This window comes from Cydia strobilella, chromosome 14, assembly GCF_947568885.1.
Source record: "Cydia strobilella chromosome 14, ilCydStro3.1, whole genome shotgun sequence".
NCBI lineage: Eukaryota > Metazoa > Arthropoda > Insecta > Lepidoptera > Tortricidae > Cydia > Cydia strobilella.
The window spans coordinates 10,520,073-11,096,788 of NC_086054.1; the positions used below are offsets into that span (position 1 = coordinate 10,520,073).

The window sequence follows — 576,716 nt, forward strand, 5'->3', positions numbered from 1 at the left end:
CCGAAATGATTTCATAATCTACTCGTATACAATAAGCGCTTTACAGCCCAAAAACTCAAGAGATGCCCCTATGTACAAGAAACGTGTCTGCAATTCGGTACACAAGTTGATCAATGAATATTGACGTAATCACAGTTCAGTAAACAAAGTACCTACATAGAACAGAGGGCACTTTTTGAGTTTTTTTTAATTATACCATGATAAAGGTTGTCTCACACGACTGTACAATCGCGTCGAAAGCCTACGAGCTTGCAGCGGTAGCGACTGATACCACGACGTATTAAATTTATTATGACCCTTACTAATTGATATACATTGGGGTGAGCTTCAGTTGCGCTCTGTACTGACTTTACTTGATTTTAACTGGGCAGTGACTGTACTTTATTATAAGGCTTTGCAAATGATTATTTATTTTCATCATGATACAGTATCATTCGCATAGGGTTCCGTAGAATTTTCGGAAATATTTACGTCCGTGTATTTGATAACTGCTCGCGTCGGTAGGTACTCAAGTATAACAAATTCTGGATAGGAAATTAAATACTTTACATAGTCATGACAACTTCTTACCGTAGGCAACCATAGTGTGTTGTGCCTTCAGCATGTTTAGCCTTTTGTATACAAACTTGAAGTCTATTGATTCTATTTTAACCCTTAAATGCACAGTGATGGATGCAGCCTACACAACCAAAAACATACAATTTTATGCATAATTAGATAAAATCGATTTGTTCCTGTATATACATTCTCCGATTTTTTATTCAAATTTGCGCAGTGTTTTAGTTTAAAAAAAATTACATTTGTTTAGAGACAAAATAGCAGCAAATTTTGAAAAAAGCCAAAAGTTGATGATTTTTAGTATGTGATTTAGGCGGTTTTTTTCGGGGTATGCAATTATTTTATATTTAAAAACTTTATTATATTACAAATAATGTAAATTTCTGATGGTAGTAAGATTTTTCATAAATTTTTTACCAATAATCTATATATATATGTAAACGTAAAAGTCCTGACTGACTCACTTAAATCAACGCCCAGCCCAAACCGTTGGACCCAGAGAGCTGAATTTTTCACAATAGGTAGCTTTTATGACGTTAGTATCCACTAAGAAGGGGTTTTTCAAACTTCATCCCCTAAGGTGGTGAAAAAGGGGTTGGAAGTTTATATGGAGATCATAATTTTTTTTGAGTGCGGGACTTGAAACTTCGTATAAATTATTAAAATACAAGAAGTGATTTCAGCGTTTTTAAAAATTCATCCCCTAAATGGGTTAAAAAAGGGTTGAAAGTTTGAAACTTTGAATCCATTACAAATACTTTGAAACTTCCTAGAAAGGCATAATAGCCGATTACAAAAAAAAAGTAATATTGACGATTTTGGAAATTCAACCCCTAAGGGGGTTAAAAAGGGGATGAAAGTTTGTCTTGGGGTTCAAATTTTATAATATAAATGTTTATTAATTATAATAAAAAATAAGAAAACTCATTTCAGCGTTTTTTAAAATTCATTCCCCAAGGTGGTAAAAAAGGGGTTGAAAGTTTGTATGGAGATCAAATATTTTTGTGAGTGCGGGACTTGAATCTTTGTATAAAGGCATATTATTAGAATACAAGAAAAGCAATTTAAGCGTATTTAAATATTAATCCCCTAAAAGGGTTAAAAAGGGGTTGAAAGTGAATCTATTACAAATGCTTTGAAACTTCTTAGAAAGGCATTGTATAAGATTTCAAAAAAAGTTATTTCAACGTTCTTAAAAATTTAACCCCTAAAGGGGTTAAAAAGGGGATGTAAGTTTCTATGTGGTACAAATTTTCTTTTAAGCTAGGAGCTTGAAACTTGGTAAAAGGGGTATAATTATTAACAAATGATTAACCGTACCTACTGATATCTTTTGCTGCTTAATGTTCTATATTATGCTCATGTAGAATATATAACCACCAACATACAAATCCACGCGTACGAAGTCGCGGGCAACAGCTAGTTATATTATATTTACATAAATTACGAATTACCCTATGCAACTAAAATTGATTTAGCTGTGAAAAATCGATGTTTTAATTATTTTTTCTTCCTGAATCAGTAAACACGGGACACGTATATAAATTTCAGGCAAAATGAAAAAAATCATACATTTAATGGTTAATAAAATATAAAGTTGCATAGCAATGAAAACATCAGCACGAACTTCAGGTATTCTAGATACCAACCTCATTTACCAGTGATAAGATCCAAAAAGTAATAATCAAAATTTAAAAATGTGTTTACTTTGGCGCATGCTACACTACAAATAATACTGTATCATAATAAACGATGTACTCCACATCAGATACTCTACTGCTTATAATATGGATCTATTCACTATAGGCATTTTAAGGCATTCAAGGTTACTTTAATTGTGCATATCTCCATCAGTACAGAAGTCGCAACGTTCCGATATTAATCTAAATGGTAACTGTCAAGACACTTGCTATAAGGCAATACTGTGGACCGTATCGCCACAGGAAAAGTAATCTTATATTGCAAATACGTATTGCATATTTTCCTGCGGATGTGTTGGCGTGATCAATACAGGCAAAAATTGACGAGGCAATCTTTACTACGACTTAACTAATCGCTAATGGGGTTTCAGTTTTGGGTCTAATCTATAGCTTTCACGCGTAGGATTTTTTAGAATAAAATACAGTAATGCCCTTTACAAACATATGTTCGATTTTTGTTTCAAAAGCACAAAAGCAAATCAAAAATAAAAGGAAAAGGCCAAAAAACAAAAACAAAAAAATCATACATAAAAATTAATGTATTCTATCATCAATAACATAAGGTACAGTTACACAAATAATAATATTAAGAGAAAACAAATTTATACATATTCTTAACGCGAATAAAAAAAAAAACAAATTATACATGCTATATCAACACAAGATTGCTATAATAAAAGAAAACAGTATTTTACAATTTCCTAAAAACCAATCGGCTTACGCTTACCAGCGCAGCGTCCGAGTCCATCTACATGCTTATATAAAAAAAAATGAGAATAATTTTGGCGTCAATAGTTTTTAAAGGTAAATATTATGTCTTGTATTTCTCGAAGGTATTACTGATGTTTAAAAGCAACATATTGCTTAATGATTACAAAAATTAATGAAACTGTCATAAGTAGAAAAACATGCAATTAAAAAAATAAATGTGATGATGATATTCGTATGCATGCACTTTTGCTTTGCGTACGAATATAAATAATTTAATTTGTTATGCCATCCACATTTTCTCTTAAATTATTAATTTTCATAGGTATGTAAAGATCTCGACTTTGATTAGGTATATTTTAAGAATCACCATGTCATGCATGCATGTCAATATTGCTCATTTCTGTATTTTTTATTTTTTTAATTTTACATTTTTATTTAATAAATGATGCCCTTTGTTATAATTAAAAAGTTAAAATGTCAATAATGCAAGTCAGGGCAAATCAACCATAATGTGTCACTATCATTACATTTTAAAAGAGGAAGTACCTATCAGCCTAAAATTAAATAAGCAACATAAAAACACAACAAAAAATTATACACCGCGTAACGCAAAAAAAAAAAATAGAACTAAAAACGATAACAAAAAACCAAGTACATAATTTGCGAGTTTCCAAAGGAGATGCACAGATGCATTTGTGATTTGCACGTTTTTTGGCGGAACTTTAGTCTCTAACACGTACGATCAGTTAAATAGACACGCCAAATTACCGCTTTGTGCTTACTCAGGACGCGGAAAAAACCGCAGTTTCGCAAGGCACTTTAACGTTATTTCATTGCTTATTAAAGTTAATTTGCCTCACAATTATTGAAATTAAGTAAACTTCGCTTAGTGTGCAACAAAATTAACTATACAATGCCACAATAAATAAATAACCATCTTAAATATATAGGTACAGTTATTTGTGCGGATAGTAAGTACCAATAGTTGGAAATGAGCGGGTAAGTCGGGCTGTGGCGACCGCGGGTAACTGACGGACCTAACCTAACTATCCTCTAAGAACCGAACGCTGCAAGCTCTCTACATACATTTACAATATCCACTTTTAAAAATATACAAATTGTCTTATTATAAAAAAAAACCGTTCACACGCTAGGCTCACGCGCAAACAATTTCGTATAGATCCCTAATCAAACTTTATTATGTTTAATTGTTTATATTTCCTTGTCCGCCTTAAATATAAATATAGTTTACATATAAATTAAAACATAAATGAAAACTACACATTTCTTACGTTAACTATGTACAAGGCATCGTCTTGTCGTTCTCTAGTAACACTCGACGTCCCGCTCCGCGCCGCGCGCTGTAAACGACCGTACAAAAACCTATCTGGCACTAACATGTATATCCATTACAAAATGTATACTATAATCAATCATTATTATGTATGTACAATCACAACATAAATTTTAATAAACAACCGAGAGAAATATAATTGGTGTTCCGGCTTGTTGTTTCAAAGTAACATTCACTGTTTTATACTCACAGTCTAGTCTAGTTTACAATTTCATTCAGTTAAATCAATGTTCATTTCATCACATGATGCTTTCGGTCAGCCAAAATCCAGTTCACGGTTTTAATTGTACCATTCAAAAGTAAAGTTTAAAAAAATATTTAGCATATTTTGTCGGTTGAAGCTACGATTTAAATTTATTTGATCTGAGTCGGATGGATCAAAATTTTCGGAATTTACTCGTATCTCCCTTACCAGTATTATTGTCACTCCAAACATTATTTACTGAGTAATCCTGCTACTGAAGTCACTAGATACATCCTGATTTACTTTACCTCCGAACCACGCGATTGTCACCGAGCTACTTGATATGTATATACGAAAATATGATCCATATATTGATACACGAAAATCTATTTTTGCTCAATAATTGTTCTGTCACTACTCAATATGTAGGAACAGTTTCACATAACTTAAAATATTGTTCGCTGTATATTCTAGCTGTATCTTATAAATGGGTTACTATCATAATTCCTGATAAGAGAACATACATGATCTCATATGACACAAATATACGTGTTTTATTTATTTATATTAAACATTTCGCGAATATGATTCTGTGTTCGTTCGTCCAGATGTGTTCTTATCGTGATTTATAAAAATGATTTTATGTTCTAATGTGATCGAAAAAAGTCACCAATATTATTTGTGATTACAAAACAACGTTACGCCGTCCGCTTTATAATCAACCCTAACCGAACCACTTAAAGTACGAATTAGTTTAAAGCTCATTCTAACACACTCTCAGAGTAACAAGCAAAAGTATACGCGAATAAAAATCAGTAAAATTATTGCGAAAAACTACAAGAGAAGTGATCCCATGCATAGTGAGATAATAACTCGATTGGCCCACACTAAATATTTTCGTATAACACCCGAACTAAAAGAATTCGTATATGTGTTCCCGATGGTACATTTTTCTGATAGGGTAGGTACTACAACGAAAAACACTTACGATATGATTACTCTATCACTTAAACTTACATTCGGTTTTGTAACCAGTAACCAGGCAGGGGTTGTCTGTACATTTTTGGTCATCTTGTAGGACATGCGAAGTCAATACTTAGTTACGATTTCCGGGCGTTCTCTACTAATGAACAACGACCGAGGCGACAATATACAACTATAGGTAATTGATGCCAACGTACTCTATTGACGACATATTCCAAACGGTTTTGGAACGATAGGTATATTCGCTTTCAGATCAGCCCTTTCTACAAGCAAATTTATATTAAGGAATAACGTGATTCCTTGAAAAAAATGAGATTAAATTCTGATTTCAAAATAAATAAACTTAATTAAAAATAAGTTAATATATAACTAAATATTTGAAATAAATAATTTAATTAATAAATGTTTAAATTAGGCATTTTTTATTAAAATTGTATTAAACAATTATTATATATTAGACTTGCTTTTAGAAAAGTATCTGAAAAACGATATTCCAAAACTAAATCTCACAAGTCAATAGTGACTGAATTTCTTTACTACGCCAAACGACAATTTCACCGCGATGCGATGGAACAGCGATATTGGTAAAAATATTTCATTGCTTGTAGTACAGTTAGTACACTAAAGTTTAAAATTACACCTAATGGGTTACCAAAAAAATTGACCACAATATATCCATAATTTCTTATTATGCATAAACTGACTATACTCCATTGATACTAAAAGCGAAGATACGCTATAAAAAGGCCTGTGCACACCGGATGGATGCGTGTGCGTAGACGTGGATACACGTGCGCGTTGTAATATACAGATCCTTACGAGTCGACACACCGCTTGCGTGACGTGTGCGTGCACTGGCTGCAACATTTTAGCGCCCGCGCACGTGCACGTCTACGCACAAGCAGCCGGTGCGCTCTGGCCTTAAACTGTGACACAAAGAAACGTATCAATCGGTCATGAACACATTTTAGCTGCAAATCCCGAAACATACCACTAAACATAAAGTTTTTCTACCAATACCACAGATCATTTCACTAATACCGCTGCGCATTTTTCGCCGCGACATTGCCAAAAGGTTTCTGGAACAGTCGCCTGCTCGGGAGCGCGGGGCCGACGGGGCCGACGCGGCCTCGACCGGCGGCCTCCCCGTCCCCGGCCTCCCCGTCCCCGGCCTCCCCGTCCCCGGCCACCCCGTCCCCGGCCTCCGGGGCGCCGGTCGGCGGTCACTCGCGCGCCGCGTTCTTGATGAGAGAGATGGCGTAGCGCACGTATTGTACGAGATGCCGGAACGTGGAGAATAGGGTCAGCGGGCCGCATTTGCGGTCCACCGCTATGAATAAGTCTGAAATAAAAATAAAACTATTGTAAACACACATAACTTCGATCGCGAAAGATCTAAAATCGCAACCAAAAATATGTCTTAAACAGTCTAGTTTTAGACCGCGAGCCAGGAACAGAATACGTTATATTCCGTATCGTGGTTAGCTATGTATGATGAACCCTTATGGACGTCAGCTGCCGCTCCGTTGGTGGGTTGAGGATGAAGGATTGGCAGCCACGGAAACACGTAAAAAAAATAAGAAAAATTTAGTCATCGCCTCCCGTTTGATACTTTGTCAGATGATAGTCTAGATGTTATTGTAAATTTAAAAAATCGTCAGCCGGTTGTATCGCGGTGGGAAAACCGTTAAACCCCTTTTATTTTCGAGCCCATTTCGTTATTTCCTTATTCTGTTCCTAACAGCGCTTGTTTTACATGTTCATGTGACCAGCTGACGGTTTTTCCACCGCGATACAACCGGCTGACGGTTTTTAAATTTATAATAGCATCTAAACTATCATCTTACACAGTATCAATCGGGAGGCGATGACTGAAAAAAAATTTTTTTTTACATGTTCATGTGATTCACTGACGGTCTTTCATACGGGTGATTACATTTGTTATAAATACTTTTCATATATTATAGTTTTGTATATCGTTACTTTGAGTAACGTAATAAATGGCATACTACCGTAATACTTAATTAACGGTACACATAATGTAATTATTGGTATAATGGTCATAAGGCATATTTACACTTCGTCTAATATATATTGCCATAACTATTACATACTCTAAAGCATATTATTTGTCATAACAAGTGATATCACATAATTATTTAGTTAGGTTAGGTTGAAACTGTGAGTCCGCACAAACGAATAACTACCTAGCAAAAGGAGGGTTAGGTTAGGTTAGAACTGTGACCCCCCGTAGAATGAAATACCTAGGAAAAAAAGTGGGTTAGGTTTGAAATCCGGCACTCACAGAATCGAAATCCGTGAATAATTTGGTTAGGTTAGGTTAGAACTGAGACCTCCCTAGAATAAAATAACTAGCAAAAGAAGTGGGATAGCATAAAACACATAACTAGAAATACAAAATGTTATTTTAAAAAATGCAGCATGCACAAAACAATAAATAAAATATAATAATGCTATTCTTGCTATTCTTGCGTGCTATTCTTTTTCGTCAGGCGTGTTTACACTAGGATAATTTGTATTTAATTGTAGGGCCTGCGTACTAGTTACAAAAAGTATGTAAAATTTTACGTTATTCTTAAATAAAATATGCTAAAAATGGTTATACAATATATGTATTTATAATTGATAAAATTATATAAAGTATTACGTTATATGAAAATATAATATAACAAATGTCATTATAAAACATGTCCATATACTATTTAAAAATTATATGACAATAGGCATTATATCAATGATAGTTTAGATGAAATCACAATATAACATAGGAAACCTATTATAAAAATTACATTATAACATATAATAATATATCAAATGGCGTTATAACAAATGTATGTTATTATATTTATATTAAACATTACACACCCTCTTTCATACTCCTACCTCTACTCATATATTTCCACCGCGATAAAACCGGTTGACTATTTTTTTAATTCATGATAGCATCTAAACTATCACCTGACAAAGTATCAACCGGGAGGCGATGACTGACGATATAATGCTCCTGGCCCGCGGTCTAGGCCATATTGCAAAATAAATCTACTTTAAGGATATAGGATAATTTCTGGTTTTAACTTATATCACTTAAAACCGTTCCCAAGTTCCAACAACGTGGTTTCGCTACACCTAAACTATTGGATTTTGTTTCACCACTGTTTGTAACTTAAAAACAGACAAAACAGCTTACAATCTAAAATTAATATGACCCGTTTACGCCTCGTACAATAGAAAACATGCATGCTCATTTAAAAAATTATAGATGTTCAGCTTCAGCTGATATAAATGTATGAACGAACCGCCAACAGCCCACAATTGACACAATACGCACCCTGATTGGCGCGCAGCCGGCACAGGTTGTCGGCCTGCTCCCACAGGTCGTGCGCCACGTACAGGAACGTGTAGTACTTGGTGAGCTGCAGCAGCGCGTTGTGCGCCTGCGCGGGCACCGAGTGCGCCATGCTGCAGTACCCGGAGGAGGCGGACGCCACGGAGCCCACGGAGCCCACCGAGCCGCCCGGCGACGGCGTCGGCGACAGCGGGGACACGGACTCCGCGCACGCCGGCTGTACGCAAATATCAAACTTCAACTTCGGTGTTGGGACCCATGTCAATTGTAATAATCTCTTGCCAAAAAATATATATATTTTCTGGCATTTAAGTTAGGTACTACATACAATATCCTAGAGTACTATTGTGTAAATTAACCCCTAGGCGTGTATAGGTAACGCAATTTAACACACGGTGTACTTAAACATTTTGAAAAGAAATAAAAATCAAAGAATATTTTGGAAGGAAAACTTGTTAACATTCAAATGTTTACGATTTTACGGTATACAAAAGTTCTTTTATATGACTATTTTTGTTGCTACTTTTCATTTTATATTTTGATTTAATACAAAATTCCAATTTAATATAAAAATAAAGTTAAACAAAGTAATAAATACAAAAAAGAACGTTTACTAACATCATTTACCTTTTGCTGGTAGTCTTGCACTATCCTATAGTACTCTTTCACTTCCCGGTTGTACATTTTGAACATGCGCAAGTACAGCAAAGCTTGCACACGTAAGCTGAAAAAAAAAACACATTGATTTAATACATTATAAATTTATAACTAAAGACCATTTTTCCCCTCCCCCTAGTTTCCCCTCTGGGTTGGAAGGTCAGATGGCAATCGCTTTCACAAAACTAGTGCCCACGTCAATTCCTGGGATTAGTTGCCAAGCGGACCCCAGGCTCCCAAGAGTCGTGGCAAAATGCCGGGACAACACGAGGAAGATGATGATGAACTAAAAGACCATTTTTATTAATTGACATGTATAGCGAATTGTTGTTACTAATATGGTTAAACAAAACTGCCTTCAGGCCAGAGCACACCGGCTGCGTGCGCGTGCGCTAAAATGTTTGAGCCGTGCACGCACACGTCACACAAGCGGTGCCGGTGTGCCGTCTCTCATAAAAATCTGTATGTTACAATGCGCACGTGCACGTCTACGCACACGCATTAGGTAAGGACATCGTCACACGACTTTACTTTCATATCCTATTGCCCTACGGAACGCACCTCAATGGAAATTTTGAAAACAGAAGTATTTATTTGACCACAAGATAATTTGTTCGCTAACATTTTCGTGGTGGTGTGATTTTGGTAAAGTTTAAGTCTACATATAAGGATACCCACCTCAGTATATCAAGCTTGTTGAACGTCGAATGCGGCGACGCCCTGAACCGCTGCGGCATGGAGTGTATGCTCTTGATGTACTCTATCGTCTCCCGGTATATGGTGAAGGCGCGTTTTGTGTCCAGTTCTAGTTCCAGTACTCGACCGGTTAGAACAAAGCACAGCACCGACTCGAGATAGAGCATGACGCGGGGTAACGCTTTCTGTTCGCGCTCGGCTTCGCATTTCAGCTGTTTCGCTTGGTCTAGGTAATATCTGAAAGGGGAATTACGGATGTCGTAAGCGGCCCTGTACTTGTAAGTTCAGTTTTCGGGATTATCTTCAAGTCCACTTGAATTTTAAAATATCGTTACTAATGGCACTTGGAAAAAAATAGTGCATGCGATAAGCGAAAATATGAGGTTTCTAATGACAATCACTTTATCACAATGGTGCAGAGTTAGCTTAGACGGGCTGAAACCAGCTAACAAAAAACAAAAAGAGAAGCCAATAGATGGCGCAGAAGTACAAATTTTTCTTTTCCGACACGGCTGTCCTGACATTGTACACGTACTCGCAAACAAAAAATATGTCTTACTTGTGGTCTCGTTCCTCGTCAGAGAGCACGTCCGCGGGCAGACGCTCGAAGTACGAGTAGTAGATGGGCGTCTGACCCGCCGTCCGCTCGTGGTTGGTCGCGGCTACCTCTCCCGCCTATAAAATGAAGTCGCTATATAGTAATATAAATACAGAAATATGATTTAAAAGGAAATAGCAATATTTGACCGATACTTTGGTCATACATTTATTAATGTCACAATTATAAACGGAAGTGTATTATAGATATAGAAGTATTCCAAGATGAAGTGTGATCTCGCTCTCAACGTGAGCCCAAGGAAAGAAGACGCGTTGGAGCGAAACACGTTTCCAAGCAAGGTGAACACCTAGATCCCGCGAAGGTCGACTTTCTCTTAGATCGAGGCGCGCATTTGTGCCAAGCCAGAGACCGCACGCGAATTTTATCTTCCTAGCAAAAGTCCAACCGTATAAATTTACGTTTCTCAACAATCAACTGCATAGAGAATAGAAACCCACGGCGGGGGGTTCCTATTCCCTATGCAGTTGATTGGTCTCGCTCTACCTCTCACTCTCACTCTCAGTATTATAAAGTAGTATACCTGGTGCGGCGGCGGCGTGGCGGGGCGCTTGGCGGCGCGGCGCGGCGGCGCGGCCAGCAGGCTGCGCACCGTGTCCGCGCGCAGCCGCTCCAGCGGCACCCGCACCGGCAGCCGCAAGCGCCGGCCCACTGCTAACAGATATTACATTATATCATAGAGTAACTTATACTGTCATAGTAAATTTTGTAACCCCAGTAAATTCACTGCCATCTATCGACACACTTTAAAACTAATGTAATGTATTTAAATATAGATAAATGATTTTTTTTATTTGCATTAATTATTTTTATGATTTTGACCCATGTTCTTTCACTGATATGCGTTAAAATTGTTAAATAACAAACGAAACCGTCAACGCCATCTATACGACTGTAGGCCAAAACTAGTAGCGCCCTCTGAACGAGAATCAAATTTTCTTGATTTTCGAGGCACGTTTTTTCCTTAGACTGTATCCATCTATTACGGAGTTATATCTATCTTTGATTATATACAAACTCAAAGGACTGTCTCATTTCAAACATGGACAGAGACAATCATACTATCTTTGTCTTACACTAGTACTAGCACCCAAAAGAAAAGGAAGAGTATAGATTTTTTTGTTCTTATTTACTGACAAAACAGTTTTTCTCATTCAGATCATCAACTAGCAAACCTACGCTGTGTTTTTAATATCTGGGATATAAAAATAAGGTTTAAGATTATTTAGAATACTAACCTAACCTCTACCAAATGGTAGTTCAAAAAAAACGACGGAAGTGCTTCGAGAAAAGGTTCCTATTCCCTATGCAGTTGATTCCTCTCCCTCTGCCTCTCAGTAGCCCTTGCGCTTCACTTGGCTCACTTTGCGGGGGCACGGCAAATTTAGTAAGCAAAATAAGAACTTGGTAACGTTCTGCGAGTTTTGAAATGAAAAAAGGCAAAAATTATTTTACACTGTTAAGATTTTCAGGCTTAATTGTTCGCAGTTTCACGAGAGATAAAGATATGTAAGCTTAGCAATGGAATTTTAAATACGTATGAACTATCATGTATACAAGAAAAAATGACTCACCTATTGAAGAAGCCTCTTCGAGTCTCTCCGAGCCTCGGCCTTTCAAGCCGGACCCGACGTCAGCCTCGGCGCGAACAAATCTGTCCGGCATCCGGTCGAGCCTCTCCATGCCCAACTTGTCGCCCGACAATCTGTCCAACTTGTCGCTTGATAATCTGTCTAACTTGTCGCCCGACAATCTTTCCAGCTTGTCGGCAGACAATCTGTCCAACTTGTCGGCAGACAATCTGTCCGACTTGTCGCCCGACAATCTGTCCGACTTGTCGCCCGACAACCTGTCCAACTTGTCCCCCGATAGGCGATCCATCTTGTCCCCTGACAGACGATCTATCCTATCTCCGGAGAGGCGGTCCAGGGAGGTTTTCTCTGTCTTATCCGAGCGCTCGGACGATATCCGTTCTCTCGAATGCCGACTGGGGGTTAAGAGGCGTTCAGAGCTATACCGGTCGTGTAAACGGTCGGATCGCTCAGACGATAACCGGTCGGTGGACGTCCGATCCGGTATTCTGTCGGAAGGTGCGGAGGGTATGGGGAGGCGATCTGATATTCGGTCGTTCGTCCGCTCAGGGCGGTCCCTTTCGGGCCGCTCGAGGGACACTCTTTCTTGTATCCGTTCATTGGCGACCCTCTCGGCCTCTCGTTTCCTGGTCAAAGTTTCGGGTTCCTGAGGGGGCGAGACCCTGGCGAGGGCCTCCTCGTTCCGCCTCTCCGCTGAGCGCTCTCGATGCCTCCTCTCATCGTCGTCGGCTCCGGACTCCGCCGCCACTTCTATTATAGTGACCTGGCCTTTGCCCTTGCCACCTTTTCCTTTGCCACCTTTGCCACCTTTCCCGCCACATTCGTCACCCTTCTTGGGAGTAAAAACCTGGAAAAAAGTTTATAGTGAGAAAAAAATCTTATCAGATTTACAAAATTGGAAGCTTAGAAGACAGCTTTTCTATTTTGATCTCATCCGGCAGAAAACATGAAACTTGGCTTATATACGAAAATAGTACATTGCGAGGGATGGAAAGAAAGGCATTTTCTGACGAGATACCTAGATGCCAGGCCGAGGCCTGGCAAAAAGTACAAAACAGAAAATGCCTGTTTCCACCGAGGTATACAAGTGCTTTTCTCAAACATGTAAGGAATTACTGAAATACATAATATATTTAATATATAATTCAATGAATCATACGAATTTTATTTTTACCCGCTACGTCCGCGCCGGGCGCGCGGGGGCCGTGCGTTGTCGTCGCTGGGATAAAAATTAGGCACTGCGTTTTCGATTTACGAACAAAATGAGACCTTTTCCGAGCATGTTTGAGAAAAAAAAAATTTGCTGTCCAGTGGTGGTTTCCCTTTTCACTTTTGCGTCCCGATTAGCAGATCATTTAGGCGCTCACGCGCACCAACAATCCTAAAAACGTACCTTGCGAAAGATGTGCGTCTTCGTATCCTGTAGCACGGGGTGCGGAACGGGCGCGGGCGCGGAGGCGGGCGCGGGCTCGGGCTCGGAGTGGCGCGGGGTGGGGGTGGGGGTGGGAGACGGGGAGGGGGAGGGCGGCGGGGAGGCGGGGCGCAGCTTGGGCGGGCGGCCGCGCTTCTTCTTGGCGGGCCGCTCTCGCGAGTCGGCGCGCGGCTTGGGCGGCCGCCCGCGCTTCACCGCCGCGGTGGCCGCCACGCGGGGGGAAGGCTGAAATCACACTTCAATTAAATTGCGCCGAAGAGGGACCTTAAAATATGCGTGAAATGCCCTAAACGGCCATGTTTGATTTTGAATTACCGGTTTGACGGTTGGAATGAAAAAAATCCGTATTCATTTCCCTGGTCTTTTTGGCTTCAATTTGGTAATTTATACAGACCTAGGTAGCCGAATCTATACGATGATCTTTTGCTACGAAGCCGATTGTATCCTAAAAAGGAAGTAGTATGACCCGAATGAGAAAATAACAAAAACCTACAACTTGAACGCATGATTTGCTCTTACCGTATTAGTAGGTCTTGGCGAGTCATCGTCGCTGGACACGGTCAGTTTCGACGACCGTCTCCGCCTCTGACCCGGCGACGGCGACGACGCCTCCGAGTCCGATAGGTCCGAGATAGGACTCTGTTGCAACAAAAATAAGGCACACATTTAATTAACATTTACATCCTGGCCCCTGTTTCACCATGCAGACAATTGTTACCTGACGTCACCGTATATTGCTGGTCTAACAAGTCATTGTTGTTAATGTACAGGAAATTGTCAGATGACATGTCAAATTGGTGAATCTGGCTCCTGGTAATTTTCTTGACACATTTATTCGCTGAATTTAACGAATGGAGATGAACTTATTAAGTACCTCATATCCAGAAGATATAATCATGCTTCCATGTAGAGCCCCAACAGCCTGCCACAAAACATCTTTCAACGCTAGAAACTCCCTAAACACCCTCGGACGTGCCTCCCTTGGCCAGTAACACGTAAGATTTCTCTCGTAATTGCCAAGACAACTTCTCAAATTGGACTTTAATACGGCCAGATTGATCCATCTCTGCTGGACGCCATCATCGTCGTTCATGGTTTGGTTGAGGAGTTGGAAAAGGAGTTCTAGAGAATCGTCCATATCTCGATCTATTGGAATGAGACTTTTAGAACGGCTTATAAGTTCTAAAGACGTAAGCTTCGTTCAAAATGTGAGATGCAACTGATGCGATTGTTGTTCATGCATAAACAGTGTGTGTCAGCATCCTAATACGGGGAAGTGTTTATCTGTAAGAGGACACCTGGGAAAGGGCAGTACTCCTGCATATTAAGCTAGAAAATGATCGTGTTACTGTTGACGAGTTAGAAATATGTGGGAAGGCTAAATGTGTGTTGTTTTTTGGTGGTCATGTCGTTTGCTAATAATCAAAAAACGATAAGATCCGTTTTGATGTTTTGTAGCTTAGGCAAAATACACGTTCACTGCGGTAGGGGGTCGAAAGACCCCGTGCAAAGTATGGGTCGAGTTATACCTAATTTCATAATCCATGGCCCGATTCCACTTGAAACTGCACAGAGAGAACCATAATGTTGGTCTATTGTTTAAATAATTGCTTTACAAGCTCTGCTCTTCAAAGTCAGCATGTCACCACATGCCAACCGTGAAGTAAAGTCGGGTATCTTTTGTTGTCACTACTCGTATTGTTTACGCCTAATGAAAGGTCTCAAGTGGAATCGGGACGTGGCATTTGAAATTAGGTATACGTTAATTAGCGCAGCGAAGGTGTCAAACAAACATTGTCTAAAATAATAACTTTAACCCTTATTTAAGTAAAAATCTTGTATTGGGGAAGTTCGATAACAACAACGTAGAACACATTTGCTATTCCCGCGCTTCTTTAGTACGAGTATCTTTTTACCTTCTATTATTTTATTCAAACTGCCGTGGCTGACTAGTGACTACCAAGACTATCTAAACTAGGAGCATTTTACAGAATTGTATGCCGTATGTCCAGCACACCCGAGGAATTGAAAGGGACCCTAGGAAATACTTATAGACGCAGTAAAAGCGTTAATAACTTTCGTTTGCAAATCCACTAATATGTTGTTTGTACTCACCGGCTTTCCCTTGATATCCGCGAGCGCATGCCTCAGCTCTTTCCCCGTATCATAGGGCTCGGGCAGCGGCGCGGTGGGCGGCGCGAAGTTCGACAGCGACCACGATGGCCGCTGTACCGGCTGCGACTCCGCCGCGGCACTTGGTCGCGCCGGCGCCGCTGCAGGCTCTCTAGCCTCTCTGGGCTCTCTGGTCTCTCTAGGTTCTCTGGTCTCTCGGGGCGGAGGACCGCTGGACTCGGCGGAAGACGACTCGGACTCGGAGTCGGAGGACTCGCTGGCCGAGGACGGGCTGCCGCCGGAGACAATTGGTGATAGGATGCTGGAATTAAATAATTAACTTCATTTAACAGGAATATTCAATTAAGCTTCAAAAATGCTACAAAAAATAAAAAAACATTTTAATAATAAATAAAAGTACCGAATCCAATAACCGAAACCGAAGATAATATTATTTTATTACGAATCTGATCTCTACCTCTGAATCTGATTTGACTGAAAATAATAATTAAATATATTAGGTAGGTATTTGGTCATTCAATACAATTAAAAAAAAAACTTATAAAATTAGGTTAAATAATATCTAAAATTAATGAAAAATCTACATTTTTGATTTGAAAACCCACAGCACAAGTGGTTTAAGAATCTGTGACCGACCTTTTGAACACCGCGTGACGTTTGCGACAAAATTATCAATTATTTTTAACCTTTTTCGATCCAACTTAACGAATGCCGACATTAGTATTGTCGCCATTGGCTAAGTTGGATGCTGATCCAACTTAGCCAATGGCGACTCATCTGATTAAGGTCGCAGGGAACTATAGTTGAAAGCTTAACTTACGGTTCTAGTTCTAGCGCCGTACTGCTGGTGGTGTGGTGTAGCGTGCTGGCCGCAACCTCGTCATCGCTCTCCGACAACCCGAGGTCCTTATTCAACCCGTCACACCTGTAAGAAAATTGTTCGTTTCGATAAGACAGTACCTATTCAGATATTGAAGAGCGTTCAAAGTGCTCGCAACTATCTGAACACTGCTATGTTGTTAAGATCTCAGAGTGCATGGCGACTGTTCAAGTTGATAATTCAGATTGTTAGAGGATCCAGGAGGTAAGCATGATTGAGCGCCTGTTCTATACCTACGATGATTTTTTAATGTATAAAGACAGTTAGTACATACATCCATGTGTAATTTTTTATTTATTATTGTGTACAGATTTCTATATTACTATTATCATATGTTATAATTATTTGGATGAGTTTGTGAAGTATAATTGCAAATTTTACAAACGTTTTTTTAACTAATAATGGTTGTATAATTGCAAGTTTTACAAATGTTTGATTTTTATCATATTGTAATCTAATTTTAATTTTAACTTATTCATTTTACAATATTGTATTGTAATCTGATGTAAATTTTCATCATTATTTTTTGACATGTAAACCGGTTTTATAAAATAAATTACTATGACTATGACTAAGTCTGAGTTCGTCTGATTTCATAGAAGTAGACAAACCATTTTTTTTTAAAGTTTGCCGCAAGTCATCCTAATTTGCAATTTTTATTACAAGCATTAGTAGGCATGAAGTGGTGCATACGCTCGTTTATATACCAAAGAGGATTATAATAAGATAGAGCGGTACCGTCATAGTAAATTTTGTAACCACTGTAAATTCACTGCCATCTATCGACATACTTTAAAACTAAAAATGAAGATTTATAAAAATACGTTAAAATGTATTTAAATATGGATAAATTATTTTTTTATTTGCATTAATTATTCTTATATGATTTTGACCCATGTTCTTTTACTGATATGCGTTAAGATTATAAATAACAAACGAAACCGTCAACGCCCTCTATACGAGAGTAGGCCAAAACTAGTGGCGCGAATCAAATCGAGAATCAAATTTTCGTGATTTTCGAGGCACGTTTTTCCTTAGACTGTATCCATCTATTACGGAGTTATAACTATCTTTGTATATACTTACGGTGGCGTTACACTTCTTGAGTGTGATATCCGGTTGTCTATACCTGTAAATAAAAAATAATAAAATCAGTACAAAGCTCAACCCACAATCACGAAATTAATATTACCTTTTCATAAAAAATACATCTGATCGTAAAATGAGGTATAACAATAAAATTGTAAATTCATACGGTTGATTAAAGAGGTTTTATTATGGCGATAATAAAAACGAAAACCGGAGTTTGTGCATTATTAAAAATTGAAACAGCCTTTAAATCTAATAAGAAGACTTTTTTTTTATCTATTCAGATATCAACAGCAATGTCAGGAACAACACTGTATACATAAGAGAACTGATGTAAGGTATAAAAACCGGCCAAGAGCGAGTCGGACTCGCGCACCGAGGGTTCCGTACTTTTTAGTATTTGTTGTTATAGCGGCAACAGAAATACATTATCTGTGAAAATTTCAACTGTCTAGCTATCACGGTTCATGAGATACAGCCTGGTGACAGACGGACAGACGGACAGCGGAGTCTTAGTAATAGGGTCCCGTTTTTACCCTTTGGGTACGGAACCCTAAAAAAGTGTTTGTGTAAATAAGTATTTATAAGTACATATAATCTGCACACATTACAAGTTGACTGAATTATTCAATTATCAACTTTACTGCCTAATCTAGAATATTCAATCTGCACCAACAATAATCTAACACCTCAAATAATTTCCAATACCCGGTGCATGACAGTGCACCATAAGAACTATGGTTAATCAATCAATGCATTCCAATGTTCACATTACCTAGTCTAGACAATTCAGTGTCTAGACACCAAACGGTGGTATCGAGCACTGGACCGTGATATTCAACACTAATCTTAGTTTTCCGACCGGTCAGAAAATTATTATGCCTTACTGGCCCGTTACGCATCGGTTGGTAGGTGGTTGGTAGCGCTTTTTGTTTAGAATTTGAGTTCCCTGAGAACCGATTACATCGGATTTCTATCGTAAGAAATACAAGTTCAGATCAGATATGACATCTGTTAATTGCAATCGAAAGCTTATTTCAGTTCGAGCAAGAAAAGATTAGACACAAGGTCCGCGGTCACAGATCCGATGTTTGTCAAACTAATTGTCTGACAGCGACCAGAACACGCCTAGGTTTTCTGTGCTTAGGAGTGTTTCGCTACAAAGCGGGAAAAATCTGTTATCGGGTACAATCGTAGCGCGTAGCTGAATGCGCCTGCGGCGTGAATGCATTAACAGTACATTAAAGTCGAATTGTATTTAAGATTACATCGGCAGTAATTGGTATTCCAGCTAAGTCAAATATAGTTTTTTTTTTAAACAGAGCCTTTGCCGGACCCTTATAAGAAATAGTCCATTTCGATGCTAGTGCGGAAAGTATGTCATCACCTCACGGGTACCGAGATATCTTGCCACTCGCCTACGGCTCGTGGCAAGACTCGGGACGAGTGAAGAATGACATATCCGCACGTGTATCGAACGACGTTTTTTAATACAGTTGCGAAAAAATAAGAAAAGCAACAAGTAAGGAATGGAATTCGAAACTTTTATATTATTAATTCTGTGACACTGACATCATTGACATTGACATTATGAAGAGGTGTTTTTCTAGCTTTTATTCGACTAGAATAGATTTTGTTATTATTATTGAACCCAATTCAATGAAAGTTTTTTTTTCAAATGCATGTTCTATAAGACAGAAACAATTGTAAATATTAAAACATTGTACTATTATTACCTAAATATTTGTGTATCGTATATTTATAAAAACAATATCGAATGTTGCCTTTGGAAACTTAAAATATTCTTACAGTAAGAAAATACGCCTCTTCTTTGACAGGCGTTCCGTTCCATTCAGACAACTTATTAAGAACGGTTTTTCAACATTAAAAAAATAAACGTGTTATAATACTTATAATGATGAAGAGGTAAGTAATAAAATATGAAATATGCATATTTTTCGTATTCTTACATTAACAGTAGGTTTTTTTTTATGTTGATTACGACGTTTAAAGGAAACTAATATTAACACTCATCAATAAGTAGTCATGAATTGGAACAAGTAAAAATTTAAAAAAATTGGAAAAGTAAAAAGCACTAGTTCGCGAAAACCAACTTTCCGCACGCTAAACAGCCACGAACTGTATTAAAAAAGTCTTAATTACACCGCAAATCCTTTCTGGTGCATATAACACGTTTAATTTAATTGAGGTACGTGTGAAACGCGTAGGTGCATCGTTAAAAACTGCCTTTAATAAGTACGAGTAACTTATAAACTAACTAATAACTAACAAAAAGTAACTTAAGGGATCGCATCCGGAACACCTCGCTTCGCTCTAAAACTCAAATCAGATGTAGCTCGAAAAGCGGCCAAATTGAAGTGGGACAGGGCTGGTCATGTCTGCCGCATGCCGAATGACTTGTGGGCCAAGATAACCACGGAGTGGGTGCCCCGTGAGTCAAACCGGGAATCCGGCAGACCTCGTCGGCGTAGGCGGGATAATTGGACTCCTTTTTGAGAGACTGGCCAGATGTAGCTCAAAACCGGGAGAAGTGGAAGAAGAGGGGGGAGGAGTTTGCCCAGCAGTGGGACACAATAGGCTCGCAATAATAACTTACAAACTCCAAGAACACGAAAGGTGTCAAATAAGAACGCGTAATTTGTAAAGCATTGACCGCGCGACCGTTTCGAATAACTCCATGAATAATAAAGCGGAGTGTACACTGCGTATTAGTAGGTAATTTATAGGTGGTGCTTGGGAGAGGGCCGTGTTTGGTTAGGGCAGCGGCTAGCGGCAACGTAAACATTGCAGCGATGTGTTACGGTTGCCTCATGTACTTTAATAAGCATTTATGATTTTATACAGGCAGATAAGTAATGAAAGCGTGTGAATGATGAGATGACTGGCGACAGAGAGATGGAAGGTAAGGGATACGCTGCGCCGATCACAAATGAATAGGACAAGGGCGAGCGAATGATGAGGCGTACGATTATTTTAAAATGTTTTATAGCAAGCAGAGTAATTTAGAAAAAAAAACCACGCAATAGCCATATCTTCTTATGTTCCCTTCTAATTTCCTGGCTTTACATCTCCTCTTAAATAATAGACAGACACAAGACATCCCTGGACTCAAATAACTATCTACAGTAGATAAGTTTTTCGAAATAAGACGAAATATGCATGAAATAAGACGACCTAATGTGACACAAACTGAAAGCTTATTTTAAGGTACCTATTGCCCAAGCATACCAAAACTAAATAGAAACTGCCTTAACTGTCAAACAAAAAGCCGAAAGCTTTGATAAAGTTACCCTTTCGCTCTAATAAACATCTTGAACAGAAAACCATTCTGGAAGAAAAGCAATTTTATCTGAAATATACCTCGCAATATAGAAACTTCTATCGTAGGTATTAAAGATTTGGATTTTGCGGATTTCGTCACGATTTCGTATTCCCATTGCAGCATTATACCTATAGAGTCGAGTTGTGGACTAAACAATATGTCACTTCAACTTCAACATTCGTACCAACTACAATCAGAGAGTCCCTCTTAAACTGGGAAACGTACGCTTTCGACGTAGCAATGGGAATGAAACGTCAGAGTTCGGGCATCGACGGTGACGGGTCAGTGACCCCGCTGACGGTCAGCGTACTGGGGGTGTCGGAGGTTAGGTCTACAATACGTCATTTGATTAGAAATTAGGCTACAATAATTCGCTTTAAGAATTAGAAAGAACTGCGCATAAGTAAAAGGAGGATTTTTATTGTAAAAATATTACTGATTTAAGTGCCTGGTTTAGAACCTTATTCTAAAAGCTAAAAGACGTCGATTTTACTTTTGAATTTACTGGGTGTGCCGGTAGGATGAGTACAGATCGTAGTCATAACGATGTTTTGAACAATATGTGTGGTGACATTATTAATAAACTTACTAAAGCATCACAGTTAACTAGTAGGAACAGTAGGGCAACTTTTAAACTTATAGTTGGATGGAATAAGCATGTTAAGCGCTCTCACGGGGAGGTTAGGTTTGCTCTTCAACAATGACTGTATGTTTAATAAGCCGCGTTCGGGTTCTTTGTATGACCACATGTGTATCACCAGAAAACGCTTCAAGTCCGCACTAAAATGGTGCAAAAAATAATCAAACTCAAATTGATATACTGCCACAAAACCATAAAGTGAGACATTTTAAGTTTTTGGAAGAATACTAATAAATTGAATCCTAAGCCGTGAGTGTAGCGGGGCAACATGATTCCATATACTTGGCAACGTCCAACATACTGGACTTAGCAAAAGCGCCGTATAATCGACAACGGGAAAAATACTGGACATTACACTTTTTATGTGTGTTTTACCCATAAATACAACACATTTTTATGTAAATCATACTGCCACGTAAGAAATAGTTAGTAACCTACTACATGTTTTAACGCTGCATAATACTGTCATATAAAAAAATATTGAAATATGGGAAAAATGTAAGTGTCGGATGCTTCCTTGAAAGCTCTGCCTTTGACAAAAATATAATGTTAACACTGGTTCCCAATATTTTTTTATATACTTAAAAATAACATATTACTTACTTACGCTACCAGGAAAGTATCACAATGATTTAATATTTGGTGCAGATTTTTGTTCTTCCATGTCCAGTATAGTGAACGTTATCGATTTAAGGGTTAACTTTATTTTTATTTTTTACAAATTTATAGTTCTCAGATTTTTCCATGTACTTGTAGTGTAAGACGATTCAGACGATATTACTTGCCAAATTCCATAGTTCTAGGTCAACGGGAAGTACCCTATACATTTTGACTCCCTTGAGAGTGTCGAAGTATATGTATACGGTTTTTGCGGCATTTAAACAGCCATATCTTTTTTATACGTTAACTTAGAAGTTTGATTTTTTTTACAGCTTCAAGGGGCTGTAGACCTGAGTATATGGTTTTAATTTCAACTCAATACCTCCACGCGTTCCCGAGATAAAGCGTCTTGACAGACAGACGGACGGACGGACGGACAACAAAGTGATCCTATAAGGGTTCCGTTTTTTCCTTTTGAGGTACGGAACCCAAAAAAGGCATCTGTTCGGTACCTTATTATTTTAAATGTAAAGTTTATCCACAAAGACATACTCTTATTTATGTTTTCATTTCATGCCATTTCGCTGCGTACAAAACGGGCTTTAAAGTTAATGAAATTTTAAGGATTGTAAAAGTCACGGTACACTCTTAGCGAGCACTAAATACAGGCCATAAATGTTATTGCAACACATTTACATTGTTTACGTTTCGCTCGTATTGCTAGAGAGCCTGAGACCTTCGGACTAGACGGTAAATCTTCGTAGATAAAAATATAATGTACGTACCGTCATAAACTTCTGTTAACATAATTTATTGCCGTGACGCAATCCTAAGGTTTGTTGTTATATACGTGCGAGTTGTGTAGCTGCTCGTATACTTGAGCAAATAAGGCATTAAAGTACCTAGAAATTCTAGAACATAGGTCAACTATACCGCGACTCTCATACAATTATTTTCCTAATATAGCAAGTATATTTGCAATATAAAATATCCTGAAAATGCGTTTATCCACGAATTAAATTTATCTAGATCGAACTTTCATCAAGCTTTCTTGAAATTTCTACCAAACAGTGAGGGAAATTTTAATATTGTTTGTCTAATTATATGAATAATAAAACCTCTCAAATATTCACCATACTTACTCTTTTTGAAGATTGTACCACTGTGTAATGAAACGTTGTCTCAATAAGAAGACAAAACAGCTGCATATCGCTATATAGCCGTACTTACATTAGAGCATAATTAACCGTCCCTAATGCATCGGCGTATGTAGTTTGGATCGAGGAGGCTCGGAGGGCCATTGAGGTGAGTGCCATCGTCATCCGTGTCGCTACGTCTTGAGACTAATTTGTGGGAACGTTGCTGTGAGTCACGATCGTTCCATCGAATGCACTGTTAATTGACTACGAGTATGTGTAACTGTAAGTCTTACCATGCTTAATATGAGCAAGCTTTTATATTAAATTTTATTATGTGCTTAAAGGTGTGTTGCTTTAACTAGTCTTGTGTACTTAGTAAGTACAGTACTTACTACTTACGGGTTTGATTTTGAATATTAAGAGTTCTTTCTCTTCTCTGGTAACTTACGATGACTTTCAAATAACAATGTTTAACTAAGCATTTTAAATTGAATATGGGTAGTTCTTAATTTAAAAAAATACAGCTTTAATGGAATACTCACAGTAAATTTTAACTGTTCAGTGACACCGGCTGAAATAATTTGTACTAGCAATAATAACCTCAAAAATGGAAGAAGGCGCCATTTCATAATATATAGTTAACTTGTTAGTATTCATCGTCAACGGTCCGAGTGCGTCTCGTCTCTGTACCGTAGCGTCACGATCACACACCGTCACGCCCCACGGTGCACAATTATGTTCAAAAAGGCGTATGTGTCATTGAGATCCTTACAAACATACATCTGTTTGAGAACGCAATGTACGCTTGACGTAAAAGATTTATACACCTTAAGTCATCTGGATAAGGTAAAAAATGAATGTGTATTTCCTTTTAGTTAAGCCGTAAAACAATAAATGGTCAAGCGTTTTCTCATTGTAACCGTTCAAACCCTTTTGTCTTTTACTGAACTCATAAAATATGTCATTCTTAGAAATTGTACCGTATAGCGCGAAAGGGTTTTAAGTTAAGGCTTTATTCTAATTTCTTTGTCTGCTTTAAACAATTAAGGCGGGACAGAAGGCCCGAAACGTACCGAGGGACATAAATAAAGGTGACATTGAAATTTCTGTTCAGTTGTATGAACCCGTGCCTTGAGTATTTATTTATGCAGATGTTACTGAATTGCGTCTGGGCAATCATGAGTATTTGTGAAATATCTATTGAATAAAAAAAATTACACAGCAAATTTAAGTAACTTAAAGACAAAAGGAATATTTGATATAATTTATTCGTAAAGGTTTATTTAGCCAATACAATTAAATAACAACCTGGTTGCAGCGGATGTGATGTTTTTTGTGCGTGTATAAAGAGGGTACCTAAACACATGCTGCAAACGGAAGTCTGATTGAATGCCGGTAAAATAAAAAGAGTCGCATTCGAAGAAAAGCAGAACAATAGTGTTTTACCAACAACAGAATTCTATAAGGAATGATATCATGAGCGGTGTAATTAATATTTTAGTTTACCATAAAAAAATGTTATTTGCTGGTTTTATTCAGACGAATATTCAGATAGCGATAAAAGTGTAAGGTGTAAGTGATGTAGTTAAATGCCTGTGGCTACTCTAAACTCTTAATCATTGACCCGCTATAATAATATAATTAAATTTAAACAGTGCAAGATATGTAACAAACAATTTTACAACTCCTTTCTCACATCCACATCACAACCAATCTACTCATCTACTATAAATTCATAGGCATTGCGGTTGGTCGTAAATTTTTGCCATCTAAAGCCAAATAGCCTAAAGAGGATTTAAGAAGTGTGCCAGGGTAAAAGATGTAGGCAATATAGCTGTCGAAGTGTAACAACCAAATTTATGAAAATTGATTGAATTGATGAAACCTGGGAAACGCTTACGAGTATAAATATCTGCAATTAACAAGTTACACAATACACATAGAGCCGAGAAACCTAAGTAAATGTACGTTTATATTTATATATGTACATTTGCCAACGCCTGAGGACTTTTTTTTTATTTTTTTTATTCATGTATTTATTTAGGGACTTTTAATCTTAAGATTACGCCAGTCCTATCGTACCTTAATCTAAATTACACTCATCTACGGCCTGTAGTAGTATACTGACTAATATAATTATACACAAATAAATATATCTCCTTTGCCTCTTCTGAGATTGGTGCCGCCAAGATGCTTTGAAAAGCGCCTACATCTAACCTATTAATATTTAGTGACTTCATCAACAATTGTCTTTTACCTTCGTTCCGTACACATTCCACCAGTATATGTTGAACATCCTCTACAATATTGCAAGCTTCGCAGTTCGGGGATGGCTCTTTTTTCATCATAAAAGCGAACTTCTTTAGAGGAATGTGTCCTGAACGAAGTCTTAACCCTATTTTAATTAATTTCCTACTTAACCTAGCACTCATAAACCAAGGAATATGAGGAGGTTCACATTGCATAGTCCTGTACCACAGGAATTATACGTTGACGACGTATTAAATTAAGTAAGACCATAAGATCTAGAAACGCAAAAAAAATTGATCATTACCATTATCCTTAAACACTATCGGCGTGTCAAAGTAAACCAATCGCAAAATTGCATTCCTATCGGTAAAGCATAAGAGGCGAATAGAGCCATGTATCTTTGCGCGTGTCACGTACAGATTCAGAGTTCCAGACACAAACAGACGAAAATGACACGAAGTGATGATGGAGACCAAGAATGCACCACAGCCAATTGGGAATGCGCTTCGCCGGATTGATCTGATACAGTTTTTATTACTCGCTTTACATTACTGTCATACTGTCACGACTGTTAATGAGTTTACTGTTGTACTAGAGCAACAAAGAATACCAGCATCTAGAAATACAGTTTCAGTTCAATATAATGCCAATATAAATTTTTGGACACCTTATTATCGCAAAAGGCATAAAGTTAGTACACACGACCGAGTAGAGTAGAGAAGACTTTTTCTATCTCTTATTTTATTCACAACCATTTAACTATTAGTTTAAGCAAAAGCTAAGAATAAGATGTTTGTTTTGTGCAGGTTTTCAGATCAATTGGCAATCCAATACGAAATCCTAATAACAAGTAACATAAGCTACATACAAGTCATACAATCCAGAGAAGCTAGATTCCGCTCTTTAGATATGAAGGGGAATCTTCATAAGGACTTCCATCTTTCAGAGATGTTGTCTCCTAAAGCGAAAACATAACGAAACCAGAAGCGATTTTGCCACGCAAACCTAATGGTACTAGCGAGATATTAGCACATTTTAATCTGCATCAGGAAGTACAAAACGACGCTAATAAGATTCGAGTCATTATGATGGAAATCGGATAACTCACCCGTCTAAAGGAAAATGGACTTAGTATTGTGAGAACTAAAAGTGTTTGGGGTGACTTTCCTTTAGCGGTATTATCGTGAGGACAATGCCATCGCGTGCGCTCTGGCCGAGGTGACATTTAATCGTGTGAGTTGAAGATCGATGTACCTGGATAGTTCCCATGTATGTTATCTTCGTCTTAGTTATAATACGAATTTACTTGTTATTTCATACATTCAGGAGAAACAAATAATAAGGATGGTGACGACCACGTCCAAAGCGTTACGTTTAACTCTATTTCTAAATTTTCGATTGCTTAAATGCATATGATCCTCACAAAAAACAGGATTGATTGAAATAATGAAACAAAAAATTGTTACCAAGTCAATCGTAGCGCCATCACCAGCATATTTACGTCCCGATGCTGGGCACAGGCATTGTCTCATAAGAGGTTTTTGGTTAGACAATATCAATTAAACACTTTAAACAGGACATATTTGACCGTTTGCATCTACTATTCTAGTGCGCTGCAGTTTGAACGCAAACAGTTATTAGAAGACGAATTCTCATGTCGATCAGCAAATACATGTGACGTACAAAAATAAAAGAGTACAGATTTTGCGCATTTCAGATGTAATAATAATTTAAAAGTTTGCATGTACGATGTAGACGAACGTGATGATTGATGAAGTTACGTATGTGTGCACGTGGTTGTTCGTTCCGTGGACGTAAGTGCATTTGTATTGAACGTCGCATGACGGATGCAATACAGCACGTGTAGGCTTAATTGCAGGTTAATCGGATCAACGGAAAGCGAATCGGTTGCAAGCCTTTATCAAAGTGATGTAACGAAGTTTTTATTTGCGCAAGCCTTATACAGAAGCTATGCAAGATGATACATAAGATTGCGCGTTGACAATACCCGTTTTTACCCTTTGGGTACGGAACCCTAAAAATTAGTTTATATTACTTATGAAAGCAAAATAATGTATGAATGTATGTGTTCGTATATGATTTATAATTGTAACATATTTGCTGTGACTTATTTTTCAAAAGTGATGTTTAATAAAAAGACATCAAGATCGCTAACCTTCTTTCTAATGCTAAAAAACCAACTATAGCGACGATAACATACGACGAAAATACCAATATTTGGCTTGATTATACCTCTTTATTAGCTTAAGTAGGCATATCAGTCATTTACAGTGTTTACGTAAACAGATTACAATCTCATCTCTCCGACGGTAAACCAGCTTATTGTTTTACGAAATGTAGGCATGTACTCGACTCTGTTTATAATGCAATCATCTTTATCCAGCTGTACTCGTATTGAATTGAATTGTCGGCGCAATTAATGTTTGCATGTTGCATGTGCTCGAGCTGTTTTTTCCCTAACAGGTGTCTTTACTACTGTCATTACGTAACTAAATATACTTTATGTATTAGTTAACTTTTTTAAAATCGATAACTTCAAAAGTGTGTTTAATATTAGGTACTACTTTATTAAGTATTTGTCAGCGAGTGAATTCTAGTGTAGGCAACGCTTTCGTTTACCAACATTCTGTTCAGTTTAAAAATAACCGATCTAAATTAGTAAAAGGCATCTCTCCGTCGTAAAATTGAACGAACTTCGTTCCTTTTACGAACGGAATCTATTTTAGATGGATCTTAGCCAGATATTGTATAAAACAAGTAGGGAACAAATGTACTATAGATTTAAATTAGGTATTCCATGTGAGTCACATTGACTCATCCGTTTTCCGGTACGTGTTTATCTAAGCCAATTGGAGACCTTGCAATAAAATGATAAATACAATATAATAAAACTAAACGTACCATAGACGAATTCGGGTCCCAACAAAACATCGCCACACTCGATCAGCTGTTGCAGCAGTGTCAATCGGTTCTGATAACCGAAATCCGTAGTGAGCAATCCAAGCATTGTGTCACATTATAAACATCACAACACAAAAAAAAAACACACGAACGTCCACACAACACCGGATCAATCGATACACTGAGGAACCATTTTGAATTTAAAACATGTTCCGTTTTTGGCGCGAAACAGCGGCAGATGCGTACGCGCGTGCGACCGTCTTCCGAAAGCTATTACGACGGACAGGTGGTGGCAGTGGCATGGATGGGGTTCTTCCTCGCCCCGTACGCTGGTCGCGCGACTAATCGCCGGATCGATCGAGCGCAAAGTGCATGCTGCAGTCACGTAGTCAGTTTAGGAGGGTGCGTATCGAACCGATTGTATTCTAGTTCATTCTTTGAGAGTTTTAGTTGAACGTCTTTTGTAAGATTTTATTAGACGTTATGCTTTTAAAGCGTTTCTTAGATTTAAATGTAATTTAAGTCTTAAAGATGGCCTTAATTAATAGAGCCAAAGCTAAACATAAATGTTCTAATACACTTTGAGAGCTAAAGTCCCAGTCCTAAGCATTCTCGCCCCTTCAAAACAATTATTGTTAGCGAATATGGTAATGCCACGTAAGAGTAATATAACTCATCTCATGATATCATAGTTAGCACTTCATAACACCGTGGCGAATATCTAAGATGTAAATCTCCGTACAGTGTGGGGGTGGGCGCACGAGAGGGTTGACTATTATTACCGGACCAGACGGGGGGTTGAATCGCTTGATTATGCACGCATCAACGTATATGCATTGCATCGATTTCGGCTGTCGGCAACGTCCGAACACCTCCAAAAGTTTTACTATCAGTTGATTTATTATTGAAATATCATCCGTAGGGACATATTTCACTCGTGCACTGTTTACAGTATTTGTTGTTGTGGGACACGTGGGTACAGTCACGCGAGAAAGCTGACGCGGACGTCGCGACGCGCCGGCGGACGCGAGTGTACTGGTCGTGCGTAGCGTCTGTCGTTCAACGCGTATGCGCCGCTAGCATAGTGTGGACGGATCTAATTAGAAATCTTATTAGATTCTGTTTTGCTTTATGTGACTACGTTAAAGATGCTAAGTATCTTACTCTTTTTGACTATTATTAAGTAGGTACATTGTATATTTTATGTAGTTAGTGTTTCAAAATATACAAACAGATTTCGGCTGAAACTTAGAATCAAACACATAGATATATATATCGAGGCTTATCGATGTATTACGCAATATACAGGTAGTCACAGTAGCTTACACAATACATGAGGAGGTAATAGTTGCAATTAAGGGTTTTTATTATTGTGTCATACATAAACGTCACTATAACTTCTGTGACTGAGATTAAGTAAGTACCTAATTTTTATTTTTATTTTCAACCAAGAATTTATAAAAGCTAAATACCTAGTCAACAATTTCTTTCAACCTTAATTTTTCTTCGAATGCCTCATTCCAAATTTATAACCGAGTCTCTCTCGTTTGACTTCATGAGTTCATGAAAATTAAGTGCCCTTTTATAAAAAAAAGGGTTATTGTTGTTATTTAATATTAATAGTTCGCGGGCCAGGAGCATATATCGCCAGTCAACGCCTCGTGGCTGATAATTTGTCAGATGATAGTTTAGATGCTATCACGGATTAAACAAATTGTCAGCTGGTCGTATCGCGGTGGAAACACCGTTGCTGATGTTGATGACTGAACATGTAAAAAAAATTTTTTTTTCAGTCCGCCTCCCAGTTGATATTGTCTCAGATGATAGTTTAGACTAGATGATTAAAAAAAAATCCCGTGTTTCGGTGGCTGCAACGGAGCGGCAGCTATACGAGTTATCGCCCGGGAGGCGATTGGTCATGTAAATTTGTTCCTGGCTCGCGGTCTATAAAGACTAAACGCGATGAAACCGGGTCACGCATGATGAATCTTTTAAATGAATGTACATTTTGAAGCAGCATTTTTCCTTTAATAATTTGCGGTTATCAAACTACAGAACAAAACCAGAAATATAATATAGAATGTCTGTGACTTTGAGCGTTATATGTATAGTCCACGGTCTTCTCTTCTGACAGTATTTACCAAATTTTCCATTAAAAATATTTCATTATTTTTAATTATATAAACCAAATTATAAATGACAATAAATACAGATTATTAAAATAAAAAAACTGCTTGAATATGTGCGTAAGTTCGGTAAAAATATATACGTACCAGATCATGCATGGCCGGGTTTCATCGTGTACAGTCTTTAATTAATTTTTTCCCTGTTTTATAGGATGCCAACATACGATATATTTTTGTTCAATTTAAAATCGGAACAAATATAGTAAAAAGACCATCTAACCTGATAAAACCCACCACAGTTATATATGTATCTAATGAAATGAATTCAAAATATTCCTTTAATAAAAGTAAGCATTTTCAGCTGAACATCGAGATCTCACCGAGCCCAGATATCATACACATTTTATTATATGCTTAACACATCGCAAAGTTAGGATAATTTTTCACCCACTTGAGATTCAAATAAAAAACCGATCAAATACGTGTGTACCTGAGTCGTTAACTTTTATTGTTTTGTCCACAGTCTTCTTTTTCTCAAATGAGTTGGACCCGTCTATTCCATACAAACCGTTATCGTATTAATCAAGCATATGTTTTAATCAGAAACAACCAGTAGTCGAGCACTGGTATCGAACAGGCTCGAATTCCAAGAAGCCCGAGCTGGAGATCTATTTCCGAGCCTCGTTACAAATAAGCCAATATTTGCTCGAGCCATTCACTCGAGCACACCACGGGCACTCAGTATAAATGTACATTTGAATTAACTATTTTTAGGATGGGGATTAGTCACATGTGAAATAGATTATTGCTGGACTTAAGGATCAACTCCTAAAAAAACAACAAGTTCGCTAATGGATAGAACAAAATGTCTACTCAATATACATGTACCTATATTATTATTATTTGCGGTCTAAAGACCTTAAGTTTGGTTTTTAATAATTAATTCTTTCAAAACTTACTCGAATTAGGATGTGCATTTTGTGGGTCCTATTCCTAAACCCTAACTTGTCCCGAGGCGAATTTGTTATTAATACGACTAATCTTCTGTCTTCATAACCGCTAAACTCTCAAATACATTCGTATATAGATTTAATATGGCAATATACGTTAAAAGTTTAGTTCCTAAGCAAAATAAGCGGGAAGCGAGGCGGTGCGCGTTAGAGGAAAAACTTTTACAGGTTGTCCCATAAACAAACGATACTATAATACAATCCCGACAATCATTCATTTTAATTTTATTTTAGCTTAATAATTAAATAATTATAGTTGGCGAAATATAATTTGCACCGATTCGACATACAAGTCGTTCGAGAGATCAATGCAAATTTTATTTCGTCAATCATACCATAAAGTGTACTAAATACCAGGTAAAAGAACAGAAAACAGGAAATAAAATTTAGTTCACAATAAAAGTATCATGCACTAAATTATGGCAACTGTTACTAAATTTAATCATTGATATGCTGTAAATGCTGTAACAAGTAATCATATGTTTTTTTACAAGAAATCCGCTTTATTACTTTAACAATGGCTACCTAACACGTTCTCTTTGGCTATTAAACATGATCAATGGATGCCTATTTGTGATCAATAATACGAGAGCTGGGAAATAATAACAGATAGAGGCCGACAAACATGTAACGGATGTCCCAAAAAGGACGCAAGATTTCAATTTGCCGCCTTTTTTGTATTTTAGTGCTGGCAACCCTCAAAAAATTTGACAGCTGAATGTTTAAGGTTTGTGAAAATGGCGGGTTATACGAAACATCAACGCGTGTTTATTAGTGAACAATATTTCAAAAGTAATGATAGTTTGGCGGGTACGGTTCGAAAATTCCTAGTCGTGTGATCTTTCGATTCGGTGATCAGAATTGGCCCCCTAGATGTTGCGATTTAACGCCTTTAGATTTCTTTTTAGGGTTACTTAAAGTCTAAAGTCTACGCCAATAAGCCCACAACCACTCATGCTTTAAAAGAGGAAATTCGACGCTGCATCGGAGAAATTCAGCCGCATCTATGGAAAATGGCCATAGAAATTTTTGACAAAAGAGTGCGTATGTGCCAGCAAAGTCTAGGAGGACATTTGCCTGACGTATTATTCCACAAATAACCCTATTTTATGCATTTCAAGATTTTCTATACAGATGTATTATAACGAAAAAAAAAGTGTTTTTCATCAATTTCAAATCTTGCGTCCTTTTTGGGACACCATTATATAGCAACCAAACCATATTTTCCTTGGGAGCCATGGTAATTAAACGAATATTCATTCAATAACCTAAGTAACAAAGTTCCAAATTAACTTTATAAGGCTTCGTGTGTACCTAATACAGGCATGTTTCTAACCCGAAAATGAATCCGGAGGTTTCTTTACCAATACGAATACCTATTTGTATTGGTAAAGAAACCTCCTAGGTGTAACTAGGATCATATTAAATTGTAGCAAATTTGAAATACGGGAAAGCTAACAGGATGTAAAACTGATGGGAAAAGTTGTACCTACATATTTACGTCGTACCTACATAATAAACGCCTTGATTTTTCTTGTCAGTTATCTAATTAGTAGAGGTCAGCGGGGGTAAGCAATTTACCTTATAATTTGACATGCCTTACGTCATATATAGCTCAATTAATTAGCTAATTAGTCTTTAGAAGAATGTAAATCTAATAAGAAACAGGTATCTCCAACAATTTAATAAAAAATAATACAGAAAACCACTTGCTCCTGACATATTAATTATAACGTACTCTATCCAACTCTGCAGCTCCCTGTTACCTCAAAGAGCACTTATTTTTTCTACTCCATTTTTAATATGTACCTACCCTGTATTGTTTATTTTTACTTAGATTCATTTTCCTTCATTGCGCATGTAATAACGATAATTTATGTTATTTTTTATTTTCATAATAACAACCCTCTTACTTTATATTCATTAATTTTAATTATTTTTTATTTATTTATTTCTTGCTTTATATCAATTGCCCCGCGTATTTATTAAAGTATAACCTTAACTGTAATTACTTGAGACGTGTAAACGATCATGTTACTACGGTAGTTGCGGGGCTGCCGTGACGCAACCTTGCCACTCGACTGTAATCCAATCAAGTACGTGATTCTGAAGCTGAAACGTTTTAATTACCAAAGTATGTAGGAAACTCCGGTTGGCTGATAGTAGTTGAGGTAAGTACGAGATAAATAAGCCGGTAAAGAGGATATTTTCAAGTCGCGATGCGAACGCCCCGCCTAGTTAGGAACCAATTACAACTTTACATTGTATAATGTGCAAGCTTCCAGGAGGCGTATTCAGACTGTAATAACAGGTTAAATTTGATCTGGATTTGTTATGAATATGATCTGTGAGTTACAAAAGTGACTTTTCTGTTTGAAGAAGTGTCACTTTTGAAACTGAAAGATAATATTCATAACAAATCCAGATCAAATTCATAACCTGTTATTACAATCTGAATACGCCTCCAGGCCATATTTTCGGTGTGGTACCTATGAGATACCGCTAGGTGCAATATCACTTTGTTATGTAATTTTTTTCTAAAATACGACTAGTTTTATCTAAAACCCGGCTCTTCACAGGGTATATATAAGCGCTTCCGTGCAAATGATTAGTGACATAACAACGAACACTACATTTTAGTAAACTTTACTTTTTTATACTTTGGACATTAGTTAATCTAAATTACATACGACGCTTTATTACATATCGACCATATTTCAAAACTAGATTGACACTCAAATATGCAAGAGCGACAGAGAGGCAGAGGCAGATAACTAAATTTAGATTTTAATTTTTTGCGGTAGGCGCTCTGCAGAAATATGAAGCAAACAGTCTCTCGACGTAACCGAGTATAACTTCGAAAACAAATGAGAACGTGTTGTTAATGACCAGCGAAGAGTCGTAAACGCTGATTACGAATGTTGCTTACTTAGAAGCTATAAAACCTTATCAAAACAAATGACTACACCGACCATCGCCAGTGGAACAAACTTATAGTTATACACTTAACGGTGTAAACTAGATCTAAATAGTGTTTATGTATAACCAGTACGACCAATACACGCAAATATGTTGTCATAATTTTCAATATGATCACTCAAAGGTAATTGCTGGTTTGCGTTTGCAAAAGCATGCTGCTGATTTGCATTTGTAGCCACCTGACGAAGCCTGCGTTGCGGATATCTTACATATAAACTAGATTATTTTTTAAATTTTGTTTTGGCCATATCAGAAATTCACATGTCTTAGGTAATGTTTGTATTTTGGATGAACTTAGATTAAATACCATCGTAACCACCGGTGTAAAAAGTTACAAACTTCGTATAAAAAAGGTCTGAAAACTTTACTTTTCTCCTAGGGTTTCAGAATTACCTCTATATACTAGAACTGTAACTACCTTTATAATATAAGGTGATGATATTCAGGGTTGGAAATGTAAGCCTAATTCTAAATTGAGACAAAATTAGTCTATTGCCTACTTTGAAACTTAAAACTTTGTCAATAGGGCTATACCCTAATAGTAACAGCTGACTTGTTACCAAACATGTCAGTGATAAGACTAATAAGCATTTAAACTCATTTCCATTGTGAAGAAATATAGGAAACTGCGACATTTGACACACTATTATAACATAACTGATAAAAAGTATTATTTACTGAAACCATTAACAGTGTTAAGAAACATATCGATAATTTATCGGTGTTTGGCAATAAATTCCCCCACTAGAAATTAAATAATAGTAATTTATTGTCGTGGTAAGAAATGCTCACATTGCGGGCTAGAGTTAATTAAGTTTAAACGGACTGGGGAGTGTATGCACTTCGCCTCCTTATTTTAAACCAACAAAGTCAACCTTGCAGTTCATTTTCGAAATAAATTCCTTAATCGTTGAAATTAATAAGTTTTTTGCAAAAATTTCATTGGGTACAACTTTTTATCGCTGTCTGTACTTTTTTCCACAGGCATCTAGGACAATTCTAACAACCCCAAAGACAATTAGTTTGCGTTGTTTCATCACAGAGTTCCCATGGCCACGTCCTGTATCCACCATCAGATCAGCTCCATATCATCTTTATTGCATTGTCATCCGATTTACAAATGCTATCTACATCGCAACCTACCTACCACCACCTACCTACCTACCTACCTACGTATGCAAAATTTCAGCTCAATCGGAAATCGGGAAGTAGCAGGTCTTCAGCTTCCAAGATTTGACCCACACTAACATACATAGGTACTAACAGGGCAAGTTAAATAAAAGCTTATAAAAATTAAGCGAAGATCCATATAAAACCAACGTCTCTATCAAAGAGGGGTCCGACTAGTCAGCGTAGCAACGAAAATCGCCACCCCAATATACATAAGTACATAACCCTGCAAAATTAAACGGGCAGCCTTTACTAGCGCCACGCTTAAGCACTACTGAATATCTAATTCACCACACTGCACCGGCCATTAGGGTTGTACCATTTCCCAGAAAATTCGCAAACTGTGACGTAAGGAGCTATTAAGAATTTTTTATTAAGTTTAGTGGCGTTATTCATAAATGCGCTTCAAGCCTCAATTAGTAATAGTTTGTCTTCATTTGTCATTTTGATGTTTAATACTAAAAATATAATATGTGATAGTATTTAATGTAGGTCATCTCACTCACCTAAAAACATATTAGCATTTTTTACATAAGATACGGAATAATATGGATGAATAAATAAAATCAAATTGTGAACTAACTTTAGTTGTAGCATGTAAATACAAATAACATACGTAATCCTTGCGAAATTAAACAGCAGCCTATACCAGCGTGTAGCGCCGCGTTTTAGCACTACGAATATCTAATTCATTACACTGTCACTGGCCATTAGGGTTGTATTATTTGCCGAGAATATTCGCAAATGGAAATAGCTCTGACTTTAGTCCCTATTAGGGATACATATTTTTTCTTTATGTTTGAAGGCGTATATATAACGTATTTAATGTACAGTCGCCATCAGATATATCGAAGCGGCCGAGGTGCTCACAAATATCTAAACACGCCTTTATTGTTAAGGAGTTAGAGTGCCTGTTCAGGTATTTTTGAGCACCTGTTCAGGTATTATATCTGAAATAGATAAAATATTTAATTTCTAAGTACTGGGCATTTTATCCAAATGTTGCTGTTTACATAAATATTAAAAATATGATATGTAGTAAATGTAAAGTAGAGACCGTCGAGTAAATCATCAAATGATATCTTCCATACGGCAAATGTATGCAATGGATAAGATTAGCACAGGTCCAAGGAATTGGGTTAAGTTAAGGACGCTAAGAACGAAAAATTTGTCAGCTTATTCAATGTGGGATATGCCCGATATCCCAGCGCCCATCCCTACCGGTTATCATTCCAAAAAGTGTGTGTTTAAACTGAAGTCAATTCTCCGATTCATCCGCCCTGTTGTTGCAACCTTGTCAAATAATATAGCACGCTGCGACCATAGAGGGTGAAGGTGTGGAGTTTCGTTTTTATTCGGCCAGTTAGACGCTCCCCTCAATGGCTTAATGTGTAACACGTTTACGGGACTTTAAATTGTTTGTTTATTATGGCCGATGGAGAATTGGTGATCAATAAAATAATATTACGTCATTGATAATGCCAAATCCGACATGTGCGCGATTTTATAATCAAATTAATGAATACCTTATGTATTTTATTGCTAGGTAACTATTTGTCAATCAAAAATCGAGCACATAACGGATTTGGCATTCTTAACGAAATAAATGTGTTACTTTTGTAAATATCGCCTTCGGCAATAGTGTAGTTTCTCCTGATTTGTTGGTTTAAAAACATTATTTGAGATAAAACCCTAATTTATGTTTGACCTAAATTTATTTAAGTTAAAATACTTGCTTTTCAAATACTGAATATCAAAGCTTACCAAATTAAACGAGGCTCCGTTTCAGCAACGAATTAATTAAGTATTGCTCAACACAGACAGTTTTGTTTAGTTTTCCAATTTATGTTTGACTTAATAGAATTATGACACATTTTAAAATCAAATCGTGGTTTAGCAGAAGCCGGGCGCGCACCCTCGCAAGTGGCGCAAGGTCAACAGAGACCCCAATATTAAAACATAGTTTATTGCATGCCCCCCAAAGCGGTGGCGTGAGAAAGAACTGACTACAGAATAGGCTGGTCGATAGTCGTTTTAACACTTATTTTACCTACGTGACAAATGTCACCGGGCATTCAACTAGTCATACATTTCTGAGATGAAAGGACTATAGAATAATATTATAAGGGGACTTATTGAGCTTAGAAACAAATTAAATTAATTTATATAATTAAGTTACCGGTAAATTTGCAATATGACTAGTAGAAGTATAACACTTACGGTAGATGTCGCTAGGGCCTCCCTAAGGCTCATATATGGTGGAAATATTCGCTGTTTTGGGTAAGTTTATCCACTTTTAATCGTGTCTGTTATTGATGTGTGCAATGAAGAGTATTGAAAGTATTGTACTGTATTGTAAAATACCATCTCTATATATGTAGTTGAATTTCATCTACGTATTACTCGTAATTAATGCAAAATTTGTTTGTTTTGTGTACGCGACTTTGCCTCAATTGGTAATTTATGTTCTACTTTGTTGGTATGTAAAATGTTTCTACTTTGCTCCCCTGTAGGTAACTATGCTCCAATTTTATAAAATGATTTAACGTTTTATACATTCAAAAATTATATTTCTATGTCATATGTATATTCTCCGTATATACTCTTTTATAAATTTGCGTCCCCAAGTAAACTATAGGTAGGTAAATAGGTAAACAATATTCATAATTTCCTTAATTTGGAGCTAATATTGGAGCAAAGTAGGACCTAATATAATTATTATACTTCATGACTATCCTGACCTCCTCCGCCTCATTCCCTTAGGACCTCAAGTTAGGCTCTCTACTCTTAGTAATTAATATTTGATTGATCTTCGCTCTCAAATAGCCGCTGTTCTTCGTATGAATACGTGTAGGTATTCCATAAGCGATATCTAAACCATTGATTAAGTTAAAATTTACGAAATGGGCTCATAGAGGATTAGAAGGGCCTATATATATTAATATATTTAATAAAACGTGTAAAATATATTTGCAATTATGCAAATTCACGGTATTAGTTGGGCCAAAAAAATTACGGTGAATTGTCTTTGTCAAGTGATAATTGCCTAATCAGTGAACTAGATGTCCGCTTGTTGCTTGCTAATAAATACGCGTTTACTGATTTTTAATATATATATGTAGGTACCTATTGCTTAAGACCATCGTAAATACACTGATTTGAACTTTCACGATTTTTACTCATTATTATTCACAACGACGGGACTTAATCGCGTAAATCGAATATCGTGAGTGGTGTGTGTCGATCCAGTGACATCCCTAGTGCGCACAAAACCTAGAAGATGTTGATATTGTTGATGTCAACTTTAGCCAGTCTTCTCCGAGACCACAGGGACAACGCCGTCCTCGAAACGTTGGAGGTAAATTTAATACTTAATTTTACGCGACCATCGTAAATACTCGTACATCGGGTTAAAAACTAAAACAATGCGATTGGAAAATTAGATACAGCGGCTTGCAACCTTCGGCTCTGGTAATAAATCACTCCAACATCAGTAAACAAGATCCCGCCCGGTTCCCGATGGACTTACTTTATTACAATATAGTTCGGATATTTATAAGTTTAGGTGCCATCGCGATCACGCTTCTGTTTGTAAGTAAACATTGTTAACGAGTTCAAAAGTTAAACGATTCTATTTAAAAAAGTATTAGGTAGTTATTAGTTAGCGAAAAATTGAGTCGATTCTTCTTCTTCTTCTTTTCACGTGCAGATTTCGGTATTACTGTCTAATTATAAAATTATTCCATTTGCTAAAACGATAAATAATTAAAAACAATAAATGTGTTTCGTCTAGTTTTAATGAGAAACTAAAGAGCGACATAGTGCCGTAATCATAGCTTGAAAATTTCAAATTCCCTCAGCCAAAGGTCTTTTATGGCAGCGTTTAAAGTAACTAAAGCCGCGTCAAAAAACAGCTTAAAGCGACGTGGTGACAAACTTCAGCCGAGCCAAAAAAACTACGGCTGTAACCGCTTTTAGCTTTTCAGTAATTATATCATCCGATATTATCGCGCCATGGCTTCTAAAACTGAATCGCGTTGTCGCATACGCTATGCATTTAAAAATAATGGAGTGACGAGGACAAGCAAAAGTTGATCGCCTCAGTCAGTCGACTTTTCTTGATCAAACGCGACATGAAACCGGAAAACAACACCTTAGAGTTCACTTTGCAATATACATACTCGTATATACGGTTTGAATGATATTTTCGCAACACAACATAATAATACATACCTATTTTGTTGAAATCCAAACTTTAGCTCGCGTATTTAAGAGTACCGGGCCGGCCGAATTTCACCTTTCCATACAAACGGAGTTTCGTTCTCATTTTAAAACTACGTGTTAGTTGGTGTTAGATTGTAACGAAACTTTGCATATACTATGACATGAAGTATTTCTAGGCCTGTAATTAGTTTATATAGCACCAGTTAATAAAACAAACTAAATGGAGTACAAAAAATTTTTTGTATGAAAAACTTAAATTCGCTGTATTTTTGTTACTATGGTATCTGAAGCTACATAAACTAATTACAGACTAGATATACCTTATCTTATTGTAAGTAAGTACAACGTTTCAGAGCAATCTAGCGAGTCGTTTGAAAATGAGAGCGTAACTACGTTTGTGTGGAGAACCGAGCTTGCCGGGGACTTAAAAGTTAAAGTTCAAGTTACAGCAAACATTTTAGAGAGATCGCAAAAGTCATCACTAAGATTTTCATTTCCTGATCGACAACCATCGCTTGTTAATGGATTTTCATAATTTTCTTTACCGCGATTTGAAACAATAAAGTCTTGTTTCGCTTGATGGTGGTTGGGCCGTTTCTGGTGCGCGGTGGAGGTTGATAGGCGTTCTTGTGGGGGCGAGTCTTCTTTCATATCGGGGCTTAGGGAGAGTACTTGGAGAAGTGCATGCATATGGGATTGCTGCGCAGCGCGCGGAATCTGTGCACAATTTTACGAACCGCTTGTTGAGACGTTATGAGAAAATTTCATGTGTATTTCTATAAAATACGTATAATTCTTGAAGCGAGTGCTTGAGAAGGAAATCTCTGATGTTATCCGATTTCTTATTACCTTTTTCCAGCAAATAGACGTTTAACAACAATACTTACAACTTAACCTTCTGAGCTCAAGTGATTTTTCCTTTAACACAAATCAAATCCATAAGAGTTGCGGGCGAGCAATCGTGCGAATATTCGCGCGAACACTCGCTGCGGGAGCGGGCTGGGCGGCTTGCGCGCTGCATACTAATGTGGACGACCCCTACTATGAACCCAAGTTTAAGTAGGAATGAGAGCATTATTTTTACACACTTACGTCAAATGAGGCCCATCAAAATGTGCAATTATTTCGAGAATTCCAATGACAAATAATCAGTTTGATATTATAGCCTATAGGCCGAGGTGCGTGCCATGACTGTCTTGTAATACGAATATGAAAGTTTTATTCTATTTCTTGTGTTAAGATATGTAGATTTTATTTCTTATTGTAAGTACAGTAGGTCCTACAGGAAGATAAATGTAAGTATGTACTCTTACTAAATCAAGAATCGGCTAATCCCTCGCGAGTTAAATTGGCTATTTATTCCCGATCCCGATCCCGAGTGGAAACACAATTTGGAAAAAGCATATACATAAAAGTAAAAAACAAATGTGACGAAAAACAATTCAAATATTCTACATACTGAACAAATCGAACATGTAAAAGTATTTAACCTTTTGATGTTTTAACAAGATAAATTTTGATTCTGGATTTCACACAACAATTCTACAACCGAATCCGTGCAGTGCATGGCTCCCATAATCGTGAACCGATAGTTGGCTACCCCTCCCCCGACACATAAGATGTAGGTGCGCGTTTTATCACCGCACCTACTAGAGTACTCTATAAAAGTAAAACATCAAAGTTGGTGACACACGAGGCTATAGAAGGAGCTATGATGTATTGGAATCATATTGGTTTATGGGTCCTGCTTCCACTTCAAGAGAAAAAACCAACTAGGTACTATTATCGTTCTATAAATTTATAAATGTGAAAGTATGTACTTGAATGTATATTTAAATAAATCACACAAGAACGGCGGATCAGGTTTGGTTGCAAATTAATAATTATTTATTTCCTATTAATTAGCGAATAAATAGCCTGTATTCAATTATACTGGGGTAAACCCCGAAATCACAAAAAAAACTGCTGTTGCATAGAAAACAAATGATTACATAATGTACTAGACAGTAGATTTTTTAGCGTTTTAGGGGTGGGCCTCACTCATAGTAAAAGTTGACCTACATATTCACCATAACATAACAATATCACTCTGTATATTTCTTATAAAAGTGATTGTGCAAGTTGTAATAATTATAGCTCGCGATTACGACCCGCCCCCAGTGCACCTAACTCCTAGCAAGGAAACGATCTCCCACTCCGCGTCCCCTTTCCTTTGTCCGGGATTGACGAAAAATGCGCAATAACCACTCATTTACCCATTGTGGATCACAATCTCTTTAATTAGTGACTTTCAGACGCTAATGATGTAACAAGGTATTACGAGGTTTTAAGTGATCTAGATTAAGGGTCTGATAAAATCGTTTAGAAATCTGGCTTTCAGTTTCAACTATAACTTCTTAACCGTCGCGATTATGTACGACAATATATCTATTTAAACAATTTGCATTGTATACCTGTCGATCATAAGGTTAATCCTTGACTAGGCCAAGCTTACAAAACTTCAAAACAATAAGTAAAGGTATATATATATACTTTACAATTCCTTATTTTCCTCATTTTCACACCACAACGGTATTACAGCGATAAAAATCCTCGTTCCCAGTGGACATTGGATCTCGAAAGTTTCCGGTAAACAATCTCGTTACTGCGCAGAAAATACGTAAATAAACACAGAAACACACCTTCGCGAAACGTGACAACAAGACCATAGGTTTATCTAAACGCGGGACCCTAGATCGCAATAATCTAAATCGGTGCAGCGAGCATCAATACTACAGCAGTTGTAGTCCTATCGGTTGTAAACTACCATCTCAAAATAGACGCTCGTAGTACGTAGTACGGGGGATGGGATGGGGTGGGCGCCACCCCGTCGTGGTAAGTGTGCGGGTCGATAGGTGGCGCTACGCGATTAAATTGGCATATTGGGATGCGATTCAGTCGTGACGCGAACGGAACACTATTTCCGTATTACTCGCGCGGTATCTAATCTACGGTATTGTTCGATGATTTCGATGAATTTGTTCTCCTGAAAAAATCTCGGGCACAGTTTAGTCGCGTGAGAATATCGTCTAGACTGGATACTTCACCGGAACTGCCTCGTTACTGAATCTCGAGGTTTCTGAGCACCTCTTTGCAATTTTGCGAAGATTTCTGGCGATAATTTAGTGCAACTCTGCATATAAATGTTACTTGATAATGACTATTTCTACGACTAGCACGTTTAATACGGAACTTCTTCTTCTTCCTCGCGTTATCCCGGCATTTTGCCACGGCTCATGGGAGCCTGGGGTTAGTTTGACAATTAATCCGAAGAATTGACGTAGGCACTAGTTTTTACGAAAGCGACTGCCATCTGATCTTTCAACCCAGAGGGGAAACTAGGCCTTATTGGGATTAGTCCGGTTTCCTCACGATGTTTTCCTTCACCAAACAGCGACTGGTAAATATCAAATGATATTTCGTACATAAGTTCCGAAAAACTCATTGGTACGAACTGGCTTGGGTTTGAACTCGCGACCTCCGGATTGAAAGTCGTACGCTCTTACCGCCAGGCCACCAGCGCTTTTACGTTTAATACGGAACACGTTACTTTTATAACGTTTTTGTGTGTCTTGTATAGTAATAAATTAACGTTCCAACTTTGAAATAGCTCGCATTAGCTAAATCAACAAACTGTCGGAAACATAACCACACGTTTGAGTAAAAGCCCATAAAAGCACTGACATGCCTGTTTAAAAGAGAGTATTTGTAGAAAAAGACGAATGAAACGGTATTAAAATGATGAGATAGCCCGTCGATTCTGTTCCTAGATAGCGAAGGGGTAGATGCTTCAATTTCCCGTCGTCTCACAGTTGGCAATCGCAGCAAAAAGAAAGAATCGTGTCAGTAGAAATCCCACTTTTCTGTAAATGTTTAGTTCTTCGCGGGGCTCGCCAACTATTTGGGTTCTGGATACCGAGTTTAACACTTTTCGTTTATTGAAATATTGAAACTTTTTATTACAGTTTTCATTCATTCACATGATTGGTACGTTCTATTATGTACGCAGTATGTAAATAGGACCAAAGTGCACAAACACGATTTTTTGTTAGCTATATGATGATAAATTATTTGCAGCCATATTCTAAAATAGTGCGGAATTATTACATAATATCTTGATAATGAAAAAAAGCAGATCGTAAAAAGTAATAAAAAAGAAATCTCCTCGAACCTCGAGAAAGGAACCTCGTAAGGTTCCTATTTACCAAAGCATTAGCAATAAGAATATTATAGTTTGTTGTAAGAATGTATCGCATATCAATATTATTTACGAAGAAGATTTACTGTAGATACGGATGAAGCCTAGCCTTCTATTACCATCACTTCAAACTCTTTCTATTCAGGAAAACCAATATAAACAAGAACTCCAAATCCTTAATAACTACGATACGAATAATTGCAGATTATATTGACACTAGTCTGTTCGGCACGCGATGAGAACAGCCTTGAAAGGAAAGTTAGGCGGGCGGGTGGGAACCGGATAATACCCAGGGGACGGTGGAGTAACACCGGCACTGTGGATTTTACGACCCGAATATATACTTAAGGTTCTGTTATACATTAATTAAGGTGACCCTGTTTAAACAATACATATAAATAGACAATTTGCAAGTTTAATTTCAAAATAATAGAGTTCACTCGATTTATTTTTTATTTTATGAGCTAATAAATCAGTTTCAATTTGTAGATCTCCTGAGGACTGTTCTTTAAAATCATGATTTTATAAGGATTCTAATTTTTCTTCTTTGCATCTCTTCTTCTTCTTTCTCGCGTTGTCCCGGCATTTTTGCCACGGCTCTTGGGAGCCTGGGGTCCGCTTGGCAACTAATCCCAAGAATCGGCGTAGGCACTAGTTATTTACGAAAGCGACTGCCATTTGACCTTCCAACCCAGAGGGAAAACTAGGCCTTATAGGGATTAGTCCTATTTTCTCACGTTTTCCTTCACCGAAAAGCGACTGGTAAATATCAAATGATATTTCGTACATAAGTTCCGAAAAACTCATTGGTACGAGCCGGGGTTTGAACGCGCGACCTCCGGATTGCAAGTCGCACGCTCTTACCGCTAGGCCATCAGCACTTAATTATTTTTCTTCTTTGCATCATTGTAATAAAAATTAGATGAAATCTACCACTGGTCACGAGTGTAACTGCTGTGAACCTTTTTGTTTTAGCATACAGGACAATTTTTTGTAGAAAAATAAAATACTTAGATTGACTAAGTTTCAAATGCGAAACGCCGTGTAAAGAGGTTGACTAATATAATTTTCAACTCAGATAAGAAGATACTATAGATAATATACACATCGTCAAAAGACGTCTCGTCTAGACAGCGTCAGTAGCAAGTACGAGTATAATGGAGACGCGCTTTGTAGTAATAATTTACTTACATACTCTTCATTTTGCACTTTAACCATCTTCAAGTAATAATAACAAAGAAAGTAGGTAACTATTATACAGCGTTCAATTGACTTTAATAAAATGATAACAAAACCCGAAATTTTATATCTACTTAACTTTTAAGAGAGGTGACACGAAATTAAAAAGTTAAAAGATAAAGGCAAATTTGTTGTTTAATAAAAGTACCACTTAGTGGCACGATAATTAACAGGGCCAGGCCACGGTGCGAGCGAGAACGAGTACATAATTTATGTAGATTATATCCTCGGGGTGAAGTGGAGAGCAAATCCAACCCATGTATTTGCAACAAACTGCTCTCCAAACTTGGCCGTGACGTAATAGGAATTAGTAAGGAAGAGTCAATATGGCCGCTTTGATTAGATTGCCTAAGAGGATTTTGTCAATTTCGAATAATTCATTAGCATTTCAAATTTACAAATAACAAAACCTTTTTTCATTATTCATTATATTTGATTAAGTTCATACACAGTTATGATTTAGATAAAATATGAATACCTATTTTACTTAACAAAAATATTTGTATAAATATTGATAAAAAATTATTAAATTTATTTTACTTCATCAAAGAGCGGTGTGTAAGTATCCGACGTTTTATACCTATATATTTGACTACTAAAATGCGGGTTTTAAAAATGCAGAAAGTGGACAATGAAAAATTTAATTTTGACACTACTGTGGGCATAATTTTATTGTACTGTTATTTATATCCATGTACTCATAAGGACTGAGCACAAAAGGTCATGCGACTTGCAAAACGCAGTAATAGAGCTAGCCCTTAGGCTGCCGTAAGATGCAAGTACATATATATTATTTAATGGATATAAAAAAGACCGGGAAATAAGATGTTACCGGCCAAATTCCGTTAGAAATAAGAGACAAGCGATCCCTATTCCGACTGAAATATGTGTAGTCGTTTTTTTTAATGCAAGAGTAATAATGTTGCATTATAAATATTACAATACAATCCATTACAGCCGTTGGCGTCTCTCGTTAAAGCGCTCTAACGGTTTTACGCATTCTATGATCACAAACGACATGATAATATTTCCGCGCATATTCGTGAAAAACGTGCATGCTACATGGAAAAATAAATTAATTATATGCGATTGTTTCCTTTATATGCCTTTGTGTAATTCTTTATTATTATTTCTTTTAATTCTTGGAGATCTTTTTTGCAATGTTTTAATAGGTGTATCTTTACGTGTTATCTGTTGTGGCATCAACGAATGGGGCCTGCGCACATAAGACCAGGGCTCAGTTGTGTCCATTTCGTGATGCACACTAATGTTCTGTTTTCTCAGCTTTTTGTTATCGGTGCATAACATGTTTGTGAATGTCACGAATAAATGTTTCTTATTTCTTAAAATAAATAAGAGACCATTTATCGCTAACAGTAGGCACCGCTCGGTTCTACAGCCAATGTCGCGAGCCAAACAAAAAGTTCCCTCGACACTTTCAACTCATCAGGGCGATTAATAACGCCTAACAACTCTGCCCTCCGATCCATAGCCTCAACAGCTTTTGTTACTTGATTTCGATTAATTAGATGCCATAAAAAAATATTTTAAAAATATCTTCTAAGCGCCTCTGCCTGTTTTTTTTTTTAAATTTACTTGCCCAGACAATAAATAAGTTAACATAATTAAATTGAAAATGAACCGCACCTCACTGAACTACCACACAATTATTTTATAACTTGCACACAATCAGTTAACTGTTGTCCGCAGGAGTAACATTTTTTTTAAATCTGTGTTTAACCGCCTTACGAAATCTTAATTAAATAAGGCATAGAGAAATACTAATGAGGTAAGGGAACAGCAGCAGTCCGTCCAACAGAAATCCAATGGAGCATCCCTGAATTGTAGCCCCGTTTCAGATTTCCGAGCAGTTAGCGTAAATCACATTGAAAGGCGAGTAAAATTGCAGGTGCACAGTCGGAACACCATCGATATCTATTCGATCTTGTACACTGGCATTATTAACGACTACCTTAAACTTATAAATTGTATTTACAGATGAACACATTCTAAGAAATGTGCAACAATTGTGCATTCACAGCGAATTTTATCAGCGCAATTATATATATATATATATATATATATATACTTATCACATTATTTTGATTATGTAATTGTCCTTACCTAAATATTTAGAAGTTTAAAATATCAACGATTTATTGCGAACTAGACTATAATTAGATTTTTAGTTATACCGGTAAAAATAGGTCAATATGAATTTGATTAAAAATTAAAAATCGTTTCGATTTAATTGAAAATTGCAAAACCAATTACTTATTATATCTATTTTAATTGTTATAATTAGTTATTATAAGAATTAAAATAAAACCTTTACACTCACAGTATTATCTAGTTAGGGCAACCACATAAACATAGATGTTCATCTAAACGAGAATGTATCACGTGAACATCTAGCCATTGATAGCTTTATGAACATTCATTACGATTTAAATTGAATCTAAAGATAATCAGAATTATATAGATTTTATTATTAGAATTGTGATACTTTATGTCTATGTCATAAAGTTAACTGTCGGTTGCATAGACATAGTATATACAAGTGTCGATTAATTGCGCGAGTTGAGTAAATGAGATTATCCTAGGTTCTACCATAGAGTAACTTATACTAGAGCGGTACTGTCATAGTAAATTTCGTAACCCCAGTAAATTCACTGCCATCTGTCGACACACTTTAAAACTAAAAATAAATATTTATAAAAATACGATAAAATGTATTTAAATATAGATAAATGATTTATTTATTTGCATTAATTATTTTTATGATTTTGACCCATGTTCTTTCACTGATATGCGTTAAAATTGTTAAATAACAAACGAAACCGTCAACGCCATCTATACGAGAGTAGGCCAAAGCTAGTGGCGCCATCTGATCGAGAATCAAATTTTCGTGATTTTCGAGGCACGTTTTTTCCTTAGACTGTATCCATCTATTACGGAGTTATATCTATCTTTGGTTCTACACATTTTAAATTTTATGTTCACAAAAAAAAAATGGAAAACGTAAAAAAAAACTGGCTGTCAAATCTGTACTTAAGACTTTTTTGAATGATTAATGGAATTCGATCAACCTACTTAGCCGGCAAGGTAAAATAGCTTGCCATTTGTCACAAAGTGCATGAGTCTCTACTCAAGGCCTCTGCCTAAGTATGATGGTCAATTTTGGTGTCAATTTGACAAATAGTGTCCTACAGCTACGACGGATTGCTACCAACATAACTGCTACTAAATCAACACTAGTGGGGAATGAGGGAAGCGAATACCGGTATAATCCGGTTTGGGGCACGGATATTGGTAAACAACCACAAATGAAATCCGCAACTGTTCGGGGATGCTAAACTATTTTAGGGTTAGGTTGCCCCAGATAATTTACTCAGAAAAACGATATTCGTAATTAAAAACACGGGTAAGTAAATACTCTTAATTAGAATAAATAAATGGTATCCATGCAGCGTGGACCGTCACAAACCCTACTGATTTGTTTGTATTGAAACTTGGGGCCACTTTTTTACTTATACCAATAAGTAGTAAAAGAACTGAATGAATAAGCAAAAATATGTTTTTTTTGAAAACAGATATATTATTTCAGTTGAGTATGCAATGGCATGTTAAAATTGTTAAATATACCTATATATTCATCGCCACAAAACTAAAAAAATGTTGATATGTTTTTTTAGCTCCTTAAGAGCCCGGTATCGATTTTAATTGCAAAAATATAAAATTGATAGATTTAGTTAGTAAAATTGTACACTTTTTGTTACGTAATAGAAATAACAAGTATGTACTGGTTTCTATTAGCACGTTTTCTCATCATGCCGTTTTATAGATAAATCTTTTTTTTTTAAACAAACTCACTAAATTAGTAGGTAATGATTTTTTTTTGATGGACGTTTAGGTAAACGCGCATAAAGCGCTGATTTTGTCGGTCTTATTTGTAAATTTTGTAAAGTTTGGACTGATAAAAATGGTAATTTTGTATTACACATATCCTGTACCACCTTTAATAGACTAAATTTTTCTTGCGTTTTCTTTAAAAGGCAAGATGAGAAGACGTGCTAATAGAAATCAATACTTGATATTTAGATATTACGTAACAAAAGGTGTACAATTTCAACGACTAAATCTATCAATTTTACATTTTTTGCTCTAAAATCGTTACCTCAAAAGCCCATCACAACTTCAATCTTCCGATTTTACATTAACAACACTTAGTGCTTAGCATAATAGTCAGTTCCTACTCTAGTTTTCACTTGGTCAAAACGTTATAAGATTTTAAATAAAGTTATGTAGGTAAAGTACCTAGTTATACTGTGTTAATTAATTATTTGCCCTAAAGGCTGTGTTAGTTAAATATTTGCCTATCTAATTAATATGAGTTTGCATGTAAACGAGCATTAAAGACTACCCTCTGCTACGCTCAGCCCATAAAATAGCGTAATAAAAAGGAAACATATACTACTTTCTCCCTTTGGACCGGAGTTGGTATAACCTTGGATAAGCGTAAATGTTTTGGGTAAACCAAATAGCAGAGGCTTTTTTTTTTCAATATACATAATTTAGATTTAAAATGACAAACTAGACAAACGATTTTAGATAGACATTATTTATAAATATGGTCACGGGAACGGCTCCAAATATTTGAGACTACCTTTTGCCCGCGACTTCGTCTGCGTGGAGTTAGTAATTTGGGTAGCTTATTTCTTATCCAATCTGCTTTTTATCGATACTTCCACCCTCCTTTTTCACCCCCTCAAAGGATGACTTCTGGGATAAAAACTACCCTATGTCTATCCCCGGGACTCAAACTATCTCTATACCAAATTGCAACTAAATCGGTTCAGCGGTTTAAGCTTGAAGAGATAACAGACAGACAGACACACTTTCACATTTATAATATGAGTATGGATATAGTGAAAGTCTGTCTGTCTGTCTGTCTGTCTGTCTGTGTATTCCCTCTTCACGCTTAAACCGCTGAACCGATTTAGTAGAAATTTGACATAGAGATAGTTTGAGTCCCGGGGAAGGACATAGGATAGTTTTTATGTCGGAAATCATATGTGAAGGGGGGGGGGGGGGGTAAAACTGAGATCTAATGAATTGCCTCATAATTTATGTCAAGCAATTAAGCTTATGATTTTATGATGGTGAGGATACTTCGGCAAGAGTCGTGGGATTGCTGAGGACCCATTTGAAGAGCGAGCTCACAACTGATGACATATCCCGGAGTCACCGTATGGGGCGTCCTCGTAAAAACCAGACCAGATGCGTGTTAGTGAAGTTTCGCGACATTTCTCATCGCAACGATGTGTGGTATAGCAAAACCGCCTTGAAAGGAACGGGCGTGATTGTGTCAGAGGTTTTGACTAAACCCCGGCACGACGTCTTCATGGCTGCCCGTGAACGTCTCGGTGTTCGTAACTGTTTTACGCGGGACGGCAGTGTCTACGTTCAAGTTAAGGAAGGGGAACGCCGCTGCGTGTCGTCACTCGCTGATCTCGACTCCATCAAGCCGGCGCCGGAGTCCCAACCCGCCGTTAGTACAGCGGCGGTACCAGGCCCGGCTGCTAACAAGCCAGACAAAAGGGTGAAGCGTCAGGGAGCTATTAAGCCCCGTGTTTGAGGAATAGTGTTATTATTGTGTTGTTAGTTGTCGAGTAAGTTTCCTGTTTCTACATTTCAATTTGACTCTTGTTTTTGGCCGTGTAATATCTTGTGCGAATTTCTCTTTTACCCTCTTCTTACGTTATTATTTTTTACAACTTTACACTTCTGTCGGTTAATATTTCACCTATCGTTATAAATTTCTTGTTCGCTTGGCACTGACAGTAGTGATAAATGTCACAAGTGACACTTGACATGTATCAGTGTTGCCACTTACTAAATTGCGTTTTGTTGTTACTTTAAAATTTGTATCATATAATATTCAGTTACTGCTGGCGGGTCGTTGGAAATAATTTTAGTGCATTTGTTAGTCTTAGTTATTTTTTATATTTATTATTTTATAATACTTATTTATTTTTATATATATTTATCCATAAATGGCAAACTTTAACGATTCTAGCGGAAATAGTGACTTTGTTTCTGCTTCCTCTGATTGTGATGATAGCTTTCATAGCCTCCCTCCCTCTCTTCATGACTTACTTGACCAACAACTTTCTGACGTTCCCAAAAACTTTAATGTCGTGCATATAAATGCCCAAAGTATTCCCGCCCACTTTAATGATTTTTTATTAACTTTTGAACTAAGTCGTATTGACGCCATTTTGATCTCCGAGTCTTGGCTCAAGCCTTGCCTCTCGTCTACCTCTTATTCGCTGCCCGGTTTTTGTTTAATCCGTAATGATCGCTCTGGCAGAGGAGGTGGGGGTGTTGCTATTTATCTCCGATCCCATATCCCGTATTCCATTTTAAGTATGTCTGCTCAATCCCCTTCTGTCACCGCGGAGTATTTATTTCTAGAGTTGAGCCTATCTCACTCTAAAGTTCTTTTAGGTGTTTTTTATTCTCCCTCCCTTCAAGTTAATTACTTTGCGTCTTTTGAAAAGCTTCTTGAGGATTTAATGCCATCATATACCCATCATATTATTATGGGGGATTTTAATACATGTATTCTAAAAAATGACTCTCGCTCCAAGTCTCTTAAATCCCTTGCTGAAGCCTGCAATATGTTCATTCTGCCTTCCGGTCCCACACATTTTTTTCCTAACTGTTCTCCGTCGCTTCTCGACCTTACCTTTGTCTCTTCTGTAGATCATGTTGCAAGGTATGACCAATTCTCTGCGGACGCCTTTTCATATCATCATCTGCTCTTTTTGTCTTATAAAATCCGTCCCCCTAAGGCCAAACCTAAAATACTCTTTCAGCGCAATTTTAGTCGGATGTGTGTTGAAAAGCTTCGTGAGGATGCCTCGAAGTTCGACTGGAGTGGGGTGTTGGAGGCTGCTTCAGTAGATGAGAAGGTATCGCTCTTTAACTCTGCTCTAACTCATCTCTACGATGTTCACGCCCCTATACGCCCGGTAAAAATTAAGCACCTTCCTGCTCCCTGGCTTACTGAGGACATTAGGTTACTAATAGCAAAAAAGAATTTGGCTAAATCTAGATTCAGGGGATACCCTACAGACAAAAATAAGGCTAAGTACCATGCTTTACGGAATCGTTGCAGTACAATGTGCCGAGATGCTCAGAGGCGACACATTCACAATTCCGTAGAAAATGGGAACCCCGCCAAAGTTTGGAAGTTCTTAAAGTCACTTGGAGTTGGGAAGCAACCTCAAAACTCAATCAGTGATAGCGTTGACCTCGACCAGCTTAACCTGCATTTTTCTTCTTCTGCCACTTTTTCTGGGTCAGTTAAGTTGGACACCCTTAACTTTCTTTCAAATATCCCAACTCCTGACTATCCCCCTTTCTCTCTTGCTCAATTTACTGACAGTGACGTTAAGAAGAACGTAATAGCCATCTCGTCTAATGCCGTTGGAGTCGATAATCTGAGCCGAAACATGATCCTTCCCCTCATTGACCTCATAGCTCCTATTATCACCTGTATCCTCAATAGCTCCATTTCTTCTAATGTTTTTCCGTCGCTTTGGAAAGATGCCGACGTCATTCCTTTGCCTAAAAAATCCAGTCCCTCCGCCTTCTCAGACTACCGTCCTATTTCCATTCTTCCTTTCCTCTCTAAAGTTCTAGAGCGTCTAGTACATCAGCAACTTACTTCTTTTTTGAACAGACACGCGCTCATGAACCCATACCAATCCGGATTCCGTACAGGCCACAGCACAACTACTGCTCTTGTAAAAATTACTGACGATATCCGGGCCGGTATGGATAATCGTAAGATCACGGTATTATCGCTTCTGGATTTCAGTAATGCTTTCAACACGGTTGACTTCGACATCTTGTTAGGCATATTGCGTTCACTTAATGTATCTCCTGCGGTAGTTGACTGGTTTCACAGTTACTTAGTAGGGCGTCGGCAGCGTATAAAGGCGGATTCCTATCGATCTTCGTGGTGCAACACGCTTGCTGGTGTCCCACAGGGCGGCGTGTTGTCTCCTCTTCTTTTTTCTATCTTCATAAACTCTATCACTTCCAATATTTTGTCCTCCTACCACCTTTACGCTGACGACCTTCAAATCTACTCTCAGGGCTCTGTTACCGATCTATCACAGACTATCTGCGCCATGAACACTGACTTGGAGAGTATTTTAAATTGGAGTAAACGTTACGGTCTCAAGGTTAACCCTACTAAAACTCAGGTTATAGTCATAGGTAGCTCAAAGCTCACTGCCCGGATTGATTTAGGTTCTCTACCTGCCATTGTGTTTGACGGTATTCAGATTCCCTACTCTCTCCAGGTAAAGAATCTCGGTGTCATGATGGACCAGAGTCTCTCTTGGGTACCTCAGGTGAATGAGGTTAGCAGGAAAATGTTTGCTGCAACTGCATCACTCCGCAGACTCCGTAATTTCTTGCCTTACGCCACTAAGATTGCGCTAGCTCAATCCCTCTTATTGCCCATATTAGATTATGCCGACATTTGCTATCTGGACCTTACGGAGGACCAGCTGAATAAGCTCGAGCGCCTCCAGAATCTCGGTATAAGGTTTATATTTGGTCTGCGCAAATTTGACCATGTGTCACAGTTCCGTTCTCAGCTCAAGTGGCTTCCTATTCGTCTTCGCCGTGACTCTCATGTTCTCGCCCTTCTCTATGGCATTCTCTTTAACCCCGCTACACCACCTTATCTCAAAGAGCGTTTCAAGTATCTCTCTTCTATCAGATGTTCTCAGACTCATATTCTTGCTTCTCCCTCATCTACTTCTAAATTTTATAATAGCTCTTTTACCTTCAGGGCTGTTCGGCTGTGGAATGCTTTACCAGTAGAATTAAGATTAGCTAAATCTCTCCCCATATTCAAAAATCAGCTAAAACTATACTTTCTATCTCTGCCTTAAGTTGCCATTTTATATATTGTATATATGCTTGTATAAATATATATTATATATATATATATATATATTGTATTGTATATTTATTTGTGTGTTAGGTTTCGTTTTAATACTTATATGTATAAGTAGTAATTGTAGTATGTGTGTTTGTGTTTAATAGTCTCCATATTTAGCTCTTTGCACTACCTGTTGACTTTTGTATGAGTTCTACATTTCCTGCTACCCAAAGGTTGTCTGGAAGAGATCGCTTTTTAGCGATAAGACCGCCTGTTGTTACCTGGTTCTATTTTTTCTTTAAATATTTCTTTGTAGTTTTACATGTATGTAAAATGTATAATTTTGGTGCAATAAAGAATATTTACTTACTTACTTACTTACTTATGCTCAAATTGAATTATTGCTACTACACATGAAATAAAACTATGAAAACGGATTATATCGCGTATATTGAATTTATAATACATCCCGACGTTTCGAACTCTTTACAGCGTTCGTGGTCAACGGGTGACTGAGGAAAAATTACAAAATGCAAAAATACCCACATACTAAAATAATGAACAATCATAGACTACAAACTTTAAGGCTGGTTGTACATGCAAAATCGGTTCATAAGGCTAGTTATACACTATAATTATTTTTCAAAGATATATATATATATACGCGATAAAAAACTATGCCGGCTCCAACCCTACACCACGGACCCGAGAAGATTTAATTCCCTCCTAAATTGTAGGAGGGTATCCCAATATGGGACCGGCAACAAACTCGGCGGGACACATCTTTTTGGGGTCTCCGGTGTCTCCAGTAGTCGCTGACATCTTTATGGAGGACTTCGAGGAGAGGGCACTCTCATTGGCTCCTGTGCGACCGAAGATATTTAAAAGATACGTAGATGACACTTTTACTATACTTCCAAAAAGTAGTGTTTCAACTTTCTTGGATCACCTAAATTCCATCCATAGCAAAATAAAATTTACTATGGAGTTGGAAAAAGACTGTTCTCTCCCCTTCTTAGATGTATTGGTAAAAAGAAATCCTGATAACACCCTAGGTCGCACTGTGTATAGGAAACCTACTCATACTGATAGGTACTTAAATGGCAAATCGCATCACCATCCCAGTCAACTTGTTACAGTAGGCAAATCTTTGTTTCAGAGAGCCCAGAGGATATGTGATGACCAGCATCTGGCCGCGGAGCTCCAGCATGCCAGGCGCGCGCTCCAGGCAAACGAGCTCAGGATACCGCGGGTCAACCAGAGGTCCCACATTAAGATCCCCACAGTTGAGCGCAGGCCTGCCATTCTGCCTTTTGTCAGGGGGGTCACGGACAGGATCAGCCACATCTTGAAGCGTGCTTCTATAAAAACATATTTCAAGCCAATGAAGAAGATGTCACAATTCCTGAGGCCTGTAAAATGCAATACCCCTCTACAGACTGCAGGAGTGTACAGGCTGGACTGTGAGTGTGGCCTATCATATGTCGGGCAGACGAAACGGAGCATTTCCACTCGGGTGAAGGAACACATAGCTGATGTCAAGCACCGTCGACCTAGGTCTGCTGTCTGTGAGCATGTCATGGATAAAGCCAATCACTCAATCAAGTTTGATAAGCCTCTGGTTCTTGCCAAGGAGAAGCGTTACATACCCAGAATGCTGCGCGAGGCCATTGAGATTAAGAAATATCCAAACTTTAATAGGGAAGATGGCTTTTCTCTACCACCAGCTTGGGATCCTGTAGTCCACCTGATAAAGGAGCAAGCGAGACATAGACTGTGAGACCGTAGTGTTGGATGATGCTGGACATTCTGATGTTTTGAAAAGATGTGTCCCGCCGAGTTTGTTGCCGGTCCCATATTGGGATACCCTCCTACAATTTAGGAGGGAATTAAATCTTCTCGGGTCCGTGGTGTAGGGTTGGAGCCGGCATAGTTTTTTATCGCGTATATATATATATATCTTTGAAAAATAATTATAGTGTATAACTAGCCTTATGAACCGATTTTGCATGTACAACCAGCCTTAAAGTTTGTAGTCTATGATTGTTCATTATTTTAGTATGTGGGTATTTTTGCATTTTGTAATTTTTCCTCAGTCACCCGTTGACCACGAACGCTGTAAAGAGTTCGAAACGTCGGGATGTATTATAAATTCAATATACGCGATATAATCCGTTTTCATAGTTTTATTTCATGAGTAACTATCGCGGTAACCGAAGACAATATTATTGCTACTACACTTTATGCAGGCGCTAAACATCAACATCAACATCAAACATTTATTCAGCAAATAGGCACAGGGGCACTTTTACATGTCAATTTTTACAAACAATAAAATTAATCCAAAATTACAAAAAACAATTACATAAATATAAATGTTAAATTACACAAGAAAAAAAAACTAATAAAAACTATACAAATAACAGAAGTACTAAAATTGTTTAGAGATGTAAGAGTCTCTAGGTGTCAGAGATAAAATGTATATAATAATAAAAAAGATCATCAAATTATCCAGAGATGTAAAGGGTCTCCAAGACTTGAATTGTTATATAATTAATAAAGATATTATCATCTTATAATCAGACAAACAGACAAGAACCGAATGAAGTGTCTCACGTTAATGCCACTCAAAAGTAGTTACTCTAGCTGCTGTTACTGATTCCACGCAGAAGAAGTCGCGGGCAAAAGCTGGTAACTAGTATAGTATATATGGTATGGATGTTTTTGGGAATATTCGTTTCACCGAGTTCTTTAGGTCTCTAGTTTTTTAGATTTCATCAAATTACACACTGTATACGCATTTTGTAAAAATACATAAAAGTGTGCAGAATATAGTCAGCGTTACAAGGTGTTAAGCTAGCTGTATTATATTTATTTTGTATATTAGTAAATTAGCGATTCGAAACCTATGTGATTTTCGACGCTGCGCTTGTAAATTCCGACATATGCTCCAATCGTATTCTTCTTCTTCTTCGAAAACCGAAGTTATATCCTGAAAACCATTACACGAGGTTTTCTTTTCTTAAAATTTGACGGATCACATATCGGGATTTGCAAGCGCAACAACGTTTTATTGTGTTATGTGGTTGGGTAGGCTTGACAGGGTTTTTATTGCAGATTGCAGCACCTAATAATATCTTTTGTTTTTGAAATATGCTACTATCCTGTAATACGATCTGCAGCTGACAATGCAGAAACGGAATAAACTATCAAGTACGAGTTGGCGCAATACAGCACTTCCGTAGTCCGCTAAGAGTGCCCGGTTTCCCCCCAGTTTTCCAGGCACCACCGGCTTTATTGGAAATATAGCTCCTCTAGTTACGTCACTTGCATTCTAATGACCTACTGTTATATATTTCGCTTGCAATAATAAAATCAACGATTTAAATTCATACGATACAATTACTTGGCTTATATTTTGGACATTTGCGTAGCTGAACATTAAAAAAAATCCTTAACCAAAACGATTTCATTAAATACACAGAATTTCTTGGACAAAAAGCTAAAAGGATTTTATTTCTAATGAACGTTCAAACAAAAGCTTAATTAAATTCGCTTTTACAGATTTTTCTCGCCAACACGATTTGCTAACTCTACAATTAAATATTCGGACATCTATAATTAAATAGCATTATGGATGTCCGAATATAAATTAATCAAAGTAATTGTTGTTGTATTATAATATACATACAGTACTTGTACAGTAATGTTTGTATTATATTATTTTACTTAACCTTAAATTCCCACACAAACCTCAAATTGAAAAAAGCACAAAAGTGAATAATTTTTCACTAGAAATTTAAACACAATAGAGTTTTCTTCGGATCGGACCAAAGGCATCCGGGCCTAGGAAACAATAGGGTGAGATCGCTTTAAATCTGTTATAGACATAACCGGCGCCGATAACACAGGGGGTTAGTGCTGGCGGCAGTTCGCCAAACAGAACTTTTAAAGGACTGTGAGAATATTGTGCAGATTCCGGTGATGTTCTTGTCGCAAGGCGATCACAGAGTGAATTTGAAACAAAATACAAGAAATACAACTTTGCTTTGACGAGCGCTTAACTGTTATCCCAATATTTCGTCCCTTTCACACGTATACTAAGTAACAGCAGTCGATGACCACCACGATAGGTCATCTCACAAAATCAATCGGTAATATAGTAGCCACGTAACATTTGAAACCTTTGAATAAAGAGAAAATGTTCCAAAACCTGCAACGATCAATAAGACTGCTTAGACGAAAAACACAAACGCCAATCAATTTCCAGCCTCAAAATCGCAGACGCATAATCTCCTATAAAAGCACCTTTTCGCGCCACTGATTTATGTATCACCAGCCAGCCCGATACATACCTAACTCATATGGGCACGGGGGGAACCCCACTGAAACATCGGCGTTTACGATTCGGCCGTAAAACTTGAAAACTGTAATAGGATCTTTTCCGATACCATCGATTAATGAGGACCCCGAAAAAGCGGAGAAAATTGTGCAGAGCAGGGCTCGGATCCGGTTTTTTTTAAAACCGAAAATAGGCCAATATTTTTAATTATTTTATGCTCTTTACGTAAGACTGAAATCGTGTATTTAGGTAACAACTTCGTAATATTAGATTGTACCACTAAAAATGAAATAATACACCCAAGAACGAAAAAGAACGTAATAATATTGGTATTTTTTGTATGAAGAAAAAACCGGTCCCGAGCCTTGGTGCAGTTTTTTTTTTGGAGGCATGGAGTTGATAAATGTTTAGCGGACTACGCAATAGGCAGCAAATGATTCGCTTCCAAGTTTATGTGACATAAAAGTTATTGTATTTTGCAAGCGATTCAAAGAGTAGGTACATAGTTACAGTAAATGATTAAATTTATTCTAAAGAAAGTTCATTTAATATTAACAAAAAACTCAATAAGATTCGTCACAAGACGCTCTGTTAAAATTTGTCGCGAGATTCAAAAGAGAGGGCTTAAATTTTAGAACATTATTTCCAAGTTGATATTTCGTGGCACGTCTAATTTAATATGGATATTGTTCAAAAATTAAATAATCTAAGAATAGCGAGCTCACTTTCATAAGCTTACTTAATAGACCTTTGCTAAATTAATGAAAGCCAAAACACGAAGAGATTTTTGTTTAATGTCTCAATTGTTAAAAAGTAAAACCGAGTAACAAATTGTCAGTTTTATGCTAGTTTCCGCTACTCTTCTGCCCTTTTACACTTCTTGATAAAGATTTATAACGAACCTGTTTAAACTATTCAGCGGTATTACAGTAGTAACGGAACACAGAGACAGTTTCTATAACTATGTGTATGTGTCAATTATTTTGAAAAACTACTAGCAAATATTTAAATATAGAAAGTGAATTAAATGCAATACAAAATATCTACATAGATACTCGTATTGTAAGGTAACGACCGCAATCATTTACAACCAAGCCTTCTTATAGTTTCATAAAATAGACTATTTATTTCGTAAAGGAGTAGCTCTAGGGTACTCCGAGATTGGGTTATAAATAAAAGCTGTCGCTCAAATAAAAGCTCTCTGAAATATATTGCACGTAACTAGATACCGTAAATATCGAACTAGTATTTTAGTGGTTGGTTTTTTTATCATTTTAATAACAAGTTTTTAAATATACCTGAAGGTACTTAAGATAGCTAGCTTGGTTATTATAGCACAATATCGCGGTAGTAATAACGAGAGATATCTCGGGAAAACATTTTTCCCAGAACTACTTTTCATTATTTTTTCCGTATGAGATTGTTACGTTACCAAAAACGGTTGTACGTACACAAATAAAATCACAAAAAAAAACAAATACATATAACGTTTTTTAATCCAAAAAAAATAAAAGAAACTCAAAATAAACAGTTTATCCATATCCCCGATCAAATTGCAAACAGACGTGTAAAAATAAAACAAATATATTTCCCGATACCCGTTCCTCGCGTACATGTCACGCGCAGGGCCCGACTCGATTCGAAATCACTCAACAATGGGATCCTACTATTAGTCTAACCGTCTCACCCTTCACCCACACACACACACGAACAGGAAGCAATATAGCCAATACGGCTTTTAATAGTTTTTGAAATAGGATAAATCAAAGCCAATCTACTGGCAACCGCTAAAATTGGAAACGGCTAAAAACGAGTATAAAAAATAAACATTGGTTTAGCTCAATTCGGTTAGATGTTAGAGCAAAAAAATTGACACGTCGAAATTGGTTTTGGAGTATTTGACTAAAGAAGTTTTCATTTTTGATAGGTAGCAATTTAGTAGTGTTCGATCTGTAATATAAACAAATAATAAGTTTTGTAAATAAGGAATTAAGGATTACTGTTTACTACGTACTCATTATTCACGATGTAATTTAATCTAACGGATTCAACAATTAACGAACAGCAGACTAAAGACATTCAACAATAGCGTAGTCTCTAACTCTTTACCTTAGCTCAACAAACATTACAATCAGTCGTGACTTAACTAAAGACTATAAAACTTATAAAATAAACGATCTATGTCGGCAAAGGTCTGTGACCCCTGGAGGCGGGGCTAAAGCAGGATGTATTCAACAATCATAGTGCAGTCTAGGAAATACCGTACGATTTATATCGCAGTTTTTGCTGCATTTATTTTTCATTTGACGTTCGATTCGCGACCCCTGACGCCAGGTGGAAGATATGTACAGTACAGTCGGACACGTATGTTGTCCACACTGCTATGCAAATTTAAGTTTACGTCAGTACACACATGCATACATAGATAAATCAAATTACGTATTCTTTTTTTGAAATAATCCTTTCATTTTCTAAAAGTACACTTAATAAAATCTATCAAATTACATCCTTGAAGTCTATTAGAAACTACAATATTCTAAACGACAACATGAGAGTCTCAGGTCGGTTATTAACCTCTGAAAGCCATCTTAAGCATATTTAATACTAGCTTTTGCCCGGGACTTCGTCTGCGTGGAGTTAGTAATTTTGGGTAGCTTATTTTTTTATCCAATCTGCATTTTATCGATGCCCCATAAAGACTTCTACCCTCTATAATAAAAACTATGTCCTTCCCCGGGACTCAAACTATCTCTATACCAAATTTCAACTAAATCGGTTCAGCGGTTTAAGCGTGAAGAGGTAACAGACAGACAGACACACTTTCGCATTTATAATATTAGTATGGATTGACACATAAGCAACCTACATCTCCCTATACCTCTTACCTAAGAACAACATACATATCTATTCATTTAAATCTACAGCCTCCTAACACAAGTGGGTCAACTCAAATTTCACGTAACAATACTGCAAAATCGTGCCGACTGTACCACACACGAAGGAGCAGCGAAACAGAACGGCACCAATTAAACCAGAGCCCCCAACGCAAACACAATGAACGCCCGGCCCGATATAATTAAAGGCCGCCGGGGTCATCTTGCGCTGGCTAATAAAATTATTATGCGATTTAGCGGCGGGGGTCGATGCCGACCGCGCGGTGACACCACAAGAGCGTTTTCGCATAGAGCCCTGGGTAATATATGTGATTGTACGCTTTAGTCTGCGGTGGCGTGAAGTAATTCACTATTCGAACATTTCTATACGTTTGGATGCGAGTAGGTACCCACATTATGTCACGTCGATGGTAAATGGGCTTTTGAGCGTTGTTTTAATGTGGCATTGTGTCGCACGTAATTGGCTACGAATAAAAACCATTTGTTCTGAAGATTTACTAGTGGTAGGAAGGTACAGAGATTGTTTTTTCATCAAATTGCTATAAACGCTAAAAGCATTTCAATGCCTTATTTTTTATATAAAATTAACTCCCCTAGCAAATTTTTGTATAAAACAATATTACAATGTCTATAACCAACAACGGTCATACGCGTAGAAACCCCAAAGACGTAAAAATATAAGAATGATGGATCGTACATTTCGATACCACCTGTCCCCACCCCCTGAATACCCCCTACAAACACGTACAAAGTAATGTAGCCCGAACAGAAAACGTTTGTGCTTGGCTTAGGTTTTTGCGAGTGTCAGCTATCTAAATCGGGATTTAGAAGCGCGACCATTACCTAAAACGAGAATAAATTATCGACTTACCAGAATAGTATAGGACGCCTTTTTAATTTTTATTTCAGTTCCTACTATTATCGATTGATATTACCAAAGATAGATATAACTCCGTAATAGATGGATACAGTCTAAGGAAAAAACGTGCCTCGAAAATCACGAAAATTTGACTCTCGATCAGATGGCGCCACTAGTTTTGGCCTACACTCGTATAGAGGGCGTTGACTGTTTCGTTTGTTATTTATAATTTTAACGCATACCAGTGAAAGAACATGGGTCAAAATCATATAAAAATAATTAATGCAAATAAAAAAATAATTTATCCATATTTAAATACATTTTAACGTATTTTTTTAAATCTTCATTTTTAGTTTTAAAGTATGTCGATAGATGGCAGTGAATTTACAGTGGTTACAAAATTTACTATGACAGTACCGCTCTATCTTATTATATCCTCATTGATATTACCTAGATGATTTTCTCATATTATTGAGGTTGAATTTCAAAGTGTATTTCTAATGAGTCTAGAAAATAGAGATCTCTTAGTTTTCCTATTATTTATCAAGCTTTTTTGTTAAAACAAATAATTATGTCTAATATCATTTATATTTATCTTAATCTGCAGTTAACAATATTTTATATACGTTTCCGGCGTTGGAATTTTATAAGTACTGTCGTTAAATAGCTATCACCAAGATTCCTCAAATCCCTCATTTAGGACACATTTCATACATAATAGGAAATATACGTAGTTTGGACTATTAAGTATCTATATAGCGGTAACGATCTATTATATCTTAACACTGTTACAAATAACGCAATCGGCCAACTGTACACCCAGCTGTACCTATAAAGCGATATACAAACTGCCGTCACGAAACTTCAGGCGTCACTTTTCACACAGCACCGCTGAAAACGCTCCACAAAGAGATTGTTAGCTGCAACTGGTAACAGCGAGTAGTTAGAACTGCACGGCATCATTTCACCTGCGGTTTGGTGCATTTAGGCCATGTACCGTTTAAAAGTGACTTCTGAATTACGTATGACCTAAACCATGCTAAAGTAGAAATTAAAGCAGAACTGCAAACAAATAGTAGTTTATGTACGTGAAAATATTCACACGTGATTATGATGATGATGCTCTCCTGACCGATTTCGGCCACAGCGACTGTGTGCTCTGGAGTAGGCAATTTTTAATTCGCGTTATTAGCGTGTAGCTGATCCGCTCTCTGGTGCGCCCTTAGGTGGCTCACGTACCCTATCTTCTTGCTAAATACTCGAGCACATTTTGGGCACGTCAGCGCACCAGCTACATAGTTGTAGGGAATCGAGGTTGGCGGCCGAGCCTTAAGCTCATCTCGTTTCCTGTCGAGGTCACTGCGGCGTTCAGTCTCGAAATCAGTGACTCGATCGTGAATGAGGCGCCGCCACTCGGGCCGCTGCGCTGCCTTCCGCTCCCAGACCGAGGGTTGTAGTTTGCATTCACACGTATAAAACAAATGTCATGGTACATGGGCGCAATACTCGAAATGCAGATAAGCTCGTTGCTATCACAGACAGACAGACAGACAGCGGAGTCGTAGTAATAGGGGTCTCGTTTTTACACTTTGGTACGGAACCCTGAAAACTCTCGTAAGTAGAAAGCCACATTCATTATGCTTTAAAATAAATATAACAAAGCCATGTTCAGTTAAGTGAATACCGTTTCGCAACACCTGGACCCGAACGAACGCAAAACGGCCGACATAAAAATGTCCGCGTTGCCATCAAAACAAATTATATCGCGGTTAACGCTTGCACCTTGCATTTTAACCATCCATTGCTGTCCCGCTCCCGACAGATGGCGCTACGGGTACAGAAGTGACTTAATATTTCATATGCTTTTGTTCGCTATTCGACCGCGTATACTAAAATTTACAGCGTTTTCGACTGAATATTTTGCAGTATTGGTTTAATCAAGTGGAGGTTTGCAGTTGAGTTTTATGTGTGTCGTTGTTTTAGATTTTTTCAACAAACTATGTACTGTAATGGAAATTATTTTAATCGTTAAAACATCACGTTTTAAACTCAAATACATAGGGTCATTGCGCTAGTTTTCGTCCACTTGACGAAATTTGAATATAAACCTACTACAAATTTGGACTTATTGCAATCCCTAATGTCTAAACAATATATCTATCTACATAAAAAATATATTTCGCAAGTAGCAAATTAAAAATGAAATATATTATTTGCTATTCGGTCAAGTGGACGAAAACTAGCGCAATTACCCTATTTCCATTTATTATACGTTCTTATTTTAGCAAGGAACAGAATATAATATAAACTTAAAATGACCAAATCACTCAACTGGCTGTGAGAATATTTAGAGCAGTGTACGTTTTATTGTAAAACAAAATTCTTCAATAGTTTATTCAAACATTATTCGGGTCCCGAACGACAGTAGGACTCTTGGATTAACCGGGACATTCATAACTCGGATTTAAGCTGGCCAAAAATTGGGTCAAGGTTCACCCACATTCTGAATATATAATAGCACGTTTGACAGATCCTCCTCGCTAATTGTCTTTGCCCCAATTTGTACGCAAATTACTCCAATTTAGTCGGAATCCACGCCTAGCCTTGTTCCAAGGTCTAATCTAGAATAATAAGGTTTTAAGAACAATTCCGTGGAATCGTTTTAGTAATGTTGCAAGTTAACCTCTAACCTTTTGAAATTATTAAAGTCAAAAGTTGTGCGCTTTGTTAATGAAGGCAAAGCTCCTAGGTCAAAACTCCGCTAATAAAACGTCAAATCGACGAAGTTTGTAAAACTAAAATATAGACTATGACGTAAGAGTTTGGAATTCATCGAGTCGGCTCATTTGCGTAAAAAGAAAAAAATATATAATCGTTGAATTCGCTAGTTTAACAACCGTTATTTTCCATGTATTTTCATGAAATGTAATATAATTATAATTTCTGTTGAACAAAAACTTGCTTACGGGAATATTGACTTACTGCTACGCTCGTAATTCGAACGTTTATCTGGTACATAATGAGTTAATTAATATTGACGGAATCATTAAACCTTATTGATACGATCAGAAATAACTTAATTTGACTACTAATTAATCAAATTATTTGACAGCGTAATACAAATACATCCATGTTTTTTGTCGGTACTTAAAAATAAGTGTTATAAAAACTAGCACTTACCGGGCTTAGGGAGAGGTGTTTTGAGATCGTTGTTGATTAGTTGGGGATTTTCTTGGACCTATTGATAAAAACATATAGTAAGTAAAGATATTAAACATTTATCTAGATGTACGAATAGATGAATGTCTGAGCCTTTAAACCGTGGTTATTATTTATGTTTGTACTCAAAAACTAGCAACGTTTGAGATCACGGGCAAACATTTAGGGAAGCCCGTAGGCTAGTACTGAGTCCACGTATATACTAATTCGTTTTATCATTCATCAAAAATTTGCTTGTCAGTTGTTGAGGATAAAGAGTGATTTTAAAGGCCCAAATGTCCGGGCGTAAAATAATTTGTACAAAATTTCCGTCTTGTTCCTAGAGAGATGGAATACTTGACTTTCGCTACCTGATGTCACCCGTCTTAGCTAAAAAGTATGGATGGTATAGAAAGGATGCCAATCTCTTAAGGCAGAATTGTTGCAAAAGTGATCGCTTTTAGCTTTAAATAATAGTTCCTAATCTCTCCGGTGGCGCTAGTTAGGCTCTGGGACATAATGCAACAAATAACCCGACCAAATTACGTAGGTTGTTTTTGGTAGTATTTCGGTGTATGGTGGCGCCGCCTAATTACTGTTTTTTGATGGACACTTTTCATACATAGAGATTTGGCTCCTTTATATAGTCTCCATGCTAAAAAGGCTGAGTAATTGAGTATCCACCAGCCCTGTGTGAGGAACCTGAAGAGTGCTTAAAAAGGTATACGAACACAAACACACACCAATGGCAACCGCGCACAGCTCTGGATAAGCGCTAAAAGCGATTCGACGCAACACATCATTTTCTACAGAGAAATTTACGCTACATAGGGCAAGATACAGTGACAGCTTGCCTTTGATACAACGCTGTGGTTCTATCTTGTCGCGATTGAGGTTTCAGTTATAGTTAACGCTATCTCTACTGAGCTCGTTCACTTACCTGTACTAACAATGGCATTCTGTTAAACAAAAGCCATTATTTCTTTTGTGTGAGCGCGTGGCCTTTGTGCCTAAGCGCGTAGCCATTGTGTGTGAGCCTCAGGCACAAAGGCCACGCGCTCACACAAAAGAAATAATGGCTTTTGTTTATTAGAATGCCATTGTTAGTACAGGTAAGTGAACGAGCTCAGTAGAGATAGCGTTAACTATAAGTGAATGCATTTGTTCTTTCCCAATATTTGTCATGTAACTTGGTTAATTGGTTGGTTTAATTGGTACGGGGGTAAATATTACCTTATTCGTAAAGGGGTCGAAGATGAACTTGTTATCGAGCTCCTTGCGGGGCGTAGCGGCGATGACTGACAGCGGCTGCGGTAGGGACTTCATTTCCTGCGAAAATAATGTGATTATTTGAGTCCGAGACCACTTTTGATGAATGACCTTTATAGCTTTGTGATATCAGAGCAATAGGCCCTTGACCTTTAACTTTAAAGGCTCATTTTACTCTCCTCCACGTGTAGGTATTCTACCTTTTGATTATAGCAGGTATCTCGCTTTAAGAGATAACTAGTCATTGTACTTTTAGCTACTTATCTACTTGAAAATGTATACAAACAAAACCCAAAACAGTAACTCGGTAACCAAGACTCATACACGAAAGAAACTAATGAAACCACCTTACACCTTAGACAATAAAGTCGTGTTCACATATTTTTGAGCCATTTGTCTGGATCGATATTTTTGCCTTCGACTGTACTTATATTTTAAACCGCGAGTAGATCTTTCTTAGCTCTTGGCCGATGTGTATACTTTAAATCTGGTGTTCGTTTACTGTATTGAAAACTAGAATTCGAGCTATAGTGGCAGGTAACTGACAAGCACTAATAATAAGGACCTAGATTTCCAGCGCAAGCAAAGTGAAGGAAAACCACAAAATAAATAGGTACGTCAAGTAGGCAAACCACCTGCTGAAGCAAGTTCTGTATTGATACGTGAGTCTGAGTATTTGACATTAAATTACATGGTAGGTGCTGTATTAATAGTCAAAAAAATTCCAGAACGTTCCCGTTCATTTCGAGTGTTTTTTTAAATAGTTTATAGTAAATTTAAAATCATAACCCGCTTGCTGTTACAAAATCGCTGCTTAAGCAAATAAAAGGAATTTAAAAAACGTTACATTATAACATACAAAGAGCCCAATGCGGTGGACAGACAAAATTCGCTCAGCCCTTGATGTAACGCTCCACGGTGCCTTACATTCGGCGACAGATGGAAAGTGGTGGCGGCAAATTGTCAGAGAGAGCTGTTCCCTAATAGAAGTGGCCACGACCCCCAGTGATGAGGAAACCGATGCAAGGAGGAGGGATAACATACAAAACACAATCGTATTTGTTTTGTAAATAAAAAAGGTTAAACGACATTGTTGTATCATCTCCTAGTCGACCTTAATACTCCGCGGAATAGGAGATAAATATAAAAATGTGTCACAGGTGCACATAAAACAGAAAATAGCCGCGATGAGTGTTCAAAGGGAGGTGTTGCAACTAAGTCGTATCCAGGAAGCGTTTGAGATTGCGGTTGTAACAAATTAAAAATAGCTTACCTTCAATATACTTTCTATAGGCGGCTGACAGCTGTCAATTGCACTCTGAAAGAATGAAACATATGTCATTACTAGGGGAGTAAAGATATCAAACAATTTCATATAACATTACAAGGGTATTAAGGGTAGGGTAGGGTACATTAAGCGGACCAAGCTAACTCTGCGTGGCATTTGCAATGACAGTGTGGAATGTCAAATTACTATGTTGTACGTTTATAATGACATTCCCTCATTTTGTTCTGTTCAAGTCGGTGCAATGTTAGATTAGACGGACTCCATCACATTAATGAACAGCCAGAAGAAACCAATATACCTAGTATTATAAACAAGGGCCATTTAAATCGATCATTTTCCAGCAAATTTCATTGAAGCTGTCATTCTGTTTTGTATCATTAGAAACTCCTATAATTAGAAAAAACCGGCCAAGTGTGAGTCGGACTCGCGCACGAAGGGTTCCGTACCATTACGGAAAAAAACAGCAAAAAAATCACGTTTGTAGTATGGGAGCCCCATTTAAATATTTATATTATTCTGTTTTTAGTATTTGTTGTTATAGCGGCAACCGAAATACATCATCTGTGAAAATTTCAACTGTCTAGCTATCACGGCTCATGAGATACAGCCTGGTGACAGACGGACAGACGGACGGACAGACGGACAGCGGAGTCTTAGTAATAGGGTCCCGTTTTTACCCTTTGGGTACGGAACCCTAAAAACCAAGTTCTTTTACATTTATAGTAGTACTTTTATTCGTTACTGAGTGAACACGATCACTCAGTAACGAATAAAAGTATGTACCACACGTCATGCAACACGATTAAATAAAGACCTAATATAAACAATGACAAAAAAATTATACACGAAACGTTATGCCATGCCAAATACAGACAACGTATGTTAACGTTTAAAACGTTTATTGTGGGACGAAATACAAATAAAACGAAATATTTCCGTTTGGAGCAATGTTGATTGTTCACTGGCGGTTTTCGCCGATGCTTTTATGTGGAAACTGTACATGCCATTTTTGAAAAATATGAAACAATATTTTTTATATTTAACTACGGAATTCGATTCTCGTTGAATATAATAGTGTCAAAAACACAAAACAATTGAAACCTACGAGTATATGTTGCGAATTCATCATGCCATGTAAAACGAGACATTGATAAGTTAATCAACTTTTTACTCGTTACTGTTTACTATAGTTACCGTCTGTTTACTGATGGGTTACTCTAAATACAGTGGTTTTATAGTACAGACCTATTGCAATATTATCCAGTATTGATAAAATTATGGAAAATTTTATTACTGACCAGCTTAGTACCTATCTTAGTGAAAATAATGTTCTAACTCCCAGTCAACACGGTTTTCAAAGAGGAAAAAGTACCTCGACTTTATTATCAAATTTTACAGACGAAATTAATAATTCCCTGAATGATAAAAAAATTGTATTAGCCGTATTCTTTAATTTCAAAAAGGCGTTCGATACTTTGGAATCGAATGCCTTATTGAAGGCCATGCACGAGTGCGGAGTGAGCGAACCGCTGAACCCATGGAGGTTGTACATATGCAACTAGAGACTGATGACCCCACAGTCACTCTTTATTGAGTTTTGCTGGGCTATGATTATTGTAAGAATACTCTGTATTTTATTAAATAAATAAATAATAAATAAATTCTCTTCTAACAAACTATGCTACCACGTTGATCCACCTTATACTATTGTTGTAATTGCCACTGTTATATTATATTTATTTAAAAGCATCGCACATCTTGTCAATCAACAAAACGATGTTAATTATCAACTTTAAAACCCCAGAGCTTTGATTACTTAATACCTTTAACGAACAGTTAACAAACAAGATCGTAAGATAAACAGCGTTATTAACAGGAAACTTCGGCCGGTATTGTAGAAGCGCAAATATAAAACTAGTTTTATGTACACATTACGCCTCCTTAGCAGTCGGGCGATTAAATTTAGGGCCAGTTTACGGCCCGGCCATATGATTTACAGTTTGGCGGCAGTAAAAGTATTGTAATGTTATTGAGGCGAGTTTCGAGAGATTGCTACGTTAGTTTGGTTTACAAATTAACAATGTATTTGTTGACATGTGTGACGTACTTTACAAAAGTATGTAGTACAGCGAGCTACAAAAGTGCACACACTATCGGTAATATGTCACCATGTCTACATTATTATGAAGAAAATATTTAATAACCATTATACGTATACGCTTCAACGCTTCAAGCTTTAAGATATCGACCGATTTGCCAAAAGTTTGTATAGGTACTAGACCTAAATATTATGACAATAATGACGCACAATTCTTTTCATTTCTCATGCTCTGAAAGAGGGTCATTGTTGTTCTAAAATGAGTACCTACCCTCAAGAAATGCTATAAAAAATTATACTAGTCATGTAATCATGTTTAAAAAAACGAATGTATTTTACTTTCCTCGTATTCAAAATGAAAAGTAGTTTTCAACTCGGGTGAAAGGCATCATTTCATCCCTTGGTTAACAATTTACTACTGCTGTCTCACAGCTGTTTACATGAAAACAATACGAAGGCGATATATTACAAGATACACTCAAGAGCAATGAAAACGGGTGTTTCCGTATAAAATTTCCATAAAAAGTGACCCGTTGCTATTGGCCTGTGCTGTACAAATCTGACTATTTATCTTTATAATACTGAATTTAGACTTTCGTTAGGTAATAGCAACTTAAGGCTAGGGGTATATTTAGTTACCTTAATAATTATCTAATACTAGCCACAGACTGTGAGTCCCACAGGATGGATTTCGGGACAGAGGAAGACCAAAATGGGGATGGCAGGACGACCTTGATACATTTTGTAAAGAGTGGTGGGAGTGTGCATCAGAATACGCTTCCAAGAAGTTTTTTAAACTTAAAATTGCATAACTCACTTGTGATTGGATGCCGTTCATTTTTAGGGGCGGCGGTCGATGCGTAGGCGGCGCCGGTAAAACTGACCCATCGCTCTGAAAATACAATGTTATATCACAACACCGAATACATTTAATAGTACATTATGATACAAGTGTGCTACGTTGGTTATTAACTCGAGGCGCGAGCTGAAAGCGCAAATAAGAAAGCCGATGTGTGTAATGATCAATGCACACGTGTTTCATACAACGTTTTCCAACACACTTGCGAGGAAAAAAAACAAAAAATATATTAATCAAATTTTAACCCCATAAGTTCGATAATTACAATGAAAAAAAGCACGCGGGTTTAATATATGTTGCGGGTTTATTATTATGAGCCTACAAGCGGTGCAATAAGTTTTACGTCACGAGAAAGTGTGTTGAAAATGAAAATGTATGAATTTGATTAAATAACATACATACATATAATCACGACTATTTCCTGGAGGGGTAGGCAGAGACCACGGATTTCCACTTGCTCCGATTCTGACATACCTCTTTCGCTTCCTTCACTTTCATAGCATTCCTCATACACGCTCGCTGGTCGCTTTGTTTTTGCTCTATTTCGTTTGTTTTATAAACTAATATATGTGGAAAGTTTCGTTACAATCCAATACGTAGTCTTAAAATGAGTGTGGAACTACGTTTGTATGGAAAGGTGCAATTCGGCCGAGCTTGTCGGGGACTCTTAAGCCTTTAGCAACCGCTTTAAACAGGTAATTGTTACTGTTCTCAACTTATTGTGTTCTTTTTAAACAATGTCCAATTTTTTAAAGGCGAAAGGTTAAAGAACCTTGCTACCCGACACCTACACAGTGCCCAGATACTTTATTTGACTTTAGAATAAAACTTCTTCATCCGCGTATAAAAATCTTTTGCGAAATTTATAAGTCATCATCGAAACAACAACTCTCCGCTGAAGGTCTGAAAATAACGCTATTATACAAAATGGAATTTCTTGCGGGCTCCCATAAATTTATTTTTTTGTTAAACTTTCAAAACCAAATCTTGCACGAACTTACCGAGCCGCTGGTTCACTCCGGGAGCTTATTTAGCGATGGACAGGACTTTAGATATTTTTAATATGTACTAGCTTTTACTAGATTTTGTAATTGGACACAGCTTCAGTAAATTCGAACTTAACTCCCACAGATTCAAATGTCTGCATTTAAAATGAATATGACATGAATGTTAAACAGTTCTGTAGAAAGCACTGCACTGCACTGCACAAATGGAGCACTGTACATATTTATTTTATTCAGATTGTAACTACTAAACTATGAAAAATTAAAAATAGTATTTTGATGTCAGTGTCTTAAAGCTTTCAGGCTGCACTAGAGAGAATGGACACCGCGGTTTTCGGTTATATCGAAAAAAACCCGAATATCGTAACGAATTTTCGATCAAAAGATAGGACTATAGGTGCAACTACCACTTATCTCGGGCTACTACTAGTTACTACAGAACATAATACAATTCAGCTTCAACCAGTCCACAGTTGACCAGAATAACTTCTTACCAACCCCAAGCGAAGGCTGATAAGGCCGAGCTCCGCGTAGGGGCGAAGGCCCGAAGCGTCACCTGAAGTTGGACCTTAAACACGACCCAATAGTAAAAGTGTCTTAGATAAGCGAAACGGCGGGCCGAAGGCCTAGCAGACCTTATAGTGTTGTGATTTAAGTTTCGGACGAGCCTTACAGACTAATACCCGTACCATGAGTCACTGACAGTGTCAACACTAACTGTCACTGACATTATGACATATACGCTAACGTCTACGTAACTTACTTTTACAGCTCGCTCGCACTAATATGCCAGTACGAGCGAGATGCATAGAAAGTAAGTTACGATCACGCTAGCGTTTATGTTAGTGCCAAACTGGTAGTAGCTGTATAGTTTGTATTACACTTCTGTATTTTCATTTTCCTTGAATTTCAGGCTTGAGATCGAAAAATTAGGTCTCCGTTGTCTTACAGACTAGCTTGGCCAACCAAACCTTTCTTAAAACCTTGAGTTTGAGCTTTGAGGCACAGAGGTGGACGTACCTTGTTGTGAACGTAGGGTCGGTGGTGCACGCGCCCGTTTTGCGGCGCGTGTGACGGTTTCTTGAACTCGCTCTCCCTTCGCGACGGATGGCCTGCGGAAAAGACAGAACTTCATTCAATACTTGTTCACTCAAACGGTTCACTTTCACCTTTCATCAAGTGAATCTGTCACTAAACCGCATAATTACGAGTAAGACGTCGTTCACTTATGATTAACCGTTTATACTCATACAGTACGTAGGTACCCTCATTGAACAATCAATGCACAAGCTATACTTAGTAATAATCAAAATGGTGCTAAAAATAAGTAAATTGAAATCCATCGACACTATTGACAGTGACCATGACGCGTGATAAAACATAAGCCGACGCGTAAATCGTGTGGCAAAGTCTACTGACCTGTCTGAAGTGTATTAGTCTATTATACGAGTTGGAAAACATGTAATACCTAAGTAAAGCTGTAGTCTAACACTTCGTTTTCCAACCTTAAGCCTGAAAGCCTATTAGAGTAGCCACAGGTCGTGCGCATTCAATTATCATGTCGCATGTGTGGTCCGCCGCGAGGCGTTCGTGGTGAGGCAGAACGCATAATCTCCATTTTTATCACGATTCTATATCGAAGTAGGGCAATGCTCTAGGGACTACAGAATGGGGGTTCTTCAAGAGTGGATGCGCGTGTGATAGTTGGAGACCCTGGAGTGGTAAGCGACTAAAGATTAAGTAATCGCTGAGCTCGTATTAATTAGTTATATTTTCAATTTTCAGGACTATAAATATCTATTTTTATTTATACCACAACGGTGGGAAACAAGCGCCACAGTGAAAAGCAGGCACCGCAGTCTATGGGCGCTTGCAACGCTAGTGGATATTTCAAGTGATTAAAATGCTCACTAGTGCCGCATCAGAGTCTGCAGAATTGATGCGGTTTTCTTTTTACTATTATATTGGACGGTACGGATGGGCGGACAATAATTATTATAATTTATGAATGCTCCATCAGCCTAACACGGATTAAAAACTAATAATGTATTCTAGAACCATTCTATTATATTAGCATAAAACACAATAACTCAAGCGGGTACCTCGGATCACCGCGCAATCCAGGCATCGTAACTCGGACTCCATTGTCCCGATCGCAATCTCCATAAACCAGCTAAACACCTAGCCGAGATTCCCCCGCGTCCCCGCTCTGGGGAGAATGGGGGCACCCGATACCCCCCTCTTTAGATATGCGGGAGTTAAAGTGCCCTATGATTTCGCGACTTCGCTTACTCAAGTTTAGGTGATCGTTGATTTGTTTTTTAATGGCTGATTTGATGAAACTGCAATTAGCGATTAAATGGATAAAACTTGTTAAGGAGTTTAACCTAATTCCAAATTAATTTCTATCAAATCGAGAAGTCTCGTGAATTCGGAATTATTTGCGCAGTTCCGATTAAAATGACCAACTGTTGATTCGAGCTTACACACGCTGACGATGTTTGAATACAAGCGCTACTTCGAACGTATGCGCGAGAGGCCATAAGATCCCTTTTTATAAGAAACCAAACATATCAGTGATTCAATATTTAAATGTCGGAACCTTAAATATATCCCTTATGCGTTTTGAAACAAGCAGTTATCTTAGCAATTATCTTATGTGACTTCTTAGGCAAAAAGATCATCTAATAGTCGGTTGTTGACAAGGTTTATTTCTTACTTTTTTTTCTAATTGGATGTTTATGGCAGTATAGACAATACGATAAATTTTGCTTGAAAACGTTTCAAACGTTAAACAAAAAGGCTTAGTTCAACTACCTACTCTAATCGAGAGTTTCTCTTCAGATGTTTTACGGATCCTTTACTTATTAACGCGAAGCAAAAAGTAGTAGGGATTTTATAAGAGCCCTCGGATTTAATTTAAATGAAGACTTTGGCCTTTTACCGGAGGTTCGCTGAAAGCCCATTCAAGAGCCCATATAATAGATAGGGAATTTATGTGATAACTTGCATGAGTGCTAATAGTGTGAATTCGTTACTACTTAAGTGCTTAAGGTTTTTGGAAATCGTATTTAAATGTATTGTTTATTTTGTTGTATTAGTCTTTCTTAATAATAGGGTTTATATAGCGATAGAATTAAAAATAAAAAGTAAAATGACCAAAACTAAATGAAACAGTTTACCTAAACCACACATTTCTAAAGAAGATATGCTAAGTAGATAGATCCTTATTATCGCTATACGCGTTTATTATGTAGGCGGCAGTACTTATACAAAACTTAAAAATAGTCTGTGGGTGAATTGCAAAAAATTTTTACGTAATAAGCAGGTATGGAGCTTTAATTAGTCTTAAAATATTTGATTCAATTGTGTTACGAAAATTAACCATGTAAGTTGTATTGTATTCAAGTTCATAGCATACGCCAACAAACTTTCATGCGTGTAAATAAACGTATTTATTTATAATTAAAATTTAGAAACTGCTTAATTGTCGTAACACAATTGAATCAATTAACGTTTGCAATTCACCCGTTCATGGAAATATTTCGGTCCCATTTAAGTACAAATTCTAATTCTTCAATCATAAATAAAATTGAACAGATGTCACAGATACATTTACGTATTTTTATGATTACTTTTACTTTCGAATAAAATGTCAAGCGCTCAAAAAATTTCCTAACCACTTAAACATTATATTGTCTTCGGTTACCGCGACAGTTACTCATGAAATAAAACTATGAAAACGGATTATATCGCGTATATTGTATTTATAATACATCCCGACGTTTCGAACTGTAATCAGCGTTCGTGGTCAACGGGTGACTGAGGAAAAATTACAAAGTGCAAAAATACCCACATACAAAAAATAATGAACCATCATAGACTATAAACTTTAAGGCTGGTTGTACATGCAAAATCGGTTCATAAGGCTAGTTATACACTATAATTATTTTCAAGTAAAGATAATAATATACGCGATAAAAACTACGCCGGCTTCAACCCTACACCTCGGACCCGCGCTTCAATATACGCGATATAATCCGTTTTCATAGTTTTATTTCACTTAAACATTTTCAAACAAGAAGTCAAGCACGAAAAGAGGTCAAAAACACATGTAAAACCTCAAAGTTCGAACAAACCAAGTGGAACTGCACATTCCTGCATCTCAACGAGTCAGATAAAATAACATCGATACTGGCAAATCACGCACGTTACCGCAGCACGCTCAATTGACCACCTGTGATTGAACAATTACTATTTCACATTACGGAGGATTACATTACGAATCACGCCTCTGATATTATGATTGCTAAAATGAATCGTGTTTCTTGGATAATAAAGTGTATATTTGGAGTGAAAGTACGAGTAGAGGGTTGATATGGGGTTTACAAAAGTTCGATTACCTGAGTGCGTTTACCATTCATACACACTACACAGTTTCGATCAGTAATGTTTAATCGGTTAATTTAGGTGCATTATTAAAATAAAGCATGATTGTGTAAATTATTGAAAAATTCCAAAATGTTAGTTAATGAACGATTACTGCTATACTTAAAAAGTGAAAGTGGCAGATTTTTTTTGACGCAGAGTTGATCTGACAAAATTATATAGAAATCACCTACAATCACATACAATGCTGAATCTAGTTGCTGAAAATAGTAGTTACCCCAATGCTGAATACTAAGTAAAACGCTGCTCCATTTATAAGCACTCAAAAGTTAAACCACCTAGTCTTTTTTCACGTAAGCTCAACCGGAGTAATTGCCACTATGGGATTGTTGTGTCTAATCGAGTTATTTTTTAAACAACATTAGTTACTACAGCTCCCTCCGTCTAGAGAAAAAGGCCAGAACTACTTGGAGCACAACACGAGACAAAGAGGGCGTTTTACCGAATCGTATTCAAATAGTTGGCTATTTTGAGAACTAGTTTTACGCGTATGTGATAAGTCAACAAAATCCCTATACATCCTTGTTTTTCTTTAGATATATGGTAATATTTAGTAATATTAATTAACTGAGACAAGCGAATCACAATTTGCAATAATAATACTTTTGTTTTGAAAAAAATCCATGTCAAATTCTTTGAGGATACTTTTTAGGGTTCCGTAGTTTTACTTGGCAAAATGCGTCAATAATGTTCAGGTAATTGCGTCTATGTAACGCATTTGCCACAATGTCAGTGGTCAACAACCTTTTTACTAGATACGTAGTTTTATCAGAATATTTGATACGTAGTTTGAGCAGCTATTCAAGAACGTTTTGTCAATTCGCGAAGCATTAATTTCGTAGAAAACCTCGCGAAGTTAAAATTTATGCCCTTCGACCATACAAAATTTTCTAATGATAGCTTTTCTATGGAACGGAACGTGCTTCTTGCTTGCCAAGCTTTGCAATACAAGGAATACATTTTCCAGGTTTTTTTACCAAAAACACTTTCGCGCCCGCAGTAAAAAAAACCTCTTAAATTTTTTATATTACCTTTGTAATCGACAAAAAAAGTTTACAACATCTGGAAATTAGGTTTAGATAAATGCGTCTACAAATTAAGGAGGCATTTTGTCAAATTATACTATTTTCTACTTGATGATGTTGATTGCTGTTTTTGGCCCCTTGTATTGATGATACCTTCTAAAATAATGTATATACGATTTTCTTGAGGTTTGAAAAGTCTTATCGTAATTGTTTATAAATTGTTTGAAAAAGACGCAATTTGCCCAACTGGGAACAAGGCGTCTAAATTTCCGTTTTTTTTTAAACATCTATATATTTTAATTATAGCGCAACGAAAAAGTTACTTCACGTATTATCTTGGCAAAGAGTTGTAGAAAGGACACAGCAAGAGAATATTTCAATACACTTATTAAATATTTCATAATATGGGGTTAAGGGGAACTTTTAAAACTGCCGGCTCTGTCTTTTTGTCCATGGAAAAGCCTCAAGTGCACTTCCTTCTTCTGATTACCGTTGGCAATCTGAGTGCTATCGATAACTGGACGTAACGAGGCGCGAGGCTGACAGTATGAGAAACTTACGTGACGGGATCGATTCGATTTTCTGTACCTACGACAGCTGAAGTTCTGTGCCCGTACGGGCAGAAATAAGCATCCGTTAGAATATATTCAGCAAATCAACACTAATGTCCTACTCGTTTGCCAATCAACAAATCTCTTTAAGCCCAGATCAACCGACTGCGTGTGCGTAGATAGAGAGAGCGAGAGAGAGAGAGAGAGAGAGAGAGAGAGAAAGAGAGAGAGAGAGATTTTGGAGCCGTCATCGCGCAAGCGGTGTGCCGTCTCTCATAAGGATCCGTATATTACAACGCGCACGTGCACGTCCACGCACACGCATCCGGTGTGCACAGCCCTTTATAGTTTAGTTGAACATTCAGACGTTCTAGCGTGTGACGCGGAGTCCTGTCGATCCAACATCTGAAAAGTACAGGTTGAATGCCTGGACTACACGGGAAGTCTCATCTGAGGTAGACCGACCAAAACCGCAATAAATTGTCCCCAACTCAAAAAAACCGTAAACCCACTCACCTTTGTGAGACCATATAAACACTGTGAAGAGTGTAACAACGTAGAAGTTGTATGAATAACCATGAACATGAACAACCAGCGTAAACGTCATGACCGTAGCATAACTTCACTTAAGTATATAAGTAAATTCCGATAATTTAAATTTCATTCTTAGAACTAAAGGAAATACTAAAATCTCTATTAAAATCATTTTAATGTGCTTCACAATTTAACTTAGCGGGCACTCTACCACTAACTTTATTTCCATCTACAATGGAGAACCAACCGTCTAAGTTCATATACAATTGTGGCAAGAGTTATTTGCTCGGTGTATAAATCAGAAAGCCACTTGTAAAGTTTCAAGGTTTTAGTAATATATGCTTCATTGTTTTTGCTATTTACTTTATTTGTAAGCAAAAACTTAAAAAAATTTTTTTTAATTTAAAATGCGCCAATTATTATGATGTTTAAAAACAGCATAAAAATACAACTGATTAACTTTTTAATCCCTCGTCTACATAAAATATAACAATCCAAAAATATATTGTCAAATCATAATTATCCATAGGTACATAAAACAACTGACTTAGAGGAACACTTTCTTTTAACTACCTATTATTAAAGGTACACATAAAAAAATATCTGACTTCCAGAATTTTTATTATAACGGCTGCCTACGATAATTTTTAACTGACAATGAAAACGGCGGTTCAAAAACTTAAATTGTACCAAAACAAGCGTCATATAGGCACAGCGACGCGTGTAATTTACAGCCTCGGTTGTATTTAAAAGCGATCGGATTATTCTCGATGGAGACATTTCGCCGTAACGTCCAAGAGGCGGGTATAATGCTAAGAGCATTAATTAAAATGGTGTTGCGGCAGAAATAATAACGACTTTGTACTGAGCCGCTGCAGTTGCAAGGCAACGGCACGTTTATCTGCCGCCTTCTTACTTAGCGAGGAGTTAGTGTTTTTTCTGCACTTAGGTAGTAATTTGCATTCCTGTTTTTATTACGTAAAGTCAGGAATTTTTAAGTCCAGCGGGAGTGTGATAAAGTTAATGTTTGCATTATGGTACATGGAATTTTTTAAAGATGTTATGTTATGTTTTTATTTTGTAAATCAAGTCAAATCGCTGTCTCATTGTCTAAAGTTAAGCTCTACATCGACCCTTTTATTATTCATTGCTAAGAAAAGGTCTCTCTCTTCGAGTACGCCACTCACCCCGATCCTTACGCTCCTCGAACGGGCACAGTTAGCAGTGCCAAGCGACTGTAGTAGGTATGTGTTTTATTTTTATGCACTAGATCATAAAAACTTACATGCACCCCACACTAATCCATAAACAGCAACTTTACGAGCATGATAAGTGGAAACTACTCAACCCCTGAGATTTAAAAGTTCCCTATGTACTAAAGATCATTTCTCTCTACGCGCATCCGTGAGTCCCTGCTCGGAATCTGTATTTTTCCCCGCCGCACCTTTCAACAGCCTTCACGGGGCACGTGTAAATTAAACACGTGTAACCTCGACAAATTCAGTCGGGTTTTCTCTCGGTGTTAAACAATACGGTTCATAATATAAGAGGTATTTTCCATCAGCTTTTTCTGTAACGTTTGTATTGAGGCGTTCACATTACAGTTATTTTTAGGGTTCCGTACTCAAAGGGTAAAAACGGGACTCTATTACTAAGACTTCGCCGTCTGTCTGTCTGTCCGTCTGTCACCAGGCTGTATCTCATGAACCGTGAGAGCTAGACAGTTGAAATTTTCTCAGATGATGTATTTCTGTTGCCGCTATAACAACAAATACTAAAAACAGAATACAATAAATATTTAAGGGGGGCTCCCATACAACAAACGTGTTTTTTTTTTTGCCGTTTCTTGCGCAATGGTACCTACGGAACCCTTCGTGCGCGAGTACGACTCGCACTTGGCCGGTTTCACCCATTAAAACCTATTTTCTTGAATTGATACTTTCTTAAAAACGGCATTATGTGATTAATCTGATTTTGTGTAAGCGTTTAGTGTCGCTTTTAAGAATTGATTAATTCAATACAATATTAGTAGTAGTAGCAGTAGTAATATAAGCTGATTATTATCTGAATTCCTCTATTTCCTTAAAATGTTCCTCAGTAGGTGTTATAAAGGATCGAGTTAATATTCGCATTAATAAGTATGACCCAATCACTTAAAACTTCGAACTTAACACTAATTTCCTAAATGTTTTAATTTAAATCTGCGCAGACGAACCAGATATCCAACTCCCTGAAATAATACGAGTAAATACGCACAAAAATTAATAAGTAAGTTGAAATTTAAACAAGCCGATCAAATGTTTACATAAACAAAAAATTTGTCACGACGGCAAAAATAACTTTTAAAGCCAAATTAATATTTCAGTAACAATCGTCTGGAGCGCTAAGTAACGAATGATCTCATAATTAAATTTGAGTATAATCGCGTCAATGACAAACAAAATAAGAAATAACTGACAAATAAAATAAAATAAACATAAACAATAACTAGGTTTCTTCAGTCACACAACTTACATATTTAGCTCTATCGTCACTATGTGAGACTATTGACAGTGTCAATCGATGGTTAGTTTAAAAAGACATGCTTTTAGCGAGTCATGTACAGTCAGCAGCAGGTTATTAAGCGGGCGAGGTGTTCAAAATGATCTTGACGCGACTTTATTGTTAAGAGAATAAGAGCGTGTCAAGGTAATTTTGAACACATCGCCCGCTTAGCAAGTTCTGCTGCTGACTGTAGAAAAGAAAACTATAAACCTGGTAAGACTTGGCGGAATAAGTTATATCAAATAGTTTTATATATATATATATAAGTAGATAACACCACAACCCAGAAATAAATAACAACGTGATAAACACGTAAAATTAACGGAATTCGAACCCGGGACCTCCTGATTCGTAGGCATGGTCACTGCCGACTAGGCTAGAAGGCCGTTTATAATGCTACATTGTAGAACCTTATTTATAGCCCTTATAGGTAACAGCAGGCGCTAATATAAAGTTTCAGAGAGATAATACACAGTAATTAACTCTTCCAATTAAACCAACTAGCATTTACACACGGGGTGGCATATCCTTGGGGCGTGTCTCGCGCCAACAATGGCCGCCGCCGGCCAATGCGCGCGCACCTGCGTTCATTGACACGTGCGCGAGCGCACCGGTAACACAGTGATCACACTGATGCGGAACCGCAAGCCGTTCCGGTGTGTGATTGAGATAGCCCTATGCACGTAAATAGCGATGTCCCGTTCGCACATCGGAGCGCCCTACGGATTTGCATCCAATGTCAAGACCGCCTAATTGCTCTGACTTAGTACCCGATTTTATGGGATGTAAGTGGACGTTAATATACCTAATTATAATAATATTCTGTTCTGTAAATAAATGGTCCTTAAGAAGACTGGTTACATCGCCAAGTGTCATAATACTTCGCCAGTCGCTTTTATATTGCACACCTGTACCGTACTAACCTAACCTACTATTTAGATGTTTAGTAGTAATTGTTAGTTTGGGTTGATTAATATTAACTTGTCTGATTCAATAATGTGGTTATTCCCCTACAAAGCATATGTATTATTCAGATAGAATAGAAGAAGGGGTTAAATTCCAAAACACGCAACGGCGTAATAAAACCTATAACGAGTTAAAATCGCGTAACACAAAATAACATTTCTGACTGACTGACTGACTGAAAGCCAGCCATTTTACGTAGCACTTCCTTTTATTAGCCTCTATGGCGTCATTATTATATAAATCACACAAATTAGACTTTAAATAGGCATGCTAAGTTACGCAATGTTAGTTATTTATAGATTTTTGCCAAGTCGTCGAAACGGTAAGAGAAATCACATGACGTCATTTCAGATTTCCACACCGTTAAAGGAATGCAGCGATTAGATTCACCAAAACAAATACAGAATCCGAATATCGAATTTCGGTCGAATGAAAACTAATGGAAAAAAAATTCGGCACAAACATCGTCACTATTTTTAAGTATATAGTGGTAAAAATTTCATCCTGTATAATATATTTTTCACTTCTCGTATTCGTAAAGTTCGACTAAGTCGTGAGAAGACGACATAAAGTTGCTTATTATGTCCTAGAGCATAAAATCATCTATTACGACCCTTATTGACTTAGCAATAAAGTTCAAAATCTGCCATACAAACTGCCAGCCCTGCCGGGGCCCCCCGACCGGCCCAAGTACAATTTTCTTTAGTCTTGAATAAATACGGTAAAATAACCTTACAATATTGGATATTTTTGTATATTTTACTTACTTACAATCGAAGTGAAAAGTAGTGTGTAACTCAGGCACAAATGTCCATTATTATCCGTGACTATAGGTATTGGTCCTCGCTGCGCTCGGAGCCTCGGACAATGAATTCCCTCGGATAAAAATGGATCACTTATGCCCTTGCCCTTGTTGTACAATCTACTATTTATTTATACATTTAAAATAAAACCGGCCAAGTGCGAGTCGGACTCGCGTTCCAAGGGTTCCGTACATTACACAATTTAAACAATGTATTTTTTATGTGAAACGTGAGTGAAATGTCTTTAAAAAACCGGCCAAGTGCGAGTCGGACTCGCGCACCGAGGGTTCCCGTACATTACATAATTTTAACAATGTAATTTTTATGTGAAACGTGAGTGAAACCGCAATTTACGGTTTAATATTTATGACGTAATAAAAAAAACTACTTACTAGATCTCGTTCAAACCAATTTTCGGTGGAAGTTTGCATGGTAATGTACATCATATATTTTTTTCAGTTTTATCATTCTCTTATTTTAGAAGTTTCAGGGGGGGGAGAGACACATTTTACCACTTTGGAAGTGTCTCTCGCGCAAACTAACCAGTTTAGAAAAAAATTATATTAGAAACCTCAATATCATTTTTGAAGACCTATCCATAGATACCCCACACGTATGGGTTTGATGAAAAAAAAATTTTTTTTGAGTTACCAGCACCAGGGTTACGGCCGGGGACTTTTTAATATGTTCATCTCCTAACTAGTCCAAACAACGCTTGCTGCTGGTTTGATGGCGGATGACTGTACATCCGCCATCAAATATAACAGAACGGCCATGGTGTTCACAAATTTAATATATTAACAAAGCCTCTATTATCAAGACGTTATAGTGTTCAGATATTTTTAAGCATCTTGGCGCCTCCGACAGCAACTTTACATAAGCATGCCTTTTCCGAGTATTCATTGAGGCCGCAGCGAGGTCATTCGCGAGGAGGTCTCCTTCACCCAAAAGGAAGTCTTTACGACCGCGCATAAGTGCATCGTTTTATGGTTATTACAATGAGAACATTAAATCCGTCAAGGTTACAATCCCTTTATTAGATGGGATTAAAGGTACAATTTGCATGCTTGGTTCAAAAATGTGATATTTAATAATAAAATTGACAGTATTGACACATTAGAGCAAGACAACCGGTTTTCTTGAAAAACCGTAAATAGGCCAATATTTTTAATTATTTTATGCTCTACGTAGGACAGAATCATTTATTTAGGTAACAACTTAGTATTATTAGATTGTTCCATTAAAATTGAAATAATAAACCAAAGAGCGAAAAAGAACGTATCGGCATATTTTTGTATGAAGAAAAAAACCGGTTCCGAACCTTGCTTAATGGTAGATAAAGGTATTAAAATATCGACACGAACAAAGTGTCAAAAATATGTGTACTGTACATTAAGGTAGTGTACATATTCTTATCACCTTGTCCGTCTCCGTATTTTAACTCCAAGCAGTAAGTTCTTTACCTAAAGGGCGACATGGGAACTTTAAAAATATGAGCTCAATTTGACATTAATACTCACAGTTCTATTTTCTCGTATTATAGAGCAAAACAATTATGATCAATTTTTTAAAATCCGAATGACGTTAAAAGTACGTTCGCAACTTGGCTTATCTCGCAACATGTCATAACTCGCCATACAAAATGCATATTTTTGCTGCGAGACAGTCGCGCGGCCATCACACTAGCCTTACAGGTAATATTAGTGTACACATGAGTTTTATTGGTTTTTCTTTAACAAAAGAGTCGCGGGTTGAGCGTGGTCATATTTAATTCACAGCCAACAGACATATCTATGTATAGGTATATGCCCAGGGAATAGTGGTGTGCGAATCCTATATAGGTAGATAGAATATTCATCGACTTTTTAATCATTAATAGCTTCATATAAGAATTGTATTTTTATAGGTAATTTATGATTGATTGGCAAACAAGCGCACAAATGGCTAAATGGTAGCCTACCCTACAGAACCTTGTAACTCTAGGAAGTGCCTTGAAGTTTATCCCTTATAAAGGATCGAGTTATCATATTCAGGCTGCCCTTGTTTTGGAAATATTTTCGGGGTTTCCGAAAAAATCAGGTGTATAAATCCCGTAGGTACATTGTCGCCCCACTACACAGATCCCATGATTCCCATGGTAAAGGCACGTAAGTACAAAAAACCAATTAGTTGTGTATGTGAACTCGTCTGCAAGTGCGCCCATATAATATAAGTGATAAAATAAATTGATTCATCAGCCGCGGACGACAGTCGATAAATTATTCATAATTGGATATTGAACCGGCAAATAACGGCGGACCAAATATTTCAGAGCACATATATATCTTTGTAGGCTCTTCTATTATATGATATGTAAAGAAAATGTTCATTATACAAGCCTATAACTAAAGCTGTCTTTTGTTCAGAGTAAGGTGACAAAATCTAAAAGTAAATTACCCCAATAACACATTTCGGTTTTTATATACCTACCTAATTATTCATTAAAATTACCTAGATTAATTCGCCCTACTATCGACGACCACAAAGGATTTTTTGAATTTTAAATTAGCAATATAATTTGCCATATCGCGGTTTTCATGTCGAACAGACACTGAAAGTTAACATAACAGCCAGAAGGACAAACTTGAAGTCAAGTTAGAAAACCTTTGTAAAACAACCAACTTTAGTACGAAGCTCAATAGAACTTGCATAATTTAGCATAATATTAACAAGCGATATCCAATAACCGCAGTTGTTTTAATATTTCACGTAAAATAAATTCGTTAAAGTTGGGAGAGTTTGCGGCGCGAGCTGCGCTATCCTCGTTCAGCAAGAACGGCGTATGTTCGATAGAATATGTTGACCGTTACGTCGTTTTCACTACGAAGCTATATAGGACTGTTCTTCCTATATTTTACTAAGCGCAGGCAAACGTTCGCTTCAAGCCAACTAGTATAACTAGTAGTGTTTAGTTGCGCTCTAAAGCGGCCCACTGACTACCAGTCCGCCGGACGATATCGGCCTGTCAGTTAGAACAAAAATTTGACAGTTCCGAACAACTGACAGGCCGATATCGTCCGGCGGACTGATAGTCAGTGGGCCCCTTAACGAAAGGGTATCTTGACATTAAGCTGAGTGGAGACCCTTTCAGTGACGCTTAATAATAAATTAGTTCTGTTGTCTATGTAATACCTAAATTTAAGCGTTTTCCGAATAAATTTCTTCTATTCTATTCTATTCTATTCTATTCTATAAGGGTGACTTTGATATTCGTAACGACAGAGTTTTAACATATACTGGTTTTGTAAGAGGAATGCTTTGGTAGGTTATTGAAATGTAGTCGCAGTGGATTTTGTATGCAGAACGGCGACTGCATAAACAGACCCGGCCCGTGTAACGAGAGTACACACGACACAATCACATTTTAGCCGACCTGAAAATGGCGGGTACAACCCGTACAACGCATCTTGGAGCGGGTTGCATCTAAAATAGTGTTAACAGCAGCCTTCTAAAAAAGCAGAAAATCGTAGGGTCTTAAAAGGCTCTAGAGCAGTTCGATAGTAAAATTCAATACCTTTTCATGGGAGAATGCGGCCGTATGGACTGTGGCGAACAAAAATACTCCCTTACATTATAAATCCTTAAAACAAACATACCTATATGTCTGTTTTCTACTTTACGTAAGAAACAGCGATTTTCTTACATAATCCTTGTGTAGAAAACAGTGATATCAATTGCGAATTGTCAAATCTTTCCTATTCACATTATCTTGAAAGGGAAAAAATGTGGCTCATTTTGTGATATGGCGTTCTAAAAAATATGTTAGAAAATAAAGAAACAAGTAAAACATGTTTGAAACGAGATAAAAGCCTTTAATAAAATGTGACGTTTTCAACCAAAAGGTACCACATTGTCGCTTGTCGATAAGGTTGATTTCAAATTGAAACTATATGGAAATAGCGCCTTATTGACAACCGACAATGACACAAATGTTCATCTCCTAGTTATCAACATAAAGGAAATTGGATATCCATTGTACAATGCAAAATAGGACGCGAAATCCTTTGTGTTCAAGAACATAATGAACGCGTAGTTTAACATACTCGTAACACGAATATATGTAACTAAACAAATAACTTTACACATTAATTATTTATTTAATTTATACCTATGGTTCATGAATTTAAAGGTTTTAAGGATGGATTTCGTTTTCTTAAGGCCGTTCCATCGGTTTGCCGCTGTCACTGTCACATTTCGCAAGAAAGAACGGGAAAGATCATGCGCGCAAAATGTCAATATTGATCGAATTTTGTCGATTTTTATTTATTTTAAAAACGTTACCTTACAATATCGAAATTCGAAAGCTCTGAAAATACTATTTAAGTTAAGATTGTTTTTTCTTCTTTTTTTGTTTATAGTATCACATAATAAATAACCGAGTAAAATTGGATTATAAGTCCGAGTTAGAGGTTACTTTGTGAATTAAATGTATCGAGCGTAATTCGTGTATCGGAAGCTAGGTTGTTAAAGATAATATAGTCAAGAACTACATATGTTTTTTCCACGTCTACGAATATCAACGCCTCTTAGAAAAACATGATCATATAAGATTTTTCGCCTTCTGGCTCAGGGAACCGCCTTAACGGTTTAACCGCTTAACCCCAGGTTAGTGGGATGGTGCAAGTGGAGCTAAGAGTACGTAATGAACTACAAAGACGTGCTTCAGAAGCGCACCAAACTCATCAACACATGATTCTATTTCATCTATTTTTTATCACGTACAAAAACATTATTATTATTCTGCGAGGTCGCTCGCAGCCTCGCATTATTAAGCTGCACTTTGTTCGCGTGTAATTCACAGTATATTAAATTTAAACGTGTGAGTCTAGTAGCTGTCTGCATACAAATCTATCGTCTCGAGCCGTAGACATGTGGAACTAATGGACTTGCATTTTGATTGAAATGAAAAACGTAAGAGTAACATAGAAGGACCAAATAGCCCATGACCGTAGTCAAGGAATTTTATGTACCATTTCGTACCTTGTCACAGTAACCGACTACCGACTTTCATATTGATGATCCAAGGACTGAAGCATGGTGCGAAATGGTTACATATAAATCAAACTCCCTGACCGAAATTATAAAGCAAGTGAATTTTGATATTCTTTGTTGATCCGATATTGCGTTGTTGGTGAGTGAGGGTTTGCAACACCAATAAACGCTTTGCCTAAGATTGGTCTGAATTAAAACAATCTGGTCGAGTATAATGCTTTTGAAAGACTTAGTGAAAGAGTTTATTTGAGGTGCATCTGAGATCAGACCTAAGTTTTTCGAAGTGTATTAAAATTTGTTTAGAGGTTGTGTTTTTTTTTAACTTTGTTATTCGATCTTATTATCATTCAAGTTGTAATATTTTTGGTTTTACGTGTTTGACCGTTTAATAATATGAAATAAATACTATACTCATGGACATTTCACACAATTTCAAGTCCAGATGTTAGAAGTCGTCGTCGAGTCGACGTACTTACGTTACTCATGCAACATCCTACATTGACGGTTATATGAGAAATTATTATCAAAGCTAAAGCGTACAAAACAGAGCATTTATAAAATCTGTAGAGAAATATTTTTAAGTTTTAAACTGTTTGTTAAACTTGTCAGCTGCTACCAAAATTTCAACCTAAATTAATGTGGGGGCACGGCACGGCAGTGCCCCCGCCAAGTCGAGCAAAACAAAGAGGCACGGCCGTACCATCCTTTTCTCGAAGCCATTTAGGCCATTCATTTTCGACGTCCTGTAAATATGGCTTACATAGATTCCCAAGAACATTCAATTTGAACTTGTAGTTTAAGAATTATTGCACGTCAAAGTTCCTTACTTTTCTCACTGACAATCACTCACTCACTCACCGATCATCATAATTCTAAGGTACTTCTAGCCAACCAACAAGCTTCAAATTTTAAACATAAATAGTTTTTAGCTTAACAAGCCATAAAAAAAACGAAATTTATTGCAATGCAAAGATAAGCTGTATAAGTAAGTTTGTAGTCCCATATGAATATATGCTATTACAAAGTTACTTTTGCAGTTCCAACAAATAGTAGGTAAAGTAAAGGTCTAAGATGTACGATGTGAGTATAAAGATGTGTATGGTATGACTATGGTATGGCTATGAGTATGGTAAGAATATGAATATGGTATTGGTTCACACCATACATACAATACAATACAAACCATCTTTATTGCTCACCAATATAAAAAGGACATGACATACAAATTAAGCACTTAAACTATGGTAGACAACAGGCGGTCTTATCGCTAAAGAGCGATACATAGTTAGCGATAAGCGTTGAAATTAAAACAGCCAAACTCTATACGATTAATGAAACATTATTTACACGTGAGAACGCCTACAGGCAACATTTCTTGTGACACTAATTATACTCTTAACATATTCATATCGCATAAAGAGCCTTCGCCTCGGTAGACACAACTATAAAAGTGATCCAGAGTTCCGTAATAATTATGCACAATCGGAGATCATGCTTCGATAAAATCAAATGCTTCTCCACATAAAAGGCATAAGAATGGTTAGACAGTAATATACATACGCTCTTTTCCGGAATCATACACTCCTAATAGGTCCACAAAAGTGCCAGGGCTCAATTCTAAAACGTCCTATATGCTAGGAAATTTGCAATAATATTAGCAATACAATGCCCTTATGATCTTTAGAATATACATTGTGTAATGAGAAGAGGAGGCCGCAAAACATTAATTCTAACAAGTCGGCTCCACCACGGTTAAAGACGTAGGCACATCGCATTATATTATTTTCCTCATTTTATTTACTAAAATAAAAAAAAGAAAAGAGAAATAATATTATTATAATATTTGAACGAGTGAGACAACTGGGGGTAAAGGATTTTTCCAAGAATGATATGTAGATAGATCGGTTTTATTTTATATAGAATTCCATCAGGTACTGTTCACTGCTGAAATTGTATTTTAAGCTACGTATAAATTTAGTTTAGAAAAACACAAGTAACTATCAATATCAATGCAGTCCATTTTCTAAATTATAATATAGTTAAATTAATAATCGATGCAGAGTAAGTAAGAGTCATAACCTTCGCCATGCTTCCCCCGTAGTTAAACGTCCCTTATGTAACGAAACGAAGGAAAGGCTTTACTTAACACGCCTTGCCTAGGGGTGGCCTAGGGGTTCATGGCGTTAACCGCGATAGCTAAAGACGCCGGTTCGAATCCGGCCTTCACCACTGGAGGGCTTCGTCCTCTTCTTTAATATCTATTACAGTTTTTAATATTTTCACTTCTCATGCTCGTAAAGTTCGACTTTAAGGCGTGCGTAGGCGACATTAAATCGTTTTTTAAGCTCTAGTGCATAAAGTAAAATCATCTATTACGACCCTTATTGACTTAGTAATAGTCCAAAATCTGCACTACAAACTGCCAGCCCTGCTGGCGCGCTCCCGCCCGGCGTGCCCCGCGCCCCCGACCGGCCCAGAGTACAATTTTCTTTAGTCTTGAATAAATACGGTAAAATAACCTAAAATATTGGATAATTTTGTATATTTTACTCACAATCGAAGTGAAAAGCAGTGTATAACTCAGGCATAAATGCCCATTTTTATCCTCGATCATGTTGGTCCTCGATGCGCTCGGACCAATAAATTGCCTCGGATAAAAATGGATCGTTTTATGCCCTGGTTGTACAATCTACTATTTTCTACCAATATAAAATCAAGGTTTTATATTAACTACGTGGGTTTTCAAGTACCTATAAAAAAGTTGAGTAATTGGATGAATCAACTATTTCTTGTTGTTATTCTGACCCGTCAGCCAGGGGGACTTTAATAGCATAGTTTGCTAGAAAAACCACTGTGCCGCGTTCTAGCGAAGCTTTCAACCAGTCCGAAGCTGGCAATAATAACTACTAACCAACCGCCTCAGTTAAACGGTAGACCTATATTTATCAATAAAGGTTCCTGAGAGGTTCGTTGCATAACAAGCATAGTCGTATATTCCGATTGCCTGCAAATTGTGGGTGAATCGACCCTACAAAATCCAGTGTAACAATGATCTGTTCTTATATGTACTATGCGTAATTCGTAAGAGCACTTAAGCTGGTTAGTTAGACCTTTTGACTCGTCAGCGATCGGAATACCGCCGGTCCGACTTGCACAGAACGGAGTCAACTTCGTATGCAACCGCCATCAAAGAGGCATCTACGAACGCAGCTGCGACTGGAGTTTATAAACTTGTGCCGCTTAAGTAAATCGGCACTAACCCGAATGTGCTTTTGGCTTTATTCTTTGGATGAATAACAGAAGGAATGAGATATTTGGAATACATGATTTTGTACCGTGAAAGAATTGCTGGGACAGGAGTTAAATTCGACTTATTTAAACCATATATCATGTTAAAGAAGCTATGGTTATCCGACTGATTAATTTGCCTATATTTCTTTTGTATAGTTGCTTTATATTTTTCTACTACTTAGTTTAGTGTATTTTCTCCATTCCATTTTGTGTAATACATACAAGGTGTTCACGAGGAAACCGAAAGATTTTAACCACGCTTTTCTGAGGCCAAAAGAAGGAAAAAATGGAATGTATATAATAATCGTAAAACATAGTTTTTACAAAGTGTTCCTTGTCACTTTTTGACATCTATCAATAAGGTTACTTAGACTACGTCCCACAGTGGCAACATCGACATCAAAAATGCGTTTTGCACTATGTAACATTAAAAACTTGTTTATTTTTAATTGGTATTAACTCTGAAACTAGGCAAATTACAGAAATGTTTATAGGACATTTTAGTCTTTAAATATGATCAGGAATACGCTGTTAAAATTATTCGGTATCCTCATGTTACACCGTGTATATGTTTATCCTATAAATTTTCTATGACATACAAATTTTGTATTTATATCCTTTGTCTTTCTGGTACCTTGTACATTTTGCTGCATTTGTCACCCTCTTTTCACTCTCTTCTCTCATCTACTCAAAGGTTAACTCGAAGAGATCCCGCAAAGGGATAAGTTTGCCTTTGTACTTCTTACTAATGTTATTTTTAACATGTCTTTTTGTATAATAAAAAGTTAACTACTACTACTCTATTTATGTCTGCTTTTGTAACTATATTAGGTACAATATAACATTTAAAACCTTTTAATTAATTAATTTGTGTTGAAACGTCAATAAATAAAGGTAACAAAATAAATTCGCGATAGACCCGATTATAAATGTGATCTAATATGGGTACAATGTTTACCAATGTCATCTGCGAATTATTTTGCTATTTGAAATTTTGTGATTTATAAAAGTGCGAAAAAAGTTGAGATTGACACGAGCTGCCAATACACGTAATAAGTACATAATTATGGCGAAATGGCGAAAAAATAATACATAAAGGTGGGTTTACTTTGGGATCTTAGTTGTAGAAAAAATAAATCAACGTCGCTTAGAGACTTTTCCTGACTTCACTAAACATCATTCAAAATAATCCAAATGTTGTAGTAGATTTCCCAATGATGAGCTTAAGCGCAGGCCTTTGTCATACTGACAGGGGTAGGCTAAACCACGACACTCCGCCAACATTTCACACGCCAATTTCCAAGTAAAAGGCTTTTCTAAAACTTTAATCCCTTTTGCGTATTTCATTATCAAATTTAATTAAAATGGCGAAAAACCAAGGTTGTGTATATAAGCTCATCTTATGAAATTATAATTACTGTTTAAATGTAAGGTTATAAAAGTTTCTTTAAGTTTTTACTTTGATTAAGTTTAATGTCAATTTGATTAACTAAGAATAAAGCTATTTCAAGTTTAATCTTTGTTTATTTTGATGTTACAGTCACGTCTGAAAATAACGATAGGGATAAAGTGCCAAAACTATGTACACAATACCTTAATATGTGGGCAATAAGGTCGTGTTTACATATTTTTGGCACTTTGTCCGTATCGATATTATAAGACTTGACTGTACTAGTATTTTTGATTAAATTTCTACTTCGATTTGTTGCTGATTCAAACTTAGAACGCTACTAGCGCTTTTAAGAAGTATTATTGAGACTCAATAGTAACTTAAATAACATTATATTTAAGTGTTTAACCTATAACTATAGGTAAATAGCGAAATAATGTTTATACGGTTTCGATTAAGAGAGAGCAACAGAAACAAGTGACATTTCAACTATATTTCATGATAAGTTGCAATGTATCGAGTAAGGATTTTTCTATCGCGATGCGTGCTTTCCCAATATGTCAACAAGAGGGCACGGGGGTCAGCGCGATGTTTGTGTAGCGGCACTACGTTCTAGCAGAAACACGTGACTGACATAGACCTTGTTACGTTGTAATAAGGATTAGGAAAAGTCAGCTAACGATAGAACATGGCTAAAGGATTGCAAACATGATATATTACAGCGAATAATGGCGATTTCGCGAGGGCAGGATTTGTGGCAATTTATGGGATAAAGTTTAGAATTCAATGGCAATGCGTATTTTTCCGGGTTGGTGTGTCATGTAAAAAAACACTAGTTAAAGGAGGATATGTTCTACAAAAGTTCTAAAACTTTACTGCTTAAATATGAAAAAAAAAAAAACATAGGATCAGGAAAAGTGGTCAAACTCACTGTCTCGGGCGAGACTCGAACTTAAACTGAGTCGCCGCTCAATCGACTGAGCTGCCGAGACTTACCCGTTGACAGCAAATATTTCCACTGCAAATATCTTAGTCTATGATTATCGTAACGGTTCGAAATATTTCAAATAGAATATGACCTAAATTACTCGAGTTTACCGGACTCGTTATATTTAAATATTATATTTGAGTCAAACGGTTTTTTTTTACAGTTTGTTTACATTTTACATTATATTAAATGCTAAAAAGTAAACCCGCGTATTCTCCATAACCGTCTCATGAGCTCATGACCCAGTCCCTGCGGATGGCATAACACCACGCGCGCCGCTTCCTCTTCCTGCCGAGGAGAAAGCCATGCGCGAGCGCAATTGCATGTTTAACCAATACCAATTCCCTAGCCCTAATAGTTGTGCGTATGTTGATATGTGAGCCATATTACATAAGAACAATCATGAGGTTGTATTTGCTTATCATCGCAATATTTTTATAAACGTCAATATAGAGTGGATTGAACTTTTGAAAGCGGGGTTGGTTTGGGAAATGGCAAGTGCTTCTATAGTTTTTGAAAGGAAAGGACTATCTCATGTCAAACATAAACAGAGGGAATCATACTATCTTTGTCTTACAATAGCACCCAAAAGAAAAGGATGTATAGTTTTTTTTTGTTTTTATTTACTGACAATTTGGTTTGACCAACTATAGCTTGGTAAATATTTGCCATTTTCAGAATTACCCAGCTTTCGAAGGCGTTTAAACACTAACATGTAATTTGAGAGCCTTCTTCCCTAAGGCGTATAAGCAGTTAGTCTAGGAATAGTCAACGATAACATATAGCCCGGTGGCCGGCTGCATGAAACCCTACCTGATAAAAAAATAGAAAATACCTACTCTGTAAGGTTAGCTGCTCTTGGTCGGCCGCGGTTTAACTTGGCAAATTTTGTGCAGATGGCCAAAAAAGTGGTACAAAAAAAAACTCATAGGAGAAAATAGGCTGTGACAGAAGGACAGACAGACAGACATCAGACACACGCACGAGTGATCCTTCAAGGGTTCCGTTTTTTCTTTTTGAGGTAAAGTTTAAAAAACCGTTACGCTCCACTCGAAAGTGGAACTGTTGAAATGCAAACGCGACCGCCAGCTTTTATATGAGTTTTAAAACTTTGTTAATTTAGATTGCTGGCAAGAACACGAGCATTAGGTTACAAAGACCATGTTAACACGTTATAATGACATCGCCGATTATGTGCCGATGATATCAATTATGTGACTACACAGTTATCAGATCTCTTAGGTCGAACAAGATAATTGGTATAATCACAAGATCAATAAGACTAAAAATATGGGTTTAAAAAGTCAAAGTCAATTATTAAAATTTTTGGATACGTATCTGCTTTTGTATTAAAAAGTAAGTATCGTTATTATTATATAAACAGCCATATAAAGCCATGAAAGAGTTACAAAATCATAAATTAATAGCCCTTTTTGCGAGTAAACTCCTAGTTATTTATGTACCTAAAACTGTGACCTAAATCACTTCAATCCTATCCTTTGACATACAATCTGTCTTAGCGCAGAAAGGGCATAAGAGCCATTGAGATCCTAAAGCGATAGAACCACTTTAGAACAGAGAACAATATTAGTAGTGTTTTCGGATTGCTTACGTAAACTGGCGAGTCGATCGCTCAGGGAATCCAGTTTAACTTTGAACTTAATAGTTCTAGCTAGTATAACGGGCACTTATAATAGTTATAACGAATGTTCGACTCTTCCGCTCTTAGTGTGCGATAGTAATAACTCGTCCGTTCGAGGCAATTAATGCGCTAACTTGTCAAACGGACGCAAAACGTTATTTATAACGATAACAGTATTGTACATAAATCTACGGAAATGGTTCATAAAGGGCGCAGTTTACTCAAACGGCCATTATATACCCTCATTATGTTTCCCTTATATGCAGGAATCTCTTCTGAACAGTCGCCATTAGATATATCGGAGCGCCCAAGGTTTTCACAATATCTGAACACGCGCTCTAACGCCTTGACAATAGAGGCGTGTTTAGATATTTGTGAGCCCCTTGACCGCTCAGATATATCTGATAGCGACTGAACATAGTACAGTTAATTATAAGTTATCTCCGTAACCAGTTATCTGTTACATACGGCTAAGTTAGAATAAAAAACCGAATGATACTGTAATGTGTATGTTTATTTACTCGAACCCTTTCACGCCTGATTTTTCATCCCTGTAGCTCTTTATTCACATGTTTTTCTAAACACTACCGCATTATCTTACAGTCCAGTTCATAAGATTCGCGTATTCATACTGACTCACTAACTTACCCATTAAATTATGAAAGTAGCGCCTAATTAAATAAAACTACATATATACTGAAATATGTTTATTAAACTCATTTAAGTTCGAAAATCGATTAACCGACGTTATTTTATACATTATTAATACGAGGAATCAGACAGGTGCCACTTCCCATATAGACATATCGCCGCGTTTCCGAGCTTGCGGCGCTTTTACACTTCTTGCTATTATGTACCTACTCGTATAATCGATCATACAAACGCAGTCGCAGAAGATCAAAAAGCTGTCTCATGTTTCCAAAAGTCGGACCTTAATAATTGCTATTTGTGACTAATTATAGTAATTATGGTCTTACTTATAATAATAATAAACCATTTATTTCAGGCAAAGCCCATAAAAGTGTTAGAAATTAGTGTTAGTGTATTATACTAACGCGGTTTTGGGTTGTACAATTATATCACCTATCTTTCTTTAGGTAAGGAAAATACAAATAAATATGACTATTAACCCGTACATTTACCAGTAGCAAAAAGACAGAGATGTTTTAAATTTGTAATTGAATTTTGATTGTCATTTCGAACTCTTTAATGGTGTCCATGGGACTTAAGGTCTTAAACGACCAAAAAACTGGCATTTCAATTTCAATACAAACTATGTGACGAACTACGTTAAACTCATAATAGCGCTGTTTGTACCGAGATACCCCTCAGTTTACCGCTGCTTTATACAACAACATTGACTGAGCCCTTCTAAGCCTTGTGTCCAGGCAATAAAGTTCACGGATGGTCAATCAAGTGTCAACGATGGTACGCGTTGTGTTACAAAATACCAGCGTCCATTACCCTGATTGGAGTGGGCTTGGGCTGTGATGTACTGTAGAAATCCATAGGCTTTTTGCGCTATTTACAATGCCGACCGACTGACTGCTCCTTGCGTTTTTACTGTTACTGTTACTACACAGAACTTTATTATTATAATGCGTTATTGCTAATTTTAGCAAACATCCTAAAAGCAGTTTTAGTTTTTAGGATGTAGTCAGTAAAAAACTAAATAAGCAAAAGGACAATATCTAAAACTCATATTAAGATTCTAAATGTCTAATAACATACCTAGAATAAGATACATTTGGTTATAGCTGTTAGATGTTGTTCTAACCATTCGGTGGACTATAGTTAGGCCCCGCTTTGATTTTCCTACATTTATCTTCAACTGCGTTTTACGTAGAACTTGCTTAAGTTTTTATTTTGGTGGACGACATTCGTTATTTTAACTATAAAACTCCCGTGAGATTCAAACATATTAGATTATTTTAATAATACGTGAGTGACCCGGTTTAAGACATTCGTTATAATAATTAATTATACTAAAGCTAAGTAAACTATGTCGAATTATGTAAATCCAAAACCATTTTCCCGTCTTTGCGAAAATGAGTAACAAACATGAGGTGTTGACATTTATAAAACTTTCACTTTAGTTAACTAAATAAAACGAGGATTTTTTATTCAAAATCACAATAACTCTGTGTCTGTTCGAACTATTATTTTGTAAGATATTTAAATACTTAATTTATAGACAACTAGCGACGCGCCCCGGGTTCGCACGGGTAGTTCAACTAATTTACACAAAACGTTTTTCAAATTATAAACCTTCCTCTTGAATCACTCTATCTATTTAAAAAAAAACCGCAACAAAATCCGTTGCGTAGTTTTAAAGATCTACGCATACATAGGGACAGACGGACGGACAGACAGCGGAAAGCGACTATCGGGCCAATTCGAACAATGATCTAGATATCCACTAGTTATGAAACAGAAACGATGACGAGATATTTAAGAAATTCATGTCAAATTTGACATTTCCGCGATTCCGAATGTCCTCTTGAACGACCTCTTTAAGATTTGCTTAAGATATTTAGACTGGATATCTAATGGATATCCCAAAACGTCACATTAATTGTTGCGTGAAATGACAATTGGTTTCTCGAATCGAACTGTAAAAGATAACTAGTTGAGAACTCGTATTGTTCTCGTATCTAGTAATTATCACGTTGTTTGAATTGACCGGTTTGTTTTATACTATGTAGTGATAGTGATACAACAAAATGTGTAAATACACAATGTAACATTTTGTACAATTTGTTGATGTAAATCCGTAGGTTAATAAGATAAAAACGGGTTCGGCCTTTCAACCTGTGGCGTAGCACTCGTAGCAACCCCTACGAACTGAGTGAATGCGTAGTGCGTAGCATGTAATGATGCGTAACCCAATCATTTTGCTTCTAACCTCTGATATTGAGAAAGGCATCATTTCTTGTTTGAATGCTAAAGTCCCTTTATACGCTAGGGTGGAAAAATCGATTTAATCTTTAAACTATAACTTTAAATTAATGCATTGGGGTAAGTTCGAAACTGTGATAATTTAAAATAACGTATGTTTAACAAAAATCAATCGTATAAATCGTATACTCTACTATTGTATAGCCCAATTTAACCGAGTAAGACATATTTTACTGCTAATTTGTAACAATAAAGTTATATAAAACTTACCTTCTCCTAAAGACCCTTAACAGATTGAGTGCCGGGCACCCGCTCGGCGGGTTCTTTGTTCGTAGTCGTTCTCCTCTACAAAGCGAGAAAACGCTGGAATCGGCTACGAGCGTAGCGCTACGAAAACTGACAGTAAATCGGCAAGCTCAGTTCTCCATACAAACGTAGTTACGCTCTCATTTTAAAACGACTAGCTATATTGCTCTGAAACTTTGTACTTATAATAGGATAAGGTATATTTAGGTCTGTAACTAGTTTATGTAGGTTCAGATACAATAGTTAAAAAAATACAGCGAATTAAAGTGTTTCATACAAAACTAGTTTTTGCTCTATTTCGTTTGTTTTATGTACTAGTGGCGTTATTCATAAACGCGTTACTGGCCTGAATTTGGTATGAATCGTTTGTCTTTATCTGTCATTTTGACTTATATATTTGTAAGAAAGGGATAAAACATAATTTAACTAAATCGGGCCCGTAAAGTTTTATGAATAAGGGGGTAAAGCTATATAAACTAATTCCAGAACCAGTAGATATACCTCATGTCATTGTATATGCAAAGTTTCATTACAATCCATCAGATGCTATGAATAGCCTGATTCTTAACAATACGGCCGGGTAATTTAGATAGTATTTACTCCTTCCGTAATCAGCTTAAATTAGTGGTTGCAGTCCACAATTAATATCTGACTATGTGTGCGTGCGAAAACAAACATGTCCGATAACAATCATAATCATACATTCGGTACATTAAACTGATGCGATCTGCTTTGACGAATACGACACGTACTTTTCCCGCATTATGACATGATAATTTGCACCGTAATGCTTAATTAAAACTAATCTGTGTGAAATACGCATTCGCGTGTTTAAGATTATTGTTTAAATGGAAATTGTTAAATTTAATCTAGACAATACGATTGATTCTAATACTTAATAAATGAAATTCGTTTACTCTAAACTCTAAAACTACGAACAGCATTTGGATATAAATATTTCAAAAACAATTTCCTGTTCCGCTTTGCGACATAGCGAATAGTTTTTAAGAACATATAACATAATAAAAGTAATCCGATTTAAAAGTACAGAATCAAAGATAACGCTAAAAATAAAACACGTCATCGTCCATTCCTCGAGATAAAACGTATAATTAATACTAACTATAATGCTTTTAACTTAATTGGATTCATGGATCTATCTGACATTTAAGCCGAACTTATCCTTTAATGCGTACGAGTTTTTGCATCGTTAGTCTCGGTCAATCAAAGTTGCATTTACGTCGAGACAGGTTTTGCGCCGTCGCGTATAGTGTATAAAGACACAACTAATGACATCTCTATCGTGTTTAAAACCGGGGTTTATAGAAAAAGGGTATAAAATGAGCCGTGTGGGTGCTCTTTTGTTAAGTACCCCTAGTCGATAAGCCTTTTACTAGTTTTTTCCTACCCGTAAATGATGCGCATCTGTGAACGTGGGCTCGTTTTTAGCTCGTCAATTACCGAAACTGGCGAGTAAGGTCATTATTTTAAAGACGTTTGGTCTTCGACACGTAGGGGCCAATAAATAAATCTAAGTGTACGCGATTAAGTTCCGTTTCTCGCGTAGGATGCGAAAATCAAGGTATCATTGAAAATGTGACTACCGAAAGTTGAAACTTTTTTCGCGACAATTTACTAAAGCGCACCTATCATGCCACTTCTCATGAAACATATCTTGCACACGCTAAAATCACTGCAAAAACTGAGCACATGTGAATATAAAACGCAGCACTCACAACGGCATTTCCCTCGCTGTGTGACACCATAAGTCTAAAGTCATACAACATCATCAGTAGCGGAACGGCAGTGCGTCGGATACATAATGAATAATGACTGCACGAAGCGAATGGGTTTACGTCGTCGGAGCAGCGGGATATTTACACCTACAGTGATTTTAAACGCACTCGGCGTGTATTGTTATCGCTTGCGAAACGCTGACGAGCGATCGCCTCAAAGCGAATCATTTAGATACGAACGCGGCCAAAGATGATCAATTGCGATCGTGTTATCTTGATTATAACGATTGACAGCTTACAACCCCAATTGAAGCGATTGTCATTTACAGTTACCTACTTGAGTGACGTTTGATAGAAATTTTAATTGACAGACGCAATTGAAGCAACCGATTGATCGTTTCACTATGTCATTGACAATCACTTTTTGTTGTTTCGCGTTTGTTTACCCTAAATTTGGCAAAATCTAAAGAAGAAACCCAAACATATTGATGAATCAATTTAAATTACATTAACTTTAATGAATATAATGTCATTAATGTATTTACGTCAGATTGGCAATCCGAATTGATAGTTTAATCATACCCATTAATTCGACTAAATCGAAATATTGCCTGCTCTCGGTATGCGGTAGGAATTGCTCTGGATTCACCTCCGCGTTACAGATATGATATTCTCACAAAGAGGTATCCAAGTTTGTAAATCACTGACGTTACGCTGTTCTGAATCTAGGACACCTGATTAAAACTCTGAGCGATATTGTGAAGTCAACTTTAACGTTATTAAAATAAAGTTGTAAATGTAATTGCAAAATATAGAATATGTAAGGCTACCGGTTGGCAAAATTAATGTTTTAGTTTTAAATGTACTCGTTCTTTGAGGTTTGAATGCGGTTGTATCGACATTTCCAAGAACATGGACCATTAATCATGCCGAAACAAAACAACTATGTTTTAAACTTTATTTTTAATAGGTACTACAAATAAGCAATAATTACAATAACTTTTTTGTTAAGATCCTTAACTAATTGTTAATCACTATGGGTGCCCTATTAAAGAACGGAAGATCTGAATGTAATTGAACTATAAAATATTGACAAAATCATACCAATAAAGTAATTGCTTCAATTTGTCCTAAGTTTCTTATTTGTTAGCCGATTGATTGCGTAAACGAACAACAACAATCAAGATCAATTATTTTTAATGAGTTAATCGTATTGTACACAAAATACTTCAGATGTGACGAAGATTCGATACGTTTAAAGAAATAATTAAATCTCAAATCAATTTGTTCAAGCGCGCGATCTTATCTGCACAAGGAAATCCCTACTAATATTATAAATGCGAAAAACTGTCTGCTTGTCTGTATGTTATTACCTCTCCACGCTTACACCGCTGTTTTAGATAAAATTTCGTATGGAGATAGTTTGGATAGTTTTTAGGGTTCCGTACCCAAAGGGTAAAAACGGGACCCTATTACTAAGACTTCGCTGTCTGTCTGTCTGACCGTCGGTCACCAGGCTGTATCTCATGAACCGTGACAGCTAGACAGTTGAAATTTTTTCAGATGATGTATTTCTGTTGCCGCTATAACAACAAATACTGAAAACAGAATAAAATTAATATTTAAGTGGGGTCCCATACAACAAACGTGATTTTTTTGCGTAATGGTACGGAACCCTTCATGCGCGAGTCCGACTCGCACTTGGCCAGTTTTTTATTCATTCATCATCATTATCATTTCATGCAGACGAAGTCGCGGGAAGTAGCTATAGTGTAGAAGTAAAAAATATAGAGAACGGTAAATCCATTAATCACAATTAAGTCATATTAAATGTAACATTGTTGATTCAGTTCATTGACCATTCATAATTAATACATATTGTAAAGACATAGATTAGATTAGATGATTTATTTCTTGAAAGACAATAACATAATAAATTTGCATTGATGTCAAAAATATAAGAATTTCTATCATGACCGTCAAAATAAAATAAAAATGAAAATAATAACAATACTAATAATTAATGTCATTACCGGGTCTAACGCGATTAAATTTTATTATTTTACCTTTTCCTCGGACCTCGGAAAGCTTTCAACTAGGTTGCACTAGCTGTGGTCACGGAAGACTGACGAACTAAAGTGTAATAACAATACTAATGAAACCCGTTGACCACGAACGCTGTAAAGAGTTCGAAACGTCGGGATGTATTATAAATTCAATATACGCGATATAATCCGTTTTCATAGTTTTATTTCAATACTAATGAAATAAAATTGTAGCTCCAATAAGGATGGCCAACACAATTAGAATAAGAGTAAGTAGGTAAATATTTACAAATTCAAAATATACATTCATAATGTCAAAAGTTACAATAATACAAAAACAATAAAAAATAAAAATAAAAAGTCAAATAATCCCAAATGGGAACAGTCGTTACAGTGTCATATAAATAGAGTAGATATAATATAATACACATAATATATCCCAATAAGAATCGTCAACAATATAATAAAAAAACCGGCTAAGTGCGAGTCGGACTCGCGCACCGAGGGTTCCGTACTTTTTTTGTATTTATTGTTATAGCGGCAACAGAAATACATCACCTGTGAAAATTTCAACTGTCTATCACGGTTCATGAGATACAGCCTGGTGACAGACGGACAGAAGGACAGACGGACAGCGGAGTTAGTAATAGGGTCCCATTTTTACCCTTTGGGTACGGAACCCTAAAAAACAATGAAATAGTATCTCCCAATAAGGATCGTCTTTATGATAAAGAAAACAATATCAATAAGAAACAATAAGAATAAAACAATTTCTGAATTAAAATGTCATTTCCATGAACTCATTTACTGAGTACAGAGGTTTTTACAACAAAAGGTTTCTCAAAAATACTCCTTCACCCATAATTTAACGTCTATCAATGGTTAAATGTAGTGTTAGATGATCGTGAACGTGAACAATGTTGAACATGCAATCCGGCGCAGCGTGCAAGTTCCATTGATAGCGAGAATGATTAAAATGGAATGAGTTATTGTCTTTATTATCACTATAATTGGACAGATGGTAAAATTAGTTTTTATTCAGCGCAAAATGTAAACCATTTTTTATATTTTCTTGTAATTCTTGTGTAGTTAATGTCTTTAAGGTTATATAGGAAAGCGAATAAATGCAAAGTTAATGAAGTCGCGGGCAAAAACAAGTGATAGATGATTATGATTAAGCTGAAACGAGTTGTCTTCACTATCAGTATACCTAATTGAGGAGATCGTAAACGAAGTTTTTATGGCATTGTTAACATCAACATGACATTCATTGCGATTAAAGGTCTTGAGTTAACGATACAAAAACTAGAACTCATAAAAAAGCAGGTACTTCATTTATTTATAGCATGTTTACAAATGATGAAGATTACTTATGCTCTCCGAAGTTCTAGAAAGAAAAAGATCTTGATGCTTATACTCAGGATGTGTCAATATATTTTATCTACACACATATTATAAGCCCTCGACGATTAGTTCAAAAACCGCAAATTATGACCAGCATAAAGATAAACTCACACTCGTATTTTAATGCCTTTCATTATGTAGCAGTCACATAAACTACTATTAAAAGCACCCTTTATAATTTTTAAAGCGGAACACATATATTGGAAAAATATATAACAGAGTGGCAGCGGTGAAATACAAATTCTGTCTGATCGATTGCGATGTTTGTAAAATTGCTACATTTGTAACCTTCGACGAAAAGGGCCAGTGCGATAATGCTCTTTACTAGTAGGTAATTGATTATAGTTACACATATTTACATAAACGAAGACACACTTATATAATCATTGACAAACCTTTTTCGCATTCAAATATGGTCAGTTAACAGTAATGTAATTATTAACCCCCTAAGATTTACATACAATATGTTTAACATTGCCACTCATATTTCAATCCGACATTGACGAACGACTCCCATTTAAAAGCTGATGCTAAAGTGGTAAATGTCAATATATTATTTCTGGTGCGCCTTCGCGTGTAAACTATCGCTATTCGTATGGCGACGGAGCCAAAACCATTCGCTCACGTGATAAGGCGAATTGGTCACGGTCCGATACTAAGTAACGGTCCGTTGGCAAAATGGTACAACTGACAAATAGCTCTTTACGAGATACGAACTAAAATATTCTTTAATATAAATAGTCAATAATAAGATTACAGGATGTTTCAGAAAAATGCACTTAAAATTGAAACGACAAGAAATTTACTTATTCAATTGTCACGATATTTATTTTTCACTTCTCATGCTCGTAAAGTTCGACTTTAAGTTATGCGTAGGCGACATAAAGTTGCTTATTATGTTCTAGAGTATAAAGTATCTACTACGACCCATATTGACAGCAATAAAGTACAAAATCTGCCAGCCTTACCGGGCGGCGCGGCCCCGACCGGCGTGCCCCGCGCCCCCGACCGGCCCGAGTACAATTTTCTTTAGTCTTTTAATAAATACAGTAAAATAACCTAAAATCTTGGATATTTTTGCATATTTGTGAAAAGCAGTGTATAACTCAGACATAAATGTCCATTTTTATGCTCGACTATATTATGGATCGCTTTATGCCGTTGTTGTACAATCTATTATAATATCACACAGACAGTCTTCCTTTTTTGTAGACATTTAATAAAGTTAGTGTATTTAATATTATTGGCATAAACTACGTTATTTACTGTATCGTAAAGTGACAATGTAAATGTTGCATTTAGAATTTAAATCTAAGTAGGGTACAATCTACAAACAGATAGATATTCAAGACATTTCTGCATGTATAACGCCCGGAGACTTTCGATCGTTATTCTTTGTGACACCACGTCAAAACACGTCGGCGCCGATAGCTTCAAATTGGCAGTTAGCAGCTTTTAGCATTGCTCCTATTGAATTATTCAACCGGGCCATTGTTCGTTATCGTTGTTTACGTACCGAATGCAGCCCGAGCATTAGTGGCGGTCACAGTTTTAATTATTTTACTGAATTTATTAGTATCAAACCGTTAAAAAAAGTCGATTTTGTGCGTTTTTATTACATATAAGACTCCCGTCAAACTCGAACATATCAAAACTATTTTTAATGAACCCATTACCACGAACCACCTACTCACGTAATTTTAGTCTAAAGATCGCTCGACATATTTCGATCCGTTTAGAGGATTCTTAAGAGGAAAGGGGACCGGCCGCTTCTCGTAAACGTAGTCCTCATTTTCCTCTCTGGATATTGACATTATGGATTTGACGCGACGCCGACGTGTACATGATTATATTGATTACTAGCTTCGCACGAGCGCAATGCTGATGTATTTATACATATAAACCTTCCTCTTTAAACCCCATCTATTTTTAAAAAAAAACCGCATCAAAATCCGTTGCGTAGTTTTAAAGATCTAAGCATACAGGGGGACAGACAGACAGCAGGAAGCGAGTTTGTTTTACACTATGTAGTGATTGATGTTTACCCGTTGATTGATCACAACATACATTGTTACCATCGTTAACTTGATTAAATGCATAGTTTTCCACTTATTAAAAAAAAAATTAAACATAAGTCACCCACAAGAATCTTTAAAATGAAACCTCAAAAAATATTAATTTTAAGCTAATTTTTCGGTTTAGCTCATGTATTTCTAGTCACTGGCGCGACTAGTTTCGGAGAGCCTAGGTCTCCATTTTCAAGCACGAACAGTGCATGAGTTACGTAAGTTAAACCGTAAAATTAATTTATTGCTAATATGACTCACAACAGGTTAAATTCGAATGTTTAGGTTTCCTAAGCAAATGTTTCGCCTCAGTAAACAAAGACAGACAGCCAATGTACTTCAAATAGAACTAATATGTAGGCTTATACGATCGCTTTGTGTACTTTCCAGTCATCCACAAATCCTAAGGCGGAGACTACGCCTCATTACAGTCCACCCAACGACACGCAAAGCCCTCTGTTCAATGGTAAAAGCGCAAATCAATGTCATCGTGACTGCGCCCTTTCCTAACCTTTTATTAAGTATGTGTTTCTTTAGAAGTTTAGACTGAAGACTAACTTACATAGACTTGGTATTGTGAAGCATTATTATTGTATTCCGTAGTAAAGCATATAGTACAAAGACTTCTAGTGACCACACATATGCGCTCTATTTAATTTATTTATATTTGTAAAGTACTTTCAAACTACACTCAGTTATACGCCTCTAACTCACGTCACGTTTTATACATAAACCATAGAGTAACTTATACTAGAGCGGTACTGTCATAGTAAATTTTGTAACCCCAGTAAATTCACTGCCATCTGTCGACACACTTTAAAACTAAAAATTAAGATTTATAAAAATACGATAAAATGTATTTAAATATAGATAAATGATTTTTTTTATATGCATTAATTATTTTTATGATTTTGACCCATGTTCTTTCACTGATATGCGTTAAAATTGTTAAATAACAAACGAAACAGTCAACGCCATCTATACGACAGTGGGCCAAAACTAGTGGCGCCCTCTGAACGAGAATCAAATTTTCTTGATTTTCGAGGCACGTTTTTTCCTTAGACTGTAAACATCTATTACGGAGTTATATCTATCTTTGCATAAACAAACCATGTTCATCCTTGGGGGCCCCGCCAAGTGACAATCGTTTATAAAAAAAATTGCATTAAACTTAATAATATGTAAATGATCACGTGACTTTTCGCCGCATGATCCCGATACATTTTTAATTTTAGAATGGCATTTGTCGGTAAACGATCTTGGGAATCTTTTTGTTGATAATTTGAAGTTGCGCAAACGTGGACCGCAACACGAATGGAGTGGTCGCACTGTTTACTGTTACTGTTTACACAATCGAACAAACTGATTTGTGACCCACCATAGAACGTTTTCAGTGTGTCATAATAATTTTACTTTTTTAACCGACTTCAAAAAAGGAGGTTATCAATTCGACCGTATTTTACCGTTACCTCAGAACTCCGTCATTTTTAAAGCAATGTAATGCCAATAACGAATTAAATGTGAAAAAGATCCGCAGTGGGCCAAGAATCAAGTTGTCCGATAGTACCCTTTAGTAGACAAATCTATGCTCAATCTATAGGGCATGTGTTCTGTAGTCTTGACATATGGGTGATGAATAGTTGGTGGCTGTATTTTATCTACTGACCGGCAACGGATTCGTCACGCGAGTACCTACGGGCATTTGAGTCATTTATCAATCGAGCCTTTGAAAATTATGTTAGTACGCGTAATATAAATATTTCTGAGTTTCCGTTCGTTAACTGACATGGCTGCAGAGGAAGACCTAATGGTGGCAAGACTTTATGTAGAGACTGGCGGAAGGGAACACTTCTATTAAGAAGCCGGAGTATTGGCAAAAAATAGAAAATAGTAAAGTGGAGTACGAGAATTCTTGTTACTTAACAAAAATATCGTAAATATTCACATTGGTTGAGGTTTGCTAAGATTTTCAGTCGACTTTTGTAAATCTCGAAAAATGGAATAGAGTACAAATTCGTTAAACTCTTGACATGACAATACGTAAAACTGAAACTATTCTGAACAAAAGTGGATGACAGTCGTCTCTTTTCACAGTATACACGTACGGCGCGGCGGAGGGCGCCGAGCTACATGCCCGGCAGCAGTTTTTGTTTGTTTTTCATTTGACCGTTTTTTTCTTCTTATTTTTTTACAATGCGAAACCTCGAGCTTTTAATCAGACAAAACCTGTAGTGAATTCAAAAAACGGTAATAAACCGGAAAAGTTAAAAAGAGTTACTTTAAAACTTTTAAAAGTGATAGACTGATAAGACGATTCAATTAAAATCCTGCCCATTAAAACAATTGTTTAGATAATTGGTTGCACCAATCTATCTATAATAATTAGATTCGTTAACATTTTGTTCTACGGGTTCATAGTAATAAGAATAAGAAGGAAAAATTATAAATAAAGGAAAGAATAAGAATAAGATACATTTATAATACATAAATAATTCTCTGCTGAGTTACGTTAATCAGTCCATCGAATGTGGTTGGTGCAAACTAAACTCACTACAGAAGATAACAATGTTAGAGTAAACAAGCTTTTCGAAGATCGAACATAAAACTATCATTTGTCCCACAATAGCCCCTCTCAATGCGACCGAGATGTTGGCCCGCCGAAGTAACCTGCCGAAGCTTCTTGAATTACTTATACTGTGTATGTACTCTGGCTACATGACCGGTTCCGGTGAACTAGGTCGCTAGTTCAGGCTCGATGTGATTCTACTTCATGAAATTAAAAGATCTGTTATATGTCCACTTTAAAAAACCTTCTAATTAATCTTTCTTTCATTAATTAGGTTATCTAACATCATCCAACGCTAGGTTATCTAACGTCACATAACATTTAGTTTTTCATAAATAAATGCATCTAATGAAAACCTCATTATTCATTAGATAGTAAAATATCCCATATTTCATATATAAACGACTCCAAAAAAATATGTTCGAGTCTAGCCGCCGCTATACATATTGTCCAATAACAAACAGAAAAATGGACGTCACACACCTGGTGTTGTACATGTTAATATTCCAGGAAGTAAAACACAAGGTCTTTAGAGACTACGAAAGATTTATGTTATTGGCAGTTACTGTAAACAGTGTCAGAAATTTGGGTCAAGGTCGTGACATTTCTTACTCCAATACGGTAGATACTACAGATAGACTCTTTTCTTCACGATATTTAAAGCGAGTATGCTGTTTACAAAAACCTCTAGGGAGGATACATATATACATACCTACACTGTGAGCGTTATATAAATCGCGTTGCGTGCGTTGTGGGCGTTGATCGTCCGCTCTTGTGCCGAATCCGACAAAAGAGCAGACGATTCAACGGAGCAAAGCAAAGCCGTTCTGTAGCCAAAATAGTGTTTAGTTTTTAAGGTAATATTTATATGTATGCTAGTCTATAAGATGTAATATGGGCCCATTGTTGCATGAATTAAATTTTAAAATAAAGTAAATAAATAATATAACCGAGCATATACAAACAAAAGCTAAAAACGCTAGAACATGTAACTTTTATAATATCTTCTATGTAAAATCCTTTTTATGTGCAAATAAATGATTATGATAATGATTACGAAAAAGTCAAGCAATTTGTAAGATAAATATCATCCACTTTACTTTGGTCGAGTTGTAGGCGTAAAAGGGTGGACACCTACCAATTTTTCCACACTGAACATTCTGACGCGTCTACATGCTTTGACATAACCTTCCATGAACATTTGTTGGTTCTCTATGAATAACTTTACAATAAAGTATCCTACAATTTTTAAAAACTGCGGTACAGATATGGAAGTTTAGCGCACAGGTTGGTTTTACCCGTAATGTTTCTCCTGAAGGCTACAGAGTGAAGTGATACGCGTGAATAGCTAATGTATAGCTAATGGTACGTTAGTTCAGTACATTCATTGCGAAATATTACTGATAATTCAACTCCTCGATAATATTAATCAATACATCGAAATTAAATCATGTTTGCAAATGTGTACACGTAACGTAACTGATACATTTGCATCATACACGATATTAGGCATTCGGTCACACACTGCTCTCCATAGATTTGCCACTCATGCACAAACATATTGAAATCTCGTTTTAATAAGCTAGGCGGCTGATGCAATATTGGTTAGGAGGTTTAATAAACTCTAAAATAAACTTTTGTAGGTTTAGCATATAAAAATATACCAATGGATATAAAACTGCGGTGTTATTAACCAGCTATTTTGTTTATTCAAACATGACAGAGTATTTATATTATAAGGACCACTATATCCAGTTAATAGTTATTAGAATTACAGAGCTTAAGCAGTTTAATTAAAAGCTACAGTCAAATGACCGCCTGTGAATAAGCATTTTAGTGCTTTCTCTAAAACGCAGTGTAAATAGTAGCCGGACGCGGCTCGCATATATAATTTATATCAAAAGGCTAAGTTACTTCAACCGTCTTAATTAAGTCTACTCTAGTGGCTGAATGATCGTTAAGTTAAAAGTACCTAGTCGCTGTAACTCCTTTGGTAATTTTGTATGATGACTCATTTAAGATGTTAACCGACAAGGTAGTAAAGTGCGCAGATGTATGAGTGTCGTGGTATTATTTTGCCCGGGTTATTACGGCGGGTTTATGGGGGTGAGTTTTACGTCTGTTCTTGAGGGAGCCGTTGCTTTCAGATTAATTCGCTGGGGTAGCTTGATCGGCCCTGAATTATTCGAGTTCTATGTTGGTTGATGGATTTTTTCTTGAAGGCGTCTAGTAGTCTTTGCTTAATTTATTAAAACGGTTTCATGTGTAATTAGATTCACACAACTTCTAATTATGGTTCTAATTTATATGAATCAAAATTAAAGTAAAATGTCCAGCCGTAGTACGCCGTTAAAAATTAGGAGCGGTCTTTAAGATATGTCATGTATTCCTACTTTGTATAAACTAGCCTATAAATGTTGCGACAGCTTTATAAAACATCGTAAAATTTCTAGTATTTTTATTGCAGCGTAAAGGGAACTCAAAACCATTTCATATAGAATTAAAGATGATCAATTAAGGTTTATGAAATTGACATAATCTTTCATTTATCATTTCGACTAGAATTCGGTATCACAATCTCTTTACCACAACTACGATGCAACAAAAAAACTACAAAATTTATGATGTTTTTTTAATTGTTGAACAGACAGGCAGTCTAAACTGAGAGGAATAACTCAGTGAAATTATGATTCTAATTAATTGACAAATATTTGTCACACACAAATACGGCTGAGAGCCTAATACGAAGAGAATCGGAACAAAATATACCACAGAGTATGAGTATACGATAGTTAATATCTATCGTCCATACATTGTCACACGCCTATCCATTCAACTAGACGAAGAATTAACAGTAGGCCAAAGAAAGCGTCAAAGGCTTTGATCGCTCTCGTAAGACGATTAGACGCGAAGGACACGTAACAAAAGGCGGTTAATGATGCGTCCGATATTTCGTCACCACGACGTGTCGTCACACTGACGCCCGACCCGACCGAACACGACGACTATTCACAGTGCTACGAGTGTAATACTGTAAACCTTAAGTTAACTCGGTATAGGTACATGATTATACAAAATCAAACCTCGCAACCGGATAGGTACACCCATTCTCGTTTTTTTTTTCTAATAATTTAATTAATATTCCCATTTTTCTTTTTAATAAAAATATTGTAAGTTCAGTGGCAAACAGCCGTCTCCGCTTAGTACAAAAATTAACCCATTGATAGTTGTAGGTATGCTAGCTTACAGTCACAGTCATCTTCTTCTTGGCATTATGAGTATTATGACGGCTACTTACACGTACTACTTTTAACGAAAGCGAGTAAAGCGACTGACATTTGACCTCCCAACCCATTTTGTTTTGGAAAGTTTCTCTAAATTTACTGGGATTATACTTACTTATAATAGTTTGTCTGCAGCGATGCGCTATTAAACCGTTGGGAATCACACCCGTGGTCGGGGGACGCACTGAATCATTTATTATCTATCACGCCGCTCCACGCAAACCCCGACTGCCGAGCATATTACATATATTTTACGAGTTATTATAACCGCGCAGGCTAAACCGCGGGGGTTGTGTAAACTGAAGATCTGAAATGCTAATAACGATTTAAAGTAGTGAATCTCTGCGATATACTAATACATTATGAGTTGAGTTACTAATCTGATAACGAATTTATGCAGATTTGGTTGTAAAGGATTTTTATTATGTTATCACGCAATTAGTAAATATATCTTGTGATATCAATGTGATATACCAACCGCAATAACAGCTTTAGAAAATAGTGCAATTGATACATAAGTATAGGTTCCTTAACGGTTACATGATACTATTATAAAAAGCAGGCGCATTACCAAAGTTTCTCAATCAAATATCATGGCAGGATTTCATAAAGGCCGAACTACATACTTGGAGAAACCCAAACATGCCTATTGTGCATATATGAATGTGGACAGGTATACAAATTGACCTAAATAAGCTATTATGCAAATACAAGGGCTGAGCCGAAAAAATATCGGATATCTCCTTCGGCTTTACCTGAAAAATTGGAGATTCCGCAAAGTGGAACTGAGCGCCGGGTATCAAATGACTTATACTTTTGTTATGATAATGCGATTCTGAAATTAGCCACCGGGAAGAGGTTTGGTGGGAAAATCGTCTGACGAGATGTTTTTTTACTGAAGTAAAGTTCACTGGCGAAAATGTATCGTAGAAAACAATTTGGGTTTGGGAATAATGCTAATAGGTATAGTCAGTAACTTAATTTAGATTAGATTAGAAAATAATGTAAAAATCTTACTAATAGGATCCTAGACGTGGAAAATAGTTGGCATCGTTATTATTTATTGAAATCTAGTTCACAATTATTGCAGTCCTTATGCTAAAAACAACAGACAGCCGATCACGCTCCCCCGAGGCATAGAGCATGAGGTATGCCGCATTCGCGAAGTGATTATATGCGTTTCTACTGTACTGTTTTATCAACATGATCGAGCTGTACATATTGTCTGCGGTTTTCTAGATATTGTGATAATATGCTCATGTTCTATCTATTTAACTGGATTTTTTGTTATAAAATTCAACATGTGTCATCATCCCTATATCCTACAATAGGATCATAGACAGTTATAATACGTATTCCGATTACTGGTTCCAGTGGCTTACATAAGAGCCATGGAATTGGAACTAACATGCAAATAGAGTCAACGCCACAAGGAAATTAAATCGAATTTCTGCTTGAACGGGCTGTGTATCTTTGAACCCTTTGAGCGGTATAACCGTTGTGATCAAACGGCGTATTGAGGAGATCTCGTAACATTGATGAACAAATCGAATGTGGGTTACTTATACAATATAATCTTACTAAGAGCCCGATCAGAAACTTGGTACAGTTTTGATCTTATTTTGATACGACCATGAAGTTAGCTCACGCTAATTGTTGCATGCGAAATGAAGTGAAACTCGTGCGTGAGATGCACTCTAATCACTAAGGCGATCGTCAAGATCGTATCAAAACCAGTTCGAAATCCTAACGAGTTATTAATTCGGAATCTGACTCCAATTCTGCGATTTTTCATAGTACTGTTATAATTAATGCTCCACCTGACTTGGTAGTTTTTCTTAAACCTTTATCGTTTATTAAAACAATTTGGAACCTAAAAACCTCCGAGAGTATACGTTCAGTTACCAAAGTAGGAGATTAAGTATCATAGTCATCAACATAAACATCAAGAAATAGAGTTCCCCGGAGAAACTGCAAAGAACCATATACACAAAATGAGACCGGGTCCCCTGAATATTCTCGGGTAAATACAACTCGCCTCTACATATTTTAACAACCAACGCCGACTTGGTAACAACTTGCAAGTTACACACTATTTATGGCTCTTGATATTATCAGTACCAGCCTGCTTTTGTTTCAATGTCAGACATTTCGCAACGTTAAATTGTTTGTCAGCGGCGAAATATGCGAAACTTGACTTCCAATAATATTGGCTGGCAAAGTACGGTCAGCAGCAGAAGTAGGTATCTATACGAATAAACTACTCAAAATGATCTGCACACTACTGCATTGTAAAGAGAATATAAGCAGCTTAATATGAAGCAGCTATGTATATTAAAGTTGATGCCGATTATGACGTAGCACAGTATTTTAATGTATGTAAACCTTAAATTAAACCTTATATGTGGTATTTTCTATAAAAAGGGACCTTATTGTCGATGGCGCTTACGCCATTATTAACGATGCTCCGATATAAATACAATGCCGCGCGACGCTGTGCGGCGTAAGCGCCATCGACAATAAGGTCCCTTTTTATAGAAAATACCACATATTACTATACTACTGCATTAAGCACTCACATGGCGCCGGGCTGGGTGGCTCTGCGCAGATGCCGATCGATTTGCTGGGATCGTCGATCAGCGCCTGCGCGATCTGGTAGTCGCCGAGCTTCGTCTGGATCTGCTGGCTTTGGCGATCCTTGTTGCCCGTTACCTGAAAATAACGGGAAACCATACTTTAAAAAAATATGGCAGCAAAAGGTTCAAAATGAAGGTTTAGATACGAAAATATTTGCCGAGATCACGAAATAGCTGCGTCGAAAACGTGCGGGAACATCGGCGTCTTTTCTCTTGGATTTGTTAACGATTTGGATATTTTTTATGTGAAACTTTAATTCTACCGCCCCTAATTTTTTGGGCTGTCTTTAGCATGTCGCGTGATGCATTACAGAGTTAGTAAAATTCGACTTTATTCCTAGTACTTAGTTCACAGTCTTTAAAATAAGCATACGCCTTTTTTTTTTTTGAACATCACAAATACAATACTTAATTCATTATGGCTGATATTTGCTTTTAATTTTATACAAAATTTTAAGGGCAGTAGACTTTATTAATCTCAAATACGGTAATAATACGTCAAACTATTTATCTGTCAAACTCGCAAGCGTGTAGACATCTCGAAAACGCCAGTGTAACATGACCGTGAGATCCGTAACAACCTAATAAATAACATAACCTAGTAACGTAATAAGAGTTTACTTATACCGGTTTCTTAAATACTAGCGTATTATAAGATTGATAGGCAAGCGCAAATTAATAACAGCGTCATTCCGCGTTGAGTAGCTGCATTACATTGGCGTTGGGCGAGCTTTTGTAAGATAATTTTAAAGAAGATATTTATTAAGTTAAGATTAAAAACGCGATTTTAATACCGTAAATCGAATTATTATCCATTTTTTTTGTTAAAAGTCTACTATCCTTGCATCGTGGTTTCATAAAACCGCACAATTACATGTAACATGTAACATGCCTAATAACTTACAACTCGTAAGAAGTAGAACGTTTTAACATGCCTAATACAAGGATAAAGTAAGAAAAGTATGATGTCCACAGAAAAGACGCAGAACTTCAACTCATGCCTACTAAAAATTTTTTTGATCCAGCTGGCGTGTTGGTTAACCCCAGAGAAGTCTCGCCCAATAGGGTGAATTTGCCCCAATTGTTCTTTAATTACAAAAAAATATGGCAGACGAGATTAATAAGTGGAAAGAAACAAATAATGGTGTAAAAATATTTTTTTAAGTTCCGTGCCCCAAAAGGAACCTTTATAGGAGCCCTTTTCTCAAGAGTGCGTGAAGATATCGAGTTGACACTAATATAGAACCTAAGTAATATGACAGACATGACAAACTTCTTACAACTTTACCTTGTAACAGTATGCCCCGCCGGGACACACTGAGAGCATGTAGCTTCTCCAAACACAATTTGTCAAAGGTAGGAAATTGCATCGCGTCCTTCTCGGAGCGAGGTCGCGCCCTAAATGAGACTGCTCAATGTCGCGATGGACGGGGACATACTGCTTTAAATTGGGTCATAAACAATAAATAGTAGGGCGGCGGAACAGGTTTTAGGTTACTTTTCGTTTATGTCATCTAAGATATGGGTGAATATGGTATCAATTCATTCATTTATTCCTTTATAAAACATAGTTTTACATGTCAAATACAGTATTTCATATTTACAACTATTTACATCTAAGTTACATTGCAAAACACATCAGTATGAATATAATATTAGGTATAAGATAATTATGTTGCATTCAGTTTGATGTCCTGAACCCAAATATATGAGAACACAAGCGCGAAAGTGGTGGGGGTAGTTGCTGTGACGTCATAAAGTCGGCAGTACAAAGTTTTTAACTTTTTTCTTTTAAACATTCCATATGGGGTACCAAATGAAAGAGCTTTAATATCTGAGATGACATGAGCGAAAATCGTTTTCTAGCAGACTTCGAGAAAAGGCCAAGCCTCTTAAACAACATCACTAAATAGATGCAAGACAGATTGAAACAATTATAAAAGGATTAGTAAACTTGTCTAAAGGAAAATAAAGATTCCTTTACTTGCACAATGTACACATCCATTGTACCTACTCTTTTTACACCCCTAGGAACAGTGGTATTTTATATATGTAACTGGAAACTTATTTTTTGCATATTGTTCGTGACGTGCCACTTAGCCTATTAGTTCAAGTATGTGTGATGCGCCACATTCCATAATAAAGATATCTATAGAATAACAAAAGATACGCAAAGCATTATGCACATACGTGGATGAGAAGTCTATTAATCTAACAGCCACATAGAGTTTTAGTTATTCAATCTGTTTCCAAATTTTCCAATGTGATACCGATCTGTCGGTGTCAAAAGTGACGTTTTTGGTTGAAGAAGTTGCAAAATGTAAACATAATTTAACAGCTAAATGCAATCTCGTGCTCATGGGAATGAGTCAGAATCCTAAATTGTATTTATATAGCAACTAACGGTTCACGGCAACTCTGCTGTAAGCGCACTCATTTATTCCAAATGATTCATCTCTGTATCAACGGAGAGATACGCAAATAATTTATATGTTTGGTCACGACGCTAACCAGTCTTTACAAGCTTAATGAAAAGTTGTTATTATGGTAATAAACTTTTAATCGGGAAAACATTTATTATATAATAAATGTTCATGAATATAAAACTAAAACTAACTACAATTAAAAAGCTAAAAATAAAAAATACCTATTAAAATTTTGTACCCTTGGTAGGGTGCCCATCACGCAGGTAGCATTCCCGCGCTGGATTTCGATTGCAATTCTCTGTGCGAGAAAGCTGCCCGCGCGGGGGTTGCCCGTTGCCTCCCTCAGCCGTTTTCCAAGCGCCTTGTGGAGCATCGGTGCGCCTCTGCCCCACGAACCAAGTGTCTCGACGCCAAACGCGACGAACTCGTATTGAGCGCCGAGACAGCTGTATTCGGCTACCTTTTGACACTCCCGAGTGTCCGCCGCCGCGCCAGCATGCCTGCTGGTCGATGGGACGTAGGACGCCACTAGCGTGTCAGCGCAAATGGCGTCCCATACCAACACACGACCCATTTTCCAGGGAATCAACGACATCCCGTCAAAACACCGGCACTGACGAGTGCTTTTCAGGATGTCGTTAAGGGCGGCATGGCGAAACAAGCGGCCGGCACCCGAAGAGCAGGCGAGCCCATGCATGGTGACCGAGGCTACGTGGGATCCACAAGAAGCGCAGTTGTGGTCGGCACGGAGAGCAACTCCGAGCCGGAGACCGGCGGCTACGCGAAAAGTAATATCGGAATTGAAGCTCCGGGCAAATGTGCAGTTGAGTACCTACGTAGCGGTAATTGCGCACCTGCCGTCTAAAGAGGAGTCTTAAGAGCCAACAGGAGCTGAGCGCCTTTTCAGATTTGAGATTTTCAAGAGAATATACCCGTCGCGCTGACGGGGCGTCACCGCGACAGAAGAGACTGTATTTGTGTGTGTAATGCACGCACACAGAAGAGTGCGCTCGTACTCGCGCCCGCGCGCAGCGCACCTCAATGCTCGCAATTTGCAATGTCACTTTTCGTTCGGTAGGTACTACCACGAAGCGTTAACTTACCTATCCTATTCCTAAATCGTGCGATTGAAATTTTTGACCCGGCTTACCGTTTACGGAACTCGATATCTTTCTGCTACTTGTGACTTGGCTTTTGTTTACTTGACTTTGCGGATCAGCTTATTGTTTTGGACTCCGTGAGTTGTGGTTACCTATTGGACCGTACACAATTCATCTGCCTTTATTCAAGTAAGTACCTATATCTTACAAAACTTCTCGTTATAATATTACAATATGTCATGTGTTGTATGTAGGGTAAGGGTACCTACTTATAATAAGTAGGTAAGTACTTATAAAGGAATTATGATAACGAAATGAAGTTATTGGGTTAGTTTTGTAAAATTGTTAGTCAAAAGGGTAGGGAAAATAAACTGTGTACCATATGTATGTATGTAGGTACCTACTCTGGCAAGCCAACTTTGTCATTAGAAAAAGGCGCGAAATTTAATTTATTATGGGAGATCGATTATTGGCGCCTACATTTTTAGGGTTCCGTACCCAAAGGGTAAATACGGGACCCTATTACTAAGACTCCGCTGTCCGTCTGTCCGTCTATCTGTCACCAGGCTGTATCTCATGAACCGTGATACTAGCTACACTTGAAATTTTCACAGATGATGTATTTCTGTTGCCGCTACAACAACAAATACTAAAAAGTACGGAACCCTCGGTGGGCGAGTCCGACTCGCACTTGTCCGGTTTTTTTTTTTAAATTTGCCGCCTTTTTCTAATGTCAAAGATGGCTTGCCAAAGTGCAGGGAGGTATAGGTAAATCGTGTTTATTAGTTACACACATAATATACATATATGTATTGTAAAATGCCTGTGTACTTAATATACCTACTTCGTTTTAAGAAGCACATAATTATTATAAGCTCAATACACCTACTGTATCCTCCTAAGGCCCAGCCCAGCCATACAAGAAAAATGTCCAATCCGATATTTGTCAGTGAAATTTGAACCTATACTCTGTATACATTATTTTTCAGTTAGGCCTTATTGTACTGTAGGCCTTATTACCTCCAAGTATACCTTAGTAGTAGTAGTAATAGTACTACGGAAATTGATCTAAAGGACTTCAGTGGCATTAGGGTGTAGGTTCTTTTCTAGAGTCAATTATGAGTTTGCTGTGATAAATTGATAATTATTGAAGGAAGTATTTTATTTTTTATACTTATCGCACAGAACTAATAGTTCAACAGTGTCAGCTCTTAACACATGTCACCATTTTGTCATTTAATACTCGAACTCGAGTATTCGATGTACCTACTAAGGTAGCTGTACCAAATAAGGCCCGGTTAAGGTGCTAACTTTCAACATTTCAAACTTTTATAAGTGTAAATGCGTTAATATGTCCACTAGTACTACCTGTAAAGAAAACTGCAAGTAAGATTAAACGTAAGTATTAAAAGTAAGAAAAAAAACGATGGGCCTTACTCGATGCAGGTATCCTATATCTAACAAATATTTAAGTATTTTTCAATAAGTACGCGCATTTCTTAAGAATGACAGTAGGTAACAGTTATTTATTTAACAAGGGCGTAGTTGTTGTTTAACACCTCATTAAATTATCAACACCCAAGCACACAAAAGATTGACCGAGGAGTTGATTGAGATACCTAAACATTTAACTTCATAACATAAAATGATATAATTCACTTACCTACTTGTATAATTTCAGGTAGGTTGAATAAGTAACCATGGGGAGGGGAGGAAGAAGTGGACCGAAAAAGAGACTGTATATGAATGCTAAACGTAAAAAACATCACGTTTGTGTCAAAAGAAATATCCACTCAGAATTGCATCGCCATGCGTCATTATCGCCACCGGTTGATGCATTTGCAGCACCAATGGAAGAAAATGCAAGCTCATCATCAACTGCATCATCGCCGTTTGATATGACCATTGAACCCGAGCTTTTTGTTCATGATAACAAAGAAAACGAAACTTTGGAAGGTCGCAGAATAGTGGACATAAAATATTTATTTTCTGCGATCTCAAATGTCAGGCACGATCATACAAATTGTACATTTGCTGATCTTGCCTTGGTCAATGAAAGACGTAAGGGTTTACACAGCGAATACATATTTAAGTGTAACATGTGCAACAAAAAGGAAACGATACACTCTGAAGACCCAAAAAATAAAATGCCAGTAAATACTGCTGCCGTAGAAGGAGTTATGTGCACAGGGAACGGATATGGTCAGCTTAACAAAATTTGTGCTTCGTTAAATATGCCAAACATCTACTTACTAGTACCTAAATCAGTATCAGGTATCTAAATCAAATAATTGACGGCCGCATTCCAAAAAAACGAGCTGTACGGGAAAGATCATAATCAACCATATTTGTGACTGTGTCTTGCGTCTTGCAAAAAGCCAAAATTTTCGGTTTACTTTCCTATTTAAAATATTACTAAATAATTCATATTTCAGATTATATAACTGTCCGAATGTTACAATGTTAACTGGTAAATTCTGTCGCATTTGTTTGATTGTTATTTAATTGCCCTTTAAAATTATATTTCTGTAAACGGCATGTTTAAAAGATATAAAGAAAAATTGGTTGTACTTATCAACTTGTTTGTTTTTACTTAGATAGCTTATTTTATTCGTATAAAAAATCAATACCCTAAAATAGAAATACAATATTTTTTGGAAAAATTTGCTAGTCATAGTAACATTCACTAACATTGATATCGTTATTTAAGATCTGTATCTTATTAATACACTTATTTTATAGTTACTTTTATTTGTTTTATTTATCATATAGACCGTAAAAGATTGCCACCGTTGCCCATTAAAAATACTGTTTATTGGCTTCTCAAACAGTGCTTCTATAGGTAGTATTGTATAATTACCTATATACCTATACAATACAGGTAAGGTACCCGCACCAAATAAGGCCCGGTTTTTAAACGTGTTAATGAGTTTAAATTTTAAGTCCATGTCCGCTAATAATATAGGCAAAATATCAAATTTAATTAAACATAAGAAAAATAAAATTGATGGGCGGGCCTTATTTGGTGCAGTAAAAAGTAAAGTAAAATTTTCTTTATTGCACCACAAAAATAAAATTAATTTAAAAAAAGTGGGGCTCTCATACAACGTCGTTATACGGCATACATAACGGTACTGAAGACTTCGTGCGCGAGTCAGACTCGCACTTGGCCGGTTTTTTAGCATCAGATTAAAGGTAAGCGATCTTTATAGAAAAACACTTTTGAAAAATAAGTCACGGCAAATATGTAACATATTCATATACGATCATTTACATTATTTTGCTTAATAGAGTAATAAGTAATAGTTATGTTATGGTTATGTACATTTTTTTTTTCAATAATGCTAAAAAATGAAGTATAGATAGACATGACATAACATACAGAACATGACTTATATTGTCCGGGATATAGACCGTGATTACCTTTTGTATTATTAAAATAAAACAAAAGGTAATCACGGTCTATATCCCGGTCAATATAAGTCTAGTGAAACTAACCGTGAATCATTCAAAACTCTAATACAGAACATGAACCACTTGTAACTAAAAACTTTGTAAACCCATAGCCATGCAATAAAATATTTTTCATTTTGATTTCTAATTTGAAATATTAGAATCAAAAAGTTTAAAATAGATTGTAGATTGTAACTACAAAGTTCCCTCTCAACCCAAAACCCCTCATGTCTCGTGTCTTAGGAGGATCTAGATATTTCCACACAAGACCATAATACGGTTTATCGATAACTTTTTACATCACTAGTTTATCGACTATTAATGTCGACTATTGTCCATTACTTTTCGCTCTGTGTATGTATTTAGAAAGTTGACCCCGCCCCTAAAATTAGTGCGATAAGGACAACTGCAGCTTAAGTGAAAAATCATGCGTAAAAATCTCGAAAATCGAGGTTTCGTACTCGACTGTTTCCTCCTCCAAAACTTAACCAATCGTAATGAAATTTTGAAATCTGAATGATAAATAAATTGTCTGTGTCGGACTGTTTTGCTTTTTTGGATGATCGTTATCAAATTTGTGTACCACGCCTTTCTTTGCGGCATAGTCAATTAGGCCGTTTTTGGTAATGTTTGAAGGGCTGTAGCGCCTAAAAAAAACAAAATATTAAAAAAAGCAAAACAGCCCGACACAGATATTGATAATATCAATCTATTCTGAAAAAATCATTGCTCTAGCTTTAAAAACCAAAGAGGAAACAGTCGAGTACGTTTGTATGGAGAATTGACCACTCCTGTTGGCTCTTAACAAGAATTGCTCCCACACAACCCTGGTATAAATTAACAATAAGCTACTGGGAATGTCCGATAAAACAAATCGTTAAGGTTTAATTTTACTAATTAAAGGGCGAGAAAGAAACTAAAGTCGTAAAGCTTATATCATAATCTTACACATAATTCATGAAGTTTATGACTTGGTAGCAAAGATAGATATAACTCCGTAATAGATGGATACAGTCTAAGGAAAAAACGTGCCTCGAAAATCAAGAAAATTTGACTCTCGATCAGAGGGCGCTACTAGCTTTGGCCTACTGTCGTATAGATGGCGTTGACGGTTTCGTTTGTTATTTAACAATTTTTACGCATATCAGTGAAAGAACATGGGTCAAAATCATAAAAATAATTAATGCAAATAAAAAAAATGATTTATCCATATTTAAATACATTTTATCGTATTTTTATAAATCTTCATTTTTAGTTTTAAAGTGTGTCGATAGATGGCAGTGAATTTACTGTGGTTACAAAATTTACTATGACAGTACTGCTCTAGTATAAGTTACTCTATGCTTGTAGCCATGTAAAAAAATGACCCATTATTTACGACTTCATGCTTCTATCTACATCATCGTATAGCGAAATTTGATAGTTGGTCAATAACAGCTTTATACAAAAATCGCCAACTGGGAATCATATTAGGAATATTAGGATCTGTCATTAGGGCAATTTAAACAACGGCTGAAAACGTTTCAAGCAACGCCTAGTAAACAAAGTCAGTCTCCCAACCTTGACACCTTTAAATTCTCAAATCTTTTGAAGTGCAACCATTGGTTTTTACGATCTCTCTATATAAATCACACAAATCACTCTTTTAACGCCATAGAATGAGTTTTGGAATACGTTAAAGTGTAACACGCATCTCTTGCCTTCATAAATTCTTAACCGAACCATCCAGATAATTCCGTAAAAACAATCGAATAGTTTGAAGCTGTCTCGTTTCCACCATCGATGTTGTCAGTTTGTTTGTGAAGGACAACGCTAGTGAGGTTTTACCAGACGTCCGAATGATTGTGGGCCGGCGCGGACGAGTCAACGCCCTGTGCGATTCTGGGGCAAACCCGTGGCGCCGAGAGGACGTACTTCAAGGAGGATTGTCCTCACATTTGCGAGACTATAAACTTCGGAACCATTATATCCAGACAGGTGGTTTCGAGAACAATGTGTTTATTTTAATAACACAGTAGATACTAAAACGGTACGTCTAGAAATAGTTTCAAATTGTAGTTTCAAGTTAATTGGTTGAACTGAATTAAATTAGAATCTACAATGTAGGTTTTCTCTTACATGTGACCGGACGTAAGTAAAGGTCAGCGATGACGAAAGTTTAACGAACCCGCGCGTTAGCAAACAAAATATTCATCAGCGCGATAAGTCTTGTTCCCGAGGAACGATTTGTCACTTCACTAGACGCAGAGACTAATAAATAAAGACTACACTCCGTACAAAGGTGCGTTTCTCGTTATTGTTGTAGATGGTGTGACAAGACTGCATAACAAGAAGGAAATTTTTCAGTTTTAGTTAAACATTTATAAAAGCGCTTTAACCGCAAAATTAAGAGAGATGTAGGTTTTGAAAGAATTTTTTAATTGAATTAATATTGAACGTAATTAATTTAGGATTTTTTTAGAATGGCAACGTAACGTATTGCGTAGTTAAAAAACCGGACAAGTGCGAGTCGGACTCGCCCACCGAGGGTTCCGCACTTTTTAGTATTTGTTGTTATAGCGGCAACAGAAATACATCATCTGTGAAAATTTCAACTGTCTAGCTATCACGGTTGATGAGATACAGCCTGGTGACAGACAGACGGACAGAGGAGTCTTAGTAATAGGGTCCCGTTTTTACCCTTTGGGTACGGAACCCTAAAAAGATATGTAAGTTAATTCGGTAGGGCCTATACTAACGTCGTGGATTATCGTCGTCGGTCGTAACAAAAACACACGCTGTTATATTTTAGACATAGAAATTTATTCATAATATTTTAAATATTACATGTCAATCATTATTTAATTATATTATAACAAAGATATGGCACGCGGATTGTATTACCAGTCTATAATTTAGCTAGTCCCTGCTAGAAGTGCTAGACGCTTGCTCAAACGTTAGGCCGGTGACCCCACGAGCCCAGCACGACTCGGCGCGGCGAGAGGACGCCCTAGGTGACTGTGACTCCCTTCGACTTTTCAGGTGGGGCACCGGCGGTGCGATCTCTGAATTTAGGTACATCGAATAAGTGCGTTGTTTGCTACACTTGATCAGATATTGTAAATGTAAAATAAATCGTGTAGAATTATTTTAACGAAATGAGACTTAGGGGCAGCATCCACTAGAAACAGGCTAAGTAATTAAGAAGCGAAGAGGAATGAGGATGAAGACTTAATTGTGTATTTATATCAGTCTGTTAACGAGTAAATATAGGTTTTGTAACAATAATTATGTCGTATTCATTTCATTAGCAGAGCTGATAAGCTAAGTACAGTAAGGTACATAAATATTATTAATGATAACAACATTATCTAATTCAAAAAAATATTGTGAACAGGAATCCGTAGAACTTACAAATGAATGGTAACGTGATCTCATTTTGATATCATTCGCCGTACACTATTTTCACCCTTTTTCCCTTCCCATCTCCTTCTTCCGCCTTCTTTCCTTTCCCCCTGATTTGATGGCAACCCATGTGCAATTATTGGTCGGAATCAAATGAAAGTCAAATAACTTATTATATTATTATTATAAAACACGTACAAATGGCGGACTTAATGCCTCAAGGCATTCTCTAACAGTCAACCATAGGGCAAAACCATGGGCAAAACAGAAATTCTCGAATGTGGGTGCAGTGTGAAAAATAATTAGGAAAACAATTTTTTAACAACTATACTCGTAACTAAGCTATTTTATTTTAGTTATTATCTATTTTAAAACTTCTTAAGTTGTTTCTAATATGTTTAACTTTGCCCTATTATGAATTGAAATACTGATACAATCAATCCGTCAATTAATAAGAGACTGCATCGGAATATCAGGAAGGAAGTAGCATCCTTGTTAAGCAACCTTGAAAGTAGCAAGGAAGATATCCCTTCAGGTTTCACGTACAGGACGCCTGTCTTCTGTATATCCAGTACCAAGCAAGGTTACGAGTAGTCCTTACCTCCTTTATTATATATAACATGCAATAAATAATTTTCTCTAGTCTATTTAAGTACCAAAATGTCATAGGATGTTGTTGTTGACCTGTCGCCTTCGACCCAAATTAGTCTGCTCTATTGTGAAGGCTCACCTCCATATATCCTTTTCTAAAAATATTATCTACCGCTTACTTACTTTCTACTTTAATAACATGTTTGTCAAACGGTGATATTTATTTTAGCGGAGTCAAAAAATTGACACATTTAGCAAAAAAAATCGATTGGAAGCATAGGCACCTATTAGTCTTAAAAGCTTAGATAAAATATGGTCACGTAGCCGAACTACACATTAGTATAGTCAGCGTCAGAGTTAATTACGAACGTATGAAACTCGATTAACGTAGTATTTATATAAGACACGTTCATTAGGACCAGTCTAGATAAGATCTGTGAATACGGATAATTGTTATTGCTCCGGAGGTCAAAATATACTACAGTACGATTCAGAGAGAAATATTTTGCGAATGAGGTAGATAGGGGGTAATGGAGGGGGGTTAGTAATGAGGCCGTCTAGACGCCGCTTGGGCATATTCTACACGCTTGACGAGTTCAGAAAGACCAGTGTAACCGAGACCTTTAGGTCCCTTAAAAACTATCAGTAACCTGATTCCCGGAGATTCCTGAGTATTCTACACAGTATGCGTTAGGAATGACTCCTGTGCCGCAATAGAATGTATTTGTATTGTTCCCGCAATGTGCTATCCACAGGGTTTTCGGGTTCGGGCACTGCGATGATTTCTCGGTATAAAAGGCCGTGGAGACGAAGGTAGTGGATGCACACACCTTGACATACTTTTAGTCTGAAGGCTTGCGATATTGAATTATCTAGACTAGAAAATGTGCAAGTGTATTATAATGGTCTAGTACCAGAAAGGTAGCCAGCAGGACCTTACATCTAAGCCTCAACTATCCGTCCGTTTATTTGTTTTTGTCTTAACTTTTCGCGAATGCTACGGACATTAAAAGTATTGAAACGTAATCGCTGCTTGCTAAGTTGTTTCTTTGGCCATTTTTAATTTTACGCCTCTAGAAAGTTATACATTTACTATCAAGGAGTAATAAACAAATTGACACACAATTTGATTCCGTCACCCAAAGGTTATATCCGGAGGAAATAACTATTAGCGACTGAATAAGACATGTTGCCTACCCTGTACCTATAGTCAATAGATTTTTGTATTGAGGTATACAAAAGAGTATTCTATCTATCTGATTTCCTGTAACACTAACGCCCACAAGTCATGATGTAATATTGTCTAGGTTTTCCTCTTATCTTATCTCTCAGAACACGCACGTTATATGAAATACGTTACATGAACTACATACAAATATGTTATTTATACGATATATCTACGTCATTGTGTACAAGTATGTGATAAGCAGGCATCGTAAACTGCGAGCAAAATCCATTGAAGTATTAGGGTGTTTACTTAGTCAAGTCAAGTCAAAGTACGTCATTTCAATGGATTTGCTCGCAGTTTACGATGCCTGGTGATAAGCTAACAGCTTCTTAATTAAGGTTTCGCGGAAATTCTACTATGGAACCGAAGCCTTACAGTTTTATGAGTATTAGTATGGATTGGTATCTGACGAAAGAAGTATACATTGCGTTGACTTATTACAGTAATAATTGCTTTATTGATCACGAACTGATTTCGCAACTTTAGAATCTAAATGATCAATGTTACAACCTACATAACAATATGTCCATGCTGTTCATTGAACTATAAAGTGCATTAAATAATTGTTGGTTATTTATTCCTGATGTTGTTTATACCTGCAGGCGTGCAGGCTTACTCACTAATTACCCGTTGTATTGTCACTTGAACCCAAAATTGGTATATTATAAAAATGGACAGGTATAATGGTATGGTATAATAATAATTTATAGAAAATATGCAATACACATATTTTTAAATGGAACTTAAAAGTGAAGCTCCTGGTTCCCAAATATATACTTACAATTTCTTTTTAGGGTTCCGTACCCAAAGGGTAAAAACGGGACCAATAAGCGTTATATAAAAAAAACCCATCCATTGACAAATCCTGATATATAAATAATTTTTGATATGTGAATGTGAATATGAAACTATTTAACCAGGCCATTCGGTTACTGTAATGACCATGGCTCAGGCCATTTGTTACATGTAATGTTTACATTTATTAACAACTATTGAGTTCATTGGTCCATTTATTATTTATTGGCAACTGTGGAGCCGAGAGTCAATTCATGTATGAATTAATATTAGCCAGTTGAAACATGTCTAATTAATTAATAGTGTTTAATATTGAAATGTATTATAACAATACGTTTTGAAGTGTTTTAACTAATTTAGGCCTTCGCAATAAATATAAACCTAATACCTAAGAACTCTTAAAGGTTCCCAAGATACAGGCTTGGCCTAGTTTGGGGGCCACTGGCTATTTACGATACAAGTGCGGAAAAGAGGAAATTCGAAACGAGTGGCGATAAATTAAAACACGACCGCAGGGAGTGTTTTATATCGACACGAGTTGCGAATTACCTATTCGCACGTGTATCGTACAACGTTTTACAGTACATATGGCCCTTTAAACTTTCGACATATGCACGAAAAGTGCTCTTTTACGCACTAGTGCGAGAAAGTAGCACCATATGTACTGTAAAATATTTTATTTTATTATTCTTTTCAGTTTATTTAAAGCCAGAACGCTATAAATTAATACGAAATCTTGTTGTTGATTTCGGTAGATACTATTTCCAAATGTAGTTAGCATTAGCACTCGTCCTTCGTCAGACCTATCAGGTCTTATTATGACTTTTGACGACATATTCCTCGGGCTCTCGTCCAAGAGCACGGTATTACTATCGTAATCAGTATTTTAACTGTTATGTAGTGGAAACATACAGTTCTTTTCATCCATCCATCCATTTCGAGTATAGAAATGTTTTGTTTTCTTGGGTTGAAGTACCTAATGATAAGGTAATGTGATAACACCAAAAATTTTAATATATTTCAAATTCCAACTTCGTAATCTGGAAACCCTCTGATTTCTATTTATATCAAAACTTTTAAGCTTTGCTGAAACTGGAGAGACCTAACGATTTTGGTTCAAGGCAATTGCATAAAAAATGTTTAATAATGGGACAACGGCAATAGAGCCCCCTTGTTCATGCAAATCTACAAGCCTCAATTATTTAATTTGTATTTTATCCCTTTCTTACAAATTCTTATAAAATGACAGACAGATAAAGAGAAACGATCAATACTTAATTGAGGCTTGTAGCGCGTTTATAAATAACGCCATTAATGTTTAATTTGGTAGCCATTAACCATTTAATATTTGTACAGCTTAAATTGAATACTGCTTCAATGTTGTTCCTGATACGATAATTACCGTAAAATGCGTGCATTCTGATTAAAATCAAGTCATACGGCAGCAGTTCCATTGCCTTTTCTCCCATACATTTTTCCCGCAGTTTAGCAATTTTATGCGATACGACGCACTTGAAGCACGACATTTCGTACACGGCAACCCCAATATTCAACAGGAACAACACTCTACTGCTTCAGTATGGGTACTGCGACAGGCCTACATGTGTGATCCGCAAAGTGGGTCGCGCGCAGCCGCTCGCGATAAGCCGATTGCTTTTCTGTTATTATAGCGCCGGCGTTTCTTTGCTGTTCAATTCGATTCAGTTTTTCTGTGAAAATTTTCATGGAAATGACGGCACTATTTAATATAAGAAATATGTTTTCTTGTTACTTTTATTATGTACTTACGTGTACTCGTAAGTAAAAATGTTATAAAATCGACTAAGGTAAGTAGCTGGGTATAACTTTTATCGCCTGATTAGTTTTTATGGCGTTCTTTGGCAAGTATTTTGTCAGTTGTCACTAAAAAGTTACTTGGAACAAGATTCGTCAAAAATATCTATCATTCTCTAATGCTTCACAAATAGATTATATTCTCTATATGTGGAAACTAGACGGTGACAGGATACTTTCGAACGCGATCTGTAAAAGACATCTATATTTGGAAAATAGCTTCAGGATAGCAGATACTTTTTGAGCGTTGTTTACCCGCTAGTTTGATGCTGACTGTATTAATGTAGTTAAAATAAACATTTATAGAAAACAAGCAAAAGCATCGTAGCGCTATTTTGAAACCATTCCAATAATTGGACAGTCAACTCCAAGCTATCCATATTGCTAACCTACTAAACTAACGCGCCAATTCTAAACATCTAAATTCCCAATAGTTTTAACGGCGCACACGTCATTATCGATTTACTCAGTTAACGAGTATAATACCTATATCATTTGGCAATCGTCGGAAGCGACGAAACGTAAGCGTAATTACTCTATCCGAGTAAACAAAACAAGCCGCGCCGCGGCCTCGAACTCTCTTGACATTGCGATAGGGCCCAGAACAGCTTGGCACCGGACGAGTGACAATGAGTGGGTGATGCCGCGTTATCAGGGACCTCGTTACGATGGACGCCGGCACCGGCATCTGTTATGACATTGACAACACGTTCTAGACCTGTTTTTTTGTTGTTGTGATACAATAATACCGTTTTGTGGTATTTAAAAATGTCAACTTTGCGTATCCACTGATAATGAGTAGAAGTGTTTACCTACCTTCAGAAGCAGAGCATCTTGTTATCCAAGCGGATAAACAAAATTTTAAATACCGACGTAGATATGCTCCACAAACGTCTTTAACCAAATAAGTCGTCAAAAATATGTATGTAGCAGGAATTTTGCCGAATGTACGAAACAGTATACATAAAGGTATTTCAAGTTGATCGTGTAAAGGTACGATAGGTATTATCATTACACAATAAGAATCACAATTTCCTTCAGCGAACAATTTCCGGTTGTAGCAACTTATTGCAGAGGTTATCTAGTAGGATTACGATATGAGATTCTTCAAAAAAGGAGTGTACAGATTTAAATGCACATGTTACGCCTTTGGGAGTTGCAGGCGTCCATAGGCTGCGGTCACCGCTTTCCATCAGGCGGTTTCATTTCAACACAGTATTAAAAATTCGTGGCGCTCTACCGGTGTCAAATATCAGTCTTGCCGGTATAGGCCAAACATATAACCTAATGTAAATCTAAAAACTACTTACTGTATGTAATTATTAAATAATATAATAACCTAACGTGTTATCTATTTACCATTGTTCACGAATGTTTAGAAACCAGTTGCCCGGTTCACGGTCGCGAGATCACTGAATATTTTACACGTTATTTTAGTGTAGGTAAATACTTTATATACTTGTATTATGTTAGTTGTGTAGTTAATTACATGTTAAAAGATGGCGTTTGAATTGTTGAACTTAGTCTTATTCATATACTCGATGATTAACTGAAAGGCGTCTTAAAGATATCAGGCGGCTAATAAGTTAAGTGACAACGTTTAAGTATAGAAATCAAAATAGAAACTTAAATAATGTATGGTTTTCATCACGTGACTTCTCGTTCACATCTGTCATCCCGATACATTTTTAGTATTTTTAGTTTTCGATTGAAGCTTGTTTATAAACGAGTGTCATTTTGGCTATTGTTTGCCTTTTTTTGATGTTTAGTGAACGTTATTGCATTATGTCTTGTTTATTAAATTAAAATTAAAAATTAAAATTCATTTATTTCGAACAACGCAACAATTTATTTATTTTTTGTGTGGTTTTCGTAGTTATTAAACAGTTTTGTATTAAAATAGTTACACAACTACTACTAATCGTTTTCAACAATTTTTATTTATAAGTAGCTAAAATCCTTACACTAAGTCAGTGATTGATCTTACAACCGCCAATATTTTATAGTCATATTTTTTTGCCTCAACTGGCATTAACGAGTTCGCACTATCTTTACTTTACTAACAACTTTTTTATGGGATGAAATAAACGAATATTTAATTTAATTTAAGTAGTGTATGTTTATAGTTACCCAATGTGAATCAACATCTCAGACTTAATGTATATTTTATTTATTTAAAAAAAACACTTAGGACTAGGTATACAATATTTTCGCCAAACTTAAGACAGTTTGTTGGCTAATATAAATCATATTTGCGACAGTACAGACGTCCTTTCGTTTTAAAAGAAGAAGGTAGTATAAGTACATGGGTTTCATATATTTGCAGTGTTTCTCGGGCGGAGGTACAGTCGCCATCAGATATATCGGAGCGGCCACGGTGCTCACAAATATCTGAACACGCCTCTTTTGTCAAAGCGTTAGAGTGCGTGTTCAGATATTTTTGAGCACCTCGGCAGCTCCGATATATATTATCTGATGGCGACTGTACAGCGATCATAAGTAGTTCACTTTTACTGCACCTAGACACGCTACCATTTTACGGTAAGTCTGGAGAGTTATTATAATCTCTAAGCAAGTGGAAACGAGTCGAACTCTTTCACAGACCACTATTACGTTCGCTTTTCGATAACGCATAAGCTTGCCACAAAAAAAATGACCACCGGTAAAACCACAATTCCTGTTATAAAATATATTATAGCATTGGTACTCTGACTTTTCTGTATGACCGGAACGCTAAAATTGCTAAGAGCTACGACTATAATGTCATATAATCAAGAGATTTAAGGGGTTAAGGGGTTATTTGTTCCTGAGTCATGGGTGTTTTCTATGTATTTAAGTATTTATATATTATATATATCGTTGTCTGAGTACCCATAACACAAGCCTCCTTGGGCTTACCGTGTGACTTAGTCAATCTGTGTAAGAATGTCCTATAATGTTTATTTATTTATTCAAGAGTAAGCCTTAAAAGCTGATATACTAAAACGCCTAATAATAATAATGCAAAGCCTTTCTTAGTAATGAAATTCTCAAAAAGGTTACATCCCGAATGATTCCAGAAATAACTACTTTTCTTTGTGAACAGACCTTAATCTTTACAGACCTCGTTACACTGGCTTGTTTATTCGCTCGTCTCGCCTGAACTTGCTAAGCAACGAAAACCCGACTTCCACTTCTCATTGATAATTACCACGAGCTCGTGTGAGGTTTTGATGCATTGCATAAGATCCTGCTCAGATGGCGCGTGTGCACATGCGCGTGAAACTCATCTGAACAGGGCCTAATATCATCACGCTGTTGGATAGCCAAATGTGTGATGAGGAATGTAACTATTGGAAATGAAGTCACATTTGAGTGTTGGTGAGATTTGCTATACAAGTGTTGGTGAGGGAATTAAATATTATATTTGTTCGATTAAGTTTCCATATATTTTTTTAATACCCATTCAACGATTAGACTTTATTAGTTTTACTCTATACACATTACGCACACACAGTCAGCAATAGTCAGTATTACTATTAGCTGCAAGGGTGCTAAGCTAGTAGTTTTTCTGACTGTACATGTGATATTTTATTTTAAAATCGAATATTTCGATTTGAAATCATGTTAACATATATTTTATACAACACAACGTATATAACCCTCAACAAATAGATTGATACTACTTGTACTAGAAACGTCTGAAGCTTTCAAAATTGAATTCCAGTTTACAACTTGTATCATTTTAACATGTTTATTTGCTTATAACATTTCTGCTTAACTAGAGTTGAGCAAGAGTCTAATTTAGTTCTAACCCAAACATCAGCAAAACATGTAATGCTAACAGGTTAGGTTTATTAAGTCTATTTTTGGAGTCATACTGACGTCAACATAACATCGACATGGAAATGGAAATTACGCTATGAACGATATGACAGAATCGATAATGGACTTCCCTGTGAGATCTTTAAAAAGGTGTTTCCTCGTACAGTACAGGTAACACAGACGAATTAAAAATATTTTGTAGCTCATGAGTCTCATTGGTAAAGTTTCAAATGTTGTTATTCGACATGGATATAAACATAGCAATTACATGGCGTTCATGCTACAAGATTAACTATGGCATATTCTCAATAAAACGTGGAATTGCCTCTGAATCACATTGAAATGTTTATACCGTGGCATGAGCGCATCGCATGTTCGTTGCTACTTAAAAACAAAAGAATGCACCATGCGCGTAGGCAAGCTGCCTTTATATTTCTTCACCATATCAATTCAGTTTGAGATTAATAGTTGAATTTAATGAATGGAACGATTTATAACACATATTTCGACTTTCAACGTTTAATCTAAGCATTTCAACGTGACACTTTCGCTCGCATAACTATATATCGCACGCATGGGACAAGTTTTCACCTATCGGACTACACTTTGTGCGCTTAAATAAATCTGTCTGGATGTGTCTGTGATGTATTTCTGAATCTGAGTTACCTGGCCGTTAACATAGAAACTGATCCCCTTAACGTTTACTAGCTGAGTTAATATAAATAACTAGTAGTTCGCCCCCAATTAAGAACTAGCGTTTCGCCAAAAATTATATAGAGTAGATTCATAGACATCAATTTAATTTTCGATGCGATTGAATTAAAAATGTGAAAATTCAAGATGGCTGCCGCTTTATACAATTTTGACTACGAATTTATATTAAACTAGCGACCCGCCCCGGGTTCGCACGGGTTACACAAAACAAATTATACACCTAAACATTCCTCAAGAATCACTCTATTGATAGGTGAAAACCGCATGAAAATCCATCCAGTAGTTTTTGAGTTTATCGCGAACATACAGACGGACAGACGCGGCGGGGGACTTTGTTTTATAATATGTAGTGGTCTGTATGTGTGTGTGTGTGTGTGTGTGTGTGTGTGTGTAATCTGTCGCTGTATTGTCCGTAACAATCAGTCCAACGCTCTTCGTAGATTTAAAAACAACGAATGCTACCAAATTGCAGTATACCTAGTTTTTAAATCCGCTGGTATTTTAGTTTCCACGTATTTTATAATTCCTTTGTCTTGTGTCGCTGAAAATGCGAGTGAATACAAGCAACAAGCATGAACAAGGAGTCAATTACTTTTGACCCATTTAAAGTATACTTTTTGTATAAAAAATAAACGATACAAACAAGACAAAGCACTCTTTTGAGGTGTATATATACATATAATAAGTGTTGAAAAGATTTGGACCGGTCATAGTCACGTACATTCGTAGGTACAATGTTCTCGCGATCAAAACAAGTGTGCTATGAATTTTACATTTTGTTATTACGTACACATTTATTTGTGTCTGAATAAATACTCTGTTATGAATTATGACAAATAAAATTGCGTGTTCTAGTGTTCTGCAATTTAAATTATCGATTTACCGTTAGACTGTTTTGACGACCGTTTCGTATTCAGGTATATTATTTAAAAACATTTATGTGGACTGAAATAGATGTCATACACTAAAGAAAAAGTGACCAAGTCCACCGGTGGCCGAGGCCGGAATCGAACCGGCGGCGTCTTCAGCTTAGGTGTGAATTATATTATACAAAATGTAGGTAGGCGACGCGTCGCACGCCTCTCCCGCGTATAACAAGGGACATTTTTCTTCCACGCCGCTCCAGTCGCGACTGCTGGCGGCGCGGGAGAGGCGTGCCTGCGCCGCGCCGCTTGAGTATGTTTCACGTCGCGTCGCCTACCTACATTTTGTATGAAAATGTTTTCGAGGCAGCATCATGCTTGCGCCACACCTGCGTCGCGTGCGTTCCGTACCTCAAAAGGAAAATACGGAACCCTTACAGGATCACTCGTGCGTCTGTCTGTCTGTCCGTCTGTCACAGCCTATTTTCTCCGAAACTACTGGACCAATTAAGTTGAAATTTGGTATACATATGTACGTTTGTGACCCAAAGACTGACATATAATTCAAACAAATAAATTTTAAACATGGGGGCCACTTTTGAGGGTAAATGAAAAAATTAAAAAATAAAGTTTTTCAGACTATATCGTGTTATATATCAAATGAAAGAGCTCATTGTGAGAATCTCAAATATATTTTTTATGTAATTTTGATAAAAAATTTAGAAGTTATTCAAGAAAATAGGCAAAATTGACCATTTCCTCCTTTATCTCCGAAACTACTGGGTCTTAAATTTTGAAAAAAATAAACAAACAAAATAGATATTTACTTATAGATTACAGGAAAACCTATTAGAAATCGCAGTCAAGCGTGAGGCGGACTTAATTACTTAGTTTTTGATCCGACCCCTACGGGTTTTTTAAAGACATTTCACTCACGTTTCACATACAAAATACATTGTTTAAATTGTGTAATATACGTAACCCTTGGATCGCGAGTCAGACTCGCACTTGGCCGGTTTTTTTTTTTAAGTGGCAGCGGCATCATGCCTGCGCCACGCCAGCGCCGCGCCTTCACCTTATACTATAGTGTATAATTCACACCTTACGCAGCTAACGTCCTGACCACGTCGTGTATGACATTTATTCCAGTTTATCGTATGTACCTATATAGTAGTGCATGTGACTAGTTGAACATTTTTGTGGGTTTACTAAACCATTTTTCGGTGGTCATGTCGATGATACAAGACTTAAATGTTATCGAAGTAACAGAATGATATATGAATTTATAATAAGTCCACAAAGACGCCCGTGTTTGTGAACGTTTTTGACCAATTTTACTTGTTAACAATAACAAGACTATACTAGTAGTAACTATTAGAATCGCTCTGGTCTGATTTCCCGGCCGTAATCCCACGTCGACTGGTAATAATACTAATAATCCGATTGCACCCCGGCCTTGGCGTCAGCTGTCCGATGTGTCGATAGCTCTGCCAATTCTAACGAATTGCAGTTGTAATTGAACATGACTGCTGGTCCGGGTCCGGGTGAACTTGTTCAGAAACTAGGACATAGTAGACCAGAGCATTCTGGGTCTCAGGAGGAGCATGCTCGAAACATGGAGTAAGTTATCTTAACCCTTAAATGCATAATGATGTATATATGCATCGTATATTTGATGGTCCGTGGCTCAATATGCAGCTATCCAAAATCACATTTATTACTTTTATACAGCATGACACATCTATTTCAATTTATTAAAAAGTTATACAAAAAATCATGCATTTAAGGGTTAAATATTTAAACAATAAAGTATACTAACCCTGGAGGGAGCTTGGAAGAGCGACGCGGTGGCGTCCGGCTCGGCGGCGTGCGCCTGCGACATCTGGTGCGCGCGCGCCTGCCGCTCGCGCTCCCGGTCGCGCTCGCGGTCGCGGCCCGGCCACGCGGGAGCGCCGGCGCCGCCCCCGCCGCGGTCCCGGTCTCGGTCCCACTTGTCGTACCTGGAATAAACATGGTCTAACGTTACTCGTTGAAACAGACACACAAACCATTAGTGCGACGCACGCACTCCACTTAGAGATCCAGGTCCATAAGTGGATGTGTACTAGCGGCCATACATGCTGCTAAAGCTCTCTTAAGTGAAGTGCGAACGGGCTCCATTCAGTCCAGGTTTAGGTACTTTCAGATACCTAAGTACATAGAACTATTTTATCCCAGATTATTCCCAGGTTGGTTGACGTCGCAGAAGCAGTTAGAACCTTGCTCGCTTTGCTGTGCTCTTAAAATTCTATTCATAAGCTTTTCTATGGGCTTTCTTTATTTTTAAATCGTGTTGTAATTCATAATTATAAAATAAGGCAGAAGTTAGGTATACAGCTGAATAACGAGGTAAAACGATGTATTTTTCCATGAAACTTCGTAAAAGAAAATTTCTCCGTAAGTTATCTTGTATACAAATAAAGTAAAGAAAACGTAAAAGAGCTTATCACGACAACCATAAACAAAATGTTCACTTCTCATGCTCGTAAAGTTAGACTTTAACAGAGCGTAGACGACATAAATTAAATTAAGTTATAGTAGATTGTTAACCAAGGGATGAAAGGCACTCATTTCTGCCGAGGTATTTTGGCGCTCGAACGCAGTGAGAGCGCCAATAGCCCGAGGCTGAAATGATGCCTTTCACCCGAGTTAAACACTCTACTTTTCATTTCGAATACGAGGTAAGTAAAATGCATGTGTTATTTTAAAAACATGACTAAGTATACATTTTTATAGTATTTCTTGAGGGTACTTTCAAATAACAATTTAGGCAAAAGTATCGTTATTTATGGAATATGGATATTTATATCAGAATGGAAATTTTATAACTAATTCATTTAAACCCAAAATTTCAATTGCTTATTGTGAAAAAATAGAAAAAATCGTACTTGGAACGTAAAATGCTCTAGTGCAGACACGTATCATTTTCTGCACACCTTTTAGAACAACAATGACCCTCTTTCAGAGCATGAGAAATGAAAAATAATTATTTATTTCAGAAATTCAATTTCCATAATATAAAGTTGCTTATTATGTTCTAGCTAGAGCATAAAATAAAATCATCTATTACGACCCTTCTTGATTTAGCAATAAAGTCCTGCATCTGCCATACAAACTGCCAGCCCTGCGCGCGCGCCCCCGACAGGCGCGCTCCCGACCTGCGTGCCCCGCGCCCCCGACCGGCCCGAGTACAATTTTCTTTAGTCTTGTAAATACGGTAAAATAACCTACAATATTGGATATTTTTGTATATTTTACTCACAATCGAACTGAAAAGAGTAGTGTATAACTCAGGCATACTTAATATCCATTTTTATCCTCGACTATATTAAAAAAAATTCGCTCGGTACCTCTACAAGAGGCTATATGGCCGTTATCCTTTTCTCTATCCCTCGTTGTTCGTCACAGGTATGGTCGGATTGGAAATGCTGGAGTTTCGGAGGAAAATGCTTCTCGCGATCCACTATGTCTTGCTTTTCCGGGGCAAAGTGGATAATCCTTGTGTGCTCTCGAGCATACGGCTGTTCGTCCCCAACGACTATGTGCGCGCGGGCGCTCGACGCCGGCACGCGCTTTTCGCAGTCCCCGTGACGCGCACGCAGTACGCGCGCCGAGCGCCCACGTCGAGAGCCCTCGAACTTCTAAACGGTTTGGTTGGCTCGGTCCAGGATGCTGACCTTTTTAATGACAAGTTGTGTCTTTTGTGCTCAAAAATATCCGAATATTTAAATGTTTTTGTCACACGTCCCTAGACTGAGGCGGTTGGGAGATATGCCCGAATGTTGTTTTATTATGTTTAATTATGTTATTTATGATGAATTGTTTGTTTTGTTGTGTTTTACTTGTCTTGTGTTGTGTATGAAATGTTTTTTCCCATGTCATGGCGTTTGGCCTCCGCTGTGAGCCGGACATGTTTTTGTAAATAAATAAATAATAATAATAAATAATTAAAATATAAATACTATAAATGGATCGCTTTATACCTTTGTCATACAATTTACTATTTACGTCTTTGAAAAGAAGTCAGAAATAATACAGATAAATATTAAATGATTATATAGTCGCCTGCCGTCGAACATAATAAAAAGTAAAGATATATACCTATGTTTAAATTTAATAAAAGTGATACATAACGCAAGTTATCTATTGCATTTGCATTACGGTTGGTTAAACAACAATACAACGGCCGGTACCGCGCGGCTTTCTCAAAGCGATCGTTCGCTCGTTAGACACATCCATGGGTTCATTTGTTCCACGGATTACTGCCTTCGTATGCCATAAAGCGCAATGTACATTAACGATGCAGTTAGTGCAGTCGGTGCAGCCGGTCTGTTATTACGGGACGTTTAAAACGTCATAATAATGGAAAGTCTTTTATGAAAGGCGGGTACTTAAATGGGTGTTACCAAGTATTAACTGTCGGTTCTCTTTTCTTAACTTCTTTATCGCTGGGCTGCAGATAACGAAGCAACTTTGCCGTTATAAGAAAGATACCATAGTGTTAAATTCCTATTGATTATTGGTTTTACTTACTTCAAACTAAACCAATTAGTATTCTTGTATATGTTCAGGAATATCCGGTGATTCCGAATCAGTTTTGAATATCGGGTGATACCGAAAATGGACGGAGTTACGAGTAAATTTCGGAAGTATCCGATATTCACAAGGGATTCGGAATTACCCATATAGTCAAGAAAGTTATATATTTACCAATTCGTCATCCGTATCTGCGGAAGCCGACCGAGTATATAATTTAAACATGGAATGTAACTATAGAATAGAAGCTTAAATTCCTTTGACTGGCAAGATGATGCTTTTATTGCTTTTAGCGAATTTTAGGTTTCAATGTATTTAGTCATAAAACTGTGAATTAGATGCATGATCCACCGCTCATCGCGCAGCAAGCTGTAAAATATGTACCTACAGCTGGTTTAATAAAACAACAATACCACTTTTCTCTTTGTCATGATTATCAATGCAGCAGTAATCTGCATGGCCATCTGATTATATCCTCTCTATATTACTCATTATCAGTGTCCAATTTAAACTTGGCAGGGGCCTACTATGGGTATGTAAATAATGTAACTTTCCTTTATTTTCTTATAAAGTCCTCGTCAATAGAACTTGCAAATAATGTAAACAAATATGACAAATTTTGTTAGCGTTTGACACATAACCTACCATTTTTACGAAGGTTATTTTGCCTAAAATATTAATAATGTACATTTAATTTAACTAAAAATTTATATAAATGAAATATTTAAGTATAGACTGTTGATAAGTTTAAGGGTGTCCTTTTAAAGAGCAAGATTACGAAGTAATGAAGGTAAAATGGTTTGTTTACATTGTTTGCAAATCCTATTGACGACGACTTTAAGAGGCCGTAGTCGATTTTGGAGCCAAAATTTTAAATTGATAGATTTAGTCGTTGAAATTATACACGTTTTGTTACGTAATATCTAAATAACAAGTATTGGTTTCTATTAGCACGTTTTCTCATCTTGCCTTTTAATAATGAGGTCGCGAGCGTGCGTCACCAGTAATATCTGAAGAGAAGGGTTAGTTTTTAAAAATTCATCAAAAAATTATGGTGGTAGGTATATTATACAAATTGATGTATAAGAATAGTTTCAGCAAATGTTGTAGATTGTTTGAGTATCAAAATTACGTTGAAATTAAGTCGATTTTCAGAGAAATTGTCACTTGTTTTGAAGTAATTTCTGGAGAAAATTGAATTCGTTTAACTTTCATTTCCTCGAACTCTAAGTCATATAACAAAAATGTAATCTGATAAAGGTCAAGTACAGAATATGCATAATACAAATTTACCACTTTTAGCAGTCCAAACTTTACGAAATTTATAAATAAGAGCGACAAAATCAGTGCTTTACGCGCGTTTGCCTAAACGTCCTTCAGAAAAAAAACATTACTAATTTAATATTGTCTTCGGTTACCGCGATAGTTACTCATGAAATAAAACTATGAAAACGGATTATATCGCGTATATTGAATTTATAATACATCCCGACGTTTCGAACTCTTTACAGCGTTCGTGGTCAACGGGTGTCACCCGTATTATAAAATCAATATACGCGATATAATCCGTTTTCATAGTTTTATTTCATTACTAATTTAGTGAGTCCGTTTTCAAAAAAATTATCTGATAAAAGGCAAGATAAAAAGACGTGCTAATAGAAACCAGTACTTGTTATTTCAATTTGGTAACAAAAGGTGTACAATTTCATCGACTAAATCTATCAATTTTACATTTTTGCGACTAAAATCGACACCGGCCTCTTAATAAGAAAGTGATATAAAAATTGTAACATCTACCACTCAACCTACAAATTGCATTTCATTATGCTAAATTTTCTTATCAAAGTGTAGACCACGACAATGTAATGTCAAGAAGCACTTTGCAATCTTATCTTACAATTAGGCAGTAATGCAATATCTGAAGAAAAACAAAAACTACGGATATGTTTGGCAGCACCACACATTGAAAATCAACAATCAAGTATTTATTTTGTAGGCTCATATCTTACGGATCTCTTTTAAGTCCGGCCAGCTTTTGCATAATCAGTATGTACATATCTCACTTATTAATTCTACATTCATACAAAATGAATAATAATCTGCGGCAGTAAATCTTAAAACCACTTAACTAAGAACAATGTAACATATAATTCGAACAAAAACATAGTAGTCGATACAACTTTAGAAATCCAAAAGGTCGTAATGCATAGAAGTTACCACATCATATACAGTCTAGACTCTAGTGTATTTCCGCGATAGGTTAGCACATATATATCATTCCGATGGTATATCGACTCGTTCCGGAACGCCAAGGACGATAGTAAGGCGCAAACAAGTCGGTCAATAGGTGTAACTACTTCACATACATAATGCGCTAGTTAATATCACATTACGATTACTTATTAAAACTCGTCACTTGATTAATAGTGTCAATGGAAAGAGAACTTTATTCTATGTGATATAAAATTCCCTTTTTAATAAACGTCATGGAAATACGGAGAGAAGTTGATTCGATGCTAACTGCGGCTGGTTTATTTGATGCAAAGACTGCACGAAGTTTCACCGAGATAGGTGCGAATGTTCTCAAACTAAGTTGTAAGTTGGAAATGGGGCTTGGAAGTAACAGCTAGTTGGATTTATTTTATGAACATGCCAGAGAGTTACCTAATTCGAACTCATTACCTATTGTGTTTAATAGAGATTTATTGAAGCGCCTATTGTATTTAATTCATCCACTTATTTTACGTAAACTAACCTTTGTGAACGTCTTTTGTGTATCAAAATATATTTTTTTATGACAAACTGTTAAAAATAATGTCGAACAGAATTAACGTAAGTATCACACGAAAAAACTAATACCAATAAATATATGTAGTTTCTAAATTGTCCGTTTTCTCCCTGCGAATAGTGGAATGTCTTTAACCATCGTCTGGCAGAATAATGAACCAGCCGTTGTCTTAACGAGCGCAATAATTACAAAAAAAAAAAATGGTTTACTGACATCGACTACACTTTCACTGCCGCAAGACTTCGGATTTATGATTATTAATTACCACTCAGTCGTAATACCCACTAAGTCGTAAATAACTCGGGAACGCCTTTTAACTATGTAACGAGCACATGAGCTGGAACGGAGTTTAGGGAAAACTTTATTAACTTCGACGAATTTCATTAAGATCGAACATCCGTAAAACTGTTATACGGTCGGCTTGTGTTGTTTTATAACTATCGCTATCCAGTATACTCGTGGTCTCCTCAAACTTTTAGTCTCCTCTCTCGCAATGATCGCGATATAGTTAATGCCAACAGGTTAAGGACTCCAGGTGTTATGACGGTCTCATTTCCATACAATATAATATATTAAGTACGTAAATACGTATACGTAATATGAGAATTATTTAAGCACATGTTCTGAGACAGTAATTAATGTAACGCCAACATTATGGCGCTGTACGGCACAATGATGTCATCATAGTTTATAAGTTGAACATCTGTAACTCATAGCAGGACGCGATAAAATACATATTGCGTATTGTTGCTTGTTCTACTGACCTACATTAAGGACTCTCTTCGACTTGTTTTGATAGCATAGTGACACTATAGTGGCACATACTTAAACACGGGAAATCAGTAACTTTTTACATGGCACAAAATAATCTTTAAAAGCTTAATAACCTTTTTAACAGGTCATTAATACGCTCATAAGCCATCAAAAATTTCGTCATCTCATGCCAAATAGAAGCAGGAAGTGAAAACATTCGACACGGTACATTACTTGAGTTTACTACGTAATTGACTTTTGCAAACTATTCATTTTTATTATAACTTTCGCTGAGTAAATTACACGCGAATTTCTTTGCAAGACTTCTTAAAAGTGGGTACCTATGAAAGAATTTAAGAAATTTTATAGTTTATTTACCAACTAGGGTCGCTAGTTGGTAAATAAACTACGCTTCGCACGGGTTACACAAAACCTAAACAAATATACACCTAAACCTTCCTCAAGAATCACTCTATTGATAGGTAAAAACCGTATGAAAATCCGTTCAGTAGTTTTTGAGTTTATCACGGCGGGGGACTTTGTTTTATAAAGTGTAGTGATTATTGATACAACTGATGCACATGCAATTACAGTAAAAATAAAACAAACAAATTTCAAAAAATTCTAAATAAATCCAACTGATCTACGGTATTTAAATGCATTTGTACTTAATTTTCCTAGTTCCTTTTACCTAATTAAATACTACGTTCTTTATGGTTTCCAAATAAAACATTAGACTAAACAAGTACAAACAGTTCGTACATCTACACGGAATCAGTTTACAAGTTTTATATCTAACACTAATTATTAATTTACAACCCACTCTAAACTCGTTTGACAATGACGTGTTAAAAAAGAGTGTATAAAATTACATTCTAAATGGATTGAATAGCAGTCGGATCTATACCAAGACAAGAATGAATGCTGGACCACCCGACCACCCAGAAAGCTTTAGATTGCAGCTTCAGTAGATTTTAACCATACTAGGCATATATTGTTAACTTTAGAAGATACATGTTTTCAGCTAGTAGGTATTATTAGTTACAAAGAAATATTTCCTTTGTACGATCTATATAACTGGTACCATATGACCGACTTTCTCACGATCCCAAAGGGTTAAACGATTATTTTCCGGGTTGGTCAAAAATGGTCATTTACATTATACCTAACTATACTATAGAACACCCTGAGAAGATGGCAAAGGTGCTGAAATGTCGGCAACTCACTAAAACAAATATGCATGTAAAATAGGTAAGGAAATGGAAGGGTAAGAGAAACGTAGTTTATTTTGCTCGGGGCAAGACAAACAGTATGTTTCCCTACAAGTCTTTCTCTTGTCCCAATGTTTTCTTACCCCATATAACCTTAGTTATAATTTTTCAGGATTCCTCAGGGGATTTTGAATGATCCCTTCGAAACTAGATTTAACAGTATAGATAAGAACCGTACTACAAACTCTATAACAAACATAACTTTCAACCGTTAATAAGATACATTACGATTTGCCCGCAGACAGGTTACCTTGGCGCAAGGTCGGAGTAATGATCAAAAAGCCGGTTTTTGGATATTCTTAACTTGTTAAATGTACGACATTATTCTCAATGCGAAGTTATCATACAAGATATATGTAAGGTATACCTATATGTGTAAAAGAATAATAATTTAGGCTTCAAAACGAGCTGCGAGGTAGAAATAAATAAGATAACGTTTTCACTTATCAAATCATTTGAGGTAGAACTTTACTGTTTAAAGATTCTTAATTATAAGGCTACTTACATAGAATTTTGTACAAATGGTGTATTAATTAGAGGTAAAGTTTAATGTATTAATTGTGTAACCTGTTGAATCTGCCAGCTCGATTTGCTCAGGTCGATTTTTACTAAGCGCACTTTGTGTATGTTCTCGCTAGTTCGAACTTATTTCAATTCGCAAATGTTCGCTTAGTAAAAATCTCATGGAAAATACTAGAAATCTGTGAAAATCGTTATACTGAATGTACAACGAACTACACTTTAGCATAATATTCAGTCAAGGATCAAGCATACCTTATCTACCGGTCTGGATATTGACACGTATTAACATACACAAATAAACACTCCTTATAGACTCACAAACATACAGTATATAATTTTGACCGTCTTAATGAGTCTTAGTATACTTATACTGTAGCGTTAGGTTAGTATTAAGTATATGTACATTATGGAATAAAACTATGAAAACGGATTATATCGCGTATATTGAATTTATAATACATCCCGACGTTTCGAACTCTTTACAGCGTTCGTGGTCAACGGGTGACTGAGGAAAAATTACAAAGTGCAAAAATACCCACATACTAAAATAATGAACAATCATAGACTACAAACTTTAAGGCTGGTTGTACATGCAAAATCGGTTCATAAGGCTAGTTATACACTATAATTATTTTTCAAGTAAAGATATATATATATACGCGATAAAAACTACGTAATTTTTCCTCAGTCACCCGTTGACCACGAACGCTGTAAAGAGTTCGAAACGTCGGGATGTATTATAAATTCAATATACGCGATATAATCCGTTTTCATAGTTTTATTCCATGAGTAACTATCGCGGTAACCGAAGACAATATTATATATGTACATTAGTGAAATCGGATTAGTTATGAGATGATATTCAAGTAGGTATTTCTACTAATATGTATGAACTTATTGTGTCCTTATTAAACCCCTTAGGTATAATTCTTGTAAGCGACAGTGACTCAGATATCGACTTTCTTTGTTCCTTCCAGCATTGCAAATGCGATGTACTGTGAGCCTTTTACATAACCGAACTCTGCGATGAATCTACTTAGGAACTTTTTAATATTGCACGTATCCATTCCTATTTAGGAATCAAATTAATTAAGTAACTACTTTGGAAAGTTTCTCTTTCTAAGCACGATTCACCACTTATTGGCAAAACTAGAGATTCTATACAGAATATATTCGTTCAACGTATGCAAATAAGATCGAAAATGTTGTGCGTGAGTGTAACCCTTCGAATTTTAGTTTAATATGAATAAGAACAACGATAAATTGGAAGGTTTAATTAAAAGTTATTCTAGGGTCAACAAAGGTCTAATAATAACTTCAGTACATTATGTAATCTTCATGGAATCAATATTTAAATTCAAGTCTAGCCAAACAGTAAACAAAATTAAACTTTCATGTTTTATCAATTAACGGACTACGGATTTACAAAAGAAAATTGGTAGTTGCGCGGCTTTTTGTTTTTTGCTATGCTAAAATATACTTTATGATTGATTCTGATTCGGAAATTATTAAAAAATAACATGTTGATCGGAACTACAAGTTAATACCCAACAAAACACTAGTAACGGTAGAAAAGTTATAATATGTAAATTATTATCAACTGCAAGAGCATAGGACCAATAGCAGCGCCTTGCGGTACACCACGCGCATTTTATTGATTTTATGAGCGTATTTATCCACTAAAAGCTAGTGAGTTTTACGGCTACTAAAGATAGGTAAAGCAGGCTCGTTGCCGGAATTTCCAGGTCACTCGGATGAAATTTGCGCGCTAGACCGTATAATGTCCTAGAACTAAACGAACGCGCCGAAAAATACTATGACATGGAAAGCTACATTAGCCATACATTTGATACGAATAATAAAGATTATTAAGCCTCATAAGTCATAAAACTAGTACATGGCTGTGATGATCAGATCCTAAATCAGGAAACGACCTATTGATATTGTTACTGAATGATTCTAACATTCATCCAATGATATTTTGTAACTATACATAGGTTATACTTATACATGAGGAGTAAAAAAATACACCCATATTTTATTTCATTCATTACCTATGTATGAATCGGTTTTGATGTTTAATTTTCGCTTCAGAACTATTCATCTTTGTAACACTCGTTGTTAAACATAAGCTTGTATCTTTCTCTTGTTTTGGAACGCCTATCTCTGGAGTCATAATATCATTGCTTATTATATCCACAAGGATATCAAACTTCAAATTACCTTGAACAACATTTGGGCATTCTATGACGCCCGCCTATGATCATTACCAACACATGGAGGCACCACTGCGCAATCAATAAACTGATTTACGTTAAACATGGCGCCGGGAGCTGTCATCACATTGCAACTGAGTACCTACAGAGGGTGCCATTATATCTTTTTCATCACAAAGTTTCTTAGCATATGGGTGATATAATCGCTCAATCGTCATGCGTTTGTCGTTTTCCTTCCTGATAGGAAGTACGATGTGTCCTCGCAAATTTTCCTTCGCCTTACTCCAACCTTCTGGCGGGTTGTATGCAAATTGATGATGAGGAAAACTTATGACATGCATGTCAATTTCTTGCAAGCATTCGACAGAGTGGGCTCTGTCTTCAGCTCAAAAGGGACTTTGGAACACCGACTAAATCAAAAAAGAACAGACTACCACAGATTATACTTGCAATTAACTGGAAAACATTCATTGATAAATAAGGTTAATTAAAAAAAATCTCCTTATAAATTTGTCTGTTAATGAGTTCTTGCACAAATATTAATACGATTAGATCTTTAAAAGATCAAAGCTTAAATAATAAATAATTTTAACTTCTCAACTTTTGTTTTTTTTCCTCTTTCAGCACTAAACCGTTTTAAAGATGGCCATTAATGAAATAAAATATGCACACAGCTGAAAAAGTGGCGAGCTGGTGTCGAAAAGTTTCCGATAAGGAGTTGTTCCAATAGCTCGCCACGTGCAAGCGAGATTGAGGCGTCGCACAAACCAGTGTAAAAAACCGGCCAAGTGCGAGTCGGACTCGCGCACCGAGGGTTCCGTACATTACATAATTTTAGTAATGTATCTTTTATGTGAAACGTGAGTGAAAGGTAAATTGCGGTTTACGATTTATGACGTATTAAAAAAAACTACTTACTAGATCTCGTTCAAACCAATTTTCGGTGGAAGTTTGCATGGTAATTAACATCATATATATATTTTTTCAGTTTTATCATTCTCTTATTTTGAAGTAACAGGGGGGGGGGGGGGGGACACACATTACCACTTTGGAAGTGGCTGTGACATACGGACGGACAGACAGACATGACGAATCTATAAAGGTTCCGTTTTTTGCCATTTGGCTACGGAACCGTAATAAAATCTTAAATATCGGGGGCACAGTTGCGTTGGTTTGTTCGTTCGACTCGCTTCCCGCTTCCGTCTAGTAAACGATTCTAATACCGACCCAAGGTGGATGAAACTCGGCCCTACCTACTTAATTAAGGCCTACTCCGACAAAACGTTCGCTTCGCACCAACTTGCTCAAATAAATTCAAATACTTATTCAATTATTCAACAGGGTGCAATCGGTGTCGGGATTTATATTTAATTTTATTGTTTGTTAATGTTGTTCAGTCGCTAATGTAGTAAAGGAATGGCCGAATCACTTTTCTATCGACATCGAGTTGCAAGTAAAAAAAAAAAAAAAAAAAAAACTAATCGATTATTGACTGTAGTTAAAATTAATTAATTATCACCATGCATGAAATAATAAAGTACTCGTACATCGTAAACAGCTGTAATCATTGGCCACATGTTCTGTTTATTAAATAGGAAAGAACTAAAAAGAGTAGTTAATTTCATATTACAGACGAGTGTCATCATTATTCTTATAAATAATCTGTGCTTGCAGTTATATTTCTGCATTGTTACATTCTGCGATAGTCAGTTTTAGTGTTACACTTTGTCGTCCGGTTATTACGGACGCCGGCTATAGCCGTAAGTTATTGCACGGTGTTCTAAAAGTTGCCGTTGGCGTTGTGCGCATTTGTGAGTATGCTGGGCGATTAGGCTAATTGCTATTTAATTATGACGTCTATTATAAATCTTCAATAGCCCTAGTCTACAAAGAGTAGGTAATTTAACGTTACAGACGAGTGTCATAATTATTCTTATCCTAAATCTGTGCTTGTTATATCTCTATGCATTATGTTCTGCGACAGTAAGTTTCAGTGTTACACTTTGTCGTCCGGTTATTACGGACGCCAGCTACAGCACTTAATTATTGTACCGCGGCACTAAACGCTGCCGTTGGCGTTGTGAATATTATGCTCAGCGAATTAACTAATTGCTATTTAATTCGAATACATTTAGGCCTGATTTAATGACATTATCCGCAAGATGAATGACTTATTCAATTTTAGTATCTTAGTACTTAATATTTCTAAAGATTTTTATTAATCTCTTTCGGAAACTGGCACACACATCAAGACGTTTTGAATATAATAAGTTACGACTATTAAAGCAAACAAAAACTTATTTGTTTAGGGGTTTGACAACCTGGCCCAATTAAAACGGCATCTGCCCCGTTCCGGCAAAACAGTGTATCTTTATAACATATTTTTTCAATCTATGAAGATACGCTGTTTTGCCGTAACATGGCAGGCATACTACTAAATTCCAATTAGATGAGTATAGTACTACTATACTTGTGACTCTTGGAAATGTATACCTACCTTAATTCAGATCAATTGAATTGATCACTATCATCATGACCGTCATCAGTCTATGCTATGGTAACAGACTTTCACAATCTTCACTAATCGTAATCATCGCAAATGCCACAGAGTTACCTCAAAATAGTAGTTTTCACCACATACATCCAACCCGTTTGAACATTGCTACCCGAACCGACTGAAAGTCAAATAGATAGCTATAAAAATAAAAACCTAACCTATAAACACCACACCAAAGATTTGTTTAAACACACAGACAGACAGACAGACAGACAGAACATTATTTTTCTTAAAAAAAGGGCGCTTTAATGGTCTGCTATTAAAATACTTATATACAGTATTGCCTATGACCTTCGTTAGTCTGGGTCAGTCTCGTGGGGTCGATTCCGAGTTGTTTCCAAAAACAATTGTACGATAAAAAAATATCTGTTGTAGTTACCTAGTCATTATAATCGACCGCTTATTTGTTTATACAAATATCATCACTTTATCTTCAACATCCTCGTGTTTTTTCTCGTTAAATTTAAAAGGGTTATTTCGCTGACATTTAAGAAAATAGAACGTTTCTAACTTCTTAAATGTGAGCGATGACCAATTTTTTCCCCAATACTTTTGAAAAATCTTAGATCCTTTGTCTACACTAAAGATTTTTGCGTAAAACAATAGAGACAGACTAGTTTTCCATCTGAAATGTTCTACTTTTGTTTTATATCCTAAATCGATAGAGCTTAATATTTTGATTTAGAAAACGCCAAAAAAAAGTTTGCACCGAAACAAAAAGGTTTTTTAGTGGTCATAAAATATATCGGAGCGTCCAAGGTGCTCAAAAATATCTAGACTACCCGTCCCACTAATTAATACAGTTCTTCATTCAGATATTTGTCACACATGTTGAATTCCGATATATTCTACATATCTTATATATATTATACATATTATATGTGTAGTATGTATTTTCTCTAATGATTTTTACGCCTAAGACCCTAATCTGTTAAACAAAAGCCATTACTTCTTTTATGCGAGCGGCTAGCTCCCGTATTAGCGACGTGGCAAAGCAACAATGTCCTTTAAAAAGCAAATGTATCGTGATAGTATTAAGGTTCAAATCTATGTAATAATATGATCGCTCGCCTACATTGAGGTGGTCGATCGCCCTATATTGCCAAAACATTACCTCGTATGAGCTGTTACATAGATTTGAACCTTAATACTACCGGCTACCTTGAAACTGCGCCTAGGCAAAACAATATTGCTACATTTTATTACTTTGATATTTACTATCAGCGTGACCTGCGAGGTTAGCTGATAAATGAATTCCTTTTAAACACAGTTTTTTACGGTTTAATATAAACTATAAAGCACGTTTTCGTTCAGTTTAGTAGTTAGGGATATTGTTTTTCTGTCTAAATTAGACTACAAAAGAAAAAAGTTCCGCTAAGCTAAGAAGGTAGGGGAGACTAAGGTGGGTTGTGACAGAAGGGAGTTGTGACAATGAAGATTTCTCGAAAACTATGATTGTTAGCGAGCTGGAACCAGCGCTCTTAAGCCCCTTTAGAAACGCGCATTTTGACGTAGTACCTGCCAACGGCGCATATAAAGTTGTTTTGGTTGTACGTAAACATAATATTCTAATTCTAATGTATGCATTTTTAATACCACTTCAGTGGCAAACAAGCATATGGGGCATTGGGGCGCCTGATGGTTAGCGGTACAACTAGTGGACGCTAACAACTCCAGGGGTGTCACATACACGTTGCGAACCATTTAAAAACTTTTATATATATATATTAAAGGAACCCACAGTGAAATCTCTTGAGAAAATCTCGGCTGGGAGTATATTCCACAGTCGGAGTGTTCACGGTTCACGGAAGGAAATTCCTATAATTTTCCAAAGATACGATATTAGTACAATAAGCTAAGGTAGCAGTATATTTAACTAGGGAGGTTAGACTAACACGATCTTCACTCATAATTTTAAACTCATAATTTCGTCTTCGTGGAATCCAGATTAGCAAATGTAAGGGTGAAAAAACATCCCATCACATACCATCGGATGTCGCGAGACTCGTTAGTGTTGTGTGTAGGGGCAAAGTGACAACCCTCTAGCGTACAAGTTAATAATCAAATGCGGGTAGTTCGCAAAACCCAAAGATGTTGACATGATACAATTCCTCGTCAGTCTGCCTGTGACCACGAACGTAACGTCACGTTCAAAACGTCAGGCCATAAGGAAACGTAAGTTTTTACGCGATTAAGTTCCGTGTTAGTTTAAAATTATAGGGAGGTTAGTTCAGAGTGCTTCTAATACAGCTTATTGGATTATCGTGAGCCACGGCTTACTAGTCATTGAGCAGCTCTACTATGGACGTCACTTTTATAGTTTGTTACCTATTACATAAAACACAGCTTGTAATGTCGTCTGGATTAGTTGGTATGCCAATGGCAACAACAAAAGATTCTGATGAATTTTAATACAGATAATAAAGTAAATATACCTATATCTAGCGATGAATTATTATTTCCCAATATATCTTCTAACAGCGTTTTATAATGAGTATGTATTTTCATGAGCTTTTCCAAAATTGTTGATATGTAGGTCATACTGAGCCACCAATCCCGAGATCGCGAAAATGAATTTGGCTCTCCCATACAAAACATCAACATCTGACCAGCCAAAATGTATGAAACAGGCAATTTGTTTTTTCGTGATTTCGGGGTTGGTCCCATGGTTAAAGTTGCTCAGTGGCCATCTATATTTTCACATCGAAAATATTGCAGAGATTAAAAAAACATCATGGATTTAAAAAAAATACATTGAACCCAATATTAAAACAATTTAAACGAACAGAACCGTTACAATGGGAATAGTCGTGCGTTACGCGGAAGGTTCCGAATAAAATAGTAAAGTGTAGGATTCGGAAATGACAATTGGAAATTCTGAAGGCGTCGCCGTTAGACTAAGTTCCACTTGTAAATATTATCTATCGATAACAGGGTATATGTAGACTGGACAACCAAATTGAATTACCAAATCGGTGTAGGGTGTAGGTATGTCGCTAGTAATTGGAACAAGGGGTATCAACATCAAACAATATCAATAATTACCTATTATAGGCACTTTGCTTGTGAATTAATTATTTATTTGTTTGTTTACTGGTGTAAATCTGTGGCCCTAGTGAAAAAGGGTTACAAGTCTTGCGCAGCTTAGGTGTAAAAGGGCATAAGTGTTACGTGAAACTTACACCCTTTTACACCAGCGCTGCGCGAGACTTGTACCCTTTTTCACTAGGGCCACAGAAATATTCCTTGTGTTTAGTTGTTAAAAACGAACTTTACTTTTAGGAATAGATGATGTTTTTGTTTATTACGTTACGTGTACAGTTATACACAGTAACTTCTCAGTAACTTACAATATTATAACGCAATGTGACATAAGCGCTGTTATACCTACTCATTTAAAACATATAAAAACAATCTCTTACCCAACAGCGCCGTTCAGGGCGGAGACCAGGCCGGGCCGCTCATAGCACATATGCATACCAGCAATCTCGTCAGCAACGTCTTGTCAAACACAACAATATCTCAACAACAAAAGAAACACTGCGCACTTCACTTAAACAATATTCAAATTAGTTACAGAGTTTCAATCAACTCCGCGAACGAACATTTTCGACGTGGATAAAGTTTTGCCAATCGTCAATACTCGCAATTAACAAGTACTGTGGAACAAACAAATGAGTTAAGGACTTAGAGGCATAATGTTACTCGTGTCACGTTTCGCTCGATCGATGCAACTGACGAATTAGCATTCATGCCCGATGACAAAGGTAAACAAAACAAAGTCACCGAGTGGAAGTACAATCATGAGCTATGTATTTGCATAGGTTAAAGTAGCAAACATTCAAGTATTAGGATAAACCAAATTAATAAAAAAAAATCTCGACTTTATCCCAAGTACTCATAAACAGAATCGAGTTATATGTAAGTTTGCTTAGAAGGAAAATACCTATTGGAACACCGGGGCTTCGCTAGCGGCGTGACGTCACAAGGATAAATCAAAAGGCAAATTGTCGTCATTGCTCTTCAAAGACATTAATCGAGGTCGGGATTAATTGAATAGATACACGTGGAAATGTTAAAATATCTTTAATCTTTGTAAGTTGAGACGTCGGATTCTAGAAATGTTTTAATAACGGCAGCCAGTTTTGACCGCATAAAGGCGTTTTATAAAACGTGGAGAATAAGGTGTAATCTTAATTCAAGAAGTAATTACTTGGGAAATTTCCGGACGGCCCGATGATTAATTGCGAGGCTGGGCCGCGGATACATTTTGCCTTATTTAGCACCGAACCGAGTAAATAGGATGTGGCGGCTTTTTTCTTAGGGTCATGAGGAGCCATTACTCGGATGTTTCCCCCTGTGATTGATCGGTGTTGCGTCTAACCATCGTCGACACTGTTTAAGTCTGCTGGATTTAATGTTGTTGTTAGTAATAGGTACCATATTCATTAGTTAATTGCAATAGAATGCTATTGAATGAAATGACAAGATTTTTGGATCATACTGTGTTAAACTGTGGTAAACTCCAACCCTTGGTAAGAATCAGAATTTTTAGTACAATCAACACGAATTAGAAGCTGACTGATTTGTTCTTTGATAATTTTGTAGGCGCATTTTTATAAAAGGGAGCGCACAAAAAAGCTCTACCCCATACGATCACCCTTACCGTATGAATGCGGGTACAATAACTTCGTAAAAAGGTCTGTCAAGGTTAACAATCAAATTTTGTTGTTGTAAACCGTGTATTTTTCTTTATACGCTAAATTTTTACGTTCCACATCTCAAAAACATTAACCTAGATTTAAGCGCAGATCGAACTGGTCGGGTTGCTGGTACTTTGTCATTTGTTTAAAGGTAACCACCACATCTAGTTCTCACCTAATCTAAAAACTCCTCAATAGCCTTTACATAAACCAATCACATTTAAAAAGTGTTTTAATATTTTTCTTTATCCACGTAAGTATATGATTAAAAACGTCAGCTGAGATGTGGGGATAAGGTGGGCCGGGACCCCTTTCGGTAGCACAATGGGATCGATATAGCGTAAACAGTGGAGTAATGTAGACAGGGCTCATGTGGAATCCTCGGCTTTTATAAGTCAATTAAAGGTAATCATTAAGACGGTCCGTGGGAATATAATCGTAACCCGAAGACGATAAGACCCCAAGGGCCACTCGATTGACCACCCGTCCTATTAACAAGAGAACATGATCTTACATTTAATTAACTTAATAGGGTGGATTTCTTCGGATATCTCTTACAAAAATGTTCTTATGTAATAAATAATAATGTAATTGAAATTACACTACTGCTGAATTTGTGCATAGAAAATTGCAGAACTCCAACACAAGAGAATTTTAATCATAAACACACGAGGAAACCCTACAAAGTTGAAATGCAAAAATTCCCAGACAATGAAATGGGTAATAGAAAAATACTACAGCGATGTGTAGAAAATTTAGTGTGTAAGAAGAATTGACAGCAATGATTGTATTCCACTAATTGTTATAGTTTTTGGTCAAGTCTAAAAAATAACTACATAATTGGGCAATGATTTGTCGTTTTTGACGCTAATATGTTAGGTAGCTATACCTACATATAAGGAAGAAAGAGTTCGTCCCTATTTAAAGGAACGGTGTTTGTTACTGCAAAGCCAGGTAGGCGCTCAGGTAATTTGCGTTGTCCTCCATTAACTTTATCTTCGGAAGTATCATTAGATTAATTAGTTGACCAATAAATGTAATATGAATGGGTCTTAATAAAGCTTTTAGTTTATTTATTAATTGAACGTTAAAGCAAGACAGAACATTATTCTCATTTGCGAATGATAAAAATAAAAGCGGACGTTTAATTGGTCTCATTCGTGCCCTAATAATTTAATGTTTTCATTTTATCTACGTTACAGAGCCCCAGTGTCTGAATCATAAATCGTCATTTTATTAACCCCGAGTGTCAACAGGCGTGTTTATATGCGTAGCATCGTAACGAATTGTAAATTACAGTCGATAGCATCATGAAATAGTTCCCAGTTCCAGCGATCGAGTGCGTCACGGGTGAGTCAACATCATGGACATAACATCCGTCGAAGTGGGCGATTCTTACAAAAAGCCGCGAAGGCGACCGCGTCTAATTCCGATCCTACATCCAACACTGCAATCCAGGTGATCACTGACAGTTCACGTCACAGTTTTCACTGTGACGGGGCGCCGGCACATACAAGAGCGCGCATCGGCAACACGTGCGCATCCCGCGGGGGGGTGCAAGGCGCATCACGTCCGAAAACCCGCCAAAACCGAGTTCCCCGCTCACCCTTGAGAGCTTGGTGAAGCAGGCATGCGCTGACGGTGTGGCACGACTGCACGGCAGGCGAGGACGCGCGCGACTGCCGCGAGGCGGGGCGGGAGCGTCGAACGCACTACGCTCGCAGGTTATCGTCACTCGAATACACAGATAATGATGTCAAAAGTGGATCGGACTAATGTTCTCTATTATGTTGTAAACGTTCCCAATCCCAATTCTCGATGTTGCACCGTCAGTGAGCCTCCCAGTACGCCGCTGTAGTTCATCTTCCGAATTGTCCAGAATAGTCCAGATTATGCTCAATCATCTTCAGAGGCGAAGAAAGCTTTGTTATGATAATGATCGATTCAATTATGATCATTTCCTTTTAATTAAGTAGAAGGACAATCTTCTCATGGCAGTTCTTTTAAATAACATTTAAAATGTAATAAACACGGATTAGTTTTTCTTTAGAGATTGTTGTTACAGGCTACAGCGGATACGGTTGTTAGATAAGCGTAGGTAACTGTCTAATCTCTTATAATTTATAAGGATCAGTGAACCGTCGATGTACCAATCATAAATTCCTACGACAAATAGCAAATCTAATCCATGCATTTGTGTACTAAAAAGAATTTAGAAGCGGCCGCCCGCAAAACACCAGCCGTAATTTTTATTGTTCCTCGCCTTTTTCCGGTCGAAAACAAATATCATGCTTATAACCACGCCCCATGGTTGTAAATCGTTTACCTTTACAATAAACTCGCACACTCCATAAAGTCAAATCGAATATTGTTGTCTTTTCGCGCTCAGAGCGATCAATCGAATGTGCACCGTATTGTGATAACATTGAGTCGTTAGAGGATCGCTCGCGTTAATACGAATGTCACTTATACTAAGATAGAGGTATTATTTAGAGACCAAGCGGTGTTTGAAAAGGGGCTTAACGACTGGGAGGTTAAGGTTGTTTTTGTATTGTCGAGCAAGTAGCGGAGAATTTCCATTTAGCAAGGCGTAATAAATGCACAGTGGTGGTATATTTTGGTTGGTTGTATTAAGAAGCGAGTTTCGTTTGATGGATACAGTTCGTTGAGGTTTTTGCGGTAGGTTTCGTGAGAGCCGTAACGTTTAGAGGCTTTAGGGGGATTGGCGTATGTTTTTTTGATTATTAATTCTTATAATTTGCACACAAACGCGTAAGGGAGCTAGTTTTTAATATGGCAAGTGAACTACATGATAGGTTATGGATAGATTACACAATCCAGTTTGAGTGTATTTTATAAATTCATTACATCCTGTAATCATGATATGCATGATATCCTTTATTGCCGACATACAACACCCAGTATAAGATTCACTTGCAATTGCATAATTAAAACAGAAATATGCGAATGATATTTTTGTACCGAAATTTATTTTAGATAGTGTAGATTAGATACAGACTTTGCTGGTCCAGTTTAAAGAACATTTCGGACTTGTCAGAGACAAAAAGTGGCAAGTATAGGTAAAAAAGGTAGCTAAAGTCCCTCTTACATGTAGTTGTGTACAGTTTACAAAAAACGCGTTAGGTTAATATAATACGCAGCATTGACAATTATTTCTCAATATTCTTAATAAAAAATAAATTATGAGTAACTAAACTAAGAGGAACTAAATTAATCAACAAACCCAAATAATGTTGGATTTTATTGAAAGTAAGGGTTGGCAAAACCAGACAGTTTTGATAGATATACAGTAAGGAACACTAATTTCACCAACGGGTGCCCAACTACGCCCAAAAAAATAAAAATATTTTTTTTACCACGAAACAGAGTTGCGTAAAATATGTTTTAAAGTAGGTAAAAATAAAAATTGTAATTAACTTGATCACCACCCATCCCCAAATTAGCCTAGTCATTTTTTTTATTAACTTATTCCAAACCCTATAATAAATGTTGAATTAAAAAAATATCAAACTTCTTAACTAAGCAAATAATGAATCTGCCAACCTTACGTCATATTATAAATTTCAAATATGGAACTTCTATTCAATACACATTACTCACACAAGCAAAAGGGGCTTTAGCTAAGTTTTTTACCTATACCTATTTGACTTATTATACTCAAGGCCCCAAAATGGATGTCATAAGTGTGTCATAAGTGTACATAACAAGAGATAATAATTACGCGAACCCCCGCCATTATGTATGTAAAGTAAACACAGCACATCATTTATCGGACATAAATGAAGGAACCTTGGATAGTGAGAAAAAAAACAAGCAAAAGTAAGTAAGATACATTGCGCAATAAGGAAGATACGAGTATGGCCAAAATTTTAACGAGAGACGAGCGGAAACCCAACATCAACATCATCAGCAATCAAAAAAAAAAAACAATTAATTAATTAATTAATGTTGAACCCATTAGTAACTTTAGTTATGCAGCTACGATTGAATAGTTATTTACGATACAAGTGCGAAAAATAGGAAACTCGCAACGAGTGGCAAAATTTAAAACATGACCGAAGGGAGGGAGGGATAAATTACCTATTCGCACGTGTATTTTACCACGTTTTACAGTACATATGGCCCTTTAAATTTTCGACGTAGCTACGTAATATACCTGGTGTCGTAATGTAGATGTACTGTAAAATAGACTATGTATTACATACAAACAGACGGATATCAGATTTCTTAAGTTTTGTTGAACAAGAGAATATATTTATGTAGGTATGTATTCTTAAGTAAATGTCAATTAAAAAAGAGTGTAACATAAAGGTACATTAATTACTCCCTTGGGAGTAAAACCAGCTAATAGCGCCTTTTACTTACGTGGAAACAACACTAGCATGAACTGAGATGAAAACTATATTTCCAATACCCAACTCATCTTGAAATAAGAGTCACTGTAGCCTGCAAACGTTTCTGCATCCGATCCGCTTCCATTTCCTTTTGTTCAATAAAAAACATGGTGAATCAACTAGTTTTTATGTGACTTCAAAATATATATTGTTTCCCTTTATACATTTCAAAATGCATGTATGTATGTAAGTTAAAGAAACCCATGGTCCGATTTGGCAACCTAATCCCAAGAATTGGCACAGGCACTAGTTTTTACGGAAGCGACTGCCATGATGACCATCCAACCCAGAGGCGATACTTAGGCCCTTGTTGGGATTAGTCCGACTTTCTTATGATATGATAATGTGGAAGCGATTGTTAAATATCCAATGATATTTTGTAAATAAGTTACATATAATACAAATATTTTGATTACGAGTATGGTCAGATATTGACTCTTCAAACAAACAACTGTCTACAGTTTGGCGAAACTTTTGTATACTTATAATATATTTGAATTGAATTGAATTTTATAGAAACAATTCCGAAATTGTATGTTATTATGATTACGCGTGGCCTGTGACTGATATAGAGATCAATATTAAATTACCCAAATTAGCTAACTTCAAGTTAAGCATTACTGAGGCTTCCACGATCGTAAGGGGTACATTCATGTTATAAAATCATAGTTATGTAATACATTATTACAGCAGAAACTAACAAAGTAGCGTATTAACGGCATAACCAAAGCTAAAAATTCAAGCAGGTCAGTCCTGAAAACTTCATTTGCACAAATTTTTAGCTATTTACGTAGGGAGATTTCTAGTTTTTTACAACTACTTATGGCTAAGCCTAATTATTTACGTTTTAGATGAAGAAATACGATTACAACAATTACATTAATTTAAATCCCCAAAAACTATAACAGCTCGATATATGTGCCATGTTCAAGTTCAACCAAAAGGGTACTTATTGTCGGTTGTCAATAAGACGCTATTTCCATAAGGCTTCAATTTGAAATCAACCTTATCGACAACCGACAATGTGGTACCTTTTAGTTGAAAACGTCACATATCGTAAACACATTAATCATACTTTGATATGTAGAAACTGTAGCAAAATAAAATGTTGTAGGTAGGTGGTCTGCATTACGTATTCGGTAAGCTCGTGGACATTTTTACGTTATTTTCCGATGTAGTGTTAAGTTGTCCAGACGTATATGCTACTACATATACTTTTTTAATCAAACAACTTTAACAAACCGTCGCCATAACGTACTTTGTATTAAAAAAATCTCCGAAATCTTCCTTTCTACACACAACAACACGTATAATATTTATATAGATAAATATACTTAAGATAGCCAGCGCCATTTTAAAATCTGAATTCTTAACTCCTTACTTTTCCATTGTGATGAAATAATGGAATGAAAGGCGTTATAATCAAGAAAATAAACGTTCGCTGTGTACGATTACCAGATTCTAAATGAATTTCAAACATACATAAAGCGAGGTTTAGACTAGCAAGAACTTGCATGCAATTATCATTACATTGCGGTATCTGATAAACATTTTGAATGCAGTTTACCTTAGTAGTCAGCAATGTAACGTAAATTGCATGCAAGTTCTTGCTAGTATAAAACTCGCTTAATATCGTGTAGGGGTCCCTTTGTTTGACATAATTATTGAAAGTCATAATGTAATGATTGTCATATTATCATTAGTCATAACTCTGAAACCGTTAACGTTTCAGGATTTTCCTCAGGTTATCCTATAGATAGGTTAGGTTAGGTTAGAAAAGTTACGCGATTCTGAGAAAAACCAAATTATGACTAACGAAAATGTGGACAAACAATACATTATGACCTCAAACTATACGGAAAACAATATGGTGTAGTGTCTGTTACGTGGTGCTAGCTAGTAGATGCTGAACACGAAACGATTGAATGTGGTATGACATAGTTTGATCGATTTTAGAATGAAGAATATGTTGACGCCTGACGAATGACGCAGTGTAAAAACGTATTAATCGTAATAACATATTTCTTCATGAACTTCACTTATCTTTCGTTTGTTGAACGTTCTGTTTCTAAAGTAAACGATTTTTTGGTCACGCGCATTCTTTACAAATAAAACGACCCGCCACGATTAAGTCATAACTAGTCATATGACTCATAAGCGTACAGATGTAGTGCATAATTATTTTCCTTCGTATTTTCACGGAAACGTACGATTGTGTCTTGCTATTTCAGTCAGTCTCGGTACAACTTTACTGCGGTTGATTGAAGTAGCATGACAAATATGAACATTTCTGAGAAAATACAATGAAAAACAATTATGCACTACATCTGTAATCACATTACCCCAATATCGATAACGGTATTGTTTCGTTAGAAACCGAAAATATGACGTGTTTTTTTTAAAGTCAACTCATTAATAATATTTCTATAGTTTACCTACAGTTTTTTTGGCTGCTCGTTAATTCGGGAACCTTGATTTCCCCTTTATATATTGTAGTCCAACTATAATCTGTCCTACATGGATATTGAAGGAATCTAAACACTGTTTTAACATATGATATGGCAAAATAGACTAAAGCTAAATTTAACGGTTCGCCCAATTTTCCTCCTGAAAACTTATGTACTCGTATGTATTAGTTTATGATTCCGAGGCTAAACAGACTAATCCATAGCAACTGTGACTCAAATTTGTAACGACATAGTGGAGCGGCTGACGCGAATGTCAACTTTTATAGTGAAACTGGGTTTTTCCGCACTAAGTGATTTGGAATTTTTCGGTACACGGCGGAAAGAAGTTGATAAGTCGAGATAGTTTATTGAAGAAATTTGAACTTAAAATCAAATTGCATAAGGTTCAAATTTCTTCAGTTTTTTTCCCGCCCGTTATCAACTTCTTCCCGCCGTGTACGGATTTGTCACGAGATTTTGATTGTTTTTGATCGGTGCGCGGTGGCGTATTGACAGGTCTTGTAAAAGGCGCCCGGGGGCCTGAGTAGTTTTTCAACGTTGTAGAATCCGTGATAACTGATAGCACGTCACTCGTCTATGATGTAATTCATTAAAATTTTCTGCCACATACATAGTGTCAAATAGCAATTTTGAATAGTAATGAATATTATCATTAAGCATGCATATAAGCATTAAGTTGTGTTTCAACGAATACATAACTTAATCAAAAACCTAATTCCGATTTAGTCCGACCGACGAATTTATATATGCCTACATATAAGTTATTCAGGAGTGGCAACACAATGTAAATCGAATGATACCGAGGCCAATTCATGATTTACGCTGTCTTGTACACCTTTACAGAATTCAAAATTAAGCTTGCCGAATTGTTGTTACAAAAAAAAACTATTACGCGACTGAGCATCAAATTAGATATGAAAGAGGATGATGGGATGGGAGTTTAATTCTTGTAATTAAAAAGACATGAATAAACTAATACCTATATATCAATCGTCACTGCCGTAAGTATCTATAGTGTTCTAAGAAAAATTATAGAATTTAAAAATCTTTCCTCCCCGTTAATTAGAAAATATAACACCAACACCAATTACCTACTCATAAAGCAAAAATTTTGAAGTCGTTCAAAGTAAAAGAATTAGACGGGTTTACTGGCCCATAAAAGTTGTACGTATTAGATGGTGATAACTATTGTGCAGTTATAGGATAGGCTAGTGATATATTGTATTAAGTTAATAACCGCTTGAATGTCATAACCCGTTAAAAAGTCGACATAATTAAAAGTTCAAACTTTGCACAGAGCTTACTATACTTAAACGTCACCAATATCCTATAACAGTCTTCTCATACCGATTCTCTAGAACGCAACAGTCATAAATTTGACGCAAGCACGAACCAGGCCAAGGACAGTGTCTGCATATTAGTCAGAGACGTCAGAGTACAGTCAACAAGGCAAGGAAATAAATGCACTGCCTCCACGCTCATACCATGACTAAAGTCCACATAACATTCCACGGGAGAATTAATGGTGACATTTAGATTACATGGTCACAGTTTGGTATCTTAAAAAAGTGTTACATAACTTAAGATAATAAAAATGGAATTACGGAAGTACAAAGTTGAACAAAGTAAAAACATACTAAACAAAGAATAGCAGCCCAAACAAATACGAAAAAAAATTGTCAGAACTGTACGCTGTTTTACTATATTAGCACACCTAAAATTGGTATATTTTCGCAATGTCATCACAACAGCATTGGTAAGTTATAGAGAAATGTTATATACGTAACGTTGCGTAGAATAATCGAACAATTACAAGATACAAAAAGGCAACTTGTGAGCATCGAAGATTAACGCAAAACTAAAAGCTAAAACAGTAGCACCACGTAAGTCTACGACATTTCTACGGTTTTGATTTGCGATGATAATTGGCGACTAGTGTGGGAAACTTAATTGTGCTCTCGTACACTGACGCTCTTGGCGAATTAGGCACGTAGTAAATTTGCCCCCCATATTGTTGATGATTTAGCAATGTCGGTTCAAATCAAGTTATTGTTGTGGTACTTTACGAGTATATACATTAGATATCCGATCGGACGAAGAAGTAGAAGTAGACGAGGTGTAAATATCTGTAACATGATTTACGCTATATGTAGAAAAGCTTTTTCCCCTCACTAGCTCGGAAAGTTGTCTTTTATCCTTTAAAACAAGCTAGGAAAAACGCATTTTATCCACTAGTGGGGAAAGTAATTGGACCTTGGATGGAGCATGTTTAAGTAGCTTGACAGATAACAAAACGTAAAACGCTCATAATAATGATTCGTTTGATATTAATTATCATTAAACAAATGGTTTGAGAATCTAATAAAAAATACTAAATTTAGCTTTATTTAATGATTTTATGTCATAAACCTTAAAGTTATATAAGAAACGTTTGTTTTTTAATAATTATGTTAAATATAATCGCACAAGTTGAGTCGATGCAATTTCAAAACGCATCATTGACATTTCATACGTCAGAAATGTCAACATTGTCAACAAAATTTTCACTTAAAAACTTCTTACGTAAAAATACAGACTTTCCAGAGTTTTTTGTTATAATATCGTAAAAAAATTAGTGATTTCAGTGATGAAGATGATCTAACGCCTGTGGATGTTGCACTTTCCTCGCTATAGTGAGGTGAAAAGTTTTGTATGTATAACACACGGGTGCAAATGTATTTTACTTCTCGTGTGAAACACTTGCGGGTAAAATACAACTTTGCACCCTTGTATAATAATAGTTATTTGTTATACAAGGGTGCAAAGCTGTTATCTGTCAAGCTACTTAAACACGCTCCGTCCAAGGTCAAATTACTTTCCCCACTAGTGGATAAAACGCGTTTTTCCCCGCTTGTATTGAAGGATAAACGACAACTTTCCGAGCTAGTGAGGGGAAAATAACTATTCTGTTTCTGCGTCTGACACTATCGGTTTAGATATACCAACTTTTCGATGTAAAATTAGGTTTCAGACTAAGTCGAAAAGTTTCAACAGTTTTAACGGAATTTAACTTTCGAAGAAGAGAAAATACATCCAATCGATAAGTACTGCGAGCGTTGTTTCACAGAACTATTTACTTTTAAAGAATCGTTGAAACTGTTACGGAATGGAAACACAATTTAACAGACTAGTGAAATCTTCGTTTTTTCAGTAAAGAAAATTAATGCTGAACCATTAATTTTTACAAGATTTTTTTAATTAGACTACTTTTTACAAGATTTGTTAAATAGTAACAAGATTTTTTTTCTTGCGTTGACATCGAGGTTCCGACTTCTACAGTCGGTCTAAATATGTCCCACTACTAGGCACAGGCACAGTCTTCACGCTAGCCTCTTGCCTAAATATTAGCGACTTCACAGAGAACTTTGATTTTCTTTGCCGATCTACGAGTACATGTAGGTTTATGCTTTCCCACCCACCCTTTCCTTCACCAAAAAGCAACTCAATCGTACGTCGTACGCCATTGATTTGATTTGAACGACCTGTTTGGAATCAGCACGCGTCACCGCTCGGTTCAAGCTCAGTTTTTCGTCGAATCTCCACCACCTGAGGGGTTGCAAGTGCGTTGCCGGCCTTTAGGATAGGAGTACGGTCTTTTCTTGAAGGTTTGAAGTTTTTCTTGGTTTACCTAAATCGTCTAATATTGGTGTATAATTTGAATAGTGATACTTGTAGAGAGTACCCGGGCAAGGTAGGAATCGCGAGGTTAAATATGTATAGATCGGCCGACCCCGGGCTGGCACTGCTGGACTAATAAGGTCAGCTTCGGGATGCGCCATAGCACAAACGAAGACATTAAAGCAACCATTATACCTTATCTTAGGTATAAGGTGCGCAAATGGCCACTTAAGTGGTCTTTACGGGTGTTTGAGGTGTGTCTGTAAACAAACGTCTATTATATTGGGTGTTACTATTTTTACGAGTACTAATTTCTGTAGGCTTGCAAGTTTGTAACAATGGGGGTATCAGGAGCATAGGTTATCCGAGGCGTTCTTCAGGCCTATGATTACAGATACAGATACAGATCTTTTTTTGGTAAAAATAAAATACATTTGATTGTCGCGCTTTTGTCATGGGCGTCATTTCTCGCTCGACAAGTATGTAGGTAAGTGGGAGAGTAACGCACGACACGTTAGATGATAATAGTGCAACCATCATCAAATCGTCAAATATACTGCTTCGGAAGTTTTGTATTGGAATTGGACTAATAAGAAGGGAAGCTTCGAAGTAAAAATAAATAAGAAGAATGATTAAATTAAGGCATTTCAGATATTTTTAAACCGTTTTTTTGTTCTACATGACCCATACCTAATTAAAACTGACTTCGTCTCTACTGAATATTCAGGTCATGAAGAGTAGTAAAATTAACAAGGCGCGATTGGTAATTATTTTGAGGTTTGAGAGCCCGCGAGCTTACTTACCCCACCGCCACTAAACTTGATTTACCTACTTATCCGATGGGCTAGCCTATTAACGAAAAACGAAAAGAAAACAAGGAATGGTATATAAGAATAGTTTACAGACACGTGTAACTAATCAACGTGTCATGGAAGCCTGTTATCGACAAATTCTACAAGTTATTTTATTGTTTAACTACCTACGCCTACCTACCTACTAATACTTAAGACATATATTCCCAAAATATATAATAATCGTAGTTACTTTTAAGTAACCAATATAAAACTCTGATACCTAGGTACTAGAAAAGAACTTACACACGACTACGCAGAATTGACTAGACTTAAAAACAATATAGGTAAGTTTGTAAAAGGGCAATAACTAAGAAACTTAACGCTTAATTATTTAAGAACTAGAGACAAGTTACGCAAAGCGAGCTCCACACGAGGAGTAATTATCTCGTAAACTACGACTCCAGAAAACGAGCAATTCGAAAATTAACATCAACGAATTGCAGCAAAGGATACTATTTGTCTATTTGTAAACGGGTTTCCTACGAACTGTTTACATCATTAGGTATGAAAGATATTGTGATATATAATATTGTCTTCGGTTACCGCGATAGTTACTCATGAAATAAAACTATGAAAACGGATTATATCGCGTATATTGAATTCAATATACGCGATATAATCCGTTTTCATAGTTTTATTTTATTGTGATATATATTATACTGTTATGCAAATGTTGACTATGATGTAAACAAAGGGAAGATTTCAATAATAAAGTTTTTAAGGAAGCCAGGAGTCCCACGATTCTACTAACATACTGGTACCATAAAGATTTCATCAATAGATATAGGTAGACATTTTATCTTGCAAAGCAAGAGTAGATATCAAACCGACAAAATTGATATCAAAACTTCAGAATATCCAACAAGGCGGATCTGTTTAAGAGTAAGCGGCATTTTTCAGACGCTGCGCTATGAACGACATCTGCATCGTGCATTTATTGAAAGCGGAGTATTCCCACTTCCCACCCCATCCGGTGACGTGCAAACGGAAAAATACGACGTCGTTCCGAACCGATTGTTTCTCTATTCCGAACGCGAACGAGACACAAAGTAGGTAGGAAATAATTATAGGTACCGCGAGAGCGACATGTCCTCCCGCCCCCATCGTCCCCCTGGGATAAAATGTCGCGAAAGACTTGTTGCTTTATCAATGTCATGTTTTAGGGAGACGGGGTAACAGATTCAAAGGGTTATTAAGACTGTTATGCGTACCGAACAGACATTTTTTGCACAAAAACATGTGTAATAAGACTTAGGTGATGGCTTCCTGATGTCAGACTATTTTAACAACAGCAAAACAATGTCTTCATTTACCTTTAATATTTTCAGCAATAAACGAAAGTTTAGTTAAGTATTATAAATTTTACCTTTTGGAATTGCAAAGATGGCGTTGATAACATGAAACTATATACTAAATACTAAAACAAATCTAAGAAAGTGGTGAAATCTGACCATACCTAGGCGTCAAAGACCGGAAAATAAAGTGGTTTCTGTAAATAAATGGTATCATATTGTGTATATGAAAGTATACAATAGGTAATAGATTATTTGCTTTCATTGTACGATATACAGAAGTAATCGAGGAAGTTTGTGGAATAGAATAAGGTTGTTATCATCATAAAGAAAAATGTTTGGCTGAATAAGAATTTTCGCAGAAAAAACACTAAGTACTTGGAATTATCAGCTCTTGGAATAATCGATGCACGCATTTTTCCGTAAAGCTCTGAATAAGTGGATATTAAAAAAAATTCCGCTTCCAAACCTGAGTTCGTAGTTTCGAACCTCGACTCCTAACAAGGATTGTTTCAAAACTTATCTACAAAATATCAATTGATAATTCAATAAAAACAAAAGTACATAGATATTGTGTGTGAATTCCCTAATCCTTCATAGAGGCGGACACCCTGACGCTAATAGTCACACCCACGACACTCACAACGAACTATGACTATAGTCCAGCACTAGTTCTTACATTCAGAATAGGGATTATAATACTATTGAGTGTTAGTGAGAATTTGTGACAGTTATAAGTTTCTACAAAGGTACTAACTTATCTATATTAATTAATTCTAACGTAAATTAAAAGGGTAATCAATATACGGGAATGGCGTTAAAAGAATAAATAAAGTTCGGCCAGGCTTCACGGAAAAGTGATACATTTTAATTAAACGTGTTCCATGAATTCTGTGGCGAGAATATCGCAACATTTTCACGAAAAAAGGGAAAATATTTAATTTTCCTAGAGGACTCTCACTCTGAAGGGCGCTCGTCAGTGCTTTGTCCTCATACTATGACTAAGTACAATGCAGAAAGTTGTAGTAGCTATTTGGTCTTGGGGATTACTTTTTAGCTTTTATTTAGCTTCACTGACATGTGACGACCTGACGACCCATCCAGTCTCAGAAGCCAGGCTTCGTCTGTTATAAAAGGTTCTGTCTTACCGATGTGACAACTGTATGGACATGTATCATATTAAACAGGAAACTTGTTAAGTACATACTTGCGTATTGATTGATTGATTGGCATGCGTTTACGACGGCGTTGGCCCGCAAAAAAGCTTTAAGATTACGTTTTACGCCACCCCTTTGTGTTGTCGAAAGCAAATTGCAAGTGTCGCGTAAAATGTTCACGTTGGAAAGACTACGGGATGTGTAAATCATCCAGATTTATTTAATTGCCCATAAAGGGCAGACTATGTTGGAAGTGGCGGCGTGAATAAACTTTTACATATAAATATCTTCATAGTGAAATAAACATTGCGGGACGCGCAGTGAATTTGGGGTCGCCAAATGACAGTTACACTTATAATGTCCGCAGATAGCCATCTCGGAGAACATTAACATTTTCGCGCTACGATTCTAAAACTGAAGAAATTACATGATGTTGTGAAATTCTGTTAAGCAAAACGGGAATTTGAAAGTATAATTCGGTTCAATGACACCATTTAGGATTGACGTCAATAATCCGAAAAATTGCGTATGTATTTATTGTTTATTTAGAGCACACATGAATTTGAATAAGGTAACAGATCATACAAAAATTCAAATCATTATAATTTATAATATTTAAAACAAACAATAAATACACACGGCGCTGGTCTATTGTGTAAGTAAAAGTCGAAGTAAGACGGAAAATTGTTACTAACATTGACGGCGTCAACGTATTAGATACAACCTGTTGAATCCCTGGTGATTCCGACTATCTTCATTGGAAATACAAGCACTTCAGTGTTGACGTTCGATATTACCCGAGCAAACTGCCGTAAGAGGTGCTAGAAAATAAATACTCACCTACGAGCAATGTCGGGAGGTAAGTAAAGTATCATTTCGGTCTGTAAACGCTAACCGAATTGCGCACTAACAATTTTGCAATCAATCGCAATCGCGGATAGTGTGAGTGAGTGTTTAACTGAAATATTAGTATTATTTATTTATATATTTGTTTAGTTCAGTTATCAGCAAAAATATCTACTTATATGGCACGCTTTCAGTGCTTTGTTGTGTACGTAACATACATATTTTGGCAGATAATAAAACGCGAGGTAAACACTAAGTGTAAAACATTACAAATTAAATCCAAATGAACGCTATTAAATTTTTATCATTCAAAAATTAAAATTATTACTGAAAAAGTCAATTCCCCCAGCCAACATGAGGCAACAACTAAATTTTTGCACTTTTGTGGATAAAATTAAACTTTCTTATCAATTTTTTAAAGAACAAAAGGAGCCTTTACAAAAATATATTATCTAATTAGTCATTGATGATGTGCTATTTACTTAATTCTTAATTTCACTTCTTTTCACGGCACAATCCTCTCCCATTCTCTCTAAGTGTCCGAGCCACTGAAGCCTAGCCGCTTTAGTCTCTCTCCAACAATGTTGGGTTCTTCGTGCCGTGAAGAGAGCGTACTTGGGACAACCAAATGGGAGACACCCGATTGGACATCCTAGATGTTCCAGTGGGAACGACGTAGTAGCTCAAGACCTACCGGCCATGGCGACTGGCGAGAGCAATCGCAAGACCGAGAGGCATGGCGTGATCTGGTGTCGGAGGCCAGGACTCACTTTGGATCGTTACATCACCGTAGTAAGTTAATTTCACAAAATAATTTATACATTAGTAACAAAATGTCACTTACAAGGCGAAGTAAACAAATTTTAATGGACAACATAAAGTGCTCGTCTAATGCAACGTTAAAACTATTTTTACCATGACGACGAACCCATTTCGAACAAAATTCCAGTGATTCAGCATGGTTGATGCACAAAAAACTGATTGCGGCTGTGTTTTAAATTAAACAAATACATTTTATATTACTTAGGTACCTATATAAACTAAAAATAAATTCACTGCACCTAATTCACAACAATTCAATTGTAGAATGTCAGTAAAAAATAATATTTGCATAATGAGCATAAAACTTTGAGCGTTACAGCCGTTACGTATACTTACTAACATAATAATTACTAGAAACTTAAGGCGTTATTCATAAACGCGCTACAAGCCTCAATTAGCTACTAATCATTTGTCTTAATCTAACATTTTGACTTAATGTCTTTGTGGGAAAGGGATAAAACATGAATGATCTAATTGAAGCTTATAAAGTTTTATTAATAAGTTTTATAAATGTTTGAAGTTGAATGCTAATTTGTTTCAGAAATTAATTTGTATTTCATAATTCACATCGTCTTTGTGACATGTTGATATTATGTTTCTATGGCTCCTAAGATTAGATCTAAGAAACTATCATAACAATAAGTAATAATTTGCGTCAACACTGTAAGGGGCACACCGAGCGGATGCTTATTTATTTTATTATTAAGAGCCCACTGTGTCCCGCAGAAAAAATCAATTGCACCAAGCAATTTCATTAAAAAAAAATTGCTTTAATTGTCTATGACTATGACCAAAACTGAGAGCACAATTTGACAGTTTGACGTAATTTTTCCGAAAGTTGCCACATGATCGCCATGTAACAAATTACCAAATAAAACAAGTGAAATTTCCCTCCTGTGATATCAAACAATATCAGGGTTGTCGAGGTGACATCATCGCTGGAGCACGTTGAGGGCGGGTGAAATATCGCCGCGTCGTAATGACAAACTCCGCGGCCACAACAAAACGGTAGCGACAACTCGCTTCCGACAGCCCTATATTTACAGAGTATTTTGTGTAGGTACGGTCTACCGTTTGAGTGAGGCGGTCGGTGAAAAGTTATTTCATGGTACCAAATATTAACATTTTATCTTAATCCGTATGACACAATGCTCAAAAGGGAGTTTTCAGAAAATAGTGTATCCTATTAGCGTAAGTAGTTAAGAAATAGTACATTGTGCAACAGTTAAATATTGCATAGGTTAAATATTGAAAACGAGGGTATAGTTACTATAGGCTCGAGTTTGCAATATTATTACGCCCCGAGTTACACACAATTTTTTTTCATCACACTTGCGATACAAAAATGAAGTATAAAGACAAAAAACTGTAAATTATAATACTAGAAACTTCATAACTCCCTAGGGAAAACGCTTTTTCTATAGTTCCTGCTAAGCCTGCGTGCAATTCCACATTTACTGAGCGAGTGTGATGAAAAGTTAATAGCTGTCAGTTTTGTGACGACAATTAAGCATGTGCAAACAGTGATTAACTTTTCTTAACAACTCACGCTAAATCTATTTTCTGAAAATTTTCTTTTTCTGTTGATTTTAGCGGCTGTTTTTCGTTCCATGTGCGTATCTAAATGAAATTCCATTTTTATCCGTAACGGTCGATAAAGCAGATCTTAATATTTCAACGCTACTAAAGTGGTCCCTAAGACCCAAACAGCCAAAATGTCACCTCATCTCACTTAATCTTGAAAATAAAATGCAAAATTTGACTGACATGGCTCGACGCCAAAATGAAGCGCCATCCAAATGTAGTGATTTCGTGAACCTTCTTTATAACGGGAAATGTTTTTAAGGAATGACTACAGCCTACAAATTACAGTCCTAAATAAATGCCAATTTCCGATTGTGTTAGCCAACATAACCAGGAAACGATCAACAAATTATACAACCTAACAATTGTCCAATAGGAACAATAGAAACTTCAAGTAGTTTATGCTCTCCGTATCGCCCCGTGGCTAACAATGCTAGTTCGCTCACCGACATCTTACATTGTATGAGCAGCCATACATCAAGACTCGATTGCCTTGACCGCTACACGGGGCCAATCAAACTTTTTATGCCACCTCATCTGCTCGCATAACATATGGCATCTCATTTGTACTGTTACGCTTTTGTTACCTTCGGTTACAGGAGAACTCAATTTCATTTTATAACGAGAAACCAACTAGTTTTACATGTAATATGAAATTTATGCATCGGTTATGTTAATTAATTTCTAATCCAATGGGAAATTCATTACGTTTAATTAATAGTCAGTAACAATATTCTAAAATAGGTAATATGATTTGTGTCCGGTTATTATCGAGTGTGGGACGGGTTTTGGTGTGGAATTTTGATTGTATTGGATTTTCACACTGTATGTGCTTGAAAAAGCATTAATCGAGGAAATGCATGTAATTGGAAAGCCAACTAATTACTCGTCAAATTTTTCTTAATTTCGTAAACACAAATTTTGCGATCCAATCTATTTATACAACTTCAACCCGAACCCACAATGCTTGGAATGATTTTAGGTACGAGACTATATTTCGCTCAATTGACAAGCAGACAACATTTTCTACAATCACAATGATCTAAAAGTCCAAATATGATAATCAGTCGACAACCAGCCCGCCGTCAAGCTTTATCGAAATAAACAATGGACCGTCGCCGGATTCCAAGTAAAACCTTTTCGAACACACAAAAAAGATGCATCTATTTATCTTTCCCGGGACACATGCAAGGGCAACAATTCGGCCCCTAATTAAAATGGATTAGGTTACCAAGCGCCCGCTTTATTTGTTTAAAAAGTCGGAGAAAGTTTTAATTAGTCCTTCGGAAAGCTATTTGTCAAATAATTATAATTTACAATATCTCGACGAAGTGTTAAGTGAGGTTGGTGTTATCAGAGCTGATGATTCAGTCTTCAAGAGCCCAGAAGCTTTTGTTTTGTTTTTGAAGTTATAATTTGTCTTATTTCATAAAACTTAAAATTTAAATGTGGAAGTTGTTATACAGGCCTCCCGTCCAAGGGGTTAGATTTAAGGGTAAACAATAAACGTTTTATCAACCTGTAAGATGAGTAGGTACATGTCGCGCGCGTAATACAATATGGTGCCAATAATCTGTTCCCGATGACGAAGTATACATTTACATCGTTAACTAAACTTATGAAGTAATTTGCACAGTTTATTGACGTCACTTTCCACCGAGACCAGTTGTCTGTTGGGATTGATACCGGTCTGACATGAAATACACGCCCCTGCACGGCATCTGAACTGAACGGGCCTCTAATCATTCGAAGTCGCGCCGCAGTGAGCCAAACGCTCGTTTTTTACCACATCTCATTTGCATAGCTTTCCGTCTTGCTTGCGCTTGATAAAAAAAGGCAGGAGGTGACAGAGATGCAAATCTGTACCGGCGACCTTCGCAACGTGCGCACGCGGCGATACCGTTGCGTCCGTGAGAAGGAATTTTTGTACGGTTTTCCAAGATCCGCACAGGCTTGTTACTCCAATCGCCTACGGTGCTCAGCGAGCGTACGTCTCACAAAAGCCATAGTAACCGTGATGTCAATACCACGTTAGAACTGATGCGAAATCGGAGATAATACTGGTTCAAGTCCCGATCGCATAGTCTATGAACCATGAGAATAAGCCTAGCTGACGGTGCTAGCATACTATCTTACTTTGTTACAACAATAATACGTGTCATGAATTAATATTTGGTTCAAATCTAACTAGCTCCCTTTATAAACTAGAATTAGCCGGCTAGATCTAATTCTCACATTACTTAGTATGTATTTTGCTCTGTTTAACTTTACGGTCGTCTCGCAGCGACCCTAATTCGTCGAATTGTACTCTGTGCGTCATATTAACCGAATAATAGAAATACCGGGGCTAATAAACTGACAATATGTACAGTCGACATATATATGTGTCGCTCCAAATATGGCAGGATAGGGAAATAGGTATATCAGGCAGCTACAATCTGAAGTTGTACTCTATCGTTTTAATAGAGTCGTGTTCGGATATTTGTAAGCGTCTTTTTCACTGCGATACCTATATCTAAATGCAACTAACTGTACAAATCGTGAACATTCGAGGTAGTATGTACTCCACATTTCAATGGCTATTAAGGACCATGTGTCATCTCACGACTTGAATAATGCTTCCCATACGTCATCTTAGATCCGAGTCCAAACGAAAGCATTAAAATTCTTCTGTAATGATTTCTAAAAAAGATTAATCGTTTTATTTTCACCGTTTTCAATGGCAGTCGATTGACATTGATGTAGTTAACGAGATAAATTGTATTTGGCGTCGCGAGGATATTAGGATTCGTCATTTCGACGATAATTTATCTTGAGCTCGCCATTGGATTCAAGAAATGTAATATGGAAGGAAATAGGTCACGCAATCCTTAGTCGCTGTCGTGACCTGCGACTAAAGCCGCGTAGTTAAGACTGGTTGTTTCCGGTTTCCTATTATGTTCACTATCTTATTTTACTGAGCGAGTTCCTTTATCTCTAATCTAGTTTTCTATTGCTTAATTTTATAGACTAAATTGAAATGAAACAAAATGATTTTACATAATTTTTTGGATTGATAGACGTTCCGTCTTCGCTTTTCGTTCATCCATAATTTTAGACTTAAATATCGTAACTCCGTGCAATGTTGTTCAACCGGTTTATTCGAATGTTAAACCAAAATGTTAGCTGAGAATAGTCAGAATTCAGAATTACCTCGAGGACTCGTGTAATTTATGCTTGCGATTACGTTCCGAGACGATGTTGATGGCATACTAACTATCACGACTACTGCTGCGTCGCGAATATTGTCAAATCATTCTTGCATGCAGCGATAACGAGCCATACATGTGATACACACACATCATGCACATACGCACAAGCACAACGAATGACCACTTCTCTGGCGCCCATTTCTCGAACGGTATTAGTCTAATATTATTAGTGTGTTGGCATGGTAACCCATACGACTTGACAGTTCGTGGACTAATAATATTAGCCTAATACCGTTAGAGAAATGGGCCCTATTTAGTTCCAAATCTGAAGATTAAATGTTATAATTACAACACTAATAATTACTAAAGCGATCTCTTCTAGAAGTCCTGAATAACCTTTTGAGTTATGAATATCTAGTCAATCAACATCCGAAAATGTACAAAATATATATTTCATATTATCAAACCCAAAAGTGTGATTGTGTCATGTATTTTTGTTAATATAGCAACTTCATATTTAAATTAGTCATCAGTAAACAAGGCGATAGTATTCTCCAATCTTAATAAAAATGCGGCATTAAGCACACGGTCCTTAAGTGCCTTTTTGTTTAGTATTGGAGAGTTATGGATCTCTTCGGACACAAGATCGTAAAACCACGCGTCGTCATAACAAATTCCCGACCGATGATAAACTCTGAACATTCTTCACTTTACAAAAAGGTAATTGAACTTCTATATATTTTCTTAAGCCTTAAGTGAGCATCTAAGATAAGGTATTGGCAATGACCTCGGAAACATTGCCCTATGGGTTTAGGGCTTCGTTCACACAGTTGGGAAACGGAACACATATTTATTGTATGCTCTAAAAGTAAACATGAAAGAGGATTTAAGCGGAAATTAATGTGATTATTTTATTGAATTAAAATCTATTCGAATGAAGCGACCCGACCTTTAGATTACAATATCGGCAGATATCGGCAGATACCGACAGATATGTGCGTGTATCGCTAAGCACCACACACGCAACGATACCAAAATATATATCGCTCTCTGTCTAGCACCTACATTGTGAGAGAGACGAAACATACCGACCGATACATCGCACAAGGCATCTTAAGGCATCTGCAGATGCCTTTAGATAAGATATCGGCATATACCAAAATATATATTACAGCTTCGTGTGTGGGCTCTGTCAAATATTTAGTACGTAAAAGATATCGGCAGATGCCGTATCTGACGGTATCTTCTGATATATTATCGCTCCGCCTGTGATGGGCTTGATACGAGACTTTGTACTTTACATTAAATGTAAAAAAAATTGTAAAATACTTCTTATTCATAAAACTTTTACGGGCCTGATTTCGTTAAATTAAAAATGACAGATAAAGACAAACGAGTCATAGTCAACAGCCAACTCAGGCCAGTAACGCGTTTATGAATAACGCCATTTAACGGGGTAAGATTGAATGGATTTTTCATGCGGGTTAAGAGGAAAAGTCGCCCGTAACCCGTAATGCTTCGGCATACGGACGATTTTTTGTCTCATCCCTCACGAAAAACCCGTTCAATCTTATCCCAACGCACCTTAATATCTTTATCGTCCGAGACGCTTATTGGTCACAGAAACCTGTTCCTGGCTCGCGGTAATCGCGGTCTAAAAGACATCTAGTTCTATTACCAAAAAAAGTTTTTGTAGTTTTTTTTTACCTTAATATATCTACATTGTAGAAAGCAATGCATTGTTGCACGAACGTATCAATCAAAACTAACTCAGTTTCGAATCTAATACGATTCTCATTTAATATTCCATCCATGCGAGCGATTTGCTTATAATACGAACAAAGTAGGTAACAGAATGATAAATAAATTATACTTTTATTATACCCTTTGTCGTGTCTGTAGTTTAAGGAGGCTCTCAAAATAGTTTCCTTCTCGTTCTTTTCCATGCAAAAAGTAATGTACAGGTGGTGTGTCTCTTTCTGATGTGATGATTTATAGCCATACTAAGTTAACATATTCGAAGCTACTTACTAGTTAGTACGAAGAACAGCGCCGTATGGTAAAAGGGAGTAACTATGTTGGAATATCGTAAATTCATGTTGCTTTTGTGATTTAAAGAGCTATAAAGGCGCCCATCTTTTATCATGATTATGATTATGAGCCTATAAAGTTATTATTTTATCTTGTGAGTAAATAAAGGTTACGTTACGTTCTTCTGTGTTGGTTACAATTTAATGACAGTGTAGTTTTGTATCTACAATTTTTTTTTTGCTTTTTAGGGTTCCGTACCTCAATAGGATAAAAACTGAACCCTTATAGGATCACTCGTGCGTCTGTCTGTCTGTCCGTCTGTCACAGCCCCTTTTCTTCGAAACTACTGGACCAATTAAGTTGAAATTTGGTACATATATGTAAGCTTGTGACCCAAAGATGGAGATGTAACGTAAACAAATGAATTTTAAACATGGGGGCCACTTTTGGGGAGTAAATGAGAAAATTAAAAAATTTAGTTTTTCTAACTATATCGTGTCAAATGAAAGAGCTCATTGCGATAACCTCAAATATTTTTTCGTAATTTTAAAATAAACAGTTTTGTTTGACGAAATCTATGGTGGCTGAGCTTTCTGTATGATGACGAAACCTGCGCTGTGGATCTGACGTTATTACTATGTTTTTTTTGCTCAATAAATTTTTGGAAAGGTACATAAGTAGGTACTTTCCGTTTAAAAGGTATTTAAGAAAATAGCCAAAAATTGATCCGACCCCTACGGATGGTTACAGAACCGTTGGAACGCGAGTCCAACTCGCACTTGGCCGGTTTTTTTCTTAATAATAGTTATAATGTCTAGAACAAAGTCGATCCAATCGCAACAGACCATAACACGATTTTTTTATGTACAATAAATTATCAAGTGAATTAGGGTCAGGTTCAGCAATATACAGTCTGGCAAAAAAGAGTAGAAATTAAAGAGTGGCAATACTGTAGTGTCGTCCCTTTTTTCTTAGATTGATTTGAAAGGGACGACTCTACAGCGTTGCCACTTTTTAATTTCTACTCTTTTTTACTAATCTATACTGTTAAAATTTGTCTGGTAGGCTTAACATCGCAACTTCTAGAAATACAAAATGTTGTTATACATTTTGTATTTCTTCTCCTTCTTAAGGTACAGGGTGTCCAGTGGCAGGTGTCCGATTTCGAAATTTGTTTAAATAAAACTAAACACATAAACAAAAACTATTTATTTTTTATGAAACGAAGATGAATGCGGGTTAATTTTTTTAATATTACATTTTCTACCTTCGTTTGTACGCACTTCCAACCTTTTTCCGCATATTCCGAAATTAATGCAAAACTTACGCCTTGCGGTAGTAAGTGAAAAGTTTTTGGTTCAGATACGCCTTGATGAGTGCGTGCATATTGCCTATGCACGCTGCTCTGATGGCCAGCAATCCATTGTCATTAATTAATTCGAAAAACTCACGACCCCGAAATCTGAAATCTGCCGCTGAACATTCTGTAAGTACAGTCAAGGTATTAAATATCGACACGGACAAATTACTAAAAAAACCGGGCAAGTGCGAGTCGGACTTGCGCACGAAGGGTTCCGTACCATTAGGCAAAAAACGGCAAAAAAAAACACGTTTGTTGTATGGGAGCCCCACTTAAATATTAATTTTATGCTGTTTTTAGTATTTGTTGTTGTAGCGACAACAGAAATATATCTTTGAAAATTTTAACTGTCTAGCTATCACGGTGACAGACGGACAGACAGACAGACAGCGAAGTCTTAGTAATAGGGTCCCGTTTTTATCCTTTGGGTACGGAACCCTAAAAATGTGTAGACAGGACCTTATTGCCCGTACATTAAGGTTTTGTGTACATATTTTTGGCTCTTTATCCGTGTCGATATTTAGTACCTTGACTGTACAACTATGATGGGTAGAAAATAAAGCGCAACAAGCAGGTAATTCACATAGTAGCACTAAGTTTATTTTTTCTTTGTTCCAGTTTGCACTTTCTCAGTCGCCGTCGGTGGTTTAACCAGCACAATTAAAAGCCGGTTCTAAACAAAGGCCACTAGAGCAATGTCGATTAGAAATGAAACTTCACATAATGAGTGAAACAGTGGTCGATAAGCATGACTAATTAGCTGTGGTGAACCGGTCCGTATTATGGCGACCGGGATTAGAAATTGTGGTGCTTGAGACTAAAACCTCACATTTGAGTTTGTTGCCGGTCCCGGTTTGGGATACCCTCCTCCAATTGAGGGGGGATTCAAATCTTCTCGGGACAGAGGTGTAGGTTATATCGGATCGGACAATGTGAAAACGCTCTAAGAAGGCCGTTGAAGAAGAAGATATTTGACAGACGTTTATGTATAATGTAATAGTCCTATAAACTCACCGGCTCGACTCCAGCATCATTTTGTGTGGCCTGCGAAAAAAAAACAATATGTTAAAATGTGGCACAAATCACAAAAAAAACAAAAAGATTATACAACTTATACAGTGTGTAAATCCAATATGGGCTAATATTTAAACGATGGTTAGCATGGGACCTAAGAAGTACCTATGTTGAGATTTTGCTTAGAAATACAATGAAAATTTTAACCATACAAAATAATTCGGCCCGCAATGTAAAGCAACACCAAGCTAGATACGAGCTTTTTAAAGTAACTATCAACGCTTGCCGGCAGTTACTATAAAAAGCTCGTATCTCGTAATGTCATGCTATATCTCGTAATGTGCAGTACATTGCTGCTCGGTAAATTTTCAAAAATTTATTACGGGGTCATAAATAAGTGTAACATGAAAAACTTTCTAATTAATGATTACACGGATTTATAACTGATTTAATTTATTGATAAAATTTCGAGAGGATATAGACGTTCAAGCTACTTACTTATAAAGCGACTAATAATCCAGTGCGATCAGCGCTACTTCGTATATGTATTTCAAAAAGGAAGGTAAATAATATATTGAAATCAGAAGTACAAAATATAATGTGGCAAGCTGTACTGAATTAGGATTCAGTGTCTTAAGTATTTTGGAAGCGCATGATTTGAAGAGATTTTATGTCTAAGTATTTGGTTTTTCGCAACCGCAGAAATGTTATCTGTTTATTTCGAACAGACTGGTGGTTTTCATACAAGTCTTTGCTAATTAAAACACAAAATGTACCTTATCCTAGCCTTTTTTGCCTTATTATAGGTAATACTAATATTATAAATGCGAAAGTGTGTATGTCTATCCGTCTGTTACCTCTTAACGCTTAAACCGCTGAACGGATTTAGTTTAAATTTGGCATAGAGATATTAATTGGTGTAAGCAATTAAGCATATAATGTTCAAAACGATTGCCATCAGATTTTATCAAGGCACTATACTTACTCTAACTGCTAGAACTAAATCCACGCAGACGAAGTCGCGGGCAAAAGCTAGTAGGTAATATAGGTCAAACCACGAAAGCTGGCGCGGGTTTTCTATGAAAATGTTGACAGTTCAGTACAAATCTCACGTCAAAAATAATGGAATAAGTAGGCACCAAAAATGTGGAACATATCTTTGACTTCGACTTGCGTACCGTCACGCTCACGTCCATGACATTTACCTACACAGGTACATTTATTATTTCATTGTCGTACCTACATGCAACATCATTGTGAAAAGAGCACTTACTCTGACCACACTAACAAATTCGTAAAACAGGTAAAACAATAAATGAATTATACAAGGTACCCATTACACCGAAACCGATATTCAAAACGTTAAAAGGGAATCCGATTTCATAAAGATCAGCAGATGGCAAAGTCGGCATTTATCTCGGTAATTCATTCACAGCGAGTTTAACCGAGTAACATCGCGAACAAGAGTAACGACCTATACGGAATTACGATTGTCGGGGCATTCGACTGAGATCTTGAGCATCCTTATTACGCTTTAATTAATATCCTTTGACTAATTTATATTAAATTCTATTTTAGTTTAAGTTTCGTAATTTAGTCAAATAATATTTTTAAGATACGATCGAATCATAATTTTATTGGCTTGTTTTTCCTAGTTAAGACGAAAGTCGAGGACACGCGCGAAATCGCCTTTTTATACAAACGTAATCCTCATTTTCCTCTCTGGATATTAACATTATTGAAAATATTTTGACACAATTTGTTGTATAATTAACCACAGCTCACGTTTAATTTGTTTTTTCGAATTTTAAATTTTAACGTCTAAATGTGTCATTTTTTTAACCTGTTACATTTTGCATATAGGCACTTTTTTTAAACCACTAACATTTATTGAGCTGTATTGTTTACCATGAATTATCAAAGATGGACAAATATTTACCAGAATTATGAATGAGGAGTGAAAATTCCCGATAAAAAAGCTTGAAACCCCCAAACTTCTATGCATTTGACATTTTGAAAGACCTCCATCTCCACTAGCGCCTCTAGCGGCGAAATTAAACGCGGTAGCCTTCATTGCAAACATTGCAAACAAATACAAATATCAGTTCCGTTGTGGGATTATAAGACGATTTGTCTAAAGTAGTCGAGCAATTCGTGTGACACCGATATTGACAATCCATTTTTATTGAAGCACGCGCGCCCAATACGGTGAATCACGCCGCACGACAATTTAAACCAAATGGTTCATTGTCTTTAAGCCGTCTTTGATCTCAAAATAAAACCGTTTACTTGTAATGTTCTTGTTTAAATAGCTTGCTGTCATTTATTTGTTATTAACTGTATAAGTACCTATTCCATCTTAATAATGTCGTATTTATTGACTTGTGGAGTCTGTCTCATTACGGTGATATAACTTCAATATAACCCTTTAGAATCAAAAGGCCAGCGCAAATAGCCACAAAAATAAAATACTATATCTTTTTCACATAGTCTCAAGGAAATAACTGGAAAATATTAACTGAGCATTCAGATTTATGATTGCCCATAGAATAAAATACTACCTATAGTAAAATTACTAACTAGTGGCCTTGAGCCGGTTTGGTTAAATCTTAGGTAATACATGTCATATTCTTGTCTGAAATGTTTAATTATCTACCGTATATTCGAAACCACCGACCACTTTACTAATATATTTTACTACTGAAAATATATATTTCATTTGGACGTCTTTAAAAAGCATTAAAAGTGCTTAACGAATGCACATGAGTAACGTGCTAACATACCTATTGCGATACCAAATGCCTGTTTATTTCATCCATTGACCGAGCAAACTTTAATTTAAAACATCGAGGCAATAAATTACTTGCCCTCTTGTTAGGTTTTACACAAAAAAAACATAGCATATACACGTTGTAGTCACAACGATATACCTTTTACGTAAAACTTATTGCAAAAAGAAGTATGAACAGCAAATGTAGCAATAACTGGATGAAAGAACTTAGCGTCTATTAAACTTGTCAAAATGATGACAGCCATATCCACATTTCAGATACATTTAAACTTAAATAGATATCTGATAGCCATCTACCGACATCCTGTCAAGTCAAATAGCCTTTTCGAACGTGCTGCTAACCCAGTACTTATTCTAACCCATTTACATAGAACGGTTACTATATACGGTTTCCGAAAATATTTCCATATTTGTGGAGTTAATCAGGAGATAAGTAAAAAAAAACTACAGATAAGCTCGCAATGCAAATTGTTTCAAGAATGGATAATAGGTAAATTTCTCCTAAAGTAATCTTATAGTATCAACATGCAAACCATACCCATGCATCACTCTAAATAGATCGAGGTCGCTTGATCAGTAAGTAAGAACACGCCAGTAAAATACGTAAACTCGTAAAATTTTGGTAACGGTAAGTGAATTAATGGAATTGATGTAGTCAGATCCACCACAGATCTACAGGTCTTGTTGACCACGCCCTTGAAATTAACTACCTACATAGATTCTTTTAATTCAAATACTACTAAGGGTGAAGCCATACGAGCACAACTTTTTGAGTTGTGAGGCACGGCATCCGACAACTCATTTTGCCGTGCTGTTGATTATTACGCGATGCACAATCTAAAAAAATTACGCTCGTCTGGCTTCACCCTAAAATTCTACAAGATAACCGATTACTCATCAGTCAGCATTGTTTGCAAATTCACAAAGCTTCATCAGATCTAATAAAAGTTTCCTTATACGCCCCGGTCATTCCTCACCATAGTTGACTGAACAGCCGCCCAAGGTCCCCGAGGTCGTCGCTCTCGTACAGCCACCGCTTGCTCCGCCAGCCCATTGTCATGGCTTATCACTCCTTATCATGACGCTATCGGGTTATCAACTTATAAACTGGTGATTTGCAAGGCGATGTGTTTGATTGTCACTGTATTGGCGATTGTTTGTGATTGTAGATTATTAAATTATTATGGGAAGAAATCATCGATTATGTGTGCCATCTGTGTTAAATAATTAAATGAAAATTATATGACAAGCTTACACAACTTGACCTTGTTCCACAGCAACCTCATTAAGGCACTAACAGAGAAATACATAATAGATAGTTAAGTAAATACACACATCTAGATAACATCTATATCACAGGAAAAAAATCCGTATTCATTACACAAAAATAAATGCCTATACGGATATTCGAATCCAGGACCAATACATTTGTAGGTAGAGTCAACAGTATATAGATTAAAAACTTATTGAAGAAATTCTAATATTCGGAGGAGCATTATAGAAATAAGTTTATAGTAATTCGAATAATAACAGAGGCCGTTTCAGACTAATATCGAATAATATGCTAATTTAGAATCAAAATGATTCTTATCAGAAACCAACTTTTTAGCTACAGCTAGTGATCTAAAATTCAGCAGGAACAGCTATATAAAAATCTAATCGTATGGCAGAACGAACATTAGAGATATAATCCATATTGGTCATTATTATGATGACATACGATATCACGAATCGTTAAGAGGCCTTATTCCTACAAACGAGCGTATTTTGCAAAATGCTTCCTTTTTCATTCAACATTACGACGTAACTATTAGTATTTATTCAAAAACTGTTAACGTTCTTAAATAATCATTTCCTAAACTAGCGGCTGAAATAATTAAAGTTTGCATTTTCTCTTTTTAAACCTAAAATAAATGAGTTTTCCTGGGAGTATTTTTCAAAATTTGCAGTGAAAGGTGTCATTTCGGTTGCCAATTTTGCAGTAAACAAGAATCATTTGGTACATGAATGATTACAATTCAATTCACCATATCTTGTACGAGGGGCTAAAATGATTGAAAATCAAAGATTCATTTAAAAAAAATGATAAATAACCTTCCGAGTTTTCTTCATTTTTTCGGTGAAAACAGGGTCGCATTATATTTTTTATCGCAAATTGTACTTATATTTTGCCCTCAAAATAATATTATAGCAAACTCTAACTTTATGTGAACCCATAAAAAAATAATCATAACTATAGGACCTATTTTACCGTAAATTTAAATATTTTTAAAAGACGTATAAATCACGCTGCACCGACACTGCGCGCTCAGTCTCCGCCGGGCGCGCTTAGGGGACGGACCTGCGCTCGATCGTCAGGCGTTTGTTTCGTTCGTAATCAACGAACTAGTTCCGAGAAGTGGTGTATACTGCGATTAGAAAATCTTGATCCTTAGGTGATCAATGTAATCATAGGTACATTTTATAGCACAACTATTAAATTTTTTCGCCTAGGTGATCGGGTCTGTTCAGGGTGCCTAGCCAAGATGCCAACAGTTTAGGTACCTATAGTTTACATTAAAACCAAATCTGTAGCTGGCCTCTGAATGGGTAATAGAAACGGGTTCCGTATGTCTTTCCCTTTCCAGATGACCAAGGTGCCTAGCCAATATGCCAACCGTTTAGGTACCTAGAATATAGTTTACATTAAAACCAAATCTGTAGCTGGCCTCTAAAATGGGTCGTAGAAACGCGTTCCTTGTATCTTTCGCTTTCTAGATGACCAGGGTGCCTAGCCAAGATGCCAACCGTTTAGGTACCTATAGTTTACATTAAAACCAAATCTGTAGCTGGCCTCTGAATAGGTAGTAGAAACGGGTTCCGTATGTCTTTCCCTTTCCAGATGACCAAGGTGCCTAGCCAAGATGCCAACCGTACCTAGAATATAATTTACATTAAAACCAAATCTGTAGCTGGTCTCTAAAATGGGTAGTAGAAACGCGTTCCTTGTATCTTTCGCTTTCTAGATGACCAGGGTGCCTAGCCAAGATGCCAACCGTTTAGGTACCTATAGTTTACATTAAAACCAAATCTGTAGCTGGCCTCTGAATGGGTAGTAGAAACGGGTTCCGTATGTCTTTCCCTTTCCAGATGACCAAGGTGCCTAGCCAAGATGCCAACCGTTTAGGTACCTAGAATATAATTTACATTAAAACCAAATCTGTAGCTGGTCTCTAAAATGGGTAGTAGAAACGCGTTCCTTGTATCTATCGCTTTCTAGATGACCAGGGTGCCTAGCCAAGATGCCAACCGTTTAGGTACCTATAGTTTACATTAAACACAAATCTGTAGCTGGCCTCTGGATGGGTAGTAGAAACGGGTTCCGTATGTCTTTCCCTTTCCAGATGACTAAGGTGCCTAGCCAAGATGCCAACCGTTTAGGTACCTATAGTTTACATTAAAACCAAATCTGTAGCTGGCCTCTGGATGGGTAGTAGAAACGGGTTCCGTATGTCTTTCCCTTTCCAGATGACCAAGGTGCCTAGCCAATATGCCAACCGTTTAGGTACCTAGAATATAGTTTACATTAAAACCAAATCTGTAGCTGGCCTCTAAAATGGGTCGTAGAAACGCGTTCCTTGTATCTTTCGCTTTCTAGATGACCAGGGTGCCTAGCCAAGATGCCAACCGTTTAGGTACCTATAGTTTACATTAAAACCAAATCTGTAGCTGGCCTCTGAATGGGTAGTAGAAACGGGTTCCGTATGTCTTTCCCTTTCCAGATGACCAAGGTGCCTAGCCAAGATGCCAACTGTTTACGCTCCGTAGCGAACGAAACGCAACCGTCTCTGTCGCACTAATATGGAAGAGTGATAGAGAGCGATTACCCTATCGTTCGCTGCGGAACGAACGACTGGCATCTTGGCTAGGCACCCAGGTTTAGGTACCTATAGTTTACATTAAAACCAAATCTATAGCTGGCCACTGTAATGGGTAATAGAAACGCGTTCCGTATGTGTTACGCTTTGCAGATGACCAGGGTGCCTAACCAAGATGCCAACTGTTTACGCTCCGTAGCGAACGAAACGCAACCGTCTCTGTCGCACTAATATGGAAGAGTGATAGAGAGAGATTACCCTATCGTTCGCTGCGGAACGAACGACTGGCATTTTGGCTAGGCACCCAGGTTTAGGTACCTATAGTTTACATTAAAACCAAATCTATAGCTGGCCACTGTAATGGGTAATCGAAACGCGTTCCGTATGTGTTTCGCTTTGCAGATGACCAGGGTGCCTAGCCAAGATGCCAACCGTTTACGCTCCATAGCGAACGAAACGCAACCGTCTCTGTCGCACTAATATGGAAGAGTGATAGAGAGAAATTACCCTATCGTTCGCTACGGAACGAACGACTGGCATCTTGGCTAGGTACTCTGATTATCTGGAAAGCAAAACACATGCGGAACGCGGTTCTATTACCCATTTCAGTGGCCACCTACAGATTTGGTTTTAAGTGGTTTTAACGTAAACTGTAGGTACTAAACCCGAGTGCTTAGCCAAGATTCCAGTCGTTCGTTCCGAAGCGAACAATAGCGTAATCTCTCTCTATCACTCTTCAATATTAGTGCGACAGAGACAGTTACGTTTCGTTTGCTACGCCATAAACGGTTGGCATCTTGGCTAGGCACCCTGGTCATTTGGAAAATGAAAGACATACGGATCGCGTTTCTATTACCCTTTTCAGAGGCCAGCTGCAGATTTGGTTTTAATGTAAACTATAAGTACCTAAACGGTTGGCATCTTGGCTAGGCACCCTGGTCATCTCTGGTATGTATATGTTCTTAACATAATAAATTGAAATTACTACTACCATGCATATAAAATAAAATAAAAGAGTGGCTATAACAATAAAAATAATGTTACTTGCTATTGAAATCGACAAAGATCAAGATTATTCTTCTCTGCGTTCAAAACGCGTTATAGTTGCCGGCGCTCGCGTACCGCGCGTCAACGCCATCTATTGAGAGTTATTTCGTGAAATCGATGAACGCTCCAGGGAATAAGGGCTCTTAAGCGTGGTCAATAAACTGACATCAACATTAAACCAATATCGATAGTTCAACGACCGACTGACATACGAATATAAAGAGTAAGTTGAAGAACAAATAAACAGGAAATATTCAGAAACCAATCCAGTAACGTGATATTTGTAGTGTATTTTATCTTTCAAGTCTTAACCACACCTGTGTACGAGTGCTGTGGTGACGATAACATGATGGATAAAAACTATTAGAAAATTGAGGACATCCGACTATAAATAGTACCGAACATATTAAGTAGAGCCAAGCTATATTTTTATTATTATACATATGTAGTTCTTATGGTAGATTAGTTATCAACTTATCACGAAATGTGGTTACGATCGTAATTGTCAACACAATCTGTACGCCATTGAAGATAAGATTATCACTTCCTACGGTCCACAATCACACGCAATCAGCTCACTGAATAGTTTATAATAATCACTTTGAAGGCAATTAGTATATTAGTCCTATCACTTGTAAATCACTCAAAATATTAAGAACAGCAAATCGTGACGCACTAAGATAACGACTGTCTATAACTGACATAACATCCACGGAGCAGGTAAATCTGCAATTCGTCGTGGCATAAAAAAAAAAGATCAAAGCATTTTGAACCTTAATGGCTAAACTCAGATGCGTCTTTTTTTGTAGCACAAATTGAAATCTCCTTACAATGCAAGTTTGTGTTTTAACGCGGGGGAATAGGGTGTGCATTCGATCGGAACTAATTGTGATTATTGGTGTTCCACAGCGAATATTGGAAAGAAAAACTTTTTGAATGGACAAGCTATAAAGGCAAAGAGGCGCCGCCTTGTTTTTTTTACCAGGATTCAGTCTACAAGTGGAATGTCGGTTGTTGCCGTAGCGGTTGAATATTTGAATGGCAGATATTTAAAATACGAACACAATTCGACTTCTGCAATTCAACTTCCGAAGGGAAAGAAGAAGGTTATGTATACGATGTTGACAATAATTGGTCATAACTAGTCATAAGGACTTACCGTCTATGAAGTAAGGTCAACCGGGATTAATACGTATTTTTGAGTTTTTTTTTATACAACGTGAATTACAAGTGCTCCCTAAGTACGCCTAGGGATAAAAGTCCAAGCTACTTGGAGAATAAAACGAAACGTAGAGGGTGTTCCGACCAATCGTATTATGTGACAAATTAAGAACTGTACTAGTAAAACTGCACCAGTTAAAATATGTATTGGACAGGGCCACGATGTTTACCTTATACTATGCGCTGGCAGACTCTCTGTTTTCTTATGGCCTGGCATGCTATGGTAGGACATTTAAAACTTATCTAGACAGGATTAAATCATTACAAATACGCTTTATGAAACTATTAGTCGATAAAAAAACTAAAACTCGCTGCAAAAAAAGCGACTATGAAGAATTATTTGTGGAATGCCGTATGTTGCCGGTGCATGAGGAGGTGGGGAGGTTGCTGGCGCTGGAGCAGTTCGGTAAAGATGAGTTTAAAACCTATATAAATCGCCCTAGATTAACAAGAGCAATGAGTAAAAAAATGTTAGAGGTTCCGGCGTGTGGTAATAATTATTATGGAAAAAGAAGTAGGAAGTACCTGGTCCCCAAATTGTATAATGATATACCGTATGATATAAGGAAATGTAAGTCATTTAGGATGTTTAAGCGTAAAATAAAAATGTTTCTGTTAGACAAAGTTAAATTGAAGTTACCGTAAACACTAAGATGTACCTAAGTAGGCTATGTTTAACTTAGTATGTAATTAGATAAGACTACCCACCTGTTTTAAGGGAGTCCCCTCTGCCAACAAACTGTCATGCAGTTTGGCAGAAGAAATTAATGTAAGATAGGGTTTATTTCGTCTGAATAAATGATTTATTTATTTATTTTTATTTATTCGAGAAATAACGAAATAGACGCAATAATCCCATAGTTGCTTTACCCCGGTTGACCTTACGTTGATAAGTACTCCAAAGGTTATTGTTGCTAGTTAATAGGTTGTTAGGCGACCGGAAATGTGTAATTACGGAGGAAAACCCGGAGTACGCCATGATTCCCCGCTGGACACAATCAAGCTCTTTTCAAAGGATAACTCCAGAGAAAAACGAACGGACGACATTTCTTGTGAGAAGCGTAATTGTATCGATGGGTGTGCGTGGGAATATTGTTGTGCGACGAAAATAGTTTATGGTCACAACAAGCTCAACTACGAATCCGGACCGTCACGGGACAATAGAGTAAAAAAGGACTTAAATATAATATTAGAATTCATTTTTAGGAATATCTATTAAGTCTAAACATTTAAAGATATCGTTATTATATAATATTATAATGACATTTTGGCAAATGGATGATAGACAAAAAAAAACAGTAAGAAGCGATTGACAAAGGAGAAAATATTGACATAGCGAAACCATCAATCGATGTCGTCAAATAAAATTTATGTCAATTGCCTTTAATCACGTAGATGTCACCTTGAAAACACGCTATGTGAAAACGCGTTTTTCCTCGTTAAAACTAGTTTCCGGTAAGCCGAGGCCTTACAGGAAACTAGTTTTAAGTGGGATTTTTCAATCAAAACTAGTCTTCGCCAAGTCCCTGGGTGAAAACGAGTTTTCACTATTTATTCAAAATTAATTTTAGATAAAACTAGTTTTTACTAGAGTAAACGCGTTTTCACTAAGAACAGGTTTTTACGGTAACATAGACAACTGCGCTTGACAATCGCTTCATTCGGTCATAATACCTATAGACAGCGGGCCAGGAGCATATATCGACAGTCATCGCCGCCCGGCTAATACTTTGTCTAATGATATGTAGTTTATGCGGAGTCTATAGCAATCAATAGCGATTATATATCTTATCAAGGGAGCTTGATCGTCTCCGTATTCTATTAAAACTAGGTCTTCAATCAGTGCGTCTTACTGAATACTTACTCTACGGATAGTAAACACTTACCTATCGCACGACTTATCTACCAGATCAAAGCTTATCTCTAAGTGCTAAGAAGAGAGCTCTCTAATCTCGTTAAATGATAGTATAGATAATTAAGCGTACCTAACAAATTGCGAAGGATTGAGCTCGTCAGCAATGAGTATAGTTTTAAAATCAACAGAATCAAGACGAAGTTGATGTTTATTGATCGTCCTGGTAAAACGCAGAGAAGTTTGTGTACCACCTCCAGATACTTCCCAGGTACCTGGGATCCCAAACAAGCGACGATGGTAAATGCGGCCAAGTGGTGGTTAGAAGAGCACAGATGGCCAAAGCTGCGGTTAAAGACTCGATAAAATATGGGAGAACAGAAGACGAAAACCGCAAAACAAAGATCAGACTAATGCGGACCCTTGTTTTCTCGATCTTTTTGTCCGCGTCCGAAACCTGGACCATCAAAACCGAAACCCGTCGCAGGATAGATGCGTTCGAGATGTGGTGCTGGCGAAGAATGCTCCGGATCTCATGGACTGAACGCCGTACAAATGCTAACATTAGAACGAGGCTCTCCACTGTTTGCTCTCAACGTGTACTTGGTTTCTTCGGCCATCTGAGCATGACAGGGCCAAATATCCTGGAAAAACTCATAATTACTGGCCGCATGGCAATGAAGCGTAGGGATGGACGTATGGCCACGCGTTGGGCGGACAGAATAACGACAGAAACAAACGCCACATTGCAGGCTAGCATGCACTGGGCCCAAGACCCCAAGACAAAGCGGCTTGGAGAGGATTGGTGAAGAGTGTCCACATTCGTCACGTCCCTCAGCCAGGATACGACAAGGAAGAAGAATAACAAATTACGAAGTATCAAGTGATATTTAAGGCGCTTTAATTTTATTTTACGATCTTACTTTTAAGTTTTGTCTGTATTAAATTAGATCAAATAAACTCATTGAAAGACTTTGTATAGGTACCTAATTGTATGCGAAAATAATGCGTCTTAATTTTTTTTGTAAAAAGTCGAGTCTTTCCTACAATTTTTCATTTAAATTACAAGTTAATAAAAAAGAATTAAGCTTCGACCGAATGAAGAAAATCTGAAAAACTTTCAGTGAGGATTAAAAAGGACAAAAGTAACTGACAAACCAACTTAAGTACATACATAAACATAATCAAACAGGTCAACATAATTGTAGAAGAGGCAAGTGAAGAAGAGGAGCAAATGTAGGAGAGGAGAGCAAAGAGGGATTTAGAAGAGGAATTTCGATAGTTTTGGAAAATAACAGACAAGCAGTTGACTTATTCGCACCAGGTTTAATAAAGTACTGACATAAAAGCATGAATTAAAGACATACGTCAATGGTTTAAATATAGAGTTCTAGAAAAGGAACTTAAACTAAACATAGACAATAAATAAGTATCAAAAACTATACAAATACAAATACAACCTCATCAATAATCATACACTCCTTTCAATTTCAAAACACGGGGCAAAACCCTTGTCTTTCTTTCCCGATCCCTCGAGCTCCAGGGCTCGAGGGCGGTCATTTGCGCACCATGCCTCGGAGTTCGGCAGGAACCCTGTAATTTGCTTTTGATGAATTAGCTAAACGGCGTATAATAAGTTCGGACACCGGCCCTTTGGTAACTCACGGCCCTCAATTTTTTAACGGATGCGTATCCAAATTGCTTATAAAATATTTATTCCACGGAAAAGGAGTTCGGTGTTAGAACCAACTAATTGCGTTGGAACAGGGTTCAACTCTGAGAAAGGTTGCCTTCATCGTGCATCGTAGTATTTTATTAATTCATACGTTGCTAAGACCGGGGTTTCACTGCGGGGGAAGGAATATTTTGAATTGTCCTAACAAATATCACGATATCCTATTAAATAATGTGTTACAGTGCCCTATCTAAAACTCGACAATAATAATCGAAAGGTATACTTTTAACCTATTTATAAAGTGGGCAGATGGGTGTGCATGACATGGCTAAAGAGTAAAGACATTCTACAGTCGAGTTCATAAATATGTATACAATTTTCACCTTATTGCAATGGATTTATTTAGATTAGAGCAACGACTGTATATCGGTTGATGATTGGGCCAAAACATAAATGTACATACAAACTGTTACATACAAAATAGGTACCCTATAATACGCCATGTGTGCATTGCATTTGAGGATTGATCTTCTTTGGGGTCGTTTTTATTTTTAAACCATCAGCATTTTTTGGAAGAATGTTAAATATAGAATCTATTTCAGGCGGTAAATGTGTTCTCTTTTGTCGAACTAATTTAATGTAAAAACAAATTTTCCCTTAGCATCTTATATCGGAAATTCCGAATATTATATCGACGTAGGGTCCCTAAAGATTTCACCGAGATAATACATAGTAGACATACATACCTAGTAGTAGAAACACATAAGTAGTTGTTGATTTTTGACCGACTACTTGGTTTGCCATGGGCGGCACTATCATTTAGAGCCTCAAGCAAACAAACAAAACCAAGTATTTGGTTAAAAATCAACAAAAAAGTCCGAATGATGGACCACTAGTACTCTGAGACGAAGATCGTCTTATAGAAAAGTTTATTTTATTCTGGATGTTCTGGGTTTATATGTAAAGCTTTGATTGGAAATAATATACAAGATACTAAATTACAATTATAGTACACATTTGTATTTTATTCGCAGGTTATTACGTTTATATAAGAATTTCCGCGAGGTAGTAAAAAAGCCGATTTTCATGTTTTTTAATACATTCATATTAATATTTATTAATAATATACACATACATTACACGTCAAAATACAATTACATTAGTGGAATAACAATTAAAATTTCAATTAATTTCAACATCGAAACAATAATATTAAAATTATTTACAGATATTCAAAAATAAATTACAAATTTACTTCCAATATTATTTAAGTAAAGGTTACAATTAATTTTGAAACAATGTTAAGTAATGCAGAAGAATTATAAAAAAAGATCCAATATAGCTGATCTAAAGTTATAGTTTTCCCCTAATTTTCATTCTCCTATTGACTGCTATTTTATTGCACACAACTGTACTTATAAAAAAGGATAATTTTTTTTATCTTTTTTGAAGTCGGTTTTCTTTTTTTTGTAAAAAGTTTTAATGTAATGATAAAATATAAGCACGTGTATCACTTGCAGATCTGCATAGGTGTAGGGGAGGAGTGCCATGAAAGCCAATAGAGACAGCCCATATAGACAAATTTCGGCCAAATAAAACTAAAATCGGTAATTGAACTTCAGAATTGTATGATCCAATCATAGGAATGATCCCTTGCCCGGTTGTCATAACAAGGTCGTGTTCCGACCATTTTATCGCCCAACTCGCTTAGCTACTCCTGCGACCGACTGAACTGTAAAATAACTTATGCTTATAAAACACATACGAGTAAACCGTCCTGCCAACACCTCTCTCACACACAATTGTTTTCAAGAAATGTCAGTACATTAATTGCGCGATAAAAATCGAGGTCAATGACAACGGGCGAGTGGGAATAGCTGCGAATTGTCGGGCCCTCATTAGGGAGACGAGCGAGGCGGGTAATGCGAGTGCACTAGCTTCTTCCACTGCTTTATGTGTTTCGATTGTTAATGCTTACAGTAAAAGTGTATAATGGCCACCTTTATTGAGTAGAGTGTTAACCCTCATTTCTGTCGAGATAGTCCGAGACTGAAATGGTGCCTTTCACCCGAGTTAAACACTACTTTTCATTTCGAATACGAAGAAAGTAAAATACATGTGCATTTACAAAAACACTACTAAGTATAAACTTCAACTGTATTTCTTGAGAGTACTTTCAAATAACAATTTAGGCAAAAGTATCTTTATTTATGGAACGGGCAGTTATAGGTAATTATGGATTTTTGTACAACAAATCCATTAAAAAAAAAAATTGATTGCTTATCGTAAAAAATAAGAAGAAAACGTACTTGGAAAGTAAAATGCTCTAGTGCAGAAACGTATAATTTTCTGGACAGTTCTTAGAACAACAAGGACCCAAGGACCCACTTCAGAGCATGAGAATTTGAGAATTGAAATATAAAATATTGCTCGATTTCACACGCGACTAAACTTGAATAATCGTACGTGTCTGACTGAGAGGTAATCTTTATGTTGGGAATCGATTCATATAATTGAATAGACTTACTACTTGCGAATTGTCGAGCACTCATTAGGGAGGCGAGCGAGGTGGTAAATGAGTGCACTAGCTTTTTCCATTGCTTTATGTGCTTGTGTTTCGATTGTTACAGTAAAAGTGTATAATGGCCACCTTAATAATTGTAACGTTAACATTGCTAGATTTTATACGCGACTAAACTTGAATAATCGTACGTGTCTGACTGAGAGGTAATCTTTATGTTGGGAATCAATTCATACAATTGAATAGACATACTACTTGCGAATTGTCAAGCACTCATTAGGGAGGCGAGCGAGGTGGTAAATGAGTGCACTAGCTTCTGCCACTGCTTTATGAGCTTGTGTTTTGATTTTATTCATAGCTTACAGTAAAAGTGTATAATAGCCACCTTAATAATTGTAAGGTTAATATTGCAAAATTTTATAGTTTATATGCGACCATACTTGAATAGTCGTACGTGTCTGACTGAGAAGTTATCTTTATGTTGGGAATCAATTCCTATAACTGAATAGACTTATTACTACTTGCGAATTGTAGAGCACTCATTAGGAAGGCGAGCGAGGTGGTAAATGAGTGCACTAGCGCCAATGCTTTATGGGCTTGTGTTTTGATTTTATTCATAGCTTACAGTAAAAGTGTATAATGGCCACCTTAATAATTGTAATGTTAATATTGCTCGATTTTACATGCGACTTATATTGAATAATCAGGCCGAGAAAAAAATCCATACTAATATTATAAATGCGAAAGTCTGTCTGTCTGTCTGTGTGTTCCTTCTTCACGCTTACACCGCTGAATCGATTTAGATGAAATTTGGCATAGAGATAGGTTGAGTCCCTGAGAAGGACATAGGATAGTTTTTATCCCGAAAATCATCCCTTAAGAAAGTAAAAAGCGGGGTGGAATTGAGATAATTAATGAAGTGTCTGCTGATTTGTGTGCATAATATGCTCAAATTGAATAATTGCTATAAGATTTTCTCCAGGCGCTATTCTTACTCTAGCTGGGGTTACTAAGTCCACGCAGACGAAGTCGCGGGCAAAAGCTAGTAAGTAAATATATCGAGTTAAATTCAAAAGTTTTCAATAAAAGTCTTGTTTACACAGCATATTTCACTGGCCAATAAAGAAGAAAGGAAAGTACGGTTTTCACTAAGATTTTTCATGTTGCCTTACGGTTTTCCTATAATATTATCCGCCTCTCGGAGATTTATCTGCTACGCGAACTTTGTTGGCAAGAGATATCGGACGGGATAAAGAATTCTAGTTGAGATTTTCGATATCAGCGTCTTATCTAGAGCAACATCCTTATATTTCGTGTACAAATTTTCTGAAGTAGGCGTTTCGGAAATTAAAGTAATCAGTGCTTTGACGAAATAATTTTCGAAGTTACTGTGTGTCTGATATTTGCTCCGTCACGTCACGTTTGCTTGCGGCGTCGAAGTTTCTAAGTAAATTATTAAACATTTCGTTTGATGTTAAGGATATCTGAGGGCACTGCAGTGCCCCCGCCAAGACGAGCCAAGCGAAGCACAAGGGCACTACCTACCTCTTCCGGAAGCGCTTCGTCGTTTTTTTGAACCCTAATAACTTGGGTTTGGATTATATCAGATAAACAAAATTCTCGGGATATGATGTCATTAGTGGACTTATTAAGCATAAAAAAATTCTATTACATAGCTCTTATACTTTAGATTTTATTCATATCTAAAAAACCACGATTCCGTCACTCACTCACTGATGATCATCAAAACCTTTAGGGTACTTTCTGAAATCCTAGGAAGCTGAAATTTGGTAAGTATACATAGTATACAAAAAACAGAAAATGTAAAAACTTGAAATTTTTAGCCCCTAAGGGGGTGAAAAGGGGGTGGAATTTTGTATGGGGAATCAACCGCTGAACCGATTTAGTTGAAATTTGGTATGGTAGTTTTTGTTATGAGGAAGGATATAGAATAGTTTTCATGGTTACCTTTCGTTATACATATTTACAAATGTTGTTGTTTTTATTATTTTTAATATGAACTTGCAGTTTTGTCTATGGCACTATATAGCCAACATAGACGCAAAATTTGAACCCACTCACACTTATAAATGTAGCAAAGCTTAAGAACCGAGCCATTTTAGGCGCAAGAACCTTATTGAGCAACTTTTATTTTACGACCTACCCCGAAATCGTGAAAAAAAAAACCGCCTGTACTTATAGAACCCCGTAAGTAACAATAATGGCCACTAGGGAGAAATGATCGCATTAAGCGCGCGGCACACGACAGTGGCCGAAAGCGGCCACCCGCCGCGACCGGTCCGAGCGACCTTGCCGCGGCTTTCGATTCGCACTATCAGCCCGATTCGTTACCAATCCAGTTTTACGTCAGCATAGGTTAAGATGGAACACTTTCGCTCGGTTGATGATGCGTGTGCCGCTAAGGCCGCTATTGCGGCTGTCATGTTGTTCTTAGTTTTGTGAAGATGTGATATTTTTAGGCAAAACTTATAACTACTACTAGACTACCAGAATATGGTATTTGACTAGTACTACTACTAGTCAAATCGGTTTCTTTGTTAGAACTGTCAAAACGATTTTGCTACTATGGAATTTATATGAAACACTAGCATGTGACATCAAAATCAAATTACCTACTCTTTATAGTTACTTATATACGAGTTTTAAGATAGAAATTGTGTCTAAAAATAACTGCTGTCTACGTTTCTCTATTAATCTTCTGGTGCTTTATTTCATGCATGGTGTAAAATAATTTATTTTAAATACAGTCAAATACCCTATAGAGATGTGTTCAGAAAATCAGCCTTAGTTGATGTGCACAGCACATTGTTAGAATAGAATTTGAATATTTAATGATTGTGGTAGTAAGCATTATAAACACTAATTGGTTATAAGTTACTTGAGAGAAAAGGAGACAAATCCAATGATTTGGCTTACTGGTTCAGTAAACCTCATAACAGTCATAACTCTTATCCTGTATACGCATATATTTTTGCTAGAAGATAATGCTCGCAGGTAAAGCTTGAAGATATCCGAACTTAGCTCACGTTAGTGGCTGTAACCTAACTTTCACACAGTATGTATCGTCGGTGAAAACACACAATTAAAAATGTACCTGCAGATTATGCTAATGTGTCCGCTAAAATTGACCACAAGCTATAAGAGCTCAAATTCAAATAATTCTGTACGAAAACTCTAATATTATCCTATTTCACTATAACGAACAAATAATGTGGTAAAATCGAACTTAATTATGTCTCCGCCCGCGCGGTAAGAGTATTAAGAATGATAGAATTTCCAATCAAAATGTAAATTAAATCCGATTCAGTTCTAGCAGTCTGTTTGGCGGGGACGGGGATGGCTTTGAGTCACAAAGTAGTTTCGTTCATTACACCGGACTGGAGACATTTACTTTGGCGCTACGGGAATGATCGGGGATCCACTGTTGCGAGTTGCGAACCAGTACAAATTCAAATTGGAAAATTATAGTTATATCAAATAACATTGAAGTGCTACAATACAATGTATTGTTTGCCGAATGAGCGTTACATGTAATGTCTTACGTCAAAAATAACAAAATGGTGGACTAATATTTGTAGTATTTATTGTAAATACCATTTAATAAGTTAATATTTTTTATTGTGCCCATAAACAAAAGTTTGAAAGTTAGGTAACAAAAAGGAAATTTCTTCCAAGCAACCTTTGTATTGATACCTTGAAATAAAATATCTCGACTCTCTGTCGCAGAACTCGGACTACTTAAATTAATTGAATTAGGTTTCCCATCGTTTGATCAGACATAGACTTGGCTTGTCTACTTTGACCTGCGACTCATTCGATAATTGATTATAAGTACATATGTACTTAGTATCCAGCAGTCAATAGCAACCGAGAGGGCTGTGAAATGCTGCGATAGGGCAGGCATAATTAAATCTGCCACAAAACCAGATTTCGATATAGTAAAATAAAAATGTGTAAGATGTGTGACTGTACATTCCGCGCACACAGCGTGAAAACTGTCATGGCTTACGCCGTTTTTAGGGTTCCGTAACCAAAGGGTAAAAACGGGACCCTATTACTAAGACTCCGCTGTCCGTCCGTCTGTCACCAGGTGTTGAAATTTTCACAGATGATGTATTTCTGTTGCCGCTATAACAACAAATACTAAAAACATAATAAAATAAATATTTAAGTGTGGCTCCCATACAACAAACGTGATTTTTTTGCCGTTTTTTTGCGTAATGGTACGGCCCCCTTCGTGCGCGAGTCCGACTCGCACTTGGCCGGTTTTTTTTATTTATAATCGGGATTGTTTTTTTCTACGAATAAAGCGTCTATTACAAGTAGAAGCCATTGAATCATTGAAACAGGCAATTATTGTGGCAACCAGTTGTCAATGAGGCTAAGCATCAATCAGTGTTGCAGCGGTCGGAAGTCGCGCCGTCTGCGCGCGCGCATCGCTATGTAAATCCGTCCCCAACGGTCATTTGTCGGGCGGGAGTGCTACCCCGGAGCAGACGCGGACGTTCCGCTTCCTTTATTAACATAATATCGGCACGAGCTCACATCTTGGTTTTATTTATAAACTATGCCATATGGATCTTAAAAGAATGTAAACAGAAAGCCAAGTGAGTAAGTCGCTAATAACATAATTCAATAGATACAAAATGTTGTAACCTCATTGTTTGGTCAATGGCCGAGTCATGTTTTTTTTTCAGTCTTTTAAAGTTTATATGGAATGGACAATATATTAATGTTGACAAATAATACAATAAAAAATCCGTCTGTTTCTACCAAGCGTCGTCAGAAAAGTGTTTCTGAATACCTACTATCATAGGTCATAGGCTTATTGATATAGCTGCTTCCATCATCATAAGCTCGCTGTTATAGAATTATTTTAAATGTCAAAATTTTACTTCAGAGTTGTTCAAAACATTCGGACACCCTAACTAAAAAATTCTCACTATACACATTGATTTGTGATTAGATTAAAACCATAGCTAAAATTCACAATAGGTATAGTCTGCATCTTCTCAAATGATTTTTTCGCCAAATACTCTAATCTGTTAAACAAAAGCCTTTGTTAATTTTATGCATGCGCGTGGCCTCATGATCAGCGAGTGGCATGCGCTCACCAACAATGGCCACGCGCACGCACAAAAGGAACAAAGGCTTTTGTTTAGCAGATTAGGGTCTTTGGCGAAAAAAATCATTTGAGAAGATGCAGACTATAGGCTATTTTATTTCTGTCAATGTTTATTTAGAAAATTGAAAATATATTGTCAATGTCTATAGGTAGTATTCCACCTGTCCAATTTTTTTGTCCAATAATGTGCATTGCGTCTCACTCTCTCATTAAGCAAAATGTGAGACGCAAATACACATTGGACCAAGATATTTATTGGAGAGATGGAATACCATCCTTAGCTGTTTAAAAGTAGCCATAGCCGCGTGCATTCGTCAAACCTATCGTCCAAAGTGCAACAACCATTCTTAGCTACAATCTATGGCGCGTTTCGTCCATTCTTCACCCTCCGTCTCTCTTTACACCGCTTGCGAAAGTGAGAGGCAGCACGTAGTAAACAAGTCATAATGTCGATGGGCTGACAGATAAATCATAATGTTATGTAGGTCTTGCCTTACTCTATTATAGGATGCTATTGTTTCTCGGACGAGTTTATTGATTAGCGTAATCATTGTTTGCGTAAATAAGAGATTTCATGCAGAACAAAAGACCTAATCATATAATCCTGGCGCAAATACGTTTCTCAATACATGGATATAATAAGCAAATAGGTGCACAATATGTTACTAAGAAATACTAAAGAACATAAGCATGTGTGCGTAATAGTCGTAAGAACGTTCTAATGTTCTAACATCTCATCATGACATAAACCGCATCTCCCACAGTCAATCAGCCCTGACTATAACAGAGATTATTAAGCAAATCGTAGATTAGCGAAGCTTTCCAAATCGTGTATTGAGCGTTCTCAGTACCGCTAGTAGAAAAGCTGGAAGCGAGCCAAAGTAGCGATTCCGTATCGACTAGCGACTACCTTTTTGATTATGTCTTATTCTACCAAGCACAGCAATTGTGGTAAGAGTAAGCAAGAAGACATATCGCTCGGAGTTCGTGTCATGTTAGACTTGGAATTTGAACCTCAATATGTAATGCATTCAAGACGGTTTTATAGCAGCGCGGAACATATATTTACTTATTTCTGCTATTTGTTTTAAGTTCCAATCGTACTGATCAAAGACCTTAAAACGTGATATATATACAAGACGGCAGGATGAGTATGTTTTGTTTTGGTAATACTAATATACGACTACATATAAATACTTTCTAGTGTGTACTTCTGAAGAAACCTAAACTATATTAAGTTCTTGACCATAAACGGGTAGGTTAACTACGCCGATGTATTCTTAGACTTATACATTTATTTACACAAACGTGGACAAATGGCTACTATTTTAAAATAATAAATAAATGGCGGCAACGTCACAACCACTTATTCGTACGAGTCACATAGGCCCGCTGTACTCACAAGTTAGTAAAATCCATTATCGAGACCAAGGCTATAATATTGCAAGTTAGTTTCAGATGAACCTGCCGGAGTTACCGCTTGTTTGCGAAGCAAAGGCGCCGTTCAACCATATTTCTCATAGAGAATATTCTAGTATGCATCCTTTTGAAAACTCTAGAGGATACGTCCTAGTTCGCGAAGGGTAGTGGAATAAAAATAGAAGACGAACAATCTCATATGCGATCTTGTCAATCGGTGTTGCAGTGTGCCACCAGAATGTGGATGAGTGAGGGCAGAGTATTACAACGCTCAAAAGACAGTGGAGTGCCGGACGTTTAGGATAACCAATATGAGTGCGCCCTTCACTTGGGTACGTTGGTTACAGTTATAGATCTCGATGTCTCAGTTACTCTGGTCCGCCTAGGCGTTCGATTCTGCTGCACTAAATAAATAAAAACCGGCAAGTGCGAGTCGGACTCGCGCACCGAGGGTTCCGTACTTTTTAGTATTTGTTGTTATAGCGGCAACAGAAATACATCATCTGTCAAAATTTCAACTGTCTATCTATCACGGTTTATGAGATACAGCCTGGTGACAGACAGACAGTCGGACAGACGGACAGCGGAGTCTTAGTAATAGGGTCCCGTTTTTACCCTTTGGGTACGGAACCCTAAAAATTGAAATGCATAATACCGAGCGCAATCGCTTAGAGAACCAGTATAAAAGCGATCTCTAATCACATATAGCTGTTACGAATTTCCAGGTCAAGTTGTCTTGGCTATAAGCTCACAGTTGAGATTATTGAGAAGGTAGCAGGTAAGGTACGGGTGTGCTGTTAGGTGCCCGAGTTGTTAACGTACGTCATTCTGAGCGCGAGTCAAGCCTGCAATATAAAACAGTAAAATTACCATAAAACCAGCTCGGAGCGGCCACTAACTCGGTAATTATTGTACTGATTCCGAGTACGATGCTAACTGGCTTTCTCACAATAACATGGTACGTAGATATTAAGTATGAGACATTATACTGTAATAAATGACGTTAGAGATTACGTATGATTTTAAGATTTTTGTTATTCTGGAACTTGTGTTGTATTAAAACTGAAAGTGTCATTAAAAATCTCGAATGATGATGAAATTAAAGAGATGGTCTACTAGTCTAGATTGATTGCCAAATTTCAACTAAAGATAATCACTCGAATATTTCATCGTCCTTTTGACACGTACCCTATTTGCTAAATCTCGTGAATCCATCACAAAAGTGACTCGGCTTGTTTAAACTAATGACGGTTAAACGAAATTAATGGGCAGGAGCGGCAACAATTTTCCACGGCGGCACTTCGGTCGCGAGTCGTGCTGTCAGCGGCGATATTTCAAGATAAGCTACTCCGAACGCCCGCTTCTGTGTTCCCACGAACCAACAAAACGAAACACACACGCTTCGCTACGGCGCTGTTATCGAGCCATTTCGTGTAATGAACCTCTTCAATTTGATTGCACAGATTTTATATTACATGCTATACTATGTGCTGTGTTTATTTTGGAAAATTGAGTCCATTTTCCGTTTTATTCTCGCCATAATTTCACATTCTATTATAGAATGAGCTTGGGAGTACTTCACTTAATAGGGAAACATTTATATTGATGGCATTTTTTTAACAATGCAAGCGCTAGTCAAGTACCAGGGTGATATGGGTTAGGAGGAGTAACGGGACCTACCCCAAGCGCGGCGGGCGGCGGCTGGCGGTCGTCGACCCGCGCGACAACGGCGTGAACCGCCTTGACCTGCGTCCTGCGAACTACCAGCCTCCTACTGCCCGCTACCAGCCTGGTACATGAGCACGATGGCCACCGAACCGAAAGCCGAGCGATCACGATTAAAAAACGTGATTTTTCGGCCAAATATTCATAACATGTATTGTATGATGTAATTTTTGTTGATATACACGTAATTTGATCTTGAATTATGATGTTATGAAGCATGAATTCACGTGTTTGCACAATGCATTGTAAGAACTTTCAAATACACATATATTTTAACAATGCTTTAACTAAATATGTATAGTTCATTGATCACAAAATGTGCGGTGCTGTACTATGCTCTCGGATGTTGCTTGTGAAACAAGGCCGTCAGTGGTTCGCAAATGGTAAACAGATGTCGGAACGGCTCCAATGTCATTGTTTACCTTCATTGATCTGAGAACAAATTTCATCTGGTCACGTTATTCCTTAGCGCTGGTTCAGAAACCAAGTAAATTCTTCAACTGACGCTCTGAGTGATAGGTTTTCCACCAAGTGTTCAAAGTAATGGCACGTGTTGCTAACACGCGATGGACGCTCGTGCAGACAAGCTACGTATGAGCCAATAAAGTTGGCCACGCGATATTATAACGGTAAAAATTCATCTTATGACGACACCGAAAGAGCAGTAGAATGGATTTATGTAACGAATGCGTGTAATCAGTCATAGATAATTTTATCGAAGCGTAACGGACAAAGTTTAAAAATGATTCCAAAAGAAGAACATGAATATATTCCTTCGCTATTGTGTAGCATAAATTGGCAGTTTCTTGTTTGGACCATCATATTCATTGATACATATTTTAGCCGAATGCTGCATGACAAAGTATATATCATGGAAATTGATTCGTTTCTACGAATAGCTACACAGCAGGTACATACGAGGGCTGTTCCGAAAGTTGTTAGCTGCACCGACTCTACTCATGCGATTACAATTTTATTTATACCATTGCGAGGGATATTTCAATGATAATTATGACCATTTTTTTCAAATTGATGCTACCTAATAGTTTTTTTATTATATATTTTTTACTGAAAACTCTTTTGTAACATGGAGTTACGAATTGCTTAGAAAAAACGCCAATTTTTGGCACAATTAAATGAATTTCGTATTGAAATCTTTGAAAATCGAACGAAAATTTACCCGGGACTAATTATTCTGTTCCTTCTGCTATTTCCAATGTATAAATCGATAAATAATGTTATATGTATGTATATTTTTTGAATATCAGAAATTTTTACTTTTAATGAAATGACTCATTATTACTTACTTACTTACTTCGCTGCCTCAGCGACCCGAAGTGGATCTTGGCCTCCGATACTAGGTTTCGCCATTCGTTCCTATTCTGTGCGATCCGACGCCATTCAGCCGCCTGGATGTCACATAGATCCTTCTGGACCTCATCGATCCACCGGTACCTAGGCCTTCCGACCGGACGTCTCCCAGACTCATTGTTGACACCTATTAAATCATAATAATATTTACTATTTTATTTTATTCATTTGTCAAAAAACGGTCGAGATACTCGAGATTCGTAACTAGCACCACCTAAAAATAAATTGTTTTTTTTTTTTTAACAAATACTGTTTATAAAATGACAGCACATATAGTTTCAATTATTGATTTTCATGACTAATGGTTAGGCTTCGACGCGTCGAAATAATAATAAAAAAACTAAGCGTTTTCTAAAAATGTATTTACACCACTTCAATAAGTACTGGAAGATCCCTGACAATGGTATAAATAATATTGTAATCGCATGTGAACTTTAAATATAACATTTTTGCACTTTTCAACTGTTTTTTTTTTAATGTTAGAATAGGGCAAGAACATGTAATTATATCACAGAACATGTCATTATATTGCACACTCGTATAATATAATTACATGTTCTGTGACTAACAAAATAATCGAGATAATTTGAAACAACATTAATTGAAGTTTTAGCGATAAACCTAAGCCAGCTGATATCTGTAATTTTCCTGGTAGTAGTAGGTGGGTAGGTAATTAATTTACCTAATTATCGGGTTCCAATATAAGTACATATTTCATGTTTTACATATGTATTTTATCTTGGTGTAAAGATTTTTAACGTATCATGGAAGTGCCAATGATAAGACTTAACATGACAACTAATAATTAATAAGTTAATAATTAATGAAATTCGATTCACACCACCCCGCTATCGGGCCGGCGGCGACTGTCAAATGTTAACTCTGTCTGGGACTAGCCAATCAAATCGCGCCGACACTACATTGTTGACACTTCACAATGCAACCTAACAATACTAGAACGTTACATAAGCCAAGTACATCAAAGGTATACTTATGGCAATTGGGCAAAACAAGCTGCAGCGATAAATCAATAGCAATTGCCTACATCCAGAATAGTAATGCGTTGATCTGTGTGGATAATGGACTTCATAATGAGTACAAATGGGAAATAAACTTTGACAGTCGGCAACCGCCGCCAAAAAGACAACCCGGAGACAACCCGGCTCTTCGAGCACCTGCAATCGACGACTGACAAACTTCTAGAGCAGTACCCTTCCGCAGAGCTGGTGATTTTAGGGGACTTTAATGCCCACCACGTTGAGTGGCTTGGTTCCCGGTCCACCGACCACGCGGGGAGGTCTGCTCACGAATTTTCTCTGGCCTATGGATTCTCGCAACTGGTACATTCTCCCACGAGAATACCAGACATCGAGGATCATACTAGCTCTTTACTGGACCTCCTGCTGACTACACGTCCGGACGGATATTCCATCCATAAATTACGTCCAATTGGTAATTATAGAGATAGACACTGATACCATGTAGCATGTGACGTAACCCCAGAGAGCACAGAACATAGCATTAGACGAGTAAACATTTGTACAAATGCTTCTCTTCTAATACATAAGCGAAATATTGTTTAATACATAAGTAAGTATTAGTTAATACCGTAAGAAAAAAAGTTTATAATCTTTTTCAGCATAATATTGGTATATTTATATAGACTTTTATGTAACTCCATTGTATTATGTACTTATACATCTCAAGCACAAGTATATTCATATCATCATCATCATCATCATCATGTCAGCCGATAGACGTCCACTGCTGGACATAGGCCTCCCCCAAGGCTCGCCACTCCGACCGATCCTGTGCCGCTCGCATCCGCCGAATTCCCGCGACAGGTCGTCGCTCCATATAATACATACAAATATATGTATTATGTATACATGTATTTGTATGTATTATATGAATATAAAATAGAAAATACCCTTGCTCTACTAATTTGGATAATGTTTAATTAGTTCTGTATACATATATGTATACCACACTTCCACACTCACATATCCTCGCGCTTCTTCGCGTTTTTACTCCTGTGGTATGATTTGGGCATAATGTGTTACGTAAAGTAAAATGAGAGATCGAAGAAACAATCAAGAGCGGTCAGGTGACAGATATCAGAGAATACGGGGAAAAGTTCACGATGCGATGAACCGCATAAAAGAGAACAGCGCCACTAAAGGATGATGATTGTTGTTTGTTAATTGAAAATGGCGTCACTTAAAAACTTTTATATTTTTATATATTTAATATCGAAGAACTCACTCGAGACCTCACCTCACATACAACTGGCACCGCCTAAATATTCGTATTAAATTAAAATGAATCCTCAAGAATTTTGTCTCGTTAACAAACCCGCGGACGTGGAAATTTACAAAAGCTTAGCTTTATACTCAATCGTGAAAGACATACGTCGTTTTATTTAAGAAAGAGTTTTGGTCTACCACGTTTAAAAGGATATAGGCATGCCCTCCGTTCTGCGTAGATATTCTTGTACTTACCTAGCGTAGGCGAACGTGTGTTTCAAACAAACCAGTATAAGGAGCTTGAGATTCGTAAGACATGCATTAGAGTTTTGAATGATTCACGGTTAGTTTCACTAGACTTATATTGCATCGAAATATCGGGAGCTCATAAATAATACAAAAGGTAATCACGGTCTATATCCCGGTCAATATAAGACATGCATTACTACTGGAGATGCCTTTTTTGACTGGTAGGATTGATCCGAACGCTCGCCCGCGTTCGGTTGACTATGCGAATGTGACGCCTGGTGGTTACGTCATTCTAGTATCTGACAACTAAGCGTGTTTGCAGAAGAGATCCCGCGATATATCGCTAACGCCGACATAATTGAGCCGAGCCTTCTGAGAAACTTCCTGGCACTGGATTTCTTTTAATAATCGTGAAGTACGACTCTAACCTTTCTTTGTTGTTCTAAAGTCTAAGTTTGTTTGAAGACAGGTGGGAATTGTTTGAAGACAATAATGAAACCAAGAGCCAAATAGGTATTGGGTATCACTTTATTTTAAACATTCACTTTTTTTTGTACAGTCGACTACAAAGATATGTAGACTTTTTCACTTTATTACAATGCAGTAAGGTGAAAAAGTGGAAAAAAAAAGAAATAACCGAAGACTTTCTGAAAGAGTGTTATGACTTCATTACAAATTAGGTTTAATTTGTAATGAAGTCATAACACTCTTTCAGAAAGTCTACCTTAAAGAAATAGCAACAATTGTCAATGATTGAAAGATTACAGAGAGATTGATTCATTCAATTCACTTTGGTTTTGTCATAAACGAACCTGTTTGTTCCAAAAGTTATTTGTGGAAATCTATTCTTATCCGTAATATTACTTTTCTCCGTATTTCCGAAATGGCTTTGTGTCTTAAAGTTTTGTGCTCGCTATTACCTACATAAATAAGTGTAATCAATGTTTCCATTTATACTTCAGTCGCTTTGAGATTGTTTCGACTTTATAAATAATTCAGATCACGTAAGTATGATCCGTTCAAACAACATTCGACTTTATGAATTTATGATTTACGAAAATGTTACAGAACAGTTATCGGAGCCGTATAAAGTAGTTTCACCATTTGCATTACACATTACAAAACTTTTAAAGATACGACATTATGTACTTATAAAAATTATATATAAAACTGCGATTTAATCAAAACAAAGTGTGATACGTCACAAAGTGTGCAACGTGAGGTTGTGAATATTAACGAGTAGGTATAGGTATGTCAACCTGTTATTATTGAAACGACGCAATTAAAGGAAATTGAATCTTAAGGCTTCACTACAATGGTCGATTATATCTTTTACATATTGGCGATGCGACCATGGTAATAAAAGCGTGCCCTGTCCATGTCTATGGCAGATGCAAGTTAATTTAATGTTGTTTTTAAAATAAAGTTTGCCATTTCAGTTAGATTTTATACATCAGGTAAGTTTTCTAAAAATGTTGTAAATATTGGGACACTGCTGTATGCTGTGCTCTTTACTGTACCATGGTTGCAATCAAGAATTATGAACTATGCACGTAATTCTAATAATGTATCTAAACAAAAACTTGGGTTATAAATAATAATAACTTAATCTTATTATTCTTACGGTAAGCAAGTGTAAGTAAACACTAATAAAGTTAGAATTTTACAACCCGTTTGTACCCTCCTCAAAATTGAAATTCAAGATACACCTTAACGAACAACAAAGTACCTTAATTAGAGGCAGCCAGGCAGCCCTCAGAAAACATGATTATATATTCAAAAACCCTCACGTGCACCTTATTTATCCTCTGCATGAAAATGAAATGCTGCACTTGGGCACGAAACTTGAACTAGACGTATCCAACAGTCCCGAGTTCATTATTCAGAAAGCATTTTGTACTGGACTGCAGGGTGTTACTCGTATCCAGTATAAATTGACTTCTATATTCGTATAGGTGGTAATTGTATGGAAGCAGTACGATGTGCACGCATGTAGGTAAATTCCTATGAGACGACGTTTACTTACTGATGTGCCGTCGGAAAATTTCCAAAATTGCAAAATTTCCTCATGGGAAAATTCCGGAAACTTCTCATATTTTAGTATATAGATCGAAATTTTACATTTCCAAAATGAGTTACCTTTATTTCCTGTAAAAAATTCTGAGAAGTTTCAGACTTTTTTGAAACTTGCAATACTTCACTGAGATGTCCGTCAAGTGACAAAGAGAAAATTATAAGGATCGTAAAATTTGGTTAAGTCTATCTAAACTATAAATAACCAAAATTTTTTTTAATTAAAAGATTCGCAGTCGTACCTCGAAAGAGCCACATGCAGCTAACGAACTGCGGCTTGCCCTCTAAGCTAAACACAATACATGAAATGAGGTGTGCAAGGACGTGAGGTGCAAAAAGTAAGTGTACATTCTTTATCATTGAAGTCATCTGTGAAATAACTCACGCTAAGTATATTTAACAAGTAAGGATACCTAGGGGCCTAGCCAATATGTCAATCGTACATCGGCAAACGCCAAACGAACATGAAAAATGTATCGAGATGACAGATGTTACGAAAAGTCACGTTAAGAGTCCCCGGCAAGAATATGTCAATCGTACATCGACAAACGCCAAACGAACAGGAAAAATGTATCGAGATGACAGATGTTACGAAAAGTCACGTTAAGAGTCCCCGGCAAGCTCGGTCGAATTTCACCTTCCCGTACAAACGGAGTTTCGTTCTCATTTTAAAACTACGTATTGGATTGTTATGAAACTTTCCATGAAACATAAGGTATATCTAGGTCTGTATTAAGTTTATATAGCTCTAGTATATAAAACAAACGAAATAGAGCAAAAACGTTTTTTTTTTTTTTTTTTTATACCACGTCGGTGGCAATCAAGCATACGGCCCGCCTGATGGTAAGCAGTGACCGTAGCCTATGAACGCCTGCAACACCGGAGATATTACACGCGCGTTGCCGACCCTTTAAAAACCTGTACACTCCTTTTTTGAAGAACCCCATACTGTAGCCCCTCGGGAAAACCTCGGCAGGGAGCTCATTCCACAGCCGAAGCGTACGCGGGAGGAAATTCCTCTTAAACCGCACAGTACGCGACCATTTAGGTGCTAGGGTGTGAGGATGAACACCCTGCCGATGGCGAGCGGTGCGGTGATAGAAAGCGGCCGTTGGCATCATGTCAAACAATTCTTCAGAGCACAGCCCATTGTACAAGCGGTAGAACACACACAAGGAGGCGAAGTCTCTCCTTAGACTTAAAGGTTCGATACCGCTTGTGAGTTTGGGATCGTCGACGATTCGTACAGCGCGCCTTTGGACTGAGTCGAAGGGTCCAAGCTGGCATCCAGGTGCTCCTGCCCAAAGGTGACAGCAGTACTCCATATGGGGTCTGACTTGCGATTTATATAGCAGCAGTCTTTGCCCCGGAGTAAAGTATCGCCGTGCTTTATTGAGCACACCGAGTTTTTTGGATGCCAGATCAGCCTTCCCTTCCAGGTGGCTACGGAATTGGACGTCACTGGAGATGTCGACACCGAGGATCCCAATACTCCCTGACATGGTAAGGGCTGTGCCTTCGAACTGTGGGACCACAGTAAATGGGGTTTTCTTAGCGGTAAACGCGCAAACTTGTGTCTTGGTGGGGTTGAATCGCACTAAATTGTCCCGGCCCCACACCGAAACTCTGGATAGAGTGCCCTCAATATCCGACACAAGCTTTTCACGACTCTCTAGCACCACGGGACGAGGGATGTTGGCACGGCCTGCGTAATAGGCATCCCCAGTACTGTCGTCTGCATAGCAATGAATCTCGTCGATAGACAACATGTCATTGATGTGCAGCAAAAACAGCGTTGGGGATAGCACAGAGCCTTGCGGAACGCCAGCGTTAATGTCCATGCTATTGGAGCAGCTTCCGTCTACTACGGCTCGTATGCGTCTGCCAGACAAAAAGCTAGCGATCCATTTGCATAGTCCCTCCGGCAATCCATAAGATGGTAACTTCGACAGGAGACCCCGATGCCAGACCCGATCGAACGCCTTCGCTATATCTAGGCTAACTGCCAATGCCTCACCTTGACTCTCAATGGCCGAAGCCCAGCGGTGAGTGAGATACACTAGAAGATCACCAGTCGAGCGACCGTGGCGAAAACCATACTGACGGTCGCTGATCAGGTCGTGTTCTTCTAGGTATCTCAGGAGCTTTGTGTTGATTATACGCTCCATGACCTTAGAGAGAAGGGAGGTAATAGCGATAGGCCTGTAATTCGATGGGTCCGATCTGTCGCCCTTTTTAGGCACAGGGTGCACAAGGGCCGTCTTCCACGAAGATGGAACATGCCGTTTGTTGCTAGAGAGTGTGAAAAGACGCGCCAACACGGAACATAACTCAGGAGCACACTGCTTAAGCACAAGTGCTGGAATGCCGTCTGGCCCGCTCGACTTATGAACGTTTAGGGATAGCAACTCCCGCCGAATATCCCTCTGCGTGAATGAGATTTCGGGCATGGAGTATGCACACCGCGGGATGGTGGGCGGCACGGCGCTACCGTCGTCGTTCAAGGTCGAGTTCGAGGCAAAAAGAGTACCAAGAAGATCGGCTTTCTCTTTTGCACTGTGGGCCAGATCACCATCAGCTTTTCGCAGAGGTGGTAAAGACGACTGACAAAAATTTCCCTCGGCAGCTTTGGCGAGCGACCAGAACGCGCGACTCCCAGAGGGATAGCCCGCTAGCTTGTCGCCAATTCTGCCGACGAAATCGTATTTAGCCCTGGCAATGGCTTTTTTACTGGACCTCGAGGCAGTTTTGTATGAAATACTTAAATTTGCTTTTATTTATACTATGGTATCTGAAGCTACATAAACTAATTACAGACCTAGATATACACCACACCTTATCCTATTGTAAGTACAAAGTTTCAGAGCAATCTAGATAGTCGTTTAAAAATGAGAGGTGTAATAACTAAGTTTGTATGGAGAACCGAGCTTGCCGGGGACTTAAGTTTCGATTGGCGTTTTCTATTCAACGATTCTCATTTTCCCGTAGGCCGTAGTTGTAATTGGAAGGTATGCTGGATCGGCTGTACCGACGCTTGGTGTTGTGAATACCATCCCAGCCTACGGGGGGGTATTAAAGTGAGGAGTTAGTGCGGGGGGTGCACATTGCGCTCCGCCCGCGGCGACTAATTTCCGACGGAACAGTCTTTAGTAGATTACTGTTTTAGCAATCATAATGTGTTTTTTAATACAGTTGCTCAAAAAGTGCTACTTTACGTAGCTGTTTAGCGTGCGGAAAGTTGGTTTTGTTGGTTCCAATTCATGACTACTTATTGATGAGTGTTAATATTACTTTCCTTTAAACGTCGTAACCAACATAAAAACCTACTGTTAATGTAAGAAATCATAAAAAAATATATTTCATATTTTATTACTTACCTCTTCATCATTATAACAGGTTAGTTTTATATTGAAGATTGAAAAACCGTTCTTAATAAGATGTCTGAATGGAACGGAATAGCTATGGAAGGTAGGGGTAGAAATAGCTGCCTAAACGCCTGTCAAAGAAGAGGCGTTTTTTCTTACTGCCAGTGCCAGCTAAGTTTCCAAAGGCAACAGTCGATATTGTTTTAAATTCTTACTTGTTGTTTTTCTTAATTTTTCGCAACTGTGTTAAAAAACGTCGTTCGATACTTCAGTTTAGTTTAGTTTATTTATTTCATAATAATAAATTACAATATAAATTATTCTTACACTAATCTATATGAATTTATATTATGATCGTCAATTGTTCGGCATGCAAACATATAATTATAAAATGTCAACAATGATAACGTGCAATGATAACAACAATGATAACGATACACGTGCGGAAATGTCATTCTTCACTCGTCCCGAGTATTGGCACTCGCCTACGGCTCGTGGCAAGATATCTCAGTACTCGTAAAGTAATGACATACTTTCCGCACTAGCATCGAAATGTACTATTTTATGATCGCATGTTTGTGTTTTTGTACCACAGAATTTTGACGTTTAATATGTCTATGTGTGTGTAAATTAATTGTGCTTGTGCTCTTTGAGATATTACTTTGAGATTAAGTACGACTGACGCGAAATTACATTAAATTATAATTACCTTGAACTTAACGGTAAAAAATAGGTTGTATTGACATTCCGCACATACTAGCCTACTAATTTACGGAAAAAATATAATTAAAAAAATCTTTATTGCCACATCTTAGGAAACAATTTACAATTTATAAAAAAATAGCTTAAATCCAAACGTTACGCAAGTAGTGACATATTTCGTCAAGAACATTATATGATTTATTAACAAATGACTACTAGTATTACTAACCAATGTATTATTATTATTATTTAATTTCACTACATATCTCTAAAATTTGTATAAAATAAAATCGCAGTCACACTAATGCCATTACTTACGAGTGTCGCATCCATTACGCGCGTCGCACTCTTATTTTACACCCCATGAATTTTCACTGCGTAATGCCTAGATGTCCTTATGCGTTATCCACAACTCCGTAAAGCCCAAGAGCCGTATTCTAACTTTCCATCATGAATAAAATTATTGAATTTAAAATAAACGAAGTAAGAGAAATATTGGGGCAAGAGAAACACTTACATAGGGAATCCTCATACTGTTTCTCTTGTCCCGAGCAAAATAAACTAGAGATGCCCCGAATAGTGGTTTTGGCCGAATACCGAATATTCGGCCCCTCTCTCGGCCGACGCGCCGAATATTAGGCATGACATGCAAACATTTTGAGTCACAATTATTACGAAAACTGTTCGCCATCAAAGCACAACGTTTGCTAAGAAACATTTTTTGTTGAACAGAATTAATGAATGTATTAGTCAATCAAATATAAAATATTTTGTAATCAACAAATGCTCAAATAAGGGTCTTCGTATTTAACAACTTTTCAAAAATATATTAAATATACCTAGTTTTTGGTTATTTTTATTTTGTAATTTTTCTTTTTAGTTAGGTGCCACAGATATTCGAATTCGAGTGGTAGGCAAAATTCGGCCGAATACCGAATATTCGGCAAGTGGCCGTATAGGCCGAATACCAAATAGTTGCCGAATATTCGTGACATCTCTAAAATATACCTATGTATGTTTCTCTTACCCCATATGACCTTATAAGATGTTTTAATGATCGAATGCGGCACCAGGATTTTAAAATTCAATATTCGATTCACGTGAGCGGCACAGTGAAACTAGTAAATCTATTGCCGAGTGCACTAGGCACGAGTGCATGGACGGACACGGAACGCCTGATTAGTCCGTGAACGACATCATTTTTTTTGTTACGGGGTTTAATACGAAAGCGGTAGTATCAAAGACTTGTTATAGTACAATTTTTGGCGATAAATGTCTGCAAATTTTTGACCAACGACAACACGCTCGCTTGTGAATACCGGGACCTTTGCGACTCGAACGCATAGCGGACAAGAATTTTTCACAATGGTATGAAAGCAGTTCGCAGCATCAGAAAATTAAAATATTCTTCTGTTCCCAACTAGTAATTCTCACGGGAGTGTAGAGTGCGCTTTACCCATGAAAAAGGTACAATGACCGAGTACGGGACAACATTTAACTATGTTTTATGTTTCACGAGATTAAACTGATAGTAAATTCCGAACGATGAAGCAGAGTTTCGTAGAATGTGGCCGTTAACATACCTGCAACAAAAGACGTACGTTTTAATACATTAATCTGTTAGTTAACAACGGTTATAAAGAAAAGCTATTTAATAAATATGTTAGGATTGTTATTTGTAGTAGTCTCACAGACTTGGCATTAAATGTGCGTTTACGGAGACTAGAATCACCAGTTCACCGCAAATAGGTGATTTTATACTGGTAAATAAAATAGGTCCTTAAAGTCCTACACCTACGCCGTACTCGTAATCCTATACAATTTTACACTAAAACAGCCCGATTCCTACCATAACATAATAATATTTTTGTTGATATGCAACTGAATTAAGCCGTTGTGCTGTGTAAGTGTGTACGTATGCATATGTTATGTGGTTATTATACGGTGTGTATTTTTACGTGATACATGACATGATATACACGCGACTGACACTATTAGCAACTTTTGTTATGAGAGCAACCTTGAAATTGCAAAAATTTAGGTGTTCTATACTAAAGTAAAATTCAACAGGATAATTATATAGAAACCTGGTTTTTTGTGATTTCAGAATTGCTGCTATAGTAAAAGTTGATCATATTTAGAAATGATTACATTCGCGTACATATACTGTCCGCGCGCCAATTCCGTGCATTCGGAGGTCGAGGAAGTGGGAGGGTGTGCGCCGCGCCCGTACGTACAAAATGACACTACTCTGTCATAACGCCCAACATTCCTAACATTCCTCAGCCGTACACGGAATTCGCGCGCGGACAGTATGTTGTGCTTGTATCACCTTAAAATGTCAGCAAGTATAATTACGTAGGTATATGTGGTACGGAAACTACGGTAACGCTAATGTGTGGTGACCTGGTGACCGCGAGTCGTCTTCTGTGGTCAATCTAGTCTAGGTTATCTGAGTACAAGATTATAGGTGGTAAAATAAAATTACATTAATATTTACATTACATGGATTGTCGTGAAAAAAAAAAATATTAACAGGTTGTCATAACTATTGTTACAGCCACTGTCACAACTTGACGTAGGGTTAGATAATTACTTCGTCAGAATACGCTTCAGTTTCCGTCGAGAGGAATGGAGACGTCTCGGGATTAGATTAGTTGAATCTTAGGGATTATTAGAAACTATTAAACTAAGTTAAGCCGTGTTTTCTTGGTTATTAGATTATTTAGTCAAAGTTTAACGTTGCCTTGTGATGTTAATTTACCCACATGTAGTGCTCTATTTATGTCTGTCAAAGTTATTTAGTTTCGTGTATTATATTTTATCTAACATAGCTACGTATTAAGACATATTCGATTAATTGACATTTTAAACCAAAAACTGTATCTGAATCAAATTGGACGAATAACAAGATAGATAGACCTACTTGCATACTAAGTTATAACACACATCACACATTCACACCGTGACATTCGGATGGCGACTGCAGCACCGCTACTGATGTAGCGCTTCAGTAGCAGCGGTGTCAGCATGGTTGCATTTTTTTTAACTGTCACTATGCCTGTCACTTTCGCACTTACATACTTGTTAGAACGTGACAGACATGGTGACAGACGATAAAAATGCGACCGTGCTGAGCCCGCAGGAAACGGGGACCTCACCGTTAATTTCCATCCGAACGTCACCTTTAATCTATAATCGAATTGAAATACTTACTCCATTTTCGGAAGCAAAGCTGACATTCAATCGCTATTTAGGACGAAAGGGGACCGCCTCAAACCGGTTTTCCATACAAACGTATTCCTCATTTTCCTCTCTGATGAGGCATAGCTATTATTAAAATACATCAAATATTGTAAAAATATTTTCCATAATGTCAATATCCAGGGAGGAAAATGAGGACTACGTTTGTATGGAGAATCGATCGTCCCCTATCCTCTTAATACCGTCTTCGTATCAAGCGGCGATAACTTCCCTCCCGGCCTTACATCTTTAAGCTTTTGCTTCTAACTTCTAATGCTTTCAACTACTATAAACCTACGATTTATTCGAAATTAGACTGCGAAATAAATGTATTGAAAATTTATCGAATATAAACTGTTGTGAGACATAAATACTTAAATACTAACATTAAATAATTTCATGGTTTAGACTCGCGCGAGTGGCTTAAAACAAGTGTCTAAACCGTGAAACTATTTAGTATTGAAAATTATTCAGTAGGTAGGAACAAACGTAGGCTGGGCTTATCTGACTAAGGAAAGAAATAAATGTAACGATTTTACTGATAAGTGATTTTACTGATGAAGTCTTTAATTTCTTTAAAGCACTATCGTTCAATGTAAGTGTCGTTATTTCGAAACGTCGTAACTACATATATGATATTGTCTGCTTTACGTGACATTTTAACTAAAACAAACCACGTTTAAATTACTAATTAATTAATTGTGTTTTAATTTTTTTAATTTTTTAATTTTTAACAAATGTTACATTACAAGTAGGAAATCGTAATTGTAAATGATCTAAAATTCCCCAGTATTTAAGTGCACATTTACATTGGACATATGTACCAAAGTAGCATGGAAATCATACAGCCACAAGCTTGAGCCTATGCTGCATTGACACAAGTGCAACACGTGCTGCAATTAACGAGGAAAGTCACGTGCTAATGGTTGGGGAGCCTAAGAGGGGATTTTTGTAGTTACTCGAGCGCGTCAGATTAATATATGAGTGATATCTTGCTACCCCGTGGAGTTTACCTTAATCACTTTTAGCCGTCTATGTTGAGCCGTTGGTTGGTGGGGGGTTCAACAAATCGTTACCTAAGCAGATTGTGCTATTACTAAATCTGACAATTATTTGTACGCATTTCCTTAATCTGACGGTTAGGTACAATGTGAAAATCAGGCGTTGAACTTGTGATCGTCAGATTAAGGAAATGCGTACAAATACTTGTCAAATTAAGTAATAGAAAAATTAAAGCATTAACTTGGACCAAAACGACCAAATCCACAATCTACTTAACGATGTTTTTAACCCTCCACCAACTCCCTGAAATTAAAAAAAAATCTGTAGACGCTTGCCTGCTCGCTAAAAAATAGAACTTTATATAAACTTTTTTTCTTCCTATCATCTAATCCTTCAATTCCAATAGGTCTCTACGACGCTCGAGTAACTACACATTTAGCATCGCCGGCGCCCCAGCTATAACACCGAGACTACCAAGACCGAAACAGCTTATGAACGTTTACTTATGTATACTGACTTAACGACGTTCTAACGATTCCGTGTACACAGTGGCTCGGTGGCTTGTATTGTGTTTACTCAGGTTGTAATACGCAAAAATAATTGAAAAGTGACTATTCAATGATATAATAAACAGTATGTTTTTTTTTTCGCATCCTATCTTGTGTCCCACTGACTATAAGGCACAAAGTCTCTCACGTGTAGTGCATTAAATTGATTATTCCGGTAATGATACTGAGCCGTATGCCATATTTAAACGTAAAAAAAAATTGATATTTAAGGTTGTAGCAGGCATTACCACTTTAGCCACAAAATATATATAGTACAGAAGATTCACTCCCTAACAAAACGCGACTACTAAGCGCAAGGCGGCGCAAGCGCGTGCAGGCGTCCGTTCCACAGCGGTGTGCGGCAATTAGTATGGCAAAACCTCAAAATTGAGGCGGCCGCAGGTACTTGTAGCGACGCGACGAAATCGCGGAGTGAAGCACACTTGCTTTAGCGCAGAACTAACAACAGAAGGATTCAATCCTGCGAAGACAATTGAAGATGTACTCGTATTTCCTTCGGTACAATGAGAAAGCCGTCATTCGACTGAGCGTGTGGCGAAAACATCATTGATGTAACACAGATGTGGCTATTATTTTGATTTATACGCTATTCGCACTTGTTCACTTCCCGTGCATTACATCTACTCGTATTACTTTAGACTACTCTTCGATCATACCATGAGTCCATAATAAGATTAATAAGTACTAGCGACCCGCCCCGGCTTCGCACGGGTGCAATGCTGATGTATTTTATACGTATAAACCTTCCTCTTGAATCACTCTATCGCATCAAAATCCGTTGCGTAGTTTTAAAGATCTAAGCATACATAGGGACAGACAGACAGCAGGAAGCGACTTTGTTTTATACTATGCATGTAGTGATTGGTAAGTCTAGGCTCCTCGTCTGCAAGTCGAGACTTCGGTTTTAGACTTATTTAGTTGAAGCTGAATAGCGTTATTCTCTTTTATCTAACAAACCCTTAAAATTTAAGGCTTAAATAATCGTTTGTTCCTCTTTCATTTTGTCATTTGTGTTTATTAGAAAGTAACAAAAAACTTGGTTACCTTGTATAGATAAGTGAGAGAAGTATTAACTTGGAGAATGGCTCTGCTTTACAGGCGATTTTATGGGTGTTAGAGCCTATAAAAACGCCTCTAAAAAAACTTTTTAAATCATGAGAATTTAGCACATGTTTAATTAAGACTCGAATAAAAAATATTTAAGGAATTACGCTAAGTTAGGTTAGGGACGCGCATTTAACTCCACTAGAGTTGCTAGCGCCCATAGCCAGCGCGCTGCTTCAAAATCAGGCGTTTGACCACCGCAAAAAGGATAGGAAAATAGTTAAAAATCTTTCAATCGCAGTTTCGTTACTTTCCAGTTCTTTTTTAACTCAAGACTCATAAGCAACCGAATTTTTATAACGACTATGTCTGATCCCTGAGGTCCGCACATTACGATTATAGATTTTATGCGTAATACATACGTATAGACACGGGTAGTCTAAGTATGAAATATTGCCTGTACGTGGGCAAGCCGTGTGTAAAGGCAAGTAGCAATAAATTCCTAGTTATTCATCACTGGGTAGCGGGGACGGTAGGCGGGGCTCTTATAGGGTTATCAGACGCAGAAGTAGGTAACCGTATCTGCGCCTGCATGACTACTCAAATTTCAGGCATTTTGATTATTCAGTTAGGGATTTATATACTTGCAAATAAGTTTCAAAAATAACAGCTTTTGCATATTCGAAACTTACAAAATAGGAACTTATTAAGACGGAAATTCGATATCAGTAGGCCCTTATGGAAAATCGTTGCGCGCCAGATAGACTAAGCGTCTCTAATTAATACAGTTTGAAAAAGACGGGTAGAGTCTATCTCGCGCGCGAGATACTGTCGCGATGCACTCGTGATAAGCGTATAGATATAAAAAAATGTACTCATTATCTCTGTAATATGCTATGTTTTATTCTTAATTAAGTATTAACTTGTTTCTATAGAATTGCATTACATAAATCGGGGATTTTACCGACATTTTAAAAACTTATAACTTACAATGGCAACCCTAGGCGCAGCCAGTTCCCATAGCTTTTAACTACAAAGTATGATCGTGAGCCGCAGAAATATTAACGTCAGTTTCTCCTCGACGTTTTTGTTCTGCTCAAGTTTGTAATAGTAATAGTGTAGACATTCGAACTCGACCACCCGCCTTTCTTTATATACTTTATTATAACCTTTTTTAATAAAATGGTAAAATGTAACCTAGTTTTAACTCCTCGACGTTTTTGTTCTGCTCAAGTTTGTAATAGTAATAGTGTAGACATTCGAACTCGACCACCCGCCTTTCTTTATATACTTTATTATAATCTTTTTTGATAAAATGGTAAAATGTAACCTAGTTTAAACTCCTTGACGTTTTTGTTCTGCTCAAGTTTGTAATAGTAATAGTGTAGACATTCGAACTCGACCACCCGCCTTTCTTTATATACTTTATTATAACCTTTTTTAATAAGCTTGGTAAAATGTAACCTAGTTTAAAATAGGAGGGGGCTAAGGGCACAGTATAAAGGTCTACAATGAAATGACTTACTCGGAAATCAAAAGGCCGGCCGTTGGCCCCGCTCTACCTTAATCGACATAAGGTCAATATGGATGTGTGGCTGCGGGGTAGTGTAGCTGGCCTTCACATTGGGGTCTATTTTGACCTACTTGCGTTTAGTAGCTAATGTATGAACTTGCACTAAACACTAAGCAATGTGTAAATAGACCCCAATGTGAAGGCCAGCCACACTTATGAACTTGTGTTTAAGTTTTTATTTAAGCGAATTATTCAAAACATGTGTAAAGTTGTAGGTTCTTTCCATTTCAAAATCAATAGATGATAAATTTATTTTTCAACTAATTGACCGAGCGTTAGCGAAGGTCTCCGTTTCAGCTTGGGAAAAAATGCTTTCATATATTATGTCCGGATGGTCACCTCTACAGGTCGCAATAATCAACCCATTCTCGTAAAATTTTGAGAGCAGGTTCGATGAGTAGTTTTTTTTTGTCGATTTAGTCATTGAAAATTTTCCAAAAATGGCGAAGCCATACATATTGAGTTTTAATCTATACTCGCAAGGTCTACAGCTCACAGAGCCACTAGTTTTAAATTTGATTTACCAAATCCATATCTGCTACTAAGGAATAATTTTCCAAATGACGCAAAACATACGAGAACAATTAGGTTATTACAAAAAGGTGTACATAATATGCTCGCGTTGTAGTCAGCTAAGTAGAGGATTCGTATCATAACTCAAATTCCCGGCTGGCCGCGAGCCAACATCGGTCATTTCCAATTTGATATCATGCTAGTTTCGGGTGCCGCTATTAAGACAAATTGACACGATTATTTCCTTGCATTTTGGACAGTGGGTAATATAAACAGTGACAGCGCTTGGATTTATTAAAACGTCTACTAATAGTTTCGAGAAAAATAAAATGACTTTTTTCTGAAAAGTGATGGGACTTTATTATGAATTAAACATCAATTTGTTGCTCAACAATATCTGGGGCAACACCTCTCTTTGTTTCTTGATGTCTAGGTATTCTTGGGATATGATCGCAATGTCACAATATTTCATATACATAAATTTATTATATGCAATCTATTTTCAAATAATACAATTTGACGGACAGTTCGTTGGTGAAATAGCTACCTGGTTGAGAAAATAAATAAGGGTACCTTAATGTTTTTGGTTAAGTGGTCAGGTTTCAGACATTTTCCCTATGTGCCATCTATATTCAGACAAAAAAACCGGCCAAGTGCGAGTCGGACTCGCGCACGAAGGGTTCCGTACCATTACGGAAAAACAGCAAAAAAAAACACCTTTTTTTGTATGGGAGCCCCATTTAAATATTTATATTATTCTGTTTTTAGTATTTGTTGTTATAGCAGCAACAGAAATACATCCTTTTTGAAAATTTCAACTGTCTAGCTATCACGGTTCATGAGATACAGCCTGGTGACAGACAAACGGACAGACGGACGGACAGACGGACAGCGGAGTCTTAGTAATAGGGTCCCGTTTGTACCTTTTTACCCTTTGGGTACGGAACCCTAAAAAGTAGCTATATTCAGGAAATCATGTTTTTTTGCTCAACATTGGTCGACTTTCTCCCATTATAAGGTATTAAATATAGACTGAAGTTTGGAAGAGAAACACCGTTTTTTCAAGCTTATAAATGTTTATCATAATTAGGCAAAAGGAAGTGTACGGTAACTATTATTCAGGAACTCTTTGTATCGTAGGCGGACCTCTGACGTTAAAACGCAAAATGTAATCAAGATCATCCCCATAATCGCCTCACCTTTAAAGGCCAATCACTGGGATATATTGGAGCGCGTGGGCTGCCTCTGAGTTGCCACGCGTTGAATTAATTTCATCAGTGGTAATTAACTCTTTAAGCATTCATTTTGATACGTATCGATTTAATTAGTTAACCAGCAAAAATAAACGCCATGGCAATCAATACGGAGTTTGATTTATTTATTTGCTTAATGATTTTGCGAGTTTAATGATTTTACCTGCTGATTTTTGTTTGTATTAAATCTGCTGCTGCGGCTGTATTAGAAATATTAAAATGGCAACTCGTGAAATTGATGTCAGATTTGGCGATTTATAAACTGTATATCAAAATCAAAATTGATTAAGTTGTTGTAATCACGGTAATTAATCAGTATGATTAATTTGAAATCGGCTACGTACATAACCCAATTCGTATTTGTGGTAGATTTTAAAATTATTATAAATGAATGTTTACAATTCATACATTTTGTAACTTAGCTACAAAGAAATCGGATGACAATTGGAAAACAACAATTGAACGATCAGAGAATATCGTATAAAGGCAGAGTCGGAATCGTTAAAACTCTCACAACAGGCGAAGTAGGCGTAATTACAAATCAAATCAGCGTAGCGTACAAAGCCTGCCTTTGACAAAGCCGTAAAGCTTATATACAGGGGATATTCATAAAAATCCTAATACATTACAGGATCCGTTCAGGGAGTGACTTGAATAAAAATGTCCTGAAATCAGATCAGGTCGTACCTATTCTGACGATAAAATGGGACCAGGACTTCGATTTCACGTCTTTGTCTCGATCAAATCTTTGCTTTGGCTGAAAAACTGTTTTTGTTTCAAGTTCATTTCTTATATTTATGATAATCGTGCGGTATTTCCCGTACGCCTTGACTTGACCTATAATTTGTAGTAAACCTCGTAGTACGCATTACACTAGTACATATATACATAGATATAACGATTACACCTATGATTGTTTATTTAAATAATAAGAGATTTTCACAAATAAAACAATAGAGCACTAAACTTACTTATATTAATATATCCCTCTTACAGGGTAGAAGCCAAAAAGTTATTAGCAGGCCAAGAGGTTACGTTTGTCTGTAAAAACGAAACTCAAAAAAATACAAGATTTGGGACATGTTTTTTTTTAAACAATGGAAAACTTTGAAATCTACGATTGAATCAGAGATATTGTTCAAGCTCTGTTAACGTTATGGCGATAGAATTGTCCCGCGAAAAGAGATAACATCTAACGTTATTATATTATCAAAGTGTGGGAATCTTAATATGCATTACACATAGGACGCTTATTTTACTTACATGTAAAAAATTATTTGATATACATTTATCGGAAATGTATTAATGGCAACTTGTCAGCTAACGCGTTAGGGCTGATAGGCGTAAGCTCATTCAGATCTAACAAGCTACGGTTTTTCACTAAAAAGAAGGTTTAAAGCACAATATTATAAGGCAGATTCAAGGAAGGAGAGATTAAGGCGTCTTGATAGCGGACATGCAACAGAACAATCTCACACCTGAGGATGCCGAAGACCGGGCAAAGTGGAGAAGATTGAGTAGGAAAGCGGACCCTGGCGCTAGGCCAGCAAAACGCTAGGTCGAAGAAGAAGATTCTAAGGCAGATTGGCATCGGGCATGGATTTTTTTTTAAATTCATGTCCTCTATAGATGTGCCCAGCCCAATATGAACCTTCGCGCATTCTGAGTTCACGATGGCGCGCCGCGCACGTTAGGCGTGGCGTTAAAAGTGTTAATATACAGGATGTTTATTTAGTCACCTGCAATAATTTACGGGCTGAATATATAGGCCATACTGAGCAACTTTTACTATGGGACCAACCCCGAAATTGCGACGAAAAAAATTACTCTCCCATAGAAAATGTCTAGGTCAGACAGCCAAAATGTATGAAACAGCCAAATTTATTTTCGCGATTTCGGGGTTGCTCCCATAGTAAAAGTTGCTCAGTATAATCCCAAAATCTCCCTGGCAACGGGAATGCACTTATTTTTTAGCCACCGCCGTGTATAGAGTTACCCCCAGGGTAACATAGGTATGTAAGGTATGTAAAAAATCTAAGCAATAGAATTTGCGGGCAAGAGTCATTAATTGCTTAAAAACCAATGGCATACGTTTTTATCATAAAAGTGACGTATCTAATACTGAATTATAATGTAATCCGCGACTTCGCTTTAGCTACGCAATATCAGGTCTCGTCACAATTGCAATCTCAATTAACTATTTCCGCACGGGAAGCAGTGAGCACGGTACTTAAACTGTAGTACGAGTATCTCTACATCTGCCACGGACCCGCCGGTAAACCAGCCATCATGAGTATAATAGCCTAATTAAAGACCAGCCGGACATTCCACCTATAAAACTAAAATATGCGCCAAAATATCTGTCAGTCTGCGAATCCAAAGTCAAGGCACCAAAAAATAATCACCGATTCCGAAGTATGGCAGAAATTTGCACGGACACGCACGCCCAAGTGAGCGGCCCCTTTATTTGACAGCAAATTAATAATCCCCAACGAAACCGGAGTGGCGTAACGCGATAAACAACAATGTAAAATCGGCTTTATAACCTGACCAGTAAAGTCTTAAATAAACATTAGCGGGCAAATAAATGCTCTTGTACAATTTTAATCCTTACGCTTGGCGACATTAAAGCGCGATTCGAGTACCGGAACGAAGTTAATAGGATGTAATTTATCCGGGTTAAAACGCTACGTTGCCGCTCCGGGTGTCGTGCGAAAGGAACATAAGACATATTTGTCCCTGGATTGAAGGAGGACGGTTATACGTTTGTGATTTCGCGCAGTAGTCATTAGTCGTCGGAGTCGCGGGCGCGCCGTCGCCGTATTGTGTAGGTGCGATCGAGAAGGTCGTATGCGGCGTTTCTCATTAATTTTCAGGAAGACGTGAAATTCCCTCTCATTGCTCACAGGTCGGTAAATAGCTTCTGGCCTGTTTATCACTCCAATGACGTTGCGTTGCCGTGTTTTGATATCATAATATCTATCAAGGTAACGCCTTTTTTTCAAGTAATTAAATTTTACAATTGTTTTATGCAAAGCATTATGATAACAGCTCTCACCATAGTCGTAGATTGTGCCTGTACTACAATTGTATACAATTAACATACCAATAGACTCCAATTTTAATGTGCTGTTACTGATATGTATGATATATATGTGCTGTACAGTCGCCATCAGATATATCGGAGCGGCCGAGATGCTCAAAAATATCTTAACACGTACGCCTTGACAATAGAGGCGTGTTCAGATATATGTGAGCACCTTGGCCGCTCCGATATATTTGATGGCGACTGTACTTTCAAAAAGGCAGGTTAACGTAATTAACTAATACTACTAAATTACTAATAGTGATTACTTATGCACTGATTAAAACCATATTTTATATACAAATTGTTTGTAATAGTATATTTTTTATCATAAAATAACCTTAAATAAAAAAATTAAAGACAAATATTTTATAATTAAACATTTGAAACTTCTAAACTGTACCATCATCGGGCTCCAACATCAATAGTAACATCTCTTTTTTACTGAAAAAAGAACACTTAAATAAATAAAAGAAGGTTCATTATCTGATGAGCTGTCTTAAAGTTTGTGACCTTTCGAAGTGAGGATGGATAACTAAAAGCTTCGTAATGCTTACCGAGCGTTTTCCTACAGCCGATCCATTTTATCTCTGACCTCCTATTACTCATATATGTAACGAATTTAGAGACCAAATGTAATAAAAATGAGCTAACAGTGGAGCACAAAATATTCCATAAACGCTATGCAGTCGAGTCACGCACGCATTCGGCGATTTGCATCCAAACAGCCTCCTGACTACCTATCGCGGACTGATTGCTGAACGCACGACGGATGATCCCAGACGACGTCCTGATGTCGGCCACGCGATTGACGCCATCAGATCCAGGGATGACGCTAACTATTCTGCCGAGCTTCCATTTCATTGGAGGCAGGTTGTCTTCTTTGACGACGACCATGGTATCGGTAGCAAGTTGACCCTTGGCTTGCCTCCATTTGGTTCGCTCCTGAAGTTCAGAAACATATTCTTTATACCAGCGCACCCAGTAGTGTTGCCTCAATTGTTCGATCCTCTGGTACCGTGTCAGTCTCAATGGAGGAATCTCTATCAGACAGGGAGTCGGAAGAGCTGTGAGTGGTCGTCCAATTAAAAAATGGCCTGGAGTAAGTGGTAGCAGATCAGAAGGATCGCTGGTTAAAGGAGTAAGAGGCCTTGAATTTAAAATTGCCTCTATTTGACACAGTGCGCAATAAATCTCTTCAAAGGTTAAATGACAGTTACCTAAGACTCTAACAAAATGGTGTTTAGTGGATTTTACCCCGGCTTCCCACAAACCGCCAAAGTGTGGTGAATATGGTGGAATAAAGTGAAACCTAATGCCGGCATTGGCTGCAGACTCAGATAACGTCTTCGCATGGCTGGTAAGGAATCTCTTTAAATCATTGTACGCCCCGACAAACTGGGTTCCATTGTCGGAGTATATGTCAGAAGGTAAACCGCGGCGACTAACGAATCGCTTCAACGCCGCCATGTAACCTTCCGCAGACAAGTCACTACATAGCTCAAGGTGTACACATTTAGTTTTAAAACACACAAAGATCACGATGTATACCTTTATGGTTTGACTACCACGACCCTTTCGAGACGCAGCCAGTATAGGACCGGCATAATCTACGCCAACAACCTCGAAAGGAAAGCCTGGCGTTACTCGCGGTGAGGGTAAGTTGCCCATAAGTGGCGCAATAGTTGCACCGCGCATACGAGTGCACAGGATGCATTTGTAATATGTTGACCTAGCTTGTGTACGACCACCGATTGGCCAATAGGTAGACTTTACGTATGCTAGCATGGCTTGAGGTCCCGCGTGTAACAAAATGATGTGAACGGCATTGAAATATGTCACCGTTATAAAATGCCCTTTCGGCAAGATAGCTGGGTGCTTTTTATCAAAGCTAAAAGGCCCGTTTCTAAGTCTTCCGCCTACACGCATAAGTCCTTCAGAATCCACAAAAGGATTCAGCTTGGTAAGCGGATCTTTGGCTTTGAGTACAGTTTTATTTTTAACATCATCATATGAGCAAAATGATTCTATCTGCGCTAATTTTACTAAAATATTCATAGCCGCATGAAGTTCTTTAGTGTTAAGGAATCCTGAATTTCTCACACTACCCGGTCGTGCGTTATTGATAAACCGTAGAACGTAAGCGGTGACTCGTTTGAGTTTGGTAAAATTGGAAAACTTCGTAAGATTCAATTCTGATAGCGGTCGGTAGCGGGAACTATCTAGTACAGCTTCGCTCGCTACATTTGCAGTGATTACCTCAGCCTTAACTTCATCGCTATCCTTGCTCGCGTGGTGATTTTTGGGCCAGTCCTCTTCGTCATTACGTAGGAATGCTGGACCGTTCCACCAAATATCAGCCGCAGCAATTGAACCCGCATCAAGGCCGCGTGAGACCAGATCCGCTGGATTGTCCTTAGTAGGTACGTGTCGCCAAGGCCAACCGCCAGTGATTTCGAGTATATCAGCTACGCGATTTCGTACGAATACTTTGAGTTGGGTTGGTAGCATTCTAAGCCATCCTAACACGATCATGGAATCGGTCCAAAATGTACAACTGTCTGCTTTCATGCGAAGTGATATTAGCGCTTTTTGGTAAAGCTGTGCTCCGATCAAAGCTCCGCATAATTCCATCCGCGGAATAGTTACCGGCCTAAGTGGAGCTACCCTACTCTTTGCCATGAGTAACCGAGTAACTACTCCTGTGTTAGTGATAGTACGTACGTACAAACAAGCTCCGTACGCAGATTGAGATGCATCCGTAAAAATGTGGAATTCCACTCGCGACGCGTGGATTCCTACGACACTACGAGGAATGCATAAGTGGTTTAATTCCGGTAAAGACATTGTTATACTATGCCATTTTTGAGAAATTTCTTGAGGCACTTCATCATCCCAAGAAACTCGTGAAAGCCATAAAAGCTGTAGCAGGATTTTACCCTGAATGACAACCGGCGATAAAAGACCTAGAGGGTCAAATATTTTTGCTATTGTGGAGAGGATAAACCGCTTGGTTATTTTTTCAGGGTGTTTTCCTAAGTCGATAGTAAAATACAAGACATCGGCTCCACTTTTCCAACCTAGCCCTAGCGTCTTACTTTCGTCCAAGTTGCCTAGATTTAGATTTCTAGAGTCGTCATTATGTTCAGTTATGAGCCTAGGTTCATTTGAACGCCACTTGCGTAAATTCATACCGGCACTTTTAAGTACTGCACTAACCTGAGTTATAATGCTGGTGGCCTCTTGCTCAGTATCAGACCCGGACAAAAAGTCATCCATGTAAAAGTCATGGGCAATGATTTCAGTGAGCCGAGGGTCCGAGCAGTCCAGTGATAACTGTTTAAGGCACCTAACAGCTAAGAACGGAGCACTGGCCGTACCGTAGGTGACCGTATTTAATTTGTATACGCACAGAGGTTCAGATGGATCCTTGCGCCAAATGATTTGTTGCAAATACCTATCGTCAGGGTGCACGACTATCCTCCTATACATTTTTTCCACGTCAGCCGTGTACACAAAGCGGTATTGCCTAAACCGTAACAAGATAGCTATGAGATCGTCCTGAATAGTAGGTCCTACATACTGAATGTCGTTCAGCGTTACTCCGGTAGACGTGCGCGCACTAGCGTTGAATACGACCCGGAGCTTTGTCGTGAGGCTAGATAGCCGTAACACGCCGTGAAAAGGCAAAAAGTTTCCTACTATCTCATTGGAAGTAACCTTGGACATGTCTCCCAAAGTCTCGTATTCGTTCATAAAATCTTTGTACATCGGCTTTAATTGCGGCTGCCGTTCTAGTCTGCGCTCTAACGACAGGAAACATTGTTTTGCCCGCTCGTAAGAATCGCCCAACGAAGATGCAGGCTGCTTTAAAGGATACCTAACCATAAACCTACCGTCCGGTAACCGAGAGGTATTTTTAACAAAGTGTTCCTCGCAAGCCCGTTCATCGTTGGTATAATAAGCCGTCGCGGGTTTTATTGTTGCTTCGTCTAACTTCCAAAAACGCGTCAATTCGTCATCTTGATTATTCATCTGAACAAAATTGCAACAAATGCTTTTAGAGTTAAGATTACCAGCATTATGACCCGACACTACCCAACCTAGCTTGGTCTCATAAACTATGGGCTTGTTTCGTCCCAATTTAAATTTATCGTTACCTACTAATTCCCAAAAGACCTCGGCGCCAAGAAGAAGATCGATAGCTGCCGGCGAGTGGAACTGAGGATCAGCCAAGACTAAATGTTTAGGTATGTCTAGCAATGATACATTTACCTTTTCCAAAGGTAAGTCGCATGTAGCTTGTGGAACTACGTAAAATGACCTTTTCATGCTAAAACTTTTGTCAAACAAAGATGAAAACCTTGCGTCACATAATTTATGTAGGGTCGACTTAATATTTTGAATACCAGTTAAAGACACATTTACCTCCCTAATAGGTAAGTTCAGTTTTTTGCAAAAGTCAGCTCTAATAAAATTAGGTGAAGACCCATTGTCCAAAAATGCGCGCGCCATGTGTGGTTTACCGTCGCGATCATATACTTCTACTAGCGCAGTAGATAGTATGACTTGACCTTCTAAAGCAGGATGGGCCGGCAACAAGAAACTGCCGTTAGCACTGCAGCCGGGGTCAGGTGCAGGCTCGTCGTGCTCGCTCGGACTGCTAGGAGTCACTTCTATAGCCGGCATTGCTACTGGAGCCTTCGACGGTAACCTATCCACGTGTATAAGTGAGCTATGACGTAATGAACACGACTTGCACGGACCACGCCTACAATACTTCGCTATGTGCCCGGGTTTTAAGCAATTCAAACATACTTTCATCCCTTGAACCTTATCTGCACGTTCTTGATTAGATAACGCGAGAAAGTCGGGGCATTCAAATAACCAATGACCACGCTTACATAACGGACATTCATATGTAAAAAGTGGGCTACTCACAGTATCGGTTTCACGTTCATCTAGTCCTACGAAACATTTTTCCTTTACCCGTTGCACGGCGGAGCGCGCGTGCGCCGCGGAAGCAGCGCCGGCGCCGGCGGCGAGCGGCCAAGACGCGCGACGTTCGGGGCCATCCATCGCCATGGTTTCCAATAGATCCGCACGATCGCTGAGGAAATGTATGATAGCATCGAAAGTAATTGTTTCGCAACTAGGCACAAACTCCTCCCACTCTCGTCTAGTAACATTGTCAAGTTTTTGACATATTATATACACTAATAATGTGTCCCAATGGGTGGTTGGTTCATCAAGGGTCGCTAACGCACGTATATTTTTGCATATCGCGTCAATAAGATGCCGAATAGCTGTCGATGACTCCTTGGTAATTGGGGTTATATTAAATATGGCCTTGATATGATTATTCACCAATAACCGCTTATTGTTGTATCTGTCGCATAATAATTGCCAAGCTATTTTATAGTTACTACTAGATAATGCTAATGATTGTACAATTACCGCGGCACTGCCTTCTAATGAAGCCCGCAAATAATGAAACTTGTTTACATCATCGATGGAGTCGTCATTATTAATCAAACTATCAAATGTGTCGCGAAACTCAAGCCATGTATCATACGAGCCTCCAAATTTGGGTAAAGTAATGGTAGGTAACTTACATTTTACATGTGGATGACGCCGTGTATTATTGTCGGAAACCCCATCGCTAGGCGCGACCTTGGTATGCATGGTTACTAATTCCTTAGCCGCCGCGACTGACGAGTAGTACAGATCCTCGAAATCAGACCTCTCGTTCAATTGGGCCTCGTCATCCTCCGCCATATACTCCAACTTGGTTTGAATCTCGTCATACGTGTTGTAAACACATTCTAATTTAGCAATCCGAAGTTGCAGTTCCGTCACCTGAGCCGCACACCATACTTTTTCGGCTAACTCGCGTATATAACCTGAAAATTTAGTTAATCGCGACTTAATATGACCCCTCTTCTTAGTTAACTCTTTAAACAAGGCTTCATCCATCTTAAATTGCACTTAGTATTTACCTTCTTAGCACTATCAACACTCTGTTTCACCAAAAACACCAGCACAATGAACCGGGAACATAAACAAACACTTTCTTACGAATTTAATGCTAATTACTCCGATGTTGTTTACTATAAGCAGGCCGGCTAAGTTATGGCGATAAGTACCTATGTCGGCCGGGCGCACCGTTAGATACCTATGGCAAAAAAACGTTTATCGGCGCTCGACCGATGCACTTATTATGCAATTATGTAATTGAGATTTATTTGAGTTTTAAAGTATGATTTATTTGTATCGTGGTTTTTTAAATAGGTTACGGTAATTGTTTAAAGGCCTAATATAGGGTTTTTAAGCATAAGTTTCTTTGTAAATTGTGTCAAATAGAGGAATATTATAGAAAATAGTTATTAATGCTTCTTACGTAAAATGATTGACATATATTAAAGGAACGGACTCACTTTTAGCTCTTCTTAACCTGTTCACTCCTTATCGACGTCGTCGGATTGTAGTTTTCCGGAATAACGGTAGAACAGTTGAGCACTTCGTAGCTGATGGATGAAGATATAGCCGCCTCGGGATGTTTCAAGCTGCACTCCTCACTGGAAAGCCGGTATGTTGGATGCGCAGGAAATATTCCACACGATGCGTTTCTTCTTTGTCTCAGCCGTAATGGCGGTCCTTGGACCTTAATATCTCGTAGCTCGCTGATTCAAATAATTATCTGGCATCGAAGACCATGTTGAGGATTGTAGAAGGACCAGGCAGAATAAAAAATTGTTAAAAATAGAAATGTACTGTATTCTGCCACACAAGTACATATATAAAAATTAGAAAATTATGTTGCTTGTTTCAAGTTTAAAGTTGCAATGTCACAACGTTAGCTAGAGTGAATATCATCCACAGAGGTCGCCCCCGTCTCGCCGCAGTCTCCGGTGAAGCCTTGCGTTTCGTTACAACAGACGGTACATTACGTTGCGATTCTGGGGGTATATTAAACAATATACATGTCGACTTGTGTAATAAATAAGCATAAAAGGTCATCGGGGCGAGTTTTTATCAAGTATTGCGTGACTTTATTGAAATGAGGGATACAGCGAAGGAAGTGAGGAGAAAAATAAGTGTCATAAATTGATATAAAAAAAATATCCATTAGGCTTTCTAAAGGTAACGTTCTAATGGCAACTAGCTGCATTACTGTTGCGACATTACTGCTGCGGCCTTGGTGCAGGCGCTGTCACTGTCAATTTCCTAGGTAAAATGAGTGACAGATTGCACGTTCAAAAAGCGGTAGTAATGCGGCTACAAACGTCACTCATTTTATCAAGGAAATTTACAGTGATAGCGCACGCGTCAAGGCTTTAAATGCAATTGCTTCCTAAACCTCCTATTAATTACCTTTACCTCATTACTATTAGAATATTACATTGCGGCAGCTGCGTAATATGCAATCCTGCTATTCCCAGTACTAATAAACTATCATACAGTTAGCTTCACACCTGCCTGCCTGCCCCATCTCGGAATTCAAACGAATCCTTTTAGATCCCTGTACACGTACGGTACCAACGGGAACTTTTTTTGAAAAATTCGCGTTTATAGATTTAGAGAAAAAATTGTTCCATTTCATAGACAATTGTGTAAACCAGCCGTACATTAAGTAGGTCAAGAGAATAACAATAATAATTAAAGAGTATATCGCTGGTGATCTAGGGCGTACGTAGCTACGCATGTGGGTTACCGATTAAGGCAACGTTTTACTACACTGTGTTGTTTGTTTACGCTCATTAGCAACTAGGAAGTATCGCTATCAGTGATGTGCAAAGAGGTTTTAAGCCACATTTGTTACTTTCAGTTGACATATGAAAGATTATGTATGATATGGCACATAAACAGTATACAAACATCGGTCCACGAAAGTGGTGATCATATTTCTTGAATGTGATTTTATCTATGATGTGCAATTGTGCATGATCATTCTTTGTAGTTTTCCCACCACGCTCTTCCAAGCCACTCACTTTTCGTGCGACAAGTACAAATAAAATAAAACCCATTAAAAATCTTCTTATATCTCCAAAATTTCTGGAAAACAATTTATTTGTAAGTTTAAAATTCAAACAACGCCTTTTCGTATTGCACTCTGCAATCTCTGCATCAGTGTATGTAGAGTTAAATATTAGAATATCTAATTTTTCCTTTATTGTTCAAACAGCTTAAACTCCTACAAAATTATCCGAGGATTTATAGCCAAAACACGACATACGAGTATTGTAAACTTGGTCCAGGTACAATGTACATAATAAGAGTCAAAGGGAGTCGCTTGATCTAGGGCACACTAGTACCTACGCATGTGGGTTAGCGATAAAGGCTCCGTTTTACTACGTTGTTTGTTTCTACGCTCCCGTTTGACTGATGCATAATGAAGTGGCGAGTTCATTAGATCGTGTTTTGGATTTGGGTGTCTGGAGTTGATAAACGTTACGCGTTAAGTGTGAGAGTTTATAGTTGGACGGGTTGGAAAGACTTACGGGTCTGTAAAATTATTGTAAAGCTTGGCTACGAGCCTACGAGTAGGCAAATTAACATATTTTAGTGGGAATCGTAAAAGATAAATGGTTAGCTAACCCAAATGGTATTTTGTGAATTTCATGTGATATCTCTTGATATACTGGCGCTGATAATAGCTAACTAGCGCACCTTTGTATGTTTAGAAAGTAAATTGGAATTTTCAAGACAGTACGGGTCAAGGTGATTTTATCACTTTTGGAAATAGTCGCGAATGTTGCTAGGTATGTCGCTCGTAAACAATGAAAAACCCGAAACAAATGTAGTATACTAAAGTAAAAGTGATCTAGCCCTCAAGTGGCCGAGGTCGGAATCGAACCGGCGTCTGCAGCTTACGCGGCTGATGGCTAGGCTAAATAATAAAGATCAAAAAAATATAAATAAAATTGTTCTGCATGATCACCCGGAACTCCCTTCTTGAAAATTGCTGCGCACTTTTCATGGACAACAGCCAACTTTCCCTAGCAAATGCAATCGACCTGGTTCAAGTCAAACCTATTAAGTTGCATCAACTTTTTTCCATTTGTTGTTGGCCTCGAGCAAGTTCACACAGAAGGACTAGTCCTCAAAGCCGGTAGTATAGGTATATACTCTTTAATTATTACCCTGATGACCCAGTTTACCGCGTCCTCCTTGCGCGATATATACGGCGTACTTTACGGTAACAGACACACAGTAACGCCCTTCTACACGTATATCGGTAAAGCACAAATGACCGCAGTGTTTGTCACGCGACAAACGTCATACATTATCTTTTTTTATTTTAGTTGGCAAGAAAGTCGGGTAATCGTAAACCCAGGGTGAAATTCTTTTGACTCGATTTATTCAGTTAAACCAAGTAAGTAGGTACGATAGTGGCAAGCAAGTGATGGTAATCGTAGTTTATGGACTCTTGTACCGCCAAGAGTCATAAGCGGAATGCTGGCGTTTATAAATTTGTCATCAATGAAACGCATTCTTATCTTTAAGAGGAGGCGCGAAACTTGCGACGGATGAAATGGCCATTGCGCGGGTTTTGACCTTTTATCTCAATTGCTCTAAAAATATACTTGTGTTTAAAATTTTGCTTGTTTGATCTCTCGGAAATATCACAAGCAATTTTATAATAAAACGACGCATGTGCATTTACGCAATGAATAAATGATTTTTTTTGTATTGAGTCAACTTTAACCTTTTAAGGAAGTGACTTAGGTTGAAGTCTGCCCCGCAAATATAGTCTAGTTTTCGAGTTAATTTTTTGATGGCATTTGCTCTTGATTAAAACGTACTATTTAAATACGTAAAAACTACAATTTTGCGTTAGCCCCGTTATAATGACCTCATTCAGCATCATCAAAATCATTACATCACTAACACAGCTGCTGTAAGGTGAAATTACTTCTTTATGTTGGATCACGATTAAATCTCTCCGTTCCTTCCTCAACGGCAAACAGTGCTATAGACGAGCGCGTATTATGGCACAAAGTTGCCGCAACTTATGTCATTGGAGAAAAGACACTCGCTGAAGAACATATCTTTTTATAATTCAGTACTTTCAGCTCGATAAAAGCCACGAGTATAGCTCATGTATTATGCTCCTACTAAGTATTAAGGCCCGTGCACACCGGTTTAAATATACAGATTCTTATAATAGACGGCACACCACTTGCGTGACATGTGCGTGCACGGCTCCATCATTTTAGCGGACGCGGACGGCCACGTCTACGCACATGCACACGTTACTGATTAATATGGCAGGCTACTATACAATAGGTAATTATGATAGCACTGTGGACGAAGAAGTATACTGCACGACTGGCCGAATACACTTACTATTCCCAAAAACTCGTTTGCTTTTTCCAAAGTTCGTCGTCCGGCAAAAGAACTAATGGCCTGAAATTGGATAAAATACTGCGATAGCTGAAACAATTTGCGGAGAAATTTGCTCTAGGAAAATAAAATGGTGGAGCCTGTATTTGGTAAAAAAAACTAGTTGGTAGTGTAGGACAAGAATGTTTCTCTACATAAGAATAGTTTTTGACACGAAAACGATTAAGTTTGTTAGAAAGAAGCTAGTTATAGTTAAGATAGAACACTTAAGAAGTGTTTAGGTGATGAAAGCTCTTTATAGTTTACAACCATTTGTACTACTTTGTGTTCATTAAACAATATTTATAGTTGTTAATGTCACGATTAAGTAGAAAACTCGAAATACGAGTAAGTAATCCTTTTTATGGTAGCTCATGCATCCATTTAACTTAAATAACATCAACGTTTCCAGTTTCATCAATTGGTCGACTGCATGGTTGTCATAATATTTCTATATTCATTTATAAAAACTGTTACGCTTTACGTGTTTCGCAAAAAACTATACTCGAATTAGTTAACTAAGCTTTGTCGCAATTGTTTGCTTTGAAATCCATCAAAATGCGTATACAAAACAGAAATATTGTATTCATCAAATTTGTTTCAAATTTTGCTAAAAACTCACTCATCAGCGAAGTGTAAACCGAAAACGTTTTTATTTATCAAAACAACATTTGCGGAAACAGCGTTTGAGGGAAAACCGACAGCACGCCGCCCGGTCGGGCGACCTAGGTACCGATGGGCGGATGTGGTGGACGCTGATCTGCGCGAGCTCCAGGTCCAAGACTGGCAAGAAACTGCACAGGACCGGGATCAGTGGCGAACTGTCGTGTTGGAGGCCAAGACACACTTTGGGTCGCTGCGCCAGAGGAGTAAGTAAGTAAAACAACATTTGGGGCATATTGTGTACGTTACCGTTATTGTATCGACAGCGATAAATAAATGATATAAACGTGCCACTATCATACTTGTACAGCTGAAAAAACTTATTACGATCACACGTCGCCCCAAAACACCGCTTTAGCTAATCAAGTCAGTATCTATTTCGGTCAACAAAATCGCACAAATTACCATTAGGTACGGCGGTACGACAATGATAAGCGCGGTATCAATAGTAGATAACTAAATAATGGGTAGATAGGTACGTAAGTTCAATAACAGATGTCACGGTCGAATAGGCAGACGATAGCTCCTGCGCAAGGTTATGTAAATCTATTGTTTTGTGCCAACTTGTGTTTCGTTTTGCATTTATTTATTAGAATTGGTTTATGTTTTCTTAAGCTTTGAAATGATGGGTGTTATGTGAATGTCATTGAAGTTATCTAAAGAATTCCAGCAATTATGATTAGTCATCACGATTGTAACGATGTTGTTATACATGGAATATCTGGGTGGCCGCAGTCATCGTCAATCGTCGAAGTAATTATAAAGATTATAAGCATTTTTGTTTCAAGTGCTTAAAAGACACTGAGTACCTAGTCTGAAAATATAATTTTCCCAGAAACGAAAGTTAGATGTCGAGAGACGAGACGAGACGAGTCTTTGTTCGAACCGTTACCAAGAAATAATTAGCAAATATAATGTATATTCATAATAGGACGGACGTGGGACGCCCAGCAGTGGGACGTATATAGGCTGAATTATTATTATTATTCATAATAAAGGATATTATCCTACTGTATGTACCTTAAAGAAGAGTAAACATTTTTCATTGCACCGAGATTAGTAGCTTACCTGTAAACAAAAGATACACATGATTAGTATTCCTAATTATTATTATTATTACATTTATACTTATTCATAACAAAGCACCGAAACCACAACCATTAGCTTAAGACCTAACTAATTGTTTCTAAAATAAGAGGCATAGTGAATACGACATACATTCAATATGTCATTTGTGTTTTATGTTTCATTCATAAGGAACACCCAAGAAGAGGACTATTTCTAACTTCGAGTCACTATACTTTCGCGTGTGAATGATGGTCCCTGTTGGCAACCGGCCGGCATGCGACATGCGACCTGTTTCGTACAAATTTGTAAAATCTTAATAGGTACTTTTCTTGGGTTCTATGTCAAGTACTAATGTGTCAGTCTGCCTTTGACACCAATCGATATTGTGGTATATTTCTATTGTAAAATTATAAATTAAAATAAGTGTTCGATAATACGTGTTTTCATCATTCTCATCTGACTTTATACAGTCCACAGTCCACCGTTCGCTATCAGTTCCTATGCCATCCTGCAAGTCTCTTTTGGATGGAAATAATCTAAAAAAATATATTGAAGAAATACCCATGTTTTTACATTATTTTTATTACTAAAATGTTACAATTCTAAATAAACGAATGTGCTAATAAACTTCCAAATTAAATTACACATTATTAGAATTAAAAAATTAAAATAAATTAATACTAAACTTAAAATTAACATATTTAAAAAATTACTTTTTAAAGACTGTATGTGGCGCGTGCGATTTCGCCCAGTGGCCGAATATCGGGCTGTCATAGGCCCCTGCGACCGCGCTCAGGAGCCCGTTGGTGCTGCCGCGCGCACGGCGCATCAGGGACGCGACGCGTTTGCGCATAATGGCATGAAAATCGTCCGTGTGTGCCTCCGCGAACATCCCAAAAACATCCAAAAAAATTCTACAAACATTTATGGCTTTCCATCAGAGAAGAGTCCTTATGCTTCACCATCTACAAATAAGGACAAATAAACTACCAGAATTTGTTATCGAATTTCATTTGGAAACGTCCTTATTGCACTTAAAGCATAAGGACCCTTCTGTCATGGAAAGCCACATTTTACGTGACGCCAACTCCATATAAAAATGAACTGTCATAGGGACGCAAAAGGTATACAATACGAGTATACATGCCAAAGCTAAATTGGAAATAGGTATCATAAACATATTCGCAATGAAATTTTAACAGGTTTAAATTATCTGAAACTTATCCTGCGGCCGTAGCACGGTAGGATTTTAATCTACTGTCACTTTCGCACTTACATACTTGTTGGGTTAGAACATGACAGGCGATGAAAATGTGACCATGCTACAACCGCTGATGTTTAAGACGCATCAGTCGTAATATATGACAATACATCCCTTTTTCCTCTCTGTCGTACCTTTTAAAGACGCATCTATATACAATGCAGTTTAGATAATATGCACTAACCTAACCCAAAGGAAATCAGCATAGGTACGTTTACGTTTATTTATGAGGGGAATATAAAACAAGTGAGACTAATTAGCGTATCTATTAGAAGGTCAAATTTAATCACTTTGTATCACTAGTGGTTGTGAATTTGATTTTAGATAAGTACTTATTATTATTAGCGATTAGCATTTTATACTTTAAAAAACTCATAGTTTACATTTAACAATTTAACAATGTACAAGCGATCTACATTTTTAAAAACACATCATATTTTTTTATATTGTTAATGAACCTGAAAAATTGTATCCGGTCGCTTGTGGTTAGTGGGAGTACCGCGCTCCAGGGTTACTCTAGATATGGGGAAACGGTAGTTAATAGAAACCTTGCCATTCGTTATATCCGACCTCCGAGCGGCCTCAGCACTCATCTGACCGGGACTAGCAAAACCTTGGTAACTTTCAATAAAGGGATTTTTTCATCTTATAAAATATGCAATTAAATTAGCTAACAAATGTAATAATTAAAATACCTATAAATAATAATTTGTCGAACAAACATACTGCTTTTTTAAAGAAGACGATTACAAGTCATTCCAGAGCGCAGGAGATGACAAGAAAAACCGGCCGTGTCAGTTGGACTCGCGCACGAACGGTTCCGTACCATTACGCAAAAAACGGCAAAAAATCACGTTTGTTGTATGGGAGCCCCATTTAAATATCTATTTTATTCTGTTTTTAGTATTTGTTGTTATAGCGGCAACAGAAATACATCATCTGTGAAAGTTTCAACTGTCTAGGTATCACGGTTCATGAGATGCAGCCTGGTGAGTTGGTGACAGACGGACGGACAGCGGAGTCTTCGTGATAGGGTCCCGTTTTAACCCTTTGAGTACGGAACCCTAAAAATTAAGTCTATTAAAAAATACATTTTTTTTCACAGTTTCTAATCTCAATTAAAATGTCAGTTTGTCAAATCTTGCCCATAACGCGCAACAAAGTAATATCAAAATGATTACAGAAAATGTATATTAAATTAAACAGATGCAGCGGGCCCCGCCCCCTTAAGACAGTGTAAGAATATCATGGTTATAAATAGACAATCTGTAACCTATTTACGAGAGTATCCATCGTGGGAAATTCTTCACTGGCACGTAAAAGTGGTCTGAGAACTATGGAGCGCGACCGCATAACTTTCAATTTGACGTTATGAAATCCGTTGAATATGGACAATTTGTTCGTCCAAGGTTTTGCTTCAAAATGAGATGTTTCAAGCGAAATGTTTACGATCTTTGTTGTATGTGCCAAAACTTCGCGGAAGCGGAGTTTGTGTTTTCGTGCATACGTCATTAGCTGTAAGGTCATTAAACGTTTTCATAAACAGTGTCGGCTAATTAATATAGCTATAAAACCGCTGGGTAAAACATTGCCACTTATTGATCACGCTGTCTTTTTGATTTTTGTCTTACCTAAAATATGTCCATTGTAAGCCTTCCAACCAACCTGTGGGTTGATATTACCAACTTAAATGTACACATTTTTAATTTGACAAAAAATAAAACTAAACTCACCGAGGCTTTTAAGTACCTATTGCCAGTTGATCTTAAGAAACTGCTGATTGTATAACATAACATGGTGTAATGTACATAACTCACGATATTTACGTCCTATAATATGATGTCCAGCCAAACAATTAAGATGGCATACCGCAGTAGTTGCTGTAATGATGCAGCAGTAACATGATACTATAGTTCTGTTGACGGCCGAACAATTACCAGACTAATTGCGTGATGAGGATAGGTTTCTGTCTTCGGTACGATTCATTCTATCTACGTCCCATAGAAGACGTGGCTTCCTACTTACACTTCGTACGAGATTTACTAAGGCAACCCATGTGCAATTTATCAATGTATGTTTTATCTACCGTATAATCTTGGTCAGACTCTAATAAAATATGAGGTTAGAAAATAGAAATCCCTTACAACTTCTACTACTATACTATTAATTATCGTGTATTAGAGCAGTGGCTCTTAGCCTCAAGCAAAGCACATCAAGTGGTCAGGGAATTTATAAACAATATAATTATTTAAATTTTATATTGAAGGAAAAAAAAGTTACGCTTCCCGCAGGACTTAATTAGGTCTTAGGAGAAATTTGGAGTATCGCTCGCAGACGTATCTGCTTGTTAAACAATTACTCCTTACTTATTCCGTTGGCTCAGCGACCCAAAATGAGACTTGGCCTAGTTGGCCTCCGACTCAAGACAGCGCCACTTTACTCGGTTCTGTGCGACCTCTCGCCAATTGTTGACTTGAAGTTCGCGCAGATCCGCCGCGCGTTCCACGTTCCGATCTTCATCCATTCTCTGAAGATGGCCCAACCAACAAAGTCTGTGAGCTTTAGTCTCCCCCGTGACGTTATTAGGTTCAGCCACTAGGTTTTCAATCTCACGGTTCCTAAGAACTGTGCACTGTCCAGCTTCCATCCGGTCTTTTTTTCGGGCCCAATATCTTACGGAGGATCTGCCTGCCCGTAGGTTAGGTTCAATTGGGCGAATCATGGTCTTGTAGATTCAGATTTTGGTGCGTCTATTTAAAGCTTGGACTCTAACACCTTATGAAGGGCTGCACTGCATCGCAAGCTATTCTGGATCCTGATCTTGATATCCTCGTCACGATTGTTGGTGTCTGTAACGGTGCATTCTAAGTATTTAAATTTAGTTTTTATAAAGGTGGAATTTAGTAAGATAATAGATAATATAGAGATGATGATAATATGTATGTATTAATATTATCAAACTACAGTAACCAATAACCGTACCATGTTGGTACAAAATAGTACCAATCAGCATTTTGTCATCACCAAATTTGGCACAACATAATTACTTACGATTACCAATAATGAACAACTTGTGCGGAAACGATTACACAATGTTTGTAAAATCATTCCGTCGATAAATTGATATTTCAAGTACACGCTAATCTGATCAACTCACGTATCAAATTCAACAGTTTAGTGAAGGGCAATCGTTTATTTTGCATACGTTTTGCCTCCAGAAACTGTAATTTAAGGACCTATGCTTCAATACAACAACCGTGGTCCAAATACTCAATACGTAATTAAGTATCGATACCAATCTTATTTTCGGTTTTGACTGAGTTTTTTCTTACATTTATAAAAATATTTTGCCTTAGATCTATCTGCGTCTTTCAAATAATAGTTACACATAACATATTCGAGCTAAAATTGGACCAGTGGAAGTAGGTAGTCATTACGTAACATATAATATATGTGTACGAATATCTTATCATTTTACCGAGCTAATAATAAGCTTTAATCATCAAAATAAACGGCAACCTTGAATGCTGATATTGCCGTTATTTATTTCGACATTGCAATAACACTGTCAGCAGATCGCTGTGCGGTGACGCATATATAAACCAATTATTATATTCATGCATTCAACTGTTCACATAAGATTCAGACAATTAGCCTCATGCGTGAAGGTTATATTTGAACCAAATATTTTTTATTCGGATGTTTGTTACCGTTATATCATGTTACAAATGCATTTCCGTTATTAAATTATCATTGAATTGCTTAAAATAATAATTAAAAGTACTAAAATTGCACGCAAAAAGCTAGTGAGCGAAACGCAACGCCATTGGTCGAAAGGTCACGTGACGTCAATCGTTCTGTTTTGTTCTGATTTTGAAAGAAATCTGGTATAAGAATGGTTATATCTCAAACATCGGTTGGGCTTGGTTTGGTTTTGGGCTTGGTTGGGCTTCAATACATTTATTAAATAAATTAGTATTCTATTTGTTTCTTGTACATACGTCGTTATTAACGACCAAGTTTTATCAATAGCCTAGTTTGCACATTATTTACTGATGCTTTGCTGGCTGCTGAATGCTGATGCTAATTATACTTTGTGAGTACACTTTGGTACAAGACAATTTTTATTTAGTGGTTTTTACGTTTGTCCGTACATATTAAATAAACAATAAATTTGAAATGGCTGAAATACTCTAACAACATTACAAGCAAACGTCAGTTGCGTTAAACGAGCAGAACGAGTGACGTCATCACGCTCTGTCGAATTCTCGCCAAAAATTATGAGGGTTTCAATCGCCTAAAATTTAGGTTTATAAAAGTATTTTTATTTCAAACGATATGAATAATGATTAAAAAAAATAAAAATAAAACATGCATGGAGCTAAGACGGAATATTTGTAAGAGATATGTCACGTGACGTGCGCAAATAGGGTTAAGTTTTCGTGTTCGTTTAATGCGTACGTTAGCTCAAACAAGAACTAATGTTCGGAAACTTTATATTAAATTAAGAGGCTATTTTTTATTAAGTTTTACGTAACATAGTGAAGATTAAAGACAGTGTCCTATCTTCAAGGAGGTTCGACTTTAAGTCTGAGAAAAAGGAGACAACAAATGTCCCTACTAATCCACGCTAGGTGTGCCCTTTACGTTTGCGTGCGACCTTTGAGAGTTTTCGTTTGTGGATGTAATGCAGCAAGCTGCAAAAATGCATACTAACTTTAAGAATGGAATTCATTTATAAAGTATATCACCGTTTTGCAGCTGGGAGCTACCTACTATCAAGTAGTTTTTTAAATCAAATCAATGAAAAGTAAACCGGACACAATTCCGCAGCTTCGGTGTACAAAAAACCATATTGGTAAGTCCAGCTCTATTTTATATCGGTTCATTTAGAATCATATCTTATTATAATGATAAGATAAAGGCACGGGCTGAAGCCAGTAAATTGCATCGGGTACTAATAAATGTACTATCCTTGTTATCAACAGATATATGGTGGACCCTCTGGTTATAAATAAAAAGATTTAACTGCTACTTAGGAAAGGTTTCTTCTTTTTTTGATATAAGCCTATATATACGGTATCCCACTGCTGGGCAAAGGCCTCCCCCTCGATTTCCATTCGTCTCGGTTTTGAGCAATCTCCGACCAGTCGTTGAGATATGCGTCCAGGGGCCGGTTTATCAAAAGCTTGTAGCTTGTAATACAAGCGGAAGTCCCTTTTTGACAGCTTTTGTTAGAAAGGGACTTCCACTTGTATTACAAGCTACAAGTTTTTGATAAACGGGCCCCAGGTCGTCCCGCCATCTCCATCTCCCATTCCTGAAATGGGTCTGGGCCGGCCATGTCTGCCGCATGCACCCACAGAGGTGGGCCAAAATAACCACGGTATGGGTGCCGCAAGACGGGCGAGAATCTGGTTCCTACTTACCAGTTAAATATTTTAGTCAGCTTAATCCTAATGAAAATGGTATGACGTCAAAGTGTGTATATTTCATGACTATGCGAGGAACTGAGACGATATCGAAGAGGTACTAATTCAAATAAGGAAGTAAAGTAAATGCTTCTTCAAACAAAGGCCGCAAGTCTGATTATTATAATGGTAAGTAAACATTGTTCGCTTAAACAAGTACCTACCTGGCGAAAAAGAAACGTGACATTGCAAGGTCACGTCGCATACCTACTTATACGTCATTGCGAAATGTAAACTTGCACTTATTATAAAGACAGTCAAGCGACAGATTCTCGTAGTTGCATTTGATGACGATGGCAAATATTAAATGAATTTGTGAAGTGTAAATTATCATATGAGATGAGATATAAATCCGAAATGGAGGTACTATCAACGTACATTATTATTGATACGATAGAGATGTCATAAAACCGATGCGATGATGTTGCGCACAGTTTCGTTTGAGCGTACGAAAAGAGGGTCCAAATTTCGTTATCTACCTCTCTATCGCTCGAATATACAAAAGTGATACGCAGATAACGAAATTTTGATTTTCGCGGTAGGTTCTCACATCTCCATATGATACAGCGCTATATATTTTCAGCAATATTTGAATGTAGTTTCGCGTTTTTTTTTTATAAGTCTATAAAGGACTAAATTAATATTTATTTATAATCTGTAAATGTCATATTTAAATTACATTCATCATCATCCTTGCGTTGTCCCGGCATTTTGCCACGGCTCATGGGAGCCTGGGGTCCGCTTGGCAACTAATCCCAGGAATTGGCGCGGGCACTAGTTTTTACAAAAGCGACTGCCATCTCACCATCCAACCTAGAGGGTAAACTAGGCCTTATTGGGATTAGTCCGGTTTACTCACGATGCTTTTCCTTCGCCGAAAAGCGACTGGTAAATATCAAATGATATTTCGTACATAGGTAAGTTCCGAAAAACTAAATTAAATTAAATTTCTATCAATCTCTTAATCACCTCTTAATGATAAAAGAACACATTACTCATGCAATGGTTACGATAAGCGTATCAGCCATACTTACAACAAGATACCTAGTTCAGACTGCACGGTATTCGGCGCGAATTAGAATCAATTAGATACAGTTACGTATTAGGCAACCTTGCGACCAATGCCTAGTCTAGCTCAATTAATCAATCGGGATGGACTTAGATTATGCGTGTGGCGACACATATATATTAATTTGGGACACTGTTACTATGGAACCAGGTATAGTTATACTTACAAAAGGATCTCGTGGAGTTACAACGTAATCCATCCAGAACAGATCCAGAAAACTCGCAGTAGGTACCTATATTATAATCATAATCATCATTTATTATATATGTGACATTTTCAACCAAAAGGTAGCACATTGTCGGTTGTCGATAATGTTGATTACAAATTCAAGCTATATGGAAATAGCGTCTTATTGACAAGTGCCAATAAGTACCCTTTTAATAACAAAACTTCCGTGAGACACAGACATATTAAATATATTAATAACGGGTCACTCACGTGTTTTAAGTCGAAAACGCTCAACATGTTTCACTCCGTACCGAGGAGCGTCATCAGGAGCTTGCGTCACCGTGGACGTGAGTGACCCGTTATTAATATATTTAATAAGTACCCTTTTGATTGAGAATGGCACATATATCAATATATATCTACATATGCATTACCGCGAATTTTTTGTAGCGTAATATGTTATTTAACGCTTTTTGTTATAACTTTTCGTTCGTTTTTTGTTTCAATCGTTTGAGGTCGACCGTTTAACGGTATTTTAAGCAAAAGTACTACCTACCTAGACCTAGGCTACCTAATAAAAAAAAACCTAATACGCTGCAAAATTATCCGCATACGACTATTTAAATCAGCATACTAAACGTTGTATGTAAGGTAAGTATAGATTATTAGGGCTAGGGCGGCTAATAGGCCGAGTTACATAGAAGTGTAGAAAAAAGTATCAAAAAGATGGCGCTACTCTGACCTACTCTACCGAAAAAAATTTACTTATCTAAACCTCAAAGTTAACAATAATAGCGCAGCCTCTGCTGACTATACTAGTCCTACTATACTATATACGATAATCAGCATTAAGACTGGACGTGAAACAACGTGACCAGGCTTAACCATCGACTGACCTTTCCTAACCCTTAATACAACGTGATAAGGTCTTTAAATAGGCAACTTTGGGTAACAGTTTGTACGTGCCCCGCACGTGTACATAATATATGTTTGCAATGGACAGGCAGTTTATCTGGGACATAATCAGATTTAGCTTTGAATTTGTCTTTCCTGTTTATAATTATTACGTAATTCTAAGCGATGATTGCTTGTTGCGGTTGATTTTTTTTTAAAGCTTCATTGTTCTTAACTTTCTTTATCTATTTCTTGTTATTTATTATTCTGTCCCGTCAGCCAGGGGACAGTACACAATAGTAGTTAGTAGAATGTAGTATACAAATTCTTCTAACACGTTTGGTAGATGTATGAAAAGGGCTTAGTTGTAAGTTCCTAAAACAGGGTGTTTATAGAATTTAAACGCCTTAAAATCGAGTTTTAAAGAGTGACCCAAAAGTCCAGAACGTAACCATGGCAACGAAGAAATATGTAGCCATTGATAGTGTCTTATCAAGTCGTTAATGGAAGACACAAAACAATATTATCATTTATTTATTTATATTTATATTCACAAGAACGGTTTACACCAATTACACTTGCTATTATGCTAATTACTTTGCTAAGTACTATGCTAATTAAGCATGATCCTATAACGTATGTGGCAGACGATTCGTTGCAATGCTTGTTAAAATTAAAGACTGTTGCTTTATCTTCATCTTATTAGAAAAAATAACAATAGTTATTTGTGCAACAAGAGAGGAAAGTCGGTTTTTCTTGCGAGTGTTTATTTTGAGTCCCGAGAAAGCGAAAGATTCTATAATTAAATCACGGGCGAAGCGAGTGATTCTAAGGTAGAATCTTGAGCGTAGCGAGGGACTCAAAAACACGAGATGTAAAATAACTTTGCTCTCGTGTTGCACACATAATTTTTCACCTCAGTAGTGAGAACATATTAAAGGACCGGACCGGACCGGACCGTACCGTAGCGTACCGTACCGTACCGTACCGTACCATACCATAAAAAAAATGTAATAAAAGTATGAAGTTCATGGCCTTCACTAAATTAAAAAGCTACATTGTTTCACTCCCTGGAGTGAGGAAAGTGCTGCTGAGGTGAAAAAGAATGAGTAGCACAGAGTAAAAGGATATTATTAATCAAGTGCTTCAAAACATTAAAATTAAGCACGTATTAACATACCTTATCCTCCAAAGAAGATTTTTAATTGCTTTTACAATTATCAACGCAAAAAGTTAACTAACTAAAACTGCTGTGCGTTTCTGAATTAATTAAACGGCACTAAAACACATTTATTTCCATTCAGTGAACGATTTCAATACTCTAATGAGCTAAAGTCAATACATTCATACACATCACTTTAATACCACTAACGCCACCTAGTTTGCAGACGTAGCACGAAGTCCATGAAGGAGCGGAAACCCAGCCAACAAAATTAACAGAACATTTTGCCTCGACTGTAAACTCATTTCAAATATAATTTGACCCCGAGATCAGTACCAACCACGTGTAGTAAGAAATTCCACTTATACTGGACTGCCTAAGATGGAGAGTTCGGTAAGCATCGTAAACAAATGCCAAGCAGGCGAATTCCAATTTTAATAAAAATATCTTGATATATATATACAGTGTGAAAAAAATATGAGAGCCCTGGAGGGAACGTGAAGTTAGCTCATTTTACTTAAAGTCAACATTATTTTATTTAAAAAAAAGAAACAAACTGCATATTAATTCAAAGATTTTTCTTTTTTCCTTCAATTTCGCTTGTCTAACTGGTCATATTGGCGGTCTACCATCTTTAATATACAAGTACAAGTGAGATGCAGTGAGTTTAATGACAATCCTACATCTTATTACTATTTGAAATTGTTGCTATGAGTCTAGTGTGTTAATCCAATCTCTTACAAAGCGCGAGCGCATTCGCTCGAACTACCCAGTAAAATGAGGAATAGAAATCCTCCCCGATTACACACCTGTTACGTATATGGAGTTCACGTTACACTAGTTTGTCTTTGTACTTTGACCCTCCCTGCTGATAAGTAGCAATAACAATAACAGAATATGGAAAAAAAAAACCGCATCGCACGCGCAGCTTTGATTAGCGTGATCGACTCGGACATTCCTAAAGGGATGTTACGATATGGGTTCTTTTATTTTATGGTATCATTTTAGACAACTTAAAATGCCTGAACGATGTTCGTTAACATGGTTTGGTATTAGTGTATAAGAAGTGGAAATACCGACTGTGAAGGTTCGTGTGTTTAATATGTCATCTAATTATAAATATAAATATGGATCGACAAAGTAACGTACGATTATTCGTAAATTTGAGATTTTTAAATATTATTATACACGTATATGTAGTTTTGTAAAGTTTTGACGAGTCCCATTTTGGTTATAAATGTATTACAGATATGGATATTTTCTTGCAATGTTTAAATTAAGTGCCTTCTTTAGGGTTCCGAACCCAAAGGGTAAAAACGGGACCCTATTACTAAAACTCTGCTGTCCGTCTGTCCGTCTGTCACCAGGCCGTATCTCACGAACCGTGATAGCTGGACAGTTGAAATTTTCACAGATGATGTATTTCTGTTGCAGCTATAACAACAAATACTAAAAACGGAATAAAATAAATATTTAAGTGGGGCTCCCATACAACAAACGTGATTTTTTTGCCGTTTTTTTGCGTCATGGTACGTAACCCTTCGTGCGCGAGTCCGACTCGCACTTTTTTCTTAATTGCGGGAGGTCAGATCAGTAGTAACAGCTTACATGTTTACCGCCACGTTATCGTTGATAGTAAAACAGCATATTCGTCAGCTGAGAGTTATGTAGTTCTGCCTTTCTGTTTTAGTGTAAGTATAAGTATAAGCTCGCCAGCCTAGTTGCTCTACGCGGATGCAAAATCGACCTTTCACTTTCTCTCGATGCCAAAGGTTTTTGCAGTGTCAAAATTATCGATTCGATTCTCTTTCGTTTTTTAAATTGTGAAAAAAGTTCAGAGGTCAAATATAGCGATTCCTGACGCTAAGTGTTGACTAAATTTATGCAATGAGTATGTTATTTGATCACGCGTGAGATGTCGAGTAGTTTAGTGATTTGCTGAGCTAGATGTAAACTTAATTGTTGGATAGATTTGGTAAAGAAATAGTTCGTTCGAATGAACTAAACGAATGAAATCGCTCGTCTTGTAAGTTACGTTCTGTCATATTATCAACCTACCTATGCATTATATCGATGTTCTACGATTTTCATCTACATGCTGTTAAACGTCATTTTACGCCCGCCAACTTAGGCGAATTGATTTGTCTCCGACAATTTCTTGAGGTCTATGGCCGAAGCATACCTTAACTCAATCAAGTTATTATCCAATCACGTTTTTATTCGCGTTTGCGCTTGTTGTCTATTAAATGGCATAAGTACACTCAGGATAAAAAGTATCAGATGAAAGAACGCGCCATAGGTAACAAATCATACAGTTCGCATTCAAAAGTATCTGCTACACAGTCGAATTGTTCTACATATTGAGATATCTATATCCCTATTCATTTTAAACTAACATGGGACTTAATCGCGTAAAAACTTACGTTTATTTATGGCCTGATGTTTCGAACGTGACGGTACGTTCGTGGTCACAGGCAGACTGGCGAGGAATAGGAATTGAATCAACATTTTCTTGCTGCGCGGGTTTTGCGAACTACCCGCACTTGATCTTGATTATTAACTTGTACGCTAGGGTTGTCATTGACACTTTGCCTACGCACAACACTCACGGCATCCGATGGTATGTGATGGGATGTTTTTTCCTCCTTACATTTGCTAATCACTGCCATAAATAAACGTGTGTTAGTTTAAAAATTATGAGTGAAAATCGTGTTTACATCAATATCCCTTTTAGTTTAAAAAGCTGTTAGAGAAAGGTAGATACTTTTGACGCGTTGATGCCGACTGTATTTTTATAGTGTTATGAAAAAGATAGTGTAAATCGTGCAGAAATACCGTTCTTGTGCAGCATTAGTGTGATCATTAATCATAGAAACTTTCGGTTAAGAATTCTTATCTCGTTGCGGGCAACGCGTGAGTCGGATTATACTGACATTTCAGTTCTAGATTTAGATCTTTAGCTTACATTATTATTGATTATTATGTATAGAAAACACGTATTAACCGAACGTGTGTTTGTACTCGTAACAACTCTTCTACAAATAAATGTTAGTTTGTGGTCTCGCATTTTTCTGCTAGCAACCAATGATAATATTATAACTATAGATGATTTGCTCATACATAATGAGCACTAAAAATACTTCATGTTTATTTCAAATATTAAATCTGTTTTGTTAGTTAATTTTGGCAATACATTCATCCTTTATGCATTGTTGTCCTTTTATGTAGTTTGTAATTCTATGGTGTTATTTGTGTCAGAATCTTGTATTTGTTAATTAATTATGCATAATGTTTACCGTGTAAGCTATTTGGTATATTACTGTAAGCTTATATGAGATAATAAATAAATGAAATGAAATCTGTTGTCACACTTAGGAACATAAAAGCTTGTCTGTTCTCTGTCAGTGTGGTCCGGTTCGTTAGCGCATAGATACAACACTACACATTTCACGCTTGCCTAGGCGGGACTAAAGAGCAGCTGTACAATTTAAGGCCTTCAAGTTTGGATCGCCTATAACCTATCTGGAGTTTTATTATCAATATTATCATTGCTAACAACTACGTACGTCCATCCTTACCTAACCCTGCCTGTACTGTTTACTTGCAAGTGAAACTCACTTCATAAAAACAAATGAAGGAGACACATGTCTGCAGCTGCGCCACTTACGCGGTTATCACTTATCACACTGACGGGACATAGCTATATTCGAGTATAGCTATGTATAGCAATGCATTGCTATATTCGAGTATAGCTATGCATAGGGTTCGGTAAGGATGGACGTACGTATTTTTTGTGCTGCACACAGGGAGCTCCGTGCGAATCCGCATCCAATGTAAAGTCCGCCTTCGTTCGTAAATCCCCGTGTGACATACGTGCAGTATCACATAGTTTCAGCTCGGTACTCTAAGACATTCCAAGATGTCACCAGATTAACATGTTAACATTTATTTCAACCAGGCCCGTGTCAAAGTGATCTCCGCTTTAGGCTGTTGACTTCCTGAAACGATTAATTTTACTCGCACCCGTAAATTAGGACGGTTGAAATTTATTGCCCTCTTGAGCGTTGAACCTCTACGAATAACCAGTGTTCTGTGAGCATTTATTGGTTTTGTAATCAAGATAGAATACTTCGAAATCACATTACATGTTACACAATTTTATATGACATGCAAAATATAGGACCACACACACATATACCTTGCTGGCTATGCTAAATACTTGGCATTAGCAACATTTAGTATAATATACTCAAGGTTGTGTCATGTATGTATTGTAGCGTAATAAAACGAGAACAGTAGGTCATATACGAGTAGGCTGGTTTGTGACGACAGCATGACGTGTGCTTGTTTGCACGCTAAAGTCGTCGTCAATAGAACTTGCAAATAATGTAAACAAACTATTTTACCTTCATTACTTCGTAATCTCGCTCTTTAAAATGACAACTATGACCTTATCAACATTCTATATACTTAAATATTTTATTTATATACATTTTTAGTATTTATATACATTTTTAGTGTATTTGTGTATAAGGGAGAGGTAGAAACGGGAGTTGGAAGGGGCAGACCTCGGCTTACTTTCTCTGATCAGATCGGGGAAATCCTGAAGAAAGGCCAGGTCAAAAGCACCCTAAACCGGCGAGCGTGTATGAGGAATGTTATGAAAGTGAAGGAAGCGAAAGAGGTATGTCAGGATCGTAGCAAGTAGAAATCCGTGGTCTCTGCCTACCCCTCCGGGAAATAGGCGTGATTATATGTATGTATGTATGTTTAGTTAAATTAAATGTTAATTATTAATATTTCAGGGAAAATAACCTTCGTAAAAATGTTGGGTTATGCGTCAAACGCTAACAAAATCTGTCATATTTGTTTACATTATTTGCAAGTTCTATTGACGACGACTTTAGCTGAAAGCAACGGAAGTCAATGGCGTCGCGCGTGACGTCACACAACGATTTACAAGTTTTAGGAGATATTTAATCATATTGGGTGTGCTCCAGACTACGCGGCGCGAAGCCGCGAACGCGAGTGTGGAGGGGGCTTAATGTTCATTGATAAGCAATGGTGAAGACACTTGAACTCGTAACAATAACGATTAATAATTTATAAACCAAATTTTCTTACATCAGTGATATCTGTTTTTTTATTAGTCAGAAATATTTTAATTTGATAAGAATGCATGCATAAATATTTCTAACATCTCTCTGACACCATTCCTTATCTAAAATGGTGCACCGCAGGAAGGGGCCTCACTTGTGACTTGTGAGTAAAGAATGTCAGTTACACATTACAACGGATAGCATTCAATGAATACACCTAAATACATTCCAAGCGTTGCTAACACCAACAATGCCTGCAACAGTGCATTCATCGAAACCCAACAACGGTTATCATTATCACACCGAATGCGATTCGCACGTCGCTCCGATGTTTGAGCGAGATATTTAACCCTATGCGCGTATTATAGCGACATCCCGTTCACACATCGGGGCGACGTGCAAATCGCGTCCAGTGTGATTTGCCATAGGATTATTTTCTTCAAGCACAGAATAAATAACAGTGCTCGGTACAGAGATTCACTCTAACAAAAGGGGTCTATTACGACAGATATGACCGCTAGGTGGCGCAAGCGCGAACAGGCGTCCGTTCCGTAGCGGCAACTAGTGGCTAGATACCAAAATTGGTGTGGGCCGCATGTACTTGTAGCGACGCGACGAATTCGCTGAGTGAGCCACGTCTGCCGCCTGCTTCAAGTTATATAAGTTTACGCCCATAAAGGTCGCATTTGACTGCTTGCCGCGTTTCCGGCGAAGAGGCCAAAGGGCGAATCGAATGCAGTCACCAGTCAGTGAACGGAAATAAATGCAGTAGTTATTTTTATAATACAATCGGAGAAAATTCAACGTGAAAGTATTACGAGTGTTAGTTGGCTACTATAAATAATACAGTAACTTTATACATTTAGCGATTGCGCCAAATCCGGTATTTGTTCTGATTTTTTGTAAACTTGTTTGCTTAGCCCAATGAATAATCCAAGTTTGAGACCTCGAGCGCCGAACGCAACTTTGTCAAAAATAAAAAATAAACCGCGATAATTACGTTATTTTTTTAGATTAGGGCGATTATCTACAAATACGCTACAAATGAACCCCGTTACAAAAGGTGACAAAGTTACTGTTTAAAGGTAACAAAATAAATTCGCGATAGACCCGATTGTAAATGTGATTTAATATAAGTAAGTAATAAACAAGTGGTAGGTAAGTACCTATAGTCACGAACACGCCTCTATCGTCAAGGCATTATAATGTGTTCAGATATTAATGTAATTAAAATAATTGTTTTATGACCTGATATTTTTTAGATAAATTAATAATTTGCTACATACAATACAATAAAAAATATAATAATAATATGTTATGAGTAAGCTAGTGATATGCTGTGCCCTTACAGGGTCCATCTGAGACATTGTATATTATAATTTACATCTATACTGTACCATGGTTGTAATAAAGAATTATTAATTATGAATTATTTTTGAGCACCTCGGCCGTTCTGATATATCTGATGGCGACTGTACATGACACAAATATACCTCAAATGTGAATTGATTCCTTGTATGAGATAACGCAATGAAAGTCAATTTAGCCACAATAATATCAATTGATATACCTACTCTTATTTAAAACTAGCTTTTGCCCGCGACTTCGTCTGCGTGGAATTAGAAATTTGGGTAGGTACCTTAATTCTTAAACAAATCTGCTTTTCAATCCATTCTCTTTTCACCCCCAAATTGGTCCACACTATACATTTTCACCCCATTTTTTACACCCTTAAGGGATGATTTCGGGGATAAAAGTTATTCTATATCCTTTCCCACAGCTCAAACTATACCCATACCAAGTTTCATCTAAATCGGTTCAGCGGTTATTGATTCCCCGTACAAATTTTCACCCCCTTGAGGGGTGAGTTCTGGGATAAAAAGTATCCTATGTCCTTCCCAGGGACTCAAACTATCTGTATACCAAATTTCAACTAAAGTGGTTTAGCGGTTTAAGCGTGAAGAGGTAACACACAGACAGACAGACAGACTTTCGCATTTATAATATTAGTATGGATAAAACAACTGATAAAGTACAAACACACTCGTACTTGTCTTCCGAATCATAAATAAACCACGATAAAATAAATAATCCTCCATACAAGCACAACCTATTAATAATTCATAATCATAATAATATAACGCTTGGTGCGTTAACAGCTATCTGACTTTATTTTTAATAGAGGCCTAATAAAGTATTGAGGTGTAATTGAAGTATGCGCGTAATGTAGGTCGCGGGTCCAAATCGTCAGTTCAACTCACTTTCACTACAACTGAACGAGATGACAATGCGAAGCGCCAGAAAACCATAACATTAGGTCGGTTTGGACCGGCATACAAAAGTGACAAACAAAGGAAAGTCAAAGCGCACATTCTGAACCATAGAATAAGTTGTACATACTGCGCCTAAAACAGTTTTTTGAAAAGTTTTTACAGATAATTTGTTGCGAATAAATATGACATTAATGCATCAAAGCGGTTTGTTTACAGGGACCTATCGCGAAACGCAAAATTTTACATTTGGTTATCTCTATCGTTCGAATTATACTTTCAAAAAATACCTATTGATTTCCAGTCAGCTGTCCGAAGCGTGTTAATGCTCACCGTACGTGATATAATGACAATTACGCCTTCATAAGGCAGAGAGAATATATTTCCCACTGTGATTTTGAACTTTGTTTCAAAGTAATAGGGTTCAATTTTGCATAAATTTCTGACACCCTTACCTATGGCTTAACAAAGGGTTATCTAAGCAAGGTAAGGAACTCCATTCTAACATTTAAAAGACTTGCTGGGTTTGATATTGTTGATAATTGAAGGGTACACGGAAAAAACATGTCTAGTCACTTTTTACGGAAAATTAGATTTTTATCTCAAAATGTAGAGCTGAACTATTAGTTATATCTTTTGCTACCACTGTATAATATATTATAAGTAGTACTTTTTAGTTAATAAGACCTGGTCACGGAATTACCATACATTTTGACATTGTTCCAAATTTTAAAACTGCGATTACTCAAAATGTTACTAAAGTGACTAGACAATATGTTCCTTCCGTGAACCCTTCATTATATAGGTATATGCTAGCACCAAAAGTATAGTTAGTAACTAGATATAAATCCATGTCACATCAAGATTTTAGAAAAAAGCTGATTCCTACAACCTACTACCGGGCCTACTCTTTACTTAAATTACAAGAAAAAAAAACGACATTATCTGGGATCCGTGATTATTAAAAAAAAAAGTTTTATAAGCGAATGCAACTAGTTTGTAATGTAATCCATAGGGACTGTGCGCGTTGGAGGGTCTGCCATCTTGTGGCCTGAATCGGAACCATAAACATGTACATCACATGTACATTGACACTTCACGCCAAAGCAAATGCTGCCATCTTGTGGGCTACTTTGGAAGCATAAACTACACATTTACGCCTCGCGTCAAAAATCTGACGTCTCCTGTGCTGCCCCCTACAGTTTATGCACGCTCCCTATAGCAATTGGAATAAGTATTATTTAATTATTTACATACATACTTACGTTATTTACTCATATTACATTCCATCAAGGATACTGCTTGTTAAAACTTGTATTTCACAAAATTAATGGGTATGATTAAATTTGCATATATAGTGCTAAAATGTACGACAAGGTTTGGCACATCATACAAAATAACAAATGTGAATAAAAATACATGTTTTATGTGTTTCATTGTTGTTATATTAGCACAACTGGAAGCGTTTGGTTGTCAAGTAGTATTATCTCTTTTTGTTCAGTACGGACGGAGTAAAAGCGACAAGCTTGCCTAATAGGTAAAGTAAATAAAATATTTCACTTGTACATTATTCGTGTGTCATATCTACATAAAAATCCAATTAAATGCGCAATCCTTTCCGATGGTTCAAGTGTTTTCTGAATAACAAGCCCCATTGTTTAAAGAAAATATAAAAAAACAGAACATCCTTGTTGACGAATGAAGCTTTAGAAAGATTTTCATAAAATTGATCAACATCGAGGTGGAAACCGCAGATTTCAATAATTGACTATATCGAACCAGATTAGCATTAATTTGACATCATAATAAGCTTATTGTAATGTCAACTACTAAGGAAGCCTGTTCACTAACATCGGAGACCGGGTTGTCGCGATTATCGCTAATCGCATTGAGAAGCATTATCGTCGTGGTGGCTCCCGGTAATTAGACACATTCAAAAGCGAGGTTCAGTCAATAAGACAAGCGCTGCAAAGTTGCTAACGTATAGTCAGCATCATAAGTTGGCACGCGAACTTGGTAAGAAAAAGCTAAAGACGCTTTTATTTTCAATAGAATAAGGATTGTACATGATCATCTTGTTCTGTTTAAGTTCATGATTGTACGCAGCTTCTCAAGTACAGATGTCCCAATCGCAACAGCTATTTTATAGCAATAGGAACATTGAGACAATGACGTAAAGCTCAAATCAGAACGACTTGTTATTTTGAGCTCTAGGCTGGGCACCCCAATTAACATGGAAATATTAACATTGACAGCTTTCAAGCGTAACAAACATCAGTCCTATGTATAGAATGCAATCGTTCCAGGATAACATTTTGACATGCCCTTTATTTAACCAAGAAAGCGGTTGCCTTTTCAATCAATTTCCATCATGCATGAAATAAAGCACCAGAAGATTAATAGAGAAACGTAGACAGCAGTTATTTTTAGACACAATTTCTATTTTAACATTTGTGACGTAACATGCTAGTGTTTCATATAAATTCCATATTATCAAAATCGTTTTGACAGTTCGAAAAAAGAAACTACACTATTGCAACTAATCGAAAGTAAAGTGTCTAAGACCACGGTCCTGCCTTAATGCGAAATCCGCTGAGAGCAATGCACTTTTGCGATGAGCGCGACAGTTTGTAAAAAGATATTTATTGTACACAATATTTACGTGAATTTTATAAAGGATACCTACACTACCTACAGTCATAATATCTAAGTTGTATCGTCCAGTTTAAGTTGTCTGGGGTGCTAACATCAGTACATCCTAAGTACAAGTCCTTTCTTTGGAACTACCTAGGTCGGTCGTTTAAGCTCCTTCATTGTTGATTATTCAAAATTAAGGTTCTTAACCTTTCACGCTCAGATGTATAAGATAAGCTTTAATCCTAAACGTGTCAAGTAACACAAGACGAGCTCATTAGCCCCGTCAAACGATTTTTACCTGTCAAAACGCCCTCAATACATCATCTCTTATATCATTCAACATCTTTATATTTAACCCTAAATGTCCACAAGTGTCACTAAAATAGCGATTTAAAAATATCACACGACTCGCAACCTCCACGATTCATTTATAACGAACGTTCCATCGTAATACGTAAGTAATTGATCTAAAGCAACGTCACACTGTAGTAGGCGTGTAGATAGCGGAGCGGAAAAACGGGACCCTATTACTAAGACTCCGCTGTCTGTCCGTCTGTCACCAGGCTGTATCTTATGAACCATGATAGCAAGACAGTCGAAATTTTCACAGATAATGTATTTCTGTAGCCGCTATAACAACAAATACTAAAGACGGAATAAAATAAATATTTAAGTGGGGCTCCCATACAACAAACGTGAATTTTTTGCCGTTTTTTGCGTAATGGTACAGAACCCTTCGTGCGCGAGTCCGACTCGCACTTGGCCGGTTTTTTTATAGTACGAGTGAAACTTAGAAACCAGAGAGTAATATAAGTCGATGTCGATAAAATTATTACGATATAGAAATTGCTTGCCGTCGATATCGATAACACTCGAGTCGATATTTAATTAAACACTAGCACTGGGTCGATTTTGCCCACGAAAAACCGGGCTGTAATCATCATAATCACAAGCTGGAACACAGTTGTTCCTAAATTCAATCCAATTTGTTTAAGTTAATCGAAGGAAGCTAGTAAGCAGACAGACGTCTAGACAGACTTATTGACCTTATTGTTATTGTCAGTCTTGAAGACAGACAGTAAAGTTAAAGTGTAGAGTACGTTCCCGGTATCCAATTTTTCACGTTGCATATTGTTGATAATTTTAACAAACGTTTGCGTTTGTGTATTAAAGCCAAAGTAGAATATTTTAAAGATAATACGTTCTGTTTCAGTTAAACGATTGTAGTTTTCATCAATCATCATCAAAATTATTCCTGAAAATGTTTCGTCAACGTATTATTGGGCACTGTACAATCAAAAGATATCGTGTAAGTAGGCGGCCGCATAGCTACGTGACCTCCGTCCCGTAGCGTTGAACTACTTAAGCACAATGCTTCGTAAACTAAATAAACCCATTATAAACGGCAGACATTGATGACTAAAACCCGGTTAATGTAGTAAATAAGTAGTTAATTCTTGACATCATTAAAAATATCTAACATCAACAGTTTGTAGCATATATAATAAATAGAGTGTTAAAACTGTTGAATTAAATTAACGCGTTTATTGCAGGTTAATATAACATAATTATTTCTAATTAGCTTAAGTAAACTTATGATGATGTTATGATTGTTAACGCATCTAAATTTAATCAATAATCATGTTCCCGGGTTAATACGGTCAGCTAATAGTTCTAATAGTTTTTATTAGGGTTCCGTACCCAAAGGGTAAAAATGGGACCCTATTACTAAGGCTCCGCTGTCCGTCTGGCCGTCCGTCTGTCTGTCACCAGGCTGTATCTCACGAACCGTGATAGCTAGACAGTTGAAATTTTCACAGATGATTTATTTCTGTTGCCGCTATAACAACAAATACTAAAAACAGAATAATATAAATATTTAAATGGGGCTCCCATAAAACAAACGTGATTTTATTTGCTGTTTTTTTCCTTAATGGTACGGAACCCTTCGTGCGCGAGTCCGACTCGCACTTGGCCGGTTTTTTATTAAAGTATTATAATTTTCTCCGTATCTGTATATCTATACCTTCTCATTCATATTTTTTTAATTATGTATAATAATTACTTGCTGCTGGTTAAATACATACAGTGCAGTAAATTTTTAAATCCTATTTGTTCTTCTAGAAATTTAGCGAGTTTTTTTTAACTAAGACTATCTGTTTGCTCAAGTCAATGTAACTTACTTTTTGATACGATACTATTCAAAATATACTATTTAACAATAAAATGGACATTTCAATAACAAATTTAAATATATCAGTAAACAACTTTCTGCAAAAGCGTTAGTAAACAGGGCCACCACCTATCATAATATTATTTATATACCCGACTACTACAAGAAACAGGAGAAAGTCGCATTAAAACTGCATACTTACTGCAAAGTTCAATCTGCATTGTATACCCTGCGGTTGTATTTAGGTACTTACAACTTATAAGGCTCGAAAATTGTAAGACTCAGTACCTTTTGTACTATGTGGCAAGGCATTACTGTTTAACTTGAACGTCGAAATAGGTGCACAACGGTCTAAAAAGAAACAAAACTACATTTAAAGATTTTTTTAAATGCGCTTGTCTCGCCCGGGAATAACCGACTAAAAATTCCAAAAAATAAAAACGCTATTTTATTTTACTAGCCGATACAGTTAATGTTAATGATAACATTTCTTCAAGAAACATTAGGCCTTACACTCGTCTGTCGTACAAAATATTCATAAAATCGAATATTCATTACTAAAGAATATTTTAAGACAAGCGAAATGAAAAAAATAATAAAAAATCTTTGAATGCAGTTTTGTTTCTTTTTAGAAATAAAAGAATGTTTTTCTAAAGAAAAACATTAGCCCATTTTACTTAAAAGTAAAATGGGCTAACTCAAGGGTTTAAGACACTTTTCCTCCAGGACCCATTAATTCTTTCCACCCTGTATAGACCCACAATGCAATTATAAAGAGAAGATAGCCCCTCACTTCCTTTTATCAGTTTCAACGTTCAGCAGTCTAACAGTAGATTGAAAGCAATCAAATTGTAATGGAATCTGGCCTCTTAGAACGGTGACATAAACTACGTGACACATACTTTTCGAATTTTCGATAGACTCACGTGGTAAGGAACCTTTGGAAACGCATTATGTCCTTTCTTACGCCCCTTTTTAGGGTTCCGTACCCAAAGGGTAAAAACGGGACCCTATTACTAAGACTCTGCTGTCCGTCTGTCACCAGGCTGTATCTCATGAATCACGGTTCATGAGATACGATACAGCTAGACGGTTGAAATTTTCACAGATGATGTATTTCTGTTGCCGCTATAACAACAAATACTAAACAGTACGGAACCCTCGGTGGGCGAGTCCGACTCGCACTTGGCCAGTTTTTTTTATGGTAACGTATCGTGAACGTGACAATGCAATATTTGTATCCATTCTGTGGTTAGAATGAAATTTACGCCCCAGGCCAAATGAATGGCAACAATCTTATATTTATCTTATATGACAACAAAACACTGTTCTCATGCGATGGGTTTTTATACTACTCATTGACAATTAGAAAACAAAGTAGTAAAAATGATAATAGAACATTTCAAAAGTTCATTTCTAAAAACTCAAATTCTGGTTACCATAATTGCTAGTTTAGCATTTTGCAAGGCAAAAAAAAAGGGAATAATGTAACTTTTCCAAATTTATACTCTTTTACAATATATTAGAATGTTTTCATACTTTTAAGTTTTTGGTTACAATGAATAATAACAATAGAAACATGAGATTTTAAAGAAAACAACGTTATTTCCATACTTTTGTGCTGGGGTGTATATGCTTTTTTTACAAATAATAATTCGGCGATGCGGTTTGTTACTTTCGTTCATTTAATTTGCATTGCATACCATTTAGGCGATGATAAGTCACAATCACCTTGCTTAACTATTCTGAGGTACCAATAATAGTTTATTCAGCTATCGAATTAGCGTTTTAAAATGGGTAACTTTATTTGAAGCTTCTTAACTAGTCAATTACGTTTTTTTTTAAAAGATTCTTTTAAGAAAAACACATTTAAACTTTTACACAATTTCAATGACAAATGAAATTACTCCGTGCCTATTGTTTCACTTTTAATAACATTTTAGAAATACGCTGCTAGAGAACAGACGCTAAAGGGCAATGAAAGCAGAGGGCCTACCGCGAACCGCGTTTGACGTGTTGCCTTCCTGTCACACATACGTATGAATTTGCTAATGCGACAGAGAGGCAACACGTCGAACGTGGTTCGCGTTAGGCCCTCAGGTACCTTTGTATACCTATATATACTTCCTGACAAATTTACCCCGTTTTCATTATTACTTTTGAGCAAAGATCCATTGATTGTTGTATGAGATGGGTAAAGTATAAATAAATAAATAAAATAAAAAATAAAAATTATTTAATTCAGACTTTCAAAAAATCCATATTTTGTTAGTGATACTTAAACTAGGGAACCTATAAACTAAGTATAAACCTTTCATAAAACTTAGCAAACCTCTGTAATATTTTTTTTATTCATGGCTTTTACTATTCGCAAAATTTTGCAAGGTGTATCGTAAATAACTATTATCATAGGTATCCTAGACAATCACACACACTACAGTTTGTAAGCAAAAGTAACTGCAACATTAAGACCCGCGATTTGGCAGCCCGCCCGGGGGGTTATTCACCTCAACTATTCGAACATGTCCTAAAGTACCATTCTTACTCTAGCAAACATTTCGGCAACACCATTTGCATTGGGATGTTAAGTACGCGTTTACTGAATAGTGCTGGGTAAAGTTTTTGCAAATAACGCATAATTATATATTATGTATTAGGCATTTATTTAGTAGAAGTGATAATGATAATGAATGGTATACTTTCGATATTAAAGATATGTTTACAATTTTGCATCTTACAAAAAAAATTAAACATAACTTTATCGCCGACTGTACTTAAGTTTTTATACATACATAAATATAATCACGCGTATTTCCCGAAGGGGTAAGTTTTTAAATTAGTTTAATACCATTAAATGCAATATTTAGTTAGTTACTGTTCGGACTAAAGCTTGAACTTTTACTTCATGGGCAAACAGTTATGTCGTTTACAAGCAAAACATATGAAAAAAATTGTATTCGACAATGTGGTAATTTTTGTCACACGAAATGTGTTAGGTAAGGCGATACATAATATTAAAACTGTGAACAAGATGCACGCTTCATTGCAACAGAGATAACATACAGAGCGTAAGATTAAATAGGTATAAAACTTAAAGGTTTTGCTCAAGTTTTCAATTAAAACTCGTATGTACATTTATTTTATTTAGCCACAGAAAGACACGTTTATCTCATGTTTACATTAAGATGATGATTTATTCGAGAAAGGCTCAAAGGAATTACGTGACTAGTAAAGTATCACACACACATGGATATCAGCCGTGTCCTCCCAAGTGTTGTTTTAACAAACAGATTAAGAGACGCATTATCTAGTTAGTTAATGGTGGTCTTAATAATTTTACGAGTATTCCTTGAATCGCCAAGCCAGCTGCTGCAACGCGTCAAATCTCATCTCAGTCCCTAGTTTATGGTCTGTGAACTTTTTATGGTTGCGTTATAAACTGTTAATCCTTCACTGCATTTTTGTGGGTTCTGTGAACTGTGAAACTTGTGTTGCTGACTGCTGTCAATTTGATTAATATGTTAAAGGTTTTTAACGTTTAAAAAGTTTATTCTGTTCGTAGGAGTCGCCGGCAAAAATTCCCATGCAAAATCTTCCTAAGTCCTTAAGTAGGTATATCCATTCCCTACTAATATTATAAATGCGAAAATATATCTGTCTGTTTGTCACCTCTTCACGCTTAAACCGCTGAACCGATTTAGATGCCAATGATGCCATAGTCCCAGGTACATATTACCAGCTTCAATTTAAGTTGTCAAGGGTATACCCTTATTTTCAAATGAACTGTAACAATGATAAGGGGGTTTGCTTATTACCTTTGGACTTACGTTACTTGAACGACAGGCCTAATAACAGCTTCATAAAAAATCTATTTTTTCCCTACACTTATTTTTACAGCTTAGTATCGTGTTCGTTAACAGTGAACAATCCCATCCACTCGAATGACCTCAAAAGCGTAAAAAACTCTGGAACAAACGCGTTTGAAGTGCTAAGTGCTAAGCTAAGCCTCTATCGCCTATAAAAGTACAGGTGAAAGGGGGCAGGGTATCGTCAACACTGTTAACTAGCCTTGTTCCTTATTGAAAAGACATAAGGTCCATGGTCAGTTAGTGATGCTGGTAGATCATAGATGTAGCTAGTTAGAAACGAAAACAAACAATGCCGGGTGGTCCGATGCCGGCTACTGGCTTCCCTTTTACCATAGAGTAACTTATACTAGAGCGGTACTGTAATAAATATAGGTAAATATAAAATAAAATAGTAAATTTTGTAACCCCAGTAAATTCACTGCCATCTGTCGACACACTTTAAAACTAAAAATTAAGATTTATAAAAATACGATAAAATGTATTTAAATATAGATAAATGTTTTTTTTTTATTTGCATTTATTATTTTTATGATTTTGACCCATGTTCTTTCACTGATATGCGTTAAAATTGTTAAATAACAAACGAAACCGTCAACGCCATCTATACGACTGTAGGCCAAAGCTAGTAGCGCCCTCTGAACGAGAATCAAATTTTCTTGATTTTCGAGGCACGTTTATTCCTTAGACTGTATCCATCTATTACGGAGTTATATCTATCTTTGCTTTTACCAAGTTCGGGATTGGGATAACTGTACGTTTAAACTGTTGTCACTAACTTAATTGGATTAATATTGTCTTCGGTTACCGCGATAGTTACTTGTGAAATAAAACTACGAAAACGCGATATAATCCGTTTTCATCGTTTTTTTTTTATTGGATTGTTTTAAAATTAAGATGTTGGGTGGTTTTCTAAACCATTCAAGTAATTTTGGATAATACATAAACGGGCTATCGAGTGATTTTAATTTTTACTAGCACCAAAAGTACCTTTTTAGGGTTCCGTACCCAAAGGGTAAAAACGGGAACCTATTACTAAGACTCCGCTGTCCGTCTGTCTGTCACCAGGCTGTATCTCATGAACCGCGATAGTTGAAATTTTCACAGATGATGTATTTCTGTTGCCGCTAAAACAACAAATACTAAAAACAGAATAATATAAATATTTAAATGGGGCTCCCATACAACAAACGTGTTTTTTTTTGCTGTTTTTTTCCGTAATGGTACGGAACCCTTCCTGCGCGAGTCCGACTCTGACTTGGCCAGTTTTTTATCGATATATCGTTATATATCGATAAATCAGCAACGTGGGTCTTCTTACTCAGCAGCAAAGACCTATAACTGTAACTCCGTATAAGATGAATACAGTCTTAGGAAAATACGTAATCAAGAAAATTTGATTCTCGCACAGATGGCGCTACCAAAAATACCAACCTTTGGTCTATTCTCGGCTAGATGGCGTTGACTGTTTCATTTGTTATTTTTTTAATTCGGCAACAAGGTTTTTGATAGTTTTGTTATGCCCATTGAACCTATAGTTTTGTTTTTTAAACGTACATAATAAACTTCAAATGGTTCTGAACAAACATCAATTTGTCTAAAGTCGTCTAAGGTCTACATTACATATATACATTATCAATGAATAATAAATTAGTGATTCAATCCACTATTTACAATTTTAAAAAAACAAGTAGCTCTAATCGAAATCTTCTCAACAAACTCAGTAAAAGGCTGCGCACGCGCTAATTGCCCACTAATTTAACAACGTAATAGTTAACGATTTAATAAACCTAACCAATTACTTGCCGGAAACTGCGCCCATTATGGATCAAGATTTTTTTCTACAATAAACGGCACAAACTGTAAAACGTATACAGTTAGTGTAATTTTTTTTGTTTTCTTTTTTTTAAACAGATACTGAAATGACAGTTTCCCAAACCCAAATCGACCCTGACTGTTTGATCGGGCAATCTTCGTACTTCCCAATCTGACATTGACTCTTTGATCGGGAAATCTTCCTACTACCCAATCTGACTTTGACAGTTTGATTGAGCAATCTGCGTACTATCCAATTTGACATTGACTGCTTGATCGGACAATTTTCCTACCACCTAATCTGACTTTGACAGTTTGATTGGGCGATCTTCCTTCTACCTAATCTGACATTCACAGTTTTTTTAATGTAATAGGAAGCAAAGTCACATGACTTAAGAACAATTATCTGTGTTCATCATAAAAATAAAAATGCCCTGACCGGGGTTTGAACCCAGTTCCATTGGTTTCATAGACTAGGTCACTACCAACTAGGCCAGTCTGCCACTTAAGTGAAAGAATATAAAAATAAATCTCTAAATTACTATTACATAACACAGGTATATAATATTATAATATTCTTGATATTTGCAATCATGATTCTCAAAATCTCAACAGCTTAAATTTTCATATTTCATATTTATTTACTTTTACACCAGTCATGCCAGCAGCCAGAACACAGAGCATTATTCAAGTATCTAATCTAATCAAAACTGGTTACGGGCTTTATCTCTGTTATGTTGTTAAGCAGAGCTGAAGGTCATAACAGCATTATTAATATGAATTTATGTAAATTAAGATGTTAGCTGAGAAAGTCAGTAGACTAACCGAAAAATAGCCTTTTCCCATATCATTTGGACATGGCTCTCCTCGTTATTTTTCGCCAGGCGTATCTGTTCTGGGTCGTCCAGACATCTGCTTGGGCTTTCTTAAGGTTTTTATTTATGAGAGGCATCCCGATCGTAAAGGGTTTACTCTGCCCGATCTTTTGGAGCCGATGTTGATGTTAAGGTTAAAGTTAAGTCTAGTCATGTGATCTTCTGGCCTCCTCATGACATGGCCATAACAAATTTCATCTAAATTAGTTCAGCGGTTTAAGTGTGAAGAGGTTACAGAATTTAGTAGGGATTATCACAAAAGTCTGATGCAGTGATTTACAATGATCTTTATAAAATTACATAAGAACAGGTTTACAGCCCTTGACATACCAATCACTAAAGGTAAAAGGACAGACTTCCAAGAATGTTAACCATACTTTCATAGTATAGTACAGTGGAATAAAGTTAAGGTTATATTATATGTTGTGTTTGCTACACCGAAAAGTGAAATATATTTCAACTAAATTTCATATTTTGATAAAACATTGAATAATATAATACAGCAACTGTAACTATCCATGCACAGTAGAGATGAGCCTTATTAAGCTTACTGTGGAGCTTAGTCATTTTGTGTAATTACATAACTCACTTACACTTATAATATTGTTTTTCTTTATGTTATTCTCGAACTCCCCATCGGCACACAAACCTCCATAAGGTTTTGCCTACAATGGGTCTTGTAATAATCTAACAAACTGTAATTTGTTTCCTTATTCAATAAATAAAAAAAAATAAAAAAAAATTACATAGTTTATTAAATAAAATGTGTGGACCCGTATTTTTACACTTGACTGTACCTAAGCTGCAATAAAAATTATTGTAATTGGAGCAGACGTGGATTGTAAAGGTTGTTATACCTATTTATTGAGAAATAGGATGTAAATTGCTGTTCTATAATGTTAATTATATCTAATAAAATAATTGGGTGAAGTTGGGGATGGGTTGCAGTTAAAATATTTTAGTACTTTTTTACTCTAAAATTATTTTTAAGCAGCTCTATTTATTGTGAAATCAATTCAATTCAATTATTTATTTCGAATCATTTTGATCCATAAAATAAATCCAATCCATAAATCAGAGGATATCTAATTCTTGGTAAAATTATTATTTTATTGACTTGGGCGAAGTTGGGCACCCGTGGGCATTGGTGAAGTTAGGGTACCTTGCGGTAGAAAGTTTTGCCAACCCTTATTTTCAATTATTTGCAACATTTATAACAGTTTGATCAAGAACAAAATTGGAATAGCAAGAGATACAAAATTTGATTTGATATTAGTAATGAAATGCTTGGCGTAAAGAGTTAACAACCTACATTAGACAGCAAATGAATTAACCCTTTATGTGGCAGGAACGGGCTACAGACAATTACGTCAATTAAATTTGAAATTTGATTAATTAAAATAAAATCGAAATTCCAACAACTCAAATGTGACAAAGGCCACCTGATGGTATATGTCACTATTTGATATCAAGTGTATCACTTCAGTATTACAATTAAGTGTCATACTATTAGCAATTTAAATAAAAGGATCCAAAGCTGGGTCAGTGTATAATCAAACATGAAATAAATAGTCTTGCCTCATTCAAGTTGTGTAACAACATAGTGCAATCTTTACTAGATATAAATACCAACATTATCAAGAATAATAAGGTAATAGAGGTAAGATGTCATGTGTGGCCACTCATAGTGCCCAGAAAAATCGCCTAGTAGAGCGACGTCTCGCTCCCACCTACACGCGAGCATGTCTACTCGTCTCCCTCACACCATTCACTCAATGGATAAGAGAAAGTAACAAAAGAAAAATAACACATCCCAGCCTCAATACTAAAACCACTATAGGAATTAAAGCATTAAATGAGTAATATAACCTAGCTAGTAATATAAGAAGCTTGTAAATGCTTCAAAAACGACTCTTTGCTATAGTAAACAACACGTACTACAAGCTCATAACCTATACCTATGTTTTATGACTAATTATTACACTATGACTATAGTGCTGTAATTATATATTAGCAGCATCTATGCTAGTCGCACGTACATACAAACATACGAGTAAAACTAAACATAAACAGGTAAACTAACCCTTTCTTCATGAGCCACCTTTGACGGCCCCCGTTGATAGAAGAAGTCTCCTCTCGGGAACACACTCATCCATTTTACAAGCACTCAACGGTTAACACAATTTGTGTTATTCATGTTTTCACTAGTTGTCACAATCAAACTAAAATTCCACTTTTCGCTGCGCTAAACGCAGACGTCATTGACAAACAACCGTAGTGACGAGCGATTGCACTGGTTCACATAGCATAAGAAAACACAACGTATTTTTAGGGCCATCGCGTTGTTCTATCACAATCGTTATCACTAGGGGCTATTACTTCAATAATCACATACTTTACATGGGTTATTTATAAAAATAAAAACGTACAAAGCAAAAATTACTCGTACAGACAGCATTCGCGACGTCGCACACTCGCATAACGTAACGTGCGATTTCGTTTCACACACTACGATAGTGACAGTTGGGCATTAACTCGGAAGCGGTCCGAATCAAGCTAAAATTACTTTAAGTATGGCAACACCACAGTGCTAGTCGAGAGCTTAAGTATCGATTGTATTTTTATTTCCATTAAGAGCTGAGATTACCGAGTATACTTCGGACAATGAGTGTAGACATTCATCAAACGATTACATTATTACCCCAATAGATGTCGTTAATTGCATAGTATTAAATTAATATTTAATTACAGCTGTTCCTGAATAGTAGACTAGACTTAATTTCAAGGTGCGACAGTGTAAGATGCTTTTCATGGTAAGTATAGTAGAATTTAGGTAGACCTTGAAGGAGGCATATTTTAATGACTAATTAGCATTAAGTTAATGAATACACCTATTTTTGTTTATCGAGTTAGCAACTATCTACCTACCTACTTACTACTTAAAGTATTTTATGACTGTAGCAGACATTATGTAATGTACACTACCCTTCTACTAAATTATCTGACAAACTATTTATTTGAGTAAAATGTAAGATTCTCCTCCAAATTGTTTATTTCTCATGAGGCGACCTCACCCTAGACTTCCTATAGAAAAGGTTTTCCCATGTATGCATAATTAGTATTTACTTATGTATTCTTTGTTTATGCAGTTATTTTGGTTTAGATACAAAAACGATGGTGGCAAGTAGTGGCAACGAGCGCCTAACACACAATATGTGGTGAGATAGCATAATTATGCGGTTTCTTGCATATAGTAGGAACTCAAAACGTAGGTAGTATTTTAGAATGAAATAACATAGTTTTCTTCCTTATCGATCCTATAGTATTTTTCAAACACGATGGGTACGGTGACAGTTGTCATCTCCATACAATTTATAACCATAAAACGCCAAATCTCGCAAAATTGTTTTGAGATTACATCTGTCAGCGTACCCTTCCTGTCTGAAAAATAGATAATGAGTAATGACTAATGACAAATCTCGGTTAAGTTACTGCGTCAGTATATGGCTTCAGAAAGTGGACTTGCGCGTCCAGAAACTCCAGAAGTGCTAAATTAGGAACTGGAGACCAGTGTTGGCCGAACGTTAATTGCAATTAACCATTAACGTTCCGGCCAACACTGCTGGAGACACTGGAGTACCTTTTTAGATTGGATATTCCCTGTTGACTACTACTAATTTGATAAATCTATGGATAGCAGAAACACTATATACATTCTTCAGAACCTTATTAGGTCTAGAATACAAACATACCTTCCCGCTTTTTTTAGCCCCTAAGAATTAAGCCGGTTAAAGCTTCGTCACACTGCTGTGGGATGCGATTAACCTTTGGCATGGTTCCCCTATGTGCATCCCTACATTCAACTTAAGCATGTCAATATTAAGTTCACGTTTTGAACAGCCAAAATTCTTCAGTAGCATATGGAGTCGGGCCGCGCCGGTGGAAGGAATTTTCAATGTGCCTATACATTATGTATGGCAGAAGCGATGGAGTCCGTCCGGAGCCGTGCGCGTCCGCGAGGAGCCGACCGGTTTTCGGCCGTACAAATGTAACATGCGTTCCGACTCCGCCCGTTCGGTAGGAATCTTACTTAACAACGGCAGCGCGTACACACCGCGCACCTCCGCCGGTACCACCCGTCCCGCGCGAGCAGATCGAGAACGTTATGAGCATGTGACCCGTGTATTGCGGCGAAGCCTTATTTGTATAAAATATGCCAGTTCTATAAACCGCGAACTCGCTATACTCGCTTTTAAACTGAAAAAAGGTTGATTATTAAAAATGCAGCATAAATACATACTGTTTTATTAGAAAATGAAAACAAAATTCCTTACACTACCTAAATAAGGCACGACGTGTCGAAACCAACCGCAAGCAAAGCGCAACCGATGCGCGAACAGAAAAACATTGGATTTACAGCGATTCAAATTTGTTCATATAAAATACATAAACAACCCTGGATTATCTACATAGCAATATAATGTTTAGGCTACAAGTCACAACTTCGTAATAACTTTTAACACCTTAGCCCACAAAGCTACTGGTCAAATAAACAATATATATTACAACAAGCAAAGATAGGACAGTATAATGACAGTAAGGACAGAAATATTTGAAATAGTTACATAAATATGAACATTTTCTGGACGGTGTTGCCAGTTTTTTACGTACAAAATTGTAACTTGCACGCCACAGAAACATGAAAGCCAAAAATAACTGCCGCCATTTAAAGGAGTTCCAGCTCAAAATATTTTTTATTTATTTTAGTTTGAAAATGGCAGGAGCAATCGATGTAATAAATATCAGTAGTGTCTAAATAGGTAGGTATTATATTAGAATAAATAGTCTTAGGATACATAGGAAGCTTTGTTATATGGCAAAGTTATTAGTAAAATATTTAAGTAATAATATGGATATGTGAAATATTTTCAGTGTAAGAATGATTGAAATTAATCCATAGTACATACTTTTAGATAAAACTTTACATAATGTACACAAGAAACTTTAAAAAATATTTTTACAATGTGCGCGTGTAAAACGTTTTTTTTTAAATATATATTTTGCACAACTAATCATGTTCAAAAATGTTACACTAAAATTCGTGTTACCATTTTTGTGCGATATATGTTATAATATTTTTATTTGATATTTCAACTATTTTTACAAAGTTAGCATCAGTATAAAACATTATTACAAAATTTTACATCTAAAGCAAAACACGTTTAAACAAATATGTCTAAAATGTTTACAATCTCTCAACAAAATGCAATACCTTACTCACAAATAAATTACTAACGCAGTATTATACTATATACTAAGTTTGTAAATAATGTAAGAATTATAATAACTTAATTTGTATGTCTTTGTACCAAACATTTATGGAAAGAATATTGAAATTTTGAGCTCTACCGTCTGAGAGAACGAGTAAAGAGAGCAATTGTGAGGACTTGGAAATGCAAAGCTTTTCATTAGAAGAAAAGATGTTTCCTAATCCCAATTTAATTCAATTTAATTTAATTTAAAGGCATTACAAAAATTTTAGTGAAAAAACTTTCAAATGCCGTTTTTAATGAATTTAAATTTTAACTAATGAGATGTATTAGTCAGTCCACAATTTATACTCGATAGGCAAAATGATTTATAAAATATTTTATTTAAAATATTATTATTGTCTCAACGTAGCAAAACTATTACACAAAAACGGGTCTCTGTTACCTACATTATATTGCACCAACAAGATCAAATACTGCACAAACTTTAGTAATAAAAATGTTTAATTCCTATGTGGACATGATTATGAAGTAAATCACAGTTAGTGTGAAACTAAGCCTTAGCACGCCGACTTAAGATCTATTGCGAATTGATAGTCCAATTCCATAACATCAATATTTAAAAAAAGTCATGGTTACCTTTAATAGCACTTGGGGACCTTCAAGTGTTCAATACGAATCAAGTCATTTTGGAATTGATAAAACCTCAAATATAGTCCGACAAGAAATTGTAGAAAATTATTGAGGGCGGCACTTCCTACGTAACTGTCACATTTTTGACGTAAAATGATTAAACTGATGAATGATGGAATTTTTTTTAGTTCCATTTTATTTAATTTCTACTATTTTATGTCGCACTGTGCTTGTCGTCTCTTTCTATAAATCATTATCTTTTGTTAAAACAGTTATGCATTGTCGGAACCGGATGTTTTGCCGAAACTGAAGTTTCCGGAGTTTTTGCCGAGTTTTGCTCGAAACGGAATCTTCCGCCGAAACATGATTTTTATGCCAAAACCGATATTGAAACTTCGGCTGGACACTACCGAAAATACAGTTTGGAAGTTTTTTGGCCAAAACCGAACCTTTGACCGAAACAAGTTTTCTATGAATTTGTATATAATAAGTGGTGGCAAACAAACACATGACCGATGTTGAGCGATCACTGCAAATAGTTATCCTTTTAGTAATAACGATGGTTGATTACGATCGATTATATTAATAGAAAGTTAACAAGGCGGTTGACGCCCGAAGCCCTAAAGCCTTTGATTAGTGTAAAATTTAAAATTTGTTAAAAAAAAAGTACAAAAGAATATAAAATAAGAGCATCTCATCGCTAATTAGTTCTTAAAGACACCGTGTTTCCAATCAGTCGTGTTTACTTGTTTAGTCTAGACGCTAGGTTTCGAAGGTTCCTAACGGGAGTCGTCAGTAGTGGTCGACGTCCGCTGTTGGCGCTACGGAGTATACTGAAGGAGGTCTGAAATATAATTTTTATTTTATTTATTAATCAACTTTACATTTACAGTTAAACCAAACATGCAAGTTATGGGTTATAAACATAAATGAACTTAAACTAATATGCTTATCACTAAACTAATTAATATTAATAGTTGTGGGCGTGGATATTGATTCTAGGTAGCGGGCTGCTGTGGCTAGGAATTTCGGTTCTGATCAAGTTCTGATTGTGAGAATATGTCAAGAGTGGGATTATGTAAAATTATGTTATTAATATGGTTAAGTGCGATAAATAGAGGACTAGTGACTAGTGTCATTGTCAATGAAAAATAGGTAAAGTAAACACGGATGAGGAGTACTAAATGACATGTTAATTTGTCAAATCATCATCTATTTTCGATGTGTAACCACAAAACTATAACCACGTTAGGTTATAGGTAGTCCTTACCTGTTACCTGCAATAATATGTTACTTTTCGAAGGCCGCAAAAATATGTGACCGCTCTTATTGCAAATAGGATCGTGTCAAATATTTTTGCGGTCTTCGTTGCGTAACATATTATTACAGGCAGAGGATATATACGATAGAGGAGTACTGTCATAGTAAATTTTGTAACCCCAGTAAATTCACTGCCATCTGTCGACACAGTTTAAAACTAAAAATGAAGATTTATAAAAATACGATAAAATGTATTTAAATATGGATAAATGTTTTTTTTTTATTTGCATTAATTATTTTTATGATTTTGACCCATGTTCTTTCACTGATATGCGTTAAAATTGTTAAATAACAAACGAAACCGTCAACGCCATCTATACGACAGTAGGCCAAAGCTAGTAGCGCCCTCTGAACGAGAATCAAATTTTCTTGATTTTCGAGGCACGTTTTTTCCTTAGACTGTATCCATCTATTACGGAGTTATATCTATCTTTGGTGTAAGTTTAGTTACCTGAGCGCACGCCTCGGCGCGGGCAGACGCGACGGCCGCGGCAGCGCCGACGCCGGCCGAGCTTCGGAAACCGGCGCGGCTACACATTAATAAACAACAACAAGTCAGTCGACCACAACACTCAATACTGACCGGCTAGCATGAGTTGCGTTCTCGCGCGCGACTACATACAACTAGCGCGACTTCAAGTATGGACTCGCGCGCGAGAACGCAACTTATGCTAGCCGGTCTGAACAGATGACACATTTAATATAAAATCAATTCTCCTTGAATTAGAACCTTTAACCTTTTGAACGCTTTTCCTCAAGCGTCAAGACGTGGCCTACACGCCAATATTTCGACTGATGAATAACGAATATAAACCTTATCTGTCAGCAGGACGATTGCTTTGACAGCGTCCGCCATGACCACTTTAGTGATCGCTGGCGTGGCAGTCACGACAGCACACGACTTATTTAGTGGCTCTTGGCGTCCAAAAGGTTAATGCATTAACTTATATGTATGTTTCTGTTTAACTGGTAAATAATTCCTTGTGGCATTAAGTCCTCCATTTGTATTTATTTATTTCAATAAGGCTTCAAACCCACTTCCTTGAGGACAAGGTGGAGTTTGGAAGCTATGCGCCTTATCGGCCTTATCCTGGCGCAATCACACTGAGCAATTCACCATATCGGTTGCCGAATATCGATCGATTGCCAAGCAAAAGCATACAATAAGTATTTGCATACGGCAAAAGAATCATTATGATTGTGCCATAACCACTAGGCTACCAGCGCTTCACTGACACAACTCCTGAACGTTGTAAAACTAATGGCTCCTCTACACGATAGTCCAGCGTAGGCTAGTCCAAGGGACGCAGCCATGCGGTGGAATAAAATAGCAATATTACTTGCTCCCTCTAACGCATAAATGCGTCCGTTGGACTGGCCTACGCTGGGCCATGGTGTAGAGGAGCCATAAAATACATACCGGGCACTGGTTTCTGTACGGGTACAGTGGCCGGCCTCCCCACCCGGAGTTGCGACGCTCCCGCTATCGAGTATGGCCGAGTCGTAGGTTGCTGTTTCAGGAAAACAAAACTCTATTATTATACCAGTTGTACAGGCTTTTGAGCCTATGTCGAAAGGACTTACAAGTGCATGTGGTAACCTTTGCGTTATCTATAACAGTAGGCGCTGACAGTGCTTGGAACATTTTTAAATGTCATCGTTCACTTCCAATTCGATCTCTGTACAATCAACATCCTTTTCTTATTAAAGTAATTTTGCATGTATTTGGGCATTTGATTTACACCATCATATCCTCTAAAGATATGACACCAGTTAAGTTAAGAATTCCACTAGATTGTTTACAAATGGGGTTGGCAACTGTCAAAGATTTGCATAGATGGCGCCAGCATAGATTGTACCTGTCTCTAGTTTTGTTCTATGAGATTTGGCATAAAGGGATTTGGATGCTAGTCCACGCCATGAAAAAAAAACCGCGCACGTAGGGTTCCGTACCGTTACGCAAAAAAACGGCAATAAAAATCACGTTTGTCGTATGGGAGCCCCCCTTAAATATTTATTTTACTCTGTTTGTAGTATTTGTTCTTATAGCGGCAACAGAAATACATCATCTGTGAAAATTTCAACTGTACTAGCTACCCTAAAAATTGACATATTCTAGGGACTGACAGGTAAAACTTATGCTAGCGCCATCTGTATAATATTTCGACGCTTGTTATCAATAAACGATTGATTGATTGATTGATTGACCGGCCAACCTTATTGACACACACTCTACTGGTGATTTTCATTGTGTACCTGTTACAGTTCTAAAGAATGGTATTCCATCTGTCTAATATCTTGGTCCAATGTGTATTTGCTTAATGAGAGAGCGAGACGCAATGCACATTGGAACAGGTGTAATACCACCCTAAAACACAGCCCCATGCCAATGACAGGCAAACAGACAGACGGACACATGAACAGCAGAGGTTTTAATAATAGGGGTGGCACCTCAAAGTGATGAACGATTGAAACTAACATTTTATTTTTGTATTTCGATAATGATGAACGTGATTTGTGATCATGATAGTGATTTACGAACACGCCAAAAAGCTGCAAAACAGTATTTTTATACAAGCTGTGAGCATGCTTCCATCTTATTGTTTTTGGCAGCACAGCCAAAGGCAAAGATATTGATGTAGCTAAAAACTAACCCCTTATTCATAAAACTTTACGGGCCTGATTTAGTTAAATTATGTTTAATCCCTTTCTTACAAATACATAAGTTGAAATGACAGATAAAGATAAATGATTCATAATTAATTCAGAGCCAAAATACGACACCAAAACTTGTCAGTGTCCTTTGTTGCACATTTGCAATAAAGAACTAACGATAAATTAATCTCAAAATTATTAATTTAATACCGTTCACATTATTACCTTATATTCTATACACTATCATTCCAATGACTAGTAAACACACATATTTTCAGTATTTGGTCACATATCTTTTCCCTTAACTGTACTCAGACAAATAAATTATAACATTACATATTAACATTGTTTTAAAAAAAGTTCACAAATGGTCAGTTAACACGTTCACTGCGGTATGGGGTATGGCGTCTGCTATGCTTAATTACGAGTTACACTAAGGGCCAGTTGTACCAATCACACTTGACGGACTGATCGACGTCACATATAATAACGGTAAACTATGAAACGTCCCATTCAACAACTTTTTGGCAAAAAATTAATTTTTGGACGAGCTTTTATCACTGACTGTACTTTCCACGGGCAACTAATACTCACCAAGATCATTCTAAAAACCCCAAACACAATGAGGTTGCGTTGTTTTTTCACAGTTCCTATGGCCACGTCTTGTCTCCATCATCCAGCTCGATGGTACAATTGGTACCATAATATTGCATTATCACCCTTACATATGTATGCAAAATTTCAGCTCAATTGGAAGTGGGTCAAATGTAACTTGCAAGATTTGATTACAGAGGCCCGAGTTGTGCCGTTCCCGGGAACGTTCCTCAATTTGTATGGGGGAATTTCTCGAGTGGGAAATTTCCCCATACAACGAAATATCACCATAAGGGAAACGTTCCCGGGAACGGCACAACTCTAGCCCAGACAGACAACGGGACAGGTGAAAGTAAATTAAAGCCTGTAATAAAATTTAGCGAACGCTTTAGCAGAGACAGACGGTTTGGTGCAACCGACCCTAACTGCCGTGACGCAGCGAAGGTGTTAACAGTGAGTGTCGACAATGGTACTCACCGGCATATGATGGTTTCGCATTGCGACGGGCACGCCCATGCCGCTCGCGCGCAGCTGACGTCACAAACACAATGTTACGTCACAGGTTAGGGGATGGCGCAATGACATGAAGTTAGAGTTAGACACATTAACATTTAATTCCAAAGCCGATATAGTCTGGCAAACAAGTTTTATCAGTTGCAGTAGAATAAAAAACTACTCATCCCTCTTTTTGAGCTATAATATGGAAAATACACTGATACTTTCTGTCTACGCTCCACTGACAAACGACTCTTGCCAAACTATATAAAATGTAGTTTGGTAAACCAAAATTGTCAGTAAAATAAAGGAGGTAAATTTGAAAAATTTTGGCTTCAAAGGTCTTTAATTTACCGACACATGTCTGAAAAATTGGTTTGCCAGGCTATATGCATTATTTGAATGCATGTGAATATTATAAATTACGTCAATGAAAAAAAAATGGAAAGTACTTAAGTAATCATTTAGAAATTACACATAAAAAGTGTTAGCCGGTTATATACCGGGTTCCTTTACCAGCTATAAATTAAAAGTAAAAATATCGTCAATGAATTGTAATACATATTTCTTTGCTGTTGCAGGAAACTGATTAACACATTCGCGGACACGAATGCTATAGCAGTCGCGTAGTTTTTTGTTTCCTTTGGCCTATGACACATGACGTCACTAGCCGTCTGCGAACGTGTTAAGTAGATTAGCTGAATTATACGCAAATTATGGTACAATGATTGACACTAACAATTACCAGTCATTGGGACCAACTTTTGGTGGGGTGACTATTGCTGCCTTAAAAAAAAAGTTGACACCCTGAAAGGGTGAGGTGGTTGTGGCACCATGAAAGGAATATGTGTGTGTGTATGCTAGTTTTAAAGTATTTATCTATGGGCCAATAGTTGCCTGAAAATAAGATTTTCATTTAATTTAATTTCAATATGTACCGGTATTCGGTTTCCGAGTAGGAAAACAGATGGCACAAAATTATTTAGATGAATTCGATGATGTAGTTGTAGTGTAATGAAAGCTTTAGATTAAAATATGTACATGTTTTCAATTATTGTCATGGCCCTTGTAGTTGCAGAATGGTTGATGAAATAAATTTAAAAATGATAAAATAAAACTATGAAAACGGATTTTATCGCGTATATTGAATTTATAATACATCCCGACGTTTCGAACCCTTTACAGCGTACGTGGTCAACGGGTGACCCGTTTTCCACGAACAGTTTCATAGTTTTATTTCATGAGTAACTATCGCGGTAACCGAAGACAATATTAAAAATGATAATTGTAATTATTAGATTAGATGGAGTGATGCAAAGGGTGTACATAATATTGTATACATTCTGCTCGACAGGTAGGTGTATACTTACATCTTTAGGCGCCACCAGTTGGCTCTGCGGCCGTTCCCTGCGCAGCGTCTCGGTGCCCTGGCGGACCAGCGCCGGTTGGTTTGGTGCGACGGGTTTCGTCGCGAATTTCGCTCCGTCGTCCTTGAATTTTCAACATCATTACATTACTTTTAAACAGGGTACTTTATGCAAATGGAGTGCTGAGGAATAATAATAAACTAGACTAATAAATACTAAATTTGTTTATCGGATTCACAAGACACTATTTTAAATAGTCTATAGATATTCACAGGTAGGTCATTTCCCTAAGGCTTCTGAACCCATCTTAGACCCAATGATATGTGTGTAGATAAAGTAGTGTATGCAACTGTACATAATTAGGCCTTAAAACACTCGTGTGATTCTATTATGAAACTCGCTGACGCTCGTTTTATAAAACTACACATGTGTTTTAAGGCATCTCATTACATATCAGTTGCATAAACTAGTGATAAACTAATATAAATGTTCGACATACCAGTTCGAGCGTATAGGAATCCCTGCGTATGGGCGGCGGGTGCGCGGGGTGTGCGGCGTGTGCGGCGTGTGCGGGGTGCGCGGGGGCGACAGGCGCGGGGTGCGTGGGGCTGAGCGCGGGGTTGGAGGCGTACACGCCGCGCCGGATCATGTTGGAGCGCGGCAACAAGCGCGCCGCCACCGGCAACCCTGCTGAATATTATATTATATAGTTTGTCAAAGGACTGTCTCATTTCAAACAACCCTCCTGTGTTCTTGTGCGGTTTCGGCATTTACGCAAACATCAAAGCATAGAGTAACTTATACTAGAGCGGTACTGTCATAGTAAATTTTGTAACCCCAGTAAATTCACTGCCATCTGTCGACACACTTTAAAACTAAAAATGAAGATTTATAAAAATACGATAGAATGTATTTAAATATGGATAAATGATTTTTTTTTATTTGCATTAATTATTTTTATGATTTTGACCCATGTTCTTTCACTGATATGCGTTAAAATTGTTAAATAACAAACGAAACAGTCAACGCCATCTATACGACAGTGGGCCAAAACTAGTGGCGCCCTCTGAACGAGAATCAAATTTTCTTGATTTTCGAGGCACGTTTTTTCCTTAGACTGTAAACATCTATTACGGAGTTATATCTATCTTTGATCAAAGGCATCGGTCCACTGTTACTTTTTACACTGGTAGTGGCATCAAAAACCCTATCGACACATTTTTGACAGAAAATCAAAAGAATATAACACACTTAAATAACAGAAACGTTTACAATACTATTTTATTTTACCTGGTATCCTGCTGAGTTCTTTATGTGAGCTGTACTGCCTCAACTTGGAGGTTGGAAGACCGGTTTTCCTTGGAACCGCTTGTGGAGGCGCCATAGCACTTACGCACGAACCTGTACAAGAAGTGAACGAAACTAAACCTTATGTTAATATCACAAACGCCAAAGTATCACAACTTTTTTCCTAACACATCAACAGATATCTAGACAAACAACCAACAACATACACTACCGCTCAAAAGTATTTAGGCACCCGCAATTTTCACCATACAATTGTATACAAAAATTATTTTCAAAATCATACTGTTCGATCGCAGGCAAATGACTCTGTTCCATGTTGGATTGAATTTTTATTTAGGTAAATATATTGAGCCTCAAATTGTTACCAAAGACACCCTTTAAAATTTCGAGTTTACTTTATGCAACGATTTAAAAAACCCTTATGTACTAGTTCGTCGTTTAACTATTTTGTACTGGAAAACGATTTATGGATTTTTTTTACGCTTGCCATTTGGTAAATAGGCAATGTACACGAATATTCTGCACATCATTTTGAAGCTCTATATGTCTGTTAAATTAAGAAAGTAAACTGCACAAAAAACTGTTACCCGACTGCGACTTAGCGGTATAATTCTGAAAGTCGATTTTGTATACAATTGTATGGAAAAAATTACGAGTGCCTAAATAGTTATGAGCGGTAGTGTACTAGTCACGTGACTTAACCGAACGAAATATATATCTACAAATACAACAGTAACCTATTATTACTTTTTGAAAATGATTTTTCTTTGCTATTCCGCCAAACATAACGTGCTAGTCATTTAGTGTCAATTCGTTGCGTATTTTTTGCATGCAATTCAGTTCCCACCCAGTCGAATGGGTTTTCTTATTATTAATCACTAACTCACTAGCAACCCGCCCCTGCTTCGCACGGGTGCAATGCTGATACATATACATATAAACCTTCCTCTTGAATCACTCTATCTACTAAAAAAAAACCGTATCAAAATCCGTTGCGTAGTTTTAAAGATCTAAGCATACATAGGCAGACAGCATGAAGCCGCTGACCTGACCGCTCCGAGACCACGGGGACAACGCCGTCCTCGAAACGTCGGAGGTAAATTTAAAACTTATTTTACGCGATTAAGTCCCGTCTTTGTGAATAATAATCAGCAGGAAGCAACTTTGTTTTATACTATGTAGGTAGTGATTTCACAACAATAAATTGTAAAAAAATTGCCTCACAAAGATTATAATTGCGTAATTAAACACAAACTGTCAGAAAGCTGCTCAATTTTCAATAACTTACCCATACTTTGTGCTTTCACTGGCACGCTAGGCCCAAACATTTTCTTATCAGGACTAACATTCCCCGCCAAGATATCTCTTTTAGCCGAACTCCTCTTAACCATAGTAGCGCTATTTATCGCCGTTGCATGCATATCATATGTCTTATCCATTGACGAATTCGCGCTAGCCTTGCTCATGTTGTATGACTTGTCGTAAGTTCTTTCCATGGGAGAGTTGCCGGTCAGTTTTGTCACGGTGTATGATTTATCGTCGACCATGTCGTAGATGGGCGATATGGTTGTGTGGATGTTTAGGAGGTCTTTCGGTTTACGGAGGCCTACGAGGGGTGTTGATGATATTGAACCTGGAAAGATATTTGTTTGGGTAAATGTGAAGAGAAAATTACAAGGTATAAAGTACCCCAGGTACCAGGTACCTGGTAGTTTATACAAGTCACAAATTACAGTGATTTGGATGGCTACATTATTAGCGACTCGCTAGACGGGTTCTTAATTCGTAGGCGCTTTTCGCTAGTGTTATAGTTATCGATTACAACAATAAAAATAATTTTGTAATAAAAAGTCCTTATAAGAATTCACTCTGTTGTAGATCTGGGGCCCGTTTATTAAAAGCTTGTAGCTTGTAATACAAGTGGAAGTCCCTTTTTAACAAAAGCTGTCAAAAAGGGACTTCCACTTGTATTACAAGCTACAAACTTTTGATAAACGAGCCCCTGTAGGTTAAATTCAATAGAAATGACATTCGTAGATGTCTAGTCAAAATAATACAAAAACCGGACAAGTGCGAATCGGACTCACCCACCGAAGGTTCCGTACTTTTTAGTATTTGTTGTTACAGCGGCAACAGAAATACATCATCTGTGCAATATTTCAACTCTAGCTATCACGGTTCATGAGATACAGCCTGGTGACAGACAGACGAACAGAGAATTCTCAGTAATAGGGTCCCATTTGTACCCTTTGGAAACCGTGGCGCCCACCCTCTGTGGATAGAGAGCGTGTGCTAGCGAACAAAAATCAAAGACGCTCGCGGCAAATTCTGAAGATCCAAAATCGTCCACAAGCTCTGAATCTCAAAAGAAAAGTGCCACCACGAAGAATCGACGAGTGGCGATAACATAATAATAAATGGCTAGTTTTGCGCCCCGGCGCAGCCCGTAAGACGTTTCACAGGTCGTCTATATCGGGCTTTTGAGAGGTAATGCAATGTGTCCTTAATGTGTATATGTACTTGGATCATGCTGAGTGTCGGGAACGCTGTCGGGTGGACTGGACGAGCTGAAGGTGCCGGTGTCCGTGCTGTCGCTGGAGCACACCATGGCGCGCTGTTGGGAGCCCCATTCCTGTAAATATTACGTAAATAAGATACATATTGTATGGTGGTCGTCATCGTGTATTGATCGCCAACACAATTTTTCTTTAACACGCAATAGAAATGCTCAAAGGTGCATTAGGTTTAGCTGTCATCAATTGCCGACTATAGATTGTGTCACAAGGGAGCAAAATTTCATACTAGCCAAGAAGAAAAGTGCAATTTTGATCCCTCCTAGCAGGGAAGAAAAATCCCTTTTTCGAATGGGTGATGTGAAAAGTAAATAGCAAAAAAGACACGCGCTGTGCGATACGTTATTGCCGATATGCATAGCATAACATCGGTGCAACATAATAAAATTGCCACTACATATAATACATGTATTTTGTTTGTAATTAGGAATGTATTATCACTTAGAAATTTGAAATTCCAAGTTGGAGTATTACAGCGAAAAAAAAAATAGTGTTATGAATAAAGTGGTACACAGGATGTTTGGTAGCTAGGTGCAAATCTAAGGGGGGTGATACTGTCATAATGAGTGTCTCCAGAAAATACACACAACACAAGACAACCACATATTAAAGTTACACAATACAAAACTCAATAACTGTAAAGGTGACATTTACTTTCGTCATTGATTTTCGAATATTTTTAAGCAAACAATTATATCTCACCTCAAGCGTTATCCTCTCGCTAGACCCAATAAGGTTCGTAGTCGCCAAATTGATATCAATCAATTCACTCTCATCTTTTTTTGCAGCATAGACCAGAGTACTGTCCATAGAGGCCGCTCGCGGCGACACCTTTTTGAAAGTAGCGTTTCTTTTAGGCGTTTCTCTCGACGCTGGCTCTTCTTTATCAAAACTATTATTTATTCTTCTTCTTGATAATAATTCTGAAGCATTCTCCATACTGTGTCGAGGCACTGTGATAGTTTGATTTGGAAGCTGTATAGTTTTTATTGCTGTGTCTGCTTGATTAGGTAGTTTGTCATCAGGCAAAGCTTTCCTAGCTAAAGAAAGCTTCTGACGCGCCTGTATGATCTCATTTAGTTCCTGTTTGTCTAACGTAACGTTAAAACTGTTTTTACTCGCATCGCCAGTTCGTTGCATGTTCATATCCTTGAAAAAGGCTCCGTCTTTCTCGAACGTAGAATTCACATTTTCCTTTTCGTCCCGTCTGAATTTAGAGTTAGAATAATGCAGCGTAACGGTTTCCGACATTTCAGATTTATTTGGAGTTTTGGTTGTGTTTTTATCGCCGTTTTCCATTAGTATCTTACTCGGGTCGATTTGACAGGCCTCCTCTTTAGCTTTGGTGTAGCTTTCGGATTTTCTGAATTCGTTTTCGCGTTTCTGGAAGTGGTTGAAGGGTTGGTGGCGGGGGCGAGCTGATAGTAGTTTCTCCGATTGTTCAAGATGCGTGAAGGTTGCTGAACTAAAGATGTTATTGGAGTCTGTGGATTCTCTAGCTTGTTTGGAGATGTTGGAAACGATGTATGAGGAGTTGACGGAGCTGACAAGGCTGGGGGGTAAAGAGTCCATGAGGCTGTCGTTGTCGGGGTAGGTGGTCTGCGAGAGGAAGCTTGTGCTCATGTCCTTTTCGTCTAATATGGAGAGGGTCATGCTGGTCATCATTGGGTCTATGCTTTCTCGGCCTGATGGTGCTATTCCTGCAATAATGATATATGAGTTAAAAAAAGTTAGCTTTAGTAGTTAATCTGAAGGTAATGTTCAAATTACCATTCTATACCATTTTTTGTTTTTACTGTCGTAACTAACATTGGATTAATTTTGTGGTTAACACCTAGATCTCCATTTTCAAGCACTAAAAATACGCTCAGAGACTGACACTGGTCTTGCTCGACAGAAAATGAGCACAAATGACAGGGTTAAAGATTTAGCTTAGTAATAGCCTCAGTCAGTGGCGATATTCGCATCAATAATTCACCAAATCATTAAATTATACACGAGAAACTATTAACTTTTTTCTACTTTACCTGAATCTCTGTGCGACGGCAAACTCTTCCTACAGTCCAAGGATTCAGGGTTGAAATTGCCAGAGCTCTCCATCATCAGGGAAGACACCAGACTTGGAGGCGACATTCGCATTAAAGATTCGCCGCTTTGGTACATGTTGAGGCTTCCCCGTTCGTTCATTATGTTCGTGAGGCCCCTGTAATTTTTAAAAGGAAGCAAAAATTATAACCAGAGTAGGTGCCTAAACATAAAAGAAAAAATAAATCCCCATCGGTATGTGGACTGACAAAAACACAATACAACTTGAAAAGAAAAACGTAAGTAGGTATACAATGTTGAACTGTTGACCCTATTGCTGTTAGGTACAGTGAGGTTCGAAATTCCATGGAGAAATTGTAAATGGAATTAATTCATAATTTCTCCATGCATAATTAATGTCATTACCGGGTCTATTGCGATTAAATTTCATTATTTTTCCTTTTTTCCGACGTTTTAGCTAGGTTCTCCATGCAATTTCGAACTTCACTGTACAATGAGCAAACCCCCTCTGTATACAAATATGTATACAGGGGTGCTATTAAGCTAATAGTTCTGCTTGCAAGAAAATAATACCACGAAAAAAAAACCGGCCAAGTGCGACTCACGCACCGAGGGTTCCGTACTTTTTAGTATTTGTTGTTATAGCGGCAACAGAAATACATCATCTGTGAAAATTTCAACTGTCTAGCTATCACGTTTCATGAGATACAGCCTGGTGACAGACAGACAGACGGACAGACGGACGGACAGACGGACAGCGGAGTCTTAGTAATGGGGTCCCGTTTTTACCCTTTGGGTACGGAACCCTAAAAAACCGTTTTTGTGGAATTTACCAACTTATCAAAACATAGAAGTTAGCTAAAAGGATAGTGGGAAACTTCTCTTAAATTCAAACTATATTGCATTTTTAGAACGCGATGCAGTTAAATTGCATCACTACAAATTAAGTCACTTGAAAAATTTGAAAGTAGGTAGCTATTATAACTTAAGAAAGGTTGATGACGGGACGTTATTACGTTCTATACTTTCGCCTTCTATTTTTATGTCGTTTTGATTTTGCTATATCATCGAACTATAAAACAAGTTTTAAATGATATTATAACGTTTTTGAATTTAGTAAGCTTCATACACCTTAAAGATGAAGATGTTACTCATACTCATTTAATCATTGCTTTGTGTGTACAAATAGATCTTAAGATTATTATTATGTTTCAACACAACCCTGTAAGGGCACTGCAATAAAATTACAAACTAATCAGCTACTTAAATTATTAAATACTTATGTTTACATGTAATGGCCTGCCGTATACATATAAGGGTGGCAGAGAGGACGACACGAGTAAATATTAAGCATTATCGTAGGAGTCCAGATATTCCTTTACAGAGTAGAATGCTTTGTCTACGAGGAATGCCTTTAAATTCTTCAGAAACTTATAATCATTTAGCTCATTTTTAACATGGTTAGGTAGCTTATTAAACATTCTAATTGACATCGGGTAGGGACCATTTTTATGAATAACTACTTTTGAGGAGGTTTGTGTCAAATTATTTTTGAAGCGAGATTCGAATCGTCGGGGCATATCTCCAAGTTTCGAATATAAATCAGGATGCGCTTTTACAAATTTACACAATTCGAAAATATATATGCAGGGTACCGTGAGAATTCCAAGATTTCTAAAGTGTGGCTTACTACTATCGGGTAGTGTAATATTTGCTAAGATACGGATGCATTTCTTTTGTAAAATTAGTAAATCTTCTGCGTTTGTACTGTTTCCCCATAAAATTATGGCATAGCGAAGCCATGCCTGGGCAAAAGCATAGTAAGCTGTTAGGGCTGTTTGTAAGTCTGTGGTCTTTTTTAATTGTCCCAAGGCGTAAATAAATTGGCTAAGTTTGGTTTTAATTTTTTCTATGTGGTCTTTCCAATTCAAGTGAGAGTCGATCGTTATGCCGAGAAGTGGGAAGGAGGGCACGCATTCTATTTTGTTATTTTGGAATTCAAAATATATGTCTAGCTCTTGTTTTTGGTGAGGCCTGAATTGCATAAGTTTTGTTTTTGAAAAATTAATTTCTAGATTGTGGTCATTTGTCCAGTTTACGATGCTTGTTACAACTTCCGATAGTTTGTCATTGAGATTTGTATTACAAGTGCATGATAGTAGCAATGAGAAATCATCCGCAAACATTACGCATTTTTCATTCAGTGATTTTGGAAGGTCGTTTATGTAAATAATGAACAGCAGGCAGCCAATCACGCTTCCCTGCGGAATAGAGTCAGACACGGGCTGGACATCTGACCTGATGGTGCTAATTTCCCTTGATTGGTTATTTGTGTGTTCGATATCGACGTATTGCTTTCGGTTGCTTAAATATGATTTGAACCACTTATGAGTATTTTACCTCTTAACCATATTTAGAATGCGCAGCGTTAGTCTAATACGATAAAAGTTCTACTATTAGAATTTAAATTACGATCAATTGATCATCATCATAAACTAACTTTGTACTATGTTGTATATGTCGCCGGCCGATCGTAAAATCAGGCAGATCATGAAATTCCTAGGAATTTCGTAAAACGTGAAAATTATTGTCTCATTCCCAAAACATTACACAGGAAGTTTACGATCGGCCTAATTTTACGGTCGGCCTAATTTTACGGTCGGCATGATTATACGATCGGCCGCCGACATAATTATTATACTGCCTATCAGCAATACTCACTAGTCATCTGTGGACTTTATTGTTGCCAGCATTGCCAACACAAAGACTAGAATTATTTGTATTATCTGTGGTTGTATACAAACCACGCATTCTGTAACCTTTTTTTGATTATCTGTGTGCTTTCTCGCTTCCTCCATGGTTACCATGTGCGGGTGTCTCTTAATTTTGTGAAAGTGATTAAAAGTGAACTAGCACCTTTAAATAGTACAGTCCACCAATGTTGGGTAATACAGGCACCCACTTTAACACTTACACATATCTTAGAAACAAAGTTTACGAATAGGGAATATTACGCGAAACTCTGCGTAGGTGGCGCCACTACCACAATCTGAGGGTCTATCGCGAAACAAGAAAAATCTAAATTTCGTTATCTAACATCTCTGTCACTATTATTCACAACGACGGGACTTAATCGAGTAAAATAAGTTTTAATTAATTTAATTGTGATCTCTGTCACTCTTGCATATTCGAGCGATAAAGAGGCAGATGAAATTTCGGATTCGCGTTTCCCGGTAGGTCCTCTGTAAACAAACCGCCTCGATGCATCAATGTCATATTTTATTATGAGCGCCTCGACTGCCCTGTTACCAAGTTTTGGGTGGAGGTGGCCATTGGGAGAGCGAAATAAAGCAAGGCAACCTGCGCTCCTTGTCTATCTATAAAAATTGTCAAAAAACTGTAAAAGGCACAGTATGTATAAGTTGCTCTATGGTTTACTAAACGGGCTAGTGCTGCACACTGGTGGCAGAACATTGCAGTAATACCCCCTATTGTTTGATACCAGTGTGGATGATGGAACATCATTTGGTCTATAGTTCAAACTGGGGACATACGAAGGATTGTACAGTCGCCATCAGATATATCGGAGCGGCCAAGGTGCTCAAAGCTGTACACGCCTCTATTGTCAAGGCGTTCCGCGTGTTAAGATATTTTGAGCGCCCTGGCCGGTCCGATATATCTGACGGCGACTGTAATACTCACTTATTAAATGTATTGTGAAGATTGTGCGCCGGCTGTGAAAGATCGATGTTGATGGGTTTGGAAGGCAGATGATCTGAAGACAGACGGTCTGACGCTTTTGATATGAGCGTCATGTCTACGTCCTCCAACTGAAAAGAAGTATAATGGGTACAGTCGCCTTTATAATAACTTTATATTTATACAATACAGATTACAATATTAATATCTGTATTGTACCTGTCATATGACAGGGGTCGGCAAACCGATCGCGCGCGAGTCACTTGCGACTCTTTGGATGTTGGAACACTTGAGATTTCTTAGACCCCTTAGAACATTTTTTGGATCCTTTGTCACAAAAAAGAAGAACTCTTATATCTGAAAATCTTGAAAAAAAGCGCGTTCATATGGGACAGCGGTAGACAATTTCGTGGAATGCAGTGCTCCTATATCACCTGGATAATCCACTCGGGTGATATTAGTTAGTGGATACCGAGCGTATATTGTATAAAGTACACTTGAGCGCTCTGTATAATTTCCGCATCATAAAATCATGCTTTCATATTACAAAAATAACTATTCAATATGTTAAAAACCGGCCAAGTGCGAGTCGGACTCGCGCACGAAGGGTTCCGTACCATTACGCAAAAAACGGCAAAAAAATCACGTTTGTTGTATGGGAGCCCCACTTAAATATTTATTTTATTCTGTTTTTAGTATTTTTTGTTATACACACAGACACAGACACAGAAACAAACAGAAATACATCATCTGTGAACATTTTAACTGTCTATATAGCTATCACGGTTCATGAGATACAGCCTGGTGACAGACAGACAGACAGACAGACGGTCGAGTCTTAGTAATAGGGTCGCGTTTTTACCCTTTGGGTACGGAACCCTAAAAAGCAACAGATAACTCATGTAAACAAACAGAATGCTAGTGAGTCTCGGTTTACGTAACACAGTAGTGTTTGCCAAGGCAGTTTACACCTATGTAAACATATGACACAATGTTTTTAATATACTTGCATGCAAAATCGAACATATAAAGTACAAAGAACGCATTAAACTGATATTAAGAATGATAATGTTGATAATCGGATTTATTTAAAGCCGTAATAATAAAGTTATCTATGAGTTGATTATACTTCCGTGTAATGTTTTTACGAACTTTTAATTCATTAGCAAGCAAATTTAAACCATAGATTGCAATATCCTATTGAGATGAAAGATGAAGCTTAAATTACATTATTGACAGAAACACACTACACAGCATGTTAAAACCTCCTAATTCTTTAAATTTGTATGATGATAGTATTAGAAGATAAAAAAAGTATTTTTTAACGCCAGTTTTCCCGAACGGTTTATTAACACAAAGAATTCAGTTGAAATTACCTGTGCCTCCTCTTCACTAACCAAACTCCGCCTTTTACTCGCGTACTCTTTAATCGCATTGCTGTTATCCGTATCAGTCTCCACATTGAAGGTCTTCAGCCTCAATATAGGGCTCAACGGGCCGAGAGGCGCTGAGTACTTGTTGTACGTGAGATATTTGTTTTGAGTCGGCGGGCTCTCCACGATACTCTGTATGCTGGGCCGTTGGGCCCGCTTCTTGGGTTTGACGAAGGTCCGCGAGTCGAACTTGTGCTTGTTCGGCGCTGCGACGTCATCTAAAACAATGAAGAACTTTTAAATGGAGTATTTGTACTAAAAACAACATTCATAACTGACCATTGGTAGATATTATTGACGTTATTCATAAACGCTTGTCAAGATTAACAAGCCCTTAAGGATTTGCCACACTGGATGCGTTCTGCGGGCAGCGGTCAGTTCAAACTTCAACTTCATAGGTTGCTTAGATTAGTTACCAAACAGTATTAAAGGACTTGTCTTTGCAATAGGGCTTAAGAATTGTCAATAACAGTGTGGACGATGGTCAGTATCTAATACGAAAACTAAAGGGGGCTATACAGAAACGCGCGGTACGCATAATTAAGAGATGTTTGACTTTTCTACGATAAACAATCAGAATATAGTAAAAGAATTGTGAAAAGTGATTTCATGTCAAAAAATACCTTAGCACACTATTTTCTTTTATAATTCGAACCTGTAAATACTAAGTAATTAACTATTACCGATACGAATGTAACCAAATCAACTTATAAGTATGTGTGTTTAATTCATATATTTAACCTCTTGTCTGCGGATCTTGATAAGGATCCTGGCCGAATTTTTATTTTTCTCTTAGCATTTTGTAGAAAACCATTTTTTCTGCTCTATACACAACCGTGGATTGAACCCACGATTTCTGACCACCACACACACATACGGCAAAGACATCAAAAAACATCCATAATAACTGTTACTACAAATAATTGTTCATTCTTTTCGGTCGAATCGTATTAGGTATAGCACCTGACACATAAGTAATAAGGTGCTAAAACCACATATTCACGGTCAAGTGCTATTTGTTTAGTAGGTAGGTATAGTACGCTAGTATGCTATAGATATATGCAATAAAACGGCCTACTAATCACGAGTCTTCTCTTGTGTATGCATGAGTGTCGAAAGCAAATCAGCTAGTGATATGCATAATAATTAGAGCAAGCTGACATAAAAATAAACTTGCACGATGTACTACCGACCAAGGATGAAACTCTCCCGTGATATTGAAATGTAATTTAGAAACCATGAGACTTCGTAAATGTCATGTAAATTAAGGTTGGTACAATCAGCTGCAATATAATGTGCAACAACGAATGCTTTACACTAAAATTAAACACACATTAGTTCGATTAAGATTTTTAGCTAAAAAAACACCAAAAAGCATGATGCATGATGGGTGTTTCACTCCGTTACCCCGCCCAATCCGCCCATAGGCCCCGAAGAAGGCGGCGAAGGAATTGCATTGGTGCCTAATACCGACTGTATATTTGTTTGATTATTAATCATCTTAATATTAACGTATTCAATGATAACATATCATTTAATCATGTGTAATTGATATTACCGCAAATAAACGAGGTCGCCTTGTCTCTATAATAAATTGATTACTTTGTTTGAGGACGTGCTTCCTTCCATGCATGCATCAATGAATATATTGTTGTGTTATCATATCACTTAAGCGCTACTGAGGCATAACCAGCTTCGTAATATATGGGACAAAGAGAATACGAGATATATTAGAAAAAGTTTACTATTCTATTTACTTAATTTTTACTTCGCTCGCCTAATAAATAATAAAATTATTTTATTTGCATATAATATGGTAAAACAAGGTGCTGACATTGGAAATATTTCCCGTACAGTGACATATTTTGCATGCAAATGTTATCTTGCTGGTCGGTAGTGGCCTCTACGAAGCAGGAGGCCCCGGGTTCAAATCCCGGTAAGGGCATTTATTTGTGTGTTTATCACGAATGTAGCATTTTAAACGGGGCCGTGTGGTCATAGGAAATCTCAAGAATAATCTTGAGATTCGCATATCGTCTGTATACAGCATTTATAAGTCGAATAGTTCAAAAATACAAGGCAATCTTCTTGTTTCAATAAACAACAGTAATTTCACCATACCAGCTGGTAAAGGCTCTCTTGATTGTTGAAAAACTGATAAGAAAGTTGCATGTTATTCACATGCGAGGCAAAGTAATCAAATGCAAATTTTGAGTTGTTTTCTTTATGTTTAGATTTGAGTTTTAAATGATGATTTTGAATGATAAATATTTAATAACATTTTTAATCGATTTACTTTGATTTTCTTTGATATTTTACAGTTAGTATTTTCCTTGTTTGAAAAATTGTGTTTCACTCGGTGGCAAAATTTTCGCAACGCTCAAGATTTTATTTTTCGAACCACTCGCTACGATCGTGGTTCAATTTTGGAATTTTTCGCTTGCTCAGGTATCAATATTAGTGCACGAGAGGTTAAACAACAACTTTGCCCCCTTGTAAAACAAATAACTATTTCTCCCATGCTTAGGACACGTATAAACAATTAGGAACTCAAATAAATTCATCTTACTAGAGATTATAGAGAATAACGGGCATGCCTGAACGATAAATTATAGACATAAGTAGTAGTGGGCGAGGCGTCCTTAACCTGTAGGTATTCTATGTATTAACTTGCCTGATATAAAACTTTTCGGAAGCATACTATAAGTATCCTACAGATCTTGTAGAAAAGAGTTTCAGTTTATGCCTGAAAAGAGTCATAATAACCAGTCATAGTCTTCATATTTAAATCGCTAAACCGATTTAGAAGAAATAATGTATGGATTTGCATTGTTTGAGCAGAAACCGTCGCGGGCAGTACCCAGTAGATCAATAGTTATGGTGTTGTTTTAATAGTACATTATTGTCGAGGTTCGGAAGTAGCTACTTGCTGGCTGAGGATTCGTTTTAAACGGACGACCTTGGGAGTCCGTTTAATTGAATCCGAAGCCAGCAAGTAGCCTTCCAGCCGAGTCATATATAGTGCTTTTCTCAAAAATGGCGCAATAAATGCAAATATAATAGAAATATTTTACAGAAGCAACATTCTTATGTATATATTTTCACAGAAAAAAGTAAAAAGATTTGCTTTGCCGCCGTTTTATTTTTTTTAATTAAAAATGGAAGTGTATTTTTCTGCTGAAAATACGCCAACCTATTTGAGACACCTAAATAGTCGCGGTACCAACATTATAATAATAAGTACTGATCATATGTTTGGCTGTTTAATGAACCTATGCCTTCATTTGATATGGCCACTTCAACTTTTAAAATGTTTGGAACTCGACAAATAATGGAATTTGTATGCAACATTGCAGTCCCGAAATCGAGACTGCAATGTTTTTAACTTTTTAATTTTTTGACTGACCATAAACTACGCACTTCGCGACCTACTTTTTAACCGGCAACGTCGACTTTGCCGTCCATTTTTGAGAAAAAGCTTTTATATTCTAACAAAGTTCGGTTGAGTGTTATAAAACTCTGTTTTACCCACAACCCGTGCTAAAATACATATTCGGCCATACTGATCAATATGTTTATGTTAACATTAAACTTTTGGCTGTAAGCGACCGATAACACGTTTGGTACCTAAACAATACCGCTATAAATATAGGTGCCTAATTACTTATTTAATTGTACATACACAAATAATAATGACGACATTGATGACACGCAATAATTTATGATGTTGTTAGAGAAATTACAATGCGTACAATTTATACGCGCTGGTCACGCTCAGGAAATCGGATGACACTTGTCAAAATGTCTTGACAAATACGAAGTGGCTTGCATACGATTGGGCTTGTTATTATGTTGCCATAAAAGGCGTTCATTTAATTTAAATGAACAATTGGCAGTGTAAGGAAAGTTTGGCAATTGGCCTCCGCTGTACTTAACGAAAGCTTTCTCTCGTACGGTAGAAAATTTGGCCCTACACTGTGCCCTACACTTGTGTTTGAAATCAGACGCTTAACTGTCCTTTCTTTCCCTTTTATGTCGATAAGCCTACGTCATCGTAATCCATATGACTAATACTGAACTCTCAGTGGCGCCGGGGTCTGTGCGTACATACATACTAACTACAGAAAAACGATTACAATAAATTATATCAGAGCAATCAGTGCTAACAAGCTGCTGACATATGTGACCTTTTCAACCAAAAGGTACCACATTGTCGGTTGTCGATAAGGTTGATTTCAAATTGAAGCTATATAGAAATAGCGCCTTATTGACAACCGACAAGTATCCTTTTGGTTGAAAATGGCACATATGTATATTTAGTTTTAAATGATTCAAGTTTTTGATTTATTCTTATGTACTACAATGTCGTATTGTTGTGGCTTAGTTTTAGTTTAGTTTACTTTTTAGTTAATTCAAATGTAAATTGATGTATGTATTAATATGAATAAATGTTACTGAGTTTTTGGATACCTTCAACACCAAAGGGGATGCAAGTGCGTTGCATCCCCTTTGGTGTTGATGGGCGTACGCTCTTTTCTTTTTTTTTTCGTATCGTTCCGGAAATACAGCGGGCGACAGTTCAGTTTCTTGAAGGTAAAGTTAAACTATTTTTGAGCACACTGAATTAGTAGTAGAGATATTTTATATGAAAACCGACTCAACTGTCAAAGTCACGTGGTCACTTGTCAGTCAACTTCTAACTAAATCTAAACCTAAAATTAAATAACTCGGTAATGATAGAGGTGAACATAATAAGTTAAAAATGTCTGAAAAGAAAGCCCCTAGATAATAAAAAGCTATTTACTAGTAAATAATATTGTAATTGTGGACCTGGGTGCTTCAACAATAAAGGCGTTAATGGGGTCGTTACTTTCCGCGGCTGTCGCGGTTTGCCGGCCCGAGGCGCTTTCTTCGAGGTCGCAACGTGTGGGCTCGAAACTTTACACCCAGGTTCGAGGTGCGATTTCACTAGCCTTAGTATTAGTTAGTTCATTATTGATATATTTTCACGTGAACTACAAATATTCTAAAATATATAGATAGTCGACAAATCTATATGTTATGTACGCGTGCGCTTTTCCGACTAAATTGTATTGCAGAATAAGTTTGCAATGCTTTTATAGCTGACTGTACTTTTCTTTCAACAGGCAACTATATAATACTCATCGAGACGAGACAAATCTAACAAACACAAACACAATTAGGTTGCGTTGTTTTATAAGTCTCTACGGCCACCACACCTGTGTCCATCATGTATGATGTATGTGAATTGTGAAGTTTCAGCTCAATCGGATGATGGGAAGTGGGTCAAATTTAGCTTGCATGATTTGACCCGAACATACATACATTGCAAGTTAAATAATAGCTTGTAAAAAGCTGCTACTGTATCACATAATAAATAATAGTACTACCGTACAGAAAGGAAACTTCCTACAAAACCAAAGCCTGACAGCGATTCAGGTCGAATCATGCTGTCCCTTTCTTATGTACGGTACTATCCCTTTCGGCTATTTAGGGTTGGCAAAATTCAGGGTATTATCTTAACTGTAGTCTTACACGCAAAGGGACGTCAAGTTGTGCCTACCCTAATAATTGCTCGGAGCAATGCTGAGCCGAACGGAGCCGAAAAAGCTCGAATGCTCTATACATATTCGAAGTTTACAACAGACTTCCAAAGGCAATGTCCATCATTACAGTCCAGCTTTACGATATAACAATGACGCATTCATCAGGCTCCGAAATATATGAATTATCTCAGCTTGAGCTTCGCTACATATATTGGTAACGAGCACTGTAAATAAAATAGCTCCCATCCCCATTTCATACACTGACAGACTGACAGTTATACAGACACATCCATAGAACAACTACCAATTAGCTCCATGCATGAATTTATTTTTATTTTTGGATTCATAATTTATATCGTTAGAACACCGGAAATGATAAAAATACTTTTGTAAACCTTAACATTATTTTATTAAAAAATATTTAAAATGTTGAAAATTTTTGAGCGGTTGAAACGCTCATAATTTTTGGCGCGAATTCGACAGAGCGTGATGACGTCACACGTTGGGCGGCCCAACTGACGTTTGCTACTAATGACACTAATCTGTCGAACGCGTGACGTCACGTGGCGTTTCGAGCGTTTCGCTCACTAGCTTTTCGCGGGCAAATTTTTGTACTTTTTATTTATAATTTTAAGTAATTAAATCGTAATTTAAAAACGGAAATGCATTTGTAACATGATATAATGGTAACAAACATCCGAATAAAATATATTTCGTTCAAATATAAACTTCATGCATGAGGCTAATTATCAATAATTGCAATCGGAAGCACCTTCCATGAGCACTTTCACTACCATGCTGACTCAATATGACGCCATAGGTCTTGCTGATAAAAAACAAAATCCAATCAAAGCGTCTCGCAACCGCCAATTCATTATAAACCGTGTTACCGTTACATAAAGTACTTTCTTGACCTTATCAGGCGCGAATATAAAAGTGAAACGTAACGATATATGGAGTGAGGTTCGAATAATCGACGCGTAGGAGTGCCTAAAGGAGATGCAAATGCATTATCTGTGCGAACAAGGTACCAATACCTTAATGCATGGTATGATAGTTTCCTGTACAATACATTCGTAATTCTTGTATTCTTTAGTTCAAGAACTTTTTTCTAGTATAAAAGCTATTCAGCGGCATAAATAAAGTTGGGTTTTGCGCCTTAGCAATCGCTCGTTTGCGAACATTTACAATTGACGTCTTTTTAACAGGGTTAGATTGGATGAATATGTTTTATAGAAGAAACCGAGCACTCCGTCATAACAATGTACTATATATTACAAAAACTATACGGAAATAATTAAAAAAAAAAACATAACTTCAGTACGGCTACCATCAGTTTGGCACTGACATAAACGCAATCGAGAACGTACTTTTACTTTTTATGCATCTCGCTCGCACTAATATGCGAGTACCCATTGTCCCATTTTATTTTTTTCTTCCTGAATGAAACTAAAAGGTATAAAAAAAACAACTCAATTCCGTACCCTTCAACAAATCTCCGTCAGGTTTCTCTAAACTGCAGTTGGCTGTACTTCTACTATAGGTTATGGCAGGGCGCATAAGTTTAAGCGTAACGTAATACCAAGTGTATTTAAATTTATGCGAGCAAACTGAGTGAAATCAGTATTGATTGGCTGCTCATCTATAATTCTTAGTTGTTTGTTGATTAACGAAGCATTCCCAATGCGTAATATGCGTATGTATGTGTGTATGAATGAAAATACTATTTAGAACATTATAAAATCAGTTCATTTTAAATCGTATAGATAAAAACACTTGTTAAACATGTTGTTAAAAATTAACCCATTTTTGACACAATTATTATTATTTAAGTAAATCTGTTGTAAGTAACTTGAGTTTTGGTTATTGTTATATATACAAAACTAATTTTAGTTTAAAATTGCACCTTATAATAGTTATAATGTAGAAAGAATGCCCAAGGTCCCTGACTCATCAGCTCGTCAATCTCGTCATAATTATTTAAAACTTTAATTGAAAACCTTGAAAATAGATAATATAACTGCTCGGGCCTGACCTACGAAAACGTTACAAGGCTCGACAATGGCACCCTTGGAATAGCAAGTGCCCATGGCTTATAGTAACCGCATACCATCAAGAACTATGGGTATTAAACCCAGCTAAGACTAAGACTGAGAGTTATTTGCCCTAACTAAGCTGTATATAGTCCGCCAAGGTTGTGAGACGAACACACGTGAACGACTGAACGTGCATTTCCTAGTAGTTTAGAGCCAAGAAGGGCGTTAGTATTTATTGAAAAAATAAACATTTATTTGTTGCAGTCTCTACTTAAAGCATCCACATACACAAGAACCGTCTTTGGCGTTGTTTGAGTTAGTTCAACAGACGTTTTAAATTATTTTAAATATTCACACGCTCATGGCCCCGACGGAAGACCAGCGTTAGCCCAGGCATGCTAGCACCATGCTGAGTCGGGCCTCGGGACCATTTTGTGGCTTAGGTATATGTTAAGTGTTGCTGTCTTCTTTTTTGCCACGAATTTGCTATTCTGTTCTAAATTAAAGCGTAGTCTGTTTTATGTATATTCTTTGTAGTTCTGTTACAGTTTCACTCAAATATATCGGAGCGCAGGAAAAGCTCGAAATGAAAATCAAAGTGCATAATAATTACAGCTATTCTGCATAATAAATACAGCTAATATCCATTTATTCTCGACTTGTATCGGTCCTCGTCTGGTGCCTCGGATCGACAAATGGGTTGTTTTATATCTCATTAAGTAATCTACTATTTTATAGAGATAGAACATTTAGCGACAACAATTAAATATTTATAATAATATGTAATATAGGTACACAGAGAAACAGTAATAAATCAACTAGGTACACTACAAACGCACTCATCTGATAGTAGTTGTTATGCAATGAGGAGACTAAATAAAAAGTGTGAGTAAGAAAGTTGATTAAGTCTGGCACTTAATCAAGTTACGCTTTGCTTCCTACAATGAGGTTACGTTTCTATCAATAGTATGGGAAAACGGCGAACACGCGACTTCCTACTCATTTCCCTTCGATCGTAAATGAACTGTTACCAAAGGTGTATATTAAACTCTTCCAAAATAAATAGTAAATTCTTCCATAATATAAATGTCCCATAACATGCCAAATCTGAGTCATTTGAGTAATAACTCATTTTCTAATTTATTATGGTTAGTATTTTGTGTAACACACAAAAAACATCAAAAACATCGTAATGAAACCGGACTAATCCCAATAAGACCTAGTTTCCTCTCTGGGTTGGAAGGTCAGATGGCAGTCGCTTTCGTAAATACTAGTGCCCACGTCAATTCCTGGGACCCCAGGCTCCCATGAGCCGTGGCAAAATGCCGGGACACCGCGAGGAAACTTAGGTAACTTAGTGCCTTCCCTAATGGCAACATAGTTCAGTTCAGAGCTGGTAACCGCTACCAACTTTTACTATGTCGTTTGGCATGGTATAGCTACAGGTTTTGTGTAGTTAACAATAATACTTTTTAGGTCCACAAACTCTCTTTCCTTATAAATGAAAATGTATAAAGTTACGAAAACAAAAACAGTGTAATCATAAATATTATGTTTACAACTCGCGTATATTTGTTACGTTTTCAAGCAAAAGGTACCACATTGTCGCTTGTCGATAAGGTTGATTTCAAATTGAAACTATATTGAAATAGCGCCTTATTGACAACCGAAAATAAGTACCCTTTTGGTTGAAAATGACACATTTGAAGTAGGTACATGATCTCCTTGGCCAGACAGACCAAAGTTTACCTCTTTTCCTGTTATTGCAAATTAATTACCGGTCCTAAAACAGTCAGACATGCAAGTATGTCGCCGTACAAACGACATATCAATTGCAATTGGATAATCGGGCTGGCATTGAACCCATTGTGACTTATGAATGGACCAGGACTGGGCGGCTACTTCTGTTTAGAATAGCCATCGTTCAGCGAGGTTTAGACTAGCAAGAACTTGCATGCAATTTTTATTACATTGCGGTATCTGATAAACATTTTAAATGTAGTTTACCTTAGTAGTCAGCAATGTAACGTAAATTGCATGCAAGTTCTTGCTAGTCTAAACCTCGCTTTCCTTTAATTGACGTCTAAACGAGAAGACTAGTTTCGATATAACAATGGGTTTAGATTAAGGAAGGTTTTTTTCTAGACATTTGTGAACTCTTCATACGAAAGTAAGTTATATTAACAGTTATTATAAAATTGCATGCGGCGGCGCCAGGGCGCCACTAAATAATATACAAATTTGGGCCCACAAACAAGGTAATTTAGTTTAGCAGTAATTATTTCATCGATTAGGAAAAAAACGATTGTATTTCAATTTAAATAAGTGCAGACGGTTATTCTTATCGTATCGTTATGTTGTATCTTCTTGATGTTGTAACTTTTATTTATTTTTTCTTATTTAACTGTGTTCACTGTCATGTTTTTTTGTCTTTTTACTTCTTGTCTGTTGCCTTCTATGATTTTTCGGAAGATCTTCCATGAGGCCATTTCGTGGCACTTTAATCTTATTCTATGTTTTATTGTTGTATTATGTAATATTATGTAATGTTTGTTTGTGCTTACGAATAAAATATTATTCTATTCTATTCTATATAAAGTCCGCCGATGGTCACTAAGAGTGTTTCTGTTATTAGTATATGGAATCGGATCTTTGTTCGAAGCTGATGAGGCGCATCGAGCGACGCAGATCCGCGCCGTCATCTGTGCGCTGGTGCATAGATAATTCACTTTTAATTAACCTTTTGTTTTGACTTCGGGGCTACCCGCGGTTTTCATCGATTTTTGACAAGTTTTGAGTCGTATCTCCTACATTTGCACTACAGATTGAAACAATATTGAAATAATCTATAGAACCAAAGATAGATCTAACTCCGTAATAGATGGATACAGTCTATGAAAAAACGTGCCTTGAAAATCACGAAAATTTGATTCTCGATCAGATGGCGCCACTAGTTTTGGCCTACTCTCGTATAGAGGGCGTTGACAGTTTGGTTTGTTATTTATAATTTTAACGCATATCAGTGAAAGAACATGGGTCAAAATCATATAAAAATAATTAATGCAAATAAAAAAATCGTTTATTCATATTTAAATACATCTTAACGTATTTTTAGAAATCTTCATTTTTAGTTTTAAAGTATTTATTTTATTTTATTTATTAACCAACTTTACATTTACAGTTAAACCAAACATGCAAGTTATGGGTTATAAACATATATGTACTTAAAACTAAAATAATATGCTTATCACTAAATTAATTATCATTAAATTAATTAATATTAATAGTTGTGGGCGTGGATATTGATTCTAGGTAGCGGGCTGCTGTAGCTAGGAATTTCGGTTCTGATTGCGAGAATATGTCAAGAGTGGGATTATGTAAAATTATGTTATTAATATGGTTAAGTGCGATAAATAGAGGACTAGTGACTAGTGTCATTGTGCTGGTCTTAGGAATTACGAACATGGGTGAAATGCGAGGTCTGAGAGTAGCTCTAACGAATGGTGTCGGTACCTTAAAATGAACATATTCTAGTAGCAATGGATTAACTATTGATCCACGTATTACTCTAAAAAAGTATTTTACTGTTGCAAGCTGCCTTCGTACTTCAAGTCTTTGATATGAGACCATTCCCAATACAAACGGCGTGGGATACATGTAGGGATAGTACCCATGTGTTTTCCAGTAGAGATACCTAATAAATGACTTTTGGATTTTTTCAATAAGAAGAATGTATTTTTTTTCGTGCGGGTTCCATACAATACAGTTAGTTTCCAGTAGGCTACGTACAAATGCATTATATAATAATGTAATGACATGACAAATATTAAAGTGTTTTGACTGGCGCATAACAAAGCCGAGGGCTTTTCTCGCTCTTTTGCAAATTTTAATTATATGTTGACTGAATGATATTTCTGAATCAAAAGATGTACCGAGGTCACGCATATCTTTAACGCTTTGCAGGTTTTCACCATTCAATGTATAAGATCGATCCATGGTGTGTGGCGTCTTTGAGTAGGTCATGACTGCACATTTGCTTGTATTTAAATGTAAACTATTACGTACACCCCATTGGTACACGCTATCAATATCTGTTTGGAGCTTGATAATGTCAGATTGATCGTGTATAGGCAAAGCGAGCTTAACATCATCAGCAAACATCAGTATTAACGAATGCTTAATGTAATCCGGGAGATCATTTATAGTTATTAGAAATAATAGCGGACCAAGACTGCTTCCTTGACCTATACCAGAGGAGACGGAGTATGTTTCGGATTTGGCTGCGTTATACATGACATATTGTTTTCGATCTGAAAGATAATTAGCGAAGAACTTTAACAGTATTTCGGAAAAACCTGACTTGGCCATTTTTTGTAGTAAAATATCACAATCAATCCTGTCAAAAGCCTTTTGAAAATCTAAATATATAACGTCGACTTGTTTTCTGTCATCCAAATGGTGGGCTGTGTACGTTACAATATTGAGGAGATTAGAACTGGTGGATCTGTTATGTATAAAACCATGCTGGGAGTCAGTAAACCATCCCTTTAATTGTTGATAATTTTTTTTATATAGAATACTTTCAAATACTTTACCAAACACAGAAAGAATGGCAATTGGTCGATAGTTTTTAAAATCCGATTTAGAACCAGTTTTATGAATTGGGAGAACTTTTGAGATTTTTCAGCTAGATGGATAAGTGTGTGTTTTAATGGCTAAATTAAAAATGAATAATAATGGTTTCACGAAAGCTTCGCAGCAGTCACGCACGAGATACTGTGGAATGGAGTCTGGGCCTTGCGTGGTCTTGGGATGTATGTCGATACATGGCAGTGAATTTACAGTGGTTACAAAATTTACTATGACAGTACCGCTCTATCTTATTATATCCTCTTTGATAGAACTGATACTTCCCTCTTATACATGTTGGACCAAATACGTGTTGGACGAAATGCGAATTGAAATATCATTTGGACGAACTGCGTATTGGACGTACAGCTAACAAATCGAACTAAGATTGCATTCAATATGCAAAGTTATCTAAAACTACTATTATTCTAAGTTACAGTGAGCAACGTAGGAGTTGCAAAAAAAACTTATGATACACATGATTAATTTTTGTGCACTAACTATCTGTTGAAAATCTTAATTGTTATGTTGCATTAACTATCCCACTGATACTATGATGTAAATACTTGTTTGTTTTGGAATTTGGATGTTTACTTAGATATTAGATGGTGAACAATTTTATTAAAATTGGCACACAGATAGTTTAACTTCTAGCTGCCAAGACATCATAATTCATAACATGCCAAGACAAATGCAATTTAGATTAGTCAAAATAAAGATAAATCAGAATGGAATGGGAGACCTTCTTATAGGCTTCTTATAGGCTCTTATAGACCTTCTTCTGACCTAAGGGTCGGTTGCACAAAACTGTCTGTCACCGTCAAAGTCTTTGCTAAATTTTACTATATGGGAAGTTTCATATAGTTCACTGCTGAGTGATGTTGATCACTCTCCTAATTGTTGTTGGTGCAACTGGTCCAAAGCCTACATAAAATAAGGGTGTGAAAAAGAGTTGAAAGTTGTAGAAAAAAGGGTTGCGTTGTGTTATAAAATAAAAAACACTTACTTTTGAGTAAATGATCCAGCACCGAGTATAATTCCGTTTCTGTCTTAAGATAGTCATCATCCTCCGTGAACGGCCAGTCGAAGGACAGCTGCCAGTCAATTATGTCTAAGGCCACACCGGCATCCTCTGGAGCAGTATTGAGCCTGGAACAGTAATATTTTTAAATACTGGTGTTTCTACTTTTTTTATGGATTCCAATTTAAACTTGGCACTGTAAAAATGCTTATAATTAAGTAATGATTTTCAGGGTATTTTGGTAGAGGCCTGTCGAGGCCTGGTGCCCAACAGAAAACTGAAACCATCAAGAAAACAAAAAAAGTGAAAAGGATTGCCTTGATTTTTTTTATGTTATTTTTCATTTTATGTATCTTTGTATCATAAATAGCATGTTATTTATCAATAAAGGCCATCTCATCTTATCTAGGGTTCTAATTTCAGTTTCACATCAGACTTATCTAAATGCAATTGGGTTTTGGATACAATGAACCCATTATGTAATGGCTGTGATAACAAACTTTACATACATAATTATAACTGTATGTTGCATTATGTTACATTATGTGTGGTATGCTTAAGTACTGATCAGTGCATCCCTATAGAATAGATGTAGTGCATAATTGTTTACCATCGTATTTTCTTGGAAACATTCGTATTTGTCATGCTACTTCAGTCAACCTCAGTACTTTTTGTACCGAGACTGACTGAAATAGCAAGACATCTTCGTATAGTGTCTGTGAAAGTACGATGGAAAATAATTATGCACTACATCTGTACATTTAATTTAGCATGTCAACATTAACATCATATTTTGTACAGCCAATATTTTACAGAAGCATAAGAAATGTTATATTTTGAAGGAGAAAGAAATTAAAGCTGCTAATCTCTATCCTCGTAAGTCCCTCCGTACTTGTACAAGTACAAATTCAATTCGAGTTTTGTACTCTTAATAAATCGATGCCAAATTTGGCTAAAAAAATTGGCTAATCAAGGCAAAAGACCGAGAAAGGTGGAAAGGTATGGAGGAGGCCTATACCCAACAGAGGTCCTTAAAATAGTAAAAATGGAAAACAATAATATTATAAAACTTTTTTTATCATGTAAAACTATTTAAGGAAAAATAAAGGCTTGATGGGAAAAGGAGAAAAGGAAGACAAAAGAAAAGATGGGAGGACGAAATTAGAGGAATAGCTGGACCATTATGGAGAAGGAAAGCCATGAACAGGGAGTTATGGCAAATTCTAGGGGAGGCCTTTGCCAAAGGGCAGACTGACAATGAAAACGTCCCGGATGTCAGAAACACAAATTAGAATAAGTGAAATATATATATAAAGATGTTTTTTTATTGTTAAAAATAAGTCAGTAATAAAGGCTTTATTTATTTATTTATTTATTTTTAAAGGCTTAAATAAATAAATAAATCGATGATTAAATAAAAGAAAGTTACAAATTCAAAAGGGCAAAAATTGCCCTTATTCTTATGACGCTATACCAAAAATTTGTATATTATACCCAGAGGTGTTTCTATTGTGGTACAGGTGGTTTAACAACCAAAAAAAGTTGCTACATATATTTTGCCTTTCTTGGTATGATCCCACTAGATATACCCACTACTTAAAATGATACTATGTATGTCAATTATGGTTGTATTTAAGTCTATAAATAAATGAATGCTGACATACACATGGATAAGATTATGTGTAAGTAACATAATTTATAATATGTTGCTTACAAGTTTTGCAGTCTGATTACTGACTGCAAAACTTGTAAGCAAGTGGTTACAGTGAAACATTTGTAAAGATCAGAAGTTTTATTATTATGGTGACCTATATGGTTACATGAAAACATTGTGTATCAGTCAAGGCCATACACTCTTTGTTTACAAAACAACTGAATTGTTGCTAAGTATTACAAAACTGAACCATTATCATCTCATTACTTATGAGTTATGATTCAGAGTAAGTGTCGAAAGTGAACTAAATACTAAACTACCCACTATTTTAGAATTGTTTACATAATATACATGATGATAACCGATAAAAATAAAAACTGCTTTTTATTTTGCTGCTTTACATCATCATGTGAATCATCCGTAAATACAGGTTTCTATAGGAAGTATAAGAGAAGCACAGGTTATACTGGATATCGTAATGAGTGCAACAAGCCAAATTCGTACCAATAGGAAGTTAAAATGTCAAACGGACAGCATGCCTGACCCACAAAACTATGTCGCGCATACAACTACCGGCATAGTATATATGAATTCTTACCATGTCTGTTCATCGGAAAAATCCAAAGATTCCACGTCGATTAAATCACAATCGATCATATCTTTGTTTATATTTTGATCACCCTGATTCATAATACCAATTTCGACGAGACATCAATTTGGCACTTAGTACGAAATCACAAACAATTTACATGAAAGAACTACATTTACTAAATCGTATACTGTAAATATAATAAAGATAAAGATATTATATTATAAGAACATAAGAACCAACACGAAACGTCCCAGACAAGTTTAGTTCGGAATTTGACATATCACCATAAGGCAAAAAAAAATATAGAAAGAACGGTAAAAACCATAGACAAAAATATAACGTAAACCAAAAAACCAAATATTTTATGTAATTTTTCAAATCATGAAAAGCTTAAAATAAAATTTATTTCATTAATATTAAAATTAAATCCTGCTAAAGAATAACTTTCATACAGGATCAATAATAGAAAAAAAAATATTACAATTTTCTTTATGGTTCTACAGCGATTGTTTATGCCCAAAATTGCCAGGACATACGTTATTCCCCAACTTCGGGCAGTTCGTATTGTTGGCGATCCCGATCTCACAGTCGGTTTGGAACCTCTTAGCCTTCGGAGGGACGTTGGCTCTCTGTGCTTGTTCTACCGTCTGTACAATGGGGAATGTTCTGAAGAACTTTTTGAGCTGGTGCCACCGTCACATTTTTACCACCGCACCTCCCGAAAGCTACAAAGGTCATCCTCACTTCCTTGACACGCGGCAAACCAAAAACAAGAGGGGATCTCGGTCGTTTTTGCCCAGAACGTGCAAGTTGTGGAATGAGCTACCTTCTGAGGTGTTTCCCTTGCGCTATGACATGGGGTTCTTCAAGAAGCAGGTATTTAGGGTTCTCAAAGGTGGGCAACGCATAAGTGGCTCCTCTGGTGTTGCTTATGTCCATGGGCGGCGATGACTGCTTCCCATCAGGCGGCTCGTCTGCTCGTTTGCTTCCTATTACATAAAAAAAAACTTCAGGGAAAAGTGGAATATGATAAATAAATTAGAAATCAGGAGTGCGAGTTTATACATTTCGCCGGATACTTGCGCACCTGTCTGTGTACTTGCGTCACCAACAAGTAATAGTTTATTAATTTTAAAACTAACACGGGACTTAATCGCGTACAAACTTACGTTTATTTATGACCTGACGTTTCGAACGTGACGTTACGTGGTGGTGGTCGTGTTCTTGGTGGTTAAGTCCCGTGTTAGTTTTAAAATTATGAGTGAAAATTGTGTTAGTTTAAATCAGTATAATCGTTTATTGTTTGCAATTTTTTAAAACAAATTACACGAGGTCGGGAGTAGTTAGCTAGTTAGTTTTGCTGGGCATTTTCCGCAAATCGACATCCAATGTGCCTATTTTGCGTGAAACGAGGTAGCGCTACTCTACTTACCCCAGCTCCTCCACGAAGCCTAGCAAAGTCTTCAGGTTGCTAGTTGCCTCCTTTAGTGTGCATGGATTCCCTAGGTATTTGCTCCTATAAATATACTTCTACCTGTTTACAGTCTAGGAGAATATGTTTTGTTGTTTCTTCTTCTTCCATGCACGCTCTGCACATGGGGCTGTCAGTTTTACCCATATTATGTAGGTGTTTGTTTAGTGTGTTATGTCCTGTTATTAATCCTACTATTTTACGTAGTTAGCTTCTTGGTGTTTTCAGGGTCGCAGCGTCAGGGAGGTCGGGAGTAATTAGCGTAATAATAAAATACTTAAGCTAAATTGATAAATTTGTTTTCATTTTCATTCTATCGTGAAACAAGAAAATTTATTTATCTAACATCTCTGTCACTCTTGCATATTCGAGCGATAAAGATGCAGATAGCGAATTTTCGGATTCGCGTTTCCCGGTAGGTCCTCTGTAAACAAACCGCCTTGATGCATCAATATCAAATTTTATTATCTTTGAAAACTTGTCAAAAACATGTTAAAGGTAGATGTATAAGTTACTGTATGGTTTTCTAAAAAGGCTAGTCCTGCACTCTGGTGGCAGAACATTGCAGTAATATCCCCTATTTGACAAAGTTGGGAGATTCGATTTCACGCATGGGCAACATTTATTTTGACAGCTCGTAGATAGAACCCAAGAACCATAAACAAAACTCCTCTTCCTTTTGTCTACGGACACGTCGTGAGCACGTTGTTTCTGTAGCTAGTTTTTACGATAAAACTATAAAAATGTCGTCCCATCTTAACTGGATGATCATCCGCAACAACAACGCTTTCCTCGTGAAGAAGCGTAACATTAAGAAGCCGTTCAGCAAGGAGCCCAACAATGTGACTAACCTCAACTCCTACAGATACAACGGTCTGATCCACAAGAAAGCCGTCGGCGTGGTCGAGAACCCTGACAGGAAAGGTTTCACAGTTGTGACCAAGAAGGTTAAGGCTGGAAACAAGCCCGCGAAAACCACCGTACGCCGTTCATTCAAAGCTGGCGCGAGGCGATCACTCTTCAAGGTAAAGAAGCTGCTGAAAGCTAACCACTACCGCACCGATCTGTCCAAGGCTACTCTGCGTCGTGCCTCTGCCATCCTCCGATCCCAGAGGCCCATCAAGGCGAAGAAACCTAAAGCAGCCGCCACTAAGACCGAATAAGTTTTGTATTTAAGCTGACAATAAAAAAAATCTAAAAACCGTTTTTTGGTTTCAATTAATGATAACCTCATGTAAGTTTCCTCGTTATCTACTCTTATAATGATACTAAAGATAATTTGTGGATGTTCTTTGAATACTGTCAGAATGGATTTTTTTTCCAGTGAGGGTACATAAAAGAACTCATTAGGCTTTAAAAATTGCTGTAGTTGAAATTGTTATCTATACATTAGAACCACAATTATTTTGACACCAATAATGGTAAAATTAACTTTAGTTGAACTGTTTACCATGGATATATCCTGGGTCACACTTTGAATTAACCAGCCAGCTCACAATTGACATTTTTCATAGATATTTTGATGCTGAGAAAACTTTCTTTGGATTCCATTATTTATTTATTCTTATTGGCATGAAAAAGCTGAAAAAATAACTTGTAGCATGTTATGTATGCGTCTTAAGTGCAGTGTTAGTGTGTGGGCGCATAGCACAGTGTAACCCGCGTGCCGCGAGTCAGTGCTATTCCTAAAACCGGATAGAACACACGTACCTCGTTTCGGTCGTGTTCGCTAATTTGTACGCTAATCAATTGTCGGGACCATTTTGTAATTAGTTGATTAAGAACGTGTAATCTATAAATTTAAACAAGTTTTATTGGAACGATAAAACCCAAGAACTATAATTAGCACAAGTAGCCAAAAAATCAAAGGGTTTCTTAAACTGAAAAATAAAAATACAACAATAATTATATCAATCCATATATTTATACAAACCATGATTTATCACAAAACGGAATGTAAATTAAAATTATATTCACATCACAGGACTATCTACAATAGGTAATAAATAAATGCAAGCCTCAAATTCCAATTCTTTTACTCCAATGAGGCCTATCGTTTTTTTGCTCACCAGTTGGCGCCTCTGTTGATGGTGGTACAAAAGACTAAATAACAGCTGTCAGTCATTGAAGTGACAAGTGACATTTGACATTTCGAACTATGGAAAAGACCACCATCTACACTAGCGCCCCTAGCGGCGAATTCATACGCGTTAGCCCTCATTAAGGCTTTACTAGAGTGACAGAGATGCCTGCAATCCACAAACTTGGTGTTCCCAGTAGGCCCTCAGATCTTCACGTTGGATTTTGATCTGCACACCAATTTGTGCAGTGGAACATTGCTATATATTTGCATCGTGCTGTGTAATGATAACCATATTAAATCAAAACAAAATCCATGTCAGGTTACTGAGCCAGTAAGTACAATCAAAAAACTTAGCAAATAAAAGGCCTCTTCTGACATAACATATGTTTGGGTTAGTTGGCTAACCCTAGAATGCGTAAGTGGCCCTAAGGGGTCATCCATAAAATACGTCACACGAATCTCATGATTTTTGACCCCTCCCCCCCTCCTTGTCACAGCAGGTCGCCATTTGGCAACCCCCCCTCGCCAATGGTGTGACGTCACATATTTCGCAGTTTTGTTTTCACCGAAATAGGCAATTGGTTTTTTTTTATTATATTGCTTTGCTTTAATATTACAACTTTTATGACACGACACAGATTAGTAAAAACAAATTACGAATAAAAACGATTTATCATTGCAAAAACTAGTTATTTATCTGTAAAGCAAATTAAAATAAAACATAACAGTTTTCGGTTACAGGTGAAGTTAAAGTGACGTCCCAAACCCTGTGACTCCCCCCTTCCCCTTGTCACAACATGTCACAATTTCTTGACCGCCCCCTAAACGTGTGATGTAATTAATGGATGACCCCTAAGAAACTAACAGAAATAGTTGTCAAAAGAAATGTGTTTTTAACCTACCTGCACAAGTAAATGCACTAGGGACTTTGTCCTTTGGCTAAGTTTTTTCCATAACAACATAGCCAGGTTTAAATAGTGTTTTATTCACGAGCCTGAAATATGACATGTCTACCAAAAACAAGTAGATTCCATTAGACCAGCCACAGCCTCAACTTTTCAAACAGGTACAATTTTCGGGATTGAAGAGAATATTAAATATATTCATAAAGGGTCACTCACGTATTTTAAGTCGAAAAACGCTATTAATATATTTAATTGGTGACCCGTTATTACTATAATATATTTAATATGTCTGTGTCTCACGAAAGTTTTGTTATTAAAATTGAAGAGAATATTCAAATTGGACGATATTACATTTTTAAATGCAATTTTACAAGTAAAATCTTAAAAATACTTGGTAAACATTCAATGTAACATTATATTTATATTAGTTATCACAAATAGGGACTCATTTTACGCAGACAATAATTAGTTGAAGTTTTTTTTAGAATACAATTTCATGATGGTTGTAGGTAATTTGAAACGTTAGTGAACATTGATTTTTACAACAGTATGTAAAGAAATACAGTATTATGTATTAATAGACACATAAAATGTAAGTACTAAATACATTTTGCATCTCACAAACCTTTTGCACTAAGATGTCTCTTTCCGTAACCATAAATACCATAATAATTCCTTCATCATTCTGGTTTTTGAACCTGTCATGCCGGGGCCACACTAACGGGAAACAGTATGGCCCCAGCATCATAGGAAACCTACCTTTAATATTACATACACAAAACGACAGGGTCTCTAAGACACATCATCTATTTCGCACGAGCGCACGACATTTTGTTAGTTACAATTTTATTACACCATGTGCGAAAGTGCTTAACTTTAATTGTGCATATTTTGAGCATGTACGTAAGTATCCGCTGCCCTACCTATAGGTGGCAAACATTTAGCTACATACCTACTTCTATACTATGTTTAACAAAAGAGTTGTATGTACGATTCACATCAAACAGTCTGGGCACGTCTTATTTGTCGTGGCGGCCACTGAAATATGGAATTTAATTCTTGTACTATAAGTTTCGAATTCCTTTGACTCTGTCATTTGTTGTAAATCGTACATAAGTTTCAATAAAGCGTTCTAAAGGGTTCTAAATTGGATCTAAGAATATTGTAGCCTCAGGTACAAAATACATAGTAGAAATGAAAATAAAAGGCACAACATTTAGATGGTATTCCTCAATCGACTTTCAAAATAATTGAACGTTTTCCAGCGTGGTATTGGCTTTTATGTCATTAACTTTCCAATTCCCACCCTCTTGATGGGTGGGATGGTGGATGTCAAAATGTATATACCCTATCTATACAATTAAACTGTATCTATAGTTACTCTATTTCCCTAATATTAATTCATTTAAAAACGCAAATACTATCTGAAAACAAACAAAAAGTTAAATTTTCCTTCATTCCATTCCTATAAGAAGATCTAGTACATACACGTTTTAGAACAATTCTGTGTTGTGTAGTATTTTTTTTATTGTTATTTATAAAAATCGATTGAGAAATCCTGCCTTAAATCTATTATTATTTTACAGAAGGCACAATACCCCGAAGTTAATACTGTAAAAATCATTCTTTATCTATTTATATCAGTTTTTTTAAATCAATGATTGCGATAAGCAATGTATATATTACTTTTTTAGTTTTCTCTGGTATCGTAATAAAAACTAAGTAAAGGCAAAAGCACACCGGCTGCGAGTGCGTAAACGTGCACGTGCGCGCAGTGTTGGCCGAAACGTTAATGCAATTAACCATTAACCAGTACAAATTGAACCGTAAACTGTAACCGTATGTTACGGTTTACGGTTCAGTTCAGCGTGCGCGTGCTGTTAAATATTGGAGCCGCGCGTGCACACGTCACGCAAGTGCCGTCTCTCATAGGGGGCCATCCATTAATTACATCACACGTTTAGGGGGTGGGAGGGGGTCACAAATTTTGTGACGTCACTAACTTATTAAAACTATTTTATTCTCTTTACAGTTAAATAACAAGTTGTTGGAACGATAATCGTTATTATTTGTTTAATTTTCTTTCCTAATCAGTTTTGGGTTATAAAATTACTAGGTAATATTTCTTTTGTCAAAAAACATTTAATAAAATATAGTTGGTCAAGCAAATCTTGTCAGTAGAAAAACGCGGCAAATTAAAAAAATGTAGGCGCGAATGTGGCTCGTCCCATAGAAAATTTAAATTTCGCGACTTTTTCTACTGACAGGATTTGCTTGACCAACTATATTAATAGTATTTAATTCGATTTGCCGATTTCGTTCTAAAAATATGACATCAAACCAGCGGGGGAGGGGTTTACCTAAAGTGACCGTGTTGCAAGGAGGGGGGAGGGGTCAAAAAACCTAGAAATTGGTGTGACGTAATTAATGGATGACCCCTAGGCATTTGTACCTATATAGTACCTATATTACAACACGCATTTGGTGTGCTGTGCACAGGCCTTTGTATAGAAGGTGGTTTGACAGACTAACGTCTTACTATTAGACCTGGTAATAGCTAAAATATTAATTTAGTTCTTTAAAAAATAATTGTAAGATACAATATTTGGAAAAAGTATATCCCTGTAAACAGATACAATTTAAAGTATGTATGATACATTTCATAGTGTACTCGTACATTGGATTAATAAGCATAAATTAGCTGTGTAGAATATATATAATCATGATTATTTCATACATATAAATTGATATTTTACAATACAAGTTATTCGATTATAAAATACTAGGTATACTAATTCAAAACTGTATTGTGACAAATCTGTATTGTGTTTTCCACTCTGTAAATATGTAAATATTAGTCGTTGGTCATGATAAAATGGAACTTTAAAATTATAATCCGACAGTTGAAAGTTGTACAATTTATGAAAATTTGAGCCCACGAATGTACACATTTTTGTCATGTGACCGTCGCTTTCAGTTCCTCCACCAGGTATTCCGCATATACCTAGTCAAAAGGCAGTGAAAAGATATAAAAGCCAGTGGCGGCATAAGAGTATTTTAAATGGCATAAACTCAAACATCGTAAAGGACCCTTTTATCATGACAGCCACATTATAATACTATATATGTATATAGCCTAACATAGAACTACAAGAAAGCTCATATATATTGACGCGTTGAGTTTATTCATTTAATTATTTTACAATACATTTTATTTTCCCTTGTTTAGCTATCTACACACATATTCTATTATAGGCACACGTTTATTAAGTTTATATTCTTATTTGTGTCTTTCTCAAAGAAAAGGTACTTGAGGCATGCGCTTACAAAATAATGCAAACGCATGTCGCGAGAAGGGTCCTCTTTTCCTTTTCTTAAAACAATGACAGCCAAAACATGAGACAAGGCAGTGGACAGATTATTGTCGAATCTATAAAAAACTAAACGAGTTCATCCAGCAAGAAAAAAAAAACTATATGGACGATGACGACGAAGTGGTCAATTTTTTTAACAGGCGCGCATGGATAAGATAAGTTACAGATTAAAATGAACCTTCGTGCATTCCCATAAGATTCGTTATCACGCGTAATATAAGTTTATAAGTTAAACCAGCGTCTTATATGTTTTTGTTAACTATTGACTTCGCCCGTGTACAGTGGACGTCAAAGATATGTTTACACTTTTGCACCTTACTCCTTTGTAATACGGCGAAAAATTCAAACATATATTTGACGTCGACTGTACCTAATTCTGTTCCTGTTGCTGACTGTTTGATAGTGTAGGTAATATGTAGTATTTAGTACTTTTACTATAGTTAATGTGAATTGTAGGATTGAGCATTCACCAGGGCTATGCGAGGTTGCAAGGATGCCCTCCCATTGGTGTGCTGCGCGTGTTTCTATTTTACTATTGATGGATTTTTATGCGTGCACATTTCCGCTACTTTGCTCAGTTCTGGTGGACGATTACCCTAGCTTTAAAATAATATCCAATTAAGTTTCTACTCGTTCAAGAATGCGGTGGCAACTCTTCGTATAGCTTATGCCAATACTTTTAGTTATAATAATTTGAGACTAACGACATATTACAAGATTGCGTAAAATAATATCTATTGCAGTTTAGAATAGTGTAAGGGTGCAGAAAAGTAGTACACTGAAGAATCTTAAGATATAAAAATTAAAACTAAACCAATAACACAAAAAATTGTGCGTTTATCCGTGATATTGATATGATATGACCCATTATCACATAACAGTACAGTTAAGTGTAAAAAATATACTTCTTATGCCGTTATAATAAGGCTGTTGTTAAACAAATGTGCCATTTTCAACCAAAAGGGTACTTATTGTCGCTTGTCAGTAAGGCGCTATTTCCATATAGCTTCAATTAGAAATCAACTTTATCGACAAGCGACAATTTGGTTGAAAACGTCACAAATATTAAAATTATGTAAGTAACATTTTTACATTTAAGTGTAGGTACGAGTACATATCAACATTTGGTGATGTGATATTTAAATGCAGTTCTCAATTATAAAACTAATTCTAATTAAGTAATTATAACTATGAAATAAAACTATGAAAACGGATTATTTCGCGTATATTGAATTTATAATACATCCCGACGTTTCGAACTCTTTACAGCGTTCGTGGTCAACGGGTGACTGAGGAAAAATTACAAAATGCAAAAATACCCACATACTAAAATAATGAACAATCATAGACTACAAACTTTAAGGCTGGTTGTACATGCAAAATCGGTTCATAAGGCTAGTTATACACTATAATTATTTTTCAAGTAAAGATATATATATATACGCGATAAAAAACTATGCCGGCTCCAACCCTACACCACGGACCCGAGAAGATTTAATTCCCTCCTAAATTGTAGGAGGGTATCCCAATATGGGACCGGCAACAAACTCGGCGGGACACATCTTTTCAAAACATCAGAATGTCCAGCATCATCCAACACTACGGTCTCACAGTCTATGTCTCGCTTGCTCCTTTATCAGGTGGACTACAGGATCCCAAGCTGGTGGTAGAGAAAAAATGTGTCCCGCCGAGTTTGTTGCCGGTCCCATATTGGGATACCCTCCTACAATTTAGGAGGGAATTAAATCTTCTCGGGTCCGTGGTGTAGGGTTGGAGCCGGCATAGTTTTTTTATCGCGTATATATATATATCTTTACTTGAAAAATAATTATAGTGTATAACTAGCCTTATGAACCGATTTTGCATGTACAACCAGCCTTAAAGTTTGTAGTCTATGATTGTTCATTATTTTAGTATGTGGGTATTTTTGCATTTTGTAATTTTTCCTCAGTCACCCGTTGACCACGAACGCTGTAAAGAGTTCGAAACGTCGGGATGTATTATAAATTCAATATACGCGAAATAATCCGTTTTCATAGTTTTATTTCATGAGTAACTATCGCGGTAACCGAAGACAATATTAATTATAACTAATTAAAAACTATTTTAAATGACTAGGACCACAAATTTGTCATGATTTCATAAAGTGACACGAAAAGAATAAAAAATAAATTAAATAATGTTCAAAATTTGTTTACCACGCCATTTTTTGTAATTTCTAGATAGACCTTAAAATAATAATTCAGACTAATCAGACTTGAAATAAAATGCATATCTTACAATGGCCCGCCAGCAAAAAAAAATGCAATATTTTGAATAGCCTCCATTTGAATTTTTTTTTTAAACAAACTAAAATTAAATAAAGAATTAAGAGTTAGACCAAGACAAGTCTGCAACGATTTTGATAGCACAGGCAGCAGTGCAAGTGTTATTTTAAACGTCAAACTTCTATGAAATTATGACGTATAAATAACACTTACACTTGCACTGCGTGTGCTATCAAAATCGTTGCAGACTTATATTAGTCTCTAATAATACTCAATAAGATAATTTTGTGACCTGTTTTTTGTATAATCATACATACATAATTATTTGCACGAGAATATCGAAAAGTGAAGTGTTGGATAATCTCTTATTTAATTAGTATATTTTTGAAGGTGCAAACTTATACAACAAACGGTAAAAACACCCCTTTATAATTTTTGGTCGTTACGGTTATGTCGGAACATAACCCACTACTTTGTTTCTAGCCGTATTTTTTTCTGTGATTGCCCAAAATTATTTAAAGTGTAATGTGCTGTCAATAGATCTATTTCGTTTCAATTGATATTGATACACACAATACGCGACGCCCTGATACCTGTTATGTCACAATGTACCAAAACTAAATGTGCGTTATTCTGGTAAACTTCTACTCACGTTCAAATAAGTATAATTCTTTTCAACAGAACCAGAATATTTGAACATGGAAAGTTTTTAAGTGTTGCCAAATAAGGGCTTTAATATTTTTCCTATTTAGTTAGGCACTAAAGCCTAAATTCGTGTAAATGTAAAGTATAACCTATAACACAAATTCACAATGGAATGTAAAATAAGTATAACATAAATACAACTATACTACTAATGGCAAAAAACGGCATGATTGTGAAATAACTGATTCTATGGATTCAAATCCTATTCGCTGTAAAACTTCTAAAAATCGTATTCACTCGCAAGCCAGCTTACTGTCAAACGAGCTAAGCGCTATACCGAACGCTTGCAAAGCGCACAACGGATATCTAAAGTCCATAGTGAAAATGTCCTCCGATATGCGGCCGAATTGCATGACCACATAGTCGGGTTCAGAGTCGTGAACGATTTGGAAGTTCTTAACACTTGCCTGGGTCACTCGGCCGTGGAAATTCAGTACGTAGGATTGTGTTTCGTCGTTCCAGACTGGTGTTTTGTTGTGTAGGACGACTATTTCGTCTAAGTTTTGGAGTTTGAGTCGCTCTAGCAGGGTTTCGCTGTCGTCTTCTGGGGCGATGGTGACGCGCTGACGGTCGGGCGTCATGCCTGGGAGGATGACGGTCATTTTTCGAGGGCCTTTGAAGCCTAGTACGTTGGTGTCCTGGAAGATATAAAATATTCAATTAATTTTGGTGGTATGTGAATATTTATTGGAGTGCGTGTAAGCTTTATCTGCACCGACTTTGACACCTTTCTGCACGTCATCTATAATTAAATATGTACTTTACATAGTAAGTTGACATCTATGATCTATGGTGACACGTCCACACTCTTATATTGGAAATTCATTGCAGCATTGACTTGGTCTGATTCTAGTTTTTCTTTCTTATTGATCATGCGTTCACTGATCGACATGCATTTTTTAGTACACAGATCTGGAGCAATGAAAACCAGAATTAACAAAATTATGCACAAGCGAAAAACGCAATACTATATCGATTTACGAATTCCTCGCCAGGTCGCCAGGTATATTTTCTACACATAGGAAGTTTTTTTATAGATTATGATTTCCGTTTGATCGCGAATTTGCTTTCAGGATTGCAGCAGTTCGCTAAAACTATTAAGCACAGGGCGGACACGCTATACATTAAAAATCACTTGCGTTTCTATGTGTGAACGGCACGTCTGTACACGCGTCATGCATCATAGTGTGAGTAAGCTGCTTAAAAATAGTACTGAGCGGCCGGCGAACGGCCTTCAATCTGCTGTCGCGTAATTCGAGTCAGGGCGGGGCGGTGCGTGGCCGTTCTGTATGATAATACTATTACTTATTCTGTGCTATAAGTCAAGATTGGGACGCAGTTCTCTAGAAATTATTGACTTACATAGACAACGGCAGCTAGTTCATGTCTCGTGTTGGCTCGGTCATGTTTCCGCCACGCCTTGCCGTTGTCATACACCGTAAAGGCAGTCCCCAGTAGATTAGACCGCAGCTTTCCGGCGAAGCTATCGGCAGTTCGAGTCAGCTCCGTTGGGTCCGTGGAGATTAGGTAGTTGGATGTTGCTGACTTTTTTCTTTTGCGAGCTGTAGATCGAAATAAAGTCATTGTGGACACATTAAACTGAAGCCTTATTTGAATGAGATTAAGGTACCTATACTAGTGATAAATTAACTGAGTTGCTGTTAGTAGAATGGTATCTTATGGTATTCCATACACAGGGTGGCTAAAAAATAAGTGTAATTCCGTTGCCAGGGAGGTTTTGGGATTATACTGAGCAACTTTTAGTATGGGACCAACCACGAAATCGCGAAAAAAAAATTACCCTCCCATTGAAAATGGACCAGCCGAAATGTATGAAACAACCAAACTTTTTTCGCGATTTTGGGGTTGGTCCCATAGTAAAAGTTACTCAGTATAATCCCAAAACCTCCCTGGCAACGGAAATGCACTTATTTTTTAATTTTTAGCCACCGTGTATAATGGTGAATATATCTACACAGTTATTATAATTATTAAAAATATTAAAATTAAATGTTTATCTGATACTCTCAAATGGAAATAGTGGAATTAAAATCTATGTCGATATACGTATACGTAGGCAATAGTTGGCTAAATCTGAATCAAACATTCTTATTGCATTTATACAATTAAATTTCAATTTGCTACATGCAGGCTTGCAAAAAAAAGATACCTACAAATTATGTTTATTTACAGAACTTTTACAGTGACTTAGGGCACACTATTTTTACGCAAGACCAAAATTTCAAGTAGGCAAGGTACATTTTTCGAGGCCCTTTGGTGGCCGAGTTATGCCATGGAGGCACGAGGCTCCTCGGGCTGCGGGGCCGTAGGTCGTGTCCCACGTCGCTCACGCCTTACGCCGCTTCTCTGAGGCTGTCGATTAATACTTGTGACTGACTTACCAGCTAAAAGGAACACTTTCTTCCCATAATCCTTTTCCAGATGCAGGAAATAAGTGGGATAGAGCCCACGATCCATGCCTTTTCTATCGCGCGCTATTCTGCACTTGTACAGGGTTCCGTGTCTCGCTGGTGTCACTACGAACGTCTCTACGGCTCCTTCTACGGAACCCTCAATTTCTACGGCCTGTGGAACAAAAATGAAAAGAAATACAGTGTAAACTCTCTATAACGTAGAAGTGAACAGAATTGGGTTATAAACTGAAATAGACGTCATACTAATCATTAAGGTGACAACTGACTGAGTAGGACTGAAACGCCCTGAGAACGCAAGGATCAGTTAGTTTGTTTCTAGCCATTCGATATTTAAAACTGAGTACGGAATAATCGTCAATGAAAACCGTGCCTACACTAGTATTTACCTGGGTGGGAGACGAGTCCCGTTTAGCACGAGGCTGTAATGGTGCCACCGCTGCATCGGCACAAACGTCATCCGTGCTCACGTCACGGGAGAAGCTGCAAACGGGCACGGATTCCTCCTCCTCCTCACCCTCGCCACTGTGGTCGCCATCACCTACCGTTAGCACTTCGATTTGGTTCCCGAGCTCTAAAAAATAAATTATAATAACGTCAGTGACATCAGAGTTAACCAACCTGGACTTAAAACCCCATTTAGACGGATCTAGAACTTGCATGCGATTTTCGTTACATTGCGGTATTTGGTCGATCGACTGAATTCATTGTACTCTGTAGTTACTGTAGTTAGCAATGTATCGAATATAGAAGCGTTCACCAATTAGTTTCTTCAGGGGTCTGGTTCTTAAAATAAAATGAACATGGCGGTCCGTTTTTCCTTGAGTTAATTAAATAAGGAATAAAATAAAATAGGTTGGCGGTCCGGATGCGGACCGCGGTCTGCCATTTGATGACCCCTGGAATACGAGTATAGCATACAAGTTCTCACGTCATGTAAATGGGACTTTAGACTTTCAAACTTCATCTTCAAATTGTTTTTGTGCTTGGCTACTTGTTTAGTCATTATTGGTGACATAAAAATATTTCCTTTGGAATTTCCCATTTATAAAAATTTAGTGAAAAACCTTTTATTTATTTTATATCCTTATTCCTCGAAACAAGTTTTACCTCCCTTTATAAACAAACCAAGTGATTTGTTATTATATGCAAATTGATAGTACTGATTGCATTTAAGATTGTTTTATAAAAGGTCAAAAATGAAACTGCTTTGTTTCTTTGTCTCACAGCTACATTACGTACTATATTCCTGAATCACCTAATGGGGAAAAACTGCTTTACTCATCTTCAACTCAGAGACATAAGATGTTTATGTTTATAGGTAAAGTTTGTTTAATATGACATGTTAATAAGAATAATTCACTAATAAGGAATGGTACCACATTAAATTCATCAATTGTCCTGTTCTTTAAAACCACAAATCCTCAGTTAAATAATTGTTAAACAATCTTGTTGAATCCTTTGGGATATAAAATGTAACAATATTACTATCATTAATAATGTTACTGATTATTTGTAAATCTTATTACAAACAACATAAGGTTCACAAATCTTTTATGTTTGTTGTTGTTAATTAGTAATTCGGTTCCATTTGTTATGTTCCATTCAAAAATTCTGCGTGATAAAGATAATCAATAAAATATATACATCTTTGTAAGCTTCACATGTAAACAAGTATTCAAGTTTGTACTTATTTAACAAAATATAAAATGTGGGAAAAACAACATGTGACTACTTTACAAAGTACTGTATTATTTACAAACTAACTTTTAATTGTATTGTTGCTCTACATACTTATATAAACAGTAAACACATTTATAACCATGACCAATATGTCGTCACAAGTTGATTCATAGCAAATAGAGCCACAAGTCCTAGTTTATCCGCGTGATTAATTGGCTAAGCCATGAGTCAGTTCATTGATGAATGGCTGTTTCTATAACAACCAGTAGGTACAAACAGTACTTAAGGACATAATTTTAGTGAGATATTTGTTTAATATGGTTGATATTGTAGGCTCATGGATAAGTTAAGATGTGTGTATCAATGGATATTGATCATTGATCACACTGCTGATATGACGTATATAAACTTGAAATAACTAAAATCTGTATGAAATTGACCTATTTGAATGTAACTAAGGCATCTAAGTACCTACTATTGAATATTGTTATATATTTTTTTGTGTTTTATATTATTACTTGTGAATACTAAAATACAGTCACTTGCTAAGCGGGCGAGGTGTTCAAAATGATCTTGACGCGACTTTATTGTTAAGAGAATAAGGGTGTGTCAAGGTTATTTTGAACACCTCGGATGCTTAGCAACTTCTGCTCCATATAATGAAATATAATAACAAAAATTATACTATTACATAAACTTTCTTATGTTTGTTTGTTGCTTTATGCAATTCAATTGTAAGTTTAACATTTAGATGTTTTTTTTTAGAATAATAAATCCATGCAGCTGCAATGACCTATAGACTGCAAATGCGCTGGTGGCCAGAGCATGTGACTTTTCGGAGGTCACAGGTTCAAACTCCGGCTCGTACCAATGAGTCTTTCGGAAGTTATGTACGAAATATAATTTGATATTTACCAGTTACTTTTAGGTCAAGGAAAACATTGTGAAGAAACCAGAATTATCCCAATAAGGCCTAGTTTCCCCTCTGGGTTGGAAGGTCAGATGGCAGTCACATTCGTAAAAACTAGTGCCTACGTCAATTCTTGGGAAACCCCAGGCTCCCATGCTGTGGCAAAAATGCTGGGATACACAAGGAAGAGAAATCTGAACAGCTGCAAAATATTGACAAAAACATGCTAAATTAATGATAATAATGAAAATGTGTACAGAAACCGCAAGCTTTGGTACTTACCATCGTAGCTTGATATTCTATTGGTTTGGAGGGGTATGACTTGGTCTGGATTCACTGGCGACATAAGGAATTGCATGGGCCCATCATAGCCTGTTGTTAAACAAAAAGACAATGGCATAACGAAATGAATGAGAAAAATCAATCACAATCATGCATGGTTAAATTAAAACATCTATCATTCATAAACATGACAACTTTATATCAAATTGGGTCACAATTTACTCACCATGTAGTTCGCGGGATCGGCTTCCAGATATAGGTCGCTTTGCTGAACCAACCCTTAGATCATTGGCCTGAACCATACCAGAATTCTGTCTTTTTTGTTTCATCTTTTGCTCCATTATTTGACGCTAAAACAAGAAGTCAAAGTTACGGCCTTATGCTGGTTTTTCCTCCTTTAATGCGCAGTACGAGTTATGATTAATTTAGTGGGAAATATTTAAATAATTGATACTCACTTGCTGTTCGATCTTCTGATCCCGAAGACTTACTGAAGCCATTTTTGAGCACTTGTAACTTATAATTTCAACACACCGCACGGATTTAATTGCACATAAAATTAAGCAATTATATATTGAATACAACGATAATTGGCATTTTTAAGCTCATTTTTTGTTTATATATCATCCTTGCCTACCGTTGCCCAGGAAGGAAAACTGTGTTACCAATAAATTGAAACAGCAATGTCAATCGTAAATGTCAGGTCAGTAGTAGTCAAGTTCAAACTTATCGATTTTTGGACAACCTATCTTAATTAAATATATTAGCTATTTCGTTCTTGGAAAGGCACAATAAATATCCAAGCATTTACTCTTTAAATGCTATGGGTTAGAATAGTCATAATATACAAAACAGTTGAAAAGTATATATTTGTCTTGCAACATTTCATTGAATATAGGGCACCAGGCACCAACATACAGAGAATAATTTTTGACATTTGTTTGACGTTTTTAACCTATTTCTTTCAAAATGGCTCCCACCCGGAGTATCATCGGGTTTTTAAATCCAAAAACCCTTACCGCGGTGTTTAGTAATAATATTAACAAAACTACGTGTCGGTTCGTCCATAAATGTAATAAATGTGAAAAATTTCTTGGAGGGCCTGCAATTGCTATTGCATCATTAGTGCACAATAAATTCAATTGTAAGTTTTGACACGCTTTTATTACATCACCGGCTTTTATTTATTACCAATATTACAAGGAAAGACCTTCAGTCTAATGTATCGGTCAAATGGTTTCCAATGAAACTATTTTTTTCACTTTAATGAAACATAACCTCTCACACGTTCAGATAACACGGGGACTGATAGACATCGATATATTCACACCACCGACTGGCTGGCCGCTCGCGTCGATTACTACAAGGTGCTGGGAGTTTCAAAGAATGCCTCTGCTAAAGATGTGAAGAAGGCATATTATCAACTTGCGAAGAAATATCATCCAGATGCAAATAAATCTGATCCCGAGGCCTCTAAAAAGTTCCAGGAAGTATCGGAAGCTTATGAGGTAATAAAAATACTAAGTGGTGATACTGTAATATAGATGTAAATAGTATTCGAGATTGTACTGTAAGGTTGTTTTTATAATTTTAAAGAGAGATATTTTTTGTTTATACGGATGACATACACAAATAGAAATGGCAAATTGTGTGGTTTCCTAATCTGAGTAAATAATTTGTTAGTGCTCAAATTGTCACTCACACTCACATTCGAAAGACTTAATTGTATGATTTTTAGTCTATTCTACTATTTTCTTGATATTCTACAATTTGATAGTTTTGGATAGAAAGAGTTTAAGTATTGTATTTTAAAAATGTTGTATTTCAGGAACCAGCAAAGTTAATTGATAGCATTTCTGTTACAGATTCTCTCTGACGAGAACAAGCGTAAGCAGTATGACACCTTCGGCACAACATCAGAGCAGATGGGCATGGGCGGTGCTCCGGGTGGGGCTGACGGGTTCACCCACCAGTGGCAGTACAAGGCCACCATAGACCCTGAGGAGCTGTTCAGGAAAATATTTGGAGATGCTGGTTTCAAGAGTGAATCATTTAGTGATTTTGCCGAGAGTCAGTTTGGCTTTGGTGCTGCTCAGGAAGTAAGTAAATTTGTATTGAAATACCAGAAACATTATTGCAAAACATTAGTTTCTTCTAATAAGAAACTTACTTCTTTTTAAGATTAGCCTGGATGATTTATATTTTTAAAACTTCACACTTTATTTTTGAATACAACATAAAACATCATACTAATCGCTATACTAATGCTTTATTATTGTAGACTAAATAATCTTATAATGATGTTGGTTATGATGCCTGTTGATTATGATGCCTAAATTTGTTGACAGTACAGTTAGAAAACTGAATTACTCAGTAAATAGATGAACAAGATAGGAATAGAAACAAATAAGTTCATTCATACTTGTTTGTAGTGTGTGCACAAGTAAATTTTTCAATCAACTAACTTACAGGTCATAGTAAATCTCCGCTTCACGGAGGCTGCTCGTGGCGTGAATAAAGATGTGAACGTGAACATAGTTGACACATGCCCAAAGTGCCAAGGCTCCCGTGCCGAGCCCGGCACTAAGGCCATCAAGTGCACATACTGCAACGGTACAGGGATGGAGACATTCTCACGAGGTATGTACTATACCTTTTTAAGCATTATAAAAGGTAAACAATTGTTACAGCAATTATGTAACAATTATATTATATTTTGGCCATCAGTGCACTAATTATACACTGCATTGGTAGTATTGGTACCGATTATTGTTACACCTGCTGAACATAGTTGCCCTTCTTATTTTCGCAGAATATAAATGATCGCATAATGAATCATTTTAGCTAAAAATTATAAAACTTGGATTTATTTGTATTGGGTTTAAGCTATGCTACAATACTAATGAAGACTTAACGGACTAAGGAAAATTATGTTGTTTCAGGGCCATTCGTGATGCGCTCCACATGCCGGCACTGTCACGGGACCCGCATGTTGATCAAATTTCCCTGCATCGAGTGTGAAGGAAAAGGCCAATCGGTAAGTCGGAGCACTAATGCTTTGCGAAATTTGTACATAATATAAACTGTTTTTTTTTTGCATTTGCAACACAGAAAGTCTTACCATTGCATAGTGATAGTACATTATAGTATGAATTTTCTCAAATGATTTTTACGCCTAAGACCCTAATTTGTTAAACAAAAGCCATCGTTTCTTTTGTGCGAGCCGTCTGCTCCCGTTTTCAAAACAACAAAGTCGTTTAAAAAGCAACTGTATCGTGGCAGTATTAAGGCTCAAATCTATGTAACAGCTCATACAAGTTACGTGTTTTGGTGATATAGGGCGATCGACCACCTCAATGTAGGCGAGCGCTCATATTATTACATAGATATAAACCTTAATACTATCACGATACAGTTGCTTTTTAAAGGACATTGTTGCTTTGCCACGTGACTAATACGGGAGCTAACCGCTCGCATAAAAGAAGGAATGGCTTTTGTTTAACAGATTGGTCTTAGGCGTAAAAATCATTTGAGAAAATTGATACTATACCTATTCCATACTGTGCAAACGCGTCATTGATTCATAAGCACAATCGTCGTTACGCTCACTATGGATTCCAGTACAGTCAAACTACATCTGCTGTTTAAATTGTTACGGACACTCATATCTCTATGAGATCTTGTTTGTTCAGGTGCAACGCAAGAAAGTAACAGTCCCAGTGCCGGCGGGCGTGGAGGACGGGCAGACGGTGCGCATGGCGGTCGGCAACTCGGAGATATTCGTCACTTTCAAGGTGGAGGCCTCCAAGTACTTCCGCCGCGACGGACCCGACGTGCACTCCGATTGTACGGTGAGTTATACAACACTTCAAGGGTGCTACAACAGTGGGGGACTTGTTACGTAGTAAACATCCTCTCCAGAATTGAGTCCAGAATTTTAAGATTGATAAATCCCTTTGGACGGCATGTATATTTGAGAACCAAATATGCTGTTTGTAAATAGTTGGTAAAATTAGAAGTTAAGGATCATGGCCATCATTGAAAAACCAGTTTGAATTTGGAATCTTTTGCGCGATAATACAATAAACAACTTCATAAGTGTTCCAATGGCTGTTACCTGGCTCGAGTTAAACCAAGAAAAGTCTGCAGAGATTTTGACAGCACAGGCAGTGCAGGTGTTGTCACGTCAAACTTCTATGAAATCTCTGCAGACTTTTATTGGTTTAACTCTACGGCTGTTGTGCGTGCTAAAGTGACACATATTATTTTGTTGACACTTTAAATTATAATTTTGTTTACAGATTTCCATATGCCAAGCCTTATTGGGTGGCACAGTCCGGATACAGGGCCTCTATGAAGACCATACCCTCCAGGTATGTACCGTAAATTAATATTATACGCAAGCCAACCCGGATATTACTACATTGAATCCTGAACGAAGCGAAGGATTCAAGTGTGAACGCCCAAGGTGGCAATAATTTTGCTACCGTGTGACACACTGCTTTTCACATCACCATCAGGAAATTATTTAGGAAAATAATAATTTCCTCCTACCTAAAAAAATATAGAACAAAAATATGTCACTTCCCTCCTAGAAGGGAAGAAAAGTGCCACTTTAATCCCTCCTAGTGGGGAAGAAAAAGCCCGTTTTCGAATAGGTGATGTGGTATGAAACTTTGTTACAGATATTGCCAGGCACTTCGTCGCACAGGCTGATCAGGCTGTCGGGGAAAGGCATGAAGCTAGTCAGCAAGCACGGCTACGGAGACCATTACGTCCACATCAAGATAAAGGTTGGTCTTGTCGGTTGTCATCGTTAAAGAGTTCCCTAAATTTTATTATATGGAAAGTCTCATAGTAAACCGCCGCGATCAACGTCAGATCAGTCTGTCAAGTGCGGATGGTGCAACTGGCACTTAATTCGCATTTTCCATTGCTGAGAACATCATCAGGTCATTTGTGTTTATTGCGGTGACTGATCAAGCGGTCACCTTATAGTTTAATAATCGCTTTGTTTCCATATGAGAACTTGACAATGAAGAAATAAATGAAAAGAGCTGGGAGCTTAGCCATGATGAGAACCATAGAAAACGCCAATCGAAACTGAGTCGCTTAACTTGAAACTCGGCTAAATCCATCCGTCATATTATGCGATTTTGGTATTGAGAAAAGGTAATAGGGTAGATATTTGCTGAGAGGGTCAAATGGATTTACTCGAGTTTACTTACACAACTTAAATAATGTATGGAAATAGTTATCGTGACTTTTCGTAGCATGTGTCATCCCGATACCTTTTTTCTTTTCCTTCGGCGAATATACGATTCTCATCTTGGCTAGCTTTTATCGTGCTGAATTTGCAGGCTCGAGGGCGGGATTCTGGGCGGGAGGGCTGGTTTACACAAGCAATAATATTTTAATAGGAACGATTTCCTTAACTCTTATTTAGACAAAACTTCTAAAATTGACGAATTGACGAGAGCCTTTTAATTAGGTCGCGCGTCTTTTTCAAAATGACTAAAAAAATCGAGTCACGACTTAAAACACCCAAGAGTGTGGTGTTAGTCTTGAAAAACTGAGTCGATATCTTATTTTATTACTCTTATTTATTCTCAGGTCCCCGCAACTTTGAACGAGAAGCAAAAGGCGCTCATTTACGCGTACGCCGAACTAGAAGAAGACACACCCGGCCAAATCCTAGGTGTCTCGTATGACAGAGATGGTAAGAAATAAAACAACAACTAAGCTAATACTTCGTGGTAAATGCCGCTATAAGTCTGACGCGTAACAGAGAGTATTTAAAAAAATCATTTACTTGAACAGGGCTTCGTTGGTTAATAGATACAGTGGTATCCATAAAAAGAATAAGACATAATGAGTTAAGGACATGTAACTACGTTGTAGCATAAATTCTATGAATTGAACTAACTTTTTATTTCAAGGTTAGTGTTGTATTAGAATTTTTACATTTTTAAAGAAACAAGGTCTAAAAAAAACCTTTTCTAGAACAGCGGTCAAGAAACTATCTAATTATGGATACCACTTTGCAGGTAGATGAATTTTTCAATTACCTTTAGCCTTTATGAAATTAAACGCGATGAAATCTGGAGCTTCTAAATCACTCTAGGTGATCAGTTAGCCGAAATTATCAGCGCAATTTGTTTTCCAGAAAATTCTAAATCTAACAACAAAAAACAGGAAACGATACACGAAGTTAACAGAGACACAGAGGATACTCCACGAGACAGAACCCAACCAACATTTCTAGATAATTTAGTGGAGACTTACAGAGTTAACAAACCTTGGTTCATAATAGGATTCGTCATGTCTTTGATTGTGTGTAGCATGGTGATAATGAATGACCCGCAAGACAGGTACGGCGTGGATGCTTATATGAATAGGAGAGAGGCGGACGCAGATGGAAGTGTGAAAGGGCCGTTAGGTTACCAGAACGCTATAAGAAGAGAGAAGGAAAAAAATCCAGATTTGTATGATGCATGAATGTATTGAGATAAATTGGTAATTGTGTCGCGTTCGAAATGTTGATGTAAATATTGTTTAGAATTCGGTTAAGTCGGATTTTATTTGACAACTTTGTATGTATATTCAATTTTTTTTCTTACAATATGATAGTTGTCGTCTCAGTACTATTAGGCGTGGCTCACTCCGCGATTTCGCCGCGTCGCTACAAGTACATGCGGCCTACACCAATTTTGGTGTCTAGCCATAGTAATTGCCGCGCACCGCTAAGGAACGGACGCCTGCTCGCGCTTGCGCCACCTTGCGGTCATATCTGTCGTAATAGATGCGTTTTGTTAGAGAGTGAAACTTGTGTACCTAGTACTATTATTTATTCTGTGGTACTATTTACATTTTAATGTTAGTTTACTGAGACGACGACCTGCTATGACATATAATAACACGCATATATGGAGAAGCATATTATAGATTGTACCAGATTGCAGCTAAACTAAATGGCACTACACCGTGCCAAACGTTACCTACCTTACAGACTTGACAACGTTGTCATCGAAAAATGACAACTGTCAAAATTACGGCTTAGATATATTTCTCCACGTACAGTCGCCATAAGATATATCGGAGCTGCCAAGCCGCTCACAAATATCTGAACACATCTCTAGTGCGTGTTCAGATATTTTTGAGCACCTCCGCTGCTCCAATATATCTGAGGAGTGTCTCTTCAAAAGGTTTTATTTAAAACCATACAAAAATAAGCCTTGTTTGTCTTTTCAAATGGCTTATTTTTGTATGGTTTTTCATAGAGAAATAAACCCTTTTGAAAAGACACTCCTTATCTGATGGCGACTGTACAATTTAAAAGAATCATAATATAATATCGCATGTTTCAATAGACATGCTCTATAAAGCTTAGAATAAATTTAAAAGTGGAAAAATTACTGCCTTGGGTGAGACTTGAACTCACGGCCTCTGGATAGATACTCCAGCGCTCTGCCATCTGAGCCACCAAGACCTCATCCATAGTCAGCAAATCTTCCCACTATATGGGTCTAGGGGACCCTATTTATTCTAAGCTTAATAGCATCGATCGCAGACGTTTCTGCTTGTTAAAAATTAATTAAGACATGCTCTATGTCATAAAACACACAGTGAATGTTTCCTTTTCCTATTGATACATATATGTGTATTTATTAATTTATTATTAACGTTTGACTATTTATAAGTGCTTGTTTTGAAAGGTTCTTAGTTTAGCTACCGAAGGGATATAGTATGATGGTTAGAAAAATGTAAAGACATTGTTTCGAATACATGAAATTGCTTGAAAATTTTGTTGTTTCATTTTGTATCCTATTTGGCAACCCCTTACCATCATGCTATAGTCTCGATCGCATAAGAAATACCATCAAATGGTATAATGGGTGGGGTAACTTGATGCACGTGTGGTAACATTAAACATTAGAAACCAAATTTTCACTATGAACTTATGTAGCTAGTAGGAAGAATGACGAACAACAAGTAAATAGTACAGCCGAGCCAAACGCATATAATTGAAGTATTTCCCTCGCTAATGTTGCCCATCATGGCGGGAGTTACCTGATTGATTGGGCAACCGGCAAGTTGGTCGCCTAGAATTCTAAAACAAACAAATATGTTACCGTAAAAAAAATGATTGATTTTTTTTGCCGACTTGTCCTTTGCATGCAAGTACTCGTCGAGATCTTTCAAATGAGCCTAAACACCACGTGGTAACAATTTTCCATCGAATTTCCTTTGGCTACCTTCCGACTGCATCATCAGTTCAGCTCGATGTTAGCATATTATTGAAATTTCATCGCAAATACGGAGGTATGCCAAAATTCAGCTCAATCAGACACCGGGAACCGGGAATTGGTTCGAATTTAAGCAAATCTTGTCAGTAAATAAGAACAAATAAAAACTGGCCAAGTGCGATTCGGATTCGCCCACCGAGGGTTCCGTACTTTTTAGTATTTGTTGTTATAGCGGCAACGGAAATACATCATCTGTGAAAATTTCAACTGTCTAGCTATCACGGTTCATGAGATACAGCCTGGTGACATACAGACTGACAGCGGAGTCTTAGTAATAGGGTCCCGTTTCTACCCTTTGGGTACGGAACCTTAAAAAAACTACACTCCTACCCTTCTTCTGGGCGCCAGCACCAGTGCAAGACAAAGACAGTATGACTCTCCGTCTACGCCCGAAATGAGACAATCCTTTAACAAACTGTATATATGTATACAAATATACGCGGAAAAGCTAAATAAAAGTGTACAATGAGTCTAGGTAGTTATGCTTTTAGTTCGCTTGTTAGTTACAAATTTGTCAGTGGTAACACGTTATCGAGACCTCTGAAACATTAACCACGTTGGTCCCAACATGCCTTTGACTACAGCGAATAAATGAATAAAATTGCTTCTCATAGGTAACAGCATCTAACGAAATGGAAATCCTGTATTCGTTCTGCGTGAGTTGCTGTATAAACATAAATTTACAGTATTTTGCGTTGAGTTGATTAGATTTTTTTTAAATCTGTCGTGGACAGATACAAGATTTTGATCATTTTATGAAAAGCCATTTTGGAATTGATCACGATCATCATAACGATCATGATGTGATTTGGTTAAGTTTGACGTGGTTTGACTTATTCGTTATGAAACGATTGCTACATCATGAAATTAACAATTCTAAGATCTAGCTACGACAAATCTACCACTTTTATCAATTAAACGAGGTGATAAATAAAATGTATTAATTAAGCAGTTATAACAGTAGGTAATTTGCAGTAATAATTGGTAGAAGAGTTAGTTCGAATTTAGATTCTATTCAGATACACTCGAAATTGAAATTTTCATCATTTCATGTTCTTCTGGTTGTGAGTTCCTTACCCCATTTCTCATATTTGTAACCGAACGCGTAATGTATTCGTATATAAAGTATACCTAATTGATAGTTCGCTTTAGAACAGTATTTTAATAATAAGTATATATGTACTTGCTTTGCTGAAAAATAACTGATTACACAGTTATAACATACATTCACAGGCAAGAAGGTGTCCGTAGCAGACAACCAAAACCTCACGGATGCCGTCAAAGAAGCCCTTAAAGACAAGAAGACCAATGAAGCCGAAGCACCGAAGGCAGATGGCGCGACCGAAGCGACGGAAGACCTCAAAGAATCTAAAAGGAGTAAAGCGTAGTAGACTTCTCGTGTAGGACTTTGATCTAGCTGCGATACATCAGGGGAAAATAATATTATGAAAGAACTGTTGAAACTCATAAAACATATCCGTGCATGAGCACGCGTGCACGAATATGCGTGCGTGTATTTGGTCACAAAAGTATCTAGTCTAAGGACCATGGGCAACTTTGTATGGAGCCTGCTCTCAAAACCAACAGAGTTGAGAGTTAGGTCATTAGATAGGTATTTCTATGTACTTCATTTTGTTCTATGGACACCAAGCGGAATTCCATTGCAGAACTGAGATATTTGTATTTTAGCCAAAATGTCGTCACCCTTATTACCTAGGCAACAGAGTCCAGGTAAGTAAATTCAAGGCAAACCATTCGCCGCTCGCCCGGCGGTGCGCGAACATCTACCCTGCAACAATTAATTTACTTACCTGGACTCTGTTGCCTAGGTAATAATGGTGACGACATTTTGGCTAAAATACAAATATCTCAGTTCTGCAATGTAATTCCGCTTGGTGTCCATAGAACAAAATGAAGTACATAGAAATACCTACCTAATGACCTAACTCTCAACTCTGTTGGTTTTGGGGCCATTTTGACGCACAGTCCTTTATCTAGCACGTTAATTAAGTTACTTGTTATGAAGTATGACATATATTTATGTATGGATTCATCACTTGAAGACTATTCGACCGCTACTAATTTGTATGACCTAAATATTAGGCCAGCAACAAAAATATTCAAGTCATTTCCTATTACATATACCTTTGTATCGTAGCTAGTCTTAATGAATTGCCATTGGCTCTAACACAACTGGCGTAAAATAAAAACCCGGTTCTTTCACACTACTTGTATTTAGTAAACGAGAGAATCTGATTACGTGGCCTCGTTTGAGTTGTGACTTGAAAGCCAGTTGTGATGCCCTGCACACAACAATGGGCCTGAAGGCTTAAAAATTAAATCTATGTTTGCTTCCTTATAGGGGCATTCCACGAGAATGTCCCTTACGAAATGCTTTTGCCTTGTATGGCAGCTAATTCAATCAAATCCGTAAAGCTCGAGAATATACTGCCCATTTGTTAGCAAAGTCATGAAATATTACCAGACCCAATATAATTTTCTCAGCCTTTTCAGAACTATTAGAAGAACGGCGTTTCGTAAGGGACAGAATGCACCTATAGCAGAAATAATTCCAATATTTGATATCATAAATTCCTATAAATTGACTGACATACGAAATTACGGATTTAAATGTTCATTCTGGTATGTTAGCATTCTGTTTTTGTTTAGATTTGCATCTTTTACATATGATTTTGTCATACACAATTTCTGAAGGTACAGTTCTGTGATACGATAGATAGCAATAATTTAAATTTATTTCTTACAGCTTAGAACATATTTTTGTTTGAAACTTCATCGGTCTTATTGATTCCAAACATTTTCATTCACTAGAGATAAACTCATGTGTAAAGTGTCTTAGATATTTAACGCTATATAGCGAAGGCTATGGAATAGTAATCAAAGCTGTAAATAGCAGTTGACTAGTTTGTAGGTTGGTAATTAAAATTACAAGATAATAATGTGTTTTATTTTTATTTAATAAATTCATCAGGTGTATAATACAAGCTTCGACAAAAGCATAAAAAAAGATTCACTGACTGTATAAGATGTGTAAAGGTAAGACAAGATTGTGCCTGTGAAATTGTTAAACATTAACTTTGACAACCAGAATGACAGCTTAATTTACGGAGCCGTATAGTGCCATCTACATTAGCTGTCAAACTCGAAGCACTAATTTGTCTTACAACACAATTCGAGTTTTAGTTATTTGTGACGTTTTCAATCGAAAGGTACCACATAGCCGCTTACCATAGAACGAAATTGGATTGTATCTTTATACGAATAACCTGTCAGAGAGTACCTTTTGATTGAAAACAACACATTTGATCTGTTATGTTATGATCCGATATGATACTGATCTGTAAGGGTCAAAAGTGACATTTCTTCAACCAAAAACATCACTTGTTTTGACACATCTTTTGAGTATCATGTTTTTTTTTTCCAACATGATCTTATAAATTATTTTTCACATAATTTTTTGGGTATGTACGCGGAAGAGTAAGCGCCTTATCAGATTTGTCCGCAGTCAGTGTACATTACATATACGCACGTAAAATTGCTATTTTTTTACAGGCGTTTGTGTAAAATAAGACCAGATTTGAAAAAAACAAAACAATTTATTCAGAGGTACATAACAAGTACATTCATCTGTTATTGGAGTCTTGTAGTCTGTCTTGGAGTCGCGGTTTTGTAACCGACATGGTACATAAAATAAGGTACATTAAGGGTAGTACATTACACCATTGTAACCTGAGCGCAATCAGACGAGGTGGTCCGGCTGTGGAGGATCACGCAACAGATTGAACTACTAAAACTCGAATTGGCCTGTTAGTGTTAGACTATACACATACTGTCCGCGCGCGAATTCCGTGCACGGCTGAGGAATGTTAGGAATGTTGGGCGTCATGACAGAGTGCTGTCATTTTGTACGTACGGGCGCGGCGCACCCCCTACTTCCTCGACCTCCGAATGCACGGAATTGGCGCGCGGACAGTAATAATATAATCAATGAATCATTGACATAAATAAGACGCACAAAGTGTAGTGTATGAAAGAATGAAAATGTAGCTGGCTGTGAACTTGCTATCAGTACGAAAAACGAGTATTAATTTCAGAACCTTGTCATTACATTTAAGGTTGCCATACGTCATGATTTCCCCTGTTATGTCAGGATTTTTAGTTCTTTGGCATGATTGCGAGACTTGGCGAGTGTGGTGGTTATTAGAAACCTTACCTAACCACTAGAAGATAAGGTAGCCAAAAGTTTGGGAGAGGAAAGGGAAGGTTTTGCTGTAGCTATGGGTAGCGAATCAAGGGACTAGTGGCCCACTAAAGGTTTTAATCCCTTATTAAATTAGGGTGATGTCCGGACTTTGTCAGGATATTTCCATTTTTTCATATAACAACCCTAATTGCATTATAATTGGGGCATTTTCTATGAAACGGGACCTTATTGACGATAGCGCTTACTCCGCACAGCGTCGCGCGGCATTGTATTTATATCGGAACATCATTAATAATGGCGTAAGCGCCATCGAAACCCGCCCTTTTTATAGAACATCGCCAAATACCACATATGTTGTAGTAGGTTACACGCGTGACCTCAACTCTGGAGCCGATATCAGGGCTCTAACCGCGAAAATCGAAGTTCACAAATTGCGGGCATCTAAGCTTTCTCTGTTACTCTAGGTAATTACACCTTCATTGGAGTAAAAGAGAAAGATCCCCGCAATTTGCGAATTTCGGTTTTCGCGGTAGGCCCCCAGTTTCTAAGTTGGACGAACGGACTACATTCTCAACAACAAAAGTCAATAGTGTTTATCCTTCCTTCCATTTCTCATATAATTTGTGGCCTCCATTGACCCCTCATCCCTCCATCATCCCTTCGTAAACAAGCGGTATTTCTCAGTCATGTCACTGAACGAATTCCCGCTGTACCGCCGAAGGGCCGCCAAGGTACACGTTAGCAGTGCCATGGCTCCTTCCACGTAAAACCCGTACAGCACGCGGAAGTGGGACTCCACCTGAGGATAAAAAATGTTATTTTTTTAGTAAAATCAATAGACCTCCGTTTCGCGTACATAGGCAGTCCGAGAACTTACCGAAGACAGCACCATATCAGTGGTAAACTACAAAATTAACACGTCCACGGTTTCCGTTTATACCGGCCGAGACCGGAGATGAGAACTCCAATCACGCAGTACAACAGACTGACTAGCGGGATGCAGCGGCCTGCTGTTAGCATGGCCACAGTGCTTGGAATAACAACTACAGTACCGGTCAAAAGTTTAAGTTCATCCTTTGTTTTCGGTACAAACGAGTACTTTTGTGTGGTAATTTTTTGCAGTTCAGATGTCAGTTTCATTTTTTCATCACTGTACTTACAGTAGAAATCATCAGTTTAAAAAAAAGTCATTTATTGTCGCAGTAAGTATACAAAAAAAAACAGTAAAAAACAGTAGTAGGTACAAGCTTAAATTACAGCAGTATACAAGTAGGAACTAACTATACCAAAGCCAAAGAAAAAAAAGAAAAAGAAAAAAAAAGGCAAAAAAAAGAAAAAGAAAAAAAGGAAGAAAAGAAAGGCAAAGGAATGCCAAAGAGTGCTACAGAACAAAACTTACCGAAGACAGCCCGCCATTAGTGGTAAACTGCAAGGGGAACATTAACACGTCCACGGTTTCCGTCTTCTGGTACCGGCCGAGACCGAAGACGAGGACTCCGATCATGTAGTACAACAGACTGGCTATCGGGACGCAGTGGCCTGCTGTTAGAACGGTCAGTAAACGCTGGAAGAATAAGTTCTTTAATATCAACCATGAATTGAAATAGAGTCTGACCGCGCTAAGTTTGCATGCAAAGCGTTATGTCAAGTATTGAACTTAAGTATAGTACTTATATATGAGTATGTGTGTGTAACTGTAAGACGAGAGGCAGTGGAAAGCCTAGAATCATATATCTCAGCCAAGTGAAAGAGAATGCATCGTACGAGCAAATCAAAGACTGGCTCAGGAAAGAAAGGATTGGCAATTACTCCACCGACCAAAGCAAAGGTCTTAAGTTATGATGATGATGATGAATATGTGTATGTATCGGCGGCCGATAGTAATAATCAGGGAGATAATGAAATTGGATTTCATGGTTATTTCCGGACAGTTTGCCCTTCGAGCATCTAAAGCAACCTAACGAAACGAACATATCCTACCAATCGGCCTGCTTTTACAATAGTACTTATTTTTACTGCAAAGTTTGTGTAAAGTTAGCGTGGTTATTAGAGTCTATGACCTCGATGTCACGTCACGTTGGAATGGGCGTCTCTTTCTGCAGGATGATTCTCTTGAAAGTAGAATTGTATTCGCTTGAAAGCAAACTGTTTAGCTTTTTTATGAAAAACCATCATGTAAAAAGAGATGCATGAGAGTGGTGTCATGCGAGATCAATAAGTAGGTATATTCTCAACAAAACGACTTAGTTGGAACATCTGACTCATCAAGCTCGGTAGCTAGGTAGCTGAGTAAATAATTTAAGTAACTGTATTAGGTAGGTATAATTATTCCAACACTTACGCTTAACTTCTTTCGTCTTCGATACGCCTTCACGTGCATATTTGTTTTACCGTCTGAAAATAAAAAAGCATCTTCACATTTCCGGAAGTCAAGAACAACTAATTTCTGGTTGGGAAAAGGCATGTCGCAAAATTGAAATTATTTATTTATACTCATTTGTCTCCAGCAGTTGCAGATGAAAATACACCCAATTACTTATCGAGTAAAGGGAATAAAAAACTTAAATCCAAATCGATGTAGGTATATGAATTCCAGTGAAAGTAAAGCCGGTTTACGACCTGTTAGTGCTGATGAGAATTAAACTGTTGTTTCGGTCATAAAGGCTTACATAATTGTACAATACTGTATACTTAATGTGACTTTATTCTCGCTCGGTGTAGTGCAGAGCACGTTTCCACTGGTCAACAGCGCAATATTTCCAGTAAAAACTTCAAGACACAAATACTACGGCGCGCCGCGGCAAGACCTTCGGATTTTACGCTTTCTTTTCGCGGACCGAATTGTATAGCGGGTGTAGCTATAGTTATTTGTACAACAAGAGAGGAAAGTTGGTTTTTCTTGCGAGTGTTTATTTTGAGTCCCGAGAAAGCGAAAGATTCTAAAGTAGAATCTTGAGCGTAGCGAGGGACTCAAAAACACGAGATGTAAAATAACTTTGCTCTCGTGTTGCACACATAATTTTTCACCTCAGTAGTGAGAACATACTAAAGGTTAAGATGTATTTCGAATTACACAGAATAAACAGAAAAAAAATGTAATTTAATATGTAATATAATACCATACCATACCATAAGATACGATACGATACGATACGATACGATACGATACGATACGATACGATACGACACGACACGACACGACACGAACGACACGACACGACACGACACTATACCAAACGATACGTTACGATACGATACGATACCATACGATATACCATACGATACCATAATAAAAGTATGAAGTGGCAGATGGCCTTCACTAAATTAAAAAGCTACATTGTTTCACTCCCTGGAGTGAGGAAAGTAGGTTTGTTCGAGCTGCTGAGGTGAAAAATAAATAACCGGCACTGAAGTTAAACAGTTGCCTAAAATATGTCTAAACTGTATTCCTTTTGATTCCCGCCTTATGAAATCGAGTAAATACAATTCAACAAAAGAAATCAAGAATAACTTATTTTAACAATTTTCTTACATCATTTTTGATAAAAAAAGATTCAATGCGGGATTAGTAAAATTAAAACAATTACCAATTCTTCCGGGCGGGGAAATAAAGACACTATTTTTCCATTTTGTTTCTAAGTTGCTCGAGGGACGGGGACGCAGAGAAGTACACCACTTTTCTGCACTAGAGCAGAAACGTATCACTTTCTGCGCACTTTTTAGAACAACAACGACCCACTTTTAGAGCATGAGATATGAAAAATAATTTGAAAACATTGCTACTCGCTCAGCTACTATCATAAGTTTTGTATTGTATAACTTTACTGAATAAATGTTTCGAGAACAAATAACTTTCCCTTGCAGTTTTCAGACAGACATTGAAACTTAGTTGAACTGTGGAACAACGCAGACTTTCTCGTTTACTTAAAGTTGTTCAAAACTTGTTAGTGCTATTATCAATGTCTGGGACAGTATAAGGGGAACTTTTTTGCTTAAGACTTCAAAATATAAGGGTCGATTCTCGTTAAAGAATGGACAATTAATTAATAATTAATTTTTTTGGTCTCAAACAACTTTTAGTGTGGGAGTTCGATTCGCACTTAGTCAAATCATTTTAGTTCTACTTATTCTATAAAGTGCGAACGGCCGCGCGGTCTCCTAGCCTAGACGGTATATGTAGTGACCTTGCCTGCGAAGCTGGAGGTCCCGGCCGTCCCGGGTTCGAATTCTGGAATTAGTTGTGTGTTTGCACAGATATTTGTTCCTGAGTTATGAATGTTTTCTATGTATGTATTTATCTATAGGTAGGCATCTATTATATAATCGTGCTCTGGTAGGTATCCAGAATACAAGCCTAATTGAGCTTACTGTGGGACTAGGTCGATTTATGTAAGATTGTCCCAAATTATTTATATTTTCACTAGACTTATATTGACCTCTATTTATATTTTATTTTAAACTCCGAGTTTCTCCAACCCTTAGACAAATACACTGATTTAAGCTTTCACGATTTTTACTCATTATTAATATTATTCACCGAAGTTTCGAGGACGGCATTGTCCCCGTGGTCTCGGAGAAGACCTTACCCAAACCTAACCTTAACCAAATTATGCGAGTTGAGTAGGTATATTTATTGTAGTATGACCTACTTTTTAGGGTTCCGTACCTCAAAAGGAAAAAAACGGAACCCTTATAGGATCACTCGTGCGTCTGTATGTCTGTCTGTCTGTCTGTCCGTCTGTCACAGCCTATTTTTTCCGAAAATACTGGACCAATTAAGTTGAAATTTGGTATACATATGTAAGTTTGTGACCCAAAGATGGACATGTAACGTAAACAAATAAAATTTAAACATGTGGACGACTTTCGGGGGGTAAATGAGAAAATTTAAACATAAAGTTTTTCAAACTATATCGTGTTACATATGAAATGAAAGAGCTCATTGTGAAAAACTCAAATATAATTTTTTATAATTTTAGGACAAACAGTTTAGAAGTTATTCAAGAAAATATACAAAAAATGACCATTCCCCCTTTATCTCCGAAAGTACTGGGTCTAAAATTTTGAAAAAAATACACAAAATAGTTCTTTACCTATAGATCACAGGAAAACCTATTAGAAAGTGTAGTCAAGCGTGAGTCGGACTTAATTACTTAGGTTTTGATCCGACCCACGACCCCCACCACGACCACCACCACCACCACCACCACCACCACCACTGCTCTGCTCGCGGTATAACATCGACTGACCCTAACTGTCAGTGACGTCACCATGACGTAAGCGCTCGAAGCGTCAATACACTACATCCCTTCCTTTGTTTATTTTTCGAAAACTAAGTTAATCATAACAATACATACCCAACGTTCTATGAATGCGCTGGTACCATTGCCTTAGGTGGACCACGACCACGACGGTTTGGTTTGGTTTTTTAAAGACATTTAACTTACATTTCAGATAAAAAATACATTGTTTAAATTGTGTAATGTAACCCTTGGAACGCGAGTCCGACTCGCACTTCGCCGGTTTTTTTTTTGTCAGAGGTGGAGGTAATCCTCATTGGATACTGCCAGCGAGGTTTTGACAGCATGTTCGACTCAGCTGGGATTGCTACAGCCACCTACGGACTTAATTAAACCCTCCACCCTGTCCAGTGTCGTTTCCGAAAACGCGGCGCTATACACGTTGTTTTCGGGTGTGTAACTGTGCAATCCGGGATATAGTGCTTGTGTATTGTGAATGTAAAGTGTGAAGTGTGTGTATATAATCCATTAACTTTATACATTTAGGATTTGCGTCAAATCCGGTGGTCCCGACTCCCCGCAGACCTGTTCATGACCAACTTTTGTTATGGGACCAACCCCGAAATTGCGAAAAAATTTAGCTCTCCCATGGAAAAATCGACATCTGATCAGCCAAAATGTATGAAACAGCCAATTATTTTTCGCGATTTCGGGAATGGTCCCATAGTAACAGTTGCTGAGTATTCACCTCCCAAAATATGGGTAAGGGTTGAAAAACACAACGTTGGAACCGTGGGGTCTCAAAATCTTGGACGGGAAGGGAAATCACATTGCAGAATCTGTGCGGAAAGAGAAGTCATAGAATCCAATAGATCCCTTATATTCCACGACTCTTTTGTTTCCGCACAGACTATTAGCAACTTGAAAAGGAACTATAGTATAGTTAGTATAGTTACTATACTAACCATTATCAGCACGAGGCGTCAGTTTGGGCCGTCTGATGTTCTTGTGACACAGCGCCAAGTAATGGTTGACGTGGGCCACAGCGCAAGTGCTAGCTTGCATCACTGAAACAAATGAATATCACAGAAGTGGTAACCCCTTAATTATCAGCATTTAATGTCATGTCTGGCGGCTTACTCGCACAACGTATCAGCATTGCGATACAGCGAGGAAATGCCGCCAGCATCCTTGTTACAATGCCTCAAGGGCCTATTTTAGATTTAAGCTAGTTATTAATTTCGTTTACGTAGTACCACTGTATATATCTTGCCGTAGATATAAAGATTAGGCTTTCTAGGGCATTATTTATCACGTTTCCTTATAGTTTTTTGACTTTTCCTTGACATATACAGGGTTATTTCATTATGTCTGACCATGCTCTGAGGGCTGAATATGTACATACGTAATATTGTCTTCGGTTACCGCGATATACTCATGAAATAAAACGTCGGGATGGAATAAATACATTCAATATACGCGATATATATATTTCATGTACATACGTCATACTGAAACACTTTTACCATGGAGCCAACCCCGAAATCGCGAAAAAAAATTTGCCGTGCCACATAAAATATTGACATATGGTTAGCCCAAATGTATGAGACTGTAGGTTTTTTTTGCGTTTTCGGGGTTAGGCGTCACATAGTAAAAGTTTTTGAGTATGACCTACATAATCACTCCTCAGAGTAGGCGTGGTCAAACATAACAAAATAACTCTAGGACCTATAGAGGTCTATAGGTAGCCAGTATATTGATATATATTGAAATGTACTGTGAGTGACTTTTTACGAAGCATGTCTTTTTTGTGATTATTAATTTTATGTGATTGTATATTTTAAATTCAAATTATTGTTGGTAGATATACTTCTTCAACCGCTTTTTATTCTGTATCGAGTACGGTGTAAGCGCAATTAAGTATTCCATCTCCACTATATTTAGTAAACAACTTCCGGGCTCACAAAACTTTACAAAGCCCTTCAAAGTTTGTGAGGGAAAATGATTTCTGTAGCGGCTTAATCGCGACTCATTAAAGTTACACGATGTAGCGCTAAGAGTTGCTGTTCACAATCACGTTATCAGAACGCTTCGCCTAAATGGACTGTGCAAGTGTACACGTTGGTGGGTCTGCTACATTATGGCCTAACCCAAAAATTTAGCCTGCCCTTATTTACCCTGCGTCTTAGGTAAGAGAACAACTCGCAAACGCCAAGCGAAGCGGCGCGGGGCTGCGTGGCGGGCCCTCGGCGTTCGCGTTCGACACGAGATCGCCCACGTAGGACACTTCTATAGGTATGAAAGGATTGATTTACCCCGCGCCGCATCGCTTCGCTTCGCGTTCGCGTGTTGTTCGCCTACGTAGTACGCTGCGTTACAATTCATGCACGCTTTCCGGAAGAGACAGTTATACTCGTCCATATAAACCTACACTACACCTGATGGTCATCAATGGCAAGCGGCTATAAAACGTAGAAATTCGATACTCTGAATGGACCACAAACAGCTTTTTATAGTACAATCCAAAATATATTCAAAATATATACCTATATGAAGAAGAAAAGTTTCGAGGAAATTACCACGATCCCTTAAGTAATCAGGCAGGCAACCGATGCGAGATTGAGATGGAGAACAAGTTCTAGAATAAATTTAGGTATATCTTTTCTATAATCAAATGTCATTATTTACTCCAGCCATCTCCAGCTAAACATTAATCCTTTGAACGCCGGCGAGTTATCGTGAACCTTGTTAGGATACACGAATATTGATATTGTATTGAAGGTTGGTATTGTACAATCGGGGACATTCCCGGTGAACCACTTCAGAATTCTTTTACCTCGATCCTTACGAGCGAGCTTAACTCCGCCTCCCATAGAGATAACCGATGCATTTAGGATTCCTTATGTTAATAATGAAAAGGATAAAAAAAGGTAATGAGACAAACAATATGTAGTAAGGACAGTTTATTAGTTGTTTTTGGATTCCTTATCTTAGTTTGCAAATGCCGGCGGTCACAAAGACAATGGACGGCAATAAACTTTACCTGAGCTAACCTTTCTTTTAACACCCACATTTTTAACTGCCATGTTCTTGGTCATCACTTTTATGATATCGCCTGACCGTGTGCAAGACATTTAAATGATTTTTACCCGTAAGGTGGTTCACCGGGAATGTCCCCGATTGTACCAGCGCGCGGCAGTTGGTATCTTTGGTGGTCAAAGCGAAAAGGGTTAAGGATGTCACGGTCAAGTTATACTAGTCACAAGAGTACAGTCGAGGCAAAATATTTTGTGGTTGAGTAGGAGTGTACTTCGTTCAACCCGTCTTGCACGCACTTCGTTTAACGTCAAGAGCTCAGTGGAGTTGGTAAACAATACACTCTAAATTGAGAACATTATGCTTGAAAATTTCAATTATAAAATGAAATGTGACAGTCTCTACTGTTGAGTGTAAATATATTTCGATTTAGACGTCATATTTTTTGTTGCATGCGTAAATATGGTTGAGTTTTGGAAACGATGGTGATAATTCGCAAATTGTGCACAATCATCATCTGAAGCTGCTATGCTTGCGAGGTCTACACCTCACTAGTTATAGACCACCTTTACAAGGCAACGTTCCAAAAATGTATTTAGACGACCTTATTGCCAGGTCTTAGAGGCGTTAAGAGCGTCCGCTAGCTGACACGGTTGCACGGAGCGGGTGCGCGCCGCGCGGGTAAACGAAAAATATTATGAGGAACGCTAACTGGCGCGAACGCGTGCGATAGGTTTCACCTGCAATGGCACCCGCGTGCGTCCGCTCCGTGCACCCGCGCTAGCTAGCGGACGGCCGGACGCCCTAAATATATTTTTGGAACGTTGGCTTGTAACGATGTTTGTGAAATCGACTGTACAAAATATTTAATAAAGGTTTAAATTGTCCCATTTAGGCTAATACAAGTACCTATTAGCATAGATTAATAAATAGATTAGCTCAAGCCTGTTGGGAAAGTTGTGCAACTCTCATTTACTGTACGTGTACAGTCGCCATCAGATATATCAGAGCGGCCGAGGTGCTCAAAAATATCTGAACACGCACTCTAGCGCCTTGACAATAGAGACGTGTTCAGATATTTGTGAGCGATTTGGCCGCTCCGATACATCTGATAGCGACACTAATTATCGATAAAACTATCGTTTAGTTGCTTCATAAATTTTGCGAACAAAGCAGATTTTAGAGTAGGTAATTAGTTCTCTTGAGACATAATCCAATTATTTTGCTTTCAGAATTAGGACATTATATTTTGTGTTCAGATATTTTGTTACCTACCAGTTAACTTCCTGCTAAGTTTCTAACAGATGTTTGAAACATAAATATTAGGTAGGTATTTAAACTTTTACGATTTTTACACATTAATATTTAAAAAACCGGGATTTAAATTCGGATAATTATGCTTGAAGTTTAAGCATAGGTATAACAACCATAGGTAAATAGGTAATTACACTAATTACGTCCTGTTGTAGTAAAAATGAAATATAGTTTTCATCACATCAGCTGGTAAAGGCTCTCTTGATTGTTTAAAAACTGATGAGAAAGATGCATTTTATCCACATGTGTGGCAAAGTAATCAACTGCAATTTTTTTGTTGTTTACTATGTTAGCTGGTAGAATTGACTTTCAAATGATGATTTTGAATGATAAATATTTAATAACATTAATTTTGAATTGATTTGGTTTGGTTTTGTTTGATATTTTACAGTTAGTATTTTCCTTGCGTTGGTTTGGTGAACATTTTTGTGTTTCACTCGGTCGCAAAATTTGTTTAACCCTCGTGCCTTGAAACCCTCGCAATGCTCTATATTCCACTTTTCGAACCACTCGCTACGCTCTTGGTTCAATTTTGGAATCTTTTGCTTGCTCGTGTGTCAATATTAGCACGAGACTTTCTACAACAACTTTGCCCCCTTGTAAAACGAATAACTATTTCACTCACCTATTCGGATAAAACCTTTTTCTTCCCTGCTAGGAGGGATCAGTGACACTTTTTTGTTTTAGGACACGATTTTTTGTCTTTTTGGCATGCCATTTCTTTTTACCTTAAATAATGTTTTGGAGTATATATGTCACATGGTAGCAAAATTATTTCCAACTTTGGGCGTTAACACTTGAATTCCCCACTACGCTCATGATTCTATTTTAGAAACCCTCGCTACGCTCGAGATTCAATTATTTAATCCTTCGCTTTGTTCAGGATTCAATGTACGCCCTCGCCGTAAATATACTATTTGGTCCCTTGTGACACAATCTACTATACAATATTGGCAGTGCCTCAGATTGGGAGTGCTTTTTTGAACAGATTACTTACTGAGATATACGTGGAAAGGGATAGCAAATACTGCGTAAAGAAGCGCAAAGCACCGTCCTCCTATCGTTTGTGGCACAGGAGCGCCAAACCCTGGAAACAAAAATAAACATCTTTCTTTCTTCTTTCTTTCTTTCTTTCAAAAGTGCAGTGCTCAACTATTGCCAGGCACAGTGCACACGTGGTGCTCGCCGTACAGGCCAATTCGAACACTTGACATTAAAACGATATCTGAATGAGTGAATGTTGTTAGTTAGTTACCATTTACCGCTAATACATGTACGGACAAGTCCGAGCGAAATGAACGCGCGAAAGATAACAAACTGACATCATTAAAAATCGTTTTGATGTCCAAAGGATTAGAACTTATCAGCCATTACCTAGGGGTGTAAGCAAAAACAGACAGATAGACGCACGAGTGATCCTATCAGGGTCCGTTTTTTTTTTTTTTTTTTTCAATTTATTTAGGTAAACAAACAATCACTACAAGGGAAACTTAAATATAGTAGTTTTAACACTATTTACAGTATGTGTGACCAACACCGTTCACCACTTAATAAATACAAAAATTTTGATTATTCGGAGCTTATATACAACTGGAGCTTAAGGCTCCGGGAGACATTGATAAAAGAAAATATAAGTATTATTAATACATTATAAATTCATGAAGAAGATAAGAAAAAAAAACCCTTAACGCTAACCAGTTAACAGTGAAGTGCATGCAGTATTACGTTATATAAAAAAAGTTTAGAAGTACGGAACCCTAAAAAAGGAAAGAATGCATAAGTTTACACGGGTCTGATAAGTTTCGGTAGGTAGGTAGGCCGTTAGTTAGAGCCATCGGGCCGGTGTTCCGAAAGGTCGCGAGTTCGAATCTTGTCCGAAGGGATACATTGTTCCATTTTTCCATTAATTTAAAAATTAGTACCTAGAGCAGTCATGACGAAGACAGTGAACAGAAATGTTCCAGCCAGGTTCCAGTAGCGGCCGGGGTCCAACTTGGCCCCCCTTCCCGCCGCAAGCATGGTCTGCTCCCGCGCCTCCTCCACGCGGGTCGTTATGGCCTTCTGCCATTTAGGGGAGACTGGAGTTATCTGAAACAGATAATGTACGATCATCATTATTTGTGACGTTTTCAATCAATAGGTACCACATTGTCGGTTGTCGATAAGATTGATTTCTAATTGAAGCTAATAGGAAATAGCGCCTTACTGACAAGCGACAATAAGTACCCTTTTGGTTGAAAATGGCACATTTTTTAATTTATACACAACACTTCCATAACAAGTCTCGTTTTCAAAATTAAATTGTAAATTTCATGACAACTTTGATGAACCCTGCTTTGAGACTGTCAGAAACTAACTTCTTATTTTTTATGTACTTTATGTATGTGTTAAATCTTGCTCAGACTTTGAAAGTGACTTTGCTCAAGAATAAGGTCGTACAAGCCCTCTAAGGGCCCGGCCACATGTACGCGGTGCGACGTCGCCGACGCAACGCGGCGCGTTTTGCGGTGCCGCCGCCGCACCACAGTAATCTGCGGCGCCACTCGCCGCAACGCAAAATCTGGCGGTGCGTCGTGCGACGCCGCGCGCGGTGCCGCAAAACGGTGCGCGGCGCCGCCCGCCGCAACGCAAAATCTGGCGGTGCGTCGTGCGACGCCGCGCGCGGTGCCGCAAAACGGTGCGCGGCGCCGCCCGCCGCAACGCAAAATCTGGCGGTGCGTCGTGCGTCGCCGCGCGCGGTGCCGCAAAGCGGTGCGCGGCGACGCACGACGCGCCGCGTTGCATCGGCGACGTCGCACCGCGTACATGTGGCCGAGCCCGTATTGCTCGCTTACAAACGCGGTCTGATTGTGAATAAATTTGGCAGCTATAATAAATTAAATTCACTTCAGTGATCATGAATACTGATCAAACTGAATTGGATGCTAATTCGAATACCTCAGGGTACGAATCAATTTACTTTCCTCGATGAGTTTTTTGGGTAAAACGAAATTCAAATCATTAATGTAAAATTAAAAATAGGTAAGCCAAGTTCTCATGTGCCATTGAAATATACTATACTAGGTACATTCAGTCAAATAATTTAATTTCCGACCCATTTCATACCTTGTCACAGTGACAATTAATATAAAAGACGCAAGAGACCTCATACTATTGAGATTGACACAGTGACAAAGTACAAAATGGGTAAAAACTACTACATACAAGGTGCAGAATATACCTACAATTCAGTGCATTATTCGAAACTTTCCAGAAACACGTTTTCTTCTTTAAGAAATATCACTGTCTACGCTAGCTATTTAGTAACTGGTCACCACAAGCTCGCAACTTACTAACCAACTTACGAAGTACTTGCAAACTTCGAACGTGAGGTTTAGTGGCACTTAACAATCTCATTTTACGGTAAGTTGCTTAACAGGACTTTACTTCTAGGCTTGTTATATTTTTATGGTTCCGTACCCAAAGGATAAAAACGGGACCCTATTACTAAGACTCCGCTGTCTGTCTGTCCGTCTGTCACCAGGGTGTATCTCATAAACCGTGATAGTGAGACAGTTGAAATTTTCACAGACGATGTATCTCTGTTGCCGCTATAACAACAAATACCAAAAACAGAATAAAATAAATATTTAAGTGGGGTTCCTATACAACAAACGTGATTTTTTGCTGTTTTTTGCGTAATGGTACGGAACCCTTATTGCACGAATCCGACTCACACTTGGCCGGCTTTTATTTTGCTACAACTGGACTGGATTCTTAATTGTATAAGAAAATGTTTAAGCCTTTCAGGTATTCCTTGGTCACAAAAGTCTTAACAGTAAATATTGAGTGAGTGTTCAGATATTTTTGACCACTATATATATTTATTTTCACCGCACACCAGATCGTAAAAGCTCCCTTGATTGAAACTGATGAGAAAGTTGCATTTTGTCCACATGAGTGGCAAACTAATTTAATTCATAAATTGTTTCCTTACGATGACTTTTATATGATGATTTCGAATGATAAATCATGAATAACGCTCATTTGGATTTTATATTGTTTGATATTTTACAGTTAAATAGTATTTTCCTCGCGTTGGTGTGGTAAAATTTTTTGTCTTGCACGGCGTCAAAATTTTGTTTAACCCTCGTGCCTCAAAATCCTCGCAAAGCTCAAGATTCCGCTTTTAAAATCTTTCGCTTGCTCGGGTAGCCATATTAGCACGAGCGGATAAACGACAACTTTGCCCCCATGTAAAATAAATAACTATTGATGACGAGATTTTTTACTGAAAACATAAAAATTTGTGATATCTAAGTAAATAATTTTATTATTACATAACAAGCGGTTACATTTGCCCTAATTGTATTTATCTTCTTTTGTTTCATTTTAGTTAAAAATTAGCCTCCGGCATTTTTGTTTAGTTTATTTGCAGCAAAAATCTGACACGCTTTCATTTTTAAACAACCCGATTGTTTCATGTTTTAAACTTAATTAAGCTTTTTGTCGGTTTGTGAAACTATTTAAAATTCTGACTAAATCCCGTGTGCAACTGGCATCAACGGCATCAACGCCCATTCAAACCACATTTTTAAAGTGAGTGCGAAGTTTGGAGGAGAAAATGCATTTATTGTCAGTGAGAAAAAAATAGTAGATTGTGTCACAAGGGAGCAAAATGACATATTTACGGCGAGGGCGTACAATTGAATCCTAAACGAAGCGAAGGATTCTATAATAGAATCCTGAGCCTAGCGACGGATTCTAACATAGAATCCTGAGCGTAGTGAGGGATTCAAGTGTTAACGCCCAAGGTGAAAATAATTTGCTACCATGTGACACATACTGCTTTCACATCACCTATGAGCAAATTATATACATATATTAGGTTTCAAAACATTATTATTTTAAGCAAAGATCGATACGGACAAAGTGCCAAAAGTATGTATACACGACCTTAGTATAGTTAGGTACATACTTCTGGCACTTTGTCCGTATCGATATTTTCAGACGTGACTGTACTGACAAATTAAAAGTACTTACAGCTCATTATGTACCTAATATCTTTTCAAAGACAGCAGCAAACACCTAAAATGATACAATGAAAATCAAGTACATTATTTTTTTAGATTTTTCTGGTAACAAATTAGCTTTTAAGTACCCCTTTGAACCAAATCTTCGGAAGAACACTATGAAGACCTGTGGATGAATTCTCTTGACGCCGTCAGCGTCAGTGACTCAGTGTAGAGCAAATTCGCTTGGAGCGGTTTTCGTGGCTTTCGGGCTAGAGTGCCGTAAAATACCTCAAACGACGGGTCCCAAAATGTTGTCCATCAAAATCCCGACCCGAATTTCCTTGCCGCTAAATACTTAACCTAAAATCACAGCTCGCGCCGGGAATTCCGCGCGTTCCGGGGCTAGTGATGGGAATGTTTCTCGAAATAGAGGTACAAGTTGTGACTCGTGTAAGTCCGAGACGGCATGACGTAAAAGAGTTCTAAGAGCTTAATTAATATTAATAATATAATATAGTCGGGTTAATTACGTTTTATTTTATTATTAATTTGATATTATTTCAGTTTTTTAGCTCCCAGAAATATGAGCGAGCATACTAAGTGTATTTATTATTCAAATGCACATGTTAGCGATTAAAGATTGTCACATTGGCGACGCTCCTACACCAAAGCACACACTACCGACATAATTCCAAGAAGCGTAATTACTACCGATAATTATAACGACGCAAAGAGGATAATTGCCACCCAAGTTATACTTCATTTACAGATTGCAAGTTGCGGATGTTTCCAAAAAGTTCTAGGAAATTACAAGAAAATTTCACAGGACAAAAGGAAACTATCACTATGGAAATGGAAAATTAAGATTCCCGTACAAAAATATGAAAAGTTGCCGAAATTTTTTGATGTGAGAATTTCGCAAATTTGGAAACATTCCGACAGCACACAGTATGCTTCATGTCACATCACTACGAGACAGCGGAGTACCCAAGTGCCATCCCGTCCAATATTGTCTCGCAGCTTTGTCCTGATAAAACCTGCTCTATTACATTTTTGCCTTGGTAAAGCGGGATGACTACGATAGTCCCAGGCGTATCTATCACATATTATACAAGACTTATTCGACACTCGCAAAATATACAGGTACGCGCGCGGAAATATAGCTTTACGATTCCGTTGGGATGTTTTTCTAATTTATTTAGTTTTTTTTATATTTTCAATTGTTTTTGGGTATTTGTACCGATTTATACAAATGCCGCTCATACATCTTCTTAGCTCTTGTCCCGGCTTATTACCGCGATGTTTTCCTTCACCGAAAAGCGACAGGTTAATATCAAATGATATATCGTGAATAAGTTCCAAAAAACTCATTGGTACGAGCCGGGATTTGAATCCGCCATCTCCGGATTGAAATTCGCGACCTCCGGATTGAAAGTCGACACAGCACTCCAATACAAATGCCGCTACAGTGCCTAGGTATATAACACATAATTTGCATCATAATCAGGCACTGCAATCAGCTGAATGCAAACAAGCTGTGCGATGAGCCCATCAATCTTCGTCACGGAAGCTTTTTCTAACGTTTCATAAGTGTATTTTGTGCCTTAATCCTTTACTTCAAAGTACACAATTGAACGAGTTTTAGAATGCAGTTAAGGCACTTTTACTAAGCGCGGCAAATGCTTGGCTTAAATAGTCTGATGTTATTAAATTGTGTGGCGAAAAACGGATGATGAAGCTTGTGGACGCATTATTAGCTTGGTCTGAAATCTGAATAAATGTGTTATGTTGCGAATATGGAGCTGAACCGTGAAAAAAGTATGAAAATTAGTTGCAGAGACCGGCATAAAATGGCGTATAACAAGAGAAATCGTATTTAACGTGATAGTATTAAGCATCTTTTACTGCATAAGTAATGAAATAAGTAGGTAATTTTTCTTTCAAAATGACAACGCTCAAAGCTGTCACAACTCAACTAAAAGCATGTGTATATGTATATGTGTGTAAAACCCGCGCCAGGGTAATGTATCGGAAGCACCGAGCTCGCGACGGATCACATCAATAAAAGCTCCGCAAACTTTTAGAATATATACCAAGAGCTAGTTAGTAGAAAGTTAAAAACATTACAAGCGTTTCAAACATTCTTTTCTTTGTTGGTGTGGTGTAGGAGAGAGGCTGTGGTTATTATTTATGTTGCTACCTATCAAAATTTACTATACCTTAGAATACTTTTTTCTCTTTACATCACGGTGCCCAATAGCCACCTCGACTACACCGTGCCGGAAAATTACGACATGGAATTGAATGCCGCGACAACGCCCGTAATTATCAAAAACACAATGGACACTATGTTTTTCAATCATAGAATGTTTATGACTCATTATGATTCTGGTTTCAAATAATATATTTATTTTAGCTATTGTTCTATATATGTCTAGTATTCTTATAAATAAGTTACCATAAGTTAGTGATTTTTACCATGTAAAAATTTATTGATTATAAAAAACTTAATATACCGAATAACATTATGATTAAAACTATAATTACAAAGTAAACTAAAATTAAAATAACACTAAATAAATCTAAAATATAACTATAATCATTCTAAAAAAGGCCCCTGCGGCATAGTACATGATTACGGTACGCTAGTACGCTGGCAGCATGATTTTATTATCATAGCGAAATGATATTCGTATTATTTCGACAATGGCTCTTAGTCAATATACATTTGTGTGGCGCATTCGCGCGTCCTATCAAAGGATGAGGGACTATAAAGTTGCTACAGCAGCGGTAAAAACAAATAGGTAAGGTTGACGAAATGTAAAGTGAGCCTATCTCTCGAACAAGTTTGAACAAGATCGGCTCACTTTATATTTCGTCAACTTTACCTCTCTCGCGTGGGCGTGGGTAGAGACTAGAGGTAGGGTAGGTCTGTCAGATTTCTAGGCGACCCATCCCCCCCTTTTTTTGGGGGTAGGCACGGTACGATCTCGTGGCTACCGGGTCAAATCAGCTTTGTTTAACCTTACCTTAGGAACAATCGTGCCAAGCGGCATCGCCTGAGACAAAAGTGCATACTCCCTGCACTTACTTAACCAACGAATTCAAGTTCGAAAAAATATTAATTTTGAAAGGAATCTCGGAAACTATTAGATCGACAGAGACAATTCTAGTGTCGTATTGTAGCAAATTTAGTAAACTTGGCTGTCGGTTGAACCGAAAAAAAGTCCGAAAAAAATACAGAAAAAAAGAGTTTACTTTATATACAGCAATATTATATTTGGTGGTTCACGTATTCTCGTAAAATATAAATGAGAAGGGATTCTACACCTTGTATGAAAACAAAAGTAACTTGTAATATTTGCACTGTATAGCTATAATCTCTTTAAATATTTACAAGCCCGCCAACGTTTCCTCTTTCGTTATTATTTTTTTAGGAAGTAGCTATCGCTGTGCTGCAATACTTATATCAAAAAAATATCGCGAGAAAAAGCTAAAGAAAAAGGACTAGAGTATGCCTTCAATTTAGCATTTTAGTATAAAAATCCTTTAATTTTAATATTAAATGTGCTAAAATATTAAAAAGGCATTAGCAAATAAATGGCTGGGTTACATTTCGATTTTACATAGCCGCATTAGAATACGCTCTCCCCTTTCCCCTGCGAATTCGTGTAGGGTTTAATGCAATCTAATTTCTCACGCGTTAGCCCGACATGACAGGCAGTTACTTAGATAGAACGGATAAATACCAGCAGTTTTGGGAGATTGCCTTAAATAAAACATAAAGGCTTCAATAAGGACGCCATAATGTCCCGAGACGAGCTTGACGTTGTCTACACAAAATTGCAAGGTGAGATGGGATAAGAAGAACATAGTTTATTTTGCTCGGGGGAAAACCAACACTATGACGAACCCTAATGAAAGTGTTCTTGTCCAGGTGTTCGTCTTACCCCTTCTCACTGTATAAAAGAATATGTGGTGTTCTCATAGGGCTTTAGATTAGTCTAGTGTCTCTCTCTACTCACTGTCGTGTCGGGTGTCGTGTGTCGGCGCGTCAAAAATGTTCGTAGGCAAGTTGTAGCCGTAATCTACCATGCGGCGTCCGGCTTTTTGCCACTGCTTATGGGAGCGTCCGCTTGGCGAATAATCCCAAGAATTAGCGTAGGCACTAGTTTTTACGAAAGCGACTGCCATCTGACCTGAGGGGAAACTAGGCCTTATTGGGCTTTGGTTCTAACCAAACAAAAAAAGTGGTTGGGGTTTGGTTTGGTGGTATAGTTAGTGTTAAACTTCAAACTATTAAGCTTTTCTATAGTAAAAGTGCTCAACTGTCTGTAAGCCATTCTGAATCAAGTTGGACGCCCTGCCATTGCTGTCTTTTCTTTGTAAGTTGTCTAAAAAAATTGTGCCCATGTTATGTGTTACGGGGCTGTACTATACAGCTACTTACTTCAGGTTTGTCACCTGAAGTAAGTAGCTGTATAGTGCATTCCCGATCTTCATTCGAGATAGAACGCACGTCACACAGTACATCGGTCTCTGATACATACTTCATTTTTGGAAAATGTAACCGATATTCACGTTGTCGTCCCTTACGTTCCTCGAAGTTTTTAGTTAACGTCGCAAATACGTTAAATACGTACTATCGCGAGTGATAGTAAACCCCAAATAGGGGTCCAAAGTTAGGGCTGCTATTTTGGGTGGAGGATCCACCGCAGCCACCCTACCACCAACACTACTCTCGCCGGTCGGAAGACGGTCATTTCTTCTCGCCCCGGGCAGCCACCTGAGTACAGTCGGCCACAGTTGCAGCGCCCGCGCACACCACCGACGGCACATACAGGCGAGAGTACCTAACCGCAAAGTAGATAGGATCCATTTGTGTGAATTTACGAATAACCTACGACCCTACTAGAATTAAAGATTCGCTAAATCTCAATCTTTAAGTTAGCTTCTGATATTTTAATTAAATTTATTATTGCACAAATCTAGATTTTTTTTATTCCGCTCCTTATAGTTAGTGGTCTAGATCCAAACCGTGACACTGGCCGCCCCGTAAATTATGCGGTAACTTTGGTTGTCAAATATTGACGTTTTAACAACACATAACATGGGTCAAATACTTTTTTCCTATAAGTTTATGCGTCTTTCCTGTGAACATCATAAAATAAACGGACATTAAAGCCTAATTTTCTTACTTTATCCTTATAGGCATGTCAAAATTCTACCTACTCCTTAAAAGTTGTATCAGTTGTATGATTAAAGTCTGAGAAAATTGTATACAAATCGTTAACTTCAATGACTACATAGTGCCATCTAGTTCACCTGTCAAATTCCGAGATAATTAAAAAAAAAAGAACTTTACACCTCTTATATGTACAATTCATCTTCCTCGCGTTGTCTCGGCATTTTTGCCACGGCTCATGGGAGCCTGGGGTTCACTTGGCAACTAATCTCAAGAATTGGCGTATGCACTAGTTTTTACGAAAGCGACTGCCATCTGACCTTCCAACCCAGAGGGCAGACTAGGCCTTGTTGGGATTAGTCCGGTTTCCTCACGATGTTCTTCCTTCACCGAAAAGCGATTGGTAAATATCAAATAATATTTTGTACATAAGTTCCGAAAAACTCATTGGTACGAGCCGGGGTTTGAACCCGCGACCTCCGGATTGCAAGTCGCCCGCTCTTACCGCTAGGTCACTAGTGCTTCTTATATGTACAACTACAATTATAACTCTTTAATTGTAACTCAAGTGCACATTGATTTTGGCCCACAATATGACTTCACTATCCGCTGTCACACCCTTTTTTTCTCTTTGAGGGTAAAAACCAAAGTTCAGGACATCCATCTTACGTCGATAATTCCTCGATAAGTGTTCGCATGTTTCGCGACGTTGACGGATGGCTGTACCCTTTATTTATTTAGTTTATCGCATATCGATAAACAAAATAAATCTGCTTCGAGTGATGAAAACGAGTTATTTCTATAGGAATTTCAATGTTAAGCAAACCATTATTTCTTTAGTATAAGTACCAGCTAATCTAACTAATCAATGTAAGTTATAAAATTAAATAAATGTCATACTTATACTAATGAAAAAGTGACCAAGACCTCCAATGCCCGTGGCCGGAATTGAACTTACCTCTAATCTTAAGTGTTCAGTTTACCTCTAAGGCCATCCGGTCTCGGAGATACTCGTCCCAAATAGTCAAGTATTATATGCAATTCAGAAAAATCTTAATACAGTCTATACTCGAAAAATTGAGACGGGTATCGTCGTGACATGTTTTTTTTTATAGACTAATTAGATTTGTTCCCTAGTTGTGATTTGTGATCATTTGATCAATGTTACCTTAACAGTTAATATAAGGGAACCCCCTTTTCAACTCGGTACATGTATGGTTATTTGTTGAGCAAACTATTCAATAGATAGTAGCCGTATTTGCATTGTTTTAATAACTGCAGTTCCCAGAAATGGCTCGAAGGCTTGCTTGGAGGCCAACTCGAAGGTACATTCCGATATCAACATGATGTAATTTTTTTATCATTCGCCCGTGTTAATTTAAAGCATTTGCTTTGTGTGTACTGCGAGTATTAATTATAATTTAGCTGTATATGTTTACTTTGGCTCCAGTCTTCAACTCAGGCTAAACAATAGTGTAACATTCCTAACCTAACTACGCGCCTCATGTTCTAGATTCTAGTGTAATAAGCCAAATATTCCGTTCTCTTCAAGACAAAGATGATAGTTGCGTCTAGAATATGGCTTAATATGATATGCATCAGTGGATATGAAATATGTGCAAAACGGCAACATAAAGGAGAAGGCTATACAGGGTGTTTCTAACCATGGGGTTTTAAATTCAGGGCTCGATTCTACTCCCTAAACTGGCCCCGTAGACAACATGCCAATCGCTAACGCTACGTAGCGAACAAAACGCAACTGTCACTGTCACACTAATATGGTAGTGATAGAGAGACACAAAGCGATTCGATAGCGAAGCGCAAGCGATCGTCACCTTGGCTAGGCCGCCTGAGCTACTTTTATTATGGGACCTACCCCGAAATCGCGAAAAAAAAAATTGACTTTTTCATACAATTTTAGCTGATCAGATGTCGATATTTTCTATGGAAAAGCCAAATTTTATTTCGCGATTTCGGGGTCGGTAATAAAAGTAGCTCAGTTTAGCGAGTAGAATCGAGCCCTGAATTTAAAGCCCCATGGTCAGAGACACACTGTATATGGATATTAGATGAAATTGTAATTCGTTTTGTCGGTCCGTGAATCTTATTTGTTAGTTTCCCATACTTAAAAATTTATTGTGTACCATTAAAATGCTCATACTTCTAGGGAGCTACATATTAATGTAATGTAATCAGGTAATCACAATGTATTAGAATGATATCAACGCTAATAGTCAGAAACTGCCCGTTTTCAATAAGCAACAGAATATTTTAAGCATTTATAAACAAAAAATGGTTCTAAATAAATACAAATAAATTGTTATAAGAATCTTATTAAAGCGCTAAACTCGTTTTGGTTTACCTAAAACAGTTAAAGCAATATCCTTTCATTTACGTATAATTCCATTCCAGGTCTTAATATCACGCAAATAGCTTTACTCGAAATTCAAAATGAATTTACCTGAATCAGTGCAAATCCAACTGCGATTTATGAACATATTTCTGTCTATCCTTGGACGTTGTTCCAAACGCTTAGAAAATAGGACAATCTAATCTATAGTGAAAATAAATTTGATGCTAAAGATCTGAACTATCCAAAACAGCTCGGCAACAAAATACAAACTAAACGGGAACTGTGCTTTAACACGACTGTTTTAGCAGTGTCAACCTGACATATTCGCTAACGTCTTTAAGGGGCCCACCGACTTGATAGTCGGTCGGTCGGTCGGACTGATGTCCGCCGGACGATATTGGCCTGTCAGTTGTTCGGAACTTTCAATTTTTTGTTCTAACTGACAGGCCGATATCGTCCGGCGGACTGATAGTCTGTGGGCCCCTTAACGCACACGCTAGCGAATATGTCAGTGTCAAACTGGTGGTCGCCGTACTGACCGAGACTATCGACATCTTGCGTGAAGCATGTCAATAATGTATACTTTCCTCGCTGCTGTTCAATACTAGATGAAGCCGATGGTCTTGGGCTCAAATCCTGATAACGGCATTTATTAGTGTGGTGAGCACGGATATATATTTGTTCCTAAGTCATGGGTAATTTATATGTATTTAAGTATTTATAAATATGTATATATTATATATATCTTTGTCTAAGTACCCATAACACCTTATTGAGCTTTGTGGGACTTAGTCAATTCGTGTAATAATGTCCTATAAAATTAATTAATTTATATTTATTTAAGTACATTTAAAGAATGATATTGTACTCTACCCTTTTGAACCACCAGTGATATTTATAGGACCAGATAAGAACCAGAGCGAGAGTCGTAGCTCTTTTCTTGACGGGAATATCAGCTCCGATTTTGGATGGCTAAAGACACCGCACTATCAATTGTTGCGGTGGTTACTGGTTAGTACCGTTCGGTATTTCTACCAAATTGCATCGGTCTGCAGCGTCGCTCGCGGAAGATAAGCTAAACTGGCGTTAATTTAAGATACTTGGGACTTTTCGTTCCATGGCATACTGTTCAATCCTTGGATTCCTTGGTGTTCCTTTATAATACCGTAAAATCTTCCAAATATAGTGGAAAAGCTCCCAACTGTCTTACAAAAAAAATATCAGTTTAGGTGTGACACTTTTATAACAGGCCGATGTAATTATTAATCTAAAGATTATTTTTTAAAGTATGTACCCTTTTGGAAGACGGTTAGTTACTGTAATTGTAGCCTATGTCAATGTCACCCGGACCGTAAAGTTGAATCGATTGACATTTTCATTCATCAAAGTCGGCTCAGTCTCGACGCCGCGGAGGAACACATGTCACCGACATACTCAACACATATGTAGCAACAGCATTCCTTTTGGCTTTGTCATAGTCAGACAAATATACCATGAACATTCAAATTAGAAAAATTTAAGTCGGTATAATGAGTATCCCGCTGATTCTATAATTATCGAACCTTTTAAAAAACTTATTAATGATTAATCAACCCTCTCAATACCTTCATAAAAATGATAAAGTTCATTAAAATTCAAAAACTAATACCGCCGGGAACGCCTTTTACATAAGCTATTTTTATATAATTTATTTACTGCTCTCGCCGGAGAAGTTTTACGACGGCGTCTAAAAAGGTATGATATCGTGCCCATAATAAAATACTTTTCAGGGAATTCTCGGGTTGTCCCATGGGATGTTGAGCATCCAAGACATTCGATATTAAAATATGCAGATAGGCACGGGGGCGTCGTTGGAGTACATGCGCGAACTTTGGTTTGGGAATCAGTCTGTTCTCTTGGGATAATTTACAAAATATATTGTGAATAGACAGATAGGCACGGGGGCGTCGTTGGAGTACATGCGCGAACTTTGGTTTGTTAATCAGTCTGTTCTCTTGGGGTAATTCACAAAATATATTGTGAATAGACAAATAGGCACGGGGGCGTCGTTGGAGTAAGTGCGCGAACTTTGGTTTGTGAATCAGTCTGTTATCTTGGGGTATTTCACAAAATATATTGTGAATATGCAGATAGGCACGGGGACGTCGTTGGAGTACATGCGCGCACATATTGTGAATAACTCCACGAGGCAGCAGTAGTACTCGTAGAATTCGTCTAAGCTAACTCTGCACTTTAACTTGAAATAAATAAACGTCATATTTTCTTAAGATTTTGACGTGTATGATGACACTTTTTCACTTTGTGAGTGCAATGTCTATGCAGAGTTAGCCTGGTTTAACTCTAATAGGTAAAATTAAATTATGTGTAACTAGTGACCACTATTGCAGAACACTGATTTAAACATTCACAATTTTTACACATTATTAATTATAAAACGGAACTTTAATTAAGTTTTAAAATTTTACCTCCGACGTAAAACGACGAGAAAGACCTCCGAGACCACGGGGTCAATACCGTCCTTGAAACTGTACCTTCGAAGTCACTATTGGAGATTTAAGCCTAATCAGACCATTAACACGCCGTCCAGGGTTTTACAAAAGGCTTTTGACTTCAAACGGAGCAAACTATACAACGCAACCCTACTCTCGAGGCACTGGGGGCGACGCGTAGAAAAAGGTATATTGCAATTTTCCTACTAGGTATCAATACCTACTGCTTCCAAACGTTCTTCCTTTGATGATAGGTATAATAAAATTCACCCTCAGGAGCATAATATTATTCACATGAGCAGCTTGAAACTAGGTCGATACTACTTAAGCCGTGATTCCTTATACATATTCAAATTAGATTTGCACATCATCTTAAAATTGGTACGTAACGTATTTCGCCGAGCCTCCGTGTGAAAGGAATGTAATCGGAATATGTTTTAGGGAGAACATCTCGTTTTTATTCTGATGCCGAAATCCCTCAACGAAACAAAGACGGCTCAAATAAAATAAATTTTGCCGGATACTTAGGTATATGCCCTTTCCTGTCTTCTAGTCTGTGGTACTTTTCCTGAGTACCTCGTCACGAGTAACTCGTCAAACGAACACAAAATTGGTAAGTGGTTTTTCCTTTCAATATTGTTACCCATGTTATATTTACCTATTATTACTGCTAGGTAAATATAATGATATTGAAAAGATGTAAAAGTAAAAGTGCTTTTAATGAACACCTAAAAACAAAAGAATAAATAGATAACAACTAAATTAACATAAAACAAAACCATGTTTTTAAATAGCCAAATAAATAAATTTTAGAAAATAATGAACTTAAATTGAAAAGTTTTGCGCGCATTCTTTTAAAGTATGGCATAACATGGCATAACTAAGAAATAAAATAACGATAACGATTAATGTTTAATTGACGCACTTCTGAGGCAAGATATTTTCATGGATACGAGATAAATAACTAAGAAAGCGCTGGTGGCCTAGCGGTAAGAGCGTGCGACTTGCAATCCGGAGGTCGCGGGTTCAAACCACGGCTCGTACCAATGAGTTTTTCGGAACTTATGTAGGAAATATCATTTCATATTTATACCAGTCGCTTTTCGGTGAAGGAAAACATCTCGTGAGGAAACCGGACTAATCCCAACAAGGACTAGTTTCCCCTCTAGGTTGGAAGGTCAAATGGCAGTCGCTGTCGTAAAAACTAGTGCCTACGCCAAATCTTGGGATTAGTTGCCAAGCGGACCCCAGGTTCCCATGAGCCGTGGCAAAATGCCGGGACAACGCGAGGAAGATGATGATGATGAGATACATAACTCAGGGAAAGTAAAAGAGAACATTCGTTTCGTTATTCGTTTTGATATTGAGGCTGAGGACCATAGTTGTAGTATTGGAGTATAGTGGTTTTACGGTAAATTTACCGTGGGTCAAAATTCTTTTCGTTGTGTTGTTTTTGTATGGGGTGAAATTAAGTTTAAAACTTTTCTCAAGTTCTATAATCTACAGCTAGAAAGACATGCCGTAGCACTCAACTTTTTAACCGACTTCAATTTCATAGAAGGAGGAGGTTATCTGTATTGTGTGTGTTGTGGCTATTTTTTTTTATTTTTTTTTTATGTATGTTCACCGATTATTCCGAGACCCGTGGTCCGATTTGAGTAATTCTTTTTTTGTTCGAAAGGAGCTACTTCCAAGTTGGTCCCATATTAATCTGGTTCTGATCTGATGATGGGATCCCTGAGGAATTGAGGGAACTCCTCAATTTTTAAAGGCACATGTATGGCGATTTGGGTGTTTTCATAAGCAACTTGAGCATTTTCTCTCGAAAACTACCAATTTGATGAAGTGGACCTGATGATGATGATTGTTTTGAAGATAGTGATGATGATTTTTTTAATGTAGGATGTTCAGCGATTACTCCGAGACCCGTGGTCCGACTTGAACAATTCTTTTTTTGTTTGAAAGGAACTACCTCCAAGGTGGCCCCACATTAATCTGGTGCTGTTCTGATGAGGAAACTCCTCAATTTTTAAAGGCACATGTATGGTGATTTGGTCGTTTTCTTAAGCAACTTGAGCATTTTTTCTCGAAAACCACCAATTTGATGAAGTGGAGCTGATGATGACGATTGTTTTGATGATAATGATTTCAGCGATTACTCCGGCACCCATGATCCGATTTGAGTTATTCTTTTTCTGTTTGAAAGAAGTTACCTCTACAAGGTGTTTTCGTAATATTTTTGGTTTTGATCTGATGATGGAATCCGTGAGGAATTGAGGGAACTCCTCAATTTTTAAAGGCACGTGTATGGTAATTTCGGTGTTTTCTAAAGTAACTCAAGCATTTCCTCCCCAAAACCACCAATTTGATGTAGTGCAACTGTAGCCCAACCACGAGTTTGACACTAAATATTCTTCGTAACTTACTTTGTACACTAATATGCCAGTACGAGCGAGATGCCTAAACAGTAAGTTACGCACACGATAGCGAATATATCAATGTCAAACTCGTGGTAAGGCTACTGATAACTTCCCTCGTATGTGTATTATGATTTTTGATGTAGGTAGTGTTGGAAACAACCAAAGAGACTGAGAGGTGAAGGTAGAGGGTATTTGGGGGGTTTGAGGTTGGGGGTTGAGGGGAGGTGAGTTGATGGGTCGGGGACTGAGGGGTTGGGAGTTAAGGGATTGGGGTTTAGGGTTAGGAGTTAAGGGGTCTGGGCTTAGGGGTCGGGGAATGGCGGTTGAAGGGTTGGTGGTTTAGGGTCGAGGGGTTCAGTGATCAGGGGTTGATGTGCTGTGAGGTTGAGTGATCGGGGGGTTTGAGGGATTGGGTCAGTGGCGGGGCGGAGAATGGATTTAGTGACAGGAATGATTTCCCAGAGGGACTCCAGGAAAATTCTGATTATTTAATAAAGTTTACGAATTTACAGTTAAACATGATTATGTTTTTCATGCGTCACGCTCTTAACAATGTCTTAAAACTAAAAATGGAAAAATAAAAACTTTTATAAAAAAAAGATAAACCGACATCAAAAAGGATGAAATAAAATATTATCCTTTTTAGGGTTCCGTGTTTACGTATATGCGTTACCAACTGATATGTTTGAAGTCGGTGCCAAGCCAAGTACTCCAAGTAGTAACAATACCAGTCAAAAATAATCAGCTTTATGTCTATAGATCCCATTACAACTGTACAAATATTATAAACGTGAAAGCAATTATGTCTGCCTCTTTGTTACCTTTTCATGGCTAAACAACTGAACCGCTTTAGCTGAAATTTTGCATGAAGGTTCCTTGAATTGTTTTATATTTTTAAATGTAGTCCTCTGGATAAGCGACAGAAAATAACTCAGTCCCAATCCCAAACTTGCGTGCTATGACTGTTCAAGAATTAGTAAGAAATTACGTCTCTTTAAAAAACTACGTCGACAAAACGTATTAAATTTACACTAACGTGCCGACAAGCATGGTACGAACTGCGCAAAGAAGGTTCAACCGTGTGTTCTGTTCTCAGGTGTACAGAAAGTTTGTTTATTGTCGTCGTGTAACGCTGCGTCTTACATAGGCGAAGACTCGCGAACGCGAAGCGAAGCGACGCGGCATGACGCGGCCGGCCCAAGGCGTTCGCGTTCGCAACGAGATCGCCCACGTAGGACACTTCTATATAGGTATCAAAGGATTAATTAAGGCGCCGTGCCGCGCCGCTTCGCATTCGCGTGTTGTTCGCCTACGTAGTACGCTGCGTTAGGTAATCCAATGTACTATCTTATAGCCGCATCTTTATCGAATTGCACCAAAATCACTATGAATATATGGTTTAAAATTTGGCTTGGCACCGACTTCAAACATATCAGTTGGTAACGCATATACTTAAACACGGAACCCTAAAAAGGATAATATTTTATTTCATCCTTTTTGAAGTCGGTTTATCTTTTTATTATAAACGTTTTTATTATTTATTTATTTGATAAAAGACAGAAGCGTGACAGAGTGGTCCGATCAGAAACAAGACAACGAAAATAATTTTGACCCAATAATAGATATAAGTATCCTACATAGTAAAGCTGGTGTAAAGAATGAAGATTTAATAACTTCTAGCCGATTGAAAAGCAATAAAATTCAACAATTTTCCAACGCCATTATACTCAGCGAACCATAATTTAGATAAAATACAAAATGTTCTGGCAAAAAGCCAATATGTCATAATATCCGATTTAACATTGTTCCCGCGTGATAATATTTCAGCGTGGCTTTTAATAAAATTGACATAAATGCATGAATTCCTTTGAGACAAAGGAGCTTCAATATTTAGAGGAAAATGATTTTAGCGTTAAAGAGAAAATCTTGTAACCCATCAACAGTCTCGGGGCGCGGTAGTACCATCGCCAAGTCGAGCAAACAAATTCGGACCGACGCGCGACGTACAATCCTCTTTTTAATGCGACTTGAGGCACTTGACACACAGCCAATCAATATTAGTAGACTAGCTTTTGCCCGCGACTTCGTCGGCCTGGAATTAGTAATTTAGCCTATTTTTTATCCAATCTACTTTAAATTGAGTCCCCATACAAACTTCTACCCCCTTTTCACCCCCTTAAGGGATAACCAAATTGTCAAAAATGCACAAACATTCATTGTTTCGTTCGAAAAGTTAAATGATAATTAAAAGTCTTATATATAGGCCTTTTTAAAGAAATTATTGATTCCCTTTACACATTTCCACCCCCTTTTTAGGTTTCTGTACCCAAAGGGTAAAAACGTGACCCTATTACTAAGACTCCGCTGTCCGTCCGTCTGTCTGTCTGTCCATCTGCCACCAGGCTGTATCTCATGAACTGTGATAGGTGGTGAAATTTGCTATGGAACTGATATGGAAATACTAATTCTACGCGTACGAAGTCGCGGGCAAGAGCTAGTCCATAATTAATACATTTCGTACTCCTAAAAATTTACATGTGTGCGAAATAATCTGAATGTACATTTTTGTATTGTACTACCATCTCTGGAATGCTAAAGTTAATATTAAACGGCGGGAGCTCGCATTCCTGCTCCGATGGGCGGAGGGGAGCTTAACTATCTACATTCCTTAGAGATCTGTATAACTTAGTCCGAATTTAATTACCTTTAGTTACAGATCACTTACCTCTACTTAGTAAGTACACATTATCAGGTTTAAATGGTTTTTTTTTGCGTCGAGGCCTAAAGAAAACAAAACCTTCTCTAGTCCTTTTTTAGGGTTCCGTACCCAAAGGTTAAAAAGGGACCCTATTACTAAGACTCCGCTGTCTGTCTGTCCGTCTGTCACCAGGCTGTATCTCATGAACCGTGATAGCTAGACTGTTGAATTATAATTATTGCGGTAGGTATGTTGATATATATGCCGATTTAACGTAGACCGTCACTACATACATTCACTACTATCACTTAAACACTCACACTCACAAGCCGCGCTTTTGACTTAGTCAACTATGATTTGCTGTGGAAAAAGCTTTTCACGTCTGGAACACCTCCCGAGGTTATAGGTCTGTTGAGGTTCTGGTACGAGAACCAAACTAACAATGTAAAATGGGGTGACGCACAGTCTAACGACTACAGGCTAGACTGTGGAGTGCGCCAAGGTGGGTTGACATCTCCGGACCTATTCAACCTATATGTCAACGACCTTATCGGGGAGCTGAGAAGCTCTAACGTCGGTTGCCACATTGGTAACGTATGTGTTAACAATCTGAGCTACGCAGACGATATGGTGCTTCTTAGCCCCTCGATAAATGGTCTTGTAAAGCTGCTTAAAATCTGCGAACACTATGCCAGTACGCATGGCCTAAAATATAACGTGCTTAAGACCGAAATGCTCGTTTTTAGGTCAGGGAAGGGTCCGGAGGTGATACCTACGGTGTGTATGAGTGGTGCGCCAATTCGGGTTGTAACGAGCTTCAAGTACTTGGGACACATCCTGAGCGAGTACTTGAAAGATGACGCCGATATGGAGAGGGAGCGCAGGGCTCTCGCGGTTCGGTGCAACATGTTGGCTAGACGGTTTGCGCGTTGTTCGAGTGAGGTAAAGGTGACCCTGTTCAAAGCCTTTTGCCAATGTTTTTATACTTGTCAGCTTTGGAACAGGTACACCAGGCACTCCTTCAACGCGCTGATGGTACAGTACAACAACGCCTTTCGTATTCTGTTGAAACTACCGCGTTTCTGCAGTGCGAAGGGCATGTTTGCGGACGCGAGAGTCCCTGACTTTTTCGCCATTCTGAGAGCCAGGTCGGCTGCCTTCCGGGCGAGACTGCTAGCCTCTAACAATGAAATTCTGTCACTGGTAGCTAAAGACTACAGTGACGAATTTAACAAACATTGGCGTAAACTGCACCGGTCCGAGAACGGCCATCTTTAGACCATAAGTTTGTAAATGTTTTATTTCATTGTTTTAGGTTGTAAGTTTTAGTATTTTGCACTGTATTTTTTGTTTTTTTTTTGTAAATTGTAAAAATTGGGTTTCTTGCCTGCCAAATAAATTTATTATTATTATTATTATTATTATTATATCACAACCTTGTGAGTGTTTAAGTGATAGTAGTGAATGTATGTAGTGACGGTCTACGTTAAATCGGCATATATATCAACATACCTACCGCAATAATTATAATTCAACAGTCTAGCTATCACGGTTCATGAGATACAGCCTGGTGACAGACGGACAGACAGACAGCGGAGTCTTAGTAAAAGGGTCCCTTTTTAACCTTTGGGTACGGAACCCTAAAAAAGGACTAGAGAAGGTTTTGTTTTCTTTAGGCCTCGACGCAAAAAAAAACCATTTAAACCTGATAATGTGTACTTACTAAGTAGAGGTAAGTGATCTGTAACTAAAGGTAATTAAATTCGGACTAAGTTATACAGATCTCTAAGGAATGTAGATAGTTAAGCTCCCCTCCGCCCATCGGAGCAGGAATGCGAGCTCCCGCCGTTTAATATTAACTTTAGCATTCCAGAGATGGTAGTACAATACAAAAATGTACATTCAGATTATTTCGCACACATGTAAATTTTTAGGAGTACGAAATGTATTAATTATGGACTAGAAAAAGAAAATAATATAACCTGGCGTTGTATTAATATTTTAGCGCCAATTAATTTTAAGTTAAACATACGGCAGCGTAAGAACATTATAGGTGGGCTTCTAAAATAATTACTTGGCATCTAAGTTGGTAGTCAAGCGGTAAGGAATAAGATTTTCCAATCGAAGGTTTAGGTTCGAAGTTCGAACCCAAGCTCGTATTATTCGTAATAATGAGTTTATTGAAAATGATGTAAGAAATAATTCATATTTACGTATTGCTTTTCGATGAAGGCCGGAATAATCCCAATTGGTGTCTGTGCCCCAAAACTGGGCACAATCGAGAAAACGATAAGATGAGAAGGAGGATCTAATGGGTACCTTTCAAACGGAGGATCCAATTTTATTTTATTGCTATATTTTTAGAGCTCCGTACAAAACTTTGTTCACGGAGCTCTTATGGGATCACTTCGGTCTTGCAAATCAGTTAAATGCCTTTTTTTTATAAGAACTCCATTTCAAATTTAGTTCTGGTCGTTCTTTAAAAGAAAAATCTCTTTAAAATGGTCTTCTATATATTATTTTAGTTGACAATCTAAATTACCTACGTTGTACCTGCTTATTTATAGTAAAGCAATAGCTGTCAAGACAAAAAAATACAAATAGTTCTATTATGTATTTGCATAATCCTTTTTTTACTGGATTTTCTTATTAAAAGACCGCCTTCCTTTAGGCCCCGTAGGTTCGTGTTCTCCTCCTCTCACTCGCACTGAGCGTAAGCGGGAATGAGATGGATGTGCGCGTTCTCGACCGAGGAAATCATGTTTTTGAATCTTAATTTGTTGTAAGTTTAGAAAAAAGTTATCGATGGGTTCCCTCAAAAGTAAAATTGCGCATTTTTAGAAGCAATTGACATATTTTTAGCATAAATTGTTACAAATTTTAAAAGTGCGATTTAGACCTGTTCGTATTATGTATATTTTTCTATCGAGCGAAAATTAAAAAGTCAGGATTCAAATCACTGGAGAAAATCTTCACTAGAGAAAGATTGCTAAATACATTTTTGGCAGTATTGTGATCTAAAAAAAGGTACGATTTTTCAAAAACTCCGCTCTCTAAATCTAAGGCACCTTTAGTGGTAGGAGACAAAACCCAGAAAACACCCATTTGTTCCCGCCCCACGTGCCTGCGGCCACACATGAGGTGGGGACAAATGGGAATGATTTATATGAAAACATTTATGGGAATCACCAAAAATACTCGTATTCTTATTAAGTATCTCGTAAAAATATGAAAAATAATTTATAAAAGCGGTAGACCGTGTCTAATCGTTCTTTAGTTACATTTTCTAGTGCAGTTTACGCCTTATGCCTAAAAGATAAGGTTCAAATTTGTATTTTTTAAAATCTCACCTTACATGGATGCTTTATGAGGAAGCCTGAATTCCATTAGCGTCTTCATCAATCAGAGGGTAATTTGTAGCTATATTGACAATCTCTGTAGCTGCCAATCAATCTCGTTAGGATGTTTTGATTTAAGCTTTTTTAACCTTTTTTTTAAGTGTTTGTTTTATGTGTACCTGATTCTTAGGCCCACTTGCACCATTCCACTAACCCAGGGTTAACCGGTTAAACCTGGAATTACCATGGTCACCAGTATAATTTGACACTGGGTTAACGGCTTAACCGCTTAACCCCGGGTTAGTGCGATGGTGCAAGTGGGCCTTAGTAAAACTACAGCTAACGGTTAATAAAAAGATCGTGAACTGGATACGATTTAGAGGTAAAGCATTAAATCAATATTCAAAATGTAATTAATCAACATGCAATTACATTTCTTATATGGCATCCCTGTCATCATCAGATTTCTCCCTTTCTCCAAACAACAACACACCTAAGAAAATGAATTATTACTCCAACGTTCATTAATCTTGATCACTGAATTATGTAGGTATTATGAAGATCTTTGACGAAATATTTATATCTAAGCCGTAACTATTTAAATTATTATTACTACAAGCTATAAATATTCTCGCTATTTGTAGCTTAATTTTTAATACCTGCGAATCCTGTAAATCTTCGCACAGTTTGTAATTTACTTCTAATGTTTATAGAAATGTATGTTCGTGATAAACTCAAAAACTACTGAACGGATTTTCATGCGGTTTTCACCTATCAATATAGTGATTCTTGAGGAAGGTTCAGGTATATAACTTGTTAAGGTTTATCCGTGCGAAGCCGGGGCGGGTCACAAGTACTTAGTTATCTAATTATCAGAAATGTAGACATTTTTCTAGCGCATTTTCAATTGATTTCAGTGCTCTCCAAGGGTATGGGCGGCTGGATTTGTGATGCCAGACGTTTTATGTGTCTTAAGGAAATAGGTATTAAAATATATTATTCCATAGGTTTTTTGTTTTATAGTTATAGTTATAGTTAATTTATAGTTAATGTTAATGTAACTTATTTATCTGGGGGCACGGTAGAGCGGCCCGCCAAGACGAGTCAAGAGAAGCGCAAGGGCACTACCTACCTTTTCTCGAAACGCTTCGTCATTTTTTTTGAACCCTCATAACTTGGGTTTGGATTATACCAGATAAACAAAATACTCGGGATATGATGGCAAGAGTGGATTAATTTATTAAACATAGATAGTTTCAATAGCTCATAGCAATAACTCTTATACTTTAGATTTTATTGATATCTAGCGGTAAAAGCGGGCGGACTTTCAATCCGGAGGTCGCGGGTTCAAACCCCGGCTCGTATCAATGGATTTTTCGAAACTTATGTACGAAATATCATTTGATATTTACCAGTTGCTTTTCGGTGAAGGAAAACATCGTGAGGAAACCGGACTAGTTTACCCTCTAGGTTGGAAGGTCAGATGGCAGTCGCTTTCGTAAAAACTAGTGCCTACGTCATTCTTGGGGTTAGTTGTCAAGCGGACCCCAGGTTCCCATGAGCCGTGGCAAAACGTGATAACGTGAGGAAGAAGAAGAGGATTTTATTGATATCTAAAAAACCCCGATTTCGTTCACTGATATTTACCAAAATTCTTAGGGTACTTCCTGAAGTCCTAGAAAGCTGAAATTTGGTATGTAAGCTAGTAATAGGACACTAACAAAAAAAAACTTAAAACATATTTTGCGGCCAACGGCCAAGCCACATATTTTGATTAAGGTGTAGAGTTTGTGAAGCTAGGGCTTGTAGAGTTAGGGTGTGTAGAGTTAGAAGCTTGGCTCTACATGAGATCTGATAACTTTTTGAGACTGCGAACCTGGTGCGAGCCATATTGTCGTATTGGCAACATTTTACATGAAAATGTTTTTGGTGGGCTATGTAATGTTTCTTGCTAAATAAAAATGGTACAGTTCCATAGGCTTCCATGTATTGCATGTGTATATGTAGATGAATAATGTTACGGATTATGTAGCCGCCGTGCAGATCTTGTCCACTGCAATAAAAAGACTTCGATTTGAAGTAAACTGATATAATCTTAAATAGGTACTGGTTACAGAGGTACAGTTGCCCAAAACGGTTAAAAGGTGTAGATGTGGTGGTTATGGTATGGAGGCTGATGAGAGAGTGATTCAGCGAAATTGAACAGTAAAAAGGTGTTTTTTTTCCTTCGTATATGATATTTATTTCAGTTTATAGTAAAAAGGTGGTTTAAATTTAGGTGCCTCTAATTGGCCGCGATACAAATTATGTGGAGCGCTCCTATTGGTGCTTTAACCGAGCTACCGAGCCCGACGGCTGCGTTTAGCTACTGCTAGGAATATTGTATATAAATAAAAAGTTGCGTTCGCAACATATGTGCTGGTGGATTTGATGATCTTGTTCTTAGAGTTGTCTTTCGTCCATTAAGTACGGCAAACAACTTTAGAAAGACTGTAAAATTAAAGGCGGTGCTCTGCCTTGATCTCCAGCTATATATTGAAGTGGAAGGAACTATGGAAGAGGAATACTTACCAAGCGAAGTTCTGTGGCTAAGTCGATAACTAACTGGTTTTGTTGTCTTGCATATTCTTCATTTACTAAGTTTTCATTTGGCCCTGAAAGAGATAACCCAATGAGAATTGTATTCTAATCGGTATAATTTAGGTAAAATATTCACGTAATGCAAGATAGACCATAGAATGACAGAAACTATCCTATATCTGACCCTGGGGCACAATTGATTATCTCCATAGCGAATTTAGCTGTTTAAGCGTGAAGATAGTTACATTCGTATTTATAATTTTTAAATAGGGATAAATAAATATAATGATAAGTGTACCTTCGTATGAGTGTATTACAGCCACCCAGATGGCGGTCCAGACGATAATAAATGTAGTGATGCCCAGTTGACAAGCCATAAATCTGAACAAAACGGAGCCAATGCTTTCGTCTGGTAACACGGGAGCCGGGCAGACTCGCAGCCAAGTTTCTTGGTTCTGCAAAAACACATAAAAGAGAATTAAATGGGCTACGTTTTTCCTATCGGAGCACCTACTTCAGAAGGAACATTCCGCCAGAATGACAAGTAGCGGTGATGGGACGCGTATGGAAGCTATCTTAAATAAATAAATAAAATAAAAAGTCATTTAAACATTAATAGGTACAATAAGCTTAAATTACAAATCTTATTAGGTAACCTGCATAAAGTTTAAATCTAATATACCAAATGTTATCAAAAGTACGATAAAATAGTACCACGTACCGGACACTTTGTGGAGTGCCACAAAATAAAATATGCTTTTTATTTTTCTGTTGTCTCAAAAAAAAAAAATTATCAGACATTCTAAAGCAACACGACTATAACTTGTACTAACAGAAGCAATATTGTGACCATTTGAGGACCTTGTGTCGTAGCAATAAAGTTTACGAATCGTCATTTAACAGTGTGGACGTGACTCCTATAGTTTAAAAGTTAAAAGTGCCGGTCCGTGGTGTAGGGTTGGAGCCGGCATAGTTTATTTTTATCGCGTATATATATATATCTTTACTTGAAAAATAATTATAGTGTATAACTAGCCTTATGAACCGATTTTGCATGTACAACCAGCCTTAAAGTTTGTAGTCTATGATTGTTCATTATTTTAGTATGTGGGTATTTTTGCATTTTGTAATTTTTCCTCAGTCACCCGTTGACCACGGACGCTGTAAAGAGTTCGAAACGTCGGGATGTATTATAAATTCAATATACGCGATATAATCCGTTTTCATAGTTTTATTTCATGTTAAAAGTGTCGTTAGCTCGAAATGGCTATAATCTTTTTGAGCAGTCTGTTTAGTTTTTCGTCCGGGGGACGATTAAGAGGAGAATAATCCGATTATTTTAAAGACCAGTTGAATGACGGGATACTGGTGGAGTTACACTGTCGCTTTTCAAAGTAAAACTTTACTTGCAACGCTTAAGATGATTATCAAGGGACCATGTCAAAAACTCATCTTAAGCAGGAAGAAAAGCGTATTAACAGTGATAAAAATGATCGCAAAGCGCACTTCTTAGCATAATTTTGCATCATTCAGTCCCACGAAAACCCGCTGCAACAAATAACCAACATTATTCATAGTACTTTAAAAAAATAAAAATAGAAAAAGGTAAGCAATTGACCACAATCTCACCTGATGGTAAGTGCCGATGCAGTCTAGGATGGAACATGCTTACCTAAAAGATATCTATTCACTTTCGATTTAAAAAGATCCAGGTTATAGTGGACTGGGAATAGATTTACAGGAAGTGAATTCCACTCCTTAGCCGTTCGCATGACAAAACTGGATGCATAGCGTTTAGTACGAAATGTACGAATCAGTGGCAGAGTAACGACGTAAGGGTGAAACGCAAGTCCGCGTCTAGTCCGCAGAACGGAGATAGGGGTATTAGATTATGTAATCCCATCGCACACTCCCCGAAGTGTACCCTGTAGAATACCGATAAACAAGCTATCTTTCTAGGGTGTTCAAGGCTCTGCAGTCTAGTCTAGCCTCTACCAATCCCGCATCTCCAATAAGCTTTTTAGCGCGTTTGTCTATGGAATCTAAGGCGGCTAGCTGATAGCTGCAGATTTGTCCAGAGATTCAATATACGCCCCAAAGCTCAGGTTAGTCGAAATACTCGTGCCAAGTAGCTGAAGATGGTTGGAAATCGGTACGGATACATCCCGTAAAGTCGAAGTCAGGCCGAAAGAACTCCGTTTCGCAGAGAACCGACACGCCTGCGTTTTGGTAGCGTTGAATTTGACGAGGTTTGCGTCGCCCCAATCGGTCACTGCCTTAAGTGTAAAATTAAGACCGTCTATCATGGCTCGTCGACAAGATTGGACCTCCTCTTTTTTGGCCCGAGCATTGGAGAGATATCTGTCCACGACAGTGCTATCATCGGCATACCAAAAAGTATCTGGGACTAACATGTCGTTGATATGTAGCAGAAATAAGGTCGCGGACTTCTGTTTGTGGGGCTCTGTTCTCAGAGCCCTGAGGAACGCCGGCATTAATTAGTCCATTGGTTAGATGTGTAGCCATCTAACACCACCCGAATAGAACGTTCGCTCAGGAAATTCTTAATCCAGTTGCACAGGCCAACTGGTATCCCATATGCTGGAAGCTTGATCTCCAAACTTGCGTGCCAGACCCGGGCAAATGCTTTAGAGCATGTTGAATGCTAATGCGTTGCATCGAGAGATACCGCAAGGGCTTCACTGTGCCTCTCATTTGCCTCGCTCCAAAGGTGAGTAGCATGCACATGCATACTGAGAGTCGCTGAGTAAACCGTTATCCTCTAGGTATGATAGGAGCCGCTTGTTCAGTACACGCTCTATAATCTTGCAGAGTATGGAGGTGACTGAGATTGGACGGTAATTAGCTGGGTCTGAACGACTATTTACGTCGCACCGCCGGCTTTATGCAAGTCTAAAGTCGTCACTTAAATGCACACATGACTCCCAAGTGAAATCTAACATTACCAGTTAATGCGGTCCTAAGTTAAAGGCTTTAAGATTGCCAAGTGCCGTAATTCCCTAGAAGAGCTTTAAGTAAAAGATCGAACTCATTGAAGCGGCTGCTGCACGGTTCCACAGTGATGTTTTCCGTTTTTAATTCTTTAGGTATTTTCTAACCGCCTTAGGGCAACTTGCACCATCCCACTAACCCGTCGTTAACCGGTTAAACCGTTAACCCAGTGTCAAATTGTACTACTAGTAACAATTATGGTAACGCCAGGTATAACCGGTTAACCCCGAGTTAGTGCATGGTGCATGTGGCCCTTATTCAAAAACTTTACGGGCCTGATTTAGTTAAATTGTGTTTAATCCCTTTCTTACAAATACATAAGTAATAAAAATGACAGATAAAGACAAACGATTCATAGCTAATTCAGGCCAGTAACGGGTTTATGAATAACGCCATAATTCTCTCTTATTTTCGAATTTAGAACACTTCACAGATAAATTACTATATGTACCTATACCTAAAAGATTTGAGGAGTTCCCGCGATTCCTCGTGGATCCCATCATCAGAACTGGATTTTAACAAAAGTGGGACCAATCTGTATGTACTTTCAAACAAAGAAATTTTTCCAAATCGCTTGAGATAAAACCGGAGTTCTGAGGTAACAAACATAAAAAAAAACATACAGTCGAAACCTCCTATAGAAATTTAGAAAAAAACATTTTTGTATTTTTTATCAATTAAATATGTAAACTGAAATAGTATTAGTATGTACATATATATCGTAGTGTGACTACTTAAAAAACACATACCAAAATATTTAATAAAATAATTTGATTTGTTCCCAAAGTTGTGAATTAAATATGTAGTTTACGTATTTATACATAATCTACCACGATAACATACCTATTCCAAAACAATCCATATTTTTATTAGGCACACCCTGAGTGAGCATATTGTATTTACTCATTCGTCGTCGTCGACGTATTTCAATTTTTAACCGACTTCAAGATTTCAAAAGGAGGAGGTTCTCAATTCGGTTGTGTTTTTTTTAATGTTTGTTACTCCATAACTCCGTCATTTCTGGACCGATTTTGAAAATTCTTTTTTTGATTGTAAGTATATACATACAGATTGGTCCCGTTTTTGTCTAAACGCAGTTCTGATGATGGGATCCATGAGGAATCGAGGGAACTCCTCAAATGTCAAAGGAAATATAGTGATTTTAGTATTTTCATCAACAAATCAAGCATTTACATTTAAAAAGGTGACATTTGATGAAGTGGAACTGCTGATGATGATCAGAACGGAACCCTTCAATGAAGCATAGTTCACGTTTAGCGATTTGTCCTCTTCGTTATGTTTGTTAAGCAAGTTAGGTTTCAAAACACATTTTTGTCAAGCTCGAGTTCTGATGATGGGATCCATGAGGAACTGAGGGAACTCAAATGTGAAAGGCATACATATAGTGATTTTTGTATTTTCATCAACAAATCCAGCATTTACATTTAAAAATGTGACATTTGAGGAAGTGGAACTACTGATGATGATCAGAACGGAACTCTTCAATGACACATAGTTCACGTTTGGCGATTTGTTCTCTTCGTTATCGACCCAGACCCGGATCCGGGTCTGGACATGGACCCCAACTCAAACCCGGACCAAACTCAGACCCAGACTTGAACCCGGACCCCGACTCGGACCCGGACCCAGACCGAACTCGGGCCCAAACTTGGACCCGGACAGCCGAACATGGACATTGAACCGCGATTCTCACAGAACAGAACTATTAGAAAAGTAGGTTAGGTTAGGTTAGAACTGTGACCTTTACAGAAACGAAATGCTATCAGAAAAGTGGGTTAGGTTAGGTTTGAACTGCGACCCTAGAAACGAAATGCTACTAGAAAAGTGGGTGGTTTTACCTCCTTTTCTACATAATTAGGCAAAAGATGCTGTCTTTTTCATTTCATTGTCTGGAATCTAAGAGTGCACCATCAACAATAAGTAATCTTTCAACGGCATCCCCCATTGAAGTCGTTTTTTTTTCTTAAAAATTATTATTTATTTATTTGAAAGCAGCAGTGTACGTTCACTTTATCTGTGTCAGCAGGCTGGAAAGATTTAGGAGTTTCCTCTGGGAATCGAACTAATTCCGGATTTAGGGCAAGATTTAACTTAATCCTTGTTCCCCTCTTTTGCCACGTGGCTCGAATGATTGAATTCCTTCTTTTCGTTACAATTAAATGAAAATGAACCTTAAGAAGCAAACTATTTCAGCTAGACGTAATAGTGAGATACTTTAATAATAATAATAAATAATAATAAAGCCATTTATTCCCACAAAAACATAAAAAGAAAATTTAAGGCAACAAATTACAAATAAATTATTTATGAAGATTTACAAAAGGATAAAATAAGTGCATTAAACATTAATTAATCGTTAAGTTATTGTATAAAATCGATTATTGTCAAATACTTAACTACTTAATCATAACTTACTTAATAGATACCTACTCCTATCATGCGAGTGATTAAAATATTATTGGTTCCTTTTTTTTTTGCAATCTAATTATAAATTAATGATTATTTAATAACAATTTACTGGTTAAACAGTTTACATAGGTACTTTGTGCATAGTTTTACTTTGATTATTTTTCAATTACTTTATTGTATCTTTTAATTCATTTGTGTAGATATGTGTTTTAGTACCATAGTTATGTTTTTATAGAAGCATATTAAAATTAATTTATGTTCTCTACTTACTAAGAATTAATATTGGTATTATTATTTAATCAGTACATCAAGAATTTTAATAGGTATATAGAGTTAAAATTACAAAATAATTAAAATAAATTATTACATTATGTACAAATTCATTTAGATTCTAAAATATTAAAAATAAAATTAACTAAAGTTTTTGGGGACCCAATTCTGGGTAAAGGCCTCCTCCATGCATGACCACAATTTCCTATCTTGCGCGAGTCTAGTCCAGGTGCCGCCGGCGAACTCCTCGATGTCGTCTCTCCAGCGTCTGCGCGGGTGGCCCTTGCGGGCTCTGCGCCGCGACTCGTCTATCACGAACCACCAGTGCAGTATGCGCTCGCTCCAGCGGCCGTCGTGCGCGCGGGCGACGTGACCTGCCCAGCGCCATTTTAGCCTGCAGGCTAAGTCAGCTACGTCTATCAGCTTGGTCTTTTTTCTTATTTCTGTATTTCTAACCTTGTCTCGTATTTTTAGTCCCAACATGAGATACTTTACGTTTGCTAAATTTAATTGTATGGGAAATTTGACAGTGAATAATATATTGACAACTGCCGGCATCATGTTTGACTTAACGAGTATTTATTATAAAAGCCTAATCTAATATTTACTTATTCAAATATTTAGGCACTTTATTTTCTAATCGAGTTTAAATCAACGTTTAGGTACTTACATCGTCATCTAAATCCAAATCCAAAGAATCACTAAACGATATGTGTTTCTTTCCGTCTCTTCCTTTGAGCTTACTATTAGTAACAGCTCGAAAAGCATCACTTAAAGCGTCTTTATTATCGCGTTGTTCTTCCATATTGTCACTTCTATCACATTTTAAATCATAATGATTGTAAACCTCACACGCACCCGGTAATATCCTATATTTTTGTGTCTCTTTAACCGTAATATTAGGCACATTTTTAGTCAAATTGTAAGCATCGCCAACTAGATTAGTTATGACGACATCATTGGGAGTTTTAGTGAATTTAACTCTGTAGAGAGGTTTCACAAAATTTGTTGCTATGAACTTTTCTTTAAAGATTGAATTTTTCATGGCGATAGCTCAGGTGTAAGCCTAGGCAATAACTGGTATACCCAAAAGCGTTTCATGGTGGCGTGTTGGAAACTTAAACGACATACTTCCGTTTCAAAGCTTGAATACCGGAAGCGATTTCTCATCAACTATAAAAGTTAAGACACAAATTGAGTGCACTGATACTTTGTGTTACTTCAGCGATACTTATTTGTCTGACAGTTTTTACTGAAGAAGCAGGATTTTAGTAGACAAATAAAATTGAGATTACTGCTATTATGAGTAAAATTTTTATTTTGTCATAACTTAATAGTTTATTATCATGAGTATCATGACCCATAAAAGTAAAATTAAAACTTTACAACATTAGGCGATTTTATCACATCTTTGACCAAAACCTTTTACAAAATAATGAAAAATATCTTCGTAACTTTTTTTTATAAACATTTGTTTTAATATTTATTCTATTGTAATGTTTAAGTAGTGTTTTTTAAACAAAATCATCATCATTAATAGAGAATATTGTATTGTACAGGACAAGGAAGTTTTAACACAAAAAAAATTTCTTTAGTTGCCTTATTGACTGAACGTAATTTAGGGAAGAGATCAAATCCACAAACAATTGCAAATAAACTTTAACCATTTGAGGATGGATCCTTCACTAAATTACGTCCGATATATATAAGTAATATGAGAACAATATGAAAGAAAGTGTGGTTTGCACAAAGATGCAGTTTTCGCGTTAGTCCCTGGTGTGTCAGGTTTACATTGCTTCCTCCATCAGCTTAAAACACAAGGTGTGGCCAAACTCCGATAATAAAATAGTACATTTCGATGCTAGTGCGGAAAGTATGTCATTAGCTTACGAGTACCGAGATATCTTGCCACGAGCCGTAGGCGAGTGGCAAGACTCGGGACGAGCGAAGAATGACATATCCGCACGTGTTTAAGAAAATACGCCTCTTCTTTGACAGGCGTTCCGTTCCATTCAGACAACTTATTAAGAACGGTTTTTCAACATTAAAAAATAAACGTGTTATAATACTTATAATGAAGAAGAGGTAAGTAATAAAATATGAAATATGCATATTTTTCGTATTCTTACATTAACAGTAGGTTTTTATGTTGATTACGACGTTTAAAGGAAGCTAATATTAACACTCATCAATAAGTAGTCATGAATTGGAACAAGTTAAAATTTAAAAAATTGGAAAAGTAAAAAACACTAGTTCGCGAAAACCAACTTTCCGCACGCTAAACAGCCACGAAAAGTATCACTTTTTGAGCAACTATATTAAAAAGTAATTTATTATTAATACTAATTTCAATTATCCAACGTAGTAAAATGCGATCTGCGAACAGTTAGAAATCGACGATTTTATTAAAAAATGCCGAACGACGGGACGCTTTTATAACCATGGTTGTGTGTATACCTTATTGTCCTGTATTTGCTTGTTCAAGGCTTCCACCACCCCGTTCACCTTGTGGGAGATGTCGCCTCCAGTCCAGTCCACTTTCAGGTAGGAGTGAAACAAGCAATGTGAAAGCCAGTGCAGTGCAGCCATCATGCGTACCTCGATGTTTGTGTTCAATAGTAAGGAGCAGTCGATTATCCGATGTGGAGGCATACAGTAAGTACAAAAGTGCAAGCCTTCGAAGAGTAGAGGCGAGTTGATCTCGATGCGAAGCGTAACGTAAAGGCCCGAGCACCTGCGGTCATCAATTACAATGTTGTCGGAGGAGTGCTGACCTGCAGTGAATGCGGCTGTGCATTTGCTGCTAAAATCGGTTATGTCAGCCACCTGAGAGCTCATGAGCGTCGCTCTCAATAATCAGTACTAAACAGTCGCCGTGGTCGAAACCAGCCAGGACAGTATGATTATACTTACTAGTTTTCTTTACTTGTAATAGAAAACAATATCGTGACATTCGTTCTTCGCATAGAAAACCTACTACTGAAAAGCAGCATGGCGGAGATATTGATTTCATAGCGTGCGCGCGCAACATCTGTCAAAATTAGTTGTTCTGCTCCAAATAATAAATATTTCAGCAAAAAGCTCTGTAATTGTGAAAAATAAACTGTGATAGTGTACCTGAAATTAAAGGATTAAAAAAATAATCATATGAGTATTCTAAAATTATAACTTTATATATATCAATGTGTTATAATATCTTTCAATGTGTTAATGATTTCATCTGAATGCGAAACGGCAGTCATTTGTTATTCCGTAACGTATTTCGGTTATTAGTGTAGATTTTTTGTTTATTTTATACGTGTCTTACTTTAAGCCTGTGGTAATACGGACTAACCAAATGGAATCATAAGGACCTATATGAAACTTTGTTCGATACATTTTCTTGGCAACAGACCTGTCAAATATAGAATTCTGATTTCTGGTGTTCTGTATATTTTATATACAGATATAATACGTGTGTGTAAGTGGACAAATCAATTTTGCATCAATATACATTGTCAGTATCGCCGCAAAATAAAGTCAAATGTAGCACAGATTGGTGATAATTCAACGGAAGTACCTATAGATACCTAATGCTATAGATACCAATTATAAACAGGCACGTAATTTAATGATACAAACAGTTGTTAAAATGTTAAAGTCGTTCAAGTCTATATATCCAATGGAATTATCTGTTAAAGCATCTTTCTGAATCAATACAATGATATATAAACATGTCGAGATGCTTGCGGATCTTCGGGGCGTACTCGTACCGGCTGACGAGGCGACACTCTACCCTGCTCCTCATAGCGTCCCTCATCGTGACCCTCACCGTCATCTTCCACCTCTACACGCACAGGCATCATCATCATCACCACACGCTAACAAGTATCGGTGACTTTGACTACCAACCGGGCGCTTTTCTCAAGGGACAGCAGCCTAACGAAAACAAAACATATTGCCAATTTAATTATGGCCTCCCAGACACTCTTAAATGGGGAACCTTTCGTGTAATGCCTACTCCGGAAGCTGGTCTACACAGCCCTTATAGAGTCATCTACAATGCTATCAAGGGCACTGCGTACTCAAACTACAGCAAATATAATGCAGTTACTTACGCTACTCAAGCGACACCAGAATACATTTATCATATAGTCGAAATAGCCAGATATTGGAACGGCCCTATCAGCCTCACAGTTTTTGTACCTAATTACGATTTGGATATCACTATGCAGATCATGAATCAACTCTGCCACTGCTATTCCGGAATGTCAAAAGTGTCACTCCACCTTTTCTATCCTAAAAAACATCCGCCTAAATTACGAAACAAAGAACAACGCACCACGACGACAGAAATGCCGACAACTACTTCAAATATAACTATAGAAGAAATGTTACAGAAGAAACTGGATAATTACAGGCAATTAGATAATAAGACTAGATATGAATACATTCAACGGGCGAGGAAGAGTAAAATTGAGAGAATGATGTCGCGAATGCCGGCGAAAAGAATAATTGCCCCCAATTTGATGTTCAACGATTGTTCTGGTATCGATTATGGTATAATGACATTTAAAAAGGACAACAATTTGATATATCATATAAATGTAGGTAGAAACGTCGCCCGAAATGCGTCAAAGACAAACTATTTCATTGTTTCGGATATCGAAATGGTGCCAAGTGACGGATTGGCGCCCAAATTTTTGACCATGGTTAGAAAACTCATGGGGGACAAGAAGAGAGATGAGGGTTGCATTTTCGGAAAAACAGTTTTCGTCGTGCCATTGTTTGAGGTGGAAAAGGGAGAGCAGATTCCGCGCGATAAGGACACGTAAGTTGACAAATGAAGCTATTTACTTCAGTCGCAACAGTTGAGCGCGACTTTTCCTAGCCACCCACCCACCTGTTGGACCGCTATTGTCCTAGTTTTTGCCCTTATTTCTCCTTTGCAAGATTTCCCAGGGGGATATTTTTATAGTGTTTATGACACATATCACTATTGATAAACCGTTCGTGAAGACAAAAAATATTTATTTGAGTAACTTTTTTGAGATGAACCTTTAACAATAGGTATTCGCTCCAATTGGTGTCTGTATTTCTTGATCCAGTACTTTAAATGGCAAGAACGCAACTAAAAAAAAAATCTAAGACATCTCGGGTTTAGTCTTCGCAGTGGTCAAACTAAAGTTTCTTTGTACGTTTTTAAAACTTCTCCTCTAATGATCCCTTTATTACCTGCACTAGAGAAACGGCACATTTGCAGTGCTCAAAAACGCCTCTGACTTATCCTGAATTTGAAGGTAGGTAAGCGCAAAGTACATAATCATAAAGGCTGGCGTCCACTAGACTCGCCGAGGCGAATCGAATCGAATCGCAATAATTCGCCTTCTATACATTTACTATGAATGGTAAATACGATTCGACGCGCCGCGGCTCTTTGTCAATAGACGCAGTTTCATAGTAAATGTATAGAAGGCGAATTCTTGCGATTCGAATCGGCGAGCCTAATGGACGCTAGCCTTAACATTCATAACGAATCTATCCTCTCGACAACTGACGACGACACCAGTCAGGCAGATATTCACCTCAAATTGGAAAAAAATGCATTAAAATATTTTCCACCAAGGATTTCGTAATTGTCATTCGGTTCACACGAATCTCCATATTTTTACGAATTCCGTAATATAACCGGAGAAACCGTCTAAGCCAGCACAGCTCATACATATTCTTCGTTGTAATATCATTTAGGGAACGCATATTATACTCATAGTTATATAGAAGCGGAATTGGCGACATAAAATTAGACATATTTGGTATAAAACGATCTTGTTTTGGAAATTTTGGAATTACTGACTCACACGCGAGGTTTGTGTTTTGCTATTTAATATAAATGCATATTTTAATAATCGCACATTCGACCAGTAAGTAAAGAAGTAAGCTACAAGTTTCGTCCGGAATTTCCGAAATTGTGAAATTTCTATTTGGAAAAAATTGGAATTTTTGTCATATTTTTGTATAGGTATCGAAATTTTCCATTTCCCAAATGAATGTTTCCATTGTTTCTTGTAAAATTTTCCTGAAATTTCCGAGAACTTGCAACTTTTTGGAAGCGTAGTGCATTACAGGTAGGTCAGGTAGGTGTATCCAACATGTACATCATCCAAGATGGTTACATTTTGATCCTAAAATAACAAAAAATAGGTAGTTTGACATTAATCGGATAAAAAAATATATTTTTCTAAAATGTACCGTATCCGTATTTTACTATAGGATAATTACATTTTATTAACAGAAAATTATCACAAAAGTGAGAAATATCCAAACCTTATATGTCATGTGATACATTGTACGTTTAACATTTACTCATCAAAAATGGATATGACAATAATAAAAATGCTTTTATTTAATGATTACCACTATATTCAAAATATTTTTATTGTACTATAAATCGTAAACATGTATGTTCAACATTTACTAAATGTAAAACTTCTCGAAAAATCTTTTTTTTGCTTCTTTTCGCTCTCCTGGCGTATGGCACAAACGTATTCTCACCCGACGATGTCATTTATTCGTATGTCATATATTTTGTCCTCAGATTGGTTACAATGGTAGCTTCCAACCGCGCTATGTATTTTCACCAGAAGTTCTGCTCACACTGCCAAAGGTTCCCTGGTCTTCAAACTTGGCTCACTCGACCGTCGCCAGGCATCGTCGAGGTAATTCTATATTCGTTTTTAGATTTAAAAACGAAACAAACCGTAGAAGTAAGCGAGGATATGTATAATATCGTGTAATAATGAAATAATCTCGAACACTCTTTAATTTAATTGTATTGCGTAATGATTTCTTTGTAATCTTATAAAAACAAAGTACTTTAGCCTAGCTTCTAAACTAATACACGAGGGGAGTAATATATTGATCCCTAAGTTTTGTTCACACTTCCAGAGCTTGGCTTCGTCGAGATTAGTTTTAGTTCGCAGCACCAAACTATGATGGCCTCCAACCATGCCAAAATTTCCATCAATATGTTTGCTTATACTGATAGTTTCAAAACCTGGCTGCCCCACTTTAGCCATTGTCCTTGTAGTAAGTCCTTATCTTTGCCGCGCCGCATACTTTCAATAAGTAGTTTTATACGATTCTGCACCTCAACAGACCTTGAAATAAGTTAAAGCTGTTTTTGAGTTTACTTTTCTAAAAAAAGAACTGCAATAGTATTTTGGAAATTCCTAATCTTGATTGCTGTATGATACCCTATACGCGCTTTGCAGGTTACATGACCGTCTGTTCCATTACTCCTTTTAAATTTTCTTTCAGATACTCGTGGCGTCGTGGCCCGTGGGCGTCTTTGTAGCTTGTAGCACATATTTCAAAGCATTATTCCTACTCACTTTCTAAAAGCATCATTCTTTTCACTATCAATCTTGTATGACGTAAATGTGAGGGTTAAAAATAAGCTTTTAGTTAAAATATTTTTTTATCATATAATAAACTCATACATCATACGTATACACTGTATACTGTGAGTAGATTGAACCACAACATATATGTAACTACATACATAAGGTGTATTGTGTAATAAAGCAACATTTTAATCCAACACAGGTTACACAATTATACACACGCTCTTAGTTATCATCCCGTTGACCGATCATACACAAAGTGCGTAGTGATGCATGCCTTGTCAAACCATATTTTATAACTCGTTACTTGACATTTATTATCTTATAAAGTACGTATAATTTTCATAAAAGAATAATACGCGCCCTGAAACCCCAACTTAAGGATGACTCACGTTAGACCGGGCCGTGTCCGGGCCGGAGCTTCCGGCGCTTCGTTTTCTATAGAAAGCATCACGTGATCACCTTTCATGTCATAGAAAAATAAGTGCCGGAAGCTCCGGCCCGGACACGGCCCGGTCTAACGTGAGTCATCCTTTAAGCAGATAAGCAGATAAAAATCCGGAACTCGAAAACTTTCATCAGCGCCTTGTTAAACAAAACCCGTCCAAATTTAAAAGACCATCACCCTTCTTAGCAAAGAATCCGCGCGTAATTCTCCAGAGGCTCAGTTTGGCGCCCCCATAATTACTCACCGATTAGAGGGGGGTAAAATTCGTTAAAACCTCAACTGTCACACGCGGGGATCTCACTGTCGTTTGAAATTGGAACACCAAAGTTGATGCAGCGCTGGGTGCATGTAGAAACTTTGTAACAAGACTGATGTTTAAGTTTCCGTTGTAACACGGTTTTCGTAAGTTGGCCCTGGAGTTGTATGACTATATACGATTCTACAATCTTAAATGAAATTGATGCTTAATTTATGCATCAATTTCATTTAAGATTGTAGGGTCATATACATTGTTTCTTGTAAATATTTATTACGTTTCACTCTAGAGAAAAGTGTTATTGAACTCGAAACAAATTATCTGCGTCTGTTTCAGTAGGCAAGGGCGCGAATTGAGTTTGGCGCCAATTTGCATGTGACAATGAGGCTTAAACGGAACGAGATCTCGCTCAAACGTTCTGGCTCTGTATTCCTTCTGCTTGTACGATATAAGATGTAGTTCGACAAGAGAAACTAGAGTAATTACATAAAAGATAAAAGTACCATCGTTGATAAAAGCTATAATACCATCGTTGACACATTAAGTAAATTGACTGCATGAACATTTTAAAACTTTTTTTTTCGGCTGATAACCCGTCAGCTTTGTGTATCACAGATCACTGAATGTTCGAATAATTTGTGACTATTTGTAGTCCGATTTGTCGAGCAACCTGACCAGTTGAATAACCGTTTGATTGAAAGAGTTGTCACCAAGATATAACCCGTAACACTATAAGAATACCGGCCGTATTCTTCTTCTTATCGAATTATGCGTACTCATGTATTGTTGCTAAGCTGGTCCCTGTGGAACAAATCCTGTTTGAATGAGTGAATGAAATATTAATGTGGTGGTGTGGTTGCAGTTTGATGAAGAACAAATCGGAACTCGTATAACCACACACGACTGGTCATCAACGATTTCAAACTCGAAAAAATGTACCTAGTAAAAGTATGGAAACGTCATACGATGTGTACGATGGTTAAGGAATATTTTGTTTCAGCCCATGTTGATAGCACGGCGAGAGTACCCGTTCCATAGATGGGAGCCTTTGTACTTCGGAACGCGGAAGGAGCCGTGGTACAGTGAGTCGCTCTCATGGGAGGGACGGCAGGACAAAATGACACAGGTATTCTATACTGTTACTCTACTCGTCGACTGTAATGGTTGAATAAAGATTTCGTATACCAAACAATAATGGCGTACTTTTATTGTATAATATTCATTTCAATACGCTGTAGTCAACTATAAAAAAATGTCCAATCACGTGCCGCCGCGCTCCCATAGGAAAGACTAAACGAGCGACAATAGTCGCGCGTTTATGTCTTTTTGTAATTCGTTTTTGTCTATCTCAGTAGCTTACCAATTTTCATTAATTATTTAGGTTTTATAGTAAAAAAAGTATTATTTTAGATGACTCGTAGGAAAAGTATTGTATACAATAGTGTTATAATCAAGCTTTTCAATCTCGTACTTTACTTAGGCAACTCAGCAAGCTTCGTTGCCTAAACACGGTACTCGACTGAAAAGCTCTCTATTATATCACGATTGTATAAAATACTAGTAGCTGGTTTAGTCGAGGGTAACACTTATCGCACTGCGGGCAATTTTTTTCGACTAAACATGGTCACACTTACCACTTATAACGAGATATATTCTCTTAATTGTTTATCTAGGTACTAATTCCTGCTCTGCAGGTGAAGGCATGAGATTAGAGACAGGGTTTAGTAGGTATCACATCACTGTAATTTATTACCGACCCAAATCACAGGATAGGGACAATGTCAGTAGGTAATTTATCTCCGGCCGTTTACGGATTCTTGAAGCGTAACATTGGACATTTAAATTTTGGCTGCAACGGTGCTTTTCTCTACTAACCCAGATCAATCCAGCATAGCCTGTGCTGTGCTCTTTAAAGGTTTGGGTCAGGCCAAACTTCAACTTCTGTCAATGTTGTTCATACATAATGCGGGTTTGACCTGACCGCTGACCGCAGAACGCATCCAGTGTGGCAAATCCTTTAGCGTGTATGTACGATTGTATTATGCTCGCAGCCCTCGTATGTACCCTCGTACGAAGAAAGACTAATCTATAATAATCTACTTTGCCTAGATGCTGGAGCTCTGTTTGCAAGAGTACCGGCTGGTTGTCCTTGATGGTGGGTTCCTCTGCCACGCGGCGGCCCGCGCGCCGGCGCGTCATACCGGCGCCGAGCGCGCCAACACGAAACAGTACCATAAGATCATCGCTGCGCTTAAGGCTCAGTACCCTGATCGGCCTGCTTGTAAACTGATGTGGGGATGTAATACTTGAGTATCTTGCTCTGGCGATGATGGATGGACATTTTTTTTGGATGGACAAGGGCATCAACTAGCAGCATTATCTCATGATCTTTTGGTCGATATGCCCGGCCCAGCGATTCATGTGGAGCAGCGATACCTGTTGATATATTGATCTGACTGATTGTGCTGGACCGTGGATACAGTCAACGTTATTATATGGTGGTAGAAAAACACAGTAGGTACATTAACCTTTTTTCATATCGCTGAATAGTGGATAACCAAACCGTGATTTCAGTGTACTGTTTATGCTATTACACTGTATAATAAGTATTTACATATTTATAATAATTAAATGTAATAATCTTTGCCTAAATAAATTTGTCAAAAAATGCCGGTGCCATTAAGTAGCCGGATTGTCAAGTCTGCAATGCCGAATGTATTTGTCGACCAACCTGTTTTTATAAGCCCGAAGACCTACAATTAGAAAATGAAATCAAATATGCATTGTTTACGATTGTTACAGTTGTTTGCAGTGTTGTCATTCAAATTGTCTAATTCATAAGTATTATGTTACTTTATATTAATGTTACACCGCGGTTTCGCTCTTGTCGATCTGATAGCGAACTATTAGATGGATAATTTTATAGTGCTTTTAGTAATTTATTCGACAACTATCGCCACTTATCACTTAGTGTCTTGTACCACCTGTTTTTCTCACAGTGGAATACGTAAATAGAAATACATCGATAATGATTACCGCGCGCCGGTGCCGAACATATTCGCTAACTTAGTTTTAGTTTCAGTTCAAGTTTAGTTTTGTATTGTAGGAACCTACATCTTGTAGTATTTATTAAAAAAATACGGTCGAATTGATAACCTCCTCCTTTTTTGAAGTCGGTTAAAAATACATTTTAATGCTTATTCTCACTGTAAGCTCAATAAAGTTTATATTGTGGGTACTAGAAGACGATATGTACCAGTGCACCTACATAATACAATGATTTTAATTGCTACTTGTTTTTATTACATATTTTGGTTTGGACCATGCATGTTTGTCTGTCAAGTAGTCCTCGACTCTGTAATGAGCCTTCAACATCAATGACTTTTTTAAAGCAATTCATAAGAACTGGAAAGGGTAAACTTAAAGCATCGTCAGGTAACTTGTTATAAAAATGAATGCATTGCCCAACGAATGACTTTTGTACTTTACGGACACGAAGCATTTTCGTAGCATTCGAAAACTAATCTTCGAATGCTTCGAAATTAACGGAAATGACTCTCTGGCGCTACGCGGGAGGCAGAACCAACAACCCTTTACGTAGTACAGTCAGCAACAAAACTATGCGTCAAAAGTATCTACCATTCTCTGATAGCTTAACAAAAAGAGCTCTATATACAGAACAATTAAACTGTTGCTGATACTTTTGAACGCGAACTGTCGACATATATCTTTATTTGAAAAACTGGACAAGTGCGAATCGGACTCGCCCACCGAGGGTTCCGTACAAATTAAATTTTTAGTATTTGTTGTTATAGCGTCAACAGAAATACATTATCTGTAAAAATTTCAACTGTACGTTTCAAATACGGTATACCTACGTGAAATGTGTAAGAAAAACCAAAAATTATCTAACACCGTAAGCGTAAACTATGTTAAGTATGGTAAACTCGATAGGCATTATATTATTTAGTAGGTTATTTTACCTCATTCTGTGATTTTTAAAGGACGTTCGATTTAAACAGTTATCAGTGTAAAAAGTCTACTTATATTTAATTCCGACAGATAGCTTGGTAATTTTGTGTTCTACAATAAGATATTTTTAGACCTATTGTGCCCAAATTCGATTTTATTCGATTGTATAATAAATATTACATGTATACTAGAATCTCGTGCCGCTAACTTCATATTTCACAAAGTCCTGGAGAAATGTATTCAATACCTAAAAGGCACACAATGACATGACAGTTCTATTAACGTATAGAACGGATACTGCCAAGCGTATAAAGGGACCTCAAAGTATTTCATATGCGCAACATTGGACGATATAATTTACCCTGGCGACGGCAGGTTTGAAATGCCACAAATATAAATTGATAGACCTTTATTCATGTCTTTGAATTCTTGATTTGGATTCCCTAGACAGGAAAGTGTCTAGACAGCTTGGAATCGAAAAAGAGCAAGTTGTGTTGAGAATGGTTGAAGGATGACTCACACGTTAGACCGGGCCGTGTCCGGGCCGGAGCTTCCGGCGCTTACTTTTCTATGACATGACAGGTGATCACGTGATGCTTTCCATAGAAAACGAAGCGCCGGAAGCTCCGGTCCGGACACGGCCCGGTCTAACGTGAGTCATCCTTAATGTGTGTCTGACGTAATATTTGCTGTGCTTAGGTATAAAAATATTTACTAATATGTATATTTACTGACATGCTACAAAGGTGCTCCACAACATTACAAAAAACATAGCTAACATTTGAGTAAGTAGTATTGATAAAAAGAGATGAGATCTTAAAGCAGCCGTTTACATCTTTGTATGGGAAGGTGAAATTCGCCCGCGCTTGCCGGGGACTCTTAAACGCTACGCCAAGGAGGAGAATATTTACTTACCCGTACTACGTACTAATGACTACGGCGTAATACTATTGGAGTCATGTTTTAAAAGCTTTCGTCGAGCAAGTATGGCTTGAACTTTTAGTGCCGATGACGTCTAACTAACTACACATAGCACGTGGTACACAATTTCAAATGGTCTTTTCGTAATCAATTACCACCAAAATCTTTCATCATCATCATTCTCCTGGCGCATTCCCTATTTGGGGTCGGCCCTCCTGATACTTGATCGCCACTTGTTGCGATCTTTAGTCATTGCTGGCGTTAGGCCTAGCTCCGTCATGTCCTTGGAGATGGTTCTAGTCCAGTTGGTTGGCGGGCAGCCTCTGCCTCTCTTGCCCTCGTCTATAGCCATAACTAGTCTCGTCATGTGGTGTTCGTCTCTGCGCATTACATGGCCATACCAGCGTAATCGGCCCTCCTGCATCTTATGATGTATCTCTGCAACTTTAAAAGTGCCTCGGATATACTCATTCCGAATTTTGTCTGATCGAGTAACACCTCCAGACCAGACCACCAAAATCTTTAATTAAACGATATTGTCACTTAAAATGAGATGTACTTACATAACGTCTTTGACTGGCATTGTCATTCAGATTAATAATAAATTGACGTTGTGATTGTTCAGTTGCTGTATTTTCACAATTATACGTAATATTTATTTTTACTACTGTATAACATGTTGTAAAATGTCATCTTTACAAGAATATTGTTACCTACAATTTTTCGTTTCCGGTGGCTTCGTAAAACTTATTGTATTTACCACATGATTCTGTGTGCAACTCAGCAGACTCCTGAATTTCAGCAGTTCCTTTCAGATTTGATTTCTTTCTACCTATTATATTTATATCAAACAAACGTACATGGTTCAGAACCTTAGTCTAAATTATAATTGCTTCTATTATGTAACCAAAATTTGTCTTTCATTTATTCGAGTAATTTTGGTATCACATATAAACGCCCAATTAAAGTCTTAATTATGTACCTAAGTTGAAATTCACCCTTACATTTCTTGTTAGTACAATGGAAGACCTAAATCTGTCAAAAAGGCTTATTTCTGTTAGTTGTAATTAAGCCTCGAAACACTTTACACTAAATATACCTGTTATCATCTGTGTAAGCTTGTTATTTCGTTAAGATCCCAATAAGACCCCGAAACAAGCAAAAATAGTACCTACAATAGAAATTGCTGTAAGTAGCATTATTATATTCAATGATGGGCATTTGAGCTGAGCAGAACAGTGAGAGATAATTATTCGTCTATGATACAGTACCGGCCAATAATATATCACCTCCATGTTTTTACGGTATAACTTTATTTTTTATTTTTGAGTGACTTCCACCTCACTGCTTTAGATAGTCTAGTATTATTCCTTTGTACGGGCGATGAGAAAAATTCGTCTCACGAAATGGTTTTTCATAGAGGTTTTTTTTTTTTAATATATTGTTAACTTTATTTTTTTACTAGAGGTTTTTTAGTAATATGCCGAGTATATTATTGAAATTCATAGTATTTCATTGCAATATTCATCATAAATTTGTATAAAATTAGTAGTAAAATATGCAATCTACAAACTAACCTATATTGTTTACGCTATACATGCTCATACAAAAACACTCAAAGGTGATATATTATTGGCCGGTACAAATGAAGTGGTCTATGATAAATAAAGAAAAATATTATTTTCCTTTCTAAAATGAACATCTAACGCAAAATTAAAGATAATTATTTTAAGCAAAGTCCTTATAGCAAGCAACGAACTAAATACCTTTTTCAGGGTCATATTTTTCGTCCATAGATGTAAAAACTATCTTATATGGTAGTGAGGAGGTACTACAATCAGAATACAAGTTTATATCATAGGTTGGTAATAGAAGTAAGAAATTGTTTAGACGCGCAATATATGTCTATTTATTATTTATTTATTTTAAATTTTATTGCACACAACAACAAAAAAAAGATGTACAAATGGCGGACTTAATGCCTAATGGCATTCTCTACCAGTCAACTATAGGGCCAAATACAAACATGTAAAAATGGTGCAAGAAGAAAAGTAAAAAGGCAAGGTCATTGTGCTAGTTTTCGTCCAGCTCTAGTTTTCGTTCGAAATTTGAACATAAACCTATATTGCTGCACAAATTTGGACTTATTGCAATCCTTAATGTCTAAATAATATATCTATCTACATAAAAATGGTATTCGCAAGTAGCAAATAATCCCTCCCCCAAGTCTGTCCCCTGCGGAAGGGTGCCCATGAGGCTGGCTACATTACCCCGCTGGATGGCTATGCCTATTCTTTGGCCTAGGAAGTACCTAGGAATGAGCCAGCCTCCTGAGTCAGCCCTAGGGTCACCCGAGGTCTCCAGTAGTTTTTTTTTTAATTAATGGAAAAGGTTAAGGGCGTCGCAGCTCCACGGCCCTAGGGTCTCTACCGCAATTTGTACATTGTTCAAAATACTATTTTATTCACACACCGTTGACAAAGGAGTGGACGTAAACTAAACGCCTGCTCAGTTGAAACAGAGGTAAGTTGAAACAACGTAAATAACGTTACATCTATGACGACTGCAAAACCAAGTGGTCACGATCCTCAGTAATGAGAGAGACAAAGAAGAAATGACGACTATGATTGTTATCGAGCTGGAAAAAACGATGTTTAGCCTCGCCCCACCGTCCGCGAGTTCTTCAATCCCCTACTCATTACAACAAATCAAACCAAGTACAAACACACACATTTACTATCGACCACTGAATGCTTCCATAACTTAATAGAACACATAATTTACAATTTAAAATCCTTTAACGGTACATAAACTCAATGATATTATCACTCCCTTGTAACTTTTCATGTAGGTACACTATACACACACTATATCCCGGATTGCTCAGTTACACACCCGAAAACAACGTATATACGCCGATAGCGCCGCATTTTCGGAAACATAACACTGGACGGGTGGAGGGTTTTAGTCCGTAGGCGGCTTGAGCAATCCCAGCTGTCCGGGCTTTGGACCAAACCGGGCTGGCAGTATCCAATGAGGATTACCTCCACCTCTGACAAAAACAATATCTATTTATAAACCTGTACATGTGTAGGTACACATGATTCGTGTCGTCCGATTTACTATATCTCTATCAAAGATTCAGCCAACAAATACAGTAAAAGCAACAATTCCCTAGGCATTTACTGTAATCAAAACGGACCTAGACAGAATGGCCCTTTGCAGCTGTTTCGTTCCCACAGACAATGGCAATATGAAATGGAGGAAATACCTCCCACACGGAATAATGCTCGTAACAAATAGTCTGCGACTATTATTAAATCTGTCTCTGGGCTATTTGTTGCTAGAATATTTTACTTGACGACATATTTATACACGAGTATCTCCTTTGTTTTAATATCGTCGGGTGAGAATACGTTTGTGCCATACGTGGCATACATTGGTTTGCAGGAGAGCGAAAAGAAACAACAAAAAAATTTTTAAGTTTTACATTTTGGAAATATTGAACTTATTTATCATTTAGACACATATGTTTACTATTTATCAAAGTCGAGTCGGAGTTACCATACAAATATTTTGAATATAGTGGTAATCATGAAATAAAAGCATTTGTAAGTATTGTATGAAAATCAAGAAACGGTTGTGGCTGGTTTTTTTATTAAAATTCCGACTCAGATAAAAATATCTACTGTTAACTTTGTTGGAAAAAAACTTTTCGTATAAAACGACTGTTTTGAACAACACTCATAATAACTGAAATACACCTCCAGGTACAATAAAATTGAATAGGTTACTTAGGAAAATCCACATAACTACCTAGTCCTTTTTTCCGGTGCAATAAGGTATACAATAGGCTATTTTAAGTAGGTCTTTGGAATTAAGAAGAAGGTCAAGAGAGTCACAACTGAAAGTTAGGTTTGTAGATTTTTTAAATGTCGAGTGATATGATATCGTCTTTTTTGCTTTGAAATTACAACTCTTGGGGTCGGTTGTACTGCAGGTGAGTAGTGTTAACTGGTCCGTTAATTTTGGTTGATGCAAACTGTCCCTTGGGGTCAGTCGCACCAAACCGTCTGTCATTGTTAAAGCGTTTGCTAATTCATATTGTACGGGCAGTTTCATTGATTGAGTTGATTTCGAGCTAAAATTATATTTATATTAGATTCAGACAAATTGAATGTAGGCCTAGGGATATTCAATAGTGGACAAATGAACGAAACCATAGCTGCGTACTTTTGATTATCGATACGGTTATAGAAATATTCATGTTTCTCAATTATTTATGCGTGTTGTACAGATGTAGTGAATAATTGTTTGCCATCGTATTTTTTCGGAAACGTTCGTATTTGTCATGCTAAGTAGTTCAGTCAACCTCAGTACTTTTTGTACTGAGCCTGACCGAAATAGCATAACACGTTCTTGCGTTAGAGCGGATCAGCTACACGCTAATAACGCGAATTAAAAATTGCCTATACACAGTCGCTGTGGCCGAAATCGGTCAGGAGAGCATCATCATCGTGAAAATATAATGGCAAACAATTACGCAGTAAATCTGTATCCCTTTGAACGCACTTGATGGATGTATTTTGTTACCAGACGTTATACTCAGACCTCATGGGAAATACACGAAAATTGCACGCCTAATTATGAAAAGTTACATGATGATGATGATGATGACGGAGATGTCATTGTAAGACAGGTAGGCAAGTACCTACTTAATAAACCTCGAGGTATACGAGTAAACTATTTTTTTTTTAAATGTTTGATTGTAAGTATGTGAACATAATATAACCTGATTTAAGTTTATTTTTTTGATAGAAGGGTTCCGATTAAAGAAATCGTGATCATTATTGGCTGTAGTAGGTGGTTTTAATTTATTATTTTACAACTAGATAGACTAAACTTTATTGCGCAAGTATATGATTATAAAACAGTATATTAAAATGCCTTATTGAGTCATTGCTCCATTTATATTAAAAATAGATAATGTTAAAGCACTTTTTGTTACCGTGATGTTTAATTTTAACAGTTTTAAACACAGTCATACGCGGCATTTACATCACTTTTATAACACTCGTGACTATAACTATGGGCCGTTCGGTGTGAGCTGGCAACATGATAAAGCTGAAAAATGACTACACAACGCAAAATAATTAATTAGTATAATCTGAATACTTAAATGTTATTATTAAACGAAACTCATTCTGAAGATTGAAAGATCTTTTGTATACATAACAAGATATTAGATTTATATTATATTGACCGTGATTACCTTTTGTATTGTTTGTCAATATAAGTGTAGTGAAACTAACCGTGAATCATTCAAAACTTCGAATATTTCTTTAAATTGACGAGTAAATACTTTCTCTCTGATTTTTCCTTATGTATCTATTGCAAATATCCCCTTAAAAACGTTTCTTTCGACTCGATGGCCCGGAAAATCCAATAAATCAACTAAGTATTGACCGTAACAAAGCTACAAGTTATAGCTATAGCCCAATGCCATACGGCTCAAAATAGAAAACGTATTGCTTTACCAATATTTATCAACAGGGCAACACGCGTTCGAAGAAGAAAGTCGTAATGTTGTGTAGTCCTTAGCGACTTATGGTGTTTTTATAAGGGCGTATTACCCAGCCCTTATTTCCCATATGTCACGTTTCAATAAGGGTCCTTCCATATTATCATACGGAATATACGATATCGGCGCTGGAAACGGGATAAGTACCTATGTATAATATTATTCTGCTTTTTAGGTCGGCATCGCACTTGACAGTATTTGATTAAATATCTGTATACACTGTGTAGGATACGACGAGTGCACGTGGTTCAATTCACGACAAAAGTTAACCTAAAGGAGTGAAAAAAAAAATTTTTTTTTTCGAAGCTCCAAATTCTCATATTAATTAAAAAACCGGACTAGTGCGAGTCGGACTCGCCCACCGAGGGTTCCGTACTGTAACTTTTTTTTACACCCTAAAACCCTATAAATTAAACTTCTATCTACGGACAGACGGAGATCTTCCATTCTACGGGACGGACGCACGGAAGGACGGACGGACGACAACAAAGTGATCCTATAAGGGTTCCGTTTTTTATTTGCTGCGGCTAATAATTATTAAATTATGTAAACATATTTTCACTAATGATAACATCCAGACAGGAGAATGGTATTTTATGGAGAAGCGGTCTTCCACTTTCCTCTTCACATCTAGAAGTGTTGTATTCTAGTAGAATTACTAAAATTACTCTAATTATTTTAATTAATTAGAGTACCTAAAGTTCGTTTCATTTTATTCGTTTTTCTTCTTTCGTTTAGAAAAGTGGAAGTCGGATGAAATTATAGTCTTTTGTTTTTGCCGCTCTCGCGTTTGCGAGATATTTATCTCGATTAAAATCGGTGCCATTCAGCCCTAATAATCTCTGTAAAGTCTTATCGTTTTCACACAAATGTGTGAATTATCTAAAAGTAATATTAATATTATGCTATCATCAAATACTTATGTTCGGGTTTCACCGATATCGTATAGAACAATGTGAAAGGACCCTAAAAGTTGTTCAATATTCCGTCTGCTTGGCAAAGCTACTCCCTTCTTTTATTTTGTTATTAAATTCATTACCAGCCTGCCTACGACCTCATATACGAGTATATAAAACTAACTAAACTAACGCTAACCTAACCTTCGTTAGTCAAAGTCAATATATTCTTTATTCAAATAGGCCTAGCAACAAGCACTTTTAAATTGTCAAGTTTTAAATATTACCTTAATCTAAATATCAGAGCAATTTATTGATGCAGTTATTATTATTCTTAAAAAAATTGAATTATTATAGATATGTCAAACTTAATAATAAGAATTCACAAAAGGATCGTCAAACACCAAAATTGTATAAAAAATACTAGTCTAGAAACTTTCTAGAATAAAAATCTAAATGTCAAAAAACACGGATTACCTAATATAGGTATTCATTGAATTATCAATTTCATCATTATTAACACAATAATAAATAATTAATTATTTTCAATCACAATCCCACGGTGTTTCATCATTCATGTAGTCTTGTGTGCTTTGTAGGCTTTAGAGATAAGTTTACGTTTTACATATTTACTCCTCCCATCCTTTAGTACTCCTATACTCACTTTTACCTCCTATAAGTATTTACTAAGGGGGTGAACGAGGTGATGATTGCCGGAAAGTATCCTATAAGTTAATCCAGATTTGGTTAGGTATTATCTGTATGCCCCGTACCAACTAAATCTGTTCAACTGTTTTCTGCGTGATACTCTCACATGAATATAAGTAGAATACTTATTTGGAGATATATTAGCAAGTTTTTCCTCATCCTTTAAGAGGCGCGGCACGAACCCACTGTGAAACACTATCAAGGCATCATACGTTATCATATAAAGTTATACATGTCATGTGTAACAAGTTTTCTTGGGGGTTTGAAGTTGGTGACATGTAAGATGGGTTTGTTGGATGGGTTGATAAAATAGATTTAGATTTATTTATTTCATAATATTAAATTACATTATACATTATTTTAAGCTAATCTATACGAATTTATATTATGATCGTCAACTATTATCATTCATCATCAAATATCAATAGCAAAATAAACATCACAAAGTCAAATAAATATTGGGAAATAAGTATACAATGTCAAATAATAGCATGGTTACGAAAAAGATGTCAATATGGCTATCATTATTGTTGTTCATTATATTTCAATAATCATTATTGTTCATTTACACTCAGTTTAAAAGAATACTTGAAGGTAAAAAAATAACAACACTTTTTGTATGTAGTTGTGTCTTGTTTAAAAAAAGGAATACAGTAAAATAACTCGGCCGTTTGTTAAAAAGGTTGCGCGGTGGTTTTCAATAAGTAGGTAACTTAAGTTTGGGATCAAATCTAGTTTAAGTATCAAACTTGCAACTTAACGTAATTCAAATCAGTTTAATGTCCCAAAGCCTTCCTCCAGTTTTCAGTTTATAATGATATCTTCTTACCAACTTCCTCAGATAATAGTAGATCTATAGTAGTTATACTATCATTGCGGTCTTTGCCTTCAGAAACTATGTGATAGATTGTGCCGAATGCTTTATCTATCGTTTATCACTCTCAACTCCGGCAAAACTGTTAAGCTTCGTTTTTGCAGCCTTGGCTACATAATCCTAAAAACCGGGTGACAGCTGGTGCTGAGATTGTCCCCAATCCCCGTATTCACGTAATGATTAAGGGTCACCCTTAGACCCTGAGTTTATGCGATACAATGCACAGAATGGTGTTTAATTTCAGACCTTTGTCAGTAAATTGAAGGGAACGGAAAACAAGGAAACTCGCTCAGCTGTACTTAGGTACGAAAAATAACGATGCGGAGTGGAGAAAAAAAGATTTTACTACATATTAGGTATATGTTTGGTTGTTAGGTACTTAGTCACGCAAAAAGGGGTACCGGGTTAGGGTGAAATTTAGAATACCTACAGGTTATAATAATTTAGTACATAACTACGTATGTAGATTCAAAAATATGATACTCCAGCATATACCTAGTAACTAACCTTTGAACTTTGCCCCACCTTCCCTCATTTCGAACACTTGTCAAAGAAAATAATAATACATGATGATACAAGTACAAAAGTAGGAGACACCTATTCGCACAACGTGTTCGCACCTGTATCGTACAACGTTTTACACTTGATGTGTACTGTAAAGATTTTCAAAAAACCGGCCAAGTGCGAGTCGGGCTCGCGCACGAAGGGCACCGACTTCAAACGTACCAGTTTGCTAGCGCATATAAAACGAGATAATATTTTTTTTCCTTGTTTGAAGTCGGTTTTACTTTTTTTTATGATTAATTTTATTTTTCCATTTTTAGTGTTCCTTCATCTGTCCGGCCAAACTGTCACTAAAAATTTTTGCACTTCGGGTAAGTTTCAAGTTTCAAGGTTTGGATCTAAGCTATCAAGATTTGAGGAGTTGGACCTCATGGAACCCATCATCAGAACTAGACCTTAACACTCCTTCGGAACTTACTTGTGCTTAACAAATGTAACGAAGAGGACTTAAATCGCCAAAATTGAAATATGCGTTGTTAAAGAGTCCCGTTCTGGTCATCATCAGTAGTTCTACTTCAACAAATGGTACTATTTTGGATGAAAGTTCTTGGTTTGTTGATGTAAATACTAAAACCGATATATGTATGCCTACTGGATCCCTTCATCAAAACTGGGAAACAAAAAATAATTTTCCAAATCGGCTCAGAAATGACGGAGTTCTGAGGTAACATACCTACATACAAAAAAAACGGTCGAATTGATAACCTCCTCCTTTTTTTAAGTCGGTTAAAAAGCTACCCGGCCGAGCCTTTATTGGTTTCCTTCACGACATATTCCTGTTTTTTTTTCACGAGTACTTATTCCCGTGTTCTTTTATTTAGCACTTTCCTTGTTATACCAAAAAATAAGCGCGTAATTTTCAAAAGTGCTACGGTTTTTCCTTTGTCGTAATATTGATGTAGAAAGGTTCTGGTTGTATATACTTATACGTATATTATGCTTATACAAACAGAACCTTAATAAATTATGCTAAAGTAACTCTGTCTGTTACTTCTTCATGCCTATTAGATAACTTGAGGTCCGAAGCCTTCCTCGAACATCGACATAGGATAGTTTTTATCAATCATCATCATCATCCCACGCAGACAAAGATGCGGGCCGAAGCTAGTCTATACTAATATTATAAATGAGAAAGTGTGTCTGTCTGTCTGTTACCTCTTCAAACTTAAACCGCTGAACCGATTTAGTTGAAATTTGATATAGAGATAGTTTGGGTCCCGGGGAAGGACATAGGGTAGGTTTTATCCCAGAAATCATCCTTTATGGGGGTGAAAAGTGGGGTGAAAGTTTGTATCGGGAATCGATAAAAAGCAGGTTGGATAAAAAAAAAGCTACCCAAATTACTAACTCCACACGCAGACGAAGTCAAGGGCAAAAGCTAGTAAAATTATAAATGCGAAAGTAACTTTGTCTGTCTGTTACCTCTTAAACCGTTAAACCGATTTAGATGAAATTTGATATGGAGATAGTTTGTGGCCCGATGAAGGACATAGGATAGTTTTTAGGGTTCCGTACCCAAAGGGTAAAAACGGGACCCTATTACTAAGACTCCGCTGTCTGTCTGTCCGTCTGTCACCAGGCTGTATCTCATGAACCGTGATAGCTAGACAGTTGAAATTTTCACAGATGATGTATTTCTAATTGCCGCTATAACAACAAATACTCAAAAGTACGGAACCCTCAGTGCGCGAGTCCGACTCGCACTTGGCCGGTTTTTTATCAATCATCATCATCATTCCAGGCAGATGAAGTCGCGGGCAGAAGGTATGTACACGGATAGCGAATTCTGAAATATTATGTACCAATACTATGTGTATGTGTCTACTTACACGATTACTTACAATGATTCTTACTGAGCAGGTTAATTTTGAAAATAGACTACGCTTATACAGGTATAAATGTATACTTACGCAAAATGAAAGAAGGCGGAGATAAATAAATAAAACCAGAGTAAAATATAAACGGAGCAAGTGATTTATTACTGGTATAAAATTAGAAAATTATTCAGAATTCAGTAAAAATAAGCTACACTCGCGCGTCCGGTAAACTGTAACAAAAGAAAGTTAAGTTATTAGCAAATATTTTTACAATAAATGTGCGCATTCCTGGGTCCTCATGCAGTGACATCTAATAATTTAGGCTATCAAAGTAAAAGACAACCCGTTACTCTTTTATTTGCATAAAATTAGAGTTGATAGGTAAAGCCTGGCAAAATTCTATCTACCTCAGATAGTGTAAGTTTCAAACAGCTTTCATACTCGTATGGCAATAATGTACGTATGTCATAATATACATATATCGGATATATATGTATATATATATATATATATCAAATAAAATGTCAGTACCGGTCATGTCTAAGACCAATTTCAAATCATCGTTTACTGAACATATTTAAATGGTAATCAATGCTACGTCCCTTTTTATTTGTTTTCGTTCAAAATAGTACATTTTGATGCTAGTGCGGAAAGTATGTCATTTCCGCACGTGTATCGAACGACGTTTTTTAATACATTTGCGAAAAAATAAGAAAAACAACAAGTAAGAGATTCTACTTTTATATTATTAATTCTGTGACAATATCATTGACATTATGAAGAGGTGTTTTTTTAGCTTTTATTCGACTAGAATGGATTTTGTTATTATTATTGAACCCACTTCAATGAGTTTTTTTTTCAAATGCATGTTCTATAAGACAGAAACAATTTAAAAAAATATAAAACATTGTACTATTATTACCTAAATATCGTTATTTACGATTATTTGTGTATCGTATATTTATAAAAACAATATCGAATGTTGCCTTTGGAAACTTCAAACATTCTTGCAGTAAGAAAAAAACGCCTCTTCTTTGACAGGCGTTCCGTTCCATTCAGACAACTTATTAAGATCGGTTTTTCAACATTAAAAAATAAACGTATTATAAAACTTATAATGATGAAGAGGTAAGTAATAAAATATGAAATATGCATACCTTTCGTATTCTTACATTAACAGTAGGTTTTTATGTTGATTACGACGTTTAAAGGAAACTAATATTAACACTCATCAATAAGTAGTCATGAATTGGAACAAGTATAAATTTAAAAAAATTGGAAAGTAAAAAGCACTAGTTCGCGAAAACCAACTTTCCGCACGTTAAACAGCCACGAAAAGTAGCAGTTTTTGAGCAAGTACTGTATTAAAAAAATATTTTTTTTTGCAGTTTGGGAATATTTTTTGGCATGTATGTGGTAAAATTGTTTCGAAATCTTTTCCTCTTGTTTACATCAGTGAAATTTGATCACTTCTCACGTCTGTTGTCAAAAAGTACCTACTCGTAACTACTCCTTGCCAATAAAACAAATTAGTACCACTGAAAATCCGCAACATGGTGAAGGTGCAATAAGATCTAGTTAGGCTTTACATTTTAACATAGTAAACGCGCTACGGGGAAACAGTGAGCCTGGATTTAACAGGTTTAATAGGTACGAGTGATGCGTCCGACATTGTGAAAGTCGAACGTAAATTCCTCTTTGTTCACAATTGTATTATTAGCATAAGCAACACTTTCAAAACACATTATGAATACCTTCCGAATGAATGCTAACCTTGGCACTCAGTTCCATGAAGTATAAACATGAACGAAAAACCGAAGTGAGAAATCTCAACCATGTCATTAAAAAGACACAGCTTAAAGGATTTTACGAGATATTATCCTTCCCAGCAACCCGCGCTTTAGAGATAACTCTCCGCTTCTGAATCCAATTTAAAAAGTTCTTTGAGTCAAGGACGTTGTAAACTTGACTCAGTGTGTTTGCGGAAGGGGAACACGAAGAGGTTATCTCAGTTTTAGGGTTATGTCTACAAAAACAAAGACTTTGAGACGTTGGATTTGCTAAGTCAAGAGATTAACGATTCAAATAAGTAATTACCGGGTCTAACGCGATAGTTTAGTGTTGTTTACCAATATCTCAATTGAAATTTTGCTGGGACGTCAGTCTTCCGTGACCACGCTAGTGCAACCTAGTTGAAACGTCGGAAAAAAGGTAAAATAATGAAATCTAATCGCGTTAGACGTTTAAAAACAGCTTAGGATAGAATCCTTTAATGAGATGGCGGCAATTTGGAAAAGTTGTTAATTTAAGGTTCATGTATAAATTATCAACTGATCAGTTGATAATTTATAGAAAAAGAAGAAAGAATTTTGCCGCAAAAAAATTTATGCAACACTAGTTTTATTACACCTTGTATATAACAACAGCTGCCCTTTCGTTTCAGTTTTTAGATTTTTTTACTATTATACGAGTTAGGAGCTTTAAAAAAAATGTATGTGGGTAATTTGGTTTTTGCTCCTTCTATAACAATAAAAAAACTCGAAAAAAGTCAAACGAAAACATGGCTTTGGTTAATATACAATGAATATATGTTCTTAGTGCGATATGCCAAGAGTGATAATTAAAATTTACATTTTGAATACTGAAAAAATTAAATTTATTCATTCAATGTTCAAAATCAAATAGATAATTTTACGCATCAACTAATAATACTTGTAATATTCACAAGATTTTTAATTTACGAAAAAAATAAAAAGAGAGGTTTCGAAGTTTTTTGCCCCTGGGACGTGGACTTGCTCAGGTAAACTATGCTCAACTAATTATCAGACTAAAACCTTTTACCGTTCTTTTGAAACTAAATTACCTTATTTTCGTAAAGGTGACATTGTGTACCTCTACAGTTTGGTATTTATTTAAGCAACAATATTGTTGAAATACAATATATTTATCGTTTAAAGGAGAAAAAGTTCAGATTGTAACCATATGCCTGAAAAGTTTTTACTCATTTCAACAGTGCTCCATAAACAAGCAGGATTTTATGTATGTATTTTTATCAAAATCGGGTACCTACTAACTTTATGGTATAAGCGTGGATTAATTACGATAAGATTTAGATGATGACACATTTTGAGACAACTTTATTTTGAGACATTGTGTCAATTTCTCCAAAAAATATTATTGATTCACGGATATGTAACCTAGACGCTTGCTTACCTGTGCTTGGTGTAGGTGCCAATGCGGTGGTCGTGGTGCATCAACGATCTGATAAAGATTGCAGGAATCTTTGAACGATTCTCAGTGCGATGCAGATTTTTGGGCAATTGATTTTCAGCTGGTATGATGATCAACAGGGAAACAAATATTCCATAAGGATACTTACTTTGGCGACATGAGATGGAAGGGCATCTTCCTGACCGCTTCCTCAGCCAGATCAAGTGGGAAGGCAAACTCAATCATGTTCTCATTTAGGCAGTCGTTGTAGGTTGATGCGAGCTGGCAGCGGTCCGACAGGCCCTCGATGGAGTCCAGGCACATTCGGGAGACGCTGTTCAGTTTGCGCACCACGCGGGACTTCTTTCCGTTCACTAAGCTGGCGAGGTGAACAAGGAGCTCACGGTTTACCTGGGGACAAACGGAATTTTATGTGACTTGTAATATTAATACGGGTGACCCAGACTGCAAAAATTGCGTAGGCAATCTTACCATCCACTTTAAGGTGCATCGAGATCTAACGAAAGCACCGCGAATGTGCTCGTATGCTGGGCCCACTAATTCTCTCGTGCAATTACATAGAAGGTACGTGCAGTGTACGAACGGCACATTCGTCAGATTTCGAAAAAATAAACTGTAAAAAAGCACTCGGCGTCCTATGAAAGTCGATCTTCAGCAAACTTTACACACTGTGCAGCGAACTTTTTATTTATTTTTTAATAACATTATGGCACTAATACGCATGCTACAAATTCTACAGAAGTAAGTCCAATGTTAATCAAGCGAATAATTGAACACACTTCTAGGTCTATTTTATGTCTGAACTAATATGCTTCAGCATACACGCAGCCAAGCACTGGAGCGTAGGTATCACAGATGCGGAATTATTGAAGTACGTACGTCTTTGATATAAGCACAGCTTTAAATGATCATACCTACGCAGCGTACTCCAAATGCTGGCATACATCGGACTTTACAGAGTTAAGATGCGTAAGTAGTGTTAAACATGCATAAAATCTATTAAGTATTCCTCAAAACTTGACTAACCTTCCCATGGTTGATGACATCGCTCTGCTCGAGCATGCACGCAGCGAAGCACTGCCCGGAGCGGGTCACGGGCGCCGAGTTGGTAAAATACGCGCGGACATCCTTGGGCGTGGCACGCACTCGGATCACGCAGGACTGCGCCATGCGGACTAGGGCATCTAGGTGGCCCTGGACCTGAGGAAAATACTTCGGTTAGGACAACTTTGACATGAGCAATATTAATAAAACTAATCGATATCCACCCAATATCGATATCGATATCGATGTTGAATCTAGGCTGTCAACTACGAGGACATTTTAATGAAAAAGAGGAAATTTCGTTGTTTTATGTTGTGTCCGGTTCCTACTATCTCAGTTACGGGAGCCATTGTCCTTGGCATATTTTTAAATATTTCAATTTAGCTGAAATATATATAATGTTTGCAGGTAATTTCATTCTCAAGGACAATATATGTTATCTTATAAACAAAATGGATTTTAACGGCTTTACCATTATGTTTACAATATTCCTCATTTAGTAGAAATTAGCAGGAAGGTAATAAGTATTTAAGTGAGGTTGGAAGTGGCCAGTGCAATTAAACATTTTATTATTTTCCTGCTTGCCCTACTCTGCTCAGCGTTCCGCTAAGTACGGTTTTTTAACCCAAAAGTCACGAACAGTACTTGGAATTATTTCCAGTAATGGAAACAGCAGCGGCTATAGAGCAGGTGTACGGGTGGTTTAAGCGTGCGGCTTTCAAATTAAAATCTTGGGATAAATAGCTTTTTTAGGGTTCCGTACCTCAAAAGGAAAAAACGGAACCCTTATAGGATAACTCGTGCGTCTGTCTGTCCGTCTGTCACAGCCTATTTTCTCCGAAACTACTGGACCAATTAAGTTGAAATTTGGTATTCATATGTAAGTTTGTGACCCAAAGACGGCCATGTAACGTAAACAAATGAATTTTAAACACGGGGGCCACTTTTGGGGGGTTAATGACAAAATTAAAAATAAAGTTTTTCAAACTGTATCGTTTCAAACTGTTTACATATCAAATGAAAGAGCTCATTGTGAGAATCCTAAATATATTTTTTTTTTATAATTTTAGGATAAATAGTTTAGAAGTTATTCAAGAAAATAGGCAAAAAATGACCATTCCCCCCCTTTATCTCCGAAATTACTGGGTCAAAAATTTTGAAAAAAATACACAAATGTACGGAACCCTTGGAACGCGAGTCCGACTCGCACTTGACCGGTTTTTTAACCTCGACTTTATTTAGGACTAGTATTTTAGGCGTCGCAAGCGTTCATATGTAGCATACGCTAACTGCAATAACTAAACATGTGCAGAGGGTCTGAACCGTGTAACCTTAAAAATATGGACTTTTGCAGCTACCTACTACCATGGGTTAAAAAAGGGCGTTACTTAGTAGGCCGACACCAGGAACCCGATTATGATTTTAATTTCATGTTCTGTTGTGGGCATGTTATAGGTTTGATTTGTTAGCTGTGTGTACATTTCTGGAAATCGGATTTTCATTTCATGTTCTGAAACTGATTGATCTGTCAATAGTGATATTTTATTGGACCAGAAATTAAAATCAGAAGCGCGATCCAGACAATCAGCATCTCCTCTCTCCTCTCCAAACACGTGTCAAGTTTTGTGCTTTCTTTTAGTGGTGGTTTGCTATATATATTTATGTACTATGTGCGTACTTATTCCTTTTCGCGCTGGGAGGATGGGGACATTAATTGCATGCAGAAAATACACAAGTAAGTGGTTAGCACTAATTGACTCTCACTTTATTGTATCGCGAAGCAAAGCAATGTTAATGTTTTAAAAATTTGGAGGTCACACATGACAGATATCATTTTAGGCAAGCTTTCGTAATTCAATTCGTAATTCATCCGGACACGGATACGTCGGATTGGGTTTCTTTAATATATGACATGATAATCTGCGTTACATTCATGACTGTAGTTCTATCTTTCTTTTTCAGCCTCGTTTCTCTTCAACGATAACTGTTTATGTTATGAGTAAAGAGTGGACTCAGGATGGAAGTGCGCACTATCTTATGCAAAGCTCTTTCAAGAAAGGTCTCACTGGGGAAGAGATAATCTATCCTACGAGGCATAAACCAATGAATAAGCAAAATATTTAGAGTCACGAGACATTTTAAGCTTTACCATTTTTCTTGTGATAAAATTTTTCTCGAATAAATACGTTTTTTGATTCTTTTGCGTTTTGCAATAAAATAATTTAGATAATTTGAATGCAATTTATTTGGCATGAAAGTTCTTTAAAATTGGTCAGGCAGTAAGAAAGGCTTGAACTATGTGCATATAGCTACATTTTATAAGTCAATGGCGATCAGACCTATAAAACCAAAGATCATATTTAGCCCTTATCAAGGTTGTTTTCTTCCTTCTTTAAAAAGCTGCTTGCAAATACTTACCATGTCCTTAAGTGTTAACGTCGCAAGCTAACTAAGCCAATAGTATTTTATTCGCTAGCCGAAACTAACGACTTACATTGCAACCGTGTTATAAAGCACTAACGAGTTGTAAAGGATATGTTACTGCACAAAATCTCAAGTACTTGTACTTACGAAACTAAAATTCACTTCGAAACCATTATAAATACCTCCGCAATGCAAGACCTGTTACTACGAGTACCCAGGTGTTGCATAGACTATAAAGTGCTTCTAGTTTAGTAGCTATTATTTACTCTAGCCAGATGTTTCAATTCGTGGAGATTTAAAGTAATATCTAGAACTAGATCTTTGAACTATCTTTGCTCAAAATTAAGTAGTTGTACTCACGTGCCATACTACCTACTTGTATAGAAAAATGGATTCTTATGTTAGGGCACTGACTGTACATCGCTCGCGACACAATTACTGCCAGCGACCCCGCTAGGCGGGTTCTCTATTCGTAAGCGCTTTTAGCTACGTACGGGTTTTCCCGTGTTATCGGCTACACTCGTAGCGCATAGCTCGCGCAGGCACTGAAGTGGGAGCCGAAGCCATGCAGCATACGCAAGCGATGTGCATCAGTCTTTACGACTTCCAATATTTTAGACGGGGGCTTTCTGTGGCTTATTAATTTGTTAATTACCTTAGGATCCGAGAAGTCTACCAAGGCCCCTCCACGTGGACTCGCGAACGCAAGTCCTGGCAACAGGACGACGAGGAACCTGATGAACTGCATCGTTCTATATGAATGAGTTAAAAAATTAATTATGTTTTTATTGTAATTTTTATGTAAGGCATTAACACATTGCGTTTTTGCAGTTTGCATAATATAAAAAATAGTACCAATTAAAACAGAGCTGATTAAAAAAAAACTTCAAGGTCAATTATAGAAACTTCACTGAAAAAGGCAATATCTAAATTTAACCCGAGTACCTTTCAAGATGAACAGCTTCAGAGAAAAAATGTCACGGAGAAATCTTAAGAGAAAATTTACAATTTCCTGCAGGCGACGGTAACGAAATAAATGTCTGAGATGAAGTTAGCTGAACGCCCGTCGACACTAGAACTTAAATGCTCTGCTAACGAACCGCCGAGACTGTAAGGGACGGGACACACGGGACGGGGCGGCGACGTGCACCACCGATGCACTGAGCGCGGTTGAAACTTTGTATCTATGAAATCAATGTTCAGTTTCTTACTATTCTTGACCAAAAAGTATTCTGTAAGAATCTATTTTGATAGACAAAGGGAATTCAGAGCCCATAGACAGTGAGATCTGAATTTAAGAGGAATAGTAGGATGGCCCTATTTATGACAATATGGATAATCGAGTCGCAAAACCGTGCACGATGACAGGCCACACAGCGGTTGCAACTATAGACCCGTATTTTGAAGTAAATCGTAATAGTTTCAGTGAAAACTACTGAACATATTTTTATGAGGTTTTTACCTATGAATAGAGTGATTCTTGAGGAAGGTAAGGCGTATAATTTGTTAAGGTTTTGAGTTAATTGGTTGAAATATGACGATATTTGCTAATGAAGTCAGAAAAAAATCACGCTGGCTAAGAGCTTTAATCGAAAACGCTGCCCAACCCATTTGAGATATAACAACACAATGTATGGTGGAATTGTCTCTCTTTCATTGGTCTACAAAAAAGTCCGCAATGGTGTATGTCTATCTTTTAAGGATAACTTACTATACTCATTCTTATCCTCTACAAAAAGATTTCATAATATGTGGTATTTGCAGCACGGATACAGTATTAATAATTATCAAATTAAATACGTCGGTTATATTAAGCATTTCATTCAGATTACACCATACAATTTAAATGAATATCTCAGGAGTAATCGTAAATTAAATTTCCATTTCGAGCCATATAACTTGTACGCTAACTTTCTATAGTTGCCTATTTTTACCACCCTATGCGCTGCGATCGCTTTACTTACCCCCACCATGCACTTCGCACGGTGCCAATTGCCGCGAAGCATAAAGTGGTGAAGAAAGAGTTGGAGTGTTTTTTATTAATCAAAAAATGGGTATCTATTTCTTATTATAAGTCGTTGTAGTAGTTGTCTACCTCTAGTTTCATTATTGTTGTCTCTGTAAGTATTTGTTTATTTTATCGAGGTGTGTAATGTGTATATTATCTGTTTTATTAATAAAAGTAAAATAAGTAGTAAGGTGAGTAAAATATTACATTTAGAATTTATATTAAACGGAATTCACTTATTTCATCAAACTCACGACAATATAAATTCGAGGAAATAACTACCTTTAGTCAACGTGAAGGGACGGTCTCGAGCGAAGTTACGATGCGCGGCGCAGAATCGTTCCGTGTGTTCTGTGCCTAAATGAAGAACAATGAGAATTGTGATAATTCTGTTGCCTTTATTGTGCACCAGATGCACGCATTACGTTTCAGCTATTATCACGTAACTCCGCGTATTGAGGATCTTTTTTTGTTCTTAATTGTACATTTTGGAAAGGTTGTAAACTGTAAGTATTTGCGCATTTGTTATGCGTAGACCCTTTACAATGTTGGTACATAGTGTTCGGAACTTATATTTTAAAATGAGTACTTGGCCTGTGTTTTACCCATAATGAGGTTGACTGTCGACCTTGTCAAGATTACAGCAAACCATTGGATGAAGTCAGAGTACGACCGGTCAACGTCATTCGGCTGGCAAAATGATGATGAAAAACATCAAGACGTAACTTAAAAAACATCTTGTTTTCAACAAAATAAACATCTTATAAACCGAAATAAATGTCATATATGAAGGAAAAAGTGAGCAAGGCCTCCAGTGTCCTCTGCATTCGCGGCAGATACCTCTAGACCGCTCGGGCATCGGGCCACGGTGGCATAGGCCGAAATTCTTACACAAATAAATCAACTTACGTAACATCCTCGTAAAAGAAAAACAAAATACGGCGTTGTTGCATAACAATACGAGAGCACGTTGGTACAAAAAAAAGAATTACGGAGGTTTATATTTTCAGCCGCCATGTGCCAGATAGTTGTGTATAATCGAAATAATAAAAAGCATTTGAGAGTAGCGTCTATTATTTGCCTGACGCCTGTATTTTAGCACTTTTAAACCTAGCTAGGCCAAGTAATAAGAAGGTATAGAGGGAAATGCTTGGATCACAATTTTTGACTCCGTAACTTTGTTTTTGACAGTGCGAGACTTATGATTTCGTCTTGGCAACATTTTACATAAAAATGTTTTTGGTGGGATTAAATATTCAGAAATGCAGATGTTTCAATGGTTGCTACATTGTTATGCGTGGTGGGTCAATCTATCCCGTGCCTGCAATAAAGACGTTAGAACTAACATTATTGTCGATGTACCTAGTTATACGTCGCGAAAGTATCTGGCACAATTCCAGTTACGGAGCCATAATAGCGTGTGATATATTTTAAGTAGAGTAATAACATTTTCAATGTTAACACCCTACAATGTAATAAAACTATGAAAACGGATTATATCGCGTATATTGAATTCGCGTATTTTGGAATATACGCCGTACGCGATATAATTCGATTTCATAGTTTTATTTCATGAGTAACTATCGCGGTAACCGAAGACAATATTACCCTACAATGTGTTGGTATCAAGATAGTTTTTGTTCTGGGGAAGGATATAGAATAGTTTACAACCCCAAAATCACCCCATCAATCCTGAAAGGGGGTGGAAATATAGAGCGTTAGGGGGAAAAAGGGGGTTGAAGTTTGTATTTGTAATCAGTAAAAATAGATTGTGTAAAGGATGCCTCCAGATACGTATTTCAGGTTTTTTTTTATAGTAAATTACTCCCAACTCTTTAAATTAGGGGATGGAAGATTGTCATAAGTAACTTACAAATAGAAGTGAAATCCCACCAAAAACATTTTCATGTAAAATCTTGCCAAGACGAAACCATAAGGCTCGCACTGTTAAAAAGTTATCAGATCTCTTGTAGAGCCAAGCTTCTAACTCTACAAGCCCTAACTTTACAAACTACACCTTAGTCAAATTATGTGGCTTGGCCGTTTCATCATTTTACTAAGTTGGGTTACTTTCTGCCAATTTGCCTGACTTCACCGTGCCTGACTGTGCGTGCGTGCGTGCGTGTCGGGTGATTATATTGCGTTATGGTCTGAGAAAAAAAACCTGTTTTAGCCTATGCGTTTCATTCCATACCATAAGGTCTATTCCCAATCTAGCTCTTACACTTTATCTTTACTGTGCATAGCCAGCAATAGCCTCCTCCTTCTCGCCCTGAGGACCGCGAAGTTGGAATCTCGACACAATACTGCGTCTGCGGCGGTAGCACGGTCGCAATTTTATCGCCTGTCACTATGCCTGCCTGTCACGTTTTAACAAGTATGTAAGTGCGAAAGTGACGCGGACATAGTGACAGGCGATAAAAATGTAACCATGCTGCGCCCGCTGGAGACCTTCACCAAGGAGGAGATTTGACCGAAGTTCTCTGTTATTGCGGGGTTGCGAAATGTATCATAGTGTGTGTTTTGTTTTAAGATATATGTATGCCAGTTTTAAGGTTGACTATGGGCCAATAGTTGCCTGAAAATAAATATTTTTCATTTACATTCATTTCAGTACTCGGGTAATATATAAGATTACCCATACAATTTAGATGTAAATAGTTGTAAATATGAAATACTGTATTTGACATGTAAAACTATGTATAATAAAGGCATAAATGAATGAATGAATACTCCAAGAGGGATGTGTTGCTTTATTACGGAGAGGCAGCTGTCACCTTCCGGCTCCAAAATCACAAAGGCGATATCACGTTTGAAAAGTCGAATACACAATATACACATACATACATCATGTTTGTGGGTTTCCAACCGAAAAGAAAATGAAGTAGCTATTACGTATATAAATGTGTCATAGGTTCTTCCATCATTATAAATACATGTTAAAACTCTCTAGGTTAGGTATGTTAATGATAAACAATTTGTCATCAAATTTGTGAAACGATCTCGAAAATGCAAATTTCATGTAAATTGAACATAATGAATAGCAGAATTATACTTTACAAAAGGTTTTTATGTTAATGAACATTACTATTTTACGGGGACCTAATTTTAAAAGCAGCCCTATTTTTTTTATACAAAAGGGTCGTTTGCTGTATCTAAGAAAATATTTAAGCTATTTTTCATGAAAACGGTCTGTTTAATATATGTAATGGATTTCAAGGAATGACCTAAAATATTGGGTGAATAAATGTCACTCTTAACATATGCGTCAAGAGCAAATATTCAAACGGCGAATAACAGCAATGTATTCGTTGGCATATTTATTAATAATTTTTTACATGATTAATGGGTAAAACCAGGGTAAAACTTACCACAGCAAAATTGGACGGGTTGTCGGTAACTTGTTTAGTGTATTTTTTTACAGTTCAGAGAGCCATAGATACAGTACAATACAAATACTTATTATTGCACACCTCAATAAAAACAATACAGAAAGAAAACAGCAACAGAACTAGATACACTGAAATAAAATAAAATAAACTTCGGTATGGTACCTATTTAAGCATTGAAAAACTTGAAAAATAAAATAAAGATTATACAAATGTAGGTTAATGTCTCTTTAACAATCGAAATATAGGAAATTAATGTTTCAAAACATCCGCCATGTTGAAAATAAGTATTCTAAAGCAATTAGAAAACTTATAATTGTACCTAATAACATCAATTTGAAATTGTGCTCGAAGTTAAGTTTGGAATAAACATGAAATAAAACTATGAAAACGGATTATATCGCGTATATTGAATTTATAATACATCCCGACGTTTCGAACTCTTTACAGCGTTCGTGGTCAACGGGTGACCCACGTTTTCATAGTTTTATTTCATGAGTAACTATCGCGGTAACCGAAGACAATATTTGGAATAAACAATTTTATTTTTGGTGTTTCCATACCTACTAAATAATTACTTTAGGTAGACGTGCTACGTACTTAATATACCTATATTTAATTTATCGTGATCAACGTCTTTATTGGTTCCACTCTTCTACTGCTAGCCTGCGGAAACGCTTTGGGAATTCAGCGACCTTGAAGCGTAGTACGCTGATTTAAATCGCAGAATGCTGGACAGAATCGCAGCTCTTGGTATTGAAAACCTCGGCACACCACGGGACGCTTACCTAGCTCACGGCGAACATAACCCACTATAGGGTATTTGACAACATTAAAAATATATAACTAATTGCTGTCATCCTGAAAGATAATAAACTAATAAAGTATATTTCATTATATTTGGATGTAAATTATGTTTATTTTTTTGAAATTTCATCAGGGACGTGAACGCTCTGTGATTGGTCAACGCTCGGATGACGTCACACGCGGGTAAACATTGTTGATTGTCTTGAGTGTTTTAACTGTTTTATTTGTATTTAGTTAATTTTAGTTATTGTTTCACAGTATTCTGATATATTCCGATTTATCAGTATATCTAGTGGCACAATATTCATAAAAATCTCAAAATGGAGCCGAAATATGTGAAAGCTGATAGCGCCAACCTACCAGACTTAGACGCATTAATGGTTGCACTTTTCTTTAAAGATAATCCGGATTACTATGTTGCGGAACTTAGAAATGTAAAAACAGCTGTGTGAGTATACGTAGAAAATGTTTATTTACGAACATTTCGATTTCGATGATACGTAAAATGACAATTTAGGTTATTTTATGTGCCTATATTATAGTCTTCATAATTTTTACTTTGTTTCACAGGTCTGCAAGGGAGTCCTACGGAGATGATGCCATCGGCTATGTACAACTTCATCGGGAGCGTGGTGTTTGTACTATTAAATGTAAAATGTGTCCAGAAACTAAAGTAAGGTCCAAAGCTTACAATGTGACAATGGTTATAAACGAAAATGAGTGCAAAATTATACGCTGTCAATGCCACGATTGTACTGCTTCAGCAGGTGGATGCAAGCACGCAGTTGCTTTTTTAATGTGGGTTCATCGTCGCTCCGAAGAACCTGCATGCACTTCCATCGAGTGTTACTGGACGAAACCTGCTTTATCTAGAGTCAGGACTACCCTAAAGTACATTACTGTGCAGCAGATGGCTAAAAAAGAGGTACCACATAGACCAAGTTCTTCGGAACTTTATACCGAATTTATAGTGGAAGCTAAAAAGCGAAAAATTGAAAATTGTGAACTGCTAAAATATCAGGATGATTTTACCCATACTGGCGTGATGTGCAATATTCATTGCACTGCCTTTTTATGGATCTACCTCCACAAATTAAACAGGATGTTGACCAAGTTATTGAATAATTGAAGTATACATTCACTGAAGCTGCAATTAATACCATTGAGGAAGCAACAAGGAGCCAGAACAAGAACAGCATGTGGTACGAAATGAGGTATGGTCGTATCACAGCCTCCAAGGCCCATGAGGTTAGTGTGTGCCAAACACCAGATGGCTCTTTAGTAGCTGCTATAATGGGTGCAAAAATCCCAGATACACCTGCTATGAAAAGGGGGAGGAAATTGGAACACTCCGTCCAAAAGACAGTAAGCAATAAATTGAAAAGAAAAATTACTTCTTGTGGGTTCTATGTGTGACAAGAATACCCAATGATTGGAGCGTCTCCCGATGGTGTAATGAAAGATGCCATAATTGAAATCAAATGCCCAACAAAGGCAAAGTTGAAGGGGAAATATTTAAAAAATGGTTTGATAACAGAAAAATGCAAGGCACAGGTGCACATGCAAATGTATGCAACTGGTATTAAGAAATGTTATTTCTGTGTCGCAGACAGCAATTTTGAAACAACGAAAAATGTTGAAATCATTGAAGTCACAGATAGTGACTATATTCATAACTTAATACAGAAACTTGTTATTTTCTGGAAAACGAATATATATCCTGTTTTGTATCGAAGCACCAATATATAAATATGAAATCGTTGATCGGGTCCCCACTTTCCTGAATGAAAGTTAAGGGAGGCGATGGCTGAGATACGCTTCATATCTACTTGTGAACGTGAACGGGCGCTGTTTGTGGAGACTGGTCGGTTTAAGCTAACATGTGCTATTATATTTAGTAACTTTATTTATTGAGTATAATTAGTAATAATTACAGTGAGACGCCTCATTCGCTTCTTGTATGTTTCTTTTCTCTTATTGAATGTGTTAATTATACAGGATTTTGACTCTTGGAGACCCTATACATCTCTAAGGATAATTTGATAAACTAGGTAAACCCTCCAGTGAATGAACACCCCCCAGTGAATGAACAAATTCACGTTTTTTGTCTAAAATAAGAAATATAGCAATTTCTACCACTTGTCGTATTTTTTTCCTATAAACAACTTTATTTCCTATGCAATGGCAACCCATGATAAATTTATTTTCGCATCACCTATTCGAAAAGAGGCTTTTTCTTACCCGCTAGGAGGGATCAAAGTAGCACTTTTCTTCCCTGCTAGGGGGGGTCAAAGTAGCACTCTACTGTTCTAGGTCATGATTTTTTTTCTTTTTTGTATGCAATATTTTTAGGTTAAAATAATATTTTGGAACATAACAATTTCCTCATAGGTGATTTGAAAAACAGTATGTGTCACATGGTAGCAAAATTATTTCCACCTTGGGCGTTAACACTTGAATCCCTCACTACGCTCAGGATTCTGTTTTAGAATCCCTCGCTACGCTTAGGATTCAATTATAGAATCCTTCGCTTCGTTTAGGATTCAATATACGCCTTCGCCGTAAATATGTCATTTTGCTCCCTTGACACAATCTACTATTTTGACCAGTTTGAATGTGACTGGCGTTTGAAGTCGACGTGTTTTTGCTTTTGAAGTTTTATATGGAAAAATTAGATCCCAGATAAGAACAGTGTACGTTTGGAGCAACATATGAAGTGCTTATTTAATGTTTACCTGTACATAGTTTAGTTATTTGGATAAATTAGCAGTTAAACCTTCTATATATGCACACTTTGTCGGCGTATTAGGCGATTAAGTCTTTATTTTTTATAGTTCCATTACTGGCTTATCAAATGTTCTAAAACCAGTAAATGAACACAGTGTTCATTTACTGGTGTCGTCTAGATTTCATTCTTTTTCTAAATTTATATGTAAACAAAATGGCATTGAACTTATTTTTTGTGATTCTGCATAGAAAACGATTCTCATTCATTTAGCCAGTATTGGAACAAACCAAATTTCTATAGTCCATTTACTAGATTTTTCATGCTTATGTATGAACAGTACAAAATTTGGCTTGTTCATTTATTAGGTTTCTACTAATTCTATGTAGGAATAATGTAACCACGAACAACGCAATAAAAAGCCTATTATTTTAAGCATTATTTGCTGAACCTGACCTCTTTTCATCAAAATATGCACGGTGTTTCTTGTTTTAAAGATTGATTCTCTTTTTCTTATTAAAATGTAACAGATTTCTGTGTTATTGGTGAATTACCATAATTTTATTACATTCTGATATAATTAAAATCAATATGGAGGGGATAAAAAGATGTGAACGCTTTCGCTATACCTACTAAAGTAGAGCTGGAAACGGGTTTTGTCTTAAAAATGTCTTTTTAATGCTGATTGAAAAGTCCTAAATGATGTTCATTCACTGGGTTTTGCGGTGTTCATTCACTAGTTTTCATGTTCATTCATTAGGTTTTTGGGTACTTTTTGATAAATTATGCTATAGCACAAAAACTATGAAAGTAATAAAAAATCGCAGAAATTACTTTCTTAATTATTAAATGAGGATTGATTAAATTGCAATTAATTATTCCAATTATTAATGAATGCTGAGAAATATTTTTTCAAACTTGGATAATTGCTTAAGTGTTCATTCCCTGGAGGTCTTACCCTATATAATCTTATAGTTCTGACACTTAAGAGACATTTACAAATAAATAATTTTAGATTTTTATTTGCTTGTATGAAAATTCAATGTTGACGTGTAAAAGTGTTCTTGTAGCCTATTTGCTGAATAAATGTTGAAGTTTAAATTAAAAAAAAAACATTCTGATTGTTTTTGTTTTTATTTAAAAGTTAATAACATTATCTTATAAGCGAATCCTGCAAATTAATTAGACCACATGCAATAATAACGGCATGATCTAGTAGCCGAAGAGTATTAGTATTTATCACTGAATGTTGCTTTAACATATGGAATTCTCTTAATCGCCTTATTACTCTTTCAATATGAATTCGCAAATTATTTTAGTTACTTTTGATAGCTTTGCACCACCACTTACACTGGGTGGCCTTAATAGTTTAATACCCCTTTGATGAAGTATCTGTTCCAAATGTTTGAAGCCTCTGTCAGCTAAGATAACAGTTCCCGGCTGTAATCCATCTAAAAAGTTACAGTTTTCTACTATAGCAATATCACTTGTTCTTCCCCCGAACCCTTGAGAAATGTAGTTAACTAGCCCATTAGGTGTACAGGATATTAAGTACTTTGCAGTATTTCCCTTTTTGTACTCTGACCAGAATCTTGCCTGATAAAGAGACTTTGATGATTTTTGTATATCAATTTCTAGACGATCAATGATACAGCTTACGTTATAATAATTATGTCTAAACGTAATTGGAAGATTTTTCCTTATTAACCTATCATCTAATTGTACAATAAATGGTCTCAAACAACTACTTATTATAGGTACATTTTGTAAAAATATTTTACTAGCATAAGATAATGACATTCCAAAATTATCTTCTAGTTCAGAAAAGGTGGTATTTAATCTATATTTTTTCAAGCATAGCAAGATGTGTTCTACTTTTATACCTGTTATACAATAAAGGTTTCTTATAAATTAAACTCATAGTGATCTTGAGACACTGCAATTTCTCAATATTCTCATTGGTATCTGTAACATTAGTATCAGAATCACCCTTACCCGTACCCTTGATGATGATGTAGTTATAAATTGTGATGAGCGACCACTTTCAAAACAAGAAATATTACTGTCAGATTTTTCATCTTTGAGTAAAATATTTCTCTTAACTGTTTGTACAAAACCAGACTGTGATGGTCGACCACGGAGTGCTTTAATCTTAAAAGGTGAAGTTAATGTAGATGTTGTCGTAGTTTTAAATGGTGAGGTAGAAATACTTTTGTTTCGAAATTGTGTTTGGACGGCCTTACTCCTATGATGTATATTATTGCCTTTTAATTTTACTGGAACAGATTTTTCTACGGTTATGTTGCAGTTGGTGGTAGTTGCTTTTTCTTGAATTGTCGGTATTTCTTAAAAGACAAACAGCCAAAATTAATTACTTCATTCAAATACAAATACAGGCGACTGTGCACCTGTTGCAACTTTATATTTTCCTTTATAATTTATTTGTAGTTTTACAAGTAAAATAAATTATTAATTTTGCAATACAGAATATTTACTTATTTACAAATTGACTAATTATGACATTTGTAATAAATAATGAACATACCTTCTGGCTCAACGATAGTTTGTATCATATTATCATCTTTTTGTAAGCTTTCAGGATGGATTACAGTAGCACTTTGACTTTGCAGGCATTCTGTGATGACATCAGCTCTTTGCCTCTTAAGAAACGCTTGTCTGGAAAATCCAGGATCAGGCAGCCTTCTTTTATGGTCCTCTTGACAATAAAATTTGGATGGCAATGCTTCATCTGCCAAAAGTATCTTCTGACTGTATGTAGCCCATTTTGTACTTTATGTAGTTGATTGTATTTTTTTCCATCTGGAATGCAAATATATTATACATATAACAACATAAACTAAATATATATTATCTACAACAACATGAAATCCTACAGAATAGTATCTTCATACTGCACTTTAGTTTGAAAGAAAAAGTATGCTACTAACTACTAATGCTGAAAGAGCTATGTTATGAGGTTATGTGATGATCCTTCCGGCCGATTTCGACCATGGCGACCACTTCGACTCCTAGTAACTAGGAGCTAACTGTTACAGTTAGCACGGCGCTCGTGCGCCCGAATATGGCTGATGTAGCCGATCTTCGAGGCGAACCCCCGTGCACATTGAGAGCACGTGAGAACACCAGCCACATAATGGTAATGAATGGAAGCAGGCTGGCGGGCTTTCAGCTCGTCGCGTTTAGCATCGAGGTCAACTATGCGTTGCTCCTCGAAATCGCGGACTTTGTCCAGCACCAGCCTGCGCCACTCAGGACGCTGTGCTGCCAAAGCTTCCCACTGAGAGGGCTCGATGTTGCATCTTTTCATGTTTCGTTTCTGAACATCTTTGTATCGGAGGAGTTGTCCGTTAGGTTTCCGCTTACCATCCTCTAGTTCAGAAAAAAAGATGCGCTTCGCCAATCTCTCCCCCGCCATACGTAATACGTGACCGCACCACCGAAGCTGTCGACGCATTAGGTAAGCCTCTATTCCACCGACCTTGGCTCGTCGCAGAACTTCGGTATTTCGCACTCGGTCAGACCATCTGATGTTCATGATCTTACGTAAGCATTTGAGGTTATGTAGTAATACATTAAATACCTAGATCTTGTTTCGTTAAATACAACAAAATCCGCTGCTTTAACTACCATATTTATTTACAGTTAAATATTACTTACATCGAAGTGGTCTTCACACATAAAAATATTTGTATGCGCTAAAATGCTCTTTGGGTCTCTTCGCGCTAGTTTTAACCACATTTTTCTTTTTTTGGGATTCGTTGGAACGGAAACAAACAATTTGTCTGGATTTTTTATAGTCGTACTTGAACATTGCGGCACTATACACCATTTATATACCATTTTACAGTGAAATTACCCACCCTACCCTACCCTATTCTTAGTAATTCAGTGGTATTCAATGCACATAAACCATAAGATTTACTAAGGTCATTGACTGAGTCTACTCGCGTGTGACGTCACACGTGTCACGTGATTAGCCCCTTTGCAAAAACAGCGTTTAAGGCGCGTTCAAAATAAATAAACTTTAACATTTTTTTTTTTTTTAATATTTAATACAGTAAATTTCACGGAAATATCAATGTAGTGTAATTATTAAGTCATAAACAATAAATTAAAACCATTTTCAAAAATTAGTCAAATAGCCTATTATCAAATAATAGAATAGGCGAAATTTTATATGTACCAAATAATAAAAAGTGAAAATTAGAAGTCTAAATTTAAATCTATGTTAAAAATACACTACCTCAATATTTTGTAGTAATTGCACTACTATATAATTTAAGTTAAGTACATATGTAACTAGAGACTGATGGCCCCACAGTCAAACTCTTAATTGAGTTTTGCTATGATTATAGTAAAAATATTCTGTATTTTATTAAATAAATAATAAAAATAAAAAGACAAGAGCCGCTGGCCCCGAGCAGGTCCCTTTAAAATTAAGTAAATGATATGGAACATGGCCGATGGTGAGAGGTTCTCGAGTGACGCAGCGTGGGAAGGCCCCAGACTAGATGGACCGACGATCTAGTTAAAGTCGCGGGAAACCGTTGGTTGAGGGCAGCGAATGGCCGTTCGTTGTGGAGATCCTTGGGGGAGGCGTTTGTCCAGCGGTGGACGTCTTTCAGCTGAGATGATGATGATGATGATGATGGAACATTACTAACGTCTTTAACTCAACACTTGTGACATACTTAACACCTCCAACTTACACAGCTTACACATATATTTTAGACAAGTTAGTTGACACAATCCAATAAAAAGATGTAACTTGATAATAAACGATTTCTCATTCTTATTCTCATTCTAATTGCTAGCCAGGCTTTAGTTTTCGCAATAAAATATACAATTTTTTTTAAACGAGTGTATGATCCCTGTATAATTATTTAATTTCAAAAATCCAAACATTTAATTACCCTTCTTAGTTATTTACTTACTAGAAAAAAAACTTCTTAAATATTGAGATACTTCTTTTTCTGTTTATATTCGTGTTGTTAAGTAAAATTTTTGCGAGTTCCTATTTCTCTATCTTCTCTTTACGAGGCCATTTAGCAAAAAAAAAGTGTACCAATTTTTATCGGTTAATTTTATGTCTATCAACAAAAAAGAGTTAGCTATGTGTAGATTTTTTTTCTTAACAAAATGGTTCAGAGCATTATGCTCAGTCCGCAGTCCACCGCAGGCCAATTCTGATTGTCTGTGCTAGTGGCAGTGACAGGATGAGGCGCCTGTAACATTTGATTGACACAGCACTGTAGCGTAGCGTTGGTCTCAAGAATTAATTAGAATTGGATCTGATTTTCGATGCGATGCACACTAGTGGTTATATTTTTTCCCATGAAGCCGTATTGTTATACACTTATACGGTCCTATTAATTACTTTTATTTATAAAAGACATCAAATCAATGGACTAACCTTGTTTACGTCTATCGCTAAATCGTCGTTTTAGAAATCTGATAGTGTTCTGTGTCTCGTTATGTTCACAAACTGATTATAACTTCAAAATGTTGTTTACGAATCTTTGAACACCAGCTTGCGGTCCAATTTAACTCGATTTGATGTAAACCGTTCATAGTTGCTCGATGTTGCCGTTCACTTTAATTACTCCGCTTTGATTAGGCGTCAGATGTACTTTAGTGTTTCATAAAGAAGTAAAGTAACACGGGGTTGATCTGATCTAAACTTTTCAGGAACCGTTTAGCGTATTTTTATCTACCGTTTAAGTGTCGGTTAAAGTTATCTAAATTCCTTTAGCTAACAAGTCCCTATCTGTATTAGTCTAGCCTATCCCAAAACCCCCTCGTGAGGGAAAGCCTATACCCAGATTATCCAGTCACGAACAGTTTTTATTTAATATCCTGGATTTGCAAGCATCAAGCTATAGAGAACACTTAGGTGTCATTAGCTTAATAAATTAATATTAAACTAAGTAAGACACAATTCTAAAATAAAGGAAATTCACTCAATTCAAAAGCTTTAGTCAATTGGCTGATTAAATTTTTGATCAAAATCAAATGTTGATTCATCGAGTTAGATTTCATTAGCTTTGTTTGTATTTCGAGTTATTGCCACTTTGGAGTTAATAAACGACTTATCAGGCAATATTGTTTTAGATTATTGTTCGTATTTTAGAAATATTAATTGGATTCTAAGGCACTACGTAAATACTTTTGATATCTACCGTACATAGCGAGTTTCTCGATCGATATTTTTGCCTTCGACTGTATGTATTTAACTATGTTTGTACGGGTCAAACCTTGCAAGTTTTTGACCCACTTCTCGGTTTCCGATGAAGCTGAAAATTTGCATACATATGTAAGTCGGGTGACAAAATGCAATATTATGGTACCATCGAGCTGATCTGATGATGGTGACAAAAGGCAGCCATAGAAACTCTGTAATAAAACAACGCAACCTAATTATATTTGGGGTTGTTATATACAGGGTGACCTTAGCTATTGGACAAACTCTGAAATCCCACGTAGGGTTACTTCTTAGGAATGCTCTAACGTTAATATTTATTTTAATTAGAACAAAAGTAAAAAAAAAAAAAAATCAAACAAAAATTAATTCCAATGATCGACAACAAAAAGAAATATACTGTATTAATCATTGGCAGTATTTTTGACATCTTGTTCGAGTATGTGCGGCAATGATGACATTAGTCAAAAGTCAGAGTCGTATTAATGCCATAAATAAAAAAAGATAATCAATAAGGTCGAAGAAGGTTTCATACTATTTATTACCTCAGGAGAGTCAGGAGCTATTAACACATACAGGCTGTTCCAAAGTAAAAAATCGTAATTTGTTAATTTTTTCGTAACCGCCACACCGGTTGTTATGATACTTGGTATACTGATTCTAAATACCCTAATGCATATGTACATTTCGGCTTTGTCCAATGACTAAGACCACCTTGTATATAATTGTCTTAATTAGTATAGTTGCCTGTGTAAAAAAAAAGTACAGTCAACGATAAAAGCTTGTATCAAAAATTATTTTTTTGCCAAAAACTTATTCTAAATAACCTAGATACTAAGTATGCTAAGTAATTTATTTTGCAAATCGGCCATTCTTGTACATTATGTACTTACGCGGTCTAGTTAAAATCCGTGTATTTATATGAATAAGACATGTAAGGTGTTGATAGAACCGTAGACCCACTGAGACCGGGTCGGTACATAAAGTGGGTGGGTATTACTCAAATTGAACATATAAGGTCAAAATTATCGTCAATCACTGGTTCTTTACGACGCATATCAGGCTGTGTTCCGCATAAGCTACGTTATACCATATATAATTGTCTAATTAAACCGCACCTACTCTACTTGATTGAGCTGTGGGGCAGCGCAGCCAAAACCAAACTAACTCCCCTACAAATACTCCAAAATAAAATAATCAAAATTCTTTTTCACTATCACCGTCTAACACCTACCACGCGTATATATGCAGAAACTGGCCTAATGAACATTAAACAATTGTATATGTATAGTACCAGCATTCTTGTTAGGAAAATATTAAACAGCGCACTCCATACTAACTTAGCCTTTATAACGAAGAAGCAAATATCCAAACGCACTACTCGTCGTGCAAGTTTCATTGTGCTACCGAAGATAAGAACACAATTAGGGAAAAAAATGTTTACATATGAAGGTGCACAGCTTTATAATAAATTACCGTCTGATCTGAGAGGGACAGGCTCATTCAATGCGTTTAAAACTAAATTATCGCAATACATTTTAAACCACTACCCACCTTAAAAAAAAAAAAAAATGTGTGAGCGTGTACCTCTCGAGCTCGACTTTAATGCTACCGTAAATAGGATAACTTTTACTTATAACTCTGTTCTCGTGTAAGTGACTTGTATGTCTTTTATGAGAATAAATATCTTTAAACCTAAACCTATTTCTTCCTGATTGGCTCGGAAGCGCTGAAATGGAACACGCCCGAATCCGCGCCAATTATTAGTGGCTAATGTCGCACCGAACCGTTTCTGCCATGTCAGGAAAGGGCCTCAGATGACATTTAGTAATGACGATCCGAACCCGACCTGACCTCCGATCTGACCTGCCCGTGATCCAGCTTTAAGGGAGCACCCGACTGATTGCTATGTAAATTGGTTGTAGCCGACGAAATGGACACAACATTAAAATCTGAAACTGTTATTCATTAATACCAAAAGTCGATTTGTATTCGTTGACCTTTTGCAAACTGGAGGCTCATTTCAATGCCTATATAGTAATTGGGTATTTAATTTAGGTAATGGCCGAGTACAATAAAATAAATTGAAAGAGAAATTAAAAAGTATAAACGCAAACAAAATTCTATTAATGGCTTCTTTCTGTTGGTTCGTACTCTACCTGCACATGTTTTCTAACGAATTTCTTATCTTTAAAATGTCTAAGGAGTTTGTCAAAATATAAAGGTTTCATATGGACTGTCACTTTATCTGAGTTAATGCTGCAGCATTGCTGGTACAGCGCTGCAGCAGCAAGTAATACGATAAACTATAGTTTGTCAAAGGACTGTCTCATTTCAAACATAAACAGAGAGAATCATACTATCTTTGTCTTACACTAGCACCCAAAAGAAAAGGATGAGTAGGTATAGTTTGTAGGGTTCCGTACCCAAAGGGTAAAAATGGGACCCTATTACTAAGACTCCGCTGTCCGTCTGTCCGTCTGTCACCAGGCTGTATCTCATGAACCGTGATAGCTAGACAGTTGACATTTTCACAGATCATGTATTTCTGTTGCCTCTATAACAACAAATAGGTACTAAAAACAGAATAATATAAACATTTAAATGGGGCTCCTATACAACAAACGTGATTTTTTTTTCCTGTTTTTTTCCGTAATGGTACGGAACCCTTCGTGCGCGAGTCCGACTCGCACTTGGCCGGTTTTTTTTTGTTCTTATTTACTGCCAATTTGGTTTAACCAACTATACGTTGCATTGCTGTCGTTGCGTTGTCGGATTGCTGTCGCGATTAGAATTTTCAATCCGCGACACAGGAAAGGACTGCGACAATCACTATTTTCAAACTAGCTATTTCAATTAATTTAAAAATAAGATCTAATTTGAGTTCATTTTTCGCTCGTGTTTAAATTACATTTTTAATTTAATTTCAAAAACTTTTACCTATTACAAAGACATCTTCCAAGAACCTTTCCAGTCTCGTGATAACTTTTCTTTACAAAAGAAATTAGGTAATTTTAAAATTCCTAATAAGTACTACGTATTTGCGCTGTTGCCTGGGGGTAAATCTTAAGGCGCACCCACACCTATGTACATACAAACTTTTACAATACATATAAAAGGGCTTCTTTAAACATAGGCACATAGGCCTTTAGGCACATTACGTGCACTTCAGCTCGTTTGTGGTGCGCTTGCCGCGACCGCTACATGAAACCATATCATATCATATCATATCGTTTATTTTCATAATAGGATTTTACAATCTCTTTATGACGACCACCAACCATCCACCATCCATTTAACCATCGCGAGCACGGACTTCTGGCCGAAGGGCGTGGTTATTTCGGTACAGCGGGAATTCAATCTGCCGAATCCTACACCAAAACGGGTGACGCAGCAAAAAACTGTTTTGTCGCCAAAATGATTTTGAGTTTCTAAGATTATAATTATTTTGTGTATGTTATGCTGTAAGGTATGTATTCCCTATGGTTCATTGTAGCCTGTCAACAAATATGTTTGATATTGGTTGGCATATGTGCGAGAAAGTAATTAGGCTCCTGCCTCCCCGAACACCGCCAGTAGTGTGCAGATGATACGTTGTCATATTGTAATTTTTGTATATAATACGGAATGTGCTGTTAATGTTTTTGGTTCCCCTAAGCACTTCGTACAGATGCAATAAGAGAAAACATTTCTAAACCTTGGTCTGAAATCAAACTGTGTATAGAACCCAGCTCGAATTTCTTTTTAAGAGGGTATTCCCCCGACTTCTTGACGGTAGCCCGTGCTGTTTGCGCACTCAATACTAAAGTTAGCTGAGTAAATTCAATTCCCGGCCAGGGAACTTTGTACGTGAAAATACATTAGTTTCTAAACGAAATGAGCTGTCATTGAGCAGTCCAAATTAAAGATAATTCATTTTACGGTGACTGATGTTGGTGCTTAGTATTAAAGCTCTCATTCCGATGAATTTGATTTGGAGAATATATTAATTTAAATTGGGATAAAACTAAACATTTGCCAGCTCCTACTTTGGAGTTCAGGGTTCGTGAGTCAAATCAAGCTTCATTTTATCTTAAGTAGAACACTGGTAAAATATCTGCTTATCTACAAAAGTTGGCACCCATTTGGATTTCAGTTATTTTGTAGCCGAATTCGAAAATCGCCGTTGCGCTTAACAAATCTGACATGTGCGCGATTTAAATAAATTAAATGAATTAATATATTGTGTACTTTGTTGCTAGGTAATTATATGTCAAATCGAGCAAGTATCAAAAATCGAATACATATATCACTAGGTATATCAGCTTTGGAAAGCGCAATGACGTCAATGACGTAATGCAGTTGCAATTAAAACTAGACAGTGTAATTTAAACACAATTATATAAAAAAAGTGAAAAAAAAACAACAAACGGAAATCAATAATTAATTCCGCCATCAGTATCATATCAAATGATAATATCCATAAAACTTACCAAAATTGCGACTATAAACCAAAAAACTGTACTTAACATATTATTTTCCGCCGAGATAAACATCAAAATTATGGTTATTACGAGACCATCAAAATTCGTTCATTTCGAAGCGCTCTTTCGAATACCAATCACGACTTTAAAAATTAAATATAGAATCCAAAACAAAACACAAACGTCTAAAACAAGAAGTAACCAAGAACGAATAAAATAATGAAGGTAATCTCTAAGTTGATTTTGGTAGGAGTGGTGACAATTATCTTCGTCTCTGTCGCGTGTTGCCAAGACGACGCAAACGCGGCCACGACGGCTGCGACTACGAGAGGGGAGGAGGAGGAGGAGGAAGAACCGCAGAAGAAAGGCTGTTCCATCTGGTGCTGGATTCAGAAGATCGCTATGTTCGTTATATCGCAGTTGTTAAGCAGTTGAGCGCCGGGTAATAAAGGCGTTTTCAATTTCATTTGCGTTATTATATCAACAGTTATTTTCCTTTATAAAGCGATAAAAATAAAGTGATTAAAATTTCGTTGATTTTGTAGACTTCCCAGTGCCTTTTTTTATATCACATCACACCACTCACTTTCATTAAATAAAATAAAATAATAATAGGCTAATGTATAGGTTAAACATTCACTAAAGGTTCTTTTATAGCAGACGTAAAATATCGCGTAATTTCAAACGGAAATAAGTATAGGTACTTATCGTAACATCAGACGTATCACTTAACGTACCTATTTTCCAATCAGTAGGATGTCTTGTTAAAATTTTTATATCGCAATTTTAGAATACTTTTGCATTCATGTTGTTTTCTTACAAGAGAATTATAGCCACTGTACTGGCATATATATATAATTATATGTGTTTGCAACTAATACCTCTCTAACCGACGTAAAATACATTTCACGATCAAATTTAAACTTAATACAAACCCGTGTAGTGCTTCAAAATGAAGACGTGAAACAATATGTGAGTACCTCAAAATTAGTTTCAATCAATCAATCAATAATTTATTGCAAGAACATAGTTGTATTACATAAGGTGATAAACATTAAAAAGAAAGCGTGTCTTATGTTCTACCAGAGATGGCATGCAATAGATTTTAGATTTAGATATTTATTCTCATAATATAAAATTACAATATAAATTATCTACACGAATTTATATTATGATCGTCAGTACATGCAATTTACATTATTTGATAAATATTTACAATACTTATTTACAAGTACAATAAGAAACGAACAATGTATATGTTCATATTTCACGCTTGTAAAAAAGTAACCGATGCTTCATATTAACATTTTTATTTCAGCCTGCCATATACAACTTAGCAAATTGTACTGAATAAAATACCTATATATGTCTGACGAAGACTACCAGCACTGAAAATGGATCCTGGCTTTACGATCTAGTTAATAATATTTATGCTTGTTTGTTTATATAATGGTTTATACGACGTTTCCTGGGTTTCGCAACTCTCGAGGAATAGTATGAGGAAAAATAGGAGGAAAAAAATAAGTAGTATGCAGGATTTACAGCAAGTGGGACGTATGCTAGTTTGCCACCGATATAGTGGTAACAATAAGGTTTGTAATTTCCGCTTAGCACGTTTTTGTCCTTTGGTTGTGTTTTTCACATCAATAACAGCACGAACGACAAGATAGAGCGTCCGTCTAAGTGCTCTTTACACTGAGATCCAGTTTATGCGGGTACGGTTTTCTGCAGGATCCCGTTTTAGTAGTATGCGTGCAGGTACTACATGCATGCATACACGAGCATGTGTGAACGCTACTATATTAGCACGATTACTAAAACGGGATCCTGCAGAAAAGCGTACCCGCAAAAAAATGGACCTCAGTGGGAAAGAGCTCTAACTCTAGCGTCAGCAAGACATGTAGGGTAGGGTAGGAAACTGTGGCTCAGCTCGAACAGTGAGTGGCTCAGTCGCCCCAATATCACCTCTATCATGTTGGAATTAGGTTGAGTGCGTCACTGTACCCGGATATTTTTTTCCAAGCCACTGTTTCCTACCCTACCCTATGCTTAATTTTGTCGTTAATGACGCGATATGTTATGATCATAATACTCCCTGCAAAGGCAGCTGCCTACAAAGGGTAATGTTGAGGGCGTTTCGTCTCAACTATCACGTAGCCTAGCTAATTGCCTATTATGGGTATTAATTTCTGTGTGATCGAGCCATTTGATAAATAAGCGTAATTGACTCGCAAGCAGTATAGTTGTGTAACTAAATAACATAAGTTCTCAAAATATTTAGATCGTATGCTGCGGATTGGATTGCACGGAGTACAACCGCCGCGGACAATCGTGCCGTGAGAAAGGATTCCCGACGAATCCGAAACATGTCGCCAAAAGCGATTAAAACCAATAGTGAGTGAAACCGTACTGATCTAAATATTTTGAAATATGTCTCACGATAGTTTAATCTAGAACATAAGTTCTCGTTATGTTATTTCGTTCTTCAGAGAACGAATAATTTGAATCAGTTCAAACTCGAATCGTTATGTAACTAAGCGATTGATATCACATCCCCATCAAGATTGAAGTTCTATGGACATACAACAAATCAATCTGCTTTGTTCGTCGCAAATAGCGGCCAGGGGCTGCGCCAGTAGTCAGTTCTGCTCCGCTACGCCTAACAGCCATGAACTATTAGAATATTAATTCAATTGTTTACCGTTTTCTTTTCAATCGTTATCGTTTTATATTATTCATGTTCAATTAAATAATCAGAAATACAGATTTTTCAGTTGTTGCTACATTGTTATGTGTGGTGAGTAAATCTATCCTGTATTTGCAATAAAAACTTTATAACATTACATTACATTACTTTTACCCTAGTAAATACCTATTTATGGGTGTGGAATTTATCTCAACCACAGAAAAAGTTATCTAATGACTTTTTTTAAGTAATCCGATTACTGTCGATGTACTCTTAGTTATACGTCGCGAAAGTATCTGGCACAATCCCAGTTACGGAGCCATAATTTAGCGTGTGACACTAGAAAATCTATAAAAAATGGAGGATCAATAATGGGGCTTCTAATTCGGAAAATCCTTCCGAACGAAGAACTGGATAGATCTATTCAACACACAAAAATAAATCCGCTGCTTACCATACCTAATACTAAAGTAATAAGAAGCCTTTTAGAAGGTTAGTTAAAGTTAACGTTTTAAGTTATTTTAAGACATTTTAGTATATTACCTCTAAAATGTGTACTGAATTGACTTAAGTCTGTCGTCTATTGCAGCAATAAAGACAAAAACGGACCCCTTAAAGTCTCGATGTTATCAGATGTAGGTAGAATTTATTGTAAACCGATCTTTTGATGTGTCGCGTGCTCGCTGAACCTTAAATTCACCGAATCCTTTTGAGATCCCTCGGGAATTCGCTTTAAGGATTTGTGTCTGGCTATTGCCATATAAGTTGGTGTGGGTATATTACACCAGGAAACGTTGAGACGACGTTAATTTGTACTGGATTTTAAGAATGCAAACATTTAATCTATCTAGGCGTTTGATTTTCTGCTTCGAATCTTAACGTCAGTTTAAAGGATTTAATAATAATATTAAATGATTGTCTCCTGTTTTTCAAGTACTTGGGACAATGAACAGAACATTTAGGACACTAGTGGAGATGTTATAGGAAATTGAATGAAATGTATGGGGTACACTAAGCGGATGATGCACTTGCTCGTGTCAATGGATACACGGATAAGGTAGACCTCGCCAGGGAACGCCTGCCTAAGTAAATGGTATACAATATTATTTCTGGCGGTCGGTGACTTGCGCTCTCTTACATAAAGAGCGACGTTTTAGATAGCTCTATTGCGACATCGGTGCTGTATTTTTTTTTATACCACGGCGTTGGCAAACAAGTATACGGTCCGCCTGATGTTAAAGACCCCACACAGCAAGCCTATGGATGCGTGCAACTCCAGAGGCGTTGCCGTTGCCGACCCTTTAAACACCTGTACATTCCTTTTTTGAACCCTATACTGAAGGCTGTGAATATAGAGGTATCACTATACTTAAACAAACTCGTTACATAGGTGTTATTTTTTTATTATTATAACATGATCCTGTATAAATGCGTGCAATCGTTGAAGATCTTTGCGATCCGACAGACGTCCTGGTTGTGCGGCGATTCTTTAGCGAGCTTGATGCATCGAGCGCCCACGTCGGCTATGTTGTTCAGCTGAACCAGTTGGTGCGCTGTTTCTACACGTTTTCTGAAAGAGAGTTTGTATTTGGGTAGTAATAAAAGTACATGCAATCTTCTACAACATACTTCTTAACTGCTCCCATAAGACTGCGTTTTCTCTCTGGATTTATATTTCCATTATTTGAGCAAGAATTATTCCTTTGGCTTATGCCAATCATAGATGGTGGCTAGAATATTTTATATCACTATTCTATCAAATCTACTTAAAAAGCACTCACACTTAAGGTGAGGTTTGGATTCTGACCGCTGCTGCACTACTACGGCAGTAGGTATTGCAGCGCGACATTACTGCCGACTACTGCCGACTGCATTCACTGCCACTGCCTCAAATGTCAAAAATCCGGTCAGCAACATCATTTCTTATATTTGCGGTAGTAATGCAGTCGGCAGTATTATCGAGCTACAATAGGTACTGCTGCAGTCGAAAAGATGTTAACCATACCTTCTCCTCATTGGCGTATACCTATATAAACAGGGCGGATCAATATCAATAAGATCTGGTTAAAGACTTATCTCAACTTACTTATAAACATCCAGATTAAACAACCCATTCGGCGTCATAATCCCGAACTTCTTAAGCACACAGAAGATGATGCATGCCTCGTCAGATTCCTGGAACTCGACCTTTTTCGGTTTAGGGAACATCTCGGAGAGACATGACTCCACGACCATGTCGCTGAGCCGGTCGTGCGTGTACATTACGGACATCTTTGCCGACGCACAGCTTGCCAGCAGTAGAAGGAATAATGCTGGAACAAACGTCTGGTTCAGTACTCAGTAGTACCTTGAGCTCCACGACTATAGATAGATAAACTACAGAGAGATTAACTGAGGCGGGAAGAAGTTATTATGGTCAGCAACGGACTGGTCGAAGGCTTGGCTGCTTGAAGTTGATTTGCATTATGTTAAGAAAGTAAAAAAAATAATATATAAACTAGTTTTACTCCATAAAACTAGCTATCTTCTACTAGAAAAACGCCGCGCAACTTCTTGACCAACCGCTTAAGATAAGTCGTAGACTATTATATTATAAAAGTAAAAATATTGTTTTACTACTTGAAGGACCTCCTTCTGCTTCAACTGGTAAAAAATGAATTATTGAGTGTAATTTACTAGTATACTTCCTACTTCATTCTCCTAAACTAATAAAAATGTATACATAAGTATACGTAAATAAGTACTTATAATATCTATTGAACTTAAAAAATTATTCTTAGGCAATATAATACAAACAGGAAATATAAATATCTTTACAACAGGAATATGTATAGCGAAGTGATTGATTCTGTTAAAAATATTGTTTATTTATTACAGTCTATTTTAATGACGTAATTCACTCCAATTGCTATTTAAGGAAAATTATTGTCGGTGTACTTAACAATAATAAAATCATTATGGACAAATAATTACCGATAAGTACTTAGGTACCTAAAATAGCTACCTTCCTAGAATTGCTAAAATTTTACCTTTATTTAGCTATCAATCAGTTTTAATGTTCTACATATTGCTTAAGACTCTTAAGAGTCCCCGGCTAGCTCGGCCGAATTGCACCTTCCCATACAAACGTAGTTCCGCTCTCATTTTAAAACTACTTGTTGGATTGTAATGCAACTTTGCACATACAATGACATGAGGTATATCTAGGTCTGGAATTAGTTAATATAGCTCCAGTTTATAGAACAAACGAAATAGAGCAAAAACAAGTTTTGTGTGAAAAACTTAAATTAGCAGTTTTTTTAGCTATGGTATCTGAAGCTACATAAACTAATTACAGACATAGATATACCTTATCCTATTTTAAGTAGAAAGTTTCAGAGCAATCTAGCTAGTCGTTTTAAAATGAGAGCGGTACTACGTTTGTATGGAGAACCGAGCTTGCCGGAGACCCTTAAGTATTTTTTTACTTATATAGGTAGCCAGTTTTACAATAGAATTGTAGTGAATAACGTTTTGTGACGAATAAAAATTATATCCACATAAAATGATATTTTATTTATGATAAATTTTGTTTATGAAAACGACATTTTATTTAAAAAAACATACATAATTCATAGAAAAATCTTATTATACACAATTTATTTGTAGTTTTCCGTTAATGAGATGGCATATAACTGCGTACAGTCGTTAAAGACTTTTGCCTTCTTACACACATCGTGATCTAAATTCATATTGTTGATATTCTTCGCACACGTGTCGCCCACATCCGAAATGAGAATCCTTGGGTCATATCTATGTATAGCCGCCACTCTTCTGTAGTAATTTCTTACGTTGATCACTCCATCATTAGTCATAATCTTGAACTTCTTGAGCACACAATGTATTATGCAAGGCACGTCGTTTCTATCAATACGTAGAGGATACTTGTAGAGCTTGCGCGGATACATCTCGCTGAGGCAGTCTTGAACCACCGCGTCGCTGCTTTTGTCGTGTGTATACAGTATTGACAAGGATGGTTCGTTATCCAGCTTATTCGAGAAGAACTTATAAGCGTTTACTGATAAGGCTAACGATAACATCACGATGATTTCTGAAATGGTTGTTAGAAATAATTAGGATGAAAGTGGAGGACCCGCGAGAAATCGCCTTTTCATACAAACGTAGTCCTCGTTTTCCGCTTTGGATATTAACATTATTGGAATTTTTTTGACACAGTTTGTTGTATATCAAGCACAGCTCTGCCCGTACGTTTGCCTATTTTCGAATTTTTAATTAATATAAGAGTAAGAAAGAAATATGCTTAATTGCTTACATCAATTAACAGGCAATTCAATCCACCCATCCAATCCAATCAATCCACTCAATCCATCCATTATCTCAATTCCACCCCCCGTTTCAGCCTCTTTAGGGATGATTTCCGACATAAAAACTATCCTATGTCCTTCCCGAGACTCAAACTATCTATGCCAAATTTCAACTAAATCCGTTCAGCAGTTTAAGCGTGAAGAGGTAACACATAGACAGGCAGACAAACTTTCGCATTTATATATTATTATAGTAGATTATAGTAATATAGTATGGATTTTTAATTACGCGACGCTCAACACTAAAAACTGAAGTAGCAAGAAGATATTCTTAATAGTTTCAAAATTAATTAGGTATTCGACGTAGGTACTTCACATTCACTTGGATATTAGGTATTCTGAAGTAATTATTATTGTCACGACCCATAATGCGATAAAGTAGGTACTTACGACATACCGACATATTTATTTATTTTAAACTTTATTGCACAAGAACAAATACAAAAGGCGGACTTAATGCCTTGAGGCATTCTCTACCAGTCAACCACTGGGCCAAACAGAAATTGTTAAGGTGGGTGCAGTGCGATGCGAAAAAAAATTTTCTAAATATAAATTCTAATACTAACGCCAATATACAAACTAGTAATATTTATATACTATAATACCTTTATAAACTACATAAATAAACAATACATGGTAGGTATTTAAAATGATTATACTGATTACGTGATTACTGATGTAACTTTACCCAAGAGCGTGACGTAACAGAAATGGATTCTCTCTAATCCCTAGAAAACTTTCTTATGATCTACTACAAAAGAATTAATCAAAAGTTCCATTTCAACATTAAGAAAATTCTTTTGTTGCCGTATTTCCCCCACATTCCTGCATCCGTTTAAGTTGGATTTCTTTTACGATTCGCTTCCATTACTTTACATCATTTAGCAATAAAACTTTCTTAATTGTTAAACTTACTTTCCATTTTAACTTTTCATGTATTCACTTTTTAGCTAGCACTGCATTGTACCCTCAGCTCAGTCACGGATACTGTGCAAAGTTTTCTTAGCTCTGTTTTGGCAGTAATGCCTTGTTTCGAAAGCCAGGGCTTGTTTTATGTATTCTTGATGGTAAAGGAAACAATGTGGCATTGTTAGCGGCGATAAGATCGGTTTGGCGACGTTAAATAACTTGCGCAGGTGTAGAGGTAGGTTATGTAACTAGCGCTGTTTCTTTATGCATGTTTAGTTATGTAGTTTAGGTTGCGCGTAGCGGTAATTTTAATGTTTAATGGTGGTAATGTTTCACCGAAATAAAAAATTGAGTAATTCAAAAATAACTGAACTTAAGTAAATAAATAAATAATTTTTATCATTCACCTAAAACTGATTTTGTTGTTACCTACAAATCGACCTGTCGGTCGGTGTAACACAAAGTTTGGGAGTCCTAATTTTTGTGTAAGTAGTAACTAAATATTGTGTTACTGTTATGCAAACATTTCTTTCAGAGTTATTGTATGTTCAAACGAATGTCAAATATTAAATAAAATTATCTCTATCGTAACTAAAATTTAAAGTAAGTTTAACTTCACGTCCGTTTAATATATCTTAAACTCCCTTATTAAGGAGTTAGCATTAGGTATTATTCAACATATTTTTTGTTATATAAGCATTTAGTCTTCTTTTCTCATATTATTGTAACCACAGCCAGACACCTGTCTTTGTCCAATTTCCTCTTGTCCTGCCGCGAAAAACTGAAAAAATCAACTACAGCTTACTATGTATTTATTATTATCGCGCATCACAAGTTTCTGTTAAGTGCAGTCTTACAGTATCGTAAATCGATTACTAATTTACTTGCATATATTATTCTCGTAATTGCAAAATTTCCTGTTGCGCCTTCCATTTTCCATGGACTTCGAGTAGTGGTACTTGTTATTGCCTATGAACAAGAATGAGAAAAAATAAGGCTGTTAGCACAAAATTATGGCGGACATAAATCTTATTTAATCATCTGTAGATAGCTAGTAATAGCAACAACCTGTTTTTGTCCGCCTTAGATTCTAACAAGACGAATGGCCTGTAGGATAACATTAATATATTCCGGAAGAAAGATATTATCAAAGTAATATAGTCCAAGAGGTTAGAACAGCTTACTCGTAGGTAAAACTATTTGCAAAATATTATGTACGTGAGTAAAATTAGGGAGAATAAAATTGCACCTCTAAAAATTGGAAAATTCACTAACGTTAAATATGGCGCCAGCAGTATAAACTAAACTTTCGCCGTTGGAGGATGTATTGAATTGAAGTCACTTCGACCGTCGGCTGAGAATACGTTTGTGCCATACTATCCATTTTTCAGCAAAATCATTTTTTAATGATTCCTAGAATAACAAAAAATATGCTATAATTGACACTAATCGGCTTTTGAATAGTTATTTTTCAAAAATGTTGTGCTATATCCGCATTTTACTATAGGATAATTACACTTTGTTAACAAAAAAATATCACAAAAGTGTGACATATCCAAACCTTTTGTGTTTTCCATATTGTACCTTTAACATTTACTCATCAAAAACGGATATGGCAATAATAAAAATGCTTTTATTTCATGATTACCAATTTACCACTATATTCAAAATGTTTGTATGGTACTATAAAATAAATAGTAAACATATGTGCCTAAATGATAAATAAGTTCAATATTCAAGTACTGAATGTATAACTTTTGAAAAAATATTATTTTTTTGCTTCTTTTCGCTCTCCTGGAAACCAATGTAAGTGGCGTATGACACAAACGTATTCTCACCCGACATCGTGGGTTCGTCTCAAACTACTTCTCATAAGAACCCACAAGCTTCTAGCTCTCGGTCTATAGTGTTTTTGTGGATGGGTAACGTTGTCATGATATCGCTATTCTAGACTACGTGATTTATTTGCATTGGAATTATCATCTTAATGTTTTTATTTTCAGTATCTGTGACTTATCTGAGCATAAATTCGCCATAGCAATTTTTCCTTACATAACTGTGTAATACCTATATATTAGAATCTTGCTGCGACTGTAAAGAAGGAAATTTTACAGAATTTACTTAATACATGTCATTATTTTATTTTATTTTATATTAGCCTATTTTGGTGTCCCACTGCTGGGCAAAGGCCTCCCCTCGTTTTCTCCACTCGACCCTGTCATCGCCATTTTCCCACCATTTGGGGTAGAATGCGTCCAAGTCGTCCCGCCATCTCCTATTTGGTCTGCCTGAACCCCGGCCTGCACTGTCTATGGTGCTCCGTGGGTCCCACTCAGTAACCATTTTGGCCCACCTTTCCGGGTGCATGCGACAGACATGTCCCGCCCAGTCCCACTTAAGCTTAGCGGTCTTGACGCCTACATCTGCAACTCTAGTTCTGGAGCGTAGTTCCGTGTTTCTGATTCGATCAGTTCTACGAACACCTAATATACTACGCTCCATAGCTCGCTGGCAAACCTTGAGTTTCGACTTTAGGGCCATGTCATTAATAACACTTAAAATCTCATAAATATTATTTGCATGTTGACAACCTTTCTAAATTAAGTACAGGATTGTCTTCTATTATCTAGCGACATTGAATATGTATCCAAATGTTACGTAGGTAAAAAATTACGTAACATATATATATATATATATATATATATATATATATATATATATATATGTAGTTGTATTTAATTTTGAACAATAGAAATATTATTTGTGATTGGAAGCATAATGAAAATACACGACCCTCAAAATGGTTAATGACTACAATTTTACATATGGCTATCTTTTTATTGTAAGTAGGAATAATAGGGTCAAAAACTTTTTTTATGGGCGGTTAAGCGAATTTCCTGTGGACATTATTAAAAAAAAAAACCTGCCAAGTGCGAGTCGGACTCCGGACCGAGGGTTCCGTACCGGTAGTATTTGTTGTTATAGCGGCAACAGAAATACATCATCTGTGAAAATTTCCACTGTCACGGTTCATGAGATACAGCCTGGTGACAGACAGACAGACGGACAGACGGACAGACGGACAGCGAAGTCTTAGTAATAGGGTCCCGTTTTTACCCTACGGGTACGGAACCCTAAAAACGGACATTGAAGCCTAATTTTTGTACTTTATCCTTATTGCATGCTTAATGGCCGATACATACGTACTGCAATCCGACTGCAATTTGTATAGAAGCACGCCGACTGCACACCAACTGCAACGTCGGCGTGCAGTTCCTATACAAGCTGTTGCAGTCTGTCTATACTGGCCCTAAGACTCATTGTAACAATTTAAAGAATTAGAAGGTTTTAACATGCCTTAAGGCAAATTAGGAAAAATTATCCAAATCGTTATCTCTTGTAATGTCCACAGTAAAGACGTAGGTTTTCCGATCGTTTTTGACCCAAAATGACTATAATACACCCAAAATAAATTTACGTAAATAAATGCGAAAAGTACCCAATTACTTTGATTCTGAGGACATATTCGGCTTAGAATTTCAGGATTCTATTAATCTGAATCTTATTACCAATCCTGTGCTGATAGTCTGCTTATTTAGTAAAATAAATAAAAAAATATCAGATATAATGATTGCATTTCATTTTAATTTAATATTGGTTATTTTATTTTAAATGTAATTGTACATGGAATTTTTATTCTGAAATAAATTATTAGAATTGAATTTAATACTCCTAAACCATTATTACATCAATAAACATCCAAAGATCACCAAATTAATCCAACAAATTATTTATTGTTATAGAAAAAAACACTGTTAAGGCGGATTACTTTCTTTCAATCATCGGATAACAGTTGTTGTATAATATAAAGAACAATTCTTTTTAATTTACAATAAATATCACATCCTTTTTTCTGCGCTTGCACACTTTTTACAGTAGACGTTGCTTCGTACTGATCTACGTAGCAAGCTGATGTGTAGAAAATAATTGTTATGCATAATAAAAGTGAAATAGTTAATTCGTTTCTAGTCCACATTATTGATTTTCAATATTATATGAAAAAGAATTAAACCACCAGAAAAGTATAAAATATTTCAATATCACGAGTTATCAAGGGAAAACTAGATGTTCCGTTTTGTTCTGGAATTTCCTAAACCGAATACAAAAAATAAAGCAATTATTAAGTACACATATTAACAGGAATCATAATTACTAAAAGCATAAGTACAAAGCTCAACTTTACTGGACGAGAGTTTATTACACCTTAAATGTAGCAATAAGTCAATAAATAAAATATTTATTTACCAGCACAAAAAATTAAGTGCATTTACAATACCTATAAAAATCAGGTAGAATTAACAAATTTTTGTGAAAATAGTAAAACGGATGAGACTCAGCGAGACTACTGATTTTCAGTGCCCAACCATAAAACTTAAAGCTTATTCTTTAACTTTAACTAAACTAATTAACTATTTAACTAGCCAAAGTGTTTCGAAGTTTTCTTCAGACAGCTCGCGGAAGTGTACTTATTCTGAAACAGATTAAATTAATAAGTAAGTAGTTAGGTAAATACGTTTTTAGGGTTCCGTTGCCAAAATGGCATAAACGAAATCCTTATTGTTTCGTCCTGTTCTTTTGTCCTTTTGTCCGTGTGTCTGTCCGTGTGTTACAGCCAAAATCTCAAAAACTACAAGGTGTACATGAAATTTAGAAGTAGGTACTTAGTTTAGAAGATAGAATTAAAAAATACATATTTTTAAATAAAATATTTTTACAAAAAGTGAAAAAAAAAAACTGGACAAAATCTTCGTGTGATATAACATAATTAAGATCTATAAAAGTAACTTTAAGCTTTCTAAAGAAAATTAACCTTAATAATACTTTTCACGAATATTTTAAAAATGATCGATTGAGCAGTTTGTGTTTAAAAACAAATCTTCATATTACCTCTACAACACCGTCACCGTCACATACCGAGTATTCTACCGTCAGTATTTAGACTGGTAGACACACAAATTTATCGCCCATGAATAGTTATTACCCAGTTATTATTTTAGACACGTCACTTCAATTAAATACTTTAAAATCAATTAGACGTCTAAGCACTTTGTTGATGAAGTCGTTTGAGATGATTTACGTTTATTGCAACTGTCTTTAGTCTCCGTTATTACGAAGGGCTGATGTTTATTAATGTTTAGTACTTCTTCAGGTCTTGTTACTGTCAAAGTATGAAATACTGTTACAGACGTTAGCTTTTGTCACACCGATGCTGGTAATTTATGTCTCCTAATACAAAAAAAAAGTTTTGAACAAAAAATCAACGAAAATGACTTTAAGTAAAAAAATAAATGGACTGCAATAGTGCCCAGCCTAGAAGTATTTATTTATGTATTTATAAATATGTATACATATTGAAATTTAACATGTAATGAATACGTAAAATAAAACTATGGAAACGAATTATATCGCGGGATATATTTCGAATTAATTTTGATAGAGGTAAATATATATTGTTTCCTCAGTCACCCGTTAACCACGAACGATGTAAAGGGTTCGAAACGTCGGGATGTATATTAAATTTATTATATGCGACATAATTCGTTTCCATAGTTCTACTTATTGAACAACTATCGCGTTAACCTAGAGAGATCCAGATTTCAACTGTCCAAAAAAAATACCGAAGTATTTAGTAGGTAACTTTATTTTTGCTCTATACGTCATCCCTCGTCCAACATTGAGTAACTTTATTCTCGGCGTTTAAAATATCTATATTTGAATATAACAAGAGATCGAATGCCTGTGACATTTGCCTCCGTTTATGACCGTCTACTTAATACAAAGAACACCGGAGTAATTTACGTTTTCCTTTCAGTAATCATGTGCACTTGTTGTAACATTAATAGGTAAGTAGGTACTTTGGGTAGCACGATATATTAATTGTATAGGTATTTATAATAACGGAATAGATTAGGTTAAAGGCACACAGTAAAATTAAACGACCAAGAATCAAATGTCCAACTCCAGACACAAATGTACCTAGTATGTTTTAAGTAAATTAAATTCATATATCAAGTAATCGCGTTATCCTCATTTAATGTTCATAGTGTTCGTTTGTCTATCTTGATCTGTTTATTGTTTCATTCTCAATTGCTCAAAGGTTGACTGGAAGAGATCCCTTATAGGGATAAGTCCGCCTTTGTACATTGTATATATTTATGTTCTTTTATTGTGTTTGTAATCTGTCTTATGTACAATAAAGTGTTTACATACATACATACATACTTTCATATAAATATTTGATCTCTAGTATGGAGGAAAATCTTTATTGACAAGATGATAAATATAAGCACTTACATTAATTGTACAAAACAAAATTATAACTACTTATAAAATAAAGCGACAAACTAAATCTACCTAAGGTGCACATCACACAAGCGGCATTCCCGCGCTGTATCGCGATACCTTTGCGCGAGAAAGTTGCCTCCCTCAACCGCTTTTCGAGCTCCTTGACCACAATGAGCTCGAAAGCCCGCGAGCACCCCCTTTTTTATAGAGGGGAAAATGCTTTTCGCATACCACCCAGGCGCGGGGACGGGCCTGGGATGGTTATGTGGGACTCCCGTATAGGCTCATGGGACCCACGGTTTACCCACTAAAAACCCCTGTTGGCTATAAGGCGAGGCCACAGGAACACTGGAGCACTCTTCCGCAGCTAGTGGCTGAAGGCAAGTTAGGTGTACGTATATTTTTTTTATTTTTTTGAGTAAAGCTAATACTATCGTCAATTTCGGAAACATGTAAAGTGTTAAAAGAAAAAGTTCATAACTCACGCCATGAAGTTATGTTCAGCGCTATCTCTAGTATGATAAATTGTGCACGTTTACAGTACCAATCGCACAAAATGTAAATATAATCGGTACCCAGAAAAGTAGGCACATTTTCCGTAAAGTCTAAAATTGGTTTATATTTATAAAATTGCCCGGCCTGTTTTAATTTCCGCTCTCAGTGACATTTTTCCGATTCGGCCGACCTTCTCTCCCACTTGTCATCTAATATTTGACTATTTTTGTCTCGTAAACCGCTAAACTCAGTTTTTTTATAGAATTACTTTAATTTTATTGAATGGGATATTTTATAGGAGTTGCGTTAATCAATCCGTACGGTAGATACAGTCAAATAATATATTTTCGTACTTTGTGACAGCAATCAATCCTGCACCAACATTTATGTCTCTGTTTGACCTAATGGTTGACTGGTAGAGAATGCCTTTTGGCATTAAGTCCGCCATTTGTACATTTTTCTTTGCTTGTGCAATAAACTTTAAATAAATAAATAAAATAAAATAAAATAAATCAATGCTCGACCGATTTAATGTCTATTATTTTTAAATCGATTTACTTATTTATAAATGTAAGCCCAAATGTAATTTGTGTGAAAAGCATCGATTTATAACAAAAGAGTATAGATTTTTTTTATTAAGGCAGATTATTGAAACTCAAATAGTTTAAAAATACGACTTAAGGTAATCGTTTGTGTCAGTATACCCATTCAAATAAAAAATTTTTTTTTAATAATTAAGGACAACTCACGCTAGTACAGTCCGGATCCGGGTCGAGTCGTCCGACACCTCGTTTTCTATTACCTTTGATGCTTTCTATGGGAACGCTGTGTCGGACGCCTCGGCCCGAACCCGGACGATTGTAACGTGAGTCATCCTTTAAAGTTAAATCATCGTAACATAGATACATTTAACGATACACGAAGAGATAAATTGTTTCGTAATGATAAATCGTGGCCTGCTAGTAGTTAACGCCCACGCAAATCACTCCCACGCCCTCGTCAACACGGGCTAAAAGTGTATATTCATGTATCTACGCAGAACAGAGGTATATCCCGATTCAGATTTAACAATTGGTTCATCATCATCATCATCTCAGCCGAAAGGCCTCCCCAAGGATCTCCACAACGAACGGTCATTCACTGCCCTCAACCAACGGTTTCCCGCGACTTTAACCAGATCGTCGGTCCATCTAGTCTGGGGCCTTCCCACGCTCCGTCTTCCGACACAATTGGTTACGGAGATCTTATTTTGACCTTGAAGATCTTTTACGCTGATGGGTGCATGCGAAATAAAGTGAGTCGTGCGCGAAGGTCGTATCAAAACCAGTACAAAACCATAGCAAATTGTTACATTAGAATCGATCTCATGAAGTAACAAAGATTAAATTTTCCATATAATTCCGTCTCCATACAATTTAACTTTATTGCGGTTCACTACATGTTTCATACTTTTATTCCAAAGATTGCGGTTAGTAAAACTAATTTTGAAAATGGAAAAATTAGAGTTCCTAATGTGAAGATCTTAAGCATTGCAGAATTTGTAAAAACCGGTTCCAATTCCAACCGCTGGTAGAGATTGTTAGGGTTACATAAGTGTTGCGGGATAAGTTTAATGTAGAAAATACCAAACCACACTGTATGCGTAATGGGGTTGACCGGTGGTCAAAGTTATTTACAGATGGCTTCAGCATAGGTTTCCTATAAATATATATATTTAGACAATCCTAAGAATAGTGTCAAAATCTTGTTTTATACTGATTTAAGCTAACACGATTTTCACTCATAATTTAAAACTAATACGGGACTTAATCGCGTACAAACTAACGTAACGTAACGTAACGTCACGTTCGAAACGTCAGGCCATAAATAAACGTAAGTTTGTACGCGATTAAGTCCCGTATTAGTTTTAAATTATGAAATCTTGTTTTTTTTTTGTATTTTATGACCCTTTAAGCCAAATCTCATATAACAAAACTACATAGGTAAAACAAGGGTAAAACCTATGCTGGCGCCGTCAATAAAAACCTCTGACAGTTGCCAACCCTATTAAGTACGACTCCCAACTGCCCCAAACTGTACCCTCGCTTCTTGAGCTGTATAGAAAAGTGGATTAAACTTACATTTATATGTTATTCAAGACGTTTCAATCATAACGTTTCGTTGCCGTTTTGCTCGCAGGAAGACTGGCGAAAAGGGTATCACGTGATGTTGATTTTATGTCAAAATGCTTACGGAATTACAGATAATTGTTCTCTGAATTCCAAGAGCATCCTACGCAATCCACTGTGACTAAAATTAACATTTTGGTAATTTCATCGCTCAGTGTTCTTCCAATAGCCTACCGAGTCCGCGAGTTGAAAATGGACCAGGAGCCCATTTCTCTAACGGTATTACTCTAATATTATTAGTGTGTTGTCATGGCAACTCATACGATTTGACAGTTCGTGGACTAATAATATTAGCCTAATACCGTTCGAGAAATGGGCCCCAGTACTATTAAGGTTACAATAAGGCAAGTGTGACGGTTGCTGGACTTGCTGATGAAGTTTTATAATGAGTTAATTTACCGCGGCCAAGGCCATACTGATATATTGGTGCGAGTGAGATGCACTGCAAGTAAGCATACACAGTTGCTATCGAATATAGGTACCGCCGCGGTAATTTCATGGTAAGGGCGGCTGCGTCAACTGCAGCTGCCTCAACTGCAGCTGCCTGTTGCGACATTACTGCATTTATATCGCTGCTGTATCTATCAATTTCCTTGACGTTCCCCGCCGCGTTAATGCCGCGATTATGATTCAGTCCGTCACTCATTTTATCAAGAAAATTCAAGGAGGCAGCAGTAATATTGCCACAGTAATTCAGCTGCAGTTTCCATCCGACTGTCACCTATAGAGCATCTGATTCGTGTACGCTTGGTGAATGGTATGAAAGCGGCCAGCCATGTCGGTCAGATACCAATCGCATTTTGTAACAGTTTCCGTTCGATTCTGGTAATTTATGTTGGTTTTGAAATATCGTATCACTAGTACCCTAGGTATTATTATTATTATGTAATCGTTATTGTCTGATTGACTTTTAATTATTGTTATTAAAAATCATATTTTTATAGGTAAAAGAAGCCAGTTTGAACGGATTTCACCTTTAGTTATGGTTATTACTTATTATGTAGCAAAACGTACGAGTACACATATGAAAATAATCAGCAACTTTGAAATGGAGTCATACCTTATTAGTAAAACTTTACAACCCTCAATTAGTTACTTTATGTTTTATCCTTTTCTTACTAACACAGAAGTCAAAATGACAGATTAAGACAAACGATTAATAGCTAATTGAGGCTTGCACCAAGCGCATTTATGAATGACATCAATAGAAAATACCCAACTGAATTATAAATTGGTTTTAATTGATAAATCTCCTAAACAGTTCAACGCGTTTTACTATTAAAGTGCCACGTCTGGCAAGCCACTATGTATGCATTTTGCCCGTTGAAATAATGGAAAGCACTAAAACTAAAGGGTATTGAAATGCAAAAGGCGCCTCGCGGAGATAAATTGACGGAAACAATTAGAAAGTTGTTTCATTCAGTTAGGTATTTAGCAACGACATAACAGTGAGAAACGCAGAGGAAATCGTAGCCAAAGGGAAATATTCGAAGAAAAATGAGACCCTTAGTTTGACATCCAAAGCAAATGCTGCGCCATATGTTTAACGTCAACTTTTGACAATCAGAGTTACCGCAAAATGTATAGAGCTGTACAGCGCCATCTCGATTACCTGTCAAAACTCGAAGCACGAAATTGTCTTACATTTTACGCATCTTACTCAATTAATGTATCTTCGCTTGTAACTAAGTAACGAACTAACTACCAATGTAAAATCGTACAAGTCTATATGAAACTTGGTGTACGTACTCGTAATCCCGATGATAATACAACAATATTTGATACAATCTTCCTGGGGGCCTACCCAAGGTAGAAATCGTAGATCGATATAAACGCCACTCGCTTTGCGGCTGTGCGGCGCCATATGTTTAACGTCAACTTTTGACAATCAGAGTTACCGCAAAATGTATGGAGCTGTACAGCGCCATCTCGATTACCTGTCAAAATTCGAAGCAAGAAATTGTCTTACATTTTACGCATCTTACTCAATTAATGTATCTTCGCTTGTAACTAAGTAACGAACTAACTACCAATGTAAAATCGTACAAGTCTATATGAAACTTGGTGTACGTACTCGTAATCCCGATGATAATACAACAATATTAAAATCTTCCTGGGGGCTTACCCAAGGTGGCAATCGTAGATCGATATAAACGCCACTCGAAAAGTAAAGTCAGTTGGCTGGTAGAATTAATTTTCATATGATGATCTTGAATTATCAATATTTATTATACGTAAATTTTGATTTGATTTTGTTTGATGTTTTATGTGCAGTTACTATTTTCCTCGCGTTGGTGTGGTGAAAAGTATTTTAAATGGCCATACTGTTCTTCATCTGATTTACTATCCTTGTTCACCGCTAGAACACAAATTGGTGCTCTTAGTAACCTTCCAAACTTCTTGAATATTCATTTAGTGCAACGTCGTCGTGTATTTACTGAACAAGTAAAGAAAAATAATGACTAGGTATAAACGAAATAGAATAAATTTGTTCTTAGAGTAAAGATAATGACTTTTAAACGATGGACGTTTTTTAGGCGTCTAGTCTAAAATAGATAGAACAGTTTTTGTCCGACGTCTGCTAATGGGTTTTAAATTAGTTGCGTTGTTTTATTGACGAATATACATAGCTAAGAGATATAGCACTTAGCCACAATAATAATATTGCGAAGGGCATAATAAGATTTACCTTTGTAAATAATATGACGTTGGGAAAGTCATTGAATTAAAAAATTTAAAATCAACTAGGGAACGGTTCGATTCCGCTCTCATATGTGTATGTAGTGTATGACATCTATTTCAGTTTACACGGTAAAATAGAGACAATATGTTTAGTTTTCAGCTGCTTTTACTAGAGAGTTTTTATTCTAAACCACGAAACTAATATCACAAGTTGTCAGCGGCAGCCAACCGCGTGTAAATGTTATTTATCGCGAACACTAAGAACTATTCGCGACTTGTAACTAGTTGTAACCGAACATGTGCCAACTTGCCAGCCAATCAAGAGTACTGTAGAATAAGATAACTCACTCCTTGAAGATGTTAAACATAATAGGTACCTATATACTTAAACCTACCGAAAACAAACGAAATCGTTATAGGTTCTATCTATTTTAGTAACAAAACTTCCATGAGACACAGACATATTGAATAGGTATATTGAAACGGGTCACTCAAATATTTTAAGTCGAAGATTTTTCGATATGTTTCGCTCTATAACGAGGAGCTTCAACGGGAGCGGCGGACCAACGCAGACTGCAGCCCGCAATCTGCGTCTGCAAGGAATCGGTCGCGAAGAGCTGCATCGGGCGACGGCGGCGGCAGGGGAGGCGAGAAATTACCCTCGAAATGGACATTTTTATCAAATGATGGCTTGCACACAACCCTCACTACGTCATTCGTTTTAATACATTTAATAGGTTCTATCTATATAGGAATCTAACTACAGCCTGATTTTAGAGGTATGTGTTTGCCTGCCTATCAATAGACTTATAAGAGATTATCTTTAATATAATCACCTCGCCTTAGCTCGACTTAACTCGTCCTTCGACACTGAAAGTTAAATCTGGCAGTAAAAAGATCTGAGAGAAAACGTCCAGGTCGTGTCGTATCAAAAGTCAGAGCTGGGGCCCATTTCTCGAACGGTATTAGACTAATAAAATTAGTCCACGAACTGTCAAGTAGAGTGGGTTACCACGGCAACACAATAATAATATTAGACTAATACCGTTCAAGAAATGGGCCCCTGGGAGCATAAAAGAGAAAACTGGAATATCTCCACTGATAATAGAATAACTCAGTTGATGATGACGAAAAAGGTAATCCCTAATTTAAATGTTACAGACAACTTGTATAATGACCGGTCTGTTTGCATAATGCCCGCATGAAGTGATTCAAGTGGGCAATGTAATGAAAACTGCACGATTATTCACTTTGACTGGTCATTATGAATAATGACCACACTACCTTGGGCTATGTTACTTAGAACTGCAACCCAGCACAGAAAGGAACTGCTTACATTGGTTTAGGTTAAATTTATCACATTGCCCGGCTAGAAGTAGGGAAGTATTCATACTGCCCGGTCCAAGTGATAAATTCAAGCTATCTCAAACCTTGATTTATCAAATGGACCACGGGCCGTCGGGCATTATTAATATGGACCGGCCAAAGTAATTTATCACTTTGCCCGACGCTCGTGGTATAATGACCATAATGACCGGTCATTATTTATACTGCCCGGTTAATCGTGTTGTCCGTAACATATACGTAATAGTATTATAAATGCAAAATTGACTGTTTGTCTATCTGTCTGTCTGTTACTCCTTCACGCTGAAACCGCTGAACAGATTTAGATGAAATTAGGTAGGTAATATACATTACCTATAACATAAACTATAGTTTTCATCAATAATTATCATCATCATCACACGCAAATGAAGGCAGAAGTTAGTGATTCATAAAAATAATTCACGAACTCATTGAATATGGTAAATACTTCACTAGCGATTAGACTACCTAGACAAATTTCTTTAATGCGGTATTCTGTAGTTTGCTCGAGGTTATATCGTGCCACGTGGATATGTCCCATAATTCAATTTGGGCGGAAAGTTACTAAAGTTTGATGGCTGACTATAATCAGATATCGTAGTAGACATATTAATTGTTGTCTCGTAGGTAGTACGTGTAACAGTATTTGCGTTTACTAAGCGCCATAAAAAACAGTCTCATTTGAACTTGTATTACCTACTAACACACTAAAAATGAAATAAAATCTTTCGAATTGATTTTAACCAACTTTTAATACCCGAATTAGTAAGAAAAATTGCAAGTGTTTAAAATTTTAAATAATATAAGTTATACTTTATGTAGAGCTGATCTAATGATGAAGCCATGATGACACACAAACACATAGAACTTGAATTGATATGATGATGATACTTTTGACGAATCTAATACTTTGGGTGCGTGAAATATATTGGAAAATAAAATTGCGTATTAAAAATATTTTAGACAGACACGTAGGTATTTTACTAGACATTTATAGGTAATTTGGTGTACAAAAAGCGCATATAATTCCAGAAGATTTTCTCTACTAGTCAATCCTCAGGTCAAACAGAGATTAAGGCATGTACTAAGGTCAACTGTAAAATCTAAGCTATCTATGAACAACTTTGAGAACAAATCAAATTATTTTATTAAATATTTGGATTTGTGTTTTTTAAGTAGTCACACTACTATATATAAATTATAAACTGTAATAGATGTCATATATTAAAGAAAAAGTGACGAAGTGGTGAAAGCCGGATTCGAAGCGACTGACGCCATGAACCCCTAGGCTATGGATGGTATAGAAAGGATGCCAATCTCTTATGACAGAATTGTTGCAAAAGGGACCGCTTTCAGCTTTAAATAATAGTTCCTAATCTCTCCGGTGGCGCTAGTTAGGCTCTGGGACATGAGTATAACATGAACCATATAAGGCAACAAATAACCCGACCAAATTACGTAGGTTGTTTTCGGTAGTATTTCGGTGTATGGTGGCGCCGCCTAATAACTGTTTTTTGATGGACATTTTTCATACATAGAGATTTGGCTCCTTTATATAGTCTCCATGCCCTAGGCCACCTCGCCACGGCGGTACGTCGGTCGGTAAGTTTTTTCTTTAATATATGACATCTATTACAGTTTCTAAGCTATCTATTCATTAAGTTTTTATTAGCTAGACGTATCCTGACACTCAAGTTAACGTATTTATTGCACTCACGGCAGGCACAAGGAGTTCGCTATAATAAAGCGAAAAATTATGCTACGTGCTACAGCGTGCTACGAAGCGTATAATAAATAAAATAAAAAAGCCTTTTTATTTTCTTATCAACTACTTACAAACTTGGTAACACTTAATATTGTTAATTTATTTTAAGTAATATATATATATGTTTACTTTTTAAAACTTATTTTACTCGGTTAGTATAATTATTTTACTTATTTTTATGTTTATGTATTTAAAACTAAAAGTTGATAGAACTTTATTGGGTAAAGGCCTCCTCCAATTTGTTCCACTCGTCTCTGTTTTTTCCCTTATTTAGCCATCTTAGACCGGCCGTGGCTACTATGTCGTCGCTCCATCGCTTTCGTGGTCGTCCTGCCTTTCTTTTTACGTCGGGACCTTTCCATAGAGTCGCTTCTTTTGTCCACCGTTCATCTGTGTATCTTGCTACATGGCCGGCCCATCGCCATTTTATTTTAAGTGAATATTTTAGTGCATCTGTGATTTTCGTTTTGTTTCTTATGCGTTCACTTCTGACTTTATGTATTTTCCTTAGCATGCTCCTTTCCATCGCTCGTTGGGTAGTGGTTATTCTGGCTTTCGTCTTTACCGTGTGACTCCAGATTTGGCAGCCATAATATATGTTAACGCCAGCAAAATATTGGTATCCATCACTATTTTTTTCATGTGTAATGGGTAGTCTCCTTTAAGAATCTCTTTTAAAGACCAGTACTTTTTCCAGCTTAAGGCTTATACGTCGTTCTATTTCGTCTTAGAGAGCGTATACTTAGGTAAAAAACTTAGCTAAAGCCCCTCTTGGATGTGTGTGAAGTGTTCGAATAGACGTTCCATTTTTGAAATTTGTAATATAACGTATGGTTTGCAAACTAAATTCTTACTTGTCTCAAATTTGATTGTTCCTGTCCACTTATGATTCTTTTGTCATGATAAGTTAAATAAATAGTTTTCATATTTATTGAGTCGTTATGAAGATACATAATTTTTACCACAAAAGTAAATTATAAACATCGAATTTGACTTCAGCTAAGAAAATCACTGTTTTTGAACATAGCATATTCCAACAAAAAAAGTTTTATGTAATTTGTACAAATATTTCCACATTTTTTACATCCATAAATAAATCTACCCACTTAACCAAACATCACGCATTACCGTTAACAGGTTCTATAAAGTCAAGACTCAATACACCTTATATTAAATATTTATATAATTTATTGTTTATGCATTTTTTTGCAAACTGTACACGTACACACGCAAGAAGGGCCTTACTTATAGAACTGGACCTTGAAAGAACCGAAGATTATTAAAGATATTACTTAAATGATTGATTGATGGATTGCTTGGATTAATTATGATTTTTAATTTTTATTAGGTTTATTTTTATTGTGCGTATAAAGTGAAAGGGGTTTTTATAGCTTGCTTTGAATTGATAGTTCCTTCGGCTATCTAACTATTGTTAAAGTCACCGCTAATACTTTCTGGCTAAAGTTAATGTCACTAAACTAAATATGATCCAAATAATTAGGTGACTTGATATTTTGATATACAGTTAGTTGTAGATAAATTATCTAACCCCTGCGAAAATACTTCTAATAATCAACGTTCCGCCGCGTCTATTATTTGTGTCATTTTCAATCTAAAGGGTACTTATTGTCGGTAGTCAATAAGGCGCTATTTCCATAGAGCTTCAATTTGAAATTAACCTTATGGACAACCGACAATGTGGTACCTTTTAGTTGAAAGCGTCACATTTTAATACAATCAGCTTACCTTCTACCCAATACAAGCCTCAGTGATGCCACTATTATTAATTATAATTTCTATTCAGAGCCTTTTAAGCTCCGTTGCTAATAATCCAGTCTATAATAGAAGCTTATCTATTTACCAACCTTTGTAACCGATCTGTCTTTTGTGCCTTGTATAATTTGAACCCTAGATTCGTAACAACTATGCGAAGTCAGGTATCAGACTTATTCTGGTTATTATTTGATGAAGAAGTCGTTTAAGCTTGGTACGGGTCACACGTCTAGATATAGCCAGCGGTCTAAGCCGCAGCGTTGTGACGCGCGCACTATCTTTACTTCACAGGCTATACTTAAAAGACTAGGGTAAATCAACCAACTATATAATCCTATTCAAATAGCTTGAGCTCTGTGACACTTGAGTTTATTCCATTCCACGCCATGAACGTTTCAGGCTAATACTTTATAAAAAAATATAATTGAATCCCAAAAAAACAATTAAAATGTATATTACCATAGTTCAAAATATTTCGTAAAAATAAATACAAATCACTTAAAACATATGATTATGTTACAAAACTAAAAAGATAAATTTTAATATCGTCAAGTCCCATTGTGTAAAATGGAACTCAATTACAATAGAGCTTTACTTTGTCTATCGACCGAATTGATTCCGCCATCTTGTCAAATCGTTTGGCTCGCGTCATCTATCTGTCAGTTAGTACGAGAGCGTGCTTTGCATTATTGCAAAAAATATATTAATCGATTACGTTCCCTTAGCATATTTAATCGAAAATCGTAAAAAATCGATACGACAACATTGTCACAACCCTTTAATTGCTAAATGACATGTGTCACAGAGCTCAAGCTGTTTGAAAAGGATTATAGAGCTCAAAAACCGGCCATGTGCGAAGCGAACTCGCGTAAGGGTTCCGTACCGTTACGCAAAAAACGGCAAAAAAATTAAGTTTGATTTATGGGAGCCCCACTTACATATTTATTTTATTCTGTTTTTAGTATTTGTTGTGGGGATAATTATGTTATTTTGTATAAACTGAAATAGAAGCCAGATTTCTATTTCAGTTTATAACTGAAATAATGAGTACGGCAGAACTCGTTGTTCTCCTGATTTTATTATAGTATATTTTGCTTGCTTGTGACTCAAAATCGACACTTTGTGTTTCTTTGGTATTTTACCTTGCTTGAATTTGCTGCCAGTTTTTTTAAATAATATGATGCTAATATTTGGAGCTAATATAAAATTTTAGGGTCTAAAATATTATTAAACGGCCAAATTATATTATTATATGCCCAATGAAATTTCCTGTTTAATATTTTAGTTGCCCGGATAATATTAAGCCATTTAAAAGCTTTTAAATGGTTTAATGTAAGTGCATAAAAGTATGATAATGAATGCGATCCTCAGAGCAGACGGCCGGTCACGTTCTATTACTTGTGATATTATTCGCTTGTAGTCTCGCTTTTACTGAGTGAGAGGAATTTATTGTATGATAACACAAAACAACGAGCTAGACTTACGGCTTAAAAGGCTTTTCATTGTATTCCAATGTAATGTATAAATATTAAATAGGTACTTGAATCCTACGATTTTCTTCCAAGTGAAATCGCGTTGTACAGTAGCCATCAGATATATCGGAGCGGCCGAGATGCTCAAAAATATCTGAACACGCACTGTAACGCCTTGATAATAGAGGCGTGTTCAGATATTTGTGAGCACCTTGGCCGCTCCGATATATCTGATGGCGACTGTACCTAAATTGTATAAAATATGGACAACAGTTTTAACGAAAATTAAGTAGATAGTTAAATTAGATTTTGCAAGAAGGAGGGGTTTGACGGCTCGAGTTTACAATTATTATATAGATACTTACTTCCACTACATCCCCCACTAGTGTACACTAACTTATTGACCTGACGTCTGTGTTAGTTTGACCGAGCAAGCGCGTCTATTTCAGCTTGGGCATAAATGCATTAGTATGTTCTGTTGTTCTGCTCTACAGGTCGCAGATTTTTTATTTTCATTTTGGGAGCCGGTTAAATAATTAAGTACATATATGAAATTTTTAGATCAATTCACTTTTGACGGCTGCCATGAGGATTGGGGGTTCGCAAGGTCGGCATTTCACAGAGCCATTACGAATAGTATGTATAAGTATACAACTTACATCTAAACAATAGCAACTTCGTAATTTATAACTACGACTTGCTACTTACATAGTAAACATCCACAAACAATAAATAAACAATAAATTATAATAAATAAACAATAAACATCCCAGTCTAAATGTCAATTCATTTAGTCCAGCGATGGAATATATATAGACAAAGGTCTTAGTATATTTAATACTACGGAAAACGGTCCATATTACTGACAGTTATCCCTTCTCCATAAATAAACCCAATACCGACACCTTTCACTATTAAAAAAGTTGTGTTTGGTCAATTGGTCAGTAAAAGTTTTGACTGGCTAAAATAAAATTATATATGCCAAACCGCTTGCGCACATTACAATACTTGACGCTGTCAACATGCGCGCAGTACAGTCGAGTCGCTCGCGGCACAATTCCCGTGTGGGGTCATTTTCAGGGTTCCGTACCCAAAGGGTGAAAACTAGACCCTATTACTAAGACTCCACTGTCCGTCTGTCCGTCAAAGGTAAAAACGGGATAACGGGACCCTATTACTAAGAATCCGCTGTCCGTCTGTCCGTTTGTCTGTCTGTCTGTCTGACCGTCTGTCTGTCACCAGGCTGTATCTCATGAGCCGTGATAGCTAGACAGTTGAAATTTTCATAGATGATGTATTTCTGTTGCCGCTATAACACTATATATACTGCAAATGGGTGTCTATTGTTTGACATAATTATTGAGTCATAATATAATGATTGTCATATTATCATTAGTCATAATTTGGTTTTTCTCAGAAACGTGTAACTTTTCAGGATTGCCATAAAACAAACCTAACCGAACCTAATCTATGTATAGGATAACCCGAGGAAAATCCTGAAAAGTTAACGGTTTCAGAATTATGACTAATGATAAAATGACAATCATTACATTATGACTTTCAATTATTTTACCATAATAAACGATAAAAGGTTTTAAAATTATGTGCTTAAAGCATAAACTATATACGAAATAAAAAGTAACAATTAAAGGCCCCCAGTGCCCAGGGCTGGAATTGAACCAGCGTTTTCTGCATTCGTAGCAGATGTCTAGACCACTCAGCTACCCGGGCCACGGCGGGATAGGTCAAATTTTCTCAAGTATATGCAGTCTCTTAAAGGCTTACGGCATCCTATGGCCAACATAGTTATAATTCCTAGTATTAGCTACACCTTAGTACCAGTGTGAGCTGTAATTTTAAGTATATACGTTTCAGAGTTAAATAATCATTAAAGCCACACCGGAAAAAAGTTATTTAATAAAAACACGTCACTCTACGTTATTTTATCCACATTCTCACGAAGGCTTTGACTAGGTTTTCTTTGCATTTTACATACACGCATTAGCAATTTTCACAAGGCGACACGATAACGAGTTTTCTCAATATATTCAAAGGAAAAGTTTGCAAGAGATAGCAGCACTTACGTCTTACTAAGTAAATTATTCAGAAATTGGAAAGTTATATTAGTTTCAGTGAACATATGAGTACAAATTAAATTGAGAAACGTTTTAGATGAAGTCTTTAGTAGATAAACGTATTAAGGTTTAAAATCGACTAGTCGGAGTTAAAGGATGTGCTTTTGAGGGACGATTATAAATATTAGTTTTTATAAACCACACAAACTAGCTACTACTATGAACGATTTACAATTGTAAAAAAATACCCTCTTTTTTTAAACTTACCAATTTTACAATTTTATAAGCAAATTTAAAAAGATTATTGTTTTACAGTTCGAAAACAAGGAAATCTCGTCACTCGTTTTTTCAAATCTGTTTGCAGGTAATCCGAACAGACTACTGCTATCGGATTCATTAAGCTCAACCCTCATCTTCGCACCCCCTAAGTATAATCCAGAATATCCAGATTACATGTGCTCGAAATATTTTCACTCTATATGATAATTTTACGTATGCTTCGCTTGCCAAGCATTCTGCCTAGCGCCGCAGCCTCAACGATGTGCTTTAGAATCTAAGTACTGTGCTTAGAATATAAGTTTTCCATTTGGTACGATTTTTGTCTGTGATCTTTTGTTGGTGGAAGTAAGTTAATATAGCAGGTAAAGTTTGAGGCAGGATTTTCGGAGGTTTCATACGGATAAGTAGCTAAAAGGTGCTTAATAATTAGGCTGCATGTAAGATAATATTGTTCTGTTCGGGGCAGTGTTGTACTTCGCTTAATAATCGTTCTTTATGCTTTTATATAATGGTATATAGGTAGATTTTCAATGCAGCGGGATTTTGTTTTTTTAACATGTCTAATTTTATGTAGGAAGGTATTTTTTATATTTTTTCACGATAACATAATCAGATTTTGATATGACAACAAAAATAAAATACCAAATCCATCCAGCCATTTTTGAGAACTCGAAGAAAACACATTAAAAAAACCCCTCCCTCGAAACTTTGAAACCGATTAAAAATACTTAAGACTAATAGGTACTTAAGGCCAAAGTGAAATAAATAAAATATCGCCCTAAGTAAGTCTGTCTTAGATATCTGGCATTAAGATAGTCCAGTAGTACCGGATCACGGCTGAAAAATGTGTCTTATCTCGGTACGCGGCTGCAGCCTGAAAGGGGTCCGGTTGCTTGTTCTCGGTATGGCGAGGGCTTTAGACCATCTTGCCTGGACCAAAACTAAGTAAATCTAGTCTGCTTAAAATTTTCCTTAGTGACTTTTGCCTAACATATGCCTTTAGTAGAGAATATTGTCAAAATTAAATAAAAGATCCGAAAATTTCATGGTTTTGCACGTATTTTATAATGATCCCGTGGGCTTTCAAGGTCAGAAACTTAAATGTAACAAGGGCGTTTTGTCATTATTACCATATAAAAAATATGATGATGATGCAATTTATTTGATGCAAAGCACGACCCCATATTTGCAATGCTTTCAATAGGCTATAGGCACTTTTCGTGAAGATAATTCTAAAGAGTAGCCATGACAATAGAAGTAACCTTAACCACAGAAAAAATAATAGTACTTGGTACAGGTTCACTCTCTAACAAAACGCGTCTATTACGACAGATATGACCGCTAGGGGGCGCAAGCGCGAGCAGGCGTCCGTTTCGTAGCGGTGCGCGGCAACTACTATGGCTAGAAACCAAAATTGGTGTGGGCCGCATGTACTTGTAGCGACGCGACGAAATCGCGAAGTGAGCCACGCCTGCCTTAAATAAATTAAATATTATAGGACATTCCTTATTATATAGGACATGCCTTAACTCATAACAAATATTTGATCTACTATACCATGACACTGTAATCTCACCAACTTCACGCCTGCTAAAGTCAAAATTATTTCTTATTTGGATATAAGTGGCCAGAGTAGGTACCTACCTATAAAGCTTAGAAACAAATTAAAAGTGGAAAAATTCACTATCTCGGATGGGACCCACGACGAAGGTCTTGGTAGCTCAGATGGCAGTGCACTGTTGGGCTAGCAATCCAGTGGTCGTGGGTTCAAGTCCCACCCAAGACAGTAAATTTTTCCACTTTTAATTTGTTTCTAAGCTTAACAGCATCGTTCGTAGACGTTTCTACTTGATACAAAATTAATTTACCTATCTATACTTAAATATTTACCACAAGTTTTGTGTTACTCTAACATTAATTTTACTTTAATGCCTACTATAAGAAAACTAAGAGACTTTGTAGGTATAATATGTAATACAATGACAGTAACGTTAGTTTCAGAACAAGGATTACGGACGATCCCAGTATTTGTGATGGAATACAAAGAAGAATGTGATAAATAGATCATCTTTCTCTAAGAACTCTACAGAAATAACTTTATCTACTTGAATATTATTTCTTTATATCGAAAAATTGTAGGTTGAGTAGGTATGTCTGGAAAAAAACGTGGATAACAAGCAAAAATTAGTACGAGTGTTCTAACGGACCGAAAGTACCCAAAAGAAAGCTTGCTTGCTTTAGCCGTCAAGGTAAAACAGCATGATTACCTAACAAACTTCAGTTAAGTTAGACAGAGGGTCGCATTATGTACCTGGTAAATAAGGTAACTTCTTAACTAAGGTACTTTACTGGGAACTAAAACTATAAGTGAGCATATTCGAGCAACTTTCGTCTAAAACGGAAGTTTTGTTATAAGTAAGCAGTTTTGTGAGTGCGTAAAACTTGGCAAATGAATTTTCCCGGGAATACCTAGATAGATCTCTCGCTTCTGTATATCCCTTCACAGTAAATATCATTGAGATCGTTGAAATAGTTTGATAGGAACTTTGTTTAGTTGGATAAATATCATGCCACGATTTTTATGCCAAGATGCGAAGTAGGACTAAACAGCGACGAAATATATATGTAAAGAGGAAGCTCTTAGTATATTTTTGATTTCAAAAAACGGCATGACTGACACTTATCTGACACGTATCACTGACAGATCCATTCTTTATAAATACCTATTAGTACAATCGGATTAGGTCTAACCTCGAAATCCTTTCAAAGTTATGAAGTTATGAAATATTGCATAGCACTCGTGTACCAATTATGGATCTACTGATGTCTATTTCATTGAAATCCACTCAACAGTTTAGCCGCTAGAAGTAAAAATATGAGTTACTATTAGGCATCCTCTCAAGGCGGCTGTATTGATTTTTCTTTAATAAAACAAGTGTAAACAGGTTGTGAAGGGCAAGAGGAATCTACCGATACGTCATTTAAAAAAATCCGTCCAGTATCCTGAGCTACAGGGTCTGATGTATACTAAAAACAGAATAAAATAAATATTTAAGTGGGGCTCCCATAGTGATTTTTTTGCCGTTTTGCGTAATGGTACGGAACCCTTGGCCGCAAAAGCACTTCATGAGTAACTATCGCGGTAACCGAAGACAATTACAGACTTCTATAGTTATTCTATTTCATTGGGGCTAAAGCTTCTTCAATACATATTTTATAGCGCTTACGAAATTCACACTCAATGCGCCAGAAGCACTGTTTAGGGAACAAAATAAATCTTCGTAGAAAACAAGTGTAAGTCATGCGTGAATAACGTGTGACGCGTGCCCGAGTATTGTTTCTATAGTAACCAGCCTAACCTGATCCCTTTCTTGACTAGCTTTCTAAGAATCTTGTATTACTCATGGGTCCTGTAATACTTGGCAGGCTAATAGATTGTTCTTAAGATAAACTGTCTCCGTTCTTTCCGTAACGTTTATTTAATGGGTGTAAAAGTATTTTGGAAATAAATGTTGTTTTTGTTAGTTACTCAACTTGAATAAGAATAAGAATGATTTATTGCAGTATTAAACCACACACAACTGATTTACTTATTATAAGAAATTATTTGTTTTCGTTTCACTTTCTATACATAAAGGTACTGATCGGATTTAGACTACTGCAGTACTGCAGCGCGACATAACCGCCGACTACATTGCTGCTGCAATGTTAGTACAGTAATGTTGGTGTAGTCTAAATCCGAACGGTCCCTGTATTAAACAAAATATTAGCAAAGAAGCAATTTTCTTATGTTAGAGCTTTAGTAAAATATCATCTTCAGCTATTTGTATTTGTAGATAGTAATCATGATACAATTTGTTTCAACAGTTACCCATTTCGGGTATGCAATACTTAAGTAACTTGGGAACTAAACTTAAAATAACATGCAAATGCATGCATTGAGTTGGGTAATCGGATGAGGAGACGGGTTTTTTGTGACAAAATATCGAAGGTACATCGAACATTTAAGTAGTAAACATCTCTAATTTTAATCAAAATAAATAAGAGAACATCAAAGGCATCCTCGTTATCGTCAAAGGCAGACATAAAACAAACAAAAAGATAGCTTGAAATGTCAACTTTCTCAATCCGTAAATTCTCAAGTCTCAGAGGCTCTGAACAATCATTGTTTGATCTCATAGCAATATTTAACGCGCCTACCAAGCGCATCGCCTAAAAAAACCGGTATAAAGGTAAAAACCGGCCAAGTGCGAGTCGGACTCGCGTTCCCAGGGTTCCGTACATGACATAACTTAAACAATGTATTTTTTATGTGAAACGTGAGTGAAATGTCTTTAAAAACCCGTAGGAGCCGGATCAAAAACTAAGTAATTAAATCCGACTCACGCTTGACTGCACATTTCTAATAGGTTTTCCTGTAATCTATAGGTAAAGATCTATTTTGTGTTTTTTTTTTTTTTCAAAATTTTAGACCCAGTAGTTTCGGAGATAAAGGGGGAATGGTTATTTTTGCCTATTTTCTTGAATAAGTTCTAAACTGTTTATCATAAAATTATAAAAAAATATATTTGAGATTCTCACAATGAGCTCTTTCATTTGATATGTAACACGATATAGTTTGAAAAACTTTATTTTTTAATTTTCTCATTTACCCCCCATTTGTGTTTAAAATTCATTTGTTCACGTTACATGTCCGTCTTTAGGTCACAAACTTACATATGTATACCAAATTTCAACTTAATAGGTCCAGTAGTTTCGGAGAAAATAGGCTGTGACAGACGGACAGACAGACAGACGTTTTTTCCTTTTGAGGTACGGAACCCTAAAAAAGTAAAATACACAAAATGGCATGAAAATCAATGGCAGTAATAAAGTATTTTATTATTATAGGTAAATTTGTTAAGCTACTTGTTAAAAATAAGCGTACATGAATAAACTTGACAAACACAAAATATTTGCTCGTTTCGGGCGCGTAAAAATCTCTCAACACATCCTTTTTCCCACGTCAGAGCTTATTTAGCTTTAATGTGATCATTGACTACGAAAAGTCCCCACACGTAGGGGAAGATGGTGTACAGTCAGCATCAAAAGTAACGCAACATACTACGCGTCAAAAGTTGGCACCGACTTCAAACGTATCAGTTTGCTAGCGCATATAAAACGAGATAATATTTTATTTTTTCCCGTTTGAAGTCGGTTTTACTTTATTTTAATTCTTCATGATTTTCAGAAAAAGAAAACCCAGGGTCAAAATAAATTGGTTATAGCTTAAAATTAAGACAAAACGTTTTTCGAATCAAGTAACTGGTCGATCTATGTACCTGCGTCCTATGTACTGCTTTGAGTCGCCATTTCCTCTAACTAGACTACTGAATTATTCAGAACTCGAGCGTGTAACGCTATAACGAAAAGAATTCGAGTGTAGAGGCGCTTTAATGAGCCGAGGCTAAGTATTGACGCTTTTGACATTATAGGCGCATTAAAACCAGGAAAACGGGAACATTTTATGTGTAGGTTTTGGTGTTGTTGAAGAAATACTTGAGGTTTAGGGGGTATACCGTGCCTGCATTACGGCCACATCTCGAAAAATCAACTTTTCTAGGAATCTCATAGGTAAGCGCGCATCATCACTCGTGGGATGGGATGGGATCGTCAGGTGGCATCGTTGTCAAACGCCTGTTTATTCATCTTAGAAAAAAATAAAAAAAAATCGCGTGTCAAAGTTTTGACAATTGAGTGTGCCTAACTTTGAGTCAAAGATATAACTCCGTAATAGATGGATACAGTCTAAGGAAAAAACTTGCCTCGAAAATCACGAAAATATCACTTTCGATCAGATGGCGCCAGTACCTTTGGCCTACTCTCGTATAGAGGGCGTTGTAGGTTTCGTTTGTTATTTAACAATTTTAACGCATATCAGTGAAAGAACATGGGTCAAAATCATAAAAATAATTAATGCAAATAAAAAAAACATTTATCCGTATTTAAATACATTTTATCGTTTTTTTATAAATCTTAATTTTTAGTTTTAAAGTGTGTCGATAGATAGCAGTGAATTTACTGTGGTTACAAAATTTACTATGACAGTACCGCTCTAGTATAAGTTACTCTATGCTACAGGTTACAAATCTCTACGATTAACCACCATTAATTAATCTTTCGAACCTATATAATTTACAATCTACCTAAAAATACGATAGAATATGTGGTGTAAATTTCCTGCACGAGTTTGTTCTTTACACTTTGTAATGAGCTTCATTTTCCGAGGATACATTGTTTTTTGTTGCGTTCCCTTTTACCCGTTAACAACAAAATTGGAAAACTTTCGGTTATTTCCGTAAAAAGTTGCAAAAGGGTTTTTTGAATTTGAATTGTGCTATGCGAGTTTTTTTACTCATTAAAGTAAAGTTTGCTATGGTTTGGTAATTATATAACTGTTGTAATTCTTAAATTAAGTATTTATTACATTACGTAATAAATACTTAATTAATAATAATATTAATGAGTTATTTAAAATAATCGTGAAGTGAATAAAACATTTTATTTATCAGCCATTCATGTAGGGTTACAAAATTTACTATGATCCCTCTGAATCCAATAAGTATGTACTTGTAGGTTTGACTGAGTGACTGACTTCTATTTATTTTGCTCAGTAAACGTTGCCAGCAAGTAAAAGTTTGCTCTTATAAAGCTTGGATTTTTTTGGCTTTAATATGCCCGCAGTCATCAGAGCAAGAGTTATTTTACCTTAATAAAGAAAAATGGTCGTAATTAGAAACCGTGAAAATGTCAGACGGTTTATTTGCGTCCCCTTAATGACGACTTTCTTCATGTGTAATGTCACACATTTAGGTTTCATATACCGCTACCGTTGCACGGTGAATCACTGCTCAGAAAATTAAAGGATTGTTTCAAAATTCAGCACGCTTTTGGACGCCAATGACCGATATATACGCACCATAGGTTCAACGCCAAAGACCGATTAATCGGTCATAGACCACAGAGCAACATAGACCTACATGCATATGCATAAAGTTCAATTTCAGTTTTGACCCTTCGGTGACGTTGCGTCTGAATGACAGCTTTTGTGTTTGACACATGGCGTCGAAAAGGTTAAACAATTTAAATTTCCAGCCAGGAACCCAGTTTAGGTATTTTGAAATGAACATATTTGCAACAGGAATATTGAGAGAACAGAATAACATGCAAATATTTACACATCCACATACTTACACGGACAAAATCATATATTTTTATGTTTCGCGTAAGTTAGGTAAAATCAAAATTACATTTAAAAAATAATAATAGTGCTTGAAATCTCTAGGACGCCAATCATCGACGATCCTGTTGTAAGTCCATGAACGTAGATCATTATTAACCTAAATGCTACCTACATAGAATATAATCTTGATTGATGTGTTATTTTAAACGAATAATATCAATTGTGTCATTCTCAGATAAAATATGCTACCAAAATTGATTGTTAAACCAAAAACACATGCATTTCATTATAAAACTACACAAACGTCGTCTGGAAGAAGGTTGCCTGGAAGAGATCGCTTCTTAGCGATAAGACCGCCTGCTGTTACCTAGTTTTTAACTGTATGTCATTTTCTGCGCATTTTGACTGTATGGTGCACAATAAAGAATAATTACTTACTTACTCATTTAAAAGTCGATAGACTTAAACCGAGATTTTAATTTTAATCTGGAATTTCTAAATTTAAGAAATTCCAGCCCACTGTGCATCGTGGGCTGGCGAGGCTTCGCAATAAAAGCCCGTTAGGTTAAATAATGAGTGGGAGCTTACAAAAAGCTCAGCGCCGCGTGAAAGTGTTGGAAATACTTTATAATTTAAATCGAGAATTAATTACACGCTAAGCTTTTTCCATTAACCTCGTGCAGATATTTAGCTTGCTTTTTTTGTTCCGTAGGTGTTGTATCTTGTTATTATTTTCAAAAATTAAGGTGGGTGAACTTGTGTTGTGGGTATAACTTCATCATCATCATTTTAGCCTTCTGTCACCCACTGCTGAGCATACGCCTCTCTTCGTGTACGCCACTTATCATATCATCTCAGATGTAACATAAAATACTTTTATGTTTTGGGTTGCTACTCAAAAGAAAATTTACTGCGTAGGTAGTACTCGCATTTCAAAACAAAATCAACAAGATCTCCCGGCGGCGTTTGTTATCCCAAAACTAGTCCCGGAAATTTTTACTGCTCGCGAGAGAAATTGCGGTTCCGTTTCTGCTTACAGGCCGAAAAAGTATCTTAGTACAGTAATGACCGGATTTCCTAAACTGCTCGTATCCCCTTGTGCCGTTTTTCGCTCAAGGCCGGAAAATATGACGCGGGCTAAATCACTTCATTTAGGCGGCACACAAAAGGATAATATTTTGGCTTTTGCTGAGAAAGTTGTTTTGTGTTGAAGCCTGTTGATATACAGCCATTGCACATCAAATAAGAAATAAATTAGAAGAAAAAAACACCTGATATTCTCAACATGAAACTGCACGAATCAGACAGAACAGAACCTTGAAACGGTGCACTGATAACGTTATATTATTCCATCGGGGCATCCATTAAATTCGGTTCTTACCAGCTTATTTACTTAGAAATGATTTTTTTATACGGGTCCCGCTGAAATAAACAGCATAGTTCTAGCGTTCTAACACAGGTATTCTGCTTTTTTAAATACAATTTTTAAAAGTAAAATTACTTTAGTCAATATACTTTTCTATCTGCGGCATGGCCAACTGGGAATAATAGATCCATAGAAGAATATATAAATATGTCGAAGAAAAGGAATATCTTACCTGAAATTTGTTACTTTGTGTTACATTTAGGTATAAAATATCCTTGAATTTTATTCAAATCTTGTTTCCAAATGTTTTTATTTGCATACATCTCAGGTGTTTTGGTAAAAGTTTTACGAGAAAGATTTACAACTAAATATGAATTTTTCTGGGTTGCGAAAAAACTTGAAAACTGCTTTGTTACTTCTGCATTTTTTCCGACAGACTGACCGAACTTGTTTCGCGTTTAGTTTCAAAGCAATTTGTGAAACCTACAGTCAGAATGCTTCTCCATCACGGTCATACAAGCTTCTCATTTTACGAGTGGTTTTCTCGACAGACACTGTGGGCATGTAAAGTACATATTTCTAACAATAAAATATAGGTTTACAGGTCAGCAAAGTTAAAGGCCATTTTTAAATAAATCAAAGAACTATAACAATATTCGTATTGTATTTTACAGTACAAGCGATTTCGCAAAAGAGAGGAACAAATGAAATATCCACTTTGTCCACTCTGACATAGTAAACTGCAATTAACATTGTAAGCTCTTTGAGAGGTAAAATGTATGGAATAACAGGAAATTAAACACAACTATCAGGAATGGGTTTAAAATTTTATTGAAACGTTGTTCCTGGTATGATCAATTAAAACATTCCCTGAAACACCTGAAACATGTGTATTAAAATTATATGCGAAATAAAATTACACCAAATATTTAAGTAAAGTAAAAATACCAGATAATTAGACTATCACGTGCCTTGTGGATACGAGTTCATAGTCATAATATAATATTATATGTTATATAATATAATACAAAATAATGAAAGCGTTTTGGTGACATACTGTCAGCTTATATGTGGGAAATAAATGAAATGAAATATGAATGAAAAGTATTGCTATGTGTTCAAGTTTGGTATCATTTTCGTGTTTTCACGAAATTAAATGAATGAATGGATGGTGTTGGTTTACCAAGGATGCTACATTCATTTCTGATATTTAATTTATACGGTTTCATATGTAAATAATTAGAAAACATGAATAATAAAAATTTGCCATTTTATTTTTTTCCGAATAAATGCCTACAGTTTTCTTATTTTAAAATACACACAAAAAATAAAAAATTCATATAAAAGCCCTACTATTCCTCGTTATAAAAAGTATACACATGGCATATTTATTTTAAAAAATGTGCACAAATAAAATAAAATAAAGACTTACTTTCGACCACAAGCTCACTGAATAGGATAGAGTTAGACCAAGAAAAGTTTTGATGGCGTACGCAGTGCAAGTTGTTTATACGTCATAATTTCATTGAAGTTTGACGTTTAAAATATACCGGCCCAGGACCGGGATAAGTGGGGAACACGAAGAGAGGCCTATGCTCAGAAATGGGCGACTGAAGGCTAAAATGATGATGATGATACCATAATATTGTCTTCGGTTACCGCGATAGTTACTCATGAAATAAAACTATGAAAAACGGATTATATCGCGTATATTGAATTTATAATACATCCCGACGTTTCGAACCCTTTACAGCGTTCGTGGTCAACGGGTGACTGAGGAAAAATTACAAAGTGCAAAAATACCCACATACTAAAATAATGAACAATCATAGACTACAAACTTTAAGGCTGGTTGTACACGCAAAATTTTTTATTTTTTTATTTGATGATGATACCATTTTAAAACGTCAATCGTAAATTATTTTAAAACATGAGCAGTAATTTTGAGCGTTATAAGTACCTATTACTGAAATTTACTTTCCAACTTACCTACATATATTTACGTCGTTTAGGTAGTATTTAATCTACTTATTTTCAATGGGCTTATTATTAACAGGAATATTAAAAGAACAGAAGAACATACAAACGTTTACACACCCAGATACATACCGAACATACTAATAGTGCGAGCAACGTTCACGACGACCGTGTATGTGTGCGTATGTCGCGCGAGTGACTAAAACAAGTGAGTCTAAACCGTAAAATAATTTAATGTTAGTATGTCTCACAACAGTTTAAATTCGAATACCGAACATAGGTAATCATAACTTTTTGTTTAGTCAATGTCGGGTAAAAACACAATTCTCAGACAATTTTATTTTATTTAACCCCTTTTGATATATTTTTCAATATGACCTACGAGGATACCAGGATCGAGAAAGGCTAAAGGTCAAAATTGGACCAGACTAGAAGCACCAATATATATGCTAATAGAGGTCTGTCCTGTTTTCATCAGGGATGCAATTTATAAAACTACAATACCAGCACAACATGAGCATCATGTTTAACATGATGTTAAAATATTTTCATTAAGGAAACTGTAAGTCTAGCTTTAAGAAAATTTCCAGTGTTAAGTATGTATAACTATAAAGGACTGTTTGTTTCTTAAATAAATAAATACCAGGCAACACGTGTTGCCTGGCAAGGATGTACATCCTTGCCATTGGTCTAACGCGCGTTATACGCTGCTTTACACATGAAAATTCGTAAGTTGTAGCTTAGGATGGATATTGTGTTCAATAACTACTTATTACCTATGCACTCTACTTAACTACTGGCCCACTTCGTGTATGATATCCATGGGTTCGGGGACTAAGAAAGTAGGAAGGTGTGCACACTGCACAGAACCCGGGATTTGGCGTGAGGATGTGGATGGCAACAGGGGGCTCATTAAGCTGCTTTAGACCTCGTGCGTAAAATATATAGGTAGAACCTTATCAACTGTTTAAATGTAGGCCCAGTAAAGAAGGCAAAGAATCTTAAATTAAGAAAGTTGTCCCTCGAAACAAAATGTTTTGTAAGTACATATTATTTGCTATCCTAAAACAATTTTTTTTTTAATTCGTCTATGTTATCTCTATTATTTTACAGTACATATGGTGCTACTTTACCGCACTAGTGCGATATTTAGCACATTACGCAACTATGTCAAAAATTTAAAGGGCCATATGTACTGTAAAACGTTGTACGATACATGTGCGAATAGGTAATTCGCAACTCGTGTCGATTTAAAACACTCCCTTCGGTCGTGTTTTAATTTATCACCACTCGTTATGAGTTTCCTATTTTTTGCACTTGTATCTTAATGTAGTCACTAAATCATGGCAAAACCGTAGATTCCATCAGCAGTGTGTAGCAAGCAGTTAAAAATAATTTTAATCTATTCGCTCCTAATTTCACTTCTTGAATCCAGACTGAAAAGTACCTAATCTGAGTGTGTAATTTACTATTCACCTTAATGTTTATTTAGGTCAAAATATTAGTATCTATCCAATAGAAATAATTTAAAAATGTTAAAAAAAAAATAACATCATTATATCCTCCAATCTAGGCCGGCAACGCACTTACAACCCCTTTGCTGTTGCGGGTGTCCATGGGCGGCGGTAATCGTTTACCATCAGGTGATCCGGTTATTTGTTTGCCTCCTATATCATAAAAAAAAGAAGAAAAATACGACGACGATGTAGAAGCAACCAAAATACTAACTAAATACACTTATTTGCGAAAATTAAGTTTCTCGTTTTACCCCAATTTCGCTATAATTACGAAATCGCGTAATTTAGCGTAGGACTAGAGCTTTCCTTTTTAGCTCTCGAATAATTTACGCGAGAAATGAAAAACGATGTTAATGACCCTTTGGCGCTCAGCTCGAGAAAACCTTCGGATGAACAAAGAAAAATTGGTGGGAGTTATTGTAGTGAACGTAATTGACGCGAAAAGTGGTGGCTATTTATTTGCCTAAATTTCCCCGATAATTGATGATGGTGATGGTTTTTATGACAATAAAAATAAAAATAAATATTTTTAATGCAATTCTTACGCTCAAAGATGTAAGATTAATCTTCGACCCAGAACGTGCAGAAACCTTACCCCGTGTCACCTATTTACCATTTTAGAAAAAAATAAGCAACTTATTTCTGTACAACCAATAGAAAAGAATATATAATCTCTAGTAACGATGAAACATTAAAATTGCAAGAAGGGAAATGAAAGATATTAAAAACTGAAGCCTTCGTGGAAAATTACGTCGCAGAAAAGCCCAAGAAAACTAATCTAGTTGAGAACTTACTTCGATAACGAGATTTTACTTTAGTAGAAATTTAATGATTATTTTCATAGAAATCTTGTTAAGGCTTCAGTTTAAGTACTGTTCATTTTGTTATTTGCCTTTCAACTTTAAACTCTTTTTTTTTGTAAATATTTTCATTCAACTTATCTAAAACATACCTACTTACATGTCGCAGATAATTGAGATTATCCTTTAAAAAAGTTTTCAACGTTGCCCGTGCCTAAATGCCACATAAAAAAAAACACCGTCATACAAAATAAAAATCTATTGCGTATTCTAAGTTCTCAATTCCTGACGTAAAGGTGCGCATTACCAGGTTGAATCGTGAAAGATCATTTGCATTAGGAACTATTCGAAGTGGAGATTAAGGAGCCCGATACAGATTTAGCAACTTGTTACGTATATGGGGCATGTTCTATGAAAAGGGACCTTATTGTCGATGGCGCTTACGCCGCACAGCGTCGCGCGGCATTGTATTTATATCAGAGCATCGTTTATAATGGCGTAAGCGCCATCGACAATAAGGTCCCTTTTTATAGAAAATACCACATATTGATACGGCCTTGAAGATCGCTCACGCTGATTGGTGCATGGGAAATGAAGTGAAAGTCGTGTGTGACATGCTCGCCAATCACCAAGTCAATCGGCAAGGTCGTATCAAAACCATAACACATTTTTAAACTACTAAAATTGATCTGAAGTTCTGCGTTCTGTAAAAAACGCTCCACAACCTAAAGAAAGGTCCTAGCCTCTACCAAGTAAGCAGTATTTTTACCGCCAGCCCCAGCCAGGGACGGACAAATTTATATCTGTTCTGCATATATCACAGTTCAGTTATAGTCTGACAAGAAATTGTAGAAATTAAAAAGTGGCAATACTGTAGTGTAAAGTGTAGTCAATCTAAGAAAACGGGACGACACTACAGTATTGCCGCTTTTTAATTCCTAAAATTTCTTGTTGGACTGTAGTTGTCTTTTTTGTTCTCCTTTGTTTTAATTATCTTAATCCTTAAAGATCCTGTGTGGCATAGCTTGGTTCACTTCACGTGGGCAGTTCTGGGCAACTTTGACTTTTGTAAAAACGATTGCTATCTGACCTTTTTACTAAAAGGTGTATTAAGCTGTAGGTATTAAGGCCTTATTGCGGCATTGTCAAATCGGAATATCCATGAAGTCCTGCTATATTTTGCTAGCTCTTGGCTTTCATTATAAGCACACGCCCTAAACAAACAACACATGTTCTAACAACAAGTAATTATATAAATTGCGGAAATGTGGCTAATGTACGTTCAATGGAAAACTATAGTATTTCAGGCACATTGTCAATTGAATAATCGAATAATGACGTTACCCACCTGTAACCATTTGTTACCTGTCAACTTGATAAATTATATCACCTAAAACATGACTCAAGTAGTAGGTACGGGTACCTACATCACATGACGCATGCGGAACGTTACATTGTGATATACCGCTAACTATTTACTGTGTACACGTACACACAATACACGTGTGATACACGTACTGTGTTTATATACAGCTTCTGCCGCGTCTTCATCCTTAAAATTAACCTATGTCTAAATTTTATCTAAATCGGTTCAGCGGCTTAAGCTTGAAAAGCTGAAGAGGTAACAGACAGACAGACAAAGTCACATTCGTATTTATAATATTAGTAGGAATTAAAAGGGATATTTCGATCAAAATATTTTCTGAGGTTCTTAGACCGTCTGTAGGAGAGTCGCGACAGTATCTCGCGCACGAGATATACTCGTAGATATACTTCTGGATATGTGGCAATAAACAATTCTTATTCTTATGCTTATGCTACCCGTACCCGTCCCTATATTATATATAGGCACGGGTAGTCTATCTCGCGGGCGAGATACTGTCGCGGCGCTCCTATGCTAGGCATACTGACATTATTGACCTTTTAAAATTGTAAATGAATATGTAAGTTGCAATAATAACTTAATATAATAAAATAATTAAAATCGATCTAAGGTCCGTCAGTAATAGGAAACAGAAATTAGAAAATTGTGATGTAGGTATTTCGGTTCGGCAACATTTTACTTCGCTAGAATTCCCTAATCGATCAAATTACTCTATCATGTTATGTAGTTCAACAGTAGACCAGCCGAAATATACTGCTGTTTGTGTGATCAATCACATTAACTATTAATTGTATTTCGCTTTGTACTGCGTAGGAAGGGCATGTAATGCTGTAACAAACGAAAAACCAACATAGGTATCAATACTTAATCTATTCAGGCCTTTCAAACGAATTAGAGAAAATATACTTGGTACAATAAACTTTAATCAATCACTACGTAGTTAAAAAGTCGCTTTGTCGCTATCTGTCCCTATGTATGCTTAGATCTTTAAAACTACTCAACGGATTTTGATGCGATTTTCACTTATCAATAGAGTAATTCTTGAGGAAGGTTTTAGTGTATAAGGTGTAAAAACAAACTTCTTAGTTTTCATGAATAACATTTTTAAACTTGTTTTCTAAATGCCTAGGCATTTAGAAAACTAGTTTATTTATTCTGATTCTGAATATGTATTCAACTTTCATTCGATATCACATCCAGCAGTGTTTACTCCGAATTCTGTATTTGGGCGCAGCGTTTCAATTCGTCGCTATGCAGATTGCAATGAATATTAAAACATGCTAGATATTGGAACTCTGTTGCTTTGTCGTTCAGATATTCAAAACATGCAGTTTTTTGTTTTAAGTACAGTCAACGAAACCATTAGCTTAGAAAACCTACACACATATTTGTATGCAGTTGCAGAGATGCTAAGCTAATAACTTTACTGACTGCGCCTTAAGTCTGTCGGCAATGTTTGATTAGCATAACGGATTATAATTCTTCGTAGCTCTGATATTAATGTATTATTTAGGTAATCAGTGTTTAAGAGTATTAACTTCCCTTGTGAATGTTCAATTATTTTCATATATATTTTATTTAGGTATTTTTTTATTGATATAGGAGACAATCGAGCCGAAGAATCGCCCATAAACACCCGCAAAACCAGAGGGGTTGTAAATAACATTTAGGTATAGTCGTTCGATTTGTAGCTGGCCCCGAACGGCTAATCCTTTGTCTATTATTAAGTAAAACCGCATGTGCTACTACCTCCATAAAAAATGGTTCGGTCACTTTAACCGGTTATTGGTTTAACTCCTATGGAAATGGCAATAAGATTCAAAATGGAAAAATAATTTGCAATTTCTTGGGTGGTCCCTCTACAGAACCAGTCTAAATGTGTCATCAAGATGCGTAACAAAGGCGCGTTATAGGAGAGCGCACCTACACTGGTTTTTTGAGCGTTGGACTAGCCCGCGCTCAGGTGCCAATTAGAATTATACGACCCCTTTTTTTGCAGGTGGCACGTGCGGTTTTACTTAACAATAGACAAAGGATTAGCCGTTTGGGGCCAGCTACAAATCGAACGACTATAACATTTTCTGTCCTTGATACCGCAGTCGCATAGTTTCTAACCGAATTATGCCGGAAGAAGATGCATCGTCCACGAACAATTCTTAGATGGTTTAGCGGCACCATAGTTATAGTTACCTAGGAAGGTCGAACCTCCAGAAATTGTTGCCTTTTGAAAATATTGTATTATTTTTGGAAATTTCAGTACATAGCCATACGATAAAATAATAATAAATGTGTAAATAACAACTTCTCTAAAACAATTTGACTTGATGCAGCCAACTAGTTGGTTCTCATAAGGTTTTTAACACGACGGACCGGCTGGTCCGTTCCGGCCGCAAGTGAAGTGATTGATTGTCCTGACCTATTATAAAAGTAGAGCAGGGACGCTGCGGCTTCGCAGCCTCGTGTGACGCTCCCTTATCATATTACAGGTCAAGTGCAAGTCACATGTCATTATATTGTATGGGTTAGGGTGTCCATTATTATACGATTTTCAGAAATTATTAACAATATTAACTCATCAACATAGTATAGAACAAAGTCGCTTCCTGCTGTCTGTCAATTCCTATGTATGCTTAGATCTTTAAAACTACGCAACGGATTTTGATGCGAAAACTATGAAAACGGATTATATCGCGTATGTTGAATTTATAATACATCCCGACGTTTCGAACCCTTTACAGCGTTCGTGGTCAACGGGTGACTGAGGAAAAGCTACAATGTGCAAAACTACCCACATACATCGCGTATATCTTTACTTAAAAATTGTTGTATTGTATAACTATTTATACAGTCCACGTAAATAAAAGGATAGTCCGCAATAAATCTTTATAATTAATTAGCCTAATGTGTCTGTAGGGACAAAAATAAATTTATATTCCTTTTTATAAAATCTTGTACCGTAGGTAAAAAAATTAAAAGAGTGTGTGCGTCTCAATGTGCTCCTATTATATTTAGTATTAACCACGCATAATAACAACTAAAATAATAACCCTCAATACCTAATTTCGATTGGCCCAAAAGCTATTAAATATTTTATTTATCTCGCTTAGCGACTGAGATGGACAAAATGGAAGCAAACATGAATAAAAAATTAGAATACAAAAAAATGCCTATTACTAAATGACGAATATATAAGTCTAGGATAATGTATTTTTACAACATTTACTTAATATTATTTTTATTCATAAAAAAGGTAGTCGGATGTATAATTTTACTTGCAGACTAAAATCGGACTGATTTTAGCAAGACTTTCATATAAGAAAGATTAGTAAAGTTCTTAATCGACGAGACCTGTAGCAGTAAGATATACCTACAACATGATGTTGTGAAAAAAAAGAGAACCAAAAGAAAAACAGAGCCTTCAACTAAGATCCAATCCAATTGGAATTGATTCTTTGGTCACACTTATGTCGGTTTAAAGATTCTTTATTTGAGGCGGATACTGAGGCCTTTTTCAAAAAGCTAAGACCATAGCATTCCCTGAATGGACCGCAAAGGCGAGGCGGTTAGATTAGTTGAGCTACTATTGAAGATATTGATAGCTGGCGGGCGTTCACCGCACTTCTAAAGGGGCGTTAATTGATTGCATTGCACCAATTGAAAGAGATCTTTAGCTGTAATGGACACCGGGCCTTATAATTAATGTTGGCTTGAATAGCAGGGTCTGGAAATATTCGTCTTGAATGTAGGACAACCAAGGCCAATACGAGGCATGTGTACTCTGTGACCTTTAGTTTTCATGAAAGTTTTATAGTTGACGCCTGACGGCTCCTAAATTACATTTAAATGAATGTCAAAATATTGATTTTGTTTATGCCCGGATTTAAAAAAAATATTGCGGCAGTAATGCAGTAATTTCCCCGCGCAATAGGTAATGCAATTTTTTTTGACAACCTATAATAAGTGTTTTCTATTAACGTGAACCGGACGACCATGTGACATGGTGACTGTCATTAAATATTGTATGAATCGTGATTCATGATTGTGTTCATTGACTGAGCGGAGCGAAGGTCTCCGTTTCAGCTTGGACAAAAATTAATTCAAAAAATACCAAAATATTACTTTGCTAATCCGCCAAAAGATAACGTGCTATTCAATCAGTGCTAACCCGTTATACTTAAGTACTTGCGTATTTTTACATGCAATTAATGTTCTCAGTCCCACCCTCCCGCCGCAAAAATAAATACGCAAATAAATATAACAAACCACCACCAAAAGAACAATACTCGACACGCGTTTCGCCTCTCTACTAGACATGGGGAAAAGCGTTACATTTTGATATCAGTGACTGACGATCCCGTTCCAAAAAAGTCACAGTGAAAAGTCATCGTGACTTTGTTACGCCTGTTACCCGTGTCACTGCATGATATTTGGGCCTTGTGGTAGCGCTTCAGGCGTCATCCGATGTTCGCCACTTCCGAACACTCCCGACTGAGCCCGATTAGAGCCGTTACAGTCACAGCGTCAGTAGCGGCACGCTCCGCGTTTGCCGTGATCAGAGTAACAGAGACTGCGCTAGGAACAGTAGGAACGTATCTGATTTTGTAACGTTGTTCTTTTGTGAAAAGTCACAGTGATGCCTTTTGACGGCGAGTCACGGTGACTTTGTCACCATGACGTAATTTATCCCCCATGTTTACTCTCTACGAGGTATCCTCAGGAGATGTTGACGGTCTGACGCCCGGCTTTCGTTGCCGCAAAAATGATTTCGTATGTTCGGATGTTCTCTACAGGTCGCCATTCTCAAGCGATTCTCGTGAAATTTTAGTGAGTATGTTCGATAATTATAACCATGGAATATTTTTGTCAATTCTGTCTAGATCCACTATTGATATATCCTATCATCTCCACTGAAAAATCGTGCGGGAATAAAACCTAAAAGAATGTACATTTAATGTTTACATACAAAGGCAAAAAAGCTGCATAAACGACGCTCCTCTATAAATAAAAATAGAACCTATTTATAGTTAGCTTAGTTCAAAGTAGGGTCTTATTAGTTTACCCAAGGAAATAAACGATTAACTAATTAATGGGACAAGTTTCCCAATATTTCACTTGCGTTGCACAGCCTGTATTTACCCCACCACGTTTGACGTCCACCGTAATTTACGGCGTAAATTCCACCATCGCACTAATGAAATATAAACATCTGGCCGAGTATAATTAACATCGCAGCTTGATGAGTGGATAGGCGATATAATATAGTGTAAAAAAAAATGGACCCTGGAGGGAAAGTACCTTAAAACCTTAAGTCAGCTTTTTAAAAATAAAAGAATGTTTCCTTTAACCTGTGGAGTAACCCCTAGTGTCACGGTTGTATGGAGTTAGTATAACGTGTAATACTAGGGCGCTCCACTGGTTAAGTAAAATGAGCTAACTTAAGGTTTGAAGGCACTTTTCCTCCAGGGCCCATTAATTTTTATCACCCTGTTTGTTGTATGGTATACTGTCTCCGATTAAAGAGTTTTTGTTCTTCCAAATCTTGAGGTCCAACTTAAGGTTAAAACACAATAGAATCGAGACGCGATGCAACGTGTATATTACTAACACCGACAATTTAATCGAATTGCAATCATTTACATATATCTAAAGACCTTACAGGCAATAGGAATAATTATTATTTCAAGCAGCACCGTTCGAATGATGTAAACTTTGAAAAACAGCAACTCCACATTATCAAATGTAATAGTAGTTCAGCGTAATCTAGATATCAAATCCCATTGTTTCAATTAGAGCGAACACTCCTTCATATTACGTCATATACAACATTCAAACTGCCTCAGCCTAATCTCGTTTCAAACGGTGCCAAGCAGATGCAGGCTCAAGAGGTACTTCTGTGTATAAATAGAATTACCAACTTAGGCTTGGCACAGCCCCCAAGACGGGCTAAATCCTTTATGTATATGCTAAATTTAGCCGTACATGATTCGACATTTGATTTCACGAGGCATAGGTAATTGGAGGTTAATTATGCTTGTTTTCGTTTTTAACAATTAATAAGTGACAGAGGAAAATCATATTTAAATAAAGAATTAAAACACTATCGCGCTGCTCTCCAATATGAACTTCATTGCCAAAAAAGACATTGGACTGTCACATAACATACTCGCATACCTATGTACGAGTATATGCGGCCCTGAAGGTCGCCTGCTTATCGTATTGAACGTGAAGATAACTTATAGGTACTAGTTCCTACCTGGACCCAACCCAAATTAAACTATACTGGGATTATACACGGAAAAAAATACACTACAGTTGTATAGATAATATGAAATGCCATTCTTAACACTTCTTTATTTAAGTCGATAGAAAATCTTTAAAAGGAAACCTGGTTCGAAGCCAACTAAACGGTAGCTACTCGTATGATGCAAAAACAGTGTCGTCGATATTCAATGACTCGCAAACTAAAAGAGAAACGTAGATGTGCAATGAATATTCCAGAGGCATGCAGGACATCTAACGCTTTAAAAAAACATCTAGATACAGAAAATGCTTTCACAAAAGAAAATGGTTCACTGTTGGCTATAGAATAGATGTACATAATATATATTTAACATTTTTGAATGATTCACGGTTAGTTTCACTAGACTATATTAGTAACTTTATACATTTAGCGTTTTCATCAAATTCGGTAGTTCTAATTTTTTGTAGACTTGTTTATGATGTTGGCTCAATGAATAATGTAAGTTTGTGACCTCGAGCGCCGAACGCAACTTTGTCAGAAATCGAATACCGCGAAATTTTTTTTTTTTCAATTAGGGTGAATAACAATAAAGGACTAGTTTTTGTTAGACACCTTCTCAATACGTTTTTAAAATAGACTAAATTTGACTTTGAAACTTCGTTTTGCCGTTTTGTGCATAATGCCGTAAAAGGAATCTTTCAAAAGATAAATGCGGCACGTCTCTCAAATGCCCTTATTAGATTCCTTGACGCGTTTCTCCCATACTTCTGTATTAGTCCTCATGTTCAATGTTCAAACATTTTATTACCGTTTAGGTATCTACTTGTAAGCAACGAAAAAAGTATGCGATATAAATTTCGTCTACATGTAAATATGTAATAACGCATTATTTGGATATTTGAGCTCACAGATTATCTTTTACAAGATCCTGCATTTTCTAAAAACTACTACTGGCTATGGGCGATGTTCGTAGTGGGGGCAGTCAAATCAACATCATGTGAACATCAAATTATTTATTCAGCGAACAAATAGGTTGCGGCAACTATACGAGTAGGTCCTTCAAACAGTAAAAAAGACATATTACTCTGCCGCCCTGGCACGCCTCCTAAATTATAAATAGAATAGAATAGAAAAATTAACATTATTACAAAAACACAGTAAGAATAAAGTGTCACGAAATATTGGAAAATTTACTTATAAACTTATAAAACATTTACTTAAAAACTTAAAAGGAACAGCGGCGCCTCCCAAGTCCCAACACATGCAATGTTTTGCCACCGGGCAGCTCCATCCCCTGCATCAGAAACCTAAACTGATTTATAATTAAATGCCAATAACCTAACCTAACTAAACAAAGCTAAAAGGATACATCTATATTTATTTTAAATGCTAGAGTATGCAAAAGGGAAATTTGAGTTTACTTCTTTACATATTTTCCATTATTACGAAAGAAAAAGGATCTGAGTGAGGTTAGGTTTTTGGAATCGAATTACATATCAGAGTATAAAAATAAAGATTTTATACTTTTTTCTAGTCCCATCTAGCTTATAATGCCCTATGTAGTGGAGAAATCTATGTTCGACTCTTGTTGACATCCTCCCTACAAAGCCCTTCAAGTTTCATTAAGCAACCTCTTTGCGGAAATATGGTAATAATATTCTGCGAGCGAGCACTAAAAGGTGAAGACAAAGTTTCACGTAAAGTTCGGTTTTAATCAAAAGTAGCATTATGGCGTTATTCATAAACGCGTTACTGGCCTGAATTAGCTATGAATCGTTTGTCTTTATCTGTCATTTTGACATGTATTTGTAAGAAAGGTATAAAACATAAGTAAATCAGGCCCGTAAATTTTTATGAATAAGGGCCACTTGCACCATCCCACTAACCCGGGGTTAACCGGTTAAACCTGGAGTTACCATGGTTACCAGTACAATTTGACACTGGGTTAAAACAGTAAAAGTCTTGCATCTGTCATACGAGCTGGCCGGGCCGCGGTAGGCGGTCGGGCGCGCCGGTGCCCGCCAGTCCGACCAATTAAAGAAGGCTCCGTTTCCATGCATATTATTAGCAATCAGTTACCTTCTTAACTCAGTCGGATAATATTATGAAAAACCGGCCAAGTGCGAGTCGGACTCGCGCACCGAGGGTTCCGTACTTTTTAGTATTTGTTGTTACAGCGACAACAGAAATACATCATCATCGGTGAAAATTTCAACTGTCTAGCTATCACGGTTGATGAGATACAGCCTGGTGACAGACAGACAGACGGACAGAGGAGTCTTACCCTTTGGGTACGGAACCCTAAAAACATTATGACCACTAAAACTTAATTTTTTAGTAGGGGAAACTGGGGATACTTGATCCCCCACTTTGATTTTATGATCTTCTCTTATCTTTATTCTCTTATCACGGTTCATGAGATACAGCCTGATGACAGACGGACAGACGGACAGACAGACAGACAGACGGACAGACGGACAGCGGAGTCTTAGTAATAGGGTCCCGTTTTACCATTTGGGTGATGAACCCTAAAAAAGGAATATTTTCAATTCGCGCTAAATGGAGCTAGAGCTAACATTGTTACGTCACCGCTTTTATCCCTCTTTTTGCTTTTTCACGGAATGTCGAACGAGAAAGTGCTGTGGTTGAACATCGCTTTTCACACTTTGTAATCGTTTTGTTCAAAAATACATATGATAATACTATAGCGTACTCAAGACTCAAAGCGTACCTAATGGACCAACAAAGTTTTGCTGCCTGAAGCTATATATTTAAAAAAATCCGGATCCCGTCATCGTCATTATTACCTATTTTGTTCTTTATTCACCAGTTAAGTTATGTATATTTATATATATAAATTTGATGTATATATTTATATTAGTAGTAAGTACTCAATACTATTATGTCACGTCGTCCACAACGTGTCCCGTTCCGCACTATGCTGTCCCGCACACTCTGCTGGCTCCACAGAAAACCAGCGCCGTTGACCACGCTAGTCGTGCCAGCTGCATTGCTGAGTGGAGACCATTTCGGCTTCACATCTCTATTTCTACTGTTTTGTTTATCTTTGTCTTGTGTTTGCTATATATGTGTTGTCTGAATAAATGATTTCTATTCTGTTCTGTTCTGTTCTGTTCTGTTCTATTCTATTCTATTCTGTTCTGTTCTGTTCTGTTCTGTTCTGTTCTATTCTGTTCTGTTCTGTTCTGTTCTGTTCTGTTCTGTTCTGTTCTGTTCTGTTCTGTTCTGTTCTGTTCTGTTCTATTCTATTCTATTCTATTCATATAGGGACCGTGAGCGTTGGAGGGTCTGCCATCTTGTGACCTGAATCGGAAACATAAACATGCACAATGCCAAAGAAAGTGCTGCCGTCTACCGTTCTCGTACGTTTTCTTGTGCATAGTAGGTTCTGCCATCTTGTGGGCTACATCGGCAGCATAACCTTCATATTTACGCCTCGCGCCAAAAATCTGACGGCTCCTATGCTGCCCCCTATAATTCATGCACGCTTCTTTTAATAATATTCTGACACCTAACTATTACCTGTGACCTGTGATGAAGAAATAAATGACGGATTGAATGTCATAATCCCGGCAGTAATGCGGCGGCAGCTGCTGTTGCCATCGGAATGTTACCTTTAGTGTAGATCACAATGTATTTACCTAAACCTAATCAAATCTACCTACTATATAAAGTTCCCGCAGTTAAGTATGATTACGATTAGTATGAATTATAATATATTGTACTTACTTATGTTTATGTTGGCTTTATGTATTCTCTTGTACATTAACCGAATAGTTTTATGCGATCCACATGATGATAAAATTCGATAACGGCCCATTATATCAGTGAATATAGTCTTAGTTGAATTGAGTTGCTCAGGAGACATTTAGCTTGCGCCATTTGCATGAATATACATAATTATCTACCTACCTACAGAATTTCAGACAATAGGACAATCTAGTGGCTGGTAACGAAATGCCAAAGTTAATGCAATTATCGACTAGCACTGTTAATTAAATTATGTTGCATTAAGTATCAGTGGTCCTAGCAATTATGCGTATAAGTTAGTAGTAGGTAAATTAAATGAAATGAAAATGAAAATGAAAATGAAAAATGATTTATTTGTGTATCAAAAATGCAGCTTATTACAAAGTAGAATTACATTTTTAGGAGTATTCTATTCTATTGTTAGACAGCCTAGGAATAGTGTCCTGAGCCCTAAACTAGGTAAACCTGTCTTATAGGGATCAGGGAATAAACCACCGCCAGTTCTAGCAATGCAGCAAAGGTTGGTTGTGAACACAAGTTAAAAACAGATACAGATGGTCAGATCGCTGTTACTTATACAATTTTAAAGTTTAGCAAGGATGATATGATATGACATTATCAGCTATAGTATATTCATCTGTATTATATATGTTTACTATTTGTCTATTACAATTATTTATTATACTGCTAAGGTAATTACTTAAAAGTGTGTGTGTGTGTGTATACGTGCGTGCTTGTACGATGAACTATACCATGATATATTATTAAATGCAATTATTCTAGCCAATCACCTAACAATTTCAAGGAGTTTTTCAGTTTCAGCGTAGTTTAGGGTCAGTAACCAATTGCGGATATTTTTTATCAAGTAGTGTTTATTACTATTTTGGATGTCTAAGCGTTCGTTGGCTTTATTATACAGAAAGGGTGCAAGGAAGGTAAATTGACGACGATGAAAAGCCGTGTTGTGTGCAACAGAGTCGAACACCTTATGTTTTCTACGTCCACCTAGGCGACGTGCGCTTTGATTAGAGACATACCTGTGCTGTCTTAGACATACTCGTTCAATATAAAGTTGACGGACTGATAGGAGCCGAGCTATGGAGTAAAGTGTTCTAGTGCAAAATCTAATTGGTTTAAAGAACATAACTTTTAGGATCGCTCTTTGTACACGTTCTAATGGAAGCAAGTGGGATTTAGCAGCACCGCCCCACACCGGTATGCAATAAGTAAGCAATTATATATAAAGTAATGGAAATATGATGGTATATGAGCGGAATGCTGAGGCTTTCGAAGACCAGAAGATTTTCTCGGGACTTAGATCGGTAAAGTAACATCATAATGTATTAGACATTTTTCGCACATTGAGACATTCAAAGGTTTGTGTGCAGTCTCTGAACCGCATTGGTACCACGGGTACTCGCGGGCGTCCTATACACTAGTGGTGACGGATGCATGGACGAAGCTAAAGCGAGGGCGTCAGAGGTGTTATTGAGTCCAGGAAGGCGCCGCGCGATTATGAAGGCTCATTGCGCCTGAAGGCCTAAGATGGTCGGCTCTTTATCATTTGTCACCATGCCTGTCACATTCTAAGTGCGAAAGTGACGCATGACATGACAGGTGATAAAAACGCGACCATGATTCCGCTGCTGGTGCCCTTCGACAAAAACAACAGAATTATTCTTATTAATAAATTTGAGTGATAAAGTCTACCTGCGCATTACACATTAAGACGAACAAAATGTTACCGCGATAGTTATCATGAAATACTATCGTGTATAATTTAAAATGAAGTAAAAACTGGCAAAGGCTCGAAATGTTGGGATATAAGTATTTTGAATTTCGTTTTTTTTGCGATATGACCCGTTTATATTGTTTTATTTTAAGGTTTCGTTCTCTTAACAGAAAACACAAACATCCCATTGAGCCGTTTCGGAATAACGCCAAAAGCAATTAAGGTATTCAAATCTCGTGGCACGAAATTAGCATAGGTACAGCTTCTATTTCCGTTCGAACTTCGAACAGGTCTGCTTTATTACCCATCTTGCTGCAGCGTACTAAAGTCTTGTTGTGTTATTGTTCGATTTCTATGATCGCAAACAATGGCACTATCATAAAACGCGATTTTTGAGTCATAAGAACATAGCCATCGTCAAACAACCGAAGTTGCTCTCATTTTCAAACCTTATACTGAAATACTATACCTAAATTGGGATGTGGATCAAAGAAACATACCTATACCTATGTCTTGTATTAGTTTAAGTTGCTAGATATTGTAATTCAAAGAAAATAGAGCGAGAAGAATTTAGAAAACTCGTAGTACACATTACGATAAAAGTGCGAAAAATATGAAATTCGCAACGAGTGGCGATAAATTAATAACACGACTGAAGGGAGGGAGGGAGTAGGGGGGGGAAGGGACTCTTCAATACTATTCAGACTACAAGGTATTTAAATTCTACTAATAGAATTGGATACGAGTGGTCTATACTCGTACTACTCGATTCTCAATTTCTATCGCCCGATTTCAAAAATAGCATTTCATCGTTTTCAACAGAATTTCGAGTGACGAAATCGAGCGCAAGAAATTCAAAAATCGGCCTCCTGACCTGCTATTATAGTCTGCATCTTCTCAAATGATTTTTTCGCCAAAGGCCCTAATCTGTTAAACAAAAGCCTTTGTACCTTTTGTGTGTGCGAGTGCCCATTGTTGGTGAGCGCGTGACATTGTGTATCAGCCAGTGGAATGCGCTCACCAACACGCGCACGCACAAAAGGAACAAAGGCTTTTGTTTAACAGATTAGGGTCTTTGGCGAAAAAATCATTTGAAAAGATGCAGACTACCTATAGCATGAGTTGCGTTCCTGGCGCGCGTAGATCTTTCTTTAAACTGTTGGACCGATATATACGCACCGTAGGTTCAAGGCCAAAGACCGATTAATCGGTCATAGACCACAGAGCAACATAGACCTACATGCATACGCATAAAGTTCAATTTCAGTTTTGACACTTCGGTGACGTGTCGTCTGGAAGACTGCTTTTGTGTTTGACACGGCGTCGAAAAGGTTAATAATACCTATTAATTTCCGACACAGACAAATATATTAGTCTTTACTTACTAAACTAATAATAATATATTTCACTTAAGAAATCGTAAAATTGTCAAATAAAAATATTCGCATTTCTCAACGCGTTTTCAACTGTATGTCTTACCAAATAAATCACATGTTGCCTGGCTACGTTTCAGATTCAATGGTACATTAATTTATGATCCACTCTAAAAATCTAGTAGTTTCCCGTAAAAGTGCTGTGTTGAAACCAATTTTTCAACGCTGACTTGAAAAGTGATAAGAATTTAGCACTTCGATAGAAAGCAGGTCGTTCTTAACAGCGTAGGAAGGAAGCTATTTGAGACCGCGTCGCTGCGTTGCAAATGTCTTCGATATTTCTTGATCTAAGGAGGTACCTAAATCGTACGTACTCGTACGTAGGTACTATATTCCATATGGATCTTAAAAGAATGTAGGTAAACAAAAAATTATGTGACTTTATTTTTCGTTCTGACTATAAATGGCTTATTCTCTTTTCGCGATAGATGAAACGCGGCAACACAATTCGTCAAAAAGTATTATTGCGGCTAGCGTCAACAGTAGGTAGCTGATAAAATAGCGCGCCTAAAGTATATCTAATTGACTTACAAATGTATCTGTTTGTAAACTTATTAGGGTCGGTTGCATGAAAACATCTGCCGCCGTTAAAATGTTTAATACCTACTATTATTTTAATAACAAAACTTCCGTGAGACATAGACATATTAAATATATTAATAACGGGTCACTCACGTGTTTTAAGTCGAAAACGCTCGACATGTTTCACTCCGTACCGCCGAGTCATCGGGCGCGGAGGGCTGCGGCCCGCAGTCTGCGCCGGTCCGTCACCGTCGACGCAAGCTCCTGATGACGCTCCTCGGTACGGAGTGAAACATGTCGAGCGTTTTCGACTTAAAACACGTGAGTGACCCGTTATTAATATATTTAATATACCTACTATTATTGGTTGAGAAGTTTCATAGTTCACTGCTGTGGTGTTGATTAGTCCATCAAGACCCTTACTTACTTAGAAAATGGTAAATACTTTTGGCGCGTAGTCTCATCTGCTATCTGGTGTTGAGTGTACAGTGCCTCACATAAATTGTAGGGTACGTCCGACGTCCTCCTATTTTCGTTCACATTTCAGAGAAGATACCCTTACCTTTCCTGACCGACACTCACTGTAGGGTGCTAAAATGGTTTATGGTAATTTTATTTTTAGCTAGCAGAGGTCGGATATTGTCAAAAGGCCTCCAGTCTCAGGGAAAAATAAAGTTACATTAGTTACACAATATGTCGGACCCGCAGTTATGTATTTCTACAATATTTTACTTATTTCTCTTGCCAAGGATCCTAGCTAAGTTAAGATTAAAATATGGTATTCAGAAACCACGCTAATATATATAAGTGGAATACATATGTACATAAGCGGATAGGAAGCCGTGTCATATCGGATAATGTACACATAATGCACAAGAGCAGAAAAATAGCCAAAAGTGTTGGAATGGCTGGAACAGCTATTCAATTACACGAGCCATCACGAGACATACGAGAAACTAGTGATGTGCCGTAGTCAGTACACATATTCGCGGAAATACTGGCACCCACTACATCAGTATTGCCAGGTGTTCAAGAATAGCCACGCTGCATTTTGATTGCACGCAGGTGTGACTCCATTAGGCAATCAATAATCGACTGAAATCACGCGAGTAACCCGGTTTAAATATTATTAATATTTTCAAAAATAGGTAAGGTATATATTTATTTAGTGATTGTCTCTATTTTATTAAAGTTTTTGTAATGTAGCTTAGCCGGGTGTCAGGTTTGACTTGAATTCAGTGATACTGATATCTAAAATGTGCACGAAGGCAAAAAATAACAAAGAGTGTTGAAATATTACACGTCACCAACGTTAATATTTAGTAATATAAGCACATGACATCTTCCGGGCAAACAAAACGTTTATTTCGGTTCCGTACCCAAAGGGTAAAAACAGGACCCTATTACTAAGACTCCTCTGTCCGTCTGTCTGTCATCAGGCTGTATCTCATGAACAGTGATAGCTAGACAGTTGAAATTTTCACAGATGATGTATTTATGTTGCCGCTATAACAACAAGTACTAAAAAGTACGGAACCCTCGGTGCGCGAGTCCGACTCGCACTTGTCCGGTTTTTTTTAGAGAAACATCAGCGTTTGTCTTCCATTATTGCAAACATTCTACCAAGTTCGGGTAGTGGTATGGTGGTAGTAACATAACAAATTTAAATATTAAAACCTCCGCCAAAATTAAAACCACTATCTAGTGAGTTGAAAGCAAGAACCATCACAGTATTATATTCTTTGATCACGATATTCACGATGTACAAAAATTTCAATTTTATTCGATTAGCCCGTTTGGAAGCTACGATACGTTAAATTTATACTACTTTTTTTTCGTCCGGGTTTAAATCAGGGGACATAATTATCAGTTTATACTGATATGCCCACTGCCCACTCGACCAATGTTACAAGCAAAGTTGACGGCAATATTCCCAGGCAATATTCTCAAGTACGATAAGTACAACATTTCACACGATGTGCAATTCGCTGCACCCCACTGTCGACGTCGCATTAATAACGGATGAACAACGGTGACGTCTCATATGGTGTGCCGTTTTGGATCTTATGTATTGGAGATAAGACTAAAGTAGACTTTTGAGAGTTTCTGTACCACTGTATCGTAGTAGCAAAGTTTAGAAAAGTCGATGCACACAACAATAACTTTTTTTATTGGTACCTATCCGAAAAATACTCAGAATTTACTTCTTCTCGACCTTGGATCCATTTCATTTCACCCTATCTTAGTGTAATTCGTATAAAACGCTTCATTTCGTGGTCTGTTACGCTATTTGACCAAAATGCATATTTTCGTAAAACTGATACTCAGATTGGACTACAACAAATTTTCTCCTTGTAATTGTTATTTAATTGAGGCTTTATATGGTCTTCTGACGGTATCATCAGGCCAGCGCTACATCAGCATACCTATATTTATTTAATCAAATATTAAAGAAAACTAATTAGGAATGAAACTAGGTAAAAGTTTGTAGTAAGTAAACACCATCCTAGGTCAGATCCAAACTAAACGTAATTATCCGGATTCTATAACATTTCTGTCTGTATCTAAAACAGGATTAAACTAATGAAATTTAAGTCAAAATCGTAGTGAGCCTGACATGTCAGAAGCTCAGGAGAAGCTATTATTCAACCGGTCCACAAACCGTATTAGAAGACGTCTGAAACGCGTCAAACCCGTGTCTTGTCTATCCCGTGCCACTAATTATTTAAAGTGCTTGACTACTTGGTCAGGCTGGATGTTAGTATACAACAATAGTTCTATTAAACTAAGATTGTGTGATTTCATGTTAACAATTTTTTTTTGTACAATAAAGTGATTTACTACTATTTGTGTATGTCTCGCTTGCGCCAATACATGTACGAGCGAAATGCACGCGCGAATGACATCATTTAGATATCAATTGGATCTCTAAATGGTCTCTGTGGCACTAATGATTTAAAGGGGTTACTTTTTTTTATACTACGTCGGTGGCAAACAAGCATACGGCCTGCCTGACTACTGCCTGGTTACTGTTGCATTACCGATTTTTTTTTTGTCAAATTTTTATATCCCAAACTATCTTTCCCAAAAATTTAAAACCCAACTATTAATTTCCCAACTTTACATAATGCAACCTAACCTAACCCAACCTAGTACGTCATTTTCATTTCCCAACTATGGGGTTGGAGTTGCGAAATAACTATATGGGAAAGATTGAGTTGACAAACGTGCAGTTGGTAAAGTTTGGTTGGGAAATGTACTTTGGTCAAAAAACATTCGGTAAAATAAAGGGATTAAGAGTGCTTAAGTTGGATGATACTATGCAGCAAGTACTAATAAACTAAGAGGAAATATATTTTATGTTGAATATTTTTTGATGGTCAAAAATGTACCTGTCAAATTCTAAATTTATTAAAAGCAAAAACATGTTGCATTGATATTTTGAAAACGTCTGCAACGTATCAAACATGCGTCTTGTCTATCCGTGGAACTAATGACATATCGGGTATATTTTATGTTCAAAAATCGTTCTGCTATTTGGGTACCTGTAAGCAACGTGTTCCATTACCTTAATAATAGGCTACGGTGCCTGCTTACCATCAGGCAGGCCGTATGCTTGTTTTCCACCGACGTGGTATTAAAAAAACCGGCCAAGTTCGAGTCGGACTCACCCACCGAGGGTTCCGTACTTTTTAGTATTTGTTGTTATAGCGGCAACAGAAATAAATCATCTGTGAAAATTTCAACTGTCTAGCTATCACGGTTCATTAGATACAGCCTGGTGACAGACAGACGGACAGCGGAGTATTAGTAATAGTGTCACGTTTTTACCCTTTAGGTACGGAACTCTGAAAAATGAGCTATCTGTATTGTGTCCAGACATCTATGCCTATTGAAAATATATATAAATCATTTATCTGACGTAGTGGGTTTCGTATGTTTCATATTGCCTAAATTTTACCGTTGCCTCTTGTCAAGCCGATATTGTTTGTTGTTTTTGCGTGGGGCTATCATGTGGCAGGCTTTTGGGCATATCATAATACACAGAATTTGTAATCTATTGAAAATTGAAAACACCGAAACATAAATTGCCCAAATAATTAACTTATTAAAGCTTACCGCAAACCGCAAGCCTGTGAGTGACATATCTAATAATGTATCTAACTTGACACGTGGCATAATAGCATCCCCGCGTGTAACCGGCTTCTCATTTGACCTTAAAAGCGGTCGTAACCACAGGCCGATTACTCTAACCCCAGAGTTTTCAGGTTAAATGGAATAGCCTTTTTGTGGCCACCCTTTTCATAAAGAAAAAACAAATTTTAGACATCGTTTATGAGGATCTTTAACGCCTCTGCCTTTTAGTAGTTAACTAAACCCCATTTGTAAAAGAAATAGCACAAAAATTTTATTCACATGAATGTGCTAAACTTGGTAAAGAATGAAAATACATTCTTAAAAGCTGAGGATATTGTAGGGTATTATTACTGAGTAGGTAATATTTTTTACACTACGAATGAGACAAGCAAACTCTTTGGTACGAGCTCGGATTTGATCCCACAACCTGCACTAACTATTAAGCAAACTTCATCATATATATATTTTTATATATATAGGTACCAATATATCACTGGAACCGTCCAGTGATAAGGAAAGGTATGAGAAAAGTTAGCAGCCCGCTAAATTCTAAAACATATTGAACAATGTCGACTAATAAAACTGTAGGTATTGTTACTTGGCATGCGACTTCGGAAATTGAAGAAAACCCCGTAATGCAGCTAGTTTATGCAGTCCATTCTGTGACGCCGCGCTTTCTCTAAGTGTATTTGTTTTGTATTTCAGACCGACATCGTTTCAGACGGTATTTCAAAAGAAAAAAAATATGCCATATAATAAAAAGTAAGTTAGTATTATCCTAACCTAATGTTATAAAAGCCTAAATTGTGTATTTTAGTATTAAAATGTTTGGATTCTTGTTACTCAATCACGCAAAATTCGTTTAGCCCATCGGGCAGACAGTTTCTGACCTAGAATCATACTATTCAATATCTATTAGGGCCCTCCACCCACACTCATGCGCGTTAATCATAGTGCATAAGCATATTCGAGTTAATCATAGTTAGTAGAGCTTTTGTACTATAGTTGGGCTGTACTATACTGATTTTTTTGTGTTCCATAACAAGTTAGGCAAGACATATATATATATATATGACATCACTGTCATGGTATACCATCATTAAGGATGACTCACGCTAGACCGGGCCGGGGGCCGGGGCCGGGCCGGAGCTTCCGGCAATTCGTTTTTTATGCAAAGCACCACGTGATCACCGATCAGCCGTCACAGAAAATGACCTGTCGGACTCCTCGGCCCGGGCCCGGGCCGGTCTAGTACGAGTCATCCTTTATGTATATCATCTCCCTCGAATCTGGAGATATAATCTTATGAAAACTTTAAACACCGGTAAAACTAAGAATCCATGGAAACTTGTCATATATAAAAGGTTCACTAACATTTTCAATCTGTTAAATGGAAACTCTTACCATTCGAGACGGATAGATTAACAACTGACAGAAACTAAAAGCATTCTCTCGCTGAGGCGTGGGTAGCATTAATAAATTCTCCATTTTATGGTAGAATAGTTTTCTGAAGAAAATATTTTGAAATGAAACAATTTTAACGGAATATACCGTGTATAACATTAATTTAAAATACGTAGGTATTAATTATTTATAGTATATATTCCGTAGTTTCGAAGCCTTTAAACTTTACAGCGTTCGTGGTTAACGGGCGTGTTTCATTTCATTTCATTTATTTATTTGCGTCAAACACATAAAAATGCATGCAAATACAATTAAAAAAAAACAGAGATCACAACAATACATATTAGAAATAATAATACACACACACATCTTAAAATTAGACAGGTAAGTTTAAAGAATAAAACATTAATACAAGGATCACAAATCACAAATAATAGTATGACAGAAAAAAAATTCACCTCCATAAAATTACAATGTTCGAAGCTACGTTCATACAAACTAATAGCCAAAAATCATTACAATACAATACAATCATTTATTAATAAAATTAAAATTTTACACGTCATAGTAATTTACAATGCTATTCTAAATTACATTATTATTCATATACATTAAATTATTAAAATTACAATGCATTATTATAAATTCGGTACACAATTGTTAACCAAATGTTTATTATATATAATATTATAATGTTTTAAATGTGCAGGACTCATGTGACATTCTATTCCTATCAGAAGAATTCGTTTAACGAGTAGAAGGCAGCAGAGACTAGGTATTTTTTAAGTTTGAGTACGAAAGAATTGTAGCTATTCGCAGTTTTTATGTCTTCAGAGACTCGGTTATAGATTTTAGGGCCAATTGTGTGCAGACATTTTTTAGATTTAGCTAGCCGTGTGCGGGGTGGACGAAGTTCGTGGCGGCGCCTTAAGTTGTATTTGGGTTCCGCAGCGTTAGACTGGAACTGTTCGTAATTAAACCTTACCTGTTTAGCTACCTCTAGGATATAAAGGCAGGGTAGCGTTAGTATTTTGTTACTAGTGAACAGTTCTTTGGCAGGGTGGTCCCATTTGACACCGGCGACTACACGAATTGCGCGCTTCTGTAGTTTGAAGACTCTCTCGCGCTCCGCGGCGTCACCCCATAGGTCTATACCATACGTTAATAGGGAGTGAAAATAGCCAAAGTAAGCCTTTTTGACGTTGTCGGGGTGCAGACTTTGACGCAACCTTGAGAGCGCGAAGCAAGCGGCAGCAAGGCGGTCACACAGAGAATCGATATGTGGTCCCCATGTTAGGCCAGAGTCGAATGTAAGGCCTAAATATTTTACGTGGTCGACTTGCGGCACTAGCAATCCGTTGCATGTGATATTAAGGGTGTGCTCTCTAGTTCCCCTTAGGCCGAAATGGACAATATTAGTTTTTTCAATGTTGAGGGACATACCGTTCGCCGCGAACCACGCCGCAACCTGCTGCATCACTGTGTCCAGTTTTAGTATTAGTTGGTCCTGGTTGTCGGCTGCAACAATTACACAGCCGTCGTCGGCAAAAAGGACAAACTCAGCTTCATTGGATGCTTCTGAGAAGTCGTTCATAAGAATGAGAAACAGGTTATTTCCCATTGTGGAGCCTTGGGGTACAGCACAATTTCCGAGGTCAAGGAGCTCTGATCGTGCTCCCTTGACTGACGTTAGTTGTTTACGTCCCTGGAGAAAAGAGGCGATCATGTGATGAAGTTTACCTGTCACACCATAATGGTCCAACTTCGCTAGGAGGAGCGGGTGATGCACGAGTTCGAAGGCACGAGAAAGGTCACAGAATATAGCCGCAACCTGTCGTTTTGCCTCTAGGTGACTTATGACCTTTAGATGAACGTCTCGGGCTGCGTCGATGGTAGAACGACCTGGCTGGTAAGCATATTGTTGTTTATTCAATAAGTTGTTTTTATTAAAGTGTGACATGAGAACATCACTTAGAACGCGTTCAAATATTTTAGAAAAAATAGGAATCAGAGATATGGGTCTAAAATGTTTAAGTTTGTCCATTTCCCCTTTACCTTTATAGATTGGCTGAACTTTTACATTTTTTAAGGAAGTGGGGTAAACTCCACAGTTCAAACAGTTATTAAATAGGTCGCACAGAATACTAAAAAGAAACTGTGGCGCTATATCTAAGAATTTTGTGTTCATATCATTAATATCCTGAGAACTTTTTCTTTTAATTTTTTGTGCTACTTTTATCACCTGTTGGAGCGAAAACGGTTCGATATCGATCACGTGTGCATGTCTGACTATATACTTACTTAGATAAGCCAGTGCAGTTGGGATGCTAGTATGCATAATGACACTCTTATTGGCGTTCACATAGAACCGGTTTAGTTCCGATGCCGTCGCAGCCGCGCGCTGGTCGTCTGTACGGCCCGCTGATTTACTTATTAAAATATCTAGTGCATCGCGTTTCCTGTCGCACTTACCGGTCTCTGAAGCAATTATTCGCCATGAAGTCTGGCATATATTTTTACTGTTGGTGATTGCTTTGTTTACATAGTCCCTACGTGCCTTACTTAGTTCGTTTACGAAGTTGTTCTCAATTAATATTAGGTCACTGTTATTACAGTTGACGTTTGATGTCGGGTTAGATAATATTTGCTTTTTAGTTTGCCGCATAAGTTTACGGGCCGATAACACATTCTCGTTAAGCCAGGTTTTAGATACATTTTTTACTGGATATTTTTTTATAGGAAAGTGTGTGTTGTAGAAATGAATGACAACATTTAATACTGAGTCGAATATTTTACTAGGGCAGATTGTTTTAATTAATAGAGTGTCCCAGTTATAAAATGATAGGCTACGGTTAAATTCGTCAATATTTATAATTGAAAATAATCTTTTCCACAAGATACTGTTAGATTGAAGTACCTTGTTAATTTCTAGCGATACATATGTACATAGGTGGTCAGATACATACATTTCGTAGGGTTTTACACATATAACTTCATTAACAGGAACGTTGGTGTAGGCATGATCGATACATGTTTGTGTCGTTTTGCAGATTCTGGTAGGAAAGCTGACTAAGGATCTCATACCGACAGATTTTAATAAATCGAGCAAAGCTTTCTTTTCACTAGATTTAACCAACAGGTCGATGTTAAAATCGCCTAGGATTAATACTTTGTGTTGTTTGAAAATTTGAAAATCCGGAATTTGCTGCAATTGAGCGATAAAATACTGAAAGTTGTTATCATCGCTTGAATTAGGCGGCTTATAAATACAAATTACGATCAAGTCTAGACCAACATATTCGGTTGCGCACGCTTCTATGTTCATTTCTTTGCTCAGATTAGCGATTTCCGGGCGTTCCAATGTGAGTAGCGACGACTTAGAATATATACACACTCCGCCGCCGTTCCTCGAGGATCTGCAGAAGCTCGCGCTGAGTTTGAAGCCCATGATGGTTACTGCCTCCAGGTCTATTTTTGTTAGCCAATGTTCCGATAAACAAACTATGTCAATTTTGTTATTAAGTTGAAGTTCGCACTCGAGCTTGAACGTTTTGTTTTTTAATCTATTAATGTTTTGATGTATGACGGTTAAGTTGTTTGTTTGTACTGAATGGTGCGTTGTTTGCGGGCCGGTTGAATGCAAGTTACAAGTTGGATTGCTTGCGTTGTTTTCCAGATAGAAAGGGCCGCCAAGGAGATACACAAATATTGACTGGCCATGTTGTAGTCTTCAGGAATGTATCGTAAACAGAGGACGGGAATCCTATTTTAAATGAACTGTAAGTGTCATGTTTAGATTGTATCTGCTCGACCGTGTAGTCATGCATGTCGTCAATTGATTTCAAATGACTAATTATGTCATCAGGTTGCGTGGTAGTTTTGAAATAACAGGCATGTAGGTACCTTATTTGATCAATTCCTTCCAGGATCGTATCTTTTGCAGTTCCTTTGATGGTTTTCGACTTTCTTACATGACGGTTTGTTGTGTTAGATTGGTCTACGATGTTTTTTATAGTCTCGCCTTGTTGTGATAACGTGGCGTTGGCCGAGTTGTCCGGTTCATAATTATTCGGGGTGTTGTGCTGCGTTGGTGTGTCGCTGATGATTGACGCAGGAGTGCTGGGGGAGCATATTGATTGTATACTCGATGACCTCGGCGTGGTTTGCCGACTTGGCACACGTTTGTTTTGCATCGCGGCTAGTTTTTTTTTGGTGTTTCTGGCCGCAGCTCTCACTGGTTTTCTTGGTTCATCAGTGTTGAGTGGTTTACAGGTGTTTGACAGAGTAAAGTCGCGGGAAACGGCCGCAGCATAATCCACTTTCAAATCCGCCTTCACTTGTTGCGTTTGAGTCACAACGTTTGGCACAACCGTCTGGGTAGTTTGAAACGGGATAACGGTTTTTAAGTTACAGATTTCACTTCTTAATTCACTGATTATATAGTTTAATGACTCGATTTTGTTTTCCAGAGGAAGTATTGCAGCCTTTACTGCTTTGGAAATCGCGTCGTTGTTAAATCGCGACATTTTTTTTTGCGCAATTTGGTCAGGTAACAGCGTGAGCGCGCGAAGACGCTATTAACCGGTCGAGTGTGCGAGCGAGACTGCGAGACTAATTTGAGACTAGTTATTCATGCTAATTAGGATCAGTACGCTAGTTATACATTACGACTATATATGTATTAAGTAACGCTATTATACCTACTAAAAAAAACTGGCCAAGAGCGAATGCATTTTTTTATGTGACACGTGAGTGAATTGTCTTTAAAAAACCCGTAGGGGTCGGTTCAAAAACTAAGTAATTAAGTCCGACTCACGCTTGACTGCACATTTCTAATAGGTTTTCCTGTCATCTTTAGGTAAAGAACTATTTTGTGTATTTTTTTTAAATTTTAGACAACAGTTTCGGAGAAAAAGCGGGGGAATGGTAATTTTTTGGCTATTTTCTTAAATAAATTCTAATCCCATCAAAAACATTACATGTAAAATATGCCCGTCTCCGCAACGCAATACTTCTACTACAAAAAAGTTTAGAGATGTAATATGATACCAAGTCGGTTATTTTAGTCAGTGCTAGGGGGTGTTAAAACCGCATCCATATTAGATATCTTTAATTTTTAATACGTATAATGACTTGCCTTCTACCAAAAGTGTTGTATCCTTTACACCAACATTTTCCATAATTATTACGTCTCTGGCAATATATATATATCCTGAGAATTTGGATCATACAAGCGACCACCTTTGGTGATTTCTGAATAACTAACAAGAAACATCTTTGTCGCTTTCTTGTCCCCGTTTCTAAGCCCGCTTCTGCTTTGGGACATGCATCGTCACTGGGCTACCGAAGATCCGTAGATGGCCAATGTTTGGCTTCTTGCCCGTCCATCTAGTCCTGATGCTTGTAACCTATTTTTTACATACACTGCTGTGTTTATGGCCTCTGCCTAAAACTTCTTGTCAAATTGAGCATCGAAGAGAAGACAGCGTGCTTTCTCTACTAATGAAACTTCAAGTTGGGTTGCAAATTAACTGACGTTTTATAAAAAAAAAAACACGTTTACGTTTTTACATACATACACAGATGGCGCTAGTGGTAATACATATACTATTATTTTGTTACTAGGATAGAAAAATAGATTTACAACATTTATATCGTCTATTAGGAACTTTGTCAATTGGCCGAGCTTATTTTAATTCTTCTTTAGTATAAATAAAATTACTGCTCATAAAAGTCATTAATTTCCGTTTTTCCAGTTTTCTCCAACCAACTTAGTTGCCCATTCCAACAAAGGAAAGGCTGAGTTAATTGCTTCAGGCTTTTTTGCAACTGCCAGACTTAAAGAAAAACATTGTTTTATGTGCGTAAAGCTTACCTAACCGTAATGCTTAGTATATTAATGTACTTAGGTACCCAGAGGCTGTTTCTGTTTGATAAGGTTTTCATATTGTTATGATACCATCCAGAGTTGTGGTATCCGGCATCTTACGCGCACCAATGAGGGCGATTTAAATAACTTCTTCAATCAGAGAGACCAATGCTGATTAGTGCTGGCGAAATGCAATCAGGAGTCGTCTGATTAGGCATCTCGTTCGCACTTATCATCGCACTCGTTCGCACTCGAGGTCATATCAAAACAAGATAAAAACCATGTCACGTTGTAAAAACAGAATCAGTTTCCTTAGCTCTTAATGTAGGTAAGTCTTCAACATTTAAATTAAAATTTACATTGAGGCCACTTGAGAGCAGTGAAATAGAATGTGCTTCTAGTAATGAGGTACGATCCACGTGTAGTTTTAAACTTGTCTAACTACTAACAGTACCTACTAAACATCCGAATTACCAACTATGTTGAGATTTCACAGTGCACAACATATTAAATACATTCCTAGTTTGACATCTAAACCCATCTCCTTTTGTACATTAAAGTTAATTAACACTAATTTAAATTAAGTTATGAAACATGCTTTGGACAATGGGATTGTTACTGTGCGTATCGATCTCGCGTTTGTCATAAGTTAAAGGGGCCCACTGATTAACCAGTCCGCCGGAAGATATCAGTCTGTCAGTTGTTCGGAACTGTCAACTTTTTGTTCTAACTGACAGGCTGATATCGTCCGGCGGACTGATAATCAGTGGGCCCCTTAAGATGGCAATTGGAATGCAGCAGTGTTGCTGGTCCAACATGTACTACTACTATTGTCTCGTACAAACGCGAATTTTCTGAAGATTTGCAGGTATGTTTCATTTTCTATGACAAATGGTCAAAATATACACAAAAAATAATAGCCTGCTTTAAGTGCGGAAAAAAAAGTCGCAACAGGAAATAAAATGGGTTGTTGACACATGTTGAATTTTATAACTAAATCTAGTTAAATAGATAGAAAATAGGCAATTTATAACAATAAATTGGAAATCCGTGGTCTCTGCCTACCCCTCCGGGAAATAGGCGTGAGTATATGTATGTATGTATGTAAATTGGACACCTAAAAAATATATAGGAATAATAAAAAACACGTTTAAATTTTTTTTACGTTTACTTCCAAATAGGCTAAAAAATTATGATACCATTCGATTCCTTACATTTTATTAAAAAAATATTGTATAGCAACAATATACGTACATAAACGCAGTATTTCACCGACAAAATTGCAATTTCCTTCTTTCCATACATCGAAACGGCTTCTAAGCAATAGCGACGTTACATGGTGACGTCACGATGTATTGGCATTTTGACACCATTTCCTCGCTGAATCGCGATGCTTATTCATTGAGCGAGGAAGCTGCCAGCTCTTTTGTCCTCAGTAACATAAACCAGTCGTTTGGCCAAAAATGTAAACAAGCTCTGATAGGTAGGTTGTATTTTAATATACATTTTGTGCAGTTAAGCGTAAAACGTTAGAAATTTATGATACAATTTATTACATTTTCTCCATCATGATGGGCGAGAATGAATTTAACAAAGGAAATTTAAAAGTTAGGCAATATCAGTTGATACTTCGAGTTTTCAAGAATGTAATGTTACAGATAAAATATAAATAAAGTTCATGAAGAATAAAAAAACTTACTTCCACTGTGAAAGATTAAGAGAAGATCATTTCTTCCCTTGTGTAATCATCAAAACTATTGTGTTCTCTATAGAACCAAGGTGGAATAAAATGTAAAACTGATGACTTATGACGATGAACACGTCGTAAAAGTTAGTTTTTAATACAGTTGCTTAAAAAAGTGCTACTTTACGTAGCTGTTTAGCGTGCGGAAAATTGGTTTTACGCGAACTATGCTTTTCACTTTCCAATTTTTTTTAATATATATACTTGTTCCAATTCATGACTACTTATTGATGAGTGTTAATATTAGTTTCCTTTAAACGTCGTAATCAACATAAAAACCTACTGTTAATGTAAGAATACGAAAAATATACATATTTCATATTTTATTACTTACCTCTTCATCACTATAACACGTTTATTTTTTTAATATTGAATATTGAAAAACTGTTCTTAATAAGTTGTCTGAATGGAACGGAATAGCTATGGAAGGTAGAGGTAGGAATAGCTGCCGAAACGCCTGTCAAAGAATAGACGTTTTAAGGGTTCCGTAGCCAAAAGGCAAAAAACGGAACCCTTATAGATTCGTCATATCTGTCTGTCTGTCTGTCTGTCCGTCCGTATGTCACAGCCACTTTTTTCCGAAACTATAAGAACAATACTGTTGAAAATTGGTAAGTAGATACATTCTGTGAACCGCATTAAGATTTTCATACAAAAATAGAAAAAAAAACAAAAAATTTTGGGGTTCCCCATACACAGAACTGAAACTCAAAAAAATTTTTTTCATACCCATACGTGTGGGATATCTATTGGATAGGTCTTCAAAAATGATATAGGTTTCTGATATCATTTTTTTCTAAACTGAATAGTTTGCGCGAGACACTTCCAAAGTGGTAAAATGTGCCCCCCCCCCCCCGTAACTTCGAAAATAAGATAATGATAAAATTAAAAAAAAATATGATGTACATTACCATGCAAACTTCTACCGAAAATTGGTTTGAACTCTCGTTCATGTAGTACATAGTTTTTTTTTAATACGTCATAAATCGTAAACCGCAATTTACCTTTCACTCACGTTTCACATAAAACATACATTGATTAAATTGTGTAATGTACGGAACCCTCGGTGCGCGAGTCCGTCTCGCACTTGGCCGGTTTTTTTCTTACTGCAAGCGTGTTTTAAGTTTCCAAAGGCAATATTCGATATTGTTGTTTTTCTTATTTTTTCGCAACTGTATTAAAAAACGTCGTTCGATACACGTGCGGATATATTCACCTAAAATATTTCAATCACAGCTCCCATATCCTCTTAAGAAGCATTTCGGTTCCCTATTCCTATAATTAATAAGGGCACGAGGTTAAGGGTCCCCGGCATGCTCGGTTTTCCATACAAACGTAGTTCCGCTCTCATTTTAAAACGACTAGCTAGATTGCTCTGAAACTTTCTACTTAAAATAGGATAAGGTATATCTATGTCTGTAATTAGTTTATGTAGCTTCAGATACCATAGCTAAAAAAACTGCTAATTTAAGTTTTTCACACAAAACTTGTTTTTGCTCTATTTCGTTTGTTCTATAAACTGGAGCTATATTAACTAATTCCAGACCTAGATATACCTCATGTCATTGTATGTGCAAAGTTTCATTATAATCTAACACGTAGTTTTAAAATGAGAGCGGAACTACGTTTGTACGGGAAGGTGCAATTCGGCCGAGCTTGCCGGGGACTCTTAAGAAAATTATTTTCCTTTCCCTATTGCAGTGCTTTACTCGTAAGGTAAAGTGTGGTAAAAGGATCACTGGGACAAGATCTTTTATAGGGATACTGTTGCTTTTGGTTCGGGATAAAAATAAAGTTTTTGAAAGAAACAAATACCCACCCTGATAATAAATAATTTCTTTTCATTTCAAATCCAGAGATTACAATTTGTTGTGTACGTGACTAATCTACAGGCATTGACTATTCAAATAGGTACCTAAATTATTTAATTGTATCGTTAGTCGATTAAAAATACGAATTTGGCCATAGGTACGCAAGGATTAACGTGCATTAAACAGAACTTTCATAATATAGGATTTAACTTGGCAGATATAATTAATACCAATTATTAATAATTAATTAATGAATACCAATTATAACTGGTAAACTATAACAACATTGTAAGTAGGCTGCTTCTCAAGACCACAATCCAGTTGTAACTCCAGTTAGTTTATATTTCAAGCGAAACGGAATTTTCCACAGCAATGGAATGGAGCAACTCCCAACCTTTGAAAACGGGAATGCAATTCGCGATGTTGCAATAGTTTTCGTGTCCGTTCAGAATTTTCCCACGTAGCGCCGGTCCCGAAGAAGGTGGCTAATAACATTTTGTGGACAACACGCGGTGTGACAGAGATGCGAGAGAGATTAACAGAGCGCTGTTATAACCAACGAACATACGAGTACTGTGAGCTGTATATAGACCTCGTGAACCATTTATGGCTCCGCCATTTTGAAAAAAACCGGACAAGCGCCGGACTCTCCCACCGAGGGTTTCGTACAAATTTAACATATATTTTTTACTTTATTGTTTTGAGATTTAATCCTGTACTTGTAGCGTAAGACAATATTTACTTGCCAAATTTTCCATTTTCCATCGTATTTTCACGGAAACGTACGAATGTGTCTTGCTATTTCAGTTAGTCTCGGTACAAAATTTTTATTATAATTATATTATATTATTATTATATTTTATTAAAACGGAATAAGATCTATCAAACGGCCCCAATTTCACCGAATAGGAAATGGCCGGATTGATGAGTAATTTCTAAATAAACACTGAAAATAGGGGTCCTTTTAGCTTCAATTGAGCCGTTTCTAGCGCAAAATCAGCGCCATCTATTTCAGCGGCACATACTGTTCCGAGTAATCGCTACTTTTTTCTATACACTGACATCAAAATTATATATATAGGTATTATAGTTACAGAGATGTAAGACACTGCGTCATAACACTTCTGGTTTTTGTCATTCACCTAACGTTTCGCGTCAAAACGGAATCGATGAAGAAATCTATTTTAATTATTGAACCTGCTCTTACAATTTTATGAGATTCAGTTGAGAAATGCGAGCTTTAGAGGGGAACATCCGGACATACGAAAGCATTTTTGTTTGGACTGAAAATATTTCCTGCTGTGAAATCCTACTAGTTAATTTCAAGTCCTCTTTATTTCATGAATTTTACGTGGAATAAGTCACAGGCTATTGATGTAGTAACAAAAAATGCGTGAGTGTCGTGGAACACTGTTAGAAAATATTAAGAAAGGGTCGTGACGGAAACTCGTGACGGATAACTCTTACACTTTTTTTCGCCTAGTCCGTCAAGTCCGTACCGTGCGATAAGGATCTTCATTCCAACATCCTCATCCTCATCCTCGACCTCATCCTCATCCTTATATATCCTCAAGTAATTTTTTTATACAGTTTGTTCTATTGCTTCCAGGCTATATACGAATAATATAAAATATAAGGCGAATAGTATCGTTGTCCACCAAAACTAGTTACAACCACTCTATATTAGATCCGCCCACTGGCATCGCGTAGCGTAGGGGTTGAGGCGCCGTATAAGGGCTGCCGCGGCGCGGCGGCCGGCACTCGCGTCTCCGCTCGCCTACCGACCGCACGGGGCGCCAGGGTGACAACCCTAGCCCTTCCACCGCGCGCGTACGTATCTAATTCGAACCTAGTTACATTCAAAATTTTACCAATTCTGTCTCCGTCTCCGAAGTTCTAAGTAAGTGCTAGTGTAGTGGCAAAGGAGAACGTGGATTTGGTAATGTGTTATTTTAAATGTGTGTACGGTGTGTGTTTAATTTGGTTTGTACGTGATATGTAAACAGGGATTTCGTATTCAAATTGGAACCGATTTGTTTGCGAGCGCTGGATTTTTATAAAGCCTCAGTAGGCCGAGCACATGATTGGCGCGACAGTATCTCGCCGCGAGATAGACTACCCGTCTTTTACTAACTGTATGAATTACAATCATGTGCTAGCCCGGCTGATAGCTATTTTTATCATTCATAGACACATTACCATATGGGTATGTGTTATTGCTCGTGTTACGGTCTACATAGGATTAACAATAATTCAATTAAAATTGAATAAAAATAAATGAAAACACATCTAACTAAAACAAGTAGGTCATACACTAAGTCTATTTTATTACATTCACAGATAGATCAATTGGGGAGAAAAGCTTTGTTTGTTTTTTCGACCCACTAAAAACTTCCATGGGAAGCGTGAGACATGATGGTAACAGAATGGAAAATTTACCTAGTGTGTATTTATAGCACTTTCTTCCTAATAGGATCGAAAGCGCTCGTTCTATAGATCGGTATCTTCGGCGCCTTCGGTCATATTTAGGTCCACTTTTACTAATATTGGATCACTTCGGAGCGATACGTAGGTAATACACTAAGTCTATTTTATTACATTCACAGACAGATCGATTGGGGAGAAAAGTTTTGTTTGGTTTTTCGACCCACTAAAAACTTCCATGGGAAGCGTGAGACACATGATGGTAACAGAATGGACATTTTACCTAGTGTGTATTTATAGCACTTTCTTCCTAATAGGACCGAAAGCGCTCGTTCTATAGATCGGTATCTTCGGCGCCTTCGGTCATATTTAGGTCTACTTATACCAATATTGGACCACTTCGAAACGATACACAGCTAGAAGCTAAAAAACAAAACAGTATTATTAACACCAATATACTTGTACTACTCGTAGCAACACCAATCTAACAATCCATAAAGTAAATATACCTACCTAAATCCGTAAAATGTTTGGGACAGAGACTAGAAAAATAGACTTTAAAATGTTCTTAAACCGTAAGCACAGTGACCAAGACGGTAGATTCTTAGAAGAAATTAACGGGAAACACAAAATACTGAAAGATCTATAATAATTCAGAGAATTCGGGATAAATTGAACGAAGGAAAGAGAAATGTAGCCGGTATTACTCTTACCTACAGCGGTAGGTACTTATTGAGATTCCAATTTAAAACTTAATTAAACATTGGGCTTCAAGATAGCTTGGGATTGTGTTATACAGTCGTTCGATTTGTAGCTGGCCCCGAACGGCATCCTTTTTCTATTGTTAAGTAAAACCGCACATACCACTACAACCGGTTATTGAATTACAACTGCTATGGAAATTGTAATAAGATTCAAAATGAACAAATGGAAAAGTAACTTGCGGAACCAGTGTAGGTGCGCTCTCCGATAACGCGCCTTTGTTACGCATCTCGATGATACATTTTAGACTGGTTCTGTAGCGTTTGACCGCCGTAACCGTAGAAGGTTTTTTGAACGTTGGACTAGCCCGCGCTCAGGTGCCAATTAGAATTACACGACCCTTTTTTTGCAAGTAGTAGCACGTGCGGTTTTACTTAACAATAGACAAAGGATTAGCCGCTCCAGGCCAGCTACAAATCGAACGACTATACCAGTGCCGATACTGATCCGGGTGTTTACACCCCTACCCTTGTTTGTGATGAATTGTTTGAAATATTGTGGGATTTGTCGGAATATTTTTTATCGGTTTTACTGTGGCTTCAATTAGCTAATATAATATGTAGGCTCTAAGAAGAAATCAAATTACTTTCTAATGAAAATATTTTAATGTGTGTTATTTCAGGTAGACACACTACTTTTTAAATTACAAACCGAAATAAATGTCATTACGAAGGAAAAAATGACCAAGGCCTCCAGTGTCCAAGGCTGGAATCGAACCAGAGTCCGTTTGGCAAACCCACGTTACGCATACGTTTATGCATACGCATACGTTTTGGCGTATGGTTTGGGACCAGGAACGGTATTCGACATGCGTTAAGTGACGTTACGTGTTGAACTTCAGTTGAATGGAAGAAATCGTGTGTTGTCGAATAGGTAAATTTGACATTAGCAATCCATAGTTAGGTGACAACGAAACCAAACCGAACCACGACGAGTTCAGAGCCATTTTAAACCGTATAGTAGTAAGAAAACAAAGTTGATTTTTGTTGAATAATTTTTTCAATGAATGAGTTTTGGTTGTACCAAATGATACTTTCCACGGTTGATGAACAAATGATTCATTCCACTGCTGAACTGATGTTGAAGCCGAAACTGACAGTTGTGCATCTCGAATAGGGCCCCTGGCATCTGTCACGTGAACGAGTTTTGGTATTTTTTTCTTCGTATATGAGATTTATTTCCGTTTGTCAAATGCAGGCTTTTCTTAGATCAATCAAAAGTTGCAAACAGTAACATGTGGTACTGGTAGCCCAATATCTAATACGTTGACAAATAATTTTTACTGATGCACATTGTTGATAATTTTCATAAACCTGTGCGCTTGTGTATCAAAGCTAAATGAGGATGTTTTAACAATAATTAGTTTTTATTTGTTAAATGAGATGATGGTTCATTATTTATAGTATGTGGGTATTTTTGCACTTTGTAGTTTTTCCTCAGTCACCCGTTGACCACGAACGCTGTAAAGGGTTCGAAACGTCGGGATGTATTAATAAACCACAACATAAATTTGATTTTGAATTTAATTTGATTTTGTATAAATTCAATATACGCGATATAATCCGTTTTCATAGTTTTATTTCATAAATGATTGTAGTTTTAATTTTATTATGCCATTTTGTAAAAGATGTTTAACTAAGTAAAATAATCTAAAATTGTTTGCCAACGTTATTTAGGGCTACCCTGTAATATTCTATGACAGCCCAAGGTTGTTTAGTAGACCGGTACAATACATTAATTTTAATTCTTAGGCCATAAATATGTCCCCGACGGCTTTAATATTGCCGTCGTGAAAAGTTTCTAAGTGACCCGGATCCGGATTCTAATTTGTTGTCTGAAAAAGTTGTTATTGTACAGAAGTTCCAGCTAAACTAAAGCCATAATTCTCCTAAGTATAATACTGTACTGTCTCAATTTTTTTAGAAAAATAACCCTACAAAACAAGATTTGTTTTTACAAGGATCTCATTGTATTACAGTGATTTATTCGAATTTACCGCATTTATAAAGGCTTGCTACAAATGACATGACATAAATTAGATGTCGCAGCAATACGTCATGTTATATGTTTCCGAATTTTACAAATGTACACTTTTCTGCTGAGTACCAACTACACACAGACACTATTCACAATGTGACGAATGTCTTTAAGAAGATGGTAAACATAAAGTCACTGCATTCATTATTTGGCTTTTATCGCCGACGAACACTTGATGTAGACGATAAAAGCCACACCAGGCCCGCAGGAAACAGTTTTAACGTATATCTGTGGTTTATATCCGCATTGCTTAGTGAAGCTTAACCGTAACATGTGACCTCTAAAACCCACTTATATATGTCAAAAACTGTAACGTATTAAAGTAGTAGGTGGACTGTAATATTAGAAATGTGCTATGCTAATCCTGATTGAAATAGTTTGGCTTACCTTTTTTGCTGTTAGTCTGATTGTTTATTTAATTTTCATTTACACTACTTTTTTTAATTGAAAATAAAAATAAACTGTTATACTTTATGCTGTTTCTTGAAAGGAACATACGTTGACACTGATGTTTGGCAGTTTTTAAATCCTTTTTAAATGTCGGCGGCCAGTATCCGCGCCATTCCAAAAATGAGTTAGCGTAGCATTTTGGTTTGTACAGAGGTTAGATACTAAACAGAAACAAATTTCTTTCTTTCAAATTTCACAAAATGTCATAACTATCACCTGTTAGGATAAATATCGCAAAAATAGCCGGAGTAAGAAACTCGGTTAAGTATTTTCAAGAGGTAGCAACGAGTATGTCCAAGTTCAAAGAAAACACTTCCTTTTTATAATTAGTTCTCGTATATCTCGAGTGCGAGAAGGCACGTTTCTCCGCAAGCGCCTATATTGTTAGCCCGGGGCTACTGGTTTCCAATACTTAGTCATCATCATCATCATCATCATCATGTCAGCCGATAGACGTCCACTGCTGGACATAGGCCTCCCCCAAGGCTCGCCACTCCGACCGATCCTGTGCCGCTCGCAACCACCGAATTCCCGCGACCTTCACCAGGAAAATCACAGGAAATCATTTCATGCGGGCTGCCTAAAGAGCGAATTGTGAAGATCCTTGTAAGATACCTTCTGCCTTAGAAGTTTTTCAGCTGATATGATGATCATATAAGGCGATTTCATAGCTAGCAAGTCGAATACTAACTCATATCTGAATAAATTAGACGTTAGACTACTACCAAGTAACGGGAGGGTTTATGTGTTTATAGGTTCATAAAACGACGGTTCGGCCGCAATTGTCCTAGACGTATTTTTGCGGACTTATTGCGGTTTATGAGGAAGGTTTTGGAACTTTTACTTTAACAAAAAAAGTTTAGATATCTCTTTAAACTTTGACATGACAAATTAAAGCGAGTTGAAGATCTTTCAACGATTATAGAACTTTTAAACCTAATGTTAAATCGAACTAACGGGTTTTAGGGATTTAAACGTTATGTCTTATTATTTTTCTAACAAACCAGGCCACACATTCATACGTAGTACATACAAACAAATAAGTAGGTAGCTCAATAATAGAGCTGAGTAATTAGTGTCTAATCAAGCGAGCTTCCAAAGGCAATCAATGCCGATATTATTGAGGTTAATATACACTCACTGGCTACGGTCATGTTCATTTATCAATTGAATTGAGTAGGTAGGTAATTGACTTTGTAACATCTTCTTTTATAAAAAAAATCGCTTTCATAAACTTTATGATGAATCTCCAATGTCAAAAGTGCGCTCGTAAAGCATGACGTTGTTAGGTAGTTTCTTTTAGTGAAGTGATAGCTGCTGGCCTTTACAAATAACCACGATGGATTGCCGTTCGTCGACTAAAAAACCAAGTGGGAGTCGGACTCGCCCACTGAGGGTTACGTACTTTTTAGTATTTGTTGTTATAGCGGCAACAGAAATACATCTCATCAAAATTTCAACTGTCCATATAGCTATCACGGTCCATGAGATACAGCCTGGTGACAGACAGACGGACAGTGGAGTCTTAGTAATAGGGTCCCGTTGGGTACGAAACCCTAAAAATTGTTAAATGCGTTTCAAGATTAATTCTTTATTCACGTGCCCACTTTCACGTTAGTTCACTGCATAATAAGTTATCAATATTAAACAACATTCATGAGCAAAAAAGATACAAAAAACATACTTAAACACACAAAAAAATTTAATTAAAAAACATATCCGCGCTCCGGGGCACACAAATCTCGCTCACGTTTACGCTCAGTGAGAGTGAGAGAAGAACATGCACTTAACGGGCCTTAACAATGCAACAAACAATTTTCCAAGTTATACATGTTTGAAATTTGGTTAAGCGTAGTCTATTTTGGGCCGCCGTTGACGTTTTTCGAATGATGAAATCCACTACCTAGCTATTTTCTGACTAAACTAAATCCTCGTGAAGTAATTTCAATATTTGCACAGTCACGTTAATGGAAATGGATAGCAAAACCTAATATTGATATAATGCAACAAACAAAATATGTATGGAACGTATTGATGAACTGCGGTTCCACGGGAAAAATCAGAGCTAAATAGGAAAATCAAAGTAAATATTACATCAATCACCAATAATGAAATGTGGGAAATCAATACAAGAAAAATGGAAGAGGAAAGAGCAGTGGGTATATACACACTGTTCATTTGTATTAGTCATTTTTTATTGGAACATACGTGAATATTCAGGATAATATAAGTTATATAAGTCTTGCGTAAGACACAGGCATTTAAAAAGATATTGAACTGTAATAAATACAAAATTTGTTAGTTTACGATATTTTATAAACTAAAATAGATGTCATATATTTAATAAAAAGTGACGAAGCCCTCCAGTGGTGAAGGCCGGATTCGAACCGGTGTCTTTAGCAATCCAAAATAATTTGAATTGTTCCCAAAGTGTAAATATTTCAATTAAAACGCGTTATCAATTACGTGTTTAAATAATTTCTCATCGTCATTGTAATATTGAGTTTCCTTTATTTTATCCGTTATTTTAATGCATTTTCCTTTAATCTATTAACTTGGAAAACCTTTAACAGAACCGCTATTAAAGACATTTCAAGTTTTGATCACTGTTAGTAAACGAATCAACTTGCAATACTGTACGTAACAATTACTTAGTTAAAAGTAAAGTTAATACAGCTTGTAAAGCGGCATCTTCGTAAAGTATTAAAACGCCCGAAGAGGGCGCATGCCAGGTATTAGCCCAGGCTACCTAGGTAACCTTAATTTCTCATCGCCCCAGTATCAAGTTTATTACTCGGGTAATTCCAGCCTGATGCTATGCTGGGCTTAATAATTGCTACCTGCTTTTTAGGGTTCAATATGTAAAAATACAGACTCAAAAAATTCAGTTTGTCTATACTGTTCCCTTAAACCAGAGTCGAATTTCTGGTAACGTACGTATAAAAAAAACAATTTGCTTGAATTTTTTTTATCAATTTTAGTCGTTAGGTAAAAGTTAAATTTAGAGCCTAAAGAAATTTTTTCTGAGGGCGATTTATTATTAATATTATATTGACAGAGTCAAGCAATATGCGGTCTCATCGCTACTGAGCGATCTGTTCTTGTCGCTGGGTTCTGATTTCTCATTCCAGACCAATCTCAGTTAATAAATCTTACTAGATTTGTCCCTTGGAACTGGCTCGGAATTTTAAGCATAAAGGAGTCATTAAATGGTACATTAAGTGAAGAGATATCTAACCCCTCTTGCATACAAGTTCGTATGCACGGCTCAACTCGGCTCTTTTATCTCAACAGTTGACCGTAAAATATAATTTTGTTTTCGTAAAAACCGGTATTCGTTTGAACATTTTCATACTAAGTGACCAGTAAGTGAGTGAGTGAGTTATTTGATCTTGAGTGAGAAAAGCTTTCTCCGCCTTAATGTTTCTTTAGGCGAGGAGCAGAGTCACCTTGGCTCTTTTATCTCAATTTAACAGTTGACCGTAAAATATAATTTTATTTTCATAAAAACCGGTATTCGTATGAACATTTTCATACTAAGTGACCCATTTTATTTGATCTTGAGTGAGAAAAGCTTTCTCCGCCGTAATGTTTCTTTAGGCGAGGAGCAGAGTAAATACTCGTATAAAACATATTTTTCAAGAGTACCCATCTACTCGATATACTGGTGTGGCCCCCGGAAGACCTGATAAAATTTAACGACGAAGTTCTCAAGTGGATTAATTGTCTGGGGATTTATGACTTCCCTGTGTCTGTATATATCTGTATCTATCTATCTAACAGCTACCTACTGTATAATGCCATAAAGAATAAATAAATAATGTTTCTTTAATGCATTAACATAATCAAAAAATGTTTAGTTTTGATAATACGTAGCTAGAATTGATAATAATGAGGTACAGAATTTTTAAGCAATAAGTAACACATGATTCTTCCATAAAACAACAACACTATCAGCGAATAAAATAGGGTATTTATACGGAAAACCTTGAGACCTAATACGGAACTTCTCCAAGAGATTCAGCATTTCGATTGTGCTCACTGTCAGAAATACGTTTGCACAAATATACCGGGTGTTTCCTGTAACAGGAGCATTAAATTAAGCTATAAGCTGTACTCCTCAAACTGACCAACATTTGTTCAGCAACTTTTAAAAATAACGAGTTTTGATTTTCATTACACTTTAAAGTCTATTCTAAGACGCAATGTATTGCAAAATTTGTTATGTTTAAAGGGGTCAAGCAACGTCAAACACACAGATGTCAGCGTACATTGAAAATAATATTTAATTAGTATGAAAAAGGTATAATCAAAAAATTTCATAATTTTAAAAAGTTGCTGAACAAATGTTGCTCAGTTTGAGGCGTACAGCCTCCAGTTTAATTTACTGCTCTTGTTACAGGAAACACCGTGTACACGCGACCTACTTTGAATTTGACAGAATAAGGACGCACTTGACGCATTGTTATGATAAAGACGATTGTCAATTTGATTAATTGTGATTGTTGAATTCCTTTCATAAAAAGGTTTAAGAGTCGGTGTTAGTGCCTAGGTACTTACTCCTCAGTCTAAAAACCAAAATGTTCAAAAGAACCGTATTGCCAGTATTGAACAAAATACAAAGTGCGAAAAAGGCATATTTTGCTCCCCAATATAATAAGCATACAATTTACAGTAAGGTAAAAAGTAGATTGTCTTACTTTTACAGGTTTCGATGCAATAAAGTGTTTACATGTGCACGTAAAATCGTTTTGAGTACCGTTCAGTTACGTTTCTTTGTTTTTTCTTCCAATTAAAAGCATTCTTGAGTGAATCAATTTGTTCTTTTTATTTAGCGAGTTTCGCATTTGCATTGTTCGAGAGGCTTTGATAAATTCCAATTGTATTTTCCGAGTGAGCCTTATAAAGTAGAATAGGATGATACGATATAATGATAACAGGGGACGAGGTGCTGTAGCTTGGTGCCCATAGAATGAAATAAAGTATATAGAAATACCTATCTAATGACTTAACTCACATTTCTGTTGGTTTTTGAACCAGGATCCTTATAAAGTTGCCCATGGTCCTTATAAATGCAATGTACCATAATAATATGATATTTAGCTAGATTAGAAGAGGATTCTTTACCCTTGTATGGTGGCAAGCAATAATAGCGTTGGGTTACAAGGGGATCCTTATACGAAACCAATACTTCCACCAAACGATCGTTACGTAAGTTTTTGCCTCTTTCCAGTCGGCGGCTTTACTTAATCAGAGTTCTGTTATATTAACATCAACGGATATAAATGAAAGAGATTTTATTTTCCTCCAATGTTTGCTACGAAGCTCTACGAAGTGCTACGCCGTAGGCCGTGGCAAGTAAATAGCAGTTTTGGTTTGACCCTGTATTTTTATCATGTTGTTTGATATTTTCTTTTATAAAACATGTTCAGGTATAATAAAGTGAAACGCATATATACATAGCTGTGCTACGCACGCAAAATGAAAGGTTGAGAAGGCGTAGTCATAATTTTGAAATATGATACCGACATGATTTTCGACTCAGTTTGTCACTCTCGCACGGATTGATTAATGAGAGAGGGATGGCTTTAGGAGTGTTAAATATGATACCAATTAGATAAGAATATCCGTTTCTGAATGCGTCTCCCTGGTGTATTTAATGCGCTATTAATTAGTGTCAGAGACTGAAGTCTAAAGTTTCAATTGTATAGTATTTATAGGTAATTTGATAAAATTTTAGAGCATTTGAGGTAATAATTGTTGTAATCTTTATACTCGTTAGTATATAAAGTCTATGATCTAAGGCACTGTATGAGCGAGAGAATGATGCTCATATAGTATGACACAAAAGAAAGAGATTCTATTTTCCTCCAATGTTTGTTCGGACCCGGGTATGTCCTTAAACTGTCCAAAAGAGACGTATGGGCACTGCGAATGACATCTCGCTTTGTGTGGTAGGGCACAGGTCAGCGGATAACATTCCAGATTTAGAGCAGAGCCCAACTGAGGAAGTACGTCCACCTTACAGAAAACCGCAGTCAAATAACACTAGACCCTACTCATAGTGTTGTGTTCCTGTCGGTGAGTAAGGTTGCCAGAGCTCAACGAGGGAGAGGAGTGTTAGGGTCGGCAACGCGCATGTAACTCCTCTGGAGTTGCAGGCGTACATAGGCTACGGAGACTGCTTAACATCAGGCAGGCCGTATGCTTGTTTGCCACCGACGTGGTATAAAAAAAAAAAACATAAAATAGTAGAAATTAAATAAAATGGAACTAAAAAAAGTCCATAAAATTGTTGCTATGTTTAAGCATTTTACGTCAAAAATGTGAAAGTTACGTAGGAAGTGGCGCCCTCAATAATTTTCCATACAATTTCTTGTCAGAATATACATTGGACTTGGCATTTTTATCGTGTAATGCCCTTTGTTTAACTATTATCCCAGTTCGTTTGTAACTTCCATGTATTTTGGTTGCCTGGGGTCTAACTTGATTTATGTTGTGATTTATTTTCCAACCGCTTTGATTATGAGAAATAATATTACTAATACCTGGAAAATTATGTTACCGTAAGCATTTTTTTATTTATACTTTTTTTTTCCATGTCACAATACGATACAGATTTCGCCGCTAAATAATGTCATATTATGGTCATATCATGATATGACAGGCAAAGTTATTTTCTAGTTCATTCTGTTTGATTATGGTTACGGAGAGAAGAATTTTTTAAAGACTTATTTTTCCTATATATGCAAAAAAACTACTTAGTAGGTATACAAATATGAATTTAAAACCGCAGTTGCTCTAGTAATTAAAAACAAAAATCCAATTTTCAACACTTACTTTAATTCAACTCAGTGAGATAAGATAATGCGCGAACTTGTGAAAAGGATAATTTGTTAACAAAAGCCGAGCCCTTGCTTTTTTTTTAAAAACGACATAAGTGCCAAGAATTTCGTATGACGTAAGGCCATTTTGGCCTCCGGGTTGCGTTATCAAGGCTCCTATTTCTATCGTTCTCCGAGCGTAGCGTCTTAGGCGAACCAGTCTAAGAGCGAAGCTTGAGATTCGTATAAATTAGTCTACGTTATTATGAATAGAATATATTTTCAACTGAGTATTTCTGTTTCTGTATAAGTTAGTACTATGTAATTTTTTTTAAGTCAATTAGAATTTAAAGTATTAATTAATTTGATTTGTAGTAGTTATAGTGAAAAAGACCAGGGTCATCCTATATCATATCCCGGTTTAACTGAAGCAATTTTGTCGTTTTGTGCGTCGATAAGTTGTAGCCGGCTAACTAGAGCGGTGCAAAATGAAAACTAGGTTCTTATAGTAAAACGATAAATAATAGTAAAAATACGTACAATCAATTAAGCTAATTTCTGTCAGTACATGAGTCTAAATCAATAAAATAACGTTCTCTAATTCCAATCTTCGTCGAGCCGAACGATGAATTCCGGCAACGGGTGCTACTGCGGGCTACGCGGGCTCACCAGGCGCAAGCAGATAAAAACTTAATATATAACTTAATGCCTTCAATCATGCGTCTTCAGTTTTAAACCACAAGAAAGGGCTGCAACAATCGTGCGTTCTTAGATTTTGGGTCGGAACCTAACCCAAGCCTCATTCAGTTACAAGAACCAGTGACGTACAAATAAGACTTGAATTAGGTTTAATTTAAATATAAACAGAAACTTAATACTATAATATTCAAATTCAAATTCAAATTCAAATGTTTTATTCGTGATAAACTTAAAACTAAAATTACATACAAAAGTATACTTGTGTGAGCGGGACAGCGAAGAAATTCATTACAACAACAACTATATACATATTTACAGACGCGTTGGGTGACCGTGTATAAAGGACAGAAAAAACAGGTATACATTATTATTGACTTGGCTATATGTAAAATACGTAACTATGACTAAAATTATATAACATTATATTCTATTAAAATTATATTAAAAGCAACTTGTGTCATGTCGTAATACCTCCTGTGACTGCTGGTGTTTAAGTATAAGTATTTTAAGTTTGGTTTTAAAACTTGTTAAACTTTGTAGGTTCCTGATTGGAGGGGGAATAATGTTCCAGCACTTGGTTGCTACATACCTAAAGCTCCCACGAAAAGCCGCCGACGCATGTTGAGGTGTCATCAATTGTACACTGCAATTGCGTGCTCCAAGTGTCCTACGAGTGGACATCCATGACAACTTCTCGAAGAGATATGACGGGGATCTGTGTTTTACTACGCCAAAAAGGAGACCCGCTAGATGAAGTTTGTTCAGAAATGGAGAAACGTGGGCCCTTGGAGGGATATTGAAGCAGAACCGGGCACAGGCATTTTGTACCCTTTGTATAAGTCGCTTTGTTTTTGATAAGAGACGCGGGCCATACACTAAGTCCATGTAATTTAGTTTGGACAGAACAAGTGTTTCAATTAATTGAATGCGCAATGTTTCATTAATAAATGGTCGTATATTATAGAGCAGTTTAAGTCTGTAGAAACAATTTCTAACGGTTTCAGCAACATGCTTTTCAAATCTTAGTTGGCCGTCCATAATTAAGCCTAGATTTCGAGCCTCATATACTCTTTCAATTGGTTCATCGAATAGCATTACATCCCTAGTGGGTCTGATGTTGTTTAACTGGTTTTTTTGTGCCAAAGATAAGGTATTTTGTTTTAGATGGATTTTGCATTAAACTATTGTCTAATGCCCAAGACGCTATATTTGCAAGGTCTATGTTGAGCTTTTGAATAGCACTGTCAATTTCCGAAGGCTTACAAGGAATATATATCTGAATATCATCTGCATAAATATGATATTTGCAGTGTGTAATGCGAGTTCTGTATATAAAATAAACAGGATTGGACCAAGTATTGAACCCTGAGGTACGCCTCTAGAGAGGGCCATATTTCCAGAGACTTTATTTGTTCCATCATTTGAGCACAGTTTTACATACTGATGCCGCTCAGTGAGGTAACTGTGAAACCAACGTAGTGCACTGTTATCAAATCCATAATAGCTTAGCTTCGACAGTAACAGGTCTATATGGATACAGTCAAATGCCCTAGAGAAATCAAGCAGTACAAGCAGTGTGCACATGCCTCTATCCTGTGAGCAGAGGATGTTATCCGTGACATCAAGCAGGGCGGTTACTGTACTGCGTCCCTTCCTGAAACCTGATTGTACATCGGGCAAGATACCGTTGCTTTCGATGTAGTCATTTAATTGTGTGCATACAATCTTTTCTAGTATCTTGGACATACACGGTAATATGCTGATGGGCCTCAGGTCCTTTAATTCGGATGGGTTAGTGATTTTTGGCAGTGGGCGCACAATAGCCGCTTTCCAGATGTCGGGAAAAGTAGAGGTCAGAATGGAAGTATTTACCACATCAGTTATTAAATCTACAGTATATGGAAATGTCATAATAAGCATTTTTAAATTTATTAGATCATGCCCTTCCGCATTTGATTTGAGCTTGGAAATAATTTTTAGCAATTTATCGGGGCTAACTGGCTCAATGTGAAACATAGACTTGTCGTACCTGTGGAACTCGAAGTAAGTCAGCTGAGAAATTGTTACTTGCCGTGCAATAGGTAAGTCCAAAAAATGATTATTTATAATATTAGGGTTGCTGAGAGTAGCTGGCAAGTCTATATTGTTTTTAGGCATAATAGTAGTTTTTAAATTTTTCCAAAGGGATTTCGGCTCCTTAATTTTATTATTTATATTGTATTTAAAAAAAGCCGACTTTTCATTATATATAGCTACATTTACAGTTGTCTTTAGGTCCTTATAATACAGTCTTTTATCCTCAGACCCTGTTTTATGATAATCTGAGGCAGCCTGATCACATATACAATTATACAAAGTTTACCTGCGTTAGACGCAGCCCTCGTATTAGCTTTTAACACAAATCATAAGCATTGAGTCACATTAAATAAATAAAATCAGAGTTGTGATATTTGCAACAAAATTCCAAAAGAAAATTGATTAGAATAAACAAAAGACATGCGAATGGCTTAGTTTTTTTTTACAACCGGCCAGTGTGCGGTGGCTGCACTATGCAGGTTTGCCTATAACAAAGTGAACTCGTTTATTAAGTCGATGTCGATAAAATGCAACATATCGTTATCGCGTTTACAATAAAATTAAATGAAATATTGTTCGGTATAATTTTAATGATGTTCAGAACGGACATTATTCGAAACTGAAACAGATGTCATATACTTAACAAAAATAGACCAAGGCGATTTTCTGTGACTACCTTCAATATATGTGACGTTCTCAATCCAAAGGTACCACATTGTCGCTTGCCATAAGGACGCTCTGACAGGTTATTCATATAATGATACAAGCTAATTATGTTTTTATGGTAAGTGACAAAGTGGTACCTTTTAAATGAGAACGTCACATATCTCCACTACTAGGCATTTAAATTCTACTAATCAAAGAGATTTTCGAGTCACGAAATCGAGCGCTCGAAATTTAAATATCGGCCCCCTGATGTGTTCCCTAGCTGCATCTTATTGGAGGCTCGTCCTCGGCAAGTGACAGGAATCGCAAAACAGGAACGTAATTACGGAAAACTGTTCGAGTCGAATTAGGGCAAAATTAGAATTCGGGATCATTTTTCGAGATCCTGGGACGGCGTAAGTTAATGCTTTTTTAATGATTCCGTGAATTTGAATCGTTTCTGGTTAACGAAGATGTGCGGAAAAACACTAATGTTTATTTGTTATTAATTACACAATTAAACAACTATTCAGTAATTTTTGCTTTGGTTTAAATAACAAAAATGGTTATACTATCCAAACTATATTAAAGAACAATCTTAGTCAAAGAAAATATCCATAAAATCATAAATAAACTGGTATTCTCACTTACCATGCAAAATTGATTGGATTTGAACCTATGATTTAATATAAAGTTTTAAAACTTTTTTATTATTCAAATCATAGTTTTTTCGCCCTCTTAGAAATTACGTTACCTATATGTTATCTTTAGGCGTTATCTTAGTTTCAAACTAAGCGCCACTGCAGCATACAAACATAGAGGCATACTATACACATATATTTTTTCATTTTAGTGTATCTATAAGTAAGAATTTAGGAATCAGGACTGTTTGAAGTGTTTTTTTATCGTTTTCTTGTAATAAATGTTGTTTCCTAAAGCTCAGCCGAAGCGTACGCGGAAGGAAATTCCTCTTAAACCGCACAGTTTCGTTCCTCACGTTTTCGACTTACGTTAATATTTTTCGTTATTCTGTATTATTTAATTTGGGGACCGGGCATAAACACGTACATTACGTGTGCGTTTCCGAAAACAAAGGTTTGTACTGAATACCTAAAGTGACAATTTTAATTTCCTATTGTGTTACCATTTCTTGAATGATTAACAATAAATAGTCTGACCAAGCTAATGATCCTTAATCACCATCAAGATGTCATTATTAGTGTCGAAAATCTATGAAAATATGACGATTGTAATAACGAGTTCACACTTTGTTGTGTTCAAGTCGGTTCAAAGTTAGCCTACACGGACTACATTTTTTTAGAGGGTATTTGACAATTTTTTATTAATGGTATCAGTTGATCAGGTTGGTTTTGAGGATGAAATGTCTGTATGGGACCCATTGTCTTATAGCAATGCAACAGTCACAAATGATGGTCAAAGTCCGGCACCCGCACTTTACTGACGAAACGCTTCTAACAAGATGGCAATACATCGTGACGTCACCATGTAACGGCGCTATTGATTAGAAGCCGTTTCGATGTATGGAAAACAAGAAAAAATGGAACCCTTATAGGATCGCTCGTGCGTCTGTCTGTCTGTCTGTCTGTCTGGCACAGTCTATTTTCGCCGAAACTACTAGACCAATTAAAAAAAAAGTACTCAAAAAGAAACATATTTTTTCACACTGTCCATACATTTTAATTAAAACTTCGAATAAAATCCGGAGGCAGGAAAATTAAATTTAAAAATAAAATAAAAATACGTGCGATAATTAATTACCAAATGGCACCTTTTTTTACCTGTGCCCTGTGCCCCCTAATAAAATTCAAAAAGGAAAACTGACCCGCCCTACTGTACTTATACATACTGATTTTTAGTTTGTTGAAACATCAAAACCTCAGTTATTTGTATCTCCATTATAAAAAAAAGACAAAAAGAACTCAAACTTTCTGCAAACAAATACAACTCAGAAATCTACAATTCATAATATGTTCCGAACTACAAAAGAAAACATACGGCTTTATGAGAGCTTAAAAATAGCGAAACTCTTTGGGGGCGACATGCAACGATGTGCCTCCGGCTGGCCCTAGTAGCTCTGCGTTTGACCCCAGATAACAATAAGTTATCTAGAGTTACCAGTTTAGTCTACATACTGTGCCTTATATATAGCCCGACTTGTGTTGTTGTTCGATAAGCAACAATATATGAAGAACAAATTAAATTACTTTCTATGAAAATATTTTAATTTGTGTTTTTCAAGTAGACACACTACTATTAAACTATAAACCGAAAATAAATATCATATACGAAGGAAAAAATTACCAAAGCTTCCATCCAGTGTCCGAGCTGGAATCGAACCAGCGTTCCCCGTTTACCGGACAGGTGCCTGAACCACTCGGCTATAGGGCCACGGTGGCATGGGTCGAAATTTCCAAGTAGGCATTTTCCTGAAGGCTTGAGGCGCCCCCTGGCCATCTCTAAGGTAGTATGGTTTGACCTTCTAACCGAATCAAACTCATGTGATTACGGGCTAGCGAAGAGAGATGGCACTGCCATGGCGCTGAGATGGTGATGATGGTAATTTTTTCCTTCGTATATGATATTTTATTTTCGGTTTATATAGGTATATGATTCTTCTCAGTTCAGGGAGGAGGGTTTTCACACATTGATGTAGTTGGGTGCTGTTTATTAAATACAGATTTATTACTTGACTACTAGGTACTCGTAGATTCCGCAGTCAGTTACACTGATACCTTATATCTGCAAAAAAACTTCTACTATGCTAGAGGGGTCTGAATTTATGCAATTGACTGTACTAATGTAATCTGTCTTTATTTGATCGCATCGACAAAATATATGTAGGCACCTACGAAAGGAAATATGGCCAAAATAGTTAATAAGGGGTCATCCATTAATAACATCACACAAAAATGAAGATTTTTGATCTCTCCCCCCCTCCTTGTCACACCTGGTCACATTTACACATTTGGTACATTAAATAAAAGGGAATTGAAAAATTTCCATACTAAATTGTTGCCATGTTTAAGCATTTTACGTCAAAAATGTGACAGTTACGTAGGAAGTGGCGCCCTTGTTTATTTTCTACAATTTCTTGTCGGACTATACTTACTTCTTAAAAAAAAATTTGTAAAATATATCATTTTCGCTTATCGTTTTATTATAAAAGATATTCATATTAATCAGACACAACATTTGCAGTTTCTCATACCAATAACGTTACCATCCAATATCGAGAAAGCACTTGCGACATTAGTTATCGTCAATTTTATGAATGCAATGAAACATCTCTAGTTTTATTGCTGCTAGTAAACGATAGTGGTGCTCTTATCACACCAATATCGTATTTAATTATTATTATGGGCTTGCTCTTGTAAAGTGGCGCATTCTGAGATTAGTGAATTTTATTTACTATGGCGGATGCGGACGTGAATGGAATTGTGTTTAAATGTTTTTCGTTTGGATAAATGATTTCTATTTATAGGTAACAAAAAAATCTGTACCTTTAAGCATACAGTGACACACACAAAGCTGTATGAGTGTTGCTTCGTGGGGAGAATACTGAGTTAAAACCAATTTTGCGGATGCGGACGTTGAATTAAATTTCGATGTGCTTTTTTAATACGAGGTCACTCGTCGAATCCTACTCGGTTGGGCAGCGTTCGGGAAGCTTCACAGTATCTTTTTGTCCAAATTGCCGCAGTGTCTTAAGTCAAAAGTCTTTGACCAGTGTGTGTTGCCAGTGATGACATACGGATCTGAGACGTGGGCGCTAACGATGGGCCTCATAAGCAGGCTCAAGGTCACGCAAAGGGCAATGGAGAGAGCTATGCTCGGGATTTCTCTGCGTGATAGAGTCAGAAATGATGATATCCGCAGTAGAACTAGGGTCACCGACATATCTCGCAGAATTGCAAACCTTAAGTGGCAGTGGGCGGGGCACATTGCTCGCAGAAATGATGGCCGGTGGGGCCGGAAGGTTCTGGAAAGGTCGCGGGAATTCGGTGGATGCGAGCGGCACAGGATCGGTCGGAGTGGCGAGCCTTGGGGGAGGCCTATGTCCAGCAGTGGACGTCTATCGGCTGACATGATGATGATGATGATGATGATGATGTGCTTTAATACCCCTGTAGGCCTAGCATAGGAGCGGTGCGACAGTATCTCGCCCGCTAGATAAACTACCCATCTCTGTAATTAATACAGTTAGAAAAAGGCGCACTCGCGATTTTTGGGATAAAAACTACCCTATATTCTTCCCTGGGACTCAAACTATCTCTATAACAAATTTTGTATAAATCGGTATTGATTCCTCATACAACTTTCCACCTCCCTTAGGGATGATTATTGAGATAAAAACTATCCCATGTTCTTCCCGGGGACTCAAACCATTTCTATACTTTTTAGCTAAATTGGTTCAGCGTGAAGAGGAACAAAAAAAATGTTTTTTTTTATTATATATTTTATATGTTTAGGAGATATTGCCCTATAAAGATTTCTTTTTTTTTTCACCACAAAAAGTTATTTAGTCATGCAGAAATCTTTATAGGGCTGTTTCTCCAAAACCATGCGTCATAGCGCAATAATAATCAATCATCGAATGTTCGTTTCCCTTTAATGCCCCTAAGTAATAAATAATATAAAAAAAAACACAAAAAAGGAAAAAAAAGGAAAAAAAAGCGTAATGGCAGAATGTCACAACGAACCATAAATATTGCTTATAGGTTTTTTTGATGGTTGAATGCCAAGTCGTTGTGTCAAAATTAGACGTTTAAAAACAAAAGAAGGTTGCTTTACAGGTACTTAAGTCATCGCACCAGATACGTAGTATTTCCGGACCTAATTTGAAGTAAGTCATGTCAACATTTTCTTGCAAGTTTAAGAAAAAGATCTTTACGAAATAAGCCCCTCTAAGAGTAGGTACATAGCTGTCAGATTGACATTGACAGTTATTTTTTTCAAGCAGAATTTAAAGCAATTTTTTACTCTTGGGATTTTATTCGGGCGACACAATTTCTACTCTTGGCAATGTCTGGATTGTTTAAGCTTTGAATCGCTAAGAAAATTGAACTTTTTCTTATTCCCGGATAAAATTTATGATAAGCTAATGATGTTTTGATAGTGGTAGGTAAATACAAATATGAGTAGGGCAAAATTTAAATTGCCAACACGATGCATAGAAGTAACTGATTGACTGCGATCGTATTGTCTTATTACGGCATGCTGATTTTATCATGACAACATTTCAAAATTTTCTCTTGTGAATAAAATTTGCTGCTTTCTAAAATAGTAGTAGAAACTGTATTATTACCAATCTCTATGCCATTACACTAAGCCATGTAATGTAAGCTGAACTCTAATTCCAAAATGCTAAGGCTGGTTAGGAGTTGCAATCCTATAATTCAGAAATTATGGCTAAGTTAATAACAGATCATTTTCTAAAAAAAAATTAAGGTTTTAGTCATTGTGAGGTAAATAATCAATAATCTTTAATAATCAATGGATTTGCAAACATTACTCAAGTTATGAGCATACTTACGATAATCGAAACGTGGCAATTGGCATTAACTTTGACATACAAAAAACGACGCTGATTAAGAACGCTGACATCCTCCATTTTCCAAGGTCAAACGCAATGTGAGGCCTTAAACCATTGTCACATTGAGAGTCAATATCAAACAAATTTTTAAATTAAAGGAAAAATTTAAAAATGTACACCTATAGGTGTAATTTTTTTATTTAATAATTTGTAGCATTGCTCGCAGACGTTTCTACTTGTAAAAAAAACTCGATATCAAAGCCGATAGGGTTCCCATATTATTGTCACTGTGAAGGTATGAAATTGTACAAAAATCAAACTCCTCTAGCGTACCTAAGGTACAAGGTACGACATTGTACAAAAATTTCTAGCGTACCCAAAGAACTGATGTGTCATGACTGCCTACGCCTTTTCTGAATGGCGGTTGTAGCGTGGCTGTATCGTTGCAAAATGTCACCTTGTGAGCTCTGCTGTATTTTAGTTATATTATTCTATAAATCCCTCGTAATTAACGTAATAAAACAAAGTATTCATAACGTCGGATTTAACTTTCATCTGTCGAACGCCGTTCTCTGCAAATATTATTATGGGCGGTGGTTATACAGGCTGAGCAATAAAGATAACGCTTTCCATTTTTCATCCGTCGCGTTACTTTCATCGTGAAATTCGTAACATAAACAAGCAAAAGTCCGCAATAAACCAAATGGATTTAAATTTATTACAATTTATTTATAAAGCGGCAGTTTACAGCCAATGCCAAAATTAGCACTAACCCACGCAAACTCGTTTCTTAGATTAAATAAGACCTTATTTCGTTTGCGATAAACTTGAAAACAGGAAGTAAACGCAATCAAGATACGAAATTGGCGAACTAAGTGGTTGGTAAGTGACGGCACCCCTGAGGCATACGGCTCCGTAAATCCTAAATAGCATTTATTGTTGAAGCCACGTATATAAATATACCATAGATGACGCAGAAGATGACGCCGGACGTCCGCGAAAACTTGAAAAATGCCTCGTTGCGTGATAATTAACTGCAACAGCCCAAAAATTGCAAGCACCCTAAGGCAAGGACATATTTCCTATCACAACTAAATAATTTAAGTTTTTATTATGCCTTAATTCTTTTTAAAACTATTCCAAGATGTGATTCCAATAATATACGTAAGTAACTTTAGCTTAACGTTACAAAGCTATATTTATATTACATGCCGTGTTTGCTTTGAGCGTTTGATCTGACGTTGTGCGTTAAGAGACAATGAATATCGAACAAGCGATACTGTCGCGCATTGCTTCGACTTCGTGGTACAGGCCATTGTTATGTTTAAAAAAAAGCAGCAGTACTGCCGTCAACTTAAAAACATGGACAAGTGCGAGTCGGACTCGCCCACCGAGGATTCCGTACTTTTTAGTATTTGTTGTTGTAGCGGCAACAGAAATACATCTGTGAAAATTTCAACTGTCTAGCTATCACGGTTCATGAGATACAGCCTGATGGTGACAGACGGACAGCAGTTTTAACCTTTGGGTACGGAACCCTAAAAAGAACAATAAACATTCCCAAGCCGATTACAAATAATACGATCACGTTATTTGTTTAACACCTATTGAGGGTAAAATCATTTCCAGTGTATAAATATAGCTTAATTAATAAAGCTGGCTTTAAAAAATCAATGGCTCCGAACATTAATCATCACAAGAGTCAATCTAATGATTGACTTTCATGTCGTCTCTCCGTGTCCCTCCCTTCGGACGGTAATAATCATATTTTCGTTTCGTTTGAGGCAACCGAAAACTCATAATGCGACGCGACGCTGAAGAAAGAAATGAATGATTAATGATCCTCCAACAATGCGCCGTTCTCTGCACACTTTTGAACGCTTAATTAAAATATCCGCGCCTTAGAGGTTTTGTACCAGGAAATTAATGGAATGTCGGCAGTAGCCAAGATCGTCAGGTTTCTTGTAAGATTTATTTCCTTCATTTACCGTTATGGCTTTAAAGTTTCTGTGAAACTTAAATACTTGTGCAAATACAACAAGATTCAGCGGTAACAATGAATAATCTCATGGCTAAGTGGAGTGTGTGGGATTTCTTAGTAGTTACCAGCTTAAGAAGATTCTTAAGGGACTACACCAATGACGCGCCTTAGGCTACGTTTCCACCAGAGATGGGCGAGGATGCGTAGCAAGGGATGTGTTTGTTAAGAACCAATAGAATCACTTCATTTACCTATCTTCGCTCAACGCAGCTCTAGTCGGCAATTTTCTATTGATTCCAAACAAATACATCCCTCGCTACGCATCCTCGCACATCTCTGGTGGAAACGCAGCCTTAAGCGTAATATTATATTAACCGAAAAAATAAATGGAAACAATTTCAGGGACCAATGTTAAACGTATTACACGGAAAATCATATTAAACTTGAACCTAAATTAAATTTAAACTAAGCGAGTTGTACTCTATCTCGTGGTTTGACATAAATGAAGTGGACATTTTCAAGCCTCATAGTCTGATAGGAAATGTTTTATTTGACTGGTCGAACCATAAAATGTGTTTTCACAGCTAGAGGTAATCCTCTCTTTTTTAACACGAATAACACGATATTGCATAAAAAAGGAAGTCACTCGTATACATTCGAGGCATTCAACTGCCTGTCAAGCACAAACTCTCGCAATACAGAATGTTGGCGAATTCAGTGCAGTTTTTTTTTCTAATGCATCTTGCTGAATCCACACGTTTAGTTCTCAGCTTTGTTTGGTTTACAAAAACCAGTTTTACATGCGAACTTTAATCAACATTGAAAAAAATGTAGATTAAAATTGAAAAAAAAAAGCGATCTCATAAAGAATATATTTTAAAACTGATTAGTTTTTCAACGTATAAGTACCTACTTATGAATCTTTGTACTTTGTAAAAACAAAACATTTACTAATGTTAACAAAAAAAACCGGCCAAGAGCGAGTCGGACTCGCGCACGAAGGGTTCCGTACCATTATCTATAAAAACGGCACAAAATCATGTTTGTTGTATGGGAGCCCCCCTTTTATATTTATTTTATTCTGTTTTTAGTATTTGTTGTTATAGTGGCAACAGAAATACATTATCTGTGAAAATTTCAACTGTCTAGCTATCACGGTTCATGAGATACAGCCTGGTGACAGACGGACAGACAGACAGACAGACAGCGAAGTCTTAGTAATAGGGTCCCGTTTTTACCCTTTGGGTACGGAACCCTAAAAAAGACCCTGATAACTATTTTCACTTTCCTGCTTTAAATGTTAACAAATCTGTTGCAATAGGTACGTGGGTTTCTTTTCGTTCTTGTTATTTTCTCCAAAAAATTTAACGGAGTGGAGCTGTTTGTATGGGGTTAAATTTACTTTTTAATTTTTCTCAAGACAATTATAATCTACACCTAGAGACATGCAATAGCACTCAACTTTTATATTGATTTGATAAAAGACAAAAATAGAAGGGTGACAGAATGGTCAGAAACAAGACAACGAAAATAATGTAGACCCACCACAGTTGATTGATGAAATGCTCGATCTATAACTGTGTATGTTTCATGTCAGTCACTTTAGAGTAACCACTTAACAAGACGCCTCAGCTAACCGATTTCTCGCATCGCCACCCACCTGCCATTAAGTGGAGGTTGTTTGCGGTGTGCCTACATCCGCACCTTTGACTACCTTCATTAAAGCTTGTACGTTTATTGGCTCTCGTGTTTTCGGGGTCCAGTTACTCGACTTTGTGGAAAAGGCACTAGATATGCAGTGGCTGTTATTACTAGAAACCTACATATCAATCACGCCGACAGGTACCTTCCATACACGTGAAGTTGGGATGATTTTTTGTCCTTGCAACCTTATAGTGCCATTGGATACGTCTTAAAAAGCAAAGGACTCCTTTAAAAAAAATCAGTTCGCCTTGTCAAACTTTTAAAACACAATTTTACAATACTAACACGGTTGAAAGTAAGAGACTAACATAATATTAAATTTGCAAGGTAGAGAAAAGTAATGTACCCATACGCCCCAGCGGGAGAGCTGGCAAAAGCGGATTGTCTTACTCCGCTTTTGCCAGTTCTCCTGTAAAGGTATCTTTTCTATAAAGCTATTCATTTCATGCTCGAGATTGGCAAAGAAATGTAATTTTTATTATGAGCACGGTGAGTAGTATATTAATATTTGGCTCCTGCAGGCGTATTATGGATCGCTTTATCCACGTGATAAAATAATTGTCACTTTTTAACTCTGCGGGATAGAAAGTGAAGGACACCGTTTTATCACGCTGTCACGTAGACACAAACGACCATTATATCCGTACCTATTTGTGTATTGCTATGATATAATTTTTCTTACACTTCTAAAAGTCTCAGGTACCAACATTTCACCCATGAATTGACAGGATACCGGGAAAACAGTAGATTAAATCAACCAATTTTTTGTTAATTGACAAAAAGCTATTATTCCAACAACTCGAAATTATCAAGATACCCATGGATTTGTCAAAACCGGAATAAGCACAAACTCGTATTTAACAAACACCTTGAAATAAAATTATCATTTTATGGTCCAAACTGAGTACTCAATCCTAAGTTTGATAGTACGTACCTACACTTTCTTATGTACGTAGTACTGTCGCATGTTAGTTTAAGCGTTCTTTTACACTCGAATGAACCTTAAGATCTTAAAATGAGACAATTAGATTATTAGAGCGTAGTCTTACCTACTTACGAGTCTTAATATAATAACCTTATTAAGTACAGACGAGACGCTTTTATAGATGTTTTTTATTAAATATAATTATTGCTTTTAATAGGCTCAAGCTAGTCTTGTTATATTGTTTTTGTTATTATGTTACTTTGTTGTATTTTTATTGACATGCCTAATTTGAATAAATGCTTTATTTGAATTTAACCCTTAAATGCATAATGATGTATATATGCATCGTATATTTGATGGTCCGTAGCTCAATATGCAGCTATCCAAAATCACATTTATTACTTTTATACAGCATGACACATCTATTTCAATTTATTAAAAAGTTATACAAAAAATCATGCATTTAAGGGTTAATAGTCATATTCATAGTTTAGTTTAGTATAGGTACCTATAGCCGGATTTAGTTGTTAGGTACCTATTGTTTTTGATTATTTTTAAGTTTATATTGTGATTTTATAGGTAAACTTAAATAAATTTCGACTTAATAATTAACAAAGGTATTGTATATAGTATAAATTCAATATTTGTGTCAAAAATATTCTTAATTTCCACGTTCGTTCACTTTCTGCAACTTTTTATGTCCTACTAGTTTATTGGGAAAAATATCTTTTCATGATATTTTTCCCAATTAACTAATTGTCATTCCACTTAATAATTTTCGCCGAAGCTCAGCACAGTTAAAAGTTTTCCAGTTATTCCTTATTCCTCAGTGTCATTGTCCCATGGTAGTGTTTCCATCGACATAGTACTAAAATATGATGTGAACCTGACATTGTAAGCTAATGCAGTTAACATTTACTGTTATCTTTATTGTCATATATTTTTCACCTTGATACAAATGGATATAAGGCACATAATTTTAATAGCGAGTAACGTGAGTCCCAGTCAAAGCCGCGCCATTTGTGGCGTGTTGATTACTACTATCATCATCATCATATCAGCCGAAAGACGTCCACTGCTGGACATAGGCCTCCCCCAGGGATCTCCACAACCTTCTTGCGCCGCTCTCATCCATCGGCTCCCCGCGACCTTAACCAGATCGTCGGACCATCTTGTTGTGGTTCTTTTTCTGCTGCGTTTTCCGGTTCGCGGTCGCCACTCAAGAACCTTTCTGCCGCATTGGCCATAGGCCGGCCGGCGAAATTACATTGCCTTAACTTTTTTTTTTTTTTTAATTTATTTTCAAAAAAGTATAACACATTTTAAACTTCGCCAAACTTGCGTTTAACGGCGAAATGGTGCACTCATTTTCAATGTTAGTACCTTAATTTAAATTTAATGATTAACTTATATTACTAAGGTTAATACTTTTATATTACATTAACAGTGTAAGTTGTAGGTATATATGTTGTTGTTATTCTTTAAGAATTTATTTGTAGTTTTACATGTATGTAAAATGTATGTTTTTGGTGCAATAAACTTAAGGCAATGTAAACGCGAAGTAGCCGATAGAACATCGACATCTACTGTGAAATTGGGCAACTATAAAAACTAAACATTACTACATTCAACAGGTTGAGCAGATATGATTTCACCTAATAAATTATGAACGCATTTGCGTTCCGCTTTCCCAAATATCATTTTAAACGCTATTCGTAGCCCAGCTAAGATAAATTTAATAGCTTCGTAAGGGTCGGGACCCTTGAGTATTTACCTACTTTCAGCAAATATGCTTCTTTGTTCAAGGACTCTTGTTTGTTTCAGTCCTTAAAGTCTGGTCTGTTTTATAACTAATAAGTATGTACTTGTACCTAAGTAATATGACCACATAAAATAAATTATATAATCTAAGAAAAAATATTGCTAATATTTTTGTACGTAACTTTTGTCGCTGTTCAGAATATATAATAAATGTTGATTGTCGGATCAAATCAGCTTCCATTTGAATTGTCAAAACAATAGTCAGGTATGGAGTTTACATTAAATACTTGCGTGTCATACTAGTTTGTCAAATCTCTCCTCCGTATTTGAAACCTTTCCGATTCTTTCTACTCTTTCTGATTTATTAAATATAAAATTACGTCCAAAAATGGTCCACATTATTCCAATTATCTAGTTATTTACTTTGTGCATGTTGTAAAATAATTGGTTTCCACTTAACTACAGTAACATATAAGTTATTGGTTTAACTACCACATTGAATTACCGCGAAAATAGGATTTAAATTACACGCTGCTAAAATCACTGAAATGAAAATCCAGTTTCATTTCCGATGGCCGAGGTCTATTTTTAACACATCGCGTCGCCTGCAAATGATATAGCTGTTAAAAATAGTTGAATCCGCCAGCAGATTGAATGGAAATAGCCCATTTAATCGTTTTTGGAAAGAAACTGCAGATTTTACTACATTAAGGCTATAAAATGCCGCTACTTTTAAATGGTTTGGTTTACATTTAAAATGGTTTGTTTCTCGAAACATTTTCATGAATGTCTGTGGTATTTCGAACCTTTTATAGGTACCACAGTACCACGGCAACAATTTACATAGCGCGTTGTGCATACAAGAGCAATTTTTTGTCAAAAGCCAGGTGTTTTCAAATAAAAAAAATATATACCTATATTGAGTTGATATATTTAAAGCAAACGGCACTTGCCCAAGTAGGTTCCTATAATTATGATAGATTGTTAAAATTTGCCGTCGCATTTCGATGATGCAAATTAATAAAAAAAATGTTAAAACTTTAAGCACCTATAATATAAACTTTAGGTATACTAATATTAAATCATTTTACGGTTTAGACTCACTTGTTTTAGTCACTCGCGCGACATGTTTCGGAGTCTCCTTTCTCAAGCACTAATAGTGCGAGCAGCGTTCACGACGACCGTGTATTGCGTACTGCCGCTGCCGCGCGCCGCGTCGCTAGTTAGTGCTTGAGAAAGGAGACCTAGGCTCTCCGAAACATGTCGCGCGAGTGACTAAAACAAGTGAGTCTAAACCGTAAAATGATTTAATTTTAAACTTTAGGTGTTTATTATTTTTCTCAGAAAATGTAATTTAATTATGCGACATTTTCCTGTGTCTATTTTGTTCGGTGAAGTTTTAGTGAGAATCTGTACATTTTTTTTACATTCAAGTACATAACAGGTAGGCATCTCGTAATCAAATACCGAAAGAATAGTAAGTAAGTTGTGAATCTCTCCTGCACCAATATACATGTCTCTGAGCCAATGTTTGACTGATAGAGAATGCGTTTGGCATTAAGTATGCCTTTTGTGAATTTTTCTTTGTACAATGAAGTTTGATTACCTAAATAAAATAAAAGCCATGTTTTGATGTTTTTGCAAACCCTAGGAATTTTTGATCAATTCTTCAACATTCACGGGTTTCACATTCACAGAGGTCACCTAAAAGTGAATACCACATGAAGTCTTATCTAGTGTAATAAAAGTACAAACATAAGAGACAATTCGTACATCTTTAAATATTGTTCTCTCTGTTTACTGTGTAAGCCGTAAAACACATTTTGGGGCACGTTCCTCTATCTTAGGTCGAAGGTAATTTGCCGGCCGCTGTTTATTCCGTTATTTATTCGGTTAGGTACATATGTGTTCTAAGATATACAAACAATACAATACAATTACTCTTTATTGCACACCTCAATACAAAAGAAAGCAGCAACACAAGCAGAGCTAAACAACAAGCGGTCTTATCGCTAAAAAGTATCTATATTGCTTATTAATCGAGAATTTGTTACGGATAATTTGAAGACATTCTTTTTAGAAATGAGTTTGTACAGTCGCCATCAGATATATCGGAGCGGCCGAGGTGCTCACAAATATCTGAACACGCACTCTAACGCCTTGACAATAGAGTATAGAAGCGTGTTCGGATATTGATATGGCGACTGTACAAGTAGGTTAGAGTCCGTGTAAGCTAACTCTGCACCCACTTGAATAGAACGAAGCGAGGGAGTGACATTATAAACGACATATTTTCGTAGAAATTTGACATAAATGATGACATTGCCCCACTTTGTCACATGCAGCTTGGTTCGATTCTATTTACTGTTATTTTGAAATAATTGTATTGCCATGCATTATACTATATAAGTTGGTTTTGGTTCTCGGTAATGTTAATGCGACCTTAATCTGACCTAAGCAAAAGCTTTACATTAAATAACTTGAAATTAATAATTCAAATTAGCCAAACGTTGGTGCAAACATATTAAATTAAGCACGTTTAACTTATTAAAATGTGTTTACATTTACACAGCAAACAAACATCTAAATCCTCTTATAAGCAGCGGAAGCTGACAACAACACAGACGGAATAATTAAGACAACAAGAGGAAATTCAATTAATTTTCAATTTCCTTAAAATCTAATCTAGAGGGTGTTCGGTTTCTAACTGAGAAGCTAGCGTGCTTAATGTTTACTTACTCAATTCTTAAGGGAATATGTCTTGTATATTATAATTAAGTACATTAATATACAAATATATGCAAAGTAAAATTAGGGAGAAAAGTAACAATTAATGTCTAAAAAAAGTTACCTTTAGTTCATAAAAACCGGTTCAAAATTTTATATCAAAATGATTCATTATTTAGTATGAAGTTTGAATGTAGGAAAGGACAAAAACATTTATTATACAAATATCAACCAACAGTAGACAAATACCGACTCGTATCGAAAATGAAATAAAGTTAAAACTACTTATGGAAAACCGCATAGGTACAATGTTACCAAGGGATGGAAAGAAATGCATTTTCTGACGAGGTACATGGTACATACCAGAGGTTTTTAGATGCCAGGCCGAGGCTTACACGTTCGTTCCGCAATATTGCGCGCACCGCGCCCCCGGCAGCGGCACCGCGTGCAGCACGCGCTGGCCGCGTGGGCAGCGGCGGCCGGCCCGGCGAGCAGCGGACAAAAATTGAATATGTATTGGTTATTTTACTTCTAGGAGTAAAATAAATCATACGAATTTTATGCTCTTTGAATGATCATTGATTGCTTTTGAAAGTGTATTTATATATTCATGTAGGTACCTATCTATTTTTATATTATTTCGCATACCTACTTAATTATACACGGTGGGAAAAAAATAAGTGCAGTCCCGTTTCCAGGGAGGTTTTGGGATTATACTGAGCAACTTTTACTATGGGACCCCGACAACCCCGAAAACAAAATTTGGCTGTTTCATACATTTTGGCTGGTCCATTTTCTATGGGAGGATACATTTTTTTTTCGCGATTTCGTGGTTGGTCCCATAGTGAACGTTGCTCAGTATAATCCCAAAACCTCCCTGGCAACGGAAATGCACTTATTTTTTAGCCACCCCGTATAAGTATATAAGTCGTATCCAGAATAAGAAAGAGTAAAAGTTATTTTCGAATAATGTATTTTATAAGATAGCCGCGTTATACCTAAATGTTATTTAAGTTAGTTTTTTTGTTTGGTTTGCCTTCTTAATTATATTTTTACATAATTATGCTTTATTTTTATTTTTTTCAAATGATAATATTTTTATTTCTCAAACATGCCATGAAATATTGATATTATGTTCCTTAAAATAGGCTGCGAAGTGTCACGTTTCAGGCGCGCCTAGACTAGAGGTCTTTAATGAAATTTCATACGCCTAGGCCGGCAAAGTGCACTTTTTTTAATTTTGTTTCTTTGTTTTGTTTCATTCTGTAATTCTGTTTTATTGGATTTATTGTGCGCTGTTGATTTTGTTATTTAATGTGAATTCCGACGAAAATGCCGACGAAAAAGTTGAATTAATATTAATTGTAATCGTAGGACAACTCCTACGATTACAATAATTGGCAGCGTAAGCAGAATTGGCTTTAAATAACTTGCTGCCGCCTAGTCGAACTCGAAGTATATGCAATAGTATGGCTTATGGCAATTATATTATTTGTAAAAACTAAGAAAAATGCCTACAGTTTATCAGAAACAGTTTTTGTGGCATATTTTAAAGAACTGAAATTAACTATAAAATCGTCAACACTGTGGGAATTATACTCCATGCAACGATGCATGTTAAACATAATATGAACATGAAAGACTATGTAAACTTAGTTATGTGGCGAAAGCGACAGTCAGACGGACACAAGGCGAAAAAATCAAAGATACATAAAAATATACGGCTAATAATAAAATACACGACACATGTAAAATATATGTGTTAGTTATATTTTATGTGCAGTTTACTTTTAGTTTTTCTATAAAACTTCGATTTCGTGGACTTTTTTTTATTAATTTCATTGCATGTTTGAGAAAAGCAATACCTATACATACCTCGGCGTGAAAAGGGGTTGGCCTCATTACTATCCGGTCTATACTATTCGGCCGGCAACCCCTTACTTCACGGCTTCGTAGTAATGTACTACCTATTATTTAAATTAATTTTTAACAAGCAGAAATGTCTGCGATCGATGCTATTAAGCTTAAGCCGCCGCGCCGCGCCGCGGTGGCCGTTTAAGAAGTGTAACACTCTTATGGTAGATGTCGCTAGGGTCCCCTAGACCCATATAGTGGGAAGATTTGCTGACTATGGACAAAGATAGATATAACTCCGTAATAGATGGATACAGTCTAAGGAAAAAACGTGCCTCGAAAATCACGAAAATTTGATTCTCGTTCAGAGGGCGCTACTAGTTTTGGCCTACAGTCGTATAGATGGCGTTGACGGTTTCGTTTGTTATTTAACAATTTTAACGCATATCAGTGAAAGAACATGCGTCAAAATCATAAAAAAATAATTAATGCAAATAAAAAAAATCATTTATCTATATTTAAATACATTCTATCGTATTTTTATAAATCTTCATTTTTAGTTTTAAAGTGTGTCGACAGATGGCAGTGAATTTACTGGGGTTACAAAATTTACTATGACAGTACCGCTCTAGTATAAGTTACTCTATGCTATGGATGAGGTCTTGGTGGCTCAGTTGGCAGAGCGCTGGAGTATCTATCCAGAGGCCGTCTCCAGTCCAGTAATTTTCAGGCAGTAATTTTTCCACTTTTAAATTTACCTATTATTTTCTGTTGGATGAGTTTAAATATCTCCTCGTTCTATAGCTGGCCGGTATTGTTTCCTTTAAATGGTTTGATATATTATGCCCGTTAGTTATTAACTATATTATATTTAGTTCTTTTTTTCTTAGCTCTATATTTTTACTTATTTTGGATACCGGTAGATACCAGTACATAACAAATATTATAATAATATGCAAAGGGAGAAGCCCTAAGACATTTTACAATCTTTGTTACAGAAAAATAAAATATAAGTCCGCCTGGCTCACAAAAGGGATTTCAATGCGGAAGGAAACACCAATATACTCTGTTACTGGCCCAAAAGGGCAATTTTTTATACGCCGTATAACAATAAGGAAAACCATAACACGTCGATACTTGACGCACAATAGGAATACAATCTCATATGAGTAATGTGGATCCTTCAGGCAGAAGGATGACTCTAATATTTAATACCGTGACGAGCCAATGCAACTTCCGTGTACACAATAAACCGGGAGTTCAGTGACTCGTGTGTTTTGCATACTTACTATTATTGTCACGTACCATGTGTTTTAATTTTAGCTAATTGTACAACTTAGTGGCTCTGTAAGCTATAGGTGTAAAGGACCTTGTGATAAGTTTAAAAATGTAAAAAAAAACTGTACATATATTGTTTTTGTGCGTGTTTTTGTATTTTATTTTTAATACGATAGTATAAGTATAAGAAATAAAAAAAATACTTAGGAACTTCGTTGAGTTACTAGGTACATTTAAATTAGCAACAACTTATAAAATACTGATTTAAACTTTCACGATATAAAACTTAAAATTAATTAATTAATTAATTAATTTGTTTTAATTTTTTAAAACTTATTTTACGCGATTAAGTCCCGTCGTTGTTAAATAATAACTTATAAAATAACTCCACAATACAATTTGTGTATAAAAACGTAATGTATGACGCAATAAGACGTGAATCTTGATTTTTATAATACTTAATTTTCAATCAAATTAGTACCTACGACAATTAGAAACCAAAAAGTACAACATTAATTAACCTGTCTACAGTCAGCCCACACTTTTTCTTTCCGACGCAATGTTGTTTTCCATTCTATTTTAGTCTTTTGATGTCACCCGCTGCGCGCCGAGTTTCTTGAGAAGGGTTCTGAAAGGGTATTTTACGCTGACGTTTCACGTTACAACAACTTCTTTCATGCAATTTTGTAGGTCAATACTGAAACAGTAAAAAGTTACTAAAGTGGTAGAACGACAAAATTGTATATAAGGAATCTCTAGGAATTGGAAAAGTCAATTCAATTCAATCCAATTGTTTTTATTTCAGATCTCGCGTCAAACACCTTTGAGACGTCCAGAAAGCAGGCATAAATCGAATTTTCGGTCCGTGTTTATAAAAAAATCTTGACGTTATCGTTACACATTTTGACTTAGCTTTGATGAAAGTGAAATAAAAAGTTTAATTTGTTAATAAACATTCTGAATACATTAATGCAAATAACATAATATTCATAGAAAATTGAAAAGAGGCAATAAGGCCAGAAAAATACGAAATTGTTTAACCAATCAAAATGATAAAACCGGGGCAAAAAAACAATAAGGAAAAATATAATTAGAAGAGCAAGAAATGATGTCAATTAAAAAATAGGCAATCGATATTACTTTTTATCTTCTTTTATAATTAAGAGCTTTCAGAGTTAAATCTCGTAATTTAATTTAATTTGTCTAAATCCTGATAAAAGTCGGTGGCCTAAATAAAAAGGTCTTAAGAGAGTTATTTGTTTGGAATGGCGAATTTGGCGTCGTTTTTAGGGTTCCATACCCAAAGGGTAAAAACGGGATCCTATTATTAAGACTCCTCTAGCTGTCTGTCTGTCTGTCTGTCCGACTATCTGTCAGTCGCTAGACAGTTGAAATTTTCACAGATGATGTAGGTATTTCTGTTGCCGCTATAACAACAAATACTAAAAAAGCACGGAACCCTCGGTGGGCGAGTGCGATGATTTTTTTAATTTTTCCTTTAATATAAAAAGATCATTCTAGGTAAGGTCAAAACGGGTAAGTGTGGCTGTGGGATAAGTGTGACTGGCCTTCACATTTATCCCTCAACCCGTATTGATCTTATTACTTAAATCATATTTTATATAACTCAATTTAACAACGTCCAAAGCCTCGGCTTCTGATATTTACTTTCTTATTTTCATGTTATATTGCTTCTCAATAAATACAAAACCAAAAGCCTAAAAGGGCTGAATCATTTAGAATCGGAAAGCCCCTAAAAGGAAATTCGAGATTAAGAAACAAATAAGAATTGCCGCCTTCATCTTTTTCCTATTGTGTCCACAAAGGTCTCTTGTTATTGACATAGTGAGAGGGTATTATTTCACAAAACACTATATTTACTGGGTTTGTGGTTTATGTAAACTTGTAATAAAAACAATTGAACTTCAAAGACTCGTTTTAACCAGATACAAAATACAAACAAAAAACCGGCCAAGTGCGAGTCGGACTCACACACGAAGGGTTCCGTACCATTAACTATAAAAACGGTCACCCATACAAGAACTGACCCCGCCCGACGTTGCTTAACTTCGGTCAAAGATCACGTTTGTTGTATGGGAGCCCCACTTAAATCTCTATTTTATTCTGTTTTTAGTATTTGTTGTTATAGCGGCAACCGAAATACATCATCTGTGAAAATTTCAGCTGTCTAGCTATCACAGATCACCAGATACAGCCTGGTGATAGACAGACAGACGGACAGACGGTCAGACGGACAGACGGACAGACGGACAGACGGACAGACGGACAAACGGACAGATGGACAGACGGACAGACGGACGGACAGACGGACAGCGGAGTCTTAGTAATAGGGTCCCGTTTTTACCCTTTGGGTACGGAACCCTAAAAATTAAAAGGGCCTGAAGAGGCGTGCCGAAGGTCAGCATGTAGGAGGTTAGTGCTCAGACAAGGAACAAGAGTACAAGTCTCTAAATTCGATGACCGAATCCGCTTTTTGCCCTACGCGGAGCTCGGCCTTTCGCCTTCGCATTTGGCCACTTGTAGGTACTATATTGCTCTGTATTTTGATCTTCTATCCGAGCTACTTTGTTTCAGTTTTGTACATTAATTTTATATAAATTACAGTAGCCTCAAACAAGAGCAATCGTAAAATATCTGTGAAAATTCCAGATTTAAATCTTTTTACAAGTTGTTATAATCCCAATTATTTAATTATAATTTGTATAAATTAAGTAAGATCTATAAAATGACATCACTTTTTTCTAAATACTGATGATATCATGCACTAAGTAAATCCCGCGCATAAGGGTTATTTTAGCTCCGAATGCGTCGTTGAGCGCCATCTCTGTCAGCGGTACATTCGATTCCAAGTAATGGCTTCTTTTCTAAACACCGATATAAAAACTATGCATATTTTACACCTTTAAACGAGCAATTCTTGTATATATATTTCTCGGATCTCGGAAACAGCTGTAACGATTTCGATGAAATTTGCTATATGAGGGTTTTCGGGGGCGAAAAATCAATCTAAGTAGCTAGGTCTTATCTCTGGTAAAACGCCCATTTTGAGTTTTTATATGTTATCCGAGCAAAGCTCGATATCCCAGATATTAGCTATTATAGTTGCAGAGATATACGCCACCGAGCCATAACCTACTCTTTCCGTTACATCTGGTTTTTGATCCGATCCGAACCATTCGGATTTTTGAACATGTTTCACATACAAAAAATAAACATTATTAAAAATTGTGTGATGTACGGAACCCTTGAAACGCGAGTCGGAATCGCGTTTAGCCGGTTTTTTTATCGTTTTTATACCGACTACAACATTGCGCCAAAGTTACGCAGATAAATGCTAAATAACAAAATACCCTTATTAAAAAAATCCTTTTCCTTGTATGTACCTCATCATTTTCACGTCAACAAACTATCCTAATAAGTTATCCAGTAACGCCCTTAGACGTTCAAGGTAAATGTGTTCAATTTGTTACCGTCTCGCGAGCAGGACTCGCTTCGCTGGGCGCGTAGGTATTCCGATCACCTATTTGTATAGTCAGTAGTTTACGGACCGCCATGCCAGTATTGCGAAATCTTATACCATTAAACGATCAATTCTTGTATATATGTATACATATTACGAGGATCTCGGAAACGTATCTAACGATTTCGATGAAATTTGCTGTATGGGGGTTTTCGGGGGCGAAAAATCGATCTAGCCCTTATCTCTGGGAAAACGCGCATTTTTAATTTTTTATATGTTTTCCGAGCAAAGTTCGGTCTCCCAGATATTAGAAATAGTTTATGTATATCAGCGGTGTCAGCATGATTGCATTTTTATCACCTTGTCACTATGCCTGTCACTTTCGCACTTACATACTTGTTAGAACGTGACAGGCATGGTGACAGGCGATAAAAATGCTACCGTGCTCAGCCCGCTGATTATGGAACAAAAATCTATTATTTCAAATTTGTTTTTGTTTCAGTAAAAAAGTCATAAAAAACTGCTGTCAACGTTTTCCGTAACGCAAATACAGGCAACATCCCTATTACTAGGTATTCTAGCACAATGTTGCACCCGATACTATATAGGTACAATACAAAATGGGAGTGATTACACAACAGTAACTTACGGTTTGTTTACATATATATGTATGTGTTCAATAGCAAACGAGAGATAAACTAGTAGAAGGTCAATTGAAGGTTACGTAAAGTCAATAACACCACCATATCGCCCAATAGGTGGAGCATATTATACCTATGACTTGATGTCACCATCCATCAGTATGCTACGCCATTAAAAGCTTGCCACCACGCTAACTGTGCACTAACTTGGCAGTAAGAATGCATACATCACTACATAGTATAAAACAAAGTCGCTTTCCGCTGTCTGTATGTCTGTCGCTATTATGCTTAGATCTTTAAAACTACGCAACGGATTTTGATTCGGTTTTTTTAATAGATAGAGTAATTCAAGAGGAAGGTTTATATGTATAATTTGTAAAGGTTTTGTGTAAATTAGTTGAACTAACCGTGCGAAGCCGGGGCGGGTCGCTATAAGATCGCGTATCTGTATAAGATCCATACTTGTCGTAGCACTTCGCATGAAAACTTAACGTCGTCCGACTCTACTAACGTATTAAGGTTCAGTGTATTTCATATATTAATGATTTTTATTCGTTATACTCTTCACAGAGTAGTCGTAGCCAGTATGTTTTTAAGTTAGAGTATATTAATGATAATAAACTTTATTTATTCCGTGGGACTATTAGTTTATTGAAATCTTTCTTTATACAACAAAGTACAATAATTCATTGAGTACTTAGGGGTCTGTTTATGAATGGTGATGCGAGGTCTGGAATATAAGTGACACAAACAGTACCTACGAATAAATAGCTCAAACAAAGCTAGTAAGACAACCCCTTAAACTTTGGCAAGTTTTTGAAGGAGAATTGTGAGAGCGTTCTTAAGACGTACGACCCGAATATGATCAGTTATGCCTGAATGCATGAACTGTTCCGTGTATGCGTCATCATGCAGTATCTATTAAAGATAATCTATGGTCAAAACACTTAAACTAATGAATAGGTATGTTAAGCCGTTTAGCGTTGTTTTCATTAACCCGATGAACAATTTATTCTTTTATTTTTTAAACTCCCTAAAGTCCAGTAAAATACAAAGAACAATGACATACACGCCACAAAGCTCTATATATGAATTATATGATACTATATATTATACTTATTGATAATAAATTATTAACACCAGTAACGAAATATTGTATCCTGATACCTATTTTTATCCGAAAGGGCACGTCTTTACTCATGATGTAATAAAAAGTTCTGCAAAATTCCAAAAATAGAAAAATAAATATAGCTAGGAGCATCTGCAATGCCTCATTGCCTCATTATTTACAGATAAATTTAGACCAATTAATTTGTTCTAAATTCACAACTTACCTCCATAATTTTCGAGTATACAATTTTCTGGAATGCCACAAATTCCGCAAAGTTCAAGCCTCGTTGAAAGCTCGGACTTTGGACAAGTCTCGACAGATTTCAATTTAACTTCGTATGGAGGTATAAACAGGGATAGGAAAATATACAAAGAAATTCAATTAATCAACACGAAGCATACCCCACCATGATTGTATATAACGCTATTAATTTTGCTTGTGTTTTAGCTTCATGAAAAAATTTGAAATGCCCGGGTAAAGTACAATGGAAGCAATCAGGTTCAGATCGAACGCGAGTTTTGCGAAATTATTATAATAGTCTTTATATGTTCTCTTTCCCTGGTATGCACAAGGTCAAATATTATAACACTAATTACACTATTGCATTCGTTAAATGCTTATAATTTTGGAGCTATTTAACAGCAACAAGAAAAGTAGTAAAGGAAAGTAGTAAAGTTCGCTCGATACAAAAATAATCTAAAAAAGTGACATGATGTGACTACAAAATGATTTAATGAAGACGTGTAATTTAATGTGATATTTTCAACAGATTCATAGTTTTAGATTGTTTGAAGGTCTTTAGTCAAGTGAGAAATGTTCGCGGCGGGACATGTCTATTCTATTTCAATAACTCTGTAGAATGATGTTGAAGGGTTATTGCAACGCAAAGCATTCTCAAGTTTGTCGCTCGACATAAGTCTTATCTCTTGTCCAGTCGCCATCAGATATATCGGAGCGGTCAAGGTGCTCACAAACATCTGAACACGCCTCTATTGTCAAGGCGTTAGAGTGCGTGTTCAGATATTGTAAGCACCTCGGCCGCTCCGATATATCTGATGGCGATGGGACAGTTGCCATTAGCAGTGCGATGAAATAGACGTGACAAGCCTTGTCCCAAACAGAATACCACTGTCCCATTGGACTGATGTCATCGAAACCTAAAGCGTCGATCGGCAATAGGTATAACCGGTCAAACAGTAGCTATGTAATCAAGCCAGTCCCGTGAGCAGCGAGAACAATGACGGTCTTATTGAAAGCCGATGTCGGTTTGTGCCGGTGTGAATGAGCCTTAGCCACAGTGGACACGGATGATAGCTTATAACATATCAGTGTGGTAGTCTGTTATGTTTATCGTGATCTAGATGGATAAAAACTTCATTCTAAAGAATGACAAGAGCGGAGTGCATCGAAACTGTAACGTATGAGAAAACCGGAGCCCGGTTCAATTTAACAATTTGTTATGGTATTTAATTGGTTTTGATACGACCATAAAGATCACTCACGCTGATTAGTGCATGCGCGGCAATCACCAAGATGATCGTCAAGGCCGTGTCAAAACCAGTTAAAAACCATAACTATTAAATATCAGGCTCCTAAATTCCGACCGCACATTACACATTATTTTTAACAAATAACAGCTAAAGTTTAAATATGTCAAGCACACAATCCAGCCAGCTACGGATATTTAAGATATAGCATTAATAGCATATGATCAGTTAATTGTTTTATTCGGTTATAAATGTGTGCAATAACATCTTATGATTATGAGAAACGATTGATTTAAGTAGTTATTAGGTACTGATACATTTGAATTATGTGGTAAAATTATAAGACGGAAACAAAACAAATACTTTTATTGTAAAAAAATCTTACACAAATCGACTTGGTCTTTGACTGACTTTGAAAGGAAATAATGCTATTTTGTAATCTCATCATGACAAATTATTGTAACAAAATATAATTTTATATTCTATCCCTTTATATAATATTGTAATTTTATGTCAGTCAGCATCAATAGGAGAGGCCAAAACGACGTGCCTAATAAAGCATCTGCCACTCTCTATCTGGAATAATTTTCCAATTAGGGATATATCTCTACAGTTCCCATACAAAAGTATTTGTTGCAGTCTAGGTAACGCAGCGTACTACGTAGGCGAACAACACGCGAACGCGAAGCGAAGCGATGCGGCGCGGGGTGAATCAATCCTTTGATACCTAGAGAAGTGTCCTACGTGGGCGATCTCGTTGCGAACGCGGACGCCGTGAGCCCGCCGCGCCGCTTCGAATTGTTCGCTTACGTAAGACGCAGCGTAATAGGGATGTTGCCTTCATTTAATAGTACATTACTACAGAGGCCGGGAAGTAAGGGGTTGCCGGCCGAATGCATATATACGGCCGAACGTAGTGAGGCCGGATAGTTATGAGGCCGACAACCCCTTTTCACGCCGATGTATGTATAGTGCTTTTCTCAAACATGCAATGAAATAAATAAAGAAATCTCCACGAAATCAAAGTTTTAATTCTAAACAAACTAAAAGTAAACTAGGCACAAAATATAACTACCACCTGTACCTATCTTTATCACACGTGTCGTATATTTTACACATGTAGTTAATCAATTTATTACACAAATGTTCAAATGTATATTTATGTATCTTTGATTTTTCGCCTTGCATCCTTCTGACTGTAGTTTTAGCCACATAACTAAGATTACATCGTTTTTTATGTTGATATTATGCTTCACATACATCGTTGCCTTAAACATGGAGTATAATTAACAGGTATTCATTTAATATTTTCGTCAGAACTCATATTAAATAACACAATAAACAACGCACAATAAATCCAATAAAATAGAATTACAGATACACAATGAAAAATGTTCAACTTTACCTCCAAAACGATTTAAAAAACACCAACGCGTGTTTGAGTAGACATTTTTACCGCTAATATTTAAATGAAATATAGTTTGTCAAAGAACTGTCTCATTTCAAACATAGACAGAGATAATCATACTATCTTTGTCTTACACTGGTACTAGCACCCAAAAGAAAAGGATGAGTATAGTTTTTTTGTTCTTATTTACTGACAAACTGGTTTGACCAACTATATTTTAAATCTGTATTTGTAGGTAAATTTGCAATTCAATATTATTGGAATTTGTTAATAATGTTTTATTTATAAATTTTTTGTAAATTCGATACAAATAAAACTGCAAAATATATTAATTATCGTTTATTGTTTTTTTTTAAGGGGTATTGGCAGAATGTCATTCCGAACCATAAGCAAATATTGGTTATAGTTTTTTTTTTGGCTGAATGCCATGATGCTGTGTCACAAATATATGTGAAATGGAAATTAAAAAAGAGCCACTTCCCGGCCTAGGCCTGCAACTTTGTATGAAATTTCATTACAGGCCCCCCGTCTAGCCGCGCCGGAGTCGTGATACTTCCCAGCCTAATATAAAGAACGTAATATCAATATTACATAGCATGTTTGAGAAAAATAAATTATTTCACACCATGCACGAAATAAAACACCAGAAAAATATTAGAAAAACCTAAACTGCGGTTATTTTCAGACACAATTTCTATTTAATAAATCCGAAAGAAATATAAAGAGTAGGTAACTTGACCGTGACGTGAGAACAATGGTTCTGTTTTTCATATAAATAGATTCCCTAGTAGCTAATCGTTATGACAGTTCGAAAAAAGAAACTGATTTGACTAGTCAGTCAACTACCCTATTGTTCTACACATATCTCTACGTGTAAATTGACTTGCTACTGCTGTCTGTACTACTACTCTGTACTTACAGCAGAATCACAGTGTATATATATATATATACAGGTACACAGTAAGAATTAGATAAGTGTGTCGGAACTGGCAGCTTAATTACAGTATTCAGAGAGCAACCAGTGGATTTATGACGGCCGGCGGACGTCCTTTGTTTCAGTTGTTTACCAAATTAATTCCTACCTGTACCTGATACCTACGTGTGAAAAATGGGTATCATAACAACACGTCTGTGTGATATATGGCACGGTGGAAGGGTTTATGGAAAAATATAGGTACCTATTGTTTTTTTTTTTACCATTTAACGACAATCTTTCGGTACAATTTACAAATGAATTTTAAAGGCGTGTTGCTATGGACGGGAAAATTTCCAGTGAATAATTTTTATTTTAGAGAAAAGGGTGGAAAGTAAACCATTTATTCGTGGATGCTGCATTACTGCTGCGGTGTGGAGGCGGGCTCTATCACTGTCAATTTCCTTGATTGAAAGGAGTGCCGGATTCAATGGTCTATACGAGGCAGTAATGCGGCTACAAACGTTTTATTAAGGAAATAGACAATGAGAGCGCCCGACAATGGGCGGGAAAATTTCCAGTCTACAAGTATGGAGCTTATACGCATAATATGTTCGAATAAGGATGACTCACGCAGCACGCTAGACCGGGCCGGGGCCGGGCCGGAGGGCTTCCGGCGCTTCGTTTTCTATTCAAAGCACCACGTGATCACCGATCAGCCGTCATAGAAAATGACATGTCGGACGCATCGACCCGGGCCCGGGTATAGCGTGAGTCATCCTTTATAGTATAGGTATTATAATACCTATTAAAAATGCGAAAGCAACTATTAGTATGCATTCTTAGTGCTTAGTTTGTTATTTCCGGAATTAGCTGATACTTTGAAGTAATCGGAATTACCCTAATACACTTTAGATATTTTTTATAAATATATGTCAGGCTACCCACGACAAAAACGTAATAGTAGATTTGCTTCATAACAAAAAAATAAAGTCAAATTACAATAATTAAATTATTGCGTAGGTTCACGCGTGTATTGGTTCAGTTGTCTAATCAAGATAACGCCTCGCATAAACAATCTGAGGGCCACTGCGAACCACGTTCGACGTGTTTTGCCTTTCTGTCGCACTTGTAAATTCGTACATAAGTGTGACAGGGAGGCGACACGTGGAACGTGGTTCGCGGTAAGCCCTCTGAGATCTCAAAGACCAACTTTAATTAAGTTCTTCGGTTGGATTACTCGCACCGACGAGAAATCGCGAATGGATCAATAGGGACTCAACTCAAATACTCGGAACTATGAAGATAACGAGTTTGTAGATTTAAGTTACAGAAGACATCGATACCTTTTGAGCAAATTGTTGGTAATTAAATAAATATTAATAGGACATAATTACACAAAGCTCAAGAAGGCTTGTGTCGTAGGTATTAACAAGGTAGGTATAGACAACGATAAATATAATATATAAATACTTAAATACATAGAAATAGAGATGCACCGGATATTCGGTTACTATCCGGTATCCGGCCTATCCGGCTCTTATTTTAATATCCTGCCGGATACCGGATAGTGACGCACTATCGGATCGTATCTGCTTGATTTCGGAGTAAACAAAATCGATTTAAGAATCAGTCACGGTCGTACGCGTTTATTATATTTCACTCGCACGCGCACTCATTTCAAACCTAGAAATAGGTAAGTCCACGCGAACGTTCAGTACGAAACAGTTCAAAACCTGCACAATGCGCGTGCGCACCTGAAAAACCGAAATGATAGAGATGCAACTATCCGTTGCATCTCTACATAGAAAACACCCATGAGGCCATGACTCGGGAACAAATATCCGTGCTCATCAGATGCGTATTGCTTTGTAGACCTTAAGGTCATGTGCTGAGATTCTAGATTAGACTACTGTTGTTTACAGTGACTATCTTTTATATTTCCCAGAGGACGCTACAACAGATGCCGTTTTACCGTAGTTTTGTAATTTCCTCGAAACTATACATCGAACAACACATAAATTACTTTAATTTTCTACGTTTTTTGGTTTCGCTCTAACTCACTGTTTTTTCTTCGCTTGTCTAGTCATTTTAAATTTATTGCTTCCTCGTGACCGGGTGATGTTTCTTTAGAAACAATCAATCATTTATGTTTGACACGATCTACTGCGTATGTGAATCCATGCTACCATACCACCTCAATGAACTCCCTACCATTGAATTTTACCCCCGCTATTCCGATGTTTGCTAATGAAACACGACGCGAAACAAAAATACCTACGCGAGTCGCGAGTCTTAAATACCTACATAACAAATTTTACCCGATGCCTCGACACTCGCAATTTCACCGGTAATTAACAATGTTCCACGTGCAGCGAAAGCAACGCGCAGACAAAGCGACTACACGTTGCGTTGTCGCGATTCAATAACGGTGCCTTTGTTTGTGGTAATTTAATCTCGATAAGTCAGTCATTTCATCAGTGAGGATCTAATTCAATCAATGTATTGCTGTAGAACGTTAATTTACATTGACGTTAACTATCGAGATACTTCATCAATCTTTCGTAAAAAGCCAGGAAGTTAGGAGGCAAAAGATCCATATCGCCGCGTGAAACTTGCGATGGAAGATATGAGCGTCGATCGGGTTTTTATCTTTTATCTCAAATTTACTCTGAAAAAAATATACTTCTGCTTAAATATGGTTAAAAAAAATCTTATCAGTTCTGTCAGCTATATAGCTAGCTGTTTTATACTAAAATTATACTGCTATCGTATGCAGGGTGGTTTACAAGTAAAAATAAACGAAATTATACATGTTTTCGTTTTTTTTTCTATCAAGCCAACCTTTTAAGGTTTTGGTTCTAGCCTGCCCTCAAATATGGTCCAGTTTTCGTGTGAATTTTTCCTGGCATATTTCCTTATCTAAAACGTGTGAGAATTCAAAACAACAAATACAATTTTGCGTAAGCCGGATCTTAAAAAAGTTAAACGCTGACGGACCGTAACACACAATAAAGGTTTCAATTGAGATTATCCTGCTCAACAAGTACCTAAATATAATCAGCAGTCAGAAAAATTTACTCAAGAAGCATGGATGCAAGTAAAGGGAGGTAGATATGGCACCAGGCGCTCGATCGTGAGCCACCAATATAGGCTCCGGAACCTAAATATATTGAGTGTCGTCCGGCTGACGCCAATGTGTCAAGATTGTCACAATCATCTACTAAATACTGCCTGCATTTTAGTTTTGTCAAATATGAACGTCACGCGTATTATTAATAAAAGGTCATTGTCAAGAAGTCGAATTGCAATTCGAATCACACAAATATGGAATTAGCCTCATGCATGAAATTTGCCATATTTTTATTCCGATGTTTGTTACCGTTTTATCATGTTACAAATGCATTTCCGTTATTAAATTATCATTTAATTGATTAAAATAATAAATAAAAAGTACAAAAATTTGCCCGCGAAAAGCTAGTGAGCGAAACGCGCGAAACGTCACGTCACGTGACGTCACGCGTTGACAGATTAGTTCACATAAGTGTGAATAGTAGCAAACGCCAGTTGGACCGTCCAACGTGTGACGTCATCACGCTGTCTAATTCGCGCCAAAAATTATGAGCTCAAAATTTTACATTTTAAATATTTTTAATAAAATAATTTGAAGGATTACAAAAGCATTTTTGTTTTTTCCGGTGTTCAAACGATATTACAAAAATTTAAATTAAATCATGCATGGAGCTAATTATGCGGGCCCGAAGGATCTCTCGTCAGCCCTGAAAGTGCGTTAATTAGGTATAATATTGATTAAACCCTGTTTGGTCTGTACCGGCCATCACCCTACACACGTCCTAATACGTAGGTACGTAGCTACATCCCATATAAAGTGGAGTTCAATAGAAATTTCAGATAATATAAACAAATGTGACAGATTTTCTTAGCATTTGACATTTAACCTTACATTTTCACAAAGGTAATTTTCACTGAAATATTCATCATTAACGTGTATTTTAAGTTAAAATAAAAACCATAAGTTTATAAACTGTTGTTCATGAGAAGATTATGGTATTCCATTAAAAGTATAGGATTAAATACTAAGGTAAATTGGTTTGTTTCCATTGTTTGCAATAACTTGAACTCTACTTTAGTTACGCAGGGTCTTACACCACCTGGGCCCACGGCGTTCGCGTTCGCAACGAGATCGCTCACGTAGGACACTTCTATAGGTATCAAAGGATCGATTCAACCCGCGCCGCATCGCTTCTCTTCGCGTTCGCGTGTTGTTCGCCTACGTAGTACGCTGCGTTAGACCGGCCTACGTTGGCCCAAGTGTACCGGGCGTAATGTGAACATGTTGTTGCAGGCTAGCGCTTGAGCGGCATCATGCCGCGCGCCGGCGCACTCTTGCTGGCGTTAGCGGCGCTCCTGCTCGTCGCTGAGTGGACGCACGCCTCATACATCGATCCTGGTAATTTCATCTCTCATTTTAGTCGTATAATGTTGACAGGATAATCGTGGTCATGGAAATTGTCGGGGCTTTTTACCTTCCGTGCTGACCCGACAACGACTAACTGACTGACTGACGTATAAACTTGGAATACCTAACAGACATTTTAAATTTAGTAATAGGTAAGTTTCTAGCAAAAAACTAACATACACACTAACAGGGCATACTGAACCCGTTCATAGTAGGTAGTAGTAGTACATAGTAGTAATCACTTTATTGTACACAACACAGGTTTACATAAAATTTACAAAGGCGAACTTATCCCTATAAGGGATCTCTTCCAGCTAACCTTCGAGTAGATGAGGGGAGAATTCAAATTAGATAGACAAACTTACGGAATGCACAATAATATTTTAAAAGTAAACTAACCAAAATGTCCAAAAGTAAATAAAATACAATAACATTATAAAATAATAAATTATCGTACATAAATAAATACTAAACATATATTACATACATAAAAAATTTGCACAAGTGTCAACAAAAAATAATAGACATCAGTACCAAATCATGCTTGGTTGGAAAGCATCAAGCTTCTTCAGTAGCCTTGAGTGACGCTATAGACTGGGACAGCTAGGGCAACTCGTTCCACAACTTCACAGCGCGTACCGTGAACGAATTCACATACGTTCGTGTTGCACAGTTAACCAATTTAATCACAATAATAAATAAGTTACATCTTCTACATATTTATAATGTCATCCAATGGTTTTAACGTATTCAATTTCAAAGTGATGTACTCCAAAGTAAGATCCATTTCATTACATTACTCAAAAACACTTGCCTTGCGCCGTAATAAAGAACAGTTATGAGAGAGTAACTTTGTAAAAGGATATTATATTTCAAAACTGTCTGTTATAAATTGTAACTATTTCTCACAAGATAGTCACGTTTATTATCATAAAAGTCTGCAAGGTAAGAGATATAGTGTCTAAAGGATTGGAATGTTGGATATTTATTGCGATTTTTTATTACTGCAGAAATTAACTTGAGTAGCCCCTTTCCGCGGTTTCTTCTGCGTAAAAGTTTGTTTTTTTTTTTATTTGCCCTTATAGCCATAGACCATACAGCCAAAAATGCTTTTCTAAAACTGTCCTGTCATCCCTGACACTTTCGGAGACTTGACAAGTGCTTGATAAAAACATTTCGAGGTATTTACTGTAGAACTAGGTATTATTAGGTTTTTTTTTAATATACTACGTCGGTGGCAAACAAGCATACGGCCCGCCTGATCTTAAGCAGTCTCCGTAGCCTATGTACGCCTGCAACTCCAGAGGAGTTACATGCGCGTTGCCGACCCTAACACTCCTCTCCCTCGTTGAGCTCTGGCAACCTTACTCACAGGCAGGAACACAACAGACAGATGTCATTCGCAGTGCCCATACCTCTCTTTTGGACATAGTTTAAGGACATACCCGGGTCCGGACGTAGTTTATGGACATACCCGGGTCCAGGTATGAAGTCGATAGACTAGCTTATCTCGGCTAATACGTCTGCATGGAATGAAAACCATCCTATGTCCTTCCCCGTGACTCAAACTATCCCCATACTGTTCATCTAAATAGGTAACAGACAGAGTAATATAGTTACTTACTTTCGCATTAATAATAATAGAAGCAATATTTTTATCTTGCCCTAGGAGACGAGGACGTGGAGATCAGCGTTCCCGACTACGGCGAGGACCCGGCAGACTTGCAGCTGCTTCAGGATGTTGGGAAGTAAGTTTAATTCTGCACCACGATAGAAGGAGTAGGGTAGACCGAGGCCAATCGGATCAGACTAAAAAATCTCTTGATGTTTGAAAATATTTCTTATGACTGGCGGCGCAGGCTAAGAGGAGAGTTGTACCTGTGGTGTAATTTTAGTGTGCTCATATAATTGATATGATATGAAAAATATAAAAATATCAACCGATTTTTCATCTTGATCCGATTGGCCCTGAGGTTCGATTCACCCCGGTCTACTCTACGGAACGAACAAATCTAATGATTTTTTTGCTCGTATGTATTGGCGCGAGCGAGGTGCACGGGAAAATGATAACAAAATGACATCATTTTCAAATTGGCCTCACGTCTTCTGAAGCAGACGTGTTATAGAATAGAACAGAATAGAATACAACACAAATACAAAACAGAGAAACATAAAATCATTCATTCATAAAAAAGAGAAAGTGCCACGAGATTATCAGGTTCGTTCCGTAACGGTGGCATCAGACGGTTCACTCGAATGAATGTTCACTTGAGTGAATGTTTCATTTTTCTTTCATTGCGTGTTCACACGGCTGCTGGTTCACTTTTTATTTTATTTCTTGCGAAGCTGTGCGTCTTGGAATAACGGCCTGATTCGAACTTTAAGTTACATCATAAATTTGGCTAAGGACATAGATCGGATCGATTTCTTAAAAAAACGTCACTTGACAGTCTTGACACTGACATCCGATCCATATCGTATTTTTAACAAATTAATTAACCATCTGATTTCACCTTAATCCCTCTAATAAATTATAAAACGTATTATCTACCATAATCGTTGTGTATGTGGCGTCTCCCTACGGAGGCCAATTCGAACGTAGGTACAAATAAATGACATCTCATTTAGTTGTCAATATAAGATTGACAAGGAGTATTACTGCAATGTTCTGCTACCAGAGTGCAGCACTAGTGCACATACTAAACCATAGAGTGCCTTATACATACTATTAGGCCTTAAACAGTTTTTTGACAAGTTTTCACTATGACATTGATGCATCAAGGCGGTTTGTTTACAGGTGGCCTACCGCGAGACGCGAAAATCGAAATTTCGTTATCTGTCTCTCTATCGATCGAATAGGCAAGAGTGATAGAGAGGCAGAAAACGAACTCTCGATTTTCGTGTTTCGCGGTAGGCCCTGTGATTGTGCTAGTGACGCTCTTTACGCAGAGTTTTGCGTAATATTCCCTATTGGCCTCACGGTTCAATGTCAAGACAAGGGCAAAGATATGAATGCTATAAATTAATAACAAACAATATTTCCGCCTAATGATAAAGCTATAGCGATAAGTCCGCCTGTTGTTACCTACACCGTTAAACACGTGCAATAGACTATTTTTTTATTATTATTATTTGTTCGTCCTTTCCACGTCTCAGTACCATGGGGTCCCGGACCTTTGGGAGGCGTGCGTGGGGCCGAAGCCAACAGCGCAGAGGCCCTTTAAGACAATTTAATCTAAAAGCAAGGGATACACGTGGCGGATACCATCCCCGAGCGCACAATATGTGATAATAATGGACTATTGATCATTTCTCATAAGAATACATATTATGTATATTCTTGTGTTTGTGAATATTATTAATATTCACAAACACAAGAATTTCTTTTTTTTTTCATGCAAAATACATTTTAGCGGTGAGCGCACACTTAACAAATAACTTAATACTGTAGGTATAGTTAACGCTATCTACTGAGCTCGTTCACTTACGTACTAACAATGGCATTATGTTAAACAAAAGCCATTATGTCTTTTGTGCCTAAGCGCGTGGCCTTTATGCCTGAGGCTCCCACACAATAGCCACGCGATCAGGCACAAAGGCCACGCGCTCAGGCACAAAAGAAATAATTTGTTTTTTTAACAGAATGCCATTGTCAGTACAGGTAAGTGAACGAGCTCAGTAGATAGACCGCATACTATACTTGCAAATATGACTTAAACTTACACTTTTTTTGTCTGGTAAATCAATAACTTAACAAAACAACTTTCAATGGAATGCGAGCGTAATAGTTGCTACGGCCCGGGGGCCGGATCTGCTGGCTCATAGTAATAGAGATAAGATAAGGATACTAACTTACAAGGATATAAAGACCGTGGAGGTGACAAAGCGCTTCCTCTAGTTTAATGTGGTTTTTGTGTGCATACATTTAAATATTTATTTTTATTATATTTTGGTTTTATTTAGTTTTGAGTGATTTAATATCACATCTCGCTCGCACTAATATGCGAGTACAAGCGAGTTGCATAGAAAGTAACGTTTTCAATAGCGTTTACAATGTCAGTGCCAAACTGGTGGTAGCCACACAGTATAAGTGTGAGATTGATGAAAGAGACAAAAGACATTTAAATTAGTAACAACACATAATAGGTACAGTAGGTACATAATTATATTAATTATCTATCGATATGAGAAAGACAAGTCCGGTTACGTCAAACGACATCGAAAGACAACACTCAAATATATCATTTATCACATAAATATGTCCAAAGTAGGCATTACGTAACCGTGACTATTACGTCTATTACATATAAGGTAAGGTGGGGTAAGACTATCACCGGGTCAAGACAAACACTTGTATGGAATCCTCGTGCTGTTTGTCTTGCCCCGAGCAAAATAAATTAGGTTCGTCTTACCCCACCTTACCTTAGGTATTGTTATTATTCTTACGCACAAACTTAGTTTAGTATCCGATGGTGATTTCAGACGTTCGTCGCTGATCTACGTTTTCAGGAGAGCCTGCATCCGGCGTGGCGGAAACTGCGACCACCGGCCCGGCGACTGCTGTCACTCCTCCTCCTGCCGCTGCAACCTCTGGGGCTCCAACTGCCGCTGCCAGCGCATGGGCCTCTTCCAGAAATGGGGGTGAGGACTCCATCCAACCACGGCTTCCCTGAAGCGGCGGCCAGCTCCCGCCAGCCGACTTGCCCGCCGCTCCATCGGACGCGACAACTCTTGCGTTAACACACGGACATATTGCGTTCTCGGCTTTATCGTTTCACGTTCTATCATTTCAAACTAGAATTCGAATCGAAAACAGGGACCTAAAGTTTAGTTTGGAAATATTTTTGGACCTTGTATACAAAATTTAGCTTTTTGGACTTCTGTTAGGTCTGTTCTGTTTGTAGTTTTTTATGGTTAGTCTGATTGAGTCGGGTGTCCGCTTACATGGTTGGGCAATCACCCAGCCTTATTGCCCAATCAGTACGCTCGACGCTAGCTCGGCCAATCAGATGTTCGCAGCGCGCCCGGCCGCCGCGCAGCTGGCCGTTATATTTCAGTTCATTTTCGTTTTGCCAGCAGTGCGGACGCGCCGCGCGCGCTTCAACATTCTTCTTACAATGTATGTATGTAGAGTTAGCTAAGCTAAATGTAGAAATCTAAAGCAGTAGCTACTAAAATTGGTGGTAAACTTATGTCAATAGGAAGTAGCGAAGAATACAAAATAGAAAAAATGTAACATTAATGTTTTAGAATTTTAAGAGACTATCAATAAAACTTGGTGAAAGACGCTATATTAAGCCTTTATATGAAACAGCGCCACTTGTATTAGCGATTGGCAACTTAGACTTTTAACAATATGAATGTGTCATAATATAATTATTCATATTAAAAATACGAATCTTGGTGTACTGTTTACTCTCGGACAGGGGGTACTCGGTATTGCAGCCTAGTAGACAATTCTGTACGTAGCTTCTTATATGGTACGTTCCTGATTATGGAATATGATAATTGTATTATTACTACCATTGGAATATGGAAAATGATAAATTATATTAATAAATGTTTATGGACGACTGTCGTATTTTCATTTCATATAAATCCAAAAGATTGTCGAATCGGAATTTAGTAGTTATGTAGATACTTACCTACCTACTCTTTTTTCAAGATCATGAAAGTGCGAATTTCTTCAATACATATAAGCAAGCAGCTAGAATCGAGTTCTATGGATGTCTTGCCGCTGTTATCCCGTCCAGTTATTGTCAACTGCTAAGAATGTCGTAGCGTAACACAGAGAGCGTATCTAAGAAAGTAAAACAATAAAATAATATGCATTGGTGGCATTTGGTAACAATATCAAATAGGTATATAGCTGCATAAAAGTGAATTTGCACGGGCCTAATTTATGCTTGTGACACTTATCAAGAAAAACTGGTCCGGGTGTAGCTTAGATATATATCAAAATTGTAGGCATTTGTTTTGCTAATGTTCCTAATTGCTAAATTTCAGCAATGGAAAGGAAATATAAAAAACCCAAATCTGTGTTTAGACACATAGTCTTGTTACCTGGGTCAACCACAGATTTTGAAGTCTCAAGAAGTAATAGGTACGAAAACTTATTATCACCTTTATTACTGTTTAATTTCAGCCTTTATGACGTAAATTCTCAGTACAACGATTGTCATTTCTAACTGTTGAACTTTGTTTATTAAATTCCGAAATCAGCCGTGGACCCTATCCTAACTTCTACCTCATGGTAAGTGACAATAGGCTTGACCACACATAGATAATATTGTAGATATCCCAAGACAAAAGCAAATGTAAAGAGAAAACAAAAATGATTGCCCAAGCAAGCCCCTATTAAAAACATCCTCTGATTCATTATAAAACTTATGAGCTCCCGTGGCTGTCTGTCCGGCGGCTATAAAATGACTAGCGAGCGACAACTTTCTCAGGCAACAAGCTACAGATAAACGTCTGAAACTTTTTCTTCAAGGTATCAGCTTAGCTTAGTTTGATAGATTCCTAATCAGAAGGAAAGACATAGGTGGTATTTTACTGGTAACATTCTACGATCGAACAGTCAAACACGATATACACTACAGTTGCATCCATTATATTACAACAGTCATTAACCCCAAGACTAGAATTGAATTATTGTACATTTTAATTAAAACAAGTACAGGTCGTAAACATGGATGCTACTGTGTATGCCAATGTGTGGTGATCGCGAGTTATGCTCCAGTTGTTTTATATGCTCTTGTTATTTTATATTTGAGGTGTTCTGTGGTGGGAGTCCACCGCTTTTCAACATAAAGAATCAAAGCTGACGTTCACGAGCCTTCATGACAAAACTTTCTGAAGCATTCTAAGAATAATCACTGAATTTGTAGCAGGTTTGTGGCCCATAAAATAAAGTATTGGCCAGCAAATATATAAAATAAACACTACTTATCGCCAAACGGCCAAATATACATAAAGGAATTCACGAAAAACCATTAACAACTCCCTAAATGTTGAACTTTGCAGAAAGTTACGGTTCGCTTCATCACTCATTCCTAATCCTTCAGCATTATTCATTTAAACGCACTTATTAAATTTCAAAGTTGGAAGAAAATCTGACGCCTAATTTCCAGTTCAGAAGAAATGATCTGGCTTGAGAAGTTGAGATTCTATTACAAATTTTAAGTTAATGTACCTAGTAAATATTTACCGTAATACTTAATGTGGAAAAACAAATTTACAAAAACGCACGCGAGGAATCGATTTCTGGCTCCCAGTTACACAGGGAACGTGTTAAAAAGCTCGTATCTCGTAACTTGTGCGTTATTTTACATTGCGGGCCGAATTATTTTGTATGGTTAATATTTTCATTGTACTTTTAAGTAATCATCATCATCATCATCATGTCAGCCGATAGACGTTCACTGCTGGACATAGGCCTCCCCCAAGGCTCGCCACTCCGACCGATCCTGTGCCGCTCGCTCCATCTCGTTGGAGGCCTACCGGCAGTTCGTCTTCCGGTACGCGGACGCCACTCCAGAACCTTCCGGCCCCACCGGCCATCAGTTCCGCGAGCAATGTGCCCCACCCACTGCCACTTAAGGTTTGCAATTCCGCGAGCTATGTCGGTGACCCTAGTTCTACTGCGGATATCATTATTTCTGACTCTATCACGCAGAGAAACCCGGAGGATAGCTCTCTCCATTGCCCTTTGCGTGACCTTGAGCCTTCTTATGAGGCCCATCGTTAGCGCCCACGTCTCAGATCAGTATGTCATCACTGGCAACACACACTGGTCAAAGACTTTTGACTTAAGACACTGCGGTAATTTGGACGAAAAGATACTGTGGAGCTTCCCGAACGCTGCCCAACCGAGTCGGATTCGACGAGTGACCTCTTTCTCGAAGTTGGACCTACCTAACTGGACTGTACTGGACTGGACTGGATATGAACCACCGTTTAAATATTCGCCCGTATTGGATTTACACACTGTATACGAAATATAATTCGCTAGATTTGCTCTTACTTATAACTGAAATAAGGATAACCTAAAAATTTTGAATCCTTTGAAGCAAAGTTAAGTCAGCAAAGAAAAACACAAAATACGATTATAGTTTAGGTCTACCCAAGTTAAACCACAAGGGCGACAAAAGGTCCACTAACCGTCCAGTCACGTAGCGCCTCCGAATAAAGGAAAAGAAATGTGACAGCGGACGAATACTACTGATTATCAATGTTATACCATTCGTACACATGTGACTTGTATCTTACGTGGCCCTTATCGCTAGGGATGACAGAATTTACTTTATATTTAGTCCACACCAAACCACACATCACATATCACACTAAAACTTCATAAAATCGTGCAGCTAAGTATAATATAAGGATGACGTCAATAGTTTTGTTTTCCATATAATAGTCTATATTATACACAACTTTGGGAACAAATCAAATTATTTTATTATGGTCCAACAGATCTTGGCAATTCAACGGGGCAACGCTGCCAGTGTCATGGGGACGTTTGGGCCGGTTACGGTCCGGGGTGGCACCATAGCCTAGTTTAATTTAGTGGTTAAGATTGACAAAGCCTGTTGCGGATTACATCATTTGTAAGTAGATGACGAAGCCTGTTGCTGATTTGCTTTTGTGTCCACTTGACGAAGCCTGCGTTGCTGATCAAGATCTATGCATGGACTTTCTATTTACTGTTTTGTTATTGTGACGTTATAATACTTTATAATGTAAGTTTCATAAAATAAATAATTCTCTATTTTATTAAATATTTTTGATTTGAGTTTTTTAAGAAAGTAGTCACACTACTGTCAAAGATAGATATAACTCCGTAATAGATGGACACAGTCTAAGGAAAAAACGTGCCTCGAAAATCACGAAAATTTGATTCTCGATCAGATGGCGCCACTAGCTTTGGCCTACTCTCGTATAGAGGGCGTTGACGGTTTCGTTTGTTATTTATAATTTTAACCCATATCAGTAAAAGAACATGGGTGAAAATCATATAAAAATAATTAATGCAAATAAAAAAATCATTTATCCATATATAAATACATTTTAACGTATTTTTATAAATCTTCATTTTTAGTTTTAAAGTGTGTCGATAGATGGCAATGAATTTACAGCGGTTACAAAATTTACTATGACAGTACCGCTCTATCTTATTATATCCTCTTTGCTACTGTATATAAATTACAAACTGAAATAGATGTCATATATGACACCATGTGGTGTCAATGTGACACCATAAATGAATTCTGTACCCCCGATTTATACTAAAATGATAACAAACACGGCCTAGCAGCTTCACTGATATCAAGATAAAATTGAGAGCCCTAAATAAACTTTCAACAGCGGATATCTCAAAAACTATACAAGATATCGAAAAACTTGACAAAATAAAACTTTTAACAAACTTAATCAACTTTTCGTTTTTCACTTCAAATGAACACAGACGCCATGGTTACATTAAAATTAAAAAAAAAATTACTTCGGCCTAGGCCTTCAATTTTGTATGAAATTCCTTTGCAGTTCTCTCGAGTTGCTCCGCCCGAAACGTGATACTTTGAAGCCTGTTATAACGCACGTAATGACGACATTTCATTACATGTTTGAGAAAAGTTATTTTTGTAACATTGTAGATGTTTAAATTTTAACTATTGCAATGTTACCCAAAAATTGAGGTTATTCCAGTTTCCTTACACAGGACGCTGAGGTAAGAGCCTTTGCTACTTAAGCATTAAGGAAATAAAACAATACATTACAAATTTTATTAAGCGAAAGGCCGAAACACAACGAATTACAGGATTAGGCTATTCCTGTAGCTTTTATATCAACGTTATATAACTTTTAATTGTGTAATGAGTCAAATGAATACTCTTATCACTAGACATAGAGATTTTTCTAGCATGAATGAGGCAACGCTAGTGACTTCTTTCCGAGATTTAGTTTATCGACAACTTATATTATCGATATTTTATAACTGTTATAATAATGTTATAAACAAATGTGACCTGTTTGGAAATAAATTAACAACAAAAACGGAACTATCAGTTTATTAATAATAAACGTATCTACAGTTTGACGACCGGTCTGGCCTAGTGGGTAGTGACCCTGCCTGTGAAGCCGATGGTCCTGGGTTCGAATCCCGGGAAGGGCATTTATTTGTGTGATGAGCACAGATATTTGTTCCTGAGTCATGGGTGTTTTCTATGTATTTAAGTATTTATATATTATATATATCGTTGTCTGAGTACCCATAACACAAGCCTCCTTGGTCTTACCGTGGGACTTAGTCAATCTGTGAAGAATGTCCTATAATATTTATTATTATATTATTTATTATTAATACTTTACCCACATACTTTATACTTAAAAAAAAAACTCCATGACACACATACACCAAGATTATTGACACATTACATAATTCTCGAAGCACTTAAACTGCCAATTTTTTTCCATATTTTCGGGTGGAAAACTTATTTGCCTTTTAAAAAAAAAACACTGAAATTGAATAAAAGATTTTTCAAATTTCGCTGATGTGATGTCATCATCATCCTGTCCTGCAACTCTGTCATTGGACATACGGGAGACATGACCACACCATCGCAACTGGTGCCGCATTAGATAGGCTTCAGTGCCGCTGACATTAGCACGGCGTAGCACTTCTGTGTTTCCGACACGATCCGACCATGAGATGTTCAGTTCAGAATGTCACGCAGGCATTTAAGGTGAAACCTATCCAATGTGCGAATATGCTTTCGGTAAAGGCAACACATTTCAGAGGCATACAGGAGATTGGGCAGAACTTTGGCCATAAGTTTACCGAACGCAGCAGCAGCCGCTCCGATTCTGCTGTTGATTTCGTCGTCAAGATGGCACTTGGATGTTATCGTGCTCCCCAGATACCTGAATCTGTCTACTTGCTTAAGACAGTCGCCGCCGAGCCTGATGTCAACGGGCGTTAGTGTCTCCAACCCGATGACTTCGGTTTTCTTGACACTAATTTTAAGGCCGTAGCGCTGACAGGACTCGTTGAGACTCGTCATAAGCGTTTGTAGACTTTCCGGGGAATCCGCTACAAAGCAAAGGTCATCTGCGTACATTATCTCCGTAATAGTAGCTTGAGATACTTGCCGTGCAGGCCTTCAGTCGTGCTAGATTGAATACAATGCCATCCGTTAACGTTTGTAAGGCATCTCTGACGACATATTAAATCACATTTACAAACGGGTCTATTGCGAATTTATTTTGTTACCTGCCACGACCAGTGAAACCTGTGTCGAAACGTCGGTAAATAAAGGTAAGAAAATAAATTCGCGATAGACCCGTTTGTAAATGTGATTTAATATGTGTTCAAACCGCGAAAGTTTAAAATGTTATATCTCTGACGACAACCAGCAAAGTAAAGAACGAAAAGATTTGGTGCCAAAACGCATCCTTGTTTGACGCCACATGTGACATGTAATGGGTAATGGGTGTATGACAGAAATATGGAAAATGATTAACGTTGAAGGGTTACTTATCGATAATAGAATTGTCGATGTTTTTATTTTGTCAAGCACTAACAACATGACCTTCGTGCTAGAAAAATATCTATGCTTATCACGCTTGTGTGTTACTTGGGATAGAATAGTTCTAAACTAGAACAGTGCTTATCAAATTTAGTTTTTATTATCGCATTGTTTTATTAAGCCACATAATAAAGTACAATCTGTGTTCATGTTACTATAATTCAAGTTTATTTTAAATAAACTATAATTCTCGGCCAGTGTCTAAAACGCCACCGTCGGCTGAAGTAGTCTTTATTTAATTATATGTTAATATGGTACTCATTATAGCAGTGGTAGTTTTATTGATCCTAGTGTACTGCTATGGAACCCGGACCTTCAGTTATTGGTCTAAGCGAGGAATCAAGCACGACCCTCCCATTCCGTATCTTGGCACGGCCAAGCGACAGCTCTTTTTTCAAACCAGTTACTTTGAGATCTTTGACGAAATGTACTGGAAATACCCGCAGGAAAGATACGTTGGGTATTACTATACGACTACGCCGCTTCTAATCCTGAGAGATCCAGAATTAGTTAAGCAATTTTTAACGACGGATTTTAACTACTTCTATTCCAGATCAGTTTTTCCCCTACATGGTGTAATAGAACCGTTAATGAATAACCTATTTGCGTGCGAAGGAAACTTGTGGAGGTTTCTGCGGCAGAAGATGACACATGCGTTTTCATCTGCAAAATTAAAAGCCATGTTTCCTCTGATTATTTCTAGAACCGAAAAATTACAGCAACTTGCTGCAGAGGCTGCCTCTACAGGTACAGAAGTAGACATACTACAACTTATGGCACGTTATACCACTGATTTTATTGGTGCTTGCGGGTTCGGCCTCGAGACGGAAGCTCTTAACGACGAAAACTCGATGTTCAGACGTATAGGACATCGTATATTCCATACCAACAAACGTGATGCGATTGTACTGTTTTGTAAAACAATGATGCCCGGTGTATCCAAGAGTTTACATTATTTCTCAGAGTTTGTAGAGAAAAATATGCTTGAACTTATAAAAGGTATAATGGCTCGGAGAGAGTATAAGCCATCAGGCAGAAACGATTTCATAGATTTACTTCTGGAAGCGAAAGCAAAAGGGGATAATGCGGAACTTCCTTCGATCGAGGCAAATCTCAGTGAAAGTCCATGTCTTGCGGACCTGGAGTTGACTGAGGAACTGATGGCTGCGCAAGTATTCGTGTTCTTTAGCGCCGGGTTCGAGACGTCATCGAATTCGTCCAGCTATATGCTACATGAGTTAGCCTATCATCCTGAATACCAAAAGAAGTGTCAAGAGGAAATTGATGAAGTGCTCGCGCGATATGAAAACAAATTATGTTATGACGCTATCAAAGAAATGAAGTATCTGGCTATGTGTTACAGGTGAATATGTAATTTAGATTGTTTAACTCACAAATATTAACACAAAATATTTTTGATTGAACTCCGAAAGACATCAGGGAGTGTCATAAGTCATAAAGTAAAGTTTTCTTATTTTTATTTCGATGTTGACGCTATAAGCGTGACCATAGTATAATTTAAGCCTGCAGAAAAACTATTAGTTAAAAAGTTATACAGAGTTTAATATACTTTAGACAAACATACACACTGCTTATTAATGTGATTGTACCAATCTATTTTAGCGAAACGCTCCGCGTTTTTCCGGCAGCTGGTTACTTGATGCGTAAATGTCAAAAACCTTATATCATCCCGGGCACTGACATTACGCTGGATCCTGGAGTAAAGGTGGTGGTTCCAGTCAAATCATTTCACAAAGATCCTCTGTACTGGGAGGACCCTGAACAATTCCGTCCCGACAGATTTCACCCAGATAACATGGGTAAAATCAATAAAAATATTTATCTACCGTATGGAGATGGACCAAGAAGATGTATAGGTAAGTGTTTTGTACTTATAAGGTGTATAGTGATATTTCCGTTGGCTGTTTATAGCCATAATATTAAAGGTGCAATAATTTTGTACTTATAAGGTGTATAGTGATATTTTCGTTGGCTGTTTATAGCCATAATATTAAAGGTGCAATAACCATATTGATAAGGGCAAAAATATTAGTATTAACTCCGACAAGCAATTCGCGAAACGCCTTTATGTTAATGACAAATACATCAAGGTCATTATGATTCTACATTTACTAAAATACAAGGATTTTCCGGGTAATAATATACATTTATCACTTTTGCGGGTAAATACTTAAGTTTCTTAAATTATAGGTACAACAATTCAAAGAATCACATGTACCTACTTACAACGAGATGCAAAGTTACATTGAATTAAAATTATAAACCATCGTTGTACCCTATTTGAATACATTACGTTTTACAGTAATGCAAATAAATCTAGAGTTAGACCAAGATTAGTCTGCAACAATTTTGATAGCACACGCTGTGCAATGTGCAAGTGTTATTTATACGTCATAATTTCATAGAAGTTTGACGTTTAAAATAACACTGCGTGTGCTATCAAAATTGTTGCAGACTTGTCTTGGTCTAACTTCTAGTAGCGTAAGATTAGGTATGCGACTTAAAAATCCAATCCCACGCAAATGTCGCTTTTGTCCTCATCAAATTGTTTCAGTTGACCACGATGACGTCAATCTGTTAGCTGTCATTGCAATTTGAATGTTCTAGCTTCAGTAATAAATTCGTTAATTAAGAGGTTTATATACAATTAGACCAAATTCAAGCTTACCCTATCTGGTTTTTCTTGTGATTCGTAGGAGAGCGTCTCGGTATCATGCAATCTCTGGCCGGCCTGGCAGCGCTGCTCAGTCGGTTCTCCGTGGCCCCTGGAAAGAGCACCGTGCGTCATCCACCCCTAGACCCAACAGTGTTCCTTGTGCAGAGCGTGCTCGGTAGCATGCCGCTTACGCTGCTCCCTAGGAAGAAGAACTTGTGATATAAATAGTACCCATAAAGTAATGCTAGGCTGTCTGTTATAGTCATGATAAATAAACGCAAATGTAAAAATAGGTATCTATTTAAATTCCCGGAAGTAATGCCTTTTATCAATACTTATACATAGAGGAACGTATTTGTATACATTTTGTCTAACTTTACCTTTGTCTAAAAGGCACAAATGTTAAATTTATTTATTTTCACTAACATCTACCATAGATGTTTGATGTAGATGTTTGTTTATAAGCAATCAAATTAAGCATTACAACATTTCCGACTTCGGCGCAGACTGTCTCTTAATTGACTCGTAAGTAAGTAATATAATTAATTCTTCCACTCTATTACAGAGAGTGGTAATGAAAGGGGCCGTGTCAACAAAATATGAAGCTATCTTGGGGGAAATTTGGGAGACGCGATGCCACAGAATACCCGTAACTAGATCTGTGCCATTAAGCACAATAATTAGTTAGCATATATTTTTGTAATTTATGAGTACAGATTGTTTTTTTCTTAATTCATTCAATAAACTTTTATCTTTTCACCCACTGTACAGTGTACGTTCCTCTCATACAGCTTTGTAACCTTGTATGTCGGGTGAAATTAAATCTTCAACATGAAGGTATGGATCGGATTGGCAAGTCAATATAATCTTTGACAAATCAACTACTTACGGTCGGAATTGATTCGCCGCTACACTGCACCATCTGCACCTAAGGGCCTATCTCCAAGCACTTCGTTCGTTCATTCGTCTAGGCAGTTGTCTCTCTATCACTTGAATATGATAGGTATGCGATTCTCGATATTCGCGGTAGACCCACTAAACCGTTAACATGTCTCGCGGCGAACTTTATATGCACACAAGCAACATGCGTGTGTACATGTTGCGTGTTAATTTAAATAATAATAATAACTTTATAATAATAAAGTAATTAACGGGATAATCTAATGACCTACGTCATCATGTCTAAAATTATGATAACGTACTAATACACTAATCACGCAATGACTTAGCATAAATACTGATAGTAGGAGATACGTTATAGGTAGGTTATGGTCGACCTTCACCGATATGTCTGACGGATGAAACTTATATTGTTTGAAAGAAAATATGTTCCTGAAAATAAATAAATAGGGTTGCCTAAAGAAATATGTTCAAGGCTAGTTTTAATAAATTTTTGAAAAAAAAAACATACCTATTTTTCTTTGAATTTCACTGACTTGTCTGACGAACGAAATAAGTTCCAATGGAAAGTATACAGCTTGTATAATTATATATCAAAATAATGGTAATTTTAATGCGAATACAGTGGTATAGGGATGCCTGCGAAAATCCGGACTAAAATAAGGGTTGCCAGGCTTTTAAATAAAATTAGAAGGGAAGGAAAACTTTTGGCGATAACTCTTAAACGGCTTAACTTTTTTATGTTCAGGGACATATTTTCTTTCATAAAATATAAGTTTCATCCGTCAGACGTATCGGTGAAGGTCGATCATCTATAACGTATCTTAGGCTATGCGAACATCAAACACAACTAATAAAAAAAAACAAATAAAATATAATTAATTTACCGACGTTAAGTAAATCCTGTATCGAAGTATCGACATGCTGCCATCCCTACGCTCACCGGCGTTTATTGCCTCAATTGTCAGGTAATTTAGCAAACGGAATGCGTTCATGCTCCATCCATTGGTAGGCAGTGGTCTGCGCGTGACACCAATGTCAACAGCAAGCAATTCCTTTCTCATCGCGCTGTCGATTCTACTTATATTACTTACTAGCTTTTACCCGCGACTTCGTCTGCGTGGAGTTAGTAATTTGGGTAGCTTATTTTATATCCAATCTGCTTTTTATCGATTCCCCATACAAACTTCCACTCCCCTTTTCACTATATGTCTAGTAGATAAAAACTACCCTGTCCTTCCCCGGGACTCAAACTCAAATTTAAGCGTGAAGAGGTAACAGACAGACAGACAGACACACTCGCATTTATAATATTAGTAACGTAACGCGTCAGCGCGTAACATCGTTATGGGTGATAAGATAAGACACATTCAATGTTTCTGGGATTCGTTAAGATAAACAGAAATCGGTTAATATAATTATGGAAATTATGTGACAACCGGCGGGTCTTATGGCTAAAAAACGATCTTTCCCAGACAACCTAAACTAAAATCTAAAATTAACCGAAGTGGATAAGTACATTTTACTAAAGCTGTACATTTACTTAATGATGTCCACAGGAAAGACCTCACCTTATACATAAAAAAATCTGATCCAAACGTCTAGGCACTTTGACGAATCTAATCATCTCATGAATTCCAATGTTTGTTTGTTTATTTATTCACAAGAACATGGGATGTACATGGGATGTTACAACAAAGATAAGTACTAAACCTAAATACATTTTTTATTATTATAGGACATTCTTACACAGATTGACTAAGTCCCACGGTAAGCCCAAGGAGGCTTGTGTTATGGGTACTCACTACTCAGACAACGATATATATAATATATAAATATGTACTTAAAATACATAGAAAACACCCATGACTCAGGAACAAATATCTGTGCCCATCACAAAAATTTTATAAATGCCCTTACCGGGATTCGATCCCAGGACCATCGGCTTCACAGGCAGGTTCACTACCCACTAGGCCAGACCGGTCATCAAAACATCGTTGTATTACATTATTAATTCATTGTTTTAAATAGAATTAGGTACATTGAAAAGTTATCATTGAAAAAAAAAACCATTTTATAATATGTTTTTTTAATTAGCTCTGCCTTTAATTTTCTTGACACTAATGGAAACAAATCGGGGTTTGATTTAACGAAAACTGACACTTCATAAATATATGACCGGCCAATGACATTATATTAAGATCTTTAAAATAAGGTTCGTTCTTTCAGTTCGTTTTGGACCACAGATGTCGCGAATAAAATTTTTTTGAGCACCAAAAACTAGGTTTTTATTTGTAGAGTTGCCCCAAAAAATTATACCATAACGAATAATTGATCCTACACATCCATGATAGGCTAGTAACGCAGTTTTTAGATCCTAAATTTTAGTGATTCCGATAAGGGCAAATACAAAACTATTTACTCATTTTCATAACGTTAAAGTATGGGTTTTCCAGCTTATATGATGGTCTATGTCAATGCCTTCATCAAATAAATTTCATAAATACACTTTTTTAATAATGTGAATAATGTGCCCATGAGGAAAGGGAAAAAATTCCTGGGGTCATAAAAGTAATAAATGTTATATGGACCAAGGCCGAATTATGCTTTTTAATTTTTTATAATTTTCATACATAATAAATACATAACGTTTGCCTCTCTAGTATAAAAGTGCCTTAGTGCGAGTTCACAGAAAATATTCAAATATTCTGACGGTTAATACGTCAACAAGGTGTTTAATACTGGTGATTTACTTAAACTTTTTTACACAAAAATGGATATTTTGCAAAAACAAAGCCGAATCCAGAAAACATTATATGACATTTTTAACTTTAAATATAGTCAGGAATACGCTGTTTAAATTTTTCCCTTTCCTCATGGGCACCGTGAGTATCTCCCATCCCATCCCATCCTATGGGTGTGTAGTCCTGTAGATATCGTACATCGGTCTGTAATTTTGTTCAGCTGCAGATAAATCAACAATACTCGTCAGAAAGCAGAAGGCACACCGGCATAGAATTACAAAGAGAGCCTTTCACGATGGCGTCAAGTTCCCTGTAGCCGTAGTGATGTCTTAAAAGCGTCAATATCACAGCGTTTCAATTGCATAATTTCTTTGGACATTGATGAAGTAAGCATCTCTACATTTTTGCGATGTTTCTAATTGTTTGTTGCCAGGCAGGGAGCCGAAAATGTCATTAAAATGAAGATATTCTTTTTAAAAATTCTTTCAACGAAATTAGGCTATTGTACCGCTCTGATTGTAGGTATCTAAAATGTCTTTTTTATGGGTTACTTAAAGATAAGAATAAAGACCTGTCGAAGAGGCTCAGAGACGCCACAGGAGACCGAAGAGCTTCCTCGCTCAGCGTATTAGTGTAACAATCCAGCGAGGAAATTCTGCCAGCGGTTTCGGTACTATGCCGCAGCATTTTAGATGTAATATAATTTTAGTTTAGTCTTTAATTATTGTTTTATTCGTGATGTACTTTTCCAATCAATAATACAGTATCTCGTCAGAAGATTGAGGTATTTTTGTATTTCATGTGATGCAGTTAGTTGTTGGTATCCAATGAGAACGGTGGAACGGCGGAAATTGGAAATATCGTGCAGTGCAGTTCCTGATGTCGCTTAACGAGCGCAGGAGAGTTTTGTGTGTCCTGTAGATACAGCTTAGCAAGTTGCTGAGAGATTAAGAAAAGTTGGAAAAGTTCTCAGAAATTTCATGGGTAATTAAGAAAAACTTTCATTATGGTTAAAAAAAAATCTATCCCCATGGAAAGTTTCTTATATTTTTAATGTGGAGATTTCGCAATTTCCGGCAACGGCACATAAGAGCAGCAGCTATACGGTTACTGTTCCACTATGTATAACGAGCAACAGCCCTTGAAAATCAGTTTATATTTATACTCAAGAACAGGTAATTGGATGAGATTTCCAATACATAGCTACTACACGATAGGTTTACCAATTAACTGCGACGGTTCGTTCTTCCTTAGTTCTTCCTTACTTTGGTTGATTACGGCGACCTTGAAGGTTTAGCTGTGCGCGACTGGTTTGTATAAATTGTATAAAAATGAAGTATGTACCTACTTTGAACTTTTTTAGGTATTAACATAAATCAGGGAATAAGAATTAAGAATTGCCCACCATCAGAATCACCCGGAGGCGCATTCAGAATTTATAATTTGATGTTGATTATTATATTGATTTTTATGAACTCTATGAGTGCGAGCGATAAACTAATATTTATATCAAACCAAAATTCTCCCACACAGATGTAATTAATGTACTATATTTCTTCAAGAAATCTAATTATCTTCAACCGGACGGCTTAACGAATCAAACAAGATATCTTTATTTTTCGTATGTAAACAACTGTTAACGACAACCCTAAATAAATAAACCCTAAAAAAGACGTGCGAACAAATACTTTCGTTTTACAGTGTCTTGACGTGACGTGACGTGAATTTACCTACTAAAATAACAAAAGAACTTGAAGCATTACACAATTCAATTAATTATTGCACTAAGCAAAGATGTGTGCAAGCGAAATTATATTTTTCTAATTGAAATAAAAATCACTACACTATTTAGAAGGTCGTCGTCAAGTTAATACTCGAGCATTTGCTCTCGGCAAACAACAATTTATGAAGTGGAACTGCTGATGAAGGCCATAAAATGAGGGCATTTCAAACTTTTTTGTGTGTTTTTTTGTTAAGGGTTATTTATGGTTGAGTATGGGTCATATATGAGATAAATTTGTGTACGTGTGACGTCTTAATAAATTGTCTAAATATTGCCAGCATCCACGGCACCATGCCACAGAAGCAAACTTTAAAATCAGAAATTAATTTTATGTAAATGATGTTTATTTTAGTATAAAATTATAGGTAAGTTATTTTGTGATCAAAAATAGGATTGCAAAAAATAGACAATCGGAACTTATAGTAGTAGTAGGTAGGCCTACTGTGAGCCTTTTAAATAACATCAACAATATACATATTTATAATCAGTGAAGGTTATTATAATAACTTAGGTAGAAAATTACCAATAAAATACATTTGATTAACAAAAGTATTTCATTAATACTCTCGCCTACACAAAATTGATTCCGACAAGCTAACACGAAATCGAATCGTTTTTAAATAAATTGTGTGATGCGGAGATTTATTACAGTTAAAGCAATCTGAACGCATATATTACAAATTAAACAGTAATCAAAAATAAACATTTAACAATCAACTTTTATTCTTAACGCATATAAAGGGTGGTCCAGAGATAGGTAGAGGCCGTTTGTAAATATGTAAAATGTAAATTGCTACGTGACAAAAAAATTATTAGGTACGTATTCAGTTTAACTTTTATTTACAGTAAATATGCTAAAAAAATTACAACCCAACAGGACCTTGTTTAGCACGTTTCAGTATCTTGGAGCGGAATCGATTGAAAAGTCATTTTCTAAATTTCTTAGCGATTTCCTTAGAAATCCGCTTTCAGATTCGCTTCATCGCTGGGATGCTGTTAGCTAGCTTATTCCCAGTCGAGAGCAAAGTGTCTTCAATATTGGTGTCTAGTTCATCGTCCGATATGTAGTATTTGTTTTGCGCTACTTGCGTGGGATCCAGCGGCACGTAAGTTTCATCATCTAAAACGAAGAAGAAATTTTGACCGCTGGGAATGCTGTCCTGGTAAAGCTTAGCTGCACCCTTAATACACCGATCTGCTGGTGCTGCTTTCTTTACTCGCCGATATGTCCCGTGAATCCCACTTGTTGTTACCGTTTGATCACATTTCGGATGGTCCGATCAGGTACATTATGCTTGCGAAAGTGATGCAAATTGCAAAGTCAGTACACGATTTTCAGAATGGCATCTGTAAAATTCTATTATTGACTTAGCTCGGTATTCTCGGTATGTATATAGGCTAATTTTACAATAAAATGGAAGACCAGCGTTGTAGCATATATATGATAGAGATGCTGAGTGGTGTCCATTTGTAGCCTCTATAGCAGCATCAATACTGTAATTATTGCATGTTAGTATAAGCTACAAGTAATTTTAACTGTGTGTGTAAGATCCTCTTTTTTTAAACATATTTATGGTGCTGTATGTAGATGGTTTTTGCAATAAACGTTTTTCTATTCTTAAAATGCATTTAACATTTAATCCAATTGTTTATTCTCGTAGACCTCGTAGTCATATAACCGGCTGCAAAAAGCGGCCTCTATCTCTCGCCCACCCTATAAGTATTATATCGTCTGCGTTCGGGGATATAGTGGGTAAGTAGTTTGTTGGGTAAAAAAATATTGATATAACTATTTATTAAATAAAACTATGAAAACGGATTATATCGCGTATATTGAATTTATAATACATCCCGACGTTTCGAACTCTTTACAGCGTTCGTCACCCGTTGACCACGAACGCTGTAAAGAGTTCGAAACGTCGGGATGTATTATAAATTCAATATACGCGATATAATCCGTTTTCATAGTTTTATTTCATGAGTAACTATCGCGGTAACCGAAGACAATATTAACTATTTATTATTTTTATCAATTCAATTCAATTCAAGTAACTTATTTCAGAACCACCAAAAATTTATTGGACACATATTTATTACCCTTATTTTTGCAAATACAATACGATTTCGATACAATTTCCCATCTGTTTAATCGTAAAAATAGCACGGTTCACAGGTAAAAGGAATTGTTTTTGGAACAGTTCAAAGGATTTTTAATTTAATTTGTGCTTCCTCGTACCTAATCACGAAATGCCGGAACAAAAGTCTCTCAAATTTGTTATAACGATATTAAAGGGGCTCTCTTTGTTTTCAGTGCCTTTTGGAGGCATTCCACTGTGGTTTACGGCCCATACAAAGGTTCGCCAAAAATCAAAAATGTTTTTAAATTTAGTAAATTTTACATTGAAACCATTGTTTCAAAGATAAATACAGCATATACTTAATAAAAAACTGTTATTTAAATATATAAAACATATATATTACATAATAGCGACGAACATGCAAAAATGAAATGAAAGTTAAAATAATCCACTTAACGCTTCTTCTTCAGTCGGTCCCTCAATGCTGAGGATCGTGACATCATGTCCTTCTGTTGAAGATCAGGTTCCTCCATAGGCTTCTATTCTTCGCCAAGCGCATGGCCTCGTGCAGTTTTAATTGCATAAGTGCAGTGATTTGAGCACACCATCTAGTAGGAGGAGGGCCCTGAGGTCTGGTGCCTTCAACTTTACCCGTCATTATAACATTCTCCAGGCTATCCGAGGAGCGACGTGAGAGGTGTCCGAAGTAAGTGAGTATTAGGTCCTGGCATATTGTTGACAACCGGCGTTTTATGCGTAGCTCTTCCAATATGGACTGATTTGGACTGAACGCTTAAAACTAAGTAATTTTAAAACAGCTTTGGACAAGACATATATTCTCTTTCCGTCCCTAAACTCTGTTATCAATGGATCAGAGCTTAGAAAAAGCCTGTTCAGAATATCGCTATTGTGACCTTCCTGGACATTTTTCGCGTTTGTAGCAATCGGTGTGATCTGATGTCCTTATTTCTAGCTTCAGCTGCTTCTTCTGATTCCTTCCCCTATTGACAACAGGGCTTATAATAGCAGAACCATGTACTTAAATTTTGTACAAGGATGCTGGAATATAATACCATCGCACTTTTCAATGTTTTATTGCAAATTTTTTACAAGCCGTTTTAACTGTCCCACTACTGGGCAAAGGCCTCTCCCCTTGATTTCCACGACTCCCGATTCAGTGCTTCCTGCGTTAAGGAAGTTGTCTAGGTCGTCCCGCCATCTCCGCCTGGGCATGCCTCGCCCACGTCTCTCTATTACCGGCATCCACTTGGACTTGGTGGCTATGAGAGCCCACGAATCTATGCGGTGACTGACCCAGCCCATTTGAACCTATTGGTTTTATTTTATCGCCCGCGTTAGCAATACGGGTTTCAGAGCCCAGCGTGTTCTTATACGATCGGTCCTTTAAACACCTAAAATGCAGCGTTCCATAGCGCGTTGGTAAACCTTCAGTTTGGACTTTTGAATTTCTGTGAGTGGCCAAGTTTAGGCACCGTAGGTTAGGAGAGGCAGAATACACATGAGTTTGCGCTTCAGTGACAATGGAAGATTACCCTTCGTTAGCTTTTTCAGGAACCAGTAACTCTTCCAGGCATTAAAATTTATGTAAAAAATAAAAATACAAATAGTTTAAGTATGACTAAAAGAAAATATGACTAGCTTAAAAGTTACTAAAGTTTCAGGGTGAAAGGTATAACCGTTTGGTTGTTAATTAAACGATGAAAATAAAGTCATTTAAAAGTTAAGATAACTTCTCGTCTTCTCTATCACAAGGTCAAAAGCGTAATATTTTGCTTGTTAAAAAGTAAACACTTCGGGAACTGGGAGAGCCGCGTTTTAATAGCCAATTTGCGCCGACGCGACGACGCCACTCACGCGTCTCAAAAATCAAATTTGTCTCTTTTTTTGGGAAAAATGATAAACATGACTGGATATTAATTGCTTTGACAGGCGTTGAGGGGGTTTTGTTCGTGATGGGAAGCTCGGGAGTTAACTTTAAAAAACAAACATTATTTTTGTAGTAGTCGTTTTTAATTTTTTTTTAATGATATAGGAGGCAAACGAGCAAACGTATCACCTGATAGTAAGCAATCACCGCCGCCCATGGACACGGTTTTACCTTTCATGGAGTTTGTAATCAAATAATGCAAGTTAAACTATTTACTCTTATAAATATGTTTAAAGTTATTTATAACAAGCTACGAACGACTTATATATTTTTTGTATTTTTTAGAAGTTCGGGAGAATCTATGCGTCAGGAAAGTTGAACCATCGAAATATTATGAAAATGTCTTTAGACATTAGTAGACTTCTTTTATAAATAAATTTAATTTTTGTAAGATAGTTCAAGGCCTTCACACTAGTTAGATCTAGTTAGATCTTATCTGCAATAATATTTTAGAGTTTCCTTGCCGTAAAATAAAACTATTCAACCAGTTCGGTTGAACTCGAACCGGAACGATAGGCTATTCTGCACTGGTTCGCAAAGGCATTCAGTTCTGAGGTGCACAGGTAAACACAGTAAGGGAGACCAAGGAGAGTTGACACATACTTTACTTTTTCGGTCATAACTTTTTTTTTTTCATGATGAATAGCGCCTGCCTATTTGACCACGATGGTAAGTAATAATGCGGTCTACGGTGGAGCACGCTCACCTATGAGATACCTATTAACTCTTGCCTTGAAGAGCCCCAGATTGTACTCATGCGGAAACACAGACTCGGGCAGGGCGTTCAACTCCTTGGCAGTTCGCATAAGAAATGGGGAAGCAAAACGCTTCGTGCGTATTTTTGGGGTTCCTACCATGAAGCGATACTAATTTAACTGTTGTATTAAAAGCTAAATTTACGAAGTCTGTGTCTTCTGATAGAAAATTTTATATGACAGACATCCCGAGACCACACTAGTTTGAAAAAGCAAAATTTTGTCATTAAGTTGAAACAGGTCACAAAAACCAGCAATTAGGCTGCCTTTCCACTCAGACAGAGATGAACGGAGATGAGTCTCCGCACAGGTGAATCAACCAATGGCATTAATTGTAATTCACATCTCTTCTCCGCTCATTTGAATAACAAATACTTATTGGTTTATTCTCTCGTTTCTGCTTATCTCCGCCTCAATGGAAAGGTAGCCTTATAATTCACCAAGTATACTAATCAGAATTTGTTATAACTTTCAGAAAATTTCAGTCTGAACGCGTTCGAAAATCTGTCTAACCATGTTCAGAGCGTTTGCACCACTATTACGTTTATAAACACGGTACTTTTCCAATCCCAAGCAAACCGCTTGTTGATTGGAAAACTAAACGAAATCCACTTTCATCACGTGTAACGGATTTTATCGAAACGGAAAATCAATTCCTGTGACACACGATTGAAAAACGATTGTCCAATATTGAACTCTCCTTCAAATAATTGCTTGGCTGAGATTGTTTTTCATCGATTCGAAAAGCGATTGTGCTATTAAGTAGTTACGTCAAAGAAAAGGCCATTCGATTTACGAGTATACACGTGATCTTTATATTTCAGTACAGGGCGACTCGATCGGTTGTCAAACATACAGGCCAATTCAAACGTAAGTACACTGACATCAGAATGATATCTAAATTATGCAGGGTAGACCGAGGCGAATTGGATCACAGGGCGAATCGGATCCAGGTTTAAAATCCGTTGATATTTGAAATGTTGCGTTGATATGAGCGCAATGAAATTACCCCATACTTCTTTTCTCTTGCCTTGAAACATACCGTAAAAGTCTTAGCTAATATGCTTATTCAATTTTAACAGATTTTTTAGTTTGTCCGATTCGCCCTGTGATCCGATTCGCCTCTTATATTTGTCCGTACATGTATTGGCGCGAGCGAGATGCACGATAACTCAATGACATCATTTAGATATCATTCTAATGTCAGTGCATCGAATTGGCCTATAGATTAGGTACAGCAAACAAACAAATATGTATGCAAGGGTGCTAAGATAATAGAGTTAGACCAAGCTAAGTTGGCAGCGATTTTTATAGCACAGACTGCGCAAGTGTTACTTAAACATAGAACTTTGACTTTTAAATAAGCTTGGCCTAACTCTAGTTTTGCTGACCGTACACATATAACTAAAAATATTAAACATCATCCACAAATTCCTTTATCCCTCATTTTGTCCGAAGGTGTAAATTATTTATAGACTGAATATTTTACACTTATTACCCATTATCTCCGGAGCCCTTTGCGTAGTATTTTACAAATTGTATTGCGCTCAGTTTCACCATTATGATTGGGGATGTGCTGCGGGAATATTCCCGGTGTTTTCCATCCTTTGCTCCTAAGTAATTTTCCTAAACAAAACAACCTAAAAATACAAGCATCAAAATATTGGGGTCGGCGCAACATATCTTTCTCTTGCATAGCTCTCTGTCGCCCGTCATGTCACTATTATGTACTTATATTATGTCATATCACCTTCCGTATTCCACCTTTTACTTGATTTTCCCTTTCTTTTACACCCGCTCCTGTTATATAAATGTATGTAGGTATATTCAAAACATTAAGCTAGGGACACACTTAGCCCGCGTACGCAACGTATGCAATACCGCAATACATACTTGTCATGCGTTGCGTTGCGTAGACAAGTATGATTCCAAACACAAATTTCAGGGTCCAGATTTCATAATGACATGGGATAAGTGTGTACCTAGCTTTAATCACTGAAAAAGGATACAAAATAATATGCAGCTATTCCTTAAGCCAGGAATATTTCCGGGCATGGAACATACATCAGTACTACGATTCATTTCCCGCCCTTTTGTTTTTTTTTTCTCTTTTTTGTGGGACCTTGAGGTTCGTTGCTGATTTATAAAGGCTGTAAACATTTTATCGTCGCAAAAATGTATAATATGGACCGTTTATATTCATTTACTTACATTGAGCAAGTTTTCTTTAATAATTTTGTGTAAAAGTGTGAGAAACCACGGTAAACTGCAACTTGTGTAACTTTATAAGGAAACATTTATTTTTGTTACTAAAAGATTTTTATTTTACAATGTTGTTTCCTTTTTATATGGCTGATCTCATCTTTACCATGTACTAATGTTATTTGTCTATACAATACAGAACCCCTTGTGTAAATTTCATTCGATATCGTGACGAGCGTTCGCGTTAGCGTTATGACTATGCTTCGTCAAAACACAAACGTAATCCGCACAAGCATCGTCATGACTTTTCTGCAACAAGTTTCGTCAAGAACAACCACAAACTAAAGCCCATCCACACCCTGCACCAAGCCTGGCCCAAAACAATAAATAATTTAAATAAGTCGCATTTGAACTACTAACATACGAAAAATAAAGAAACTAACTGATATGCGTATTTAAATAACTTACGATTGACTAGCATTTTTAGTATTTAGACTAACCAGGAAACGAACAACATCCGAAATTTATTAACCGTGGACTTGTCTGAAAAACGTGTGCCTACCTATATGAATGAAGTACTTAATTAATTAGATGTTTCGGTTGAATTAACTTCATCTAAGTCTATGTATGTATTTAAGTATGACTTGTTGTAATTACCTTAATAAACTAATTAATTAAAAGCATAATAAACAAAATCTATCATAACAGTTCCACACGAGGCTATTTTCGTTTTGTTTGCAAGGCGTGTTGACGTGTTGCATCTCCACATTCTCCAATTAGCTAAATGGTGCTGGCCGCTGGATATAGGGCCTTATAAAATTTTATTTATGATATATAACTTGTACAAGTTTTCATATTTGTCTTTTAAATAAATTGGTATAACTGAAAGTGTGTAAGTTTGCTTTAAAATAATCGTGTGACGATCTATGTCAGGATCTGAGCCACATAGCTATAGGTATATCAAAAAATTATAGAACTATATATTTTTGCATGCGAAATTGCATGGAGAAATTATGAATGAATTCACTGATAAAGTTGCCATGCATATTTCCGGCTGATTGTACAGTATATCGGTAACAATGAAAAAAGTAAAAAAATACTTATATTGTAAATACAATAATTATCAAATAAATAGTGTAGAACTAGTTATCTAACACAAATCGACCTATATACACATATATACGTACATGTTCATGTTTATGAAATGTGAATGTGAATGTTTATGAAATCCCGATATAAAGCGTGTCGAAGCGAACCAAACACTCCAATATCACACAAATATGATAACGGAAAACTACCTCTGTTACATTGGAATAAAGTAACATTTAAATCAACCACAGAATGATTTGTGCGTTGAAGATACTATTACTTATTCTGTGGTTGAACCTCAAACAATCAAACATGGATTAAACTTCGTGCTGCGGGCCTAACGCCCAAAGTGAGCAAATATAATATGAATATGGCGGTCGTATAACTATATAAATTCCCCAAGTGCGGTAAACCCACTCACACGTGCCCTGAACATATTTAACCATAATAGTTCACAAGTTGCTACATAAAGCTTTGAATTTGAACCCGCTAAGGGACAAATTAGTCCTGCGTAAGGGACAAATCCGTAGAGAAGGTACTTTATTATCGACATCGAGGTCAAATGAAGTGCGGTCACGCTTAAGAGCTTTTTACTGACGGAACAGAGCCGGCACTTATAAGTATGCGAGGCCAGAAAAGTTTTAAATGAAGAATAAAAAAAAAACAATTAAAATAGATGGATCAAAATAAAATTTCTTGTAAGATTTTAAGTGTTTTAAGGTAAAATCATGTAATAAAATTGTGTGCACTATATGTTTTTAATTGAATACAATTCAATATAAAATTATTTTTGCGTCCACACCACCTGATTTGATCAGACAATTTAATCAGATGGGCGAAAATTGTCATGTCTGGACTGGCCTTTACATTATATTTAAAAATTCTATATATATAATCTTTAAATAAACGGGGATGTGTGTGTGTGGGGACATATTGTTCGAAGTCGAGCGCGCAATTGAGTCTGAGGCTAAGTACCGACCCTTACGTAGCCTACAGGGCTGTCGACTGTACCGCTAACTCACGACATATTTTTATACGAATTGTTTGCGGTACTCGTGGTTTATTTTTTGTACATCTTATAAACTTTACCGAAATAGGGGGTAACTAAGAGAACTAACCAAAGGGTTACGTGCTTTTTAATATTTATTGTTATAGCGGCAACAGAAATACATCATCTGTGAAAGTTTCAACTGTCTAACACGGTTCATGAGATACAGCCTGGTGACAGACAGACAGACGGACAGAGGAGGAGCACCACGGCGACTGCTGCTTCAACTCCCTATATGTGCCCGTGTGTGCGTGCGTGCGTGCGCGCGCGCGTGTGTGTGTGTGTCTGTGTGTGTGTGTGTCTGTGTGTGTGTGTGTGTGTGTGTGTGTGTGTGTGTGTGTAGTCAGTCTAAGCTAGCAACAAAATGAAGGTGTCACTATGAGCCTCATATTTTGGATTGAATACCTACCCATCAATGTCAAAAAAAAATAGCTTGGGGACAACCCTTACCGCATTTAATAGTGAAAGGTCGTGAAAGCTTGTCCGCTTTAAACGAATCAATCCTAATGTAGTGGCCGTAGAGCGTGGAGTCCATTCCTGTGAAGGAGAAACGTTACTGTTACTACTTCCTTTACTTTCATGCTTTGTTTACTTCAGTAGGTTTTGGACAGCAACGTAAACTGCCGAAAGCGCTAGTGGCCTAGCGGTAAGAGCGTGCGACTTTCAATTCGGAGGTCGCTTTGAAACCCCGGCTCGTACCAATGAGTTTCGGAACTTATGTACGAAATATCATTTGATATTTACCAGTTGCTTTTCGGTGAAGGAAAACATTGTGAGGAAACCGGACTAATCCCAATAAGGCCTAGTTTCCCCTCCGGGTTGGAAGGTCAGATAGCAGTCGCTTTCGTAAAAACTAGTGCCTACGTCAATTCTTGGGATTAGTTGACAAGCGGACCCCAGGCTCACATGAGCCGTGGCAAAATGCCGGGATAACACGAGGAAGAAGAAGAAGAACGGAAACTGCCGAAGATGAGAGTTTATGCAGTAGATACATAGAATGCTTCGCGTGACAGTCAAAAGTTGCTTCAGTTCCGACTGCAAGCAACGCTACCAGCTACAATTTAAATTTCTTTGTTTTCTAGGGTTCCGTACCCAAAGGTTAAAAACGGGTCCCTATTAATAAGACTCCGCTTTCCGTCTGTCCGTCTGTCCGTCACCAGGCTGTATCTCATGAACCGTGATAGCTAGGCAGTTGAAATTTTCACAGATTATGTATTTCTGTTGCCGCTATAACAACAAATACTAAAAAGTACGGAACCATCGGTGCGCGAGTCCGACTCTCACTTGGCCGGTTTTTTTTTCATTCACATGTGACACATTGTGTTGTTTTTTTTTTTCAGCGCAGCGTCAAAGACTCATTTTTATGATCAAGCTGCCCAGCGGCGCGACGATAAAAAACTTTGATTGGTCATAATCCTCAGTGCAAGAACGTCGAGGAACGACGGAAATATAACGAAGCTTTTTAGCAATGTGCTTATATGTGTACATCATATTTACATGCAATATACTCGTACATCGTCTCGCCGCAGCATTGTATTGCGGCACGCCAGCGGTTAAGCCCTGCCGATCAATCAAAATATAGCAACAGTTAAGAGGAAAGGGGACGAAGTCACGTGACTGCTTCTACATAGAAACTTAGTCGGGTCAAACACAAAATGCCCCAAAAAAGTGTTCATACGTTCTATATAATGTTTTGGTGCCATAATAATAACGTAGTTATTTTTTTCTATTTAGGCCTTTTTTATGATATAAGAGGCAAACAAGCAGACGGATCACCTGATGGTAAGCGATCAGTATTCAGTATTCATTTATTTCTTTCTTCTATGGTACATTTTTGGGTAGTATTTACATATTTCTTAATGGTATCACATGGACCCTGAATAGGGTGTAGCAAATACAGGTTTTCCCTCAAACGCTCTTTTCACCGCCCGGTCGCCTCTCATTCGCTCCAGATGGCCGACCCACCGAAGCCTTTGCGCCTTTGTCACACCAATAATGTTTGGTTCAGCAACTAGTTGTTCAACTTCGGCGTTTTTGCGGATTCTCCAACTACCATATGGGTCTCTGCGTTGGACCTAGGATTTTTATTTTGCGGAAAATCTGCCTCTCAGCCACCAGGAGCTTACTTTCCTCCTTCAAAGTTAGTGTCCAGGCCTCACATCCGTATGTTAAAATCGGTCGGATTCAACTACTACTCAATCAAACGAGACAATTCTAAAAACCCCAAACACAATTCAGTTCAGTTGTTTTATCACATAGTTCCTATGGCCACCTCCTGTCTCCGTCATCAGATCAACTCGATGGTATCATAATATTACGTTGTCATCCAACTTACATATGTATGCAAATTTTCATCTACAATGGAAGTCGGGAAGTGGGTCAAATTAAACTTGGAAGATTTGCCCGTACATACATACATATACCTACATTGCAAGTTAATAAAAATCTTGTAAAAATAGGCTGCTACGTAGTGGATGCCATTAATTGAAATGAAAACATATTCAATATTATCCATGTCCAATGAACCCTACGGGCTTCATATGACAATAACCCCGGTAGCCACAAATTACCTTCCCGACCCTTTTATTCGCAAATTACATTATTCCGACACCCTCTCTATCTAAACAATAAATCCAGCAACCCTATAAAAGGAGCATTGGGGTTGCATTTTGAGAAGCATTATGAGTATAGCAATGTGGGTAAAGATCAGATTTACCTTTCGATATTAAATTTGGGAATAAAAATATAGATTTGGATGCGATGCCACAACGCCGATGATATTTGGGTTTACCTACTCCTAGTTAGTGAGACTTGTCAATTTTATATGCTCATTGAAACGAATTTGATGTTTGTCCAAATCGATAGGGAAAGATTGGAGCCCTACTCACTTTTTAATGTAACCCTTGATAATAGTTATTGGTTTTACAAGTTGTTGTTTAACCTCTCGTGCTAATATTGATACCCGAGCGTTGCGAGGGTTTCAAGGCACGAGGGTTAAACAAATTTTGCCACCGAGTGAAACACAATTTTTTTTATTACATGCTCCAACACAAAGAAAATACTAACTGTAAAATATCCAACAAAATCAAAGCAAATCAATTCAAAATTAATGTTATTAAATATTTATCCATTAAAATCATCATTAATTCTACCAGCCAACATAACGAAGCAAGTGTTATTTTAAACGTCATATCTTCATAGTAAAATAACGAATTATTTGAATTGTTTGAGAAATCGACCTGCAGACGAGGACATCCGTACATACGAATGCATTTTTGCCCACGCTGAAACCGAGACCTTCGCTAACGCTCGGTCAATTAAATAGTATGGGATTACCAATATTGAGTCGAGTCAGTCGAGTCGTGTCGTCTCGTAAGGTCTACCACTTGTCCCAGCGATGTCGGTAAAGAAGATATTACGTGGCGAGTTTCTAGCAATAACATAAAGTACTTAGACAAAAAACGCGACCCTTACGGTTACGTAACTTAGATAACATTGAGATCGCAAAAACAAACAATGAATACGGTCGAAGAATATGGAAATACATTGTACCGCGTATATTGAATAGATTTCCAAATGAACTAATAAGCTCACTAGAAGGTAAAACATGTGGGCAAGCTAGATACATTATAAAGAAACATATGCTTAAAATGAGAGAACAATTTATTCCCTATCTTGTAACAACATATTAAAAAAATATTATTATATTAATAGTATTGTGTAATTAAACCTAGACTCCTTAACTCCAAAAAATCTTTTTAATTTAAGATTAGTAATGAAATAAAACTATGAAAACGGAGATTAGTAGTTAAGTTTTGTAAATATTGCATGTCTTTTGAATGAAATAAACAGATTTTTTTTGTACTTAGAATATGAACTCTTAATTGATAAAAGCGATGGTGGCCGAGCGAATATGACGTCCGAAACCGTGGGTTCAAATCCTTGCCCGTACTAGTGAGTTTTTCGTAACTTACGAGTATGTACGGAATATCGTTTGATAATTACCACTAGTTTTTCGGTGAAGCGGTGAAGCCCTCTCGCGCATGAGAGGAGATCCTGTGTCTAACAGTGGGACGTATATGTATAGGCTTAATTATGATTATTATTTGTTAAGATTCCTATTACAAATAAATAAGCTTCATACAGCCAAGCCTTCAACCACTCCGTAGTTGACCATAACATTAATAATTTCTTACTCACTGCCTCAGTTAAGTGGTATACATATGCTAGTAGTACGAATTATAGATCTGTAGAACATAACCACGCATTCTTTAGTTAGCTATAGGAAGCAAGAGCCGCTATCATTTCACGAATGTCATAGCATTAATATGTCTTAGTAATTGCTTTACATACCACAGAATCGCATTAAGACAGCTCCGAACCAGGATTGCGGCTTCTCTTCTATTCACTACATTGAAATTTAAACCTTAAATTAAACAACACTCGGTCTCTTTTTGCTTATGGTTTGTTTATAGAATATTGTGAGTGACATACATTAGCAATATGCAGACAAGCATGGTGTATTGAAATCCATCCATTTTCTTATTTAAAAGATAAAACAGTGTGTAGGCGCCGTACAGGTCAGGATCACGACGACTCAAATAAAAAGCTTCGATTTGAAGTAAACTATTATAATATTCCAAATAGGTACTGGCTTACAAGGGTTCTTTGACAAACGGATAAGTGCAGAAGTTGTGTTGTGATTGCATGGAGGCTGATGAAAGAGTGATCTAGCAAAATTGTACTTAGTTTAAATTTAGGTGCCTCTAATTGGCCGCGATACAAATTATGTGGAGCGCTCCTATTGATGCTTTAGAAAAGCCTCCTAATACCTAGCCGAGCCCGACGGCTGCGTTTAGCTACTACAAGGAATATTTTTTATATTAATAAAAAGTTGCGTTCGCAACACAGTGGGAGCAACCGCGCGTGGTAATGCATATAAATTACCTTATTGAAGCCTATGAGGAGATTGGAGGAGGAGGGTTTTTTAAGAGTCACACGAACCTAATAGCCACCGCCATATTAGGTACGCTCTCATTTTGAAACGATATTTATGCTTAAATTACATAAAACTTGGCGTAAATATTTGCGTAACTTATATCTATGTCTGGTACTAGTTTCTGTTTAAGAAATAAGAGCGAATAGAATTTATAAATATAATTTAATACTACTCGCGTAAGTATGTATTCAAAATTAATTCGATTAAATATTTATCATTCAAAATCATCATTAATTAAGTCAATTCTACCAGCCAACATAAGGAAACAACTCAAAATTTGCATTTGATTACTTTGCCCCACA

General features: G+C 36.9%; 12 protein-coding genes, 1 long non-coding RNA gene, 1 other non-coding gene and 1 pseudogene across 26 annotated transcripts; 6 read left to right on the forward strand and 9 right to left on the reverse strand.

Moving 5' to 3' along the window:
* Positions 1 to 2,779: 2,779 nt before the first annotated feature.
* Positions 2,780 to 267,968, reverse strand: LOC134747195 (AF4/FMR2 family member lilli). 5 transcript variants are annotated; one of them, XM_063681788.1, is made up of 22 exons: positions 155,742 to 156,088; positions 153,062 to 153,298; positions 136,777 to 136,957; positions 114,710 to 114,842; positions 73,632 to 73,723; positions 71,566 to 71,640; positions 68,636 to 68,680; positions 67,327 to 67,422; positions 66,076 to 66,133; positions 17,951 to 17,993; positions 16,805 to 16,909; positions 15,967 to 16,285; positions 14,371 to 14,490; positions 13,813 to 14,076; positions 12,677 to 13,266; positions 12,402 to 12,532; positions 11,351 to 11,478; positions 10,771 to 10,886; positions 10,194 to 10,448; positions 9,477 to 9,582; positions 8,841 to 9,075; positions 2,780 to 6,833 (listed from the first exon to the last, which is right to left on the reverse strand). In XM_063681788.1, the coding sequence occupies exons 2-22, from the start codon at positions 153,115 to 153,117 to the stop codon at positions 6,715 to 6,717; spliced, it is 3,267 nt and encodes a 1,088-aa protein (XP_063537858.1). In that variant the 5' UTR covers positions 153,118 to 153,298; positions 155,742 to 156,088; the 3' UTR covers positions 2,780 to 6,714. The 5 variants fall into 5 exon arrangements, with proteins under 5 accessions (XP_063537858.1, XP_063537857.1, XP_063537855.1 ...); XM_063681787.1 differs by lacking the exons at positions 153,062 to 153,298; positions 155,742 to 156,088 and adding exons at positions 179,034 to 179,063; positions 267,536 to 267,968 and having other exon boundaries at positions 9,486 to 9,582; positions 12,402 to 13,266; XM_063681785.1 differs by having other exon boundaries at positions 9,486 to 9,582; positions 12,402 to 13,266; positions 155,742 to 156,091.
* LOC134747396 (uncharacterized) lies at positions 225,257 to 230,820 on the reverse strand. The gene is made up of 2 exons (XM_063682020.1): positions 229,517 to 230,820; positions 225,257 to 225,520 (listed from the first exon to the last, which is right to left on the reverse strand). Exons 1-2 carry the CDS (start codon positions 230,549 to 230,551, stop codon positions 225,257 to 225,259), a joined length of 1,299 nt encoding a protein of 432 aa, XP_063538090.1. The 5' UTR covers positions 230,552 to 230,820.
* A 1,773-nt stretch (positions 267,969 to 269,741) lies between the features above and the next one.
* LOC134747197 (uncharacterized) lies at positions 269,742 to 304,623 on the reverse strand. 4 transcript variants are annotated; one of them, XM_063681791.1, is made up of 15 exons: positions 304,351 to 304,623; positions 302,084 to 302,226; positions 288,789 to 289,063; positions 287,416 to 287,543; positions 283,695 to 283,870; positions 282,370 to 283,367; positions 281,615 to 281,726; positions 280,383 to 280,727; positions 279,077 to 279,187; positions 278,286 to 278,473; positions 277,790 to 277,909; positions 276,402 to 276,455; positions 274,096 to 274,186; positions 273,127 to 273,205; positions 269,742 to 272,199 (listed from the first exon to the last, which is right to left on the reverse strand). In XM_063681791.1, exons 1-15 carry the CDS (start codon positions 304,440 to 304,442, stop codon positions 272,148 to 272,150), a joined length of 2,964 nt encoding a protein of 987 aa, XP_063537861.1. In that variant the 5' UTR covers positions 304,443 to 304,623; the 3' UTR covers positions 269,742 to 272,147. The 4 variants fall into 4 exon arrangements, with proteins under 4 accessions (XP_063537861.1, XP_063537860.1, XP_063537864.1 ...); XM_063681790.1 differs by having other exon boundaries at positions 278,286 to 278,476; XM_063681794.1 differs by lacking the exon at positions 276,402 to 276,455.
* Positions 304,624 to 306,472: 1,849 nt separating this feature from the next.
* On the forward strand, positions 306,473 to 307,018 carry LOC134747205 (large ribosomal subunit protein eL28). Its single transcript, XM_063681803.1, has one exon. It carries the CDS (start codon positions 306,559 to 306,561, stop codon positions 306,976 to 306,978), a length of 420 nt encoding a protein of 139 aa, XP_063537873.1. The 5' UTR covers positions 306,473 to 306,558; the 3' UTR covers positions 306,979 to 307,018.
* A 701-nt stretch (positions 307,019 to 307,719) lies between these two features.
* On the reverse strand, positions 307,720 to 314,523 carry LOC134747210 (uncharacterized). The gene is made up of 2 exons (XR_010128302.1): positions 314,269 to 314,523; positions 307,720 to 313,365 (listed from the first exon to the last, which is right to left on the reverse strand). It is a non-coding gene; the product is annotated as an uncharacterized LOC134747210 (long non-coding RNA).
* A 213-nt stretch (positions 314,524 to 314,736) lies between these two features.
* LOC134747423 (protein king tubby) lies at positions 314,737 to 321,152 on the reverse strand. Its single transcript, XM_063682047.1, has 7 exons — positions 320,915 to 321,152; positions 320,683 to 320,806; positions 320,457 to 320,546; positions 317,971 to 318,155; positions 317,552 to 317,735; positions 316,512 to 316,711; positions 314,737 to 315,787 (listed from the first exon to the last, which is right to left on the reverse strand). The coding sequence occupies exons 1-7, from the start codon at positions 320,954 to 320,956 to the stop codon at positions 315,383 to 315,385; spliced, it is 1,230 nt and encodes a 409-aa protein (XP_063538117.1). The 5' UTR covers positions 320,957 to 321,152; the 3' UTR covers positions 314,737 to 315,382.
* Positions 321,153 to 321,393: 241 nt separating this feature from the next.
* On the forward strand, positions 321,394 to 331,722 carry LOC134747198 (protein tumorous imaginal discs, mitochondrial-like). 2 transcript variants are annotated; one of them, XM_063681795.1, is made up of 10 exons: positions 321,394 to 321,600; positions 321,750 to 321,964; positions 322,322 to 322,555; positions 322,928 to 323,096; positions 323,399 to 323,493; positions 324,149 to 324,307; positions 324,758 to 324,829; positions 325,142 to 325,249; positions 326,070 to 326,175; positions 326,623 to 328,258. In XM_063681795.1, exons 1-10 carry the CDS (start codon positions 321,426 to 321,428, stop codon positions 326,952 to 326,954), a joined length of 1,665 nt encoding a protein of 554 aa, XP_063537865.1. In that variant the 5' UTR covers positions 321,394 to 321,425; the 3' UTR covers positions 326,955 to 328,258. The 2 variants fall into 2 exon arrangements, with proteins under 2 accessions (XP_063537865.1, XP_063537866.1); XM_063681796.1 differs by lacking the exon at positions 326,623 to 328,258 and adding an exon at positions 329,996 to 331,722 and having other exon boundaries at positions 321,395 to 321,600.
* A 1,909-nt stretch (positions 331,723 to 333,631) lies between these two features.
* LOC134747199 (uncharacterized) lies at positions 333,632 to 375,573 on the reverse strand. The gene is made up of 9 exons (XM_063681797.1): positions 375,017 to 375,573; positions 368,933 to 369,089; positions 368,626 to 368,708; positions 344,500 to 344,665; positions 343,575 to 343,664; positions 339,193 to 339,294; positions 335,329 to 335,381; positions 334,387 to 334,551; positions 333,632 to 333,786 (listed from the first exon to the last, which is right to left on the reverse strand). The coding sequence occupies exons 1-9, from the start codon at positions 375,389 to 375,391 to the stop codon at positions 333,640 to 333,642; spliced, it is 1,338 nt and encodes a 445-aa protein (XP_063537867.1). The 5' UTR covers positions 375,392 to 375,573; the 3' UTR covers positions 333,632 to 333,639.
* Positions 375,574 to 377,931: 2,358 nt separating this feature from the next.
* Positions 377,932 to 384,758, forward strand: LOC134747190 (beta-1,4-glucuronyltransferase 1-like). Its single transcript, XM_063681783.1, has 4 exons — positions 377,932 to 379,156; positions 380,921 to 381,041; positions 383,433 to 383,558; positions 384,542 to 384,758. Exons 1-4 carry the CDS (start codon positions 378,060 to 378,062, stop codon positions 384,740 to 384,742), a joined length of 1,545 nt encoding a protein of 514 aa, XP_063537853.1. The 5' UTR covers positions 377,932 to 378,059; the 3' UTR covers positions 384,743 to 384,758.
* A 13,150-nt stretch (positions 384,759 to 397,908) lies between these two features.
* Positions 397,909 to 405,552, reverse strand: LOC134747204 (uncharacterized). Its single transcript, XM_063681802.1, has 5 exons — positions 405,410 to 405,552; positions 405,120 to 405,216; positions 402,023 to 402,196; positions 401,145 to 401,386; positions 397,909 to 397,995 (listed from the first exon to the last, which is right to left on the reverse strand). Exons 2-5 carry the CDS (start codon positions 405,210 to 405,212, stop codon positions 397,974 to 397,976), a joined length of 531 nt encoding a protein of 176 aa, XP_063537872.1. The 5' UTR covers positions 405,213 to 405,216; positions 405,410 to 405,552; the 3' UTR covers positions 397,909 to 397,973.
* Positions 405,553 to 414,546: 8,994 nt separating this feature from the next.
* LOC134747397 (uncharacterized) lies at positions 414,547 to 416,829 on the reverse strand (annotated as a pseudogene).
* An 11,330-nt stretch (positions 416,830 to 428,159) lies between these two features.
* Positions 428,160 to 432,201, reverse strand: LOC134747428 (uncharacterized). 2 transcript variants are annotated; one of them, XM_063682053.1, is made up of 3 exons: positions 432,042 to 432,189; positions 428,849 to 429,074; positions 428,160 to 428,332 (listed from the first exon to the last, which is right to left on the reverse strand). In XM_063682053.1, the coding sequence occupies exons 1-3, from the start codon at positions 432,046 to 432,048 to the stop codon at positions 428,170 to 428,172; spliced, it is 396 nt and encodes a 131-aa protein (XP_063538123.1). In that variant the 5' UTR covers positions 432,049 to 432,189; the 3' UTR covers positions 428,160 to 428,169. The 2 variants fall into 2 exon arrangements, with proteins under 2 accessions (XP_063538123.1, XP_063538122.1); XM_063682052.1 differs by lacking the exons at positions 428,160 to 428,332; positions 428,849 to 429,074 and adding an exon at positions 430,399 to 430,852 and having other exon boundaries at positions 432,042 to 432,201.
* A 21,963-nt stretch (positions 432,202 to 454,164) lies between these two features.
* Positions 454,165 to 454,240, forward strand: Trnaa-agc (transfer RNA alanine (anticodon AGC)). Its single transcript has one exon. It is a non-coding gene; the product is annotated as a tRNA-Ala (tRNA).
* A 42,876-nt stretch (positions 454,241 to 497,116) lies between these two features.
* On the forward strand, positions 497,117 to 548,179 carry LOC134747206 (U8-agatoxin-Ao1a-like). Of its 4 annotated transcripts, none has more exons than XM_063681806.1 (4): positions 497,117 to 497,284; positions 542,493 to 542,597; positions 544,279 to 544,354; positions 547,089 to 548,179. In XM_063681806.1, the coding sequence occupies exons 2-4, from the start codon at positions 542,513 to 542,515 to the stop codon at positions 547,249 to 547,251; spliced, it is 324 nt and encodes a 107-aa protein (XP_063537876.1). In that variant the 5' UTR covers positions 497,117 to 497,284; positions 542,493 to 542,512; the 3' UTR covers positions 547,252 to 548,179. The 4 variants fall into 4 exon arrangements, with proteins under 4 accessions (XP_063537876.1, XP_063537878.1, XP_063537875.1 ...); XM_063681808.1 differs by having other exon boundaries at positions 497,118 to 497,284; positions 547,116 to 548,179; XM_063681805.1 differs by having other exon boundaries at positions 497,122 to 497,284; positions 544,276 to 544,354.
* A 6,185-nt stretch (positions 548,180 to 554,364) lies between these two features.
* On the forward strand, positions 554,365 to 557,087 carry LOC134747191 (cytochrome P450 6B6-like). Its single transcript, XM_063681784.1, has 3 exons — positions 554,365 to 555,554; positions 555,815 to 556,068; positions 556,909 to 557,087. Exons 1-3 carry the CDS (start codon positions 554,443 to 554,445, stop codon positions 557,085 to 557,087), a joined length of 1,545 nt encoding a protein of 514 aa, XP_063537854.1. The 5' UTR covers positions 554,365 to 554,442.
* Positions 557,088 to 576,716: the final 19,629 nt, after the last annotated feature.

Coding starts and splice junctions, on each gene's coding strand:
- LOC134747195 (XM_063681785.1), bottom strand. CDS start 153,117: ATGCATATGTGCTATGAGCGGCCCGGCCTGGTCTCCGCCCTGAACGGC. Junction 67,423..68,635: donor CTATAGAAAGTATATTGAAG/GTAAGCTATTTT, acceptor TTATTTTCGCAG/GAAATGAAGTCCCTACCGCA. Junction 10,449..10,770: donor GACGAGGAACGAGACCACAA/GTAAGACATATT, acceptor TTCCCCTTTCAG/ATATTACCTAGACCAAGCGA.
- LOC134747396 (XM_063682020.1), bottom strand. CDS start 230,551: ATGGATGAAGCCTTGTTTAAAGAGTTAACTAAGAAGAGGGGTCATATT. Junction 225,521..229,516: donor ATGAACGTGAAACCGATACT/GTGAGTAGCCCA, acceptor TCTGAACTTCAG/GAGCGAACCAAATGGAGGCA.
- LOC134747197 (XM_063681790.1), bottom strand. CDS start 304,442: ATGAATCAGGGTGATCAAAATATAAACAAAGATATGATCGATTGTGAT. Junction 283,368..283,694: donor GCCGTCGCACAGAGATTCAG/GTAAAGTAGAAA, acceptor TCATTATTGCAG/GAATAGCACCATCAGGCCGA. Junction 274,187..276,401: donor TGCGAAACCATCATATGCCG/GTGAGTACCATT, acceptor TTCCTGAAACAG/CAACCTACGACTCGGCCATA.
- LOC134747205 (XM_063681803.1), top strand. CDS start 306,559: ATGTCGTCCCATCTTAACTGGATGATCATCCGCAACAACAACGCTTTC.
- LOC134747423 (XM_063682047.1), bottom strand. CDS start 320,956: ATGGCTTCAGTAAGTCTTCGGGATCAGAAGATCGAACAGCAA. Junction 320,807..320,914: donor ATCAGAAGATCGAACAGCAA/GTGAGTATCAAT, acceptor TTCTTGTTTTAG/CGTCAAATAATGGAGCAAAA. Junction 316,712..317,551: donor GAAAGTGTTCCTTTTAGCTG/GTAAGTCAGTCA, acceptor TTCGATCTACAG/CTCGCAAAAGAAAAAAGTCA.
- LOC134747198 (XM_063681795.1), top strand. CDS start 321,426: ATGGCTCCCACCCGGAGTATCATCGGGTTTTTAAATCCAAAAACCCTT. Junction 324,308..324,757: donor ACGTGCACTCCGATTGTACG/GTGAGTTATACA, acceptor TTTTGTTTACAG/ATTTCCATATGCCAAGCCTT. Junction 325,250..326,069: donor ACGTCCACATCAAGATAAAG/GTTGGTCTTGTC, acceptor ATTTATTCTCAG/GTCCCCGCAACTTTGAACGA.
- LOC134747199 (XM_063681797.1), bottom strand. CDS start 375,391: ATGAAAAATTCAATCTTTAAAGAAAAGTTCATAGCAACAAATTTTGTG. Junction 344,666..368,625: donor TAGCCACAGAACTTCGCTTG/GTAAGTATTCCT, acceptor TATCTGTTTCAG/ATAACTCCAGTCTCCCCTAA. Junction 335,382..339,192: donor GACGCCTCGTGCTGATAATG/GTTAGTATAGTA, acceptor TTTTATTTTCAG/ACGGTAAAACAAATATGCAC.
- LOC134747190 (XM_063681783.1), top strand. CDS start 378,060: ATGTCGAGATGCTTGCGGATCTTCGGGGCGTACTCGTACCGGCTGACG. Junction 379,157..380,920: donor ATTCCGCGCGATAAGGACAC/GTAAGTTGACAA, acceptor TTTTGTCCTCAG/ATTGGTTACAATGGTAGCTT. Junction 383,559..384,541: donor GGCAGGACAAAATGACACAG/GTATTCTATACT, acceptor TACTTTGCCTAG/ATGCTGGAGCTCTGTTTGCA.
- LOC134747204 (XM_063681802.1), bottom strand. CDS start 405,212: ATGCAGTTCATCAGGTTCCTCGTCGTCCTGTTGCCAGGACTTGCGTTC. Junction 402,197..405,119: donor TAGACTTCTCGGATCCTAAG/GTAATTAACAAA, acceptor TATTTTCCTCAG/GTCCAGGGCCACCTAGATGC. Junction 401,387..402,022: donor ATGTCATCAACCATGGGAAG/GTTAGTCAAGTT, acceptor GTTTGTCCCCAG/GTAAACCGTGAGCTCCTTGT.
- LOC134747206 (XM_063681805.1), top strand. CDS start 542,513: ATGCCGCGCGCCGGCGCACTCTTGCTGGCGTTAGCGGCGCTCCTGCTC. Junction 542,598..544,275: donor CGCCTCATACATCGATCCTG/GTAATTTCATCT, acceptor ATCTTGCCCTAG/GAGACGAGGACGTGGAGATC. Junction 544,355..547,088: donor CTGCTTCAGGATGTTGGGAA/GTAAGTTTAATT, acceptor TGGTGATTTCAG/ACGTTCGTCGCTGATCTACG.
- LOC134747191 (XM_063681784.1), top strand. CDS start 554,443: ATGGTACTCATTATAGCAGTGGTAGTTTTATTGATCCTAGTGTACTGC. Junction 555,555..555,814: donor TATCTGGCTATGTGTTACAG/GTGAATATGTAA, acceptor AATCTATTTTAG/CGAAACGCTCCGCGTTTTTC. Junction 556,069..556,908: donor TGGACCAAGAAGATGTATAG/GTAAGTGTTTTG, acceptor TGTGATTCGTAG/GAGAGCGTCTCGGTATCATG.